Consider the following 552,392-nt stretch of genomic DNA (forward strand, 5'->3'; position numbering starts at 1 on the left):
CCTGATATTCTATGATATTAGATACTAGTACTGCCAATCCTATGCATTCAAAAACTATGAATCACTTCCCCCCCCCTTGAGGTTTTTTTCTCAAATAATTTGGGTGCGGGGGCAATTTGTCTTCTGTTTTTTTAAGCTTGAGGCGGAAGCTGCCTGCTCCCAATGTGTGTGAGACCTTTTAAGGGTCAAAATTCAGCCTTAAATACATATGCAAAAATATGTACTTCCCACTTGCTGCTCGGGGTGAGGGGTGCTCCCCTGACCCTTGCTACCCCAAGAGTGGGAGAGGTGCAGTCTTATCCCTCCATCTCCCATTACCATCACTATTCTTTGCGCTCACCCACGTCCTCTTGGTTCTCACATCACCTGTTTCCATTTCATCTCCTCCTGCCCCTGTAGCCTCTAACTCTGCTCCACCTCGTTCTCCACATGCACCTTTCCCGGTGTTTCCGAGGCTCCTCACAGTCCTTGTGTCTTCATAGCATCCTAACTAGCCATGCTCAACCTTAGAGTGGCAGTCATTTTGTCTGTGGGCCTGGCTTCCGTGTCACTGAAAACACGAGGAGGTAGCCACCATCTTTATTCTGTTCCACCTCGAAGGAAGTGGTGACCATCATGCCTGCTTCAGCCTCATCAACAGTAATGGGAGATGGGGGCCATTTTGAATAAGGGAAAATTCATGAGTTGGCAGCCTTTCATCACCTTGTCATGAGTCAGATTAAAAAAAACACTCCAAAAGCAGCTCTGCGGAATTACATAATTCCCCAGCACAGTATAAGAAGGATGTGCTGGGGGCAGTTGGACCTGAGGTCAGCAGTAAGAGTCAGGGAGAGTGTGTCAGTGTTCAGAGGAGATGGTCTTTCTTCCTCTCTGGAACCTGGCTGAAACAAGCCAGATCTTTATACCTCTAATGTGGACTTTGACTGACATAAACCATGTTGTGTTTGTGTTAGGCCCAAAGGTGTCAATCTCCACTGAGGCATACAGAATTCTTACGAGTCTCCCCTACACAGCTGTTCTTGGTTAATAATGAGAAGGGGATGTCTGATAATTGGAGCTGGTAAATAAATATTAATTTTTTGTGGAAACTTAAAACAAACAAAGAAAATAACTCACTTTAATTTCCCACAAACTTTAAAAACACTGGTTTCAGAGTAGAAGCCGTGTTAGTCTGTATCCACAAAAAGAAAAGGAGTACTTGTGGCACCTTAGAGACTAACAAATTTATTTGAGCACAAGCTTTCGTGAGCTACAGCTCACTTCATCGGATGCATGCAGTGGAAAATACAGTAGGGGGATTTTATATACACGGAGAACATGAAACAATGGGTGTTACCATACACACTGTAACGAGAGCGATCAGGTAAGGGGAGCTATTACCAGCAGGGAGGGGGGGAAACAAACAAACAACCTTTTGTAGTGATAATCAAAGTGGGCCATTTCCAGCAGTTCACAAGAACATGTGAGGAACAGTGTGTGTGTGTGTTGGGGGGGAAATAAACATGGGGAAATAGTTTTACTTTGTGTAATGACACATCCACTCCCAGTCTTTATTCAAGCCTAATGTAATGGTGTCCAGTTTGCAAATTAATTCCAATTCAGCAGTCTCTCATTGGAGTCTGTTTCTGAAGTTTTTTTGTTGAAGAATTGCCACTTTTAGGTCTGTAATCGAGTGACCAGAGAGATTGAAGCGTTCTCCGACTGGGGTTTTTGAATGTTATAATTCTTCTACATAGACTCCTACATCGAGTGCTTCCACCAACGTGCACGGGCTGAAATTGTGGAAAAGCAGCATCACTTGCCCCATAACCTCAGCCATGCAGAACACAGTGCAATCCACAGCCTCAGAAACAACTCTGACATCATAATCAAAAAGGCTGCCAAAGGAGGTGCTGTTGTCATCACGAATAGGTAAGAATATGAACAAGAGGCTGCTAGGCAGCTCTCCAACACCACATTCTACAAGTCGTTAACCTCTGATCCCACGGAGGGTTACCGAAAGAAACTACACTTTCTGCTCAAGAAACTCCCTGAAAAAGTACAAGAGCAAATCTGCACAGACACACCCCTAGAACCCCGAGCAGGGGTATTCTATCTGCTACCCAAGATCCATAAACCTGGAAATCCTGGACGCCCCATCATCTCAGGCATTGGCACCTTGACAGCAGGATTGTCTCGCTATGTAGACTCCCTCCTCACGCCCTACGCTACCAGCACTCCTAGCTATTTTCGAGACAACCCTGACTTCCTGAGGAAACTACAATCCATCGGTGATCTTTCTGAAAACACCATCCTAGCCACTGTGGATGTAGAAGCCCTCTACACCAACATTCCACACAAAGATGGACTACAAGCCATCAGGAACACTATCCCCGATAATGTCACGGCAAACCTGGTGGCTGAACTTTGACTTTGTCCTCACCCATAACTATTTCACGTTTGGGGACAATGTATACCTTCAAATCAGCGGCACTGCTATGGGTACCCTCATGGACCCACAATATGCCAACATTGTTATGGCTGACTTAGAACAACACTTTCTCAGCTCTCGTCCCCTAGTGCCCCTACTCTACTTGTGCTATATTGATGACATCTTCATCATCTGGACCCATGGAAAAGAAGCCCTTGAGGAATTCCACCATGATTTCAACAATTTCCATCCCACCATCAACCTCAGCCTGGACCAGTCCACACAAGAGATTCATTCCCTGGACACTATGGTGCTAATAAGCGATGGTCACATAAACACCACCCTATACCGGAAACCTACTGACCGCTATACTTACCTACATGCCTCCAGCTTTCATCCAGACCACACCACATGATCCATTGCCTACAGCCAAGCTTTACGATACAACCGCATTTGCTCCAACCCCTCACACAGAGACAAACACCTACAAGATCTCTATCAAGCATTCTTACAACTACAATACCCACCTGCTGAAGTGAAGAAACAGATTGACAGAGACAGAAGAATACCCAGAAGTTACATACTACAGGACAGGCCCAACAAAGAAAATAACAGAATGCCACTAGCTGTCACCTTCAGCCCCCAATTAAAACCTCTCCAACGCATCATCAAGGATCTACAACCTATCCTGAAGGACGACCCATCACTCTCACTGATCTTGGGAGACAGGCCAGTCCTTGTTTACAGACAGCCCCCCAACCTTAAGCAAATACTCACCAGCAACCACACACCAAAAACACTAACTCAGGAACCTATCCTTGCAACAAAGCCCATTGCCAACTGTGTCCACATATCTATTCAGGGGACACCATCATAGGGCCTAATCACATCAGCCACACTATCAGAGGCTCGTTCACCTGCACATCTACCTATGTCATATATGCCATCATGTGCCAGCAATGCCCCTCTGCCATGTACATTGGTCAGACTGGACAGTCTCTACGTAAAAGAATAAATGGACACAAATCAGATGTCAGGAATTATAACATTCAAAAACCAGTCGGAGAACGCTTCAATCTCTCTGGTCACTCGATTACAGACCTAAAAGTGGCAATTCTTCAACAAAAAAAACTTCAAAAACAGACTCCAACAAGAGACTGCTGAATTGGAATTAATTTGCAAACTGGACACCATTACATTAGACTTGAATAAAGACTGGGAGTGGATGTGTCATTACACAAAGTAAAACTATTTCCTCATGTTTATTTTTCCCCCCCTACTGTTCCTCACATGTTCTTGTCAACTGCTGAAAATGGCCCACTTTGACTATCACTACAAAAGGTTTTTTGTTTGTTTGTTTGTTCGTTCCCCCCCCCCCGCTAGTAATAGCTCCCCTTACCTGATCACTCTTGTTACAGTGTGTATGGTAACACCCATTGTTTCATGTTCTCTGTGTATATAAAATCCCCCTACTGTATTTTCCACTGCATGCATCTGCTGAAGCTGTAGCTCACGAAAGCTTATGTTCAAATAAATGTTAGTCTCTAAGGTGCCACAAGTCCTCCTTTTCTTTTTAAAAATACTGTTTGCCTGTTTTAGAAACCATTACTGGGAAAACAATCGGTTTTCTAAAGTCAAAAACTGACGTTGTTTACCAAAAGGTTTAGGTTTTTGGTAATGTGACAAAAATCAGAAAATGCTGACCACAAATAAAAACTTTGTATTAATATTTTAACTTTGGCTGAAAAGCCATTCTTCAATGGGAAAATATAACAGTACTTCCAAGCGCACTGCACAAACCCATGCAGATGTTAAGGTCTCTGCCCTGAGTTTACAATTCTGTTCAGATACATGCAAGGCGATTCAGATTCCTACTGTATGCAGAGAACGCTTCAAATACAAAGGCATGTGGACCTTATCAGCAAGGTAACCAGCACTGAAAGGCTTCATAAAAGAAGTGGAAACTAAGTACAGTAGTCCCTGAAAGGACTTAAACTGAGAGGGGATCACTTGGCATGTGAGAACACAGAACCATTTCTAGGCATAAGGGGCAGTAGGGAAACTGGTCCCTATCTGGGAACAGGTGAAATATGTAACCCAAACGCTCACTCACGCAGCATGATGCCCTGTTTCCCTGTACATATAGAGATTGATGAGCCTACTTCAGCATTGGCTAACAGACCTGTGTTGTTGTTTTTTTAGTGAGTCCTCAAATCCAGAGATCCCAATTTCACTCTCTGCTGCTGCTGGCCCATCCAGGGGATGGGGGTGGGTGACAAATTACAACTACAAATAGGGGCAGTGGTAAGGAGGAAGGCTTTCTCTGACTGTAAGAGCAGAGTGCCTCAAAATCTTCCATTAGAATAAAGTCCATCAGAGAGGCAGGACAATTTTGTGGCTAAGTGATAGACCGAGATTCAGGAGATTTTGAGGTGAATTCTACAGCAGTCCTGGGTGCAGACTGGCTGCCTGTTTGGGGCAGGGTTTAAACCCTAGCCCTGCCAAATCCTGTATGCAACTCTAAAGTGTTCTCTGATTATATATGTTGAGACTTGGTGTCAAGGTTCCTCCCCCACTCTGAACTCTAGGGTACAGATGTGGGGACCTGCATGAAAAACCTCCTAAGCTTATCTTTACCAGCTTAGGTCAAAACTTCCCCAAGGTACAAAATATTCCACCCGTTGTCCTTGGACTGGCCGCTACCACCACCAAACTAATACTGGTTACTGGGGAAGAGCTGTTTGGACGCGTCCTTCCCCCCAAAATACTTCCCAAAACCTTGCACCCCACTTCCTGGACAAGGTTTGGTAAAAAGCCTCACCAATTTGCCTAGGTGACTATAGACCCAGACCCTTGGATCTTAAGAACAATGAAGAATCCTCCCAACACTTGCACCCCCCCTTTCCTGGGAAATGTTGGATAAAAAGCCTCACCAATTTGCATGGGTGACCACCGACCCAAACCCTTGGATCTGAGAACAATGAAAAAGCATTCAGTTTTCTTACAAGAAGACTTTTAATAAAAATAGAAGTAAATAGAAATGAAGAAATCCCCCCTGTAAAATCAGGATGGTAGATATCTTACAGGGTAATTAGATTCAAAACCATAGAGAACCCCTCTAGGCAAAACTTTAAGTTACAAAAAAGATACACAGACAGAAATAGTTATTCTATTCAGCACAATTCTTTTCTCAGCCATTTAAAGAAATCATAATCTAACACATACCTAGCTAGATTACTTACTAAAAGTTCTAAGACTCCATTCCTGCTCTATCCCCGGAAGAAACCAGCATAAGACAGACACACAGACCCTTTGTTTCTCTCCCTCCTCCCAGCTTTTGAAAGCATCTTGTCTCCACATTGGTCATTTTGGTCAGGTGCCAGCGAGGTTACCTTTAGCTTCTTAACCCTTTACAGGTGAGAGGAGCTTTCCCCTGGCTAGGAAGGATTTCAAAGGGGTTTACCCTTCCCTTTATATTTATGACACTTGGAGTTTCTGACTCCATGCCAAGCTGAAAGAGAGCCCTATGCTTACTATATGCACTGCACCTACTGAAACATTTGAGGTATTGTCTTAACAAAGTCAAGCATTGTAACATTATTTTTGGGTGTGTTTGTACAGAGCTACTCTCGGATATATCTATGCTATAGCGGAACAGTTACAGCACTGCAGCTGTGCCACTGTAGTGTCACAGTGTAGATGCTTTCTACATCTATGAAAGGGGCTTTTCTGTTGATATAGGTAATGCACCTCTTATTTCTGAGGGAATTCTGCACACACAAAAATTGTGAATTTTTAAAATTTTGCAAGTTTTATTTGTCAATAAATAAATGTGGAGCGACGTGGGCAGGAAATGCGGGCGGGGGGTAGAGTTGCTTCCACTCCACGCAGGGGAAGTGCACTCCTCCCCCCACCCACCAGCCCAGCTGGGACTAGCAGCTTGGCCCAGTGCAAGGTAGGAGCTGCGTTGGGGCTGGGAAGGACCAGGTGTGGGAAGATAGGGTTCGGCGAGGTTCTGGATGCAGGAGGGTGAGACTCAGTGGGGTGGGGGTTTGGGTGCAGGGGGCTAAGTAGAGGGGCTCTGGGTGCATGGGGAGGTGAGGCTCAGCAGGGGGATCTGGGCATTGCAGGGTCCAGCTGCATGGAGTTTAGGTGAATTGGAGTTGGTCTGACCCGGCACTGGCCAGGTCATCCCCAGCTCCCACCTAGTGATTTACCTCTCCGCTGGCTGCTCCAGGCACCTGAAATGACGCTCCTGCGCTGCTGGGAAAGGGCATGTGACCATTCTTGCAGCTTCCCTTTGCTTCTCTGTCAGAAAGTCATACTTCTGTGGAGAAGCAAAGAAATCTGCTCAGGACATGAATTCTGCACATGCGCAGCGTGCAGAATTCCCCCAGGAGTAACCTCTCCAAGAGGTGGGAATCAGGTCAACAAAAGAATTCTTTGACGTGTCTACCGTGTGTCTGTAGTTACGTCAGCCTAACTACATTTCATGGGGAGAGAAATTTTACACAGCCCTGAGCAATGTAGCTAGGTCAACCTACATTTTAGGAGTAGACCAGCCCTCACTACATTCTATTAAAAAATCATGTTAGGAGATGCAGTGAAAAAGACCACTGGCTGAAAAGATAATTTCCTGTCTAAATGGATGACACCTGCAAAATAAAATAAACATCTTTAAAGTAATCAGTTATCTAAATTAGTCTATTACTTTTTTCAATAGAGTAGAATCCTGTGATATCCACACACTTCATAATTTATGCAGAAGTTTGGCAGCTTCTCCCCACTTCTTAGCAAAGATTTAATAGGAGAGAGCTGTAGTGAGGTCTTATATTACTAGGACTACGCTATGTTGCAAAATATACTGCAGTATATTTACAGAAGAACCTTACTAATTTGTACTAGTGTTGGGCCCACCCACTGAAAATTACTGGTCTTTTATTTAAAGAGTAAGTGGGTAAACCAGCACTTAGCTCAAGTAGCAAGTCAGTATGTTGGCAGATGGGTGGAAGGGACCAGGTGTAAGAAATTTCTCCCATACTCAGTTCAACCCCAAATGAGGGCAGAATTTGCCACAATGACTAGTAGTCAACAAATCTGGGTTCTATACCTACTTTTGGCATTGACTCACCAGGTGTTCTCTGGCAACAGTCATTTAGGGTGAGTCACTTAATCTCTCTCTGCTTCAGTTTTGCAACTGTAAATTTAGCACTTTACAGAAACAGTTAGTTGTATCCTATAAGATCCTTGAATGAAAGATTATAGATATGTGTGAGGCAGAGATACTTGTTTTTAAAATAAACACAGCAATATTGTATGAATCAGTGGGATTGGGATAATTGAAATAAGAGTTACTGAAGTCAGGAGGTTTGCATGGGGTGCAAGTGGGGCCAGAATTTTGTACATAATTGTAAAACACTTTGTACCCCTGGAATATGGGACACCTAACATTAACTGCTAAATTTATAGATTTCAGTTGCCTCCAATTAAAATGAGCGGGTACTCTACTATATAGTCAATTGAGGTACATTTAAGCTGAGCCAGTCAATGATTAAGAATAGGAAAAATAAAACATTCATTTTTTACTCCTTTTGTCTAATTATAACTGAATATTATCGGTATATGATTGCAATATCTGCAAATGTGTTGCTAGTTAAATACATAATTAAAAATTAGCTTTGGCTTTCACTGGCTGCACAGTAAATATGACCTGGGGTCTATAGGATTTAAGTAGGATTACTGCAAAGCACAGAGTAACTAATTAAAAGATGGCAGCTTTCCAGTTCCCAATAGATGACCTCCTGCTGCTGGTTGCTGTCCCCAGGGTGAGCTCTGCAACATGATCTTACACATCAGGCTGTACAGAATGTTCTGTGGTGTCTGAGTCAGTAGCTCTATGGAAACTTAACAGGATCCTGCATCCTCAGTGCTTTTCATGCATTGTAACTGGTGAGAACTGCCAGAATGCCAAACCAAACATTTTTATGGGTTTCCTCAGGCTCTACCTCCACATCTTGTTGAAAAATTAAAGCACACAATCATGGGTGGGTCTGTTGAGGCAAGCAAGTACTATTATTTCAAGTTTTCAGGGTTGTTTTTTAGTCTATAGATCCAGTCAGCGAAGGAAGTGCATGTCTAAACTCTCCTCTGAAATCACTCATGAAAAAACCCAGCATGGGAACCTTTTCTAAATACTACTTTTGAGAGAGATGCTTAGAAACTGTTAAGAGCATTTAAAGATTGCAGAGGTTTGCTGTAGGTATGATAAGGATGGGGGCTCAATAGCTTTGTCGTACTGATGCCTTATGAGTTGAAAATGCGCAAAAAAGAACCAGTTCATTCTTTTAAAAAAAACACTTTATTTAGCAAATGTGATTACATAGGCTAGTAAACTCTCTCTAGCATTGACAGTGTTTGGAGAATGGGCTCTTAGATACCATGCATGGGAATGCTAGATTGTCAGTAAGCTTCCTTTTTCTACACAACTTTCATTATGTTTTCTCTGCATTCTCATTTTTTGATTTAGAAAGACCATCTTGACTGGACCTGAAGTTGATCCAGTCTGTAAAAGTTGTACCTTAAGCTAGATATAGTCTTCAGTCTTCCAGAAGACATGAGCATACCTAAATGTAATTAAGAGTTTTCACTTCCTTAGCCCTTCAAAAGATTAAACTGTAGATGCCAATTGTGCCAAAATGTTTTTCTAGCACAGACTGTGCAGGAGCCAATAAATACACGACATCTTCAGTCTGAGTCATTGCCAAGTCTAAGCATTCGGAATAAGGTTGCAGTGTGATTGGTTTACATGGCACCATTTAATATGAGGACAAATTTGCAGAACGTCCTGCCTAAAAACCCTGAGTTGCATAACTTACGAGACACAGTCTATCAAACTACACTACTTCAGAAATTGAAACCACCAGCATTAGCTTTCTGGGGGGGGAAATATCCACTCCACTTAAAATATCCCTTAACTCCCTGAAGTTCCATTATGAAACTTGTTGTTTTCACTCTTACTTCCTTGTACTATATTTTGTGAGGGTTCATCCTCTTGAACTCCTTATGAGTTATGAATACTTCTAAATGACATGACTCATAGAGTTGCATGATTCACTTGCATTTATTTTTGTAAAAAGGCCTGGTGATGCTTAAAGGTCATATGGGGGACATGCAAGTGATGCTGGGGGAGCAGTTTGTTTTTTATTTCTGGGTGGATGGTAGGAGGCAGTGGCAAATTTTATACAGTTAGCCTCCCTAAAGTATGTTTTACACTAACTATGGGCTGAACTTCGCAGACATGATCACTTTAGAAGTCCCCAGTCACAACTATTTAGAGGCTCCTGGAAAGGTTAAAGCCTCATTTTGTTCCTTCAAAGTGGAATGAAGCCTGGCCTAAATTAAGCCTGGAGTGCTTTTCCCATGGCATACCAGGCCTTATGGGACTCCAAGCCCAGTATTTCAAACTCTTAATTCAGCAGTATAGGGAAAAGCAATTGCCACTATAGTACGTCTCTCCATCTAAACAATCCAGTATGTTTTCTTTTTGCATAAATGTGCTGCAGCTGGTTTTAATACCATGTTTATAGTACAGCTCGTTTTTGGTAAACTAAGGCTTTATTGAGGCAGTATAGTAATAATGTGTTAAAGGATTTAATCCGCTTTTGAACTGATTTACTAAACTTGGGTTTGCTTTTTTGCCATTGAATGAATTCAGTTTGCAGAACTAAAGAGTTGCAAAGTAAAGGAGCAAAAAAAGAGAGCACTAGAACATGGTTCCAGTCTTTAAATCCACTGTTTGTTAAAGAATTGTCTCTATCTTGAGGGAACTCCAACTTCACTTGGATTTAGCGATGTAAGATCCAGGAGGTTGACTGCCATGAACTTCTTGAGGAGTTCAAATGAAAATCCACGCTTCAGATCCAGAATCTTTTTTTTAAAACTAATGAGTGAATTAAACACAGAAAAATGTTAAGATGATAGAGCCTAAGCATGTCACTTCATCGAATGGGAATGATTTTTTCCTTCATGAACAGCATGAAAATTAGTCAGTTGCCTTAGGGGTTTTTACTATTGATGCTATTTGTTTTAAGCATTATTTTATCCCAGAAGTAGATAGTTGCTTCTGCAGTGTGTTTCATAATTGCTGATAGCTTGTGGCAACTCTCCTGATAAGTTGGCGGCCACCATACTCTATCTATCCTCATCTCTGTGCTAAAGTCTTCATAAGTCTCTCACCCACTGCACAGACAAGGAAAATTGTCACAATTCTGTTTTGCTTGTAGTGCAAGTCTTTCAAATCTTTACCTTTGCTAAACATAGCCAGTCCCATTTATGCCAGGCTAGATGTTCTGAGGCATTTGCTCCCTATAAAGACTTACCTGTAAAACTAATATATATGTCTGGCTTTATGCCGATGAGTTAAGGTCTCAGAGCTGGCCATTTTGAAAACAAACTTACTAAGGTTCATGGTGGATTCTCCATCAATGACTATTTTTAAATCAATAATGGCTGGGTTTTTTTAAAGATATGCTCTAGGAATTATTTTGGGGAAAATTCTGTTTCTTCTGTTATACAGGAGGTCAGAGAAAACGATCAGACTGGTCCCTTCTGGCCTTGGAATCTATGAAAATAAGCCAGGGATAGGGAAAAATCTTTAAGGCTGTAGTCAAAATTCTCAAATGAGGGTGTTGACAGTTAGCCTCCTGATGCCTAAACATGGAGTCTAGTTTTTTGTATTCAAGTTTGAACATTTTGGCCTATGAATTCCTTTTGTCAGTGTCAGAGCTCTCAAGTGTACTGGATTTAATGGATAGATTTTCAACATTTTAGCTGAATCAGGTAGGTTAGAAGAGAGAGGCTGACTCTACCTCTCAACAAAATACCTTCAGCCTAGTGGAAGGTGTACAGGGCTCCAAGCCAAGCAATTATTAGTTCATCTCACCTCTATTGAGAGTTATTTGTATTTCATAGCCTTTCATCCCCCTTCACTAGAAAGCAGTCAAGTATTACTCCTACTCCTATTTTACAAAAGTGTTGACTGAGAGGTTGCAAAAGGTCACCATTAGTAAGATGGAGACTATGATCCAGGTCTCTTACATGCCAGACTCAAGTATCCTCTACTCAGCCTTTCAGAGGGAATGTGTCAAATCTATATGCTCAGCTATGTAGTGTGTATTCACTGTTCTAACCACTAGACTACACTTCCCATAGGGCCAAGACAGGAATCCTGTTCCCCAGCAGCCTACTGATGTTCAACATGTAGTAGTGTCAATGCTCCTTTATGTAGCCTGGTGCACATAGAGACTAGGAGTTACTCCTTTAGTTCAAGTGATAGACCTCTATGCTAGATATCAGAATGTGCAAAGTTCAGACCCTACTCATGATCCAGGATGGGAGTTTCTTTCACCTGAACTCAATGAATTGTTTTTCCAGTTTGTTTTTAATGTGTTGATTTATTTAATACACTAAGTGAGAAAACACCCAAAAGATGTTTCACAGTTAAAATTATGGCGAGACACTCAACAATACACAGATGTCCTATATTTTGGACATTTATTTTTTGACGGCTTGTATCACACACTGGCAGATTTCATTGTTGAGAAATGTGGTCAGAGCAGTCTAAAACTTAAAGTATAATCTATCCTGCTCTATATTGTCATAGATAAGCAAGACCCACAACAAAATATATGCCCTTTCCTTTAAACGTGTTCAAGATTTATTTTAAATAAATGTGTGGCATTAGGAGTGTGAGGATACAATATTCCAGTTCTCCTAAGGCAGGAATATATTTCGAACCTGACTGAATGGCAGCTTAATTGAGAACTACAACATTTGGGATGTTGGCTGTTTCATACCAGTAATTAGTCTACTTTCCCTTATGGGTATGCGCATCAGAGAGTACAAATAGCTAACTAGTATAACTGTTGTTCCCTCACCCACCATCAACTTGGGAAAAGCACGGAAATGGGGTCCAATGTCTGAATAGAAAAATTCTTATTAGCTCATTCTACAGCTTTGGAATCCAGCACAGTGTTTATTGCTTTCATTATTCATATCGCAGGCAGCTCAAGCAATACAACTAGTGCTATTCTTGGCCTCAGCGAAAAACCACCATAATGTCAATGAAAGTTTCATAGTCAAATCCCATCTAGGACCAAGTTACACTTCATGGGTGCCAATGTTCTCAATCCTTCAATCACTTAAACCAGCTCATGGCACCTCTCACTGGCACAACTAATATTTCCCACCAGGGTAATGACTCTTTCAGACTCAATGATATTCTGCTCACAGTTCTGACTGCACATTAACATTTGGATTCAGGCAGTTAGATCTGAGCAGACTCTAAGGTCCATTATACTGCATCATCTTGAAGTTCACTGGCATTGTAATTATTTAAAAAAACACTTAAAACATGAAACACACATTCCACATTTACTAAGTATAGCTTTCATCATTAAGAGTATTTCCATATTCAAAAAGATGTGGATTTAATCCATGCTTTATGAAAGAAACCATTATAAGAAGAAGTTACCATTTGGTTCAGTAAGTGCTGTTTAATTTGTAACTTCTCAGAGGATTAATTATATCAAACAAGAGAAACGTAAGAATGAAAGATTGGTTCAAAAATAAACAGCATCATGTGCGTGGCCAATGACACATGAGTTCCAAATGGTACACAAGAGTACAACAATAACATTTTAGTTTTGGTTGGGGAAATTTCAGCTAAATTCTGCACACACATTTGAAGAATTAAGTAATGACTTTGGTTGTGGATTTTTATGCTTGTGGATTTGTGAGCCTTCAGAATCACTGTACCCTTTGCATAAGCCATCAAGATCAAACCTTAACGATAAGGGTAAATGCTGATCCAAAAAAAGTTCAAGGGTGAGTTAGACCCAGATTCCATGCTGAAAGTTGGTGACCAAATCAATTTAGGAGGCTTTATATGTGTTTGTGTAAACCTGGGTACAAACACTTTTGTGTGATTTATTTACACTCCTTTTAATAATAATAAAAACATTATAATTGTAAGCCAAGTCAGGATGAGCTCTACCCTGATATCTGGTGGTGAATTGTGGTGAGTTGTGGAAAAGAACTTCAGGGGCTGATCTTGTTTGCATAGGCACACCCACCCCGCCTAGCATGAACCTGCAGCAGCCCAAATGGTCACTTTGGCTGCTGTGGGATCCCCAGTTTCTCTGTTATTGGGGCAGGAAGAATAAAGTGGTGTTACCCTGATTATGTGAATCAAGGACAGTGGAACTGTTTTATGATGGAGGGAATTGCCATCAATTAAGTAGCAATAGCTAGACAAGGGACATGGGTTCCAAAACCCAGTGAATAGAGAGAGGTTGGGGACAGATATTTGTACCTGTGGGGTATGGGCCCCTTCTGAGGGCCCTAAATGCCAATTGCACCTCCTCCGCTCTCCACTGTGTAATAGCAGAGCTAATTTTGTTTCCACTAGGAGTTTGGTTACAGATTGCAGAGCTGAATTCACTTTGGGCCAATGGTGCACCAGGACTGGGGCTCCCATACTATGAGCTGAAATCATGAAAGAGCTGAAATCACTGAGTACTGTGTTAAGTAGTAGGGGGCCTGAAGATACATTGGTGAGCGGCTCACAGGACAGCTACTGGGAAGGAGCAGCTAGTGGAGAGGAGCGGCTGGCAGTGAAGGCTGCAGCAGAAACCCATGGAGAGGCATAGCAGTCGGCTGTCAGAGCACGTAAGGTGCCCTTTCCCCCCCCCCCATTTCCACACAGGCTGGGGTGGGGATTAAAACTCTGCAGATGAACTTTGGAACTCTGGACTCACCAAGGACAGAGACAGAGACTTGTGGGTTGCTGGACTTTGGGGTTGTTGGACTTTTGGGACTTTGGGTGATTTTTGGGTTGCTGGACTCAAGAAGCAAAGGGAAAGGACACAGCCCAATTTGCTTGGGGTGGGTTTTTGCTCATGGTTTGTGTTATGAATCCTGTTGGTGGTGGTTCCCCAACATAATGCCACATTGTTTCTCTCTGTCATTAAAACTTTTGCTACACTCCGACTCTGTGCTTGCGAGAGGGGAAGTATTGCCTCTTAGAGGCGCACAGGGGGGTGGTATGTATTTGTCCCAGGTCACTGGGTGGAGGCTCGAGCCGGTTTTGTATTGTGTTATTGGAACGGAACCCCTAGATACTGAACCAGGCCCTTGTTGCTGCCAACTCTGATGGGCAGAAGGGTTACATAATGCTTTTATATAAATTGATGTTATGACCTCACCTGGAAAACTGTCTTTGGATCTGTTCACTTTAATGTTAATTCTTTGTTTTGGTAAAAATTGACCATTAATTTCTATTCCCTGTTTTCTGTTTCATAACCTGTTTCTAATTAATGGTAATAGTTTACCTCTCACAAATTAGTTGTGTTAAACTCTTCTTATGTGACAAGGTAAACATCACTTTAGAAACTGAGATTGTGAAAGTCTTACAGGGACTGTGATGGGGCAGAGTGGCCCCGCACTGGTACCGCAGGGGTTAACCCGTCCTTCCTGGCAGAGGAAGCCCTGCCCCGGAAGCCCTGCTGGGCATGCTCCAACTGGAGAATAGGTATAAAAGCCTGCAAAGGTGGTCAGTCTGGGCTGACCACCGGAGGAGAAGGAGGCACACCGCCAGCTCCTGAGGAGGGACGGCCAACGCTCCAGGATCCAGGGGCCAGACAAGCCAGGACACACCTGGCATCCCAGGTGGAGGTCTCGACAGGAAGGGACAGACCGGAGGACCCCCCCGCACCGCCCTGGAGTAGAGAATATGATGTTGATGGTAGGAAGTCACCCAGGGGAACTTTAGAGACAAGCAGCGTAAAAGCTGCGTGTTGCGGACGGATCCCCGCTGAGCTAAGCGTGAGGGGAAACCTTGCCAATAGGAGAGCCCTGGGTTGGGAGCCGGTGGAGAGGGCAGGCCTGGGTCCCCCCCACCACTCTGACCATTGGGATACACTTCCCCACCTGAGAGGGGGAAGACTATGGACTCTGGCCATTGGACCACGCTGCCCGGATACTCAGGGCGCGACACATAGATTCTGGCTGTTGGGTCCCGCTACCCCGACCAAGGGGCGAGCATGGGGAAACTGGCCATTGGGCCACATTGGAATGCCCTTAAAGGGACGGGCGTGGGAACTTAAGAGTGGCGAGGTCCCGACCCCCCCATCCACCCCTGCCATGAAAGGGCACTGCGGTGCCAGACCCATCACAGGGACACTATCAAGCAGTTTATTCCTGTTAGGTTTTTCAAAACTTAAAAAAAATAACACAAGAAGAAACAGAAATGTGTTTCATGTCAAATTAAACTAATTCAATGAAAACAATTTTTTAAAATGTAAACATTACTCTGCAGTTTTGAAAACCTCAACATCATAACATTGTGCTATTGCATGAAAATCTGAAGGTGAAACTGCTATAAACAGAAAATTAATCTGACCAACTCTGGGAGCCCAGCCAACAACTGATTGCAGAGAGTTTAGATCTAAGTGGGAGTTAGGTGCTGAGTGGACATACTAAACATAGTGATTAGCAAAGGAATGAATTAATAAATACAGAACATTCATAAAGTGAAATTTCCGGGGAATAAATATTGTAAAGAGGGGAGTTCTTGTAATAGCAAAATTCCTTCTCATTTACAAGATCCAACAAGTGAGGAGAGGCATCATGTGGAAAGAAGCAACTACTGTAAAAAATGGCTTCTGAAGAGTCCAGGATATGTGCTGTGTTCCTGTTTATGAATGAAAAGGATGAAAGTCATGTGTATTTAACTCAAGTTGATATCTCCACGGGAGAAAAAGGTAGGTCGGGTTCCGTATATCAGTTGATATCGCTGGAAGCAACAAAGAAACCTCACCTGGATTTCCAAGTGAACAGAAATTTGGGAGCAACTGGAAAGAAAGCCACAATATTGGAGTACCAGACAAGATAGAGGTGTAGAAAGTGGCATCAGTTAAAACTACAAGCAATAAGCAGAGTAGAAGGAAAACTAAGAGAGAGGTTTTTAATGTTGATACCAAGCACAGATATAACTGTTGATGAAACAGAGGAGGAAAAGACACAGTAGCAACCAGCTGATGCCATTCACCAACCTTTGGACCATGATCCAAACCAGGAAAATGAGTCATTAGAAAGAAAAAGGCAACAAACCTGATTGGTGACTCAGTAGTGAGGAAGCTTGGCCAAGACATCTGTGGTCCATATAAAGAAACCAGGATGGTATGTTTTCTCCATTATAAGTTACAGGATAAATTAAGTTACAGAAGGTTAGCATATTCTTACCATTTACACATGCCACCAACAAAGGAAGCTTTGAGGTGATCAGGACTCACCTGAAAAACCTGCCAAGAGAACAAGAAAAGACAACAATGCAAATCTTCTCAGAGATCTTTCTAGCATATGAAGAAAAGAGAAGATTGGTGCTGGAAACCAGTCACTGTCATAAACCAAACTTCTTATTCACAGAACATTGTAAGTTTGTCTGAATAGAATGTGCTTGGACTTGAGGATCTCTGCTTAAGCAGAAAGGCCACCACCTTTCTAGTTTCGAACTAACAGGTTTTTTTAAGTATGATTTCAAGTAGGTGGGACAAGAACAGAAGAGGACCTTCGATCTAACTAAAATCTGCCCGGGGACTTTCCTCATGCAATATAAGGCAGAAGATGGAGTTCTTAAGAGATTAATGTTAAAAGTATCTGTACATACAGATGCTCCCCAGGTTACGTAAGACCTGATTTATGCAAATCCGCACTTACGGAAAAAGTTCTGTAAGCTAGAAATAGGAGGGTTTTTTGTTTGGTTGGGTTTTTGGCGTAATGGTTGGGTATACGTTTCTGACTTACGCAAAATTTGAGTTACGCAGGCATTCCGGAATGGAACGATTGCGTAAGATGGGGAGTGTCTATAATTGGAGAAGCATAGAAAACAAGCATGGATGAGCAGTATTAATGAACTTTGTGATCTAGAGGGCAAAACTGAAGCTTGATAAGATGATTCTCATAATTGGAATATCATTATACTATAGGTGGTTTCACTCCATAGAAAGGGAAGAGAATAGCAGAGGGGGGCATTTGTCAAAAGTATTTAAATCCCAGTGAGATACAATTAAACACAAAACACAAGAGGTGAAACTTTTCAGATTAGGATACAAGTAATGAAAAATAAAGGAGAAATGGCAGTGGATCTTTACTACAGAAGAGCAGGACAGTAAGTCAACAAGAACAAAAATTTCCCAAACCAACTCTTGGGGTACTCAGAATACAGGATACCATAACTATGGGGGATTTTAACTACTCAGTGTTGAGTAATAAACATACAGCAGCAAAGATATTCCTGAGTTACATAAAAGACAATTTTATGACCCAGAAAGTATAATACATATTAAAATCTCAGCTATGTTTCAGACTTGTCACTCAGACCTGTTCTTCCTCTGTGGACATTTCATTCTCTCCCCAGCTGTCACTCAGTTGAAGAGGTTCCACAACACATCTCAATGCTGTGACATCTGGGGAGGCATCCCCACATTGCAGCTACAGTACCACATGTGGTCTATCACTCAACCTCTGTGGGAATTGGGTTTGGAAGCTATGTTGTGGGTATGTGACTACTGCTTGTGGGAGTGTGTCCCCTTCAGTATTTTAGTTTCAGCATGATCCTGGGGTTTCCACGTTATGGATGAGCCCTAGGTCAGGATTTGCTCCCAAAGGATTTATCTTTCTGCATATATAAAAAAGAAATAGGGCCACTAGGAAATTATATGACTGGAGCAAAATGGTGTTACAAGAAGGCTTGCTCCTCCAGGTAACTCCCTTTAGTAATCTACTTCTTAGCTGTTTACTATGAGCAGAACACTATACTGTCTAGAGAAGTATTGGAATAAAAAGTGAAAGAGCTGGATGCAGTACAGTAAAAGAATTTGTACACCCTAAAACTCCCCCAGTGATACTAGGAGAAGTTACTTCTGGTCGTCTGCAGCTCAGCATCTCCCACAATGCTCATACGTATGAGCAATTCCCCTCCTGTCTGCAGTTTCCGGAGGCAGTTCAAACTTATAGCCCAGGCAGTGCTAGCCATGCCCCCTTCTCCCACCTACTTCCAGATCATCTTCTTTTGTGGCAGCAAAGTGGCAGTTCATGTTGTTCCCCACTTTTCTTTGTGGGCCTTTTATCTACTTTTGGGGGTGCAGTAGCATGCAGCCTCTTTTTCTTCTCCCTCCCCAAGGTTGGGTATTGAGCTGTGGGGTGGTTTCAACCACCCAGAGCCAGCACTGCAGTGCCTCCTAGCCAGACTCCTCTGCCCTTCCTCGGGCATGGCAGAGCTATCATGCAAACACTGAGCTAAATCCATCAAGTGGTGTTCTGTTTGTTGGGGAGTTGTCACAGGCTCTTTAGGAGCGAACTGCACTCTGCTTGATCTCAGCCCATTGGCCCTTGCAGTGCTAAGTTATGGGGCTCTGAGTTGGACAGGCATGTTGGGTCCTGTTTCCCTGCCCTGCACCAGAAGGATCTACAGCTGGAACACAGAAAAGCCCAACCTGGAAACACAGAGCAGAATAAGGAGAGACTTCAAGGATGAGGAAGACTTCATCCAGCCAGTCCAGAACAGGACCGGAAAGAAAAAAAGCCGTTAAGCCCGTAAGAAAAAAAATCCTGTTTCCCTTCCCCCAAGCCCTAAAATGGGTCTTAAGTTCCTTGGGGAGAGAAGCAGGACTCATGCTCAGTTCACCTTGTTCCTAGCTTGAATCGGGGAACTCCCCTAATGAAATGCCACCCCCTGGGCTAAGAAAGTGAACATGAGGGGGAGGACACTGAGGAAGACGTATCCAGAGAGTTCAATGTGCTACATAAAGCAAGCCACAAAAGACCATGCCTTGGCTGCAGCTGGGTCACAATGCCTGCAATGTGGGCCAAAAAGGCTAAAACAATCCGAAAAGGAAAAGATATAAAAACCCTAAAAGGTATTCGTCCTCTGGCTCAGGCCCTCTTCCTCTACTGAGAAAGTGGAGCTCTCAGATTCAGGATGTGGGAAAAAAATGCCACACAGGTTTTAGTTTCCCTGAAATATTTGAAACCATGTGCAAAAATAGGTTGCATCCACAATGCGGATCCAACCTGAGAGAGGGAGGTAGAGGACAGTCCTAAAGGCAAATACCTGCGTTCTAAATTGTCCCCTGAAATAGCAATCCTGCTGCTTCCATCCTTTGATGTGATCAGAGAGGAATAGGAAACGCTGACCAGGATAAACACATAAGCAGGCATGTACTTAGATATTGCAAGCTGCAAGAGTCAAAAAATGCCGTTATGGATATACCAAAGATCAGTGCTGCAATGGCACCTCTAGCAAAATATATGGTAATCTTGTCTGTCTTTCCCAAAGAGTCAACTGATAGAAGGGACTTTGAGGTTTTGTTGGCCAGCCTTAAAACATCCCTAGTGGCTATGTCCTTTGTAAGGGCCACAATATCCTGACTGACTGATCTTACAGCCATAAAGGACAGGGTTCATCCTGACTTCCAGCCTGTACTTAAGAAAATTTCCCTAGCAACAGCCTGTGTGGCAGATGCCTCAATGGATGCAGTGAGATTTTCAGCCAGGGCCGTGACATCCAACTCGGCAGCCAGATGTCACATCTGGCATCACCTGTAGAAGGTTGACTCTCACTGCAAACAAATTCTATGCTCATGTAAATTTATAGGTTCTCTCCTCTGTGGGGAAAAACTAGAAAAAATAATGGCAGAAAGTTCTGCCAAACTGAAACAGTCCCTCTCCCTGCCCCACTCAGTGTTCTGAAGAGGTAATACAAACCCAACAACAGACAAAAATGCTCCTTTTGTCCATGCTCCTCAAAAAGGTGCCAGAGGAATGACAACTGAGTAGTCAGAGGAAAACTCTGGAATCAGGGATCAGGTAGAAAATCCAGAGGTGGGTCCCCACCTCAAGAGCCTGCTATGACAACAAATGACCTCTGCCCAGATCTGAATCTAGGATACAGAATTTCCCAGTTCTTAGAAGAATGGTCTCCATTGACCACAGAAAAATGGTTGAGAGATATAGTGAGTCACAGATACTCCCTCAAACTAAGGACTCTGTTCTTCATCCAATCCCTCCCCAACGCAAAGTTCTGTTAAAGGTATCTTATGGATACTGGAGCAATAGAAGGGTTTCCCTCTGAAGAGTCTTAGGACTATACTCCATTTTCTTTCTTGCCCAGTAGCACATGGGTGTGGGTCAGAGCTCTCCTGGATCTCAAGCAGCTCAACAAATGTATGAAGTAAACAAGATTCCAGATGGAGACCCTACTTTAAATGGTAACATCCATGGTTTAAGAGGACTTCCTTGCTTCTGTGGATCCAGCAGATGCATATCTCCACATTCCCATGTGACTATGACATTGCATACCACTGAGATTTGCATACTGCAGAGTCCACTACCAGTACCAAATTATCTCTTTTTGGCCTTTTGTCAGTCCCCATGGCTTTTACCAAGATGCTGGTGGCAAGAAAAGCCATATTCAGGTCTCCAGACACTCCTCTGTATTCCTTCTTAGATGACACCTTGATCAGAGCTCCAACCCAAGCAGCAGCACACAGTGCCACAATCTGAACAGTGGATGTGCTTCAAGCACATGTATTTGTGATAAACTCCAAAAAGAGCTCCTTCACACCCTCCATAAAGATAGTTCACCTGTGAATGGAAATAGACACTTCTGTGGCAAAGATCTACCATTACTGGATAGATTCCACAAGATCCATAACCTGATATCCATGTTGATAAAGTGTGCAAAGTCAACCATAGCTCAATGTCTAAAACTATTCGGCCTTCTGGTTTCATGTATAGAATCATCCCAGGGGCAAGGTCCCATATCAGGTTCTTCCAGGTCTTTCTTCTGAAAATATGGAACCAGAATGCATGCGAGGTCAGGTACTGGTTCCAAACCACGTTCTGAACTCTCTCAGATGATGGACAATCCCATAGAATGTTTGAAAAGGTCTTCTCATATGTTTTCCAGATGCACAGGTACTCACAACCCATGCCAATTTGACAGGATGGGGATCAAATCTGGGACACAAGACAGTGCAAAGTGCCTGGAACCCCAGGGAAAGGAATCAAAGCATCAACTTATTGGAGCTTCAGAGCTTCGAGCTAACCCTACTGAGGTTCCAGAATTACCTAAAGGGTGAACATTTTCTGGGCCAGTCATACAATATGACTACTGGTGGAACAAGGGGGAAAAAGGAGTGTAACTCTTTATGCAGAATGGAGATAATGGAATGGGAGAGAGGACAACACATATAAAAGGGGAGTTGCACCAAAAGGCAGAATGGTTCAGCATATGCACAGTCAACAACTCAGAATAATGCCTAAATCAGGAAATCTTCACTCTTATTTCTCAGAAAATTGGCCTTCTGTCAGTCAAATTATTTGCCAATTGCAAAAACAAAAAATGAATGAAGACTCCACCAGGGAAGCAGACTCTTAATCCCTGGGGGTGGACAGTCTTTTGCACTGATGACCACAAGGCCTGCTATACCCATTCCTGCCCTTTCCACTTCTAGGAAGGCGATCCAGATGAAAAGATGATAGTGGTAACTCCACTGGTTATGGTTATGGTTCTCTGCTATGATGGAATTGAAATTGGAACCACCATTGCAGCTGCAAGTGAGACCAGACATCCTTTACCAAGGCTCATTCCTCCATCCAGACTGAGACCATCTACAGATGACAGCCTAGCTATTGAGAGGGAAGTGTTAGCCATGCTATTGTCCAAAATGACTGGAACTCTCCTCTTCTCCCAGCGAGCTTCCACGCTAAAGGGCTACTTCTTTTTCTAGGCTAAAACAATCCGAAAAGGACCTTGGGTTATGGTAAGATTCCTCAGAAATTACCCAATATTGTTTCACAGAAGTTTCAGACTTTGTCTGTTTTTTTTTTCAGATTTCTTTGCAGTGAGTCATGACTTGACTCAGTAATTCATCTGCTTCTTGCTTCTTTTTCCGTTCTTGTAGGTATTTTCTCTGACTGGTAAAGTAGTAAGTATTACATCTACAAAACCTTCTCTGAGCCACTCCTCCTGTTTACTTTTGCTGTGGTGTGTCTGGTATCGGGGCCCTAGAGAGTTTATCAGCTGTGACAAGCTTCTTCCCAGGTACATAGCAATTGAAAATAAAACCTCATGAGTTTCATTCAAAAACACTATATCCTAGGTAATAACTCATCTAGGTTTTTTGAACTTAGAAGAGTAACTGGAGGTTTATGGTCAATGGACATGAAATTTTGTGTGCACTAGAAAATTTCTGAAATATTAACAAGCCCACATAACTTCTTTTTTCATTTGTGCATGGTGCTGCTCTGTAGAGATGAGTGCTCGTGAGGCATACACTACTGAGCTCCACAATGAAAGTCTTGAAGTCTGTCCTAGTCAGAAGACGAAGCATCACCTGAAACTATGGTGGTTTTATTTGGCTTATATAGAGCCCAAACCGGTGGAGTGGTCTGGTCTTACTTCCATTCTCTGAATACCTGACTCTGTTTAGTTCCCCAATACCAGGAATTTTATAAATGCAGGAGATTTTGTAATGGCTCTGACTTCTCCAGGTGAGAAAGGAATATTCCTAAGCGTATCACTATGCCTATGAATCAACATACTTCGTTGACACATTGAGGTTCCTGCATCTGGGTGATCACTTGCACTTTCTCTGGTTCTGGTCTGACCCCTATTATCATGGAATCATAGAATATCAGGGTTGGAAGGGACCCCAGAAGGTCATCTAGTCCAACCCCCTGCTCAAAGCAGGACCAATTCCCAGTTAAATCATCCCAGCCAGGGCTTTGTCAAGCCTGACCTTAAAAACCTCTAAGGAAGGAGATTCTACCACCTCCCTAGGTAACACATTCCATCAGTGATGTGGCCTAGAAACTAATTCTGTCTTTTGAGATTTTGCACTTGTTGTTAAGTGTTGGGCCTGCTTTCTCCATCTTTCCAGGACTCCAAAGAGACATTGGTCATATTGGGTTTGAGCTGATCTGTAGTTAAGAATATTATTAATTTGGCAGTGATTTCCTTCTAGACTCTTCAGAAGTTGTGACATTTTGTTCTGGAAGAGTTCAGGAACAGATGATATGCCATATGGTAACCTATTGAAACAAATCTTCCGACAAGTGTTAGAAGGGTCATTAGTAATGCAGATTCTGTAGCATGTAGCATCTTCGATGGGCTGGGCATTCAATTTTGAGAAGACTTTTGCTTCACTAAGTTGTCCAAGGCTATGTTCAGTGCATGGGACTATGTGTTGCTCTCTATAGATATTCTCCTTGATCTTGGTAAGGTATACACAGATCCAAACCTTGTCATTTGGTTTTAGGACACTATGATGCCTACACATCATTCATTTGGGGTGTCTGTGACACTTTGGGGGTTCACCCAGACCAGTAGGGGGTTGGGTTGTGTCACCACTTGCCCTTTAATCCTATGCAGCTTTGGCTCAGAATCCTGCCAGCAGCCTGCTTACAGCACAGTGACCTCACCCTGGCTTTCACCAGCCTACTTACTCCATGCAGGGTGACACAACTGCCCTTCCAGTGCCAAGTCTCCCCAGAACTGTCTCCTCTGCAATGATCTGTTCCTCTCATTGTAGTACTAACAAAACCTTATCAAGTTTGCTGCTCCTTTAAAGAGACAGTACACAGAATCAGCCTGTTAGTTTGGCTGAGGATTTTACTCTTCAGTGTGAAACATTGTACTGAGATAGTTGTGTGATAAAATAAGATAAAGTTTATGAACAAAGAGCAGATATTTAAGTGGTACCAAGTAGAACTGGGATAGAAAGGTCGCAAACCAAACAAGTGAAAATATGCTTCTAATACTAAAACCTAACTTAACAAACTAGAGTCTTTTGTTCAAAGTAGTTTTCTTATCACAGTCATTCTTCCGGCATGGCGGGCCAGTTTTTAGTCAGAATCCAACATAGAGTTCGAAGCGCTGGGTTTCTTTGTCTCCTCAGGTGAATGAGGCCAGAATGGCTTTCTCTCTCTGCTTATATCCTCAACATTACCTGGAGGCTTAGCTTCCCATGTCCACCAGGGAGCTGAGGCCATGTTAATTTTTGAAGTCCCCTGCACTTGCCATGTTACCTAAGTGGCTATCTCCCCTACTTGCTAGTTTAATAGCTTTGTTTACCTTTTCTGTAAATGTACTTCCACTTTCTCTCCAAGCTTAATTTACATTGGAGACACGTTCAAGGAGGCGGAACCACACATTGTGTAGGGAAGGGTGGCTTCAGCTCTACTGCCAAACACACTTTAAGAACATATTTCCAGCACTTATTTATAATTTTTCATCTCTCACCCATAGATATGACACACAATAATATTAATTACCACTATGCTACCAATTCACATATAGTACCTTACACAATTCCTTTTAGATACAGATTATGACAACGGTGTCTACTCTGGAAATGACATCCATCTTTTCCAGGCAGCTGACCTCTGCTTTCACCCTGAGGAGTAAAGGGAGGGAGAGCAAAAGGCTTTGCATTTGGTATAATTTTAATGGTGTATTTTCCCTCTAGTTTCCCCAGTCCTTAGAACAATTTTGGGAACCTCTTATTGATCTCAGTTACTAGGTCCCTGGTTACTGGTTCTATCCTTATAACCAGGTGTAGAGCTGTGATTGCTGGGCAGCCAGCGTGTTTGCCATCTACAATGTAAACGTCTGGGGATGTAGTCTTCTTTCCAAGTTTTAGTGGCCAAAAGTTTCCTTTCATGTTTAATGGGGACTGTCCTGGACCTTTCAATATCTTTTTTGTCTCGTGAAATGTTGGTTCTTTCATTCTCCTATAAAGTGATTCTGGACTCACTGTTACATCAGCACATGTGTTAATGTTTGAAGTCTATTTAATACTTTCCCAGTGTGAGTGTGGTGATCTATGGTCGTTCTTTTTTGGTATCTCCTACCGCTCCAAGCTATGTGATCTCAGTGTCTTTTGGGTCATTTTCTTAAAAGACAGCTGGTACCATGTGTTTAGATCAGCAGACTCCTGCATAATGTCCCTTTTTTAGACATTTCCTGCAGGTGTTGTCCCTTGCTGTGACGTGGTTTGCCAAACCACGGACATTCTTTCATTGTATTCATTTTCTTTACTCTATGTTAGCATAGCCCTCTCTGGATCCCTTTGTGTTTGTACTGGTTTGGGTAGGTGTTGTTTCTGGGCAGCCTGAAGTATTTTCCTCCCCAAGTCTATGATTTCTACAGTGGGTTCCTTCTCAAAGTCATTTCTGAGAACAGTGTGCTGCTTTTTTATGTATTGACTTTGAAGGACTATGTACTCGGCTATTTCTAGAGTGGAGTCCTTCTGAGAGATGGCGATCCCTCAGCCCTACAGCAAGCTTGTCTCTGATAAATTCTTCAGTCATCTCCCCATAGCCACAGCATTGTATAAGGTTGTACAGGGCTGTTATGAAACAATTTGCTGACTCCCTCTTCTCTTGATTGCATAAGTGAAATTGTGCCTGCTCAAAAATCACATTGCAGCATGGCATGAAATGCTTATCCAGTTCTTTAACTGCGTAGAACTGTTTCACCTGAGCAGATGTGAGGCTTCTGGAAAGGATAAAGTACTTGCTCTAGGTCCCATTGTACAGAGCAGGGTATAACTTATTTCTCCTGATTGCTGATCTAATCTAGAAGCCTGACAGAACCTCTGGAATCTGCTTGCCCAGAATGGCCATCTCTCAGTGTACTGGACATTGAATTCTGCTGGGGGTGGCACTAGGAAAAAGGTTGAGTCAGATGTGGCCATCATTCCTGTTTTACCAAACTATAGAGACCCTTCCCCCTTTATTTTCTTTGCTGCCTCTGTGTGGAGTAAAGTGTTTAGGCCCTTTAAGGACGCAAACTGGTGTTGCTATGGACCTAGCCTTAGTTTCAGTGTCTCTTACTTTCTTAGCCTTGCTCCCTGGTCCAGCCTGGACTCCCCATAGTAGTTCCCTCTGGGCTTTTTGTATTTTCAGGCTTCTCTCCTCCTGGGTGTGGTGTTCTGTTCCCTATAGTGACAACAAGACCACTTAGATGAATGAGCCTACTACAGCTTTAGCTAATGGTCACATGGCTTTTTAGCTCATGCAGGAGAGCAGTGATGGGCAACCTGCACCGCTTCCGGCAGCTCCCATTGGCCGGGAATGGCGAACTGTGGCTACTGGGAGCTGTGGGCGGCCGTGCCTGTGGCCGGTCATTGTAAACAAAGTGTCTCGCAGCCCGCCAGTGGATTACCCTGATGGGCCACAGGTTGCCCACCACTGCAGTAAAGGCTCATGCATTAAGCCTCAGAGGTCCCAGGTTCAATCCCGCCTGCTGATGACTGGGATCTGTCAGCGTTACGCTAGCTCTGTGCAGTTTTTAGGCTGTTCTGAATGGGCTGGAGGGCTTGCTTGTCTGGTTCCCTCCCCCCCTTTTTCCAAGGGGTGTTCTGTGACCTTTGGGTCTTTATTCAATCCCACTCTGACCCCACGTACAGACTACAGAGATCCAGCATACCATTTTTGGGAGCAAATACAACTGACTTTATTTTCTGTTTACACGGACTCTTACCTCCTTGCTCCATGCCCCCAGTGGTCACTCTAAATATTCACAACTAATACCACAAAAACCACCCTTTTATTTTGCTATGTAAAAACCACCCCTTCACACAGGACAAAGAGTACTGGTATTTGTTTCAAGATCACAAAAATCAGGTCTAACATTAACATAGCAGTCATGGCATCTTTGCCCTATGGTGGTATATTCTCTGAGTAGTTAGTGCATTGGAACATGAGAAGTAAGTTCCTTTTAGAGAATTCTGTGCCTGCAAACACAAGGATAAAAAATAATCCTGATCAATTTTTGTTTACAGCTGTACATTTCCTGCAGGTAGGGAACAGCTCTTGAGAAATCTCCTTGGTTCATTCTTGGAGTTCATTCCCTCCAGTGCAGCTCAGAATCTTTCTTTTAACCTTTCTTCTCAAACTTGGTTCATGTCTCTTTCCTTCAAAGGTAAACTGCAAAGCGCAACCCAAAAAAAAAAAAAGTTTTGTCCCTCTGTCCCATCCATCTGATGGATAAAGATAGCCTCAAGAATGATAGTTTCTTAATTTTTTTCTAATTTAGAAATAGCAGAATCCTGTCCCTTCTCTCTGTTTTTGTCCTTCTCTGAAGGCTCTGCATGATAACATCACAGGTGTCCCTCAGATGAAGCACTCTCAGCTCCAAACTGAGGGACAGCTATTAAGTCGATGCTATTTGATTTTCTTTTTGCAGTTTACTTTGAAGGTTTTATGTCTCAGCAAAAGCTCTGTCTCTAACGCCACTCGTTTCCAATGCTTGGCCTAATGTTCTCAGGTGCAACAGTTCCTCTCCCTTGTGCCTCTTTCTTGCTTGTGAAGTTTTGAGGAATTAGTCCAGTTCATGGTCTCTTATAACACTGCAACCCTGTTGCAATCAATAGTCCCAATTTTGCCCCAAACGCCAATTGACTTTGGTCTCTCTTTAATTTTCTAACTCTTGAAAGTCATCAGATGGTAAGGTTTAAGAACCTAAATAGGATATAATACAACCGCAATGCATTGCAACCACAGTTCAGGTATGTGGAGCGTGAGATCCTAAGGCAGCAAACACTTAACCCTGGGTTTTAACTTAAGCTAGTGCTTAAATGTATCCCTATTCAGAAAGCACTTATTTTTATTTTCATTTATTTTGATTTACTGTAAAATACACCCATCCATTATTCTGGGCAAGTCTTGTTAAGTCATATATAAAAGCATTTTCCCACTGCTGCCTACACCCTGATTTTTTTAATACTGATGGAAACCTTGTTCTTTGAATATCCATCTTTCACTATCTTGGGAGATTCCATAGCTTATATGTTCAGAAGGGACCTCTTTAATAATCTACTTCCGTGGTTCTCGAACTGTGGGTCGGGGTCACCACACCACACCATTAAAATGGGGTCACCAGGGCTGGCTAAGACTTGCTGGGGCCAAAGCTGAAACCTGAGCCCTGCCGCCCGGGGCTGAAGCCAAAGTCCAAGGGCTTCAGCCCTGGGTGGTGGGGTTCAGGTTACAGGCCCCTGGCCTGGAGCTGAAGACCTTGGGCTTGGGTTTTGGCCTCCCCACCCAGGATGGTGGGGCTTTGGGTTTTGGCCCAGTCACCCAGGGCAGCTGGGCTTAGGCTTCAGTCCTCACTCCTGGGGTCATGTAATAATTTTTGTTGTCAGAAGGGGCTTGCAATGCAATGACTTTTGAGAAACCCTGAGATTCTACTTTATTTCTTACACTCCTGAGGGATAGTATCAACTGATTTCTGATCTCCGTTAGTTTCCTTCTTAGCCTTAGTAGGTGAAATTCAGTTCTGTGTGTAGGGCCAGAAATAAGCTATGCATCTCTCAAATACCACTTGTGCCATATTTTGAGGATGTAAGTGGTGCATAGACTTCATGCTGGCCCTATAATTGGGGTGATGAATTTCAGTTACTTGAATACACATCCCATACCTGCAGTGATGGTAGTTGCACAACTGTCCTTGCTAGCTTATTCTGCTATTGACTTGATCTTGTTGATATAAAGTGCTTCTCAGTGTGTTGCTCACTTTCCCCTATATTTTAGTCTATAATTATTCCTTGTATTAACTGATGCAAATAATCAATCACCCTGTGCAACTTCTTTTTCATGTAAACAGATGAAAATGTTTTTCATCACTGGTGCCCTGTTTTTTAATCCTTTGCAGACACATAGTACATAGTATTTTCTGTGCTAGTGTTATCAGCTAGGCATGGCTGACGCAGATGTAAATGCATATACAGTAATATGAGAAACAGTGTAAACTGTAACATTGTTAAATATATGGAAGATACTTAAGAGTGTCCAGTGAGTTGCCACAGGGGAATGATCTCATAACTCCAGTTACAGACATTTTTTTTAAAAAGCTATGAAAAACTTCTTACTTTGGAATAATCATATTGGCCCACTGAACCTTTTAAAATGTAAAATTAATAAAACAAAGATATGAGTTTTCAGATTTTGCAAAACTGTATAGCAGCTAATATTGCTTCAGCAGTTTGGTTTCAGTGTTGGGAATCTGTGTTCTATCCACAAACCCCTTAGGAGAAAAAGAATCTTTTATAAGATTAAGGGAGAAAAGGTTCTCCTCCTCCTAGAGCTGTGCAAAACTCAGTGGTCTCGGTAGAGTTTCAGACAGACCATTTATTTATTTTTGGATTTGGTTCATGTGGGTTTGGACCCCAGAGTTCCTTAAGGAAAATGACTGCGATGGGTTTGTGAGCTATGTTTGTTTGAAAAGCTAACTTTGAGCCTGATCCTGAAAAGCGCAGAGCATCTGCAAGTCCCACTGAAACCAGGGGGATTCTCAGCAACTTTTAGGATCAGGCTAATTACTTACTATGTCAGTCTTCATGCTACAGTTTGGTTTGAGTCAGATATCATTTGGGAATGTACAGTCTCTCTGGTCTGTCTGAGGTCCTGCTATGTTGCCCCATTGTAAAGGTTCATGTAGTTGTGCATATGGTATTGTCTGCTGACCAGTATAGTAGACTGTGCTAATGAATAGTGTCCCTAACCTGTGGCTGGACACTTTGTCGTGTGTATGGACTGTGGCCCCAATTCAGCAAAGCTCTTGAACACATGCGTAACTTTAACATTGTAGTCAATGAGACTATTCACATGTTTAACGTTACGTATGTGCTCAAACGCTTTGATGAGTTGGGGCATATGTGACTTGTCCTGGTATACAGAATTAAACTTTCATGAGACACAGGCAACAGCTTCCCCAGCTGGGTAAAAAAGTCAGAGGAACTGCAGCTGCCCTTCACTTTTTTCAAAGGAAAGCTGTTGCACTGGGTATGAGTTGATAGCAAATGCATAAAGCGTTAAAATGAAATTAGAAGTCTTTCCCCAAATTCACACACACATGCGCACACACAAATAATTAAATCTTGGCATAATGGAAACTTCTGTTTGCAGTGTCACATAATTTTGTGAAATAAAAATGTCCTTTATAATACTGGATATCGTTGTTTGCGTGTTCCATTTAAAATGTTTTGGTCATTTTAATCGATGCCAAGGCAATGCTTATTCAAAGGAGAAAAGTGGAGGGTGTGGGGAGAGCATGAAGTATTTTCATACTGTTTTCATTTTGAATACAATGCCCTTGGAAAAAGAGGCAGATGGTGACATCATAAATTTGGAATTCTAAAGTCACAAACAGGAATTCAGACAACAAATGGGAGTGTTTAGGAATGTACATTGTAAAAATAAATCTATCAAAGTCAAAAGAAGGAAAACCATAGTATTGAAATGTGGTATTTTCATGTAGATATTTCTGCTGTAGATATATCCTTCTCGGGTTTACTTTTCCTTGAAGTTTTTTTGTTAAGTCATTACAGTCCTTGAGGCACAAAAGTTAAGAGCTTTTACATTTGTCCCTTTTTCACTCAGTAAAACTACCACCGCACTCTTCATCCTGATATTTATCACTCCACTGGAATGCTTAATTCAGTTTTGAAGTTTCATATAATACAGTAGAGTTTACTTCATCTCTTTAGGTAGCAGCCAGGGAATTATATGTAGCGGTGATAAAACTTTATTGAAAACTACATAACAGGAAGTTTTTGTGAATTCTGAGACTTTGCTGGGAGGGAATATATATTTATATTTTTTTCTCCTTTGTACCTGAGTGCTTCACGGGGTTACTATTTAAATGATCTATGGCAAGGGCTAGAGCAACCTCTTCTTGAGATTTTTTTCAATCTTATTTTATTGTATTAGACTGTTCTGACTCAATTATATAAAAATCTGTGGTACCGTATAAACTGCGCACCCTTCTTTTGTTTTAAAGTGGACTTTTGCTTTGTAAGCTACTGTACCTATTTGTTCCTGTTTCCTTAATATTGTTTTATCCAGATGTTGGAAGTTAAAACACCCTTCCCCCCGCCCCCACCCAGTGTCACTCTGCTACTTTCCATAAGCAATATTCACCAAAGCCAGGCAGTGGAGGAAATAACAGATGTGTTAGCGTCAAATTATAGGCATAAAAATAACTTTAATAAAATAGGTATTAAGTGACAGCACTTTACAAAAATCCAGATCTAATTTACTCTAGCCTAGAAAGCAATAATTTAAGGGAACCTCAGCACGCATCTATGGATTCCAGATAGTTTGTTGCAGTGTGACAGTAGCTTGGATGATGACAATCCCAGCTTGCTGTCAGCACATTCCAGGAGGGGCTGTCGGGGTGTGTTTGCACTAGTTACTTTGCTGCCTGTAACGCTATTGTTTTGTCACAATTAAAATTCCATTATATATCTGATCATTCATGCCAGAGGAACCCTCCCTCCCCATTAATAATAATAATAAAGTCAGCCACTCTGACTTTGAATCCAGACAGAATTGTCACCCTGGCTTTGCTCTCCTTTAACCAGGCCTTTGGTTCCTGCTGTTCACAGAATGCTGCAGATGGCTGCCTCAGCAGGAAGCCCTTCCCCCTTCCTTAATGGAGCTCGTGGGAATGCAGGGATCCTGGAACCGAAGCCCTCCTTCCCTTCCAAACCTCCTCTCCAAACCCCTACTGACTAAAAGGAAAAAAATCCCCACATCCCTGGAAACATTTTTGCCAGCCTGTTTTTCAGTAAAAACTTAAATTAACCACTTCACTCCTGATTATAATAAAGATTTGTTACTGAAACAGCTTCTCTTTAATGTCCTGAATCATTTCCACCCGCTTATTGAAGTCGCCCATTTGGGTTGAATTATAGCATCCCACTTCCATTATGTAATAATTTCAAATAAATGAAAACAGGTTTGAACTCTGCAACAATTAGCAAAGTTTTAGCACATTCCCCTCCCTCCTCCCAGACCTCCCCTCCAATTAAAAAAAAAAAAAAGAAATGAATTTAAAATAACTTGGTTTAGTCATTTCATAATTTTCTTTTCCTAGTCAAAACCTTCCCCCACGTTTGCTCTAATGCATCATATGGGTTAAGTTATGGTTTCCCATTTATTTTCAAGTGCAAAATAAAAACAGCTTATACATTGTGATTTAACATTAGGAATGAAGGAGTTAAATGCCTGAACACAGCACTCCATTTATAATTTTTGTTAGGCGCTCCACACTGCACATTAGAGTGAGGTGTGTCTTTTAAAGAGGGTGTTTATATTGGATTTGATATAGTTAAGAGATTCAGCTTACATATAATAGGCTCCTCTAAGAAAAAACATAAAACAGAATGAGTTCAGTGGGATTTGCTCAAGTATAAAATATAGTATAAAAGCCTAATCTTATAGACTAGTACCAATCACAGAGGAATTCATCTTTTGCGAAATATTCAGTACAGAGGTGAAAAAAGAAATAGGGGCCAAATCCGTAACCCTTACTCACTGGAGTAGTCCTGTTGCTTCCCACATGACCTTCATTGACATGTCTCAAGTGAGTAAGGGTTACTAGCATAAGGGTTGCAGGATGAGGCCCATAGTTTAAATAAAGAAATTGGAAAATTTTCTTTGAGAATAAAGGGCCTGATTCAAATAGGAATTTTTCCATTGACCTTAATGGGCTTTGGATCAGGCCCAAGTCTATTTGGGAAACATTACAAAATATAAACCACAGTAGTAGAAGTCTCAGACATTACTTTATTCTATCAAGAATGTGGGTCTCTTCTTAAGGCTAGTATTTTCATCATAAAGATTTTAAAAATACTTAGGTTCAAATCAGGACGTTCACAGTAGCTGCTCTGTATAATTGATAAATAGCTGGAACATTAGAAGAGCCAGAAGTAATCAGACTGAAAAGTTTAATATGATTTCTATTAAATAAGTTAAAATTGGCTTCAGTAGTCCATCTAACCTTGGATTGCACCTGACCAAGGTGGAACTGGCTTCAGTTTCACCCTTAGGAGTGCACGTAAGACCTCTGGTTTCTTTCGCCACCCTTTGAAGAGGTGAAGCCTCTTGATCAAGAATGTAATGAACACCACAGCAGAATAAAAAGGAAATAGTTAAAATCTATGAGTCTATGGAAGCATACTAGAAAAATGGATTAAAATGGAAAGTGCCATATGAAAAAAATAAATATACATCTGCACTTAAACACAAGCTTTTAAAAAAGGAACATATGGTGACCTCTGAGTGCCAGTTTTTCTTAATGAAGGTTGCAAAGTCTGTTACGCTGGATATAAAGTCTGAACGAAGACACAGTAATAGTACAGAACTTCTTTGAACTGATGGCATCTTACTCTGGGGCTGTTACTTCGAGTTTATTTTCTGCCAATAGGGCTGTGATTCAAAATACCATCAAAGGTTGAAAGTTTTCAAAACTACATCTGCCTATGTAATTTTTAAGGAATCTATAGAAGTACATACTAGGAATGATAGGGTTTAACCGGAGTAATGGGCAACTCTGAAAACATCTGATACATTGTCTGTCAGCTGAAAAAATTACACTCCTACAAAGCAGGCAAGTGCTGTTCTGCGACAGATGACAGATGTCAATAGGAAAGCAGGAATGAATAGAAAATTGCTAAAAATAGAAATATTAGAAAGGAAAATAGTAGATATTTTGTTGCCAAATACAAAGCCTCTAATCTTCGCAGTAATGAGAAATAAGTGGTGAGTGATGTCATCATAGAGTATTCTTGTCAAATGGTCAAGGTTTGGGCTTTGTGGTTTTTCAAAGACAGATTTATTGCACACAATGAGGGGAAAGTTCTACAAAATGCACTCCATAAAAAAAAATTTGTGTATGATCTCATTCATTATGACTTTTACTGTATAGCAGAATGAGAAGTGATCATAGCAGAGATACTTGAAAGGTGAAATGTGATCAAAAGTTACTTAAATATAATAGATAAAACATGAATTGCATTTCAGGTGCAGGGGAATAGTCACCCTGGAAATGCTTTAAATGTTTGCATGTGTAATGGTTCTGCAAGACCCAGCACACTAATGATGGGCCATTGCACTGAGCTAAAAAGGAAATCCATTCCTGTATGCTACCCATATCCAAGTCCATTAAGAAATAATGGTTGTAAGATGAAAGTCGTCTTTCAATGAAAACGTTTGGCACACTATGATGAAAAGTCAACAATCTGCTTTTAACGAGAGACACTGGAAAAACGTTGGTTAACATACCACTGAAAATATTAATTCTCCTTAATGGCAGGATGCAACACAGCTTTTTATAGTTTTTGATCCATGTCATAAATTTGGCCATGACAAAAGGGATACTCCAGCTTTAGCTCACTGGCAGGAACATTAGCTGTTTCGCAGCAGTAAAAGGTTAGTTCTTTGGATTCTTTGTAATGAACTAAAGGGCCAAATTCTTAGCCTGGAAATAAAGTGGGATAGGCCAAAGAGTGAGAGGGGGAAATAATTGTAGTCAGTGTGTGGGAGCTATAACTGATTTTGTTAAGATTTCAGAGCAAGCAAACAGCAACTTTTTGTAATGCCAGTCTCATTGCCAGAGTGTCTAAGTATAACACTAATGGGAAGATTTATTTTAGGATGAAATAATGAAGGATAGCAGCCTTAGAAACTTAGATGTTCCAATCATTTCTGGTCTGTTCTGCATTGGTGTCTCTAATTAAACCAATCACTGTATGTATTGTTTTCTCTTTATAGTCGCACAAAGTGATACTCTTAGGAGGAAAGTGTTGCTCCTATCGGTTTGCAGAAATGAAATTTGGCTTCACAGCCCGTTCTGTGGAACAATGTATCGTGTTCAAAAGCTGGAGATTGAGTTGCCTCTTTAGTAAAACTGATGTAAAAGTTTGATAATTTATTACTTCAACAGCAAAGGCATATGCTAGCTAATACCATCTTCTGGGCCTGGTTCAGCATAATCTGTTTCCCTTACAATAAACAGAAGAGAAAGATGGAAGTTACAGAACAAAAAGAATTCTTAGTCCATTCATTCCTGCAAAGGCAGTTTTGCTCCCTATGTCTTAAAATCATGGGGCTAAAATCTTGACCCCGTTGGATTTGATATCCCTATTGTTTTTGTCTAATAATGACAGTAATAATAACTACATATTATTTAGCACTTTTCATACATAGGTGACGACAAAACTGTTTACCAAGGAAGGTATCAGTATCATTATCTCTGTTTTACAGTTGGAGAAACTGAGGTAGCCAGAAGTGAAGTGAGTTGGCTAAGGTCACCCAGTAGGTTAGTGGCAAAGCCAGAAATAGAAGGTAGATCTCCTGAGTTCCAGTCTAGTGGCTGATCCACTAGACCACAGTAAGTCTCATGCTCTAAGTTTGAATCCCAAGTGATATGTCCTTGTAACAGAGAAGTTGTCCCCTTAAATGAAGTTGGATCCAGCTCTCCTGGTCCATTTACAACCTAGTTTGGTGTAATGAGGAGCCGGGACTGCCCCTGGGAGTTATAAGTGAGAAGAAAAGTAGAGAGAACTCAGAAGAAGAGCAGAGGTGAGCTGAAAACTTCAGGGAGGGGATGCTCCTGAAGGAGGGAGCATTAAGAGTTCTCTGGTTGAGCAGTAGAGCCAGATCAGGCTGGTGAAAATGGAAAGCAGGACGATAGCTCAGGGGTCACCTACAAACTTTCCCAGACCAGACAGCCATGGCTAAAGAGGGCTGAAAGCTCAGAGCAGCAGAGGGTCTGGCTTTCTGAGCCAGAGAACTGAATCTGGAGGGCCAGAGAGAGCTGAAAGCTGGGATATGATGGAGGAGTAGCCTGCTAATGTCTCTGGGTAGGAGCTGAAATTATACCTGGGAAAGAAACAAGGCAGAGAAGTATCCCAGCTTGGGGGACTGGGGTAAGGCATGGTGAAGCCACTGAAGCCGTACTTGAGAGCCTGAGTGTGGTGCGAGAAGCAAGAACTGTATTAGAAAGCTGAAGCATGGTGAGACCTGTGCTTGGTGTGTTGATGGACTGTTGGGATTTGAAAGCGTGAATGTGCCATTTGGACTGTTCTGGAGGTTGCTGGATTATTGTTGTGGGACTTTTGTAATAAATTAACCGCACAAAGGACTACATCTATGTGGAGAGCTTGTGTGAAGTTACTGGGGACTCTAAAAGAAAGAGGAAACTGAGGCATTTGCACCTGTCATACCTCAGCCTGCTGCTGGAGGGCACCCAGGCAGGGCTGCCTTATCACAGTCCTCTTTCTTGGAAATTTACCCTAAATTGTTACTTTCTGAATTCTATCCTATTACTCCCACATAAAACCCTATGTACCTCACATAATTCCTCTCTCTAGGCCAGATCATCCCCTCAAGTGGTCACCACAACCACTCTCTCATCCTATAGATAAGGTCATAAAACTTGGCACATCCCTCTGAAGACCAGATCCATCTGTGCAGACACCTTGGGAATGTGAATGGGCTCTGCACCCAGTATGCCCCTCTCTGTCAGCCCTGGCCCCCTGACAGGAACATTGTCTCAGATTCCCATCACCATAACTGCTGATGGTGATGGGAATCTGTGGGTAATCCATAGAAAAGATATAATATTTGTGGGGATAAACTCCATGGACCCTGAGGGGAATAATGTTCTTCCTCACCATAGCTATGCCACTGATTTACCCACTCCTTTCTCAGTCCTTCCACCTCTAACTTGGGGCCTGCATGAGTGGGCAGGTAATGCAACGGAGGTGTTTGATCCTCCACTTCAACCCATGAAGTGGAGGGCAATCATTTAACCTGGTGGGGACAATCCGACCTTCAGTTAGTGTTTAGTCATTGAGTCTTTGTAGACAAGAATCTTGATCTTCCCACTTGTTTTGAATTAACACCTAATTAATATATTGTATGGGGAGGACCTCTGGGATTTTATTCCTAGTGTCAAAATATTTCCCTTATTTCTGAGGTAATATTGTCTCTTAAAAGGTAAAAATCATGTAATAAAAATATTGGTAACCTTTAATTACAAATAACACCTCAGATTATTAGAATTGTTTATGCTGTCTGTTTCCTTTCTGTGTTTGAATGTGGATGATGAAACTGCTTGGCATAGAGTGCTCATGGCTTTTTTTTTTTTTTTTTGCTAGTTAGTTTTCTAGTCAATTTTGCTATTTTGTGCTCCTGCTCTACAAAGTTTTTGTGTTGCAAACGTTGCGAGTTTGTGTTCATGGGAGTGTTTCTAAATGTTTTAGTTTCTGTAAAAGCCTGTTTTGTTTTGTTTTGTTTTGCTAAACCTGAGTTTATGTCCAAATCTAAGATCTGGTTTTGTAAAACATCAATGTTGGTCCAGATTTGGTGTTCCTTTCAGAAAAACATACTTTAAAGAGAGTGAGAGGGAAAGGAAAAATTGCAGGGAGTGAGACAAAAGGGGTATCATTAAACTATGCTGTAGCTAAGACATCTATCAATGGAAATGTTATCCTGTGCTTTGAACAGAGTAGGGAACTGGGTCTGGCTGGTGACCTCCTTCCTGGCTGACACTCTGAGCAGAAGGATTTTCCAAGATGTCCATGCTCCTGGTCTTAAGAGAGTGGGAAGGAGGCATTTAACTGTATGTGTGAGAAAACAGCATGCAAAATAAATGAATAAAGTGTGGGTGGGTGGCGTGACGGGGGGGGGGGGAAGGGCGAGAAGGGGAAGGAGCATAAACAGGCACACTTTTGCATGTTTCTCTACAGCATTGCTTCTTGTACATGTGTTTTCAGGTGTCAGCTCTTGGATCAAGGATTCCAAATTCTATGCCTTCCCATGACATACCGTGATTGCTGTCATAGATCTACAGATCATGGCAGTCTCTCACACCTCCATTGTGATTTTTTTCCTTTTAACGTTTAAAGAAACAAAGGAAATTAGATGGGGGAAAAAAACCCCTGCATTAAAATACCCTTCATATTTTCATTGTGAAACTCGCTTAATTTCGCCTAAGTAATGCAGTCCATGTGGTATAGTATTTAATACCACACACTGATTTCAAACCCCTGCAATGCCTAACATGACCCTGCAGAAGGGTGCCAGTGATGGAAGAAGCCTTAACATTCAATTTCCTTATTTTGTGGATTTAAGTTTGAACCATTGCATCACTTTCTCATGTTTTGTTTTGTTTTAATAGAAAATATTTGGAACAAAGGTATTTATGGAAGCATAAAACTGTTTGCTTGTGCCATTTACTTATCTCAGAATATTACCATGCCCTCAGTTCTGTCCTGGATTGGAATGAGAGCACCTGGGGGTCTGGTTTGGACAGAATCTAAACTATGGTCCAGATTTACTGGAATACTCCAGCAGTGCAAATGAGGGGGAAGCCGGCTGTATCACAGCAGCTGAGAATTCCCCTGACTGGGTGGGGCTTGAGCTGGCATGGCCAGTTACTATACACCCCCCCAACTCCACCCCCTCAGCCCTTGCAGAGGACAGCAGTTCAGAGGGGACTAGTCTCAGCTGGTGGTTGGCCCCTAAGGGATTGATTCCAGTACTAGCCTGGGGCTACTATAAATTAGCAGAGTCGGCCTAAGAATCAGGGAGCCACCAATGGCTTCAATACCAAGTGAAGACTAAACACAGCCTAGAGCCTACTGTTTCTGTGACATAACTTTTCTTTCCTTTCAGTGTCCATTGGTTTGCATGGTCAAAGACCTGGATGGGCTGACTCAGTAGATCTTTGCCATCTCCGGTTTCCATCAATCATCGACTATGTTTTGTGGTTGATGCTGTGGAGGAAACAGGGCTAAGGAGAGGCTGCACAGCGAAAGAAATCTCAGAGGCATGCTGGCTTCAACCAGAATGACTCCAGGACTCTGGGTGAGTCATGCTGCATCAGGAGTTTTGTACCACCCTTCAGAAGAGGGCAGCATTTGCTTTTCCCCACCTGGCCCTACTCTGCTGACCATTACAGAAGGGTCTCAGAGCCTCACTGCCTTGCCTCTGCCTCCCTTGCCCCCGTTGAGCAGCCTAGCAGTGGTGCTATGCTTCAACATCTCCCAAACAGGGTATCTGAAATCCTTACTGTATTTTAACTCGGTCCTAACTCAGGCAAAACTTCCACTGATGCACTGGAAATTTTTCCTGAATAAAGATTGAGATAAATATGAGGAAAGCCTCAGGATTTGACCCAGGATGCACAAAGACTAAGAATGTGGCTGGCCCCCTGGGTAAGTTAGAAAAGATGTGCGGGATGGCGACCATGGTTCTTTGTGCCCTCTCTCACCTTCTTGTCCATCAGTGCATACTTACGCTATTGACCAGATTTTTCCAAAGAACTCCGCATTCTCAGCTAAATGTTCAGAATTGCTCAGCAGGTTAGGTGCATACTGGGTGCAGAGTTCTTTTGAAAAATCTGACTGTAAGTGTGACACTGGCAGTTGCTAGGTGCAGAACACTGCTGAAAATCTGGTCCTATTAGAGATGCTTAAATGGAGAGAGAAGCTCTTCTGAAAATGGGGCTCAGATTTGGCTGCCAAGTCTAGTGTATTGACAACACTGTAAAGATAAGCTATCTTTTAAATTCTTAGAGGTTTTCCAGGTCCAGCTTGCAGGGTAGGGGGCTCTGTAGGGAAGCGTGTTATCTGTGTCTTTCAGCAGTCAATCTGCAAAGAGTCAGCCGAGAGCAAGGTGGAGTGGGTTGTGCCACTGTGCCTTAGGGAGCCACCTACTTTCTCTTTCTCTGTTTCTGGTTCTTCAGTGTTAAGGTTTGGATTTTAAGAAGTAAATTAATGTTACATTGCAACCTTCCAGAAAGATAAAAAATATAGACTATTCTAACTTCTCTGTTCGTATTCTGTGAATGTAACACTGAGCCCTTTGAAGTCTGGCCCCACAAGTATACATCTCTGCACCCGACACTGGTGTAGTTCTAAGTCTGCAAATACAAAATTATCTTATTGCACCAAGACTAATTTTTCTCACGGTAAATAGCAGAGGCATCTATAATAATGCATATCTTATCTCCCCCAAGGTTCCATTATATTAGTGTTAATTAAGACTGTTAATGTAAATGTTTAAACCCTCTGCCGGGGATGTCAGCAGTAAAATTTAGTTTCCTGATTGTCAGTACATATGAGAACAAATCATGGCAAATTGAATATAAACATTTTCTAGAAACAACAATTGGGGTGGTATGTTCAAAATGTAGGAAGGTTCTTCTGTGAACTCCAAGTGTGTTATGACCCACATACTGCAAAATTGCTACCTAGACAATAAGAAGGAAGAGACTTTTTAGCTATTTTCTTTTATGACTTGGTGTGTTGCATTTGCATTTGTTTTAGGGTGAAAAGCTGGCCCCACTGACGTGGGTGGCAAAACTTCCCACAGACGTCAATAGGGCCAGCATTTCATCCGTGAGATGGAAGTACAGTTCAAGACCACAATATTATACATATAGGGTCCCACATTGCACCTGGGAGTATGTTAAAGCTTCCTACATAGGACAGATAAAGCCTAATCTCAATAACAACCTGTGATTTTACTCCCCATCCTACACAGTTTAAAAAAAATCCAGAAAATGAAAAAAGTATTTGTGCAACTGGCTATGTCAGACCTTCCCAAGCTGTATGTAGATGTGCAGTCCCTCACATGTGATACATTTTGTGCCAATCACTAGCTCAAGGCCTGGGACTGGAAGCAATGGGATTAGTACAAGAATTTAGAGTTTTGGCAAAACGATGGCAAAACAGGAGGTAACAAGTTGCTTTGGGTTGTTTTGTAATAAATACCTACTTATTTGTTTTATTTACAGAAGAAATTATTCTTCAAGGAGGGCAGGGATCTGATAGACATGAGGTAAGAGTAAAACTAAAAAAAAAAGTTAAACTTTGGATAAAATATGCCACAGGGCTAGTTCAGACCGGAGGTGCTGAAACAATTCTTATAGAGGGGTTGCTGTGAGCCATTGAAAGAAATTGTAAATCCTGTATGCAGTGGAAACCACTCCACGTCATGGGGTGCTGCAGCCTGCACCCTTAGTTCTAGCACCTATGGTTCAGACAGACAGCCAAGTCCACAGCTGTCATATGCTTGTATACAAGCACAGAGGCCTGAGAACTGTGAGGGCTGTGATCTGTTCCTGGCTTTGCCGAAGACTTCCTGTGAGTCCCTGATCAAGTCACTTAACCTCTCTGTGATTCTGTATCCTCATCTATAAAATGGAGATACTAATACGTAGCTCACAGAGGTGAGACTTAGTAATGTTTGTTAATTACCTAGAAATCCTTGAAGACACCTAGAAAGTGCAAGGTAATTGATATGTAGGTTTAGCTGCTCTTATGAGGATATTCTGCTTCACTTAATTTTAGGCCCCCATCAAAGTGACTGCAGAAGAGAATTTACTCCTTGTCTGGAGGTCAAGTAACTCCAAACACATGACCATTTCTAGTATGCAAATTAAATGGTCTTGGAGTGTGCTGCACCCTCTCTGTACGTTCAGTGTGCCCTGTTTTCCTGCTGCACATGTACAATACCAGCAAGCAGTGGATGTGTTGGGGCTGAAAGGCATCTAGGTACCTAGATTATTTCCAAATGACCTGCTACAGGCGAAGTAGTTCTATTTATTATGATGATGATGATTATTTTTTTATTATTTAATAATTATTTATTTGTATTACCATATCACCTATAAGCCCTACTCACGAACCAGGACCTCATTGTGCTAGGCACTGGAGAAACACGGAACAAAAAGACAGCCCTTGCCCCAGGGGGCTTCCTATGTAAATATAAAATGAGGAAATCCAGTTGGATATAGACAGAGGAATACAAGGAAACAATGTGACAATATTGGCCAGCATGGGAGGCAGTGGTCTCTGCAGGCTTGCAGCCACACCATGGTTATGTTTTTCGTAAGGTCATGGCAAAGGAGAGTTTTGAGGAGAAGGTGGATAATGAGGGGGATGGCTATGGGGAGCTCCTACCCAAGTGTGTGAGACAGCATGGGAGAAAATATGAAGGTGTTTTTTCAAAAATTAACAAGTGGGCAACAGAGGCTGGTATCATGGACTGATTGGAGGCAAGTATCAATAGCTCAGTTAGATTAAGAGCCCTCTTTTAGCCATGCTTAGCTTGAGCTGGAGACTAAATATCTCCAGACAGGGTGAGATTTTAGTTTGGACAGAAGGAGACTGGGTCCAGAGGAGTGAGAGAGATCTGTTAGTAGTCCTAGATGTTCTGGGAAAGACTGAACATTTCAGCAGGTTTGTAGTTGCATGAACTACAAATGTTCAAAGGTGGATAATTGCTATAGTGAGCAAATATGCAGCTCCACTACCTAGTTCACAGAAGAGGCCAATCCTGTAGTTCAGCTATAAATGTGAGACTATGTACACGTTTATTTTGAGGTTTTGGCAATTAGAGGAAGAAATATAGAACAGTCCTTGAAAATATTCTAGGAAGATCTTACAATCTATTCCACAAATCTCTCTATATCTTTTATTAAGGTCTGTTGTTATTTCCCAGGGCAAGTTGGACTCTATATAATTTATATTATGCATAATTTGTTGCAGTTAGAGTTCCAAAATCATCCAACATGGGGCAGCAGTTGCCAAATCATGGCATAGAAGAGTCACTTACTTCTGTCATTACAAAAACATTGCATTTTGTATGTAGGTAGAGAGAAATTACTAAAACAGATTAGTGGGAACATAGAGGGGGAGATGGTGGGGGGGACTTATTTCCCAGATTATATTTTATTCTTTGTTTTGTTTGTTGAAAGAGCAGACTTGATGTGGAGCTGGAATGTTTTCCAGATTTTACTTTCTTGGTTATCTTGCAATCTAAACATTAAACTTTTTGGTAGGCTGCAACTTCTGATTAGAGCAGAGATTCATTCTCTAATTATTGGAGGGTTTTTCAACACCTGTGGATCATTTTGTTGGTTGTTTTAATATCCAAATACCATATTGAAATATTCTCCAAATGAAAATATGTTAAAACTCACTGAATTCATTTGTTTAATGAAATAAAATGGTGTTTGGTATTAGAACTCTCACAAGTTCTGTGTTTTAGTCCCCAAGTTATCTAGATTTCATGCAAGCTTGGAGCCCCCTTAATATTTATTAATAACAATTATTTACATCTGAAATACAAAAGTATGTGAGTGAGATTATAGAGAGAGTTATTTACGCTAAAAGCATGAATCCCAATACATTTTAAATTTCCTGCATGTATAATTTTTCTGTCTCTCTCGTGCGCTCTCTCTTGTTTTGGACCTTTTCACACATTGTGTCCCACATTTGGGCCCTGGAAGGTTGATAGATATGCTCGAGGTGCACAAAATTTGGTGGTGAATAATACATTTCCTTGAAAGTAGCATATAACTGTGGCTTTATTGTACTTATTGGAATATTAATAAAACAATCAAATGATTATGGCTCATTGAGCTTTCTACGGTTTTGAATGGACTTTCTCTACCCTGTATCAGTTGGCTGTTTGCGTCAACCCCCTCCAGCTCCCTTCTTCACAGTCTATTTACCTCAGCCTCCCTTCCCTTCTGTATCCCCTTTCCCTTCTTCCTATTTAGCTAATTCCCTCCTCATTAAAACCTATTCCCTTAAAAATGTGGAATATGTTTGCCAGCATCACATTGTGTTTGTGTGTTATAACACCCTTTCCCCACCCTGGGTCTGAAAACATGTTCTTCTATTTTCCATATGCTCATCTTCTATTCTGCACCTATGAAATGCAGAAGATACACTTCCAACGCCCAGTTCTGTTAGCCAGCAGTGTGTTGCCTATTACTGTTATTTGTCTGTTGAGATCTTTACAGTGTGCTCAGCATAGAAGCAAAATATGGCCAGGTTAGAAAGAAAAATAAGTTATTGAAAAATAGTGAGTAACACATATTCAAATCACAACCACAGAGTTAAACTTTATTAAACTTCAAGTGTTTCAGTGTTGCATAAGGAACCTTCTAATATTGGTTTGGATGTGTCTCTCTGTGTGTTGAGGGAAGAAGACTACTACAGTGGTCTATGCCTTGTAAATATGCCAACATTTTTTCATTTTGGGAAAGGAATCTGGTATCAACTAGATCTAAGGGAATGATTCATAGCAAATAAATTAGCTGATTAATTTTGTGCTATTTTTCAGTATTCAGAATATCCAAAAAGATATTGTGATTTTTTTAAATCAAATTTATTCATTGCATGAAATTTTAAAATTAAATCAAATCTGTGTTTTTCTATGTAAAATTGAAGCTACATGTTGCTTATTTGTGACTGGCAAAAGAGTCACAAAGTGTTAAAGAGGTACAGGAGTGCCACTATAATTAGGGTTGTGTCATGACATGTTTAAATGTCGACATTTATACGTCATCTAAATTTGACATGCTTAGTTGGATTTCTCCAAAATTTGGTTCTGCCTCATAAAGTGTGCAGAGTAGAGTTAGGGACTCAAATCTGGAGTCATTTGAGTCAGGGTTCCGGAGACAGAAGCCGCAGAAAAAATAAAATAAAAGTTTCTAGGGTTTTTTGTTTGTTTTTGGTTTGATTTTTCTGTAGTATGGTTTGGTGGTTTTGCTCAGATCTAGAGATCAAACTATTGATGAATTATGGATCAAAATTGACTCCCTCAAGTGTTACCCAAGGTACTGGAAGGGAGTCACTAAATCTTTGGGTGATCCAAAATGAGAACAATATTTGACACAAATGTACATTTCTACTCTGAATATGCAGAAAAACATCTAGAATGTTTCCATTCCTGCCCTTTTGTATGCTTTAAAGCTCAATTTTTGTAAGTGCCCTAGAATCCAAATGGTTAATTGGATTGCTTTGATGTGATGCATGGGAGTGTAGGGTATCCATTTGTGATCCAAATTTGAGGTCATTTGACTGAGGGGCTCCTGAGGTACAGGCCCCCCTCCACAACCAGTTTCTTTCCTTGCTTTGTAGTATTAAACTGAAAGGTACTAATGATTGGATAAATCATAGATTTTGGATTGCTGTGAACTCACCCTGCCATTAGCATAACTAAAGATAAATTAATCACATCCCCTTAGCTAAAATGAAAGGACTAAGTGACTGGGGGTTGCTACAATTTGTGAGTCAGGAGCAGCAATTTTATTCTGGGGAAATGTAATCTAAGTATTTTTCTGGGGCAGAAACAGACAACTGAATGTCTTGGAGGGGACAGGAGGTTATTCAGAGAGAGAAGAGTGGGGAAATAGGCAGAGAGGGATTTGGAGCTGCAGCAAGACAAGGGGGGATTGGGGAGGAGGATAAATGAGGGAAGATGAGAGAGGTTGGGGCCTCAAGTGAAGGAGGTATGGCACCCCCAGCTCTGTCCGTGCACCTCAACCACTTTGCACTCCAACCCCTCTGCACCTCAGTGCTATTTCACTGTAATCTAGTTGTCCTTTGCTTGAGGCATAGCATATCATAGAATATCAGGGTTGGAAGGGACCTCAGGAGGTCATCTAGTCCAACCCCCTGCTCAAAGCAGGGCTAATCCCCAATTTTTGCCCCAGATCCCTAAATGGCCCCTCAAGGATTGAGCTCACAACCCTGGGTTTAGCAGGCCAATGCTGAAACCCCTGAGCTATCCCTCCCCCCCGAGGGATAATATAAGTCAGGTTATAGGAGGGGGAAGTAATGGCATCAGAAACATTTGTATATCAGGGAGTCAGGTCTTCAGGGAGGTGAGTTCCCTGCTTGTGATGGGGAGGCCTAGGTACAGTAATGGGGAGGGGGCTAGATTTGAAGGGGGAATGCAGTGAATGGGTCAGGTGTTCCAAAGCAGGACTGGGGAAGCTGGTGTCGGGAATGGGGGCGGGTGGGGCTGACTCTGTATGCTAATTGCAGACTTGATATGTAAAACTACCAAAATGACTACTAACACCTAACAACATCATATATCTTCCTTTATAAAAAAAATAAATAAAATTCAGTCACAAAAAAACTACATTAATCCAGAGTTAAGTTTGTTTGGTGGTAGGTCATCGCCTTGCAGAATGCTGAGTAAGCAAAATTCAATAGTCTGAAAACCAGGAAATGCACAGTTAAGGTTTGTAACGGGGTCCCTGCAGGGCCCTCCTGGCTCCCCCACTGGGCTGAGAAAGTCACAAAGAGACCTTGGTGCAGTGCTCACCTGATGCTTTTATTTACAGGTTGTGTTCCCACTACCTTTCCACCATACACATAGTTCCCTTCTAACAGTCCAACAGCAGGAGAGAGGGGGCAAGCTATCTCTCTCTGCTTCCCCTCACTGCCTTTCCTTTAGTGCAGATTACAGCCTGTCCCGCTCTTCCCCTGACTTCCTCCCCCTGGGGCTTTTATCCAGCCCCAGCCTGATGAGGCAGCAGCTGTTCCAGCTTTCCCAATCAGGGACAGGTGATCTACCCAGCTCCAATTCACCTCCCTTAATTGGGGTTGGAGTCACAGAGGGTTGGCTAAGCAGTTTTCTGCTTAACACCCTGTCAGAAGGTTGCTCAGGCAACCTTAACTCTGCCCTCTTTCAGCAGTGTCCCAATACACCCCGTTAACACACATACCTTTAGTCTGCCAACTCTCAAGTTGCTGAAATGCACAAGCTCTTTGCCTCTTTTTACAACCCATTCACTTTCACCACAGGATTCCATCTAACACTGTGAAAGGATAAAGAGGAAATAAACAAACAAAAAATGTTCCCTAAACCACCTTCCGTCTTTTCCCCAGGAGCTAGCAGTAGCTAATGGAAGTAATTTGCATACACTCCAGATGTTGTTAGTGTGTGAGGTGTTAGGTCGTCGTTGATCCCTCAATGTCGAGGATGATCTCTTTCACGGGTTTTATTTTTCATGGGTCCTTCGGTTACTGAGGCTCATTGGCAGACTTTGCAGGTAGTGTTGGAAGACAGGGTTGGGTCGCGATTGCTGCATGACAGTTGTCTTTCCTTTCTTTTCTGGTGTTTTTCTGTGACCAGGGCAAGGTGATTTTCCTCATAAGTGGATGTTCCTTCTCTGACTAGTCTTTGCCAGTTATCCCTATCCTGGGCTGCTGTCTCCCAATGTGTGGTGTCGATGTCACATCTCTTGATAGGTTTCAGAGTAACAGCCGTGTTAGTCTGTATTTGCAAAAAGAAAAGGAGTACTTGTGGCACCTTAGAGACTAACCAATTTATTTGAGCATAAGCTTTCATGAGCTACAGCTCGCTTCATCGGATGCATACAGTGATCACTTTAGATAAGCTATTACCAACAGGAGAGTGGTTTTTTTGGGGAGGGTGTGTGTGTGGGGGGAGAAAATCTGGATTTGTGCTGGAAATGGCCCACCTTGATTATCATACACATTGTAAGGAGAGTGATCACTTTACATAAGCTATTACCAGCAGGAGAGTCGGGGGGGTGGGGGGCGAGATAAAACCTTTTGTAGTGATAATCACTCATTTTTTCATGGTTTGTGTGTATAAAAATGTCTTCTGTATTTTCCACAGTATGCATCCGATGAAGTGAGCTGTAGCTCACGAAAGCTTATGCTCAAATACATTGGTTAGTCTCTAAGGTGCCACAAGTCCTCCTTTTCTTTTTACATCTCTTGATGTTTATCTTGAGGATGTCTTTAAAGCGTTTCTTTTGGCCTCCTCGTTTCCTCTCTCCTTTGGTGAGTTGGGCATACAGCAGTTGTTTTAGTTGGCGTACATCAGGCATGCACCCACAGTGCCTGCTGCACCTCAGCTGCTGCTGGATAATCAGGGCCTCAACACTGAAGATGTTGCCCTCTGTGAGGTCACTGACATTAGTGCGATGAGCCTCCCACTCTGTGCTGAGGATCTTCCAAAGAAAGTGCTGGTGCTGGCATTGCAGGTTTTCCTGGTGTTTTCTGTAGGTCCCCCAAGTCTCACAGCCATAGAGGAGAGTTGGGGTTACCACCGCTTTATAAACTAAAAGTCTAGTATGTGTTCCGATGTTGTGACTGTTGAACACCCGGCGAGACAGTCTGCCAAAGGCAAGGCTGGCAAAGCGAATTCTGCACTGAATCTCAATGTCTAGGTCTGCCCTCTGTGAGAGATGGCTGCCAAGATAGAGGTGATACGTGTACCTGCACTAAATGGTGGTGGCAGTAATTAGGCCTGCTTGGTAAATGTGTGTGATATGAGATGTATAGATTACTTTGAAGTGTGTGACAGAGCTGTGACTGTGATATGAGGAGATCTGTTCTCCACCCTCACATGTTTTTGAGGAAAGGGAAGAGGTGCATAGATGGCAGTAGCCATCATTTTAAATCAGAATTGTGTAGGTTATGTCAACAGCAGGGCACAGGGCTTTTATTATAAAGGGTATTGTCAGCAGTGAGGTGGAATATGAGAAGATCTAATGCTTTAAAGTGGTTAACTGAAAGTGAGATGGTATCCTGTGAGTAAGTGTAAGGAAGTTGTAAAAGGCTGTGAAATGTTTCTTATATTGTACACATGTGGTATTCTTTCTGGAGAGTTGGCTGAGTGTGTGTGTACACCAGAATCTGGAATCTCATGAATCTTACACTGCCAAGGACTAGTCATGTGCAATGTCTAGGCATTGCTCAAAGCTGGTGGAGGAAAGGTGACATGGGCAATCTTTCTTTTTTCTTCTCCTTTTTGTGTTTTAATAGTATTAGATGGAATCCTGTGGGTGAGAGTGACTGGTTTGTAAAAGGAGGTGAAGAGCTTGTACATTTCAGCAACTATAGGATTGGCAGAGTAAAGGTACATGTGTTAATGGGGTGTATTGGGTCATTGCTGAAAGAGAGCCGAGTTCATGTTGAATGGGCAACCTTAACTGATCATTTCCTTGTATTCAGAAATTTGAGTTTTGCTCAACTCAGCATTCTGTAGGGGCATGACATACCTCCAAGCAAACTTAACTCTACATCAATATAGTTTTTGGCCATTGAATTATTTCTATACTCTGATTAGATGATTTTTACGGTTTACAGTCAGGATTTGGACATGAATGCTCTCAGGATGGAATTTTTAAATTGTCTACCTCAGGTATCTGAATGTGCAAACTTAATACCCTTTTTATGAGTGTTTTGGCTAATAAAAATTGCAAACACAAGTGTGGCTTGAATATGGGTGAAGCAAACAGTTAAAACAAATCTGAAAAAATATTTACACAAAATATTTTCTAAAAAATGATATTTAACTCTTGTATAGAATTTTCTTCTGCAGATCTCGGTGTGTTTTACAAATGTGGGTTAATAGTAAGGCTACGAGTCTATCATGGAGGTCACGAGTTCTGTGACTTTTTGGGACCTCCGTGACTTGTGCAGCTGACCCCAGGGCCACTTGAACAGCTGGGATGCCACTGGGGCCAGCCGCAGTGCTGCCCCAGAACAGCAGCAGAGGTGTCCTGGTCCGCCTCCCACCCAGAGCAGCAGTGGGAGGGGCCCTGGGCTGCCCCCCTCCAGCATCAGCAGTGGTGCACTAGAGCCTCCCCTCCCCCCCGAGCAGCAGCAGCATCGGCATGCGCCAGAGCACCTTCCCCACACTCCCTCCAGAGCACCTGCAACACCCTCAAGCATCTAAGATTTAGTCAGGGGTATTTTTAGTAAAAGTCATGGACAGGTCATTGGCCTGTAAATTTTTGTTTATTGCCTGTGACCTGTCCATGACTTTTACTAAAAATACCCATGACTAAATCATAGCCTTAGTTAATAGTATTTTTCAGATGGGGAAATTGAGGCCTAGAGATGTTATGTGACAACCCAACCCAAGACCAGACAGTGAATTGGTAACAGAGCCAAAAATTGAACACAGGCCTCTTACTGATAACTGCACAAAACAATCAAAATATATTGCTTCCATAACACTAGGACCAATGATCAGCAAAAGTCATGTCTGGAGACACGTAAAATTCTTAGCGTGTTTTATTGTTATATTAAGAATAAAGCATCATCCTAGCAGGGAAAATAAAGGAACTAGTGTTTATTTGGGCAAAGTACAAACATTACAATGCTACCGTAGAAACTGATCATTTGTAAAACTCCAGTGAAATTCTGTTTGCACAAGAACACATAATGAAGGGTGTTTAAAACTTATATTTGGGTCAGTGCAAATTAACTTCTCCAAAACAATCTAAGTGCAGTAACAAAACTTTAATACTCATTAAGAGCAATGATGATATTTAAGTAATTAAATTGTTATTCTATTTAAATAACTAAGTGCTTTTGTACAAAGGGAGAGATCCAGGAAATAAATTTAAAGCTGAAGTTCTGTTCTGAAATCTCAGAACTGTTCCTTTTATTTTTCACAACAGCATGGGTTCAGGGTGGGGTTGTCAGTCTTAAGTTAGAATTTCCTGGCTTTTTTTAAATTTTGGTTTGTGTTTAAATATCAATATTATTTAAACATAGTTTTACAAGCAAATCAACCATATAAGCCCTTTTGTCAAAGGTAGTATTATGCATAATCAATCGTTTATCAGATAGCATATAACAACTTGAAACAAGCCCTTCCAGGCTATTGGTTCCAAATTAACATAATGCAGTCTCTCTCACCAATAAAAGTTCGTCCAATATAAGATATTACCTCACCCACATTGTTTCTATAATGCAGTTTTAAGAAGCTCTTTTTCAATTGCCCTTCCAAAATTCTTTATTTTCCCCTGCTATTCAAACAGCATTGCCTCTCTGAAAGGGCTCAGAACTGCTTTCTCAGTGCACTCTGAGAGATTCAGCTCCGGGCTGAGAGTTACAGACAAGTGACATGCATCCGATGAAGTGAGCATAGCTCACGAAAACTTATCCTCAAATAAATTTGTTAGTCTCTAAGGTGCCACAAGTACTCCTTTTCTTTTTTTGCAGATACAGACTAACACGGCTGCTACTCTGAAACCTGAGAGCGAATGAGTTTCTCTTTTGCTGCTACCCATACTCTAACATTGTGTTGTAGTGGGCCTCACCTTCAAGTGACAGAAAGCAGCAACTGTCTCAGGCTATGTCTACACTACCATTTATGTCAATATAACTTGTATTGCTCAGGGGTGTGAATAAGTCACTCCCGGAGCAACATAAGTGAACCGACCTAAGCGCCAGTGTGAACAGCGCTATGTCGTCATGAGGGCTCGTTAGGGGTGGATTAATTAAACAGACAGGAGAGCTGAGTCGCTCCACAAGAGAGGTTACACCAGTGCAGCTGCAAGCTCCATAGTGTAGCCAGAACCACAGTTTCTTTTTGGGTCTGATGTAATCAATAGAACTGGTCAAAAAAGTTGTTTGAAACATTTTCCTGGTGGAAAATTGTGTTCTGTCAAAACTGGGAAACGATTGATTCTGCCAGTATTTTCTATTAGGAAAATCAAACTGAAATGTTTTATTTAGAAATGTTGACCTGACCCATATTAATCATTTTTGTTTCACCTGAGCCACTGTGCTGCATCATCGGAGTTACAGTTCCATGTCCTTCCTACCCCCAGGTCCCATGATGCACTATGCTTTCTCCAAGGCTAATCAAAGCAGTGCTGGTGCTCAATTTTTTTACTTTCATAACTGATGCAGCAAGTCCAGAGGTACCGGGGCTATGAGCTGCCAAGCCTAGACATGTCGGGGCTCAGCCCTGGCAAGCCCTGGCACAAATTAAACACTGGCTTTCTCCCTGTGGTTGAACCACTAGGATTCCTCCTTAGAGTTGTGGATTCTGAATCAAAACCCTTGAGAATTTTTCATTCCATGGAAAGTGGCCATCTCAACTTTCCATTCCAAATTGGGACAAATATAAATGTCAAAATATCGGAATTTCCTGTGGAATGGAAATTCTGTTTTTTGGGTTTCTTTAATCAGCTTTAGTAATCACATACAATGACTCAAGATCTAGAAACAAAGCCTTCTTTCCTGGAATCTGGTTTGTCAACATACAAAATATAGTCTAACACTTGTACCAGAACCCCCACCTGCCCATGCTTACTCCTTGGACTTTCATAGTCTTCTCCTTTAATCAGGGTTTCTCAAGCCCTACCCATACCTTGGAGAGATTGTCTGAAGTTTTACAAATACATAGATTAAATAGAAAGGCTGAGATTATTCCCAATTCCCATTAATTTAAAGAGAAGTGGGCACCTACATCCTTTTGGCAGTTTGAAAATCTCAGCCAAAATGGGTCTCTATTGTAATTTTTTTATGAACATGAGAAAACATGGGCAAGATCCTCATCTAGTATAAATTGGCACAGGTCCATTGACTTCAACTATGCTGATTTATGCTGACTGATGATCCCATCCAGTGTTTAAAGCATACTAAATATATCAAGCATATGATGAAAAAGATATTTGATCATGTGTTTCCTGGACAGCTCAAAATATGGAGGAGAGGGCACTTTAGCTTTGTGAGCAAGTTCTACATTTTAAGTGATGATTGACTGCAATGGAGCTCTGCTGATTTACACCAGCTAAGCGTCTGACCTTGTATCGTAATGAATGCTATTGAGATCATCTGGGTGATTGTTTACCTTTTTTTAACACAAGCAAAGGGACATCTAACGAAATGAAACAGCAGTACGTTTATAATAGATAAAAAGGAATACTCTTTTACAGAGCACATAATTAATATGTGGAAAATAATGCCACAAAATATTTTGGATGGAAAGAGAGTTGGATTCAAACAAGGATTTGACATTTCTCTGGATAGTAAAAATAACTTCAGTTATACAGTCTAGGATAAAAATATACAACTGGCATCAATCGTCATGCTTCAGGACATGAGTTGACACATACTGCCCCAGGTTTTGTAGAAAGTTTCCCATAGGGTTAGTATTGCTTAATTACCCATTATGCAGCAGGGTGGGTGTGGGAGTGGGAGGAAGAAGTTTCCTCTAAAGTATATGACACTGTCCACTGGATTAAATGGATTATTGGTCTGATCTGAGATAGTAATTCTTAAACCATTAGGACAATAAAGGGCTTTACCAGATACCAATTCTTAGGCTTTTTAGGCAGTTTAAACAGAGCTCTCTTTTCTCTTATTTTCAAATCCTGTGTTGTGCCTGAAATTTCAGCCTTCAACTTTCGCTCCAGTTCACTGGAGTGCACCCAGTGATCATCTGATGCTGATGTTTTACTTTGACACTGTGCTAACATGATGTGCTTAGGATGGAGAAAATATCAGAGTGCAAAAAACTCTTCTGTTGTTTAAAAATATTGGAAACCAAATCTAAACTTTGCTGATAGCTGAATCTTTTCTTTTTGTGATTGTTGGATCAGATAGGCTTTTTATCCAAACTATTTATCCTAATCAGCAGTTGGAGGAGAGGAATGTTAAATAAACTATTTTAGTCTGATTCTTTCTCTGGATGTTTACCAGGCTGTTGACAAAGACCAGAGGATGTTTAATGACTTGGTGCGGAGAGCTGAAACAGAATTGGGGATCACATTGGATGCCTCTTATTTGCTTTCTTTCACAGTGCAACAAAAGGAAAATTATGACAGACCACCTCTTGATACCCACTTTGATTAAGAGAATTTATCCTGTTCCTTGTCAAGAGTTCAAGTCTCCCACATTGAATAGTATAAACAGTCTCAAATGAAGCAAAAAAAAAAAAAAAAAAAAAAAAGCAGATAAGACTCAGATGTCTCTAACAGGAAATCTTATGCAGTCAAGAGAAGAAACTGACTGAGAAACTGACCTCAAAGTAACTCTCATGTAGATCTGGAAAAGATTTAAAACTTTCTCGGAAGCCCTTTCTTTTGCCACCAATTTCAAACTTCCAGTTTGGTGAAGGGAACAGTGTTCTCCACATCTGACTTCTGGAAATCTCTTGAGCTGATGGCTATTAGACAACACAATCAGGAACTCATTACTTTCTTGGAGCTGTAAGTCTATTTAATTCTGCCAGCTGTCATATAGAAATTCATCACAAAAAGAAACATAGAGCCAGATGAGATTTTTTTGGAGAATGGTAAGTTTGCCAAAAAAAATCATTTTCCCGGACACCAAAACTATTTGCGAATTCCTGTCATATTCAGCGACTAGTTTCAGCTGAAAAACTTGAAAACACAATTTTCAGAAATGTAAGAACAATTCTTTTAGAAAAAATAGAAAAGCAGTCTCAAAAATGTTGAGTTGAAATTAACTGTTTTGAAACCATTTTAATTTACATATTTAATTTACAGTACGTTCAGTGTAACCTTCTTTAACACATTTACACCATCAATAGCACAGAACTTGCAGCCCAGGGTGAATGGTTAACACGTATAAGACACTTTGTATTGTCTGAGCTTGGGCTTCTCTGGGGCCCACAATGTAATTTAAACTGCCCCAGGGGCCTAAACTATGGCAGCCTTGCTGGCCCGTCTATCGACCACAGGGCCTTCTGGAATCTCAGCAGCACTGTGTGCTACAGATTTGCCCCAAATGTGTCCTCACCCCCAGCATTACCCCTTCCCTGAAGTTTGCGAGTGAGTTCTCAGAGGGCAGCCTTATTGGTGTCTTCATCAGTTCCTGCACCAGAAGAATCTTCCCCCAGCTGGATGTGAGGGTTTTAGATCCCCTAAAGGGCCAATGCACCATAATGCAGGTGTAAAGGGAAGCAGAGTGAGAGTGTGGTCTCACCCACAGTCTTCTCATGGATAGCTAGTGAGGAGAAAGAAGGGCTAAATACATTGAATAAACTGTTCACCGCAAATAGCTTTCCCTGCTCAAATCTGATGGTTTAGTGCACTAGTCTGTTCACCAATTTCTTAGAACCTTAATGTGTTTCCTGAAATTTCAAAGGCTGGACATCTTGAGTTTACAGTAAACCCCCAGACAGAATTTCCAGCACACTTTTGTTGCTGAGTAGTCTTTATTATAGATGGGTGGTGGAAAAATAACCATTAATTTTATGCAATACATGTGGTAGACATGTGGCTGAAAATGACAGGGGATTTAAAACACCACAATAGAAAATCAAAGGAATAAGTCAAATGAAGCAGGTGGGCTTATGCTGTTAGCGAGAGAGATGAATCTTAAGGTGGTAGTGATATAATAATTTCGCCCGTTAAATCCGTTCCAGTACAGGTGTAAGATTTTGTAATTTCCAATTAAGGGTGTGAGAGAGGCAAGGTAGGTGACCTTTATTGGACCAACTTCTGTTATTATCTCGCCTACCTCGTCTCTCTCATATTCTGGGACCAACACAGCTACAACAATACTGAAAACAATAAAGGGTTTTAAACTCTTTTTTTAAACTCCACATCCAGTAAGAAAAATAACAGGCAATGATTGTATAGATAAAAGGGTAAGAAAGATAATAGTTTCAGCCCAGGGAATATGAATGGCTAGTATATTGACTGGGAGTGCATCAGTGCAAAAACCAGGACCGACTCCAGGCACCCGGTTTCCTAGTTAAATCTAAACGTGGAAAAGGGCAATGGAGGCCAATGTAGTTAAATGGGGATGTAAAGATTAGTATAGACAACAAGCACAACATGTTTTTAAAATACAAACAGCCTCTAACAGAGGTGGATTGGGCAACCTCTACAAATACATAGCAGCAAGTTAGAAGGGTAAACAGAAGAGGAGAAAACCAATGGGACATTGAATTCCAGAGGATATTTCAATTGAAGACTTAGTCCATCCTCCCAAATACAGTGTTTGCAATAATAAGTAAAAATGGAAATTAGTCCACTTAAAGTAGTAGTGTTAAATGAGAGAGAAATGATGTGAAATGACAAATAGACAGACATTAAACTAAAATGAATAACTTGAAAGAGTGGAAGGATCATATCTGCTATGGCAGTGACCAGAGGACAGTGTAAATACTGTTCAGGGTACCAGGTCCTGTGAACATTCAGTGCAAAGACAGAACAGATGTTTAAATTGGTGAGGTGGAGGTCTGTGCACTTTAATACCGATTTAGGTAGTTGGGTAACTAACTGCCTGTCTGTGTGTGTACAACTACCAGATTTGCCACCCAATTGTGGCAAATGCAGTTTGTACTTAAAAAATGGTGAGTGGGCAAATGCTGCCATGTTTCTTTAGCCATTTATGAAGGTTTAAGGTGTGGCTAAAGTCAAGCACAAATCCAAGGCAGTGTTTCAAATTAAAGAAGGGATCATGAGTATAGGTTGTGTTAAGAGCAAAGTGGTCTGAGTGGTTACAGGGTGTTTTACATCAGCTGCTTGGGGCTTGTGAGGGGATAATGAGGAAAAAGCTTTCAGGAAAATATTCAAAGGCACAATGGACAATTAGTCCTCCAACTCCATTAAAAGTGAATAGGATCTGAACGCCTAACTGCCATTTGGGCTTCTAAAAACTTCTTACTTTACCTTGAATTGGCTAATGAGATTTTATTATATAACCGGTAGCAGCGGCGTTAAAAGGCATTCCAATGAAATTGAAGTTTGCAGTAAGTCTTGTCAGATGTTCACTCTTACAAACAAAGCACATTCACCTTCTAATTACTACAAAAAGTGGAACAGGGCTCCTTTCTTTAAAGGCAGTTAATTAAACTTCATAACACCCCTGTGAGGTTCTCCTGTTAGGTAGACTATTGCTATATCTATTTTAAAGATGAAGAAATTGAGAGCCAGAGAGATTCAATGACTTGTCCAAAGTGACATGGAGAGTCAGTTGCTGTGTTGTAGTAGCTGTGTCAGTCCCAGGATAGGAGAGACAAGGTAGGTGAAGGTGATATCTTTTATTGGACCAATTTCTGTTGGTGGAAGGTACAATCTTTTGAGCTTCAGAGTTCTTCAGGCCTGGGGAAGGAAACCAGTCAGTAGTGACCTAAGTCAGTATCACATGACAGATGTTCAGTGGCCTACACAAAATGTCCAGTTCCTATAGACCAGGTGTTTACATCAGAAAAGCCCCTTGAGCAACTTATACTAATTTGCATTATTCTTGACTGTTTCACTAGCGGAGCCAAACACTGAATGAACTTTGAACCTGACTCTCCTGCCAATAAAGAGGCATTTTGAGGAAGCCTGTACTGTTCTTGTTGTTAGGGTTGCCAACTTCCTAACTGCACGAAGCCGAACATCCTTGTGTAAGCGGGGGAATAGTCCCGCTACTGTGGGGAACTTTCCTGGCTTCTGTACTATGCCAGTGAAGTGGGCTAGCGAAAGGATCTGAGTCCTCGCTCCCACTTCCTTTACCCAGTGGCCTCGCTGCCCTTGAGGTCTCCCCTTCCACTCTCCTGTCTGGCAGAGTCCTCGTAACCCCAACAAGGCTGGGCCCAGGATTCCTGGGGGGCTCGACCCCCAACCTTGCTGTGGTCACCTAGGACAGGGGCTAGGGTGTCTCCACTCCGGGGTACTCTCTCTGCACTGGGCACTTCTCTGACCCACTGACCATTACATACAATTTAAAGCAAATGCAAGTTATTTAATCAACAATTAATTTTAAAAAAGAATAAGGAAAAATGGGAAAGATTAAAGGAAACACATCAACCCGCTCTGTGGCAGGGAACATCACAAACAGTGTCTCTGGAACGTCAGGGCAGTTCACAGTCTGTTCCTTGTAAGTCCCAGGCCTTCTTCTCAGGCCTGGCTGTGCTGCAGGGATGCTGTGGGTTGGACACTTGCTCTGGTGGTGGCCACACGCTCTCAGGCTCTAAGTGATAGGCCCCTTCTTCCCAGCATCACCCCCGTCCTGTCGGGGTTACGATCCAAACCTGGCCTGCAGAGCCTCTTGGCTGAGGCATCTCCCCCTGCTGGGCCCGCTGCCCAGGGTCCCCCTCGCCCTCCCCAGCTGCTCACCGCACCCAGCTCCAGATTGCTCCAGCCCCAGCTTCACCACTCGGTCTCTGCACTGCTGCTGCTGCTCTGCCTCCAGCTCCCTGGGCTGCTTTTCTGGCCCTTCTGGCTCTGGTTGCTGCAGCTCTGCTCCAGGACAGAGTCTGCTCTCTCTGGGCTGTGCCTCTGGATCTGGCACAGCTCTGCTCCCCAGCTCAGCTTGGGCCCCTGCTTTCTCCTTAGCTCGGCCCCACTCTGGCTGACCCAGGCAAATCCAGCTCACATGGAGGACGGGACCTCCCTGACTCCTTGATTAGCCTGCTCGCCCTGTCATTCAGGCTGACCTGAGGCATTGGCCTCTCCTCATTGTTCCTGGGGGCTGTCAGTCTCAGGGTCCTGATTCCCCCATCGACCCTTGCCCCTTTTTAGTACTGGCCAACCAAAACACCCCCACTGAATGTTAGTAAGGGGGCAACAGTCCCCTCCCATTTGTCCCGCCCCCTGCTCTGGCCCTTCCCCAAGCTCCTGCCCCTGCCCCACCCCTTCTCTGAAGCCACGCGCACTCCCACCCCCATCCCTCTATTGCTCACTCTCCCCTACTCTCACTCACTTTCAGTGGGCTGGGGCAGAGGGTTGGGGTGCGGGGCTCCAGCTAGGTGTACAGGCTCCAGGGTGGGGCCAGAAATGAGAGGTTCAGGGTGCAGAAGGGGGCTCCAGGCTGGGGCAGAGGGTTGGGGTGTGGGAGGGGGTGATATCTCTGGCTGGGGGGTGCAGGCTCCAGGGTAGGGCCAGAAATTAGAGGTTCAGGGTGCGGAAGGGGGCTCCAGACTGGAGCCAAGGGATTTGGAGTGCAGGGACAAGGGGTTGAAGTGTGGAAGGGAGTGCAGGCTCTGGCTGGGGGTATGGGCTTTGGGGTGGGGCCAGGGAAGAGGGGTTTGGGGTGCAGGAGGGGGCTCCGGGATGGGGCAGGAGGTTGGGATATGAGAGGGTATGCAGACTCTGGGAGGGGGCTCAGGGCTTGGACAGGGAGTTGGGGTGCGGGCTCCAGGATGGAGTTTGGTTGCAGGAGGGGGCTCAGGGCTGGGACGGGGTTGGGGTGCAGGCTCTGAGGGAGTTAGGGTGCAGGAGGGGGTTCCAACCTGGGGCAGAGGGTTCAAGGTGCGGACTCTAGGAAGGAGTTAGGGTATGGGAGGGAGTTCCGACCTGGGGCAGGAGGTTTGGGGTGCAGGCTCCTGGTGGGTGGTGCTTACCTGAGGCAGCTCCCAGTCAGCAGCACAGCGGAGCTAAGGCAGGCTCCCTGCCTGCCTTGGCTCTGCACTGCTCCCAGAAGCAGCCAGCATGTCCAGCCCCTAGTCAGAGGTATAGCCAGGTGCGTGCTGCCCACACTCACGGGAGCCACCCCCAGGGGCAGTGCGCGGAGTTTCCCTGGCAGCCCCTCTGCCTAGGGGCTGGACATGCCAGCTTTCTGAGGAGTTGCACAGAGCCAGGGCAGGCAGGGAGCCTGCTTTAGCCCTGCTATGCCGCCGACTGGACTTTTAATGGTTCGGTCAGCAGTGCTGACCGGAGCCGCCAGGGTCTCTTTTCGACTTGGCATTCCGGTTGAAAACCAGACACCTGGCGACTCTACTTGTATGGAAAATTAGATGATTTTAACCTTCAGTCTTGTTTGATTAAGCAACATTCATAGTCATTACATTCCCTTTGAAAACTAAATAATTAAAAAAAAAATCTGGTTTGATTCCACATCTGTTTAGCTGTCTTTTTCTCCTTGACACCCTGGTATGCCTGGATTGGTTTGCATTTTATTTTTTGCTTTTTTTAAGCATTATGTTACAATGAAACCAGAGAGATCATGTAAAAGATTCACTCCTCTGTTACCTGTTATCTTGCTAGTTCCACAGCTTGCAAATCCTCCAAATGAGATTCACATATCAACACTGCAGTAGTCTTCAAAGTCAGTTTGACACAATATAACAAGCCTTCTGAAACTAAAATTAATAGTGAACTTCATAACAGCAATGGTACAAACTTTATTTCATTTCTTTAAGATCTGCATAACTTTCCTTCTGAATATTTTAAGGACTTATTCTACTCTTTTTTTGAGAATTGGACTGATCTGTATATCAATGTATGGTACCTCACACAGGAGAGAATGCGTGTAAATTTAAGTGTGCGATCAATTCCAAAGCCCCCTTTGAGCTCACTACAGCATATACACATCAGTTTATGTATTGTGTAATTAAAGACTGTATCACAATGTGTACACACAATATTCTTTTAAAAGAACATTAAGGTTGAAAAAGCAACCACTCAAAAGTTAGGAAATGCTAGAATTTAAGTTACCCGGGTAGCCTTGTACTGTGTACGCTTTGTGACAGTCTTTAATTACAATATCACATATTGCTTTTTCCATAGGAACGCAGGAGGGACAGTTCACAAGGAATGAGGCAGCTGCTGAATATTTCTCTTCATCGTTCAGTGTGTGGTCCCATACTTTATTTACTGCACACCATTCAAACCTTGCACTAAATATGGAATTATTAACTTTATTACAGTCTCTTCTATGGCACTTGTTAGCATACTATATGAGCCTCATAAACATGAATGAATGAATGAATTTATCTATTGAACACATCTGAGGCAGGCAGGGATTTGTATGGATGAGGAGCCGAGGCCCTGCAAGAGTAAACCCATAATTTACAAAAGTCACCACTAATTTTAGGTGCCCAACTTGAGACAGTTGTGGCCTGACTTTTCAGAGCACTGAAAATGAGACCCAGAGGTCTCAAGTTGGGCACCCAGAAAATGAGGAACACAGTTAGGAGCCACCTGTGAAAATGTTGTTTTAAGTAATTTGCCTTGAATCACATAGGAATTCTGTGGAAGAGGCAAGGATAGAATCCAGTTCTCTAAGTACCATTTAACTGCACAAGCTATGTGACCACTCTTTCTCTTCCTGCAATCCCCAGCCTCATTCACTAAATCACTTGCAACTTCTGTAATGAGTGAGGGTGAAGTTATTCATTATGGAATACTGTTCCATTTCCAGAGTACCTTCCACCGTAAGTACTGAATAATCCTAGGCATCCTGTGGAAAAAATTATAGGTGATCATGGAAGTAAATACTATATCATAACACATGCCCAGGGGATGGGGGGTATTAAGTAAGGTTGACCTTAATACTGGTATTTCCTAAATTTTGAGTGCTTGACTTTGAATCCTTAATGTTTTTAATGTATATAAATTTTATTGTATGTTGTGTATATATACAAAAACATTTTGGGTGCTTATTATTTATATTGACATACGGTAAGCAGTGCTTTTAATTGATGGGTTGGCAGGGATGGTCTAACTTCAAACAAAACTTTCTCCCCATTTTTTTGTTTTGTTGAAATAGGAATTTTCCATGGTGGGAGGGGAGGGGAAAACTCCACCAAAATAAATCTTTTTTTTGAGGGGGGATAAAAAGAACATTTTATTTCATGTTGTATGTTGCATTAATCTTTGCATCTCCCTGAGCCGCCACATTGCCCCCTGGGAGATGCAGTTCTGGATCCTTCATGCCACTATTCTCTCCCATGGGCTCTGCTCCCTGTCTGGACTATATCTCCCATGATGAATCACAGTCTGTCCCTGGAAGATGTAGCCCTCATGGTACATCTTAGGAGATGGCCTTGCTTCCTGACAGGACTACAACAGAATATGTTTTCTTATTTCATTACAAATTGACAAACATGACACAACCTCTTGATTCAGGAATTCTGAAATATAGCATTTGGAAATGTTTGTTCTAATGTTTAAATGATTTTTTTTGGTCCCAATTCCTGATGAAAACAAATGTTGAAATATCAGAATTTCCTATAAGATGGAAATTCCATTTTTTTCAAACAACTCTGTCCTATACAGCTGGCAGAGCAACCAACTACACTGAAAGATCTCCAGGCCACATTTAGACATACCATCTTTTTTATTTTATTTTTTAACAATTTGTTCTCTAATTCAAGCTCTGTGTGTGGGCTGGACTAGGTCTCAGTACAGCAAAGACTTCAAGAGTTGTGCAACATTGTGGTCGTCTGATATGGATTGCTGCTATTCTCTATTTTAATAACAACTGTTTTCCCTTAGCATTTTAAAGATGGCAGTTGTCAGTCTTTTTGATTGACCTGCCCATGAAGTGAGAATGCTAGGTGCAGTTGATACAAAGGATGCAACAGAATGAACTCATAACATTAATTATATGACTGGAGTCTATTTCATTTACAGAAAATCCTTTCTCTGTGATTAGCCAATAGTCCCTAAATTTGTATACGTTTTTCCATCACCACCACAAGCCTTAGTCTTTTCTATAGTCTGTTTCCCTTTAAATACCACTTCAGGCTTGAGTTCACATGTCTTTCCATAGCTCAGACTATTCTTGTAGTCGAGCCAATTGCCTGACAACACTTTTGAAAAGAATTAATGGGGTAAAGTATGCACAGTAATGATATAAAATTCAGTGTTTTCTGTGGTTCCTCACAATAGGTTTGATTGCTGTGCATTCACCTACCAATAATGCAGAATAAGCACCAAATGATTTTTTTAGTGTAATTATCTTTTTAAAGCATATCATTACAATTGTATTAGCCTAACAGTTACATATTCTTATACAATTCTCCCATCATAATGTCCTTTTTAAGATGAAGACTCTTACAAGTGCATCCTCAAGAAATCTGAGTTTTTTGCTATGGCTTTGGCATTGCGTTGCTGTCTTCCCTCAATGCATTATTTTACTTAGGTTATACTTGTTGCAAACATACAAATGTGCACTCTGAGCTTTTCTGTGCCGACTGGCATAGCAGCAGCTCTCTGGGTTGGCATGTATGGCAAGAGAAAAGGGCTCTCATTTTTCAGCCATTTAGAACCCAAATTATTGATGTCACATGTGCAGCAAAGACTGCTCCTCAGATAACTGTTATGAGATCAGCTTTTCTTTAGTTTGGGATGCAGAACTTGGAATTCAATTTCTTTCTTCATCCACAATAAACATACAGCTCTGCATTCCCTATTTACTGTATAACCCCACATGCTACCCTTTTAACACCCTGTTTAGCTTCACTGCAATGTTTCTTTTAATCCTCTGTGACCCAATTACAGTGTGCTTGATATATATGAGGAAGGTTATTGGTTCCACTTCTATCTTCTGTTGTCCATTCCTACTCACTAGCTCTGATGGTGTTTACATTGTCCCAGGAATATGCTTTCTTTCTCTATCTTCTTTCTATATAGGTGCCATGATAGGAGTAACACTTCACAGCTCAAGAATGGAAAAGCAATTCTGTATGATCATATATGCAGATGCCTTTTAGGCTTTTATATTTATATTTTACATTAAAGGAAAATGTTTATTACTAGCATGAAATGAGAAATGAATCCTTTGAGCACAAACATGTAACAAGCTAGGACAAATGTATGAGGCAAATGTTCACATGGAGCAATTATTTCTACAAACCACTACAAGGTCAGAGAACCTTTTCTGGGGTTTTTGCAGGGCAGAAATGCTGTTCTTATATATTCTCTAAGCACAGGGTCCCTCTTTGAACTTATATTGAAAGACAAGACTTCCAGTGGAGGCAAGTTAATATATAAATAAAACCCAATATTCATAGCTTGTTCCTGAACCCCAGCTCTGCCTTTTGGGATGAGGGAGGAAGAGGTTGTCATTTCTTTATTTCATTCCCCAAAACATTGCCACTTGCAAGTATAGATTTCTTAGTGGGCTCCACAGCATAACTACTAGCAAGTGTTTTGGTTACCATGTGAAAGCAATCCATTACTCTGAGGAGAGTGAATTTATTCAATAATTTTAATTATGTATAGGGTCATATGCCATGGGATTTATGGCATCCTGAAACAGTCACTGGATCTGTTATTGAATCTCCTGTCCTTGGCCCCTAGTTTGTTCTCTAGAATAAACACCCTTTGCTGCTTGCAACAACACTTTCTCCCTGAAGGCTTTTTTTTTTTTACTGACTCATAGCTCCTATTCTTTCTGAACCTGACTCTGTCCTTTTGACTTTGCCATAATACTTTTTCAGTTAACGTGTTCTAGGTAGCTTCTTGGACCCTCTTCCACTCTGGTCAATACTGATTGGTGTGGATTCCCCTTCTCTTCTGACCTGTTTACAACCTTCCTGTGTTGTGTCATGTTAGACTTAGTCCCTATAGTCTCTGGGACAGGAATCGTGTCTTTACTCATTTATTAGGTGCTTAGCGCATTTCTGAGGGCTTGAACAATAATAATCATGTGGCTCCCGCCGAGGTCAGTTAGCAGCAGTTCCTTTCTAACATTGCTAATTATCCTGCCTGGTGGGAGACTTCTATACCTGTTTCTACTTTTAGGTGTCAGCTGACAGTTCAGATCCCTTACCGTTCAGTCTTCTCATGCAATGTTCAGAGTGGGGTTTTTTTTTTCCTGTGGACAACTCGGCAATTTCACATGGATCATCTCCAAGTCAGTCCCTAGGTCTTGCTGCTTTTCAGCCTCCAGTTAACAAAGATTACAAAAAGAGGGTCATTGTTGCCTCTGTTCCCTCTTGTTCAACTTGGAGGATATTCTGGCAGGCAGTCAGCTTCAGTGAGTCCTGGTGATTTGGCACTGGTCTGAGTTCTGCTTACTTCCCCTCTCAGGCATACAGGCCAGGAAAATGTTGTAATGCAGTTTCTTCCCTCCAGTTAGTCCTTGGAGATTCCTCCTCTTCAGCTTCAAGTGCAGACATTCAAATATTGCCTTTCTTTGCTGTTTTTTAGCTCAGAGTTCTTGTAACGTCCTGCCTGACTAACAGGTCCATCCCCTCCTCTTCGCTCCGTACAGGAGCATGAGGTCATGATGAAGTTGTTTACTCATAAGTCTGCTTCCAGAAACCCTTGTCCTTTCAGTTTGTAACCTTTTAAACCCTTGCAGGGCTCTCAAAGTTTTCAGTACAGTTATTTTTCTTTTGAGTTTTCAGTTTACATTATTAATCTTTTTATTTTTCTATCTGCATACTTGAGTGCTACAGGATTTTTATGCAAACATGAAAGACCGAGAAAACAAATATTATACAAGAGACAAATATACAGGAAAAAGGAGACTAATCTTCATTTAGTTTAACAAAAAATGTAAGTGGATGGGGGTGGGTGGGAAGCTTCCAAAGAGCAGCTATAGTGCCACAAGCAATTAATAAATGGTACAGATGATGGTATTTGGAAGCCCATCTACCTTGTTTGCAGTTAGACATGCAAATATTCTCCTTTGCATCTGTAAATCTGTGCTCACAACTAACTCTAGGTACAAAATAGCAATTATAAACGTGGAGGTTGTTACAGAATTTGACCCTAAAATCCCCTTTTTTGGTCCTTTTTATATGTTCACATAGGTCTGGAACCAAAATGGAAAATCAAAACTCTCTGACTCTAGAAGAGTGGGAATGATGTTGGGAGCACGTAAACAGAGATATTGTAATGATCCATGAGTCTTTACCTGTAGTAGACTGTTCACCCCTCTGATACTGGGAAGAGAGCAACCAGTATACAATCCTAGCTTAGTCAGAACACAGAAACCTAGTCTCTCAAGGCATGTCCACAGATCAGAGAGAGCGAACAGTTGCTAGATATGGAAATGAGATAAGGAAAAAAGAGAAAAGGAGTACTTGTGGCACCTTAGAGACTAGTTCATGGTAACTTTCAGTGGAAACCTGTTTTAACTGAAGAATATGTTGAGTAGTTTCTCACTCACTTGAAGCTTTTAGAAGCTTCAAAATGTTTCCTGAAACAATTTTAATGCTATGGTCCCACCTTCACTCCATGCTAGCAAAATACATTACTATTAGCTTGGTTCTAACATGTATCTCCTGAACATTTTGGACAGCACTTCCCTCCATTCCACCACCCAGTGAACCATGTTATTAACACGTTCTAAAACCGTACTGGCAGAGGTGAAGAAAGTGGGTCATCCCTGGAACTTGCCTTCCTTTTTCTGAGAGGTCTTAGATTATCGCCCCGAAAGCTCTTATGCACTCTCAGACCCTGCCATGGACTCAGGGTTCCATTCTGTCACTCTTCCTGCCCAATGTACTATACAGGCCAATAGGGGAGACTGAGGTGTTTGGGCTGCAGTATGCTAACATTCAGCGCTGTACCTCCTTTTTGTCAGATCTTGGGATGCAGCTTCTTTTCTTTCTCGCTACCCCCAGGCCTCGGCAGACAGGGAGGAAGAGAAACTGGTCTGAATATGCTCAGCTCTTCATCTCATATATCAGGGTGAGCTGCTGAGTCTTGGGGTGGAGCAAAGCCTACTAGGCCCATGAAGCATGCAGCATTGGTCCTTAGCAGGAGAGTAAGCACTGTGAATACCCCCTCTCACTTGGGGTGTGTGAGAGAATAAGATTTGTTGGGGTAATAGCACTCTTTAGAGGGGCTTCCTGGTAGCATCATGTGTCATGGTGTACCTGAAACAGGATTCTAGGTGGCTTCCCACTCACATGGATGATGGTACTCCCAAAGGGGACACTTCTAATGGAATGGGCTTCCCTTCAGATTATGCATGACCCGAGGAGAGTTCCAGGGCCACTCTTGGGAGATGATGGCAAGTAGGTGGGCTTTCTGAGGCTTCCCACATCCTGTGGGTGGTGGTGTCCGGGCTCAAGTTACATGGGGTGGGGGCCTAATCAAACTGGCATGTAAGAAGCCATTGATGTGTTTTGACTGGCCCTACCTTCCAATAACCAAGTGAGGAACCTTGATAAGAACAAGTTAGCTGGAACACATTCTGGATAAAATAGAGTTGATTCTAGTCGGAAGAGGAAGGAACTAATTACACTGACATGGTTTGTGACTGCTCCATCTATTAAGACCTTATGATGAATCTTCTTAATAAGAGCTACACTTTCAGGATGCTTTTGGACTTGACAATACTTAGCGAAATGGTCACTTGTCCCACTCTTCCTCCTCTCCCCTCCCCCACCTGCAATTAGTAATGCGTTTGTGGCCTTTCCTTGCTGATGAGGCCCTCACTACATCGTTTAGGTTGGACTACAGTAACATGTTGCAGTTGGGGACTACTGAAAAGGTTCAGCTAGTGCAGCTTAGTGGATTTGTAACTAGCACATATATGCATACCAGTAGTTGCACATTTTAGTTGTATATTTTTAAAGGAGTCATGTGACCAAAAGTATTTATATTTTATGTGGAAGTACCACAAACTCCTTCTAAATCTCTCTAACTATTAAATTAATTTTTGACAATACCATTATGATATAAAAGAGTTTCCAGCATGCATTCCTTCCCCAATCTGATTTGTATACACTGCTATGCAAAGTGTCAGCCACACCATCTGTCTCCCACTTGGTAATGCAGTATCTAAGATCTATTTGATATCCTTTTTTAAATGATATTTTGATAGGTCTTTATATTACTAGCCAAATATAGTGAATCAGATCCTGAAGTCCTCACTCTAGTCTTCCATGGGACATTTGCCTGACTAAAGACTTCAGGATTGAACCCAATTTGAGAATAAAGTTTTTTACTACCTTGTCTCCAAACATTTTTGTTTCTTGTGTGGCAAACAACATTAATAGGATTTAAGGATTTTACTGTAGCAACGTGAATGCCAGGTAGACCCAGTTTTGCAAGTGTAACAAGTGATGGGTGCAAGTTTTGTACACTTCTTATAATGTTTGTTACACTTGGCTTAGGGACCAGCCACAATCAAGGTCCAATTGTACCACACAACCACAAAGTAGTACAGTCTTTGTCATAAAGAGTTTATAATCTAATAGGATAGATGGAGGATAGGGAAAACGGGTATAGCATACAAGCAAAAGTGATTGATGTGATTGACCGTCACTTTAGTTTGATGAGATTTGGGATGGAGGCAGGGGAGTTAGTTGGATGGGGTTATAGCTAAATGGGAAGGGAAGGGAGAGGGCTATTGAAGGGAGGGGTTTTGAGGGGAGTTAGCAGGGGAGTAAGGGCACAAGCAGATATGAAGTGAGACTGAGGTGAAGAGGATGGAGAGAGGGGGTGGAAGGGGTTGGCGGAAATAGCCAATCAGTTCTAGGGAGAGAATATCCTATCACAGCTGTAGAAAATAATCTGATTATATCATCCATGTTCATTGGTCCCTCCCTCAGTCTCTGCCTGGCTCCTTCCGAAGCTTTTCTCCAACCTCTCATTGTGGGCGGAAGAGAGACTCCATGAATCTATGGCTTTTCCCCTGCACAGTCCTGGGGCATGAAGGGGGGCTGGAGGCGAAGTGTGACCAACAGGGCTATCACTGTTGTCACATGCTGCTTTCCTGCACCTCAGTTTAACTTTTTGCTGTCTTTCTGTCTTTTTTTAAAATTTCTGGAAAGCATTACACCATCAAAAAGGGGTTGAGAATTCTGATTGTAGGTGCTAATAACAGTTTCCAAGCACTTTCAAAGACAGAGAACCACACCGCTGCATAGTAAACAAACATGCACATACAATATACTCAAACTGTAAACAGTATTTGGAATATTTCTTAAGTCTTTACCTAAATAGCATTTGTTTTAAATCTATATGGTTTTTCTCCCAAAACAGACTAACACCACTCTGCTGTTATTACCATATACATTCATGGATTGAAAGTTTGACTTGTAACACTTGCATTACAATGTAAAGTTTCAGTATTACATTCTATGCTTTAACAAATGCATATGAGCGTATTCTTCCTCCCCGGTCTTATTTCAGAGATGATTTCAGGCTATTGTGTAGCCTAAAAAATATTGTGTGTCACTCAGCTTTCTTCACAGTTTGGGGGGAGGGGGAAACAAACCGCAGTCTCAGTCATTATGGGGGAGGGATAGCTCAGTGGTTTGAGCATTGACCTCCTAAACCCAGGGTTGTGAGTTCAATCCTTGAGGGGGCCATTTAGGGATCTGGGGCAAAAACTGGGGATTGGTCCTGCTTTGAGCAGGGGGTTGCACTAGATGACCTCCTGAGGTCCCTTCCGATCCTCTGTGATTATCTAAATACTCACACCAGTAGCAAACAAAAGTCCAGTGGCTCCTAACAGCATTCGGTCCTTCACTTAATAAGTGACTGGCTTTTGTCAGCTTGTGTATACTGGCAACAGTGACTGTATTCAAAAATCATATAAGGCTCCCAAAAATTCATGAAATAGTTTTTAAATCTCATGAGTTAAGGCAACTAAATAAGGGGTTCTTTTGATTTACTGTCTGCTGTATGCGCCTTTAGGGTTCATATTTTTAACCTTTTCCTCTGCAAGTATGAGGGCTTAAAACTTTAGAAAACATGAAAGATGAGATTCTCATGTCTGCCGAGGACTCCAACAGGCTGGAGCTTTAACAGGACCACTAAACTCCCAGGACCCAAAATAAAATGGCAAGAGTTGGTTAAATTGAAAATACATAGCCTATAGCCAAAGGTTACAGCTTTTGAGACCCAGCGGCACCAACACCTTTCATGAGTCAGGTCTTATTCTTCTGTCAAGTCCATTGAGCTCCCGATAACTACTGTATTTGTGACTACAGCTGAGGAGAGTACAGTAATACTGTTTTGCAGCGGATTTTGAGATTTCAAAATATGGCTTAATTCCGATTCGGAACAAAAATAAAAAATTTAGGAAATTCTCCATTAAATGGAATTATTGTTATCCTTCCAGCTCTGTTAGGAGCCCTGGCTCCAAGGCAGCTGCCTCGGCTCCTGGCTTCCTGGGCAAACATTTTTGCCTGAATGGAATTTCTGTGCAATATGCTGTTCTGTCAAAGCCGAAACCTTTCATGGAGACAGAGCAGTTTCCACAAAAATTGCATGAGGAGGGATTTTGGGGGGGAATGAGAGGTGAGACAGATTTTAGCCTGGCAGGCTGTCCACCAAGGAGCTGGGAGCAGCGACTTCTAGGACTTCCAAACTGTCAGCTCCCCATCAGCCCTCCAAATGGGCTGCTGAGGAGTGAGGTGAGCAAGCTGGTAGGAAACCCAGCGAAGTTTCAATACCTGCCTAGCAGGCAGGGGTCCATCAGAGACTGGCCTGGCTTCCAGCAGAATGTTGTTAAAATAACGCAGGCCCACGGAGTGTTTCAATTTCAAAGAATTGGCAAATTTTGATTAGAAAAAAAAAGTTTCATTGATATTTTTCCAACCAGCTGCATTTATAACCTCTTGCATGCATGAGCTGTGAATGTGTCAGACATCACAAAATGATGGCTTTCTATAAAGAGACTCAAGGAACACTACTGAGCATACCTACTAATCACTACACCCTTCTCCTAGATGTTTCTGGGCCCTTCTAGTTGAGTTCCGCTATCTGCATATGTGCAAAGACATGAGATTCAACCAATGTCTCCAGCCCGCTGCTGCTCCTCCCTTTCTTTGGATTTAAAAATAGTACAGTGTTGCATTATCAGGCTTTGGGCTACAGTAGCAGCAATGAGTCTAACATTTTCTAATGTGGATATTTCAAAAACTCCATCTGGGATTTTCCCTTTTCTGGTGGAATCCCCTATAGCTCTGACCCCTCTGGGAAGTTTCATATATTCCACTGGCTCCAGCAATTGTACCTATGATGTAATTCCCAAATCTACCTCTTCATCTCCTCGGTACAATACTCTAGCTCCATTGGTCTCTCTGATACCTCTTCATGGATGCCTTACCATCTATGGATAGTCATTCTATGCTTGAAAAATAAAGAATATAGCACTAGGGATATATTACCGACCACCTGACCACGATGGTGATAGTGATTGTGAAATGCTCAGGGAGAGTAGAGAGGCTATTAACATTAAAAAATTTCAATAATTAATGGGGGATTTCAACTATCCCCATATTGACGGGGGACATGTCACCTCAGGATGGGATGCAGAGATAAAGTTTCTTGACACCTTCAATAACTGCTTCTTGGAGCAAGTAGTCCTGGAACCACAAGAGGAGAGGCACTTCTTGATTTAGTCCTAAGTGGACCATAGGATCAGGTCCAAGAGGTGAATATAGCTGAACCGCTTAGTAATACTGACCATAACAAAATAAAATTTAACACCCTGTGGGGAGGAGGGTGCCAATGTAGCTCACACTGGTAGCGTTTAATTACAGAAAGGGGAACTACACAAATATGAGGAATTTAGTTAAACAGAAATTAAAAGGTTATAGGGCCAAAAGTGAAATCCCTGTAAACTGCATGGAAACTTTTTAAAGACACCATAATAGAGGCTCAATTTAAATGTATACCCCAAAATTAACAAAAACATAGTAAGAGGACCAAAAAAGTGCCACCATGGCTAAACAACACAGTAAAAGGAGCAGATAGAAGCAAAAAGACATCATTTAAAAAGTGAAAGTTAAATCCTATTTAGGAAAATAGAAAGGAGCACAAACTCTGTCAAGTGAAGTGCAAAAATATAATTAGGAAGGCCAAAAAGGAATTTGAAGAACAGCTTGCCAAAGACTCAAAAAGTAATAGCAAAAAATATTTTAAGTTCATCAGAAGCAGGAAGCCTGCTAAAAAACAAACAAACAGTGGGGCCCCTTGATGATCGAGATGCTAAAGGAGCACTCAAGGATGATCATGCTATTGTGGAGAAAGTAAATGAATTCTTTCCACCGGTCTTCACAGCTGAGGATGTGAGGGAAATTCCCAAACCTGAGCCATTCTTTTTAGGTGACAAATCTAGGAACTGTCCCAGATTGAGGTGTCGTTAGAGGAGGTTTTGGAACAAATTGATAAATTAAGCTGTAATAAGTCACCAGGACCAGATGGTATTCACCCAAGAATTCTGAAGGAACTCAAATGTGAAATTTCAGAAGTGTGGTATGTAACCCATCACTTAAATCAGCTTCTGTATCAGCTAATGTGACGCCAATTTTTAAAAAAGGCTCCAGAGGCGATCGCAGCAATTACAGGCTGGTAAGCCTAACTTCAGTACCAGGCAAATTGGTTGAAACTATAGTAAATAACAGAATTATCAGACACATAAATTAACATGATTTGTTGGGGAAGAATCAACATGGTTTTTTTAAAGGGAAATCATGCCTCACTAATCTACCAGAATTCTTTGAAGTAGTCAAAAAGCATGTGGGCAAGGGTGATCCAGTGTACTTAAATTTTCAGAAAGCCTTTGACAAGGTTCCCTACCAAAGGCTTTTAAGCAAAGTAAGCTATTATGGGGTAAGAGACAAGATCCTCTCTGGGATTAGTAACCAATTAAAAGAAACAAAGGGTAGGATAAATGGTCAGCTTTCAGAATGGAGAGAGGTAAATAGTGGTGTCCCCCAAGGGTCTGTACCGGGACCACTGCTGTTCAACATATTCATAAATGATCTGGGAAAAGAGGGAAATAGTGGCAAAATTTGCAGACGATACAAAACTACTCAAGACAGTTAAGTCCAGAGCAGACTGTGAAGAGTTACAAAGGAATCTCATAAAACTGGGTGACTGGGAACAAAATAGCAGATGAAATTCCAATGTTGATAAATGCAAAGTACTGCACATTGGAAGACATAATCCCAACTATACATATAAAATGGAGTCTAAATTAGCTGTTACCACTCAAGAAAGAGATCTTGGAGTCATTGTGGATAGTTCTCTGAAAATATCCACTCAATCTGCAGCGGCAGTCAAAAAAGTTAAGCATGATGGGAATCATTAGGAAAGGTATACATAATAAGACAGAAAATATCATATTGCCTATAAAATCCATGGTAAACCCGCATCTTGAATAGTGTGTGCAGATCTGGTCACCCCCTTGCAAAAAAGATATACTGGAAATTGAAAAGGTGCAGAAAAGGGCAACAAAAATTATTAGGGGTATGGAACAGCTTCCATATGAGGAGAGATTAATAAGACTGGGACTTTTCATCTTGGAAAACAGATGACTAAGGTGTAATATGATAGAGATCTATAAAATCCTGACTGGTGTGGAGAAAGTAAATAAGGAAGTGTTATTTACTCTTCATAACACAAGAACTAGGGGTCACCAAATGAAATTAATAGTCACGAGGTTGAAAACAAATGAAAGGAAGTATTTTTTCATACAACACGCAGTCAACCTGTGGAACTCCTTGCCAGATGATGATGTGAAGGCCAAGAGTATAACAGGGTTCAAAAAAGAACTAGATAAGTTCATGGAGGATAGGCTATTAGTCAAGATGGGCAGGTATGCAAAACCATGCTCTGAAGTGTCCCTGCCCTCTGTTTGCCAGAAGCAGGGAATGGGTGACAGGGAATGAATCACTTGATGATTACCTGTTCTGTTCATTCCCTCTGAAGCAACATTGACCACTGTCAGAAGACAGGATACTGGTCTAGATGGGCCATTGCTCTCACGCAGTATGGCCGTTCTTACGTACCACCACAAACTCAACATTTCCAAAATAAAATTAGTCTCTCTTTGCTGCACCCACCCCGCACTCTCACCTCTTCCTCATTTTCTGTTACTGGCAACAGCACTAGCAGCCTTCCCATCTCTCAAGTTTGCAAGTGAGTCACCATTTATAATGACTTCTCTCCACACATCCAGTAAATACTCTCATTTCTCTCACTGCTCCAAAATGCCCCCTGTCCTTTTTTTCCTCCAGTGCCAAAATTTTCATTCTACTACCTTGACTATTTGTAATCTCCTTTCCAGTCCTCCTCTCATGTCAATCTGCTGCAAAAATTATCTTGTCCTTTCTCTTGACCACATTTCTATGATGACTTCTACTGAGTTCAAGTGAAGTTCAAGTTTTTCTTTCCCCCCTAAATTTTAGCTATTTTTTCTTCTCCTATACCATATCCCAGTGCATTTTCTCCACTAAAGCTTCTGCTGAGTACTTCGTTTTGGTACTTTGTTTCATTTCAGCATCTTTCATTCTTCCACATCATCCTATATTCATGGATCCACCTCCCAATCAACATACATCAAGCATCCTCTCCTTCCTCTTCACAAATATTTGACAGATTCATCCATGTAGTCAACCTGAAAAGAGCACTTGCTGTTGTTTATCCTGCATGGTATGGTGCTGTTCTAACTCAAATCCAAAGGCTGTTAGATCTTCAAGATGGAAGGTTTGAACTGTGTTTTCCACAGCCAATCCTATCTCTGCCACGTACACAGACTTTTATATAAATAATAATAAAATTTATAGTTTTAAAAATTTCAAATCATATCCATCAAAGTAATGCAACAGAGAGTCAGACAACATAAGCTCTTACTGAACAGGAAACAATAGCTCTCCCTCCTTTTACTTTGAAGGTTCCTAAAGGGCTAATAATGTATTAGCTATACTACCTAGGTTTTTATTTTAATTGCAATAATATTGTTTTGTAAATATTATACCATCTGGAAAAATGACATATTAGACTGTCATTTCATCTCTGCAAAGCGATAATGTTTGTGTATGCTCAGATCTGTTATGCTTAGCAGCCCAAATTCCCAAAAAGAGCTTCTGGAATCTGCTTTCTGAGATTAGCAGTGCCCTCTCCCCTGATTTAAACAAAAATGATTGGAAAGGCACATGTATCAGCTTCCACTTTATAAGAGTTCATTTATTTGAAATCCCCTGAGCTCCTCCAATTAGAAAACAACTTTTTGACTTAATATCCTTCAATTGTTAAAAACTTGCGTCACTGAGAGATCACAGTGAAACGTAAAGGTCCCAGCACATTGGAATTTGATTGTGAGGGGATGTGATTGTTCCACATTTAGACTGGAAAGGGTTAGGAACTCCGCTTCCCAATGTGCTTAATGAATGAAAGGAAAATTGGACCCTTGAGCCAGAGTCAATGACCTAACTGAGTGAAAAATGTTTGCAGGTTAACAAGGGCAACTGTTCCTTGCTATAATTCCCACTGGAGGTGAATGACAAAAAAGGCCAATAAACCTCAGACTTGATATTATTTATTAACCTGTTTTCTTCCTAGAAAAAGACCTTACTGTAGATCTTGGAAGACAGCAGAAAAAAGGGTTATTTGGCAAAGGAAAAAATGACCAAACAAATGCTCATTGTGTAGAAAGATTAAACAATGTAATACTTTGAACTCTTTGTGATTAGTTAGATTACAAAGGATCATCTTTGCCAGCATTCTTAGGCTATCATATTAGAAATAAGGTTGTGGGGGAAGTACACTAATTTAAACAATATAAATACAAAATGTAACTGGATGTGACAGGTTATATTGTTGATGCTCTAAGTCAGGGAAAATACAAGGAAGTTGCATGCTTTCATGTTATGTCTTGTTAAAAGCATTGCTGCATGATGTGCTGATGCAGCACATCTGTTGCTTTCTTTCCAAACACTCAGGAAGTAAAGTGTGGGCGGTAGTAAAATGCACTCACATGGATTTGAACCTATAAGGCATCAGATGATACAATTTGCTTCATGGACCTAAGAAAAAGAATACTATCTATATTTTGTTGTCTAAAAGGGAATAATCTTCAGGTACTCTAAGGGCTTGATTGTACTTCCATTAAAACCAATGGAAAGATTACTACTGACTGCAGTGAATACAGGCCTGGCTGGGGTTTAACAAAAAAATGAGTTACAACAAAATAGCAAGGCAAAAACAGAGGATCCAGAGAAGCATTCACATAAGAGTTCAATGGCATAGCAGTGCTAAAGCTATCTTTTGAAAACTTTCTAGATAAAGTACTATTGCAGATCTGGAGACAAGGTCGACCAGTCAGGAGAGAATTTAAGATCCTGACCCAAAGCCAATTGACTTCAGTGGGCTTTGCGTTGGGGCCTAACAGAACAGACAAAGAACATATTACTTCCTGCATTTGAAGTGTCCAAACTGGAGCAGTTGCAGGCATTCTGCAAACCATATGTCAGTAACAGTTGAGGACCTGATGTAGGAGAAAGGAAAAGATATTTGCACCTTGAACTCTATGTAACATATAGACAAATATGACATTAATGCACGGCTAAGATTCTAGTGATAGTAGTTGCATTTGATTTGTGGTGAAAACCTTGATTGATTCCCTCCCTAGCTTGCTGTATAACCAAGTATAAAAAAGAAGAAACACCATGAAGTCACTTTGCATTCTGGGTTAGAGAGTACCACCTTCCTGCTCAGACTCATTCCCAGAAATGTATAATGGCCAAATTTCTGTCCTTAGTTACATGTGTGCAATTCTCACTGAGTTCACTGGGAACTGGGCATATGTATATGAGGACAGAATTTGTCCTTTACCTCTTAGATCAAATAAATAATTGTGATAAAGATAGAACTCTGCTTTCTAGCTCAGGGAGTATTAATAAATAGGGAACATGAGAATAATACAACTTCCCTTTGAATTCTTATCTTCTTTCCTTTTGCATAGTGTAAAAATTAGAAAAAATATATTTTAAACATTGATGTTGGTGCACATTATAGTTTAGAGGAATACTCTAAAACACAGTGAATTGTAGTACTAAAGGTGCTTCAAATTGTTGGCTTTTTTTAAACATAAATTGTTTCTCTTGGGTCAGTTTTTAAAGGAACCTCACCTCACTCTTCAATGTTGTTTGTGCAAAGGCTGGCAGTTAGAACCAACATTTTTAAAGGTATCTGCTACTTTTAGGTACCTCTGTTTTTGGCTGCCCACATGAGACATCTTGAATCTTACTTTGTTCACACATGCTGAACCCTCCAGGTCTCCATGCCTTCAGCTGAAATCCAGTATGCTCAGCATCTGTGATAATCAAGCCTTAGGTATGTCAAATTGGGCAACCAAACTTAGTGGACACTGGAAAATGTGGCTGTAAATATCTAATTACCTGATCAGAGGGTACAGAGATAGGCAGTACACCTGGAAGAATATGGAGGAATAAGGGCTGAAAAAATAAATAGGTAAGACCATAAGCATGTCCGGAAAACTAATATTCAGATATGATGTGATAGTGGGCTGCAGCATCAGAAAGGGCGAGATGAGTTGGCAGCCATTTCTGGATCTTTGTGGCTATGTTTGGCCCTGAACACCAAAAACTAGTGTTTCCATGGCTGGTGATGCCTTCCATCGGTAGACAAAATGAGGTGATGATAATTCTGTTCTGTATTGCAAGATTTCACCTACAGTTTTATTTTCTCTTCTGCTGTATTTTTCTTGCCAGGGAAAATAGAAGTTAATAGCCTCTACTATAAATACTACACATTGTCTGAGTACAACATCTAAGCTTTGTTATATTTAACCTTTTAAAAATCAAACTTCCAAAAAGTAGATTATAGCTAGATTTTGCCATCCATGATAAACATTGTTTTCCTTGCAACATTTTGAGAATTTCTCAAATGTTACCAGGTTAGATAGCCTTCAATTCAGTTCTGTTTTTAATCTGGATTGTTGTAGGCAACTATTCTATAGTTTGCCTTTGGATATTTTGGAGGAAAATTAAAATAAAACTGAACAGATAATATAGTTCTGAAACATAATCCATGTGCAGTAAACATACTCTTTTGTCATGTTTTTTTCGAACGAAAATGCCATCTTACTTCCTAGGACCTGGACAGGGTACTTTTCCCAGGCAAATAGTGTGTAAACTGAAGAGTCCCTGAAAGTTCATTGACACAATGTTCCATAAAAGTGTTATAATGACTCTAAATATATACGTATACAATAATTGTTAGGTTTCCAAATACCATATGAAACAAATATCACTACATATATTTGCAGTCTTACTGCCATGGACTGTGATATTGTTTCATAAGGATCTTGTCAATTCTTGGATAGGAGGCCACTAAGGAAAACACAAATACTGCAGGAAATTATAGTGATTCTGGAGTCAGTACATGGTATTTTTTGGGGGGGGGAGGTCTTACTGTTATTGTGAGATTTAAAGTCAAGATCCTGACTACACATGGTCATTAAAAAAATCCTATGGCACCTGGCACAAAAATTGAGGTGGGAACCCTAATTTTCTGGTCAAACTGGAATCAGATGCTTATTAGAGACAGTCTGAAATATTTTGTTTCCCACTCAAATTTTCAATGAAAACTTTCATCTTGAGTTTTTGGTGTAAACTCAAAACTGAAAGATTCTAGCTAGAAAACAAATGATTTTGGCTGAATATGGGAGTTTTAATCCCTCATGAGAGTTGCAGTTTGCTCCTCGCGTACCCGATCTCCTATGGGCCAGATCCCTCATTGGACTACATCTCCCATGAAGCACTATGGGTTCCCCTTTGATAAGGCAAGTTGTACTGTAGGGGGTCCCCAGCCATGGTTCATTGTGGGAAGTGTAGTCCAGATCACAGCCCATAGAGGAAAATGGGGACACAAGGAGCAAACTACAACATGAAACACCAAAACTCCTATTTTTTGGTTGAAATCTTTCAACTTTCATCTGAAACACTATGACAAAAACTGAAATTTTTTATAGGAAGCAGACACTCGTCAGAAATCAATTTCCCCTTGGAAAAACAGTTTTGATGGAAAATTTTCAGCCAGCCCTAGTACAAAATTGCCCTTTGGATGGGCTCAGGACAGAAAGTGAAGAAAGCTTTGCATAATAAAGCTGTGCACTGTGCTGTCCACCTCAGGTAGGGTTCCTGGTAGAGTCGTAGATTTTAAGGCCAGAAAGGACTATTAGATCATCCAGTCTGACCTGCTGTACATCACAGTCCACCAACACCACCCAGCACCCTCACACTAAACCCAGCAATGGAAATGAGACCCACAGGAGACTAAACTATTATGTGCCTCAGGCAGAGACTAGGAGGAACTGAGGTGCACCAGTGCAATGGCCGGGAAATGATTAAATGAGAGACACCCATTCAGGGATGGGTAAAGGGAGCCTTGTGTGTATGAATATTGCCACAATCTTCCATCCAACTGTGTGCTAAACTCAGTGACATAAATGTGAATTTCACATGCAGACTGACAAGGTATGAACTCTGTTTTATGAAGTGTGTTGAGTCTTCAGGATCTCAGCATGAAGGAAGTACGTATTCCCCAGAAACCTTAACAGTTTCAGAATAATTACCTTCAATATTCATGGGTTGTTTAGTATTCTCCTGTTCGTAGATACCAGAATCTTTCTGTCCCCCGGTGCTTAGTTTTTCTGACAGACTGCACATGCTTTTGCCTTGTTCCAAGCCTGCTCTTGGTTCCTGATTCCTGCTTTCACCTGAGCTCTGGTCCCCAGCCCAACAACTGGGCATGACTGCCACTGCTCCAACCACCAGGTTTGACTGCTGCTGCTTCAATCATGATTTAGTTGAAGGATGATTTAGTTGGGAATTGGTCCTGCTTTGAGCAGGGGGTTGGACTAGATGACCTCCTGAGGTCCCTTCCAACCCTGATATTCTATGATTCTATGATACATAGGTGTGGCTGTTACAGGGAGCCATACAAACTGCCTCTTATCCTGTTAGCCAACAGTTACTAGCATGCTGTGTGAGAGTATATTTTTCATTTTTAAGGATATGTGGGGTGGTGCAGTATCTCCAGTATGTTATTGCTGAAATATTGATGGTCCCGAGTATCTTTTGCTGCTTGTAGCTCTTGTGTGTGCAACCTTAATTCAGCCCATCCTTTCTCTCTCACCCCCCCCCCCCACGCATGCATTATGATTAGAGCAGGTTGGAAATTTTCTGATGGGATGTTTTTCTGTTGGAAAATTCAGATTCATCAAAAGCAAAACCTTTAGTGCAAACATGTAAATTGCGATGAAATTTTGTTTTGGGGGGAAAAAATGAAAAATGTGTCCAATTATGTAAAAATGGAACTAGTTTATTTTTATTTTGAAATTACTCTTTATTTAAAATTTTCTTTGTTTATACCATACATTTTTATTTGCCAAAATTTAAACTAAATGTTTTGATTATATCAAAACAAAACAGCGTGATTGACCTGAAATGAATATTTTTCATGTTAAACAGAAAACCCAGTTCCTGCCCAGCTCCACTTATACTTGTGATCATGAAATTAAAGACTTTTCTTTTCTATGAAACCGCTGCCTCATTCGGTGCACAGAATGGACCTGCTCTTGGAATGAATCAGTCTTATGAAGGAGATTCTCTGTAGGACCCATGTTTCATTTGTTGCAGAAGTTAGAAGGTGCGTAATGAATGAGGCGGGGGATACAGGAAGAGAGGACAGTCTCACAGTTCAGGGAGTTGAATATTGTCCTAGAGAATTTTATTCCATCCCTGCCTCAGAATTCCTATGTGATCCTAGTCAAATCACTTAAACCAAGCTTTTTAGAGGTGTATTTGTCATTTTCTCACTTGAGACCCTCAGATCTGGTTGGCAGACATACTGAGCACTCACACAGCTACAATTGAAGTCAATGATATGTGCTTTGAGCGTATAAAATGCTATATAATGCTAAGTATTATGAAAAATCAGGTCTTAGATGTCTAAAATTGGATACCCAAAACTAGTAGCTACTTTTGATCTTAATCTCTCTTGTCTCAGATCCTCACTGTAAAATGGAGCTACCCCCCCCCACCACCACCACCACACACACACACACACCGATCCCACAAGGGTACTGAGAAGATCAATTAGTAATCTTCATGAAGCATGAAGAATTAGAGATGAGCACCATAGAAAAGTCCATGAGGAAATTAACAATTCTGTCTTCAGAACACAGTTTGAATACAGCAGCAAATACGGCACATAGCCACACATTGAACAACAAAGAGAAAACAAAATATTGAATTAAGTGAGCATTGTCCATTCATAGCACTCAATGAGGCAGCAGTCCTGTGGAAAAATATCGTGTTATTATCTAACTTGCTTTGTAGACAAGACCTGAGTGAAGGAGTTCTAGACAGTATTGCTGTCACTCCTATGGTTTACTAGATGGAGCCTTGGGATTTGGCAAATTGGTGTATTCCCCCATTTCCATGGGGCATAAGTACACAGAGGTGTATGCTAGTGATTAAAACCATTTCAATTCCCCCTTGCTTGGGAACATAGACATGTTCCCAAGCAAGGAACATTAATGAACATTAACTGTTCGTTGTCAGCTGATTCAGACCAAGCTGATCAGTACCTCTGAGCGCATCCCTTATTCTCAATTGAATGCTCCCTACTGGGTCCTGTGGTTTCCTTTTTGCAAAAGCATTAGTGCATAGTACTGCTGCTATTGTGAACTTTCTTGTATATATTGCACACCACTATCATCTGAGGCGGCAACTACGTTGGTCCCCTGTTTATTGAGTTTTCAACTTGTAAAAGGTGAATGATTTCTGACGCTGTAAAATAAGTGGTGAATATTTGAAGAGGAGGACATGGACATGGTATTTGCATAAATCTCACTTCCGATCTTCACATCAGACTTACCATACTTATCGGCGCATCAGCCTTACTATTAGTACCAGAATCCTACTTCCAGAAAGTAACTCATCGCTTCTGGCAATCACTGTTGTTTGACAGTGACGTAATGCTCAGGAACATACCTATATTTGCAGGCAGCGCTCTGGGAAATGACACAAAGTTATTGGCCAGATAGTTTTGAAAGGCACAGGTAGTTTCTTCCCCAATGAAATACTGCCATGTTCCAGAAATATTGACCAGAGTCAATTCCATTCAACAAATACATGTTCAACTTCACACACAGTATCAAGGCCAAAGTATAGGCCCAGCTGCTGCAAAGACCGAAGCATGTATTTTAAGTGCATAAAGTTATACCCAATGTGTGTGTCTTTGCAGGATTGTAGCCTTAGATTCAGATCCCCATGTGCATCTCCCAGCACTTCAGTTTGCTGCTGCCTTTTTCTTTTCTTTTTCCAAGTTTCATATAGTTTTAAATCAATACTTGAAAATAGGTTTGTACACAAGGTTTGAGCTGTTCTTCTGACTTATTAAAAATACAGTAGTACGAGAAAGTGTAATGTGACAACAAATACTTAATGTGATTTTTTTCAAGTCCTACAAGGAATAGAATTTAATATTGTTTTAAAATGTAGATGGGGAGGAAGCTCAAAATCAAAGTGTTCTCACGGCACATAAATTACTACTTTTTTGCCGTACATCAAGACAGACATTAAAAACAACTTTATGAGATTTTAATTTACCACAATTATTCTCTCTAGTTCTTAGAGTCTCTGAATAGTATCCTAATGCTAGATCATATTTTTGACAACAGAACACCAGATATACTGTAATGACTTGGCATTCAGCCTTTTGGAACGAAGGCCAAAACTGGCCAAATAAATCATTCCTTGCTAGCAAGCAGCAATGATTGTATTGTAAACTTTGGATAAATCTGTGATATTACAGAAAGCAACTGTTTTTCAATAAACTGACTTTAAAAAATGTTAAAAATCTATGGAAAAATGTCTTATGCTGGAGAAACACCAGTATGGCATAATGCTACCAGACTCTTCTGTATTGTTACAGAATAATGTTTAACAAACCGAGATAACAAATTTTCTCTTCATTATGATGATCAAGTTAGGGTGAGTATGCCTTATGGGTAACCTGTACAGATTTTAATCAAAAATGTTAACTTAAACATTTTAAACATCCTATAGAACATAGTAGGGAGTTCCTGCTGTAAAAATCAATACGATGGTTCAAAAAAGACACATGCTTTAATAGGTAGCTATGGAAGGCTTTGAATATCATGGCTAAACCCTTGAAGTTGACTTTGTAGTGAACAGGAGACAGTAGTTGAATACTAGCTGATATACTTATATTATTATTTATTTAGTGATCATTTGTATTACTATAGTGCCTAGAGGCCTCAGCCAAGATCTGACTCCATTGTGCTAGACATTGTACATAGATAGATGTAAGAAAAAGAGGACTTGTGGCACCTTAGAGACTAACAGATTTATTTGAGCATAAGCTTTTGTGAGCTACAGCTCAATGCTCAAATAAATTGGTTAGTCTCTAAGGTACCACAAGCCCTTCTTTTCTTTTTGCGAATACAGACTAACGCGGCCGCTACTCTGAAACCTGTCATAGATAGATATAGTCCATTTCCAGAAGAACCTATAGTTTAAATAGCAAATCACTTGAGCAGCAACCAGTAAGCAGACAGTCTGCTGCTGCTCTTTTCCTTTAGGTGGGGAACATGGTGAGTTGCCAGAAGAAGGGGATTCTGGGGCAGTTGGAAGGAGTGGCTCACAGTGGCCATGTGCCTGGGGCCCTGGGAGAAGCGTGGGATTTGAAGGCAGTCAGTGACTGCACATTGGAATGTACCAGCTGCTAAAGTCTTAAAGCAGTGGTTCTCAAATGTTTGCATTGGTGACCCCTTTCACACAGCAAGCCTCTGAGTGTGACCCCCTCCCATAAATTAAAAATAAATGTTTTATATTTAACACTATTATAAATGCTGAAGGTGAAGCAGGGGAGTGGAGGCTGATAGCTCACGACCCCCCACGTAATAACCTCGCAATCCCTGAGGGGTCACAACCCCCCCAGTTTGAGAACCCCTGTCTTAGAGTCTTAGCATCTGAAGCACCTACAGTGGTGCCAAGGACTGTGTTGAGACAAGGTTTGGTACCACAGCACTCCAGAGACACTGCAAAAGATCTACAATTACAGCTGTAATGTGGCCTCTTTCTGAGTTACTGCTGCATTCAGTTTTGGGCTTCAAGCCTAACAATCCCGCTGAGATGCAGTGCCATGCTAGTATGATAAACGGTTGCATGTGACAGAATGTGGAATTGTAAACCATCCCTCTACACATGTAGACTCATGCTTTCATCTGTTCTTGTGGTGCCTTCAATGTCAATGCAGGAGACACCAGGACCACAGCCAATCTTGTCTCTTCTTCCCTTTCATATGAAGTTTTCTCTCAAAGCATAGATGGTGTCCCTTCTGAGCACTATTCTGTGCTATGCTAAATATAAATTCATAAACAAATAAACCATGCAACTTGTATGTATTATATTTAGTTGAATGTTTGTAAACTCCTTTGAAAGTGAAAAGTGCCCTCTCAATGCTAGATATTTGTAGAGAAGCCATCCTGGAATAAGAGCCATTGTTTGCCAGAGGAAAGTAATTACATTTAATAGAAACTGGCCTTGTTTTGAAGCCTCCCTTGATTTAAAGCCACAGTGGAAGTAATTAAATGCTGCAGTGACGGCTGCTGAATGAATATATATGGTATAGAGCAGCACAGGTGTTCTTCACAGAGAGTGTCAGAAAAGAAAAACACGACTTGAAGGGGTCTTAACTGTCCTATGTCAAGAACATACCTCCTCAGAGCACAGCAGAGTGTTTTTAATTTTTAAAAACTGATTTTAAATTATTACAATGTAGATAGATTAGTAAGAATTGGTGTGGAGGAAGCAGCAGGGCCAGAAAAATGCTGGTAGAAGAAACCAATGAGGCAAGCGGCCAACAGACCCCAAGACAATTACTGACCGACTGATTGCAAACAACTTTGCAGGTGAATAGAAAATAAGGAATCCCTTATATTAGACATAGTAACACTTCCATGACCAGGGCAGTTATTGTGTATATTAATTATAATAACTGGCCTCTGATCAAAATAAAAATAGACAGACTGATTGAATGATGTCACAGAGAAAGGGGAATGAGTGAGAGATGTGCCTTTGGTTGCTGTTAAGGTCTGTCCATTGTCATTTGGATCTCATCAACCACTTACGAAAGCAGCTGCTTTCCTTGTGGGTTTCCTGTCCTGGTACCGTGCATAAACATGTTGGCATTATTAGATCAGAGAAGCTCACTTTCTCCTGCTGAAGGCAGGACATTGCTGTTCTATGTTGGTTGTGCTTGAGGCTGTGACTATAGGATGGTCAAGGTTCAGGATAGAATCTGGAGATTCGGTTAAAGGTGGGAAACAATGGTGCTCGGGTGGGTCATTAGCTAATTACTTGGGGGTTGATGCAACAAGTAAGGTGTTGATTCAACAAACCATTTGTGGTGGTGGTAGATCCTGGAGGAAAGTGTCATTCCAAACAATAGTGTCTACGGTGGTGTGGGGATGAGGGATGAGGACAGAGAGTTGTTTCAATGGTTTGGCCTAGCAAATGCCTGACAATGTGCACAAAGGATGCTACAGATTCTGCAAGCATGCTTTTAGAGCAGGGGTGGGCAAACTATGGCCCGTGAGCCACATCCAGCCCACCAGCCATTTTAATCTGGCCCTTGAGCTCCCCCTGGGGAGCAGGGTCTGGGGCTTGCCCTGCTCCAGTGCTCCAGCCAGGGAACAGGGCCAATGGGAGCTGCCGGGGCGGTGCCGGCAGATGGGAAAATGTGCAGCAGAGCTGCCTGGCCGCACCTCTGCGTAGGAGCCGGAGAGGGGACATGCCCCTGCTTCCAGGAGCTGCTTGATGTAAGCGCTGCCCGGAGCCTGTCCCTGAGCCACACACCCCCAGCGTTCCAACCCCCTGCCACAGCCCTGAACCCCTCCTGCACTCCGAACCTCTCAGTCCCAGCCAAGAGTCCCCTCCTGCACCTCAAACCCCTCATCCCCAGCACCACCCCAGAGCTTGCTCCCCCAGCTGGAGCCTTCAACTCCTCCCCCCGCACCATTGTGCCCCTGCTTCAGCCCAGAACCCCCTCCTGCACTCCAAACACCTCAGCTCCAGCCCGGAGCCGCCTCCTGCACCCCAAATCCCTCAGCCCCACCACAGAGCCCACAGCTGGAGCCCTCAACCCCTCATCCACACCTCATCTTCCCTGCCTCAGCCCAGAGCCCCCTCCCTCACCCTGAACTCCTCATTTCTGGCCCCACCCCAGAGACCGCACCCCCTCAGCCAGAGCCCTCACCCCCTCCCACACTCCAACCCCAATTTTGTGAGCATTCATGGCCCACCATACAATTTCCATACCCAGATGTGGCCCTTGGGCCAAAAAGTTCGCCCACAGCTGGGTTAGAGGGAGATAGTATGGACGGGCACTGGACTAGGACTCAGGACAGCTGGGTTCTATTTCTGGCTCTGTCACTAGCCTGCAGGGTGACCTTAGACAAGTCAACACTTCCCCTGTTTCCATTTCCTTACCAGTACAATGGAGGTAATGATACTTGCCCTCCTTTGTAATGTGCTGTGAGATCTACAGTGAAAAATATTGTATAGTAGATATTTGTTATGCTTTGCGATGTTGCTCTGGAAGAGAATGCAGGAAGGTATCGCTCACATGGTCATGCTGCAAACCAAATGCAAGCTATGGCCAGGTTAGACCAGGGATTGGCTCTGTGTTCCTGGGCCCATATGGAGTACTACCTCCCCTTAGTGTTCTCTTAACACTTCATAAGACAAACAGTTCCCTCAATAAATTCACCAAAAGGAGTCTGGTATCCTATGTGCCCCTAAAAATCACCAGATGGAAACTATGCTACAGCAGTGGGGCCTGTGAAGAAGTTCAAGAGCTGTTTTGACAGCATGGGATTAGGAGTGTGCTTGTACTTGCAGCGGACAGCGCAAGAAAAGAGAGAGATTACAAATGAGGGGATGTGTGTCAGGTGGAAAGGAGGCTAACGCCAAGACAGGATGGGGTGAGTGGTCTTGTAGAGAAGTTAGAGGAGGAGAGCAGGTGAGATATCTCAGAGGTGCCTGCAGTGAGGCATGAGGTGATTGGAAAGCTTTTCAGACCTTGCATTAAACACACGGCATTATGCAGCTGCCTATTATCGTGGCCAGAAAACAGTAGGCCCTTTGCTGGCACTTAAAAAAACACACACGCCAAGCAGGTTTCACTCTCTTTGCATATTCATAATGTGCCGCCTTATTCTCACATAATATCCTTTCAACTGAATAAGCACCAGGAACATCCAGCCACAGGATAATCATATTTACTGGATGTTTCTAATTTGACAGTAAGCAGTGAATTGGTTAACCGTGTTGGCACTTAATTGTTCATATTTTATGCTTCAAAGCTGACACCCTTTTAAGATGAATGGGGGAAGTTAATTTCTCTTGATGCTATTGTTTTTAGCCGGTAAGGATGAGGACTCCACAAGATGAAAGTACGTTGGTTTATATTGTCAAGGTTATCTTCCTAACCAGAAGCTAGAAACTTCCTTTATTATAAGAAAACAAAAGCATAAATTCTGGGAAATAGAATAGAACCCTTGACTATTCCGCATGAAGATCCTAAATCTTTGGGATTCATGAATTTGCCACCCCTGCAGTTTTTCATTGTCCCAGGTTCTGAGGTATTGTGACCAGACCACAGCATGATTTCCACTGATTGGCTGATAAAGACATCACATACCCTCCTAAGAAAAGAAAAAAGAAAAGAAAAATAAAGTAGGCATTTTTCCTTCGAAGTGTAATCTTCAGAAAAAAGTAGCAGTGGTGGTTATTAGTAGCAGTGTTTTTATAGTGAAGTTGGCACAGGAATAAAAGTAGAGGGCTTTGGTTCTGTTCTTGGATCTGCCTCTTACTTGCTATGCAACATAGGATAAATCACTTAATCTAACTGTGCCTCAGTTTGACCCCTGGAAATGAGGAGGATGCTCACCCACTTTTTGTGAAGTGTTCTGTGAGCTAGGCATGAAGAATTGTAATGTAATTGTTAACTAAGGGCCAAATTCTGGTACCTTTACCCACACTGAATAGTACCATATTCCCCAAGTTGTCCCATTGAGCTCAATAGGACTGCTTGCAGAATGAGGTACTCTTCAGCGTAAGTGTGGCAGAATCAAGCCCTTAGTATGATTTTTGGGTTGGCAAAAAACAAAAAGTGAACAAATTCCTAAATTTCTAGCTTTTACTTTTTTAACAAGACTAAAGTGATCTGAGAATGAATGAACCTGCAGGATAGTGGCTATGTCACTGTATCTTTGAAGATATCCACACTCTAACTTAATCATCATATACATCTCCACTTACCTGGATCTCATCTGTAATATAACCTCTGGGATTTCAGGAAAATAGCATGCAATGTCAGCTCTGTACTTAAACTGTAAACAGAAAACCCTGGGGAGCTATCAAGTCATCAGACTTTAGTACTGAAAACATAACACCGGTTTAAGTAGAGCTACTCAAACTAGGTCAAATTACAGTTGGGTAAGGTTTTAGCAATCCAGAATTCGGAGAGATTTTTCAGGCAAACAGGCAAATTCACAGTTGTCTCTGTTTGTGACCCAGCTCCATAACATGTAAACTCTTTACAAGTTCTGTAATTAGAAGTTAGATATGCCCACAAGAAACCCTCAGATCTGAACTTCTCAATTTTCTGCTATGCAGAACTCATATTGTGGATCTGAAAACAAGGACTGGGGGATTCAAAATCTGGGTCTGACTTTACAGTCAGGGATGTTTGGATTTGGTGTCTTGAATTCTGTGCGCTGTAGAGAGAGAGAGAGGTTTGAACAGCATCTCTGACCTGTGCCTGGATCTGTGGTATTGGGTTTCAGAGGTCTCCACAACTGCAAATTTTTATCCAAGGTACTAATATGGTTCCCACTACTGTAGTTTCTGAGCAGCTCACAGTTTTTAATATATTTATCTTTACAACAGCCCTGTAAAGTAGGGAACTTTGATTCCTAATTTACAGATGGGGAGCTGAGGTACATGGAGAGTAAGGGACTTACCCAAGGTCACACAGAAAGTCTGTAGCAGAGCATGAGTCCCAGACTGGTTCCCTGATCATTGCCCTAAACTTCCTCATGATGAACTGCTCTAAATTTATGAATTAAAAACTGTTAATTGCCTAGGTGCAACTGATCATCGTCTAATTTCACTTGCTATGTACAAACAGAATATTGTCCAACTTATAATATACATATTACTCTGTGTGTGTGTGCGTGTATTGTGACAAAGTTCCTCCTCTACCTTGGTGGGTCTTGCGCTTATTGGAGGATTTGCTCGCCTTGGAGCTTCACAGCAGCCCTCAGTTTGGTCATTTTCATGAACCAACAATCCAGGTCCACTCCTCCTGTGTCTGACCAGGAGTTGGGAGGTTTGGGGGGAACCCGGGCCCGCCCTCTACTCCAGGTTCCAGCCCAGGGCCCTGTGGAATGCAGCTGTCTAGAATGCCTTCTGGAACAGCTGTGTAATAGCAACAACTCCCTGGGCTACTTCCCCATGGCCTCCTCCCAACACCTTCTTTATCCTCACCATAGGACCTCCCTCCTGGTGTCTGATAATGCTTGCACTCCTCAGTCCTCCAACAGTATGTGTTCTCTCTCTCAGCTCCTAGCACCTCTTACTCCCAGCTCCTTACACACGCACCACAAACTGAAGTGAGCTCCTTTTTAAACCCCAGGTGCCCTGATTAGCCTGCCTTAACTGATTCTAGCAGCTTCTTGATTGGCTGCAGGTGTTCTAATCAGTCTGTCTGTCTTAATTGTCTCCAGAAGGTTCCTGATTGCTCTGGAACCTTCCCGGTTATCTTACCTAGGGAAAAAGGACCTACTTAACCTGGGGCTAATATATCTGCCTTCTATTACTCTCCTGTAGCCATCTGGCCCGACACTGTCACTATATATATATAACTCATATATATATATATACAGGAGAAGCTTTGTTATCTGGCATGTTGGGGGAATGGGGGTGCTGGTTAGTCAAAAATTCCGGTTAAGTAAGAGTTATACTTACAAATGGAGGGAGGGAATTTGGGTAAAGGAGGGGGCTGGGACATGGGAAGGGGTGCGGGGTACAGGCTCTGGGAGGGAGTTTGGGTATGGGCATGGGCTCGGGGCAGGGGGTTGGGGCATGGGAGGGGTTTCAGGGTGCTGGATCCGGGCGGCGCGCAGCTTGGGTGGATCCTCGCAAGCAGGAATATGTCCCTACTGCTCCTAGGTGGAACCACGGCCTGGCAACTCTGTGCGTTGCCTCTGTCCGCAGGTGCCACCTGCACAGCTCCCATTGGCCGGGAACCGCGGCTAATGGGAGCTGCGGAGCCAGCACTCGGGGCCGGGCTGGGGCAGCACATGGAGCCCCTGTGGCTGCTCCTCTGTCTAGGAGCAGCAGGGACATGTTGCCACTTCCAGAGAGCCATGCAGAGCCAGGTAGGGAGCCTTCTGGCCCTGCGCCAACTGGACTTTTAATGGAGATATCAGAAATGCCGGTTTCTAGAGCTTTACAGTTGGTAAAGTGCCAGATAACACAGCTTTTTCTGTACATGGTGCTTTTAAAAAGGACAGTTTCCCAAACCTGTAAAAAATTGTATAAAATTGTGCAGAAGGAAACATAACATAAAAATGTGAATTATAATTGAGAATTGTTTAAGTATGCTTTGTTAGGTGCCCAAAAAGAAACAATTCCACAATCACAAAATAAGTTGTCTTTGGTTTAAAAAAATATATCCTAAGAAAGTGAAGGCAGCAATAATAAATAACAAAAGGGAAAATGGGGAAGCAGCAGTTAGGAAATGCAGACAATTGATAAGGGAAGCTAAAAGGATCAATGAAAAAAATCTGTGACCAGTAGGGTTAAGGACAATAAGAAGGAATTATCTAAATATACTGGGAACAATCAAAATCCTATCAATATATAGGTCTGATACTAGACAAAGATGGTGAAATTATCAATCATGGTGCAGAAAAGGCAAATATTCAATAAATATTTCTGTTCTGCATTCAGAAAGAAGGAGGAGGATGTATTCATATCTTATAGTGATAAAATAATTCCTTTTCATCACTAACTTGGAAGGATACTAAACTGCAACTCCTAAAGTTAAACACTTTCAAATCAGCAGGACCAGATAACTTGCATCCAAGCATGTTAAGAGAATTGTCTGGGGAGCTCCTCGGAACCATTAATGTTGATTTTTTCAATCTTGGAACACTGAAGCAGTTCCAGAGGAACACTGGGGCAATTCTAGAGGACTGGCAGGGGAGGGTAGCCTATGTACTGATATTTAAATAGGGTATATGGGATGGCAAAGGAAATTATAGGAGGATTAGCCTGACATCAGTCTCAGGCAAAATCAGGGAAAGGCTGCAATGGGATGCAGCCAGCAAAGAATTAAAGGGTGGTGATTAGTGCCAATCAACATGGTTTTATGGAAAACAGGTTTTGTCAAATAAACGTATTGCTTTTTGATGAGATCACAAGTTTGGTTGATAAAGGTCATTGTTCTTTTAATCAGAGTGATATGTTGGAATAAGTAAGTCTAAACATATTATGTCAAACAATCAGCACTATACAAAATCAATACAGTCTGTCAATGGGTTAAAAACTAGTTAACTGGCAGACTGCAAAATTAAATTGTAGATGTGGAATCGTCATCCAATGTGGGTGTTTCTAGTGGGGTTCTGCAGGTATCTGTTCTCTGCCCAACGCTGTAACAATCTGGAAGAAAATATAAAATCGTTGCTAGTAAAATTTGCAGATGACACAAACATTGGTGGAATGGTAAATAATGATGAGGGCAAGTCCACTATATAAGCCGTCCTGGGCTTGCGCTAAAAGGTGGGCTCATTTGAACAACATACATTTTAATACAGCCAAATGCAAGGCTATACATCTAGGAACAAACTGTAGGTCACGTTTATCAGGAGAGGGACTCTATTCTGGAAAGCAGTGACTCTGAAAAGGACTTAATGGGCATGGCTGATAACCAACTGAACATGAATTGCCAATACAATGCTGTAGCGAAGAGGGCAAATGTAGCTCGGTTGTATAAGCAGGGGAATATCAAGTGGGATTAGGGAAGTGGTATTACCTCTTTATACATAATTAGCCAGACTATTACTGGAGTACTGTACGTGTCCAGTTCTGGTGTCCTTCATAAAAGATGTTGCCAAATTGGAAGGGGTTTAGAAAAGAACTATAAGAATGATTTGAAGTCTGGAAAGCTTGCCTTATACTAAGAGACTTAAAAAGCTCAGACTGTTTATTTCAGGTTAAAAGGTGACTTGATTGTGGTCTACAAGTGCCTATATGGGAAAGAATTCTGATTGTACACAGCTCAATAACCTAGCAGAAAAAAAACATAGTAAGAGCTAGTGGTTGAAAGCTAAACCTAGACATTCAGACTAGAAATAAAACATTAATTTTAAATGAGACAACTTACCTAGAGATGTGATGGATTTGCCATACTAACAGTCTGTAAATCGAAACTGGGTGTCTTCCTTCATTTTAATGGCATACCTCAGCGCATTGGTCCAGTCCAAAGTAAATCCATAACAAGTCATAGCTGGACAAACCTGTGAGATTCTGTTAGCAATCTGTTATGTCATGTTGTTCGAGGTCTCTAACACAGAAGTCCCTTGTTCAAATGACTGCGCTTTCTTTGGCCCACTGTGTCAAGACACTGGGGAGTGTGGCTCCTAACCACCAGATCATGAACATTATTCCAACACTGTGTAAATGTTCATAAATACTGGACTACTGCTTGTTATAATGTAGTGAAGATAATTCTGCTCCCGTTTATAGTAATTCATGTAATTAAAAATTAATATAGGTTTAATTCATAATTGTATTGTGATGAAATTACTCTCCATTATATAGCAATATGTACTGGGTCCTTTTTTTTCATGGCTTTGTGTGTTAGGACAGGCCATTTAGAGAAAACATTTGCAGCAGCCCTGGCTGTAACTTGTAAGGCAATAACTTTAGTGATGCTGTGCCACGTTCATTACCACTGGTGCAGACCCTGGAGGAAGCCCAGGTCTGCTTGGAAGGAGAGTGTGGTGCAAGTCACTTGCAGAGTGTCCTTTCCACAGAGGGAGACCTATAAGCAACAAGCACTGCCCCCAAAGGGAGGCCAAGGGATGCACCAATTCAACACATGCTCGCTGTACTGCCTGCTAATTAACTGCTCTTGAGATATCAGTGGAAGCCAAAGCATCCCTCCTGAAGAGGAACCACAGAAGAGTGTGGCGTGGAAACATAGAACTTGGCATCTCCTGAGCTAGTGGGCTGAATCTAGCTCTTTATGCTTAAGAACAGCTGAGCAACTGTAAATCTTAATGCACCATGAGATCTTTCTCAGAAAATAATTGTTTTTTAAGATTCCACTTCCCTCTCTTCCTGACCTTCCAGCTCTTTTATCCTTTGTGAGTAACCAGAGTGCCATATACACATAAGACTAAAGCAAATTAAGAGTGACTCAGAAAATGGGAATTATCTGGAAAAAGCACATTCCTCAGGAACACAGTGTCATAGAGACTGGATTATTTCTTCTTGTGGAAGGAGCCAAGGTGTTTTATGATACCATGCAGTTGCAGCTAAGATTGGCTTGTAGCCCAATCAACTAGTCATTGCTTTCCGGTGTATTTCTGTATTGGACTTTTGCTGAAATGCCCACAAGAGATTTAGGTAACTCTGCAAATGCTTTTGCCGGTAGTGAGTGTTAATATAATTTAAAAAATCTGTTCTCCTCCCACCCTTCACCTCTCTTTGTAAAAAAGTAAATCATTTGAAGGCCATTTTCAGCAAACACCAGCTTGTTGAATTTCTAGAAAGGTCTATATATTTCTCTATTTTTGCAATGCTTTAGAACATATCACAAGAATTCAAAAAACAACCCAGAATGTTTGGTAGTTTAGTATATTACAATGCTATAAATCCAAGTATATCAACTGTAAGCCCTTCAGAGTACACTAAAATACTTTAAGGGCCAAAATATGCCCACTCCAGTGAAGATAGTGAAGTTGGAAAGGGTGGGATAGGAGTCTTTTTACCTTGCCCCAGAACCCAACTGCAAGGGTAGCCACAGTTTATTTGGTCCTGCTGCAGCACAGGGGGATGGACTTGATGAATTCTCAAGGTCCCTTCCTGCCTCACATTTCTATGATTGTTGGGCTGCTGCTGCTGCATAAGGGAAGTAACCCAAGGGGGTGTATCTGAGTGGGGTGAGCAGAGCAAAATTGGGGGGGGGGCATGTTGCATCTTTTAAAAGCACCCACAGTGCAACTCCTCTCTCCCTCTCCAGCGTGCATCTGACTCTCAAGAGGCATAATTTAGCCCAGGGGTCGGCAACCTTTCAGAAGTGGTGTGCCGAGTCTTCATTTATTCACTCTAATTTAAGGTTTCGCGTGCCAGTAATACATTTTAAGGTCTCTTTCTATAAGTCTATAATATATAACTAAACTAGTGTTGTATGTAAATTAAATAAGGTTTTTAAAATATTTAAGGAGCTTCATTTAAAATTAAATTAAAACGCAGAGCCCCCCGGACCGGTGGCCAGGACCCGGGCAGTGTGAGTGCCACTGAAAATCAGCTCTCGTGCTGCCTTTGGCACGTGTGCCAGAGGTTGCCTACCCCTGATTTAGCCCAACTTTAATCATCAAAACCCAGAAAACTCATTGTTAAATCTTCTCACTCTATTCATTCCCAAGGCTACTGTACCTGGGTACTATAGAGCATAACATTTAAAATATTATGCTGGTGTGCTCCTGTTATACTCACAATGGGTACAGTGGTGTGAGTTAAGAATGGAGCATCGCTGGGCATTAGAAAAACATTTAGAGTTTGTGACAGTCTGTATCCCTTTTTACAAGACTACGATAAACTTTCTACAATATATGTCTTGTGAGGTATTATTTGAAAACTCATGGTTTGCGGATCTTTGTTGTCCTGGTAAAATATGTGTGACAACATTGTATTCAAAGTTATAAGATTCTACTATATGATGTTACTAAGGGCTTGGCTACACTTGCAAGTTACAGCGCAGTAAAGGAGCCCCGGGCACACTAGTTCACTACCCATCCACACTGGCAAGGCACGTAGAGCGCTCTGACTCCACAGCTACAGCGATGCTGGTACTCCACCTTAGAGAGTGAAATAACGTTTGCTGCACCCTCACTGGAGCGCCGCGGCACCAGTGTGAATGAGGTGTTGCTTTACTGTGCTCTGATCAGCCTCCGGAAACGTCCCATAATCCCCTTAAGTCAAGTAGCCTCTATTGACATTGTTTGGAATCGGCTGTAGGGATGCAGATATGCCCTTTGAAAGCTCCGTTTCTGACAGCCAGCTGCTTATCTGCTCCGAGACAAAGCAACCATTAGTGTGGAATGCTGTGTGTGAGAGAGAGAGGTGGGAGTGTGCGGGGGGTCTGCTGCTGTCTGAACTTACAAGACAGCATGCTGACATGCTCTCAGCCCTTCAAAACCCACTCTCTCTCTCCCCACATACACACAACACACTCCCTATCACACTCTACCCCACCCGCATCCCCCATTTGAAAAGCACGTTGCAGCCACTTGCATGCTGGGATAGCTGCCCATAATGCTCCGCTCCCAATGTTGCTGCAAGTGCCAGAAATGGGCTACACCAGAGCACTTGACAGACTGTGGACAGAGTGTGGACAGACTGCAGCGCTTTCCCTACTGTGCTCTATGAAGGCTGGTTTAACTCAAAGTGCTCTACATTTGCAAGTGTAGCTATGCCGTAAGATGTATTCCAAATCTGGGGAAGCAGCCACAAACCACTTCCTCAGAGACAAAAAGGCAAACTGACACCTCAGTCAGGTGTCAATGAAATCATAGAATATCAGGGTTGAAAGGGACCTCAGGAGCTCATCTAGTCCAACCCCCTGCTCAAAGCAGGGCCAATCCCCAACTAAATCATCCCAGCCAGGGCTTTGTCAAGCCTGACCTTAAAAACCTCAAAAGAAGGAGATTCCACCACCTCCCTAGGTAACGCATTCCAGTGTTTCACCACCCTCCTAGTGAAAAAGTTTTTCCTAATATCCAACCTAAACCTCCACCACTGCAACTTGAGACCATTACTCCTTGTTCTGTCATCAACTACCACTGAGAACAGTCTAGATCCGTCCTCTTTGGAACCCCCTTTCAGGTAGTTGAAAGCAGCTATCAAATTCCCCCCTCAGTCTTCTCTTCCGCAGACTAAACAATCCCAGTTCCCTCAGCCTCTCCTCATAAGTCATGCATTCCAGTCCCCTAATCATTTTCGTTGCCCTCCGCTGGACTCTTTCCAATTTTTCCACATCCTTCTTGTAGTGTGGGGCCCAAAACTGGACACGGTACTCCAGATGAGGCCTCACCAATGTCGAATAGAGGGGAACGATCACGTCCCTCGATCTGCTGGCAATGTCCCTACATATACATCCCAAAATGCCATTGGCCTTCTTGGCAACAATGGCACACTGTTGACTCATATCCAGCTTCTCGTCCACTGTAACCACTAGGTCCTTTTCTGCAGAACTGCTGCTGAGCCATTCGGTGCCTAATCTGTAGCGGTGCATGGGATTCTTCTGTTCTAAGTGCAGGACTCTGCACTTGTCCTTGTTGAACCTCATCAGATTTCTTTTGGCCCAATCCTCTAATTTGTCTAGGAGCCTCTGTATCCTATCCCTACCCTCCAGCATATCCACCTCTCCTCCCAGTTTAGTGTCATCTGCAAACTTGATGAGAGTGCAACCACACCATCCTCCAGATCATTTATGAAGATATTGAACAAAACTGGCCTGAGGACCGACCCTTGGGGCATTCCACTTGATACCGGCTGCCAACTAGACATGGAACCATTGATCACTACCCGTTGAGCCTGACAATCTAGCCAACTTTCTATCCAATAAAATGGACTACCTCCTGTAGTGAAGTGGCCATTCTTTGGCAGGAAAAAGGGTGTGAACGAGAAAGCTATATTTTGACAAAGAAACAGCTGGAGGGTCCCATCCCCACAGACTCGCTGTCTCCTGAACATTAGCTGGAGGTGATTTTCAAATAAAGAGAGAACTATAAGAAAGGGGAACAGATGTCCCAAAAGATCTCTCCCCCCAGCTCTATTCAACAATGCTTGATCCTGGCAGAAAGAAATTCAGCCAGTTAGACTGCTAGAACATGTGGTGAGAGAGAATTCACTTAGAATTCACTTAGCTTGTTAAGTTAGGTATTAGTTTGCATTTCACCGTTTATTTCATTGTAACCAATTCTGACTTTTATGCCTCATTACTTGTAATCACTTAAAATCTATCTTTCTGTAGTTAATCAACTTGTTTTATTGCTTTACCTAAACCAGTGTTCCTGGACTGAAATGTTTGGGAAACTATATTTAAGATAACAGGATTTGTGCATATCATTTTCTATTAATAAAATGACAGACTTTATATGAGCTTGTGTTGTCCAGGAGAGAGCTGGGCAGTACAAGACACACATTTTGGGGGGGAAAGTCTGGGAATGAGAATTTGCTGGTGTTGGTCTGCAGTGTATTTCATGAGTGGCTAGCTATAGCACTCACAGTATAGCTGGGAGTAATTTACATGCTGGAGGTTGGGTGTGAGCAGACCAGGAGTGGTTGATCTCACAGCGAAGCAGTGTAAAAGGCAATCCAGATTAGAGACTTCAGAGGACAAAACTGTTCAACAGTCCAGATTGTACCCTGGGAAATGTCACACAGTTATTTAGGAATCCTGACTCAACGGCTATCCAAAAAGTTTGCCTCAAAACCTTTGCACTCTCTATTCCCTATATAAAATGATGTTGTATCAAGTACTGACTTAGCAGCAGCCAGAGCCATTGGCATGGAAACTCAGATGTGGAGAAAAGAAAAGGAGAGCAGTGAGAAGGAATCAGAAGAAACATGTGAGAAGTCAGGTCCAATTCTTGAGGAACTTACCATCTGCATTCCTGTGTAGGAAAAGAGGAAAACAGTAATAAAAAATAACTGGTTAGAGCAGTGTTATTTCCCAGGAAGTAGGCTATTTAATTTGTTCCTTTTCTGAATTTTATGGGTACTTAGTATTATTTTAAATAAATACTATATTAGTTTACATGCTTGTGGAAGCAGGAGCAGATAGTACTAGAGCACTCAGTGCAAAAAGCTAGGATTTTGAGGAGGAATTTGGAAAAGGAGAGGGATGTTTGAAACATAGGCAGAGGGGCAATGTGAAATAAGTTGCAAGAAAAAAAGATAAAGCCACGGGGTTACATTCACCCAAAGCGGTACCTAAAGTACAAATTGTACTGGTGTCAACTTTCTATAGACAATAGAGTCCCCTCCCACACTACCTGAAATAGACTGGCATGGCCTGCAGGCATTCTGGTATTGCATATGGTTATATAGTAGTAGAGAGGATCCATTTCCATTTCCTAGGAAGCAGGTAGAGGAGAGTAAGGGCCATTTAAGTATTAACCTGTGGTCTGAGTACTTTACACGCTTACTGCAGGGAGAGAAGCGATTTTGTTTTCTGGGAGTCCCTAATGAAAGCGGAGCTCCTAGAGCAGCGTGGATGGGAACTCTGTCTTCGATTACTTTTCTGTCCCTAGGCACTAGTTGAGACAGTCAAGACTTTTTCTCTTAGCATCCTAAACGGGTTGCATGTGACGCTTACTTTTCAGTTAAATTATTACATTTTTCACAATCTAAACTAACCATTTAAATTATAATTATTGCAATGCCCTCCAACAGCTTTTAATAGGTCTCTTGCTTGCAGCTTGTTTAGAATGCAGAGGCACAATTTTCACTGAGTTGGATACTATTTTGCTCCAACTTTTATGACCATCATGTGGCCCTTAACCCTGGCTGCATATTAAGTAGTGTATTGGATTTAACGTGGCACAGCCTGGGCTGTCAGTTGCATCTGAAGCCAATTGTCATTTGGCATGGCATGACATTAGGATGTGGAGGCTTACTGTACTGTGGAATCCATCTCATTTCCTCTCTTTCACTTTTTGTAACACCCTAAACCCTTTGTTTTTCCCCAAAGGTGTAAAGTCAGGATTGGGAGAAGGAGTTGCAGAGCAGCACACATAGTAAGAAATGAGAGCAGAGAGGTAAGGGAGGGTGAATTATTGTAGTGTTTCAAAGGTGAGGAGAAGAAACTTCAAAGTGATGCAGTAAGAGAAAGACTAAGCCAGTAACGGGACTCTAGGGGATTGGGGGCGAATTGGAACAACATAGAGCACTGGGGCAGAAGAATGCACCTGTGTAGAGGGATTTTGGATAAACAAGAAGGGGTAGGGTTGACAAACAGGTGGTAAGGATACAGACTCCATTTAAATAAGATAATACATAAAAGTCAGGAATGTAGTCAGGTAGAGAGACTCTTAACCCTCTTTCCATTTATGCTGGATTTAATGGCTACTAAGTCAAGAAGAAAATTTTGGCCCCTATTTTTTCTTTACAAGAAAAATGGTTAATCAAACAATTTAATCAATGATCCAGGCAACATTTATTTACATTATGTACAGTTTCTGCAAAATATACCTTTGAACGTGATAATACAGAGCAAGCCCAGCACACTTTGGATCTGTGCATCCAAAAATGGGAGCCAGCACACTTGGAATACGGCAAAGGTCAGTTGAACTATTGCTCCAACAATCCAGAATTTAACCATGTTCCCAGCACATTAAGAATGTCTATATGTCCATGTATTGTAGGGGTCAACTGAAGTTGGAGACCACCCCAATTGGGCTGGTGTCAGGTGTCTTGCTGCAAATATGAACTCAACTAATAAATTGAGTGTGTGTAAACTCCCCATCAGGTATTAAAGCACCCATTTTGCGGACACCTGTTGATTCCCTTCTCTCCTACACCACTTTTTCACCAGTGTAACTCCATTAAATTCAATGGAGCACCTCCTGATTTACAGCACTGCAAGTTATGTCATGTTAATTCCCAACTGCGGATGGGGTTCTGTGTATTCTGCATTTTGATGATGTAGAATAATTTTACAATGTAAAAGAAAACAGGGATTGTTCTCCAGAATATTAGGCCTTGTCTACATGCAGGAGTTGCACTGGTTTAACTATAATCAGTTTTTAAACTGCTTTTGGTTAAACCAGTATAAACCCCCTTGTCTTGGTAGACAGTTATTTCAGTTTCAGTGGCTTATTGCGGTTTAGCTTAATCTATTGCTGTTTGACTTGGCTTATACTGGAATAAGCCTAGTGAAAACCCAGATAAGAATGTCCAGACAGCCTTTTGCACCAGAGATACTTTGCTTGTTGTGTAAACAAGCCCTCAGTTTTCATTTTAAAAAAAGGTTTCTAGCTTTTATGGTTGTTGAAATAACCTTGAAAACGTGACCTGAATTCAAACCAACGCAGGAATGTCTGCCTGAGTTTGCAGACAGCCAGATACAATAGCTCTAAGAGAGATGAACCTATAGTAATTCCATCTAGTTCAGCCAACTTTGCAGCTGGAATGGTTGGCAATGATTTTAACTTTGTTAGAAGATTCCTTGTCATCTCACAAAACTTATTAACTCTATACCCCTATTTTTTTCCACAGTTGTGTATATTCCCAGGAATATGAGAACTGCCATACCTGATCAGACCAGTAGTCCAGCTAGGCTGGGTATCCTAGCTCCAAATGCTTCAGAGGAAGGTGTAAGAAAACTCATAATATCCTGCTGGTGGGGAAAGTTTCATCTTAGTTTCATGCAGTTTTTTGGCTGGCTAATGCACTATGTGATTATATCCCTTTTATCTTTTTATCCTATCTGTCATCTATCATGTATATCTATTGTTTGAACTATTCTCTACAGGTTCAGCCATAAAGGTCACAATAGGACATAGGTCATAAGTCAAACCAGATCAAAAGCTATAGTGTGCCAAATGTTGTAATATAATTCATGCTAGTGTATATAGCACATACATAAAGTGATAGCTCATGTTAGGACATTGCCTCATATTGCTCTTATAGTGCTACAGCTCCCCTAAGATTGTTACAATATCCTTTTAACTTTCTCATGGATTTGCCTAGCTGTGAGTTATTTCTGGCCAGTGGAATGTACAGAGTTACCTTTTGGGTATTATTTAAGCAGGCGTTTTGTGATTTTGCCAGAGATCTTTTTTGCAGGAGTCAAGGTGTGTATTGTTTTCCTAGTTTAAGAAAAGAGAGAAGGAAACTGAAGATTTACACTTTGGCGTAAAGACATATTGGGTATATGATCTCTTGGTCACAGCAGGGATATGCAGGAGAAGCCATATTCAATCAACTTTAGGTACCACAATTTTTTGTATTCCATCTTAAAACAAAAAATAGACAACTTGCAACCTAATACTTCTGTTTCTGGTTTTGAGGGATGCTGTTTTTTATTTTCTTTTCTAAATGCTGCCACTCATGTTTTTGCTCATTGTTCTGTTACTCTTGGATCAGAAAGAGATAAAGAATGGAAGAAAAAACCCTCTGAAAATGATCCTTTTCTTATTGACTCTTCACCCTTCTCTCACTCTTTTGACTTTTCCCCCTTTGGGTCTATAGTGGAAAAGTCATTACTTGCATGTGGAGGAAAAAGCATTTAATGAATCACAAAATCATTCAATTATTCTTAAAAACACTTCACATCACACATCTTTTTCCAAGTAAAGTGTGCATTTTTCACATTTAAATGGTGCATAACTACCTTACACAATGAGTCCCTAGAGTTAGAGACATTTTTACAGAAGGGTTCCAGAAGTATACACAGCATTTTGATATATGTCAGCATTAAAGACCCTATATTTAAGATGCAGAGTTTCCTTCTCTCTCTCTGCTGTCTTTCAACAATATTTATGCAAAGGTGCCTTAGTGTTGTAGTGAAACTACCTAGCTTGTACCGTAGTTAGATTCACGTGCTTTGCTTAGCTCAGAGTGCTGCATTACCATATGATAAATTTCTAGTGATCCTTAGCAGCTGATGTGGTAATCATAGTATTTAGAATTTTTGTAATGAAATATCTGTTTGTGGAGGACTGTAGGACTAGAAGTGAGAGACTTCCACTACAAGTCAAATTATTCTCAGTTGTTTGTTGATATGAGAGTAGAATCAGACCCAACTATTCACAAGTTTAATTCCACTGATTCTGTAGGAGTTACTCTGGGTTTATGCACAGTGTAACTGAGACAAAATCCATCCTAATCTGTTTTTATTTTCTGGTCCTCTTCTGCCCCTTTTTTTACTCTTCCCCCCCAAGCGCCCCACCCTTGAGTTTTTGTATGGACTTTAGCTGAAACACCTCACTTTCTGAATGTTATGAAGATGTGTGCTCTGTGAACAGCAGGGCCAGGTGAAATTCAAGGACTCTGAGAATTTTGCAAAATTCTCAAACTATTGGGTTTGCAAAATTAGTATGAAGGCCAGATCCTCAGCTGGTGTAACTGGGGATAGCTCCATTCACTTCAATGGTGCTATGCTGATTTATACTGCTGAGTATCTGGCCTTGCATTTGTAAACCTTTTTTTCTCCCTGTGATTTAAACACACTTTTTTTCCTTTTTTAGTGATTCAGCTTTTGAAACAATCCTTGTTTTACTAGCAGATTGTAATTATTGGACTAGAATAGAGATAGCAGAAAACTGCCACCCTCAGAAAAGGTAGACTGACATCGTGAGTACTGTATACATGATAAATTTAGATGAGTTACATTTTTTTTTTTTAGAATTTTTCTCTTTCCCTTGTTGTATCATTTTTTTCAGTCTTTCCTATCCAAAATGTGAATTCAGAAACTTTCATGGTTGCAGTCAAGCTTTCAGACTCATGGTTTTCCTGAAGGTACAAAAATTGGGCAAAATGAGTTACCTATCCCTATAATACTTTATTTCAGTTAAACATAGTGTGTATTAGAAAATTATGCACTATTTCCTTTCATTTCTCTGGAGTCCAGAGGGAGTTTTAAATTTACTTAGCTGTAAAATTTACAATATTTCACAGCGCAAGACAAGTCTTTTAAATTCACTCACATATCACTAATCTGTAATACTAATGCTAGATGGCATTATGATAGACATGCATTTAGACTGTATTAGTTCCCATAGTGTGGGAAAAATCCTGGTCATATGCAAGGTGACATTAAAGGGAGAAACCTCTTTATGCAGCAAAACCAGGCTCCACATGCAGTTGATTAATCCTGAACTGGTTGAGTCTGCCCTAGAAGGCAGGAAAGGAGGCCTACAATTGAAGTAGTCATGGATTAGAAGGCCAAAAGGGACCATTGTGATCCTCTAGTCTGTCCACCTGTGTAACACAGACCAAAGGACTTCCCTGAATTAATTTCTCTCTGAACTGGAGGATATCTTAGAGAAAGCATTCAATCTTGCTATAAAATGTTCCAGTGATGAAGAATCCACCACAGTTAGTAAAACATTCAAATGATTAATCACCCTCACCTTTTTTAAAAAGCACCTTATTTACTTTCTAGTCTGAATTCATCTAGCTTCAACTTCCAGCCATTGCGTCTTGTTATACTTTTGTCTGCCACACTGAAGTGCCTTCTACTTTCACACTTCTATTCCCCATGTAGGTACTTCTAGACTGTGATCAAAATCATTAACCTTCTCTTTGATAAATTTAATGGATTGAACTCCTTGAGTCTGTCACTATAAAGGCATGTTTTAAAATCTTTCAGTCATTCTCATCACTTTTCTCTGAACCCTCTCCAATTTACTTCAATTCTGGACACCAGAACAGGACATATTGTTCCAGTACCAGTTATGCCAGTGCCAAGCAGAGAGGTAATACAATCTCCCTCCTACTTGACATTCTCATTTATGCCTCCAAGGATCACATTAGCCCTTTTGGCTGCAGTGTAGCACTGGGTGCTCATGTTCAGCTCACCACCCACCATGATCATTTAATTTTTTTTTAATTTATTGAGGCCCTGCTTCCCAGGATTGTGTCCCTGTCATGTATGGATGTATGGCCTACATTTTTTGTTACTAGAGGTGTAACTTTATGTTTAGCCATATTGAAATGCATATTGTTTGCATGGGCCCAGTTTACCAAGCGAACCAGATAGCTCTGTATCCGTGACCTGTCCTGTTAATTATTTACCACTTTCCCCACTGGTCGTGTTATGTACAAATTTGATCTGTAATTATTTTATTTTCTTCCTGGCCATTGATGAAAATGTTAAATGGAGCAGGGCAAGGACCTAGATCATTTGCTTCTGAGCTGTCAGTGACTCAGAAACTACTATGGCCATTTTAGATTGTCCTACTTCCCCTTCTCCCCTTTTGCCTCCATGATCCTTCCTAAATAGGTTATAGCCATTGTTAGTCTCTAAGGTGCCACAAGTACTCTTTTTCTTTTTGCGAATACAGACTAACACGGCTGCTACTCTGAAACCTATCCCAGTTATGCAAATCTTCCCAACAGGTTTCAGTAATATCAACTACATAGAATTTGTGCTCATAAATGGTTGATTCTAATGCCTCTTATTTATTACTCACATTCCTAGCATGGGTGTAAAGACAATTAAATAATTTCTTTTTATGCCCCTTGGTGCTTTGGTTAATTTTATTCTTTACCTTGACTTTGTTGTCAATGAGTGATCATTTGTTCCCCCTTTCATCCTCATGTTTTTTGTTGGTTTTAAGTCAGCGAAGCTAGGACAATTTACATCAGCTCAGGATCAGCCTTGGCACCATTCTCTTGATTTTAATAGGAGCTGGATGAGGCCCTAGGCAAGTACATCTTCCTATTGACCTTTAAAGTAAAATGTGCAGATCCTTGGAATCATGTGTACAGCATAAGTTTATTAAATATATAAACAGTATTCAGATTTACTGTAATACATTTCAGAGTAACAGCCGTGTTAGTCTGTATTCGCAAAAAGAAAAGGAGTACTTGTGGCACCTTAGAGACTAACCAATTTATTTGAGCAAATTGGTTAGTCTCTAAGGTGCCACAAGTACTCCTTTTCTTTTTGTAATAGATTTGCATTTACAGGAGTAAAATACTTCACAGCAAAACTCCCAGTGAAATCATTAGGGCCAGGATTTGACCTCAAGTATGTTCAAATCTTCAGCCATCCAGCAGCTTCTCTGACAAAGGCTAGTCCAATATCGTGACTTTACTCCACATCAGACTCATTACAGAATTCAGTTCCTGGGCCACAACTCCAAGTTATCTCCCCCTGCATTTAATTGTGGCCTTGGAGAGATTGTGAACAACTGAAAAACTGACTTACACTGAAATACCTCTGTTCATCTTTATCAACTTTTGCTACAATACTTGACAGAAAATAATCTCTAAATATGGCTTGAAACAATAAAAAAAATTGAATATTTTAATTTACATAACAAATCATTCCTAATTAGTCAAACAATTAAAAAAAATTAACCGTGAGTAATCGCATGATTAAAAAAATTAATCACGATTAATTGCACTGTTAATATATTTGAAAATGTAGAAAATGTCCAAAAATATTTAAATAAATGGTATTCTATTATTGATTTAAATTGCAACACAGAACAAAGTGTACAGTGCTCACTTTATATTTATTACAAATATTTGTGCTGTAAAAATAGTATTTTTCAATTCAACTCATACAAGTACTTTCTCTTTATCATGAAAGTTGAACTTACAAATATAGAATTATCTAGAAAAAAATAACTGCATTCAAAAATAAAAATGTAAAACTTTTAGAGCCTACTAGTCCCTTCAGTCCTACTTCTTGTTCAGCCAGTCATTCAGACAAACACGTTTGTTTACATTTGCAGGAGATACTGCTGCCCGCTTCTTGTTTACAATGTCACCTGAACGTGATAACAGGCGTTCGCATTGAACAGTTGTAGCCAGCATCGCAATATATTTGTGACAGATGTGCTAAAGAGTCATATGTCCCTTCATCTTCAACCACCCATTGCAGAGGACATATGTCCATGCTCATGATGGGGTGTGCTCGATAATGATCCAAAGCAGTGCAGACCGATGCATGTTCACTTTCATCATCTGAGTCAGATGCCACCAGTAGAAGGTTGGTTTTCTCTTTTGGTGGTTGGGATTTTGTAGTTTCCACATTGGAGTGTAGCTCTTTTAAGACTTCTCAAAGCATGCTCCACACCTCGTCCCTCTCAGATTTTGGAAGATGCTTCAGATTGTTAAACCTTGGATCAAGTGCTGTAGCTATCTTTAGAAATCTCACATTGGTACCTGCTTTGCATTTTGTCAAATCTGCAGCGAAAGTGTCCTTAAAATGAACAACATGTGCTGGGTCATCATCCGAGACTGCTATAATATGAAATACATGGCAGAACATGGGTAAAACAGAGCAGGAGACATACTACCTCTCCCCCAAGGAGTTCAGGCAAAAAATTAATTAATTAATGCATTATGTTTTTTAACAAATGTCATCAGCATGGAAGCTGGAGTGGTGCCCAAAACATGAAGGGTCATATGAATGTTTAGCATATCTAGCACATAAATACCTTGCAATACCTGCTACAAAAGTGCCATGCGAATGCCTGTTCTCACTTTCAGGTAATATTGTAAATAAGAAGCGGGTAGCATGATCTCCTGCAAATATAAACAAACTTGTTTGTCTTAGCGAGTGGCTGAACAAAAAGTAGGACTTAGTGGACTTGTAGGCACTAAAGTTTTACATTATTTTGTTTGAGTGTAGTTATGTAACATTTATAAGTTGCACTTTCATGATTAGGAGATTGCATTACAGTACTTGTATGAGGTGAATTGAAAAATAAGATCTCTTATAATTTTTACAGTGAAAATATTTGTAATAAAAATAATATAAGGTGAGCACTGTACACTTTGTATTCTGTGTTGTAACTGAAATCAATATATTAGAAAATGTAGAAAAACATCCAAAATATTTAATACATTTAAATTTGTATTATATTGTTTAACATTGTGATTAAAACTGTGATTAATTTTTAATAACTATTAATTTGAGTTAACCATGTGAGTTCACAGTGATTAATCGACAGCCCTATTAATATAATCTGAATTGAACATTTTGGTGTACACAATTACGCTTACCATCTTTATGTACAACCACATTATAAAATGCTAATGAAAGAGAAAGGACTTTACAGGAGAGAGGATAAAAATATATATTGACTGAAAGCTCATTGTGATGGGAACTGTCTAACTGTACACACATATAGTACAATTTCAATACTACTGAAATACTACAAATAAATATTAAATCTCTAAAATAAATGGATAAGAATACAGGTGTTAATCTGCCAGTGTATGGTGTATTGCCCACTCATACAGATCCTATGCCAAGTACCTTATTTTTTTTTAGTAATCAATTGTGTATAAAGCAATAGGTATGCATGGCACTTTTGAAATGGAGTAAAGACATGTTGGGACACTCCAATCAACATTAATGAATTAACAATATATTTGGCTTTAAAATGATAAAGTGAAAGGGAGCCTGTGTGGACAGAAACTAGTTGCATTTTGTAAACAGACATTTCCTACCATTTCATGTGCATGAAACACATTGGTTGCATTTCTTACCGGGTCCTGGGATTACTCATACTAAAAGAGAGATGGAAAAATCAGCACAATGATGCCAAAATGTAAACAGCAAAAACACTTACAGAGAACATTCATACTAGTAGGAACACTTTGAGAAACCCAGAATTGAATAGACATGGGCCCATATCCACAGAGGGATTTAGGCACCTAAATCTGAAATTTTGGTGCCTATATTCCAGTTTTAGGCACCACGGTGATCCACAAAACCCCCAATCAGCTACCACCTAACCCTGTAGGTGCCTAAACTCACTCAGTGTTTAAATTTCTACGGTAAAGGTTCCCAAAGTGCCCAAGTTTCTGCCTCTGGGCATGTGCACTGCTGCCTCACTCTAGGATGATCAGGAGAATAGAGGGTCTATCTTGTGAGAGGAGACTGGAAGAGCTTGGTTTGTTTAGTCTAGCTGAGAGGGGATATGATTGCTCCCTATAAATACATTAGGGGGATGAATACCAGGGAGGGTGAAGAGTTATTTAATCTAAAGAATAACGTTGACCCAAGAACAAATGAATATCGATTGGCCATGAACAAATTCAGGCTGTAAATTAGAAGGTTTCTAACCATCAAAGGAGTGAGGTTCTGGAACAGCCTCCCAGTTGGAGCTGTGGGGGTAAACAACTTAATTAGTTTTAAGAGAGAGCTGGAAAAAAAATGTGGAGTGATATTGTATAACAGGGTTGTTTGTGATGGGAGGGCTCAACGGCCCTGGGGCTCACTTCTGGCCTACATCCTGTGTTCCGAAAGCTCATGCTTCAGTGTTTCAACCAGGCACCAGGAGGGATTTTTTTTCACCTAATGTATTCAGGGAGGGTTTTTGATCTCTTTCCTCTGACACATCAGGAGATGACCACGGTTGGAGATGGGACATTGGGGGTGGAGTGGGCTACAGCTCTGAAGTGGCACTGAGTATTCTCTTGGCTGGCTTGTTCTTGCTAACATGTTTAGTGTCTAACTGATTGCCCTACATGGAATCAGGCAGGATTTCCCCCCGCTCCCAGGTCAGATTGGCAGCGACTTTGGGAGGTTTTTTGCCTTCCTTTATAGGGTGGGTGTTTGAGTGACTTGCCAGGATTATCTGGGTGTATCTCACTTAATCAATTCCCTGCCACTGCAGGGGCCTTGGGCACTGGTACACCTCGATCCCTCCTCTTCTGTGCCTGTGGCACATAATAGTCTAGTCTCCTGTAGATGGGAATACTTTGGTCTCATTTGGCTTGTTAGATTAGTGTGCAGCTGTGAGGTGGTGTTGATTGCCTGATGGGGAGAAAGGATTTGAACAATGGTCTCTCACCTCCCAGATGTGGGCCTTAACTGCCATGCTATAGAATCATTCTCTCTCTCTTGCTCAATGATTTAATTAAGTATATATACACACACAGAGCGAAACAGCTTGAAGAAGAAAGACTGAGGGAAATCCATATCAGAATATCCCAATATCTCCTGAGAGACAGGAGACCTCTGTTCAAATCCCTTCTTCCCATCAGGTAGAGGGGGGAATTGAACTCAGATCTCCCATATCCAAGTGCTCTAGCCACTGGTCTTAACCATTGTAATGTAGGCACCACCACCAGCCCCCATTTTGTGAGAGATGAGATGAGGCAAGGCAGGCCCATAACATATTATTGCAAGAAACGGCTTAGGTGTCTAAGCTCCCTGGCTCCAGGAAAGAGGTGCCTAACTCCAAGAGAGGGGCGGGGCTTAGGATCCCTTCCTCTTGTTATCTGCCATTGGTTAGCATAGGTAGGCAGCCACCTAGCATGCAGTCTTTTGTGGAGCCTATTCTCAGGCATCTATCTCTCCCCATGCATTGTATAGGGAACCTAGGTGCCTAATTCAGGATTTGTGGATCCCAATATTGTTCCAATGATTTTCTAGGGGCCTAAAATTTAGCACTAAAATGTCTAAGTCCCTTTGTGGTTCAGGGCCATGGATAATAAAATACCCTCTCACCAGTGAAGATGGTCCTTGAGACATTGACCGAGATATATTGGATCTGTGCTGAACAATTTAGGTGTAATCTTTGTTCTTTCTTTCCTTATAAGCCAACTGAAGGGAAGCTGACTAGGACCCAGTGCCAGCAAAGGACTGAAGTACGTAAGTTAAAAATGTGCTTAAGTCTTTTTCTGGCTCTAGGTATTTATCACTACACATTAAGTAGAACAAATCGCAGGCCACAAATTACCTCTCTTGAGAATGATGTAGAAAGACTCTTGGCCAGGTTCAATGGCTGACAGATGCAGGAGCGATGCAGAATGAGGTTGTGGAATGGCGTCTCTAGGTATACGAGATGAAGATCTCTTGTGATGTGTGTTGATAAGTACTAGGACAATGGAGAATTTGGAGAGAAAAATCAGATGCAATCCTAAAACCTAACGTGATCATCTCCTAGCACTGAAAGGTGGACAAAGTTGCTTTTGTTACTAGAACCCTTGCTGATCATCTAATAATCAACCTAAAAAAAAGAAGCTTTGTTTATTTATGGAAAGGGGCTGTGGAATGTCTATTTGGAGAGCAGTGAACAAAGCTAGTGCGCATTTATAGAATCCATGTCTCATATAAGAGGGGGGACAGCAAGGAAAGCAACAAGGAAAGCAAGATATTCAGTATCAGGAGAATAAAATCCTTTTTTCGAGCCTCTCCCATCTCATGCAAGCCAAGAAAAGAGATCTAGAGTTTCCGAAAAAAAATTTTTGATAATTAACACCAAAGCTGCAATATCTAACCAGAAAAAAATTAAAGATCCTGCACCAGAAGATAGCTTCTAGGACAGGGCATTCTTGGGGTCAGAGTGGAAAAAAGTAAAAACCCCAAATTTCTGAAAATGGTAAAGTTAATGGTGACTGAACTCTTTTAAGTCACTCTTTGAAACCTTGGCAACAATCCAGGCCTTTTGCTAACCCTTTGTTTTCAATCAGAAAGTCTGGGAAATGTTGCTGTAATATGAATAATATTAATATTTACAGTACCTGTAACGGGAATTCTACTAGCTCACCATATGATATACTAACCCTTTCATGCAAGCTATTTGTGTTTTGAATGTGGCCATTTGACGAGGATTCTTCAAACTCAAAAATAGTTTATATGATTTTTTATTTAGTCTGAGATCTCCCCACCCCACCCGCCAATATACATCAACATACACACATTGCAAGAACTAGAGAAAATTCAACCTTCCAATAATCTTTATAGGTCAACTGTTCCCTTAATAATCCCTCATTCTATAAACACCTAAACAAGAGAACTAGAGAAAAATTACTGGAAATACTAACAGACTCAATACCTTTGAAGATGTTGCTGAGTTGATTTAATAACAATAGTTAACTAGTTATATAGGAAACCTGGGAATCATGAATAGAGTTAGTTCCTCTAAAGTTGAAATTTTACCCTTTCCTTTCTTCCCCACCCTTAACCTAACAGTAAAATTTCCCCCACAAATCTGCCTTGCATGGTAGATCTTGTTTCTGATATTCCGTTTTCCCTTCTTTATGTGTGTGGAACTGCCTTTGATACCAAAGAGATACTGGCACATCATCCTCTCTTGGTAGACACTTCCGAAATGTTGCTAGATTAAATAGCCGGGGACTGCAGAATTTTAGTTGTGATCCACCAAACAGATCTGAGAGAAGCATATTGCTGTAAAAGAGGATAGACTTTCAAGATACGTGGTGCTATAATGGGGCATGAGGACTTTTCAATTCTAATCCACCCATTCCGGATGAGAGAGACTGAGCTAATACCCTCGTGTATGGTGCATTGCATCTAGCTACGGAAGTAGTGTTAGGGTGGAATTTATGGACTCTAAATTGTTTGCCAGGAAATGTTTACTAGCTTTACACAATAAATGGCTGTGAAAGCATATCCCTGAGTTTAATGTGATATGGCTATTTCCTTACATTTGGTACAAAGTATTATGAATACCAATAAAGGAAACTTTTAAAAAATATAAAACAAACAAAATAATGCATGTTCATATTTATGGGACCTAGTTTGGAAAGGTTTGGTTGACTACGGATTGTACAGGGTAAATTTATTGCACTCACCTCTGGATCCATGCCATGCCCGACATATCAGAAATGAGATGTACGACTTATTTTTAGAGCCAAATACTCTCATCATCAAGGTATATTTTAAAAAAAGAATCTTGTTACCATAGCTGCAGTGTGTCATATACAATGATGAAGTCTACATGCATAAGAGAAGACTAGCTATAAACCCCAGAAAACAAGTGCAAAACTCCACATTTAGCAGGTTAAAATGTCAAACAGAGTTGGACTTCTCTTTGTTACAGTTTGGAATCTTGGAAGTCTGTTGCACCTTATCCGTAATCTTTTATCTTCTACAGTTCAGTGCTATGCTAGGGACCAGTGTACAATTTTACAGGATATGTTACATTAGATACTTTGGAAAATGCTTCACAGAGTGAGAGTTGCTTTTCCTGGGTAACCTGTATACAGTGCTTACTCTGACAATTCCCATACATAAAGATACAGAGTAACAGTTTTTTTAATTTCAGAGGGTTTTTTTCCCCTTCTGCACAGTGTGCCTAAGTAACAACTCATTACTACTGAGAAGAGAATCGACCTACCAGAGTTTGTTTTGATCATACAATAGGTTTTGAGGAGAGTAAGATGCTGGCATATTTTTTGCCTGTGTGAACATCTGTGTGTGTGTGTGATTTTATGTAAATAATTTAACAATGTGATTTTCAAAGACTAATTAGTCATTTGCATTTTCTGTAAATAGAAATCAGTAGCATACATGGTTACTCCCTTCCATAATGCTTTGCTCTTTCGGCTCATAGAATTGAGTTGATATATAAAGGTAACTTTAAAGAAACGCCAAAATTAGAGGTCTGATCCTGCAAACCTTTGCACGTCCGTAAATCTGATATCAGCAATAAGACCTCACTGGGATTTTGGGGTGTGCAGGAAATTCAGGATCACTCCTTTAATGTATTAATAAAAGCAGTTTAGCTGCTGGACTTATTAACATTTTCATGTTAAAATGCAGTTTTCAGTGTATGTCTTCAAATCACTCTGAAATAGTAATTATGTTTAGTTGATGTTTTTATTTCTATTACACTTTAACTATGGGGCTGACCCTGTAAAGGGCTGAGGGTCTCCTGTGGAGTGAATGTGAGTAAAAAAGGCTCAGCATTTTGCAGGGTCAAGCATAAGACATTTTATAATAGAAGACATTTGGGGGATAAATTATTTTAGTTTTTATTCATAGTATACACTAGGCTAGTAATGGAGATTTAGTAGAATTTTGAGAATAAGTAATTCTAGGACACTGTAGGATCCAAAGAATTTAACCCAATGAAGGATTAGCAAATATACAGCGGAAATTTTATCTGAAAAGTTTTGGTGACAGCAAAAGTTATTTGTACACATGGGAGTTTGCATAATTGGATGCATTATTATTATTTGACATTTTAATTCAAATTCTTGTTTCAAATTAAGAGGTTAGATAAACAAGATTTTACTGTAAATAATAAATTTACCACCATATCGCAACCAGTTCTTGCTGCCTATAACAAGTTTTGTGGTGGGGAAATCCCAAATGCCCCCAAAGCAATTTACTTGACCAGTGTGCTATATTACTATTAGAAAGAGCTGCAGTATTTGGTGACATGAAGCAAATGCCACAGTATTCAGTAGAACATAGCCAAAACACTGGTGTTTCTCATGCCTTTTCCTTTCATTAGAGGCATGTTATGCGCCACCAGATGCTGCAATCTAGATTTAGGGGCATATACTAATCTTGCACACACAGGAGTTGCATATGTTATGAGTTAATTCCTTTTTGTTGTTCTCTCTTGCACATGGCATTTTGAAACAGCTAAATACATGGAAAATATTTTTAGGTTGCTGTACTTTAGTAGTTTGTATTGAAATATTCTCGGATTACTTGTTAATGAAAAATTAAATCTGTTATATATGTGCTACAACAAAATGTATGAATGACCCCAGGGACATACAGCGCTTGAGGGAATTACACAGATCTGGACAACGTCCCCGAGTGTTGGGTTTTGCATTTGAGTCCCAAAGTATCTGAAATGTGTATAGAATTGTGTTCTTTGTTATTTGTATTCCACTTGTTCCGTAAGGCCCCAAATATGATCATTATACCTTAGTGTTAGGCACTGTACATATATCTAGTAACAAACAGTGTCTGATCCAAATAGCTTACATAAACCAGAGTCATGCTTGTTGATGTTCCCTCTGAGGAAGTCCAAGTGCATTGCCTATTAAAGCAAAAGTAGTGACACATAGTGTGTCCATTTCAGGTGCTAGTAGAGTATATGCATAACTATTCAAAGTTTTGAGTGAACAATAGTCTATTTAGGGACCATGTGGGAACACTCTAAAAGATACATTTCTGGAGGATATAGGTACTCCTCCAAAGGATCAACAATTTTAGGACACAAGTCAAGACACAAAAGCACATGCCTAACTCCAACATAAGAATGGCCATACTGGGTCAGAGCGAAGGTCCATCTAGCCCAGTATCCTGTCTTCCGACAGTAGCCAATGCCAGGTGCCCCAGAGGGAATGAACAGAACAGGCAATCAGCAAGTGATCCATTCCTTTTTGCCCATTCCCAACTCCTGGCAAACAGAGACTAGGGACACCATCCCTGCCCATTCTGGGCATTCATTTATCTGGTTCTTTTTTTAACCCTGTTGTAGTCTTGGTCTTCACAACGTCCTCTGGCAAGGAGTTCCATGGGTTGACTATGCATTGTGTGAAAAAATACTACTACTTTTTTTTAAACTGCTGCCTATTAATTTCATTTGGTGACCCCTAGTTCTTGTGTTATGAGAAGGAGTAAATAACACTTCCTTATTTACTTTCTCAACACCAGTCATGATTTTATAGACCTCAATCATATTCCCTCCCCCTTAGTCCTCTCTTTTCCAAGCTCAAAAGTCCGAGTCTTATTAATCTCTCCTCATATGACGGCCGTTCCATACCCCTAATAATTTCTGTTGCCCTTTTCTGAACCTTTTCCAATTCCAATATATCTTTTTTGAGATGGGGCAACCACATCTGCACACAATGTTCAAAATGTGGGCATACCATGGATTTATATAGAAGCAATGTTATTTTCTCTCTCTCTCTCTCTTAATGATTCCCAACATTCTGTTTGCCTTTTTGACTGTTGCTGCACATTGAGTGGATGTTTTAAGAAACTATCCACAATGACTCCAAGATCTCTTTCTTGAGTGGTAAGAACTAATTTAGACCCCCATCATTTTATATGTGCATTACTTTGCATTTATCAACATTGAATTTCATCTGCCATTTTGTTGCCCAGTCACCCAGTTTTGAGACATCCTTTCGTAGCTCTTAGCAGTCCGCCTGGGACTTAACTATCCTGAGTAGTTTTGTATCATCTGCAAATTTTGCCACCTCACTGTTTACCCCTTTTTCCAGATCATTTATGAATGTTAAATAGGACTGGTACAGACCCCTGGGGGACACCACTATTTACCTCTCTCCATTCTGAAAAAGGACCACTTATTCCTACCCTTTGTTTCCTATCTTTTAGTCAGTTACCAATCCATGAGAAGACCCACCCTCTGATCCCATGACAGCTTACTTTGCTTAAGAGCCTTTGGTGAGGGACCTTGTCAAAGGCTTTCTGAAAAATCTAAATACACTATATCCACTGGATCCCCCTTGTCCACATGCTTGTTGACCCCCCTCAAGAATTCTAGTAGATTGGTGAGGCATTGATTTCCCTTTACAAAAACCACATTGACTCTTCTCCAACAAATTATGTTAATCTGTGTGTCTGACAATTTTGTTCTTTACTATAGTTTCAACCAGTTTGCCCGGGTACTGAAGTCAGAACTTAAGTACAGCAGTAGTCTCTTTGGTTCTAGTGGGACACCTCATGTGCTTAAAGAACTTTGCTGAATCAGAACCTCCAAAATGCAGAGATGATTTAGTATTCTGGCATTTGCAGATTGAGCTCTTTTTGCACACCTCATACTAGATGTCCCAGAAACACAAGAAAGTTCTGCCATGCATTTCTTAGGGAAATGGCATCCAGCTCTACCTTTTTACCTTAGCAAACCACCACTAAAGCATCTAAAAATAACATTCAAAAAATGTAATGTAATTAGGCTCATGCTACTGGCTCCCTAGTTAATGAGATGAGCAATTAGTGCTCAAGACAATAAGAATCTTGCATGCACTTGAGCATAGGCCGCATCTTCTTCAAAAGTTAATGTATATACTATATGTTTAAACAAACTATTCCTTCATACGGTGTTTCCCCCATCCAGTGTCTGCTGTTAACCTAGAGACATTTGTATTTGGAATAGATAAAGCAGGTATGTGTAAAAAAAAAAAAATACCCTTGTTAGGACTTTATTCCCTCTAGGGATTATTAGCTTTGGTTCCAATCCCACAGTTGACGCCACTTAGTAAAAAGTCCAGTGGACATAAGTGGGGCTACAGGAGGCCCCAGGGGTCTGCCCATGCAGAGCAGATTGCAGGATCAGAGCCTAAGCTCTTATGAGCAAACCCAATCTTTGTCCTGTGCTTGTACAGCACCCAGCACAGTGGTGTACTGATCCACAACTAGGGCTCTTAGATGCTACAGTGATACAAATAATAAAATAGTCCTGTGGAGCTAGTGATAATTGTATTTGAAGAGTTCACAATCTAACCAATAGCTGGTAACATTTAGGTGGTTTACTTATTTATTCTTAGTCCATATTTCTCCTTTCTCCAACTCCTGCAATTAACAGTGTGAATGGGCAGGAAGACGCAAAGCAGGGGCTATAGTACTTGTCTTTAGCCTGTAAACGATGGATGAGATTAGTGGCATAAGGTCATTCACACATTGCCCTGCTAAATTCCCTTAACTGAGAGAAGCAAATTATGAAATATGCCCCCTGTTCTTGGTCCCACAACCCCTGGAAAAATCACCTGAACAACAGCACCAAAAAATTTTTAGGTACTGATAATGTTCCTCTGTCATTAAACTTATATATGTAACTTGGGTAAACTGCATATTTTATCCATTAAAGAGATATAAATCTTCTGTCTAAATATTTGACATACAAATATTTATCATAACAGCCATCTGAAATTTAGATTTTTGTTGATAATTTCTCATGATACAAAATATACACTAATTGCATTGTGCAATTAAAACATAAGTACTGTTTCACATACAATGTGTTCAAAATACATTGTTAGCCACCATGATTCAATTTTTTTTTAAAATGAGGGTTCCAATAAAATGTCTTTTTAAAAAGCTATAAAAACTGAAATCCAACACCCAAGCAGACAAATAAAAAATCTGAATAATATGCAAAATTATGTACTTTGGAGTTCCTCGGTAATATAATTTCAGCAAAAGCATTAAATGTGTATATACTATGTCAAAATACGCAGTTATCAAATAAATATTGTTTTAATGAATCATTCACTTGCCTATACATGTATATTGAATATATGTCTAAATATTAACCAGGTGTGTATAGTATTATACAAACAAAAATACGCAATAGATATTTTGATAGCCATTTCTCAGTTCAAAATTTACAGACCTGAGATGATGCTAAAGAGAAAAATCAAGCAGTAAATTGCAATATAATGTATAGATCTGGAAATAAGAGGATATTGTACAAAACAATAATGCTTGGCACCAATAAATTATTCACTTAAAAAGCAAAAACAACCAACGAAAAACTCCCGATCCCTGTTTTAAAAAAAAACCAAAAACTAGTTTTGAGGTTTTTGAGCATCCTATGTGTGACAAAAGGCAATGATTTAAACTCCAAAGAAATGACAAACTTCAAAGTGAAGATGTGAAGCATCATATATCATGAACATTTGAAAAAAGTAGGAAATTTATTTTAAATTAAAAAATAAGACATTTTGCTTTACTGAATGGATTGTACTGGTAATAAACTTTAATGATTTAATACGAACTTGTAAATCACTTTCAGTGAGGGCCTTGCAGTTTAGCACAGCTTTTATGAAAAATACTAAGTGCTGTCATAAAAAATTTTAAATGCTTGGAGATCATGAAAATTAGAACAAAATTCAAGTTTATCCGGGAGATGAAGCAGTAACTACAGATCCATTCTCCATAGTTCTATAGATATTTTGTAGGGAGCGTTTATTTGCTTTTCCCCAAAAAAATTATGTCTGACAAGAGTTATACTATGACACATGCAAATATTAATGGTAATACATCCCACTAATACTTCCCAAAAATACAATGTTCAGGTTGTGTGCTATGGTTTATTGAGATGGCATTTTCTTACCCAAAAATTGCTTTTACAATTAGGTACAATGAAAATTTCAAAGCATATTCTAGATTTATGAATGCTAAATGTGATCTTTATCCCCTTTTAACTCTATACAGGGATTCACTAGTTCTCAAGTCAACTAACTATTCATTTTATGGGCAAAGATTCAGTTATAGGCAACACAGCATCTTTATTTATTAATCAATGGCAATATTACTTTATCAGTCATATCTGTTGCTCTTTGTTGCACGACAATGATCAATATAAGCAAATAAATGTTGCTTCTGGGGGAATTAGGCAGAAAGCCCCCCCTGAAAATAAACATCTGTTGTGAATCTGTATTAGCTGTAATGTTAAAATAATGGTGCCTGCCTTGACCAAGTTGCTGTGACAAAATACATTGATGATAATTAAAAATACACAGCACAATAAAGTCATTTCACTTTGATAACCCTTGGGTACAATGAAACCTATTCCTAAAACAAATAAATAATTGTTAAGCTTTACATTTATTGTTAGGCTTTATATTTAGACATTTCACTGGCTGAGATCAAATTGTCATAGCTCCATTGACTTTAATGAAGCCAGGACAAGTTACACCAAGCGAGGATCTGGCCTATAATGTTTCCATTTATCTAATTTTACTGTAATACAGATGTATGAATAGTCTGCAGCCCCGCACAAATGTGAAACTTTTCCAATTAACAGCAGAGCTACCATCATTAAAAAAGTTGAGCGTAGCCTAAATATACAGGGAGATAATGGATATAACCTTTGATATGAGAGACTAAACTGCCGTTCAGAAGTTGGTGCAAAAGAAATTTTACATTTACTCATTTTTCATATAATCTCTTTATTTTTTACAATGAAGAAAACTACAATTAAAAAACCAGATGCAAGCATTAACCTACTTAGAAGAGCATAAATGACATCTAAAACAGTGTTGGGTCCCACTGTTTTATGAGCTAGATGGTTTGCAGTTTTCATATATCTAAAACATTCTGTTGGTTTCCCTTGGCATTAGAAGCTTTGGGCAAATTTGGTGGCACTGACTTAACTCTTGATTTTCTCAAATATGTAGTAATCAAAGTGAAATGGCTTTTTATTGTGCTGTATATGTTTAATCATCATCAATAATAACTAGGTATTATAGAAAACTATAACATTAATCCAACCAATAATGTAGAAGTCCAATAGTTTTATATTAGAATGCTCTTGATTTAAAACTATTTTTTCTTAATTAAGTGAAGCTGGGAGATTGTGCCAGTGACTATGTAATCAATCTATACATTATTTATCAAATTTGGGAATGCCTTACTTCTGGTAAATTTCAGTAAATGTTGTAAATGACTAATTTGTTTTAAAAGTTGGTTACATATATTTGTGTTTGCTTTCATTGTTTAAAAGTGAAGCATAATGGCCTTGAAAATATTTTATATTTTCATAAGGAGCAAGCACATTCTTGTTTGCTTCCATTAAGAACTGAAAAAATTACAATGCTTTGTTTTAGAACTTATGTATTTATTAGGAGAGGTAGAACCAACTAAAATTTAGTCATCAATAATCATAATTGATTCTGAAATAAAGCATGAGTAATTGTATGACAACTAAAGAGTTTTCAATTATTCCCTTTCTTCTTTTCACCTTTTGGAGCCTCCTCTTCTTTTACCCCCCAGAAATGCTATTTGGCTCTGACTTCTGTTTCTTTTGGAAATTTAATCTTCCTTTCTCCCCCCCCCCCCACTTCCTCTCATTGTGCTTCACTTATTTGCTTTTTATTGTAGAGAAATTGTAGCAGTGTCCCTCCAACGTCTAGAATTAAAAACCCATTTTTCATATTGCATTTGATCTGGAACAATAATTTTTCTAACCCCCTTTCAACTGCTTAGATATTTTATGGCTCAAACTGTGTCGGTCTCCCTCTCTGCATTTCTATTTTTCCCCCTTCAAGACTCTTCGTTCCACATTTCCAGAGACTGATTGACAGGAACAGGTTCGTAAGAAACTTCAGGACATGTTGTTAACATCTGACACTGTGGAAGAGAACTCAGCCCAATCACTGGGCACGTAAAGAGAAGTTACACCTATTAGAGACGAAAGGAACTGTGTTTGGTCGTTATTTACAAGTTACCTGAAACAAAACTCATCTATCCTCAGCTGTTTATTTCAGGAGAGACCATTTTAATGTAAAAAAACAAAAACTGCGGTTTTTGTTTTTAATCAATAAAGTGACGATTCTAGCGTAACTTGAATTTACCTCGCTAAACAATCTAAAACCCAAAGCACAATACTTTGTAAAGGTCTCAGTTATTGTTTAATGAGTCTATCTGAGGATATTCCTTATGGACAACACGTCTGTTTTCACAGCACTGGGAGCTAACAAAACAAATAATAGCGTAGCCATTGCATTTTCTTTATAGTCTTCCTTTAATATTAGAGCACACATTGAAATGATAAGCACAATGAAGAACACAAAACGTTTCATCAGTATGGTAACTAACCTTTTTTTTTTTTTTCCCCTTGAAGAAATATCAAGTTTTGAACAGTCACAGCAACGCTCACGTTCTGGACACCACAAGTTTAAAACAGCATCGTTACAGAGAAAACTTACTTAAGAACAATTTTTTAAAACATTAGATTTAAGAAAAGGGGGAGGGGAGAGAAATCTTACCGTTTAAAGACTGCTGCAGGTTCCAGCTCACTCTGAAACTGCAGGGAAAAGTGGAGCAGCTGCTGAACAAAAGTTTTAGATTTTTTTTTTTTTAAAGAAAGTCTGCAAAACTAATTTCCCACAAAATAGGGCTCAATTTCCGTTTAAGAAACTGGGTCTTGCAAATCTCATTCAATTCCTGATTTTTTCCAATCGCAATTGACATTCATTTTATCTTTCACACGTGGACCTAAGAATTTAGACTTAAATTGCAGGAACCAAATGGTCTCGGAATTCAGGGGGGAAAGAACGAGGGTTTAAGAAAGGGAAAATATTTATGGTACTGATCATCACTTGATTGTTGATCAGTAACACTTTAATTTAAACCAACTGACTGTCATGTTCTCTGTCACCATTAATTCCATGAACCATTTCAAAAGCATATTTAAAATTTTCCAGACACCTGAGACAATGAAAACAACAACCAAGTGAAACAAAACAAACTTCCAGGTGCAGAGACTCGAAAGCGGTTTGAGATCCTGTTTTGAAAGAGCAGAAAGCAGGGAACTGTTGTCTTTCATTGACCTGTTTCTACAGCTCATTAACCGCCGGTCGTTTCATTTTAAAACAAACGCCCTAACATTTCAAATCTAGTTGCACCCAAGCGCAAGTGCAGAAGTATCTGTGCTTAGTACAGTTAACATTTTAAGACATAATCTTTGCAGCAGAAGACGCGCCATGTGAGCGGAACAAATGAGTGACCCGTCTGTTGCTGTAATTTATTAATCAGAGGGAATCGAAGTGGCAGGAGCCAGTGTGGTTATTTGCAGCAGTTTCAATTTATCAATGATAACCTGGCTGCCATTCCCATCTGCGCTTAGTTCCTTGTGTGGGACTGATCATTGCTCTATTACCGAGACAAGATTATTTCTGATCGCTTTAGGGAAACGTTCCTGTTTACAGAGGAACAGCCAAAGGAAGGCGAGGGTCGGGACGTTTGTTGACAATACACCTGGGACTGCAGGTGAGGATGCCTGGAGGTTTGGATTAGAAGCTGCCTCCTCCTTCACCCCTTGCCCTGCCCCTCTCCCCCCACACACCCGCTTCCCCCTGGGGAAAGGGGCCCCTTTATTCTGGAGAAGGACACTCCCCTGCAGGTCCTGAACTCCACCTGCCCTTCCCCATAAACACCACGGCTTGTCAGGAACCCCTAAAGAGAGCGGCTGTCCGTGAGCAGGATCAGAGGGGGGCCAAATCTGGCTGCGAAGGGCAATTGACGGGGAGGAGGGAGTGAGAAAGCGTTGGAGAGCCAGACCTGGCTACCTCAGCCTGCGCCCCCCTGCCTGTTTGAAAGTGGGCCGCGTGTTCGCAGCGGTGTGTAGAAAACAGTGGGGACGGGGACAGTGCGGCGCAATGAAGTTAAGATTGTTACTTCTCCGGAGCTGCGGCTGGTCACGAGCTGCCCGCACCAGGCCCCCCCCCCGGGGAAAAAATCGTCTCCCGCCGGTGCCAGGCGGGGCTGAGCTGCCCTTCAGGGCTGCAGTGTGTTGATGCAAAGGGCTCGGCTCGCTGACTGTGCCGGAGTTTTGGAGGGAGTTTTTGCATGTGGTCAGTCGCTGTGTTGCTAAGCCAGCCCCCAGCTCACATTACACACTACTGTATTTATAACCTCTCCGAGCCGTTTCCCCCTTCAAGCAGTTCTCTGGGACCACCTTCTATTGGCTTTAACCTCTCCCACTTCTTGACATCTGAGTAGCTCTGAGAAAGCTCATCGAGGTCGAGTGTGTGTGTGTGTGTGTGTGTGTGTTTTTAATGCAACGGAGACTGGCCACTAGGGCTAAAGACCTGGATTATCTGAGCTCTGCTGCTGAGAAGTGTGTCGTTGCCGTTTTGGAAAAAAAAAAAAAAAAAAAAAAATCCCCAACCAAGCCCTATCTGTTTACAGTGCAAGTTGACAAAGGGTGGTGGAGTTGGATCCTTCCTAAACTCTCCTGCCTGGAACCTGAGACTTGCATGCCATGGATCACACACTCTTTGGCTGCCTGCGCAGCCCTCATGCCACCGCGCAGGGCTTGCACCCGTTCTCCCAGTCTTCTCTCGCCCTGCATGGAAGATCCGACCCCATGTCCTACCCCGAGCTGTCTACTTCGTCCTCCTCGTGCATCATAGCGGGATACCCCAATGAAGAGGGCATGTTTGCCAGCCAGCATCACAGAGGGCACCACCATCACCACCACCATCACCACCACCACCAGCCGCAGCCGCAGCACCACCAGGCTTTGCAGACGAACTGGCACATTCCTCAGATGTCTTCTCCCCCCGCCGCTGCCAGGCACAGCCTCTGCCTGCAGCCCGACTCGGGAGGTCCCCCGGAGCTGGGCAGCAGCCCCCCAGTCCTGTGTTCAAACTCCTCCAGCCTGGGCACGAATACCCCGACGGGGGCTGCATGTGCTCCCGGGGACTATGGCAGGCAGGCGCTGTCCCCAGTGGAAACAGAGAAGCGGTCCGGCAAAAGGAAAAGCGACAGCTCAGGTAAAGGCTCGTGCTTTGCTGTCCTTGCGGGTGGGGGGTGGGGGGGGGATTCTCCTAGAGAGAGGGGGGTCTAGAGAGAAACCATGGGCTTGATGGAGGGACTGCACTTCCCGGCCTTAAGGCCCCCTTTATCCCAAGCCTTTCTCTGAGGACAGCAGGCTTCAGAGCGTCACTAAAGCCGCGCTGCTCGCTGTCTCCATCCTAAAGCCAGTTTATCGGGAGCATGGAAAAGAGCGAGCACGTGATAGACCGTGAAATCAATTGTGAGCAGTTGCCTACGCTCAGGAGGGGAAATGTTTGTAGGTTTGATTAGTATTTAGCATCTGGTATTGCGGTTCCTCCCTCCTTCCCCTCTGTTTCAAGATTCGCAAGATAGCTCTTTCCCACCCCCATTCCCCCTTTGAGCCAGTGAAACCTATTTCTGAAGGCTTGCACAATCGTTGGAAACTTTTTCTTAGAACTGGAACTTTTCTTATGAATGCGAAGTATGTGTTGCATTCTAGGGTGCGCGTCTGTATAGAGCGTGTGTATAACATAGAGTATAATTCATCATGGGGCATGAATTGGAATTTATAAATCACCATGCAGTAAATCCTATTTTTACAACGCTTAGTATTTCATTTCATGTGCTTGGGCTTTGAGGAAGACTTTTGCTGGATTTCTGATACACTGTTTTTGGTTTTTTAAGAAGGTGACTTGGGATATGCATATTTGCAGCCTATACAGAAAGATGAAGCTTTATAATACTTTGAGTTTTATATGCCACAACTGAACAGATTTGGGTTTTCAAAGTGGGGAAAGAAACTGTCAAAAAATCCCATATTAACAAAAGACAATGATCAAGGGGCAATACAGTAGTTGCAATTGATGGCATTTTTATTGTACATTCAAAATATTGAAAATGCAAGAGCAGACATACCAACAAAGCTGTTTTCTACTAGTGAAGAGAAAATGAAAGGATTTTCCAGATATTTACTAAAGTTCACAATTGGAACCATGACCTTGATTCACTTGAAATGTCATTAATCAGGTTTTTAAAAGCTACAGAAAGTTTGCTCATTTTTAAACTGCTTTTTGCAGTTACATTATATTTTCTTCTTTGCAGTTCTCCATGTCACTTACATTAGGGAAGTTTTACAATAAATCAGGATAGGTTTGTAGGATTTTAATTACTGTTACTATATAGGCTGAAAAAAGTTCTTCGAAGTATAAAAATCTGTCATTCACAGACACTTGCCGTTTTATTTGCAATTATACCTTCACTGTGTTTTTTAAGCAAACTTACATCATTGATCATGTGAGGTCTGAAGAATATTAGATTTTTTTAACCTGAGTTTTTGAAGGGAAGTAATTTTATGCTGGGTTGTTGGTTGGATCAGTAAATTTGTCAATCATTTACAAATGTAGAAAATTAGAAGAAGAAAGCACAACTGTGCTTCACAATACTAGGGAATGTTGATGTTGCTTTCTGCATCTTGCAATGCAAACACACAAATCCATGGGCATTAGGTGGGACTCTGTTGAAGTCAATGGAATCCTTCCATTGACTTTAATGAGCATTGAACTGAGCCCTTAATCATGATCATGATGATATAACAACTTAGTCTGTAGTTAACTTTCTAAGACAATGTATGAATACAGCCTCAAAATCATAGTACGGTATGCAACCCCCGCCCCCTCCCCAAAATATCAACTATGTTCATGTATTCTGAATGGCTTGATCTAACAAGTCTCCTTAGACAACCATGCAATAGTCAGAATATTTTTATTGTTTTAGAAGAATATTGTTTTCAGACCACATGTTTTACCGTCCCATTATTTTGTTTTAATCTGAACTTCTGTGCTGAATATTTGAGATCCGTGTAATATATGGCAGCAGATCTCATTTTTAGGTCAATCAGTGTATTTCTGTGGTTACCGGCGGCAATGCCAGTTTGTTTTACTATATTTCACAAGGAATGTATGTGATGGATCATTCTTTTTGTTTCCCGAATCAAATTGCCATATGCCATAACTGACTTTTTATTTAATATGGATCATTTAGAGAACTTTTAGCCCCCTTCCCCACTTTTAAACTTCTTTAGTAAATGTTTACAATTAATTATAAATTTGGAGTAAATAATAAGTAAACAAAGAGGCTGTTCAGGTATAGCATCAGCAGTATCAGAAACTAACTAACTAAGCACTAGTGCTTATTTAGAGAGATACTTCCATGCCTCTAGTTACCATTTAAGACCACAGCATATTTTGGGGATATGCCTATGTTCTGAACATGTCCCCGGTTTTTGAACTAAATTAGCCTTGGGGCCACCCCAGTTTTGCGGTATCTGGCTTTCATTAATATAAACTGTTGACATCAGAAATGTTAACTCATAAAGTTGAGTTTTGACAGTTGTCTGTTCTAAAGAAACCAACACAACGTCAATTAAAGCTACATGCATTATTTTTATTTCCAAAAAATGCTGTATTTATTCGCCCTCATAAAATTGTCATGAAAATTTCCCAGCGAAGACACACATTTTTTCATGTTTATCTTTACCGTGATGACAATGGGGGAGAAAAAAACTAATGCTATTTTATACTTTTTTTTGGGGGGGGGTATACTTTGTCATAATTTTGTTGTTTGCTTAGAAACCAAGGTGAAATGTGCCTTAGAAATTATTTAGGTAGAATGACTGACTGATTTTGGATCCCACACTGGGGCCTGAGCTGGCTGGGAAATAACTTCTGAAGATAACGTTCAATAAACTGCTGCATAAACATGGAGAAACTGTCAACTCTGTATAAAAGATTTGTGAATTATATGATGAGTGGGAAATTCCTTAGTCATCTCTTCCTGAATGCAGCAGGCCAACCTGCCTGGGCCCAAATGTGGGACCGTAAACCAGCATGAGGGGATATACACACAGACTTTTAAACATTGTGAGTTCATTTCTTTCAAATAAACATTTCTGATGTCAACAACAGTAATAAAAATAAGATGCCACAGCATTATGATGTATGCTGCAAACAAATTTAGCTCTTTTAAAATGCAGTAACAGCCAAGATATTTGAGTGCTAATGCGAGGTAGATAAAAATGAATAAGAAATATATCCCTAAAATGAGTTGTTGCTTTATATGATATGAGTTCTTTCATGAGGTATAATTTGGATTTTTTTCCCTCTCATAAATTGCCTGTGACTTCTGAAGCCATTTAATTTCACCATTGTAAAATAACAGGTGGTGTTTACAGAGGATATAAAACAAGTAACAAATGCAAAACTATTATAGTGGTTGTCTAAGTCAGTTTATTTGTGTCTAAATTTTTCTTAAAACATCCATGATTTTAGGAAAGACGTGAGCCCAGATGCACCTTGGAAACACAAAGTGTAATCTGGATTTCATGTGAAAGCAATTAACTTTCTGAGTATTTTAGGAAGTCTAAATTTCAATGGGAAAAATCTGAAAAGCTCCTACTATTAGGGGGAGAACTTTACAGTATAACTATTAAATATGCAACAATCTACATGGATTGGGATATCTATTAGGCTAGATGAATATATATTACAATTGAATATATGAAGATATGCTACTGTGTACTGAAGCCCAATGCCATTTAAAAATACTATTAAGTATGAAAGATATTTTTACATCTGACACACAAAGATGCTATATAGAGTGCTGAGATATACAGAGAGGTTGATGTATGTAGGTCCATTTATATTTTTTAAAATGAACATAAAATGCCATCATACAAATGTAGTCTTTTTCTATGATGTGCCTTCGAAGAAACTGTTTTAAAAACCGAAATACTATAAATGTACTGTCTAAAATGATCACTTCAAAGCAAGTCATTTTGATAAATGACTGTAAATAGTGTGAAGTCATTGGTTTCAATGACTTCTGATTGCTCTCCAAAACATTTCCGTAAGAAAAATGAGCTGTACCCGCATAATCAAAAGGATTGTGTAACTGATTCATCAATGTGTCCATACTTTTCAGCGGGGTTGTAACGGAAGCAAGAGAAATACATGCTATTGGCTGAAAACTTTCTCTGGAAAGAGTTAATTTGCTAATTATGTTTGGGATGTAATATCAAAACATCACTTATCATGAAGGGAAAATGTCAAAATATGTAGGTTATACAAATCAGAGAGGTATGTACCAAATGTGTTGAAGTCAAATTGAATGATCATGCTATTTTAAAGAGAAATACAATACAGATGATTCCTTATCAGAGACTAGTGTTGCATACTGCATTACTTAGTGGATTGTTTTATTGGACAAAATTTACAGTAATATGTTCACTTTGCTCACAGCAAGTATAATTAACAAAACAGAACTGTATCTTTCATAGATACTAAATTATATTTATTTATTCATACAATCTAAAATTCCTTGCTCTTAGCAAAATGACAGGTTTAATATATTTTAGCACATCTCTTTGCATTAACTATGGATGGAAAATAGCATACGGTCATACGCTCTAATTTGAATTGCTATCTGTTTGGATGTAATGAGATTAATTTGTAGCTACAAACATTTATGCCCTCCCTATTTCCCCTATTAAAAAAATAAACAAAGATATCAAAACCTCAATACAGAAAAACATTTAAGCATGTGCTTAACTTTTTGAGTTGTTCCATTGCTTATAGTTAAGCACATACTTAAATGCATTGCTGGATCAGGCCCAGTTTTTCTATAATACACCAACAGAACTGTGTAATTTTGTCTTACTTTATATTAGCCAGTACCCAGTCTTACAAGTAAAGTCACTGAAAATTTTGTCTACATGAGTGCAATATTAGGATCCATCGTAGAGACAGAGGGAGATACACATACACACAAAGAGATACAGGAAGTGTGAAAATATATAAAGAACTGGAAATTTTACAAAAACCAAACCATTGAAAATTCCATTTTTAGAATTTTAAATTTATTGGAAAGTGGGGGGGGGGGGAGGAGGGAAAGAGTGCCAGTTGCATAACTGAAACACAAATTCCAGCAATAGCAACAGAGTGGATATCAATTTAGGTATCACCTAATAGTTTGAAATCACCTAAAATTGTATTTAATGTTGGGGTTTTTAGCACTAGAGAATAAGATGCAAACTAACAGATCCTATTTAGAGAGTAATTCTAATGTTCATAGTTCTTACGATAGCACCTGAGAAGCGAATATATGCCTTGGGATTTTTTCTTTTTGTTCTTATTAGACATAAAATAGCAACTAGTTTGTAATCTCCAGAGTATTTTAAGTGCACTCGTTCATCTGAATTCAGTTAGCCATTTTGGAATCTTCATGCTTTACATTTTTATAATGCATTGGTCTTCATGCACTTGATTCTGCCCCTTTGAAATCAATGGGAGTGGGATCAGGCCCTTCATCTTGAAATTCAAGGCAAGGTGATCACATTCACTTTTATACTGGCCTTTAATAATCATGCATTTTATACTGCCCTCTAATAGTCATGGAGCATTTTTCCGTATTATCTCTTATAAACTTAGCAGTGGGTCTCAAACAAATTTTTGCTGTGGCTCAAAAGTCACGGTGGCCATACATGAAGTCCACGATGGTCACACTTGAGTATCACTGGTTTCATGTACAGTATGAGTATTTCCTGTATAGTTTTTTCACCTTTGGTAAGATGTCCTGTACAAGAAGTTTTCCATGTCCAGATGTGGCGCATTAACAATAAGCCTTAGTTTGTTAGAGTGAGGAAAGCTAAGAATTCATCAACGAGGGTTTTTTTTGCGGGAATAGTTTTCCACATGCCTGCATCTTTGTTCTACTGCTCTAACTTTTTATTTATTTACGGAAATCAGTGGTACTGCTCCTAACCATAAAGTTATTGTTGTGCATGTTTGTCATATTGGGGACCAACATCTTTGAGTATTCAAACGGAATGAATTTTTAAAATCTAATTTATGTGTCTCTTTATATGTTGTGGGTAAAATCCTCCCTTCACTGAAGTCAATGACAAAACTCTCATTGACTTCAGTAGTGGCAAGATTTCACCCTATGTGTTTACTTTATACACATGACTCAGGTCAGGCAAGGAAAATAGACTGATTATTCTCTCTTATGGTTATAGTTCTGGTCACTTTCTGATTCTTGCATGCTAGCACTAGATACCTTTGACAAATGTTATGGAGACATGTTTATTTCACAAAAGAAAAACTGGATTGTTTTAATTTTATAGAAACATTTATATACTTAGAATTTATAAATACATATTTCATAATCTACATTTTGGGGCAAATTTGACTTGATCATATCCCTTTAAAAATATTGCTTTCATAGCCAAGATGTGAATCATATAGATACTTTTTCATTTGTTGCTGTTTTTTAAAAAAAATGATCTAAAATGTCCCTGGTATTGTATAGACAGCTGCATAATAGTATATTAAGATTCACAGAGTGATGCAGTAGAGTGAAAAACAATTCATAATGCATACTTTATAATAATTGTGTAAATTACTGTGCTGTTTATTCTTTACTCTTATGAATGTAGATTGCTTCTAAATTGTACACTGACATAATGGTCAAAGTCCTCTTAATTTTAAAGCTAGGACATTAACATAATACTCATTACAGATCAAAAAATAGGACCTGAGGGTAAAATGTTGGCCTCATTACAGTCAACAGCAAAACCCTCATTGACTTTAATGGTCATGATTTTGCTCTCAGTTTTGGAAGGGCCTCAGACTTTGCGCCAGAAAATAACTTTGGGTGCATTTTATAGCACTTGTACAACCTGATTTGAAGGTGCGAGTGTTATCCAGTCTGGCTGCAATTATGTGCAGGTGCAAGAAAATCAGAAGCTTCTGAAAATCAGAAGCTAAATGTTTTAGTTCTTAACAACCGAGTAAACGTAATGATCAAATCCTACATGCACTGAGGTGCAAGTCCCACTGACTTCAGTGCGACTTGCACTTCAATTTCACAGGGAGCAGGTCCAGCTTCGATATCTTCTTGATAACTACTTATACATAAGCCTTAGAGTATTGGAAAAAAGGGGCCCTTAAGTATATGAAAAATAACAAGAAGCTAAGAATATTTACTCAGTTGAAAGAAAAGTTCTTTCGTAGGTTGAACCTACATTACCGTTTACATTTCTCTTTAACTGATGAAACAAAATAGTTGGCCCAACAGAGGATGAAATAAGTCTCAGAGGAATGATTCAAATAATTCAATTACTATGGAAGAGCATCATTTTACTAAACCAATAAAATCCAGTGGATTATGAAACGCCGAAGGACAGCCAAAGAAACTTTTTTTTTTTAAAAGCTGTTTCTTGGACTGGAGGAAAAAAATGGTTCACTAATATTATTTATGGCAAGTAAAGTATGAAAAATTAGATTTGAAACCGATTACCGCAGGTTGTGCTGCAATGTAGGTGCAATGTTCCTTTTTACTGTCCCCACTCTCTCTGATCTACAATAGCTATTTTTAATTTTAGCAACTGAGCTTTAATGAATACTGCCACACAGCATCTCTGTTACATACTCTTGGAAATTTATCCATCGCCACTGTATCTAATATTTTTACTGCTGAAGGCCTTCATCCTACAAAGATTTAAGTAGATGCTTAACTTCACACATTGCAAGTGAAATCCTGGCCCCTTTGAATTAAATGGAAGTTTAGCTATTGACTTCAATGGGACCAGCGTTTCTTCCTGTTAGCAGCTGCACTGACTTTGATAGCTCTACTTATATGCCTGGAATTAAGCATGTGCTTAAATGTTTTGGTGAACTGGGGCTTTAGTCTCTGTCTTAAATTTCCAAAAACCAACAGTTTTATTCTTTGGCCTTTCTGAAAATAAATACTAAAATCTGTTGGACGTGTGATCTGACTGTACAGATGAAAACTTGAAGAAACAGTGGTGGGATTTTTGTCCTGCCTTTCAAGAGGAAACCAAACCAATCCAAAACAACAACTCTGGAAAGGATCCCTATAGGCAAGAAAACTCCGCGAGGTTCCCTTTATGTAGATTCCCACAAATGTTTCTTTCTAGGATGGGACTCTAATGGATGCTGTCAGGGAATCCTGTACAACCAGCTGTCTCTGGCCTTAAAGGGGATTCCAGTTCCCTAGCACAGCGGGGCTCCATGCGGGAGATAACATAGCTTGGGGCTCTACTACATTTTCATGCATTCTTTGGGGTGTTGGTATGGAATGACGCATATTCCCCACCCTCACAAGCTCCCAATCCCATGCCCTGCCCAAACGTGGATACCAGATCTCGCAGAGCTCTCTGCATAAGCTGTTGGGAGCGGGGACACTGTTGAGAAGGTGGCAGATGTCACTGCTCCTGCCGTTTCCCTGTGGGCTAGGAGAGTTTCATGCATGGTGGAACCCACTTTTCATACAGATCAGGGGGAACAATTGGGCCCGTCTTGTGCAGGCAAAATAGCCAAGGTGGATAAATAATTATCTATGGCTCTGACCCAGCAAAACCCTTAAGCAGATATTTAGATGTGTTTAGGCCTGATCCAGTCTGAATAACTCCTTGTGTTGATTCCTAATTCTTCTGTAAGCTTTGAGCATTTCTCTTATCTGTCTACATAACTATTTGGCCCCGTGACTCTAGTGACTGAGAATGTGCACATCATTCCTTACACACTTATTAAACATATATATGTTTTTTTTTCTTTCTCAGCTAACATATAGTGCATACTACTAAATTTAAATTACAAATAAAGAAATATAATCAGCTTGTCCTAAATTTTATATTTAAAAAGACTGTTCATTAGGAAGGAAAAAGACAAGAGAAAAAATTCTTTAGGTAAAATATATAAAGCTCAAAGTGACTGAGAACAACTATTCTGGGCTAGATTCTCAGCGCATGTAAATTGTCACACCTCCATTGGACTCAATATTGCTACACTGACTTACCCCTGCTGTGTGACAATTTCTTAGTGATGAACTGTACAAAATCTTTTCCATTGAAAGAAAACGGCAGTACCACAACTTATAATTAAAATATGTTAATATGAGCTAAGGGTCCTTAGCCCTTGGCTCACTGAAACGTATGTCTTTGAAAATCAATCTTCAAAAAACCCCAATTGAAATTCTTCAAGCTGCTCTCGCTGAAGTTAGTGGGAACCAAGAGCACTGCAAGCTCTGGTCTATAATTAGTAATAATGTCTTGCTACTACAACAAAGTTTAAAGTAACATGTTGATGCAGTTATATTATTGACTATATTCTTGTTTCAGAAATATTTTAGATTTGTGCTGCAGTTAAGGCCTAATCCTGCAGGAAGTTAATTTAGCCTTCTCAAGGACTTCAGGAATCAAGCCCTTACTGTGTGTTTTCTTGTTTAAAAAAAAAAATCTTTGAGGGAGATTGTTTGGTTTTATGCCTTGGAGAAGTTAGCACCTTTTTCATCCACTCAGAGAGGGAACCGTGCCTTTACGTTACAGTTTGTCTTGAAGGGTAATGTTTATGTGATACTGACCTAAAATCAATAAAGAAATGGAGAGACCAAAGACTGTGTAGGACTATGTAAATGTTTGTCAGTGAATGCAAGATGAAACAAAATTAGCTATGTATAGGCAGCATAAGTGAGGAAAATAGGAGGGTTAATTAGTGCACGCAAAGTTCTTTGAACTCTATAAATACAAAGTATTATTTCTTCTTAAAGTTAGCATTTTGTATGCTAGTGGTAACGTGGAATTTAGTAATAATTCCTATAATTGGTCTTTAAAAAGACTCTATATTAAGTCATCCACATTTATGGAATTATTATTTTAAAATGTTAGTAGATCAAAAATCTTTAAATGTAAAATATTGGTGTGAAAAAACACAGAAGAAAAGCTGGAGATCAATGCTTAAATATTCAGATTTGGTTTAAATTATGAAGGACTAATCTGCCAAACTTCCCTGTAGGTTCTGTGTTTTGAATTTGACTTCCCTTGTTTCCCCCACCCCAACCCTTTTTATATTTTAATATGTTACTACAGTTTTATAAGAACAAACATCTTTATTGCTTTAATATGAGTGAATGCAGAGAAACCTAATACTATTAAACCTCCTATTTCATGGGTTCCAAACTGAAGTTTAGATGTAAGCAAGGTCTCATTTGAGAGAGAGATTTTCCATGCCAATAGGAATTTAACATTTTGGGTTTTGCAAACATATCACCAGGGCTTTGCCAGACACGACGCCCAAACAAACACGTCTTTTTGGACGGAGCTAATATGTTTCAAGTACAGTGGCTAAATGCATTCAACAGCTTGACTATGTTTACTGAAATATCATTTATAGACAGGTCTGATCCTACAGGGTTTTCGGAGGTGGTGGGGCCTTCAAGTCCTACTGAAATCACTCAGCCCCTTGCTGGATTGGGCCTTTTGTAAACTGAACTACATACCTGCTCCTGTAAAGCCCTAAACCTGAAAACACTTAACAGTGCACTTAGCTTTACTGTCATGCATATGTAACCAACATAGAAGGGAGGTAAGTCTAAGCTTGTATTGGATGTGATTTACTTACCAATTCTGTGCTACAGAAATCCTCTCTCTCTGACTTGTAGAGACCATAATTTCATATCCTTGCAAGAGACTACAGATGGGTTTTCTATAGGAACGATCTAAAAAGTGGAGATTATAATAGGATTCACTTTTTTCTTCTCAGGAATCCAATACCAGCCTTTATCATAACACACGCACACGCACAATGAGCAGTGTGAACTTTTTTCCTTTTTTTTTTTTAATTGAATAACTCTCCAAAAATAAATCATTCCTCACAGACTGCTAGACTAGCGCCATTAACTAGAAATTTGTTATTTTCTTTTAAAATGAAGAGTCTGAAGCAGAGCCAAACCCTAAAATATATATATTTAAACCTCACAAAATAAGTAAATGGATTGGGACTTTTGCCAATCAGAGATCTTCTGCTTTCACTTAAGTCATGACAACTAGGTATAGACAGAACCAATTTTTTCAGCATGTATGATACTAAGCACAAACACAACGTCAAATATACACACGCGCGCACACACCTGACAATTGCTGCAGCTGTTAGGTTCAGTAGGGTGATACGACTTACAAAGACATTAAGCCTCCAGTCTGTGATTTCTCATTTGTGGTATTTTCCCAGTCTCAATCCCAGTGACTTCTGTAAAATTACCGGAAACTATATTGAGATCCAACCTACAGATTCAGTCTGGGTTATTCCCGCAGCTCTATCTTTCCCATGCTGGGCTGGGCTGTAACTGGCTGGTGCACAAATCAAAATGGCTGCCAGTTATGTACCCCTGATAGAACTCACTACTGACTGGTCAGGAGCTTCCAGCTTCTAACTAAGGGTATAATGCGTGTACTGGAACGTCTGCCCTTATTGAAAACTTCCGTGCCAATTTCAGAGCATGATTAGCTTCCTGCACTCCTGCCATCTTGTCTGGGAATGTTTCCATCTCCACTCGGAACAAGTAGAAACAGCAGCTGTAATTACAGCAAAAAGACTTGTGATTGAATACCAGAAAAAGGGTGGAGGCAAGAAGAGAGAAGGGGGTTACACATAGTCCCAATAGCTCCCAGTAATAAAGTTTAAGCACATGCGTAAGTGGTTGCAGGATTTGAGCCTGTATCTGTGGCTGTTCTGTCGTTGACTAACTTTTTGGCTAAGAAACTTTTCCAATTATACTGCCTATGGATGTATCTCAGACAAAAATATTCTTTATGCAGGACCTTATTTCATTTTGTGTTTTTCAAGTCTGCCTCAAGAACTAATTTGTAGTCTTAATTCACAAAATATATAAATATGGAGGCTGCATTCATGTTACCACTGAAACATGATTGACTTTATTATATACAGAGAAGTGAAAAGCATGCAGCTAAACATGGGTGGTAGTTTTAATGCTGCCCATCACGCCTGCCCTGTGCCCATATCTGACAATAGCACCTTGTTCATATACCAGTAAGCACCTAAAATGGATTGAAGTGAAATCATCTGGGTCCAAAAGGCACAGACCCTATGAGGACTATATGGGAGTCTGCTGGATGAGTAGCGTCCTGGAGCACTTGTGCATTTCCTATGTTCTGCAGGAAAGATCTCTGTGCAAGATCTGCATAGGTCCCCATGGATGACCACATTGGGACAGGCCAGGGGAGAAGCTGCAGTGTCTTGTGTAACTGTCATGGGGGAATGCTGCCACAAGTTTGCCTTCAGCCCTGAGTAGGAGAGTGTTGAATTTAACCTGCCCAATTTTTCCATCCTCTACAGAGCTCAAATAGTCAGGCTTTATGTGGGTACAGTTGAATATGAAATGAATATAGAATTTCACCTCTTCCTGTGGAAAAACTTACAGAAGGAAGAAGTACTCACAAAACAATCCAAAATGGATGTGTGGGGAAACCTAAAGCATTCTCCTTACAAGGGAAGGAAGAATTAACTGTATGGCGAGGGCATGACTTCATGGTTAGAGGATCTATGCTGATACTGCAGACCTCCTGACCTCCAGCTGTGTAGCTGCTTTGCCATTGGTTCCCTAGTCCAAGGCTATGTAATACCTCATACTTTGAGCGGGGTTGAAGCTGTGGATTGGAAGATATTATCTACCTCTCAGGTTTGTGATGTGGGGTCATCTTTGACTTCATCTCTCCTCCCGCACACATCCAGGCTGTTTTGCTGCTGCTTCCTTCATGTGATATCAAAAATCCAACTCTTCTTTTCTGTCCCCATGTCCCTGCTCTGGTCATCTCTGTCTTGATTACTGTAACTTCCTCCCTGACTCCAGTGTTGCCAACAGCACATAGTAGGAAGTCATCCGAGAAACCCTGAAAAGTTGCTATTTAAGCTTTCAAAGTGTGTCAAAAATCTTACTAAACAAAATTTCCACAAAATTCAGTAGCAAATTATATGTGTATATACACGGGATGGTAAATTTTCGTTACAAACACAATACTGAAAAAATGTATTATAGAATTTCTGTACACACTAATCCCTGAAAATGTTTTTAGACTATAAGTCGTATTCTAATAGGAAAAAGAAAAGGAGTACTTGTGGCACCTTAGAGACTAACCAATTTATTGGATAGTCTATAAGGTGCCACAAGTACTCCTTTTCTTTTTGCGAATACAGACTAACACGGCTGTTACTCTGAAACCTGTCATTCTAATAGGAGTTTGTCATAGAGATTTTAAGTGCATAATTGGGCATGTCCTCGGGAGGAAGCACGTTCCAGGGCTTGGGCTGAGAGGCTGTGAATGAGAGGAAGGGTTTGACTCAAACTCCTGGTGGCAGAATAAATGCTTAGCAAGTAACTGGGGCTTAGCTTCATTCCTTGCTGGTGGGGAGGGGGTAAAAAGACAGATTTATTGGGGAGAAGAGGTGGAAGAGAGGAGGAGACAACTGCCCCTAAGGGGAAAAGTTATGATCTTCTGCTTAGTAAAAACAGTTAGTGACCAGAGCGGGCACTACTCCCTGGGCGAGGGTGATGCAGGAAAAAACAATTGACAACAGATCTTTGAACCTTTTGCCACTGAAATTATTAAAATCTCCTCCAAGAAGCAGGGAGCCGGCTTGTCTAGTTGGATGATTTCCTTGTGACTCTGATGAACCTGCCCCCATTACCATTCTGCGCTCGCCCTGCCTGGGTGAGAGGACACTCCCAGCTGCTGAACAGAAAGCAGCAGCAATGCTGGGCGCTCCCTCCTCAGCTGGATAGTCTTGGCAGCTGGGTTTATTTTGTTATCATTTATCAGCTCCATTGGTGTCTCTCAGTTGGCAGGAGGCTGGCAAGGGGTTTCATGGCTGTCCTGGTTACATGGGGCAGGGCTGGGGTCCTCCATACTTCTTAACTTGGTATTTGGCTGCCCCTCCTAGCCTCCCTTTGCTTTTTGCGCATTATTTTCCATAATTGCCACTGCTGCCTACAAGCAACTACAACAATACACTGTTCTCATCAGGTGGGCGCCGCTCACGTCGCATCCGGTTAAGGTTGTGTAGATGTAATGACATTGACTTGGTGTGCAACAGAATATGGAAAGAAGAGTGTTGAATGGATTTTATTAACACTATTGAGCTGCTTGTGAATGATTTTTGTTACCATGTAAATTGGCGACTTCTTTCTCTGAATATCACTGTAATCGGCAGTGAAAGTCGCTGATCGCTTTGACGCTTATTTGCGCACTAGGTAAACCAAAAAGTCACTAAATCGAGCGACAATCGCTAAGTTGGCAACACAGCACTGAATTCCACATTTTTCCTGCTAAAATGATCCTATCTGTTGATCAGACCAGATTACTTCCCCCATCATTCTTCCACTGGCTCCCACTTGCTTATCTATTCAATTGTAAATGTCACATCCTCATCTTTAGGACTCTGCACAACTGCACCTCAGCCTACATCTCTGATATTGTTTCTCATCTAATCCTACCTTACCGTCTTTGCTTCATCTTGTATGCTCACGTTCTTGTACCTTCTTCTGTACCGTCCATATGCTTGAAATGAACTCCCAGTTCCAGAGTACCATGCTCTTTCGTTCAGTCCTTCCTAAATGCTCACATCTTTCATGGGGTTTTACAGTCCCAGGTTAGTCAAATGCCTCCAGCACCTCAACATTGTATAAGAAAGAGAAAGTAACACAAAAAAAGAAGTCAACATGTGTACATCTGCCATTTGTGTTGTCTTGGCTCTCTTCTTTCAAGCTCTTCAGGGTAGAGACAGTTTATCTTGTATAGCACTAAGCAAGGTGTTAATTGTGGAAGTAGCTACAGTTGGACTATGAGCCAGAGACAATGAGGATGATTAATATTTAGTGCTGATAATGTGCTTAGAGATGTACAATGTGCAGAAGAAAAGTGTTTGCAACTTCTTTTCTCATTCTTTACAGAGCCAGTGGTGCAAAAGTGGGAGTTATAATCTCCCTGAAATTCAGCCTTTAACTCCAGCCTGTTAGATGATAATTCCTGCATTCTAAGAGTAGGAAGGGGGAACCTGCATGGAGAAGAATGAAGCTTCACTATAGGTGGAATGAGAATTTGTTTAACTAATAGTCTTCTTCTCCATTACTCTGTAGGTGAAGTTTCACAACTTGAATAAAGTAAATAATTTCACAGCTCCACTTGTGTACTGTGGTGATAGGCACATTACAAATGCACAGACAACTTTGGTCAGTCTGTCCACTGTATCTAATTGGGCAATAATCAGGTTCCACTATAGTATTCCATTTTCGTATGGTTGCAGAGCAATTCAATTTTGGGGAAACTTGTTCATGATATTTGAATGCTTAGGGTTGGCAATTCTGCAATTGCATTAAATGTTCAGAAAGATTCATTGCAATATCATTGAACTGGGTGTAAGGTGGGATTATAGGAAAAATATATTAGACTTGAAACTCTGGAGATCTAAATTCACAGGGAAGTAGTTCACAAGAACACAAAATTGGCTGTGGTCCAGCTAGTCCCCAGTGGGCTTTTTTCCAAGTCACACAACCACCACACAATTTGGCATAACTTTCAGGCTCAGTCAAGAGGATTCTGTTCCAGGACTGAAATAGCCAGTGTGCTGCACGCCAGGATTGAGGTGCATTTGCAGAGCAGTATGAAGACACATTTACAGCTTTCGTCTGAACTTTACCTGCCTCTGGCTAATGATGCATCTATTAATTTTGATGAGTGGTAATTTCATCCATTGAAAAAGCATAGAAACCAACATCATTGCCTAATTTGATGTAGACACAGCTGTAAAATGAGGATGGAATTAAGCATCAGGCTGCAAGATGTATTAAACCTTAACACAAGGGAGGGGCACTACCTGCCCGTCACTCATACAGGCATTTAATTGGTTCCAGTATGGCAGTTACAGGGCTCCTTACCATATAACTCATAATACGCAGTATGATCTCTTCAATTACCCCACCCTGGACTCAGCTCACTGAGTCCTAGCACCCTCCCCACTGTGGGGTGAGGGAGACAGAGGGTGCAGCAGGGTGGGGAGCTCAGCCTGCAAGGGCCACAAGGTCTGACCTCAGCCCATGAAGGCCACAATCTTATATGCTTAAGGCCCAACACCAGAATCCCAGGTCTTTTACCTCTGGAACTGTTCATTTTATTCTCTTAACCACATTGCAAACTATCCGCAAGTTGCAACAAATAAACAACTCAAGCCCTGTACCTCTGTTGGGTACTAAGTGCATTCCTACTTAGCCCACCTTCCTCATAGAAGGTTCTGTGAGGAAGGCAAAAAACTCCCTGATCCTCTGCCAATTGGCCTGTGGGAGAGAAAAAATCCTTCCTGACTCCCTAAACAGGTGATTGGCTGCAACATCTGCTAGGCCAGGTTCCCATTCCTAGTTCAGGTGGGTAGCGTGGGCTGCTGGAATGGAGCCAAAAGAGGCTCCACGCAGCCCCTGAGCTGGGCTAAATTCTGGGAGCTTGAGGAATGCTAGTCAATCAGCACCCTCTCCTCCATCTGGCCAATGGGTACTAGAGACCTGGGGAGGAGCTACCCTTGATGAGTGTCTCCCTCCCTTGCTACTGGGACTGTCCACCTTTCACTGCTGACCCCATCAAGTTCCCTGACCTGTTGATGGAGGCGGTTGGCATTTTTTATAAAATGGTGAGTGAAACAAACACAGGAACATGTCATATGAATAACTGGCATTTCCCATGATGCATCTTTGATAGTCAAAACATTTCAAAAGCCAAAAAATAAAAGATTTTGTACATTTTTTTAATTTTTTAAGGCTGACCATAGAGATTCTTCTGGGCACCTTGAGTGTATTCATTGCTGGGAAATAGAAAGCTAGAAATAAAGTTTTCTGGGACAATTGAGTAATTTAATGCTAATAAAATTGTGGGTAACACTATTATAGCAATTAAAAAAGAGAAACTTCCAGATTTCTGAAAAAGGTGATGACAAAATTAAAAAAAAAAAAAAAAGCTACAGGAAATGTTTTGAAGTCACTGGAAACAGAAGATGTACCTTACTCCTCTCTAATCCCAAATATACATAAGGAAGAGATTAGGCCCCTGACTCAAGAAAGCACTTAAGCGAGTGGTTAAAATACATTGACTTCAGTGGGAATTAAGCATTTCCTTAAACAACCTTCCTGAACAGGGCTGCTTTCCTGAATCAAGGCCTAGGTAAGATAATTAGAAGGATCCAGGGTCTGACTACCTTTAGGAAATGCTGCAAAGCCTTTCTTGTTGCTAAAGCTTTTCCATCATACCAGAGTGACATCCGAACACCAACCTTCTTCCCCATTCTTTAACCAAAAAAACCCCACTGTAGTCCAAGCAAAGCTTTCTATAAACCAAAAAGGGAGACGAGCCAGAGCCTCCATGAGGTCCACTAGGGATTTCATTATTTCCAGTCTAATTAACATGGAAGGTACTCAGATATTATTGTGATAATGGGCAACAGGACAAAACCTAAGATAGATAAGTGAAAATAGAACAGGAGAAGAACTCTAGCTACTGTATAAATATGAAGATCTGGTTTTCACAATGGGCTTGATTCAAGTGTCTCTGATCAAGGAAAATACAAAACATTTTCATGAGTACAAAATGGTTTGGAATAGCCATGGCACCCATTTACACAAGGATTTTAATACTTAACGAACTTGAATAATTTATTTAAATAAGTGACAGGCAGGAATGAAGCAGTAGTTTTAAAGGACAGAGTTCAGGGTGGTTTTCAGTACAGTACCACAGAAAGGCTAATGTATCTGGTTAAGCAGTATGGTTCTGATTATGAAATATTCGCTTTGATTTTTTAAAATTGCTTGCATTGATGAATATCCATTGGAAACTGTTCCACAGTGCAATAGATCTCGCTTTCAGGAATTTTTTCCTCATGTTAATCTTAAAGTGTTCCTGATTTTATCCCATTTCTGCTAGTTTTATGCTCTAGGACTATTCTAAATAATTACTCCTCTGTGTGCACCCTCTAGAGATTTGCAGACAGTTGACATGTGCTCCCTCCACTAACCTCACTTAGTTAAGCGGTGGCTATTGATTCCTACCTTTTTAGTTTTTCCTACTGAGTCAGTCATCCAGCTGCCTAATAATTTTTGTTCCTTTTTAACTGAACACTATCCAATTTGTCTCAGGATGAAGCTAAGAAAGGACTTGGTGCTAAGGCAATTTAGAAAAAAACATCCTTTAAATAGGTTAATTTATATATGGAACAAAGACCAATAGAAGCGGAAACTGTGAATATTTTAAAAAAAAAACCAAAACCCTGCAACGAGAAGGGGAAAGTACTGCATGGTACAAATGCTAAAAGGATATATGAAGAGCTCTAGGTTGGCTATCTGCTTCTTTCCATCCCCAAAAAGTTGCTAAATTACCATATGTGAATTAGTTAAAGAATTTTCTGCCAGTAATATTTATTCATTTCTCAAAGCAGCTTTCTTTCCTTCCAGTCTGAAAATCAGACTTCCACCAGTTGTCTAGATCCTTGATTTTCACTGATTATTGAATTATAAATCATCTGCAGCTTTATTGGTCTTTAGGCTTTCTGAAATGAAAGTCAAGTTGTTTTCTAACAGGTTTCTCCAAATTATATAGTTTGATTTGTCGCTAACCTGCTAGAAGGTGCTTATCCTAGGAGACTTTAATATTCACTATGGTAACCTTGCATATTTTCCCTGCAGGAATTCTTAACAATTTTGAACTTGTTTCTTTTTCACTGCTTGTCCTCTACCCACTTCAGGTCATAACTACACAAAGGGGTGGATAGCACAAGAAACCTCTGTTCTTCTTTGCAGCCCCACGCAGGGTCTAGGCACAATTACAGTCTATGTGTTCTCTTGAGCTCAGGAACTGAGCCCTGTTACTGCCCTCAGGTGTCATAGTCCTGCACGCAGACACAGCCAGAGGGAACCTTCTGCAGCCTTCCAGGAGGAGTAAACACATAGTGCTATTCTGTGGACCAGAGAACTCTGGGCAACACTGTGTTTCTCTTGGGCACAGTGCCTCAAAAAACTCCTGTTAGGGTGGTGTGGCTTCACACCACACTCAACACTGCTCTGTGTCCTAATGGCAGGATCTGGTCCTAAAGGTTCACATGTTCTTGGTTTCATTTATTCATTTGATGTGCAGCCTTCTGGTTTCTCTGCATTTTCACCGCTATTGATTTTCAGTCTACTCTCTTCATCCTCTAATCTGTGAGTATGACTTCTTCAGTGCCAAATAAGGTGGGTTCATACTTCTTTATATGTTAGCCCAAACATGATCTGAAAAATTAGTTATCGCTTTTCTTTTTATAATGACTAATTTATCTTTATGTCTGCTAATAATCAAGTTATAGAAAATGTTGTAAATAGTCTCTGAATGGACATTTTGTTTAATTAGTAGTATTGTTATTAGTACTTTTATTAAGGATTTGAGAAGGTAGAGCTGGCAGTAAACTGAAAAAGCAATGGAAAGTTGGTAGCTGAAATATTGTTTAGACTCATATGTAAGGAAAGAATTTGGGTAGATGATTTAAAAAAAAAGCAAGACTCTGCAGCTACAATTGTTCTTCATTGTAGGTGCCTAAATGGGTACTTCTGGGTGTTGAGTTCTCTTGTGTTAAGGCAGCTTTCGGACTCCAACCTTTCTGTTCATGACTCTAGGTTTATGATCCATAGGTACTTTCTCATTGTCTCATTTCCCAGTTGCCTCACTCCTATATCCTCTATATAGCATTTGCTCTTGTCATGGCCTGAAATTTGTAATATACATTTAGTGCAACCCCAACAGCTTGCCTTGAATTTAAAGCAAGAACACCTCTCAGGCAGTTTAAAAACGCTCCAGTTTAATGCCAGTCCTGGTTAATGAGGACCAACAACTCCATCCTTTAATGTGCCTTCAAGAAGTTCCCTAAAGAGCGCAGTGTGGTCAAAAGATTTGACATATTTTGCACTAACTACCAGACCAAAAGACATTACAGAAAACATGTCTATTTATGTGATCTCTGGTGTTGCTGATTTTTTTTCTCTTTGATTTATAAATGACTCTTTCCTATGTCATTAATGGTTACACTAAGACCCCTGTCCTCCAAAGACTAAGCACATGCTTAACTTTACATTCTGTTCTTACTGAGGTCAGAACTCAATGGGACTACACATAGTGCATAAACTTTAGCATGTGTTAGTGTTTGTAAGGTTGGGGTTAAATCAAGATCACATAAAAATATAGTACACACTCAGATGACATCTGACTCTTCATTTTCACATATACTGTTAGATGTGTTAGCATTGCAAACATTTATGTGACCGTAACGCTAGAGGTCCCAGTTGCGATTGGTGTTCCATTGTGCTAAAATGTTGTACAAACACATAGGAAAGCATGGTGCTTGGACCAAAAAGCTTGCTTATAAGATTGTATTTTCCTTAAGGCTTCATTGTTAAACCACTTTTTGAAAGAAATTCAAATAGTATGGGCAAATTTTCAAGTCAAGTTAATCAAAAGTTTAATAGGTGGATTGAAAAGAGAAGTACTTAAATGAATAAGCCATAGTAGTATAAAAGACAAAATTAGATGCTCCTCAGTTTAAGGCTCTGGCTTGGGATTCAGAAAATGTGAGTTCAATTCCCAGCTCTGACACAGACTTCTTGTATGACCTTGGCCGAGGTATTTAGTCACTCTGTGCCTTCCCTATCTGTACAAGGGGATAATACTTACTTACATCTCTTACTGTACGTATATACAGCACCAAGCACAATAAGGCCCCAATCTGGGTTGGGTCAGTTAGGTGAGGCCATAATCTAAATGATGGTAATAATGAAAGATAAATAGTTTCCATTTCTGAATTGTTAGCCCCGGTAGTTTTGTGGGGTGTGGCTGTAAGAAATAAACTCTTTCCATTTATTATAAAATAGGCCTATAATTATCTACATATTGTCCTTTTGATAATTTTGAGCCCATTATTGGCAGGCTTGGTCTAACCAACCATATGTACAGAGGTGATGCAGAGAACTATTTCTCTGCCTGTACAAATATTATAGTTTCTCTCCAAATCGTCAGTTTGTTTGGCTGGTGCACGGTCCCAGCCACACAGTTTTTCTAAAATTGAATCCAGATCAAGAGGCATTCCCCACTGATTGGATCTCCTTGACTGGCTTGGTCAATGTTCTTCACTCCTATCGAAAGTGGGCAGCTGCCAGTTTGCCCAAGAGCCTGTTTTTGAAAATCCCCTGATGTTTTCCTTAGCTCTTTGATGCCTTTTTCAAGTGATGTAAACATGACTGATCTGTTGTCATTAGAAGATTATAGCAAAAAACTATCAGTAGTATCTGGATTTAGAACTGTGGACTTTCTTTGGCTAATTTTTTTTTCCAATTTAGAATGTGCAGTTCTGTTTCAATTGCTCTTCGTATATTCAGAGCCTCCTAACTGTTGAAAACTCTGCTGCTTGCCTTCCCTTTGGACTAAGTTTGATCAGCCATATTGTACAATTTACATTGGCTCCCACTGAAGTTTAATATTTATATTCATGTTTTATTGCTCCTATGTAAAATTCTCCACTGTCTAGTTTCCTAGCTATGGGAACTACTGAGCCATATTGTGAAATCTCTCTCCAAGAACTAAGAACCTCTCTTGTATCCTGAGATTTAATTGGAAGGGATCAGACACCCAGATGTCTTTTGTCTTTATTACGGACTGACCCTTTGCCAGGAGATATTCAGCAACTGAATTCTCTTGCTGTGATTTCAAGTCTAGATGTATTGATGTACCTTGGTACAGTGGTTATTGCGTTTCTGTATAGCACATTGGGAAAATGTATGAAGGGGCTATATTGGGGTGGCCAATCTGTGGCTCATGAGCTGCATGCAGCTTTTTTACAGTTAAAGTGTGGCTCCTGGAGGGCCCCCCCATCCCATTCTCCACCTACCAGACTAAGGGCAGGAACTTGGGGCTTCTGCCCTGTGGCAGGGTGTTGGGGCTAGCGGTTTCTGCCAGAAATGACTGGTGCCTGCTGACAGTGAGGGGGGCCACAATTTAAAGGTTCGCGCCCACTCCCCCCTTGCCCCATCACACCCCTCTTCTTTCCTTCAGCTCCCAGGTGTTAGCTCTGCATGGAGAGGTAGCTTTAGCTCCATGGGGAGAGGCAGCAGAAAAAGTAGCGGTCCTCCCTGCAGCTCCCAGCTTGCTGGCTCCAGCAGCTGCTGTGCAGAGAGGGGGTCCAACAGGATCATGTGACTGAGCGGGGCCCAGCAAACCCTGGCAAAAATTGGCGGGGGGGGAATGTGACCCCATGTGTCCCCCTCACACATCGCCTCTGGCTTCAGCCCTTCAGGGTGGGAGGCACCTGCCAGAGCTTCAACTCTGCGGGGTGGAAGTCATGCCCCAGCTCTGGAACTTCTGGAGATGTCGTATGTGGCTTGGAGGGTTAGTAAATTTGCCCTCCCTCCCCTCCCCAGCTATATAAATGTACAAATTATAGGGGAGTGGATTAAATGGGATTGAATTTCTGGAATGCACAGCATCACCTCGTACTGTGAGCTCCTGTACTGTGGTTAGAGCCCAGGCTGTATAGCATGAAAATTTTTTTGTGATGTCCATTTAACCAATAAATCTGTCATCACTGACTGGTCTCCATTTCCTCTGAAATAAACAAATCACTTTTAGGTTCTTTGAAGTAGTAGACTACCAGGAAACCCAAAAGTCACTTTTGCTTCATCCAGTGAGATAAAGTAGTTAGTAAGTGGAAATGAGCTGCAACTGAAGGAGCCTCAGTGTGCTCACACCTGCTAGAATGTACAGTGGGTTTCCACACAGCAGGAATTCAAACAAACCTCAGATTATTGCATTCAGTGAAAGTGAGTTTGCCCAGCCAAAAAAGTTGAATTGCAGGGCTCTTGGAAACTACTTTAAAGAACTAATTTCATAGGAACATAGGAAATTTGAAAACGGAAGGAATCCAGGGAGCTCATCTAGGTCTGTCTCATCTATTGAGTCACGGTATTTCTGTCTTCCAAATATTTCTATGATTCCCATTTTAAACCAAATAGTTGCTCCTATTTCTTCTCTTGGTATTTCCTTCCAAATAGTACTTCTCTGTGTAATAATAATTTCCGTTAGTAGCAGCTACTTTCACATCTAAGTTTGTACAAGCTTTTTGAAACTAGCTAAGATAGCTGTATTTCATTTGCATTCTCTGTTCACCAAAAATGTGTGCAACTAACTAAAGGTTTCCTCTTTATCACTTCTCTAGTAAAGAATATTGATTTTTGAATGCCTCTTAAATCCTTTTGTCTGGTTTCTCTCTGCTGTACCTTCTCCATTTCTTATAATATCCTTTTGAAAATAAACTAATCAGACCCTTGCACAATATTCTAAAGAAGATTCTTATTGCTAGAACTGTGTGATGCATTTGCAGATGAAGTGAACTTCATCTTTTTCCTGGTTTGCATAAAAGTGAATGACAACGTCTGTGTGGACGTTTCACAAGATTTTTCCAATACATGATAGCGAGAGTTTTTTATTAGTGAAAGCTGATGTTTGATTTGTACAAATATCTGTGAACATGAAAAATGACTCAAAATTTCTCCTAGTAAAGAATTTAAAAAACACTTAAACGTAAAAATCAGTAATAATAATAAAAGAAAACTAGGCTTTCATTGCAAATGACTTATGAGTGGCATTGAGGCCCAATGAAGTTCTAGCTTGCAAAGAGCCTCTCCCATGGCTGGGAAGCTTCTTCTTAAACCAGAAAGAAGCACAGGAAGTTATCTGAGGAGCTAAAGGAATGTTTGGTTGTTTGCTACCAAGTACCCTGCCTACTTGCATGATTCCTGAGCCCCATCTTCCTGTCTGTTCCCAGTTCCCGCTTTCCTGCCTCACTCCAGGTCCTGTTCTTATGCCTCATTGCTGACTCCACCTTTCTCCCCTGGCTTGGCACCTGACTTTGTCTCTGACTTTCAGCTCGGCACCTGACCCTGGCTCTGGTTTCAGGCTCCTGACTCTAACTGTTAGGTCGGACTCCCATGCTCCAGTCCATACACATTTGCCTATTAAATGTGCCCATTTCCCACCCCTACTAACCAGTTCAATGCTCCTCAATTGTGCATAGGTGATAAATATCTGCTGCTACTGCCCTGGGCCAGTTGGTGTGAGTATGGATGCTAAACGTGCGCTGGCAGACTAGCTGCTCCTCAGGGATTCTTTGACTGTGTGGCTATTTTCTCCACAAATGTCACCCCAAGTTCTTTGTCCTTTAGGTTTTCGCCCTTTGTACCTGTTACTAAGGCCCTGATGATTCTCCAGACAACAAATAAAAGAATAATTTTGTGCTTTATAATAAAAAGAGACTAGATTTTCTTTCCTTCTTTATGGATAAACTAGAATGTGCCACCACATTTCATAGTAGTGAATTCCATGTTCTCTAGGTATAAAATTGATGTACTAGTGAAGGGGGAATAAAACACATTAGAAGTAAAAATAGATCCAGGGTAAGATGATATAAAACCAACTCATAAGAGTGCTGCAAAAGCTGAGGAATGTTCTACAGTGCTCAGACCAAGCTCGGAAAACTTTTGTAAAAGCTTGAAATAACTTGGGGCTCCAGTCAACAATATATATTGCTTGGCTTCATTTAACCATCTTTAATAGTGTTTTTTCAGTAAGAGCAAAAATGAGAAGAAGCAAGGCATGTATCTACCCAAATACATGGCATTTTAGTACCTACAGAATACACCACTTGCCCACTGACCAATCAGAACGTTTGGGCTACTTCCCAGTTGTAATATTCACCCAAGAATCCTTTCTCAAAATGAATACTCACATGCTTTGATTAAGCTCCAAGTGGTGTAGAGGTAATTTTGGAAGTGCAGTGGCTCCAAGCCCACCTGCTAAAATATTTTTAAAAGGACAGCGAGGAGTGACATTGTTTGGGGTGGAGGTTCAGGCTTGTGTGAGCCCTAATGGATCCAGAGCCATAACCTGGGCATCAGGAGGGCCTAGTAATTCAGTTTATACAGAATGAAATAGTGGGAGTAAGGAGGGAGATGAAGATACAAAGCTGAATTTGCAGATGGTTTTAAATTTAAAATCCAGGTGAATGGAATGTGAGTGGGAAGACTTGAGGAAACAAATGATAATGGGGACAATCTGGTAACACATGATGCCTTTCTCTTGCTGCTTTCTGTTTGACATTTATTTTTTATTCTTTTATTTTTTCCCTACCTTATGTCAAATGGTTCAGCTCTTCTCTGTCATACTTGCATTGCCCACTATCTAAACCAGCTCTTTCCATGTAAAACATTAGCCAGCAATTAATAAATGATCGCTGAGTATTATACCTATGAGAAAGTATCTTTGCTCAGTCATGTGAATTTTTCCACTATTTCATTTCTTGGCATCTGTGTGGCCTTCCAAATCAATCAGTAGGGTTTTCAAAAGCTATTTTGACTACTTTTAAATGTGCTAAAAATAAATGTGGATGGAACAAAGAAATCTAAATAAGCACAGGTGTACCTTTCAGGAAGTCTGAAAAAAATCTCTTCAGGGATCTTGAGCTATATCCTTAGATGATTTATTTTTGTAACTGCTAAATCACCTCATTACAGGAAGGAAGAAAATTTGAAGGCTATTAAGCACTAAGCCCTACATTTTATGAACTTTGTGGGGTTTTAGCCGTATGATGACTATTAGTATATAGGTCTGTTTGTCAGCCTGGGACAGAATTTTCTGTTTGACTTTTTGATATTCTTATATCTTATACGAATAAGTGTAAACAAAGGACAAAGACTGCGTATGTTGCTTCTGCCTAATCAGATGGATTTGTTAGTATAATGGGAACAGATAAGAGCGGTTAAAGTGTTACTTGGTATGATTGCCAAGTTACCTGGTAAGGCTCTGTGGCGTCAGAGCTGGGAAGGGGGACCCGGGGTAAATGCTCTGCAGCATCAGAGCTGGGAACAGAACACAGGGAAACAGGCTCTGCCGGCTTGTAGAGCTATGAATGTGTGTGTTTGTTTGGAACTAACCCACAATAAACGCTGCACTGCCTGCACTTCGGACTTCTGGTCTTCTGCTTTCTGTCTGCATGACAAGAACCAGAGGAGGAGGTGAAGGGAAAGCCCTCTAACAATGACTACAAGAAACTTTCACAATTTTAAATCTTTAATAACACTGAACATCCAAGGGTTCGTTTTAACCACTGATCGACTTAGCTGAGTAGCTCTAAAGTTGTATGCAGTGTTGTTGTAGGTGTGTTGGTCCCAGGATATTAGATAGACTGGGTGGGTAAGGTAATATCTTTTATTGAACCAACTTTGGTTGGTGAGAGACAAGCTTTCCGGCTTACACTGAAGGAGAGCTTTGTGTAAGCTTGAAAGCTTGTCTTTATCACCAACCAAAGTTGGTCCAATAAAAGCTATTACCTCACCCACCTTGTCTCTGTAAAATTTCTGAAGTTATAAACAGTGCACCAGGGGAAAACTCACTTAATTTTCAGATCAAACATCTATCTATGTAGTGTGGTGTGGACTAGTGCTGAGGGGGGATCAGCAAACCAGTTCAAATAATACTAGAACTTCCATCCTTGTACCTTGAACCGTATTTAGAACCAATCTGTTTACAGAGGTTGAAAATGTCCAGCCAGGTCTGGAACTGGAGTCTGAAAATATTGTGAGAGAGAGGCTGATCTAACCATATATCCAACAGACAGCATAAATGCTGGAAATCTTATAAGAGAATTTTTTTGGTTGAGGACTAGACCAGCCATGTAGACTTAACAGGCCTGGGTGAGTTAGGTAAACTTCAGGTAAGCATCTAAGCTTTTCAGATGCTGTTCAAAGCAAACCTGATATCCAGACTTTTTGAGTTTGATCAATTGTTTCTATTAATACAACTGAGCTGCTGTGCACATGGTGGTGACAATGTAACTTCAAAGTTATTTTGTGTAAGCAGGATTTGAACCAGCGACTGATCCCAGTCCTCAGTGGGCGGGATTGAACCTGCAACCTCTGGAACTTACTGTATGAGCCTCTACCGCATGAGCTGAAAGCCACATGGCTGTTAACATGGCTCTGGAGCAAACTCATTAATCTCGTTCTTTCTCTCTAAGTGGTTTTGGTGCCACTAGATGGGACAGAACACCACCACCCAGGCGGTGTGTGGATTACACGTGGAATAAGTCAAAAGATGTCATGATCCTTAGTTATATTAGATATTTATATGGCATTGCTCCTGTACTATTTGGGCACTAAGAATACAAAAATAGAAATAACAATAACCATTTCTTTCTCTGATTGTGTTCTTTCACAGCTTGCAGGAGAAATGCTTTAACTAGTTTGTAAACTCTCTTTTTCTTGTTTGTGGTGTGTGTATAAAACTTACTGAGGGCAAGTTAAGTTGGAGAAGTTAGTTTTTCATTTAGTTCGGAAAGTGGTGAGCTCTGTGGTGGTCTAAATGCAGATTGTGTGAAAGTTCTGTCTTCTGCATTCATGAGCCTCATGAGTTATTCAATAGTTTAATTGTTATAATGGAACATTGTTGTTGTGGGAGGGTATGATCTTGGACGGAGAGACTATTTGTCAGGTAGATAGGACTAGGTCTGTGGAGCATTTTAAGATCCCAGGACAGAGACCGTGAATAGATGCATTCGCTGGGGAGCCAATTCAGAGAACAGAATGGTGATATGTTCATGGTGATCTTTGTTGCTAGATGGACTACTTCTGTGCTTTGTTCTAGGTAGTTTTTTGAGGCTTCATTCCTAGCTATGAGTTGCAGTAAGTCAAACCTAGAGGTCACGAATGTGTGGACTACCAATGCCAGGTCTGTGCCCAATAAAATGGAGAACAATATTCTGGCCAGTCATTCATCAGAGTGAGATCTCGTTTACCACCATGGGTATTTGGGCAACCAGTAATACCAAGGAGTCTAAAAGGATCCCCAGGGCTGTACTCTGACTTAACTATCTGAGGGCACATGCCTTTGTTAGTGGGGGAAGTTATAGGGGGGGCAAGTTCTTTAAAATGCTTCCTTCTCCCTGCCAGCAACATTCACTTGTGCCTAGGTTCAGCTTTCCCCAGCTGCTCTTTCTCCAGGTGCTGATTTCTGCTTGGCAGAAAAAGCTGGAAGATGGCACTGCTTGCTTCATATTGATGAAAGCAGATGAAGAGCTAAGTATTTGTGGTGCTCCAACCTGTGTGGTCTCATCAGCTATCCCAATGGCTTCACAGAAATGTTAAACGATATGTGGGAGATGGGGTGGGTGTTGTGGGAATCAACAACTGAAGGCTTAGGAGGTGGAGAAACACTTATTTAAAATGACCCACAAGGTTTGATCTGAGCAGGGGAGGACCTGAGCCATTTCAGAGTGTTTCCATTTACCCAGCAGCTTCTTGGAGACAGGTCAGATACATTTGATCAAGGGTATCAAATGTTACAGAGAGGTCCAGCAGGATGAATGTGGATATTTTTTCCTTGTCAGTGGAAAAGAGATTGTTCATCAGAATAACAAATGCACTCTCAGTATGCCCAGAACTGAATCCAGACTGAGAAGGATCCAGAATACTGGCAGATAACAGGCGACTGGAGAATGCTTCTTATTAGAAACAGGAGGTTATGAACTGTGTGGGAGTTCTCTGAGCTCTCCTTGTCCCTCTGTTATCTTCCCCCTCCCGCTACACAGAGTGAGTGAACGCTGCATGGTTGTGCAAGGGCTACACACAATCTAGCCTATATAAGTGGAAAGTATTATTAATTGTAACTGAGTTTTAGAAATATGGTTAAAATATATAAAATCCCACTAAAAAAGAAAAATAAGAAAAAAATGGTTTATAAAATACTCACTACAGTTTCTTTTCTGCCTCAGTTTTTAAAATGGTTTTTCTTGCTAAATATCTCCTGTCCACACTGGGAGCTTCAACAAGGGTCATTTTTTGTATCTGCTCCGAGGAAGAGTAACCTAAACATTGATAAACAATTTTATTAGTAAAAAAAGAAACATTGTTTGTCAGAAAATAAATGCCTAATAATAACAATTATATCAATGATCAGTTATAGCCCTGTACTTTCCATTATGCTTCTATGATTTGAGAAAGTGTTTCCATTCTAAGCCCCAATTTTTGATGACCTAGCAGTTCTGCCCCTTCCCCCAGTAAATACACTTTTTTTGGTTAATCAAATTTTGAAGTAGGAAAAAGATCTTTTCACCATTTTTGAGTTACCTTTATTAAAATTAGCTGCTATCAATCAGTTCATCACTGTTGACTTTATTAGATCTATGCTAATTTATGCCAACTGAGGGTCTGGACCAGTGTTGTCAGATTTTGCAAGAAATGTAAGAAATTTTGGATGATCCTCAATTGATATAAATTGGTGTTGCACTTCTAAAATCAATGTAGTGTCACTGATTTACACCAGTTGGATCTGGCCCCAACATGTGTTCTTTTTTTTTTTTCTTGCCTTTTTCTTCCCCATCTTTTTCCAGGCTACAAATGAAAGACATCTTCTCTCCCCTGCTTATTACTCTTCTTTTCTTCTCTACTTGTGGGCTAAACTGTACTTCTAAGGTGCAACTCTGCCTGGGGGATTTCGGAGTCTCGGCACACCAGGAGAAACACCTGGAAACATTTTGCCTCAGAGAGACAGAATGCTTCCCTAACATATAGAACAACTGCAGCTGCTGCTTCAATTCTTTGTGATATGCAGCTTGCTGCAGGCCTGGTCCATGGGCCAGTGCAGAGCAGGGATGTCGGTCATGTCACTATGTTGGCCTCCCATCTGCTTCCTTCTTTGTACAAGTGAAGAAGGTTCCTAGCATCCCCTGTCATCTCTTTGCACATCCACAGATGGGCTATGCACAATGTGGCCTTCGGTTATTATTTCTGTAACTTCATTTTTTAAATATGAAAAGCATTTTGTGATACAGTTTTTATGGAAAACAACATATACAGTTGTGTTGTATTTAGAGTATTTGGCCCGTTCCTGCAAACCTTACTCACGTGAGCATCCCTTACTTAAAGTGAGAATTCCCATTGTCTCCAATGGGATAAATTACAAGAGTGTGACTACTCACATGAGTGAGGGTTTGAAGGACTGGACACTTTGCTATCCTGCAAATCTTTCCTTAAAACCGACTTCTGCTGTGAGACCTGTACTGCATACAACAGTGACAAAGCAGATGGCAAGCCATGGACCAGCACATTTCACTTATTATAATCCTCTGATTGTTATCTTTTGCACGCCCTGCCTGTCTCCAGCTCTTGCCTCTTGTTTTATTCTTAGTGTGTAAGCTCTCTGAGGCAGGGACCATCTTTTGTTGTATGTATATATGTGCCTAGTATAATGGTCTGAGGCCTCTAGACAATATTACTGTATAAATAAATAAATAATGTAATACTATGTAGCTCAGCCACATTCCATTTAAGAATAGCTCTCTCCAGTTCAATAGAAGCGGGGTGGGTTTTTTTTTTGTTTGTTTTTGTTTTTTGGGTTTTTTTTTTTTTTAACTATTGGGTACAGGCACTAAATGTTGCCTAATTTATATATTTTTGTACTTACTCAAGCTACTTAGCTACTCAAGGCTGCTTGTCAATAGTCAGTTAATGTAGATATTTTAGTTCCAGCCTATCTCTAGTTAATATCATATTATTATTTTTCCTATTTAGGATAAAAAGAGTATAAATCCTGCTTGCCTTACTCACAGGAGTAAGTTGAGCCATTGAGTTTAATGCCATTGAGTTTAATGGGCCTGTTTGCCTGAGAAGGATGATCAGAATTTGAGCTATAAACTGTATGCTGTATTATTTTGTATTTTAGACTCTCTTCCGTCCTTTCATATCCCTTGATATATTCTAATCTTACTTTATCAGATCAAATGCTTATCCCAGCACTTTTAAAAAGAGCACTCTATAAAACCCCACCATTAGTCCACTAATCTAAATGAACCATTCTATCCTGAAGTGGGTTAGCACCAGATGTCTTTAAAATAAACAAACAAACCCGCTCCCCCGCGCAAAAACACTGCCAAATCCATGATATTTTTTTTATTTCCCTAAGCAATGTGGTGAAACACCATGAAGTAAAAATCTTTGCAGATATGAGTGGATGCAGGGTGTTGGGAAATCTGCTTCCTACATAGTTACATGTAGGTTGCTTAGAGCTTTAGATAACTGATTACACCCACAGATTGGCTACTTTGCTTTTTAAGAGCCTGATCTTGCATCATCAAAGTGAATAAGAATCAATTTTTATTATTTTCATATCAAACAAAATAAGATTAGAACGTTTGCAGTTATCACTGCATTAACCCTACACTAATTATACTCTTTCACTCCAGAGCTAGACAACCAGCAGGCTCAGAGAGTATTGGTATTGCAACCAATTTTAATCCCCAAACAGCTCTGCCCACCGACTTGACCAATAACATGATTCTTGGCATTGGTAGCCCTGCATCTACCTTGAAAAGAGACACAAGTTACTGTTTGTCGACACACCCTCACTCACTCTCACTTTCTTACTTTTTTTACGCGTTGTGTCAATGATTAGAAATAAACTGAGTTCAATATTTGTTTTAAATTGGAGATTTGAGGCTATGGAAAAATCTAATGTTCTTTTAAAAAAGAATGGGGAACACTTCCTTTAAGTGATGTTCTCAGTCATAAATGCCATAATACCAGAATAGATTAACTGTTTACTCGGAGGCATGTTTACATCTGAAAAAGAAATGTTGCTCCATATTTTCAGTGCCCCGGAGGCCTATAATTCCTGTGAAAAACAGTGTAACAATGTAAAACAACCCAGTACAATCTTTCAACAAGTACCATTTTTTTAGAAAGAGCAAGTGATATCAGAGTCAAACTATGTTCAATCCAAGGTCTAAAAGAAACCTAAACCCCAGTTGCTTTTGTTTTACTTCCTTGGGTGTCTCTGGGGACTGAACAAATGAAAGAAATAGACACAGGTTTTGCTAGTTGTACAGGTAATATAATGTGAGGTTTCTAGTACCAAGCAGCTGAATCGAAGGAGAATTCTATATTGTTCTTAAGTAACATTCCTAATTTTGATCATTAATACCAGGCACTGGCAGTAATTCATCATCACTTCCCCACTTATCTTTATGTCCATCTCAAGGTGCACCAATAATATTAATGAGGACCATTTCCAAAGGTAGCCTAATGCAGGGTGGATTTGATTTAAATCAAATTGATTTAAATCACTACTCAGGAAGACTCGATTTAATCCTGGTTTTCTACATAAAAGTGCATTCTTGTTCATTGTTATAATCTTAATATATATTCTTCACAACCCAGAGGTAGATACAGGTTTCATTTTTAGAAGGTACACACGATACATTTTTAAGTGATTTATTTTGAAAACTTTTCAGATTAGTTTTACAGCTATATCAGAAAATGAATGATTGTTTGGTTATTTCATTTACCAAAGGTAATTGAAGCAGCTATTTATGAAGTCACTGGGAGGTGAACTATCTCCAATTCAACAGGTTAATATGTGGAGGATTTTCTTGCCATGCTGTATTAGGAGGAGAACATCACCAGACAGACATTTAAATTGTTTGTTTTATTTAATTAAAACAACAACGTTATGTATTCAACAGCGAACATATAATATTCTATCAAAACAAGCATATGTCCCTTGCTTCTCACATTTATCTCCAGACTTCTTCTCCTTGTCCAGATCTATTCCGCCTATAACAATCTTCTTTTCATTGAACTTTTTGAAACTTTGCACTTTTAGAGATAGGTAAGGGATTGACTCTGTGTACACAAATTTGCAGAGGGACAATAGGGTTGAAGTCTATTTTTTTTCACCTCTATATATATTTATTTATTTTATTTTAAAACATTTTTTGCTGTTAACAAGCATGTTGCCTCTTGAGACGCAAATCCACAGTTTGAGAATGGCAAAACTAATCATCTCTGATGGTATCTTCTAGACTGAGCACTGAGTCCCATTGGGTAGATAGAAAGATTAACCTAAATAATCTATACAGAAGCCTGTGGAATCCCATAATCCATGAACTATTGGAACTCATTTACAAATTTTTTTAAACATTACATGAATATATTGTCTCATAGTATAGAATTAGAATTTATAATCTCTATTCCATGATAAGATATCTTTGAGCTATAATGTATCTTAATTAAAATCTTTAGATAGGTTTTTTCCTCAAAAAGCATTTTATGAAAAAAATCAGATTTAAATTTAAAAAATCAGATGTTTATTTTTTTTAAAATAATTGATTTTTATCCACCCTGGCCTAATTTGAAACCACCAGCTAGTCTCAGATTTGGTTTGGACTCATGACTGTTTCATCCTATACCAGTGCAATATGCCAGTGTTATAAGGCTGGATGACCAGGAGAGAGAGTGCACCATTCACAGATTTATCCTTTACTTCGATTGTAGGTACTGTAGATTAGGAAGTAGAAAGTACTAGGCCAATGAACTGTATTATTCTTTCATGTTAGCTTTGTTCTTCTGTGGATGACAATTTTGGGGTGAAGATCTTAAACAGTTCCTAAATTACCACTAAGATAAATCAAAGCCACAAAGCTTAAAAATAAATAAGACATACATAAACAGGAAAATATTATACAATCAACTGTTTTAATTGGGTGGAAGCTTCATTGCTGTGGTGATTTAAAAGTGGGTTGGACAAAGCTCTATATTGTAAGAAACAATCCTATTAGATCTTTCATCTCTAACCTGTATGATTCATTGTGTTTCCAAGATAGTAAATTGTATACCCCATCTCACCAACTACTATGCTGTGGTAGTATTTTCCCATAGCGCTGAATCCTCATGCTTTTGACTTTGAATCTTTAGTTTTAGAACTAGTGTATACTCTGTTTCAGAGCAGGATGCAATTTAAAACCTAAAGGACCATAGAGTTGCTGATGATATTTGGTAAGTTTTCACAGCAGCCTCAGTTTTATGTCCTTTAGGGACCAATATCCTACAGTGTCAACAGATGGGCTGGATGATCTTGCAGGTCTTTGTCTCTAACTTCTGGGATTTTATGTACTAAGGTAAAAAGTCTTCCTTTTTGGCACAGCAAGGGAGCCCCAGATTTTTAAAAAAATAAATATAGGGTTTTTTCCCCATATGGAAGGAGAGCAAAGAAATAAAATACTGTTGTTATTTTCTCTCACAGAAAGTCACAAGCGGTGCTGAACTTCAGAGTCAAATTTGAATGCAGATTTGTTCCTAACTTGCCAGCCATCCCTGCAGGGAGCCCCTCAGAAATTAGAATTTTGGGTGTTGAACTGGATTGTTTTTAGTGAAGAATTTAATTCCCCTTGTGCTTTTGTTTCCAATATTAAAGTCTAATATGGAGAGAAATCAAAGAATGCCTTCACAACTCATGTATTACATAATGTAACCTTTCATTTCAGTGGTAGCAGGATATGTACAGAAGATTATAGGCAGGGACAGTTTTCTTATACTAACTTAACAATTTACTTCTGCTAGACTTCTGAATTTAAAGTGAACACATTTAAAGGAAGAATAGTAAATGCTGTCCAGGATTGTTAAATTATATAGGATTTATTATATTTGACATGTGCTGTCAGGATACATCACTAACACATTACATTACCAGGAATATTGGCCTTCCAACTGCAGCCTAGATACTGTATGCTGTTAGTCTGACACTTCTTCTGTACCATTCTATCTTATTTAACATTCACATGCCAAATGGAATCTAATGGATAAATAAATATCTTTGGGAAAAGAGCGTTAGATTTTATTTTCATATTAATACTGAGACCATGGAAAGACTTTCTGTTACTGCAAAAGAGCTGGAAATAAAGCTGTGGATGAAACAGCCTTTCTATTTGATTTAAAGACTTCAGATGTAGTCTAATTGTTACACATTCTGAGGTTTTTGGTTCCCAACTATGTTCGATATCAAAGGGTCCTTTTGAGTACTGATCCTGCAAAACTGTTGCACAAGTGCCTTTGTTTGTAAAGAATCAGGTCCTTATTATTGTACTTTCTCTTTTATAAATATTTAAAATTAGGAACACATATTAAATAGTAATAAAGGTGGAAGTCTATCTTTCTGCCCAGTGACCTATTTTAGATCACTGAAGACCATCTCGGCCCCTGAGTCAGTACATCTGTTAGATGACCGATACTGTGTAAATGCAAATACATATGGTATAAATACTGCACAGAGAAGGTCAAATAATTATCAAATTATCATTAGATATACTTGAATTTTTAGTTAGCATGAGCCTTCCCTCTTTGAGATGTATTGTGAACATTTTATTGTGTTATATTCTTAAAACAATAGGAAGTACCCTGAACAATTAAGCTGTGGCTTTTACTCAGATCAGAGTTGAAAGGTTTTTTTTAATTGCATGCGGCCAGTGATTTCAGTTATGACAAATTATGAGCATTCCTTGTATTACTAATCAAGAAGAAAAATTCACATAAAAATGAACTTCTGATTGTGGAAGTAATAAAATAGGTTTATTTTAGGAAAATAGAAAAGTTAAAGTTTCTTTTGAATGAGCACTATTAGTTTGAGTTCTTATCTTCTTTACCCAATGTTCTTTAAGAGAACTACATTTTTTTTAATGCCATAAGCGTTTTTTTTTCCAGCCTACACATTGTATTTTTCAAACATCTGAAAAATTCTCTGGGTTTCTTTTCTAATGGATTCTGGCGTTTAGACTAATCATTAAAGAAAAAGAAAATGTGACCAGTCTTAAAGTATCAAGACATACAACTTAGCGTCAAACAACTGATAACCAGGACACCCTGAAGTATTCATTTGATATCCATCAAATACTAACAGCTATTTTTAGTAGTTTTAAGTGAAAAACAAATGCCTTAATACTTAATAGCAAAACATTTTTCAGGTGTTTAAACTATTGATATTTTATAGCCCTTTTTATTTTGGGTTCCCCTAAAAGACGGGTAATTCCATTTATTTACATGTGGGAAAGTACTTTTCACTGTTCCTTTTTTTTTAAATTATTTTTATGGTTAGTGTTACACTTCAGCGCGATGCTGTAAAAGTAAACTGTGAATGAAATAGTAGAATACACACATACGGGCAACCCCCATTGATTTTAAAAAAGAAAAACAGATAATGTCTGGGCATTTACTGAAGTACATTTATGAGCACAGCTGGCCTTTTTGGCTACATTTTATGCCTTCTGAGGGGTAGTAAGATTTACAAAACACGTGAATGAAACACAGACATGCACCTACACATATGCGCACAAATCTAGGGAATTCTGTGATAAACCAGAGAGGGGTTTCATTTTTGTCTAATGCCAAGATATGCTAATCCAATAGGTAGCCCAAATTTAACAAATGAAATCAGCAAGGCAGAAGATTAACGTATGCTACTCACAAAGGGAGAAACAAGAGACTCTAGTCTAGACGATGAAACAGAACATGATTTGTGAATGCAGGATTAAGTTAGATACCATATACACTATTGAGGCAAGTTATGAGCCTTTTAAAAAATGCTTTAAAAAAACTCACTTCAGGCAAACTGCTTACAACAAAAAAGGGGAATCGGCAGGCTAATGTCAAGTAGAAAGGTTGGCTTCTAGATTCACTACAACAGCCATTTTATTCTGTCACATGCTTGGCATATATAAAATTTTCATTACATCATTAAGAAGTTCCAACAAAATCTGTTCCATGATAAGTGGAAAATTTCTTTTTAGCCAGTTTCACACATGGGGGAAAATTATATTTAAAAATGTCACCGTGAAATGGGTTCTGGTTTCCTGTGGCTGCAAAGTAATTCTTAGAGAGAGTTAAACAAAGTGGAATTGTTAATACAAATTTCTGTTGTCCTTTGTGTAATATCTCAAGGACAGGCTTTTGCAAGAGAGCAAGTGAGGCAATATGGAGCCCTAAAGAAACTCTAACCATGTTGAACTTTGTAAGTGTTTCAAATTTTATTGCTAAGTGTAGAAATATTAAAGCCTGCATTCTTTGGCTTATGTACAAGTTATTTATTTTTTGATCAAACAGGAGCTAATCAGTTTACAATAAAAAAAAATAAAAAAGCAAACTTGAAATTCAACAAGATCTAAGCCTGTTAGAAATATAGATTTTTGAGGAAAACGCTGCTTAATAAGAGCCTAAGAAAATACCTATTTTACTCAACACAAGACCACACTCATAGTCCTACAGAAAGCAAACCAGGATTTGTAACAAACGGAGGACCAAATTTTACCTCTTACACTGGTGCAATTCAGGAATAGTTTCACTGAAGTTATTGGAATTGCTCCAGATTTACATCAGAGCAGAATTTGGTCCATGTTCTGGAATTAGCAAAAATGATATTGTTTCAAGTCTGCTTATTATGGTGTTTATGCATTGTGTAGTACAATCTGGTGTATGAATGTGATCTAAAATTATTACAATATGTATTCGCCTTCTTACTATCTTGTTATATACCATACATTTATATACAGCACTCAATAAGAGAGGATACGACACTTTCAGTCTTGTTCTAAAGCTATTGACATTAGTAAGCTTAGAATCAGGTTGCTAGAGGCCAAACTTCCCCCCCGAACTTCCAAAAGATAGAAGTCCAATTGTATGTGGAAAAATGAAACTATGGGTAAATTTGCCACTTTGGCATTTGGAAACTGAATAACTGGGGTGAATGCATATATAAAGGATAGGTTACATGCACAGTTACCCAATTTGCACACACAGTGGCCCTGAAGATGCATGTGTTTTGCTCTTGGACTATGAAAATCCCACCCATAAGATCTGATAGTTCCCAACTAACAGGATTCAGCATGAGAGCTTTATGCCATTGGAAAGTGGAGGTTCCTAGATTTTCAATGAATTACGCAACACTTGCTTAAAGCCCTTTTATTTTCCAAGATACTGGAGTTCAAACTCTTGGCCACTTATATACAGCAAGAGGGCAGGTTAGGTAATTTTTAGAGGTTTCTAAAATGGATTGGTCATAACTTCTTCCTTTTTCCAACTGTACTTTGGACTCTTAATAGTAAGGCAACCTGACTTGGCAGATGAAATATTATGAAAAATAGTTCCAATAAAACTTTAAAAATATGTCAGATTTTTTTTTAATGTAAAATGTATGGAATACGTGATGGGATGGCGGTGTATAAATTTTTACTGGCACTCATTTGGAATGACCAACATAATTCACTTGTGATTTCACCATTTGTGAGCATAAAATGCCCATTCAAAGTGCCTGCTGACAATCTTTTCTTTTCACTGCACTGCCCTGTATTCGGTCTATACCGAACGTCATGCCATCAGGTGGGAGTCTGTGCAGCACTTTTTTCCCTACTCCCTGTCTTAAGCTCTGTAATTGTTGCTGGCAATATATTAACTAACTGAAGTTACAAGAGAAATTCAGATTGCTAGAGTTTATATAAAATGAAATGATCTGAACTGTGTTTTTGGCTAGTATACAGACGCTAATCTACCTACTATTGTGGGGGGGGGGGAAAGTACATTATCATGTAGCTCACTGACTGAAGTATAACATTTATACAATTCACTTTCTATTATGTGAACAGTTTAGGTCCCTTCCCTCTGAAAAGAAAAATATGTGGTCTTTTGTCAAACACAAGTCCCAGACCACAGCATATGTTGGCTGCTCAGTAGGATTTTTATCAGGACCAAGGTCTGTCTGCTGTGTGAGCCCAAAATGGAAAAAAATAAAACCCAGCTTTCCATCAGGGAGATGTGGATTTGCTGAGAGGAAGGAGCGATCTTGTAAACAAGTTCTATGCAGCGTACACTTTGTTCTCTTTCTAAACTGGGACCAGACCTCTCCCTATGGTTCATAGTACCCTAGAGTCTCCACAAGCCATGCTGGAGAAAAGTCTGACTCCCTAAATATACAGAGAGTGAGGTAGGATCCTTAGAGTGCTGGTATGGCTCCTGCAAAGAGATCTCACCAGATTTTTTTGCTCTGAAGACTAAAGGGGGTCACTCTCTCATCCATCCATCTCCATTTCTGCACCAGCTGCATTTGTCTAGTGAGGTGTGGCTAATCTTTGGGGTCACTGTACCCCTCTTCATTTCCAATCTCCTTTCAAGGTGAAATGGAAGTATCCCCTTTGCATAGCAAACAGTATCTTGTATACTCGCTGTTTAGTGATGGGACTCAGGGGTGCTCCAAACCCTCCTGCATGCCATGAAGTTCAGCTTCTTGTCAAAACTCTGCAGGAGCATAGAGTGTGGACAGGCCTGGAGACTAGTCAGTAGGACCATGAACTGGCCACAAACCCTGAGTAGATGAATGCAGCAGGTTGCAGCCTTTGCTATGAGCTGCAGCAGTAGGATAGCTGCCTGGCTAACTTGTATCCTGCCTCTAAGCTTGGAGATGAAGATTTCATGCAAGCCCATTTCCTAGATACCAGCTGTCAAAGTGATGCACACACTAGAAGCTTCTGATCCTGCAGATAGTGAATTTCCTTATGCCCCACGGAGTCTCAGTGATTTCAGTGGGACTTGATGGAGGGGCATAAGGATTTGCTCACACAGATCCCTTTGCTGTGTGTGTGTGTGTGTGTGTGTGTGTCTAAAATAAATAAAAACAATAAGAAATGCAAGATTTGAACTGGTTCCAGAAATTCACCATAAGGGAAAATCAGTTTTAACCTTCTTCATACTTTGCATAATGTAAACCTTAGATTCTCAATAAATATAGCAAAAAAATGCAAGTGTTGGTACAAAGAAGTATAAAACAGGATACAGTTATCGTGTTTGTATAGTTTATATCTTCCTTCATTCCCTTATGTTTTGGTTCTTTAAATAATTGAAAATACTATTTTAACTATAATTTTCTCCCTTTAGAAATCTTTTTTGTTTATTCAGAGGAAGCGTCAGTAAAATACACTGTAATTTTGTTTTTAAGTAGGAAGCTGTTCCTAATAGAAAATGGTAAAGGGTTTGTATACTTAGAATTATTTTTTAAATCTTTCTACTTCATATATGTTTTGTAGAACTAAGTTATGTCATGTGTCTGTCTTATGGAAGTCTTATGGGGGGAGGGATAGCTCAGTGGGGGGGGAGGGATAGCTCAGTGGTTTGAGCATTGGCCTGCTAAACCCAGGGTTGTGAGTTCAAACCTTGAGGGGGCCATTTAGGGATCTGGGGCAAAAATTGGGGACTGGTCCTGCTTTGAGCAGGGGGTTGGACTAGATGACCTCCTGAGGTCCCTTCCAACTCTGATATTCTATGATTCTATGATTCTTTCATGTGCAGCCTTTCATATGCACCTAAGTAAACCTTTCTTATTTCACATACACTGCTAGACCAATCCTTACTCATTAGGACTTGCCGGTTGACGGTGGAGAGATGATTGGTTACATAGTACTAGCTTTCCTTATTTCCAGCTGCTAAAATGACTTTAAAGACAACTAACACTAAAAATAAATATGATCTTAATATCAACAATCTCCACAGAGACTCAGACATTATACAATGGTCAATGGGAGGAATGTTGTCCGCACAATCCCAAATGACGGTTAGAGGTTCCACTATACAATCTCCCTATTAAGATGCAGTCCACACTGCGTTTAAAAGAGAGGGAGAGAGAACCTTTAGAATCAAACTACATGTTTCCATTAATTTACAAGACTTTTCAAATATCAACGCCAGTCCTGCAAACAGTTAAGCTTGTGTAATGTCACTCGTGTGAGTAATCCAATTGACTTCAGTGGAGCTCCTCACATGATTTAAGTCATGTGTAATGCCAACAGATCCTGGTCCTCAGTGCGCGGGATTGAATCTGGGACCTCTGGAGTTAAATGCATGAGCCTCTACCGCATGAGCTAAAAGTCACATGGCTCTTAGCCAAGGCTGTAGCAGACTCATCAATCACTAGCTGGGCTAGGTGCCACTGGAGGGGGACAGAGTGCCACACCAAGCAGGCCCGGGTTACGCATGCACAGGCTTTAGTGTTTGCAGGATTTAAGCAATAGATAAAAACATTTACTGACCCACCGAGCCACATACGATAATCTTCAGAAGTTCGAGAGCCGAAAGACACACACAACCCGCCCTGCAGGGCGGCCCCTACCGGGACGCAGGTCTAAAGCCCCAAGACCACCCCCCTCCCCATGTGGCAGAAGCCTCTAATTCCACCATCCTGTCACAGGACAGAAACCCTGAGCTCCCCCACCCTCAAGTCTGGTGGGTGGAGAATAGGGGGGAGTTTGTGGGGGCTCCACAAGCCACACTATAACTGTAAAAAAGCCGCATGTAGCTCACAAGCAACAGTTTGGCCACACCAAATATATGTGATATACAGATGTGGCTGGGTGGATAATTTGAACTTACAGAAATACACCCATTCCACATAGGTACTGCAGGTACTCCAAAAAGCCGAGACATCACAATAGTAGTGAATCAGTGTTTCCAACACTGTAACGTAATTCGTGGACTGCCACTTTCAGGAGGCAGTAATAACGAAAAATGTTGGTAGCCATGGAAGGTAGATAATGGCATAGGGCAGTTTATAGTATGTTTCCAAATATCCATGTTTTGCTGAGTCAATCTACGGTTTTATTGAGAGGGGATATGAGGCTGTCTTTTAAATTGTAAATTGTCACAGGCTGGTTTAGAAAACATTAACTCAATAAGCCAATCAGTGTTTGCTTTCATTACTATGACAAGAAGATTTTGTGTAATTTTGACATCCTACAAATGCTACTGTGCAGATCTGCCCATTTTCACATGCAGGGTTGTGAATTATGGTAATGGAGGAGGAGCCGTTTTTTTTTTTCAAATATTTCAAAGAAGAATTCGGTAAGTGTCTGTGGTAAATTGCTGCTCCAGCAACATCTTCAGTATTATTGACCAGTTTAAGACTCTGTACTTTTTATGGTGCTCTCGGATAAGCTAATCTGTACTGCCTGTACACAGCAATATAAATCAGTGCAACTCCATTAACTTCAGTGAAGCCACACTGTTTTACACCAGGTTAGAGTATGAGTTGTTAATCTATAGAGTGGACGTATTCGAAAGGAAGGCAAGTTGCTTGCTTGTTTTTAAATTAGTATCTCAAGATTCAGAGATATAGCAGGATTTGGTAATCCTGCTTGCAATAGGAAAGTGGGACAGTTTGCTGGGCAACTAATGGTTTACCCATCAGCTTTTGCATGGTTTAGCCCTTTATTTAAAACTCATACAAGAGCTCATACCTCCTACGCTTTCCATTCTACACTTTTGCGTGCCGTCCCATATGGTGTAAATAATGCAACCAGAAACTGTCAGCCCAGTTCCGCTCCTATTGTAGTCACTGGCAAAACAATAGGGTCTAAACTGGGACTATATGCCAATGTTTTGCTTGTACACTGAAAAATTAGGGCATTTCATATTATTGTGTAGACAGGGACTATACAAAGCTAAAATATCAGAAGTGGTCAGGCCATGCAGTGTGTGGTTAAAAAAACAAAAACAAAAAAAACCCTGCCACTAAAATGTGCAGTCCTTTACATTTGTTAGGGGAAGAAAAATGTATTTCAATTTTATTATTTTTGAAGCTATTTATCAAGGAGACAAATTAAATTTTCATTTAGTTTTATTCAATTAATGTCTTAGAAAAAAGTAATAGGTATTTGGCACTGAACAACATACCACTGTAGAGTCCTGTTGATGTTCAGAATCTATAAAGCTTTTGTTTACAGGATAGTGGTTTAAGTGACTGTGGAGGAATTAAGCTAGAAAGAAACACTGCTTCATGCAATGTTAAGTCACTATGAAGTAACAAGATTGTCATGATAAGATATTTGTATAGATTGCTCCATTTTAAAGTAAACAGTGTGTAGTAGTTGCACTCTACAAGCACTTGAAGACCATTATAAGAAAGTATGCAATTAAGAGTATTTGGTTTATACAACATCACAATAAAGTTACAATGAAATATACATGTGGGAATAGACTGTGCAATTTTTGTGTTGGCAAGCGCTTTGTCACATCAGAGAGCCCACAAATTTCAATGAGACTAGTTGCAGGAGTAGATGCTCATCAATATGAATAAGAGTTACACAATCCAGCCCTTAAAAAGAAAATTTTAGGGGCCAAATTCTGATGGGCCTTTTTCCCGTTGAATAGTAAGTACATTTCTCCTTGGGTTGTCCCACTGAAGTCAATGGGATTACTCATGAAATAACACACTACTCAGTGTGAGTATCGATATCACAATCTGACCCTAGCTAACCAGGCAACTATCTATGAAACCTCTAATGAAAAACCAGCAGTTTTATTTATTTTGATTTTTCTTGCATGCAGAATTTTTTTGTATTGCAAATACTAGCAGAAAGTCCACTTCCGTCCATAAAGCCAGGGTTTGGCCACTTGCTGAAAGAAGCCAAGCAAAGGGTGGACACTTTTCATGTTTTTACATATGATTTTGACTTTGTCCTCTTTAGAACAGGATCTTTTTACATTACTGCTGGGTTGAGCATGCTGGTGGAGTGCAGTAAATAAATAATGTGGCACAAAGTAAATATTTGTTCTTGTGTTAGTGGCCTTCTTTCAGTTACGCCTCAAAAGCAAAGATATCAAGGTGGGTGCTATTCATGGAGAAGAAATTGCCAGCAGGGAATTCATATGCTTTCTACATACTGTGGGGCAGATTTACCACTGCATTACTCCATTTTTACCAGGGTCTAAAGTATATGTGGCATGACTGTTTATTTCACTGATGTAACGGTGCTGGGAAGAGATACAGGAATTTTGGTAGTACCATAAGAATGAGGTTGACAACAATGTTTCTTTAGAGTAAAATAGAAAGCTAACTTTTGTGTCAGAGTAGCACAGATGGAGATGGTCTTTCATAACCTTTTTTCCAGACTTTGTTAAACAATATACTAATAATTTAACCAAGGTAACATTCCTACCCTCAGGTAACCCGCTGTACAATCAGTCTTGCCTTAATGATATTTTTCCAGATAGTACATTCTGCCACCAGTGAACCAGCACATCTTACTGTACTGGGTGAAATTATAGACCGAGAGTTCTAAAAAGCAGACAGAACAATCCTGCGAGGGTCATTTGTATGTTTCACAATCGTGTCAGACTATTTGTATTAGCATAGTCCCAAAGAGCAAAGGTTTACAAAAGAAAGATTGTCCACCAACCAGTATCTGAATACTGGCCTACATTTTCTGAATGTATGCCTGAGTTTGAGGGTGGGGACGACGCACAATGTAGATTACTGTGTTTTACGTAATGTGTTATGGACCAGATGTAAATATTTTGTGTTTTTTGGGGGGAAGGGAGTGTAATTTAGGTTCCCACTAGACTTTGTTCTCTGCCTTTACACCTACCATTTGGCATAGGTTCTAGCCAGTAAAAGAAAACTGAGGGTGGGTGGTTGTGTGGTTTTTGGTTTTTTTTTGCCTCAATTGCAACAGCTGCAAAACAGATGTAAGCTACATGAAATCTGCCAAAAATCTCTTCCAAGTTTCCCACCCATTTTCCACCAAAGAGAAACCAGTCAGGTGATATGAACATAGTCCTTAAGGTAACAAAAAAGATGGGATCTCCCAATCTTGCCTTTTTAGAGACTGTTAAAAAAGAAGCATTCCAGAAAAAAACACCCCTAGATTTACTACTATGGAAATTAAAAAAACAAAGTTTATATTAGTACCAAGTCCAAAAAACATAATTCTGAGTAGCCTGAAATGAATAGGGAGAAAAAGAGATTTGTGCACAAACCACAATAAAAAGCACTGAAGCAGAGAGAAAATCAAAGGTCTGTAGGAGTTTATAATTGACATGACACCTTCTAAATCCACCACACTTTCTGGATTTTTGATGCCTGATTTTTGAGTATTTATTTTTTAGATGCCTTAAAATGCTACGCAGAACCCCATTGACTCACTCTTTGCCAGCATAATTACTATGCTGTGTAATTATCTTAAACTACTTGTAAATAAACACACTGATATACACCTTGTGGGCATTTAACTAACTAAATTTCAGAATCAAGCAATACAGTTAAAAGAAAAGGAGTACTTGTGGCACCTTAGAGACTAACCAATTTATTAGAGCATAAGCTTTCGTGAGCTACAGCTCACTTCATCAGATGCATATCGTGGAAACTGCAGCAGACTTTATATATACAGAGAGAATATGAACCAATACCTCCTCCCACCCCACTGTCCTGCTGGTAATAGCTTATCTAAAGTGATCATCAGGTGGGCCATTTCCAGCACAAATCCAGGTTTTCTGGATTTGGATTCTGGAGAAAACCTGGATTTGTGCTGGAAATGGCCCACCTGATGATCACTTTAGATAAGCTATTACCAGCAGGACAGTGGGGTGGGAGGAGGTATTGGTTCATATTCTCTCTGTATATATAAAGTCTGCTGCAGTTTCCACGATATGCATCTGATGAAGTGAGCTGTAGCTCACGAAAGCTTATGCTCTAATAAATTGGTTAGTCTCTAAGGTGCCACAAGTACTCCTTTTCTTTTTGCGAATACAGACTAACACGGCTGTTACTCTGAAACCAAGCAATACAGTTAGTTGATGTTGGATTTGAAACTTGAGTGATGTCCAAACTTTTGTTTCAACAGAGTCCCTAGAAGTTTAATCATTCTGTTGTGTAAACGTAGTTACTAAGAGGAGTGTGCTTGGTGTCTAACGTTTCTGTGTACTTTTCCAATTTTAGCATTTAGTTGTATTTGTATTTATCATGTGTTTTTTCTCAAGGTTCTTTGACCATCACATGGTGCTATAGAAGATCTAAATGTTTAAAATAAACACAATTTAACATTTTTCTCATGTCTGTGTTTAAGAAATCAGAGATTCATCAGGAAATATACAAAGATGAACTAATTCAGTCAAATTGTTGATAACAAATTATTACTTAGTCTGAGTTTTCTCAGCATTTCCAGTGACATGAAAAGGGTAAATGTTGGCACAATGAAAAGACTAGCAACTAGAAGTTCATGATAGGGTCCTTCCTTGTATTCACTGAACATTCTTATGGCTACTAGCAACGAGTACAAAGAAAAATTAATTTAATCTCTCAGCTCCAGAATGTATGACTCTAGCACCTAAAGATTACTGTGATAAGCACCATAGGAAACCCTAAGCAGCCAAAGCCCCCAGTAGCTGTAGTAGCTGTGGCAAAAGTGATTTGAATTCTCCCTTAAGATGCAATAGTTTTGCTGCTAGTACTGCAGCCAAGCAAATTAATTTAAGGTGCTCTACTGGTAGATAACTATAACTGTCATTATATGAAATGTAAACAAGCTTAGACTGTGCTCTAGCAATCAGCGTGTGCATGAAGAGTCACCAAACAAGACAGTCCAGACTCTAGAGGCAAAGAAAGGGGTGAATGACAATCCTTGAAACACAGGCATTGATTTGCAAGCCATGTTGGATGCTTCCAGTGTGAAGGCCAGTTAAAGCATGCTTTACCAAACACTGAACCCTCAATGACATCAGCTCTCTGTGAGAGGCCAAAAACAAAACAAAACAAAAAAAAAACCCTCACAAAAATGCAGACTTTACCAGTGTGCCAATCTGCCAATGAAAACATACTGCTGACAGAACTACTGCTCTCAAAAATGTACAGTGTGACATTTACTAGTATCCAGTAATGGTAGGAACGTCTAAATAACAAATTGCCCCAGCAACTTTAGTTTCACACAGGAAATGGCTAAAACAGGTAATGTTACTGGCTGTTCTAAACTCACCATTCAGGCTGTATGCTAGCAAGCATGATTAGGAGAAATACTTCTTATGTGCTTGTGTGACAGTTACATTTGCCTCTTTGTGCACCAGTATCCTAGGGGCTTGGGATTTAGATTCTGAATTCCTGACTTTCACAAGTTTAAAACCTAAAGTTTTGACTTTGACCTACAAATACCATTATCCAAAGGATGACTTGTCTCACTGAGATGTATTTTTTTTATCATTAAGGTTGTACTGCATTCTTAGTTCATTTACTGTTCTCTGTGATGATCCATATGCTTGCAGTAAAGAATTGCCATCAGTGTCTTTCCCAATTGCCATGGCACCAAGCGTTACTTTCTGCTTAACTGTAGGTGGTACTATGAAGCATACTTCTCAGATCAAAAAAGTCTTAGAGACTTTGACAGAATGATGAATGTGTCTAATCTTAGAGCTCATGCCACGTAGAAGGGGAGGGATTTTTTTTCACAGGAACTCAGTGTTATTCAAAGGATTTTAATCAAAATTATTCTTCTACTGATTAATATGTATGCATACCTGGAGCTGTCTTCTCTCCTCTCCTCTCCTCTCCCTCTCTCTCTCTCCTCAGAATATTCCTTTTACCATAATTGGGAGACATACTTCATGAATCAAGATGAAAAGACCTCCTTGTTTATGGCCTTTACATCCTGAGCATTGCCCCGTCTGCAGGAAGTCACTATTAACTGCCTTAAATTAAGGCTTCTCTATATTGGAAATTTTGCCATTTTAACTATACTGGTAGAGTTAAAGTGCCAAAACCCACCTACTGTGGACATAGTCGTACCAGTGTAAAAATGCATATATCTGTATAACTTCTTCTGGTTCAGGACTGAAATAAGCTATACTGGTAAAAGCCCTAATATAACCACAGTTATATGGATATAAAGGTGCCTTATAACTGCATCCATAAAAACATGACACCCTGCCACTGATATCGTTATATCAGTATAAATTTTCTAGTATAGACCAATCCTCAGTGTTTAATACTAAAGCATGAAGCAGTGCTTAAATACTCCAAAATCAAACTACCATTGTGGTTATCAACCTTATGAACAACATTGCTGCGGTTCATGTAGGATCAATGTATGTTCAGAGCTATATTAGGAAAGAGTTCATGCCTGTGCAAGATGTCTTCAAGTCACCAAGGCCTGATGAAATTCATCCTAGAATACTCAAGGAGCTGACTGAGAAAGTATCTGAGGTATTAGCGATTATCTTCTAAAAGTCATGGAAGACGGGAGAGATTCCAGAGGACTGGAAAAAAGCAAATATAGTGCCAATCTATAAAAAGGAAAATAAGGACAAGCCGGTGAACTACAGACCAGTCAGCTTAACTTCCATACCTGCAAAGATAATGGAGCAAATAATTAAGAAATCAATTTGCAAATACCTAGAAGAGAATAAGGTGATAAGTAACAGTCTCAGCATGGATTTGCCAAGAACAAATCATGTTAAACCAACGCAATAGCTTTCTTTGGCAGGGTAACAAGCCTTCTGGATAGAGAGGAAGTGGTAGATGTTTCATATCTTGACTTCAGTAAGGGTTTTGATACTGCCTCTCATGACCTTCTCATAAACAAACTAGGGAAATACAACCTTGATGGAGCTACTATAAAGTGGGTGCATAACTGGTTGCAAAACTGTTCCCAGAGAGTAATCATCAGTGGTTCAGACTCAAGCTGGAAGAGCATATCAAGTGGGGTCCCACAAGGATTAGTTCTGGGTCCAGTTCCGTTCAGTATCTTCATCAATGATTTAGATAATGGCATAGAGAATACACTTACAAAGTTTCTGGACAATATCAAGCTGGGAGGGGCTGTAAGTGCTTTGGAGAGTAGGATTAAAATTCAAAGCGATCTGGACAAGCTGGAGAAATGGCCTGAAGTAAATAGGACAAAATTCAATAAGGACAAATGCAAAGTACTCCACTTAGGAAGGAACAATCAGTTGCATACCTGCAAAATGGGAAATGATGGCCTAGGAAGGAGTACTGCAGAAAGGGATCTGGAGGTCATAGTGAATCACAAGCTAAATATTAGTCAACAGCGTAACACTGTTGGAAAAAGAAGCAAACATCAGTCTGGGATATATTAGCAGGAGTGGTGTAAGCAAGACACAAGAAGTAATCCTTCTGCTCTACTCCACGCTGATTAGGCCTCAACTGGAGTATTGTGTCCAGTTCTGAGTGCCACATTTCAGAAAATTTGAGAAAGTCCAGAGAAGAGCAACAAAAATGAGTAAAGGTCTAGAAAACATGACCTATGAGGGAAGATTGAAAATATTGGTCCTGAAGAAGAGAAAACTGAGAGGGACATAACAGTTTTCAAGTACATAAAAGGTTGTTACAAGGAAGAGGGAGAAATTTTTTTCCTTAACCTCTGAGGATAGGACAAGAAACAATGGGCTTAAATTGCAGCAAGGGCAGTTTAGGTCGGATATTACGAAAAACTTCCTAACTGTCAGGTGGTTAAGCACTGGAAAAATTGGAGGTTGTGGAATCTCCATTATTGGAGATCTTTAAGAGCAGGTTAGGCAAACATCTGTTAGGGATGGTCTAGATAATACTTAGTGCTGCCATGAGTGCAGGGGACTGGACTAAGTGACCTCTTGAGGTCCCTTCCAGTCCTACATTTCTATGATTCTAAGTGTAACTATCACTTATAATCCTAAAAAGATGATTTAGGCTTCCATCTAAAGGGATACATGGAGAATGCTCGTATAAGGATTCAAGTATATGGAATGAGATTTGTAAATTACACATGGACCTGAATTGGGGTGAGGCAGAGCTGCAGCAGCTGAGGAGCAATTCCAAGAAGGAAATGCAGTGTGCATGCCAGCATGCTGAAAATTTTGGGGAGAATTATGCTTCCTGGTGGCTCCCCCAATTGGCTGATGCAACACACTCTGCAGGCTAGTACAGAAGGAAGAGGGGAGCATGACTCAGGTTCCTTCCTGCCATTTTTGAGGTAATTTGCACCCTAGATTATTAGGAAGGAGCTGTGCTCCCCTGAGAACAGGGGACTTAAGTTTTTTGTCCAGCTCTTTTGCTTTCAGTGGAGCAGTGGGAGAAGGCTGTTTTTTACCTCTCTCCATTCTACTCTCACCTTCTCAACTGCACAGGGACAGGACACAGTCTCATCCATAATGAGGTACTGGAAATTTATATTTTGCATCAAATAAAAACATTTCCCCCTATTCAGTTTACATTCTTATATCCTGGCCACCACCATATCATCACTGATATTGGGTTTGGTTTTGTTCTTTAAATTACTCCATTGGGATTTGAAGCTATAACCTGTGGCAGCATAAACCTGTGACTGTAGCATTGAATCATTCATTAAGATTTCTCACTAATTTTTGCACAAAAGCCACTGATTTTTTTTTTTCAAGCAACAGGGTAATACTGACCCCAAACCTACTCTCATTCTACTCTTCCAAACCTGCATAATTGTTAATAGTTTTGTTATTAGGCTCAGTGGTCTGGTAGGCTATTTCAAGCATGCTAATGACTCATCTGACCTAGAACGTCAGAGAGAGACTCCTTATGTGTCTGTCCAGTTGGAAATTGATGCAGGTTTCTATTTAAATCAGTGGCTGAAGTGTGAATGTATCTGTAACATTTTTGAGATGGTTCATGAGGCCAGGAGTTCACAAATGATTCTTATGCTGCACGCCTACTAATGTTGAACTTGCAGGTATTGTGACATGCCCAGATTTGAAAAAGATAGAGCAAAAGACATTTTATGGGACAAAACTTTAGGAACGTCAACAATCAGATCATAGCACTTATTCAAATGGGGCCTGGTTCAAAGCCCATTGATGATAATAGAAAGACTCATTGACTTAGTAGCTTTGCATCAGACCCCTGATATTTTTCTGTGAGAGTAACTGAAACTATGAGGGTTGTGAGAGGATTTTCACTGTTGTGATCATGGCAGAGATAATTTCCCTGCATCTTCAGCAAGAATAGTTTAGGGTATGGGCTATGGTGGCAGCACTACTTTCTATTGCGTGTCTAAAAGTTTGGGGGTTTATGGAATGTCTACTTCTCGGCATGCTAGGGGGAAGCACCTTATGATTCTGCAGCCGGTGCTCATCCATTTCATCGTCATGCTTTTGACTGGATTTCACACGTTCGTCTCTTATTTATTTTATTTCTGTAAAGCTGTAATTGGATAAAATTGAAGGTATGCCCTCTGATAGGGATAGCTTTGCTTGACATGTCAGTGAAATAATAGAATAGAGCCAACCCTTGACATGCCATCCAGTTGGTCACTAGCTAGAAGATTCAGTGCTAGTTCTTTAGTTACATTCAGGATTCTTGGGAAAACGCCTGCTACTCTGCTCTGTGGCAGTGGAGGGTCCATTAGTATCAAAGCTAGTGTGCTTCTGCTATTCCAGGGCAGGGAAGTTTTTGAGGTGCTCGCGTAGAGGATGAGCACAGCCTTAATCTGTGGGGTTTAGTTCCTAATAAATCAAACCCTTGTCATAACTTTCACTTTTATCTCTCCTTTGTTTCAGATTCCCAGGAAGGAAATTACAAATCAGAGGTCAACAGTAAGCCTAGGAAGGAAAGGACAGCCTTTACCAAGGAGCAAATCAGAGAGCTAGAAGCAGAGTTTGCCCATCATAACTACCTGACCAGGCTGAGGAGATATGAGATAGCAGTAAATCTGGACCTCACTGAAAGACAGGTACTGATGGAAAGTAATAGATTTTGAAGTGTTTGTTTTAATATTTAAAACTACCAGCAGCAGTCGCTCTCCCCATTTGATTTACCCATAGATATATTAAAGTGTAAAATGGAAAAAAAAATTAGAGATAATGCTAAAATGACACATTTATACTGCATAATAGTGTTGCTGTGAAACAGATATTTATAAATTCAGTTAACCCATTGAAACACACTACTTGATTCATTGACGTTAAATGTCTATCTGCCAGAATGGAATAAATGGGTTTTCAGGTTGCCCAATGCATCTCTATTTAAAATACATCCAATCTTCCATTCTGTGCAATGGTTTGTGGCTAAATATTTACAGGCATTGTGACAGCTGTCCACCATCTATTTGCTCTCTGAATCGTGAAAAATCACAGAACAATCTACTAGAGTTGTTAGGAAGATATCACAGAATGGCCAAACCATAACTAAGGCTTCCATTTGAACCATAGTAAGCAGTGTGTGACTTTTTACACCTGCAATGTTTTGATGACAACTCTGCTCTCTTCAAGCTACACACTTTTAACACAATTATTCGTTAAAAAGAAAAAATGACATTTAAAAAAAAACTTTAAAAAATTGTTTAAAAGAGACCAAAACCCCCTTATTGTCAGTCTCTGAGGCAGGGATGAGAAGGTTAAGAAGGAAACAGAATCAGTGGGGAATTGCATCTGAACTCCCAGAAAAGGTGCTTTGATACACAAAAGGTGCTTTTGAAACACAAAGCTTCATTTAGTTATTCCCTTTTTGCTTTAAAGCTCATCTCTGTCAACTCAACTGGAAGTTTACCCAACTATTCACCACATTCTGGCTATATCTCTGCCAATATTTTTTGGGGAAATTTTCCATTCTCACATTACCAGTAGTGCAATTCCAAATGTGGCAGCACCAGAATGGACAGAGTATAGACCTTTACCATCCTGTCATCTTACCCTGCTCTGTGAAGTAGGAGGAGACCATGGAATTTCTCATCACTCTTCTCAGTTTCCTGCTCTCCAAGCCCTCATTCTGCAAACACCTAAGCACATACTTAACGTTTTTTTGTCCATAGTCACATTGACTTCAGTAGAATTAGTCATGTGTTTTAGTTAAGAATGCACATAAGTGTTTGCAGAATTGAGGCTCAACACATTAATGTTTAAATGTGCACATTTTCAGAAACATCCAGAATCTTTCATACAACAATATTGTTAGTTGAAAGCCTTTCATCTTGGCCTGATTACATACCTGAGTTTGTTGTAATCTTCCTCCCCTGAGGAACAACTTAAATTATATCTGAAATTAAAATCAATAGATACTCAGATAGCATGCAGTATAAGAACCTAAAGGTATTAGCAGGCTCACCCGATCATATGCAAAATGTATGATCTCTAGCTGGAATGCATTAGACAGTGGGTATAGGGATGTTATTAATATGAGAGAGACATTTTACAATATGCAGTAACATTCATGCTAACTAATTCTGGTGGTCTGCTCAGAAATAAGACCATGCTTCATGAAACTCTAAACATGAGAGGCTAATAAAGACTGGTCAGTTACTCAAAACTTAATTTACATTTTCTATAAATAGTACCGCTCCAGACCCACACATGAAAATGAAACAGGATTTTCGTTGGGAGCTTCAAAGACATGTACATAAAATGGCATTCTAAGTTTACCTCTGTCTTTATTATGCATACCTATTATTTCATCACATCAGCTAGAAGGCAGTAATTTGTTTATAACATGAAGATAATAATGCCAGATAGCATTAATTTTGCTAAATATAATAGCATACACTGAAAAAACCTTTGTCATTCCAGTGGAGTTACTTTCTGTTATTTAAATATGCTTGTTAGATTTATCACTTGTGCCCTTTAGTATCAAATGCAAAGGGAGATTTATTATGGTGGGGAAAAATAAATAAGAATATTGATCTCTAAAGTCTCAATCTTACCATCCTTTCTCAAGCAAAACACCCATTGAACTCAAAAGACTTGATTTTCAGTTACAGTCTTTAGTAAGAACTGTAGCAAAGTGTTCCCTACTTGTCTTTTGACAGATCCATAATTTGTGTGTGATCATCCAAAGATCCAGCATTATCCACTTTCCTTAATTACTTATGTTTTAGGAATTGAAAAGAATATATTTTACAAGAAATCGCCTTTCATCCTGCCAGGGACTGGACTAATTGAGACTAGGAATACTGAGTTGGTTGCACAGAAAGAATCAGTGGAATCTAAATCTGAATTCTACTTGAATGTCTTGACATTAAAAATCATAGCTGGATTCCATAGAATAGTATGAAACAAATGTCAGTGTATTTATGCAGGGTGTTTCCTGAGGATTAATGGTCAGATGGGAGAAATCTCAGCTAGTAACTAATCCCCAGGAAGTAGCCTGAGCTGAGTTCATAATTGCTATTATCAGCTGGAAAATGGAAATAAGTAATTACAAAAATAGGTGTATGGTTTTTCTTAATGGTCAATACAGTTTAAAATGGTATGTGTAGATCCTGGCTAAACAGAAAAAAATATTGTGCCAACTCCCCTCCCTCTTGTTCTGTGCTGGACATAGTTGGAGGTAGATGTCCTGAGGTTGGAGCCTGCACCTATTCCTCTTCTGGGTCAGGCTTGGATTTTTCAAACCCATGAGTGACATAGTTGTGTTGACCTAACTTTTTAGTGTAGACATGGCCTAAGCATGTACACTGAGTTACAGTGCTACATGGATTTTTCCTCATAAGTAACAACAAATAAAATATTGAATAATAATCCACGATGACCTTTAACTGGTTCGCCACTGGTGGGGTAAACCAACTGATTTCAATTAAGTTGTGCCTACTTACAACAGCAGTGGAATTAGCCCAGCATTATAGGGTGGTGTGACAAAACCATATGATGAGATGATTCTGTGTTCCAAAGGAAATTAAGTTTTTATTTCAACATACTGTACAGCGATAGCTAGATATGAACATATGTCTTTGGAAGTTCATTGGGAGAAAAAGCAGTCTTCTGAGACTGCTAGGTCAAATTAAAACCTCAGACTTCCTTTGCTACACAGTCATGGAGAGGAATGTGAGGGGATACTTTTTAGCAGATGTGTAATGTCAGTGCTAGGCATTGATACTTGTGATCACCTCTCAGTAATTATAATGAACCCATCCACATAACATCTGAGCATAACCCTTCTTGTTAATCACATGTGGCACCTGGGCTGCTGGGAATGCTGGTGCTTCCCTAGCATTCTAGCACAAAGGCCTGGATAGTTTCAATCAGGAAGGGAAAGCTTTTAAAGGTTCTGCATGAAATACTTACACAGCAGCACCGTGACTTGTAGCTTTATGCCTTTCAGTCAGAAAGAAAGAGGGGGCCGTATACTGCACTGAAGATGTCCTCTGTTGTCCACAACAAAAAGATGATTGGCAAGGGAATGAAAACCTAGCAGCACATTCCAGTATCCATTTGCTTTCTGAAAATTGCTTATATTGGGGCAAATTTTGCTGTCACTGCCACTGTTGTAAACTGGGGACATCTTCATGGAAATCAGGTGAATTACCCTGGTGTAAAACTGGTGTGAATAAGACCAGAATCAGGCTTTCTACTTCTAAACTGTATGAAAGCCTCCAAGAGTGCAATTCAGGGAGTCAACAGTCGTGATTCTCCCCTCATACTAGTTTTACATCACTGCAGCTCCACTGACTTCAGCAAACGTACTCCAGGATTACACTGCTGTGAGATCAACATTCATTTCTTCAGTGCAGAATCAGAATATTCTTAAATACATTCCATTCCATTGCTAACTGAATGAATGTTAACACCATACCAGCATCCACACACTAGCATATTGTTGTTGTTGTTATTATTACCTCAGTAGCACCTAGTAGTTCCAACTGAGATCAGGGGCCTGTTGTACTGGGTGCTTTACACACACACTAGGAAATAAGCTGTTCAGAGAAAGGACTACAATCTAAATAAAAAGATAGACATTCTCATGTAGCCCAGCTCATTTGGCCTGGTTTCCAGAAGTAATCTCTGCATAGAGCAGTACTTCTGAGAACGATGTGACTGTGCTGGTCACATTGGCATTTGTGGCATATACTATCATTTTCCAAAACTTCTGCCAAAGGCTATTTTCCCTGGAGAATGGTGTTCAACATGTGGTAGTCACTCTCTCTGACTAGGTTAAGATGTGGGTTATAACACCTATGCCAACCCCAGCTGTACACCCATCTATATCTGAAAGGTCTTCAGACCTTGGGGGAATGACATTCTGTGTGCAAATGGACAATCAAATGTTAATGTTGGATAATGCAGCAAAGAAAAAAAAGCAGAGGGTATTAGATGTATTAAACATCTCCACCAAGAAATTATGTTTGTGAACAGAATTAACCACTGATGGAATTAATTACTTTACATATGTTGTTTTTACTAAGATTCAGTAAAAAAGCAAACATCAAATTATTGTACAGCGTCAGAGAGGCAAAAATAAACAGCGGAAAGATATTGTCAGTCATCCTAAAGTTACCTCTTTCAGTTAGTTCCCAAGATGTGGCAGATGTGAGATAAATCATGGGGCCCATTATCTTAGGAAAGCTCAATCTTCCTCTTGACTATGATGATAATTTCTACCATACGTTACATCTTAAACAGGACATCAGCACCCAACACTTCATAATTACCTTTCTGGCACTTAAAACAAACAATAGAAAAACATATGTTTTACTGTATTTAAAAGCCCATGTAAGAGTGGCCAAGTTTCCTACTAGCATCAAAGCAAGGCTCAAATTGAATTTCCAAACAACTTCTAAGGTCAGCACAAATATAAATTCCTGGTGGAAGGACATGTTCAGAAAAAAAAATAATGTGTGAAGGAGCCAAGTCCTGATTTTTGTTATTTGCATGTTAGGCTATGTTATTCAGAATGTCAACATGGAACAGGAGTGAGCGTGATTTGTATGGCACCCTAACAAAAAATAAATATCATTGAGGGTTTCAAGAGAGGAGTATCAAAGAAAATTACTTCGACATCTCAAAGTCCCAGATATTAAGAGTGCACTTCAAGAGCATTTAAAACACATATGGTGGCTCTATTATCACACTGTAAAAATTCCATCAATATAGGTGCCTATAATTGCTGCTCCATCGCCTATAGAGTGCACTCCCACTCCCTACTCAGCCAGCAGTTAATAATTTTCAGCTGGCAGGCCTCTATGTATTCTGAAGAGCCAGTTAGTATAAAAATCTCTTAGGTCCCTAGATATTTGTAACCTTGACAAGCACATTCTTGGCTTTTTTGTCCATCCAGATAAACTTGGAGAAGGCACCATCCAAATTTTTTAAAGTCTCACTGTGGGATGAGGAGAGGAAGCAGCTGCAGTGGGGTATAAGAGGTGTGGCAAAATGGACATTTTTATAGGGTCGATCCTGCCAAATATAGAAAGAGTGGGAGATCTTTCCACCTCACAAGATCTTTTTTTGCACAGAGCTAATCAAAGGAGCAACGTTGCAGTTCTTCAAGCTAGCTAAGGTTACCGGAATAAACAGTTCAAATACGTAATGCTTCTATTTGCCAATGTAAATGGAAAATCCCACCTAGTCCGATTAAATTCCACTGAGGAGGGCTTATTTTTTGCTAGTTAACCTTAAGTCCCAATATCTGCCCAAAATCCATCAATCACTTAGAAAATACCCAGAATCAGTGTTTCTTGGTAGGTGATGAGGAAAACAGTTTGTTAAAATAAAGAAGGGCTTTATGCTCTCTTGTCTGAGTTCTACCTAATGAAAGTCTTTAGTCTGTCAATTTATGAAGTGGTGCCAGTAGTTCCATGAGTAGATAAATAGGAATGTCAAAAGAGGTGCCTTTTTAATGTTTAATTCTACAGGAAAGGTAGGCAAACAATGCATTATCATATAAATGGAGGCAGTATATGTACAGTATCTAGCACAGTGGGGCTGTCGTCCTGATTCGTGCTTTTTTATTGTGTGCTTCTGCAATACAAATAATAAACAATAATAGAAAATCCCCATTACAGTGGTGTCCTCCAAACAAAGGTCACCTCACTTCGTAGTAACAAATGGCTATTTATACTTGGTTAAAATCCTTTTCAGCATCTCAAGACTGAGTGTGGGATCCTGCAATCCTTACTCAAACCAAACAACCTTTCTAAACAAAGTCAGTGTTGATTTGCTGGAGTACGGACCACCTTAACATAGTTCATCAATATCAGTCTCATATACCGTATTGTCGAATCTTGTCTGAAAGTCAAATGCTCATTCCATACTTCCACTTATTCAGCAATGTCCACATATGCTATAAAATTTGAGTCTGTGTGGTGAGCAGCAGCCCACGGCAGCGAGTCTCCGTGCCCAGGTCAGCAGACTTGGGCTTGCGGGGCTTGTGCTATGGCACTATGGATAGCTGCATAGACATTACGACTTGGGCTGGAGCCTGGGCTCTGAAGCCTAGGGATGGGGTTGGCCTGCATTCCTCTGGATTGTTTGTTTTATTTAAAATAATACCCTTAAAATAAAATAAAATCTAGTGATACTTTTATGTTTGTCTGTAAAATAATTACAGAAGAGCATTGCTACAGTAATTCCATAATTTCTTTCTTCTGTAGAAAGAAATGCTCCTGGAAACCTAAAATATATCTAATGGGTAATTTAATACATAATTTTGACTCGAGTAATTATTTACTTTTTAAACAAAAGTTTATGGTGAAACTTCAAATGATGAATTTACTTTTGCTATATAAATTGGGAGTGGAGTTACTGGTTATAATTCATTCACAATGGGAGACCTTATTTTCAAAAATTCCAGTGCTTCAGTGGAGCTCAAGGTTCCAACTGCTAGCCATGGACAGACCCTTACATCTGCGCGGAGACCAATTACCTTCAGTGGGGTTCTGGGCAAGCAGAGTGGTCTGCCTGTGCCAGTCAGCTTATGATGCGATTTGGCCCAAAATTCAAGGATTGTTCAGCCAATGCTTCTGTTAAAGCTAGCTTTGTGCAAAGGTGTTGGGGAAGAGGTAGGCCCGTGGGTGTCCTCCCACATAATCCCGCGCCTCTCAGTAGACTTGGCCAGGACCAAAAGGAAGCACAAACTGTACTTTTTTTTTTTTTTGAGGTTGGCATAGAAGCTACTTTCCCTAGAAGTTCCAGCTGGAGAGGTGATTGCTCTGTACTGCACCTTTGGAAAGTGATGACTTAACATCACAGTTGAGTTCTAAGAAAAGTGACACGTTTTGTCAGTCTAAAAATCAAACAGAACAAAAACTGAAACAACACATTTCTGAAACTTTTTGTTTTAAGTATCTTTGGAGATTCACTTATGGATCCTAGTGGCTATATATGGAGGAAAAGAGCTATTTGTTATGCTAGGTACTTATAAAATGTAGCATCCATTTAGATGGTCATTTGTATTCTTTGGGCCTGGTCCAGCTGAAAATAGCTGCAGCTTTCTGAGCCACGCCAGCTGTAAAAGACTGGATGTTGACTCTGCAGCCAATTTACTATCAAAGATACAAGATTGGCCTGCTTTGAAAGTCAAGAAAATTCCTCCAGTTTTGAAGGAATGAGCTGTGGAGACAGTTAAACTGAACGGAAATTAGGGTTTTTCCTTCGTGGCCTATGCGAAGGCTTCCCAAGCTGTGGAGCCTAAGAGGTCTGCAGAGTTGTCAGGTTCCTTGGCACTTCCCTCCTTTAGTACTAAACTGTCATCATAGAGCAAAGTGAGCATATTCCTCCAAGAATCCTGAGTCCTGATTCCCCATTGCCTTGCATTTATGAGTCATTTTCATCTGTGCTAACTGGCTGTGAAATGCTAGCAAACTGGAATTCTCCACTTACACCCGTAGAAGCACTTTATTGTACACTTTCTCCACACAGGTGTAAATGTCTGCGCAAGATGAATCAGTGCCGTATTGTCTAAAATGACTCTGTCCCACCAACAGATTTTTCAGATTATGCGTAAGCAATTTTTACTTAGTCTGAACAGCAGTAACTTCAGAAAACCAAACTCGCAACTTCAACTAATGTAGCAAATCCTGATATAGTGCAGTGACTGTACTGTACATACAGAAGTACACTATACGAACTGGATCGTGACAGGCCCTTGTGAAAATGCATGGTGGCAGGGAGAGCACAAAGCTGCCTTGTGGCAACACCCGCAGCGAACACCCCCAAGATTACAAACAACAAAAAAGGAACTCAATGTAAAACCCACACCGCAACGTCTGCCTGTGAATGCAAACAATAGCGCATGAACGACCCCATTCTGTTCAGTGTGGGGTAACGCTAAAGTCGAACTAGGACATTTTAAAAAGTCAAGATTAACTATTTCACTGATGATCATTTTAGCTATGAAAAGCTATGAAATTAAATGTTGAAGATCATAGTTGGATGAAGTGGCATTTATCAGGGTGGAGCGTAGCGGGGTTGATGGTTGCTGTCAAGGATTTCTGGCATTGGCAATGAAGTAGTTAAATCACTGCCGTCCTCTGAAATGTTAAGTCCCCTCCACCCCTGCCCAAATGTAGGAGAGAAGGAGCAGAATGCATCAGCTTTCCGGTACCCAAAGCTGCCTTTGAGTAACAAAAACCAAAGCCATCTCCCACGCTTTCCTGGGTGCCAAAAGTCCCACCTGTCCATTATCCATCTGCCAAAACCTCCAGCTTTTTCTCAACAGTTGCTGCTATGCACTTATGAATATTCAGTACAAAAATCTAAAGTGTAAAATAAACTGAATTTACCATCAAAATAAATAAATAGAAGGGATACAGAGAGGGCTAATGACAGGAGAAAGGACTATACTATCTAAGTCTGGAGTTCTTGCTACATAAGTTAGGTATAATGCTTCACACAGAATTTGGGGCTCTGAGAGATGTGCATTTGTATTGCATGTGTACAAGAAATGATGGGGCAGTGTGGCATAATGGTTTTATTGGTATGAGTTTGGGATGGGTGCATTACTCATGAGTCTTAAAGTCATTCACAAGTTACGCAGGTCATCTCAAACCAATGCCAGTAAAACCTTTAGCTCACTTATCATGTAGTTTGTATACGTCACATATTTTGCAGAAACCTGTGTTTAACTTTTTTATAGTGTGACTACTTTCCATGTCCCTGCACCAGTAAAGCCTTAGCTACCATGAGTCTAACTGTGCAAGACTTTGATGGAAAGGAAAAATCCTAACTAACATATTTTAGACAGATTCAGAATAGCTTTTCTATAAATAAAAATGTCACAACTTTAAAATCCACTATTTTGGCACCTAGCAGGGTTGGGCATCCCAGTGAGAAGCTAGTTTTTTTGTTTGTTTGTTTTAAAAGAAAAAGTGGCTATTTGCTGGAGACCTATGAATGGGTTGAGTGCAGGTAAGAAAGTCATACAGTTTAATCACAGGCAGAGTCACATACTATTTTTCAGAAACTAAGATAAAATATTATTTTTCTGCAAAGTTCATTTTTGAAGGAAACGGCCATCAGTTAGACTTTTCTGTGTCAACACAGAAGGCTTAAGTCCCAGTTTAGCCATCCATCCTGATTGAGCAAAGCATTTAAGGATGTGCTTAAGACCTATTGATGTCAATAGAATTTAGGCCCTTGCTTAAAGTTAAGCATACACTGAAATGCTTTGCTGAATAGGGGTGGTCTTAAGCATATGTTCAAATGCTTTGCTGAACTGGGGCCTAAAAGCCATACCGGTTTCACATCACATGATCCTATTGAGGTTGTATGGGTGGAAGACAGCAGAGAATTTGGCCCTTTGGTAGTAGGTAAAACTCTGGCCTTTCACAAGTATTTGCTATTAACAATAGTGCTACACCACTGAAACAATAAATCAATTTCCAGCCCTTCATATTGCATCCTGCCCCCTGATTACTGTGGAGTATTCCTTAAAATAAATCAGCCATAGCAAAACATTTCTTTTTGGTGTCTGCTCCCAAGGAGATGCTCAACACACGGTCATATGGTCCTCAACCTATTTAAGCAACAGCTTAATCATCAGTCTGGGAGACGTAAATGCTAAACAACTTGTCGACTAATGGAAAGACTTTCATGCCAATGAGCAGATGTGCCTAATAGACCACCCCATAATTGCTGATTTAGAAATAGTTGCTAATGCTGTAATGGCTGCTATAACATAGCCCTTCATTTCCCTTCCCTTCATTCCCTATATATATACTCTACACATTAAATTGAGCTATATACAGTGTGTGTGTTGTTTGCAGTTATATTATATATAGAGAAAGATAGAGAGGGGGAAAAGTACACATAAAATATCTTGTCTTATATTTTTAAGCACATATTCCTGGGTGGTACTAATTATCCTCAACTCCCTCTAAAGTCACTGGGAGTTGAGTGCACCTCACAGGAATACTCAGCAACCTATAGGATCAAGCTTCACAATAGTAGGTATTAATAATTATATTTGGACACACTGCACTTAATAGGCTATTTCAAACATACAGACTGAATGCTGTAGCTTTAAATTGCTGTAGTTCTATCCAGTTCCCTCATCCCTTCCCCCCCCCCCCCACAAGGTTTACTTCAACTTGCTCTGGCTGCCTGCATCCCCCTTCCTTTTCAGTATACCCAGTATGACATTTCAAGCAAGACACTTAACACTTTCAAAGGTGCTGTATGTTTGAAAAGCGTTGGCTTCCGTGAATTACAATGAATTGACACTCAAAATTCTTCACACTTCCTGCCTAGTACTAAAATGTAGCTGGATCATGTATCAGTACCTATTTCCCTCCCATTATTTACTGTTCACAAAATCCAAAGGAAGTTCAGATTTCAGATATCTGAATCTGATCTCTAGAGGAAATAGCGTGTGAAAAGCCCTTCTCATATTATTATTAGCACATGAGCATTAAAGGCCTGAGCTATAACCTGTTGAAGTCAATGGAAAGACTTTCATCGCCATCACTGAGCTTTGGATCAGGTCCTAAAGGCCTTTCAATACTATACGTATTTTCTGTGTCTGAATGTCTTCAGTTATAAAGTGTTCTCTCATTTAGCAGAGCAAGTAAGATTAATGGCACTTCGTGTAGTAAGTAGATTGAGAAAATTAAAATCAAAATGAATTGCAATTATTTTTAGTTCTGTATCTCATTACACTTCGTTTTTAGCATATATATTTTACTAGTTTTTACCAAACAAGAAAAATATTTCTACATTTGAAGTTATCTGGGTTAATCATTTAACAAGGTAACTTTGCCTCAGAGACGCAGATTATTTATTATCATCATTAATGAACCATTAACACAGTTATTGCAGTTCTAAATAGTTACAAATCTGTCTTTTTTTTAAGCTGACTGCCTTAAATAGTAGAGATTTGGCACCAGATGTTAAACTCGGCCTGTAAAATGGAGCAAGTAATACATACTCACCTCACAGGAGCACTGGGGATTAAATTCACCCCTGTAAAGAGGGCCAGCACTACTTAAACTGCATTTTGAGGGATTACATCGGATATAAATGGTGAATAGACTTTTTGCTGTCCCACTTGCTAGTGTTCACTAGTTATTGGGCCTAGTGGTCTCCCATGGAAGTCAACAGTCCAGATCAGAATTGGGCCTGATCTCATGCAGTTGAGAAGCTTGAAGAAGAGGTGTAATTACATTGCCTCAATTGTACTTCAACTTCCACTTTCTTCCAGCTGCTTGGTGTTAAATTGCAGCTTCTTAGCCTCTTTTTACACACTGCTGGAACAGATATAAAGTAGGTCTAAGGGAAACTAACTGAATGTAAGGAGTAGGGGCAATTTACATGACTTTATACATCAACTCTGAATTTTGCCCTAAGGCAGATGAAGAGGGAAGTCTCAATTGGTTTAATTTGCACTTTTCCAGTCCTGTGTATGTGTATGTTACACCAATGAAGACTCCCTCAGGCATATTTATTTCCTTAGTCTTACAGCCACTTACCAATTTACACCTCAACTTAAACACAACCTCCGAATTAGGTCCTATTATGTTTGAAGGTATTTGTCTTTCCATTGTTTTCCCCTTCACTTTCATAATAAAATTCTAACACAGTCATAGAAATTAGAGAAAATAAAGAACCATTAGGGTTACCCAGTCTGTTTCCTGACAATGCAGGATAGCTCCCTATAGTACATTTACAAAAGGTTTGTCCAGTCAAGTTTTCGTTCCCCACGAGACAGGGCTCTCCACCACTTAGCTTAGATGTCACAGCTATTCAACCTTTCTTAATTTCATCATCTTATTCCTAGTTATACTTTCTCATACTGTCCTAAATAATTTATCTCATATCTTGGTGTGAATAGGCTTCAAATGTTTGTAGAATGTTATATGTGTGTGCTCCCCTCTCGGCCTACTCCAAGTCATTGTTTAGCCAAGCAGTATCTATCTGGCTCTTTTTAATCTATTTTCATAAATCAGTCTCTCCACGCTCCTTATCACTGATTGGTGAATGTCTGTAAACAGCTTCAAATTTCTATGTTCTTCTGAAAACAAAGTGCCCCAATATGAATGCATTATCCCAAGTGCAGGAACACCAAAGCCTGACAGAACAGGGCTATAATTTCTCTACGTAGGCAACCATGTCACTATCTATGCTTTTTTTTTTCTTAACTGCTACATCCTATGACAACCTCATCTCTAATTTGCTGTCTACTATCACTCCTAGGTCTCTTTCAGCATTACTTCTTCCCATGTTTCTATGTTGTGAAGTGTTTTTCCCCAGATGTATTAGCTGGAGTATTTCCAAGTTCAGTTTCATTTATTTATAGCCTGCACGTATCTCCAACCTCTAAATCTGTTTGCATTTTTCTGTTGTTAGTGGTTTTCCCAACACCTCCCACTCATCTTTGATTCTTGTTAATGTGGCGGTTTCTTGCTCTGCCAAAACATTATTGGGGATATTAAAGAAGACAAGAGCTAACACTTTGTGCTACCCTATTAGACACCTGCTCCCAGCTTGATATATGGCTGTTTATTAGTACCTTAGTTTATTTTATACTGCTTCTGCCCATTTTAAGTTTACATGACTGTATTAATATCCAAATCTATTTGAATTAATTTTCACAGACTGATTTTATTATACAAAATCTCTCTTGTATGTTTTCTTCTAAATTGACAATCCTAAGTGTTCTTTCCTCTTAATATATGTCCTGGGATGTTAGCAATGGAAGTTAAACTTGTGGAGTCACAGTTGCCAGGATCACTCTCATTTATTTTCTGAAGATAGGTTTAGTTCTTCACTTGCTTTTCTTCAGTCTTCTGATTCTTTCCAAGTTTTCAATCACTCTTCATTTAAAAAGAATTGTCGGTGGCTCCAGAAGTTTAATTTTGTGAGTGCTTATGATCTGGTATGGATCAAGTCATTCTAAGTATTCCTTTACCTGCTCTTTATCACTAGCTATGTTTACAATATCTTCATTGGTGCTAAGGGCCAAATCCTGGTTCCATGCATACTACTAAAACTACTTCAGGCAGAGGAACATCATGGGTGGTGGAAAGTTAGTGGCAATATGCTCCCCACACTCCTGACGATTGAAAAGGAACAATCTGCTCACACACATTTTCCCCCTCCACTCACTTAATGACTGCTCCTGATCTCCGCATGCTTGCAAGAGTAGCTGGGGGGGGGGGTCTAGTCGAACCATCAGCTTCACTGATTATTTTGCCCCTAGAGCTTTGGGCCTCCCAAATAGTACTAGGATTTTGAAAAGGGCAATGCAATGGTCTACTTGCAACAATTTTTTACACACATACAGCCTGAACTGTGCAGGATAGTAAATGATTTTGCCCAAAGCAGATAGATAAGACATTATGCAAAGAGTGGTTTCTGCAAAACAAGTTGAATACTGTGATACACTTTTGACACTATAGCATATTTATTGATCTCTTAGAGCTGCAAAAATATCCTGAGAGCATCTTTTTTATATCTCAGTGGGAAGATTCCCATTGACTTAAGTGAGCTTTGGATCAGCTCCATAGCTCCAAATGCTACAGGTTTATTACAGTGTTTGGCACCAGTGCTGTAGTGTCTTTCACAAGGGGAACTTCACTGTAAAAAAATGACATCTGTAACTTCCCATAAAGAGCTGTAAGTACAGTACAAATATTGTGTTTTTATGAAGACACTGCTTTCATACTCAGGCCATATATCAGAGACTTCCATGATAATTCCCAACATCATAGCAGCCAGTCATAAATACCTTCCCTTTACACTCATTTGACTTTACTAGCCAGATTCTTTTGCCTTTGATGAGTAGCCTAAAGGAAAGGATGTGCATGGATTTGGAGCTGTTAACCAACCTAGAATAATTTTGCTGTATTCCCAACTGATTGGCTTTAAGAGCTCAGATTAGTTTTAACACAACACCGTGAGTACAGTAAATAAATAGAAAAAAATGTGACTTTAAACATCAATTCTGTTGCTGTACAATTCTAATGTATCATTCAAAATAATGTTAAAGGCTAAAGCCTGTAAGATTTCCTGGACATACAACATAAATTCCTCAAAACATCCATTTGTGGCTCTATTACTGATGTTGTACAATGTGTCCTGCTGTGACAACTCCTTGGCATTACTTTCAAAGCTCTAAAATATATTCCACTTATCACTGCAGAGGAGACATCAGCATTCCAAGCTCTCACTTCCTTTCCAAGTGAGAAGTTACCTCATGTTGTAGAATTTTCTGTAGAACTTTCATGTTAAAAGAGACCCAAAGATACGTTTGGGACACTCCATTACAGCAGTAACTCTAAGGGTTTTAAAATAACTATTTTTTCCCTCTTCTTCCATTTTCATAAAATAAATTTACTTTCAATGTCAATGGCATATGCTGATTTAGAATCAACGGAGGATCTGATCTGATATATGGATAAGAGTTCTCATGTCTCTCTCAGTCTGTGGGCAATTTTAAAAGTAGATTGCCTGCAGTTTGCAGTGCTTAGTAGCACACCAGATTTGCAGGAGACAAGTATCCTCTTGTACCAAAAAGGAAGCTAACAGCAGGGATTATAGTAATACGTATGTGAGCCAAAAAGGGAAGTCATTATCAATATTTACTATTAAAAAATTTCTAACATGGCCTTGCATACATCGGGGAAAGGCTTGAGAGGGGGCATTGAAATTGGAAGTGACCGGTAAAAAAAAAAAAATGTACAGTTGTTTCTTCTTCTTCCATATTCTTGTTTTTGAATGAAAATTTCTTGTTTCATTGTCCGTTTTCCCAAGTACTTGGCAGATTCTGAAAAAATACTTAGAAAAAGATGTAAAAAAAATAGGAGGGAAAAGCGTGGTTCCGTGTTAAGGCACAAAACTGTAAATAACATAGAAGAGAGAGGTTATTTTCTGAGCTCTCTATTAATTTGTGTATGTCGTTTCCCTGGCCTCAGTTTCCTCATGTGTAAAATGGGGATGATATTTATCTCACAAGAGTGTTAATGTATACATGTCTCTAGGGAGCTTTGAGATCCTCCACTGGAAGGCACTGTAGTAGTGCTAAGTATTTCATGTAACCATATTAACTTATGACTGTTCCAGGGGTTCTCAAACTTCATTGCACCGCAACCCCCTTCTGACAACAAAAATTACTACACGACCCCAGAGGGGGGTCCAAAGCCTGAGTCTGCCTGATTCTCACCGCCTGGGGTGGCGGAGCCAGAGCCAAAGCCTGAGCCCCACTGCCCTGAGTGGGGAAGGGGTCAAAGCTGAAACCCAAGGGCTTCAGCCCCAGCCAGGGGGCCTGTAACCTGAACCCTGCAACCGAGGGCTGAATCCCTCAGGCTTCGGCTTCGGCTCCCAGCGGCGGGGCTCGGGCTTCAATCCGAGCCACAGCAAGTCTAAACCAGCCCTAGCGACCCAATTAAAATGGGGTCACAACCCACAGTTTGAGAATTCACTGTCCAATTCCTTCCCCTATTGTTCCTTACCCTCACGTTTTACTTCATGTCTAAAATTAGACTCTCAGCTCATTGGAGAAGGCAAGTTGCTTTTGTATTTGTTCTGTAAAGAAACTAGCATCCTGTCGGGTGCTACACAAATAACACATGATGCTATTATTTTAGTGTTACAGATAACATCATTAGCTCTCAGTGACCATGTCTTTGTTCTTATTTTTAAGGTAAAAGTTTGGTTCCAGAACAGACGAATGAAATGGAAGCGGGTAAAAGGGGGCCAGCAAGGGGCAGCAGCCCGGGAAAAGGAACTAGTGAATGTGAAAAAGGGCACACTGCTTCCCTCAGAGCTTTCTGGAATTGGTGCAGCCGGCCTCCAGCACACGGGGGACTCACTAGCGAACGATGACAGCCATGATAGTGATCACAGCTCTGAGCACGCACACTTATGATACACAAAGAGAGGATCCCAGCTCCGTTCTCAGGAAAGAAATGCTATGATGGCACGCCTTCCCCGGGCATCGTTTACTTATGCAAGTGACTCTGGCAGTGATTTTTTAAAAAAAAATGGTTATTAAAAATTCAAGCTTATTGTGTCTGCTTTTCTTGATTTTTTTTAGATGGTTTACAGTAAGTGCCATGTCTTAGAGGTGCCTCAAGAGTGGGAAGCAGAAGATGAACTTGCTTTGAACATTCCAGATTTGTTTGTCATGTTTATGGACAGCGGGCAGGTATTTTTGCTTTAGCTTGCACTGAAAATTACATTGCTTTCAACAGAGGTTATATTCAGAAAAACCACAGTGCCACAAAATCACTGTCTAGTGGATAAGAAACTTATTTTAACTCTGTAAATATTTATCTTACAGCATTTTCCTGTCTTCACTAATTTTAGTAATGCATTAATATTAGCTGATGGCAATAATCACTCATGATGATAAACGGCTTCTTGTCTCTTTATTTTTGTTTTGTTGTCCCAAAAACAGACAATACATGTAGACACTTGTGTTCAAGTAAAGAACAATACTGTAGTGTCTGATAGGGCACGTCCTTGTACCACAGACAAAACAAACCTTATGTTGCATTTACTCTCAACTGCTGCTAATAGGGTATTATTAAACTTACCTTGCTCCTCAATTCTTCTTATCTTATAACTGCCAGAATGATTTTTAGGATCATAAGGATAGTCCAGTGACCTGCCAGAAATAACATCATGTTCCACTCGTGTTAAGAATTTATTTCCACCACCCCACCCCTAAAAATGTATACGTTACTTCTACATCCTTGTTGAGTATATTGGGAAGCACTCAGCGGAAGTATTGTTTCTTCATCTTCTGATTTTAAAACCAGCTGATAAGTTGAGTTGGCTGCTTATGTTGGTAGAAATCAAAATTATGATGATAACTCTGATACTATGTCCCAAGTGTAAATTCAAGACACGTTACAGACTTGTGTGTACATACAGGCGAACACCAAAAATCAAATCTAACAAAACATTGATTGTACTTTGTAAAGAAAAAATGTTTAATAAATGATCCTTTTTAAATAATTCTGGTCTGCCTATAGTGATTTAATGGGAAACTTGAAAGTGTTCCTTTAAAAGTGCTAAGCAGCTCTAGCTTCACGATTCCTTCTAAACTGTGTTTTGCTTTGGGCAACATAAATCTATGTTTTCAAACTTAAACTTGATCTTGGATAAACCTTCTATCTTGATCCATTTGGGAAACTCCTTCCTTTAGCAGGAAAAAGCAACCCTCAGCTAATGATGGTTTCAGCCAAGAACAACAAGGACACATTAAACCATTTTCCAAGATCTGAGGCAAACATTAAAGGGATATTTTGTCATAGAATATTAGGGTTGGAAGAGACCTCAAGAGGTCATCTAGTCCAATCCCCTGCTCAAAGCAGGACCAACACCAACTAAATCATCCCAGCCAAGGCTTTGTCAAGCCGGGTCTTAAAAACCTCTAAGGATGGAGATTCCACCACTTCCCTAGGGTAACCCATTCCAGTGTTTCACCACCCTCTGAGTGAAATAGTGTTTCCTAATATCCGACCTAGACCTCCCCCACTGCAACTTGAGACCCTTGCTTCTTGTTCTGTCATCTGCCATCATTGAGAACAGCCTAGTTCCATCCTAGGCTAGTCATACGTTGTGGAAATGGAGAGAAAAAATGGTAACTGCCCAGGAAGGTTATGTAAACTTGCATTACCTTGCCTTTATAAAATAAAGCTGTTCAAGACATAAAGTTATTGGCCAACATACCTCTTCTAATGGGGATGAAAATAATAAAATAAGCCAGAGCATCCAAAGAGAAGTCTTCAAACTAACTACCAATGAACATTTACTGATTAACAGTCACGTGAATCAAAAGAATCCTAAACATGATCAAGAACTTTTCTAGCCCAATTCCTTTCTAACTCAGGTTTGTTCACTATTACACACTAACTAGTCTTGTGATCAGTCTAATTTAAATGTCCAAGTGATGGAGCATCCACAACTTCCTTTGGGAGACTATTTCACATTTTAGTATTCCCCTATAGAGCCTAACGGATCATAAAATTACCCTATATCTATCAAATGCCCTCGCCACACAAAATGATTTAGATGGAGTTGGATAAGGAGGAAATAATAAAAAAAAATACACATCAATTCCATTATTACATGCAAATAATGAACCAGAGTAAAAGCATACTCTTATTCTGACTTCATCTTTCCTTGTGCCTTTTCTCCCCACAACTGTTCATTGCTGTCATTCATATATGTCTAAAATTAGACTGCACATTTTTCAGGATTGAGACAGTCTCTTGTATTTTGCTCTTTAAAAAACCCAGCACACTTTAGGCAGTGCAAAAATAATAATAAGCGATGTAGGACCAGTTTCTGCCACCCCATCACACTGACTAGTACCTTACTTTGTGACGAGCTCCATTGATTTTGGTGGGGACACTTGCAGAGGAAGGTAGCATCCAATGTGATTAAGGGTGGCAGAATCTGACTCATAGTGATCTCACTGCCAGGAAGACTGTCTTGACATTAAGGAGATTCATTTTCTGTTCCTTAATTTCATCCCATTACTCCAAATTCTAAAAGGTGATGGCTAGTAACAACATATTACGTCTAGTGAGAGAAAAACTGATACTCAGATATGTTTTTTTAAGCCAACATGAAATATGCCATCCCTCTGTATGATCGAAGTATGAAGTCAGTAGGACACGTGTACAGTGTCCACAGAGCATGTGCCACAGAGTTGGCAGGATAGGGCCACGCATTTTAAAATAATGTGTAACGCTTTAAACACAAAGGTCCGGATTGTATAAATAATACTATGACCAGCGTTCGGAGAAGTTTGAAGGCCAATTGCTACAGGATAAACGCGGGCCTCAGGAGTGATTTGCACCAATCAGGGTATTGGAGGGAGCAGTCCTTCGGCCTCACCAAATGCAGAGCTTGATACTGTGTCTGGCCCTTGCACAAAAGGTACAAAAAAAATAGGGAAGGCTCCTTGCACCCTCCTCCTCCAGTCATACCTGCCCAAGGACCTGGCACATTCTGGCTAAAACTTCTGTAATAATCTGTTTCTCAATTCATAGAGTTCAGCACCATGACTGTTAAGCACATCACTGGCAACAACTGGAAAACCCACCGAAATGCACTTCTAGCCATGCTACATTTGTCCATACAACTTAAATGACTTTGATGCCGTAGCTGCCATTTCAAAACTGCGCCGTCCCAGCTATCATTAATTATTGTGAATGATTCACCAGAGCTTCCAGGGATCCAATAATGACAACAGAAGGAGAAGGGTTAGGGAACTTCCCCCATGATCATAGGGAGCAGCAGACAAAAGAACCTGCATTGTATGTTTTAAAAACAATTGACCACGTACACTGCCATTACGCAGTACTTTCAGTTCAAGGCTTATGATACTCCTTGAGCCCCAGCATAGAAGGGGTTACAGGAAGAATCCACTTCCCTGCCTATCACATGAGTGACCTGGAGTGAGGCTGTAAAAACACACAGGTTGTAGTTGTGGCAGCCCCCAGGAAAGGGGTTGCTGAATGTTGGCAAGGCCTCTGCTGGGTGTGAACAAGTGTACTGGGCTGCTTTGCTCTTTCTTTGAATCTCCTGGTTTTGCAAAGATGTGGTCATTGAAGTGAGTGAGGTTACACACAGTACGTAAAGATAAGTGTGTATGTAAATATTAGCAGAAAGGTTTCAGAGTAACAGCCGTGTTAGTCTGTATTTGCAAAAAGAAAAGGAGTACTTGTGGCACCTTAGAGACTAACCAATTTATTTGAGCATAAGCTTTTGTGAGCTACAGCATCCGATGAAGTGAGCTGTAGCTCACGAAAGCTTATGCTCAAATTAGCAGAAAGGGGGCTCTTTTGTGTTAATTATGCCAGCCCTGAGACCAGGGCTTTGGTTTGAACTTAATTTGAGGTTTTATTTTACTTTCCCTAGCTAGTCTATCTGCCCACTAGTTTATAGGGCAGGATTAAGTACACTTAGCATTTTAACCATACTATGTATGTGAGAGGTAAGTCTTTATTTTACAGATGGACAAGATGAAGCACATAGATTGTGACTTTTCCAAGATCACACAGCCATTCAATCGCAGAATCTGGAATGGAACCCAGCAGAACTGGTTTTCTGTCCCTGGCTCTACCCACTAACTAATTAGCTTTCCTGCATCTGAAGACATTGCACCCTTATGGTTTGTGGGAGCTGCCATGGTATAAGTTAAGGACAAAATGTCAGCTTGAGCCTCCTTTCAAATTTCCTGGCTTTAGTCAACTTATGTCTCTTGAGTGAACATGTATTTAAGCTGGCACAAATCGAGTACATGCAGTGTTTAAGATATAAGATTCTGGAATTTTTTAAGAGTGATATTTAACCAGTTATGTGCTATATGGCTTGAAAGGGAGAATTTTATATGTGCTATTGTATGTGTGTGGAGATATCTTGGTTAGCATTCATTTGCTTTATGGTATATTTACTTAAATTCACTTTGTTTTTCGGGCACACTGGGTTTTTTCATGCTTTGAGGGCATTTACTGGTGAAGGCTGCACAGTGGGGGATAGATATAATAGTAATTTATATCTGTTAATCAGGGCTGTTGGACAGCACAATCAGAGCTTATCAGTGTCACCAGTACAACAAAAATATTCAAGGAATGTCAGTCTCCTATTACAGTATTTAAAAAAAACCACATCAATGTATTAAGGGAAAAAATGGTATCTTCTCCCATCAAATTTATACCACACTACTAACTCGCCATTTCTGGTTTTCTCTTCCTTCTCAGAATATTGGTAAATGCCAAAAATACTCAGAAATAATCAGTGCCACATTCAGAATGAATGACAATTGATTACTGTTAGCAAAAAAAAAAAATAAACCGTTCTTTTAATTTAAATTAAATTTGAAATGTATAGAGGTGTACATTTATTAGTTATTAAAATAATTTAAATTAAATGCAAAATATATTAAGTGATACATGTTTGCTGCCAAGTTTTAAAGAAAGTCAGACCACTGAACTGGAGGAAGTCACTTGCTAAGCATCTGGAACCAGTGTTTATTGACCTGCTAAACCAGCTTTAGAGCTACAGTAGCCTCTTCAGCAATTGCAGGGAGAATTTTTCTTCATTTTAGTTTATTCAACTAGTACAGTTCAATGGATAGTTCATTCAAAGTTTAAAAAACAATTGGGAGTTGGAAAAACAGGAAAGCCTGGTATTTCTCTTTGAATCTATGAATTAAGAGTAGGTATGAGAGGATCAGATCTACTAATTCTAAAATTGTGAAGGACATGGTGACCAGAAACTATGGATAACATTTCATTTGTTTAATAAATCAGTTAGTTTTAAATGCAAAACATGTTTTGGAAACTTTTTTCTCTTATGCATCCAGCACATTTAAGGTAGTTATATTTAATAATAATTTTAAACAATTAAAACACTGGGTTTATGCATGTTAATTGACTGTGGATTTCTGTCCAAATAGAGCTTCACACAAATGACAAGTAAAAAATTAATCATCTAGTAAATAAGAAATGCATCATTCACTAGTTTCTAATATAGTAAAAAAATGTAAAAATTAAGAATATGAATGCAAATTAAGCTACATATGTGTTTAAATAAATATAGTATACCCCCCTGGTAAGCAAAAAGAAGTACCAAATTTAGAGTGAAGGCTATATTTAGTTGCAAATCAACATGTTTTACTGGTTACTAATCAATAAGAATCAACCTTTCTTTAGGAAAATAGCTAAAAAGTACACATTGCAAAACACAATTAAAATTGAAGATTTAAATCAAGTTTCCTGCTGGCTGATTTAAATCATGATTAAAATCAGTGATTTAAATTATTTTGATGTAAATCAGTCCACTCTAGTCATATTTATTCCAGAAATCTGCAACCCACTTTGACACAATTGTCTGTCTGTGTTGAGAGACCCAATATTAAATTAATCAAGGGTATTGCACATGAGAATGTAAGTGTGCTGGCAGGGCTATGCTGTGTCACACACACACACCCTCTTCAGTTTTTTCTCAGAAGGGTCCAAAAGTCTAAAAGTTTTGGGTCCAAGGTGTCTAAAAGTTTAGATCCAGATTTTCAAACACACCTATTGGCTCTGCTGATTCTCAGTGAGAGATTTTTGGGAGCTGTGCAGTTTTGTAAAGCTGGCCCCGATGTGATAGAAAAACACACAGAATTTTTCCTAATGTCATAGAATAAATTATTAATTATTTCTATTCCAGTAGCACCCACAATGCATTAAGCACTCTCTACACACAGAAGAAGACACCATCCCTACCCTGATATCTGAAATGCCATAACATAATTTTCATCTTTGGAAATTTTATGAAACAGTTGCTTTTTTCAAATTATATTGAGCATGTTTTGTTTAATAGCTCTATGTATGGAAAGACCAGTTGAATGACCCAAGTAAAGAACTTGCTATGTGGTACAGGGAAATAATAATCATTAGCTTTTGTACAGTGCTTTTCTTCTACAGATCCCAAAGTACCTTTAAAAAGAAAGGGAAGTATCATTATCCTCATTTTACAGATGGGGAATTGAGGCTCAGAGAGGTAAATTGATTTGCCGAAGGTCATGGGGCAACAGGTAGTACTCTCTTGACTCTTAGTCCAGCGCCCTATTAACTGGTCCATGCTGACTTGGTTTTGATGTACCATTTGCAGAGATTATTGAGACCCAGCACACCATGCAAGACTCTTTATTTTCCATTTACAGAGATGCTTACCTCCTTATCATATGCTCCCTAGTGGCTACCATCGATAGTGGCTCTAAACATTCCCATACCCACACCACATTCACATCATTTACCCCCATAACCACCCTTGACCTTGACGATAGCCTGCTTAGGTCACACCCTTATGGGCAACATCCATCCTTCCCTTGGAGAGCACTTGGGATCCATGCAGGAGAAAAGTGAGGGAAATGAGTGGAGTGATTGGGAGTATGCACATCACCCCCACTCACATACACACTATGGCCCTTCAGACTCAGTGTGCAAGATAGTAATGCTGAGTTGTGTTATCTTTACACGAGATTACTTGAGTGGTGGGGTTCTTCCTGTAAAGATAGGTCCCCAGGTTAGCCACTGGCTATAGAGCCCTTACAGCAAGATTCAAATGGGAACCAAGCTATGAGGGAGAAAGGGGGAGAGGAGAGAAGGTGTGGTCTGGGGCCTGGAGCCTGTGCTTGGATGGCCCGACCCTGCCACTGATCTCTCAATATTCGTGTGGCTCTTAAGGCTTGTCTACCCAGGAAAACTATACCAGTCTAAGATTGGAAGTGAATTTAAAGTGTGATAGTTATACCAGTATAGCTCACTGTGGAGACGTTCTTGTTCTGGGATAAGAAGGCCTTTTGCTAGTTAAGATTACAGTGCTTTGGAAACAATTTAAGCTAAGCCAAAAAAAAAAAAAAGCCACTCTTATCCAAGAATAGGAGTGTCCACGCAGGAAAGTTATAAAGACATAACACTAGTGGTTTAACTATACCTGTATAACTGGAAAGTCACCATGTAGACAAGTCCATAGGCATCCACTGCATTTGTGGACAAACGCCATATATCCAATGAAAATATGAGTGATAAACCTCCACAAGGAGAACCTCATGGAGAAACTCATTCCAGCAGATTTGCCCATGGAGGAAGGTGATGAGGCCCTTCTTAATTTACAGGAAATCCCACCTGGTGAAAAAGTTACTGGCCTGTTGGCATGTTAGAAAGTGTTTTATGATCACTCATTGCTTGTCATCATATTAGAGATTAAGCAACCCAGCAATATTATTCCTTATTCTTAAAGAAATACAACGTGATCTTATGTTAAAAATAAGGTATTTGCTTTACGAACAATATAAGAATGTATTGGCCTCAGAAGTTCCACTAATATAAATATTGTGTTGTAGCAGTGAATTATAAAATGGTATTTTAATATCCTTTGATGTTAAACATTAGAAAATGGTATTTCTTTTCAGAAAAAGAAGGCTAAATAGCAAGACGATTTTGATATTATATTGCACCAGTCCTGCTTATCTTGTTCAATTATGGTAGCATAGCGTGCAACATAATTATTTTCATATATATTGTATTGTATATTATAAGTTTGCATTTTTTAAAATATAAAAGCATACACTATTATGGCTAACAAAATAGAAGGGCATTCTTAGCCATGATATAACCAGGCACAACGCCATACATTTACACCTGGGCTAGAATTTGGCCCTAAGTATTCTTACAACAGTTTTTTCAAGAGCAAAATTTGCAGATCCAATAGAAGATATTTAAGTGCTATTTTTACATTGTAGTGTGATATATTGTCAGAGAGTAGTCTAATTGATTTCAAATGCTATGAACTCAATTCTCCAGTCCTCTAGCAGGTCTATGATTGATTTCTATGGGAGTTTTGCCTGCCTCGTGACTGCCTGACTGGTTTCTGTGTCTTTTTTGTGTGCACTGTAGAAACTCATTCACATGGCAGCTATCAGCTCCAAAAATGTTTTGAGTAATATGCAGGGCAAATATCCATTAACCGTAGGTAATTTTTAATATCTGTAGACATTTAATTTCTCTGGATATTTTTATACCTACCCATGTCCAACACTGATATTTTTTTGGTGTTGCCAAAAATATAGTTGAACATACAGACACAATTTACGAGACTATACACTATTTTTGTTTGCTTATGGGTAGCAGTTTTTTAAAGTGTGCCTGTTTTGAACATTTACCAAATTATTTGCCAAGCAAGTCACATGTGCAGCTGAAAAAACACCTACATGTATACTTGCCAAGGTAAAAGTTTATCTTGAATAGTACCCTTACAAAAAATTGCATATCACTGCCACAGAAATATCTAATCCATCAAGGGAAAAAATGCCAAATATAACTAGGACCCATAAAGAATAATTTTGTATGTGTATTTCTGTGATTCTTATACATGCTTGCACATAAACATTGTAGAGAGAAAATGTTTGCACAATCTTTTAATTCATAAAGCATGCCAAGTGCAATTTAGATTTGCTCCTCCATATAGTATATTTGCTTAAAATGTTTGATTTCCTATGGTTGAATATTGACAACAGTATTAAAGACTCCTTTTAAAAGTAATGCGTTTGCAATAAGCAAGTAAGAACTATTTCTTCTAAGAAAACAATGGGCCTGATCCAAAGCCCATTGAAGTCAATGGAAAGATTCACATTGACTTCATTGGGCTTTGGATCTGGCCCAAAATACACACACCAGTTTCTACTCAGTGAACAGTGCAGAATTAAGAACACAGGGAAAGAGTTTCAAAAGTGTCTCCTGCCTTTGGGTGCCTTAATTGAGGGTCCTGGTTTTCAGACTTTTCTGAGCACCAGTCATCCAAAAAATCAGGGCCCCCTTATGGTACCTTAAAATGGGCACCCAATATCACTGGTCATGTTTGAAAATCTTGCTCAGGAGCTATTTTATTGCTCTTGGTTATGATGAGAGTCTTATAATATTGGGTTCCTATAGCTGGCAAGTCATCCTTTATTATTGAAATATTGATTTCAAAATCAAAATAAAAGAAATGTGCTATGGTGCTTGGAGTTTCCTTCAGAAATAATCTATCATATCATTAGATAAGAAATAGTAAAACACATTATATAGGGGCAGTTTTAACAGATGTTCATATATGGCTAGGAAAATTTTTTTGCCTTCCACTCAGATGTCTGTCTTGAATTTCTCACAGTTTTTGCAGACAGTTTGGCTGGCTTCCAACACACATCATTGCCTGTCTGGTATGAAAAATGCCATCTGTGGTGTATGAAGGTCCTTCCTTTAAAAGTGGACAGCTAATTATATTCTGGGCAGGTGGTACCAAAGCGAAGTGAGGTGTCAAACATGGTATAACCTTGGAATTGTCTAAAATTACCATATTCTGTTGGGAAAATACAGCATACCAGAAACTGAAAGGAATTTAAATGTAGGTCAGCGTACAGCTTTCTCGGGATTCAGATGACAGTATACACTGTAGTGACAAATTCAAAAACTTTAATAAGGTTAAAGTATGTGAGTTGAATCACATGCACATTTCCCAAAACAAATATCCTCCCTGGCTCTTATATCCTTGATTGCAGTTCTGTTAAGTGTATACTGTAACCTTAAGAAAATTCCTGATGTTCTCACATTTTTCAGACAGGGCAAAAGATAGGGTGGGGGGGGGGTGTGAATTTCTTTCTGAACTTTAATGGCCTGGGAAAACTGTTTGTTGAAAAGGGACGAAAAGATGGCTGCATTGTATGAATGACCTCTGCAAATTCAGCCTCATCCTGTAAACACCCACACTTTAAAGCATTTTTGAGGATGAGTAAGATTTTTGGTGGGCCAGAATCAACACACACCCCATACTAGCTTCAGGGAGAAGATGAAGCTCCCTGCTTCCCCACTCTGCTGACCTACAGGAGCCCCAAAACCCAGGACAACCACCCTTGCTGCCTCTGACTTTACAACACCTAGTCTGGTTCCTCCAACTCCCTCGCTTAGCATCAGTCCCTTTCTACAGGAGATGAGGCCTCACTACCCAGATGTTACAGCACTTGCCCCTCCCTTGCAGAGGAGTGTTATATCAAGGGTTTAAGAGGATAAGCACAAAGTCTCGGAGCTCATAGTTAATGGTGGTGGTATACATTTTAAAATAATTAAGTGAGGTGGAGTTTTGGGCCCATTCACCAAATGTTTACCCTGATGTTTGGTAGTGAGATTTCGGGTTGTTTTGTCTTCCTTCAATAATTTGATTCATTTTCTGCGCAATCTCATATGGAACACTCAACACAATACTTCAATAGCCTGGTATAGTGGTATGGTAAGGAAGCAGTGATGGTGAACTATTGTACAAACAGTGCTGTTCAGTTTTTGCCTAGTCCTGATGCATCTGGATGATTTTGAATTACCAATCTTCCACACTGAAGAGCAGTTTTACTTTGATAAAGGACTGCCCTGGTGTTTTCAATATCATGCTTAGCCTCTGACTTTCTTCGCATCTTGCGATAATGAGATGTACACAAAGCACTGGTATGCTGCATTATTATAGGTTTCCTTTTTGGCTGAGCCAAACTCCTGTTAAATGTTACTGTGGAATCTTGAAAGACTAGCAAAAGAAGAATTAAAGACCCAACAACTGCACTTAGACAACCTTGATGAGGCTGGAACCAGGATCTGCTAGAATTAAAACCAGACTTCTCAAGGCAACATTTATCAAAATATCTCAGAGATGTTACATTAAACAACCCCCCCCCCGCCAAAAAAAAACCAAAACCCCAGAAACATCACTTTGTGTCCAAGATTTATACCTATCGAAGGCCCTAATCTTGCAAACACTTGAACACGTGAATTAGCCCATAGAGTTCAACAGAGCCATTCTTATGAGTAAAGTTAGGCTATGTCTACGCTACGCACTTTTAACGACAGAGCTGTGCTGCTAAAAGACATGCAGTGTAGGCGCTGTTTGTCGGTGGGAGAGAGCTCTCCCGCCAAGAAATAACTTCCACCCTGAACGAGCGGCGGTAGCTCTCCGACAAAGTACTGTTCATGCTAGTGCTTTTCATCAGCAAAACTTTTGTCATTTGGGTGTGTTTTTTTCACACCCCTGAATGACAAAAGTTTTGCTGACAAAAGTCCAGTGTAGATAAAGCCTTAGTCACACATAACATAATGGTTAAGCAAAAGTGGAAACCAGGGGTGGGGAAATTAATTTAAATCACAACTATTGTTATGTTGGAAGGTGTTAATGTCTTCCATCAATCACAGACTTGGAGGAAGTCAAGGGGTATATTCAGCACACTTCACTCAGGCTAAATGAAGGAGCAATTTAATGCTCTTTTGCGTAGTGAGAGCTGAACCAATACATGCCACTGCCCAAGACACTGGCCAGCATGACCAGGCCTAAGCAAAAACTAATCCATGGGTGCTGAGGGATTTCCCTGAGGCCTAATTGCAAATGTAGAAACTGGGGCATTGATTGGTTGCCTGTGTGTGTTTCTGTGTGTGTCCGATGCAGAAAGAGGTGCAAAGCCAGAGAAGCAGTGGTGAGTATGAATGATCCTGAGAAGGGGCAAAGACAGAGCTCATTGGGATACAGGACTGGTTGGAAAGGCAGGCTTGGAAATTGTGAACAAGGAAACTACCTCCTGCTTTTTGTTCCTACAGTGTTCAGGTAAATAAACAGGATTGCACCAAATAAATACCTGACTCCTGTAATCAATTTCTCACCCTAAGAGAAACAACCTAGCAGGGCCAGGAATATTGGCTAGCCATTTGGGTCAAAAGGCAAGACTATTATAACATGAACAATACAAATATTCATAATATACTGCTATAAAAAGTATCCTTCCACCAACTGTATTTTTAGGGGATACCTTGAGCTACAAATACTGTAAGTCTGTTTAAAAGAAAAGCTTCTGTTAGGCTTTGTCTATATACAAAGTTCGTGCTGGTTTAGCAGATACAACTGTGTATGTTCTTAACTGGGTTTAAACATAAACTAATACAAAACAGTTTGAATTGGAGATTATGCACTGAGTTTTGAAACCAATTTAGTGAAACCAATGCAACTTTCATGTTTAGACAAACACTTAGTGACACTGATTGTGCCCAGAAAGTAACAAAATGGAAGACCACAGATTTTCCTACAGTAATGGCATGGAAAATAAGTCACTATAAAGAGAATAGCTTTGAACTGTCTGCCAAAATTGGAATAAACCAAGTGAGCATCTCAGCAGATTACATGGATACGGCTGAACTGTGCTGTTATATATTTACATTTCTCGGCCTCGGGGAAAGGATAGGGGAGGTTAAGTTTGTTTGTTGCTTTTCCCTCTATTTCTTTTTTTTTAAATTAGGGCCTATTGTTTCCATTATGTAACAGATCCTGAATTATTTTCTCAAGCTTGAGGTATTGCATGTTTTAATTTTGGTGTTCCTTTTATTGTTTCCAATGCTTTGCTGTATATATATATTCTCTTATATGAATTACTATATTGATCCTTGAAAATTTAATTTAAAAAAAGAAAAGACAGAATTTAATTATGGTCCGGATATATTTTTAGAGTCAGACATGCAGTGATAGGACTAATTATCATGTGACTAACTTTCTGGTTTTCCCGTGCAGATATTTTTCTTCTTAGTTTATAGTGGGCTGTTGAAGCCTGATTCGTTAAATGTGTAAATTGTGGGCAGGGGAGGGAAAGAACGGGATCTAGAAATTTGATTGCTTCTCATTGTAAACAGCACACTTAGAAACTTCACAAAAATCACATGCTACAGTTCAAAGAATAAAATTTAAGACAGTCATAAACAAAAAAAGTCACTCTAGATACAATTCAAGAAGGATGTTGATAACTTGGAGAGGGCTCAGAGAAGAGCCTGGAGAATGATTGAAAGGATTGGAAAACATGCCTTAGAGTGAAAGACTCAAATCTGTTTATCTTAACAAAGATGAGGCTAAGGGGAGACTTGGTAAATCTAAGTAGGGAACAGAAATTTGGAGAATAGATATTATAAGGGCTCTTCAATCTAGCAAACAAAGGAATGGCAAGATCCATTGGTTAGAAATTGAATCTAGACAAATTCAGCCTAGAAATAAGGTGCAAATTTTTAACAGAGAGGATAATTAATCATTGTAACAATTTATCAAGGGTAATAATGGATTCTCTGTTGCTGGAATTTTTTAAAATCAAGATGGATATTTTTTCTAAAAGATATGCTGTTAGCTCAAACAGGAAATAATTCAGGGAAGTTCTATCACCTGGGTTATACGGTAGGTCAGATTAGATGATCACCGTGAGCCCTTCTGGCCTAATCTATCAAACTATGACATTTTCTTCTTTAGGAGATTTAGGAAATTTGGTGGGCTGTGCTTGGTTAATTGAGCAGCTATACAAAACAAGTTCTGTCTATAATTGTAGGTGATGGTATCATCCCAAATGTGTAAATCAGCATTTAAGAACATATTCATACAAAATTATTTAACATCCTTTGAGGCATTCTCGGTACCTTAGCAACTGGCATAGGCAAGACATTCAGTGGATATCATGAGGACACTACATATGGTATCAAAGGATAGAATTGGTTCTTAAAAATTGACCCAGCAATACAGTTGCAATACAACAGCAGTAAAGAATCAGTTACAAGTGCAGTAATGTTTTTGATATTGTATATATAAACTTTAATCTAAATGAATCCCAAATTCTTATACAAATGATTACACAAATATTCTATAAATAACATTGCCCAATACTGAAGTGCAGTCATCTCTGGGGTGAAACACAGTAACTGTCCAACTGGTCACGGAGTAAGTTCACACCTGGTTAGGAGAAGAATGTAAATAATAAACAAAATTACATTCTGCATACTTAAATACTCATGTAATTATTATAATTACCCATTTTGGGATGAATACTCTTGTGAAAAGTAGTTTGGAACTTCACTGAGCACAAATTGTCTGGCCTTCTGTAGTACATCTCCTCTGAGGGATGGCATGTCACCAGTACAGTACCCATAACATCATGCTGAGATCAATATTGACTCACTCAAAGGTAGCTTCTGAATCACCAACATGATGCATAGTAACAGCTAGGATTTCCCCTGTGGTCTCCTTCCATTCAAATACTGACATGGTCTGACCCTGCATGACATATGAAGTGGGTGCAGTTCCCCTCATCTTGATCTAGACCTAGCTATTTTTACTAGTATTGAGTAGTATGTTATTCTGCTAGTAGTCCCGCTGGGCATGTCTGCACTGTGATAAAAACACCACTGGCACCAAGACTCAGAGCCCGGGACATCAGACTTGGGTTTGCAGGGCTCAGGCTGTGGGGCTAAAAATAACAGTGTAGATATTTGGGCTTGGGCTGGAGCCTGGGCTCTGAGACCCTCTCCTCTCATGAGGTCTCAGAGGACTGGGCTCCAGTGTAAGCCTGAACATCTACACTACCGTTTTATAGCCCTGAAGCCTGAATCAGCTGACCTGGGCCAGCTGCAGCCATGCCAGGTGTCTTTTATTGCAGTGCAGACATACATACCTTCTGAAATTAGTTTATTTGGTTCAACCAGCCTACTTACAGAGTAAAGCACTACTCAGTATGAGTAAGAATAAGCAGGCATAGACCTTTATTAGTCCCAGTTTGAGCTGTTTGGAAAATGGAATTTTTATCCTGCAGAAAATTTTGATATTTCAAAACTAGTTTCTGTTCCAAATCAGCAAAAAGAGCCATAATATTGAAAAATATCCAATTCTAAATGTCAAAATGAAAAACACTGTTATGTTGACTGAAATTAAAAGTGTAATTTCAGATTGACATTTTGATATAACTTGTTTCATTTTGAAACAAAAAATGACATTGAATGTCAGAATGAAATGAAAACTCTGGTTTTGAAATGTCAATCTGAAATAAAAATGTTCATTTAGATATTTCTTGCCAGAAAACCCAGATTTTTCATTAGAACTGAGATTTTTCCCATTAAAAATTTTGGTTTAGATTAAACTGTTTTTCAGAGGGAACACTTTCCACACACAAAGTTTCAACCAGCTCTAGACCCAATGCATTGCTATGTGTGCTTAGTTTTATGCAGTACTTCTTTTGCTGTAGTAGTTTTAAAAAAATTGAGCTGCATTTCTAGCATGGGACTGCGATATTTCAGCTCACCTTATTTTCAAATCAGAGCATGCATTCTTGTAGTGTCATAAGGGGTGCCAGAGCTGAAGGAAATTTGCAGTTTGTTTAGAGTGCTACAACCAATAATACTATAATATTGCATTATAGTTTTTGAAACCTTTATTTTATTTTAGCGATAGTGACTACGGCAGTTCATTGTTCCTTTTGATAAGATTCTGATCCAATGGGACTCTTTTAATTGATTTTGGATCAGGCCTTACAACTGGCAACCCTCAGCATTTGTGTATAGTTCATCTTCCAGAACTAATGCTTAGAAAGAAAACTCATATTTCACAGTTAACACTAACCTATTAAAAACATCTTATATGTCTGTGATGCACCTGGAAGGATGATTTATGGGTAGCCGGTACAAAGACATACTTCATAATCACCGTAAGGAATAGTGCAGGCAACATTGCTGGGGCAACATATATCAACGTTGTTGATTTCAGTAGAATCTCAGAGTTACGAACACCAGCGTTATGAACTGACCAGTCAATCACATACCTTATTTGGAACCAGAAGTATGCAATCAGGCAGCAGCAGAGGCAAACAAACAAAGAAAAAGCAAATACGGTACAGTACTTTGTTAAACATAAACTACTAAAAAATAAAGGGAAAACAGCTTTTTTCTTCTGCATAGTAAAGTTTCAAAGCTGTATTAAGTCAATGTTCAGCTGTAAACTTTTGAAAAAACAACCATAACGTTTTGTTCCGCATTTCGAACATTTCAGAGTTACAAACAACCTCCATTCCCGAGATGCTTGTAACTCCGACATTCTACTGTATATTATTTGCGCATCTTTTGAGGGCCCAAACATGACATCTTTTTATAGGCAAAACTCCTATGTGACTAGATTCTGATTGGTTACACTGGTATATCCAAAGTTAGTGGCGTGACCACAGATTTGTATTGTAACCTTGGGGCTTGATTGGCACCTGCTGCAGGAGGAGCAAAAGGGGAGGAACTCCCTGTGAGGTTTTCCTCACAGAGACTTCTCCCTGACCATTTCCTCAAAGGAAGCAGGGTTTGCTCCACTGAGAGCTGGCTAGAGGGCAGTCCCCCAAACTGCATGGATCTTGGGGGCTCAGCAGGAGTCAAGGGGCATCACAAAGAGGTGGTCTTCAGTGATGAGTTAATATTTATTAATATTAAAAGGCCTAATCCAAAACCCACAGCAGCAAACTGAAAAATTTCAATAGATTTTGGATCAGACCCTAAATCAGTAAGCAGTGTGGAACAGGTAAATAAAATCACACAGAGAAAAGTACAGACATCTTGATCACAGCTGCTATAAAAGTTATTCTACAACATTAGAAGAATTCCTCACAACTAAATATCACTGACTACATTCCATACTTATGACATTCCATTATGAAAATCTCCATGCTTCACAAACATAAAACAAGATTAGAAACATTCATGAATAGATGGAATCCTGTTAATGACTTTTGGAACTAAAATGAATAATAAAAATATGTATTTCATAACAAGTATGTTTTGTAATATGTAATTCTCTTACTTAAGCATGTGTGGATATACAGTTGTGATTTCTATTATCCTTTCATTTTATGTAAATAATAATAAACAAAAAAACCCAAAATCTTTCTTACCCATTGTTAATGTGGGACATAAAGTGTATTTGCAACTTGCATCATATTCAGTTAAGTCATTTATAACTGTAAGGCTGTATTGGTCTGTTTTCTATTACATCCCCCCAAAAAGCCTATGTTAAAGGAATATTAAGGTTACAAAGTCAAACATTAAAAAGTTAGGAAATGCCAGAATTCAGGTTGCTTGTACAACTTTAATTGTCCCTTTTGTGTGTGTGCATTACAATAAAGTCTTAATTACTTTATCACATGCGTTTTCTTTTCTCAGGACCCCTGGCCAGACATCTATGTGACATTCTGTTGTTCCATTTCATGCCTGTATTTATTTGGGTTTCTTTGTAATCAGTTCATAATAGTTTTAAAACGATTTCATGTTTGGTAAAACCATATTATGTTTTTTGTCTCAACATCAGCCTTTGGTGAGGGACTTTGTCAAAGGCTTTCTGAAACTCCACATACAGTATATCCACTGGATCATCCTTGTCCACGTGTTTGTCGATGCCCTCAAAGAATTCTAATAGATTGGTGAGTTATGATTTCCCTTTACAAAAGCTGTATTGACCCTCCCCCAACAAATCATGTTCATCTATGTGTCTAATAATTCTGTTCTTTACTTAGTTTTCAACCAATTTGCCTGGTACAGAAATTAGGCTTACTGCCCTGTATTTGCCATGATCACCTCTGGAGCTTTTTTTAAAAATTGCAGTCGTATTAACTATCCTCCAGTCATCTGGTACAGAAGCTGATTTAAGTGATAGGTTACATACCACACTCAGTTTCATATCTGAGGTTTTTTCAAAACTTTTGGGTGAATACCATCTGGTCCTCATGGCTTACTACTGTTTAATTCAATTTGTTCCAAAGCGACTCTACTGACACCTATGTCCGGGACAGTTCCTCAGATTTATCACCTAAACAGAATTGATCAGGTGTGGGAATCTCCCTTACATCCTCTGAAGTGAAGATGGATGCAGAGAATTCATTTAGTTTCTCTGCAATGGCCTTCATTGAGTGCTCCTTTAAGACCTTGATCATCCAGTCGCCCCACTGATAGTTTGGCAGGCTTCCTGTTCTGATATACTTAAAAAAAAAATTGCTGTTAGGTTTTGAGTCTTTTGCTAGTTGCTCTTCACATTCTTCTTTGGCCTGCCTAATTGTACTTTTACACTGGACTTGCCAGAGTTTATGTTCCTTTCTATTTTCCTCGGTAGGATTTGACTTCCAATTTTTAAAGGATGCCTTTTTGCCTCTAACCTTTTCTTTTAGTCTGTTGTTTTGCCATGGTGGCATTTTCTGGTCCTCTTACTATTCGTTTTTATTTAGGGTATATGTTTAATGTGAGCCTCTATTATGGTGTTTTTAAAAAGTTTCCATGAAGCTTGCAGACATTTCATTCTTGTAACTGTTCCTTTTGTTTTCCGTTTAACTAGGTTCCTCATTTTTGTGTAGTTTCCTTTTCTGATTTTAAATGCTACTGTGGTTGGCTTCTTTGCTATTCTCCCTCCCCCTCACAAAGATGTTAAATTTAATTATATTACAGTCGCTATTACCGAGCAGTTCAGTTATATTCACCTCTTGCACCAGATCCTGTGGTCTACTTAAGACTACATCAAGAATTGCCTTTCCACTTGTGGGTTCCAGACTAGGTGCTCCAAAAAGCAGTCATTACACTAAAGGAGTCTAGAAACTTTATTTCTGCATCCCATCCTAAGGTGACATGTACCCAGTCAATATGGGGATAGATCCCCCATTATTACTGAGTTTTGTATTTTTATAGACTCTTTAATCTCCTGGAGCAGTTCACAGTCACCACCACCATCCTGGTCAGGTGGTCGGTAGTATATTCCTAATGACACTCCTTATTATTTAATCATGGAATTTCTATCCATAGAGATTCTATGGTACAGTTTGACTCATTTAAGATTTTTACTATATTTGACTCTATACTTTCTTCCACATACAATGCCACTCCCACACCAACATGATCTATTCTTTCATTTCTATATATCTTGTGCCCTGGTATTACAGTGTTCCATTGATTGTCATCATTCCACCAAGTTTCTGAGGAGCCTATTATATCAATAGCCTCATTTAATACCAGGCACTCAAGTTCACACATCTTAGTATTTAGACTTGTAGCATTTGTATACAATCACTTATAAAATTTGTCAATATTTAGTTGTCTGACTTCATGTGATGTAATTGAGTGGGACTCTTTTTCATGTGACTGTTTCTCTTCAGTTCCTACCTGTACTTTATCAACTTCTATCCTCTCCTTTTTACTAGGTTATAGAGAATCCCCATTAATAGATCCTCCCTTATGGGATGTCTCTGTCAGAACGGTGTGCTCCTTCACACCTGTCATCTTTCCTCAGCTTTAGTTTAAAAACTCCTCTACTACCTTTTTAATTTTACATGCCACAAATCTGGTTCTGTTCTGTTCTAGTTTGGGTGGAGCCCATCCTTCCTCCTAATAAACCTAAAACTGCATGCACTGTGTGTCCCTAGTCCTCTGACTGCTCAGTGCTGGGACTGGACAACAGGGAATGGGTCACTTGATGATCACCCTGTTCGTTCTGTTCATTCCCTTTGAATCATCTGGCATTGGCCATTGTTGGAAGACAGGATACTGGGCTAGAAGGACCATTGGTCTGACCCAGTATGGCCATTCTTACATTCAAAGGTGGAAAAGACCCAGAGGATATCTAAACCATCCCCCTAACTTTCCAGGACTGTTCTTTACAGTAAATTTTCAAGTGCCTTGTTCTGTCTAGTTTTCAAAACACCCCAATTCAGTAGTCCATCCCTATTCAGCAAAGTGCATAAGATTGTACTTATAGTTAAGTATGTCTTTAAATATTTTGTTAGAGTCTATCTGAATACAGAATTCCACATATGAGTCCTATAACCATGTGGATACCAAATTGTGAAACATATTGTTTTGGTTATAACAACATAAATTGTCATAATCATCAGTTAATTAGTTGTGTCCATCTACTCTAACTATTTCATAATGTAAATTACTTTGATGTGCCAGATAGCTTCCTTTTTCTTGAAGAATGTGCTAGCATGTGCTATACAATACTCACAAAAATACAGTTAGAGACTACAACACTTCTAATCTTGGCATTCCTAGTAAATTAAATTGAAGAAAAGCCTTCAGAAACTCAAATCCAGGAAATCATGTGGCCCAGACAACACATCAGATGAGATGCTGGAACACAGCACCTAGCATCTAAAGTATCTTCTTCTAAAACTCTTTAATGGAACTGGATGTAAAATGAAATTTCCCTCCTATGAAAAAAATTGAATTTTTGAAAAAAAAATTATTCTGAATCAGGACAAAAAGTCAAATATTCAAATCTTTTTGTGGAGAAAAATTCTAAAAAATCCATTTTGGGAGCACCAAAACTGAATTTTTCAGCTTGTTTCCCAGGCTGCCCGGTGGACTGACAGCAAACCACTGTTATGTTAAATTGAATGGAATAATAAATGAGCACAGAAAATCAAAAGGTATTCATGTGACCCTCTCACTGTACAACACCAAACAGTTAAACATGGTTTGGTGTTTCAAGTACAGCCTACTTAGTCCAGTGGCAAAAGCCACCACTGAAAAACTTATAAATCTTTTATTAAAGATACAAAAAAGAAAGGAAAAACCATTAAAACAGTTGAAATGTAAAATATTAAGTAAGCCTTTTAACCATATCATTTATTCCCTTTCCCTTTAACAGCAGAAAGTTGTTATGGGGGAAAAATCCCTGTCTGCCAGTCTTTTAGATGCTATTAAAGATGGTATTAACTGTGCTTTTTGGGAAAAAGAGAAGAAGTTAATCGAGATGGGTTGCAGCTGTTGTTGCTAAAGTCTGATCCTACTTTCTCGAAGACAACCAAGACAAACACACTAAAGGGCAGAAAAAGAACAGCAAAGACAGAAAATGGAGCTTCTGTCTCTGATGCCTACTTGCAACCTCACTGCTGGAGACACATAGGCACGGTACATGGTCTTATCAACCACTCTGAGACCTGACAAACTTGCAGCAATGTTAGGCTGTTTAAGACATTGCTTTTAGCTGCCTTTCTGGCAACAAGCTCACAATAACTGTATTGCAATAGATGCAGTCTTGGCTGAAGAAGCCAGACTCATATTAAACAAAAGACAAAATCAGAGAGATAGTAAAGAGAATAAATAAGGTGGTGGAGAAAAAAAGGACACAGGAAGGAGGAGATAATAGCACGAACCCAAGTCTTATATCCCATGTGTTGTTCAGGATTTAGCCAGAGCTGGTGGAAGTGGCAATGTGTCATGGTGGACTCCAGAGTCCCGGAGACGGTGGGAGTGGCAGCCATGATTTTGAAAGCTCGCTCCTTTCAATCTCCCCATCTCCCCATCACCACCATTTTGATCCTACTCCCAACTCTTCTTTTTAAGGACTTCCAAAAGTGGATGAGGGATGGAAGAGCTCATCTCTTCATTATTTTTTCCACCAGTTAGGCCTAATTTCCGACACACCAATTTTGGTCCATTAATATCCAGTTCCTTTCTCTTCTTGTTTACCAGTTATAATCTTAACACACTCCTTGGGTGGATTCAATAGATCTTTTTGTTTGGACTAATTCAGTCTTCCCATCTTTAACCACTAGCTGTCATTTCTAAGCAATTTTATGTAACAGGCCAAGCTGAACTTTTGTTACCTTGGACAATTTAGAGTACAGGCCTCTGCACCAAACCGGCCAGACTTCCAAAAGTTTCTATGGCATTGACACAGTCCTGTGAAACTGTTTGGTTCTGTAGAATCATCATTTTCTGACAGAAGCCTAATTCTCTTAAAAAAAAAATTTCAACCAACTCTGGTTTAACCCAACTTCCCAGTCTGGATACGTCCCTGAGATATAATCAGATAGACTATCCCAATATAAAAAAGTGGAGATGTTCTCAACTGAAACTACTACAGAGTTATCTGTTTTAGCAGCAACATCAACAAACCTCTGCAGCAGCATCAACAAAAGACTAATGCAGTATCTCACCAACCACAATATAATACATGAAAGCCAAACTCATTTCCACCTGGAGAAATGAACCACAAATCACAGATGCTCATTAACAAAAATGTCAGAAGTAAAAAAAGGGAAAATATTTACCTGCTTCATGGATTTTAAAAAAGCTTTTGACTTAATCTTAGTCTAAACCCAGAAAAGAGAGGCTGCTCAGCCATCAAAATAGAGGAGAAACTGAGATAGACACTTTCTACACCAAGGTCCCAAATACAAGAATCATGAGAGAGATTTCCTCAAAGAATTTAAATTTTTAAAATATGTAATCAAAGATCAATGAGGAAAAACTGTTTCTGACCCTCAGAGAAAGGACAGAAATGGTAGACATAGCATCACACTATGTAGCAACTTGCCACTGGATCAGGAAAGGACAGTAATGATAAATGGACACAGTGAAGAAAACCCCAAATATAGTGTGTAACTTTATTCTGGATAGGTTGTACCAAATTCTGGCAGACACCTGAGTGGTCTATCTTTTTTTTTAAACACTTTAGCAACACTTGTATAATTTACCATGCCAATAATGTCTCACTGAATTGATAGCCCATGAAAAGTCATACCTGAACATCATTTTCTGGTAACTAGTCATAGGCAGAACAAAGAGATGGAACTAGACCTTGGATTAGCAATAACTTTGATGCATTACTGGCCACTTGGCTCAGAGATGACTGACGAATATCCAAGCATAATCCCAGTTTCCAGGTGCCAGTGCTGTAATAATAATAATAGTAAAACAAGTGCTATCCAAAATGGAGCTTTTCATTGGCAAAGGGAGATTCTAAATTACTTTGCAATACCTGGCCAATAATAAATGTCATGCTATATAACACTTTAAAACTATATATTGAATAGTTGGAATAAAAATGTATAAGAAGTCTTTCCCCTCCACTATTCATCATTCACTGATTTAAAGCTTGTTTCCATATTCGAGAATAGTATTAAATAATTAAAGCAAACTAGTCTCAGCTCAGGGCTGGATAGAATTCAGTCTAAGGCAGACTGTAGTGTCCAACCCACTTTTCACCTGTCTGAATTCCCTTTAAGAGTTTATTGCTTAGTGCTGGTGCAGTACTGTTAAGAGACCCAATCAGGAAGTGTCTGGGCCTGCTCTGTTCCTAGTGTGGGTGGAACAAAGTTCTTCAGAGAAAAGAAAAATATGATCTGTCTACAGATAATCTTGGGCCAGTTCCCTAATCTCCTCTAGGTAGACCAAAAGCTTTAGTTACCTTGGTTCCCAGAATGATCTATTAGTCAACAATAGAATTCCAGTCTTTAGACACAAAATACTTCTATGTTTTTGATCGCAACATAAGGATAGAAAACATCTAGTTTCCTATTTTAGTTTTTTCTACAGTCACTGTTTGGGGTGAGCTTTACTAGTCATTGTTTGGGAGGAGAGTTAGGCCCTCTTCTATAGCAATATTATTGGATTTTTTTCCACACTCCTCTATTTTACAAGTAAATCACTGGAAACCCTTGCTCCAAGGTTTCGAATCTTAAGCCGTGAGCTTTCAGCTACATTCACAGCCTGAACAGTAGTGAGCGCTGGACAACCTACTGTGGTTGACACAGTGTTAGTGTAGGTTTCAGAGTAACAGCCGTGTTAGTCTGTATTCGCAAAAAGAAAAGGAGTACTTGTGGCACCTTAGAGACTAACCAATTTATTTGAGCATGAGCTTTCGTGAGCTACAGCTCACTTCATCGGATGCAATTCATCCGATGAAGTGAGCTGTAGTTCACGAAAGCTCATGCTCATATAAATTGGTTAGTCTCTAAGGTGCCACAAGTACTCCTTTTCTTTTAGTGTTAGTGTAGACACTGTATAACTTATGTTGACCTTAACAGTCCTCTAGCAGCTGTCCCAGAATGCCTGACATGGTCTGCTCTGGTCATAATTGTGAACTCCACTGCCCAGGAGTCATGGAGACCAGAAGCCACCGAGCCCTTTAAAAACCCAGCTGTCTCTTGCTGCACGCAACTGCCCAACACCATGGGCGGCCAGTGACCTGGCCTTTGGGGGAAGCTAGCCCTCGGCCCCTCTCCTTGGGCCCAGAGCCCTCTCCTTCTTCCCTTCTGCCCCACTCCCCCGCAGGAGCCCAGAGCACCCCCACCACAGCTCCCGGCACCAGCGCCCCAGTCCTGTGCGGCCAGGCCCAGAGCTCCAGGCAGCGCGGCTGCACCTCTACCAGCCTCAGAGTGCCCTGAGTCACTACAGGAGGCAGGGCAGTCAGCCCCAGCCAGTCTGGGCCAGCCAGGTCAGAGTGCTGGGAACCACAGGAGAGGGCCTGGCCTGCGGGTGGAGCATGGGAGGATCCACATTAGGCTATTTGGGGAGGCACAGCCTCCCCCTGCCTATGATACCCGCCGCCCATGCCCAACCGACAATGCCACCTACACACTCCAGACACATTCCTGCCTGGAGTAGACAGGAAGTATTGGATCTCCTGAGCCTGTGGGTAGAAGAGGCTGTGCAGACCTCGCGGTCATAGAAACACGGACATCTACCAGCAGATTGCATGGGGGATGCAGGTGAAGGGGTATGACAGGGATCGCAGCAGTGCTGCGTGAAAGTGAAGGAAATGTGGCAGGCAAATCAGAATGCCAAGGTGACAAATGGTTGATTTGGTGCTGAGTCACAGACCTGTCACTTTTGCTATGAGATGCAGGCCATACTTAGTAGAGACCACACCAACACCCTGCAGTTCACTCTGAGAAGCCCGAGGACTCTGCTGAGAACAGTGAAGAGGAGGATGGGGACATACAATTTGGGGTTCCAGCTGTGCTGCAAGCCAGGATCTGTTTGAGATTCCATCCCAGTCCAGTCAGCCCTGGTAGCTGAGCTCGGGTAAGCCCGATGCAGGGGAAGGAGCCTTGGGTAAGTGTGTAAATGCATTTCCCACTACTCTGTTTAAATGTACAGATGGTGCCCAACCCCAGCATTAACAGGACACAGGTATCGATTTTTCATTAAGCTACTCATTCTAGAAGAGGTATTGGTACAACAAAGAGGTAGAGCTGTTATTGTTCCCCTCGAGAGTTAGGCAGGGGAGCGGGTGTGGAGCAGTTTATTTATGTACACAGGGATGTCCCTTGAATCCTTCTGAGAGATCTCAATGAAATTTTCCTGGAAGCATTGTGCTGTCCTCTCCCAAAGGTTTCTAGGCATGGCAGATTTATTCCTTCCTGTATGGAAGGATACTTTCCCACGCCGTCCACGATGACCCTGGCAGGCACCATTACAGTAAATGGGCTAAAGGTAAATGGGCCTGAGGTGGATTTGGAATGTAAGCAGCAGATGTGCTCTCTGTGCCTTTATTCTAGCCCATACCTGGTTTTACTACTTCCTGATATTTTCCTGATTTTAATTAATTCCTTTCTAAATGACAACGTAATGGCTAGCCCTTCTAATCCTCCTTAGTGACTGACATGTCTTGCCTGAGTGTCATCAAATGGGGCTGTGACAAACTTTCCCCACACTTCAAAAGCAAAAATGAAACATCAAAAAGTAAGTGTGTGCCTGGTAAATACAGCCAAGCTCAGAAACAGAAAATCAAAATATGTCTAGAGATTAGAGCAAGTAAAAGAATGACATTTTCCCCCAAAATTATTAGTCAACATTTTCTGATTTTCCAAATATGTTGTTCACTCCATAAGCAGATCAACCCCTTGCAAAATAGTGTGGTTTCTCTCTTTAAAAGTAGCTGAGAGCTCAAAAATGTAGACATGGGGGCACTGGACCCTGTACTGTCAGTGACTTTTTGAGAAACGAATGGGCCCGGGGGGCTCATTTGGTAAGCCCAACGGGCTATGTCTGATATCCAGAAGAAGGGAAGTGGTTTAGTGTAGCTGGAGCTATAAAGACAGGTTTCAGAGTAACAGCCGTGTTAGTCTGTATTCCCAAAAAGAAAAGGAGGACTTGTGGCACCTTAGAGACTAACCCATTTATTTGAGCATGAGCTTTTGTGAGCTACAGCTCACTTCATCGAGAAAGCTCATGCTCAAATAAACGGGTTAGTCTCTAAGGTGCCACAAGTCCTCCTTTTCTTCTTGGAGCTATAAAATGTGCCCCCAAACTTGCAAGAACAGAAAAAGCTGGAGCTAAACGCTAATTAGTCACGGAGCAATTAAAGGTTTGCCATTCGAAAGGGCTAAAATAAACAACAAATCCAACCGGAAGGAGAAATCGAGAAACTGAACGTTGCCTTGTCTCTCTTTTTTTTATATCCGAGCCCTTGGGGAGCGTGTCCTGCGTGCTCCCCAGAGCAGGCCGCCGGTACCGGCCGTGTGTGCTGGCCTGGAGGAGAGGGGTGGGATGAGGGAACTGCAGGCTCGGGCTCAAGCGGAGGGGGAAGGGAGCGGGCTGCGGTATTCACTTGCTCAGCGGCTTGGCTTCCGCCTCTTCCCCGCGGGCGGACTTTCGCCCCGGGCTTCTCTCTTCCCTCTCTCTCGGTAGGGAGGCAGCCGGAGCCATGGGCGGCCCCGCAGCTCCGCAGGGAGGCCTCTCGGGGTCCCAGCAGGTCCGCATGATGTTCTATGCCCTGCAGCCCAATGAGAGCTCCTTCCCCAGCCTCGAGGAGGTGCCCGATTATGTGAATAAGGTGAGAGCACGGCGGCGAGCTGGGCTAGGGACAGGAGATTTCGCTCTGCCTGTCGTCTCCCGGCCCGCCCCTCGCTCCTCTGTCTCTGTGTCCCTTGCATCCCCCTGTCTGCCCCTCTCTCTGTGCCCCGTGCCTGGCCTCACCTTCCTCCTCTCTGCCCCTTGCAGCCCCCTGCCTACCCCTGTGCCCCGTGCCTGGCCTCACCTTCCTCCTCTCTGCCCCTTGCAGCCCCCTGCCTACCCCTGTGCCCCGTGCCTGGCCTCACCTTCCTCCTCTCTGCCCCTTGCAGCCCCCTGCCTACCCCTGTGCCCCGTGCCTGGCCTCACCTTCCTCCTCTCTGCCCCTTGCAGCCCCCTGCCTACCCCTGTGCCCCGTGCCTGGCCTCACCTTCCTCCTCTCTGCCCCTTGCAGCCCCCTGCCTACCCCTGTGCCCCGTGCCTGGCCTCACCTTCCTCCTCTCTGCCCCTTGCAACCCCCTGCCCACCTCTCACATACCAGCTGCCCTTTACAGCCCTTCACTCTTTTCTCTGCTTGTCCCTCTCTGCTTGGATTTCACCTGCACCTCAGTATTACCAACCCCAGGCTGTCCAAAATGAGTCTACCTCCCTTCCCCCAATGAGTTTGCCATAAAAATAATGAGACTTTAAAATGCTGCCTTTTTATTTGCCTTCTAGTTTCTGAGCCTTTAGAGTGCACTAGCTTCCTGTTTTCAAGCTTTCTGCAACCACGGGGGCTAGGAACTTTTATTGTAAATGAAAGCTGAGATTTCCATGCTATCTCTTGATACTAGCAACTGAGGTTTTAAGAGAAACCTCAGATATTGTGAGACTGGTGATAACATTGCAAGGTTTGACAATCTGTGGGTATAATGGGTGAAAAATTGAAATGGATAGCTTTAATATAAGGGGAACAGATATTATTTTCTCATAAGGAGTTTGAGATAGTACTGTACCCTGCTTCCCAGAATATGCACATAGATCTCTCTGCCCTGAAGAGCTTGCCACCTGGCTGGGACAAAGAAGAAAGAAAGCGACTATTTCCATTTAAAAAAATGAAGATAGTTAAAATGAAGGAGAAAAAGAAGCTTTGGGAGAGTCAGCTCAGACTTGTTTGTGCCATGCACACCCCAGCTTTAGTTAACTTTCAGATGATCTGTTCCGCCCCTAGAACCAGTCAAAGACTTGCTGTACCAGATGCTAGGGATGGATTATTTATTATTTTATTATTGTTATCAGTAATGCAGGAGCACCCAGGAGCCCCAATTAGAATGGGGCCCCATTGTGCAAGGCATTACAAGTACATAGGCCATGACTACCCTAGAAAAAGTTTACCCATATAGCTCTACCACTTAGTATAGACACAGTTTATGCTGGCAAAAGAGTGCTTTGGCCAACATAGCAAAATAATCTATATTGGCAAAAGCATTTTTATGACGTTATAACTGCAGTGACACTCGGGCTTTTCCCAGTATGTTTTGCAAAAAAATTACACCCTGCAACCAATAATGGCAAAAGTTTCTATGCTGGGCATGGTAATGACAAGGCCTTTCCTTGAGGAGCTTACAATTTAAAGGATAATATAACAGGTGGATGAGACAGCAAGTGTTTAAACAAACGGATTTTTGGGGAGTGAGTGCAAAATAAAGTACTTTAGTATAAGTAAGCTGTATACAAGGACTTGGAAAATTTATCAGACCAACTTAAGTGTTTCTGCGGGAGGGACTCATCCAGTTGGCAATGCCTTCTGAATCACTTGAGTATCTCCAGTGCTACTGCTGAGTAGAGAGGGGGAACTACAAAACGGAGTGCTGGCTTCCTTTTAGAACAGGAAGCCTAAACCTATTAGCTCCCCCTACCTTTAATATCCGCCTCTGGTTATAGCAGGATTCTGAAGTAGTGCTTTGTGGAGAGCCAGCCCCTGTTTCTCACCAAAACTTCAGGCAAAAGAAAGGGTGTTTGGATACCATTTGGGACACTGGCCCTCAACCATACTCAGGGGTCCATTTTTCCATATCAGTTCGTAGATAACTGAATTTGGAAATTCCTCTTCCCCTTAATTACCAGAAGGAAAAGGGAAAATTCTGTGTACCTTTCTTCCCTCATTTCAGGGTATCTGGAGTGTTGCAATATGGAATGGTGGTTTCTCTGTGCCCCTGTGAAGCTTCCTGTCTAACATGGGTGTAAGAAGATGGGGTAGACTCGGCTACTCTACCCTTCTTCCCGGACTCTATTTCTTGGATCCTCTCCTGGTCCCACAAATGGGCAGCTCTAAAGCTTGACTCTGCTTCTGCTCATAGCTTTCACAGCAGGCAGCAGCATGCTCTACTTCTGCTACTTTGAGAAGGTATGAGCAGCAGCAGAGGTGCTGAATGTCTGTGTCCAATCTCAGGAATACGTAGTACTGCTGGTCTCAAGTGGTCAAAAATCATGAGTTGGCCTCACCCCTGAAAAAATCATGAAATTGGCTTGAAAAATTATGAGGGTTTTTTTTGAAAAGTGGCTTTCTTTTAATTTGTGTCTGTTGAGTGCACTCGGTTCATGTTTTCAGGCTTTTCTGCTCTATCATGAGAGCTAGAAACTTGTATTTCATTTTAAGTGAAAGCTGGGATTTTCATGTAATAAGCTTACAGGAGCTGTGACTAAGAAAACACCAAATACTGTGAGATCTCAATAAAATCATGAGAGTTTGCACAGTGAATATAATATTCCACCAGTTTACATTTGGTTCATATTGAGAATATTATTTTGCATCCAGAAGGACTTTTTTAAAATGACACTTTAAATTCTGCGGAAATTGATGATTTAAGTGCTCACTCAACAAAGATAGCTTCCTCCTGAATGCTGAGAGTGGACTGTTCAGGCTACAGATGAAAGCTAAATGGAGTTCTTATCAATCCCAAACCTACTTACAGTATTTCTGGTGGTGTGGTGGGCAAAAAGGTGGGAGTTGGAAATGGATGGGGCGAGGAAAGTACTTCTAGAGTTTGAAACCTAGGTTAGTTGATCTCTTCAAACTGCTTTCTGACAACAACAAGATTTGTGGGAGAGGAACAGCAGTTGACTTGGATTCAGACGCTCAGATCCATAAATGAGAACTGTTTACTGGCAAGCTTCTTGACTGGCAAGTGGGTAAGACAATATGAATGGTGCCCCCTCTGGCTGTCTGACATAGCACTCCCTGTTTGAGAACCAAGAAACACTGTCAGATGGCTGCGTGTGACATAATCACACAATGGGAAACAGATGCTAAAAGCGGTAGTTGTAAAGGAGTTGCAGTAGTGACAAGAGTGTACAAAAGTCAAATATTTTAAGCAGTGTAGTTGTTGGCAGGTAAAACAAATAGCTATGCACAACATAACCATATGTTTCCTATTCACCATTCTCCCTTCATCCTTTAAGGTTCCCCCAACTGGTGTCCTTCTCTGGGTCTGTGCAATTTGCAGTGCCGAACTTGCTGCTCCATAGCTCAGTCCCATACGGTAGTATGAAGGCCCGGATCTGGCTCCTGGTATTGAGGTCAATGATCCCTTACAAGGACTGGGCCTTTAATGTGCCAATTCTTCTCCCAGCTGTCTACATACTCATTTTTTTAACTTGTCATTGAGCTTTGGTCGAGAGGACGGGAAATGTTTGATACAGCTATTTTTCTAACAAAATGCTATATTTTTAATCATATCTCAGAAAAAAATCATGTTTCCTATTTAGTATTGAAGCAGGTGATGCAAAAAACCAAAAAAAGGGAATATGGTTTTATTGAGAACTGTGTAGGATTGTTGTATTTCAAATCAAAAATATTTATGACTTATTGGTCCCAAATTATCAATATTGATGTACCTGTTTAGGTTTGTTCCAGGAAGGGGATCTTTGAGGCATTCTTTTGGCTTTCAGTCATTGGGTCTCCATTCTTTCCAAAAGGTTTCACGTTATAATTTAGAGTCCAGTCCTGCAAACACTCACTGCTTGGCATAGTGCTTTAAAAACTTCATTGCAACAACTCAGGTCTTAGTCAAGGCCTATATATTCCACTACTGTGGAATTTGTCACAGAATTCTTCCCTTCCCTCATATTTGGGAAGATAAATTAAAACTGGGACCAAGTGTTGCGTTGCCTTCTTGAGACTTCCCACAGCAGGAAAAAATATTTCTGTGTGGTTTAAGCCACCCACATTCACCTTGGTTGGCAGTTCATTCTGTATCCTAGTGAGGGAAGTGTAAAGGTCTGTCTTGTTATCTATTTGACACCAGATCCTTTGGGCAGAGACACTCATCTAGTGTGCTTATTCCACAATCCCTGCCTGCCTCTTGTGCCTCCCCAGTGCCAAAAGCCTCAAATGACCCGTCACCAGCTATGCAAACCTCCTGTTTCATTCCTGACAGCATCAGTAATAGAGGTATAACATTTTGTACAGCAGTACAGAAATCTGCTGTGCATTGAAAACTGGAAATGAGGGGAGAATATAAAGCAAATTGAATTCAATATAAACATAAACAGGTGCTGTGAATTAAACTCTGCCTTAACAGTAGCAAATAATGTGTTCCATTTAAATGTTTGCAGGATTAAGTCTTTTAATCTGGGCAGAAATAGCTGATGGCACCAGATCTGATTTTTTCATACTCTTGAACTCAAACAGTGACCGCACAAACTTAAGCAAGCATAATCATAAGTTTATCTTAAAATTCAAGTTGAAATCAATGGAACTATGCCAATGTAAATTTTTAGTTCTTCAGTGTTTGGTGTCTTGAGGTCATTATTTTTTTCCCAGTGAATCACGTGGTAAAATGCCCATTCATTCACTTGCAATCTGAAGATGCTGCTGGTATGGCTGGAAAAGGATTTCGGCTGTACAAAACAATCTACGGCTCTTACGGAAAAGTTCCTGTAGCCAAAGTCAGCACTATCCTCCCACCTCCAGTCAAAAAGATTAAATGAGAAATCATGTCCTATATGGAAGTGCCATCCAGAATGAGACCATCTGGAAAATTTGTGGCAATGTATATCAAGTGTTTTATATGTACACAAGGACATGCAATAATCAACTCAAATTTGTTTACAAATCAATATATATTTATTCAACTTTTTGCAGATATTATTTTCTTTATTGTTCATATCCATTTTTGCCATGAGTATAGTTAAAATTTTCACACCGTAGCCCATTACATCCTCTAGACACAACAATAATAAAGAAAAGAAAAGGCTTGGGGAGGACCATTCTAAAATGTCATTGTGGTATCTTCTAACATATGATGCTATTCTGAGTAACCTGCTTGCTATCGTGTTCAGAAATTTATGCAGAATTCAGTTTGTGTTATAATTGCTCTTCTCAAATCCCTTTTCAGGCTACGCCGCTTTTCCTTGTCTTGATGCTGTTGGAGTTTGTTGTCAGTTGGGTTTGGAAGCATCAGGCACCAGGGCGGATCAATGATAGCATAACTTCTGTCTCTGCAGGAGTCCTGTCTCGACTTCCAGAGTAAGTATGACTGTTGTATTGGCTTTATTCATTCCTCATTTGGAGGGAGGGGGAAGAATTGCCTTATAAATATTTTAAAAGGTTGTAGTTAACCCAAATTAATTAGTCAAGACGTGGATGCAGCTTTGCCAAAAATTGATTTTGCATTAACAAGGTGTAAATTTCTTTCTGAAATGTAACAGTAAATTTAATATTTAAAGGATATTAACCAAGTCCAACTCTGTCTTGAAATCTGTGACTTTGGTTAGGTAGACTGCTTCTTGTGTTACAATACAATGTATATTTAAATCTGTTTTCTTCTGTTAGCTCTCAGGCAAGAGCAAAAAAATATACATATCTCCTTTCCATTGGTCTACTAAAAAAGAAACGTATGTTGAAGTAATAAGGATAGATGATAGATTTCTCAACATGGGCCTGATCCAGTGACCATTGAAATCAATGGGAGTCTCTTGTTTAACTCCAGCAGGTTTTTCATAGGTTTTTAAGGCCTGAAGAGACACTGTGATAATCTAATCTGACCTCCTACATAACACAGACCATAGGACTTCCTTTTATTAATTCCTGCTTTAAATTCAACAGCTGTGATTGAACTAGACCATATCTTTTAGAAAAACATCCAAGCTTGATTTTAAAATTCCCAGTGTGGGTGGGGGGAGGCATAGCTCAGTGGTTTGAGCATTGGCCTGCTAAACCCAGGGTTGTGAGTTCAATCCTTGAGGGGGGCCATTTAGGGATCTGGGGCAAAAATTGGGGATTGGTCCTGCTTTGAGCTGGGGATTGGACTAGATGATCTCCGGAGGTCCCTTCCAACACTGATATTCTATGACTCTGTGATCCATATGCAAGTTGTTTCCTATGATTGGTTACCCTCATTGTTAAAAATGTGCACCTTAGTTCTAGTCTGAATTTGTCTAGCTTCATCTTCCAGCCATTGGACTTTGTTATATCTTCGTCTTCTAGATTGAAACTATCTCTGTTATCTAATTTCTGTTCCTTATGTACGTATTTGTAGGCTGTGATCAAGTCACTCTTATCTTTTCTTTGATAAACTAAGTAGATTGAGTCCTTCAGTCTTTCTCTATGAGGCATAATTTTCAGTTCTTTAACCACTCTCATGTGTCTTATCTGAACCCTCTGATATTTCAACATCCTTGTAGTGTAGACGACAGAACTGGACACAGTGTTTCAGTAACACCACTAACATCAATGTCAAGTACAGAGTTGATTTAACCTCTTCTCCTGCTTCATATTCCTCTATTTACAAATCCAAGGACAGCATTAGCCCTTTTGGCCTCAGCATCTCACTGGGCACTCACATTCAGCTGATTATCCACCATGACCCCAAGTCTTTTCTAGAGTCATTGCTTCCCACGGTAGTTTCTCCATCCTGGAAGTATGGCCTACATTCTTTGTTCCTAGATCAGGGGTTCTCAAACTTCATTGCACTACGACTCCTTTCTGACAACAAAAATTACTACGTGCCCCCAGGAGGGGGGCCGAAGCTTCGCTCCACCAGGTGGGGGGGGTCAAACCGCGAGCCCCACAGTCCTGGCGTAAAGCTGAAGCCCAAGGGCTTCAGTTCCAGGTGGGGGACCTGTAACCTGGCCCCGCCGCCCAGGGCTGAAGCTGAAGCCTGAGCCTCGTTCGGCCCCGGGCAGTGGGGTTCAGACTTTGGCTTCAGCCCCGGGCCACAGCAAGTCTGTGCCAGCCCTGGCAACTCCATTAAAACAGGGTCACGACCCACTTTTGGGTTTTGACCCACAGTTTGAGAACCGCTGTCCTAGATGTATGAGTTACATTTGGCTGTATTGAAGCACATGGGCTAAGCAGTCCAGATCATTCTGTATCAGTGATCTGTCCTCTTCATATTTATAACTCCCCCTTTTTTTGTGTCATCTGCAAACTTAATTAGTAATGAGTTTGTTTTCTTCCCAGATGTTGATAAAGATGTTAAATAGCATGGGGCCAAGAACTGATTTCTAGGTGATCCCATTAGAAACATAGCTGCTCAGTGAAGATTCCCTGTTGGCAGATACATTGAGTTAGACCGTTTTTAATCCCTTCAATGTGTGCCATGTTGATGTCGTATTGTTTTAATTTCTTTAATCAAAATGCCGTGTAGTACCAAGTCAAATACCTTACAGAAGTCTAAATATGTTTTATCAACACTATTAGCTTTATAAACCAAATTTGTAGTTTCATTTTAAAAAAAGCTGTCTGGTGAGTTTGACAAGATTTATGGCTATGGTTTTGGATCAGGCCCCCAGAAAGTATGGGCTACATGTGGTTGTTTATTTCAGTTTTCAGGAGCAATAGCCTTAGAAGTTGCCATTTAAAGAATTAAGCAGATACATAGAAGATATCAGCTAGCTCTTTTTCCCAACGCTGCCTACACAAATCAGAAATATTCAAAAGAAATTTGCTTAATTATTTGGTTGGTTATTTCATGTTACTATTTTTTCAAGATGTTAATTCTATCCAACCTGTTTTGTGTATCAGTTTTTATATAAACAAGAAATTCTTTCAGTAATTGATGAGCAGTGAAAATGACTGTACAACTGAGAAACCTCAGTCAGACCTTATTTATGAAATAAATGAAATCAATATGTATTTTCAGTTGGAATTAATGTTGTTTTCTAGAGATTCATACACATCACAGATTTACCAAATCAAAAAGCTGTATTTCTGGTCTGGAAAGACCAGGGCAGATTATGATGAAGGTCTGGGTGTATAAGGAAGTTAGCAGTTTTGGTACCATGGTATAAGGAAATTAGCAGTTTTGGTACTATGTCTCATTTTTATTTTAAGAGCACTACAATTCACCAGATTCATCCATCCCTGCAAAAAATATTTATTAAGAAAAATTGCATTGTATGCATATAGCTCAATTTTGCAAGGTGCTGAATGCTTTCCTCGCAGTGGCACTCAACATTTTGCAGGATTTGGCTCTGTGAATGCTATGCACGTATTATTTTGCAAGGTTGGGAGAATTTGGTGAAGTGAATGACCACTGAGGACACTCAGCACTTTTCAGGATCTGGCCCTTGGTGGTGGCACGGGCACTGAAGTGAAGATGCATACTGTACTAAGATTCTCATCCAGCTCACAGATTTAAAAATTTTATTAAAGTTAATGTTTAAAATCAAATTTACCCAAGTTAAGAGGGAAGGTACTGTACATCTGGGGTCAGGCTTGCGCTATGGGGGATTGCAAGTATCGGTTACAAGGTTCACGAGGTACATACATATCGCATAACCAGCATAGATCCAGATTGGGGTGTGGGTCGGCGTTCTCGGTTACTTGACCTAGTACTGTCGGTGTGCTGTGACGTGTTCCATGTAGATGTCTCTGGACTACCTGATGGTGTCGGACACCATGAGCTATCTCATGAGCTAGGCGTAGCGTTGACTGACTCCGCACGCTCTCAGTACCGGCTCGTTGTGGGGGTCCCATGCGCCCAGGGCTCCCACAACCAGGGTGTGGATCTGGACCTCGTAGCCCTGGGCTCTCTACTACTATGTGAGATCTGGGAACACTTTAGCTCTTTTCACAGTTGTCTTTTCAAGCAAGAACTGTGAAAGGCTTTTAGCTTTCTGAGAGTACATTCACAAAGCAGTTACAAATCATAGAAGTTAGGTGTTAATTGCCAGTTTCTAATGATGAATGCTTGGCCTAACACTGTTTTTTGTCAGTTAAAGGAGCTATGGACATTAGATAGACTAAACAGGACAGAACTGAAAAGGAGAACATTCTGTCTCCCTCCCCATCTGCCTTTTAGTGGTGTAAAAGAATTGGGATTAAAAAAAAAAGAAAGCACAAATTTGTTGCTGAGCTTTCCCCTTCAGTCAGTTCCTTTTCATCAAGAAAAGGGTAGGGAAATCTGACAGAAACTGCTAAAACAATATTTCAGCAGAACCCACAGCATCAGGGGAAATCCTAGTGCAAATCATTAACAGCTGAGGGTTAGATTAACACACCATTGATTGTATCCTCTCCCAGGGACTAATTTTCATTTTCTCAACTAGCTGAAATGGTTTGCCACTTCCTTAAAAAAATCTGTGGTTGAAACTAAAATGGTGTGCTTCATTCTATTAATCCATTAATTAGAATGAAGCTTCAAATGCGTCATCACAAAGAGGTTTTTGGATTATGGGGAAAATGAGAAGTCATGAAAACCAAATTCAGTCTCTGAGCATAGTTTTCCATTCCACAATCTGGGTAACAAAAGTGTAGCAGACCTGAGGGAAAAGTTTTTATTCTGTGTTTTGCACTTCATTGGTAGAGAAAATGAAAAACACAAATTGTGGGAATTAGTATGCCATATACAGGCTATATATATAATTTGTGTATAAGGGAAAAATCTTATCAAACATGGGAGTGCATCTTGCTTGTAATCCCCCCCCACACCCGACTGTGAAGCATGTAACAGAGATGCTTGTCGTGGATATACTACTATTTGCAACGTAACCTGTACGCTTTTTAAAAAAACAATTGTTTCCTCATACTAAATATGATATTTGATGGAAAGTAGTTTTTTTGGGGGTAAACTGGATGGACTTATTGAACTTGATTCCAGTGTGAATAGAAGTTGCAAAATTTTGTCATTAACTTACATGTGGTTGGCCAAAAAATATTTTGAGAACTTTTATCATACATAATTATTTCCCCCAACAAACTGTTGCCAGGATGCCTGAAATGTTGCTGTTTTTTTTTAAAATATATTCTCCCAAGAGAAGTCTTATTCCAGATATAAATATCTACTGACCAAGTATGTGTATTATTTCTTACTGGTCCATTTCTTCTGTTAAAGCAGCAGAATATAAATCAATTCAAAATGTGTTTGGGGGATAGGTACATTTAGGTAGGTACATTTTCAAACTAGTTGGAGAACTCCCAATTTGATGTGCAGCTCCACACTATTTATTTATATATATATATATATATATATATATACACACACACACACACACTTTTTTGTTGGTCATGTCTGCAATGGAATTTTCCATTCCAATGAGAAAGGTACAGTTTTTCAGACTCTTTTTTTAAACAGAGGATATTAAAGTTATTTGAAATATTGTTAACGTCCAGAAGAAAGAGGGGAAAAATGCCTTCTGGATTTTTCATACCATTATGTGTTTCATAAGAATTTTTGCACCTTATTTGTGGTGTAGTAGGGCTATATTTCCTAAAGTTGTTAGTATCTCATATACTAACCAATGCAATTAATTGATTTTTTTTACCAAAATTGTGCAAATTCCTTTTCTCATGTAAAATTTAAAACCTAGCAATCATAATTTCCAGACTTTTACATGTCAAGGGGGCTTTCTCCTCCAGTCTTTCAATAGTGGAGATTGATGTAATCTGAAAGTGTGAATAAGTGAAACTCCATGCCATAATGGTCAAAATGGAGTAGACAATCTGTGCCCTGAGAAGCTTCCGTTGATTTAGAGGCAGTGAGCCTGTGTACATACATGTACACATGCAAAAGAGTGTGCTGGATTTAGAGGGTACCTTAAAACAGAACTTGGTTTCTAAAACATTTGTAACTCCTAACTTGTTGATCACTCCTACTAGAGGAAAATGTGCAATTTTCAATTCCCTAATATTTTTGTTTCCATTTCTCTATTTATTAGATTTACCCTGACTCAACACAAAAGTTACATCTGTTTAACTAAAAACATATTTCTAAATTGATCTAGTTAAACTGATGTGTAGACAAGCTTAATTTGATTTAACTCTGGCTTTTACTGATTAGCTCAAGTCGGCTCCTTGCTGACTTAAACTAGAATTGATACAAGCTAGAATTAAGAGGGTCTGTGCAAAAGTTTACATCAGTTTAACTAAATCAATTTAGAAATATACCCTTAGCTAAACTAATGGAACGTTTTGCAGAGACCATGTCTTAGAACATCAATCATTGTGAGTAACTGCATGTGAGCCCAGTTCTGTACCCATTGAACTCGATCCCATTCTTTCCATTGACCTTGGCGGTTGCTGGGTGGACCCTGTGTTTGAAAGAAAGCCATTAGTTCAGTTTGTTCACACACATGGGTGTGTAGGAACACAGATTGTGAGCTATATTTACTGGGATTTGAGATGGGTTTTTATTTAATACCGCTTTACCGCTCAGAAAACCCACATTCCAGCTCCACCTCCCCAATCTGTTTTCCAAACCAGGTTATATCACACTGAATTATATTACATATGTTCTTGTTCTTCATTAGGATAAATTGGCTCAGTCTGCATACTCTGCAAAGATGTAATGTAATAACTATATTTTTGTACCAGTGTGTAGAGTACTTCACTGTGTAAAACACAATATATTTACTAGATAATGTATTAAGCACAGTCAGTATTCCACTAGATGGAGTACAAGAGCAGCAGTTTTAAAGGAGGCCAACCTAATTTGCTGGGTCAACATCCCGAAGTTCTGGGAACTAGAAAAAACGATTCCTTAATTATTTCTAAAATCAAACAGTACAATTTAAAAATAATAGACTTTCAGAGCTGCATATAACAGTGTGAAAAAAGCGAACTGTGGCCTTTTCAGACTCAGGAGCCTGACCCAAGCTGTTGATTTAGAAAATCCACATGAACATGTAAATATTTTTTCCTCATTTCACCATATGACATAAAATAATGATTCATTACAGTTATTTCATGACATTTTTAAAAGGCCGTTACTCCTTTTTGTGGTCTTGGAAAAGTCACATGAATTTATTCTGGGCTGAATGGGACATGTCCATCCCTCATTCCCAACTGGTATAAGTATATGATACTGGTGAATGCCATGTGCCTGATTCTGGTCTCACCTACAAAGCATTGTAAGCCCATTGGGTTCAGTGGAATCACCTCTGATTTACAATAGTGAGAGATCAGAATCAGGCCCCAGGTTGAAAGAGATACTGAAAGAACATTGCTATTTCTATAGCATCATATATGTACATGGAGCTCATATATAAATACAATTTATTAAGACAATTCTCTGTGCAGGATTGTAGTCTAGGAACCCATCCTGCAAATCCTAAAGTCTTTTCTAAACATACAACTTGTGCCAGTTACACCAGTATAGTTAAAGCAGTACAACCTCCCTAGGCCTACGCAGTTTTGTCAACAAAAGTCAGCTTTTGTCGACAAAACAGCGGAGGTGTACACACTGAAAAGCCCCTCCCGCTGATGTAACTTCCCTGCTATGCTGACATAATAAAACCACCTCAACAAGTGGCATAGAGATTTTTGCGATGTAGTTAAAGCAACACAGCATCAGTGTAGATACTGTGCTCCGTTATGTCACCCTAATTGGCCTCCAGGAGGTGTCCCACAAAGCCCATCTTGACTACTCTGGTCAGCAGTTTGAACTCCACTGCCCGGAAGGTACACAGGTATGTGCCCTTCCCCCCATTTAAAGCCCCAGGAATTTTTGAAATTCCTCTTCCTGTTTGCTCGGTGTGCACAGTTCATACAACATCTTCCCAATTGACCATGCCTATGCTGCTCTCCTGCTTGGAGCCCACTGGAGCTATTGGATCTGCTGAGTCTATTGGGAGAGGAGGCTATGCAGTCACAGGTTAATTCCAGTTATTGGAACTTTGATACCTATGGGCTGATTGCTAGTGATGAAGGAGAAGAGGCACGAGAGGGACATGCAGGAGTGCCATGCTAAGATCAAGGAGCTGGGGCAGGCGCACCAGCAAGCAGGGGAGGCTGCACGCCATCCTCAGCAGTGACCCCACCTCCACCGCCAAGAGCCCCGTGGATACTTTTGGGGGACTGGAGGCAGCGGCCAGTGAACTCAACCCCAGTGACGAAGCGGTGGAGGAGGAAGTGGAGCATGTGGCAGGGTCGTCCGGTGGTGTGGCAAGTCAGGACCTCTTTTTCACTTCAGAGGGGTCTAACCAGTCCCAGCACTCTGGCTCTGGCACGCAGGATGCAGGAGAGGGGAGCTCCGGTAAGTGCTCATTTTGCTTTGTTACTGCACGGTGAGAGGAGATTGTGCCCTTGTGTACTTTGTTATATGGTAGAGGAGGGATAAGGGACAGAAAGTAACAACAGAACCTGTCCATCTATGCAGTGGGGATATGGTGGAAAAGTTTGTTAATGTTCACGGGGATGTCCCGGGAATTCTCCATAGAGATCTCTAGGAAACTTTCCTATGGGTACTCTGCAATTCTCTGCCGAAGGCTCTTTGGAAGAGCTGTCTTATTTCTTTCCCCACCGTAGGAAACTTTGCTGTGCCACCTGGCAATTATTTCTGCAGGGATCAAAGCACCACACACGTGAGCAGCGTATGGAGCTGGTCTGAAGCCACACTCTTGCAGGAGATGCACCCTTGCATCCTGGGTTACTCTTAGGAGTGAAATACCGGGTTTGATTACCCTAGCCTGTGGAAAAGGGTACCAATATTCAGAATAGTCTCCCTAGCCACTTGTAGTAACTGGCTTAGCAAACCACCATTTGTCCCTTCTTGCCCATTCCCCCTTGCCAGTCCTCCCGCCCAAAACTCCCCATATTTGGGACTTGCACCAACCTGTTTTCTAGTCAAGGGACAGTGAGAAAGAGGTGTGTGTAACTGTCTCTGTTCATTGTTTCTTTGTCTTCTGCAGATGTGCCCTTGAGGACCCACTCCTGCACATCAGTGGAGCGCCTTCATCAGATAAGGTGGCGAACCCGGAAGAGTAAGGAGGATATGTTTCGCGAAGTGCTGCAGTCAACAGATGCAGCATATAGTGAAACGAGAGTGGAGGGAGACAATTAATGAAAGACTGAGGCTTTCCTGGAAAGGACACGGGGCAGGAGTGGATGATAAAGTTCCTGGAGGGCCAGACAGAGATGATGAAGTCTCTCATTACCCTGCAATCATAGAATCATAGAATATCAGGGTTGGAAGGGACCTCAGGAGGTCATCTAGTCCAACCCCCTGCTCAAAGCAGGACCAATCCCCAATTAAATCATCCCAGCCAGGGCTTTGTCAAGCCTGACCTTAGAAACTTCTAAGGAAGGAGATTCCAATCTGAGCACATCCATGTACAACTTTCCCTGCAGCTACTACAGAACTCTGGTCCATGCCCTTCCCAAACTCCCCACTGCATTTTTCACGTGTTCTCGGTTTCTCTCAGTACCCCATGCACTCCATAGCTAGGGACTGGTCTCCCAGCGAAAGCTGGAGTACACACAGCTGTGAGAGCCCTAACCGTGAGACTGTTCCTCATTCAAACATCCTCAGTTTGACCAAAAATTTGTGTTTTGTCCTGTTGTTAAACTTAAGTCTTTGAAATAAAATGAATCTTTATTTGTGTCATACACACATCAATCATTGCTAACATTAAAACACGGTGGCTATAGGTAGGAATATTTACGTAGTACAATTAACATTCAGAAATCAAGCACTATGGAGTAATTCAAGACGGCAAGTAAACATTGCCTGGCCACATGCATCACATAAAGACACGTTACTGAGAATCATGGTCAAAATGCTGCTTCAAAACCTCTCTGCTTCGAATAGTCTTCCACTGCACCCCTCTAATTGCCCTTGTATCTGGCTGCTCAAAATCAGCAGCCAGCCGATCAGCCTCAGTGGTCCACCCCGGGGAAACTTTTCCCCCCCATTGCTTCACAAATATTATGCAGAGCACAGCAGGTCGCAATGACCATTGGAATATTTTCCTTATTGAGGTTCAACCAGCCAAAAAAACAGCACTAGCCACCTTTTAATCGGCCAAAGGCACATTCACTGGTCATTCGGCACCTGCTGAGCCTGTTGTTGACGAACTCCTTGCTGTTGTCAAGGTTCCCAGTGTAAGGCTTCATGAGCTACAGGAGCCATGGGTAGGCAGGGTCTCCCAAGATCACTATGGGCATTTCCACATCCTCCACTGGAATCTTCTGCTTCAGAAAGAAAATTCCAGTGTACAGCTTTCTATACAGGCCAGTGTTCCTAAAGATGCATGCATCATGCCCCTTCCCTAACCATCCCACACTGATGTCAGTGAAAGACCATGAAGAAGTAACTTTTTCGGTTGATGTACTTTATCAAAAGATGGTCGGGGGTCAAAATTGGATATGTGGTCCATCTGTCACTCCTCAGTTAGGGAATTCTATTGCCTCAAAGCCACTGATTATTTCCTGCACATTACCAAGAGTCACAGTCCTTTGTAGCAGGAGGCAATTAATGGCCCTGCATACTTGCATCACCACAACCCCCACAGTGGACTTCCCAACTCCAAACTGATTTGTGACTGACCGGTAGTCTGGAATTGCCAGCTTCCACACAGCGATGGCCACTAGCTTTTCCACTGTGAGGGCAGCTTTCGTTGTGGTATCCTTGTGCCGCAGGGCGGGGGTGAGCTCCGCACAGAGTTCCATGGCAGACAATACGGCAGGCATCACTGATCTACTTGTTGTACCAATAAAATAAAAACCAGCAGGATCTTATTAGAGGGAAAAAGGCAAAATACCACATTTATTGTGAATACAGAAAGAATCATAGTAAGCAGTTAGTTATAGTTATAACATTCCATTCAATCTCATATTTATTCTCACATTCATTCATACAAACATACACACACACACACACACAGGTTCTGCAAGGTTGTTATCATAGTTACCAGCCTTAGAGTTGCTCATGCCAAGCCACTGGCCAGGTGGTCTGGACATGAGGAGGGAGCAGGGCCTTGTCAGATGCTCATCTGATGCTCCTGGAAGTTGGTTTGCAGAATCAGACCCCAAAGTTCTCACTTTTTAGAGTCTATTTTTATAGGAATTTCTTCCTATGCCAGTCTATGGGAATTGCTTCATCATGCTGTTGCTGAATCAATCAGCAGATAGCACATTCCTGACGGCTCCAAGATGTTATCTTGTTCTTTGGTTCTCCCATTCTTGAGGCTGTTGGGTGGATTCCAGTCTGCCCTCCGGGGGTCCTCTGGTTATTTCCACTTGACGCCTTCTTCAGCCGATGGATACTGGATTCTTAGGCTGGCACCTCCCTGATCATTCAGTTATTATCCACACCAAGCATCCATCTACATACATCCTCTATCGCTATTTTAATCACAATTGTTAATACAACAAAAGGGTGGGGAGTCTCTGGGTGCTGTTTCTGTTGTTACAGAGTATTGCTTTGAGTCTCTCTCTCTTGTGAATTGCTTTGAGAACAGACTCTGTCTTAGAATGTACTAACGCAATTAGCAGCTTGCAAGTTTCACACATAGAGGGAGAGAAACAGTACCAAAAACCAAGAGACCTCTTAATTAGTAATACCCTGGAATTTAAACTCTGGGGAATCAAACTCATTTGTGATTTTAATACAGAACTTCTTTAATATGATCCAACATACTCTCTTTTTCTCAACTCATGGAATAGTGTGGGACCAGCCATGTCGTGTTCATAACACTCATCACCATACTGGCCAGCAGCTCAGGATTCATGCTGTCAGGCAGAGGTGGCGGGTGCACAGTTTGCAACATCACGAAACGATGTAGGAAGCCCAGGTAATGATGAAACAGAAAGAACTGCATCATGAGATGGTGATCTGTTCCCAGAGCTCCTAGCGGCAGAGATTGACAGAGGATGGCGAGTTGCACAGTGGGATAGCTACACACGATGCAACGCATTCTCCGTCGATGCGAGAGCAATGGCTGTGGACGTGGTCTGCCGACACAAGCAGTGTTGCATGGACATGCACAACTGATGTTCTTAAAGCAACTTACGATAGTCAACATAACTTGCGTAGACTTAATTCTGTAGTATAGACATGGCCGTATTGTGGACACAGTAATATTGGTAAAAATAAGCTTATACTGGTAGAGCTTACTCTGTACAGGAAGGGGAATAAGCTATACTTGTATAAGCATATATATATACTGGTATAATTGTGTCTACATTAGTGCTGTACTAGCATAACTGAATTGGTACAGAGTGGCACATAGTAATACCAGTAGAAAGACTGTGTAGACTTATGTCAGTAGGCTTTGCTCACATGAATAACAACACTGAAGTCGGTGGGACTGTTTGTGAGGATAAAGATGATTTGTATGAATAAGGTTTTTAAGAGTTAGGTGTTAAGTTATACATGGGATAGCAAGAGATGACAGAGGTATGTGGAAAGAATGAGTTTTATAATAATAAGAGATCATGAGAACCTTTTATTTCTTATTCCCCCAAAGTTTATATACTATTGTTTTTTATTCCCTCTTGCTCTAAAATAAATTAATATTAATATATTAAATTAACAGTTTGAGAGAGTGAAGTCTGACGGGAATAGGTGTGGTGGAATGGAGGTCAGTGCTGGAAGACAACAAAGTATAAAATAGAAGATCTGTATGAGTACTCAAACTTGCCACATATTTTACTTTGTTTTGCTTTGTGATAACATTTTTTTCCTTTGAGGAGAATTGGGAATTTGAATTATTTTAGGCTAAAATTCCAGAGAATAAAATCATATTGGAGCAGAGGCTTTGGTTCAGCTTTAGGGTCTAGTGCAGTGGTTCCCAAACTGGGGTTCGTGAAAAGTTACAGGGGGTTCTCGGGGAAAAAAAATCCCTAATGCAGACAGAGCTGTCCCTAGGGACCCCGGGCAGCATGGGGCCAGCAGCCCGGAGCCCCTGGATTTCCAAGAGCTAAGCAGATCAAAGCAAGCGTATCTATCCCACTGAGGAGATTTAAACTTCAGGACTCCTTTTAAAAATGGAAAGGGAGGTGGATATTTTTTGCTGTTTTTAAAATTAAATAGGCAGCTAGTATTGTTTTTAAAATTATTATGAAGAACAAGTTTAAGCTTTGTTGTAACATGAGTTGTTTGCCTGGGCTGCTCAAGGACTGAATGCTTTTGTAGGAGGAACTCTTTGAGTTGGCTTCTTAAATCCCTTCATGCTGTTTCACATCTGATACTCCTTGATGAAACATAGGAGCCTTGTCTTACAACAGGCTTATTCAAACTGATACAAGCTATGAAAGTGAGATCTTGGAAGAGTGTTGCCGTTTTCATAATGTAATACAAATACTGTGATGATAAATAATAATTAATTGTGTGTAATAAGCATGTCACAAAAACAAATTTTGCATTTCCAAGATCACTGCTTTTATAATTTATACTCTGGTAAAGGAAATATTCATTTTTAAGGGGGGGGGGTTCGTGAGACTTGACATTTTAGTGAAAGGGGTTCACAGGTTGTTAAAGTTTGGGAACCACTGGTCTAGTGGGAACATTTTTTTGAAAATGTAGGGTGCTATTTCCTGTAATCAAGGGCTTTCCAGAGTCTGATGATGATTTCCCAGCTGTATCGTTTTGGTGAATTGTGTTTAGCCTTGGGTTATTTCATGACTGGTTTTCGCATATTAAGAATGGGAGAGAATCATATTCATCTTGCTGATAGAAAACAGGGAATAGAACTCCCATAACTCCCTCTCCCCTTCCCTCCACCTTACAAAAAGTTTGGCTTTGTGCTAAAGTGTGAAAAAAGCCTTGACTGTAGTATGTCAGGCATATTTCAGCTCGATTTGTGTCAACCCTAATAAGTCAGTTGACAGGGTAATAAATTGGGTGTCTGTTCAAGCCCTGGCACCTGTACAGGAAATAAAAGGGGATTTCAGTTGCAGGCGGGTTCACTTTGTTTTGCAAATGGAAGTTTTCACAAGGCTTCTCCCTCTCCCTCCCTTTTAGTGAAGTCATATTATTAAAATGTTTATTCCAATTTGAACTGGAGCCAGTTTTTCATCTGGAAAAGAAAGCTCCAAAGTGTCTTTTGAAATGTAAAGCCCTAACCTTTCCACTCCAAAACAAAGGCTTAGTGAGCTTTTAATTATTCATGCATCCTGATGTATAATACGTGTCTGAGTAATTGCAGTTTATTTAAAAGAAATTGTCTTTGTCCTGCATTTTGAAATTCTGCAGTGCTGTTGCTTTGTTTCTTCCTGTAATTGATTTGCATGGTTGATCTTCACAACAGAAGCATGGGAATCCTAAAAAAGCCCCACAAATAGCCTCCATAATCGATTTCAAAATTGCTTGTTTCATGATATAATAAACTAGTGGTTATGGAGGGATAGCTTGCAAGATAAGAGGTGACCGTGCTAGTTACACAATATTGATAAGTCCTCCTTCCCTGGAATAACGTACACAAGTTTTTTTACCTTCACTTCTAGCGTTCTCGAAATGTGGGTTGGGACCCCTCTTTTAATGGGGTTGCCTGGATAGGCATTAGACTTGCTGGACCCCGGGGCTGAGCCCCACTGTCCTGGGGCCGAAGGCCAAGGGCTTCAGCCCTGGGTGGCAGGGCTCAGGCTGTGGCTTTGCCCCCCACCCCAATCTAAGGTGGTGGGTGTCGGGTTTAGCCTCCCCCCCCACCCCAGGGATCATGTAGTAATTGTTGTTGTCAGAAGTGGGTCGTGGTTCAATGATGTTTGAGAACCACTGACTTAAAAAAACCAGACCAAAATAGTTAGGAAAACTTCATAAAAGGGAAGGGAAAAGGGGAACTGGAGAATGCATAATAATTTAAGTAATGTTAAGGAAATTGGTTTTAGTTAGCCTTGAGAAACAAGGTATTCACAAAAAGAAAAGGAGTACTTGTGGCACCTTAGAGACTAACCAATTTATATGCATCCGATGAAGTGAGCTGTAGCTCACGAAAGCTTATGCTCAAATAAATTGGTTAGTCTCTAAGGTCCCACAAGTACTCCTTTTCTTTTTGAGAATACAGACTAACACGGCTGCTACTCTGAAAGGTATTCACAATAAATTTATTTATAATGCTAATGGAACTTATGGGTAGTGTGTGTGTAATCTGTCACCTTCTGCGCCCAATCCTGAGAGGCTATGGATCTGTTGCAACTCCTAGCTTGAGAGCCTTGCTTTTTAGTTCAAGCTATAAAGTCTCTGAAAGTCCCACGTTCAATACATACCACCAACCAAGATGGTAGCTGTCCTCTGGATTTTCCTAGATTGTCCCCTTGGGATCTGCACTGGGAAGGGGATATCTGTGCATGGATTTCCCTCTTCTGCTCAGATGGTATCCTCCTTCTACTCTCCACACACACCCTGCTGCTTCAGGCCCCACACAGGTTGTTCTGCAGTGCTGTGGCCATGCTAAGGGGAGGGGGGAAGATGGTGCACATTATCCCCTCCCCTGGTCCTGTGGTGCTTGCTAGACCTTCTTGCAGGGAGCCAATTGACTGTCTTTCCCCTGAATAATGCAGGGATATCTCTATGAGGGGAGCTGCATATGTGGATTGTGACTTCATTCCCCAGAATTTTCTCACATGTTGCTTTTGTTATCTGGCCCAATGGGGACACAATGGTTTAGAGTGGACACTAGTATTAAAACAAGTAGCAGTAGCTTAAAGTAAAGGACAAATGGAATTTTCAAATGAAAAAACAACAACATAATCTCTCTGATGATTCGGGTAATTGGATAACAGGTTGTCTGTAATAGTAAATTCAGCAGAGGTGCTCAAAGTGAGAATAGGTAAGTCTATGGAATATACAGGTTAGGAAAGACCTTCTCTCTCTCTCTCCCCCCTCTTAGGGTTTCATGCTGCCTGATGCAGAAGGCTGGACTCGATGACCCAAAATGGCTGGCCTTCGGTTGCAACCCTATTTATGTTTAAAAACTCTAATATAACTAACTGTCTTCAATGATTTTAAGAAGTTGAACTTAGGGTTCAGAAAAAAGGAATTAAATATTAAAAACTCTGAGCAAGTTTTGAAAGTTGTAACTGAATACTAGGTCTGGACTTTTCTATTTATCACACTGGAAAAGAAAAAATCAAAAATATTTAGCTAAGCAATTTCTGAATTATACTGGTATGATGGATTAGTCTTCATTAGTTATGGTAATCAACTAGTGTCATGTGCTGTAGATTTGTGGTTTGAGCATAAAGGAAAAATAAGCAGATTCTGACTTCTAGTGAGAGTTGTATATTAAAAAAATGTGTTGCCAGGTTAGTTTGAGTTTTTACACCTTGGCGTCAGCTCATGGAACAAAAGGGCTCCAGGGGAAATGCTGAAAGTTGATCAAAAATGGAGGAAATGTATCAGTTCACATGTATTTGGATGTACTGCAGAAGCATTATATGTTAATAAAAGGCAAAGAATCAAGTGAGAAAACAGTATGTAATAATAATAATTGTATGTTGCAAGAGGTGTTTTAAATTTCCTGGTCATTGAAAAGATGTTAAGAAATACCTTTTGTGTGTGTGTTTGAATAGCATCAGTTCCCTTCTGACCTGTTGTGAAGGTGATTAAAATTTATACTAAACCTTGCATATGCCTCATATTGCAAAAATCTGGTTTGAGACATAATATCATCTCTAAAAATATTTCTGTTACATGGCTCTTATGAAAGTTAAACATGTTCCAGGTGCATCTGTTGCTACTTCTGGGCATAGCTAAAATGTTTTTGAAAGTGGCAGGTACACCTGCCATTGCTGCTTGCAATGAAATTCTCAATCTACCAGCTGCCAAAGTGAGGGTGAGCAGACTTTCTGAAGTGAGAAAACAGGACAATTGTTGCAGGGATAGAGGTGAAGCGCAGGTGTGTTTTGGCAGCTGATGATCATAATTAGGGCCCTACCAAATTCACGGTCCATTTTGATCAATTTCACAGTCATAGGATTTTTAAAATAGTAAATTTCATGATTTCAGCTATTTGAATCTCTACACAGTGTTATAACTGTAGGGGTCCTGACCCATAAAGGAGTTATAGGTGGGTCGCAAGGTTATTGTGGGGGTGTTGTGGTACTTCTACCCTTGCTTCTGCGCGGGTGCTGGCCGTGGCGCTGCCTTCAGAGCTGGGCAGCTGCAGAGCGGAGACTGCTGGCCGGGAGCCCAGTTCGGAAGGCAGAGCCACCACCAGCAGCAGCGCAGAAGTAAGGGTGGCATGGTATGGTATTGCCACCCTTACTTCTGTGCTGCTACCTGCAGAGCTGGGTCCTCAGTCAGCAGCCACCACTCTCTGGCCACCCAGCTCTGAAGGCAGCAGCACAGAGGTAAAGATGGCACGGTATGGTATTGCTACCCTTACTTCTGCTCTGCGGCTGGCGGGGCGCTGCCTTCAGAGCTGGGCGCCTGGCTAACAGCCGCCGCTCTCCGGCTACCTGGCTCTGAAGGCAGCGCAGAAGTAAGGGTGGCAATACCATGACCTCCCCCCCCCACCGAAAATAACCTTGTAACCTACCTGCAACTCCCTTTTGGGTCAGGACCCCCAATTTGAGAAACTCTGGTCTCCCCCATGAAATCTGTGTAGTATAGGGGAAAAGCACACAAAAGACCAGATTTCAACGTGGTAGACCAGATTTCACAGTTCATGACGTGTTTTTTCATGGCTGTGAATTTGGTAGGGCCCTAATCATAAAGAGACAGGTCTCCTCTTTCCCTCAGCTAAGGTCCCTTGCACCTTTCTTTCTCTAAAGCCCTCTGCCTTTTCAGCATAAAAATGGGGACAGGTTGCTGCTCTGTTTGCTCAGTAGTAGCTAAAGTTTAGGACTTTCAACTGGGTTGGCTCTTCATTAATAGAAAAATAGCAGTACAGAGACTCATGGTGTTTCCTTCTAGTGTTCAGCTAACTATTGTTATGGCAACAGGTGCTAATGTCACTGATGTAAAAGCATTCAGGATGAAAGTCTCCATAGAAAGAGTTAAAATGCAGCCTTTGCACCCAAAGAATTGTTAAGAGGACAGAGTGAGTTAAAATGGGCGGGCAGTTAAACCTTTTTGAGGTTCCTTTGTGTTACACTGTAGCTGCATTGCATGATCCTATGTTAGCAGTTTCCGTCTAAATGTTTTCCCAAGTATAAAGCCTGGGAACTGAGGGAGGAAAAAGGAAGTATGTGTTAGGCAGGGGAGATTCTAGGAGAGACCTAGGTACAAGACAGCTTTTGCTTGGTGACAGAATAATAGTGCTTTTACTGAGATTTCTGCAAGAGGGAGTTGCCTATGTGCAGTTGGTGACCCCACCGCTGTTCAAGGAAACAGAAATTGTGTACATTTTGTAAATTAATTACACCAAAAATACCCTGGTTTTGCATCACTGATTTCTTCTCCAACTAAGAAACTGACCTATAAGGTCCAAAAGTCTGCTACCAGTCAGCAAAGATGTAAGAAAATATTCACAAGTCCTGATTGCTTTGAACAAAAACGGGAAAGACAGCAGCAAAGTTTCACAGAGGCAGTTTCAGCTACAACACACAGTCTCCGGCCCTTTTAGCCACTAGTTTCTTTTCCTATAACCTTGTGACTGACTTCCAGTACCCGAACCATGGCCTAGAAACCCTTGAGCCCAAAACTATGCTTTCTTCAACCACACAAACTCTTTTGTACTGAGTACTGAGTGAGGGTTAGGCCAGGAATGACTGGAAGTTTAATTAGCCATTGTCCAGCAATGCAGCAACACAAAAGAACTCTTCAACCAACTTTTGTCACATTTTTCCTTTTCCCTCACTTTCTCCTTTGCACTTTCCCCCTCTTTTTCTCTATCCCTATCCTTCAGTCCTGCAGTACTCCTTCCATCAGTCTTTCTAGTGTTTCCCCTCCTACTCTCTTCTTGCCACACACATTCTTTCTTATTCATCCTTAGTCCTTCATCTGGCTATGTTAAATGTATAATGAAAATATTCAGTGTGTTCAGATTTGCCATGGAATTATTCGACTAAGAATAATAATTAGGAGCATCCTAAAAGTATTTCTAACTTGTAGATTAAAAATGAGTTTCTCCCAGTCACATGAATACCTTGACATCTCTGCGTACAAAAATGTGGTCAAAGAAACTGTCTAAAAAGCTTTAGGTAATTTGAAGCTAAGAAGGGACTGAAGATCTCCAAAGAAATAAAAAACACTAGAAGACTTAAGGTTGCAATGGAGAAAAGGTTGAACAGGATGGGACTGTGCTATTTTTTCAGTCTTGGCTCACAATCCTTTGTCAATAGTGGCATTGGAGTCAATGGTAATATTGCCAGAATAAGGTTGCAAGATTGGCCGAGTGGCTTTATGTGTTAGAAAAAAACCCTGCAGACTGAAAAGTACAAATATGTAATAGAACAGATCTATTACTCTAATTCAAAAGGTTCTTGAGAAAACTGTTTTGTTGTATATTTCAGTGTTGTGTCCAGAAGCCTCGAGTTGACTACCTACATCTATGTGTGGGATAACTACAGGCTCTTTGAACTGCGGTGGGACTCACCATGGACCTGGTATATGACATTCCTAGGAGTAGACTTTGTATACTACTGGTTCCATCGCCTGGCCCATGGTAGGACTTAAACAGATTTTTCATTATATTTGCGTGTATGCATATTCCATTTATGTATTCTCAAGGGTCCACTAAGATTCACTTGAACTTTGAGTGGGAGAAACCGATTTTATAGTTTTTTTTTTATAATATGGATGTGAATGTAGTAAAATGCAAGACCTAAAATTTTAAAAATATTGCTCCTCTGCTCATAGAATACCACAGAAGGAAAAATTTGGGAGGAAATGTAGGTGGGACATGAATCCTACATGTATTGCTCTAATTTGTGCTTCCGGGATTACTTTAATATTCTGAATGCAGTGGTATAATGAGTTGACTATAAAAGTGTATCCGCATACTTCATTATAATTTGTTATTACAGTAATTCCCACATCAGGACCAGATTCCTTGCGTTAATCACTGTATAGTAAATACAGAATCTTTGCTTACAATACACACTTTCAAAAAGGGAGGGGAATGAGAAACAACATATAAACAAAGTACTGGTAGGCACATAGCTTGTTAGTTTAATCTTTTAAAAAACATGTTCAGTTTGTACTTAGTTTTTAGGAAAGGGCAAAGGTAAAAATATTTTATGCCCAATTTTTAAAAATGTTTTGTTTATATTAAACTCTTAAATATATAGTTATTTTAATTTAACCCTTGCCTATTTCTATTTTTTTAAAATGTATACTTAAAAGAGATTCTCTCTCTGTCTTATAAAAGAGAAAAAGGTAAGGTTTAAAAAGGATAAAGCTATTTTTTACTCTCATGATAGGGGCCATATTAATACTTAGGAATATTGGATAGATAGGTATTTCTGTGCATATTTTTTATGGAAATGTAGTACTTATGGACTTACCTATCTATCCAGCTATCTACTTATATGACTCTCCAATTACCACAGTGTTTTTGTTCTGACCTTTTCTGTTTCTACATTTGAAAATGTGTTAGAGAAATCCTAACATATGGTCTGATCCAAATCCCACTGAAGTCAAAGGAGAAGCGGTCTATTGTCTAAAGGACTTTGGACTGTGGTCTGTAAGGCACAGCCCCCTCGGTTCATAAAAGCATTGATGCATCTGGTGTTAGTTTTCTAGAATGCAGGGAAAGCATTAGCTGGTGAAAATAGATCAGTGGAAAATATGGAAGAAGGTAGGAAATTAGGAAATTTGCATGGCTGAACTGAGGGGGAGTGAAGAATGGTCTGCGATCAGGATTTAGCACAATGCTGGGTGGGTGCTTAATTAGGAAGGGAAGAAGATAATCAGACAGACAACAGTGATATGGGGAGGAACTCAGGAGTTCATTGGGGAGAGAAGTAAGTGAGGAAGTGGATGGGAGTTGGAACAATGCTAGGGGAAGGAAGAATTTGCTTCTTTGTGAGTAGCTAAGTTTGGTGTGTGGGAAACTGGGAATATGTGTCACAAAAAATGACATCAACAGTACTTGGAGAATTAGATCATAGTGCTGAAGACTGGAAAAACTCAAAGGACACTCCCATTTCTTTTTAAATAAAATTTCTATTTAGTGAAAAGTATTACTAGAAAAATCATATAAATGGATCTGAATTTCCTCCCATTGAAGTTGGTAGCAAAACTCCCATTGACAGAAAAGAGGGAAGGATCAGCCCCTAAATCTCTATGAACACATTTCGTTAATTTCTTTTTGAGAGTAGCTCTGAAGGTCATCCAGCTTCTCTGTTTATGCAGAGAGGGAGAAAGGTGTTGTGTTAATAACCTGCTTGTAATTCCACATTTTTAGGATTTGTCTGTACAGCCCCACAGTTAAGTCTATGGGGTATCGCAGAGTGCACTACGTGTTACACGGTAACTCTCCCGTGTGGACACTGTGGGCACAAACTAAAAGGTACCTAGTTCATATTAATGTAGTCCAGCTTGAAAGAAGACTACATTAATGTGAACTAGGTACCTTTTTAGTTTTCACCAGCAACATGTGCATGGGGGAGTTATACCACAGCACACCATTGCATGCTGCAATTCAGACCCCCACAATCCAAACTGCAGGGCTATGTAGACGTAGCCACAAAATGGATCACACTTGTAATTAAAATGTAAAATTCCAGTTCATACATAATAGTCCGTAAATGTAGTTCAGAAAGTTGTTCTGTTGCAAAACACTGGTCTAGTCCAAACATTGTTGGTGTCATAGAACCATGCTATATAAGTAAGTTCATTATCCTTGAAGGTATCGTAAACTTGCACAATATCAGTTCGGTGCTCCAAATCACGTAACTGACACCACATTCTTATAGAAACCCACTTTACATATAGACAATGGATTAAACAACACTCTGCTCTTTTGTCAAAGAGTGTTGAAAAAATTCAATATCATAATGGCAAGATTGCTAAACAATATATTACTTCAGAACTGGCTAAGCAAAATCTAATGAAAGAGGCACTTTTTAAAAATAAAGAAGAAACCCTTCTGGAAAAACACTCACCACCTTGATATATTTGGGCGCTGAAGTGTAATCGTGAGTTCAAAAGCTCTTTTTGCTTGTAATAGAACTTCAGTCAGAGCCCCCGTGGAATTCAGGAATGGGCCCCACAATGGCGATAACAGTTGTAGGAACTGTATACCCAAGTAAATGCAAAGTGTATGAATTTTAAAAGATATGAATGATGGCACTAAAGGACTATGACTTTCCTACATTTGAAAGTTGTTTCATTATTGATGTTTAAGATAAGACAGTTGCACCTAGAATTATGATTTAAATTCATTCTGTTAGGATTCAGACTATTTGGGGAAAGAATCCAAACAATTAGAAATTCAGATATTTCTCTTGTAAAAAAACCCAAAAACCCAGCCTTTGAAATAAAATCAAGCTTTGACTTAGTGTTTGAGAAGCTGTTTTCCTCTTTCCTATGTGTGTGTAATAGCCATTATCACAGACTGAATTTACAAGTGTACTGCAAGGACAGGATGCGTTTCTTTGATGTGATCTTACTTTTCAAAGGATGGTGTTACTCTCAGTGTCCTTGTGTGTATGTGTTTCATTGTTTGCAATACTCGCTAAGGAGCTTGAAAATAATCTTTTTTACTACTTAATTGACCTCTTCTGGGGCCTGATTCAAAGTCCACTGAAGTCAATGGGAATAATTTCTGAACTGTGGATTTTTTTTTTTTTTGTTTTTAATGGATTTAATTTTACCTGTTTTGTTTGTGGAATAACCTCACTATGGCCTAGAAACCAGGTTTGCTAGGTTTTCTGCTTCAGTTTTCAGAGGAGGATAGGTGTGGGATTGTATTACTAGATATTTTTAATCCAAAATTTTTAATATTTTTAATTTGGTACAATCCCGACCAAATTATACACTTTTAAGGTGGTTCAAATATGGATCTGACTTACTAGTCTGATTTACTAATATTCTGGATGATTCTGACACTTGGAGCGGTTTCTGATCTCAAAGCCTGGAACAGGGACCTTAATGTTTCTTTCAAACTTAAATTGTAAATTGAACTTTGAAAGCCTTCTGCTTTTGATTTTACCTTTCCAAGTAAAGGACCCAGGGCCAGAGGGAGTGTTCTGTGAGGAATTCTATGCAGGGATTCCCCAAAATTGTCTGGTCATAAAGTGGTGGAGGTTTGTCCTTCTCCTACCTCTTCAGAAAAGGACATCAGGCCTACCCCACACCTTGAGCTTTCCCCAAGTATCTGTGGGAGGGCCAGAGACACCACAAAAGCTTTGGTTCTCAGACGGCATGCTGCTTCTGCTCTCTGGGGGATAAGACTCTCTGGCAGCATGTCTCCCTAGGACATCATACTAACATGGACTTTATACTGGCCAGGGAGCACCCCATGGATCCCAAGAGAGATGGTGGTTATATGGAAAGGGTAGTACAGCCTGCTGTAGTATTAACTTTTCTGGTTTAGTTCCACAGGGCTGGAGAAAGGATGATGTGCATTCCCCATGGCCCTGGCTTGTCCATTTAGCCCACAATTTTCACCCAGTCCCCCAACAAGGATGTTTGGTCATGTGGAGAGGACTTGACTGGGGAGGGCGAAGGGATAGTGCTGATGTAGCCTTTTTTGAAAAAGAGGAGTAACCCATGTGTGGATTGAAGGAGGTGGTATGCCACAATCTGTCCCAGAGAGAGAATTGGGGATTCTGAATGTACAACAATGAAAGCTGGACCAGTGCCCTAGTCAACAGAGGATACCAAGTCTAGTACTAAGTTCATTAAAGGATATTTTCTTTTTTGCATCAGTGAGGACTGCAAGTTTTTGATAGAAAAGTGTAACACTTATCAGAATGTGTTTGCCACCTCTATTGCTTTGGAATTTATTGTCAAATTTTATGGCTCTTATTTATCTGACCCTTTCTTGCCTTTATGCGCTGCCTCTTATCTGTGGCTTCTCACATTCTCTGAAGTCAGCACAATGTGAATGGCTTGTGAGGTAAGACCTGATATAAAGGTTAATGGAATATTGGAAGAACTGTAAATTTAAAGGATTCATTGTGATTTGTGAGACTGTTAATTTGAGAAACAGCAATGTAAAGTGGTGTGTGACTTTTGTGATTGGAAATGTGGTCAGAAAAAAGAAGATTCCTCTCGAGATCCAAAAACATTCCAACTTTCTTGTACATAGCAGTAGCTCCAGATTTTAAACATTGTCTGTTTTTTATATGATAAAATGAAGCTGACCACATGAATGAACACCAGTATAATGATGTTGAGTTTAGGAGTGATATTTGAGATAATGCAGATTGAGAAAGGTGTGATCTTAGCCAAAGAAAAATAGAAAACATGGTGACGTGTAAAGCATCTGGGTAATATTCGGCTCTCATTCTTCTGGGCACAGTGGGAACTTCTTCTGATTGCAATGGGAATTGATCCCCAATGATAAAGGGAACTATATGTGCATTTTAGCAATTCTTTACCTTTTCATAAACAAGATTTAATCTCCCCCCATAGACAGATGTGAATTTCAAGGCACATGTACTTAAAATATTTTAACTATTAAAGAAAGGATCATGTTGAATGTTAACAGGCCAAAATATTACCCTCCCACACGTACATACAGACAAATAAAATATTTTTTAATTTAAAAATGTTAATCTGAAAATTGTCAGCATTCCAACCCAAAGGGTAGAACTGTAATGCTATGTACTTGCAGTTATAATGTTTGTCGAATTGATTTCATTGTGCTGAGACGTCCAGAAAGGGAGTGATTACATAAAAAGATAGAGTCCAGCTTGTTTTGTTTGTAGCTTGTTACTGTTCTTCCTAGTATATGCCTGTTGCTTAAAAAGGACGGTGGCTCCCTATATTGTGTCAGTAACGGAGTTAAAGTCTCTGCTCCGAGAGTGGTTGACTCACCTAAGATGCTGAGTTTGTTGTGATAGACAAAGATATCACTATCCACTACTTTTTCCTAACATGATAGTGTGAGCGGAATGGTGCCCCTGCGAAAGTTATTGCCCATCCCTGATCTATAACAACTTCTTCTGATGTGCTTATAACTATCTATAACAGATACTACTCGGGTGACACATGCTTATAATATCTATTCATTATTTATTAACATTTTATAAACCACTTATACATGAAAATTTAATACAAAATGTGACCTAGATTTCCTCCTATTCCTCTCCTCGATGGCTAACCTGCCTCCTCTGCTCTGCCCACTTCATTAGCTATCTTTCCCTGCATCACAGGGTGTGCTGCCTACTATGGAGCGGTGAGAAAGAACACATTTGGGTAAAAACATGCCCTGGCTAATGTGCTGCTCTCTCTCCAAAATGTACCTAGCTTTAGCAAAGTATTTAATTAGCTTCCACAAACTTCTTTTCCTTGCCTGATCTCAGCCCAAGAAGCCCTGGAATGTGATTCCTTCTGAGGACATGCTCAATTGAGAGGTAATGACATTGACTTGTTGTGCAACAGAATGTAGTAAGAAGAGCGTGGAAGGGATTTTATTAATACTACTGAGGTGCTTGTGAATGATTTTGTGGCTATAGATACTGGTGACGTCTTTCTCTGAAATTGGCGTGAAAGTCGCTAGATTTGTTACTGGTCACTTTGACACTTATTTTCTCACGAGGGAAACCAAAAAGTCACTAAATCTAGTGACAAAGTTGCTAAGTTGGCAACACTGGAAGGGAGTCGTTGAAACGCTATTTCGCAAGAGTCCTGCCCAAAAATAAGGTTGACAGGGGTCCAGATTTTGACTGGAAAGTCCAGTTGAAGTGGGACTGGTACAGTGTCTGGTCAGATGTACTGACCTGACACCAAAAGTCTGGTTACCACGATTGGAGGGAAACTCCGGGTCATCAACCTGTGCTAGACCCTGCTGAGCCAGGACCGCATCTTATCTGCATCTCATGGGCAGGCAGGCAGGCTCTGTGTCAGGGGCTGCAGCTCCCATCCCAGCCCTGAGGGAGAGGGAGCTCAGCTTGGTGTGGGGGAAGGGTGGAGAGGATGGAACGATGAGGAAGTGGGAAGGGGAGAGCAATGAGAAATGAGGGCAGGTCCTCGAGGGAAGAAGCGGGACGGGGCGGGGCCTCAGGAGAAGAGGTGGGGCAGGGCGAGGTTTCAGTGCTCCTGCTTTAGTGTCCAGTTTTCAGAAATTAGAAAGTTGGCAACCTTGCCCACAAAACTCCTGATTGTGGGGAAACATCCAGCAACACTGATTGGCTGGGAAGCTCTGTTTAAACCAGAAAGGCACAAGAAATTGTCCAAGTAACTAGAGGAAACCCTAGCTGGCTACTACAATTATGGACCCTACCTACTTACCTGACTGCTGAGCCCTGCCTTCCTGCCTGTTCCTGCTTCCCTGTCTGTTCCCAGTTCCTGCTTTTCTGCTGCACTCCAGGTCCCTGCTCCTATGCCCTATCCCTGCCTCTGTTTCCAACTCTCACCTCCGGCTTGGCACCTGACTGTCTCCAGCTCCAGCCTTTGACTTGGTACCTGATGCGGTCTTCTGACTCTAACCATTAGTCCTAACTGCCCACGCCCAGGTCTTTCTAGTTAATTACATATTTGAAATGACTACTGACTTATAAAAATCTTAAACTTTAGCTAGTGCTGCCCTTTAGTTTGCCTGGGAATTTAACGCTTGTAGCTATTGAGCTATTAATGTACATAAGCAAGAATCTGAGTTATTCTGGATTTGAGAGTTATGCTTTTTACAATTTTGAGTTTTTGTTTTTTTGTTTTTTGCTTATATCAGGTTTTTAAAAATGAATCCATTACATTATATAAGTCTGTAAATGTTATCCAGCTGGGATATCATGCCCACAGCATTCTTTCAAACAGGCAATACCAGAAAATTCAACCGGAGAGTTTGTATTTTGGAATTTCAGCTAATTACCCAGTTGAAGGTATCACAGCTACATTGCTCTTCTCTCTTCCTTTTCTGTCTGTCTGTATCTTTGTTTGTATATTTCTGCAAAAGTGTGCGGGAAAAGATTGGTATATGGAAACCAAAGTGGGGGTGTGTGTAAAGCCTTGATTTCCTTGATCCCGTTTAAACCTATGTTTAAGCTGTGTTGCTTATTTCAATTTAGGATATTTCATCTCTATATATTTACCTAAAATTGAATTGCCCAATAATACCTGTCCATTGAACAAACAAAATGTTCAAGTCACAGGATTCCAAGCCTTATTTTAAATAAATGTACTTTTCAAGATAGATCTGAAAGGCCTGGGAGTGTGAAATGGCATAATTAGTTGCAGTGCCAGCTTTACTATACCAGCCTCTCTCCTGACCTAGAAGCATGCTTGAGACAGCGAGATGTTGAGAGAGCTGCATGCTGATTTCATGCTTTACCTTTCTGTTGAAACTTCCGACAAGGTTGCGAAGTGTAGTGGTGGTTTTGCGATGTGGAAATTTGCTTTTGAATAATTAGACTGAGAAGAAACCCATTCCACATAAACCACTGAACAGCAATGGTAGCAATCTCTGATTTATACAACTCTCAAGTAGGACTGGTGACCTAGAGAAGTGAAAGAGTCTGTCTTTATCACAGCTGATGGCCCTTTGAGGCAACCAGGCGTCACCCACGCTTTCTGTAATGATAAAGAAGTAAATGCTGTTCTTTTCCTTTTGCACTAGCAAAAATGCCTGCTCTTTATTTATTGCTCTGTTTCTCTGTCTATATAGTTGCAGCAGCAACAGTTTGCATGGAAATACACAGTAATGAAGCCTTATCTTGGTTAGCCCCTCTGCTTTATGGCAGCAGTTAGCGAACATGGTATGATGATAAACCCTGCTTTTGCACTTTTGAAATTTCTATAGAAGTGCTTTACAAACATTGCTGAATTTAGCCTCACAGCATTCTTGTGAGATAGGTAGGAATGTATTAATAATCCTCATTTACAGATTGGATGTGTATTGCCTCTTTTACATCATTCTCAAAGGTTCTGGGGGCGAGGTAGAGTCATGGACTCTGGTGTGGAGTTGGGCTGTTGTAGAAGGCTCAAAATTCCTCCCTCAGGAAGGCTCTTAGGGCTCTTCTACACTGGCACGGTACAGCGCTGCAACTTTCTCGCTCAGGGGTGTGAAACCCGCAAACACCACCAACCCACCCCCCCCCCCCCCCCCGAGCGCAGCAAGCTTCAGCGCTGTAAAGTACCAGCGTAGGCAGTGCACCAGTGCTGGAAGCCGCGCTCCCAGTGCTGGTAGCTACACCCCTCATGGAGGTGGTGTTTTTTAGAGCTCTGGGCTCTGCCGCAACTACACAAGCCATGTTAGAGCGTTGCCACAGCTGTAGACTAGCCCTTACGCTGTCTCTTATTTTGTGTTGCATAATACAAGTAGAAGTTCTATCTTTGCAGTACCAGGGCCAAGGATTTATCCATAAATTAGAAACTTCCTTATGTTTAATGCCTGTGAGCAAATATGAAAAACTAGAAACAAAATTGGGCATATCATTGTGTTCCTTTCCTTCAGCTACTCTGAAAACGTGAATCTGAAATTACTGTGATTTCAGATAGTTTTTCAGTGTCTCTAGATATTTATAGAATTGGAAGGTACTAGGACTTTTTTTGGTATGAAAATTGTTTGAATAACTGAAATTTTTTCAAGAGGCTGTACAAACCCAAATCACATTAGAATTACCTAAAACATGATTTGGCCTGGCTGTGGCTAGAACCTCACGCTAATAACTGACTTGTCTACATTACAGTTATAAATATAAAGGACAATAGTAATAATAAAACCTTAATGAGTGCCTTTGTAAATATAAAAAGTGTGGGTTTGTTACTATGAATAAATATCCTAGAATGAGCTTTGTGAATGAATACAAGCACAGTTTGTTTTATTTTAAAATGGCAAGCACTTCCTTTCAGCATATTTACTCAGATTTTTAGAAGCTAGGTGACTGTGAAGGTTTCATTCTTTGATAAAATTCTAGTGAGACCATCGGCACTTAGAATCTTTTATTATGCATTTTAAGATTAATTAAATTTAATGACAATTAATATTTAAAATGTGTATGGAGGAAAGAAAATATTGCTGCTTCTTGGCCAGGTTTTTTGCATGTATGTTTCCTCCAATGCATCTTTATTGCCTTAATTACAAGTATTTAAAGCTGCCAAAAATGCTTTTTGAGCACAGGAAAGGCAGTCTTTTCCCCAGGACACTCTGTATAAACTGAGAGTATATTGTTGGAAGATATAACCTGAAAAAAATGACTAAACCAGATTTTTTCCTTTCTTCTGTATGTTTAATAGCTAGGAATATGATTAGACTTGTTTTGATGTCACTTTTACAGTCTGTTTTTTCAATCCCAGTCCAACTACACAGGAAATTTAAGTAATCTGTATTAATTCTCAATTACATTTGAGGGTCAATAATTCATCAAGGCAACTGTTGAATGGTTTAAAAGTGAAATCGTTTGTTTAGCCTTTATAATCAAATCACATGCTTAAAACATAACAGAACACGGGCAGGTTATTATGAAAAGATATTCATGATGCAAACTCTCATATGCAGTAATACAAAGCTATATTAGGAGATCAGCATGTGAAACTTCAGGTGAATTGGCTTGTCTTTTTTAGTTTTTAGTTTAAAAAAACCAAAACTTGAAATTGGAAGATGGCTTAAATTTTGACTATGAAATAATTGACTGGCACTCTTCTCTAGTTAATGTACTTTTTAAAATAAGAACACAATGAAAACAATGCTTAGTTCTTATGTAGCCCTTCTCATCATTAGGTCTCAAAGTGCTTTACAAAGGAAGTCAGTGTCATTATCCCCATTTTACAGATGGGGAAACTGATGCATGAGGAGGTGAAGTGATTTGCCCAAAACCAGTGGCAAACCTGGGAATAGAACCCATATTTCCTGACTCCCAGTTTAGGTAGGCCACACTGTCTTCTCCCTAATTTTATCAATTAAAAACTAATCTAGATTGCAACATGTGGTGTGGAACCAAGTTAATGTTTTTATGGTGATTTTAGTATTTGAATTTCTTGTTTTGCATGTTTAAAATCTTAATATTTCATTAATGTAGGATTTTCCTCATAATATATTAATAAAGTACATAAATTAGTTTTTATTGTTGTCTAGGAGCTGAGGAGTTTATTCTTGAATTTACTGTCTATATCTATTTTTAATCCGTAATGTTTTTTTTAAAAGTCTATTTTAGGATCTAGCAACATTTGCCATATATTAGAAATACAATCACATAATAAATACAATCACATATGTATGCACTCTGTGGCTGCAGAAGTACATATTCACAGACTGAAAACCACAGTCAAAGGAATCCAGACTGCTTATTTTTATACTTACTGGTATCCCAGGGAAAAAGGTAAAGATCAGTTTATAAAACCTGGACAAAAGAAGGATGTAACTTTTTCTGTTCTCCCTTGGGATGAATCTCAGCTGAAATAACTGACAGTTTTTGGACTTGCAGAAGGAAATGATGAGGTAAGATAAATATCCAGATGTTTGCTGGCCAGATGTATAAGCTTACATTTTGGAAGACATGAATGCTATACCTGTGTCTTTTGAGAGGAAGTTGTAAATAGTAAACATACAAACTCTTTATCTTTGCAGTTCTGAAAAATTTTGAGTTTCAAAGTAAAACTTCAAGTTATATCTTTTTGTTTTACTTACCAAATAGCTTAATGAGAAGAGATCTTATAACCAGCTTCAAATGTAAATCTGTACAGTATAAGAGTTTTTTTTTTTTTTTTTTTAAATAATCATTACGTCTGTAAGGCTAATTTGACACCCTTGGTTCATTGTTTTTAATATAGGGAAGATCTAGTTTACAAAAGTGTCTTCGTTTTCCATCATAAGGAAGTAGGTGTGCCATCTTTTTGAAAGTTTCCTATGTTCTATTCCCATGCTTCAAGCCATTTATTTACCAAAAATGCAAAGTTTGACTTTTACCACTCTATCACCTGCTTACACTGATTCTCTCCCTCTCCCACCTAACACAGAGATCTGTTTCTTTTCAAGTAAATTGTTAGAAGTGGCTCCCTGCACTTCTAGAATGCAGGCAAGTTGTTACTGCCCAGACCTCTCCCTCTTAGGGCTGGAATAACTCCCATGGCCTGCATGGCCCAAGAGAAGGATGAATATCAGAGCCTGGATAGGAACTGACAGTTTATGAGAGATGATGAACTCATTTATACAAAGTCCTCATTCCTAGAGAAGCTCCAAAACAAGCATGTGCAAATCTGTGTCTTTTTTCTCTTTTTGGGCTCATGCCATTGGTTGATCATTCCCTGGGCTAGGTGGTCCCACTGCAACTGCCAGAACATGGAAGCTTGCATGAGGCCCACAATTTCAGGTGGACACAGCCTTTAGTTTTGTAATTCATTTTATTTATTTATGTGTTAAAATGTGCCCAGCCTATGCTGTGCACATACATTATAAAAATATTAAAACAACAGTTAAAATAAGGACCCAGTCTCCTTCCAAAAACAGACCTTCCAAAATTCCACAGCTCAAAACCACAGACTCTTCCAACCAAAATCTCTAACCGACTTACTCATTCCTCCCCAGAGCCCTGGGAGAACAGATAGCCCCTGCAGCATGACCTAAAGGCCACCAATTGCAGGCTCTGTAAGCATATAAAAATAGTGTGCTTCATTTTCAGTATAATCCTGTGTAATGCTGCTACAAAGAATATTATACACAGACAAAGGGTGAGGGAAAGGGGTACAATGTACAAGTAAGGGGATCAGGGTAATACCAGGCACACACCTTGCTAGTTCCGTATCTTTATATAGAGACAAGAAAGAGGAGAGGAAAACTGAGAGATAAGGAAAGAGGACAATGAATGGGAAGAGTGAGGACAGTCAACTGAGAAGCTGCAGTGGTAGAAGTGGGGTGGGATGAAAAGGTAACAACCAATAAAAATACAGGGGATGAGAGAAAATATACAGTCCAATTTTCAGAGTTGTATGGAGGACTGAAGGATGTAAAGGTTCTTCCCTGTGCCAAGGGGAGTTGCAGCCGCTATCTTCCATGTGCGGGAGGAGAGAGGAGTCTGCTGGGCCGAGTGCTCCAGGTGGGTCCTTCACAGTTTGGTGATAAGCAATACGGGGGGGGGTAGGGGGGGATTGAAGGCCCAGCCCTACCCTCTTCACTCTTGGATGTGAAGGATTCCCCAGGACATGGGGATTTCCAGAGTCTGTCCCTGGCAAACTCCTCCCGTTTGCTGCTGATGTTTCCTTATGTGCAGGGGCATGGAAAGAGTGGAGATTATACATATATTACTTGGTTTGGACAATGTCGGTTAGGATGGCGAAACAATAATGTGTGAGGCAGTTCACAAGGCTAGTATATAGTGACAGTATCATCAGCTCTGTCATTTGCAATTTGATCATTTGGAGGTTTTTAAACCTTCAGGTGATCTCCCTACTCCTGCTTCCCACCTTACTGATTTTCAAATTGGCCACCATTTCCTATTTTACTTTCAGTAAGGTTGAAGCCAAGCAAAATGGATTTTGGTCCCTGTAGTTTCTGCATGTGGAGTGAGGCTGATCCTAGTAACAATGACTATCAACTCCCCTTGGTTTTCAAAAAGACTGAAGCCAGACTGCCCTTAGGGAAAATGACTGACTATATACAGTCAAGTGGCTAGACAGGACATTGAGGAGACAGGGTGGTGAAGGGCAGAAGAGAAGTGCAAAAGGAGAGTGAGGCCTTCACAGGGCAAAGTGTGGGGGACGTAAGAGAGACTCAGGAGAGTACCGGGGGAATATCTGTGGCAGAAGCACGATGTTAGCAAGTCCAAGTGCTCAAAAATCCTGAATTGGCTTAAAAATTACATTGATTTTTTAATGGGAAATTTTTCCTTTGCTTTCCGCTGTCTGAACCATTAGGGTACACTTACTTCCTGTTTTCAAACCTTTTCCCACCACCACAAGGACTAGAAACTTACTTGAAAAATAATGAAAGCTGGGAATCTCATGCAACTGTTGATTACAGAAACTGTGCCTTTAAGAAAAATGCCAAAATATCATGAGACTCATGATAAAATTGCAAGGGTTGGTAACTTTGGAAGCAGGAGGAGACTAAAAGGAGCACAGGGATAAGTGTCTAATGGTGGAGCAGAAGAGGGCTGAAGGTGAAAAAGAATGTGGGGCAATCAAGAAGTGACTGAGGGTGTGAGGAGGAGCAGAAGACAGAGCAGGGGGAAGATGGGGCCCAGGAGGAAGTCTTAAGGGCAATGGCAGAATGTGAGGAGTGGGAGGGAGGTGCAGGAGGAGAGCGCGGATAGTGATAATAACAGGAGATGGGAATGGATAGAATCACAGCTCCTGTACTCTAGAGGTTAATGGTGAAATCCCGGCCCATTTAAGTGAATAGGAGTTTTGCAGTTTCAGACAATAGCTGGGATTTTGCCCCAGAATTGGAAGTGGAGTCCTGAATGCAGCCAGCTGCGAGGCCTGTATTTTTCCATGTGCTTTTAAGATTGAATTTTGAACCTGAACTGATCACACAGCTTGTGGGAGGACAACTTCTTCCCTAAAGGGTCAAAAACCAGATAAATACACCTCTCGTCCACCAAGTTATTTTTTAAAAACCTCATGATTTTAAGCCAGTTCAATTATTTTTTCAATGTGTGCAGTTGGCACTCCTGGGTATCTGCCTGGAAGATCAGGCAAACTTATCCTCCACTTTGCTTCTCACAGGTGACATGGCAATAGAGAGTGTTCAGGAAGGATTTCAATGTAGTATTTTCTTCTTAGCAGTGCATCCATTCAGAGATTTAACTTTTTTAGCTTCATTTAGACATCCCCGAACAGATGCACTATTGATTATTAATACACTGCACTGAGGAGTATCATGAATTTTTCTATAGGAATAACATCTAACACTTAGTTTCGTTCACGCTGAAAGATACCTCAGTGTTTTACAAATGTACCAAACGGATACAGAAACTATGTGCAGAGATCATTTCATCTACCTTTGTAGCAGAGCACAATTACAATACAAACTTTAGGACAGGAAGTGAAGAATAATACTGTAATCAGTTGAAATTGCAGGGGAATTTATGTAGTCAGAATGTAATTATGGAAGGCAGAACTTGGTCAGGAAGCAGGATTAACTTTCCTGCTCTTTTGAAAAGTGCCAGAGGATTGTTAATAGCTATAAATGGTCAGGATGTTGGTTTTACGTATCAACCAAATGATAGCACTTGCAACAGAAGGGTGCACTTTAATGTTATGCTGAGGAATTGCTTAATTTCTGACTCAGTGATAAAGATGTATCCTACGGAAACAGGATCTAAACTTCCTTGTGCAGTTTAACTTACTTGAAGGTCTCATATCCAAATATCGACCCAATCCTTATTAGCTTGTCAGATCTAACGTGATCACAGCACATTTGTTACGTAGCTGCAGGCTTGAATAAGTTAAATAGGAAATTACTTCACCAAATTTGGATCCTCTGATGTAAGCAGAACCCTTTTAACTATGTATCCATGGCACAAGGACATGTTGACAGCTGTTTGGCTGCAGGGTTTCTTTCAGTTTTTGCCTGTTTTGCTACTCAGAACAAATATGCTGAATTTTTAATTCAGTGCTCTAAGGTAGTTCTAAATTTTTCCCTTTGATATGTTTTATATTTGGGTTTATATGCCAATCACTGAATCCAGTAGTGAGATAAATGTTTGTCCCCTAGTGTTTCAAAATAGTATCTTAATCACCCTAAAGTTGGTGTAATTATGTGGCCATTACTCTGCACATTATGTTGAAAATGTACACTTCATGGTGTCAAGAAATAATACAATACAGATTTAACTTCTCACAAAGAAATAACAAGCACGAGTAGCTACTAAATATTGACCGTCAAAATCCACATGCAGGGAATAATGCCTACTTCAGGCAGAAATTTGCTGTATCTCTGTTTTGTTCTAAGGAAACTTAGCTCACCTTAACTTTGGAATGTTAACTGAAACCAAAATATTGCAATCCACAAGTCTGACTCAGGTAAATGCTATATTGGTAGCTGCTTTGAATATTTAATATTAACAAGGTCAAAATGAACTACAGTGTAATAGTTATTCCCATACATCAGCCACATAGTATTTAAACATTAATTTTAAGCCTGATGTTATTCTTCAGGCAAGTCAAATTTAACCAGTGACTTGCCAAATTTAGAGGTACAAAATTATTTTTTAGCTTTTAATCTTTTAGACTGAAATGAAATTAGACTTTTTAAAATTAATTAGCCCACCGATATGTTAATATTTTGGATAGATTATTTTATTTGGCAATTTTGAGATATGGATTATTTTTTTAAAAAGTCCATATTAGATTCCTTTTTTCTCAAGTTATTGTTTTAATCATAATCTAAATATATTCCCTTAATACTATGATCTGCTAGGTTAATAAAGTACATTTGAAAATGCAGATCATTCAAAAGATTAGACAGTATAACAATATATGTGCAATTTATTGATTCATGCAGTTTAATGTAAAATTAGTACTGTGAAGACTTTGAATCTGCTACTGAAAAAAGCAGACAGGTTAAATTGATTGATGGTACTACAACTGACCTTACTATATCAGTACATTTTGTAATATAGGATGAAATAACAATGAATACTCTGCCTATTTAATGATCTTTTCAGGGTTAATATAGCTTTTAACATGTACATCAGCATGGATTCCAGTAAGCAATGTTGTTTACATCAGATGTCCATTGGCCAGTCCTTCTGATCAAATAGCATATTGAATTCAAGAGTAAGAGTGTGACAGACCCATATCCTGTTTTAAAGAAATATAACAGAAAGCTAACATCTGCCTGCTTGGCTTCATGTGGTGGACAAAGTTTAGCAGCAAGTTACAAAATGTTAATCCTTTGTGCTCACTAAAGTATGCCTGACATCATGAGCACAATTCTATGGTATTTCTTGGAGTAAGACTTTCCAAGCCTGTAAAGAAAATGTTTTTGCAAGGAGCCTTTCTTTGTCCTGACATTTGAATGAGGACACAATTCACCATGAATCTTTTACTCTTCCTCTTCCCTTGGAGAATAATGAAAGGAGTCCATTCATTGCAGTCTCTTGGTGTTTTCACGGAAAAATCGTACATAACAGTCCATCAGCACAGGCCCACTCCTCATCTGAAACATGAGTAAAGCTTGGAACTAGAGCACTTTATGCCTATTGCATATTTCTACCAGTGGGCTGGACTTTTGCTATTTTTAATAATGTTGAAACTAGAACTGACATCCCAAAATAAAAGAAACAGATTATGAAAAAAATATTTAAAAAGAGCAATCCTGTAGGCACTTGCTTATCCGGTAAATATACCACACAGTTATACTGGAAAATATGTAACTGTTTGATTATTATGCAAAGCTTTTTTTCTTTTCTTTTTTTTTAAATGACACTAGAAAATGGCCTCTTCTCAATTTGCAGATTGAGAACATTCCTTAGGGAGCTGTGACAGGATGTTTTCTGTTAACCTCATTTTAATTTTTTTTCAACTAGACAAGGAAAACCATTTCTTACCGGTCATTGTTTCCTTATATGTCTAGGTAAGAAAGTTGTATCTAAGAAAGCAGTTGCTAGAAAATTCTGTTATCTATTTTGAATTTTTGGAAACTGTATTTACCTGGTGCTGAATAACTGAAGAATTCCTCCAGAAGAATATGTCACAGCTATGCTAGTGCCAAATAAATCTAGTGGTGTGACATGGATAGTAAAAGACTTCATAAAAAGTGGAATCTAGCTCTAAGGGCTATACTTGTGAAGCATAATGTGGGATCTGAGCTGCATGACTTCCATCACACGCAGCAAGAGTGATGAGGCTGTAATCCCATTTAAACATTTAAAAATATTACCTGAATGTAAAGTGCTACTGTACCTACTGTATCTTAGGGAATGTCTACACTGTAGGTTAAACCTATGGTCAGTGGAACTCTAGCCCACCGGCTCAGTGTTTGCAAGCCTGGGTTTAAGCTTCCACAGTGAATATTGACTCTAGGTTTAGAATTTTTGAACCTGAGTCTCTGGCATCTGTGTTGCATTTTGCAATCCCAAGTCAGACAAGCCTCTCACTGGGCTTTCTAGCACTCTCCACAGCCTTAGCCGCTCTCGACCTTTGTTCATTGTGCAGTGTGGGAAAACCTGACTATCAAGCCTTCACATTACAGGAAGTAGTTGCAGCCTGCTACGCTCAGCCTGTTGAGCCATCTTTTGGGTCTGCATGCAATTGGAGCCAGAAGCATAGAGGATTCGCCATTTGAAGAACTTGTCCTGCTTGTTTCAGGAAACAGAGCATCCATAAGATGCTGGTGGACATTATGGCAGCATTTTTGACCTACCCAAGGAGGAGAAGGATGATACAGATGTAGCAGACTCACATTAGCTGATGCTGATCACGACTCTTAAACAGCTGCTGATACGTCCTATGTAGACCAGCACATCTGGAGCAGAGCCACAACCATAGACTGGTGGGATCACATTGTCATGCGGACCTGGGATGACCAGTAGTGCGTCCAAAACTTCTGCATGAAGAAAGCTACATTCCTGGAGCTTTGTGAGCAGCTCGATCCAACCCTGCAGACTCATAACATATGCGCGAGGCAGCCTTCTTGGTTCAGAAGCCAGTTCCTTTAACCATCTGGAAGCTGGCTACCTCAGACTGCTACAGATCCATTGTTAACCGTGTTAATGTTGGAAAGCCAACTGTAGATAGAGTGCCTCAGAAACCTTTACCACCAATGAAGCATGTGGTGGGTATGAAAAATATCCCTGAAGTAATTTCTAGTTTTGAGAGAATGAGGTTTCCAAACTGTGCTGGGGTCATTGATGGGACTCATATTCCCATAGTTTGCCCTTCTCAAGGAGCACATGAGTACATAAACTGGGGAAATAGTCCATTGTTATGCAGACCCTCGTGGACCACAGAGGTCAATTTAAGGATTTTGATATTGGCTGTACTGAAAATTGGAAGTCTACCTTCATGGTCAGGCAAGGATAGTATTCCCAGCAAATGACATTGTCATAAATGGAGTTACTGTCCCCACTGTTATACTAGGGGACCCGTGTACCACCCTTTCGCCTTGGCTTATGAAGCCATATTCTGATTTTAGAGGGCCTGGCAAAAGACTCACAGCAGGTGTAGAATGGTGGTTGAATGTGTGTTTGGCAGATTGAAATCCCTCTGGTGCAGTTTACAGAACCACTTGGATTCCAGTGTCATCAATGCTGTTCACATTATCGTGGCTTGCTGTGCTCTTCATGATGTCTGTGAAGCCAAAGGTGAGCCATTTGCCCCTGAATGGACCTATGACAGTGATGGATTGCTGAAAGTGCTCTGATCACAACTGGAGCAGGATACACCTGGGTGATAGAAAACAGGGATGCTCTATGCTCCTACATTATGGACTTGCATGGACAAATGGAAGAGGGAAAATAGTATGTTTATGAATGTGTACAGCAGTGTTAACTGTAGATGAGGAACTATCACTGTATGCAGTGAATTGATTGCTATAATATTTAATTATGGATGAGATGAGTGCTTATGAAATGGGAGGTGCACTGTGTGGCAAGGACTGTGGATTTTCATTACGGATTGATGTAAATAGATGTATTGAAAAATTGTGTTTGGATTGTGCTGTATTGTGTTTATCTTTATTATTTGAAATACACATTATATGATGTGATGCAGTGATGGTAATAAACTTTCTTAATAAAATAAGTCATTATTTGTGAACATGGCTATATTACAAAAAAGAACCTTGAAGTCTTGCCAGGTGGGCCAGTGCCATTACACCAACAAAACATCCGTAATAAACCAATAACAAAACAAGTAATAAAACAAACATTGAACAGTGCAAAAAGTGAAACCTGGTGCCAACAAATAAATACTCAAGCTTTCCATTCTCCTTTCACTTTCCTGGGAATTTAGTACACACTTGGAGCTGCTGCTGCAGGAGGGTGGAGGCCTGCAGGAGGGGTATCCTACTACCATTAAGTCACAGTTGCGTAGGCCACTCAGAAGTGGAATTGTCCAAATTTTTCCTGGTCTGCAGCACATGGTACCATGGAGGGGATTCATGACATGGTGCGAGTGCAGAAGGATCCTGTTCTCTTTCAGCCACTAGCACACACGGCCTTTCAAACAGGCCTTTCTACTGTGCTCTATCTCCTTCCCTCAACTGACATTCCTACTCCAGAAACTGCTGCCCATCGCTCCTTGCCTGCGACAATTCTGTCCTCATGCTCTGCAGCCTGTCTGTGCCTTTCCACTTGCCGTGAGTCCTTTTCCCTTTGGTATTGCACCTAGTTCAGGTTGTCTTCCATAAGCTCATCGTGGAAATGCTTTCTCTTGGATTGGCACGTGACAGAAATCCCAGGCTCCTGCTGTAATGTGGCCGAGCAGCCAGAGAAAGATCTGAAAGGACGTGAAAGCAGACATCAAACAGTGCAGTAATGTCCCATTATTTCACAAAGGGTTCAGTGATCTTCAGAGAAAAGTGCCTTGTGCTATCTCAAGGTCAAAAAAATGATACATAAGAACATAAGTATGGCCATACTGGGTCAGGTACTTCAATGCCAGGTACTTCAATGGTAATGAACAGAACAGGAAATAATCAAGTGATCCATCCCCTGTCGCCCATTCCCAGCTTCTGGCAAACAGAGGCTAGGGACACCATCCCTGCCCACCCTGGCTAATAACCATTGATGGACCTATCCTCCATGAACTTATCTAGTTCTCTTTTTTGAACCCAGTTATAGTTTTGGTCTTCACAACATCCTCTGGCAAAGAGTTCCACAGGTTGACATTGTGCTGTGTGAAGAAATACTTCCTTTTGTTTGTTTTAAACCTGCTGCCTATTAATTTCATTTGGTGACCCCTAGTTCTGGTGTTATGAGAAGTATTCCTTATTTACTTTCTCAACACTATAATTCTGATACTCTGTAAAACTGTGTTTCAGTATATTGCAAGAGGAAAGCTTCAGTAGACATTGAGGCTTGGGTTTTGAACCCCCTGGCATAGTAGTAGGGGAGGGGGGACAGTGACTGAGAGATTCCCTCTATATTACTTGCACAAGAGGGAAAACAGACAGACCTAGTTCTCCCTTCTTCTATATTTTCATAACTTTTCCTTTATTTCATCTGTTAACTATCAAGATACAGATTTTCAACCTCTTTCATATCATTTCTGCAACTGTTATCACCTACAACTCGTCCTCTTTAGATGCCCACCAGAATGCTCTTCTGTGGCTGCCAAACTGCTTCAGAGGTTTTACCTTAAAAGGTCCTGGCAGGAATTGGCACAGTATTTATAGAGCACCTTTCCATTTTCTGGTGTCTGAGGAGAACTAATTCCAAGTGACTGAACCAATACACTTCGACAGAAGGCATAACACAGGGAATGGCAGTGAGCCAGAATCCACCAAACTGCTAGTGACCCCCTTGTGACCTTTAGGTGAGGAACTGCTATGTTAGTTATGGAGATGTCATAGTGACTTCGTAAGTAAGACTGTGTTGAGCTTTTCATTTTGGCTAGGACTAAAATCCCCTTCCCCTCCTTTTTTTGCCCCTAAATGATTGAATATCATCACCAAACTTTACAAACTCTTTCAAGCCAATGTCAGTCTGATTAGCCTCTTTTGGGCTTCTTGACTGATCAATTACAGTAGCATGGCTGGTACTTTACTCCTGAGGCAGCCTTAGAAACAAGTCTCCGCCTCTCCCTTCACCCGGTGTGCCCCATTATGCAGGGACGGGAGAAGGGTGATGTGGAGATGTGTCTCAGCAGCCAACCTGCCAACCTGACTCCTCAGACAACTGCACTAGGAGAGAGTCCCATTCTGATGTGCCAAATGTGGCTCTTCAGATGGGCACTGCTGGTAGACTAGTTGCACAGACACCTTCAAGTCGCCTTTGGAGCAATTCTACACCTCCTCCTCTGCCTTGGGGAGGATTCCCATGTATTTCCTGGCCTCTGCAGAGAGATTTAGCAGTCTGTGTGCTACTAAGGTTGGGTTCTGGATCCCTTGGTTTAGCCCCAGCGTATAAATCAATGGCAATATCAAACTCAGTATAGCTATAAGAATAAGCCAAAAACATTTGAATAAAGTCCAGTAAAAACAAGCATATTAAAGATAGAGAGAGGGAGAGAAGGGAAAATAAAAGGAAGATTTCAAATTCGAATGTTACTAGATAAAACCTTCTCACTGTAGGCAGTCTCCAGGTGGATGAATGTCATGAAAACAGTGCAAGCTGCAATGTCACACTGAGAAGAAATTTGCTACTGTGTGTTGTATGGATCCACTGAAGAAACAATAAAACCTTTAGAACCATACTGAAATGTCCTCAGCCCATTACACTGAGGCACCAGTGCAGGCACCAGTCTGTATTTAGTATTAAACTACTTTGTTTGCTATTATTATATTTCTTTTAAAATGAACTGAAAAGACCGGAGAACACATTTTTATCCTTTATTTGCAGATGACCTCATTAAAACATAAAATAGTGCAAGGTACATTTCTTTTTAAAATGTGCTGATTTATTCTTGTAATTCTTAAACAAACAAAACCCGCACATTTATTTTGCAAAAGCTTTATCGACACATCTTATGGTAGCATTTAATGCATTTAAATCAGTGTGAAGACTCTTTCATATTTGTTAATATATTCATTATTAAATGTTAAACTAGAGATATGGGAAGAATTTGTTTTAAAGCTCTCTTACATGTGGGGGTTTTGGTTAAAAATATTCAAAAAATCATATGCATTGCTGTAAAAATGTATGGTAGATGTCTTCAGAAAAATTTGTTCCTCATTTATAGTCTGCCAGCACAGTGGATCAGGAATCAAAGTTCCTTTCACTATTTCATATCTCTGATTTATAAAATGAATAAATATGAAGCTAAATTGCTGTTGGAACTGCAAATTTTTAGGGGGAGAGAGTAGCACGTTTTAACTTGATGAGTGCATTAGTATATTTAATTTTCCAAATGACTAGAGAGATGCAGTAATACCTTGTACAAACATGGTTTGCTATCTTCTGACCTCCACACAGTGCATATGAAATGAAACTATTTTTCATCTTTAACAAACTGCAGAAACTGAAGTATGGAAAATTCATTCTGTGCTTCGTCAGTGACTGCAAGTGACTGAAGTAGCATAAATAAGCTTGTCTCAGAAGTCACTCATCAGTAAGTTGTTGGAAACGGTAATCCCAAACCAGAACATGGTGAGTTATTACTATAGTGAATTATTTTTGTGACATCCTGGACATTCTGTAGTCATTGACATTTATTTTTACAGCATAATGTGTAAAAATAATTCAGTAAGTAATTTTTGTTAATTTATAGTTTCTATAATCCTCCTTGCTTTTTTAAAAACAAAACAGTGTCCAATAATTATTTTATAGTGATACAGTAGCAAGACTTCATGCCATGTTAATGTTCTTAATGCAATCACATAACTAAAGCTTGTGCAAAGGTTGAGTAGCACAGTAAAACAAATAATTGAGAACAACTTTTAATTTGAAAAACATTAAGAACCTGAGACAAACGTACACAAAAACAAAGACTGTCATGATTAATACTTCCGGTACTTAAACACAGTGGGAGATTTAACACTTTCCATTCTAACAGACTATATGCATATGCATTGGCAATAGTTTGAAAGACTGTGTTCAAAAGTTTGGCGCATAGGACAAATATTTTATTGTACATCTGTCCATATTAGAAGAGAATACCTGACAAGTCATTGAGCCCTTGAATGGATTTATCCTTTTATGTGGCATATTTTCAATTTTAAAATGTGTACCATAGTCAAATAAAATCCTGTATAATCTTGGAGGTTTGAAGCCAATAGAGTTCCATAGAAAGCTTATCATTGTCCACAGATGTGTCTTTAAAATCTAAAGTATAAGTCACGTATATGATTACACATCAACATACACTAAACCCGCTTCTGCTAGGCAACCTGCCGTTTGTAGTGAACACTTCAAACTATCACCAATGTTTTCAATACATATTTGTTAATTTGTTGAATTTTTAGTAAGCGTGGTAGTTTAAAATACATTAACTACCAGGAATTTGCATAAAGACTTTGTTAGAAAATATATCTCTGTCATTCTCAAACCTATTTTGTAATTCGTAATGAAGTAATTTGTATAATTACCTTAGTGATATCCTCAGCATGAAGACACTGGTTGAAAACCAAACCAAACACTTTTTTTTTTTAACTCTAAAGATAAATTATATTTGAGTCTGGGGGATATTTTGGATACCTGTGGATTTCTGAGCCAGTCATGCTGTGAAAGGCTGAAGACAAAAGACTTTCTGGTTTGATAACCTACCCAGAAGACAGGCCATCCCATTGAGTTAGACCAAAAAGAAGTCACCATCACTCTTTAATCCCTGTGCTTAATCCCATGCAGCCCAGTAGAATTAAGGTACTAAAGGAAGATGCGTGGACCTGGATCTGACCTGAGGGCCCATTTTCTGTTATGTGAAAGGTGTTTTTTTTTTAAAGTGGATTTAGGGGAGCTTCACCTTCTCACCTCTGATAACTGGAACAGTGTAGGGATGCTCCTGTTCTTGACTCTGGAGGATAGGTAAGCACCATCTTTTCACAATCCCCTCTTATTTGGGAATGCAGGTAGGAAAATCTTCAGTCTGATGGCTCTTATTTTATCTTGCTCTGGTTGGCAGAAATTTGTCTGTCAGCTGGGAAAATATAGATGCCTTTGGAAAGCACAGCCCCTTTTAAAACCATACCCAATGACTGATATTTTTGTCAGCTATGGAAGAAAACCCAGCCTCACGTTAGGACAAGCACATTTTTCAATGTCATTGTTCAAGCATTTGTATTGGACACAGTCATGATTGTGCCTCTAGGAGTGTGATAATTTAAGGTAGGCAGCTATCTAATTCCCAATGGCCTGTTATAAAGATGACCATATTTCTAAAATAAACCAAAAGATACTGCAGTGGCAACTTTTGTGTAGTGAATTACTTGTATACTTTTTTCAAACAATGAGTACTTGTGTTGCTTCTACCAGCTTCTGACTCCACAGCAACATGTGCATACATCTCAGAATGGAAGACTTTTCCCAGTAACTTGTGGTGTGTTTACACTGAAGCTGGGAGTGAACGTCCAAGCCTGAGTAGACAGGCTTGTGCTAGTGGCTCAAAATAGCTGTGTGGACATTGCAGCTCTGGCAGAGGCTCGAGCTAGCCGCCCAAGCTCGGACCCAGGGTGCAGGGAGGTCCGAGCTCAAGCCTCCTCCAGTGCTGCGATGTCCACACAACAATTTTTTGTGCACTAGCGCAAGCCTCCCTAGCACAAGTCTGTCTCCCTGGCTGGCAGGCTTGCTCCCAGCTGCAGTGTAGACATGCAATTAGTGTTCAGAATTGGTGCACTGTGAAATGTTCAGGCATCCTTACTATTCTATTTAAGCTAGAGAACAGCTGTGATAAATTATACGCTCATCTGATTTTTTTCCCCAAATTGTTCATTACAGTGAGCGCTCGTTCCATGGGACTGTTTTGTTACTGGTAAGCAGAGCAAATTCTGCTTGGTGCAGCAATAAATCTTGAACAAACATTTTGTAGTTATAAAATATATGGAAAAACTTTTGTAGCTACTAGCCGTCAGGCAATTCTGAGCTGAATAAGGGCCCCTTTAGAAAAAATTACAAGGGGCATCCATGTAAGGCCAAACTAGGGACAGATTGCAGATTAGCATCCTGATGTAAGGGAAGTTAGCCCCCCACAAACACCTGCATGGCCTCTCTACTCCTCCTGACACCCACCAGGGGGTGGAGTCTTGGTTCCTTCTGTCAATTTTTATCTGGGTCATAGGAAATAACTTTCTATTTAATAAATGACAGGCCGTGGCCCTATTATGCTGTTGGATCTGTACAGGTGGACACTCACTTCCACATGGAGCCCCATTGAAATTAATGGTCCTCTGCATGTGCATAAGGTTCACTTATGAGGATATGATGGTAGAGTCAGGGCCAACATGTTTAATATAATGAATACAATTTAATACTCAAACTGATGTGTCAGAAAAAATAAATCATTTCGCTGTGTTGTGATACGAGAGCACACTACAGACTTCTGTTTACCATATAGAACATTTTGCATTATGTAGTGCTTGTGTTTTCTTTTTTACATTTTTAATGTTGTTGATTTCTATATTCACTTTAAAACTTGATTTAAATTCCTTATGCCTTTTTGCTTTTAGAACTGTGCCTTACCAATAAATGTTCCTCGCAGATTGTTCAGTTTATAGCACAGAATATTACTTTTTTATTAGTAATTGCACTGCAGATTATGATGTGGTGGAAAAAAATCTATTCTTTTCTTAAGGCATAAAACCAAGTTCCTGTCTGTTTTGCGGATGTTAAAAATCCCTTGACACTCAAGGAAGAAGAGTGGGAGTATTAACTCTCAGGAACCCTTGGCTAAGTACCCATGAAAAGACTCTTTCTTCTCCCAACACAGGGGACTAAACTTGTTAAGAATGCTCACTGTGAGAGGAACACTTTAATAAATAAAATAAATTTAAGAGCATATTCTTTGGAGCAGGAGGAGAGCAATGGGAATCAAATCCAGCCTTTTATCTCTTTTAAGAGTGAATACAGAGTAGGACAGCTTATTTGAGGATTTGCCTGAATCTCTAAGCATGAACTGCTAAGGAAATAATGACTGCATAGAATTTTTTTTCTTACCAATCTTTACATTTTACACCTTTGGAGAGAAGTCTTGTATGTATTTTTTTTCTCCAGATTTTTTTTTTTTTTTTACTAAAACACTAAATCAAAGGCAGTATCAAAAATCAAAAACGTCTTGGCTCAGATGTAGACCACTTGAAAGAAAAGTAGCTTGCATTATTTTAAATTGCGAGAACTTTTAGTCAAGTTCATTGTGCTAAGTAGTTATTTAAAATTATTAGTGTCTCTCATAAAAATAAAAAGGTCTTGCAGTGAAATTTTACTCATTACAGTCTGTGAAATGGTTTAATGTGTTTGCACTGAAGGTTTTTTAGGAACTTCGTCAGACTGACTATTTTCCTGGATGAGATCTTCTGAGGTTAAAAGCATCTCTAAATCTTAGTATACCTTCTCGAGATGCAGTTTGCTACCCTTTCAAAATCTGGAGCAGCTCTTTGAAAATATCAGTTATCTTAGATGACATAGAGCTGACAGATACCAGGAGTTAGAGCTACTGTGCCTAACAGAATTGATGGACACCCCTCACTGGAACTGGGGGCTTTTGTGTGCTCTGGTTGTTAAGACAAACACAAAATGCTTCTGCCAAGAGAGGCCGCCCTACAGAGCTGTGGATAGATGTTGTTATTTTTAAGAAGAAGCCCTCTGGTGATATAACAGGGCTGACCCTGTTAGTGGGGGCTTCATAAATCTTTCTCAACTGAAAGTTCCTGGCCGTGCAGGTTGGAGGGTGGACAAAAGAATCAAAAGAGCCAGGATGTGAAGTCTCTATACTGTACATGTGAGGATTGCCTATGGGACTTTGCAATAATATAACAATAGCCAAGATTGCAAGGCACAGCTTCAGTTCGCTGCCTGCTTTCAACTGCTTCTAATAACAGCTTTAATTTTACATTCCTCATGTTATTCTACATAAAATCTCAAAGTTGTATTGGTTTTTTTCAAAATTTTAAAGAAAACCCGAGAAATCTTTTATAGCCTCTCTCTCTTAGTAAGAATCTCTGTTAAGAAGTGGTGACCACAACATAAAAAGAGGTAATGGCAGGAATATAAATGATGGTGACATGTATGATTCTCCATATTTTAGGAGATTCCCACTATCCCATGTTGAAAAGAATTCCACAAAATGTCACATCTGTCTACAGTGGATGTTTTATCATCCCCATGTTAATGTTTGTTAATCATTTATTTGTAGATTTACAGTACAGTAGCTTCTGAAATGTGACTGATGAAGCCTTTTTTGCAGGAAGCTGATGAAATACCAACCTTATAGCCCAGAATCAAGCTGTGTAATCTACCTAGTGATCCCAGAACAAATATTTTTATTCCATCTAATGAAGCCATGGGCAGGCAGAATCATTTGCCAGCTGCAAACAGGTGACATCACAAACAGAACTTACAATTTTTAGTTCCAAATACAGGACTTTGGCCATTTCAGTTAGCTTGCAGAGGTGGATAGGGTTTTTGCCTGAATGCAGGCACCAACTAGAGGCCAACATCGTCCATAATTCTGAGCTGTAATCCAGCCCCTTTACACCTTTCCGTGTGGGACATAGGAGCGGGAACCTAGGTATGTCCTTCTAGTCACCAAATATATCTGGTGCCAAGGGGGTTTTCTGTGTGGCTTAGGGCTGTTGAATTAGCTCTACACTGCCTCCTCCAGACATGACATAGGGATGTGCCTGGAATTCTCTGTGCTCTGGCTAATCTGGATCACAGATGGCCTCAGAGGGTGTCAGTGCTGACAGTACAAGATAGAATAACTTACATTAGGGGCTGTTCTGGTCCTTGGCAAGCCCAGAATTTTGGAAACACAACAGTGGTATAAAGTCACCTTGGCTACCTTCCTAACGGGCTATGCCTCCTGCAAGGCATGGTGCAGAATCTGCCCCTATGTCCAATCTCTTTTTCATCCCCCAACTCTGGCCATTTGCTATATATTCCTTACCATTAGGAGAAGTGCTTGGATGAGGATAATTAGAGCAGCTCTTAATGGAATGCATTTGATATCTCAGCACCTCTCAGGAAACGATTCAGAATGCTACAACAAATATAAAGTTGTTGATGATATTGTATAATATCTGTAAATGAATAGGAGAGCTCTCATTAATAAAGTGGTGCGTTTGGAGGCAGTGAAGTCTGTAGGTTTCATTTGGTTCAAACAGGCTCTCTGAATTTCAGATAACAACCCCCCGCTGCAGCTCACAGCTTCTTGGTGGGACTTATCACACAGAGGGGCTTGCTTTCACTGATTTTTACTCTGGTGTGTTTACACTGATTTAATCTGAGTTACTCCTCGTTTATACACTGATGTAATTGAAATTAGAATCAGGCCTCCTGTGACTGCAGGTCTGGGAAAAGACCCTAGGAGTCCTTCACCACCTTTAACTGTTAGAAAATGCTACCACTTGAAGCAGAATCTAAATGCAGTTTAAAAATGAAATGGCTTTATTTAGGGTGGGCACGTAGGCCCAGATCCTCTATGGTATTTAGGTACCTTTGAGGAGCTGGGTCATATAGCCTACTCTAAGGGCATATAAAGTGAATGGTAAGACTCCCATTGTTTTCAGCAGGCATCGGGTTAGACCCATGAATCATGTGGGTGGACCTTTTGTATGTTAGCTGTGCTATGGCTAGTTCTCCTTTCCATTTTAACATTTCAGCACACCATCATTCCACAAATGCAGAACTTGCATGTTTTTCCTTCATGTAAATCATAGTGAAAATGAACAAGCAGCTCGTGTTTGGAATTTAAGTAGAGTTCTTGCAAGAGTTTTGCTCAAGAATGCAAATGCACACAGGGCTAATAAAAATAAAATAAAATTGATATAAAACTTCATTAGGATTCCCTTTCAGAAACCCAGTTGTCAGTGAGATCTAGTTCTGTGTCTTATATCTCAATGGTCGGAGGAAGGGAAGGAAAGGAAAACATAATGGGAACCTTTGGAAAGAAATAGTATTGAAAACACCCTAACAAGCTAATGTCTACTTATGATCTGCATTATGGCACTAACAATATTTTGCCACGAATACAGTATTTAGCAGTGAAAGACTGGGATGAAACTGATACCCCCGATGCTACTATCCCCTCATATTAGAGCCTGAACTGTTTCAGTCATCCTTTTAAGGGCAGGACTGCCACAGAAGAAGAAATCAATAGTGTAAATACCTACTATGTATAAGACAGAACATACTGTCTCTCTAAACAGAAACATTAACATTTCATATCCGCAGTATTTACAAAGATGGACATTTCTTATTCATACATTAACATTAACCATCTTAGAAAAAGGACAAGAAAAGATTGTTTTGGTGAAGTAGGCTTATTTTTAGGTGTGAGGTGCCCTTTCTTAGCATTTCAGTTATTCCCTGTATGCTGTTTGTCATGGATATATTTTCTAGAGATATCATCCATATCCATCCATTAACTTGGATGTCAATCCACATTTGCTTCCACAAGGTAACAAATGCTATTGTTACATGGCAGAAAAAATGTGAAGATAAATTTGTTAAGCTCTAAATGGAAGTAATGGAATAGAATGGAACCAATAAAATGAAGTGAGTAGAACCTTGCTAATTTGATTGAAAGATCAACTGCATTCATGATTTAGAGAATCAATGTAGATTACAGGTTTTGCAAATTAACAAGCAATTGAACAAATGCATTTTTTTAAATAAGGGTAATGCATCAGATAAAATACTTCATTTGTTTCACAAGTAAAGTTTTAATTTTTTGTTGATCACTAATAATGTACTAGTAAATATTCTGTAGCATATTTTGCAAAGTAGTGGGAACAAATTTTTCTCTAATTTATACCTGTCATAAATATAAAGGGAAGGGTAAACACCTTTAAAATCCCTCCTGGCCAGAGGAAAAACCCTTTCACCTGTAAAGGGTTAAGAAGCTAGGATAACCTCGCTGGCACCTGACCAAAATGACCAATGAGGAGACAAGATACTTTCAAATCTGGGGAGGGGGGAGAAACAAAGGTTCTCTCTGTCTGTGTGATGCTTTGGCTGGGAACAGAACAGGAATGGAGTTTTAGAACTTAGTAAGTAATCTAGTTAGATATGCATTAGATTCTGTTTTGTTTAAATGGCTGAGAAAATAAGCTGTGCTGAATGGAATGTATATTCCTGTTTTTGTGCCTTTTTGTAACTTAAGGTTTTGCCTAGAGGGATTCTCTGTGTTTTGAATCTGATTACCCTGTAAGGTATTTACCATCCTGATTTTACAGAGATGATTCTTTTACTTTTTGTTCTATTAAAATTCTTCTTTTAAGAACCTGATTGCTTTTTTCATTGTCCTTGAGATCCAAGGGTTTGGGTCTGTGTTCACCTATGCAAATTGGTGAGGATTTTTATCAAGCCTTCCCCAGGAAAGGGGGTATAGGGTTTGGGGAGGATTTTGGGGGGAAAGACGTTTCCAAGTGGGCTCTTTCCTGGTTACATATCTGTTAGACGCTTGGTGGTGGCAGCAATAAAGTCCAAGTAAAATAGTTTGTACCTTGGGGAAGTTTTAACCTAAGCTGGTAAGAATAAGCTTAGGGGGTTTTCATGCAGGTCCCCACATCTGTACCCTAGAGTTCAGAGTGGGGGAGGAACCTTGACAATATCTGTGCTACCACTTTCACATCAAAGTTCACAGAGGGTACATGGGAAAAGAATTTGGGCCACTAATTTTTAGCAATAAGAGGAATCACTACAGCCCTGTGCTGTGCAGTCTGTACCAAGAAGTTAAAAAACTCACTATTTGTATGTGTACAGTGCAAGATTAGTGACATGCAAAATGAAATGTGGTTACTGTACTCACACTAATTGGTTCTTTAAGACAGAAGACAAGAATACCAGAAGTGTTGTGAACGTTAGTAACATGAGAGACACTTGGCCAAATTCTGATCTCTTTTACACTGGCATGAATACAGAATTACTCCTTTGACTTGAATGGACTTATTTTGGATTTACAGTGGTGTATCTGAGCACGGATTTTGCCCCTGTGGCGTTACTCTGGATTTGCACCAATGTAACAATGATTGGAATTTGCCTGCTGTGTGATCCTGTGTGTCATCCAACTCTCTTGTCACCTGCTGGCATGTGTGGAACTCTCATGCTGCAGATAGGAGTTTCTTGTTTAAGAAGCTGCGGACCTTTCATAAGATGGGTAATAATCAATAGATCGTGTGTTAGTTGTGGCTGTTGCTCATATCAAGTCATATTTCTATGTGTCAGTGCCCAGACTGGTATAGGGTGTTCCCGTGTTTTTGTTGCTGTACCTTTTCAAGTTCTTAGAGCCAGTTTGAGTTACATTTTGGTTCATAGTAACTTAGAAAAATCAATTTCCCTTTCCTTCTGCCAAAAGAAGGAAATGAAATGAGGAATTCAGCAGAAAACTTCACTTACCAAACACCCGTGATTGCATGGTATCTGTGTGTTTGCCAAGGAATCATCGCTCGCAAATTGTGAAAGTTAAACAAACTGCATTCCTGTTAAGAAATATCCATTACCTGTGAGTCAGATGACAGTTAGCCACACCGGCCCAGATTTTTAAAGTTATTTAAGCATTTCTGTGCTCAGCATTGCAATGCCTAACTGATTTTGGGGCTAAATCTCATTTTCAAGAGGGATTTAGGCTCTTGAGTTTAACTTGAGTGAACTGAAAAGAGAGATGATTGTGATTTAATCAAAACAATTATTTAAATTGAAATTTAAATACTGTTACAGACGAGTAATTTTTTTTAAAAATTGATGTGAGAGCCTGCATTTAATATAAAAAACAGGCTCTTTTTCTGGCATAGGAGTGAGAACAGTAATGTGGTCAGTGATGACAGCTCATGACCTGTCCAGTGTCATAGGATCTGATGGTTGTTTTGGTTGGCCGGGTTAGTGCAGCAAATTCCACAGGATTTTGTACCCATTGACTGCTGGTGAAGATCTGAGGTTAATCAGCAGAAAGAAAATCAACAGTTATTCGGCATATTACTTGCATGTACTGGGCTCTACTGTTTTTTGTAAAGTTTATTAGCTACTTTCATTTTTTGCAGTAAATATTTCACTGTCTGATCCAGAACAAGTCCAGAAACCAATTTTAAAAAGTTTGTATGGTGTATTTTAAAATTTTAGCTGAGTATAAAAGTAGAAGCATGTGAAAATTTCTTGGGCTGTATTGATTTCAATGAATTTTCAATAGCTTATCTTAGATTTAAAAACAAAATTGGTTTCACTGAGATATGAAGTTTCCTTCTTTAGAGGCCTCTCATTTAGTTGTTCACATTACACTATAAAATAACAGATTTCCTTTTTTCTTTGCCGCTTAGTGTTGGCACAAAGTTGGTTTCTGAATGCTTAGAAAATGGTCTAATTAAATCCTCTCTCACACTTGATACTCACAAGGAATTCTCAGTTGCATAAATAGGAGTTACTTTATATAAAGTTATAAAAAATTCACTTGGTTAGTTCAAGAAATGGCTAAATTCAATTGAAGTAAAATTGGTGGCTAATTGTCATCTTAATCATAATCTATTTGTATGAACCTCTCCACTGCAGTATCTCAGCACCTCACAAACCAGATAAAAAATATTCTTACAATCCCTGTATTATTACAGTTCCTCTGGACACATGGTGGACAAGAAGAAATAGCATTATTGTAAATATATCTTTTAGTGGAATATTTGTTAAAATATAACCCATAACTTTTTTTTTTCGGGTAAATTGAAGTCTAAGCAAACTCCTTAAATATGCAGTATATCTAATTGTACATCGCTGTGTCAAAAAATCTTGTATTGTAAAAAGCGTTCAAATAGTTGTGATTCTCTTCTGCAATACAACTTTATATCAGATATTTTAACTTCCCATACAGTCTGTACTTTTTAAATGTTTGCTATAGAAAAAATAACCCTTTTAAGCTAAAATTTAGTGGATCGTAGGATGGTAAGATTAGGGCAGATTTTATGTGTGAAAATTAGTGGGCATACAGAGCGTGCACCAAAGTTGTTCTCTCAATAATCAACAAAAGCTATAGTCAGGACCAGAAAATGTTCTTAAATTGATCAGTTTCACTTTTTGGATTTTACAAGAGACATCATCCCTTGTCTTATAGCCAGAGAGTCTTGGACATAGATGGTGTATGTGTAGATTGTGTTCCAACAGCATATTGTTGTCCCCTTCAGATCTCCCTGAGCTGTTTTAAATGGCACTTGTAATTGACTTTGTTGATTGCCGGAAATCCTTGGCTTTGTGTGGGTGCACAATAGTATTAATTGGTATCTCTACAGTGTGGCCAAAGGAAAGCGTGGGAGAGTGAGTGGGATTTTAGGTGTGGTAAAAAGGCAAGGAAGCTGCTACATTGCTCAAATGGCAAATGAGCTGATTATTATCACTAAAACACCTGAACGTATGTGCTCACCCAAATAATTTAAAAATAAAACAAAACAAAGTGCCAGACAATACAACCACTTTAACATGGGCACAAATGCATGGCTCTGATAAAATTCTTTTTTAATGTGTTTTAAATAAGTCATATATATTGCCCATTTTCCATTACTTTTGAAATAGTGCATGGAGTGTTAACTGCACAACTCCAATTGACACTGGGAGGCTTCCTTAGTAATGAATTTTAAGAGGACTTTTATCTTACTGGTATTACTTACGATGTTTACAAGTATTTCTTCAAGCATGTATAGGCACAATGCCAAAGTTACTAGCTGTTCTGTAGCGACACACAATTAAAGACATATACAGACTACTAATGTGTATATTTATTCCATACAGATTGAAATAGGATCAATTGTCTTCCAAGAGGTGCTGGACACTGTTCCAAGGGGGACTTCTGGTTTCAGCTTGGTATTGCTGACTTTCATGCTAGAGATGGGTAACTCTGAGATGCATTTTAATATTGACAATGTAAAGTGATCTGGTGTTAGTGAGGTCTACAGAAAAAGTAAGAAAAACAGGATCGGAGCCAACAAACCTCTCTGGATTTAGTGAATAATATTTTCAGAAAATCACCAGATCTGATCTCCAGAAGTCGGTGTGTATAATTTGGAATTACCCTATTTCAAAGGAGGCAAAATAAGAATGATACCAACTTTGTAATGTTTTTTTTTGTTTAATCCATAAAATACATCCTTTTTTTATGGTTGCAATAGGAGAAACTGCATTTATTTCCTTTGTCTCAGGAAAATAATAAATTACAGACTCACTAGGCATCCAAGGCTCTACAAGCAAATCATTACAATTAAGAAAAGAAAACATTCTCCAAACATTCCAGGATACCAGTCCAACAGACAGCAGGTAGTAAGACCTGCCTGCAGATGGAGACAGGAAACACACAAGTTCGGTCAAGTCTTTTCTGGAATGATGCCATGCTTCTCTCAGAGACCATTTATTCATTTACACAAGTTGTTTTATTTAGCAATGTATGTTACAATTATTTTCATATATACAGCATGACTTAATTTATAGTTATCTTGGGTTATAACATTTAAAAATGATATGGCCCAATAGAATACTTCTTATACTGTCCTATATCCACTAACCTCAATGTTCAAAAGTGATTAGTGATTTTGGGTGCTTCAGTTTTGGTTGCCCAGAACTTTGTTGAAAATGAGACCCCTTTCCGAAACTGAGGCACCCGAAATCACTACTCAAACACGTAGCTCACTGTCTCTAAGCAACTGAGTCACATAGTTATAATTCTGAGATTCCGTAGAAAACCCATCAGCCATTAAGCAATAGGCAGCAATGCAATTTTGGTCATGAGCTAGAGGGGGACAGCCTGCTGCATTTTCTCTTCATAACATTTGTCAAGGTTCCTCCCCCACTCTGAACTCTAGGGTACAGATGTGGGGACCTGCATGAAAAACCTCCTAAGCTTATCTTTACCAGCTTAGGTCAAAACTTCCCCAAGGTACAAAATATTCCACCCGTTGTCCTTGGACTGGCCGCTACCACCACCAAACTAATACTGGTTACTGGGGAAGAGCTGTTTGGACGCGTCTTTCCCCCCAAAATACTTCCCAAAACCTTGCACCCCACTTCCTGGACAAGGTTTGGTAAAAAGCCTCACCAATTTGCCTAGGTGACTACAGACCCAGACCCTTGGATCTTAAGAACAATGAACAATCCTCCCAACACTTGCACCCCCCATTTCCTGGGAAGTGTTGGATAAAAAGCCTCACCAATTTGCATAGGTGACCACAGACCCAAACCCTTGGATCTGAGAACAATGAAAAAGCATTCAGTTTTCTTACAAGAAAACTTTTAATAAAAATAGAAGTAAATAGAAATAAAGAAATCCCCCCTGAAAAATCAGGATGGTAGATATCTTACAGGGTAATTAGATTAAAAAACATAGAGAACCCCTCTAGGCAAATCCTTAAGTTACAAAAAAGATACACAGACAGAAATAGTTATTCTATTCAGCACAATTCTTTTCTCAGCCATTTAAAGAAATCATAATCTAACACATACCTAGCTAGATTACTTACTAAAAGTTCTAAGACTCCATTCCTGGTCTATCCCCGGCAGAAACCAGCATATAGACAGACACACACAGACCCTTTGTTTCTCTCCCTCCTCCCAGCTTTTGAAAGTATCTTGTCTCCTCATTGGTCATTTTGGTCAGGTGCCAGCGAGGTTACCTTTAGCTTCTTAACCCTTTACAGGTGAGAGGAGCTTTCCCCTGGCCAGGAGGGGTTTACCCTTCCCTTTATATTTATGACAACATTATTATATTATTAGCTAACATTAAATACTTTCTGTGAAACCTGTTGAGTACAAATCGGGGGGGATGGGGATGGATGGGAATTGAGCTTGTAACCTCTCCTACTCATGAGAAAAATTGCACAAGGCCAGAGCTTGCTATCCCAAAGAGGAATTAAGAGACTTACAAACTGTGGCAAAGTAATCTGCAGAAGGGAAAGGGAGATTCCCCTGCTCTCACCAGGGAAGGGTTTTTCTTTAATTGTCAACAGATAAAAATATGGGGAAAAAGTCTTCAGAGCCATTCAACCAAGACCAGCTGCGATCCAATAGAAGAAGTAGGTCTTACAGCAATATTACATCAATACTCTGGGGGTAGAACATGACCATCTACTGAGAGTCAGATCCCCTGTTCTGCCTCTACCTGCCCCCTGAGCACAGCTGTACATGGAGTGCTCCTGTAAAAGACTCAGTTTAGTACCACGCAGTGCAGCTTTGTGTGGCCCTCTGCAAATCCAGATACCTCCTCTTTTGTTGTGGAACTGCACTAGTTACACTGCCAGAGAGTAGAGCAAGGGTCAGGATTTTCCTCTAGTGTAAGAGCATAGTATTATGGTCAGTAAGGAGCAGAGGTAGAAGTTTCATGTCTCCCACTTCTGTTATTAATCCACAAGGCTTCTGTTTTTAGCATCACCAACACAACTTCCTTCTGTGACTTTTTTGAAAATGTGAATTTTTGCATGAGTAGCTTTTTTTTTGCACACTTTGCTGCAAATAATCTTCAGTCCTTGAAATGATGTGAAATTCCCAGTTTCAAAGGGGTAACGAATGCAAAATTATGCAAATGAAATTGGTGAAAATATTCGCAGTAATTTTTTGAAGATATTTCCATCATATTGCCCCGCTCTCTTTTGGATGAGAACATTTGCTACACAGGTTCAACTAAAATCTGGGATTTGTGGGTTTTTTTGTTTTTTTGTTCGTTCGGCTGGCTTGTTTTTTTGAGAGTGAGCAGGAGAGCAGAGAATAAGCTAGATTGCTGTTGTTCTGTTTTAAAAGTGTCACTGAGCTTTAACTCTTATTTGGTTACCCACCAGAGATACACAGAAAGGATTTCAGATTAATATCTCCTCTGAAAAATGGCATCTCTGAACCTACACTGCTACATTCCTTCCTCCTTTGTACTGTGCTGCAGCGTCAGCATTTTGAGATATTTCAACATTTGAAAAAGTATATTTAGAAAAGTATTTTGCACTGCAAAGTATTGCAAATTAACACGAAACTTTTGGACAACCAGCTCTGTAATATGTCAGCTACATAGAACAATGTCCAAGTAATATTTCTGGTCTGACTTAAACCCACCAAAGCACGGAAATTCAGAGGTGCATCTGAAATTCCAAACTCGGGGCCTGATTCACCCCATATTCAGGGATTACGCTGGTGTAAAACTGGAGCAATTCAGTGGGGAATTAGGTCTAGGGACCCCAAATTTTAATTCTCAAATAAATAGTAACATCACAAAAATAATCCCCAAACCCACCCCCTGACAAATAAGTCATATTTGTGAAGAGTGGTTAAGACTACACTGTTTGTCTGTGTCCGTCTTAAACAGAATTCTTCCTTTGTCCAAAGCCAGCAAAGCAGGTAAGCATGGGTGTAACTTTAAGCATGTGCATAGTTCCATTTATTTGTGAGTTGGTCTTTGTTTAATTATATTTGAGTTTCTTTTAAAAGAGCAAAGGTAGTTAGCCTGCGGTATGATCTATTTACTTGCAAATTTCTATTTAAAAGAAATGATGAGTCGTCCCACATGGGCCTATGTAAAATAAAGCACATGCTTGGGGCCTCAAACAGTATTCCTTCCTATAACACAAGTAACTGAAAAGATTTGTTTTCCCCATTTCTTCCAAAAAGTAGTTTGATCCCAGATTGAAACGCCATATTCCAAATTTCAACTATAAGATGTTTGGAAGAGGAATTTTTGGCTTGTCTACTTTGGTCCAGCAGCTAGGACAGGAGTGGGCAAACTATGGCCTGCGGGCCGAATCCGGCCTGCGAGCCGCACCAGTGGCTCGGCCCCACTACAGCGCTCCGTCTGGGGTGCTGGGTTGGGGGCCACACCACGCAGCTCAGCCCCACTCTGGTGCTCTGGCTGGGGTGCTGGGTTGGGGGCTGCACCACGTGGCTTGGCCGAGGCGCTGGGTTGAGGGCCGCACCAGCGGCTCAGCCCCACTCCGGCTGAGGCGCTGGGCTGGTGGCTGTACCACGCTGCTCATCCCTGCTCCGGGGCTCCAGCCGAGGCGCTGGGTTGGGGCTGCACCATGCGGCTCCTGGAAGCTGGCATTGCCCCGCTCTGGCTGCTACACGCTCTAATGGGAGCTGCAGGGGAGGTGCCTGCAGACAGGGCGGCGCGCAGAGCTGCCTGGCCACGGCGGAGCATAGGAGCCGGAGAAGGGACATGCCACTGCTTCCAGGAGCCACTGGAAGGTAAGCGCTGCTTGGAGCCTGCACCCCCTGAGCCTCTCCCCACACTCCAACCCCCTGCCCCAGCCCTGAGCCCCCTCCCGCTTTCCAAACCCCTCGATCCTAGCCCGGAGCACCCTCCTACACCCTAAACCTCTCATCCTCAGCCCTACCCCAGAGCTCGCACCCCCAGCCGGAACCTGCACCCCTTCCCGCACCCCTGTCCTAGCCCTGATCCCCCTCCCACCCTCTGAACCCCTCAGTCCCAGCCCAGACCACTCTACTACACCCGAAACTCCTCATCCCCAGCCCCACTCCAGAGCCCACAACCTCCACCCCCGCCCGCACCGCAACCTCAATTTTGTGAGCATTCATGGCCCATATAATTTCTAATCCCGTATGTGGCCCTCTGGCCAAACATTTTGCCCACCCCTGAGCTAGGAGAAAAGGGCACAAATTCTGACTTGGGTTTTCTGGTTACTCCCATAACATACACATGAAAAAAACAAACAGTGGACATTTTAAAAGTAATACAAATAGGAGATAATACTGGTTGATGATTAACTCTACATCCAACTTATGCACTGTTATAATATTCCTTTTAGCAGTAAGAGAAATGCCACATTGGAAAATTACAGTGCTCTCTTCTGCTGGACCTGTGGGATCTGCTTTTTGTTAGTAATTCATCTACTAACTGCGTAAAAAAATTACACATGGGGGAAAATACTTTTTTATTATTATTATATTTATTTATTATTTATTTTATTTATTTAAGGCTGAAAAGAAACTTGCAGCCTCTTTTTTCAGAGTAAGAAAACTGCATTTTTTTTTTCAAATTTCCTAGCTGGTGCTGCTGATTCTTTTGCATTAATCATGCCACTTTGTATCTTGACAACGCTTCTAATATGTAAGGTATCATAGCCAGAGAATTAAAATGACTAGTTACAGGCAAATATTGCAGACCTCCAAGGTACAAGGGCAACATCCAGCCTTGATCTGCTAATTAAGAGTGTTGGTAAATGCTGTAATTCTTACCAGGGTGCTGACCCTGGACTCTGATCAGATCACATCTTTGCTAGTAGGTGTCTGATAAATTTGAACCACTCCCTGGTTAATTGAAGGGAGAAAGCACGTTTTCTCTTGTGACAGTTCTCCAGCATAACCACCTGCAACTTTCTGTATGCTGGAGGTAGATCTGTTACTCTGCTCCTCCTACATTGTCTTGACTGATGATGGGGATTCTCTGCTATTTTAGACCTCTTCAAGACATGAATGCCTTTCCCCATCAATAGGTACAGTGTGCCTGCCTCCGTTACTTCTTGTAACCTTTCTGAGCAGCAGAAGAATCTGATTACATGCTGGGACGGGTTGCTAGCACTTAGCGGGACACAAATAGAATTCAAAATTACCTTGACAAATCGAAGAATTTGTCTGAAATCAACAATATGAAATTCAGTAAAGATAAGTGCAAAGTACTTCACGTAGGAAGGACATATGCCTAGTTTTTTTAACCTTTCCTCATAGGTTTGCTAAATATTTTATCATTTTTGTTGCTCTCCTTTTGACCCTCTCTAATTTGTCCGCATCTTTCGTAAAAGGTGGTGCTCAGAACTAGACACGATACTCCAGCTAAGACCTCACTAGTGCTGAGTAGAACAGGACAACCTGCAGTGAGAGAGGGGACTCTGGCTGCATTCCTTTTTTTGCAGATCCCTCTCTTATGGAATGTAGGGGAAGGACAATTCGTGGCCCTAGTCCCGTGTATCCCTGGACCATCAGAAGATTCTCAGTAAAAACATTGGGAGGCCACAGGCACACAGTACTGCTGAAAAATCATGCCACTTTTACTTAGATACTCAATGGCAGCTTTAGGATCCTAATTTTAGGTTGCCAGGTTCGAAAAGTTCGTATGTATAGATATAGTATAAAGTTTTCAGTGTTTCTTTGCATCAGGCCCATAGAAACCACGTTCAGAAAAGAAATCACATCTGGCAAGTTAAAGCAGCCCAGATAAGCATACCTCAGTTGAGACCCCCATGAACTTTGAACTCCATTACCTCCTAAACCCCTGTTGGTGGAACTTCCAAAGAATGTTCCAAGGGCAATATTTCTAATAAAAGAAGATCTTCCCCAGATTTTCCCCTGAGTTTTGAAATAGCTGTACAACCCATAGTCACTAGTTTTCAAAGTTAATGGATGAACGATAAAAAATAAAGTGTTTAATGCTTGTTCGTAATTTGAAAATGTTGGCCCTAACGTTAATAGCAGTCTTTTTTGATTGTTTATAGACACAGATGCGGAAATATTTCCTAATGAGAATCGAATTTTTAAGAAAGGAAAAAAGCCCAAACCCAAATCCCACATTGTGATTTTCCCAGCACCTCACATCTGGAATGTGTAACTTGCTCAACCATAATTCCTGTTCTGGTGGAATGCGCAAGTGAAAAAGTGTGCATTTGTCAGGGAGAGGGAGTGGAGTTGGCACTGATACAGGCATTTCTGGTGCTTTAGTTCACCTTTGGCTTTTTCTTAAAGAAAAAACAAAGAAAACGATCAATAGCTGTTTACCAAAATCCATGAAAGCTCAAGAGCGCACAGCTGGCCCGTAATAAGGATTGACTGCACTCTGTGTTGTCCAGTACACTTACACAGTTTTTTCTTTTAAACAATCAAAGTGCATTGGTGCTGGGATACACTGTGATTTTGGGCACTGAATAGCATTTTTGTAGTTCTGGGTAAATTAACAAAGGTGCTATTGAGTCAGAGTCTCCGTTTGCAGTCCATTACACAAAATTCAGAATTTCAGTAGTAGTACTTGAATGCCAAATTGGCAAAACATTACATGGAATAAAACAAAAACTAAAGGTAAAACAGTACACATTGCCTTCCAACAATATTAAAGCTTAAAATTATTATATTGTACAGTACACTGGAAAACAGACACACTAGAAAGCTAAATGCAAACTTCACAGACAAAATTATATGTATCCCTGGGGCAGCTCCATTGAAATCAGTAAAGTTATACTGAGGATGACTTTGGCCCTGTGTTATTTCCAGCCAGCAAGATAAAAATTCATGCATTTATGGAAGTCTTTGCAAACATACTCTATCTGAAATCCTGATTTGTCTAGTTTCAGAGTAGCAGCCGTGTTAGTCTGTATCCACAAAAAGAAAAGGAGTGCTTGTGTCACCTTAGAGACTAACACATTTATTTGAGCATAAGCTTTCGTGAGCTACAGCTCACTTCATCGATGTTGTGCCAGTGAACAAGTCCTAGTCAGTTCCAGTGGTTTGCATGAATATACCCCTATAAAAAACAAACATTAATCTGAGAGCAGAATAGAAATAGCCAGGAAAAGATCAGTCTAGCACTTGAGTGGACAATCTCAACTTCTCCCAATAGGAAATAGGAAATGCCTCAAAATTTGATTCTTTTCCTTGTCTTTGTCATTCAAGTTATTCAAGAAGTATATCAGTGCCCTTATGTGTCCATTTAGCAGCACTGCCAACACTGGCTCTCATATACCAATTGTGTCTCCTAGATGACCAGGGTTGCTATTAAGTTATGTTTTGCAAAACTCTTGATCTGAACAAGAGTTATGTTTGTCTTCTCAGAGTTTCAGTGGTTTATGCCAGGCCAGCACAATGTCAAAGCAAGTGCTAATGGGTTACACATGGTTTTCCTTTTTCTTTCTGGATCAGATATGGTAAAATGCTTATATAGTACTCACTGTATTAAAAGTGCTGCATGACAATGGCTGCTATCTGCTGGCTTCATGCAGTTTCTGAGGCTCTGTTTTGGTCGTCTGAACAGAAATGCAATATGTGTTGTTCTTATTGCTGATGATGTAGTTGTAGTCATTTCATATTCGCATCCCCAGGGAAGTGCTTAATGTAATTGTCTCTGTAAGCAGTAAGTGACCTTACTTTACTTTTATCTATTGCTTCTCTTCACATAATATGGTTGAAGGGATGGTAATGTTTTCTAAAGTCACTAAAATGTCTTGTGGAGAGTGGTGGCTGTAAAGGAGATTGCATGAGCCCTGACATCTCAGTTTATGTGGTCACACCTGAGTACCATACAGAGGAGATTACTATTTGGGCGCCTACTATTACTAGTTTTCTTCAGCAATTGCACAGATTATTTTATATCTGGGTGGACAACAGTTAGTATTCTCAATTTGCTTTAATTTTCGGTCACTCCTCAGGTCTTTACTTGGGTCAGTATTTAGTTCATCCATTAGCCTAACAAAATTCTGCCATAATTACCAAGTCAATATTCAGAAAAAGCTCCTATTAAAAGCAATCAGCGAGGATTACAGGATTTGGCCCATAAAGCACACACACATCAGATTTTCGAGAAAGATTTCTGAATTCCAACTCCAGATATGGTGATCAGTTAGACACTGAGCATATGGGCAAGACACATGGGAAATAATTCTCTGTAGTAACTTAGAGCCCTCCCCATTTTACTTTCCCACTTCCAGCCATTGGAGATATTTGCTAATAGCAGATGCAGATGGGCCATATGCCATTGTAGGCAACCTCATCATAGCATCCCCTCCAAAAAATTGTCAAGCTCAATCTTCTAACAAGTTAGGCTTTGGCCCCCACTACTCTGCTTGGAAGCCTGTTTCGTAACCTCACTCCTCTGATGATTAGAAACCTTTGTCTAATTTCAAATGTAAATTTGTTGATGGCCAGTTTATATTCATTTGTTTTTGTGCCAGTTCTGGTCCTTAACTTAAATAATCTCCCTCCTTGGTGTTTATCCCTCCGATATAGAGAGCAATCATATTTCCTCTCAGCCTTTGTTTTGTTAGGTTAAACAAGCCAAGCTCCTTAACTCTCCTCTCATAAGGCAGGTTCTCCATTCCTCTGATCAGCCTAGTAGCCCTTCTCTGTACCTATTGCAGTTTGAATTAATCTTTCTTAAATGTGGGAAACCAGAAATGCACACAGAAGGGACAGTTCATAAGTGAAGCCAAATTTTCCTTTCAAAAATTTAAAACAAATGAGCTAGAAATACTCAAAGGGAGCAAATAATAGGGATTCAGTTATGCAGACTTGGGAGTACACTATACACTGATTGCTAGTCAAATGGTGATACTATAACACTGAATTAAAAGAAAAAAATTAAAAATAATAATGAACAGAAGAGGTCAGATTCTCTAGTGCACCAGATTTCTGTCACACTGACAACATAATCTAGCCCTAGATTTAACCAGCTCAGGGAGATCCTTCAATAACAAGTAGCCATTGTAGCTGGAGGCAAGGGGACATGGCTAGGCTGTGTTGCCTGTTGGGAGCTAAGATTTGGGATGTGGCTGAAGGCTGATACAGCTGAGTCTGAAGAGGATCGTAATGGGAGCAGGAAAGAATCCACTGATTGTCCTTCATGTGAGAACAAATGATACTACTAGATTCTTGCTGGAACACATCAAGGGAGACTACACCGGGCTGGGGGAAATGCTTAAAGAAATGGAGGCTCAGGTGATGTTCAGTGGAGGAGAGCAAAGGAGAGACAAGACTATGATGAACAACAAATGGCTCAGGCATTCCCTTCTGGAATTTTTGGAAACCTTGAATCCCAGTCAAGATCCCCATTCACAGTTGGATCATTACCTGTTCATCTTTTTATTAATACTGAAGTTTTGGCTGAGAACAGAATTGCAAAAATATACTCCCCAAAAGCCATAGATCAAAAACCTACACTGGGTTTTACGTGGAAATATATGTTCTTCGTCCATCACTTCATTGTTCAAAAAGTTATACATTAGGAACAGTGTTGCTTTATTGTTGGATAATCTCTATCTTCAGCTACTAAAACAATATTATAAGAGGCTCAAGTAATGGTAGGTTTGTACTGTGGTGTTATGTTGTTGTGATATTTTTGTTGTAGCATTAAAAGATACCATAATGCATGATGGAAATGCTGTGTCTAGCAGCCCCTATGGAGTGCAAGGATCAGATTAATTAATTGTTCTCCTCCTGCCACTTTTCTGTATATAGTCAGTCAAGCTCACTGTCATCATTTAGGATTGGATTCAGAATTCTAACACTAATAATTTTTGTTTAGGGAAAGGAGAATTTTTGGGAAAACGGAACTCTTCCAAAATATTTTGTTGTAGCTTTAAGAAGCACAAAGCTTAATATTAAAACATTTTAGTTATTTGAGTTTTTTTCAATAAAAAAATACCCAAAAGGAGGAATCTTCACAAAGAAAAACAAAAGTTTTGATTAGGTAGAGTCAGGGTTTTTTAAAGTAGAGTTGGAAAATAACTGATACAGAGAAACTTTATTGGAAACAGTATCTTGGAAATTGTGGAGAGTAGCTGTCACTGAGGAAAAAAAATGCACATATGTATGGTTTAATTTACTGTGGTCATAGGCACAAGAAGAAAAATCTAAAGGTAGGGCACAGAGCAAAATCCCTTTGCTTTTTCTATGCATGCTTAATATAGCACTAGTATCTGAACATCAATCTGATCTCTGAAATTAAAATTGGCTTAAGAACATAAAAACGGCCACATTGGGTCAGGCCAAAGGTTCATCTAGCTCAGTGTCCTGTCTTCCTACAGTGGCCAATGCCAGGTGCCCCAGAGAGAATGAACAGAACAGGTAATCATCAAGTGATCCATCTCCTGTAGCCCATTCCCAGCTTCTGGCAAACAGAGGCTAAGGACACCATACCTAAAAGCCATTGGTGGAACTATCATCCATGAACTTTTTTGAACGCTGTTATAGTCTTCGCCTTCACAACATCCTCTAACAAAGAGTTCCACAGGTTGACTGTGCGTTGTGTGAAGAAATACTTCCTTTTGTTTGTTTTAAACCTGCTGCCTATTAATTTCATTTGCTGACCCCTACTTATTGTGTTATGAGATAACACTTCCTTATTTACTTTCTCCACACCAGTCATGATTTTATAGACCTCTATCATATCCCCCTTTAGTCATCTCTTTTCCAAGCTGAAAAGTCCTACTCTTATTAATCCCTCCTCATACAGAAGTTGTCCTATATACCTAATAATTTTTGTTGCCCTTTTCCAATTCCAGTATATGTTTTTTGAGATGGGGTGACCACATCTCATACAATATTCAAGATGTGGGCGTACCATGGATTTATATAGAGGCAATATGATATTTTCTGTCTTATTATCTATCCCTTTCTTAATGATCCCAACATTCTCTTTGCTTTTTTGACTGCCGCTGCACATTGAGTGGATGTTTCCAAAGAACTATCTCTTTCTTGAGTGGTAACTGAGACTCCATCATTGTATATGTGTAGTTGGGATTATGTTTTCCAATGTTCATTACTTTTGCATTTATCAGTTGCATATAGTAAATTGAGGCCTTTAAAAATGGGAATATAAACTGCTGTTGGGTCTACAACACAGTTATGAGAAAATGACATTTTTGTAAGGTCGACTAAAGAAAAGCACAGAAACTTGGAAATAGCTAAGGCAATGACAGGATCTGGAACCATACTTCAATGGTGCTAATTTCTAATGTACAGTAGGACAGTCAGATACTAACAGTTAAATACTAAAACCCTGATCCCACAACTGGTTTTGTACATGTAGACCCCAGCTCCTGCACAGAGGCCCAATTTTATATCAGTGGGACTCTAAGCCAATTTCAAGATCAGAGCTTACTTAATTGTAGTACCATACTAAACTCATTACCTCTAACTTTTTAGAAAAAATACCAAAAGATATTTTGATGTAGGAAGGAGGAGCATAGTTGAAGTGTATATGTATGGGAATAATGATACTTCCTTAATCTATTTTGTTTCACTTTAACCCTGTGAATGGGACTCAGAGGATGTGAAGTCGTCTTAGAATCAGATTCTTAGTATGTAACTTCTTTAAGATATAGACTTGCTCTTTGTATAGAATTGTAGAAATGTAGGACTGGAAGGGAGCTCGAGAAGTCATCAAGTCCAGCCCCCTGTGATATGGCAGGACCAAGTAAATCTAGATCATCCCTGACGGGTGTTTGTCCAACTAGTTCTTAAACCTCCAATGATGGGGATTCCACAACCTCCCTTGGAAGCTTATTCCAGAGTTTAACCAACCCTATAGTTAGAAAGTTTTTCCTAATATCTAGCCTAAATCTCCCTTGCGGCATATTAAACCCATTACTTCTTGTCTTACCTTCAGTGGACACTAAGAACAATTGGTCACCGTGCTCTTTATAACAGCCCTTAACATAGTCGAAGACTTATCATGTCTCCCTCAGTCTTCTTTTCTCAAGACTAAACATGCTCAGTTTTTTAACCTTTCCTCACAGGTCAGGTTTGCTAAATCTTTTATCATTTTTGTTGCTCTCTGTGACAGTCACCTGATGTGCTGAGACTACCTCTGAACCTGTTTTCTCTGTCAGCTTGGAACTTCAGATGCGCTAATCTGCTGAAACACAGACTCAAGGTCTGACCCACGCCCCCAAAGCTGCAGTCTTAACTGAAAACAGCTTAAGAAGTGCTCCTGTCTCCAGCATCCAGCTCCCAATGGGATCCAAACCCCAAATAAATCCATTTTACTGTGTATTAAGCTTATATAGGGTAAACTCTATAACACTGATAGAGAGAGATGCACAACTGTTTGCTCCCCCAGGTATTAATTACTTACTCTGGGTTAATTAATAAGTAAAAGTGATTTTATTAAACATAAAAAGTAAGATTTAAGTGGTTCCAAGTAATAACAGACAGAACAAAGTAAGTTACCAAGCAAAATAAAACAAAACATGCAAGTCTAAGCGTAATACATTAAGAAACTGATTACAGATGAAATCTCACCCCCAGAGATGTTCTAATAAGCTTCTTTCACAGACTAGACTCCTTCCTAGTCTGGGTCCAGCAATCACTCACTCCCCCGTAGTTACTGTCCTTTGTTCCAGTTTCTTTCAGGCATCTCTTGGGGGTGGAGAGGCCATCTTTTGAACCAGCTGAAGACAAAATGGAGAGGTTTCCAGGGCCTTTTATATTCTTTCTGTTGTGGCGGAAACCCCTTTGTTCTCCTGTGCAAAACCACAGCAACAAGATGAAGTTTGTAGCCACCTGGGCAAGTCACATGTCCGTGAATGATTCAGCATTTTGCAGGCCGACGCCATTGTTTATATGTTAGTTAGAATGTTCCCAGGAAAGCTCAGATGTGGATGGCGTCTTCCAAAGTCCTTTGTCAGTTAAGTGTTTCTTGACTGGGCACTTCTTGAGAAAGGACTATTCTCAGTAAGCTTTACTGAGACTACTTAGTATCAAACACATTGAGATACGAGTACATGGCCAATATTCATAACTTCAAATACAAAAATGATACACACATGCAGACAGCATAATCATAACCAGCAAATTAAAACCTTTCTTTAGACACCTTACTTGACCTCATCTGTACAAGATTTGGTGCAACTATAGGACCTTGGTTGCAACAATGATCTATACGGTCACAGTTCACGTTAATAACATCACACTCTCCTCTTTACTCTCTCCAATTTGTCCGCATCTTTCATAAAGTGTGACACTCAGAACTGAACACAGTACTCCAGCTGAGTTTTCACAGTGCTGAAAAGAGTCACCTCTTGTGTCTTACGTAAGATACTACTGCTAATACATCTCAGAATATTATAATTTTTTGCAGCTGCATCTCACTGTTGACTCAAATTCAATATGTAATCCACTATAGCCCCCAGATCCTTTTCAACAGTACTACCACTTAGACAATTATTCCCCATTTTATAGTTGTGCATTTGATTTTTCCTTCCTGAGTGAAGTGATTTGTACTTGTCTTTACTGAATTTCATCTTGTTGCTTTCAGACCAATTGTCAAGGTCACTTTGAACTGTAATTCTGTCCTCCAAAGTGCTTGTGACCCCTCTCAGCATGGTGTCATCTGCAAATATAAAAGCATACTCCAATATCCAAGTCATGAATAAAAAATATTGAATGGTATCAGGCCTAGGACTGATCCCTATGGAACCGTCTGTATACGCCCTCCCTCAATCCATTGATAACTATTCTTTGAGTACCATCTTTCAACCCATTGTGCACCTACCTTATGGTAATTTTGGAAGAGAAGTTTGGAAGAGAAGAACATATTCCCATGGCTTCGATTTATGTGATAAATGTGTTATCAATTGTCTGATTTGAACAAACGTTTGTAGATGTTTATGTGGAATTTTCCCACACTTGAGATACATTATTCCCTGAGTAAATGAGCCTTTTTGGAATTCCTTTGCTTTCTACTTCCTCTTCACAAATTGAGTTTTCTCCATTACAGTCCTAGAACAGCAGACTCTTTTTTTAAATGCATGTACTGTGTTACCATGGATAAAATTTAATGTGTATTTATTATTTTTATTTGCAAACAAAATTTATCACAGAAAGTGGGGTTTATAAGTAAATACTCGTGAGGAAGTACACATTTGGGATCTTCCATTGATTCAGAATCCACAGAGCTATGAAATATATTCTTCAGCTACAGAAGGTATTAAAGTTGCCATGCATGATTCATCATATTCAGCAAAAAAATACATATTTTAAGTCTGGAAGTTCTGTCTGGTAGCCCATACTTACTTACGCTAAAGCTGCAAGGTCAATGCAGATTTTCAGTCTTCCTTTTTTGAATTCCATTGCTTTTGTATGGTCCTGTGTATATGAGCACTTGTCAATCTATCCCACACTGGCCTGCGGCATGCTAACTATCCATGTGGACCCTGCTGCTGGGCTCTACGAGTTCCCTAGTATACTTGATCTACCCCACTTGGAAATGGGACTAGATTAAAGTGCCTTTTAGTGCACAGAAGCAGGATCCACATGGACAGTTAGTGAGTGGCGGGTTAGTGCAGGGTAGATTTATGCCCCAGCTTACCATGAACTAAGTGTCAATATAGAAAAGCCCTGTGCGTTCATGGGTCCCAGGCTATGCATGCTCTCAGCAACTAATAAATAATGTTAGATCTTCTGTGTTATCGAACCATAGGACATATTGCCCCATTCATTTTTATGCAAGACTCCTCATTGATTTCAATGTGGCTGAATTTACAGTATGTATTTATAGTATGTATTTTTAAAATGTCACAATCCAGGCCACATACAGTAGAATTAATTTTACTAGGAATTGTCTAACTCAGTTCCCTTGCATCACACTGATGATTTACCTCTAAATATTTAACTGAGATCATCATACTTCCTTCGGATAAAAAGAAAACAAAGAAGTTTTGAACTCAGAAACTGAATGTTTTAAGTAAATAATATAAAAGACGTTATAAAAATAGACTTTTAACATGATAAGCAGTTAATATTTTCTTTGATTTTAGGTATTAATATGTCCTTTGTTCTTGTCTAGTGGATTAAATCCTTAGACTCTGATCTTGCAAGTTTTTCTGCATGGGCACAGGGATCCACCCATATGGATCCTGTTGCAGTGTTGGGGCCACACATACACAGTTTGTGTGTGTTCATGTGTATATGTAAAGGGTTTGGCTTATTCCTCACTTCAGATGGCCCACCGCAACTTCTCCATGATGGCCCATCACAACCTCACCTGTCCATTTCTCTCACAACATACCCCTCAATCTAGCCTTGTGAAATTCTGCTTGTCTGGGGGAAGTACTGTATGTGTGCTCCTGATTGTCATAATAAGGGTGGGTGCACAGATGTTGTGCTTGGTTTGAGGGTGTTTCATGACAATTGTGAAAGGCTGCCTTAATTTTAACAGGCTATCTCAGCCGTCCCCTTCCTGTGACCCTTCCCCTTTCAGCTCCCCTACTCTAAAAATGTTTCCTAGCAGAGCCCAGCAGGTCTTTTATATGATAAATTGAAATTTTGTATTGCAGCTGGTGTTCTCATCAGATGTGCAGTAGGCTGTGGGGCTCATTCATTAATCCGAAAGAGTGGGTGTCGGCAAATCCCTACACACACATTTGAAGTTTTAAAGTCCAGTTGTACTCTGAAGAGTGACTTTGTAAAAATGGGATTTGGGGGATCTACGTTCATTGTAGCTCATTGATTTCTGTATAAAATACACTTGCTTTACAAGTAAAATGAGAATGTTTACATAGAGTACAAAAAATTAAAATTTGACATATGTATAGAAATAGGATTCCACTGGGGGAAGAAAAAATTATCAGATGAGTGTTCATATCCATTCTAACATATTTTTGCATACAGGAGACCATTCTTATGGACCAAAATAGGCATGAGGCTGAGCTCATTTACACTGCTTCCACATTAGTGTGACTTCATTGACTTCAAAGGAGCAACTTTGAAGCAATGTGTGACTTCATTGACTTCAAAGGAGCAACTGATTTACACTGTTGTGAGATCAAAATCACCCAAAGCATCTGTCCAGCGTGTTGCCTATTGCCTGTCTTTCTGTGTGCCAGATTCTGCCACCTATTGTAGTTTTGTGCTATTCCTCTGGCATAAAGCATTTGCTAAGTCATCTTGACTGGCTACCAACAGATTCTCCTGGCACAAGTGAATCTCTGAATGGCATGGTGCTCGAATAGTATCAACCTCTTTTCCTGTCAGTATAAAGGGCCATGGAGTTGCTATTTCTGTCCAGTCCCTAACTACCATAATGGTCCTTTGTGGGATCATTACCAGCTCTCATAACTTACAGCTCTGGCAGGCTATAAAAGATCTAGGCTTGGAGATCTGTCTCTAAGCCTTCATGTTAAAAAATGGTTTCAGAGTAGCAGCCGTGTTAGTCTGTATTTGCAAAAAGAAAAGTTTACCCTGGATTTGTGCTGGAAATGGCCCACCTTGATTATCATACACATTGTAAGGAGAGTGATCACTTTAGATAAGCTATTACCAGCAGGAGAGTGGGGTGGGGGGAGAGAAAACCTTTTGAAGTGATAAACACGCATTTTTTCATGGTCTGTGTGTATAAAACATCCTCACTGCATTTTCCACTTTATGCATCCGATGAAGTGAGCTGTAGCTCACAAAAGCTTATGCTCAGATAAATTGGTTAGTCTCTAAGGTGTCACAAGTACTCCTTTTCTTTTTATATTAAAAATGGATTTCTAGATGTGTTGGCTCAATTACTGCAGTGCTTTGTGTTAGAAAACTCAGTAACTGGGAGCTATATTTTGAAACTATCTTTTGTCTTTTTTGATGTGGCCATCTTTGGTATATTAACTTTTCCCATCATGATTCCTCCAACATTTTGCTGACCAGAAAGAGTTGGGGGAAAGGATGTTCCTTTTCTTTCCATTGGTATGCTATAAGGGATCTAGCTTCTGCTAGAAAATGTTAAGTTAATATGTCATGTATTTTCAAAGATGACCTTTCTAGTGGGAGGTCAAGGATCAGTCCTAGTGATTCTTGGGCAAATCACAGCCCTTGATATGCTTGATATGTGTGAACATTGCTTGAAAAAAAATTCTGTATGCAAAGAAGCTTTTACATCTCTTTACAGCTTAATTTTAAAGTGTGTCATATTTGGTGCACAATCAGGGCAGCAGAAAACCTTTGTGTGTGAAAATTCCATGGAACATGAGGACCTGTCCTTCGGGTCATGCAGTTGACAATTTCTGGACAAGGTCCAAACATCCATAGGGTACCCAAAGCTGTGAAATCAATACAACATTTTAGTTTACAAAAGTTTGCTAGCGGTGTTTGGGGTTCCCAGAGAGACCCATTATTTTACTGGCTCTGTTACCTCATGTTACCATAGTCTCGCTATGCATTACAGATAAAGTTCAGAGTAAGGTTGAAATGTTGTCCTCGATACACCCTGGTGTGCTTAGGTCTTGTCGAGGTCCTTGGAGAGCACACTGTGTTTGCACAACGGCTATGCAGAGCAGCGTCAGCTAATGATCCAATTTTAGCCATAATTTTGCACAATTCCTGGATTTCCCCCCTTTTTAAATCTAAAAGTCAATGGCACTTTAATGCACTTTTATGTTAAATTAGATCTTTTTTAAATGATATCAAAATGGGGAAAAAAACCTATGAAAGGGAAGTCCACACTGACACAATATAGATTCTGGTATAAGTTTAGACATTTTCTAGAATTGGCATTCTTTTTCTGATTAATCACAATGATTCTACGTAGGCATTGTATTCCATGGAAACCTTCAGTAAATTAAGCTTTCCCCTTAAATATCTACCCTCGTGTTTGAAATAGTACAAGTAGCTAGTCTGTCTATTAAAAATCCTAATATAAAATAATAACTGGATGTCAATGTAAATGCTGTTTATAAACACCCAGTTTGTGTTAAACTTATGTCCACATTCATTTGAAAAAAATGAAAAAAGGCAGGTCTTCGTATTTGTCATGGGCTTAGTCCCTGAGTGCTTTGCTGCTTTGGAGCCAGAGTGCTCAGCACCTTGCAGGATCAAGTCCCATCTGAAGAACAGCTTGGGAGACGGAGGAGGGAATAGTTCCTGCATTTACCTTGTAGTCCAGCTTCCAGCTGAGAGCAGATTCCTAATGCTAGAAACAGTTTGTGATGGAAATGCTGAAGCAACCTCAAAACAATGGTGAAATATAGGGCAATAGTATACTGCAGAAATACAGAATAAAGTAATGAAAAACATACCACCTTATCTGAATTTAAAGAGGCTGTCATCAAAGTTTGTTAGAAAAAATTTCACAAGATGAAAATGAAAATTGTTCAGTGCAAACTGAGATCTCATCATGTGCAAACTGAGATCCCGTCATGTACCAACAGACCCCCCCACCCCTATACTGAGCTCACCCCACTTTAGTAGGGACCTGCATGGCTACATGGGTCTGCCTGTTACAGTTACAGGATTAGGGCCTAAATTTGCTTTTGGTACTATTGGTCTGATTCCTTTGCAGTTCTTAATGCAGAAAGTGAGTTGAGTTTAAGAACAAACAGTACAATAAGATCTTGAAGTCGACCAGTCTTGCTGAGAGTACTATGAAAAAATGTTTCTGTTCTGTGAAATGTAAATTACATAACAGCATTTCGCATACAAACTAAAACTACACATTCATCCACTGGCATATTAAAGGCATATGAAATATTGCAGCCCTGTACATGTATGTTAAAAGGGCCATATTTACTTCTTCCCGCAGAAGACCACACAGAAAGAAAGCAGAACCCTTCATGGAATCTTTTCAGAGCCCCATGATCCTCTCCACTTTCCTCTTTTATTCATCTCTCCCTCCCAGTATCCTGAGCCTGCTCCACATCATGAGATACTTTCTGGTCCCCGTATGCTATGTGCAAGCAGAGAGAAGCAAGTGGCCCAGAATAAATAGCACAGTTAAAACATGCAAAGGCAGAATCAAATCAGCATAAGAAACATATACAGGATACTAACATGATATTTAGTCAGATGATCACATACTGATTAGAAATGTAGCCTTTAAAAAAAAAGTTTAAAAAAAATATTACCTTTCTGCATATTTTACTACATAAAGAAATTTGCAACTGGATTCCTCACATTTAAATGTTTGGTGGTGTTTTGTTGTGGTGCCAAGATATAAGTTAATTGATATAATGAGCATAAAGCAGATAAATGTTAACCCAGTTGTGAGTTGTGAGATTAAGAAATGCTACAGTTAATATATGTGCAAAAGCTAGTATCCGTGCACAATGTGAGAGAATAATAAAAACACTTTTCATTTTTATGGCCCTGACTCAGCAGAGCCCTTAAGCATGTCCTTAAAATTAAGCACATGAATAATTACATTCTCATACACGAATGCACTTGAGCACATGCTTAAGTCCTGCTTAAATCAATGGTGAGTCAAAGTGAAGCACCTCCTTAGCAGCTTTGCTGAATTATGGTTTATAATGGCAATAGTGGTATTTATCCAGAAATTTTTTTAGGTAAATATTTAAATATTTCCATTATATAGTAGCTATGAAAATGATGTGGCATGCAGTAACAGAATAATACTAGTTGAAGGCACTTCTTTGCCTCATACCTCACTAATAAGCAGGAGCTGGAAGTAGGCATGTACCACTGTAGAGTATGGGATGTGAGATGGTGTTACTTCCTGCCTGTTTTTGCAGTGTTTGAAGCCCCCACACTTAGACATCAAAGTCATGGGTTTTTTTAGTCCCTTTTGTTGCTACCAGTGCATATCCGTGGGAGCTTGGAAATTATAGAAACGGGGCCTCATGTTCCTGTACCTGGAATAGCTACTTCTGGGAATGCTGAATGCAGGCAATAGCCCATTAGCTACAGCATCTAATCTGCTCAGTAGATACTTGTTAATGAATATATAGAGCATTGCAGAGCAATTTATAAGACTTTTATAAGGGGTAGGATGCGGTAGTTTCCTGTACCCTATTTATTACTGCTGCTGATGTAAAAATTATGGGGGAATATTCAAAGGCACAAATGGGAGCAAACAGCTACCTAGTGCAGTCAGTAATAGTATTAGTATGCACATTGCCCTGACTCCCGACTTTTTCCTCAGACTTTTTACCCTTGCTCATTGCATCATATCTAATTGTAGAATTATAAGATCTTCAGAGCATTAGACCAAGCTTTGTACTGGTTCTTAAAAGCATCATATATTTGTGGGACTGTATGAATTATAATATAGATCCCCTGGGAAGACATCTTTTTCAATATAAAAGCATCAATTGTCTCACTGCTTAAGAACTCTTAAATATGCTTTATTTTCATATGGGAGAAAGTGACTGTGTAGTCTTTTGAAAGAAGTTCATGCAAATGGGGAGTTTCAAGATGTTAAATTTCTTCTTGCACCTGTGAAATGCCTTCCTGAAGTTGAATTTATAGGCTCTGTAGTCAGTGACCCATGTTAGATGAGGGACAGGTTTAAGACATGGTTGGTGCAGTTGTAGAGTAGTTATGTGTCATGCAATCTGTGTGACTGTAGGTTAGTCATGCCCATTAGATTTACTTCTAGAGTTCAGGAGACAAAATTAATTTGTTTGATACAGGAAGTATGGTTTAACTTTAGATGTTCCTTTGTATCTAGTGGCACTTAATCCAGTAGATGGTTTTTTCCCCCCTTTCTTTTTCAATGATTTATGTTATAAAACACAGGACTCCTTCTGTTACACCTAGAGATTTCTTCTCTGGGTAAGCAGCATTGTAAATTATTAAATACAGCTACAGTGTCATGATAACTTTTAGTGTGATGGTGAAGTGAGAACATTGATTTTATGTAATTTGAGTCAGAAAAATCTGAACAGATAAACTATTTGTAACTTTTTGCAGCTGAATAAGAACATAAGTAATATTAGTAACAGAAAAAGGCCATCTGGTCCAATTTGCCTGACATTTTTTGATTGATTCTAATTTTAACCACCTGCACTTTAACTGTGCCCTCTCCCCAGTCCCATCCTATTCCAGAAACAAATATATCTATCTCTTGAAAACCGTTATTACTCTTTGCTTTGCTAGCTCACTCTTTCCTTATACCTTTGCATACAATCTGAATAATTTGTATTATTATTTGTAGCACAGTAATCCCCAAACGTTCCAATCATATCAGGCTCCTGTTATATTAAGTGCTGTACAATGTGTAGAAACCTAGTAAGAGACATCTCTGCCCAAAGAATTTATCCTCTATGTTAAGAGAGATGCAACAAGTGAGTGTAACAAATAAACAGAAGGAGTGGAGGAGAGAGGATAAGATTAAGAGTCATATGATTGCACAGACTAGCCATATGCACAGTATACAGGCGTGAAGTTTTCTTCTGGTGTCCAAGATTGTGAGTCACCGTGTTCCCCCTGCCTTGGCATGAGAGAGAATTGCTGGTGCTAACATGGATGTCAGCTCCCTGACACTCCCAGTGAGTTAGCCACCCAATATCCTCTGGGCTCTTCCAGCCCCTGTTTTGCCTTGCAGGTTAACACTTGGTGTACTCCAGTCCCTGAGCTTTTCTGAAAGGTCCCCCTGTAGTGTCCAGTCACTGGACACTCACAGTAATTGCCAGGTTTGTTATTCCCAAGAGAACAGTAAACACAACTTGATTAGTACAATTCAGGATCAGGTCTTTTATATAACCACAGCACAGAGATGTATTTATAGTGAAACAATTGTAAGTTTATTATCAAAGACTGAGATTTAAGAGATACTGAGTAAGGATAATGGAAACAAAAATGGTTACATCGATTAAAAAAAAAGTAAAACATGGTTCTTAGAGTCTAAATTTAATTTTAACAAGCTAAAATCCTTATCTACAGCAGTTTCTCCCTAAGGCTTCCTTGCAGCATTTCTCCAACCAAGACAGCTTAGGATCCTGTTTTCATGAATATAATTGCACTGCCTTATTAGTTCCTCAAATAGAGGATAAAAATGGTGTTCTTTTTGAATTCCTCCTAAAGTCCACTGTTTTTGCCCCCAAAGTCAGGATGACCTCCGTGATTCCTTTCCTAGGGTTCTCGCTCCAAGGTGTTGTCCTATACTCCTGTTTGTCCCATATGTAAATATGCTTCCATTGTATTGATTTATAGTTCTTAATTTATATGTGGCAGAGAGATACACATCTTATCTCCTGTGTGGAAGAAACCTGTTTGTCAACTCTACCTGGGACATTGGTTTTAACATGCAAGTTTAGTACATCTATGCAACTTCTTAAATATCATCCACACATACATATCACAATGATAATAAAGATCAGGATGCTATAAGCTTTTATTAGACACCTTACATGACTCTTTTTGGAGAAGCAGCATGTTGGGTGCTGAGTGTCTTTTTCCACTATTAGGGTCCTCTGCCAGCAGAAGCTAGGCTTGATCCTGTGAAGAATGTGGACAAATTGTTTAACTTATTATAAATCTTGAAAGCTCTCATGCCGTGTACACAGCTAACATATACTGCCATTCAGAGAGAGAAATTTTAAGACATTGTAAAACTTTCTACCTACAAATATGTTTTCTATTAACCAACCTGCCCCACAGCCCCCAATCAGTTCATTTTCCATAAAAGACAAAGATTTGGTGCTTGTTTTTTTCTTTAACTGTGGGAGGAGATTAATGGCTGTAGAATAACAGACTATGTCTTGTGTATACTGGAGTTTTAATTGGCACAGTCCACCTAAGGAGGGCAACAACAGACTCTGTTGGAACAGTTCTGAGCCAGCGGTCTCAGAGCAACAAAACAGCTATTTTAACATTTATAATAGTCATACACTAGCCAGAGAATAATACAACAATGATACCTTATAAAATAAAGGTCTGTTTTCCTTGGGGAGATCTGCTTAGTATAAAAATTGTTTAGGTTAAGATGTCCCCACGTTTTAGTATGTTGCATTTCATAGTTTTAATAAGTTTCTTCATATTCAGTATATAGCCAGAGTAACAGTCCATCCCTGCTCTGAAATACTAATCTCAGGTTATGTTTGAGGGAAAAAAGGTAAAAAATCTGTAATTTAAATATGAAACATTGGAAGTTTTTATTCAGCTGGTTCACAAAAAGCCCCTTTTCCGCACTTGATTAGGGTTGCCAACCCTCCTGGATTAGCCTAGAGACTCCAGGAATTAAAGATTATGTCATGTGATGAAATCTCCAGGAATATGTCCAGCCAAAATTGGCAACCTTACTTGACACCCCTCTCATTCCCTCTCCTCACACCCCGAATATCTTCTGGCTCAGAAACCCAGCTCCATCCTGCTCATTGCACCCACCATTCACTCTCCAGTCACCAGTTACTGAGCCTGGAGAAACTGGAGGATGGGGCTAGAGGTGCAAGCAGTTTGGAGCATGTAAGGGGAGCTCCATCCCCTTTCTCTGAGTGGTTAATATGAATTAGCCCCACAGAAGTTTGTGTGTATTCCCTGCTCTGCACCACTCCTGTTCACTCTACTGCCTGAACAAGCCTGCGTGTTCTAGTGTTTCCAGGCATCCCTGGACTCCCCCAGGGGCAGCAAATTGGTCCTGCTTTGAGCAGGGGGTTGGACTAGGTGATCTCCTGACGTCCCTTCCAACCCTGATATTCTATGATTAAGTGGTACTGAACCTGAAAATATAGTAGCCAAACTGCAGTCTATCTATAGAATGTCTTCCATGGCAGCACTGGGTGCAAGACTCACTTGGGGAATAAGTCAGGGTAGAATTTGCCCCTCAGACTTCTCTGCATGCTTGTTTACCCACTCCTCCTGCAGTACCTACGTAACTATATTTTTAGGAAAATAGACTGTTAACCACTCCCACTTTTTCATGATTGAAGTGCAAGACCAGATGATATCAGCAATCATAGCGCTCCAGTAAAAGTTATTGGACCAAGCCCTCTAGTGTGGTGTGCCAATTTATGCCCCATTGCCAGCTGATCTTAATGCTGGTGTATCTGGCTATGGGCTCTTATGCCCCTAGTGCAGCATAGGGGATGTGGTTTGAGAAAAGGGATGTGGCTTGAATGGCCCCAAAGCTTAACTGATCCTTGACCACCACTTCAACAATTTGGGATCATTAAATTAGAGCAACCCCTCAGGCTGTTCTAATTTATATCTGGGACTAACCCTATGCAGCAGATCTAGGATTGGGGAAGTACAAAGGTGAGCTTTACACCACCCTGGCAGCTTTACTAACTTGGGCTGTGTACTCCATGGCAGGAGCTGAAGATCTGGTGCATTTATCTAGCCCATCTGTCAATATGGTTTTCATCACCATGTTGTCTGAGTGATAATCTCAGCTGCACTGCAATTGATACTGGCTGGAGTCAGTGTGTTGCCTGAAGGATGCAGCAGTCAGTAGTTTAATGAATGACACAGAAAATCTGGTGTTGTGTATGTGGTTTTGGAAATGGGTGTAGAATATAGGATTGCCAGTAACGGTAAAGAAAGTGATGTCTCTGGTGCAAATTCATTTGTACATGAAATATACTATAAATGGGCTAGTGTGTGACTACCAAAGTGAATAATGCAGGAATTGTTGTTGTTTGGGTTCATGTTCTCTCTTGGAAGAATAATTTGTGGGACATTTGCACAATGCCGCCTTAAATATTTTGGGTGACTTAGAACCCTTGCAGTATATCTGATTGAATGACTGAATGTCACATTTGAGTTCAGAAGGTTAAAGTCCTATTGTTTCGGTTGGGGTTGCGTATATTGCGCTTGTTCCAAAGCCCATTGAAATCAGTAGGAGTCTTTATGTTGAATTGAATGGGCTTTGGACAAGGCCCATACAGTGATGCTCTGCTTAAGCTCTGACTTTTCTAAGGTTTACAAATCTCAAAGCTCCGGTAGGCCTGATATTGAACATAAATGGATTTAACTGAAGTAATTAAAAAAGTTCATTTAACAGGAGAGAAAAGAAAGAAAATGATACATTTTTGATTATTTAAACTATTTTGTGCTAATTTTTTTTAAAATGTGCCACCTGCTTTATTAATTGTTATCAGACCACTGAACTATTTTTGGGGTGGGAGGAATGTAAAGGTAGGAAATTAGTTTATTTTTAAAAAAATGGAAGGGAATTTTAAATCCATCCAAAACGTTGTAAGCTTTCAATGCATATGATCAGGGCATACAAACCATAAGTGAATGTGGTACGTTGACAAAGGCCTAAATCCTGAGGTCCACTGAAGTCACTGGATGATACTGGCATTTCGGAATATATTTGAAAAATATGTATATCTGAAGGGCACAGGGTTTGCACTAGCTGATAGTAGTGCAGCATGTGGATTTTGACCCTGTTCTATGTTTCCATTTACCTTAAATGTATGCTAATCAAGCTATTTTTTGTCCATGTAGGATTCACTGTACTCTGGGACTTGTATAATTTTATGAGTTATTAAAAGTAAATATGAAAGATTAATGTCTTTCATCCCAGGATCCCAAAGGATCTCTGGAGTCTGCTTTTGCAATTGAAGTGAAAGGTTGAAGGGACAGGTGAAACTTTGGCGAAGGAAAATGGGGCAAACACCTACTTTTACAAAAACTGCCTTGGAATCTTTAGGCTTGGAAGGCATTTAAGCACCCAAACCCCAGTAAATTTCAATGGGCTCCTTTGAAAATTCAGTTTGTATGTCGATTTATAGGAGACAGGAACTTGGTTTAATAAGCCATCCAAAATACTCCCAAAGAGAAAATTGCGGCTCTGATTCTCTTCTCACTTACACTGGTTTTACACATTGTAATTCCATTGACTTTGATTTTTCAATGTTAAGTCTCAATTTATCTGTTTTGGAAAGAGGAAGAGCTAAATAAATTCTACTGGAATTTGACCTATCAGACAAAAGCTATATAAATTTCCCCTGATTGACACCCCTCATTGTGTCTAGATGTTGACTGACTATTATTTACTACAATTTGTCATTTTTTGCAATTTATCTCCTAACTTTCCTTGATTGTGGTGCTTTGTGGGGACAAATAAGAAACATGAATGTTACTTGAGTTAATATCAGTCATTGTTTCCTTCTTAATATCCTGTAGCTTTATGTTGCTTTAAATGTATGCACATTCAGACGTTTGAATATTGTGGGAAAAGGATTCACTGGCATCCATTCCTGCCATTAAAGTGCTTCCCATCTGAATATCAGCTGCCAAAGTATGTGGTATCCTGCAGAGCAAGAGGATGAGGACATAGATTGCAGTGAAGCCGAACAGTTTGCACTTCCTAGCAGTGACACCAGACATCAATCTTTCATAGAGACAGCCTAGAATACAGGAAAATAAGAACCCTCAGAAAAGAACAAAAGGAGAATTATCTTCTCTTTTTCCATTTCATTCCAGTAGTTTCCTTCTAAGATCCTTCAGGATGAATATGTTCTCAAATTCCATAGGCTGACATTTCAGTGGCTCAGTTTTTTAATGTAGCTTGAAGAGGTAGAAATGTAAGCACTCTGAAATACCCAATCATTTGATTTTTAAACTCCATTTAATATAGTTTCAGGTCTTCATATCATTGGGCTATGGAGCAAAGTGCTAATTTGGTCACAGTTAATGTTTCTCACATTGATACCACAGAGTTTGACATTAGCGTTCAGTAACACCAAGTTATATTATGCAGCTTGGCGATACTCCAAAATTCAGAATTGCCAGTATAGTAATCAGCCATATTTGCAAAAGCTTTGAATCAGATTTGCAGTTGCTGAAAAAAATGGTGTCGCTCCCTTGATTTCACTGGAGCTATGTTTGTTTATTCCAATTTTCATTAGCTAGGGATTTTATCCTTTACACTGAAACTTCTTGCTGGCTTTTATTTTAATATATTTATCTGGCTTCACCAGCAGAATTGATTTATGGGCATGCAATTAATGAGCCATATGCTCCTCTTTGTAGTAAAAAGGTGTGGAAAGAGCTAAGAGCTGCAAAAAAACTGCTACATAAATGAGCTGCATGAGTTAATACATACCGAATCACTCCATCAAAGGGGAAAAAATAAACTTTGCTATAACCAGCAGTGGGTGTGGTTAGAAATACCCACTGAAGAGAGAAATAACTGAAGATTTTGGGCCAGATCCTGGGCTGCAACTGTGGAATGCTCAAAATAGATCAGAGTGTTGGCAAAAATGAGGTATTAAGCCACTATTAAGTCAGTCTTGAAGCTGCCCTGGCACTAGTCCATTCCCTCGTATAAATCAAAGCAGACTTAAGACTGTTGTGGCCAAAGGGGCCCTGGGCTGTGATGACAATCAGGGATTGCTGGAGTGCAGGGATACCCTAACTATTCCCCCATGCCTGCAGTTGGGGTAGGGAGTGGCAGAGGCTGCTATGGTGGCTTCTCACTATCCGAAGATCCATCCTTATGCTGAGGAAATCATCTAGGGGTTCACAAAAGCCAGCATTTGGACACACTTATTCCCCTGGGATGGTACAAAGCTGCTTCAAGGTACCAGAGGATCAGGCCTGCTATCTTGGGGAGGATTTGAAACACTACACTTCCAGTGTATGGGAAAATTTGTAGTAGGGGACCATAGTATACAGAAATAGGCAGCAAAGTTTTCTGAGGCTGGGGAAGACGCTTAAGGAAATCGAGGCTCAGGTGATCTTTAGTGGGATTCTGCCTGTTCCTAGAGAAGGGCAACAGAGATGTGACGAGATTATGACTATCAACAGATGGCTTAGGCAGTGGTGCTATAAGGAGGGCTTTGGGATGTATGGCCACTGGGAGGCATTCATGGACAGAGGACAGTTCTCTCGGGATGGACTTCATCTGAGTAGGGAAGGAAATAGACTTCTAGGATGGAGGCTGGCACAACTGGTTAAGAGAGCTTTGAACGAGGAATTTGGGGGATATGGTTGGGAGATGTCCAGGTAATCTCCACGCCGGATTTTAGCATTGAGAGGGGAGAAAACGAAGTAAGAAAGGATACAGCCGTGGGTAGGAGAATGGACATAAGGAGGAAGGGCAGTGTGGATACCAGTCTAATAGGTCATACTGGCTGTAGAATGACCGTGCCTAATCGAGTACAGAATGTGAGTGAGGCCAAACAGCAAAAATTAAGATGTTTGTACACCAGTGTGAGGAGCCTAGATAACAAAATGGAGGAACTAGAGCTACTGGTGCAGGAAGTGAAACCAGATATTATAGGGAAAACAGAAACATGGTGGAATAGTAGTCATGACTCAACTACAGGTATTGAAGGGTATGTGCCGTTTAGGAAAGACCGAAATAAAGGTAAAGGTGGTGGAGTAGCATTGTACATCAATGATGAGGTAGAATGTAAAGAAATAAGAAGCGATGGAATGGATAAGACAGAGTCCGTCTGGGTAAAAATCACGTTGGGGAAGAAAACTACTAGAGCCTCCCCTGTGATAGTGCATGGGGTGAGCTATAGACTGCCAGGATCTAATTTGGATAGGGATAGAGCCCTCTTTAATGTTTTTAATGAAGTAAATACTAATGGAAACTGCGTGATCATGGGAGACTTTAACTTCCCAAATATAGACTGGAGGACGAGTGCTAGTAATAATAATACGGCTCAGATTTTCCTAGATGCGATAGCTGATAGATTCCTTCATCAAATAGTTGCTGAACCGACGAGAGGGGAAGCCATTTTAGATTTGGTTTTGGTGAGTAGTGAGGACCTCATAGAAGAAATGGTTGTAGGGGACAATCTTGGCTCAAGTGATCATGAGCTAATTCAGTTCAAACTGAACGGAAGGTTTAACAAAAATAAATCTGTGACTAGGGTTTTTGATTTCCAAAGGGCTGACTTTCAAAAATTAAGGTAATTAGTTAGGGAAGTGGATTGGACTGAAGAATTTATGGATCTATAGGCAGAGGAGGCCTGGGATTACTTTAAGTCAAAGTTGCAGAAGCTATCGGAAGCCTGCATCCCAAGAAAGGGGAAAAAATTCATAGCCTGCAGTTGTAGACCAAGCTGGTTGAGCAAGCATCTCAGAGAGGGGATTAAGAAAAAGCAGAAAGCATACAGGGAGTGGAAGATGGGAGGGATCAGCAAGGAAAGGTACCTTATTGAGGTCAGAACATGTAGGAATAAAGTGAGAAAGGCTAAAAGTCAAGTAGAGTTGGACCTTGCAAAGGGAATTAAAACCAATAGTAAAAGGTTCTATAGCCATATAAATAAGAAGAAAACAAAGAAAGAAGAAGTCGGACCGCTAAACACTGAGGATGGAGTGGAAGTCAAGGATAATCTAGGCATGGCCAAAATCTAAACAAATACTTTGCCTCAGTCTTTAATAAGGCTAATGAGGATCTTAGGGATAATAGTAGCATGACAAATGGGAATGAGGCTATGGAGGTAGATATTACCATATCTGAGGTAGAAGCGAAACTCGAACAGCTTAGTGGGACTAAATCGGGGGGCCCAGATAATCTTCATCCAAGACTATTAAAGAAATTGGCACATGAAATTCTAAGTCCATTAGCAAGAATTTTTAATGAATCTGTAAACTCAGGGGTTGTACCGTATGATTGGAGAATTGCTAACGTAGTTCCTATTTTTTTTAAGAAAGGGAAAAAAATGCGATCTGGGTAACTACAGGCCTATTAGTATGACATCTGTAGTATGCAAGGTCTTGGAAAAATTTTTGAAGGAGAAGGTAATTAAGGACATGGAGGTCAATGGTAAACGGGACAAAATACAACATGGTTTTACAAAAGGTAGATCGTGCCAAACCAACCTGATCTCCTCTTTGAGAAAGTAACAGATTTTTTTAGACGAAGGAAACGCAGTGGATCTAATTTACCTAGATTTCAGTAAGGCGTTTTATACCGTGCCACATGGGGAATTATTAGTTAAATTGGAAAAGATGGGGATCAGTATGAAAATTGAAAGGTGGATAAGGAATTGGTTAACAGGGAGACTACAGCGGGTCAAATTGAAAGGTGAACTGTCAGGCTGGAGGGAGTTCCTCAGGGATCGGTTTTGGGACCAATCTTATTTAATCTTTTTATTACTGACCTCAGCAGAAAAAGTGGGAGTGTGCTAATAAAGTTTGCGGACAATACAAAGCTGGGAGGTATTGCCAATTTAGAGAAAGACCGGGATATCATACAGGAGGAGCTGGATGACCTTGTAAACTGGAGTAATAGTAATAGGATGAAATTTAATAGTGAGAAGTGTAAGGTCATGCATTCAGGGATTAACAACAAGTATTTTAGTTATAAGCTGGGGATGCATCAATTAGAAGTAACGGAGGAGGAGAAGGACCTTGGAGTATTAGTTCACCATGAGCCACCAATGTGGTATGGCCGTGAAAAAAGCTAATGCGGTCTTGGGGTGCATCAGGCGAGGTATTTCCAGTAGAGATAAGGAGGTGTGAGTACCATTATACAAGGCACTGGTGAGACCTCACCTGGAATACTGTGTGCAGTTCTGGTGTCCCATGTTTAAGAAGGATGAATTCAAACTGGAACAGGTCCAGAGAAGGGCTACTAGGATGATCCGAGGAATGGAAAACTTGCCTTATGAAAGGAGACTCAAAGAGCTTGGCTTGTTTAGCCTAACCAAAAGAAGGCTGAGGGGAGATATGATTGCTCTCTATAAATATATTGGAGGGATAAATACCGGAGAGGGAGAGGAATTATTTAAGCTCAGTACCAATGTGGACACAAGCACAAATGGATATAAACTGGTGATCGGGAAGTTTAGACTTGAAATTAGATGAAGGTTTCTAACCATCAGAGGAGTGAAGTTTTGGAATAGCCTTCCAAGGGAAGCAGTGGGGGCAAAAGACCTATCTGGCGTCAAGATTAAACTTGATAAGTTTATGGAGGAGATGGTATGATGGGATAACATGATTTTGGCAATTAATTGATCTTTAACTATTCATGGTAAATAGGCCCAATGGCCTGTGATGGGATGTTAAATGGGGTGGGACTGAGTTACTACAGAAAATTCTTTCCTGGATATCTGGCTGGTGAATCTTGCCCATGTGTGCAGGGTTCAGCTGATCGCCATATTTGGGGTCGGGAAGGAATTTTCCTCAGGGCAGATTGGAAGAGGCCCTGGGGTTATTTTGCCTTCCTCTGTAGCATGGGGTATGGGGTCACTTGCTGGAGGATTCTCTGCTCCTTTAAGTCTTTAAACCATGATTTGAGGACTTCAAAAGCTCAGACATAAGTGAGAGGTTTATTGCAGGAGTGGGTGGTTGAGATTCTGTGGCCTGCATTGTGCAGGAGGTCAGACTAGATGATCATAATTGTCCCTTCTGACCTTAATATCTATGTATCTATGAAAATCTGAGCTGAAGCATGAGAAGCTTCAACACTGTGCACATGGCCTCTGCACATTTACCATCCTCTAAAACGTTTGTCTTTTTCCTACCTGAGATGTGGATTTCTGATAATTGCAAGTTAATGCTGCTTTGGGATGATACCCTTTCAATTTTTTCCCCACAGAGGGGGAAATCTGTTCATTTAGCCTTGGAGGTAGTGGAGATTGAGCCAATGTTGATTGACCTTATTAAACATCTGCTGTGATTTGTGGAGTTGATAGCATGGCAGGGTGGGGAGTTACTATGGCATAGCTGCAGTCTGCAGTATTATCCTCCAGCAGCCACATGGAGACTCCCATACAGTATAAGTTAATATTGACCTTGTTATAATTGACTTATGCAGACTTCCACTTCTTGCCTTCAGCTATTTGGGACCAGACATAGGTAGATTGAGGGAGGAGGGAGCTACACTGCATTGGAGAGACAGTGGGCCCTGAGAAGTATTGTGGATTTGCAAGGCTTTTTCATGAATGACCTAAACCTATAAGTATGGCAGGAATTCCCCACAGATCTTCTGACATCTGTGGGTTGAGAGGGCCACTGCTTCTAAGTGTTTTGCAGCTAGCCAGAGTCTGCTCCCCTGATCTCATTATACCTCAGAAATTCTGCAAGTTTAAACTATATCTGAGTTTTCTGAATGTATCTTGCAGTCCCCTGGGATTTTGCTTTAGGGGGACATGATCTGCCTCTTTTTCCCCTGGGCAGTACATGTAATACTTTGGCTTTCCCTGAGTCTTCCCACGTTTCCTCAGCCCATTCTTTCTGGTTTGAGTTTTGCAGATCTTTTGTGTGGGAATGGTTTTGTGTTTTCAACTGGTATGGCAGCAGATCAAGCAAGAGGTTTTGGCTGTTGCACAGCTTTTGGAGACAGGTTTTGTATTAGGTTGCTACAGCTTTTGGCGTGTAAACCATGGGAGCATATAGCCCAATGTACTACTTGATTATAAGTTAGCCCACTCACTGAATATTTTACTGACCACATATAGTAATTTAAGAAGAGGAAAAAAAGCAGAGATAGTTTTGAAAAAAAGGACAGAAAAAACACCTCTTTTCTCATCACAAAATAATCATGCATTTGAAACTTCCTTTTGAAATTTGTTCATTACATTGGTGACAAAAGTTAATTGCTGAATTACTTTGTGCTGCTCTATCATGACATGTTATACAGTAACTTTACTATTGAATGTGTACTAGTTATTGTGTGATATAACATGTGGTAACCTGGACGTTAATTTGTGTCACCACTACACTCTGTCAGAGAAGAATGTTGCTTTGCACATATACTTGTATAGCACCTTTCATCTCAGTATTACAAAATGTTGTATAAACAATGAAGGCTAAATTGTGCTTCTGGAGAGGGGGTGGTATGGAGTTGCCCCACCTCACCAGGGCCAGCTCCAGGCACCAGCGAAGGAAGCAGGTGCCTGAGGCGGCACTCCGTCCGTCATTGGGGCGGCACGTCCTGGTCATTGGCGGCACTTTGGCAGCAGCTCAACCAGGCTTGGTTTTTTATTTTTTTTTTCCTTCGCCGCTTGGGATGGCAAAAAAGCTGGAGCCAGCCCTGCACCTCACCTCCCTGCACAGGCACAATTCTTCTGGGAGTGCAAGCCAGTGCAGCCCCTGCTACATGCTTTCCCAGAGTGCAGCGTGCACTTTCCTCTCATCAAGCCATGCAGCCTCAGCTTTGCTAACTGATGCCATCTTCTACTGAGATGAGCATCACCCTCACACTAGCCTGTAACAAGCCTGCCTCCTTTCAACATGCCAGGACTGGGATTGTGTCTGGCCCTGTTCAGAAGAGCAAGGTGAATGGGACACTCCTTGCATCCTCTTCTTTGCACCCATGCAGGACCATATGCAAGTGTTGGACCTAATTAATTTATCCTCATAAAGTTCCTATGAGGCACTGTCAACTGCTCTTGGTGCAGTCTTTCTTGGGATCCCAGCTTTTTCCCAACTGGTCCTCTTCAATTTGTCCTTAATTAGATCAGTCCATAAACTCTTATTTTACATTGACTCTATCTGCCCTTAAACTCCAGGGTTTGCAGTCTCCTTTTGTCTCCTTGTTGGTTTCTCAAAGGCAGCCTGGCATGGGGCTGTTGCCCCTCTGCTATCCCAGGCCTTCTGCCTTCCTCTCTGTTCCCCCTCCTTTATAGCTGGGTTTGTTTTCTTTATTGGTCCCAGTTGTGGATGCATGTCTCCATGATTGGTAGTTCTGACAGCTCTGCAGAGTGTGATCAGCCTGATTGCCGGTAAGCAGGGAAGACTCTCCTCTCCCTTCTGCTTGTGCTCAGTATGGGGTTTGTAAGCTCAATTACAGGTTCATAAACTGAGAGAGGTTAAATGACTTGATTGAGGCCACAGAGTGATTCAGAGGAAGAGCAAGGATTAGAACTCGAGTCTTTACTCCTAGTCTTTGAATTAAACACAATATTAATGTTAAATGACTTAAACACAAAAATGTTGAGAACGTTAAACCCATCAAACTAAGCCTTTGAGTAGGGAAAAAAGTGTTTGATTTAACATAAAGACAAATAACCAGGTTAAAATGCCATGTACCTCAGCATCCCCTCCATCCCCCAGACAGATGTAGTGCTGTACAGGCTGGGATACACTGCGGAGATATATAATACATATACTCCTTTGGGTGCGGGATATAGTACACCCTTCCACATACATTCCTTGGGTCAAATCCTGCTCTCATTTAAACCTGTGCAGCCCTATGGTGGCAGTGGTGTAACCGAGGGAAGAATTTGACCTTGTGGTAGGAAGGATATGGAGGCTCTCCATGAATAAGGTATTTTAGCATTGGTACTTATTTAACAACAATTTACAAGACACAAATATGGTAAAACAGTTCCAGCCCAAGGGAGCTAAGGGTATGTCTACACTACATTTTAAAGTCCACAGCAGCGAGTCTCAGAGCCTGGGTCTACAGACTCAGACTTGCAGGGCTCACGCTATGGTGCTAAAAACAGATGTTCGGGTTTGTGTTGGAGCTTTGGCTCTGAACTCCAGGGAGCAGGGTTGGCTGCAGCATCAACACTGCTGTTTTTAGCACCATAGCATGAGCCCCGCAAGCCTGAGTCCCCCCCCCCATCTAATGTTGATGTGGAGATGGTAGTTGACTATTGCACATTACTGTGTGTTGGTAGGGCAGAAGAAATGAGCCTTCAGGACGGTTTTGATTTCAGAGCAGTTGGGAGCCTCCCTCCATTCCATACCCATCTTTTGTTGCTATAAGATAACTGTCTCTCTATAAGGTATAAGCTATAAGGTAAAGCTCAAATGTGTTGTATCTGTGCGCTTCATCCAGCTCTTATGCAAATACGGCACTCAGCAGGGAGCATGGATCTCTGAAAAAGTCTGCATTAGACAGCAGATTTATTCATAAGACACAGAAGCAGAGTAGGTCAGTTGTATCTCGGCAGGTAGATAGTGGATCAAACCCATCTTGTTTTTCCAAACAAAAGCTAAAAGCTAGATACTAAAATGTTTCCTATTTACCACAGTAATATTAAACCCATCCATGTGTTAGCTATATGGAATAAAGAAGACAGATGGGAGTCCCTAACACAAATTGTAATTGCTCTGTTTGGACCTCTTTGCTTTTCCTTTGCAGAAGGGTCTAAATCCCAAAGAGGAGGGGCTCACAAATGGAAGAGGTGGCTGCAAAGTTTGCTCCCCCACCACCTTCCTCTTTAACAACCACTGTTGGGGCTCTGCTTAGCAAGGCCATGGGAGAGGGTGGAGTCAGGAGACCAGCCATTTTATGGGCCTGTTCCCTTGTAATTGCAATGCAATATACTGAATGATACCCAAAGCATTGTAGGTTACTGCTCCTCATTAGGTACTGGTGACTCTCAGAGATCACACTAGGTGGTAGGGAAATATCTCTCCACTGGCCTGGGTGGTCATTAGCCAAAGCCATTCATCACATGGTACCTTTGTGACATAGTACACATAATTGTAAATATTCTCAATGTATGTACTGTTAGATAAGTCATATGTTTCTGTTTCTGACTGAATAATAATGCACCTTACCCACAAAACATAACAAAGATAGATCAAAATTAGGTTTTGAATTCAAATAAAAACTTTCCTCCATTCACTTGGCCATAGCCATGACTGCTGAAAAGAGACACTCCAAAGCATAGCTTTAGGTTATCTCATTATGTGGTTTAACAAATATGCTCCACATTGTCTGCACACTTTTGGTTTTTTTTATTCCAAAGCCTATGTTTGAGCCCTCTGAGTGAAAAAACTTGAAAAGAAATTGTTCATCTGTTCAACAGAACTGACACACTTTTACCTTGCAGCTGTTTTTGGGGTGTTGTGAAAATGGCTGTTTTCACCGACATAGCTTCTTGAACTGACAACAGTTTTTATTGGGAAATGCATTTTCTCCCGTTAAACAAAATATGGTGAGTTGTGTATCATGGTGAAAGGCGAAGGAAATTAATAACGAAGGGCAATTTGAACTTACTGTGTTTTGTATTCTTAAGAGAATCTTATGCATAAGATGAGCAGTGTCTACCATCACATGGGAAATTGATTGGAATTTAAAACAGGTAGTAAAGGTGTTGAATTTGACTTTGGGCTATTACAGTGGGGTTCTAGCATCAACTACCACCTCTAAGACAGCCTACTTGTTGATTAATGCCAAAAGGTAAAACTGGTGCAAGGACAAATTCAAAGTTGAGAAGAATCAGCTATAATGCCAACACTGTAGAAAGTGTGTGTATATATATTATATATCAGTATTGATGACAGTGGTTTAATTGGGGTTCATGCCCTTACTTGGGGCAAGATCTTCTCTTCCCATAGTAAAACCCAGGAAAGAGGATAAAGATGGAGGGAAGTTCTGAGTGATTGTCTTATTGTTCCTTTGGATTTGTACTGTTGGAGGAGTGTCGTTTATCTGCTGAGAACAGGCTGTAGCTGCAAACCTAATATCCACATGGCCTTGGGGAGAAATCCATAAACTAACTTCCTGCCAACTACCAGGGCCTTCTTTGGATTTGGATTACCGGAGGGTCATTTAATAGGGTGGGACTCTGTGGAGTTGTTTCCTGGTGTTGAAGAGTAGGACAGCTCCAGGGTATTACCTTACTGAAGTAATATCAGTGGGGCCAATGAGAGACAAAGTGTGTATCTTCTATACTATCAGCCCCATGTAGATCCTGACCTCAGAGACAGCCCTCTGTGGGGTCCCAGGAAAGGGGTTACAGTGTCGTGTAGATGTTTAACCACCTCCCACTCCCAAAGAAGAGAAGTAAAATCATTACTGTGAAGAACCCTTCTGTGGATTGGGGAGGGAGAGGAATGTTGTGATCTGACCCTCAATTTTTATTTAGTTTTCACTTAGTTCCCACACTAATTCTCCATGAAGTTACATGGGAGTTGGAGCCACTGAATTCAGTGGGAGTTTTCCTGAGCAGACCTCTGGATTTGGCCCTTCATAAGTAGATTTTAGGAGGAAAATGAGGGGTTTTGGTTTTTTTTGAGACATTGTCCATCAACTGTTGCATGTAATACTTTAAATCATAACCATTGTTCTGATACCTATTTCTAATTTTATTGTGTTCTGTTCAATTAAATTTTTCAGCTCACTTGTTAATCATGCATGACTAAGAAAAAATGAAACTGTGTTTTGTTGAAGCTTTATATAGCTAGCACCTCAAATTCCATAAGTGCCTACTTTCCTTGGTTCTTTTGGGGAATGGGAATGGAGAGGAAAAGGGTACAGATTTTGCCCATCTTTTTTATTTTATGATCTGTTCTTTTAAAAATAGGCATTGGGTGCACGTCTACTTTTTACCCTAAGGAAGGGGGAAAGACAGTGTTTTACAATTATATTTTCCTCAGTAATTTGTCTTCTCTTTGATTCATGGAAATTTAAAAATATTGCCACGTAAGCGTTCCTGAGACACTTTAATTTCTGTTCCTGATGCTACTGATTAGTGAACAATAAGTTATTTTCCTTGGTTGCTCTGCATTTTACCTTTGAGACGTATTTTGTATTTTACAGCATATTATTTGTAGCTGGATATTGTATAATGATAACAATAGATTGATGCCTAGATTCAGGCTTCTTAGTCACAGTTATAAACTCTTGTTAGTGTAAGTGCTGCTATTTATTCTTTCATTACTGGTCTTTCCTGCTGTATTACAGAAGATGCAATTCTGCAGTCCAGAGCAGGATAAAAACTTCAGTTAAATGCAAGGGGAGTTTCAGAGCATTATTGCAGAATAATGCCTTGTCTTTAAAATGAAGCATTGCCCCCACTTGGCTACCAGTTGTCAGTGCAGACAAGACAGAAAATATTACTATTTTTGTTCCTTTTTTTCTTCTTCAATTTTGAGGCCAAATCCTGCAGTTCTTAGGCGAAACTCCCCTTTATCAGGCCTATACTCGAGCAACACAAGTTGTTTGGCACTATTTCCCAAAATGAAAACAGATTGCAAAACCATAATAAATGTTGCGATTTCATGGAAATGATTAGTTCTGTCATATTTTTGCATCTCCTCCAATTTCACTGTAATAGTCTGGGAAAGCGTAAATGACAATTTTGACTCTTTTATAGGTAAAAGCTAATAGTTGCTGTTAAAGGTGACATTTGAAAAAAAATACTGTTAAAAAATGCTGATAATTCCAAGCTTGATCTTTTGGATGATTTTATAAACCCAGATCTGTTGCAGTGCACATGGGGACAGTAATGTTAAACTGCTTCAGATAAAAAATAGCATGAATATTAGTGGTGGTCAGTTTATTCAGGTAAAACAGGATAAAATTCATTTCAGATTATTGACTCTGCCCTTTGCTGTTGTGACTAGATAGAAAGTGTTAAAAATAGGGACACTTTTTTTTCAAGGGTGGCATGGGCGGGAATACTTGCGTATATAAGACAAAGCCCCTAATATCGGGATGATCCCGATATTATCAGGATGTCTAGTCACGGTAGCTCTTGTTCCCAGTGAATTCAAGGTGAGTTTTTTCCATTAACTTCAGTGAGAGCAGGATTAAAGATTTAATGGAGTGCAACATAAAGATCAGAAAATATTCTTAGACTGATTACTCACGGCAGTATTGTTTGTTTTTTCTGATACTGCTCTACTGTATTTTCAACTTGCTGATCTTCCAAATCGATTCTCACATTTGAGAAGATTTTTAACGTGCAGTTAGCCTGCTCATTAGATTAAGAGGCTTTTTAAATGTTTAACTCTGTTAATAAAATGTCGTTTTAGTAATTAGTTTTGAAAACCATTTGACCTTAACCAGAATGAATGTAGACTGTAAAAATCAACACAGATTCCCTTCCTTGAACTTTTCACAATGCTGAAAAATGACTGAGGGAAATAAGGAAGATCCAGTTACTGTACCTTGTTTGTACAGCTGTACTTCATTGAGTGAAGGCTTGTGTTACACACAGTTTGTGATAGGAAGTAAATGCTTTTAAAACAACTAAGACGACAGGTTTTTAACCTCCACCTTTTTAGATTCTTTGTTCACTCATTTAGCTTCTGTCGAGGTCTTGGGAAGCATTTCAAATACAAATTATTACACAGTATTGAAGCTCACCTGAATAATTCATCTCCTGGTGAGCTCATTAAGGCAGTGTGTATTAAGATGTCTCTTCGCCCCCCCCCCCCCCCGCCCACCTACAAAAAAGAAAAGATGACAAATGTTAAATAGATTGCACACTTGTTACTTCAGGAGAAGAGACATTTAAGGAATAAAGGTTTCTCAGATTGAGTGTTACCTATTTTTTGTGATAGGTAGTTTAAATTATAGTTTCAAGACAGCTATCATAAGGATTTTCAAAGGCTTGGAGGACAATCAGAAATGATGAAGCTGCCTTATAAATTGCTAACTTGTCAAGGTTCATTAGATACAGAAATTCTAATTTCTAGCGTATAGGGCACTCTGTTATTTCTCTAGTCCCTTGAAATGATGAAGACACCTTGAGATTCATTAAGGTGTTTGATTTGGCATCCGTTTACATTACAACTATGTGTTAATCATCAGTCCTGAAACATTTGACATAGTTTTGGCACTAGATGATTTCAAAGCATTTGAATACACATTTGTAAAATCACGCTTATGGATGGGATCCCAATATCTGCCAAAGGCAGTTTCCTAATTGTTCCAGTGAAACATTGCCATTAGTGGGGAAGGTTTAACTGGCTGTCAGCCAATCAGTTTTCGAATTCTGTATCAGCTGAGACTTTATGTAAATTTCACCCCTTTAAACATATGTGACCTTTAATTTAGTTGCAAGCTAAAAAGGCACATTATGGGACTGCATTAACCACCCGCCTTCTCATTATAGTGTAATTAAGACCTTCCTCACAGCCTCTTGCTATACATCTGGTGGCTATGAAAGATTTTGGCTTTCCTTGCTGCTTGATAACCTCCCACTTAAGACTGCCCAAACATCTTTAGATTTTCAAAGTTTCATCACAACAAGGTCACCTAGAGTGGTATTTAAGGAAAAAAATGCCTTGGTAAACAGTTAGTAAAAAGAACAGGAGTACTTGTGGCACCTTAGAGACTAACAAATTTATTTGAGCATAAGCTTTTGGGCTACAGCCCACTTCATCGGATGCATAGAATGGATCACATAGTAAGAAGATATATATATCTACAGGGAATATGAAAAGGTGGAGTAAGAGGCTAATATCAGCAGGAGAAAAAAAACTTTTGTAGTGATAATCAAGATGGCCCATTGCTATTCTGTAAACTGTTAGTGTTTCTCTATATTGCTCCAAAACATGCAGCAAATCAAAAGTGTCATGCCTTTGGGCATGTGACCTACGCTAGCCTCGCCCAAACCTCACCATTAAACTGCCCCAGTCACTATCTTTTGACTGAATCCAAAGTTCCCAGACAGTAATAGCAGAATGCTTTGTTTTTCCATTTCTTGTTAATAGGCAGACAATGGTCATGTCCTTGTGGTGTGAGTTTCCAGGTGGGCTTGAAGACTGAAATGTCCCAGAAAGCCTTTTAACAGCTACTATTTAAATTGTTTCTTTACTCATCAAGCACTAAAACATTTTCAGTATCCAAGTCTGAAGGAAACCTGAAGTATGGTACATGAGTACACAAATGCAAAACAAATGAATGCACACCAAATTCTGTCCCTTTGAAGTCAATGGGAAAATTCCTGGTGGAAGTATAATTTAACCAAGGCTGCCATCCCCTGACCCTTCATCTCATATTCTCTTAAAGCCTTCTACTTTCTTTTGTATCCCGATTCGTCTGCTCCCTCAGCAAGTAGATTACAACCACTTGTGTCCACTTACCAATGTTTAACCTACACCATTCTCTTCATCACCTCTAAATTCAGCTCTGAAGGTGAGTTTTTATTACCTGCCATATTATGATAAAATAGCAAAGTGTAAATTTTGGAATCACTTGCTTATAGGTTAAAAAAAAGTCATGAGAGATGAATGTTCTTTGTTCTTTCTTTCATGCCTCATTAGAAATTATGTGTTTTGCAGAGGTTAATATATTGTGGGCAGCACACCAAGTACATCATAGTTCTGAAGCTTATAACTTATCCACAGCACTGAGACAATCTGCACTGCAGAGATACGTTTCTTGGGTAAGTTATGCAAAATGCAATAATATAATTGAACTTTATTAAAAATAACTGCTATTTAAAATCACAGCTATTTAATTTTGTCTGAAGGAAAATGTTAGACACCGAAAAGCACAGCGCAGAAAGGTAATCTGAGGCATCCTGAGAATTATGTGAATCAAAAATAGGTATGCTCACACTCTCATTGAGATGTGTGAAAAGGAGAAATAAAGTCAACTTTGAGGAGGACAATTATAGTCCCAGGCTTTCACACATTCATAACTTTCTAAACACAATGGAATAATTCTTCTTCATAATGCCAGCATAGACACGGAGTAACAGCAGTGAAGAAAATGGACTTACTCTGGATCTATGCTGGGGTAAATGAAGGCATGGGGAAAGCCGACAGGTATGGAGGAACACGTGGTTCGGACAGAGACATCCCTTGGGGAGGATCTACGAATGGAGATTCTCTATGTCCTAGTAAGGAGGAGAGCATGGAAGATAAAATACTGGTAGGATCTGATGAGAAACAGTCAAATGAAAAAAAGTCTCATTCAATTACATCATGTAATGGGAGACCTCTAAAAAGTGACAAGTTTTTAAAGTGCTTATATACCAATGCTAGAAGTCTAAATAATAAGATGGGTGCCTTGTATTAAATGAGGCTATTGATATAATAGGCATCACAGAATCTTGGTGGGATGAGGATAATCAATGGTACACAGTAATACCAGGGTACAAAATATATCAGAAGGACAGAACAGGTTGTGCTGGTGGGGGAGTGGCATTATATGTGAAAGAAAGCATAGAATCAAATGAAGTAAAAATCTTAAATGAACCAAACTGTACCATAGAATCTCTATGGATAGTAATTCCATACTCGAATAAGAAGAATATAGCAGTAGGGATATATTACCAACCACCTGACCAGGATGGTGATAGTGACTGTGAAATGCTCAGGCAGTTTAGACAGGCTATTAAAATAAAAAAACTCAGTAATAATGGGGGATTTCAACTATCCCCATATTGACTGGGTACATATCACCTCAGGACAGGATGCAGAGAGAAAGTTTCTTGACACCTTAAATGATTCCTTCTTGGGGCAGCTGGTCTTGGAACCCACCAGAGGAAAGGCAATTCTTGATTTAGTTCTAAGTGGAGCACAGGATCAGGTCCAAGAGGTGAATATGGCTGGACCGCTTGGTAATAGTGACCATAATATAATTCAATTTAACATTGCTGTGGCAGGGAAAACACCGCAGCCGCCCAATACTGTAGCATTTAATTTCAGAAAGGGAAACTACACAAAAATGAGGAGGTTAGTTAAACAGAAATTAAAAGCTACAGCACCAAAAGTCAAACCCCTGCAAGCTGCATGGAAACTTTTTAAAGACACCATAATAGAGACTCAACTTAAATGTATACCCCAAATTAAAAAGACATAGTAAGAGAACCAAAAAAGAGCCACCATGGCTAAACAACAAAGTAAAAGAAGCAGTGGGAGGCAAAAATACATCCTTTAAAAAATGGAAGTTAAATCCTGCTGAGGAAAATAGAAAGGAGCATAAACTCTGGCAAATTAAGTGTAAAAATACAATTAGGAAGGCCAAAAGAAAATTTGAAGTACAGCTAGCCAAAGACTCAAAAAGTAATAGCAAAAAATTTTTTAAGTATATCAGTAGCAGGAAGCCTGCTAAACAACCAGTGTGGCCATTGGATCATTCAAATGCTAAAGGAGCATTCAAGAACAATAAGGCCATTATAGAGAAACTAAATGAATTCTTTGCATCGGTCTTCATGGTTGAGGATGTGAGGGAGATTCCCAAACCTGAGCCATTCTTTTTAGGTGACAAATCTGAAGAATTGTACCAGATTGAGGTGTCATTGGGGGGGTTTGGGAACAAATTGATAAACTAAACAGTGATAAGTCACCAGGACAAGATGGTATTCACCCAAGAGTTCTGAAGGAACTCAAATGTGAAATTGCAGGACTACTAACTGTAGTCCGTAACCTATCATTTAAATCAGCTTCTGAACCAAATGACTGGAGGATAGCTAATGTGACACCAATTTTTAAAAAGGGCTCCAGAGGTGACCCTGGCAATTACAGCCCAGTAAGCCTGACTTCAGTGCTAGGCAAACTGGTTGAACTATAGTAAAGAACAAAATTGTCAGACACATAGATGAACATAACTTATTGGGCAATAGTCAACATGGTTTTTGTAAAGGGAAATCATGCCTCACCAATCTATTAGAATTCTTTGAGGGGGTCAACAAGCATGTGGACAAGCGGGATCCAGTGGGTATAGTGTATTTAGATTTTCAGAAAGCCTTTGACCAGGTCCCTCACCAAAGGCTCTTAAGCAAAGTAAGCTGTTATGGGGTAAGAGACAAGGTCCTCTCTGGAATCAGTAACTGGTTAAAAGATAGGAAACAAAGGGTAGGATAAATGATCAGCTTTCAGAATGGAGAGAGGTAAATAGTTGTGTCCCCCAAGAGTCTGTATTGGGACCAGTACTATTCAACATATTCATAAATGATCTGGGAAAAGAGGAAAACAGTCACAAGATTTGCAGACGATACAAAACTACTCAAGATAGTTAAGTTCCCAGGCAGACTGCAAAGAGCTACAAAAGGATCTCTCAAAACTGGGTGAGTGGGCAACAAAATGTCAGATGAAATTCAATGTTGATGAATGTAAAGTAGTGCACAATGGAAAACATAATCCCAACTATACATATAAAATGATGGGGCCTAAATTATCTGTTACCACTCAAGAAAGAGATCTTGGAGTCATTGTGGATAGTTCTCTTAAAAAATCCACTCAATGTGCAGCAGCAGTCAAAAAAGCAAACAGAATGTTGGGAATCATTCAGAAAGGGATAGATAATAAGACAGAAAATATCACATTGCCTCTGAATAAATCCATGGTACGCCCACATCTTGAATACTGTGTGCAGATGTGGTCGCCCCATCCAAAAAATATATATTGAAACTGGAAAAGGTGCAGAAAAGGGCAAAACAATGATTGGGGGTAAGGAACGGCTGCCGTACAAGGAGAGATTAATAAGACTGGGACTTTTCAGCATGGAAAAGAGACAACTAAGGGGGGATATAATAGAGGTCTATAAAATCCTGACTTATGTGGAGAAAGTAAATAAGGAAGTGTTATCCTTCTCATAATGCAAAAACTGGGGACCACCAAATGCAATTAATAGGCAGCAGGTTTAAAACAAACAAAAGGAAGTATCTCTTCACACAACACTCTGTCAACCTGTGGAACTCTTTGCCAGAGGAGTTGTGAAGGCCAAGACTATAACAGGGTTCAAAAAAGAACTAGATAAATTCATGGAGAATAGGTCCATCAATGGCTATTAGCCAGGATGGGCATGGATGGGGTCCATAGCCCCTCTTTGCCAGAAGCTGAGAATGGGCAAAAGGGGATGGATCCCTTGATGATTACCTGTTCTGTTCATTCCCTCTGGGGCACCTGGCATTGGCCACTGTCGGAAGACATGATACTGGGCTAGATGGACCTTTGGTCTGACCCATATGGCTGTTGTTATGTTCTTATGTTCTTAACTGGGACCAGTGGGAGAACTGCCTGTGAAACGACTGGATGGGATGCTGTAGACAGTCCCAAGGTTGATGCTGGCACCAGCTTTCAAACCAAATTACAAGGTATATTAGCCTGGAGCCATGGGAAATCAAGCTAAGAAGTAATGATCCTAGCTTGCCTTCTTTTACATAAACACATAGCAACAGGTATATTTATATTTAAAAAAAAACAAAAAACCCTACACCCTACCAAAACAAGACACTCCGCTACTATGCAGGCTTCTCCCTCTGGGGAGAGGATGGGAGGACAAACAATAAGTGACAAATGCATTGTCAAGTTACTGAATGGACTACTGGCAGGCAGTCGGATATCACAGTGATGCATGTGATATAGAAAGCTACATAGACTAGAACTAGTTAACATCATGGTGTGCATTGCTCTTTCACATCTGAGAAAAGCAAATAGAGATTTAATGTTTGTCTTGTCGGTGGAGTTGTCTAGAACTGTGGTCTCCAAACTTTTTGGATCACGCACCCCCAAGGCCAGCTCTAGGAAAGCAAAAAAAAAAAAAAAAAAAACGAAAAAGACCTGCCGCCTGCGTGCCACCGAAGATGGAGCGGGGAGAGCCGAGCTGCCGCGGGCGTGCTGCTGGTGAATCAAAGGCCCAGGAGAGCTGCTGCCGCCGTGCCGGCAGCACTCCTTTGGCGGCGCTCCTCCTGCCACTTGCCCCAGGGACGGTCTTGCGCAACCCCTGCGGTGCGTGCACCCCACTTTGGAGACCACTGGTCTAGATTGTGTAAAAGCAAGGGTGAAAATTATCTCTTTCTGAAGCATGGCCATCACTTAAACACACATTTTGTAAATACTCGTGCTCCAGGAAACCCATGCTAATTCTTAAAGAACTACCATTTTCTGAGCTGCCTACGTAAGGAAGAATCGTGTGTGTGTGTGTGTTTCTTTGCCTTTAAACATAATCAAGTGAAGGGTTATTGTCAATCTCTAAGTGATATCTGATGTCTCTGAGCATATGCAGTTGAAGGCCGTTTGACATCTCATTTTGTTGAAACATATGAAGAGGCATGTGAGAATGTTGTGGTGGATAATGTGGGATTGTGGGACTGTTCTGCTGCCAGCTCTGTATGTGTTTTAAGTTAAACATTAGAAGATAAATCTGTATATTAATCTGGGTTGAGTGTATTGTGTGGGTTGTGTGCAGGCTGATTGAAAAGATATGAAGGGAAAGAGAAGAGAAAGACATACTTCAAGTGCAAGCAGTGGTGTGAAACATATTCTTGAACTTTGAATCAAATGCCTATAACTTTGTCATGTGTGTAGGAAACATTTGTGTTAGTCTAGTGGGTTCGAAGTAGAGAAGCAGATCTCTTCTTAGGCTGAGAGGATGGTCTTGAGGCTTGCCCTGAGAAGAAGACCTGGAAAAATGGTTTAGGTCCATTAGAAGCACAGATTTTAGGAACAAAATCCTCTGTTTCTTCTGTGTGGGAGGAGTTTTCACCCCTCCCCACATCAGACACTTCTGCAGGTGACCCTTACAAAAACATTCTTTACTGGATACAGCTTAAATTGCAAAGAAGCATACGAAACGTGCTGTGTTGTCAATCTTAAATTGACCTATAGATTTATAGAAAGATTTTTCCTAGCTCACTACTTACAACAGAAATCCATATATTTGTCATAGAGGGGGTTCAGAGTAGACTTGTAAATATGAAGATGATCCTTAATTCCTCTCCACATCATCTATAAATACCACTAAATTACCCATGCTATCTTCAGGCAAAAGGAGATAATTAAACATGTCATGAGAATAATACAGTTGATTGCACCAGTGTCATTGCACTGGGCTCACCTAAATCTTGCCTGCATGCTGCTTCTCCTGTGTCCTTTGCATTAGGTGTCTTTTGAGAAGTTCCATGTATAAAAGGCAATAATTCTGTGCTGATTTATACCTTGTGTAACCTCTTGCATGGAGTGTGAAATATTACAGAACATGTCCCAAAGAATCCAACTCCCCTGTAAAAATGCTACCTCTAGCCCACTTTTATTTCTTTATAAGGAAATGGGTTCTTAAAAGTGCATGAAGTAAACAGTTCAAAGAAATCAATGAAAGAGAGAAAGTCACTTGGGAAAAAGTGCATGGTGTTTTGCAAACACAAGGTTATGTATTCAGAAAGACCCAAACAGTGGAACTATGGATTTTAATTCTGCTCTGTTTTACAATTAAATATTTTCATTTTGTTTTCATTTAATAAAACATTTGTGCCAAAATCTCAGCCTTTGAGGATCAGAGTGATTATAATAAAAATGCAGATTGTCTTTTTTCCTGATGTTCTAACCATTCTATGGTTTAATTATGCAGGAGCATAACATGAGGCTGCTTACATGAACGCACATAGTAACTAACAAAGTAGAAACATTTCTGTTGCTTGGAGGAGCAATGAAACAAAGCAATGGAAAACCATCAGATGTGGCCTTTGTATTTATTGCTGTAGTTGAAGAAAGTCTGTGTTTTTAGAAGGACCTTATTGTGTCAGCTATGTGCAAAACAGACACCTTTTAGTCTATTTATTTCCTGTTGGAAATTACCCCCGAAGACATTGAACGCTATATAAATGCCTTCTTTAACTTGACAGTACCAAGACAGTCTGAGTTCAGGATTCTTACTACCTCTATCAGCTGCTTCTTGTGGTGCTCCATCCATGAGTTTTTTAAAATGGCTTACAGGAGTCTGACAATGGACTTTGCCAGTTCTCCTACATATTGCACGGTTCAGATTTTTAACAGTGAGGGTGGTTTACCATTGGGACAATTTACAAAAGGTTGTGTTGGATTCTCTGTCACTAGCACCTTTAAAATGAAGTTTGGATCTTGCCCACCTGCACTTAGTGTGAAGCCGGCTTGTCTGTGCCTGCTGTGGGTCAGCTCCCTGAATCTCCCAGTCCTTGGCATCCCAGGCACTACATTCTATGCCTCCACTAGCTTCATTCTCTCTATACAGGTAGCGATAGACACAAACCAAGTCTTGAATACTTGGAGCATTCCCTGTAATGTCCAGCCCTTCCACTGAACACTCTCAAAATTATCAGGCACCTGCTGTTCCCAAAGGCATAGTACGCACCAGCTTGCAAGATTCAGCTCAGGGCCATCACTTTATTTAAAACCACAGCACCTAGATATATTCATATATAAAACAAGAATAAGTTTATTTCCAAAGAAATACAAAACAAATTCACAACACGCTTTCTAGAGACTAAACTTAACTAACAATTTACTATCTTGTCTAAAGAAACTTATTTCACCCAAAGTTCTCCAGCATTTTCAACCAAGCCTGGTTGAGGCCCTTTTTCATGAAGCAAATTCACTGGCCTTTTATTTCCTCAGTGGAAGGTGCTAGGGTGACTCCTCTGTCCTCCTAAATATACTCAAACAAGCCTGTGATGTACACCTCCAGATAGGGTTCTCCCTTACTCCCTCCCTCAGCTTTTCTCTTTCTGTTCGTTTCTTTCTGAAGTCTTCAAACCCTTTATTTGCATTAATTTCAGACTAGTGATAGGAGACCCACTGTGAATGAGACGATACTCAATTAATATGTAAACGCTTACATGGCTAAACATCTCTTTCCTGACAGAAAACCTGTTTTTCACCTTTACTGATGACTACTACCTTGACAGAGACTTTAAGAGCATATTTTCAGTATATACACATAATTCCTTACACAACATCCATACATGTATTTCACAATGATTTTGATGATGAGTGTGACACTGGCTTTTATATGAGACCTCACATGACATTCTTTGATGAATTAGAATGTGCATATCTGACTCAGGAAATACCTGTAACTCCTCTGCACCCTCTGCCAGTTATCATTAAGAGATTCTTAGGTCACAGATATGCTCTGGGACTTATTTCAGGGAAGTTCTATGACCTGAGTTATTCATGTTAAACTAGATGATCACAATGGTCCCTTTTGACTTTGGAATCTATGCATAGGGAGCCTTTCTGTTTTGCCACCAAAAGTCTCTCACCTATGCACTTATCCATTCCCCCATTTTTTCTGAGATACATCTCCTGGATTTTATTTTGTCTAGAAAAACTTCTTTCCCTAGCCCTTACTCCATGTGGTTGTTGTTTCATACTATGTCAAGTGAAAAAACCAGTGAGGTAAACCCTATTTGCAAGGAAGGAAGACTATGAACTTTTTTTGGATGTGAGGGTCCCAGAGTTCTCACTTGATGACATTATTTAAAGAGCCATTTGAATACCTAATTGTGAAAACTAACATGAGATTATTCTCCATGTATGACAGTAGTGTCTTTCCTAGGTAGGCAAGTTAAGTTCATGGCAGTATGACAAAGAGCGTGGGGTATTTAAGATCAGCAAATACTAAAAACATGACAGCTGTTTTAATTATAGCACATTTTTATCATCGTTAGAGTCAGGAAAATATAGTAGTTATTGTCAAATATATGCTTATAGGAGTATTGTCTAGTGATCAGAATAAGAATTTTGGAGTCAGAATTCCTGGATTCTCTTACTGCCACTTGCTTGTTGTGTGCCCTTTGACAAGTCATTTATGTAAACTTTTTGTGTCTCCCTTTACTACTGCTAGTAGTAATATAACAGTAATTATTACTATCTATTATTTTTCTATAATATATATCTCACAAGAGGTGCTGTAAGGTTCAATTAATGTTTATAAAGTCCTTTGAGATCTCAGATGATATATAATTGAAAGTATTTACAATATATGAAAAATTTTGAATCATAAACACATGTATATTTTCTCTCTCATATTTCAGGTTTTCTACTTGCCTATGGCTCTTTTTATTCCTCCATCAGTATATGCTGTTCATCTCCAGTTTAATCTCCTTTACCAGTTTTGGATACATACAGAGGTAAATCAGGTTTTAAAGCCATACCTAAACAGTTTGCCTGGAGCAGTGTCCTGGAAATCCACTAGCAGCTGATTTATTGTGTAAGAAAAATCTTTGTCTGACTTCTTTAAGGAGAAACATCTGTTCATTTTTATTTCTTTTTCATAATATATATTGCAAAGTTTATAAGAAGCAATGAGGCCAGTTGGTCCCAATTAGATTTAAAAAAAAATTAACTGTAAAGAATCAAAACTTTTTACTATTTTAATACTATATTTTCCTATCTCGCAGCTTATTAAATATTTCTGGCTGATATTGAAACTGATTTCATTTCTAAGATACATATTTCAGTAAAAACAGTTAGAAAAACAATAGTGCTTAAATATTTAGTTTTGATTTGAAGGTCAGATACTGCCTTTCCCGGATCACATCTAAATTCTCAAATAAAAACACATTGTGTGATTGTCTAATCACTGTATTTGTGTGAGTGCACTCGCATGTATATACACATGCGCATGTTGGTGTGAACTACAGCTATGTTTTACATACTTATAAAAGCAATAACCCACTGTAATTAGTAAGTAGATTCCCACACTTCTCAGGTAGTTGAAAGGGGCTTGGCTTGAAGCCTTCTCCGTCACACTACACCCGAGATGTCTATGGCTATCCTGACAGGTTTCAGAGTAACAGCCGTGTTAGTCTGTATTCGCAAAAAGAAAAGGAGGACTTGTGGCACTGTAGAGACGAACCAATTTATTTGAGCATGAGCTTTCGTGAGCTACAGCTCACTGCATCGGATGCATACTGTGTAAACTGCAGAAGACATTATATACACAGAGACCATGAAACAATACCTCCTCCCACCCCACTCTCCTGCTGGTAATAGCTTATCTAAAGTGATCACTCTCCTTACAATGTGTATGATAATCAAGTTGGGCCATTTCCAGCACAAATCCAGGTTTTCTCACCCTCCGCCCCCGCCCCCCCCCACAAACTTACTCTCCTGCTGGTAATAGGCCATCGAAAGTGGCCACTCTCTTTACAATGTGTATGATAATCAAGGTGGGCCATTTCCAGCACAAATCCAGGTTTTCTCACCCCCCCCTTTCCTATGTCACATATGTGTAGCACGTAGCACACTGCCCTGTTGAGCTGTTGATTGTCTCTGCCATCAACTTCAGTTCTTTGGTTATGCTGCCTTTTGTTGTGCCGTTGTCACTCAGCTTTGGCAATGTGTCATGATCATGTGTAGGATTAACGTTAGACTATGTTTACTTGAAGTGCATGGGATGGGCCATTGGTAAGTTGTTGCTGTTACATTGTCAGTGAAAGAATATGATATACTACTTTCCTGCTGATGGCCGCGCAGAAGCATTCCATAGAACTGTATGCTGAAGTGCCAGCATTCCATAGAACTGTATTAGTCACATGGCTCAGTACTTGTGGTGCATTTTGTTTCTTAAGCACTTAAAGTGAAATGGAGAGGTCTGTGCATCACTTACGTCCCACTAAGCCCTTAAACCCTTAATAGGATTTAAGAAGGATTTATATGGTGCATTGGCCTCGTGTTGGCACTCTGCACAGGAGTGAATTTCACTCTTAATTAATAATTAGACCCCTTATTAGTAGATTATTGAGACACTAGAAAATTAGTTCGTCCTTTGGAATGGTCACAGTTCTTATACTTGGATCTGTTTAATGTATATATTATTAATACTGTTAATAATTATTAATAATTAGTAACATGTATTACATTTAGTATGAGCTTTGTTCATAGCCCTGCTATGCTAGGCAATAGACAAACACAGTCCCTCACCTGAACACCTTAACAGACAAGACAGAAAAAGGGAGGGCAAAATGCAGAAACCAGTGGGCTATTGTCGCTTTCAGTTATAACTGACAATATTGTTAAAATGTCGGTGTAATTGCTGTGAACGCGCACTATGGGCACGATCCTGCCAGGTGCTATTTCTGTGAGGCTTGGAGTGCTCTGAATTTTCCCTGACATTGACCAGAGCTGAGGGAGCTTTATGTCTATGCTTGTCTGTGCTAGAGAACTTTGGTCTTGCAAAACCCTTATGATGCCAGTTACACCCTCAGAATTACTACCAAATGTGCAGGGGTTTTCAGCCATTGTTGGTACTGTACTGAGAAAAGCTAAACATGGGGTCAGCCACTGCTGTGTCAGTCTGCACCATTGCAGCGCTCGTCTAGAGAACAAGGACAAGGGTGGCAGCTGCAACAGTTCAGCTGGTTCTCCCGTTGCTATATTACAGTGCCGTGCCTGTCTCTGGATCCTTGTAAAGAAACAAAAAGAAGTATTTTGTATATTTTGAAAAACAAGAAACTTCACAGGAAAAACATTTAACAAACCATCCCCCGAAATAAAGAACAATTTGCTCTCTTTCTCAAGCACTGACACCCACATGTGTCATTGCTCACTGTAATATGTTCCTGAGTGCCACGACTACATTTGATCTGAGGAAGAGGAATGACCTCGGCAGCCTCTGCAGAGACAATATGAAGGTGTGACAGCCACCTTTGTGTCTGACAAACTGGGGATCTCCAGAGCCAAAAGCATGAGCTGCTATGGCTTGAACTAAAAGTCCAAGGCTCTCCAGGTGAAGCTGGAGCAGATTTGTATCCTCTGAGGATCAGGCATGGAGTGGGTGGGATCTGTAAATACACACACACACCAGTGGGTTGCAAAGGCAGAGTTCTTGGGGCTACATGCATGTATCTTCATCCAGAGCAGACACAACTGGAAGCAATATTGGATTAAACCAATGGGGCTGGCAGCCAATTACAAACAATTAGGAAGGAAATTGTATCCAATAATTTGTTAAACTATTTGTATTTTACCTGCTATATTGAATTATGTGACAACTGTTATAATAGACTTAACTAGTGATAAATATTAACTATTAGAGATGATTTATTTTTGTTTTTTTTTATATTTTATACATAATTTTCATGAATCTTCATGAAAAATTGTTTTTTTTTACCCATTCTAATTATTTTACATAGAATATAATTATATGAGAAGATTTATTATATTGTATGAATTTAGGTCCCGATACTGCAATAAGAACTCTATGAACAGACGTGTGTCCTTGCAGAGCCCCATTTCTTGGTTTTGCATCTGAATGCAGAGCCTAATGAGAGTACAGGCCTCTCATTACAAAGTCAGGGCCTAATATTGTTGCCAGCCATGGTTCTGTAAAGCACCTGCTGCAAGTAGCCATACCGGGAACTGTGGGATAAGTAATCCCCATGCAGTTCTACTGTAGTGGTTGGAAGGAGTCCGGTGTGGAATCACATGTACACATGAAACTACAGGGCTGTTGTACTCTTAATACACCACTGCTGTTCCACCAGTGCAAATTGTAACAGTTCAGTTCTCCAGTGTAGAGCACTTCCCTATCAAGTCCAAAGTTTTCTTTTAGAGACATTACGCATAAATGTCTGCAAAGGCAGGATTAGGCCCTAAGTAGACACGGAGAAAAATACTATGAAATCTTAATTTTAAAATTCTTGTTCGTACACATTATGTTTCTCCTTAAGAAAAACAAAATATGCCCACTCTGTTGATACTGTTTTGTTCCACAATTTTGAAAGATTAGTTTAGGTTATGCACTAAATACTAGTACAGGTTGTGCACTAAGGACAAACCATTTCAAATTTAGTCAAACAAACAAACAAAACTGAAATGATTTTTGAGTAATAGGAGAGAGGAAGGAAACTGACTTCTGATGGAGGTTTTTTTGTATAACTTGCTGAGAATTAAATGTCTATTTTCAAATTCAGTCATTTAAAAAAAGATAGAGAAGAGATCCTTCTGCACTGAGACTTTGTGTGCCACGTTTCCGTCTGGAGCAAACGTTTATAGCTCAGTCTGGAGCAAACTCCAACCCTTCCCCCAACTTGAACTTAGTCTTTCCATTATTACATCACATGATAAATGAGGTTGCTTTCAACATCATAACTTTCAACTTTATCTGTAGTCCTAGTTTCTGTCCAGCTTTTCAACCGGAAGAGCAAACGGATCTATTTTAGTGTAAATCACGCAGCTCATGTATTTTTGTGACAACAACATACAAAGTCCCGAGGGTTAAAAATGTCCACTCTTTGCATCCCAATTGGACTAGCTCAGCCCTCAGATTCCCTGTCCATATTCCTCCAACCTAGTAGGTAGGCACTTACATTTGACCTTTTATGTAAAATACCTACAGTTTTTTAAGCATTATAAATCTGAAGACTATACTAAACTGTTCTGCTAGTTACAATAAAAAACAACAACCTCATACCAAAATCCTAATGGGCTGTTACAATGAATAAAGGATTCCTGCTGTTTCTAAAGAAAAGGTGCAGGTGTTACAGTGGCAGAAATGGAGGTAATTTTGTTCAGATGTTGCTCTGTGACAGATGTGAACTATATATTTATATTCAATTGTGTACTTCCATTACAAGAATCTCTTTACGGAGGGTTATCTCTATTGCAAGGTTAAATCACGTACGCATGCTTGTCTGAAATGCTATCAGAAAGTCCCCAAAGAAGCCCTTTGTAATAGATAGATGGCACTCACATTCCTAGGATTCTGAAATAAATCTCATAATAGTGTGTTTAAACCAGTATTCATTAACTCATGTAAAAGACAAATGCTGAAAGAATGAAAATACATTTTTGTAATGCTGCATAAGGTAAAATGAGTCAAGGGAAAAAAAGGGCCCAATCTAGCTCCATTTAAGTCAATGGAGAAACTCATTCAGTAGGACTAAGATTCAGTCCTTAATGAATTGGTAGAAATGCCTATCCAATTAAACCATTCTCACCTGAAACGAAGAGAGTAAAACAAAATTACCTTGGTCCAAAAGTATTAAAATATAACTTTTCAATAGCCACAAAAATGTTTCAGTCCAGCTACTAAGAGGCAGAATTACTTTATTTCAGTTTATTTTCACAGGTGATTCACAAGGTTCACATTAAACTATATCTTTCCATTATGCCTTTAATTGAGCCAATAAATTAGTCCTGTTTATAACCTGACTGTGGAATGCAGAAGCTAGTTTCTGTGGGTTTAGCTGTAACTCCATGGATGTCAAATGGTATTTGGAAAGCAGCAACTGAACTAATCCCTGTTAATAGTAATTGTGGTGACACATTATTCTTTGCCTGTTTGATCTTTGACATGCATTAGTTTCTGCTTAATTTGCTAATTTGGGGAAAGATTGTGAGTTGCTCCACACAGCCACGCATGGAAGTAAAATTGCCTAAGGCGTCTCTTAGTCCTCTGTGCTGTCTTCTTGCATCATTGGTCTGCATAAGGGGGGAAATGAAAGCGTATGGGGCCATTGCTACTAGCTTTAGGTGGGTGGAGAGAGGCCCACGCATGGCAAGGGTCTTGACTCTGCCCTGTGCCAGCTGCCATGGAAGGAATCTGCTACTGGTATTTGCCAGTTGTAAATTAACAGAGAGAAGGTTAAGGGTTTACAGTCTGATTACAGTCTGCAAGTATCTATATGCAAGTCTATAAGTATCTATATCTATATGGGGAACTGTCATAAATATAAAGGGAAGGGTAAACCCCTTTGAAATCCCTCCTGGCCAGGGGAAAGCTCCTCTCACCTGTAAAGGGTTAAGAAGCTAAAGGTAACCTCGCTGGCACCTGACCAAAATGACCAATGAGGAGACAAGATACTTTCAAAAGCTGGGAGGAGGGAGAAAAACAAAGGGTCTGTGTCTGTCTGTATGCTGCGCTTGCCAGGGACAGAACAGGAATGGAGTCTTAGAACTTTTAGTAAGTAATCTAGCTAGGTATGTGTTAGATTATGATTTCTTTAAATGGCTGAGAAAAGAATTGTGCTGAATAGAATAACTATTTCTGTCTGTGTATCTTTTTTGTAACTTAAGGTTTTGCCTAGAGGGGTTCTCTATGTTTTTGAATCTAATTACCCTGTAAGATATATACCATCCTGATTTTACAGGGGGGATTTCTTTATTTCTATTTACTTCTATTTTTTATTAAAAGTCTTCTTGTAAAACACTGAATGCTTTTTCATTGTTCTCAGATCCAAGGGTTTGGGTTTGTGGTCACCTATGCAAATTGGTGAGGCTTTTTACCAAACCTTGTCCAGGAAGTGGGGTGCAAGGTTTTGGGAAGTATTTTGGGGGGAAGGACGCGTCCAAACAGCTCTTCCCCAGTAACCAGTATTAGTTTGGTGGTGGTAGCGGCCTGTCCAAGGGGTAATATTTTGTACCTTGGGGAAGTTTTGACCTAAGCTGGTAAAGATAAGCTTAGGAGGTTTTTCATGCAGGTCCCCACATCTGTACCCTAGAGTTCAGAGTGGGGGAGGAACCTTGACAGGAACAAATATTTAATAATGGGCTCATCAGTCTAGCAGAGAAAGTCTAACACAATCCAATGGCTGGAAGCTGAAGCTAGACATATTCGGAATGGGAATAACAGTGAGAGTAATTAACCATTGGAACAATTTACCAAGGGTAGTGGTGCATTATCCATCACTGACCATTTTTAAATCAAGATTGGATATTTTTGTAAATGATGTGATGTAGGAATTATTTTGAGGAAGTTCTATGGCCTGTGTTATACAGGAGGTCAGACAAGATGATCATAGTAGTCCCTTCTTGTCATGGAATCTGTGAATCTATTAATGTCTTTCTGCCTTGGAGCTGCCGCGGGAGAGGGGAAGCAGGGAAGGAGTTGTGACTGTGTAAGACCCTTGCACAAAGCCCGCAGAGTGGCAGATGAGTCCAGGGTCGTTCAACAGTGATGATTACAAATGTAATCATAGACTGATAGAAATTAGAAATGGATTGATCAGTAGGGCTAGTTGAAAATTTTCTGTCAAAACTGTTTTTCATCGGAAAATTGACTAACCAGTTTTATTTTGGGAAAAGTATTTGCTTTCTGCACAAAATTTTGCCTTTTGTTGAAAAAATGATTACCTGAAAACTGAACGCTTTCAGCCCCAAACTGAAATATTTAGGTCAAAAAAACAAAATGTTTTGATTTGGAAATGCTGCTGCAGTGTCTCATGGGAGTTGAAGTTGAGGCACCTCATGTCCCCACTGTCCCTGAAGGGCCACACCACGCAACTGGACTGTGTCTCCTATGATGCACCATTGCCAGGGACTCCCATGAAGCATGACCTCTCCAAGGGGGGAGACCATGGTGCTTTGTGGGAAATGCAGTTCAACCAAGGCTTATGGAGGAGAATGGGAGCATGAAGCACCTAAATTATAACTCCCATAAAGCATCACAGGGACATTTCCAAATTAAAATATTTTGTATTTTGCTGATATTTTTCACTACTCAAATTTGTTCTGTAAAACTGATTTTTTTTCAGGACATCTAGGCCACCTGTCTGGCACTGTAGCATTGTTCTCTACAGTATGTCTTCTAATGCTTTTCTTTTCTCCAGGGGCCAAATTGTAGCTGATGTTTGCACCTATGAATACACCAAATGAGCTGCAGCCAAAGGGAATAGCTATGACTCCCTTAAAATCTCCAATAGATTATTCCATAGTATTTCTGCATGTGCTGTTTTTGGGCAGAAGGGAGAAGGTGTGGTAAGGCACGGCCTGTAGGCATGTGTGAGAGAGAGAGGTGTATGTTTAAGGCAAACAGATATTGCTTATATCATCTCAGGAAACCTATTTGGGACACAGATCTAATGTCAGCACATAAAAGAATCATAACATCTGACTCGGAAGGCAGCAATAGCATATGGAAAAACAGTAACAAAACATTGGTTATTAGAAAAATTACTCATTTATTGATCCCTAGATCCCAGTCAACGTGATCACTTCAATATTTCTTTGTGAATTTTATTTTTCATATTTATACATCCCTTATCCACTCTGTCTTTAATACTCCCACTGAAGTCAATGGAAGTTTTGTATGCAGAATGATTGCATGAACAGACATGTATATAACTAATAATTCATTTCTGAAGTATTGTTTTAAGTAATCAGTTTCTTAATGGAATACCATCAGGTCAGATTGATCCAGAAATGCGTTTGCTAAATAAATAAATAAAAACAAAAATAGCTTTGACAAAACATTAGGCTAACATAAATGTTTCCATTTAAAAAAATATTTCCTGTGAAATAATAATAAAAATTCCCCAGCCATGTTTGCAGTCCCAACATTGAAGTTCTGTGCTAGTAGGTAAGAATCTGAGGGTGTGAACTTGCAAAGGCTTATGCATGTGCCTTAGGGCTTGTCCACACATGGAGCTCGTCAGGAATACCTATTGCACTTTTAATTCACACCCTTCCTTAATCCAGACTAACTTTCAAGTGTAGACAAGTCTTAACTTTATGCACTATGGTTTGTCCCAGTGAATTTAATGGTACTGCCGACAGTGAGTAAAGTTAAGCATGTGCATAAATCTTCACAGGTATGTGGCCTTCAAGTGGTATTGAATGAATCTGACTAAAAACAAAAGGGAAATTGACTAGGCTGTTTTATTGTGCAAGTTGAGAACTATGCAAAAAGTAAGTACAATATAAACAGTGAAAAATAATCTAAAGTAACAACATGGGTGAGGTAATATCTCTGTAGCTTGAAAGCTTGTCTCTGTCAACAGCTGAAGTTGGTCCAATAAAAAATATTACCTCATTCACCTTTTCTTTCTAATATCCTGGGGCCAACATAGCTACAACAACACTGCATACAATAATCTAAAGTGTTATTTGTAAGGACATTTTAGATATCATTGTTAACTTGACAGTCCCTCTGTCACCTGAAAAGGCCACACATTTTAGTATTAGTAAAGAGATTGATACATTCCAAGGATCAATCTGATAGTAATCTTGTGTAATCAAGATTGTATGAGAATAAAATTTAGCTATTAATGGGAGATATGGAGCTCAAGTGGTGAACAGTTAGTAAAGAGAGCTCTCCTTCTTGTCTAGTCTCAATAAGTTAGTTCCTTTAGCAAGGGGGAAAGTCCCTGTTTCTCCACAATTCAAGACCTGGGACAAGAAAGTCCTGCAAATAGGTGTGCCTAGTTCTGTTTGATATGCCCAACAGAAACCAGATGTAGACAAAGAATGTCACTAAGACTGGAATAATTTAATGGTATCTGTCATGTAGAGCCTGAAAACATTAACATTATTGTAGTTTGATGTTTTAAGTTGTACCTCTCTCACCCTTATTGATTCAACTTTAACTGGGCCTCTTATAAATAGGCCACATCGCACTGTAGTTGCTGTAAATAGTTTGGAATTGTGTTGTTTCGTGCAATCTTTTAAAACATCAGGAAATTACTTTAACAAACAAGTACACATTAAACTAATTACCATTGTGAGCTTGGTGCCTGGATGGATCATACTGAGAATGCCACACTCAGGGCAGACTGCAAGAAATAGTGCAGACAATCCTTCAAACTGGTGGTTTATTCTATAATTAGATTCACCAAGCCAGTAACAAAAGAGCTTCTTTCATATCACAGTGGTTAACAAGAAGCCAAACACAGTGTCCTTTAGGTATTCCAGCCATTGGCTCCCATCTAGACAACAAAGTCTAACATAGTGAGACGTTATTAAAACCCTATTCACGGTAAATCAAGTTTTTCCAATCCTGAAGTATCAAGCACATTACTCCTCAGTAATGTGGGGAGTACAGTATGTCAGATCTTACCCAAATACACGCTTACAGCCAATCCTTAATAACTAAATCTAAGATTTATGAATAAAAGGAAAAAGAAAGAAGTAAGTTATAAATGGTTAAAAGATCAATATATATATAGATGACTTTCAGTGTTCATAGATCAGGGTCATAGCAGTGATGTTATATCTGCTGGCTTGTAAAGTCTCTCTGGAATCAATTCAATTGGTTATAGTCCAATAGGCAGTTCAGGTGTAGCGTTTGTTAGAGTTTTTTCCATAAGAGTTCCAGGATAACTCAGGTAACTACTTGAAGACCTCTGTCCTATGGCTTAGATCTTCCCTGTTAAAATTTAAGCGGACCTAAGATGAAAGGATCAGGCCTGAGGCTTCTTTTTTATAGTTGAAGAAGGCTGGGCTCTGACAGGCCACTCTACACATGGACTTTGATAAAAGTGAGCGGACAGTTTGTGATCTCTTTTCGATGGGCCATTCAAACTACCAAGATAGTTCACAGGTGGTTTACTATGTGGAATTACAAGTTTCGAGGAGAGATGAGGACAGTAATATTATTATACCACAAGTTCCATCTAAATGATATTTTCCCCTTCTGATCTCCAAGTCTATAGAATAAAGTATTAAAGCATTATAAGATGGGAACAGGATTTAGTGTCTACAAGCTAATTAGATCACATTGTTAGATTTCTAATAGGATGCAGGTAAGCATAGATGCATTTAGCACTTACTCCTTGATTCTCTAACAATAACGGCAAATGGGTTAAAGATTCTAGGCTACTTAACATGGCTTTGATAACTATCTACAAGAAATGGCTCCCTTTACCACTGCAATACCCTTTTGATATGTCCTTAAGAGTTGCTTACAGGTCACCCAGTTTGCTGATTTTTTAATCCTTGCTTGCCCAGCATCAAATTGTATAAAGAAATGCTAAGCTCACAGAATAAAAATCAATTCCCACTGACATTGTACAATTTTATATTTAGAGACCCCAGCCACATCAGACAGTCACAGCAAATCGACAGCTTATATTTTTAATACGGAAAAAAGAATTTAAAAAAACCAATGTAATGTGTGCTCCTGATCAGTCCAGAGATGTGAGGAGATGTTAGGAGCTGTCTGCTTTCTCCCTCCCGGAGAGGGAAATGTTATATTTATCGTAATGACGCTCACTCATGGCCTCTTTCAAAAATAGTGGAACTGGCAGAATTTCTCTAATTGATCTTTTTCTTTTCTAATTATTTTTCTGCTGGAAAAGAGAGATCCTTAACTGTAAGCTAGAATGGGTGAAAATTTTCCATTTTAAATATTTTGGAGAAAAAAATAGTTGTTTTTCATATATAAAATTTTTAATTTTATTTGAATTTCTGTGATTTTTCAACAAACTGGAAAAATGATGAAAATGGAAATTTATAATTTTTCAAACTACTAAAATTTATCAAGAACTGTTGGGTTTTTTGGTTTTATTTTATTTATTTATTTCTTACTTTTCTCCTGCCCTCCTCCCTTCTCTCCCTTTTTGCTCTATCCAAAAAAAAAAAAAAGTAGGAAAAAATGGAAAAGAGGGACGTTAAAGGGGTGAAAAAGCCAGCGGAAGAAAAGCTAAAACTAAAATTTATTTGCTTGTCAAAAAAGCATTTTTAAAAATTTTCAGTTTATGGTAGAAAAACAAAAAAAACCCCAGAAAACTAAAAATGTTCCAAAGTCCCTGTGGTAAAACAACTGGAAATTTCCAACCAATTCTAATGAAAGCCTTTTTTCAAAAACTGACTCTGGTTTTGAGCTGAATGAGAGTAAAGTTAGACTGACAATGTACAATGTAATTAATATGGGAACATATTTTCTTTTACCGGGGTTTGGAGTTTGGTCTCTTGAATTCAGTTTTTTTTTTTAATGACCGCAGTAACCAGTGAAAGAGATAAGAGGGACAGCAACAGGCTCTGTGAAGAAATCCTGACATCAGTATACACTAAATTCAGCACTATAATGTTATACTAATTTTCTATATAGAGACCTCCGTAAAGTGGAGTGGCTCCATTAACATCTGGGTGCTTTTCATCTTCCTTTTGCTTACTGTACTATCAGGTGATTTGGGGCAATGACGCCTGGGTCATTGAGAGTAGTAAAATGTGTGTGCTTCTTATTGTGTACAAAAATTATGCAGTCAGTGAAGGAAGTGTAATAATAATAAGTCATAACTATCAGACAAATTCTGAGAAGTGTTGAGCACCTGTCAATCACATTATGGTGAACGGTGTTGCAAATGCTCAGCTCCTTACAAAATCTGCCACGTTCACTTCTAGGGGCCAAGAATTTCAAAAGTGACTAGGGATTTTGGTGCTCTCAGTTTTCAGGTGCCCAACTTGAGAAATCTTAAGAGGGCCCTGACTGTCAGAGGGAAGTACTCAACAGTTTCTTAAAATCCAGCTTCTTTAAGGTGTCTCCAGCTGGTCTCCCAAAAACAGAGACTCCCAAAATCATTAGTGACTTTCAGAAAGCTTGGTGTCCATCTCCAAATGTCTTTTAGATGCCTGGCCAAATATAACTAACACCATTACTTCATGAAAATGGCAACACATCTCAATAAATCCTGGATGCAACAAAACAAATCACCAGTAACTCATTTCCCAGGATATGATAAATAAAACAACCATCTGTCCACATAAAACTGTGAAAGTAACTAAAAAAACATTGCTTTTCCACTGCAGGTAAAGATTTTCTGCTGTTGTGGCTACAACAGCTATAGTATGGGAGAGAAAGGTAGAGGGTCTTGTCCTTGCCAGAAAAACTCCACCTTCTGTCCTCTTGTTATAGTTTTATGAGGCAATCTTAGTTCTTGCCATGAGACACAAGCTAGCCTTCAAGAAGACTGTGCTTATATTAGTTAGGGTTTTAAGTCCAAATAAGGAACTTAAAGGGCACTCTCTTTATAATGGGCTGCCAATGCAAGTCCCAGGTTATACTGTGCCACGCAGAAATACAAAGTGCAAAGGACTGCACTTTAGTTAGGTTGGAACCTTAGTCAGATGTGGGTGATTTTAAACTGAGTCAGAGATGTCTAGAGCACCCAGTCATATTGGAAGGCCACACTTTCTTGAGTGTACATAAAGCCAATAAGTCTGATCAAGTACATCTTTCACATTTCATGGGATGTGTTCATTAAGCTGAGGAGGGGTAAGCAAGCTGCCTAGCACAAGTTCTCGTGGAGTTTGTTTGAAACATTTAACTTCAAATAGTAGTACTGAAAAAAACAACTGTTCTCATGGGCTCACTCTCTCCTTTAGTTGCTCCACTTAAAATGACCAATTAATGTAGGTTTTCTGTCATTTTAATTGGTCATATTGATTGAAATAACACCCACCCACCTACACGCTCATCTGCCCTTAAGAGAAGGCTGGATTAGTAATTTTTTCCAAAGAGAAGTAGAATCCTCTATTGAAAGTGTTAACTGAAATATTCACATCAGATGCCAACTTGATTCAAACCTTGACCTCCTGGTTCAGAGGTAAAACAACTATGAGTGACAACAATCTGCCTTCAAGATAATTTATTATAAACACATTTCTGAAGCCTGTGTGTTTATTATATAAACATACCCTAAGCCTGACTATCCATTAAAGCTAGGCTTTCACCTCCTTCTACAATACAGATTTATCAGAAATTCACCCCCTATGAAACTCTTTATGATCCCAACAGGCCTGATTCCTTCAACTTGTTTTATTTCCAAACTATAAATATTGTTTTTTCACTCCTCAGTGTGGAAATTTGGCTACCTCCATATTACATGCTTACTGGAGTAGAAAACTGCCTAATCAGATAGGAAAACAGTTGGCGGTGTATAAATCAGGGTTTGCCGAGGATTTCAAAGTGTGAAACTGGGCAGACGAGCGCATATCCTAGGAGTTCTGCCTTTCCCTAGCTTCCCTGTAGAGATTTCACATGGCAAATATGGTCACCAAGGCCATCTGTATAAATACATGGGTGTGTTGTCTTGAATTAACACAACAGTGTTAGTGGGGAATGCAATTATTTTTTTTATTTTAACGTTTCCTCACCAGATGGTCTTAAATGTAAATTCATCTACAAATAATAATAATAATCCTGATCATCTTGATTTTTGTGAGGAAATTGATAGTAATAAGTGCTTGAGTATCAGCTAGACCAGCAAATGAGCTAATCCTAGGTTCAAATTCATCCATGGTGTAATTTCACTGATAGCAGTGGCATTGAACCAAAGATGAATTTGACCTCTGCTGTCTGTATGTCAGTAATGCTGGGGTAATTGAACCATCACTGAGTTATAAGCAGTCTCTCCTGGACTTATGGTGAAAAATTTCCTTTTCTCACAAATGGTTTTACTGTAACATTGCCTGTTTTACTCAGTCTACATTCTTTTCTACATTCATGTCGAAATAGAGCTGAAATAAAGATTCATGTTGTAGTGGTGACAGGAGGAGTTGTTACACAAGATGTAAAGTTTCCCTTGGATTTCATGTCACGATTTTTTCTCATTATTTAAACAAGAACTGCATTGAAGTGGTGCAGGTACCAGGCAATAAAGATTTCCCTTGGTGCTGACAAACCTTGAGACCGCAAATGGAGGTGCTTACATGCCACAAGAGAGGTTGCTGCATTTATGTTCTTTTCCTCCACTCTACGTTTTGCTGTCACAAAGGAAACATCTTTATATAAATATGTTCCTATATAAAAATTATATATTTCCAGTTATGTACCAAAGCTTTATTTCATTGCCAATACATTTTGATTTGTAATACATGGAAGGAGTTTCTGAGGATACAGCTTGGAACCTGTCAAATGTATTAAACTGGTGTTGGGGAATTACTTTAAAGTATATTCATTGTAATTCTATTACATTGTGTAGCAATGGCTAAGCAAGGAGAGGTTCTCTGTTTGTTAAAAAGAAATCAGATTCAGAATACATGTTTTGTGAAGAATTCTGAATGGAGCTTTTGTAAATGGCATATTTAGGATACCTGTCCATTTGGCTCATAAGCAGTTTATTTCTAAAGTCCATTTGCAAGAGGACTGTCAAATAAGAGTTTTCTATGGCTGTGGATTTTTAAAAAACAAACAATTCAACAAGCAAAATGGACTTCTATTGGAATCCCGCAGTTCATGTATGGGTCGCGGATAGGGGAATTGAGGTGCACATGGTGTGCTACTTCAGGGAGGAAAAATTGGAGACAGGACTTGATTTAGAACAGTAGGTGTATAGAAGGCAAACACAGGCATAGGAAAACAGCCATTTTGTTCAAAATAGGGATGAGGTCACAGTTGGACAACATATTGGACTTTATTTAACATAGTAGTAATAGCTATTGTTTTGCTGCATTTCCAAAGTAGCTGCAAAAAGATGTTGCAGAGAACAGGCTTGTTTTATATATACATCCTTACGTATGAGCTGGCATGTTTTATATACACTCACTCACACTTGCATACACTCTCTCACACACGTGTGTGCACACATACTGTCTCTCCCCCATATCCTACATCCTTAAGTTTCTTTTTAGTACCATCTAATCTTTTGATACTTAGAAATTATGAATTTTCAAAGGCAGAGATCGAAGACCAGAAAAATGGCTTGTGCTGCATCCATCCTTTTTTCCTTACAAATGTTTTTTAAAAAAAGTTCTTTCATGGGAAAACATTTTCCTCTTAAATAATACAAAATTTTGCAGCAAATTCTGGTTGTTCCATTTATGACTGATAGAGCAGATTGAAAAATGAAAATCTATTTTCACAAAAAAAATCCAAATTTGAATTCAAAGTGTTTGAAAGAGACCATTTAAAAAAAGTAAATTTTTAAATAAAAAACTTAAATGTTATTGAAATCTTTTAGAGAGACAAAGTGGATGAGGTCATATCTTTTATTGGAACACCTTCTGTTGGTGAGAGAGACAAGCTTTAGAGTTTACACACAGCTCTTCTTCAGCTCTGTGTAAGCTTGAAAGCTTGTCTCTCTCACCAACAGAAGGTGCTCCAATAAAAGATATGACCTCACCCACCTCGTCTCTCTAATAGCCTTGGACCAACATGGCTACAACAATATTGAAATCTTTTGTTTACTGAAAATCCTATTTATGGTAAATGAAAAAAAATGATAACCATTATGGTAACACTTTAAATTAAAAAAAAATGTTTTGAACAGGAATGATGTTTTTTGTGGAAAAACAAGACTGTGGCCATTATTTGTGAAAAAAAATATTTTAAAAGGCCATTTTTTGAAAATAAAAATCTTTTTATTTAAAGTTTCAGACAACTCTAGTGTTTGGGATAGAGCAACAGTTTTACCTTTACAGCAGGGTAGAGCCATAACACGAGAACAAGGGATTATTGCCACTGATATTACCAATAGCAATCAATATCTTACAAGGGGCATAACTGTACAGAATCAGGATGTGGCAATATGTCTGTGCTAGGAGCTGAAGGTTTTGCTAAAGAGACATTACACTACCCCTGCTGTACAGGTGAAGTAACTGCTACTGGTTCACATACTCCTCCTCTCCTGTTTTTCGCCTGCTAGCTCTTCATTTTTGAGGAGATCATTATAACTTGATGTGTTCATGTTTAAGGTTGTTGCGCGTTTATTCTTGTACAGTTAAATCCTTTTATCCTCACTGAAGTGAAACTCCCCTTGACCTCATTTGGTGAAGGGGAAGTCAGATCCTCAGACTGTGTAAATTATCAAAGCTCCGTAACTAAACAGTTTACTCCACCCAAGAATCTGCCCCTGGGAGTTTTGCCTGAGTAAGGATGGCAAGATTTGACTCTTAGAGTCCAATTCAGCAAAAATGTGTGGCTTCTTTGCCATGCACGACTGCAGAAACCTTGAAAAATGAGCTTTCCAGATGTCTGTTTTTCCTCTGGAATAGAGTCCGAGAGTGTACACAAGGATAATATTTATAAAGTAATTGTAATTTTAATATTTAGTAAGAATTCACAAAAGAGGTAGAAATATCACTTAAAGCAAATGAAGTTTCTTAAATTAGTATAGTTTTACTTCTAGATATTAGGTGAAAATGTATTTTTGTTGTATCTTGGCAGAAACTTGGGTTTATGTTTTGTTGCTTTCAACATGTCAGGCATTTGTTAGGTCGGGGTCTGCAAATCTTCAAGAGCTTTTCAGGTTGAAAATAGAACACTTGTGATTGCAATCTTAGAGAATATTTTCATCAGTGTGTCACTACTGTTTCTCTGCAGTAGAGGTGAATGTGGTTGAGCATTAATCATTAACAATGCAAACTTGCAAATGTCATTGCTCAAGAAAGACTGTTCTACAGCTTGGGGTTATTATCATGAGAGATTGCATTTTCCAAAGAAAATACTCTCATTAACATTAGTCATATGTATTTATTTAAAATGTTACTCATATTCCTGAGATTCCCTGGGAGGCAGAAGACATGGAGTGTTACTTCAGCACACTTAGATACAGTACAACCTTTCAGAGGATAAATTTTATTAGCAATTTTTGTGCACCAATTTAATCAATTAAATCAATCAAAGGTATCCATTTTGTCAATGACTTGTTACAACCTACTTGTAGACTGAGAGTTGAAACTGCTAACCCATTGCATTGTGCTCCCCAGTACGGTACTCTAAGTTTGGCTTAAAACTATATATATTTAAATATTTAGTTAAAATCATATTGAAACTAAGTGGGTCATAGTTAGGTGTGGTCTAGTAGATAAATCACTTATCTTTCAGGTGTTGGACTGAAGCTCAAGCCAATTCTTTGACTCAGATTATATTAATTTAGTGGTCAGTTCTCACATAGTTTGAAACAGTGGGATTTGCTGCTTGAGAGAGGATGAAAACAGAGCTAGCCTGAATGATGAATTGTTTCTCACCCTTAGGTGGTCTTTTCAGGCTTGAAATTATTTGGAGACAGCATTTGGAAATTCACATGTGCCTGCTTATGTTGTCCTTGGCTTGTGAATATAAATATAAAATACACTTTAGTATTCCAGCCTTCATGTGCAGAACTTTCCCCTCACACCTGTGGGAGGGGGGAGGCTGTGACAGATAAAAACCAGTAAAGTTAGAGCGTTCTGCACCTGAACCAATCTGCCAATTTCCATACTGCTTTAATTTGGCTGTACACCACACCCAATCTCTTCACTGGCCACCAGCAGTTTTTGTTGGTGTTTATTTTTACACCGTATATTCAGCCAGGGAGAGACCAATACATATAAAATGATTCTCTTCTTCCCATGTGGACTTCCTCCTGATGGAGGATGAAATCTGTCTGCAAAAGCTTCAGTTGATGCATTTTGAGCAGAATTTTATCTTCACTTACACAGGTACAGACTCTATAAGCAGAATAGGGGTGTCTTCAAGTTTAAGGGGCTGATCCTGTAACCTTACATGCAAACCTTACCCAGCTAGACCCATTGAAATGAGGGTATCTACTCTCATGGGCAATGACTGCCTGCCTCCCTATCTTATCTGAAATCTATCAACTCCATCATTATGAAGATATTACAGAGCACCGATCATTGTAGTGTTTAAGCCTGAAATACAGTAATTAGATTCACACAGAAAACATCCGTAGAGGACAACAGGACAGATTCTTCTCTTCACATTTCCTAGGTTCTAGGAAGCTTTACTTGGTGGATTTGTTTTGTTTTTTTTCTTTGCTAATGGCAAGTAATCACAATGTCAAATGATGGGTCCTGGAAAACAGGTATTATTTTGAAGACTTTGCTGCTTTATTATTTTGTTGCTTTGAAGACTGATACATTCTCCTCCGAAGATGAGTAGGTTTACTTTTGGGAGTAAGCGTTTCTGGAACAGACTCTAATGGAGGTGATTTTGCAGCCTAGACTATAATTACATTTAGTCTCTGCGGGGCTCAGGTGACAAAAGCTACATGAACAGGTAGCAAGTGTATGACTAGAGCCCTATGGAATCATGAGCAATGTAATAAAATTTAGATATGCCAGCAATTTATTTTATATATTAAACGATTAAGCATAGAAAACAATCCCAATTGTAGTTTGCGTTATGGTGATTTTACTATACACAAGTGTCATAAAAAATCCTATTATGTAGTAGTTGACAATAGAATATAACAGTTTTAGAAAGTTATGTTAACATATACAGTGTTCCTTTGTGTAAAAACCTTTCCAGGCGCAGTTCTCTTGTAAGGGAAATTGAGCTTCCTTAGGTGTTTCCCCTCCTCCAACTTTTCCTCCTCTTTTTGCTTGATTTTGATTGAGTCCATGCCAATTTATTTACAAGATAATTTTGTTTAAAGGTAGTTAACAACCTTGGACCTCTGGAGCTGATTCTTAATACTCCCAGTCACCACAGAGTTCACCATGGTAAGTAATGCCATGTTATCTGATTTTCCATTGTTTGTTTTCTTACTGTCATTATTTATATTCTATTTAAAAGGTACAGAAAGGAGGAAATGTGACTGGTGTTTTAAAAAAAAAACATTAGAGAAGGAACAGTAATGATCACTCTAAGTTTTCTTAAGGATTTTTGTTATAACCTTTTGTTATCAGTGAGTTATAACTTCAAAACATTTACATCTCAGACTGAAATTTTTCAGATTTGATCCCTGTCCAAATGTGAATTACTGTGGACAGTTTGTGCAAAACAATTCAGCGTTTGTAAATATAAGAAGTGTGATGGGAATAGCAAATCCTTCTGTCTCCATTGTTAAAAATAAATAAATATGGTAACCCATTTTCAACTGTTCTTGCACCTTAAAGTCAAACACTCAATATCAGTATAGAATTGGCCTTGTTTTAGAAGAACTGCATTTGGCTGTTCCAGTTTTCATTTCACTGCATTATTGAAAAGCCCATTTTGCGCATATGCAATACAACGGATATTACTCTTTTCATAATTTTCATCAATATTCAGAGTAAGAGTAGGCTGTAGTATACATATGAGATTGGTTCATGTAATGGCATAGTGAAGAGTTTAGGGAAATTTCTTGACTTTAGCAAAGCTTTTGACACGGTCTCCCACAGTATTTTTGCCAGCAAGTTAAAGAAGTGTGGGCTGGATGAATGGACTATAAGGTGGATAGAAAGCTGGCTAGATCGTCGGGCTCAACGGGTAGTGATCAATGGCTCCATGTCTAATCGGCAGCTGGTATCAGGCGGACTGCCCCAAGGGTCGGTCCTGGAGATGGTTTTGTTCAATATCTTCATTAATGATCTGGAGGATGGTATGGACTGCACCCTCAGCAAGTTTGCAGATGACACTAAACTGGGAGGAGAGATAGATACGCTGGAGGGTAGGGAAAGGAGACAGAGGGACCTAGACAAATTAGAGGATTGGGCCAAAAGAAATGTGATGAGGTTCAACAAGGACAAGTGCAGAGTCCTGCACTTAGGATGGAAGAATCCCATGCACTGCTACAGACTAGGGACTGAGTCCTGCACTTAGGATGGAAGAATCCCACGCACCGCTACAGACTAGGCTAGGCAGCAGTTCTGCAGAAAAGGACCTAGGGGTTACAGTGGACGAGAAGCTGGATATGAGTCAACAGTGTGCCGTTGTTGCCAAGAAGGCCAATGGCATTTTGGGCTGTACAAGTAGGGGCATTGCCAGCAGATCAAGGGACGTGATCGTTCCCCTCTATTCGACTTTGGTGAGGCCTCATCTGGAGTACTGTGTCCAATTTTGGGCCCCACACTACAAGAAGGATGTGAAAAAATTGGAAAGCATCCAGCGGAGGGCAACAAAAATGATTAGGGGACTGGAACACATGACTTATGAGGAGAGGCTGAGGGAACTGGGATTGTTTAGTCTGTGGAAAAGAAGAATGAGGGGGGATTTGATAGCTGCTTTCAACTACCTGAAAGGGGGGTTCCAAAGAGGATGGATCTAGACTGTTCTCAGTGGTAGCAGATGACAGAACAAGGAGTAATGGTCTCAAGTTGCAGTGGGGGAGGTTTAGGTTGGATATTAGGAAAAACTTTTTCACTAGGAGGGTGGTGAAACACTGGAATGCGTTACCTCGGGAGGTGGTGGAATCTCCTTCTTTTGAGGTTTTTAAGGTCAGGCATGACAAAGCCCTGGCTGGGATGATTTAGTTGGGGATTGGCCCTGCTTTGAGCAGGGGATTGGACTAGATGACCTCCTGAGGTCCCTTCCAACCCTGATATTCTATGATTCTATGAAATATGCACTGAATAAAGCGGGGCTCCAGAGGTGCCCCTGCCTCATCCACTGGGTAACTTCCAAAGGTCATTCACTGAGTATCTTGAAAAGAGCAGAGATAATAAGTAGAGCAATAACAGGGAGATGGTGAAACTTAATTTACTAATCTGAACCACGATCAAATACAACTAAATATACAGGGGATGTTGTAACTATTTATTATTGCTATGTGTTAAGTGTTTATGGCACTGTATAGACATTTAAAAGGGTGGGGGTTCTGTAAGTGTCCAATCCTGCAAATTTGCATGAGCATTGGCAGTCCCAGTGTGACAGATTCTATTCTCATTTTCACTGCTATAAATCCAGAATGAGCCTATCCGCCCTGAGTCTAGTCAGGTACACACGAGGCTTAACTCCATTGACTTCACTGGAGTAATCCAGTTGGGATAACTGAGGGCAGAATTTAGCTCATTGGCTTTAATGGGACTACTTGCACATGAGGAAAACTTAAAGATGTGGAGCCCTGTACGAGATAGAGAGGTTGATCCTGCTCACAATTAAGTCATTAGCAGAACTCCTCATGATTTAAGTGGGGTGTGAGATCAGGCCTATAATATAGGAGGTGTATAGAGGCACCAGGAAGTCATTCATGAGATCATTGTACATATCTTGTGTATATTTGGCATATATCTTGTTAGCTACAATTTGGATCATTTTTGGTGATTTTTCTGTTTGTTTGTTTTTTTAACTTTTGTATCTACATACATGTTGGGGTAAATCCACCCCAGGCATAATTCCATTGACTTCATGTAAGCTGCAACAATGATGAATATGTTTTTACCCTGAGCTATATTTTAATAGTCAGATGTGAGGCATAAGAAAAGTTATAGCTGGTTAACAGTGGAAGGTTAGCCACCTCCTATAGTTAGTAGGTAAGAAAAGCAGACTTACAATAAAAACTCCTACTTCAGCTGAAGTTTGTAGAATTCACAGATTTTTCATAAGTGCACTCAATTTTTTTTATTGTTATAGGCAGAAATCCTTACTGCATTGACAAAAATTATGGTGGTACCCTCATTATTTGGGATAGAATTTTTGGTAAGTGGAATAAATTGCTGTTGCTAATGTTAATTAATGTTGCAAACAGGAAGTTTTATGCTCTTAAGCTTGATTATTTTTCCTCCTTCCAGGAACATTTGTGGCGGAAAATGATAAAGTTATATATGGCCTAACACACCCAATAAATACATTTGAACCTTTCAAGGTCCAGGTAATGCATTTTTTCTTACTGAACTTATATATTTTAACATGAACTTCCATTCAAAATAAATTTACATTTTTGAGAGACTGGAGGCAAACTATACTGTACTATAGATTGTTTTGTAATTATTTGAAGTGTTGTACTGTAATCTGGCAAATGTCAGTGGTTTAAACCATTTCATATAAACTACATATAAAATATTTCTGAAAATTTCAATTATTATCTTATCATTTCTTGCTGTAGTATATTTCAGTGTTCTCATAAGGATGAAGGGTTCAGCTGTACACACTGGTGGTGAAAATGCAATGGGTGAAAATTATTCATGTTGTGATGCCACTGAAGTCAGTGGATTTACAAAAGGGATGAATTATGTTCATGTAATGATTAGTCTTTTGCCCTGCTCAGCTAGGATAACATTCTTTATGAGCAGATGGTAATGATACAAACTGTATTTTATTTGTTACGTATATCTGCTTCAAATATTGCTCTTTTAAAAGCAATCCCCCAGTCTAATATCTTATGTAATTTGTTTTTAACATATCTATTCATTACCTTTGATATTCAGGGTATCCCAGAATGATTTATTAGATCACGAATTAATGTTACTGTTGGCAGTAAATGCAGCAGCAAACGTGCTCAATAAAAGCTGAGATACAGTTTGAATATTAGAATCTGTTTAATTGAGGAAGATGTTTGGCTAAGGGATGACAATTATCCTTGCCTCTTTTCACAAAACCCAAAAGGTTGTTTACCTTCCACTTGTTTCAAATCTCATTTAAAAGATAACGGGGATGCACAGTATGAGAATCAGAACAGAATTTGCTCCAGTGTCTCTAAAGCAGCAGTTCCCCTTATAACTGTATGGCAGTCTGATCCCTGAGCCTGGGTCCTGCTGTGGTACTTAAATCCACATCCTGCCCAGAAAAGAGTCTTCTACCAATAAATTATTCTGATCCCGGATGTGAAGCATGGGGGTTTATGAGTGGCATTTACACCTAGAAACCGTTACACCTCGATGATTCTCTTCAGAACTGTTAGTGAAACATTTCTGCATTTTCACTGGGATTTTGAACTCTCAGAACCTCTGACTATCAGTCCCTCGGTAAAGCAGGGTAAAGTATATGTTTTGCTAAATTGCTATTTTTACTAATAAATATGGACAATTACTTATGTCTTCGCAGTTATGTCACTTGGCTTATATATGGAGCACATTTTGGGCCACACCTGGATTCAGTAATAAGCTCTCTGTAATATTCAAAGGCCCAGGTTGGGGACCAGGAAAACCTAGACTCGGCCTTCCTGAGGAAATCCCAGTGGTAAATTGAATATGTAGAAGGCTTTCAGTTGCATATAATTTACTTGCCCTATTAGTGCTATTGGATCAAGGTTAAAAACTCTACTTGTACTATCTTAAATTAGCAGTATTAAAGAAGAGGGAAATGAAACAGAGACTTAAGGAAATGGACGTTTTAGCAGTGTTTTCCATTTATATTTGAATAAAAAAGTAGACATATATAGACTTCAAAGGTGTTTTCATCATTCATTTGAGATAAATTTTCAAACGTTTTGCATAAAGTAGCACTTAAAAAAACCTTTATTTTACTCTATTTCTCACAATAGATTATGTATATATTTTGATAACAGCACTCTTCTACCTTTCTCTCCCATATTCTTAAGTGACTAGTCACGTGCTGTTAAATATGACCCTTAATCACTTGGTATTTGCAATTAACATAGGTACTAAAGGATAACATGAAATACTAATGAAGACTGTTATCTGTTTTGATACATGTAGATCACTGGAAAAGAGATTCCATTCAATCCCAAATTGCCAGTATATCTTTCTGTCTATGCAGTAGTACATTTCACCTTGATGCTGGGCTTTTATGTGGACCTGTTTGAGACCCAGGCCGTAAGTAATTCACACTTTCAGTGAAATACAGTGTTTGATGTTAGCAAAAATCTGTCTGGTGTGAGATGCTTTTAATGTTAAAACTGAAGTAATAAAACTGACTCTGTAAGGGCCTGATTCTATTCTCACTTATGTTGCTACAGTCAGGGGTAACTCCACTGAAGTTAATAGAATTATACCAGTTTAAAACCAGTGCAATAGATATTGGAATCATGCCTCAGAAATGTGTCTGTAATGATGAAACTAAAATATACTCTATTATATGAAAGATATTTTTCCCTTTCACAAACAAATTTGGGATTAAGGTTTTCCCCCAATATCAAGAATCCTCTTTTTCCGCCTTTAATTCAGATATTTATCAGCCTGCTCTGCAGATTTTAACATTGTTACATAGCTATATAAATGCATAAAGTTTAGGATAATTCAAGTAAAAAGGTAGAATGAAGCCCACTTATTGGAATTACAGATAATAGAATTAATATCAACGTTTTCAAAATGAATTTGGGTACTTGAGTTTCTGGTTTCCAACGGTAGAAATTTAGAGGCGTGATTTTTTAGAGAATAAGTGCTGGGAACTTTCTAAAAATCAGTCCTCTTTGAAATGTCTGAAGTTGGGCACCCAAAAATGTAGGCTTCCAAAATCAGTAGTCACTTTCAAAAAATCTTGGCCACAATATTTGTGTCTGTTCTCTAGTTCAAATGCTCCTTCTCCAGTACATGACATATAGGGCAGGAAGATGGTCTGAAACTGCAACAAGAAGTTGGGGCCTGCATGGTGGCAAGGTATATGATATGATCCCATGGCACCATATAGCCTTCCAAAGCCATTCTGTACCAAATAGGTAAAGTCTGAATAGCACACAAAATAGAGATTGTGCCATTCTGGTGGGAGAAGAGTTAAAGAACAACTATTTCCCTGCATAATTTAAGTGAAAAAAATTAACTCTGCCTTAAGTAATATCAACTTATTCTGCATACCCTGTGACTTCGCGAGAAGGTCACGTGTGTCACAGTGGTTTGGTGACACCTTTGGTGATCCAAAGGTAATATGGTTCATGGCTGTGGTGCCTTTTCTGAGGGGATGGGCTAGAGGTACAGTGCATATGAGAGAGAGATCCGTTTCTAGTGTCATGTATTGTGCATCTCCAGGCTGTGAATGACTTTCGGGCCATGCCCCCTGCCACCAGTAAATCTGATTGACCTAGGTGTGCATGCAGTGGGTCTTTGCAGCAGCAAGATCTACAGTGTATTGCGCATGAATTTCTCCCTGGTTTTGTTTTTTTCCCCCCTCAGGAGGGGGAATATGTGGCCCTCAACTATTTCTTGTACTATCATTTACAGCTGCAGCAGTTTAAGAACTGCTGTCAAAGGATTAAAGGAAGTTCAGATAGAACCACGAACCCTTTAACATTATTCTTTCAAATTCTTCACAGTTCCACAAATGAACCGTCCTGAAGGTTCATCGTTGTAAATTTAAAGTTGCAAAATTAGCAGAAAATGACCTGCATAAAACATAAGGTAATGGGGTAATAGTGATAGGAGAGAAAAGAGAAAACAGGAAGAGAAGTGCCCACACTTCAGGAAATAAATGCCAAAGAAGGTGAAGAAAGCAGTGCCTGACAGAAGACCAAGTTCCTGGATCTTTTTAAAAATACAGAGGGGAAACTGTTGCAAGAAGAGAGCACATATATGAATAACATAACTTGGCAAATTCTTCATTTAGTATCAGTTTTCCTATACATTGAGTTATGAAATGGTTATAGACACAACTGGAACTTTCTGCTTGGCTACGAATTATGTCATAACCATGGCATAGCTCCATGAATGGAAAGAGCTAACTGTTTTCCTAATTTTGGGGGAATAAGTTCCATTTCATAATAGCAATAAGACACTCGAGCAGCACACAGTTATTACATTCCTCTTGTGATTAGAGTCACTCAGTCTTTGGTTTCATGTCCTTTAAAAGTGTTAAGTTTTTCCATACACAGAGAGCGGCCATATACCTTCAGTAGGAATGACCTTTAATTTAACTTAAGAAAACAGCAAAACAAGAAAGAAGAAATTATAAATTTTCTGCCAGAGAGAGCACATTGTCTTTCTTTCCTCCCTAGCACTCTGCACAACATTCTGAGAATAAAAGTTACTGCTGAGCTCTGCACACCAAGGTCTGAGCGAAAGTTCACTGAAGTTAATGGGTTTTGGATCAGTCCCAGAGAAAATGCTAGAAATGTAAAACTGCAGTACGTTAAAAACAAAAGTCATCACAGTTTCATAACTATATCTACTACAAAAATCATTCAAAGTCTATCTTAATCAACACTTCTTGGAGTGTTTTATTGCCGATTGATACTATAGCACATGTTAATATGCATACTTTTGTTAGATTGTTAGTACATGAGCAGTTTTGATGAGACCAACAGAAAAGATAAGGTAAGAACATGTCTCTCAAAGGCTGAGAACACGATTGTAATCTAATCCAACAGGACATCATTGCGTTGTGTACGTCATCCTGTATTTTTAAGCACTCACAGAAGTTTTAAGGGTTTTCAGGTAAAAGCCTCTAAATAGAGAAACTTAACAAAGCTACCTCCTTAACACTGAAACTGAATTCTGCATAGTGCTGCTAGATGAGAGCAGATGACTACAGGCCAGTCAGCCTCACCTCAGTCTCTGGAAAAATCATGGAGCAGGTCCTCAAAGAATCAATCCTGAAGCACTTGCATGAGAGGAAAGTGATCACGAACAGCCAGCATGGATTCACCAAGGGAAGGTCATGCCTGACTAATCTAATCGCCTTTTATGATGAGATTACTGGTTCTGTGGATGAAGGGAAAGCAGTGGATGTATTGTTTCTAGACTTTAGCAAAGCTTTTGACACGGTCTCCCACAGTATTCTTGTCAGCAAGTTAAGGAAGTAAGGGCTGGATGAATGCACTATAAGGTGGGTAGAAAGCTGGCTAGATTGTCGGGCTCAACGGGTAGTGATCAATGGCTCCATGTCTAGTTGGCAGCCGGTATCAAGTGGAGTGCCCCAGGGGTCGGTCCTGGGGCCGGTTTTGTTCAATATCTTCATAAATGATCTGGAGGATGGTGTGGATTGCACTCTCAGCAAATTTGCAGATGATACTAAACTGGGAGGAGTGGTAGATACGCTGGAGGGTAGGGATAGGATACAGAAGGACCTAGACAAATTGGAGGATTGGGCCAAAAGAAATCTGATGAGGTTCAATAAGGATAAGTGCAGGGTCTTGCACTTAGGACGGAAGAACCCAATGCACAGCTACAGACTAGGGACCGAATGGCTAGGCAGCAGTTCTGCGGAAAAGGACCTAGGGGTGACAGTGGACGAGAAGCTGGATATGAGTCAGCAGTGTGCCCTTGTTGCCAAGAAGGCCAGTGGCATTTTGGGATGTATAAGTAGGGGCGTAGCGAGCAGATCGAGGGACGTGATCGTTCCCCTCTATTCGACATTGGTGAGGCCTCATCTGGAGTACTGTGTCCAGTTTTGGGCCCCACACTTCAAGAAGGATGTGGATAAATTGGAGAGAGTCCAGCGAAGGGCAACAAAAATGATTAGGGGACTGGAACACATGAGTTATGAGGAGAGGCTGAGGGAGCTGGGATTGTTTAGCCTGCAGAAGAGAAGAATGAGGGGGGATTTGATAGCTGCTTTCAACTACCTGAAAGGGGGTTCCAAAGAGGATGGCTCTAGACTGTTCTCAATGGTAGCAGACGACAGAACGAGGAGAAATGGTCTCAAGTTGCAGTGGGGGAGGTTTAGATTGGATATTAGGAAAAACTTTTTCACTAAGAGGGTGGTGAAACACTGGAATGCGTTACCTAGGGAGGTGGTAGAATCTCCTTCCTTAGAGGTTTTTAAGGTCAGGCTTGACAAAGCCCTGGCTGGGATGATTTAACTGGGAATTGGTCCTGCTTCGAGCAGGGGGTTGGACTAGATGACCTTCTGGGGTCCCTTCCAACCCTGATATTCTATGATTCTATGAGGAAACATAAAATGAGGTACAGATAGTCAGCATTTGGTAAATTCTAAAAGGTGCCAGCATCTTTCATAGAGGCTCAAGCTCTGCAACATGCCAGGATGAGAAATACTTTTGTGAGACACTTCACAAAAATAAAATAATCTAAAACCTTTGAAATGTAAAAGTAAATTTGGAAACTGACTCTTATCTAAATACACATTCATTCTGAATGGTGTATTTACTTGGTTTGAGTAAATTATTTCTTCTTTACTAAAAAATATTCTGTGGTAGTCTGTTGACTAGGAAGCAGTGTAAATTTCTTCCCCAAATTCCAAAACTCTTTTTTCTTAAACTTTGTGACATTTTGAAAGCTTGCAATGAAATCAAAATCCAACAGAAATATTTTTTTCTGTTTGATTGCAGCCAATAACGACATTGCAAAAGTTGTGGCTGACTTGTAATTGAGGACCCTGCTGTGGTCCCACAGGCTTCTCTGTTTATACAAATACTGTAGTATATAAATACTCATTTATTTTATCTAGCCATGCATACATATATTTTTTGGAGTGGAAAGAGGATGCTTGCAGTAATGCTAAGATATAAAAGGCACAGTCCTTTCTCACTGCAACTTGCAATGCACACATTTAATATATAATGCTTGGTTTAGTGAAATAATCTCCTGACTTTTTTGTTGATCTTGGTAGATTAATGCTTAGGAAACTGATGCTCAGCTGCCAGGGTCCACTTCATGGGGAGATACCATGAAACTAGTCTGAAATGTAAATTGAGGAACCATGCTAGGGAGTAACTACAGAGTTAGAACTGTAAAAAGAAAGTTATAGACATTAAATAATAAACACATTTACACTATGGGCTGATGTTCTCAACGTTTCTTGTTACCACAATATGTTAGAATAAATCTGTTATTATATTACAATATATTTGAATGCAGATTGCTTTGGTTTATTGAAGTTTAAAAGACAGCCCACAGTATCGCTACAAATGTGGGAATGCATTTTTGCTATGCAAAATGGCTTGAATGTGGCACTTTCCCCCCATCTACTGTGACATACTGCACATAACGCATCTGTACCTGCCAACAAAGTCACATGGTTCACCCTTCACCATTTCAGAAAGTAGAGCACTTTGAGAGTGAGAGACAAGTGATGCAGTATATATTCTTCCTTTCAGCGTGTCTACATAGCATAAGAGCGGCAGAATAGGCTTGACTTGCAAATAATGGTGATCTACAGGCACTCCTTCTGTCAAAGGTAGGACCTGCATCAGGTCTGACAAAGGATACAGATGCCATTACAAATTATACTTCCCAATTGACAGAGTTGCTGAGAAGAAAGAAAAAATGGTCCAAGAAGCAGAAACTGTGAAGTAGACAGGTTGTACCTTTTTTCCCCCTGCTTTCTTATTGTATATGAGCAAGGGCTTTATATATGTGAACTGCATATCATTGTAATCCAGCTGCTAAAAGTTTAGGTACCTTTGAGTCTATTGTTCATGATATATAAAGACTGCCTCTGTTCTATTTCTTGCTTTTATGTTTTTATGTTAGAAATATATTTATACTCACTTCTCTTTGCCGGAACCTCACAGTCACACAGGTTTAAAGCTAAACAGCATTTAATTCTCCCTTTGCAAACTGAGATTAGGGAGAACAGAAGGACAATTCTTGGACGACTGAGTCCCAATCCTGAGAAGATTTACACACACACTGTAGGAAACTATTCGCATGAGTGAGGTTATGCATGTATATAAATCTTCACAGGATGCCATCTGAATTTCAGTATTTTCTCCTTTCCCCAGTGGTGGGGAGTAAAATCTGCAGAGACAAGTGGGGACTAGAGCTAGTCATAATTTTCAAGCGAAAAGTGGTTTCATGGAAACTGTTAACATCTTTAAAATTTTCCTTTTTTTCCAAAATATTTTCTCTTTGCCTATTGAAAACTATGTTTTGGTAAACAAACAATGTTGATAATAATTTTGACAAAGAAGTCATGAAAAATTTTGAAAAAATGAAAAAAATGCCTCCATTTTGTGGCCTGTGAATTGCAATTAAAAAAACAAAACAACCGGCTCTCATGTGGATACCCTCGTATGGTATTCCTGACATTTCAAATCCATAAACAGGGTGAAACTTATTTTTTGTCTCTTTTGGGGAAGCAAAAGTTTGAGACCATCTTTATACATCAGAAAGGAGAAGTAAACACATAAGTATATTGACTCTTGATTCCCAGTGTGCTAACAATGCTATTCTTCTTTGAGTGCTTGCTTATGTCCATTCCTTGCTTGGTGTGTGTGCTCTTCATGCACAGTTCTCAGAGATTTTTCCTTTGGTGATATGTGTTAGGCCGGCTCTAGCGCCCTCTGGAGTCACACACATATGTGCTGGTAAAAAGGGAAACGCCAGCCCCACGCCCTCTGTTCCTTCTTACCGCCTGTGACAGTTGCTGGAACGCCTCTCGCTGTGGCAAGTCTTCTTTCCCAGTGGTTTGGACTTTCTCTGTTCATATTTGTATAGTTATTGTAGTTAGTCTATATAGTTCTTTGTTAGAGTTACTATATATTGTAGTGTTAGTTGCTGTCCCTGTTGTCAAGGGACTTTTTTCCTTGGGCTGGGCATGCCCCTTTCCCCGGACTTCAACCATGTGCCTTGTGCAACAAGACGATGCCAGTTAGTGACCCGCACACTAGCTGTCTAAAGTGTCTGGAGGAGCCTCGCATTAAAGAGAAGTGCCAGATCTGCAGGGATTTCAAACCCTGCATGAGAAAGGATAGAGATATTCGGCTGAAGGCCATTCTTTTTTTATGGAGGTGGCCTGATTCCGAGCAATGTTGGACCTGATTTCCAAGGTCATGATCCACCCAATAATGACTGCTTGCGTCTATGCCAAACTATTGGGTCATGTGGCAGTATGTGCCTACATGGTGCAGTATGCAAGGCTACACCTCAGACTCCTACAGATGTGGCTGGCGTCAGTCTATTCCCTAAGCAGACATCACCTGTACTCAATACTTATGATCCTGCCTCCAGTCCTTGCTTCGCTGACCTGGTGGAGAGACCCAGAATCCGTAATGGAGGGCATATTGTTTGCTGCCCCTCAACCATCAAAAACTCTAGTCTTGGATGTGTCAGACCTGGGGTGGGGAGCCCATGTTGGCAATCTCAGGCCCTGTGGTCCAGCAAGAACTCTCCCTGTATATTAACATCAGGGAACTGAGGGTAGCACGCTTGGCTTGCTAGATGTTCCTTCCCCAGATCTCAGGCAAAGTGATGCAGGTCTTGATGGACAACACTGCATCAATGTTTTACATCAACAAGCAGGAAGGGGCTCAATCTTCAGCCCTGTGCCAGGAGGCCCTCCGACTGTGGGACTTTTGTGTGAAACATGCCATTCACCTCGAGATGTCACATTTCCTGGAAGCCTGAAATGCACTGGTGGATTGCCTAAGCAAATCCTTTTCGTATCACCATGAGTGGTCCCTTCACCCGGAGGTCATCAGTGTCATCTTCCAGAAGTGGGGGCCTTCTCAGGTGGACCTGTTCACCACCACACAGAACAGAAAATGCTACCAGTTCTGTTCATTGCTCAGGCAAAGCATGGGTTCCCTCTCCAATGTCTTTCTGGTCTTATGGACAGACAACCTGCTATACATCTTCCCACTGATCCCCTTGGTTCACAAAATCAAATGGAACAAGGCGAGGGTTATCCTGATAGCACCAGCGTGGCTACACCAGCATTGGTTTGGTGTGTTTCTGGACTTCTCAGTGGCCGCTTCACTTGCGCTCCCACTCCAACCGGACTTGAATTAATAAGACCATGGCTGGTTGCTTCACCCGAACCTTGCCTCCCTGCACTTGATTGCATGGTTGCCTCATGGCTGACCCCTGAGGAGCAGGCCTGCTCTGATCAAGTTCAACAGGTCTTGATAGATAGTAGTAAACCTTCTACTAGGGCTACCTACCTGGCCAAGTGGAAATGTTTCACTTGTTGGGCCGTTGAATGGAATCTGTCTCCATCCCAATCTTCTTTGCAGTCTATCTTCGACTATCTGTCTATCTTCCAGGACAAGGTCCAGCTGTGCCCCCATCTGGCCTTCCCACCAAAGGTGGTGTCACAATTCCATAACAACCGGGACATTTTTCTGCCTGTCTTCTTTCCAAAACCTCACAAGACTGCTGAAGAACATTAGCATCATATGTTGGATGTTAGGCAGGCCCATGCCTTTTAGACTGAGAGAATTAAGTTGCAGCTCCACGCAACTCTTTGTAGCAGTGGCGGAAAGGATGAGAGGGCTACCTGTGTCATCCGAAAACATCTCGTCCGGGATAACCGCCTGTATCCAAGCTTGCCAGAAGCAGGTGAAGGTTCTGCCTCTGGCCATCGTGACCACTCATTCCTCAAGAGTCCAGGCTTCGTTGCCAGCGTTCCTCATGCAGGTACCAATCCAGGACATCCACAGAGCTGCAAACTGGTTGTTGGTTCAGACCTTCACTTTTCACTATGCCATCGTCCAACAGGCCTGTGATGATGCCAGCTTTCGGAAAACAGCGTTGCAGTCAGTGTGTGCATGAGCTCCGAGCCCACCTCCAGGGCTACTGTTTGTGAGTCACCTAGCATGGAATGGACATGAGCAAGCACTTGAAGAAGAAAAAACGGTTACTAACCTTCTTCATTTTTTTTAAGCAATATTTTTTTCAACTGCCTGTACCTTTGAGGAACCATTCCAAAGCTGCAATGACATTATGAACAGGAAAAAGAGCAGGCTGGGCTTTCATATTTATTTAGAAAAAATAGCTATTTGCTTTTGGGTTCCAGTGTGAAGGCTTCAAATAATTTCAGGGGGAAAACAGTAATGAAAATTTAAAAAAAATATTTTGAAGACTAATCCTATGAGAAGAATTATTTTGGGAAAAATCTGATTCTTGCAGCTTCCAAGAAGAAAAAATAAGAACATTTAGGGAGTGGGCTGGAGAATCTGGCATGTTTTTTTTTTTTTATATAAAGTTCAAAGTAGCCAACTACTTTAAAAGGAGACACTAACGTATAATTGAGAGTGAAAGGTCAGGCTGCTCCAGTGTCATGTTTTGAACCCAATATCCCTTCAGAGAGTTACCCTAAATGAGTAATTTGTCTCTTTGTTGTTTTTACAGACATTATCACAGGTAACTCTTCTCCTGAGGATTGGCTACATTATCCTGACATTGACCTCCATTGGATTCCTTATGGAGCAAAGGCAAGACATGAAACGTTTTCTTTCTTTTCTTGTTTCCTGGTTGTGAGGAAAAAAAAAGGTCTATTGGCTACCACAATCACTTATAAAGTATGGCAGCCGTTCAGATATCAAAAGTCTATAATGTTAATCAAATGCGTGCACTTCCTACTTGCACATTGCAATATATGGACCAAATTGTGATGCACTTATAAATAGTATGCAACACCATGAGTACTCCTGTTGGAGTCCATGAGAATTCTTTTGGACTGTCGGGCTACTCAGCATGAGTAAGGACCTAAGAAATAATGGAAAACAACTTTAGAGAGAAATGGTATTCATCCTGCCTGAAAACTATGCAGAAGAAATTATTTATATTTAAATACATGGTTATGTCTTCATTTAACATTCCAGTGACAATCCTTCTCTGTTTGACATTCATTATTCAGTCAGAGGTAAATACCTTCGATCTTTACACACTAAATTATTTATTTCAGCATAGGGAAAGAATTTGGCAATGTACAGGAGAAGTTCAGAATTTATGCAGCTAAAAATGTGGATGGGTGTAAATACAGGAAAATTAGAATTGCGTAAAGATAGGCTCAAATTATTCATTAGGAATTTTTCATAATTTTGCCATGCCCCATTCTTACCCTCAACTCTTGTATAATAAATAATTGACTCCACCAATAGGGATTAATAGGTTACAGCTTTATTCAGAGTTTCCCAGGCAAAAGCTACATTAAAATAGAATTAAGATTGAGAGTATATATATCAGTAATTTAAGGTAGAACACATTACCCAGATGTCAAAATTATTCCCAAATCAAGTTTACTAATCCAGGAAATTCAGAGCTAAGGTTTTAAATTGTAAACTTTAAATCAGATTTATAGTGAAAACTCAGTTGCAATTGCGTATTACTACAGGATATAATCAGTGCCTTGTTCTGTATTCATATTTGTCACGGAAGTACTCAACAGATTGCATGCAAAGGAGAAAAACCTGAACATTAATTTTAATTCTTATTTCTAGGCCCAAAGCAGCTAGTTTGGAAGCTGTCCGCTGCTCAGTCTTTCTCGTTCTGCACAAACTTAGTTACCTGAAAATATACATTGCTTCCTTGGCATTTACTTATGAGGTAAGATATTTGTTTTTAAGAGTGCTGCACGCAATTTGCAGACCCTAGGGACTCTGTATTTTTTGTCCTTTTCAGAAAATGAGTCATTTTGCCAATTTAAGATTATGGGTTGCCTTTAGAGGTATATATTTTGGATCCATATTTTTGACTATACAGTTGAACAGAATTTGGGAATTTTTTTCTTAGCCTTTTATCATATTTCTCACACCTTTTGAGGTTTTACGATAGAAGAAATTGTTAATTGTGATTGGTACCTAATGTATCAAATTAAAAAAAGTCAAAGACAACAATGTGTTATCCTGCTAAGCAAAAATAATATATTTCTGGCCATAAACTTTGAAAGAAATACCCTCATGTGCTGCCCAACCTCTAGATTTAATGTATTCCCAGATCTTAAGTATTCTGCAGGATTTGACAAAAGCCCAAAGGGGCATGCTCAGTTATCATAGTGTTGAGATTGACTTTGTGTTGCCTGATTTCACACTCTCATTATGACACACTTGTGTTTACTGTGTATGACTTTTGGTTTCTCTGCATTTGAGTTTCCCAAAATATTGGTGTATATTTTACATTAAAATAATATTTTCATATGACTCCAAACTGTACCACATTCTTAAGAAATCTGTGGTTAGTTTCCAGATGAGGATATGTTAGGGTTGTGCAAGTCTGCTTTTATGAATGGTTCACTGCACTATTGAGAGATTGGTTAACAAATAAAGTTTACTTTTGGGTTTGGCCGGATGATGATCTGAAGGGTCCAATGCAATCATTTGACTGTATGATAGCTTTATGAAGTGCCAAGGTAACACACATCAAGCTATTTAGTATAAGTGAGTTATTTAAGAAGAATGCATTAAACATAGTAACTTAGTGTTTTTAATGTAGTGGGGGTTTTAAGAATAACAGTTTCAAATATTTTTTGTCTTTCCCTCAGCAAAAGAAAGTTCCTCTAAAAACTAGGACACATAGTATCTCTTGGATTAGAAACAGAAAGATCAAAGGCCAGATCCTGAAGTGGTCTAAATTGGCATAGCTCTGTCAACTTCAGTGGAGTTACACCAATTTACCTTCGTTAAAGATCTGAAACCCCCCCCCCCCAAGATGTTGTTAATTGGGTGTTTCTGAAAATGGTTCCAATTTTATTGCCTTTTCTCTGACAGCAGGCAATATCACCATGGAAAAATATATTATTCTAATGTGTTCCTCCCTGGGACAGGAAACACTTGTTAGACAAAATTTAAAGTTGATTAGCAAAATGTCACTATTTACAAATTATTTTGAACTTTTTGGTAATTGTTATATTGGTGTCATAGCCTGGATTTTAAAATCAACAAGTGTCTTTTTTAATCAGTGTACATCAGCGTTAAAGCCCATGTTTTATGGATTTCATGAAGGCTTTTGTTTTAAGTATGAAGGGCCTCGCATTTGGAAAAAAAATTTTAGTGTACATTGAGTAAACTAGTGTAATAGATATTTTTTAAACATAGAATTAATTGTCCTGTGTTTATTTCAAGGTGTGATAGAGCATTCTTAGATGAGGATCTATAAATAGAGCTTTTTGGAAGCCAGGACTCTGGTCACTTAGAGCACTCAGGGTTAGAGTAGGAGGGAGTTAGGTAGTGAACTGGCTTGGAAAATTAGAAGGGATCACTGGCACTTGTGGCGAAGGGGATGAGGTAATTAGCTTATCAGATGGATAACTGGGAGAAGAAGGCAAGTAGTTAAAAGGCTGAGCCAGGCAGCAGGAGGGGGCTCCTGCTAGCTACTGCTGCTGTTGCTATATGTGTGTTGTACCTGGAGCACAAAGGCAAAACAATGATAAAAATATTTGGTGAAGGTTGTCTGGTGTACTATGTATGCTGTTTAGTCACCAGGGGGACATACAAGCCTGGGTTTCCAGGGATGGAAGGGGACCCACTTACAAATGTCAGGTCAGCTTGCTCCGGTCCTGTGCCTACCAGATGTCTCCACCTTCTAGTGCCCAAATAGTGACTTCAGACTCTCTCCCTGCAGCCCCCTCTGCTATAAACTTCCTAGCTTTTTGCTAACCAGCTTGTTCCTGTTCAGCTGGGCTTCTTGATCAGTTAAGCCTGTCTCTCCCTCCAGGTGCAATTAGGTAACAAAACTGGCCTCTTAGGCACACATTAACCCATTCAGAACCTGAGAGGGGTACACGCACTGTCACACAAGAATTATCATCTGATCTGAAATACACATGCAACTCAATGGGAGCTATATGAATATAGCCTTGACTTATGTAAATATTTCACTTATCATTCTCGCAGGCAAGTAAGTGTGTGTGTGTGTGTGTGAAAATATAAGTAAGATAAGGTTTAGGGAAAACAACAAAATATTCATAGTCTTTGTTTCCAGGACATTGTCCTGATTAGTTCTGGAGTAATCGTGTGGTTTCTTACTTCACCGTGTAAAAATATGCAATAAATAAAATGCAATTATTTTCTCTTAATATTAATTTTTTCAAAAATCTATTTTGTTTCTTATTCTTAATCTATTTCCTTCATTAAAGTATTGACTCCCTTCATCTCTGACTACTTCTGTAACTCTTTTCCCCTTCCTTTCTCTCTTCCCTCTTCTCTTTTTGGTTATTTCTTTCTGCTTTTTTTGGTTATTTCTTTCTGCAGTTTTTTTCTCTCTTTTCTTCATATTGGCCTTCATTTGATTGCTTCTCTGGTCCCTTTTCTTTTTGTCTCCCTTCTTATTTTGTACTGGCTGGCTAGTCGTCATTGGTAGTATCTCATGATGTTTTCTTTGAAAATATCACAAGAGCAAGTGCCATCCAAGTAATTTGCTAGCGGACAGACCAGAATATGAAACAGCAGATGTAGTTTCTTAAAGTTAATATAGGGCTTGTAAATTGCCAAACTGATAGCACTGGACACCTCAAGTCCTCCATTTACTACAGAACAGGTATACTATAGGTATGTCTATACTGCAATTAAACACTCGAGGCGGGCCTGTGTCAGCTGACTCAGGCTCCTGGGGCTTGGCTGAAGGTCTGTAAAATTGCCGAGTAGGTATTAGGCTCAGGCTGGAGCCTGGGATCTGGGGCCCTCCCTCATTGCAGGGTCCCAGAGAATGGGCTCCAGCCCAAGCCTGTGCATCTATACTGCAGTTTTCTAGTTCCTCAGCCCAAGCACCACAAGCCCAAGTCAGCTGACGTGGCCCAGCCACGGGTGTTTTATTTCAGTGTAGACATACCCCAAAGATATGGCACGGTTCCTCATCTTGCCCTTCAAGGGTGCCATGATCTAAAAGGTATACCTTCGTGAGTAAGAAGACATTTTATTCTACCTTCACATTCAGTTTCTGGACTCCCTGCTGGGACTGTTAACAAAGGATGGTAATTTGTGATAGTGGGTTTCATGATGCAGACAATCACCCAGAAAGAAGGACTGAGATCTCCAACTCATGCCAAAAAGCTGTCAAACAGATTTCAGATGGCAGTAGTTACTAATCTGGGTGAATTTGAAACCAGTGACCCAAAGTGAAATATTTAGACTTTTTCCAGAATTCCTCAGATCCTGAGGTTAGGGCTAAGGGAGATCAATCAAAACTACTCACTTAACCTGGCTATACATGTACAATGATATACTGTGACACACACAAACATTAATCTGTCTAGTATGTGAAATGATTATCCTTACTTCTGCCACCTTTGTCCTTGCAATTTTTCATTTGCTCATCCACACATCCCTTTTTCCCTCGCTCTCTCGCACACAGACACCAGTCTTATTCACAACTTGAGACAGACATTAGTTCAATCATTTTAATTTACTCTTTTTAATCTGAAGTACACATAAACACACACTCTTTCTCATTCTCTCACTTTCCCACATTTAATGTACTCATTGCAAAATGTATTTGTGTACCAGGTATAGATTATTGTGGTGGTAGTTTAAATTTCTCTTCCTCCAACTTCTGTTAACTCACTTTGTAGATATATAAATGTCTTTTTGGATGCTGATTTAGGAAAATAAAGAAAACTAGTGTAAATTGCAATACGCATGATGACAATATTCTGTGCACCTAGAATGTAGTGGCTAATTCTGTCCCAGAGTTCATAAATCTATGCTGCTCATGGAACCAGTTCTGTGGCAGATTCTGTTTGACATGCACTATCCTGAATCATTTGAAATGTGTGTGGGTAAGTATAAACCTTATTCATATTTATTCTCTTGTAGTCAAATACGCATTACACAAAAACTGTGTTTCTGCCTGAAATGTGTCAGATTCGTGAGATTTTTAGAGCTGTCAGGAGGTGGATCACAAGAAGGAACAAGTATCAATTCCTCAATGCTAGATTGTTCTCTTCTGCTTTATCATTACAACTTCATGTTTGTTGTCCTTCATATATATCCTTTATGTCTTAACACACATCCCCACATCCAGGCTCCCCTTATGCCCTTGTTAGAACCTGATTGTGTCTTGTAGGCATAGACCTATGCTGAGGTGGTGCAGAACCATTCTGCCTCAGAGATAGACTAGTTGGTCACATATTGGCAGGCACTCTGCCTTCTGGTGTTCTCAAGTGTGCAGTAGGTGAATGCATCTTCTGGGTGATCAACCAGCTCTTCTGGCCAATGCATAGGGGGAGAAGAATCATAGAATCATAGGATTGGAAGGGACCTTGAGAGGTCATCTAGTCCAGTCCCCTGCACTTGTGGCAGAACTAAGTATTATCTAGACCATTCCTGACAGGTGTTTGTCTAACCTTCTCTTAAAAATCTCCTGTGATAGAGATTCCACATCCTCCCTAGGCTAGTTATTCCAGTGCTTAACCACCTTGACAGTTAGGAGGTTTTTCCTAATGTCCAACCTAAACCTTCCTTGCTGCAGTTTAAGCCCATTCCTTCTTGTCCTATCTTCAGAGGTTAAGAAAAACAATTTTTCTCCCTCTTCCTTGTAACAACCTTTTACATACTTGAAAACTGTTATCATGTCCCATCTCAGTCTTCTCTTTTCCAGACTAAACAAACCCATTTTTTTCAATCTTCCCTCATAGGTCATGTTTTCTAGACCTTTAATAATTTTTTGTTGCTCTTCTCTGGACTCTCTCCGGTTTGTCCACATCCTTCCTGAAATGTGATGCCCAGAACTGGACACAATACTCCAGTTGAGGCCTACTCAGGGCAAAGTAGAGTGGAATAATTACTTCTCGTGTCTTGCTTACAACACTCCTGCTAATACATCCCAGAATGATGTTCGCTTTTTTTGCAGTAGAAACATGCCCCCTCCTTTCAATCACTCTCCACTGCCTTTGGAAAGCTGTGTGTATCTGGCGGAGCAGGAAGGAAGCATCCCTTGTTCTTCCCAGAGAGTAAGAGCTACAATTCTGGAAGGCCCTCATACGGACCAAGTAAGGGAGGTTACTTTATGAATGTCATCGGCCTACCTACATAAGACCTAAGCAGAATCTGGCACTAGTATATTCATATTCTGTACTAATTTGGGCTGAATGAAACACTATGGAGACTATGGCTTTTTTCTCAAGGTGATTTTAAATCAACATTGTTGACTTGAACCTATGCGTTAATTCTAGTGTAACTGAGAGGTTACATAAAGTATAGATGTGCTTTGATCCATGCAGTGAAATAAAACAAGAAGATTATCTGATGAAAATTGTTGAACAATTGAAGATAAGGTCTTGGAAACAAATGTCTTCTCCATATTAGGAGTTGGGCATTTTGGCTAGTAAAATTAGGTGCAGTGAGTTCTAAGGTAGTGATTTTAAATAAACCATTATAAATGTAAATGAATTATGTTTGGTATTGGCACTGCTCCGAGGGTATTTCAAGGAGTAATTCCAGTAATATTTCAATGATTAGAAGACGTTATAATGGATGCTAATTGAATTTGGGTTAGGGATCTTAAAGAACATAGTGAAAAACTTCGGCAAGCTTTTCTGTGAGCAAGATACACCTAACAGAAATTAAAGTCAAAATTTGGTCCAACTGAAGCTGTCTGTATTAGACTTGAGCTGAGTAAAAAGGTCTTAAATGATCTACATTAAATTAAAGCAATATTGAAATGCTCACTCCACATTTTAAGGTATCCTGACTGTGTTTTATTGGGATCATTTGAGCCATTGATGCAAAACTTGCCCGTTAATAGCTGTGTAAAACCTCTGAGCATGCCTCATGTGAATGGGATGTTTTCAGAAAGCTGAACATACTGACTGGTGTAAGTGCTCATACAGTTAATGATGAGCTCTGTGCTTCCCTGCAACCAACCTGTCTATGGAGGGCTTTATTAGTTTTTATAGGTACAGAACATTGGTAACAAAACCTTGAGATCTGAGGCCATGCTTTTAAATTTTAAGAAACTCTGGGTATTTCTGCACTGCACTACGGTGCAGACTATGGGGGTGTGAATTGCACCCCACACCAGAGAGTTGCGCTTCAACTGCCCAGTGTGGGTACTGCTGGAGCAAACTAAAAGGTGCCTAATTCACATTAACATACTGGGTCAATTTCTGTTGGTGAAAGAGTCTTGCTTTCGAGCTCCACAGAGATCTTCTTCCTTGTCTCTTTCACCAACAGAAGTTGGGCCAATAAAAGATATTACCTCACCCACCTTGTGTGTGTCATAGCCTGGGGCCAAAACGGCTACAACAACATTGCAAACAACACTTCTAAAATAAAGTATTTCTGTTTTCTTTTCAATTTGACTCAGGCATGGGTTGTATAAGGATTAAAGAAAAATAAGAGTTTCGGAAGGTATGTAAAACCTCATGCTTCAGGGAATAAGCCAGCTTCTAATGAAGCTAGAGAGAAACTTCCTTGTGGTCAGCTTATTCCACAACTAACCTCTGCAACATCTTTCTAGCATCTTCTTTAGAAGCAGCTGGTGCTGAATGCTGGTGGAGACAGGATTCTGAACTAGATGGACCACTGCTCTGATCTAGAGTGCAGTTCCTGTGTTTCTAACTAGTGTGTTAACTAATCTGTCTGGAGAAAAATATAGAATGGGTATCTATTTAAAAGTACTGCTTTGCACTGTACTTCTTACCTCACAGCAGTCCCTCTGAATGTGATGTATTACCATACTACTGACTTGCGACTTCTTACATCATGCAGAGACTTGCTGTTACCTCACTTGTTTGTTAATGCAATTTACCAGCCTTAGAACGGAGACTTATGACCATTGATTTAAAACAAACCTTTACTCACAAGGAATTATTTCCACATCAACCTTAGTTTTCTGCTCTGTGGAATTTTTGCTCTGCCCCTCATTATGATCATCTGTGCCACATTTCAAAACGCAGTATATCTCATATTTGACTTCCATTAGGTTGAATGCTCCATACCCTGGGCTATGATTTATGACTTCAGCATTTATGCAGTCTCCATGCACTAACAAGGTAGGCTGGTGCATATGAAATATATTTAAAAAATGAAGGTGGAAGAAGGAGGAATGGGAGGAAACCCTATAGCCTCATGATAAAAAGCCTTGTCAACACATATGGAGCTAAACAAACACAAGTTGTAATCTTTATTTTATATGTTAGCTTTGCTCATAAAAGTCTGCCATAGTGTGTCGTGAGCATTCAGTGGGCTGAACTTTTAATATTCTTGACAACTGCCCTAAGAGGAATAATGTCCCTTAGAAAAAGTCACAGTTAAACCTGGCAGTAGATTAAGTTAGTTTCCATTTAGGTGTGACAGCAGAGTCATTACTGGTTTTAGCCTGAGCCAATGTGTGAGTCGGCTTCACCACCATCAACTAAAGACTATGATGTATGGTTCCAGATGCTCTGGCCAATTGACCGTAAAATTGCTCCGCGTTTCTGGCAGAGCAGCCAAGCTGGAGCTTTTTAAAATCTCCACTCCCCAAGCTCAACACCCTCCTCCCTCCTCCCTCTGCTTAAAAGCTCCTCATTATTCTTCCTCTGCCCCCTGATCTTAGCAAAAAGAAAAACTTCTGGAACCAATTAGAAATGTCTGCACTTGATGAGATTTGCACGTGAGTTTGGAATTGTGAGGCTTTGATAGTGTCAGCCAACAGCTGCAGTTTCAGGTGGTAAAATCTTGGAAGGAATTTTCCAGGGTTTATTTACAATCATCAAATAAAATAAAAATCAAGACAACTTGGAGACCATCTAATGTGCCATTAAAATGAGGTTGGAATTGGATTATATATTTATTTAATCTGAAAAAAGTAAACCAGTGGTTTACTATCAGGATCTTTTCAATTACCTTACAGTCAAGACTGTGTCAAGCGGTTGTAATAAACTGCAAAATATGACCTGCTGCCACAGGTTTAGCTGTAAAAGAAGCATCTGCTATTGCTTTTGTCACTTTAATTGCTTGACAAGTCAAGGAGATAGTCAGGGCTAATAGAAATCAGAAACTTCGCGTAAAAATTGGGAAAAAAAAGTAGAGTCTTCCCTGTTGTCAAATATAATGGGGAGAGGAAGAGGAAAGAGAAACACCTGAAGACGTAAATGCTATCAACATACATTTGAAAATGATGTAGTTCACTTTTAGTTACTCTGATATATGTGAAAACCATTATTAGTGAGGTTGATGGTACCCTTCTATTTGTGAGCTGGATTTTGTGGCCCTTCGGTAGCCCAAGACAGTGGTTGACTTAATGCTCTTATGTATGGTTAAGTTTATGAAGTCAACAACGGTGGAAAATGAGGTTATGAAGTACAGTTTTCCTCTTAAAAGTGTCTCTGAAAAAATGACATTGTGGAGTTTCACCATTTATTCTCTCGATAATTTCTCTTTCCAATTTGCTTGGTTTATAAGTCAAAGAATGATTTTTCTAATTGTTGGCCAGCTCTGAAAATCAAGCAGTATTTCCTTTCTCCCTCTTAAAACACACAAGTAATAAAGATTCGGCAATGAGTACTTCGGCCTCAGTTGTACTACTGCCTTCCACCTGTACAGATACACTGGCTGACAGTTTTGCTGTGGATGCACAAATCCATTTTGTCCTTCCACAGCTGTATTGATTCTGAAGCCCTCGAGCTAGTAGACAAATGCCAACTATTTTGTGTAGGACATGTTTTTAAGTTTTCTGGTTTTTTGTTTCTTTTGCTCAATTTCCCAGTATTTTTTCAAATTAAAACTTGATTACTGATTTTTTTTGTTTTATCAAAATTATTTTGGGTAAAAAAAATTGTCAAATAAAAAAAAATCGCAGAAAAAAATTGATTTTTTAATTAAAAAAATGTAACCGAAATGTTTGTTTTGGTTGAAAAGCTGTTTTTCATCATAAAAAAAAAAACCAAAACCCTGCACAAACTATTTCAGCCAGTTCTATCATTCATTAGCAATACTTCTTTGAGTCAGTAAAGGAAGCATTTGTTTCTCACACTGGGAGCAGATAGATTGAAATAATAAGTTGCCTGTTTTATTTTATTTAAATATGTAAACACAAAAAGATGATCTCTCTCAGGCTTTAGCTGCCTATGACCGGTACTTTAAAAATACAGTCCAATTAAGACTAAAATAGCAGTAGCAAAACAACCACCTTTCTGAAAGCGAGTCCACCATCAGCACTGGTGGTGGGGGAGGGGGATTGCAAGGACTATAGCCACCCCAAAATTTGCCTTAGCCCACTCCCCATAGCCCCCCCCCCCCCAAAGCAGCTGCTGCTCTCCAGCTACCCATCTCTGAAGGCAGAGCAGAGAGAGCAGCAGCTGCTGGCCAGGCACCCAGCTCCAGCAGCAGCAGAGACGTATGCTTGGGTCGGGGGGCTGGGGTGACCGAAAGCAGCCCCTGGTATGTGTCCCTGCCCACTCTCCAGGGCAGGTGAAGGGTCCAGAACTCCTCACAGTGGCCTGGACTGACCCACTCCACCCTGGGATCCTGTGCACCACCCTCCAGTTGCTGCTCCCCGAGGGCTCTGCCATGCCGGGTCCCCCTGCCCAGGCAGCTTTCACCAGCTGTGAGCAGCTAGCATACTGCAGTGCCTGGCTCCGGCTTCCGGTCTCCAACCTGGCTACAGAAGGGGGAAGGGCCGTGGAGGAGAGGGGGCCTCGTGGTGAGTGGGGGCACAGCTGCTCCAATTTTCTGTCTCGCCCACCTCAGCCCCCCACCAGGAAGAGGCTGGCATCGCCCAAACTGAAATTTCCTTATCTCAGCTTCCCAAAACCATCATTTTCTCCAAGTGAAAACCTATACCTGAAACCCCACAAAGCATGAACATCCCTAAAGGTCCTTTGTGTTATGCCCAAAGAGCATGGTCTGTTTTGGACCCAGCAGGAGTGCATTTCAAAATCAAGGCCCTCTCAGAGAGAGCCCTGCCAACAGCATCTTCTCTTGTGTGCAAAGCGAGCTCCACATCACATGCTGTGCCTCACCTGTTCTAGAGTCATTTGGGGAGCAGGGCAGTCTCTCAAGTAGGCAGATTGCAGGCCATTGTGTCCTCCATAGGTCAGAGCCAACAGATAGGGCAGATTCAGGGGCATTGGTATCATAGTCACTTTGAGACACTGCTTAGTGATCATGCTATTGCCCTCTGCATCTTCTTCAGTTTTAGAGTTGATTTAAACTACAATGCTATGTAAAGAATTTTGCAGTACTCTAATCTGTAAGTGACAAAGGCATGGGTAATGTGAATGAAATCTATTTACCCAACAAAGGGGTCACTGCTGCTATCTGTTTGTCTTACTGCCAACCTGCCATCCTGCTCTGGATTATATCTCAGCTAGCTCATGGCCATTCAGACCCCAGTCACACCTGTAAATGGAGGGAGACACTTGACTGTAATTCCTGGGTTGGACAAAGTAGACCGGGGTGTCATCAGCATAGATATCTATTTAAATATTGAAAGTACTGCCCCAAGACCTCTTCACTACCTGTTCTAGCAGCAGCATAAACAAATTAAGTGGGAAGGATGATCTCGCAAGGAATCTTGTAGCACTCTACAAGAGCTCTGAGGCAGAAAAGCAATTACCCTCATGGTGACTTTCCAAGACAAAAAGAACAAAGCCATTGCAAAGTAGCTTCATTTACTCCCACACAGGTCCTCAAGCAAGTTAACAGAATTTCCTGTTCAGCAGTATCAAAGGCAGCCAATAGATCTATCAGTATCAGTGTGGACCCTTAGCTATCACCTTGATAAGATTATCAATCAGTATAAAGAAAAGGAGTACTTGTGGCACCTTAGAGACTAACCAATTTAGTCTCTGAGGTGCCACAAGTCCTCCTTTTCTTTTTGCGAATACAGACTAGCACGGCTGCTACTCTGAAACCTGTTAGTCAGTGTAGTCTCTGTGCCATAACCAGGTCTGAAGCTGGCCAAGGAGTTCTGAGGCATCTAGATATGCTGAATGTTGTCATGCCTCAATCTTGTCCATAATTTTAATAAAAAATGGAAGGTTGGAAGCAGTTGACCGTATTGTCAGCATCAAGTCATAGTTTCTCTATCAAGTGTGCTACATGTGCTTCCTTAAGAGTGCTGAGCACTCTGCCATCATTAAAGGAGACATTGAAAACCTCTATCACCAAAGGAGTCAACACTTCCCTACTGGCCTTCCCAAGTTCATCTATAGAACGAAGTTCTCCCAATATATCCAGAGCCCTCAGTGAAGAACACTGGCCTTAAACTCAAGCAGATGAGACTTTCCCCTGTCCTCTCAGGATCATGTTCTGCCATCATAGATGCAGCTAACTTGGTCTGAATTTTCCCCTCAAAACAACAAGATGTTTCCTCACAACAGAATGTTTGAATCACCCCTCAGGAGAAGACAGCCTGGACTATTAAGCTGACTCTTCTCCACATGTAATAAAGCAAGATTTTGCTGATACGCAATGAATCGTGACAGTTTTGAGATACTCTAGATCAGGGTCTCAAACTCGCGGGCCATCTGTGGGCCGCAGGGCTCCAGCAGTTTTGGGGCTGGGTCTCTCCCTTGGCCCCACCTGCCCCCCCGGGTGCACTCCATCCCTTCCCCCTAGAGGTTTAAAAGGGCCCAGGGCCCCGGCAGCTCAGCAGAGCTGAGCAGTGTCTGACTGCTCACTCCAGTGGCTGCCGGCCCCTCCCTGAGGCCCCGGGGTGGGGTGGGGTGGAGCGGGGTGGGGTGGGGCTGTGCCTCCGCACACTGCTCCCTCCCTGAGCACCCCTGCGGCCAATGGGAAGCTGCAGGGGCAGTGCCTGGGGGTAGCAGCATGTCGAGGCTCCCCGGCCCGCCCTGTCTTGGAGCCCCAGGTAAGTGCTGCACCCCCCCACCACCTCCCAGAGCCTGCACCTCCACCCCTTTCCCACACACTCCCTCCTGCCCCCAAACTCCCTCCCAGAGCCTGCACCCCCTCCTCACACCCTCCCAGCCCCCAAACTCTCTCCCAGAGCCTGCAGCCCTTCCCCACGCACCCCAGCTCCCAAACTCCCTCCCAGAGCTTGTACCCCTTCCCAACACACCCCAGCCCCCAAACTCCCTCCCAGAGCCCAACCTCTCACCCCTTCCGTACCCAAACTCCCTCCCAGAGCCTGCACCCCAATCCCCTCCCTCAGACCTTCTGCCCCACCCAAACTCCCTCACAGAGCCTTAAGCAGGTTGGTGGGGAGGTTTTTTTGGGGGGCGTCAGAGTTTTGGGGATGGGTTCTGGGTGGCATGAGTGACATTATTGGTCTGCTGGGAGGATTTGAGGACTAGCACTGGCCCCAAGGTAAATTGAGTTTGAGACCCCTGCTCTAGATGTCCTTTCCTCTTGATTTGATGAAGAAAACTGAGTGTGAAAGAGAAAAATGAAAATTTAGGTCACTTCATTGTATCTGGCTCTTGCAAAGATGTGTAAGGGGAGAGGGTGGGGCAAGAAGCCTCCTGTGACCCAAGGATCTCTTAATGCCAACTGGCAAGAGTGTGCGGAGACCTTATAAGAATCTCCTAATCTTGGTATGTACATTCGGGTACACCAAAGAATGTCAAGTGAGGTCTCAAATGAAAGCCAGTGTCACACTGGGCATCAATATCACTGCAAAATGAAAGTACAGATAATATTTAAGGAGTTTGTATATACACCAAAAATATGTTCTGACAGTCTGTATCCAGACATTAGTCACCAGCAAGGTGGAAAACAGATTTTCTGTCAGACGACATGTTTAGCCAGCTATCTATTTACTTGTAAATTGAGAATTGTCTCATTCACAGTGAGTCTCCTGGCACCTATGTGAACTGAATGCGCATGAAGGATTGTAAGCAAGAAGCTAATAGGAAGAGAAACAAAGTGTGGGGAGAGGAACTTATCTTGAAGTACAAAACAAACATTTGCTTGAGTATATTTTGGAGGATAAAGGGGATGCCCAGGCACCCTCCATGGAGGAATAAAAAGGACAGTGCTTTGGCTTCATGAAAAAGGGGCTTCAACCAGGCATGGTTAAAAATGCTGGAGAGAACTTTGGGTGAGATAAACTTCTTTAGACAAGAGACTAAAGAGAGTAACTTGTTAGTTAAGTTCAGTCTCTAGAAAGCGTATTATTTTGTTTTACATATAACCGTTTGTTTCCAGGAATCTGACTCGCTATTACTTGAATCTCTGTTCTTTGATAATAAACTTAGGCTTGTTTTAATTATATATATCTAAGTGCCATGGGATGAGGCAAAGTGCTTATTTTGAGTTGAATCTTATAGGCTGGTATGTACTGTTCTTTTGGGAACCGTGGACCCAGTAATTCTGTGAGTGTGCAGTGGATAAAGGGGCTGGGCACTGCAGGGTACATTCTGAGTATTTGAAGTTTGGTGTACGCTTGTCACTACCTGTACAGAGAGCAAAGTCGTGCTTGTGCTGCCAGAGGTTGTTGGTTACAAGGAGATAGTCTCCAGCAGGCATGGACAAGACTGCTTCACGCTAAGGGCAGGTAGTGGTGAGATGCCTCACAGCCCTGAGGAGCATCACACACCCATGCGCAATTCTCCTTTTACAGCAACCAGCAAATCTGGGTGGCCACCTTAGGTGTGTTTCCTGTATTGGTCTGACCTTCTAGGCTAGCGTGACTCTTGACCTGGCAACAAGCTGGAACAGAGCACTTGTATAGTAGCAACATCCAAGTTTAGAAGAAGATTGTTTGTGGGAGGGGGCTTAAAATACTTCCACAGCATAGTGTGTATTTTAACTACAAAGATAACAATTGATAGTTGCCAGTAATTACTTTCTTCTAATAAAAAAGGATATGTCCATTAGGTTGTTACTGAAAATGCAGATGACATCTTAGACACAATGGGAATGACTCCCCTTTTAAATTATTTGCCTAATAGCAGCACCTGAAATAACCATAGAGTTTGAAAGCTGTTTCATGACATGTAGTCAGCTGCATACAGATTTCTAACCAGCTAAGTGCCTCGTCTAAAGTGGGCAATGGAGCGATCGGCTAGAATCAAGCTGTTGTAGTTTCGGTGATTAATTTTACGTTTTGCCTTGCCATATTTGTCATTTCTTTCCTGGAGATCTGTTTGATATGATGTTTAGAGTCAGGAAACATAAAGAAAACAACAATGCTATATTTATTTTTGTGTTTTGAATATTACGCATGGAAGAAAGAATGTTTAAAAGAGTTTCCTTTTCTTGCCAATGCCAAATAAAAATTGCCTGATGAAAGAAGATTAGCAAATGTTGTGTTTAACAACTGGTTCCCCAAGCACAGAATACATAAAACACTTTGTATGTTTAAAAGTTGGAAATAGGTGTTTTGAGGGGAAAAGAATATACAAAGCCCGAGTTATTTACTAATACCTCACTTGAGACAGGCAAAACAATGGAATCACCTCCCATGGATTTTGAGAGTGATCCCATCTGTCCTGACAGAATTGGTTTGGTTTATCTTCATGTGGAGCCTGTGTAATGCTTAGATAAGATTGTTTATTTTGCTGATTGAGTGCTAATATACAGTTGGAAATGCTCGGTTCTAGACTGGAAATTTTAGGTTATATGGCGAAGAGGATGCTATATTTTATCTTTAGCTATTACCTGAATTGGCTGCACATCTGCACATGACTATAAATCCCTGGCATGGACTCTTTTTTTCCCCACTGTTGGCTTCAGAATGTTGGCTACAGAAAACAGGAAGAGATTAAGTGACAATAAAAATGGCAGTTAAATGTGTGATTTAATAATAAATTGAAAAGAAAAGAAAGGATAAATTTTTTCTTTCTGTCCTTTTTCTCCTTTGCCTACAAATAATCTAGTTAGATTATAAAACCTTTGGGGCAGAATTGTATCTTCTTGCCTGCATGAAAAATGCTTGTCATACTTGCAGTGTGCTCTCTAAATAATGAATAGTAATCATCATCATAGTTAAATTCTACAAACTGCGTGTCTTTTGAATTTATTTTATTATTACCTTAACACTCAAATGTGGCCCACCAAATGATTGCCAGGTTTAGCAAGACTTGACCTCCTTTTATCCACATGGATGGTTTTATTTATTTTTTAAAATTTTCTGTGGATTTTACACTATAACATAGAAGGCAAGATTCGGTCCTGGATCTACCTCCACCTCTGACATAGACTCGTTAGGTCAAATTCACTACAGGTGTTAATGGGTTCCCCAGTGATATTTCCGATTATAGAGAATTAATTGGTCCGTTTGTGTTATTAGTGCATGTTATAGTGTCTTGCCTCAGAGCAAGCCCCACATGCGCAGAAGCTGTGTTGCCAAGGTTCTTGCCCTGCAGTGTCCTCTTTTCCATCCCAGTTCCATGAAGGCTCTGCCGTTTCCATGGCTTGCTTTGTGGCAGGGTCACCTCTCAGTCCATTCCCCTTCTGGGGTTAACAGAAAAGTCCCAAAATAAGAAAACCCAAAGTCTAGTGACCGCTACACTTAGCCCTCAAACCCCACTCTTGATGCCTGTACCTCCTCTCTTGCTCTGGGGAAGAAGTGGGGAGACTGGTCTCACCCTCTCTTCTGGGTTCCAGCCAGCGACCTTGGTTTAGGTGGCTAAGGACAGTGCCTTCCTTTGTCCTGCCAGCTGATGTCTTCACTGTGTCTGCAAACTCTGCTACCCTTGCCTTCCATTTGTGGATCCTCACAGTTTCTTTTTTGCCAGCTGAGGAGGGTGATGGCACTTCCTGCCCCTCTTGAAGCATCTGGGAAATAGTAACTGACTTTATCCCAAAACTACTTATTCCCAGGCCCATTTTCCCATCTTCGAATATCTCTTCCATCTTTGTAGATGAGACCTACCAAAAACTTGAAGGGGCCACGTCATATGACAGGGATGGGCTGACCTAGGCAGCACTACCCTTAAGGGGGCAGATTGCCCCTTCACTGTGTCACTTCAAGTCAAATTTACAAAGAGCCAGCTGTTTAATTGGATCTGCTACATCATGAATAAGAGGGAGGGACACATGTACCACAGATTAATCTATCAGGTAGATAGTATCTTGACAGGAAATTATTGACAAAGGCTACAGTTCCAAATACTTAAGAATTATGGAATAAGCAGATAGAGTCATGGATTCTAAGGCCAGCAGGGACCTTTGTGATCATCTAGTCTGACCTCCTGCATAACACAGAGCATAGAACGTCCCCAAAAATATTTCCTAAAGCATATCTTTTAGAAAAAAAATCCAATCTTGATTGAAAAATTCCCAATGATGGAGAATCAACTACCCCTTGGTAAACTGTTCTAATGGTTAATTACTCTCAGCATTAAAAGTTTATGCCTTACTTCCAGTCTCAATTTGTCTAGCTTCAACTTCCCAGCAGCTGGATCATGTAATACCTTTCTCTGCTAGATTGGAGAGCCAATTATTAAATATTTGTTTCCTTTGTAGATACTTCAAGTCACCCCTTAACCTACTTTTTGTTAAGGTAAATACATTGAGCTCCTTGAGTTTATCACTCTGAGATAGATATTGCTGTAACTACTGAATAAAATCTCCCCAAATTCTTAAATTCACAAGGATCGCAGAGACTAGAGCTGGAAAAAAATAGAAAGTATTTTTTGGTAAGTTTAAATGTATAAAAATCATTTTTAAAAAAACCCACAAGTTTTTGAAGTCTGTAATTTTTTCCACTTTCTCTTCCCTTTTCCTCCCTTTTCTTATATTTCCTTCCATGCCCTGCCCCCCCATCCCCCCCAACCACACACACACTTTTCTTTCATGTTACCTTTGGAAAAGGAATTTTAGAAAGGGAGTGAAAAATACAGTCCTCCCTGCAACTTTCAGTCTTCATTAAAAAACTGAAAAGTTCAAAAAACGTAACTTTAAATTTGAATAATAGGTCATTTTAATTGAAAAACCTTTGAACAGAAATATTCAACCATTTGTGGTAGAGACAGAGATGTTCCCCTGAAGGTATATGCTGGGATCAAATGGCCAAAGCACCTCCAACATACTATGATCCACTGAGTTATTGTTACCCTCTTGGGGCCTCTGTCAGAAGCAGCAGAGTCATGGCACTACATTGTCCTACCCATATGTCAATGGTCTGAATTGGCCAATCAAGACCCACACCCTGTCATGCTCGAGTTCCAATGCTGAATGCACCCTTCCTATTTGACTTTGGTAACTACGAGAAAGATCCCACTGAATATTTGCCCTCATTGTTGTCAGCAAGTGATATGATGGCCTGACCATGAGAACTAAGAATTTTCCCATTAGTGGTGAGGAAATAGGTTTAGTAATATCTTACTTATGTTAAAATCATGGTAGTTATGTAAAAAAAATCTTTTCAAGTTGAACAACAACCCTCAGCATTGGCAAGACTTCAGAGACTGAAATTCTAATCAGTTTTTCTCAGTTGGTGATTGCCAGCATACTTGGCATGTAACTGAGCACCAGGAGAAGTAATACATTGATATTAAAAGGTAAGTCCAGGGAGGGGTAAAACCTTTTACACTTGACTTTCTTGGAAACAGATTTGGAAGGAGATAGCCAAGATTCCCTGTTCCATTGTTCCACCATTTATTCTTGGAGTTTTTGATACATCTTATGCCGCATGACTAATCCAGGTACAACAGTTAATTTTGCCCTGAAAACTAGAGTCTAATTTATAGCTCTATTTGAAAAATTGGTTCTTCTTTAAGAGTAGCGTATTTCGTAACTGTCAGAAAGGAATGGTTGTTGCTTGGTCTTCCTAAGGTTACAAAGTGCCATGACATATTGGAGGTCAAGAGTTATCCATCTTCCTTTTTATAACTCACTGTAAAATGAATAGCCCCACATCTCCAATCTCATTCTGCTTTCCAGATCACCCTATTATTATTTATTTTGGGCCTTAAAATATTGCCCCTACTAATGTCTAGTAAAATTTTACACATGAAGTAATCCCCTTGAAATCAATGGGATGACTCATAGAGTTAAGCACTTCTCTATGTAGGCCTGAACCAACTCCTATTAAAGACCACGGAAAGACTCTCACTGACTTGAACAGGAGTTGGATGAAACTCTGTGAGGGAATCAGGCTCTGTGTATTTGGTGCACTACCACCGGTGAATTCTGCAAAATAAAGAACCAGAAAAGCAAACAATAACATGATATATTTTCATATAATCTTATTTTCCATGCTATCATTCCCTAAACCTGTGGTGTTCTACTTTAGCCCCTTAGAGGACGATAGTTTTAGCTTCAATTTTGTTATATAATCTTATGCAATCTTAACTTGAGGTTTTCAAGAGTCTTTCTGTAATAATTATAGCCTACTCTGTATTTAAGCATTTACTAATTTCCAAGTTCTTATAATAATTAAAATTATATTATTCCTATAAAATGCACACCTATATGACTCACATCTGTTCCTCCCAGTGATGATTATAATAACTAGCCATTATATACTACTTTTCATCAGTAGATTTAACACTAAAGGCCAGCAGGCCCAACTCCTGGCTAAAGGAGATTTAGGAAAGTGAAAAATAGAATCTTTAGTGGATCCAGGTTTATTTTTTTGGCTTTGTAAAATATCTCTGGCTTTCAGGACCTATTAGCGTCAAATAAAAATCAAAAGCATCAGATTGCAAAACTAACAAAAATTATAGCTGTGAAAACAGCATGCAACCAAAACTGGTCTGCTTTCTTGGCTTGTCCACATGAACCCTCCGCAATCAGTTACTTCACCCTCTGCTGTTATATTTTGATCCCTGTATGGATGAAATTACATGGTCTTCATGATTTTAGTTTGCTTTCTGCTGTGCAGTAATCTGTACCATAAAACCCCATACAAAAGCAAATTACAGCTGAAAAAACTGCATTTATTAGATAGTGTTTCTTAAAAGGCAGAGTGGAGGCATATTTACCAGTCTGTGCTGATAGCATAGGTTGTAACTGGTGGTCAGTCAATGGAGACATTTTAATGTTCTGAGATTTTCATTTGGGGACAAATTCAGGCTTTAGGCTGCATGTAGTCTTATGCTTGAATGAGTGTTATATTGTTATTTTATTTGTTAAGTGCTGCTGATGTGCTTAGCACTGAACAAAAGACAAAAAAAGCCAATGAAGATATTGAATTAATTTAAATGGAATCTATGGGCCAAAGGTGTTAACACAGTCACCATCCAACATTGAAGAATGTTAAATAAGGTCCAGGTTTTGGTATACGGAGACCTGAGCCTGCTCAATACTTTGGCAAACACCATTAAAATCATGTTAGCCTTTTATTAAAGATACAGAAAAGAAGGAAAAACAGTTAAAGCATTTGAAATGTGAAGTATGAAGTAAAGCTTTCATTTAACATTTCTTGTTTCGTTTTAACAACATTTCTTGCTGACAAGGCTATTAAGTATTATTAGTATTATTGTTTTATTATTCCATTATTTTATTTTATTATATTATATTTATTAGCAATAAGGTTTTTCCTCAACATTTGTTTGGAGCATCCAAAACTACAGCTTCTCTTAATGTTTGACTAATGCCAGTTTACAGTGTTTTCTTCTCTGGCATTTCTCTGTTACAGTTCTGAGGCCTTACTCAAGTCCATCTTATTGAAACAAAATAGGTATTGCTAGTCCATCTCTTAAATTGATTTCAAACTGCCAGCTGCACCATTAGGCTTCGATCCTTCCTTTCATGGTAATTGTCACCATGAAATGTATAATTAAAGTGTATTCTGCACTCAAGTACCTTTTGGCTTTTGTAAAAACAAATTTAGAAGGAAACCCACCCTTTCTGACGTTTGTGCAGATTGCATACACTATTAGTAGTCTTCACTATGTGCTTTGCTGCCATCAAGTGTAATTATATCATTATGCAAGTGTAACTGTTCATGTACTGCTGTTTTTAAGGTGTGCTAACTTTCTAGAGCTCACTCTTGCAGGCGAGATCCCAGAGGACTGCAAAAAAGGGCAGATATACTGTCTATTTATAAAAAAGGGAAAAAGAAAAACCCAGGGAATTATAAATCAGTCAGCTTAACTTTGGAACCCGGAAAGATAATGGAGCAAGTAAACAAAAAATAAACAAAAAAACAATTTATAAGCACCTAGAAGATAAGGTGATAAGTAACTGTCAACCTGTATTTGTCAAGAAAAAATTGTGTCAAACCAACCTAATAGCCTTCTTTGACAGGGTAACAAGCCTTGTGGATCGAGGGAAAGCAGTAGTTGTGATATATCTTGACTTTACTTAGGCTTTTGATACAGTCTCGTATGACCGTCTCATAAACAAACTAGGGAAATGTAGCTATAAGGTGGGTGAATCACTGGTTGGAAAATCATGCTCAGAAAGTAGTTATCGATGTTTTATAGTCAAGCTGGAAGGGCATATTGAGTGAGGTCCCGTAGGGACCTGTTCCGGGTCCGGTTCTATTCAGTATCTTCATAAATGATTTGGATAATGGCACAGAGAGTACACTTATGAAGTTTGTGGACAATACCAAGCTGGGAGAGGTTGCAAGCGCTTTGGAGGACAGGATTGAAATTCAAAATGATCTTGAGAAACTGGAGAAATTATCCGAAATAAATACGATGATATTCAATAAGGACAAATGCAAAGTACTACACTTAGGAAGGACTAATCAGTTGCACAAATACAGAATGGGAAATGGCTGCCTAGAGAGGAGTACTGCAGAATAGCATCTTTGGGTTATAGTGGATCACAAACTGAATATGAATCAACAATGTAATACTATTAAAAAAATTGATCATCATTTTGGGGTATATTAGCAGAAGTGTTGTAAGCAAGACACAAGAAGTAATTCTTCCACTCAGCATTGATAAGGCCTCAACTGGAGTATTGTGTCCAGTTCTGGGCACCACACTTCAGGAAAGATGTGGACAAATTGAATAAAGTCCAGAGGAGAGCAACAAAAATGATGAAAGGTCTAGAAAACATGATATATGAGGAAAAATTGAAAAAACTGGGTTTGTTTAGTCTAGGGAAGAGAAGACTGAAGGGGTGGGGGCATGATAACCGTCTTCAAGCACATGAAAGGTTGTTATAAAGAGGAAGGTGATAAATTATTGATCCTTAACTACTGGGGACGGGACAAGAGGTAGCAGGCTTAAATTGCAGCCAGGGAGATATAGGTTAGACATTAGGAAAAGCTTCCTAACTGTAAGGGTAGTTAAGCACTGGAACAGATTACCTAGGGAAGTTGTGCAATTTTCGTCACTGGAGGTTTTTAAGAACCGGTTAGACAAACCCCTCCCTGGGAGGGTCTAGATAATACTTACTTCTGCCTCATTGCAGGGGACTGGACTTGATGATCTATCAAAGTCCCTTCCAGTTCTCCATTACTAGGATTTCAGTGATTTTTAATCCAACAATTTTCAGACTGCTCAACTTTGAAAGAAAGCTAAATATTGCATGAAACACTTCATTTTACATTAACAGGAGATGTACCTTTTAGAAAAACTTTGGTTTCGTATATTTATTGAAGAGTGTTTGCCTTGTTAATTAGGTAATTCCTCTGAAGTTTAGTAACCATTTTCCCTGCTATTTTTTGGCTAGTAAAGCAACTTGATGACTTTACCATTTTTTCTTGGTGCAAATAAATCCAAACAGCGTTGTTAACCTTGTAGTTAGTGTAATCAACCTAGACGTCAAGAAAAAACAGTTTTGCAAAATAATTGTCACCAGTGGTGGAAAATATCTCACTTATTGCGCAAGAAATATTTAGTGGGGAAAATGATAATTTTCTTTTATTTACTTTTCTTTGATGCCTTAGGGGCCTGATCCTTACAGTATTGTTATTAGGGGTGTGATGCTAGGAGGTTCGAAGTAACCTCAACTCCCGGTGACTACATGCTGGCAAGTCACTACTGAACGTCCCTAGGAGATGAGGGTGATGAGCATTTTGCAGGACTGGGCCACAGAGAAGAAGATAGTTAAAGATATATACCTTGTACAATAGCACTAGAACATGCTGCTCAAAATAATTTTGTTTCCTTTATCAATTAAAATCTTCAAAAGTTCATTAACTGAAGACTTCAATTCAGCAGTTAATTTAAACAAAAAATGAAATAAAATGAGCAAGAATCTTCTGAGGGAAAGAAGAAAATAATTTATTTGATGAAAAGGATGTTGTTCTTTTCTATAAAGAGAAATTTCCAGACCCACAGGTATAATATAATATACATATACCTATTGACTTCGCTGGAGCTATGTTGATTTGCATTTGCTGACTATTTGTACAAAAGTATAGATATGAGGCTTTCTGGAGACTGGGCCAGAACCTGGCCTATGATAAAATCCCATTTTGTTTCTCTGTCAGTACAAAGGAACTTTAATTTTATTCTAAAGAGTCAACTGAGGATTCCTGTGGTACAGTGCACTGTGCTCTGCAGATTCTCCATATAGCATAATGACTCTTTGTGGGGAGTGTGCTACATGCAGACACAAGTTGGAGCAGCCCCGAGGCTGCTCTAATTAAGGCTGGGGGGGGGGGGGAAACCAGCTGCTCTAGAGAACGGGATACAGCAAAGATGACTTAAAGCATCCTTTGCTTCTCCCTTGCACCTCCAACTCCTTAGCGATCCTGAATGGAGTGCTGATGCAGCTGAGGATCAGGACACATGCCTTTAATCATTACAATACCAATTTATTTTGAAAAAGATTTTTCACACCAATGGTATCCTAAAATACTTTCCAGAATATTTACAGAGATAACAAACAAAAAGTACCAACTACAAAGAAATTAGGAGGAAGAATATAGCCACAGAAGAAAAGTTTTCAGATGAGATTTGAAAATAGATGCAATGTTGATGAAGCAGATGGGGGACAAGAAGACTGGTCCTGATGGCAAGAGATGAGGAAGAAGAAAAGTGGTAAAATTGTGAAAAGGGACATAGCACAGGGAGAGGAAAGGGGAGGAGACAGCATCCTAGTTTGTGAGGTAGGTTGGAAATGTCTAGGAAGGGTTGTAGAAAAAAGTGAAATATTGCTTGTCAGAAAGAGAGGGTAAACAAATAATTTTTCAGGAATTCGATAACAATGGATACTCATGGGATTTCTAGCACGCAGTTTTTCTGATAAATGAAGACAGCATTAAGATTAAGATGAATACTGAAACAACACAGAAACTATTCGAGTATTTTTAAATAGGCAAGTTTGATGTGATTTTGAAAATGTAAAGTGCCATTTTAAGCTTGACTCTGCTAGCTAGTGATTTCTTAAATAAGAGAGAGAACTGGGGTGGACATTTATTTATGATGAGAGCACCATGTGCCAACTCTTTTCCAGGGTGTGGTATACTCTTCAGGCTGTCACAACATCTGAAGCATATTGCATGTAATGGGGAGAAGAGCCACAAGCCGTTCAGAAATTACTGTGCCTGAAGACTCAGTTATAAACTCTCACCATTAAGAAATTCGGTATGGTGTGATTTTTACATAATTGATATTATATGCACAGATTTACATGGGTAGAAGAGAATAGTAGTTGATTAAAATTGGGGTGGAATATTAAAAAAAGCCAGCTAAGATTATGAGCTGCTTGTAGAGCAGTGCAGCACCAGGAGACATTTGGATTACTTGTTACATTTATTAAGATGTTTTTCTTATGATGTGAACCTGTTAAAATAGCTGTAGTAGTTTCTCCATGAATTAGTAAAAAAAAAAAAAAAAAAAAATTGGAAATTCTTGCATTTGGTGTGGAGGGATCTATTTAAAGTCAAGAGAAAAATATTACTACGCTACTAAGGAGAAGTGTGAATGTTGTGATTGGCTTCTGCACCTAAACCTGCAGACAGGTAATATGTGGAGTGCAAATGAATTGCTACTGTATAATTTTAAAATTGTAGAGGTGACAGCTAAAAAAAAATATTTACCTATACATGGTGTAATGAATCTTTATTGGCAACTGTTATTCATAGACTATTTGAAAGGCTGTGTTGGCCAGACACAAGTTATTTGGCAGAGATCTAGCCTAAAATACATTTCCAGAGCCTGTCTGAATAAAGATGCTGGCAGATTTACCCTGATTTCTATTCCAGGTGACAAATTTTGGTCCAAGCATATGAGTGACCAAATATTTTCCAGTGGAATCTGGGCACTGTAAAATTTCTGCAGCTGAATAGAAAGAATTGCAGGACTTGCTTAAACTATAATAGCCTCTGCATACCAGTGTGATGGCAAAATATTTCCACTTGGACAACACCAGGGCTAAATGCAGTGAATTAAACAGAACATTTCTGTTGAATGCTGGTGGCATTTTATTATCTCTTGTCAATGGTGTGTTCTCTTAGACAGCAGGTCATGATCACTTAATTATCTTTTCCTTTAGTTAATCTCCAAAAGAAAATCAAGAAGCCACCACTGAAAGCACTGGTAACCGATTATCAGTTGCCACCAAAGCAAAGATCCCCAGGCCAAACTAAACGAAAGCCATACCATAACCACATTAGCTGATTTGTTTTTTTCTGTGCAAAACCAATTAAGAAATAGAGCAGTTTCCATTGGTTTATTTATCTTTCCTGGAGCAATTACAGTTGAATATGCTTTCCCAAACTGCATAAATGTGGAGTCTCCCCTTGTGACAGGTTGTTTAAATTTATAACATAAAGCTAGAGGTTCCATCGCCAATAAGATCCAAACAGACATTTAATTATGGTGCGTGACATTTCTGACTAAAATAGAGCCAGCAGGCCTGTCAGACAGCTCTCATTGTTCATGAATTTTGAACAAATTGGGGATCTGTGAATTTATAGCCAAGGTTTTCTCTACTATTGTTTAAAATAGCACACATGGAAAACACACCATGGGTGTGTTGTAATTCAGCTTTAATGATGTAACACTTGGTTCCAGTCAATAGTTGGAGGATTGCAGTAACATTGGTTCAGTGGTTCAGACATTGCATGTTCCTTAGCAATTATAGTCCAGATTTCAATAATGGCTGTTGGCGGGATATCCACAAGTGAAGTCATAGCAATTTTGAAAAAGAGCTAATAAAAATACACCTGCCTTGTAGTGGAAAATGACCCTTTAACATCACTGCTTTGAAGTGGGGTGAAGCCCACAGCGCTAACTAACAGATACCTCAAAATATTATGATACAGTAATCCACTCCCCAAAAGGAGGGCAGGAATTGAAGTATGTAAAGGCTGCAATTTTCTGGTCACATATTTTCTAGGCACTATGACTTCATGAGGAAAGAATGGGAATAATGAAGTGATAATAAAAACTGGAAGGGATATTAGCTGTAATGCTAGTAATATATGAAAATTAACTATCACAAATTGTAACTTGACAGTGCTAGAATTTAAGTGAACTATGTATGAGGAGTCCGTCTTTAATTTTAAAAAAATTCCTCATTTAAATAAAACAAATTCACTTTTGTTAGCTCAGTATATATAGTTTTGTAAGGAAACTTAAGAAAAACATTTAAGTAATATTTGTCAAAGAATGTTTCAATTTATTTTGTTAGGGGCTCATTTTGGCTTTAACAAAATGAATATTTGCACTCTTTAGTAATCCTCATGGTTATTTAGCTAGACAGGCAGATCTAGTATAGATTCTTGGTGCTCTTCTGTTGGGTGCTTGGTGAATAAGCTTTCCTTGCTTTGACTTATTTTTCATTTTAAGAAATATGAGTGGGTTTACCCTTTGGCACATAAGGTCATCTGGCATATCTTTTCAGGTCGGTCCATACGCCACTAGTTATAAGTAGAGCTAGTTGAAATATTTTTATCAAAAAATATTTTCAATGAAAACGGGGGGAAATTTTCCCAGAATTTTTTTTAACAGCTCTAGAGACAGGACTGGTAATAAGGACTTGAGGTTCTATTTCTGGTTCTACCACTAACTCCTTTAGTGACTGTTTTGGCAAGTCATCTAACCTTTCTTTGCTTCAGTTTAACTACCTGTGAAATGGGTATGGTAATGCCTACCTCATTGTGAGTTTATTATGCTTAATTAATGACTGTTTAAAGAACTTGTAGATTCTTACATGACAAAATATGTGTAAGACATGGTGTGTTAGGAAAAAATGTCCAATGCTCATATTTGTGTTCAACACAAATCTTCATGTTCCCTTTGGCGTACATATCCCACCACAGAGATGATTGAATACTACCTTAGTCCTGCAGTTTTTGTGCAGTGAAAATTCCCCATGAAGCTTTTAAATCAGGCTTATATGATTAGGCCCTAAATTTAGGTCTTCAACTGTTCACTGTAACTTGATTTTGTACAGGTGCTTTGTAATCACTTGGTTTCTTATTGGTGAATCTTAAATACAACAAGGGTTGTTGGCATTCAACACCACCAATCTACAAATAAATCAAAGCAAATCTACAGAAATGGCAAACCTTTTCTTCATTTTGACTAGAAGGATATCAGAAATTAAAATGAATATGTAATGCCTGGTGCGTTATATACACTGCAACATACATTTGGAAATCAATACAGGGACACTCACCAAATTAATCAGTACATTTTGTTGAAGAGGTAGAAAATATTGTGCAAACCAGAAACTTCTTGGAGACTAAACTTAAAGCCAGCCCCCAAATCCCTGACATACATATGCTATAATTGGATCTGCACCCATAAATATAAGAACATAAGATATATTATAGGCTGGTTGGTTTTCCTAAAGACAACTTCAATTGGACTTCCACTGAATAATCCCAAATCTTCTCCAACCCATTTGGAGGCAGAGACTGCTGGACTCTCCTTAGCCGCAATCTCTCCCACACAGGGGTGTGTTCTGGGTGGGGAGGTGAAAGATAGGGGGCACTTCTCCCCATGCTGGTCTGATCAAACACTATCCCCTGCTAAGACAGGAAGGGACATTCATCCAAAGGGCATCAAGTGACTGTGGGCTAGATTCACAAACGCACTTAGGTTTTGTGATGCTGAACACTTTTAGGCATCTAGAAACTTTTAGGCACCTAGAAATTCACAGGAATGCACTGTGATGATTCACAATGCCTGAGTTAGGTGCCTAGACTCCTACACGATGAATTTTGAGGGACAGATGACTTAGAATGTGATGCAGAAAAGCCAGCATGTTAGGCAGAGGGATGTGTCCTTGGCATCTAATTCCAGGCTGCAGGGAAGCACCTATCTCTATTTGCAATTCTAAGCTGTAAACCTTCTTTGGAGTTTGGAGCCTAAGGTATTTTCTGCAAGACAGGGGAGTAGTGGAGGGAGAGGAGGAGGAGTTCCCTCATACGTTTTAGCCCTGTGATTAGGGTACTGTTGTATTAATTTAAGTGGAATAAATGGGCCAAAGATGTTAACATAACCCAATCACTGTCCAATGTTAAACTGTTAAAAAGGTTTGGGATTTGGTATACTTCCAGTACCATGGTAACCACACCATTAAATATCCTTTTAACTTTTTATTAAAGATACAGAAGATGGTGGTAATGGCAACGAGGATGCTTGTTTCAGTAGCTTCTGTCTGTTCTTCACTATTTTCTTCCCAATGTCTCTTTCTTTAAGGACCCACAAAGGTGTCTCATCCCCTCATTATTTTGTCCACCAGTTAGGACTAATGTGTGACATGTCAACTTTGGTTCATTAATTTCCACTTCCACATCTTTTGTCTTTATGATATCAACGTAGTCCTTGAGTTATATCAATGTGGCCTTTTTGTTTGACTAGTTTAGTCTCTCTTTGGTTCTTTTGCACCTGTTTATAACATTCACTTCTTTCCATGAACATTCCTTATTGTAGGTTATTGTGACATCTTTCATATACTTTTTTACAGTTGATCTTACAATTTGGTTAAATTTGTAGGCCCAATTAGCACAATAGTACACACCCAGGCTGTGGGAGACTCCCAGTTCAAGTCCCCCCTCCATCTGATGAGCAGAAGGGATTTGAACAAGGAGCTATCACCTTTCAGGTGAATGCCCTGACCACTGGGCTGTGGGATGTAGGGCTTACTCAGTCACTCCCATTAAAGCTCTTCCACAGTGAATAAATATTTAAAGCAGCCATCTCCAAACATTTTATGCCGTGCCCCACAACCCATAATGTAATATGCCCACCCTCCCTACCTTCCCCGCCCCCCAGAGGCCATGAGCAGGCCTGGGGGCCAGACCTGGAGCTAGGGATGGGGCTGTGGCTGGGAGCAGAGCTGCAGCCTGAGCTGGGGCCAGGAACTGCAGCCGGGAGCTGGGTCACAGTCAGGGACCGGGCTGCAGTCAGGGCTAGGAGCTGGGGCTGGAGCCGGAGAGGAGCTGGGTAGCACTCCCTCCCTGCTCTCCCATGGTGGCTGGCCAGGGCCAGGAACCACAGCCAGAGCTGGGCCAGAAGCCGGGAGCCATGTCTGGGAGCATGACCGGGAGTGGGGCCGTGCTCAGGGGCTGAGGCCGGGGCTGGACCGCAGTCAGGGCTGGAGCCAGAGTGGAGCTGGGTGACACTCCCTCCTCACCCCGCTGTGGGGGCCAAGGCTGGGGCCATAGCAGAGCTGGGGGCAGAGCAGGGCTGGGAGGTGCCTCCTCTCTGCTTGCAGTGGGGACTGGCCCAGGCCCTGCCACACCCCCAACCCTGAATATTCCTCCATGTCCCTATAGGCAGGCACACCCCACAGTTTGGGGACCACTGATTTAAAGAGTCATTTGGGCCAGAGAGAGTGTACAAGCATGGGAATGATTGTTAAAGCACTCATACAGGATGTGGGAGACTCAGAATCCACTCCTACTGCTCCAGTGACTCTTTCTCCTCCTCTTTCTGAGCACACCAACTAGTTCAGGCCCCACATGCAGCATAGGCATTTGGATGCCTGTCTTCCCCTGGTTTGTGAATTGCTCTGAGACAGGCAGGAGATAGGCATTCAGATGCCTAGAGTGAGGCAGCAGTGTGCATGCCTGAGGCAGAAACATAAGTGCCTAAGGAAATTTTACAGCAAAAACGTTGGTGCCTACAGGTTATCTTCAGCAGAAGCTTCCTAAGTAGCAGTGGAGCCGAAAACTGGGATTTAGTCACCTACCCCCACGTTTCAGCACCTACATCTGGGGTTTACGAGCCTAAGAACCTTTGTAAATCTAGCCCTATGATCCTTCAGAGACTTACAGATGTGTTTAAGTTCACATCAAAGGGACTATCCAGATATACACGTTTAGCTTTATGTAAGTCCTTGCAAGATCAGGACCTATATTATCCTCTCCTTTAATCTTAGTCCTTACATAAGTCCTCCTTTTTCATATTGGCTTGTGTGATGGGGTTTAACCCCCATAAGGGAAAGGGAAAGAACCCCAATTAGTCATGCTCCTTCTTCTGGGGGTGATTAATGAATTGCCTCCCAGCCAGAGGCAGAGCTATGCTTTATAAGTAGACTGAGGCACCCCAGTGGGAGAGGGGAGAGTGTGTACATGCAGAGGACACATGTCTTATTGCTGGAGAGAAGCCCTGGGATAGGTTTAACAGACAGGAAGCAATGGAGGAAGAACACTACAGGAGCAGGTTAGGCTCCTGCTGTTAGGCCAACAAGGAAACTACAGTGAAACCAGGGGGTGGGGAGGGCTATTACTTTGAAGATTTGTTCGGACTTTTATTTAGACTTTTATGTGACTTGGTTGGTGGGCCAAGCCACAGAACACCCAGAGGTGTAGTAGGTGCAGGTTGAGGCAGACCATTGCAGGTCCAAGGGAGAGCCCAGTAGGAGGTGGCAAAGTCAGGGACCCTATGTAAGGCTGCCAGCAGATCTCAGGGGGCACCTATGAGGAGAGAATGTGCTTATAGCCTGAAGAATTGAAAATTCTCTGGTACTACTGAGGTGGCTTGTATGTTCAAGCTCGTCTCTTGTATCTTCCCTAAGCTTTGATCTTTGCCCTCAGTTTCTTAATTGTTTATGGTTAATAATACATTTGTATTCATTCTATAAAATTGGACAAAGTAGTTAAAAAATAAAAACCTATGTTTCATCAAAGTCCTTACCATACTAACAACTTTTATACTAGTCCTTCTTTCCATAACAAGGCAATAAAATAAGGAATTACATATGAATGTTCATTTTTACTGTGGCTTTTTAGGACTGGGCATGGGATCCCGTTTCTATTACAGGATAAAAAATTATATGAATCTGTATTTAATGTGTGAATGTGAATAACAAAGAGACTTTATTCAAATCCTATTTGGGAGGAGGGAAATTGAAATCTCCTTAGTCACAAGATAACTTTGAAAGTTTCTAAACCACTGTAAGAATCAAGGGTTTTTTTTTAATTTGTCAGCTGCATCACTGTTGTCTCCTCTTTAAACTGAAGAAAGTATACTTTCTGTTCTTGTCAGTCATACGGGCTTTGTTATTCTGGGTAAACTTGATATTTTAGGAAGTTAATCTACTGTACCTCTAACAAACTACAGAGCGGAGTTATTACATTTTTCACTGCTGATGGATTTTTCTTTGTAGGATTTAAGTGTGTAATTTGCACCATGACTTTGAAAATGAATTGCTATTGAGTCTTGATGCCTGCCAGCAGTGGTTTTAATTTCAGGTTGTAAAGCACTACTGTGAAACAAATATTGGGGAGCTCACTAAATTTTGTCAGCTGTATTATCTGCATTAGCCCAGAATATTATGGTAAAATGTTTCTGGATTTAATTTTCCAATTATGCATGGAACCTAACTCTTTCCCTCTGAACCATTTTTGGACACTCTTTTTTTCTACCTTTAAAAAAAGCCCTGTATTTCCCATCCTATACTTCACTTATACAAAATCCATCATATACCAAAATAACAGATGCTTTTTGTTTTTATAGTTAAAAATATTAATATCCAGTTGAAGGATTGTTTGGGCCCAGTGTAACGTGTATTCTGCCTGTGGAACTTTCATAGGTTCTATAACTCCAACTGTAATTGCACACTGGGCCAAAATTACAGAAAGGGGAGTACAGGACAATACTTATAAAGAAAAATATTTTACATACTTATCTCATTTCCAAGGGTAGAAGTTACTAGCATCTAAATTCTGACCATAGATATGCACTTGTAACTCCGATTGACTTCAGAAGGAGTTAATTGCATGTATCTGAGGAAACAATTTAGCTTTAAATGTAGGAATTGAATTATTGCACATGAGCACTGCTTTACTCATTTCCAACAGGAATCTCACCTGGAAACTGAACCATGTTTGTCTGTTCCACATGTAGGTAAAACATGCTTTTAAACTGGGTTTAGATGAAATTGAACTGGGATATGTTGTCATTAAAAGTATCCCTATGACTAGACTATATCAAAAGAAACATGTTTGTAATTACATAAATCCAACAGAAGATATGAGCTGGAAAACATGTATAAGTTAATATTTCCCTTTCCTGCTGAAAGTGGATATATACTTGTTTTTCAGCTGTGCATGAGGAAAGTGGAAAGGCAGGAATACTTTTTATTATTAGTTATATGTTCCCTGCATGATTGCATTCCTGTAAAACAGAAAAAAGCCCAAAACCTGGTTCCAGAAAAGATTTTGAAATACTAACTTTTGCTAGGGGAACTAGTTGTAACCTACTGATCCATATCAGTGAAAGTGACCATATCGCTCTTATCCTGTGTATTTCCTCTGACTCCTTAGTTCTGCTGCATCAAGTTGAAATTTCTTGTCTTAATCTCCAAATCCTTTTAAAACCAAGCCCCTCCCTATTTATCCTCTCTTGTCTCTTAGTGCATCATTCCTGCTTCTTCTGCTCCATCAACAGGGCCAGCCTTCAGTGTCTGATTGAATGCTTCTTCCGCAAATGTCTTTGTGCTTTCCTTCCCACATCACTCCTTATGCACTGAATTGTCAGGATTGGGATGGAGCAGGGGTGGTCATACCTAGTAGTCAGAGGCAGAGTACAAGCCAGGGATCAGAGTCCAGGAATCAAGCCAAGGTCAGATCTAGTGCAGCAACCACTCAGGAAGTTGCTCAGATAATTTCCTGTGCCGCCTCCTTAAATAGTATGGCTTAAATCAGGGTTTGGCAAACTATGGCCAGGGGCCACATCCGGCCCTCCAGATGTTTTAATCTGGCCCTCGAGCTCCCGCTGGGGAGTGGGGTCCGGAGCTTGCTCCACTCCACGCAGCTCCCGGAAGCAGCAGCATGTATTCTCTCTGACTCCTACACGTAGAGGCAGCCAGAGGGATCCGCACACTGCCCCAAGCACCACGCCCGCAGCTCCCATTGGCTGGGAACTATGGCCAATGGGAGCTGCAGGGGCCTAGCCGCGCCTCTGCTTAGGAGCCGTAGGGGGGACATGCTGCTGCTTCTGGGAGCTGTTTGAAGTAAGAGCCGGCCGGAGTCTGTACCCCTGACTCTCTCCTGCGCCCCAACCCCCTGCCCCAGCACTGATCCCCCTTCCACCCTCCAAACCCCTCGGTCCCAGCCCAGAACACCCTCCTGCACCCCCAGCCCCACCCCAGAGCCCACACCCCCAGCTGGAGCCCCCTCACACAGCCTGAACTCCTCATTTCTGGCCCCACCCCAGATACCGCACCCCAACCCACAATTTCATGAGCATTCATAGCCTGCCATACAATTTCCATACCCAGATAAGGCCCTTGGCCAAAAAGTTTGCCCAACCCTGGCTTAAATAGTGTGATCTGGCCATTTGGTGGGAGCGGTCAGCGTCCTCAATCAGGATCCTTGTGGGCTCCTTGTGGGCAGTGCCTCTGGGAGGGGTCAGAGGTCTGCTAGCTCCTCACTTCCAGTAATTCTAGGTGAGCTGCCTTTGGTGGTCAGTGTGTGATGGCTGTTTGGGAGACCATGGATGCATATTTGATGCCCTTACAGGAATGCTGGCACTGATCCAATCCCAAAAGCTACTCCTCCAAATCCTTTCTCAAGACCCACTTTGATCATGTGGCTTAAAAGATATCAGCTAGTGTAGAAAGGCTAGGCTGAGGGAAAGTTTATAAGCATTTATCTGAGTACAAATCGTAAACGTAAAAACTATCTGTCTTTTGGGCATATTGTTTGGCATTTTCGATTGTAAACTCTCAGGTGGTGAGAACCCTATCTACCTCAATGTTTGTATAACACCTAGCACAAGGGAGCCTGCTCCTGCTCATGGCCTCTAGGAGCTACGGTTATATAAGTAGATAATATATAATAGTGTATATTTATAATATATAATTATATTCATAATATTATTAATGGTAATATAATAATTATATTTTAATAGTATATTACAATTCTACAGCAGCAGGCTCATCCCTGTGTTCCAGATCATTCCACAGTTAATGACACGAAGATATCTTGAGTATGTCTCTGGAGGGAACTGAAGTCTCTGTGACACTGAACCCCCTCCTCTTGGCCATGCAGAGAATGCTTCATTGGGGCTTGGAAGAGGATGTGAGTAACGGGTGTACAGTGTGTGTGGTTCCTGTCGTTCTCCCCAGGAAATCAGCAGAGAATCAGCTCAAAAGTTAGTGCTGCCTGTGGCTGTATCAACATTTCTATGGAGCCCTTCTGTATTATGGAACCTTCACTTTAGAGGGGTAGTGAAGGCAGTTGCTGGTAGGGGAAGCACTGATTGGATTTGTTCTGAGAAGGATAGGAGAGAGGCACAGGAGGCAGAACAGGGTTTCCACATGGATGGCACTGGCCTCTGGCACCTGAAATCTATGTTATTGGCCTGAACTCCCTGCCTGGTCCCTGGGGCCAAATGCAGCCTTCCTCATGGAATGATCTAGTGGAGGTTTTGACCAGGGAATCATGCAGAGATCATTTTCTCTTATACAGGCTTTTCTGTATGGGCAGGAATCTGACCATATACACTCATTGCTTCTATTTTTCTGGGTGTAGTGTAATTCTACAGTATGTGTGCTTTGTAAGCTGATACACAAATGGAAACTGGTATGGCACTTGTACAATAAGATGTCTAATTACAAACTACTGAATCGTAACATTAGGGATACAGTAGACCATCTAGACCAGTGTCTGACTAACGGGAGCTAGTACCAGACACATCAGAGGAGCAAAAGAGAGTGTAAGTTCTTGTATTTAAGTTCTTGTATTTAACTACGTGTTTATCACCACAAATCAGATAGATAATTCAATATTAGAATTTCTGCCACTAATCATTGTGCCTGCAATTTTGTATCTATAACTAATTTCAAGTACAGACACATGGCTATGGAACTGGAGACCAGATCAAGCCCCTTTCAATGCTCTAGGTTTTCCTGGATATGCATAATAAAATCATTGCTATCTTATTATATGTGCCAGGTATATGCCCAAATCGGTGAGTTTTAGGTATAGGTCCATGGAAAAAGACCTCCATATTGTTGTCATATCAATTGTAAATCAGACGTATATTTAACTTTTTTTTGTTTTAAATGTCTTATAAGCATGGTGCTATGGGTTTCAATGTTGTATCTTTTATATATATACCGTAGTGTAAACCTGGCTGTCTGACAAGGAGGTGTCAAAACAAATGGCTGGAATTAATTACCTTTCAAACGGAGTAAAAGTTAAATTGGAATGCAGAGCCCTAAGGAGCTTAAGATTGTAATACACTCTTATGCAGCTCTCCAAGTTATGGTTCATTAGGTGTATAAATAAATCTTTGCAATACACTTTGGCAGTGTGGAAGTAAATTGTCATTTTAAATTAAACTCTCATTAGAAAGAGAATAAAAAATGTTCAGTAACTTAAATATGTTTATTTTTGTACTGGTGTCATTTCATTCAGTTAACCAGCAGCTTTCTGTGGTTGCCTGAACAACAATAACAAAATCTGAAATGATTATATTCATTTTGGATTTTAAACTTTCTTATACATCTTCCCACTGTTGCAAACCCAAGGGAAAAGAATTCCTTTATTAAATCTGAGGCCTAAAATTCCACTGCCTCAGCTCTTAAGAGGATTTTAGAGAATGAAGAACTCCTCCTACAAGGGAGGCTGAAGAAGGGAAAAGTAGACAGTTTACAGGCCTTGTGGGATTAATAAATCTTCTCATATTCCTTGGAATCCCACTGAACTAAAGTTACAGAGTGGCCATGGAGACCAAGGTCTTAATGGCTCTTGCTTTCCTGATTGCACGGTCAAAGTGGAAAATGTAATTTTTTGGAGCGTAAATGGTGCCTTTCTCTTTTATCTTTCAATATTGTTAGTGCATCTGTTTACTGTTATTAGTGTCAAAATCATTACAGATGTACAGCCATGGGTTAATATATTTCTTTACCAGAGCAGAAGCTCAGTAATATGAATGATAAGTACAGATTAGTGAAACCGATATATGTTGCAAAGTGTTTAAAGTGTGTCTGTGTTTGTGGAAGAAAATTATGGAAAAATGTCCATAATCAATCACAAATGCATGGTATCTCTCCATGCCAGTAACACTGAAAGATAAAGTATGAAGGAGTTAAAGGAATTTTCTGTACTCAGACTGTTAATTTGTTGATGACTTTTAACAAAAGAAAGCAAGTGACCTTTAGAGTACAGCAGAAGGGTTGGGTGAACTGTAATAAACCCAGCTGGAAAAGAAAGGGGAAAGGGAGTGGTCAGTTGAGACTACTTGCAAAAGGGGGAGAGAGACTTTGGGGAAAGAGGAACCAATGAAGGAGTGCTTTCCAGGGCAGCCCTATGTTGGAGGGAGCTAGGAAAGGGTGGGGAATAGAATACTAAGCCAGAGAAAGAAACAAAAAAGAGAGAGAGAGAGAGATTAAGGAAAAAACATCCAGGGAGAGGACCATATTTGTATCCCAGGAGTGTTTTAACAATAAATAACATTGAACTCGGAGATGGGCTGAAACGGGAGGAGACAAAGAACAAAATGGCAGAGCATATAAAGGCATGGTGTAGAAACTACTCCAAGTGCCACGGGTGACAGAAAATAAAGGGGCATGAAGAGGGAATATTCAGGGTGAAGAAATGGGAGAAAATTATGCCCCATGATTATTCAACCTGGATATGTGACCATCTTAAAACAGGCAATATGGCAGTCAGAAAGGACAGAGTTTGACACTTTGCCCCTGGAAAAGGGACCCATTTCTGGACCTGCAAACTTAGCCTTATTCTGCTGCTTCTGAGGGGAGGGACTCCAGATAGGGGGCGCTCTCTTTGGCTGAGTAATCTGGGAGATTTGTAGTGGTACTGTGGACCGAAGAGAGCTCAGTACTTAGAAATGTTAGAGAAAGTATTACAGATGTTTATACTACACTGAATTGTGGGACCCGATTCCTTCCTTGCACCTTGTGTAGCTATTTACACCTGTGTGAAGTGGGTATAGAATACTACCATTCCAGTTGGGTAACTTTTCATAGATTCATAGATTACAAGGACAGAAGGGGCATTGTGATCATCTAATCTATCTTCTGTATAACCCAGGGCATAATAATTCCTAGAGCAGATCTTTTAGAAAAACATCCAATCTACATTTAAAAGTTGTTAGTGATGGAGAATCCACCACAACCCATGGTAACATGTTCCAATGGTTAATTACTCTCACCATGAAAAAGGATGCCTTATTTCCAGTCTGAATTTGTGTAGCTTCAACTTCCAGCCATTGAGACACGTTACATCTTTCTCTGCTATACTGAAGAGTCCATTATTAAATATTTGTTCCCCATGTAGGTACTTATAGACTGTAATCAAATCACCCCTTAACATCATCTTTGTTAAACTAAATAGATTGAGCTCCTGGAGTCTATCACTATAAGGCAAGTTTTCTAATCCTTTAATCATTCTAATCACTCTCTCCAATTTATCAATATCCTTCTTGAATTGTGGGCACCAGAACTGGATACAATATTCCAGCAGTGGTCGTACTGGTGCCAAATACAGTAGTAAAATCACCTCTCTACTCCTACTTGAGATTGTCGTTTGTGTAACCAAAGATCATATTGGCACTTTTGGTCACAGAGTCACACTGTGTACTAGTTCATTTTCAGCTGATAATCCACCACAACCCTCAGATCTTTTTCAGAATCACTGCTTCGCAAGATAGAGCCCCCATCCTGTAAGTGTGGCCGACATTCTTTGTTCCTTGAGGTATACACTTACATTTAGCCATATTAAAATACATATTGTTTGCTTTTGCCCAACACTAGAAACACATTCATTTGATAATTCCCCATTTATAATTAAATTTTGAGATGTATCATTTAGCCTATTTTTATCTATTTAATATGTCATGTTAATTTTCTATTTTTCTAGGGGTTTTTTTAACAAAATGTCATGCAGTACCAAGTCAAAGGCCTTACAAAGTCTAAATATATTACATCAACACTTCTGCAGTTATTAGCCACACATGTAATCTCCTCAGAAAAAGATATCAAGTTAGTTTGACAGGATCTAGTTACCACAAACCCATGTTGATTGGTATTAATTATATTACTCTCCTATGATTCTTTATTAATCAAAACCCATATCAACTGCTCCACTATCCTGGTGTTAGATTGACTGGCCTATACTTACCTTTTAAAATATTGGCACAACATTAGCTTTCTTCCAGTCTTCTGGAACTTCCCCAGTGTTCTAAGACTCATTGAAAATATCAGCATTAATGGTCCAGCAAGCTCCTCAGCCAGCTCTTTTTAAAATCTCTTTGATGCAAGTTATCCGGATCTGATGTTTTAAAGGTGTCTAACTTTAGTTGCTGTTGGTTAACATCCTCCAGAGATACTAGTGAAATGGAAAAAGTGATATTATATAAGATGACAGAATAGAAATACAGAACAGTAATATTTATTAACACATCTGACTTTTCTGCATTATTATGATTGATAAATTCTACCATTTCCAGCTAGTAATTAGGATTTTTGTTCCTAATATATTTAGAAACACCTCCTTATTGTCCTTAACTCTGCTAGTTGTAGATATCTCTGTGTGTCCTTTTGCTTCTCTTATCAGTTTTCTACTGTTCCTAGCCTCTGAGATATATATATATTTGTAGCTGTCTTCACTTTCCCTCTAAACCAGGTTGCTTTTTTAATCACTATGGCCTTCTTCCTCAATTTTGGCTTTTTGGGCACCTAGTAAAGTATTCTTAAATAGTTCCCAATGATCATTCACATTTTTCAGATAGATTCTTCCTCCCAGATGATTTGGCTCATAATTGTTTTCAGCTTTATGGGCTGTTTTAAAGCACCAAGTATATATATCATAGGTCTGGACTGTATTCTGACTGTACATTATAAATATGATCAAGTCATGATCACTTGTACCTAAGCTGCCATTAATTTTTAGTTCTGTGATCAGTTCCTCTTTACCTGTCAAGACAAGATCTAGTATAGAATTCCACTATGTTGGCTGCAACACTGTTTGAATTAGGAAATTGTCATCTTATCTCCATCTGTTGGCACTCAGTTTGCACATGTGCAACTGACTAAAGAAGGTGTAAGGTGGGCACCTCTGCAAAGAAGTTCTTTATTTGGAAAGGCAGAGAATGCAGTAGAGAACGTAATAAATTTCAATATGTAAAAAAGAATTACATGAGTCAGTTTTCAAACTTGCACACTCTAATAGGTATTTATGTGTACTTAGCATACTAATACTTACAGTACTATAAAAGTCCAGTGTTTATTCTGGTAACATAGCAATTTCACAGGAAATCCGCTATTTATTTATTTATTTATTTACTTATTTAGCTGGAGATGCCTGAGTTGATGGATGGGAATTTGAGAAATGTTAAAGATACTGACGGTTTTAAGTCAAAAAGGAAAAAAATGCTGAGAAATACTACTCTTCTATGGGTACAGCAGTGTTTGACGTTACTAAAAGAAACCTATTTTCTATGTTATCCCAAAATCAGAAATCTAGATCCCTAGGAAAAGACTTACCTACGCTTTTAAATGTGACACATAGTCACTGACACAGTGTAACTATACACAAAAAAAGAAACAGGCACAGTCATGTCATAATTCAAATAGTTCCGTTCACCAACAGTTAGTAAACAGCACATGCACGTATTGTGGTTGTGGAACCCAGCACTGCAATGTGCTGTCATTGCTTATTCTTGCTATTAGAAAGAAGGTTGTCTGCCTTTGGGTCAAAGTACATCAGTGAGGAACAGCCTCTTTCTTCTTGTGTATTTGCACTGCACAAACATTACATAATTTTCCGAACAACCCTATAATGTAGGTCATTAAGTGTATCTCTATTTTACTTAGGGCACGCAGGTGAATGAAAGACTAATACTTGAATGTATTTTAAGCATCAGGCCACAACGTTTATTCACTTAATACTGGGTAGAGGCAGTACACGCTCATCCTTCTCGCTTAAGTGGGTCCAGTGCAGGGTGACCACCAAATAACCAAGAACCCAGAGTAGACCTCTCAGCCTACCCCTTGGGACTCAGCTCACTTCTGAGTCCTTTTAATGCTCCCCCTACCCATGAAGGGAGGAGACAGTACCAAGGAGATACTTCAGTCTACAAAGACTTCAAGCCTTCCCTTCTCCTTAGGGTCTCATTTGCCTCTGTGAGCTGGCCCTTTTAGCCTTTATCTACACTGGGGGCATCAGCGATTAGTTTGGTTGCTCCCCCACCTCCATCCATAGTGCCTAGTATCTATTTCCCACTTAATCCAGTCCCTAAGACTCCAAAGCCAAATACCACACCTTGCATTTGACAAGTGCCCTCCATCATCCTTAAAAAGCTCAAGAGCACTGATTATCCCTGTGTGTGGTATCACCAAATCACCTGCATCTGAAAGTACTCTGGCAACATTCCGGTTCACATTCTTCTGGGTAGAGCTGGTTAAAAGTTGGAATTCCATTCAATAGGACTCGAAAAAACTAATTCTGTTTCAGAACAAAAAAGCAGAATTTTCTAATTTCCCACAGAAGGGAAAATCCGAAGGGGGGAAAAATGTTCTGGAAATAATTGACACATTTTTGTTTCGAACGTTTCTGAAAGACATTGTGCCTGGGAACCCAAGTCGCAAGGTCTCCCAGCTCAGCCTGAGCACCCAGGGCTTCCAGTCTCCTGGCTCCCTGTCATTCTGGGAGTCTAGAATCCCTGGGTGTTGCAGCTGAGCCAGGTGCCTCACAACTGGGGAGCCAGGCCTCTGTCTCCTGTCAGCGTGGTGGGGCTGCCCCAAAACTGCAGACCCTAAAAGCCTGTACTCCCAGAAGCATTTCAGGCGAGCTGGCAGGAAACCAGGCAGGTTTCCAGTGGAAACCTGGCTGTGTTTTATTAGGAGTTTGATGAAACTGATACATTTCTGTGAAACATTTAGGTTTAGAAAAATTGGCTCTTTCTGACAAAACCTTTGTTTTGTTGGAAAATTTCAGATCAACTCTAGTTCCAGGCCCTATCCATACAAGCTGGTTTGTATACATACCCGCCAAATGTGCCTCACAAGCATTTCAGACCAAACCAGTCTTGTGTTCGGCCATAATTGCCTTATTCTTCCCATATCCCTCTGAATCCTAACTCTCAAATTTACTCCATTGCAGGCTCTGAGGTAATTTGCCCCAAAATGAATAACTAGGACATTAGGTGGTTGTATTCACCCATCAGTGAGAACAGAAAAGGAATGAGCTTATCCCACCACTTGCCCCTTCTGCCGAGCCATTGAAGGCAGATGGCTTCAACCTTGAAGCTCAGGTGCAATCCTCCTTCCAGTCTGACTGATCCTTGTAATCCCAATGCATTATAGGGTTCCAGTAGGTTCAGGCGTCAGCCTTTCTTCTGTCATCTACTGTAAACACAGACAGACAAGGTTAGTTCACACTGTTAGCCTGCCCCAGTAACCCATCAGTGGGGTGAACATTGGTCCTATAACAGTGCAGTTTCCAGCGGTCAAGCGCCTGGGACCCTCTGATGGTCAAAACCCTCCAATGCTGTTGATATCATTTCTCCAGTCCTACAGGAGTGCGTGCCAAAATTGACTGGATTGAGACCTAAACAGGCCAGTGCCTTTTTCTTTACAACAGCAAACTGATACCTGCTCAGGTAGTGGCCACTACCGTGCACAGGTAGGGTCCTATCTCCTGGTTTGGTATGGCTTAAAAGGCTTTGACTGCTTTCACAAGACATACTCATTCATCTGAGCATTCCCTTAGCCACCAAGACCCCTCTCCTGGTTTGATCAGTTCTGGAATCCTTCGGTTTCCAAGAAATTGCTCCTTGTGGAAACACACGCCTGGAGCTGTGCCCTATCACCTGTTGCACAAGCTCTCTAACCCTGACAGCACGAAAAAATTCCACATTAAATGCTTATTTAAATAGAAGCACCTCCATCTCACAACTGCACACCTTAACTAAAACTTCTAATGACTCTAAAAAATCCTGCATGTTTATGGTCATTGTCCTTGCATCTATTACGTCCGGATCATCCCTCCAAAGGTTCCTTAAAATAATCCCGTACAAAGAGCTGCAAATCCTGCCAGCCTGCAGCAAAATAGCAGCCCAGCAAGAGGATCAGACACTGTGGACAAAGCCAATCCACAGTGCACCAGAGATACCACATATCACAGGAAGATCAGGAATCCTTCCTTAATTCTAAATCCTATGAATCTGACGAGACCAGTCTTGTAAACCCTGAATATACTTGTGACAGTGGAGTTTCCTGCCTATCTTAAAGCTGTCAGGAGCCGTGTTTCCACAACTGGTAAGGTGTTGCCTGCATTACTCAGCGGGTGAACATCATAGAATCTGTTGTCCTGAAATTGGCAGTCTGGGCAATGCCACTGTCTATGCCAGGAATGTGTGCTGCACAGAAAAAAATGTTAAACAGAAGGCACTGTAACACAAATGGCCTTACCAGTCTTATTATCCATGTTGACTTTGCTGTTAATTAATAAGGTGAATCACTGCCTGATTGTGACACCAAACTCCAACCCGCTTATTCCTGAATTCCTTACCTCAAATAGTGATTGCCGTCAATATAGGGAAAAAATCAAGAAACGGAATATTCCTTAATGACATTTTGCCTGGGAACCCAAGTTGCGAGGTCTCCCAGCTCAAAGTGCTTAGCGCTCTGGTGGCATCTGACAAATAAGCATCATTTCTTGGGGTTGTAGCTCTGCCCGCTACTAATCCAGTGTCTATAGGTGGGCTCCAATTGAGGGAACGCCGGGACTGTAATTTGTAGATATCCGTTCTAGAGCTCTAATTTTAGCACACTAGCTCAATCAGAGCTAGCATGGGTATGTCTCCTCGAGCTGGAAATTACACCTCTAGCTCCAGTGTGGGTGTATCCTGAGACTTCTGGCTCACAGAATGAGATTTGTCATCTTTGTGATGAGTTCATCAAGGGATGCTCATGTCCACTCTAACCTCTTTCTAGTAACTAAGATCTTACAGCTATATGATAGGAGTGGCCAGACTGACTTAACAGAGAGACGCAACCTCAGCTGAGGCGCTGGACTTCAAACTTTAGATTTGTTCGGTCTCCGAGAGCCTTGTGTTCTATTTTTAGTGTAGGTTTTATGTCTCTGTATACCAAGAATTTAGGTAACTTGCCCAGGGTCAGATGCCAGGTCAATGGCTCAGGCAGGATTAGGATTCAGGATTTCTTTTGTCTTCCAGTCTATTGCTCTAGCCAAGCCAGTACACCATGTGGCCTTCAGTTTGTTTGACATCAGCCCTTGTTGCATTAGTGAGTATATCTCCTGGGGGAAGGAAGAGAGTCAGCTTTACTGGCTACAAGGGAATGAATAACCTAGGCCTGAATGCACCTGCTTCCCTGCCCTTATATGTTTAGGACATCCCATGTGTATAACTGTGAACAGAGGAGACTTGGTGAAAAACTCAGCAAATGTGTGTTTTCCATGACGAATTCCCATTGTAAATAATTAGCGTTTTCCTCCTGGAGTTGACCTAGGAGCTTACACCAGGATCATGACCTTTCTGTAATGTCCCTGGGTGGTTGTTGGGTGTTGAAGCAGGTCACAGAGGTATAACCCAGGAGATTCCATTGCATTTGCGTGTATCACTCCCAGTACCTGCGTTTCCTGGTGTGGACGCTACCTGGGCCCTTAAAGGCACAGTCCACTACACTTTCTGCCTAAGCCCAGAGGGGAGTTTCTAGGGTCACAACCCAGGAAGCGGATCTGATTGCTGTGGTGGGGCTCTGTAAACACATGAGGCTTTGTTGTGGTGATCATATTGTATGTGGTGTTTAAAGGCTAGTGAGGGGGGTGATGACAAAGATGCCACAATCTTAATGGCTGCGCAACTGAAGAAGCACACCATTCATGGATAATTGCTTCGGAGGAACGAATGCAGAAGGGACACATGCTCAGGGTTTAGCTGATCGCCATATGTGGGGTCAGGAAGGAATTTCCCCCCAGGGCAGATTGGCAGAGGCCCTGGGGGGTTTTCACCTTCCTTTGCAGCGTGGGGCATGGGTCACTTGCTGGAGGACTCTCTGTACCTTGAAGTCTTTAAACCATGATTTGAGGACTTCAGTAGCTCAGACATAAGTTAGGGGTTTGTTACAGGAGTTGGTGGGTGAGATTCCATGGCCTGCGTTGTGCAGAGGTCTTCTGACCTTAAAGTCTATGATTCTATGATTCTATAACCTGAGCTCCCAAGGTGTCCAGGTTTCTGGCTCCCTGTTATTCTGGGCGTCTAGAAGCCCAGAGTGTTGCAGCTTTGCCAAGTGCCTCAGAACTGGGGAGCCAGGTCCCTGTCTCCTTTGCATGTGGTGAGGCTGCTCCAGAGCTGCTGACCCTAAAAGCTTGAACTCCCAGAAACTCCCAGCCCCTATGCTGTCCACTCTTCAGGCCAATTCCATTGAGACTGCATTCTAAAAACAAGACCCCCAGAGGCATTTGACTGAACCTAAGGCTCTATTCCCAGCATCCAGTCAAATTGCTAGATCAAAACTCCATTAAACTGTTCAATAAATGTTTCCCAACACTCCTGTAAACGAGATAGTTATGTATTATATCCCCAATTTATAGATAAAAAATAAACACCAAGTAACTTACTCAAGGTTTGCCCAGATGGTTTCTTATTATATATCACGTTCTAGTTGTAAAAGGATGTGCAACTAGTGGTTGATTGATTAAGGCAAAATGGGACCTGGATCTAATCCAATTGAAACCAGAGGATCCTCCCATAACAAATGAAAGATCCTCCTTCCCCAGAGAAATCATGTCCATGCTTTGCATTTGCTTATCTGATTCTCACAAACTATTTTCTGAATGTAATGGGTATAGTTTTAATTAATGGCTAGGAACTGCACTTTCTGCTGATAACCAATTTTCTGTTTAAACTTATTATTATTAAATTTTATATGAATGTTGCAGCATAATGCATACAGTAAACATTGGCACGGTATCCTAACTTTGAGAGTTATTGCATCCAGCCTAAATCCAAGGCTAAATCCAAATTCTTTTAAAATGTGTTCTGTTAGTTTTTCCATGGAAAACAGATGAGCTCCTTTTAGTATGAATTCTGTTTCTCCTCTTACATGATTTGGCCCAGAAGGTTTAACAATACTTGGGGCTAGCAATTAAAAGTGCACACACTGAATAAAACTATAAACTAATTCACAGGAATACACATTATTCAGATGTCGTCTTTCTGCATGTAGTGACAACAAAAATCATCAGTCAAATCACATCTCCTTCTCCTTCAGTTGATGTGTGTGTGGGGATCCATTTGTTAAATCACCAAGAAACATTTTAAAAATCAAATATATGGACAAGAGGGGCCAACACACCAGCTTTCTACTTGAGTGAGTAGTCATTAATAACATCTGTCACTAATACACATCCACAAAATAAACTGCTACCACAGAAGGAAAAGGAAAAGAAAAACAACAAACATAAAACACACACAACCCAAGTAATGGTATTAAACATGTATATGCTACACTTCAAAACTTACATAATATGTGAAAAACCAGCTTCAACTTCCTTTCCAAAATCTCATATATAAAACACATGGCAAAACTGAATCACCATTCTTCTTTCTCTTCATCTTCACCCCATGCCAAGATCTTCACACTGTTCTTCTCTGTCTCTGGACGCTCAGATTTCTGGAGCTCTGTCTTCCTTTTTTCATTGTCCCCATCAGAAATCCTGAAGGGCCTATCAGATTCTAAGTACTCTTTCAAACCTTCTGAGCCCTTCCTCTTCTATCTCTCCATGTTCCTTTGACCCCATATACAAACTTTTTTCTCCTGAGCCTTTTCAGAACTTTCCTTTTGCTGTTCTGGGCTGCTGTTGAGATTTACACTGTGTGGACAGATGGCTGAGACTCCTCGTGATTGTAGAGAGTAGGGACCAGTAGGCTCAGAGAAAGTCCTTGCATACGGTTTGACCGACACACCCAGATTTGTCATCTTGTGGGCTGGGCTGTCTGCCATCTGATACACGCCCCTCTTCTTTAGGTCACCTGGGTCACATGAGGTAACTACTGAAATATTATTTGAGGTTGGAGGAAATCAACCTTTACCCCAGGCTGAAATCTTTTCTTCTGGTGTGACTGGCCAGCAGAAATAATAGATATGCTCCACTAGGCTGAGAAAGGTAGGGGATTCCTGCAGGCACTCCGTCTGTGTGCTGGCACCCAGGCTAACAATGGCAGCTTAGGTCAGGCAGGATCAGAGTCATCAAACAGTTAAGCTGTGAAGCAGGAGTATAACCAACAACCCGCAGTGTAGTAACACACATGGCGCTCTTTTCTGCCAGTGCTGCCTCCTATTTCCCAGTCCCTGGGGTAGACACAAGCTCTCTCTGACTTTGGGCCCCCACTATGTATTCTTGGATCCAAACATTGAGGACAGCATGGGACTTGATTCTGTGGATGTATGGATCCTGCTTTAATCCACCCAAGAGGGAATTTCCATGAATGTTAAATGCAGATACGTAAAGCAAATTGTTTGTAAATCTAATTGATTTTCTAATTTTGCCAGCACACAATGTTGCTATGTGCTATTTTTATTGACTGCAGTAAGTTTAATAAGTATCAGAGTAATGTTCAGACAGGAAATAAACTTGAGCCTTCATCTCTTATTCCAAAATTATATCTCAAGGAACATTCTGGCATACAGTTCATTTGAAAAGATTTTATTCAGTAATACCTGAGATACTGTAAATGCGTCCTTAATCAACTTTAACCTAGCTGTTGACAGATGTGTAGAAGTACAGATGGAAGCATATGCTTGCATTTAGGGGCATACAAACTGCAATAAATCAAAGTAGGAAAATAATAAGAGATGGGAAAAAATTAATTTCAGGTTTGTTTTCTGACCAAAATTCTCCTGTTTTCAAGTTTGTAAAACTGGAACAATGTTGTAAAATTTTGAAAATTTGCAGTGATGTTTGGTGCATCATATTTTACAATACTTGGATGTTTGTAACAAATCAGAATGTAATTTTTGCACAAATAGTCACACTTGTCAATTTTGAAAAGGCTACTGAAGGAAGAGCTCCCTCCTAAAAGTTACAGGGCCTAATGGATTAGGTATAGGGCTGGGAAATCCTGAGTATAAGGCCACATTTTCTTATATCTCTAAGCCCAAAAGGGACCACTAGATAGACTATTTTGACCTCCTGTATACACCATAACATTTTCCCCAGAAGTTCAATTAAATAATTTATTTTGGAAACATACCTAATCTTGTTTCAAAGACTCCAAGCAATATTGAGTCCACCACCTCCCTGATAAACTGTCCCAATGTTTAATTATGTACCTTGCTAGGAAATTGTGTTTTAGTTCAAGGTTGAATTTATCCAACTTCTACTTCCAGCCCTTGGATCTTGTTATGCCTTTGTCTGCAAGACTGAGAAGCTCTCCATGATCTATATCTTTTTCCATATATATGTCCCTAGACACAGTGAACAAATCACCTCTCAACCTGCTTTTCAATAAACATAATAGATTGAAGTCCTTAAGCTTCACATAGTAAGGTTTGTTTTCCAACCCCTGGGTCATTTTTGTAGCCGTCCTTTGAACTATCTTCAGTATTTCTCAAGTGCTTATATACGAATGTACAAAGCCTTGGAAACAAGCAGGGAGAACTGGAGGTCCTGGTGATGTCAAGGAATTATGACGTGATTGGAATAACAGAGACTTGGTGGGATAACTCACATGACTGGAGTACTGTCATGGATGGTTATAAACTGTTCAGGAAGGACAGGCAGGGCAGAAAAGGTGGGGGAGTAGCACTGTATGTAAGGGAGCAGTATGACTGCTCAGAGCTCCGGTACGAAACTGCAGAAAAACCTGAGTGTCTCTGGATTAAGTTTAGAAGTGTGAGCAACAAGAGTGATGTAGTGGTGGGAGTCTGCTATAGACCACCGGACCAGGGGGATGAGGTGGATGAGGCTTTCTTCCGGCAACTCGCAGAAGCTACTAGATCGCACGCCCTGGTTCTCATGGGTGACTTTAATTTTCCTGATATCTACTGGGAGAGCAATACAGCGGTGCATAGACAATCCAGGAAGTTTTTGGAAAGCGTAGGGAACAATTTCCTGGTGCAAGTGCTAGACAAGCCAACTAGGGGGGAGCTTTTCTTGACCTGCTGCTCACAAACAGGGAAGAATTAGTGGGGGAAGCAAAAGTGGATGGGAATCTGGGAGGCAGTGACCATGAGTTGGTTGAGTTCAGGATCCTGACACAGGGAAGAAAGGTAAGCAGCAGGATACGGACCCTGGACTTCAGGAAAGCAGACTTTGACTCCCTCAGGGAACGGATGGGTAGGATCCCCTGGGGGACTAACATGAAGGGGAAAGGAGTCCAGGAGAGCTGGCTGTATTTCAAGGAATCCCTGTTGAGGTTACAGGGACAAACCATCCCGATGAGTCGAAAGAATAGTAAATGTGGCAGGCAACCAGCTTGGCTTAATGGTGAAATCCTAGCGGATCTTAAACATAAAAAAGAAGCTTACAAGAAGTGGAAGGTTGGACATATGACCAGGGAAGAGTATAAAAATATTGCTCGGGCATGTAGGAATGAAATCAGGAGGGCCAAATCGCACCTGGAGCTGCAGCTAGCAAGAGATGTCAAGAGTAACAAGAAGGGTTTCTTCAGGTATGTTGGCAACAAGAAGAAAGCCAAGGAAAGTGTGGGCCCCTTACTGAATGAGGGAGGCAACCTAGTGACAGAGGATGTGGAAAAAGCTCATGTGCTCAATGCTTTTTTTGCCTCTGTCTTCACTAACAAGGACAGCTCCCAGACTGCTGCACTGGGCATCACAACATGGGAAGTAGATGACCAGCCCTCTGTGGAGAAAGAGGTGGTTAGGGACTATTTAGAAAAGCTGGACCTGCACAAGTCCATGGGGCCGGACAAGTTGCATCCGAGAGTGCTAAAGGAATTGGCGGCTGTGATTGCAGAGCCATTGGCCATTATCTTTGAAAACTCGTGGCGAACGGGGGAAGTCCCAGATGACTGGAAAAAGGCTAATGTAGTGCCAATCTTTAAAAAAGGGAAGAAGGAGGATCCTGGGAACTACAGGCCAGTCAGCCTCACCTCAGTCCCCGGAAAAATCATGGAGCAGGTCCTGAAGGAATCAATCCTGAAGCACTTACATGAGAGGAAAGTGATCAGGAACAGTCAGCATGGATTCACCAAGGGAAGGTCATGCCTGACTAATCTAATCGCCTTCTATGATGAGATTACTGGTTCTGTGGATGAAGGGAAAGCAGTGGATGTATTGTTTCTTGACTTTAGCAAAGCTTTTGACACGGTCGCCCACAGTATTCCTGTCAGCAAGTTAAAGAAGTATGGGCTGGATGAATGCACTATAAGGTGGGTAGAAAGTTGGCTAGATTGTCGGGCTCAACGGGTGGTGATCAATGGCTCCATGTCTAGTTGGCAGCCGGTGTCAAGTGGAGTGCCCCAGGGGTCGGTCCTGGGGTCGGTTTTGTTCAATATCTTCATAAATGATCTGGAGGATGGTGTGGATCGCACCCTCAGCAAGTTTGCAGATGATACTAAACTGGGAGGAGTGGTAGATATGCTGGAGGGCAGGGATAGGATACAGAGGGCCCTAGACAAATTGGAGGATTGGGCCAAAAGAAATCTGATGAGGTTCAATAAGGATAAGTGCAGGGTCCTGCACTTAGGACGGAAGAACCCAATGCACAGCTACAGACTAGGGACCGAATGGCTAGGCAGCAGTTCTGCGGAAGAGGACCTAGGGGTGACAGTGGACGAGAAGCTGGATATGAGTCAGCAGTGTGCCCTTGTTGCCAAGAAGGCCAATGGCATTTTGGGATGTATAAGTAGGGGCATAGCCAGCAGATCGAGGGATGTGATCGTTCCCCTCTATTCGACATTGGTGAGGCCTCATCTGGAGTACGGTGTCCAGTTTTGGGCCCCACACTTCAAGAAGGATGTGGAAAAATTGGAGAGAGTCCAGTGAAGGGCAACAAAAATGATTAGGGGTCTGGAACACATGACTTATGAGGAGAGGCTGAGGGAACTGGGATTGTTTAGTCTGCAGAACAGAAGAATGAGGGGGGATTTGATAGCTGCTTTCAGTTACCTGAGAGGTGGTTCCAGAGAGGATGGTTCTAGACTATTCTCAGTGGTAGAAGAGGACTGGACAAGGAGTAATGGTCTCAAGTTGCAGTGGGGGAGGTTTAGGTTGGATATTAGGAAAAACTTTTTCACTAGGAGGGTGGTGAAACACTGGAATGCGTTACCTAGGGAGGTGGTAGAATCTCCTTCCTTAGAAGTTTTTAAGGTCAGGCTTGACAAAGCCCTGGCTGGGATGATTTAATTGGGGATTGGTCCTGCTGTGAGCAGGGGGTTGGACTAGATGACCTCCTGAGGTCCCTTCCAACCCTGATATTCTATGATTCTATTTCCATGACCTTCTTCAAGTGTGGACACAGCATTCTAGTGACAGTTATACCAATGCAAAAGCACTTCCCTACTTCCTCTTGATATTCCCCTTTTTATACATACAAGGATCACATTAGCCTTTTTAGCTCAGTATTACACTGAGAGCTCACATTGAGGTGGTTATCTAAGATAAGCTCTAACTCCTTCTCTGAATCACTGCTGGCCACTGAGACTTAGGAGGGACCAAGTCCACGCAGAAAATGGTGCCTCTGGGCCCATCCAGCTGCACTGTCATGTAAGCAGGCAGTTTCTGACTCTCTTTCTTCCTGAGTGCTTCAATGAGAGCTGCTCTGAATTCCAAGTCTTCATGAATCAGTGCCACATCTTGTTCTTGCTTCAACTGCAGACGTATGCTTCTGACCATACCAAGGTAGATCTGGTAGTTAGTGTGCTGACAGGGGAGGTGTTGACCTGGGCCTTTCCCCGTTGAAAGCCAATAGTCCAATTCTGTCCAACTATGATGCTTTCCAGTGAGCAGTATCAACCATCATCAATGACCCCAACTGTACCCATTCTGCAAAGGCCTCTGCAGAAACTCCAGAAAGGGTCAGGCACAGCCCCTTCTTATGTAGTTCACTCCCACCATCTTGTATCAGACAAAGAATGGAATCAGGTGGCCCAGTTATAACAGTTTTGATGAGATTAGTGGGACAAGCCTAAGGATGAATCGGCCTGAGTCAAGACCCAAGAAGGTCTTAGTGCCTTCATAGACCTTGTTTTCTGTATTGACAGTTGTCAACATGAGTGATGGGCAGAAAAAAGAAGGGCTTCAGAACTGTGCCCCCCACTGTTGGATTGTACCCAACTGGTTGAGCTGATGCAGATAGACCTAATCTGCTGTCAACTTGAGAGAGCTGGTGACATATTAACTTGTGTTACTACTGTGGCAAGCTGGGCCACTCTATCTTCACTTGCCCCACAAGGAACCCAGTCCTGAAGAATCTGGGAAACGAGCCAGCCCAGGCATGGTGAAAGGGGACAGCTTGGGCATCCTGACAGAGTGTCACCCTGAAACTCCAACTGCGGTCTTGACGGGGACAAGCGCTAGCTCCCATTTACCAGCACCACACCTACAACTTCCAAATCCTGGAGCATTCTCAGCCACTCCCTCCACGGCAGGTTATTATTGACTCAGGCACAGCAGACTTTATCAATGTAGAGGCAGCCCGAGCATTAAAGATTCCTCTGCAGCCCAAGCCAATTTCAGACCTGGTAGAGTGATCGATGGGTCCCTCTTATCATCCAGGCCAGTGACCATGGAAACTATTCCTTTCAAAGTTACTATCCAAGGGCATCAGGAGACCCTACAGTTCAGTGTCATCCGTTCCCCGCATTTCCCTCTTATCCAGAGTATCTCATGGCTGGCCCTCCACAAACCCCTTATCTGCAGGTGTGAACAAAAATTTGGATTCCTGTCTGAATTTTGCCAGCAGCACTGCTTGACCCCAGAAAATGGGCAGCATGCAGTAGTTTTCCAATAGTCATATGCTAGGGTAGCTGGCCCAACAAAGCCACCCGCTGATTCCAGTCCTCAACTTCCATCCAAATACAATGACTACAAAGATATCTTAGAAAAAAAAGGGTCTATGTTTGGCCAATTGAGCTATAACCAGGGGCAAGTGTTCCAGTCAGGTATATATACACCATGTCAGAGCCTGAACTAGCCGTGTTGCACTCCTATCTTCAGGGGAACCTAGCAAAAGACTTTTTATTTGTAAATCCACTTTGCCTGCCGGGGTACCACTCCCCTTTGTTTATGAAGTCTCCTACTGTGTGTTGCATATTGAGACCTAAATCAGGTCACCATTAGAAACCAATGCACATTACCACTAATCCTGGAGTGAATGGACAATGTGAGCACTGCCCAGGTCTACCCAAATTTAGAACTCCAGAGTGCATACGACCTAGTACATGTTATAGCTGGGGACAAATGGAAGACCACCTTTTGAACATGTTATGGTTGCTTCAGATATCTAATAATGCCCTTTGGGTTGGCAAATGCTCCTGTGACATTCCAGCATTTTATTAATGATGTACTCTGGGACAGTCTGGACCAATATGTGATAGCTTATCTGGAAAACATACTTATTTTTTCAGACAATGCCCAACAAAACACCATGCATGTCTGTTCGTCTTGAAGAGGCTACGCCAACATGGCATCTATGCTAAACTAGAAAAATGTGTCTTCAATTAGTCCTCCATAGAATTCCTAGGGTTCATCCCATCTCCTGCTGGTATTAAAATGGACCCATGCAAGGTAAAGGCAGTCTTCAAGTGGGCAGCACCATGGAATGTTTGGGAACTACATGCTTTGTGGGTTCACAAACTTCTATTGACAGTTCATCCTGAAGTTCTCTGAGCAGATTGCCACTCACTGCCCTGCTCTGAAGAAACACCACTTTCTTTTTTGAATGTTTGCTCCTGTCCATTCCATATTAGGTGTGTGTGCTCATCACATGCACCGGTGCCAGAAGTTTTTCCCTTGGCAGTATCCGTAGGGGAGCAGCTCTGGCGCTCTCTGGAGTGACGCCCACATGGTGTGGTATAAGGGGCTCCGCCAACTCCCCCCACCCTCAGTTCCTTCTTGCCACAAGTGACGGTGCACAGAACATTTGCTGCTCTTACTAGCGTTGCTTAGGCTTCGTTTATGCGAACTAGAGTTCTTATAAAGTTAGTGTACATAGTTAGCAGTTGAGTTAGTTAGCCCTTAGCAGTAGTAAGAGTTTTGTTAGTCCGGGACTTAGCTGGGGTATGGGGCATGCCCCGGTCCCCAGGCTTTAAGCCCTGCAATCGCTGCAAATGTCCCATGCCCATGAGTGATCCGCGTAGTAGCTGTCTAGGGTGCCTCGCTGAAGGGCACATAAGTGATAAGTGTTGAATCTGCAAGTCCTTGAAACCTAGGACTAAGAAAGAGCATGAGATCAGACTCAAAGTGCTCCTCATGGAGTCGGCACTCATTCCGTCCCCGGAGCAAAGATCCAACTTGACATGCAGCACCACGGCATTGGTGCATAGCGCCTCGCTGGTGCTGTCAATGGGCCGGCACTGATCCCCGTCCACGGCCCTGGTCAAAAAGTTGAAGAAGGCTGGTAGGGGACAGTCTCCTACTCACCGCAAAGGGAAGGACAGGGCTGGGGGCGAGCTAAGATCCTGTGCCAGGCAGCTTATCTCCCCATCGGAAAGTCGGGCCTCAGCTCATGTTGAGTGATGCAGGCCATCCCGTTCCTTGCCTGGAAGCCTGGACACAGAGGCAGGCCTTATCAGCTTAAGGTACCATCAATGCCTGAAGCGCTCCAGGCAGTGCAGGAAATCCTGGCACTCCCGGTGCCCAGCAGTGCCCAGACTTCGGGGTAAGCCCACCTTGGGACCTTTCCATCTGCCCTTACCCCACTGGTACCGTTCCCCATTGTGGGGGACGTCCTGCCACCGTTCACCTTCTTGAAGCCATCATGCCTCGGTGTTATGGAGGCAGACGCATCAGAGCCCTCTACAGTCACTGGACCTTGAACACTGGCAGCGGGATTTGAGGTAGATCTCGCCGGTTACCTAGCGCAGACCCACAAAGGCATGCACTCCCCAGCAGCAACGTCAGGACCAGCCCGTCGCGTCACCGGAACACTGTTACTGATCCCGGGAATGATTGGAGGACCAGAGCCACGGGCCCCTCCAGTGATTCCCGAGATGGGTGTCACCATATTCGGGGGTCCCCCGGCGCCTGGCCCGCGATACCTCCCGGTCCTGCTCCTTGTCCTGGTACTGGTCTCGAAGCGCAAAGCCTAGATTGCCGATCTGCTATCGTGGATCCACCAAGTGCCGCCAGTCACCGAGGTCCCCACAGAGGTGAATGTCCCGCTCAGACCAGTCCTCCTCTAGACACGACCATGATTATTGCCAGGCATGGAGTCGCCACTCCAGTGCATCCAGGTCCCTGGGTAGCAATCGCTCCGTATATGGCTCCGGTACAGAGCAAGGCTCCACATCAGCAGGGCAGCCTCCCAGATCCTTGGTGCCACCTGCATCATTGGTACCGAAACCTGCCGCATGGCCCCACGCCCTGTGGCTGGCCCTGTGATACCCCTGGAACCCATGGGGGTTATCCCAGTCCTCCCAGCCTGCCCACTCAGTGTCAGGAGCCTTGGACAGGCCTGTGGCCTCAACGACCCAATTCCCTCCGGTGCTTGAGGCCCCAGGGGATAAGACCCCACAAGTCCTTGTGGACCAAGGGGAACAGCCTGCTGGATCGCCAGTGGGTGCCGTGGAACCCGCAGTACCAGCCTCTCCTCCTCATCACTGGATGAGGCCATCACGGAGCCCCTTTACCCGGTTCCTCAGGATGATGCTAAGGTGCACCAGGAGCTGCTGAAGAGGGTCGTGTCCGACCTTGGCCTGGAGATGGAAGAGTTGGAGGAGCAAGCAGACTCCTGTTCGACGTCCTCTCCTCCACAGCCCCTGCTAGGGTAGCCCTTCCCCTTCACAAAGGGGTATTGAAGATATCCAGCACCTTGTGGCAAACCCCCTCCTTTCTGCCCCCTATTTCCAAACGGGCAGAGTGTAAGTACTTTGTCCCGACTAAGGGGCACGAATACCTTTACTCCCATCCTGCCCCAAATTCCCCTATGGTCAGGGCAGTTAACCACAGGGAACTCCAGGGGCAACCTGGAGCTACTCCAAAAGATAAAGACTCCAGGAGACTGGACTTGTTTGGATGAAAAATTTATTCCTCATCTAGCTTACAATTGAGGGTGGCCAAACACCGGGCCCGCCTTGGCCGCTACTAATTTAATATGTGGCAGTCCACAACCAAGTTCGAGAATGCCCTCCTAGAAGGTTCCCGTAAAGAATTCCGGATGATCCTCGATGAGGGCACAGCTGCTGCCAGGGCGGCCCTTCAGGCAGCATCTGATGCTGCAGACTCCGCCACCCGTACCATGGCGTCTGCCATTTCCATGGGGCGAGCATCTTAGCTTCTCCTCGCTGGGTTGTCCTCTGAGGCTCAGCAGTCGATTCAGGACCTCTCTTCCGATGTCCAGGCCCTGTTTGTGGAGCAGACAGACAACAAATTACATGGGCTGAAGGACTTCCAAACCACCCTAAAAATCCTGGGGCTCTACCTTCTGGGCCCAGCACGTAAGCAGTTCAAACTGCAACTTCTCCGGGGCAAGGGAGCCATCCCCAGCAGGACCCACCACACAAGAAACCCAATGGCTATAGACAAAAAACAAGCCACCCATCCCCATCCTCTGCCCAGTCGGGCTCAACTCATTCCAGGCAAGGAGCTAAAAAGTCATTTTGAGGGTAGGCTTGAGGGCAACCTACCAGTCTACTTCCTAGATCCGATTTTCCCAATTTTTTGCAACCGCCTTTCCTTTTTCCTCCTGGTGTGGTCAGCAATAACTTTGGACCGCTGTGTCCTCAGTATGGTGGCACATGGCTACACCCTCTAATTTATTTCCACCCACCCTCCCTTCCCATCCCTGTTCAGGGACCCTTCTCACGAGAGTCTTCTGGAGCAGGAGGTTCAGGGGCTCTTACAGCTGGGGGTGATGGTCCCACCTCCTTACCAGAACAAGGGTTTCTATTCCCAGTATTTTCTGATCCCAAAGGCCAAGGATGCTCTGCGTCCCATCCTGGACCTGTGAGACCTCAACAGATACCTAAAGAAGCTAAAGTTTCTCATGGTCTCCCTGACCTCCATTATCCCCTCCCTGGATCCGGGAGACTGGTATGCAACCCTCGACCTGAAAAAGACATACTTTCACATAGCGATCTTCCTAGGACACAGATGTTTTCTCCGTTTTATGATTGGTTTGGCCCAATACCAGTTTGCAGTCCTTCCGTTTGTCTTGGCTACAGCACCAAGGATGTTTACCAAGTGCATGGTGGTAGTAACAGCCTACCTCAGGTGTCGGGGTGTCCAGATTTACCTGTACCTTGATGACTGGCTGGTCAAAGGCAACTCCAAGGCTCAGGTCCAACACAACATCACTGTACTACAAGCTACATGCTACTCCTTGGGACTACTGGTCAACCACGAAAAGTCCATATTAGTTCCAGTTCAAAGGATAGAATTCATTGGGGCTGTGCTCGACTCGACGCAGGCGAGAGTGGTCCTGCTGTTAGACAGGTTTCAGGCCCTGATGGACCTCAACACAGAAGTGTCTGCGTTTACCTTGACAACGGCCAAGGTGTGCCTGTGCCTGCTAGGCCACATGGCAGCTTGCACATACATGGTCCGCCATGCCAGGGTCTGCATGCGGCTCCTGCAGCAATGGCTGGCGTCGACCTATTCCCAATCCAGGGACCACCTGGAAAAGATCATAACCATTCCTAAGGCAGTTCTCACCTCACTGCAGTGGTGGACCGATCGCGAGAAGGTCCTGGAAGGAGTCCCTGTTCGACAGTCCCACTCCATCTGTCGAGCTAGTGTCAGATGCTTCAGACCTTGGCTGGGGTGCACACCTCGGACATCTCCAGACCCAGGGGATATGGACCCTGGAAGAGACAACGTTACACATAAATGTCAAGGAGCTCAGAGCAGTTCGGCTGGCCTGTGGGGTCTTCCTTCTGCACCTGTCAGGCAAAGTGGTGAGAGTCCTGTCAAACCATATGGCCTTGATGTTCTAAATCAACAGGCAAGGAGAAGTGCGCTTGTCGGCTCTCTGCCAAGAGGCTCTCCCTCTCTGGGACTTCTACATCAGCCACAGCATCCATCTGGAAGCTGGTCACCTCCCCAGCATCAGGATTGCCCTAGCAGATCACCTCAGCAGGGACTTCTCCTCTCACCATGAGTGGTCAATACACCCGGAGGTGGTCTGCATGATCTTCCAGAGGTGGGGAATTCCCCAAGTAGATCTGTTTGCTACCAGGCGAAACAGAAAGTGCCATTGCTTTTGATCCCAGCAGGGACTGAGCAAGGGCTCCCTCTCTGATGCCTTCCTCCTGTCGTGGGCCGAGGGTCTGATGTACGCATTCCCTCCAATCCCTCTGGTCAGCCAGGTCCTAGTAAAGATCAAGAGGGACAATGTACAGGTCATTGTGATCGCCCCTGTGTGGCCTCGCCAGCACTGGTTCAGCACGCTTATGAACATGTCAGTGGCCCCTCCTTGGCCCCTTCTCCACCGCCTGGACCTGCTGTCACAGGATCACGGTCGGCTCCTACACCCCAACCTTGAGTCTCTACACCTCTCGGCGTAGATGCCCCATGGTTGAACCCAGAGGAGCATATCTGCACGGAGGAGATCCAGCAGGTCCTCCTGGGAAGTAGGAAGCCATCCACGAGACTAACTTACCTGGCCAAGTGGACAAGGTTTTCCCGCTGGGCATCGGAGCGTGGCATTTCTCCCTCATGTTCTTAAGTGCAGTCCATCTTGGACTACTTACTGCAGCTCAGGAATCAGGGTCTGGTGCATTCTTCCATCAGAATTCACCTTGTGGCCATCTCCACATTCCACCAGCTGATCCAAGATCAGACAGTCTTTTCTCATGATATGACTGTCAGATTCTTGAGGGTCCTCGAGAGGCTTTACCTGCAGGTACGGGCCCATGTCCCACAGTGGGACCCTAACCTGTTCCTCTCGAGGCTAACCGACCCACCTTTCAAGCCGCTGGGGTCCTGCTCTCTTTTCTACTTGTCCTGGAAGGTCACTTTCCTGGTGGCGGTGACGTCAGCGAGATGAATCTCAGAGATTAAGGCCTTGAGCTCAGAACCGCCTTATGCATTGTTTTATAAGGACAAGATCCAGCTGCAGCCCCACCCAGCCTTCCTGCTGAATGTGGTATCTTCCTTCCACATGAGCCAGGACATATTCCTGCCTGTGTTCTGTCCCAAGCCGCACAAGACTGCTGAGGAGAGGCGTCCGCACGCACTGGACTTCCAGAGGGCCTTGGCTTTTTACTTGGAGAGTACCAAGCCTTTCCATAAATCGACCCAGCTCTTCATCACTACGGCGGATAAGATGAAGGGCCTTCCGGTTTCTTCGCAGACGATTTCCAACTGGATCACCTCTTGCATAAAGACCTATTACGAGCTAGCAAATGTCCCGCCACCGCTGATTGCCATTTGACTAGAGTGTAGGGATCTTCGGTAGCCTTCCTGGCACACATCCTGATCCAGGACATTTATAGAGCTGTAACATGGTCCTCGGTCCACATGTTCACATCTCATTATGCCATCACTCAGCAGGCCAGAGATGACGCTGGGTTCAGCAGAGCTGTATTACAATCTGCACAGCCGGGAAATCCTACCCACCTCCACGGGAACAGCTGGGAATCACCTAATGTGGAATGGATATGAGCAAGCACTCAAAGGAGAAAAGACCATTATCTTTCCGTAATTGGTGTTCTTCGAGATGTGTTGCTCATGTCCATTCCATGACCCACCTTCCTTCCCCACTGTCAGAGTTTTCGGCAAGAAGGAACTGAAGGTGTGGGGAACCAGCGGCGCCCCTTATACCACTCCAGAGCCACTCCCCTAAGGATACTGCTGAGGGAAAAACTTTGGGCACCAGTGCATGTGGTGAGCACACACACCTAATGTGGAATGGACATGAGCAACACATCTTGAAGAACATCAGTTACAGAACAGGTAACTGTCTTTTCATCTGGTCTCCTAAGGCCCAGAAGGCCTTTGAGCAATTAAAACTTGCATTTACCACTGCTCCCAGGTTGGTCCACTCAACACCATGTAAGCCTTCATCATCAAAGCAGACACTTCATACTTGGCAAGCAGAGCAATGCTATCCTAAAGGCACAGTCCTCAACAACTGCTACATCCATGCACCTTGTATTCCAGGAAACTCTCACCCATGGAGCAGAACTATGACATTTGGACTCCTGGTAATTAAGACCACTTTTGAACAGTTGGTGCCTCTATCTAGAAGGGACCCAATTTTCTGTCCAAGTGTACACTGACCACAAGAACCTTAAATATCTGTGTAGGGCTATGGCCCTCAACCAACGACTACTTCGGTGGACCTTATTATTTTCACATTTTAATTTTGAAATGTCCTATTGTCCAGGAACCAAAAATAGCAAGGCTGATGCTTTGTCCCAGAAGGACGAATATTATGCTTTCCTAAAGGACTTGAGCCTGAAAATTTCCTGTATCCTCAAGCCTCATAACTTTCTGGGTGCAGCTCTCTGACAAGATCTTCTCATCCTCATAAGATCAGCCTTGGCCCATAAGATCCCTCCAGTGGAACAGGGAGCCATAAGTAAAGAACTAAATGATGTCGGAGATAAGGAAACCTATGTAAAAGGGCATATATAAGTTCCCCCTGGGCCTCTGCGGACTACAGCCCTACAAGTGTGTCATGACTAACCCTGGTAGGACATTTTGGTCACTTTAAAAACTCAGTGCCTCGTCTCTTGTGTCTTCTGGTTACCTCACTTGAGGGCCCCAGTGCAGGCCTATGTGGCCTCTTGCAATGTATTTGCCTGCTCCAAGGTGCTGCACAGTAAACCCCCTGGACTCCTGCAACCCCTCAAGATTCCACCTGGCCCCTGGACAGGCATTGCCTCAGATTTCATAGAATTGCCCAAGTCCAATGGGTTCACAACCATTCTGACAGTAGTGGACCATCTCACAAAGATGGCACATCTCATCCCCTGCACTGGCCTGCCCTCCTCCCAGGAAACCAGTTGGGTCTGAGTGGACCAAGATGTCCACCACCATGGCCTCCCACAGTGCATCATCTCCGATAGTGGTGCACAATTTATCTCCCACTTCTGGTGAGAAGCTTTCCAGATTTTGAGCATCTGCTCCTCCTTCTCCTTCACCTTCCACCTCAAACTAATGGTCAAGCAGAGAGAACCTACCAGATCCCAGAGCAGTATCTTCCATGCTACATAATCTTCCACCAGGATGATTGGTCCTTGCTTCTGCCCCATGCTGAGTTTGCATACAGTAATGCAGAACGCGCGTCAGTGGGGCAAAGCCCTATATATATATTTAATTATGGGCTCCACTTTTCGTTCTACCTGGAGCAACCCACAACTTTCCACAACCCAGCAGCCTCGGACCAGTCAAACCCAATATGACGTAAACGTTCACCTGAAGGACACAGAGAATAGATACCAACAATATGCAGATTGCTAACAGCAGGAGGGGCACACCCTTTCAGTAGGCCAGAAGGTATTTCTCTCAATAAAAAGCCTACACACAAACAGGCTATCTCGCAAATTGGACTATCAGATCCCTGGTCCCTACCAAGTTCACTGGCAAATTAATCCAGTTACCTTTGAATTTGACTTGCTCTCCAAATACACCCAGTTTTCTACATATCATTCCTGAAGCCCCAGCTTCTAGACCCATTTTTTCACTGCTCCCAACCACCCACCTCACTGGTACATGTTCAAGATCACAAGGTGTACATCATCCATGAGATCCTTGGTGCCAAAATCATTTGAAGTAGACTCCATTATCTTGTGGATTGGGAAGGCTATGGTCCTGAAGAGCACTGCTGGGAACTGGTGGAGAATGTCCATGCTCCTGACCTGATAAATGCCTTTCACAAAAACCATCCTGGAAAACCCAGCCCACACCTGCCTTGAGGGTGCACTGGGAAGGGAGTTATGTGAAGGATCAAAGGCCTCAAATCCAGCTACCCAGGCAGTGCTCAGACCAGAGCTGCCACCCGCAGCTCAACTGAACAACTGAAGGGAGCCAGCAAAGTACTATCTCACAAAGGGCCCCACCCATGAATGTCCTGATTGGGGGAAATGTCCAGCACCACCAATTGGCTGGGAAGCTCTATTTAAACCAGAAAAAGGCAAAGGAAGTTGTCTGAGCAACTAGAGGAATCCCTGGCTGGCTGATACTGTGTACCTGGCCTGCTTATCTGACTCCTGAACCCTGCCTCTGCTTCTATTCCTGTCCTCTTTATCCCAGACTCCCATATGTTCCCGGTTCCTGTGTTCCTGCCTCACTCCAGTTCCCTGCTCATACACCTTACCCCGAGTGCTGTCTCTGGCTCTGACCTTTGGCTCTGTAGCTGACACCAGCTTGACTTTCGGCTCAGTGCCTGACCACCCACACCCCACTCCCTACACAGTTTCCTTTATCAATCAGACCTGGAATCTTGTCGAAAAAAGATAATAGGTTTATATGACAAGACCTCCTTTGTATTAAAATCATGTTGGCTAGCATTAATTATATTTTTAGTTTTTAATTCTGTGTTGATATAGTCCGAAATTAACCATTCCATTATTTTGCCTGGTTTTGACATCAGGCTAACCAGTCTATAGTTTATTGTCATTCCTTTGCTCTTTTTAAATATTGAAATTATGTTGCAGTCCTCAGATCCTTTGGAATTTCACCAGATTTGTTCAAAATTAACATTAGTGGTTCAGAGAGCAACTTAGCTAGTTCCTTTGTGTAAGTTATTTGGGCTTGGTGTCTTGATTTGAACGTGCTTCATTTTAGCAGATGCTGCCTTATGTCCTCCTTTGTTACAGAAGGTGAACTTTGTTTTCCATTCAAAAAATCATATGGAATGGATAGATCCTCCTGCTTTGTTCCAAATACAGAACAGAAATATCCACTGAACATTTTTGCCTTTTCTGCACCACTATTTATGATTTTACCATCTGCGTCTAGCACTGGATCTGTGCCAGACCTAGGGTTCTTTTTGTTCCTAATGTGCTTTTAAAATATCTTCTTATTGTCTTTAATCCTATTGATCACTGTTATTTCATTGATTCCTTTCGTTCCATTATCAGTTGCCTACATTTTTTCATTTGTAATTTATATTCATTGCCATTAACTTCCCTTTTTTTCCATTCTTTATATATTAATTTTCTATGTATTTTAACTGCTTTCACAGCTCCTTTTGGGAAGGATTCTTTTTTGGTCCATTGTCCCTTTTTCATGTTTGTGGAATCATGGCTTTTTGGGCATTCAAAAGGATGTCTTTGAACAATTGACCATTTTCATTAACACTTCCAACTTTAAATTTTATGTTCCCAATCAGTTAGGTCAACAATTGCTTTAAGCCATTTGTCACTGACTGCCCATAATATTTTGCACTTATGTATCTCATTAGAAACATTGTTTAGTTATTCCAAATTAAAAACAAATGAAGAGAATTTTAAGGTGCTACAGTTAGTCACTTTTAAGTCAGGAGTGAAGTTTTGGAATAGCCTTCCAAGGGAAGCAGTGGGGGAAAAGATCTATCTGGCTTTAAGATTAAACTCAATAAGTTTATGTAGGAGATGGTATGATGGGATAACATGGTTTTGGTAATTAAATATTCATGGTAAATAAGCCCAATGGCCTGTGATGGGATATTAGATGGGGTGGGATCCGAGTTACCCAGGAAAGAATTTTCTGTAGTATCTGGCTGATGAATCTTGCCCATATGTTCAGGGTTTAACTGATCGCCATATTTGGGGTCGGGAAGGAATTTTCCTCCAGGGCAGATTGGAAGAGGCCCTGGAGGTTTTTCGCCTTCCTGTGTAGCATGGGGCACGGGTCACTTGCTGGAGGATTCTCTGCTCCTTGAAGTCTTTAAACCACGATTTGAGGACTTCAGTAGCACAGATATAGGTATGAGGTTTTTTGCAGGAGTGGTGGGTGAAATTCTGTGGTCTGCGTTGTGCAGGAGGTCAGACTAGATGATCATAATGGTCCCTTCTGACCTAAGTATCTATGAATCTATGAAAATACAAGGTTACACACAGAACTTTATTCCCTTCTGTGTATGTATGTCTTTAATTACATGATCATATCTAGGAATATTTCTCAAATAGCATACTATATCACACAACGTTATAGCTTTAGAGATGTGTAGCATCTTGTAATTATTTTTGGCATTCTTGTTTACTTGTCATAATATTTTTATTAATTTACACTTAATTGCGTAATTTTGATCTAAAGTGCATATTTAATTTCATACAGCACTGTATACTTTCTTTTCAACCAACAGCCCAACATGATTTGTAATAATACTGTGCCTATAAACATAATTAAAATGGTATAATTAAAACACTGTGGCACGATACTGTTAATTATCAAGCTAATTTAGTTGCACATACATTGACACCATAGTCATCCTTAGGTCCAGTTTGGGAGATGAATCAGTTAATCTAACTAAAAAGGTGCCATAGTTAATGTGCACAAAGCAAAATCTAATAGTAATTATATTTTATTATTATTGTGCTAATGAGATGGAAGTTAGACGTCCTAATCCTGGTTTAGAGGAGTGAATTATTTTTAATTGTAAATATAAATTTTCCAGAGAACACTCTAGACAAGGTCAGAAGTGCTGTGGTTAATCTCTAGCAGACATGAAATGGCCTGCAAGATTGACCTGCCTCTTTAGCTATGGACAGCAGTGGTATTCAATGGAAGCCATCTACTAGCTTCTCTCAGTTAAAGGAAGGGAGCCAGGAAATGACTGGCCAATGTCTGATTTAGAAGAAAATCTATTATGTGGGAATTAAAAAATTAAATTTTTCTTTCAGCTATGTCTTGGGGAGAAATTGTTTTCACTGAAAAATGGATTCTGACTTTCACACTGGAGCAGAAGGCTGAGGAAACCACAGGAAAAAGGCCAAAATTTTCAAGACATAAGAGGCTAAAGATAGATCTCTAAAACCATTTTTAGGATCCCTAGGGTGAAAATTTCTAAAACACCTAAGTGATTTAGGAGCACTGAAGTTATTGGGCTTGGACTGAGTCCGATATGTACTGACATAAAATGCTATGTGGCCTGTGTCACGAACCCTGTGTCTGTATGCATAAAATAATATAATTTAAAAAAATCTTGCAGGCACTTAGTCCTTTTTTAAGATCTGCACTCATATCAACCCTAAGTTTCTGAAATATTCAGATACTTTTAAAAAAATAAATAACATCTCCAGATTCTGGCATGGAGTGAAAGTGCTAAACCAGCATAAGAAAGCTGTCATTCTTGTGACACTTTTTAGGTCAGTTTTGCAAAATGATAGCTTAATTCCCACCTTTAGAAGTTCTGGTTGTGCAATCAGTACAGAACGGGGTCCGGTATTCATGTAATTTGGATAGATTTTGGATGTCTCAAGATTCTAACATCTTGAGGATTGTTCATCACTTACATTGTGCTATCCTAAAGCATGAAAACTTAAATGATCAGACCAATACATTTGGCTTTTTTCCCTTAGAGAGCTTTCCCAAATCAGATTTTCATTAAAATGATTTAGAAATAGAAAATATCACATTTCCGCTCTACATGATGAAATCAAGACATTCACACGCTTCTTGTGCCTGCTGAAAGTCCAATAACTGTTTTAAATTAGAAATCAACAGACATGAGTCAGTACCAATATATCTGGAAAGTTAGAAACAAGCACGTTTTTTGATGTGAGGTTAACCCTCTAGAACCTTGATTTTCTTTCCTCTCCTCAGAAAGTGCCTTTCACATGTGAAAGTTCTAAAGACCACTCAACATTCCATTAAACTTTAAGAGCACTTACATTTATCTGTTACCATATACATCATTCTGAAATCAACCATAGTTATCCCTGCTTCAGGCCTGAATTTGGCCCAGGGTTCACTAATGTACCCCTCAAATTTCAAAAGTGTACAAATTAGGCATACTGACATTATAATTGATATATCTGACATTTGGCTAAAATTGATTTCCTAGTTTTCCCATTAACTGAGAACAACTGGGAAGTCTGGATGCCTCTAGTTCTGATGTGGTAGCCAGTAAAAAAATAAGTTGTTTCCGTTAGCTACAGACATAGTGATGCTTTTTTTAAATTCGTACTATTATTTATTTAAAGGGAACATTCAACTTGAAAGGGGTTTTTTTTAATTGATAAATTAAAAAAATCAATTTCTGATGAGTACCCTTGAAATAGCATGTCCGGCATTTTAATAGAACTTCCCTTTAAAAACAGTTTATATCTTGTTTATCTTTAAAAGCATCTGTTCAGCAAGGGAGAAACTGAATGACTAAGCCCTGGAAACGGTGCAACCGACCATTCTCCTGATGATGTCAATTGCACGACGTAAACAAAGCAGAAAAGATAGACACCAATATATTTTTTCATTAACTTCTTTATTCCCATTATTGTTGGTTTTTGTAAGTACAGTAAATACCTGATTTTTCAGACAGAAAAGTGATTTTTAGTTTAACTGTTTGCTGATTAGGAATATTTACCAATAAATGCACAGTTGAATATGAATATTAAATAAATCTGGAAATTCAAATATGTTTGACATTTCTGGGTCAACAAACATATGGCATCAGGAAACTGACACAATTTTAGAAGCCGTCAAAAGCATATAAATTGAGTATTCTTAAAGCAAGGAACTCCAGAAAGTTTTATATAAATAGGAAGCTTCCCAGTGAACTTATTGAGACTTGTAAAAGGGTGTTGAGGATCTGGAAAGAGTTCAGAGAAGAGCTATAAGAATAATTCAAGATTTGGAAAGCCTTTCTTAAAGTCAGAGACTAAAGAAGATAAGTCTATTCATCTTAACAAATGGAAGATTAGGAGGTAACTTGATCATGGTTTATAAGTATCTACATACGAGATCTGTAACAGAAGCAGAGAGTAGACAAATTCAGACAAGAAATAATAAATTGTTAACAGTTTACCAAAGGATGTGATGGATTCTCTATCACTTGAAGTCTTTAAATCAAGATTGGATGTCTTTTGAAAATGTATGCTCTCATTCAACCAGAATTCATGGACTTGATGAGAAATCACTGATGAAATTCTCTCACCTGCGTTATGCAGGAGGTCAGACTAGATGAACATAATAGTTAAGGCTACATTCTAGTCATGGGTATTTTTAGCAAAAGTCATTAAAAGATCATGGGCAGTAAACAAAAATTCACGGCCCATGACCTGTCCATGACTATTGTACTATCTACCCCTAATGAAAACTTGGGCCAAGGGGGCGGCGAGTTCTCTGGCGGGGGCAGTGTGGGGGCACCGTGGGTGCTGGGGAGGGTGGCAGCATGCAGTCCAGGACTCCTGCTGGTGCTGGGGCAGGGGAGGGATGGCAGGCTCCGTACCCAGCTCCGCATATCCCTGCAGCTCCTAGGGGGAGGGAAGGCTAGGGGGGCTACACACACTGCCGCCCCTCCACGAGCTCCGGCTCCGCAGCTCCCATTGGTCAGGAACTGCAGCAAATGGGAGCTCCAGGGGTGGCACCTGTGGGTGGGGGCAGTGCGCAGAGCCCCCTGGCCCCTCTGCCTAAGAGCTGCAAGGACATGCCAGCCTCTTCTGGGGAGTCCCGCACCACCCCAAGGTAAGCGACACCCCGCACCCCAATCCAGTGCCCCAATCCTGAGCTCCCTCCCACACCCAAACTGGCAGTGGGCCACTGCAGAAATCACAGAGATCACAAAAGTCACGGAATCCGTGACCTTCGTGACAGACACACAGCCTTAATAATCCCTTCTGATCTCAAAATCTATGAATCACCAGGTGGCAGATGATCCCTTAGGGGTTCTGTTGCCAGCTGATACAAATTAAAGGAGTCCTTTGGTTGCTCTAACATGCACTGGGGATGGGGTAGAGAACCAGGGATCTTCAAGCAGCTCCATTTCTGCCTTTCCATGTCTGTTGCTTCTAGCAGAAAATGAACAGAGAATCTGTCCCAATATTTTTGCGAACTGAACTTTTCTGAGATCTGAAAGAGTCCTGGAAATCATTGTGATTAGACAGTTTTTTTAATAAGCACCCATTAATTTTTTTATTTATTGTTCCCCCGGGTTTTGGTGCTTTGCCAAGATAGTACTATTCACAATAATCTGTACTGGCAAATTTTACAGACATTTAAACTTTCTACTACTTCTTATTGGTACAGTCATTTCAATTGTCTTCTGAAAAGCCTTACGAAAGTAACATAACCTTGATTTCTCTATGGCTTATTACATCCTAGAACAAATGAAAAAATATCCCCTTTTCAGAAAAAATCCCCAATATTGGAAGCAAGGATTGGACTACTACACAGCAAGTGAGGGCAGAGTGTACTATCTTTTAATACAAATTTATGATCAGAGTACTTTAAAAAATAAAAATCAAAGATGAACTCTCCAAAATTGCAGTCAAGTCAGAAAATCTATTTGTACTTTTTAAAAATCCTAAAAAGCACAGTTACTGTAGTGGGTGAGTGAGGATTACAAGCAACACATTGCATTCTCCCCTGCCGCTTTTTTGTTTGTTTGTTTGTTTGTTTGTTTTTTTATTAAGACAGCAGAGCTTTTGAGTGTAGGTTGTACGACTTGGGCTTGGTTTTGTCAAGTATCATAAGCTAAACTGCACTGAAAAGGAAATACAGAATATTTATGAAGATGTTGTATCACCGAGTACCTTTTTCAAGATTTCTTGGGCATGGCAGTGGTTTTTAACATGTCCAAAATATTCATAACATATTCATAACAATTCAAACATAAGTAATTTATGTTTACTACAGTAGCCAGAACTTATATCTACACATTAAACAACAGTAATTGAGATATCACTCATTGCACCTTAGTTGCAATCTGATTTTGAACTTAATTTTGAATGACAAATTATAAGCAATAAGGACTACCTCACATGAGAATCAATTAATTGGCATTTGTCAGGAAGGTCATAGAAAGTAATTACGAAGCCCGAAGGCAACAATTCTTGGAGATTCTTAAGTATTGTGCTACCTGGAACACAAACAGCAGGCAGCAGAAATTCTGTTAGAAAGTCTGGCAAAATTTCTAGTTAAGGCAGAAATCAAAGTGATTTTTTTTAATCTAGCTAGATTTTTCCATATTGACTTAAACAAATTGCAACCCAGTAGAATCACATAACTTTTGCCTGCATTTCATTAAAAATGAATCTCTCTTTATGAGTCTATACTGGGTACAAACAAAATAGTATCATAGTATCCTGAAAGAAACTGTAATCTAATATTAGAAACAATTAAGACTTGAGTGTTGCAATTTGCTATATGTGATATACATAGTATGCAAACTGTGGCCATGGTCCTGCAAAGACTTACACACATTTTTAAAGGTTTCAGAGTAGCAGCTGTGTTAGTCTGTATTCGCAAAAAGAAAAGGAGTACTTGTGGCACCTTAGAGACTAAGAAATTTATTTGAGCATAAGCTTTGAATGCATCCGATGAAGTGAGCTGTAGCTCACGAAAGTTTACGCTCAAATAAATTTGTTAGTCTCTAAGGTGCCACAAGTACTCCTTTTCTTTTTACATTTTTTAAAGTTATGCATGTGAGTAATTCCTAAAGGCCCAATCCTGCTAGGTACTTCTGTGAAATAAATGTAGTGTGCTGAGTATAATTTCCTTGTGTATACTTGTTCTCATCATACCACAAAGAGATCTTCTGCACTTTACTATCTCATCTCTGGAGCAACAAACATGCTGTAGGTCAATTTAAGGGGCATACAGTATTGTCTCCTTCCGTGTGCAAGGTAAATATATACATTTCAGTTTCATGCCACAAAATTCATGGATTTGCATACTTTTAGCCACTGAATTGAAATGATTTTTGCAACACAAAACCAGCCACCAGGCCAGAAGCCCTCCACAATACAGCACTAGTCTGGAATATATTTTGCAGCGCCAGGCTAAATAATCACTTGCTTTCATGACCACTAACATTCAAGAACTCTGCCCCTCCCTGAAAAAAGTGAATAAAACCTTATATGGTACCAGATGTTGTAAGTAATGGCAGAAAGGTATTTTCTTTTCTTTTATGTTTTTTAAACTGTTCATTCTAAATAAAAATGACTTTGATGCAAAATAAATAAATAATACAAAGTTAATTAAATACTAAGTGGGGCCAGACACTATCTCTGGGATTTGCCAAAGTGACCCCTGCATTTTGCAGGACTGCTTTTGTTAGTGCATCATTTCTGCTCAGGTTTATACACAACCTTTTCTTGAATATCCCCAAAGACTTTCCACTTTGTATGTGAGATGACTTTCAGTCACACTCCATGAGAGCATAAACCTTGAGTATGATTCGGTGGCCTTGTTGCGTGGTGGGTGCTACTGTTTTGTAGAAATCCCCAGTTAATCTGTCCCCAACTCTGTCTGTCCCAAGATATATTGGAAAAGTAATTCTCTCTGTACGTGGAAGAACAGAATACAGTATGTTTCAGAATTTAAACCCAGAAACAAAAACTTTTTTGAGACTATCTTTCAGGTTCACCAAGTTAGGTCCAGTGATTAAGTCTGGTGAAAGGGAGCAAGGTCTAGTGGATAGTGGAGGGACATGTAAGGGTAGAGTAAAAAGGAAGATCCAAAACAAGACCCTCTATACCATGCTCACTAAAATCAAGCAATTACTGCCTGAGGGGATAATTGGGCAGAGGAAAGCTTCTTCTGCCAGGACTGCTGAGGCAGAGGTGAGCTCACTCTTTAATTCCTGGGGCTGTGCCATAAAATTATAACAAAAGAATGGAAATCTTTACTAACATAATTGTAACATTCCAATAAAATAAGGAGCCTAAATACTCACAGCTTTGATCTCTTACTACAGCTGAATCCTTTTGAAAGCTTTTAATGTTTGTTTAAATAAAATTGAGTTAAAAAAATTCTTTAAATGAAAACCAAACCTGATTCGTTAGATGTGAGCCAAGTTGCTCACACGGCTACATATCTGCTCTCAGCAGCTGCTGCTCCTGAAAGAATTACCCAGAGAGAGTGCGGAGATAGAGTTTGGTATGACATTTACAGTTGAGTGATGACTTGTTTCACTGCAGTACATGATTTATGTTTTTGACTCTAAAGGGTACATATGGTTGTCTATATTGGAGGCCCCCATGCACCCATGACATGTGAGTATTCAGTATAACTGCACCCTGAGCATGACTCCAGCGGGAGTTATTCTTAGCTTGTGGTGGGAGCGCAGATCTCTTTATGGGTGTATTTTTTGTATTGCTTACCCCAGTGCAAATTCTCTCTGTCACTAGCACTTTCCTTTTGTCGTGTGTGTGTGCACACATACAGGAAAGATATAGCTATACCGAATGATAAGCAGCTCAGAAAACGTGCTGTTATATATTATATTGGTTATCCACACTTTTTGGGTGCATGATTGCTTTCAAATGCCTGAGTTATGCAGTCATCTTACCACGCTCCCTGAGGTATCATAGCTTTAGTAAAGCAAATTCATTGATGTTCACTAAATGGAGGGGGAGGGGAGAGAAATACAATGGGCCAGATTCTCAGTTGTATGGCACAAAGGGAGTGAGAACCTTCTGCAAGTCTCCTGCTGGGGACCCTTGCAATATGGGGCTCCCCAGAAGGCCTAAAGTAATTCCTGTGCCACCCTCTTGCAGCCCCCAGTGCAAGGGACACATCAAGGCTGGGAAGACCAGCCAGGAGTGTGGCTGGAGAGCCATGTGCTGTGGCAATCCCCAGATGACTACGGTCATGAGGCCATTAGCCCTGATACATTTTAGAGCAACCCTTAAGCTATGATAGCTTGTGCATGAGGCTAGGGAGAACATCAGGGAGCCATGACCAGCTCCTTCACAGTGGCCCTCTCTACAACACTCAGGCTTTGTCTGCATGCAGAAGTAGCAACGGTTTTACTCAGATTGGTGCAAATCCCTGTGCAGACACACTTCAGTTTAAGAATGGCTTATTGCAGGTTAGCTTAAACTTGTTCCCACTTGTAAAATGAAATAAACCAGGTTAAACCAAAATAAGAATGTCCATATGGCTGTCCATGCCATTTTAACTGAACCAGTTTTAATCACACCATAAGTTAAACCTGGGCAACTCTGTCATGTAGACAAGCTCTTGATGTTTTTGTTTTGTTGTTTTTAGTTGCAAAACTTTGTTTCTCACAATTAGCCTGTTTCAAAATTCAGGAACTTGTTGAAGGATAAAGGTATAGTTTCTGATGGAGAAGCACCACACTCAGGCCACCTCACCATCTGCAACATAACAGTTTTGATAATGCAGTTTGCTAGATGCTCCTCATGTTGCCATGGGAACAGCTGTTAGCTTGTCAAAAGAAAGTAGGGCGAGTTTAACTAGTCACCCTTTCAGAAAAACCCATTTGTTCTTTTGTACTTTCTTTGCAACTGTGATTAGCTTAAAGCAAGTGGTCCTGTTTTCTGTGCTACACTGTTAGTTTCCATTGGAATAGGAATAGCACCCAACAGCAGAATGGTCAGAACTCTTAAATTGCACAGGCTGGAGCAGAGCACTGCAAATGATTCTCCAGCAACTCTACAGAAACAACTTACACTGTAATCTCTTAGCTTGTGGAATAGTCTCCCTTGAGTAGCAGTAGAAGCTCCATCCCTTGGGCCATTTAAAACATAACTGTGCAAGGCACTAAGAAATGTAGCATAGAGAACTTCTCTTTACTGATGGGGAGATGAGACTTTTTCATCTCATAACTCATAATTTCATGATTCTATTTCTTCTGGTTTCAACAATGGACTACTCATGTGTGTAAAGATACCCAGGGCCATAAGTGTTTGCAGGATAGGGACCTAAGTGTGGGAGGGGGAAGATAATGACATTATAGTTCCATTAACCCAGACATTTTCCACAGAGTGAAGATAATTTTGTAATTAAGAAAATATTTGAAGTATATAGATTGTTATATGTTTTGTGCTTAATTGAAACATGCCTCTACTAAATCTGTTCCTTTAAAATGTTTAATACAGAATGTTCAATGGGATTATTAATGTATATAACTGTTGCAAGATCTGGACCTGAGTCAGTGTCTCTCTTTCTCCTTTTGCAGTCTTGTGAATAGCCCACCTGAACATAGAGTGATGAGACGTGGTGTTGAGATTGTGCATTTGTTGGATTTATTCTTTGCATTAGGGCAGTGCCCATAGTCTCACTATGATAGTCACAATAAAAACGTATAACAAAGAGATGGTCCCTGCCCCAAGGAGTCTGCAATCTAAGGCTGAGATGCTATAAATAAGGAGCATGATGGATTAGGAGAGAATCTCAGCAGGACCCATTTTTTTCAAAGTTACATATATTATTGAGTCATTACTTTTAATAGATTAAGGCACCCTTTTGGAGGGTTGACTTTTACAGAGTGGATGTGGAGCCCTGATTTGGGCTTCTATTGGAAGACTAGAGGATGTCATCATGCTTGTTGTTTCTGTTTGGCTATTGTGGGAAAGCTTTTACCAGTTTCTAATTGTGTCTTCATTGTTGGGTGCAAAATCCTGGTCCCAATGAAGTTTTGCCACTGACTTCAATGGAACCAGGCTTTCATTCTTGGAGTATACTTTTCTCATAGCTGTAAAGGTTTGTGGGGTATGGCTGATGGTTTGTGTAACTTCTATGGATGTGTAATGGTTCCAGGTTGGCCGGGTCTTCAAAAAGCAATAACAACAACAACAAAAACAAAGAAAACACTTTTAAATGGGGGGTGGGGGTTTACATAACTGTACCGGGGTTTTTCCCCTTATATTCAAGTATATATTGGACTTTGATCTGCATACAGAAATCAACCAAGCCAACAAAATAACCCCACTAAATCAGAGCCTAACTTGTGTTTCTTTATACTGAAGGGCTCTGTTGCCAAACAGAAAGCAGCCAGTATGTTTCCAGGTGGAATTCAAGGTGTTTATTTTATCCTATAAAACCGTAAGGGCTGGATTTTCAAAAATACTTGATGTCAATGGAAAAACCCTCATTGGTGTCAATGGGAGCAGAGTTTAAGACCATGCTGACCACCCTAAATGGTTTGAGACCCACCCCACTCCTATGCTGTAGTACCACAGATGAGATCAGTTGAGGCATTTGAGGTGGAGTTCATGTTGTCATAAATGGGCGGGGCTGGTGCTAAGACATTTTTCAAAGAGGTCCTCAGTTTAAGAATTTGCTCTCCTAATAATGGTCTGCCAGAGTCTGGCCTATGAATATCCAGCAAGTGCTGCAAGGCCCATCTTTTCTTCAATCTTATGTGCTGGTATGTATTTATTTTAAGTGGTGAGTGATAATGTATTGTGTTGAAATATTTTTCTGGCATTAAGTGATGTCAGGACCCCCAAAGCTTTGAATTCATATCCTAATTATATTTTTATTAATAAAAATAAATAAACTGTCACCATTTAAACATTTTTCAAGATTATTAGAATGAGTTATCACAACCTTGTAATAATAAAAAGAATCCTGCTGATTATCAGTCAAATCTATAACAGAGTTGTGCTTATGCTCTTTTTTATTTTACTAAGTTAATCATTGTTTATGTCCATGAAGCCTGCTTTTACATTTAGTATAATAAAATAATTGTCACTTTAACTTGGGGAATTACGGTGATTATACGAAAATGAACAATTTTGTGATTCTCAGCGTGAGAAGCTGACCTTTAAAAACCATTTCAACAATGCTTAATGTTGTCATGAATCTTCTCAGATATTTAATGTTGCAGTTGTTTGTTGCATATAGTGTAATAATTCCTCCACAAGTCATCTTTTGTTATAGGGAAATTTGGCTTGGGACCAAGTAGAGCTTTGGAGAGCTTTTAAGTTTGAGATCCTGTCTCACAGCTGAAAAGCTCTCCAAAGTGAGGTGATCCCAGAAGAATATTTCCCATTATCCAAAACTCTTCCAAACCATTCCTTGTAGCTCTAAAATAATTAAGACTTAGGAAGCCCCAAGAGGTCTTATTTGATCCATGAAAGAAGTTACCCTAATTCAAGTAACTAAAACCTGACTCCTCCTCAGCCAATGAAACACAAAACCCCCCTATTTGTTCACGTAACCTAAAGAGACTACTCCAAAACGTCAAAGCCTTTAAACTTAAATGGATTCAACCTCAGGACATGGCCAGAGTTTTGATTGCATTTGCTGGGGATCAGGCTGAGATATTTGTGTAAGTCCCGAGAGTAGAAGAGGTTTTGTTCCCGACAATATGCTGTAAAAAACCATACTGCACTTGGTTTAGAAGTGTGAATGATGATGAACTTGGTTAGAACAGAAGAAACCTTTATAGGCCCACCAGCTACTAATAACAGCACATCCTTTTGTATTCAGCAGAACACTGTGTGTAATTTCTGTAAACACACACTTCACCTTGTATGAAAGGATGGTGTGGAATAGACATTTATTTGAAAGAGTAGCATGGCCAAGTATTTATGGGGGCTAGTTATTTTATTACTCAATTTAAAATGGTATTGTGGCTTCAAGATGAATCTCTCTGAAGCACCAGATTGAGATATCAGAGAAATAGTAACATTTCTAGGAAACATTTCTGGATCCATTGAGGAAAAAATTAAGGGGTAGGGTTTTACTATTATATTCCGGTAGAGTAGATTTAGTACAATGCATATACAGACTTCATATAAGACATGCAGAATGAGCAGTGGACCCTAGCCCTGGATTTTCAGTTTCAAGTGCTGTATTAAAAATTGTTACACTTAGAAAAGATAAATCAATCCACGAAAATAGCAGTAGTATTACTTTATATTATTGTTATGCTTCACTCATGACTCCATTGTACTGGCTGCTTTTTATACATGTAATAAGAGACAGTTCCTGCCCTGAAGAGTTTACAATCCAAACAGACAAAGTGGGGAAGGAAGGAAGGCTTAGTATCTCCTTTTTACAGATGGAGAACTGAGTCACAGAGAGAATAAGTGATCTGCCCAATGCAACAAAAGGAGTCGGTGGCAGTCCTAGGAATTGAACCGAGATATCCTAAATCCCAGCCAGTAGTTTAACCACAGGATTATACTTCCTCTTGAGTGCTAAATGAGAAGCATTGGCTTGTGATTTCTGACTGGATTAAATTTAACTTCAGCTTTTCATTTTATGAATTAATCATAGTTGACAGAAGGCCTAGATACATGTTATATTTATAATTATTACTACTTCTGAGATCCACATGGAGAGTAAGACAGTATTTTATGATGTAGAATCAGATCTGGCTTTGAATCCATGAGTTTCCCACACTACAGGTAAAAACATTGCCTGTAAACTGCAGGTATGCGCTTCATTGATCAGGTGAAGCTAAAATGACTGTGTGGAAGAGCTGACGGTTCAAAATCTAGTATACACTCATCTCCAAGGAGCACTAGGTTGGTTTGGATTTTGAACAAGGAATCTTTGGAAAAGTTGAAGCAGCTGAAGGTCAGATGGAATAGATGGCTACTAGGGAAGGATGGTTAATCACGCTCTCCGTGAATATATGCTAATATATATGGTAGAATTCATCATTCTAAGAGATTCAGAATGTCAGTATTTAACATCAGACTGAGTGTTCTCACAGAGAAGTACAAGCCAATGGTAATTTTTAAAACTTCCCAATCATGGAAAAGAAGGTGTAAGTGAGCACTTTGGTAGTCACACCACTATCTGGGGCAAAAATAGGATAATCCACTATATTTCCATTAGCTCTTCTAATTTGTCTATTGAAGAAAGAAATATTTGTGTGAGAAGGAAAAGGTTACTCTTAGTTTTGTTCCTACAATAGAAATAAGGAAACTGAATAAGAAAAGCTTCAGGTTTTGTTTTATTTTGGTTCCTTTGTTTTTACCTCCATTTACCCCTCTTCCTCCTTTATTAAACCTCTTCCACATAGCCAGCCAAACACCCTTTCACTCATCAGACATTCACTTACACAAGCTATATTTAATTCTTCTGACTTTCAGCCCCATTCATATCCTTCACATTCCTTTATGGCAGTGCACCACTTGCTCACTCTTCCTAACAAGAAACACACATAACGGTTAAACAGCAGAGTTCAGCACCACACTTGCGTCACAGGTTGAGCAAGATCAGTTGCATTCTTTATGGGGGTCATTTATTCTCTCTGGGTGGGATGTGACCTTTTCTTTTTCATAAAGAGGAAACAACCCCAGATGCTCACCACTCCTTGTGCAGAGAGGTTGCTAGTTGGTATTCCTTCATCTTTCCTTGTAAACTTGCAAAATAACCAAAGACGCGTTTGCAAAACTAGTTCCACTAGTTACTTTCACTGTTTTGACACTAATCCAAACATTTCACTTAAACACCAAGACACCTGATGTTTGCAGAAATTTGAAAGATTCATTGTGAAAATATTCTCTTCTGTTTTTAATAGAATTGTGTGAATTGCAGAATGCTTTGGTTTGGTTCTGTGACATTTCGCAGGATATATTTCTTTTGATGTTTCTTCTGATGTTTCATGTTATTTGTCACTCCCCTACATAGTTTTATTTACAACTTTTAAAATTAAATGGCTATTCATTTCAAAATTTTGCATGGCTTTAATATAAAAGCCATATTTGCCCAATAAAGTGATACTCAAGCGAAATCATTTTTGGAGGGGGGAAAAATTGTATCCATCACAATTTTCCATTATCAATGCAAAAATGAGCCGTTTTTTCAATTGTGCAAAAACATTGTTACAAATATTTCCACTATTCTAATTTTTAGGATTATTTTAAAAAATAATTGTTAATATGTGCCTGTTGTCACATGAATGAATTCTCTTGTCACACTTTAAGAAGAAGAGTATCACTGCAAACCTATGACTTGCCCTAAGGGAAGTAAAGATAAGAATGATGTATTTCTCCTTCTAGTCCACCCCTACAGTGGATGAAAGGTACACTTATGTGACAGGGCACCAGGAGCTTGCTTAGGAGCCTGCTTCTGTTCCATTCAGATATGCTTTAGTCAAACACAACTTGTTGGCCTCTGTGCAGGAGTAACTGGGTGAAATTTAAGGGCCTGTTATGGACAGGAAGCAGGCTAGATGATATAATGGTTCCTTCTGACCTTAGACTCTGAATCTGTTTCTAATGCTCCTTTTCATGACTGATTTTTTAACATTACATGGTGTTATAGCTAATGGACATTCTTCTTTAGCTCAATTAGTAGTTTTTGTTGTAGAAACATGCAGGTTCAGATGCTATATATGTGATGATTGTGATGTCTATGCCATATGTATGCAGCATGCTGATCTGTTACAGCTGAATTCCTTCTGAAAGCATTTCTCTGACTGTGGCATTTGCATGGGCCTCTCTTATGTCTTAGCATTTTCATGGCTTGTCCTGAAGCCATGTTTTGTTGTTACATTGGAGTTAAATTTGAGCATTGTCACTTTTTTTCAGTGTAATTTCATATTCAATAGATACACAGGTCTGACCAACCAAAATTAGCATTTCCGCTTTGAAAACACTGTTTTTAAAATACTAAGATTCAAATGGCAACACACAGCATTCTCTCAATCTCCTTTAACAGGGCCAGAGCCTGTTCTCATTTTCAGTGGTGCATATTCAGAGTAACTCCATTAACTTTGACTGAGTTATTTAAATTTGGATTGGTGTAACTGAGATAAGAATCTGATTCACTGATTTAACATTGTGTTGTATATATCAGTGTTGCCAACTCTCATGACTTTATTGTAAGTCTCACAATATTTTTTTGTTTTTCCTTAAAACCCAGTCCCTGTTGTTACATGAGAATCTCAGCTTTTGTTTAAAAAAACAAGGTTTCTAGCTCTCGTGGTTGCAGAAAGGAAGCTGAGTGGGTCTGCTGCTGGGCAATAAGAAGTACAGCAGAATTGCTATACTTCGATCCAAACCAAACAGCAAGCCACTTGCACAGAAGCCTGAGAATAGGCATAAGCAAGTGAAATATTTCAACACTCTGAGACAACATTCAAAAGAGCTTCTGAAATGGTGTATAGGATATGAGTACTCAAAACTGCATATGCCAATAGACACACCCATTTTTCTGTTTTCTGTGAGATTTTTTTGTATGTGATATAAGAGTGTCAGAAGAATCTTCGAAAATCTGGCCCTTTTAAATTAAGCCACTTTTCTAAGTGGGAAGAGCCACGAATTCAGCACAGATGAGCATGCTTACCTCTGGATTGGTATGCAAGGAGGGGGTGAGGAGAGGCATTGTCTGCAGCAATATTGAATAGTATGTCTGAGTCGGCAGGTTCATGGCCCCAATGTTGTACCAGTATCTGTATGTGCATGCCCCTCAGGCCCCTGGAGGCATTACATTAATTCCTGCATTGCATTAATTCCTGCTGTAGAGCACAGGTTGCTCATCTTCTCCCCTTGTTCTTCACAGTGCACATATCCATAATTTTTCTGTAACCATATCAGAGACAAAGTCTTACAAATCACATTCACCCATGTTTAATTCTGAAAATCTGCCATCTTGGAATAAAATGCATGATCTTAAACTAAAATAGTTTGGGGGTGTTAGGTTTGTTAAATAATAGCTAGTGCGCGGGTAAGTTGGCAAATAGTTCAATTTAATAAAAATCTAAGTAATGCAGGAAATTGTTCACATCTTTAAATTGAATAACTGTGTGCAACTTTTGAGTGTAAAGAAATGAAATGCAGATACCTGGAGAAGCAACAGAGACATCATCATGCTGTCCCCACACTTGTATCACATTGTAATCCTGAAAGAGCCTGTTCTTCTTCGAGTGATTGTTCACGTTGATTCCAATCAGGTGTGTGCATGCCATGTGCATGGTCGTCGGAAACTTTTTCCCTCAGCAGTTTCCATCGGGTCGGCCAGGGAGCCCCATGGAGTAGCTCCCCCATGGCACTCAGTATATGACCCTGCCCCTTCAGTTCCTTCCTACCGTTCATGACGGCATTGGAACTGCATTTTGCTTGCTTGCAAGTGTCCCCTTAGCCTATTACTTAGTCCTACCCAGTTTTTTGTTTTGTAGTTAGTTTCTTGTTATCTGTAGTTAGGATAAACTTGGTGAGTGGGTTGTTCTCCACTCACCCTGCCTTGGGGCATGCCTCAAGCCCAAGGATTTAAATCTTGCGGTGTCTGCAAGAAGCCTATGCCCAGTAGTGACCCTCATGACTTGTGCCAGAGGTGTCTAGGGGAGGCACATCAGTCTGAGTGCCGTAAGATTTCTAAGGCTGTCAAGCCCACGACTAGGAAGGAACGCAACTTCAGTTTGAAGCAGCTGTTAATGGAAGCTGCACTCAGTCCAGCGGCACATGATCGCCAAGTCCCGGGCTCGAGCTCAGTGCGCAGTGCCCTGGCATTGGTCCACGAGTCGGTACTGAAGAAGGACTCTGGTGCTGGAGACCCTCGGTACCAGAGATTCCTGGCACCGCAGCACGGAGCGGCACCCTAGCACCGGACAACATCCACTGTGCCCCACAAGTGCCATAAGAAGGGGGACAGAGGGCGATCTCCTAGGAGAGCGAGACCATCCAGGGAGACTTTCCTGCCTCAGAGGAAGGACTCAAATTCCAAGCAGCAAGAGCTCGTGCCGTCGACTCCGGCGCCCCAGTTGGCACCGTTGAGCCCGGCACTCAGTGACTCTCCCACAGGGCAGTGCTTGGGGGAGGAGTTGGAATCCCCGTCCACCCCAGACACTTTCAAGGCTGCAAAGGAACTTATAGAAAGTACTGCACCTTAGTCCCTTGCTGTTAGAGAGAAGTCTCCAGCACCGCCCAGACAGGTGCCATCTAGAAGCAAGCCCGTGATGATGAGGCCCTCTTCTTTGCTGGACCGGCACCTTCTCCAGCACCATTCCCAGTCTACATCACTGCAACGCCCTCCGGCACCAGCCTCGGTACAAGATTGCCTGGCGCAGGGAGTATGGTGATCTGTGTCTCCAGCACGGAGGTGTCGGCACTGATCACGGTCACCCTCTTTCAGCTGGCACTGAGACATGGCACCGGAACACAGGAGCTGTTTTCCAGCACCGGACTCACGGCACCAGTCTGAAGTCGCAGGACAGCCAGCACCGATCCTCTACACGATTGTTGCGGCTCTGTTCCACTGACCACAGGCTCAAAGATCATTGGCACCACCATGGTCATTGTTCTCGGGATCCTCAGACTCTGTGGCTGACTTCTATTACTCACGGCACAGTAGGTACAAGTCAGATAAGTGCCAGAGACACCCACAGTCGACCTGGCAGCCACAGTGGCCACCTGCTGCACAATGCCCTTCTGGACCTCCATGGCTTTCCATCAGGCCCAAGGTATCCCTTCCAGGGTTTCTAGGCCCATGATATCGGGGCATCATCCTGCACGGTCACTGGTGGATAGACCTGCCCCTCGTACTACAGAGGCGACCCTATCCAGACCGCTCCCTCATACTACAGAGGGGACAACCAAACCAGCTCCAGACCCAACCATAGTCCAGGTCACATCTGACCTTGCCGAACGACTGGTCACCAATGCTACCCAGGAGCAACCTGGGCACATAGTGGGCCAAAACGACCCTGTACCCCCACTGGCCTCATCATCATCTTCGTCTGATGAGGTGGTGGCAGGAACGTCAGCTTCATGTCCTCCTTCCATTGACCAGAGGGCGCATCAGGACCTGCTCCTCTGTGTTGCCCATATCATGGGCCTACAGGTGGAGGAAGCCATCGAGTCAGAGGACCCAGTGGTGGACATTCTCGCTCCGGAAGGCCCTTCCAGAGTGGCATTTCTGGTCAATAAAACTATTTGCAACAATTATAATACCCTGTGGCAGACTCCAGCTTCCATTCCACCCACCGCCAGGGGTGTGGAGAGAAAATACTTTGTTCCCTCCAAGGGATATGAATTCTTATTCTCCTACCCACACCTTTGCTCTCTGGTCGTCTCGGTGGTAAATGAGAAGGAGCACCAGGGGCAGCAAGCACCAGCTCCCAAGGCTAAAGAGGCCAAATGTATCGACCTCTTTGGCAGGAAAGTTTATGCCATAGGGAGACTACAGCTGGGGATAGCTAACCAACAAGCTATCCTCAGCAGGTATAATTTTAATTCGTGGGACTCCATGTCCAAATACAAGGAGTTGCTCTCCACTGAGTCGAAGGCTGAGTTCTCGGCTTTGGTCAAGGAGGGGAAGGCAGTGGCCAAGACATCCCTACAGGTCTCCCTTGACTTGGCTGACTCTGCGGCACGTACCATCTCCTCTGAGGTGGTCATGAGGAGAACCGCATGGCTCCAAGCTTCTGGGCTTCCACTGGAAGTCCAGCAACCCTGTAGGACCTTCCCTTTGAGGGTGCAGAGCTGTTTTCGGACCAGACAGACTCGAAGCTCCACAGCATAAAGGACTCCAGGGCAACTATGAAATCTCTGGGTATGCACACTCCCGCTACCCAGAGAAAACCCTTCAAGCCTCAGCCCCAACAGCAGCAGAGGCAATACCAATCCCGCCCAAGGCAGGATACATACCGCCGTAGGGGCAGGAATAACAGACGTTCCCTCCTTCAGGCTAAGGGCAGGGCCCGACCAAGCCATCATTGGGGTCCAAGCAAGGATTTTGAAGGGACGCCTGAGGACGGCATACCCCCACTTCAGGCATCTATACCATTCATCCTGGACTATCTACTACACCTGAAGCAGGAAGGGCTGGCCGGATCATCCATCAAAGTACAGCTCGCGTCCATCTCAGAGTTCCACCCAGGAGAGTTGGTGTGCTCAGTGTTTGCCAACCCATGGTGGGCTGTTTTCTTAAAGGCATAGAACGGCTATATCCACAGTCCCACCCACCAGTACTGAGTTGGGACCTCAACCTAGTCTTAACTAGACTAATGAGAGCCCCATTCGAGCCACTGGCTACATGTTCCCTGCTGTATCTCTCATGGAAGGGGGCCTTTCTGGTTGCCATCACATCAGCCAGGAGGGTGTTGGAGTTAAAAGCACTAACCTCCAACCCCCCCCGACACAGTCTTCCACAAGGACAAGGCACAGCTAAGGCCTCACCCAGCCTTCCTGCCCAAGGTGGTATCCCAATTCCACATCAGCCAGGACATTTTTCTACCAGTTTTCTATCCCAAGCCACATGCTAAAGCACAGGATTAGAGGCTTCACTCACTAGATGTGCGGAGAGCAGTAGCGTTCTACACTGAGTGCACAAAGCCTTTCAAGAAGTTGAACCAGCTCTTTGTAGCAGTGCCCAGATGAAGGGACTTCCAGTCTCCTCACAATGCATTTTTTCCTGGATTACGGACTGCATCTGTACCTGTTATGACCTTGCCAAGGTCCCAGCCCTAGCTATTACAGCCCATTCAACAAGAGCTCAAGCCTCATCCATTGCTTTCCTGGCCCAGGTGCCCATCCAGGAGATCTGCAGAGTGGCGACCTGGGCCTTGGTGCCATCCACTATGCCATCATCCAGCTAGAGACGAGACAGCTTTCGCCAGAGTGGTGCTCCAGTCAGTGATTCCTTAACTTCGACCCCAGCCCCATTTGAGAGCTTGGGAGTCGCCTGTGCCCTTGGGAATCGATGTGAACAATCACTTGAAGAAGAAAAGATGGTTACTCATCTTCTTTTAACTGTTGTTCTTCGCGATGTGTTGTTCATGTCCAATCCAATACCCACCCTCCTTCCCCTTTGTCAGAGTAGCCGGCAAGAAGGAACTGTAGGGGGGTCGGGTCAGCAGGGTCATATATTGAGCACCATGAGGGCGCCACTCCATGGGGCTTCCTAGGCACCCCAGCGGGAGCTGCTGAGGGGAAATGTTTCCAATGACTCTGCACGCAGCACATGCACACCTGATTGGAATGGACGTGAACAAACACATCTCAAAGAACAACAGTTACAAGAAGATGAGTAACTGTCTTATCCTCAATTTCCACTAATTCAGTAACTTTGCTTTGCTGTTGCATTGTCCAAATCAAGCAAAGATCCCCTTCATTTTGTTTCCAAATTTATATGCTCTGAAAAAATGTACAAGACAAGAAATATTCGTTGATTTTTATACTGTACCTCAGAATTACATTTTTACAGCTTCCATCAGATTTGGCAAAGTAGAGATTAGTTTGATCCAACTTCTGAAGCTGGGAGTTAGTCCAAAACACTGGTAGTCAGAAATCTGCTAAGTGTGTTGGTGCTATATTACCTGACACTTTTGGCCCTATTTTGAACATTTTTATATACTCTTTATATTTTCTTGTATGTGTAGGTTTTTTTCCCTAAGGAGGGGGGTCAAGGAGCATTTTCACTTAGTGTCTTTTCCACATAATTAAATGCATTGTCCACTAGTTCTCCAGCCATAGCCATACACCTCTGGGGGTATTCAGCCAAACAAATGAGTGGAGTTGGCTCTAATGTGGACATTCCCAACTCTCTTGAGCATTTCATCTTAATTAATAAAACAAACCTGAAAATTTCTGAAATGTTTATGCTTACAAGGCCTTTGTTTCACCTCATCAATTTTCTAGACACCTGAAAACTGATTCTGGGTGGAAAAAGTGAGTCACCAAATCTGCAGACACACACAGGCATTAATAACACAAGTATAATCCATCAAAAGTAGAAATGGTCAAATTATTTTATGAATAATGTTCACCACATATTTTGAAACATTTTCATTGATTTATTATTTGTAAATGAAGTTTGTCATTTAACTAGCTCCATCCAAGTTTTCAAATAAGCTGTATAGTCAACAAGCATATAGTCAATGAATAACTCTGGGTCTCTTAACAGAAAAACATTTGCCATGCATATTTATACGTAAACTGATTTATCGAGATAATACAATTAGATTCCAGTTTTAAATTTGAAATTTGGGGAACTTCGTTCCTATTTACAAATTTGCTGAAGTTCTGTAGATGTCATTTTAATTTTACAGTGTGTCAGACATTGTGTTGGGAATATGCTCACCTGTGTGTGCTGAGTACAGAAATTCTTGAGCTATTTCCTATGTCATGCTCATGTTAGATGAGCTCACGATCCAGCCCTTGAAATCCTTTAAGAAGGAGTAAAGTTATCAATCCTCAAAGGCACGAGGGCAGGTGTTAAATAAGAGGACAACCTGCACAAAATACACAGATTTAAAAGAAAAACAGGTAACATCCAACAACAAGCTTTCCATGTAAATGTACAAGTCAAAAATAAGGCCCAAATCCTTGGCTAACTATTTCCAAACATGTCTGATCAAAAAGTGGGTAAATAAAGAAATAAATAGCTATGGGATAGAATGCCATCTATCTAAGAAGGCTCATACATACATTGAAACATAAGACACACACAAGCCTCAATTAATGCTTCATTTCAGTTCCCTTAGCAATGATAAAGCACCTAAAATAAATTCAAAACTTTTCAAATATTACTTTTCTATGTAAACAATTTCACTCGTTGCCACAGTGATGTTATGTGGACCATCTCCTCAGACTTGCAGTCTTTCCAGAAAGCTGTAGTCGACCCTTGGAAAAAAGTCTGAAAACCCCTGAGCTAACCAATAAATAAATACATTGATTACATAAAAATGGAAGGAAAACTTTTCTTGTCTAGCAAAAATACTTAATAGAAATATCATTGCCTTCAGGGTGAGATAAGAAAACTTGCATTAGTCTTTAATATCCCAGTTGTACATTATTTTGCTTTATCTATGTCCCTTTGATGCCAGAACGGTCATGAATGTGGATCTTTATATGCAATACAAGATGTGAGGTGTTTGTTAATATTTCTATTAATTGAGAGTTGTCACTATATTTTATGCAGTAGTCGTCATCGTGCAGACAATGGAGAAAAGGGAGAGAAAACTCTAACACAGTGACAATAGAGAGAAGGGTGGGAACCACTGGTGGTAAGGCTTAGGGTATCCAGAACCCTCCCCCACGCCCCCGCACAAAATCCTCTATAAAAACATCAAACCTATCAGGAGGTAGGTTCTGTGCATCAGGAGGACTCAGTTCTCCTATTCAAAATGAAAGTAAAACTAGCTCAACAGATCTCGCTACCTATAATGTTCCATATAGTACATTTCACCAAATGGATGAGGGTAGATGGTGGAGGAGTCTGATGCCATTGTTTTGCCTCTGATCCTGCATGACTGAAGTCAATGGGAACTTTGTCATTGACTTCAATGAGCATAGGATCAAGGGCTTAGAGAGGAAACTACTGTACAATAGTTTTCAGGTTTGGCTTATTGGAATAAGTTTATTTTCTCTAAATTATCATCCATATTTTTGCTTTGTTTATTTTTGTTTTGTTTTTTTGTGATTAGATGAGTTTCTCCATCTTCAAAATAAATACATTCTTCTCTCAGCCAAGAACATTGGGGTGGCAGAAACTTCTGAATCACTTTTTAAAAAGCACAATAATGAGAAATAAATCTAACTCAGATGACTTTGCCAATTGATTGCAAATGTTTTCAGCTAATTCTCTAAGGTTTTCCTCTTGACACCAACACAACCTCCCTCCTACTCTAGGCTCTCCCCATTGTCAATGAGCACTCTATATCACATGGATAAGCTAGGCTTTCACCTCCAGCTGCCCCTACATTCAGTTTCCTCTGAACAACATTGGTTTTCTGTAGCTAAAAACTGCTTTTCACATTTAATGAAATTCACAAGTGCATTGAAGGAAATGTAATTTTTCTGCCCCCACAATTTCAATAGCAGAATATTCCTTTAAAAGGCAAATTACAGCAGGGAATAACTTTGAACGCAAACTGGAAATATAAAGACAGGAAATGAGTCTGTGACCATATAACTGAGTTCATAAATGGACCCTTATTTTGATATGAAATTAGGCTTTTACAGTAAAAAAAGTCACTTATTTAACAAAACCATTCCCTGTTTCATCACTGCAGGAGCATGTTTCTTTCTAATATATCATTTAGTCTATCAAACTGTTTCCAAACAACTGAAGTGCTGCTGGCACTGCTTGAGGTTCCATACCTTTGTCAAGATACCAAGATTCTACATAAAATAATCTTAATTCCTAATCCACTGTGTACTAGAAAGATGTCTATAAAGCAAGCATTTAAAATCAATATGTGATGGGAATACATTCTTTCACAAATGGTAATCCTAAATTTCATCAGTGACCCCTCTGGTTTGTGTTCCTTTATCCATAGTTTCCCTTTACAATTATTACAAGCACTTCTGCATTTAACAACTGTTCTGATACATGCAAGAATATTGTTCTGTTCAAATCACAGAGTAGCTGGATATGTTACAATCCATTTAATTGTAGTCTAGATCAAACACAGCATTATGCACCAGGTACAATTTTTGCAGGCATGACCACAAAACCCATGTCTCCCATGTCACAAAAACCATGCTGGACTGTGATGTCAGCTATCATTTTTGGAGCTCCTGTATCACTCTTATCTTAGCAAAAAAAATCGCTGCCAACATTGATGAGGGAAGCCATGCTAGAACCATGATAGCAACTGTCATACTTGAGTATAGTTGCTTGCTAGCATGGTTCCAATGGTAAGATGGAAAAGTGTAGATCACTTGTTGCTTTTTAATTTGACTTTTCTTTTAATCAATAAATCTTAGACATGTAGAGGAAAGACCTAGAAGAAACATGGGGTTCAGATTGATTCCATTAAAGAGCCCTTTCCATGAGGTCTCCAGATTTTTGTCTTGCTAGGCAGTAAAGTGCATCTCCCAAACTTACTGCTTCAGCTCTGTTTCTTACCCCTTTGTGGAAACACCTTCCCCTTGACCTCAATCTCAAGCTTTGAAGAAGAGGAATTGTGCGCAACTGTGCCTCTACTAGACTCTCCAATTTAAAATCCCACTAGAGAGTTAACATGCCTTCAAAGTGGAGATTCTAGACCCCACATATTCTCTTTAAAGGAAGAGAAGATCCAAAGGCCAGAATCACTGGGAAGTGGGGGTCCAAAATCCTGGGAGGAGGGGTGATGATGGATGAGAAATACGACTACCTTGAAAAGGTAGCTCAATTTGGAAGGTTAAATTTAGTAGGCTTGATGAATGGGTAGGACCTCTGTAGATTCAGAGATTTAAAGTTCCAATAAACAACCAGACTAAACCTCTGAGCCTTAGGAAATTTGTTTATAGCTGCTAAAAAGACCTCCTCTTCCCTATAGTACAAAAATATTTTATTACTGTCACCTAGTGGTATTATGGCAAATACTCAGCACTACCAGGTGTGAGACAGAGGACAATGAGACATCATTGATTGTACAACAGAGGGAGCAGTCTAAGTTTTTGGAGAATGTGTTGTGATATAAATCTCATTAGCAAGCCTGTATTCCATTTCTAGCTGTCACGGGGTTCAAAAGTGACAGGAGCAGAGAAAAATGAAAGTTAAGAGAGTAACATTACAACGATCGGATAAAAAAAGGAGTATGAAAACTATAAAGGCCAACATAATATACTCAACTTTCTAGTTGTGGTTAGCTGCAGAGAAAGAAGCTATAGAAAAAAATGTTGTGGGAGAGACTCGGCAGAGGAGCGTGTTAAAGGGAGGCTTTGCATTTTACGTTGGATAATGGAATGGGCAGTACTCTCCTTTCATATTCTTACTATGCACTTGAACATGGCAGATCAAAAAACCACCGGTTGTATTCGATTGATGTTTTTTAATCATCAGTATTACAGGAAGTATGGTCTGAGAAGTGATCATATTCCTTCTTCATTTAATTTTAGTTTAAAAAATGGTTTTGTCTGCATATCATGCTAGAATAATTTTTCTTTTTAGATATCTTTTCAGATCTGAATGGCATTTTAGTTACTCCTACTGAATGAGTCTTTGAGAAACATAAATATATGCTGTCATAAATATAAAGGGAGGGGTAACCACCTTTCTGTATACAGTGCTATAAAAACCCTTCTGGCCAGAGGCAAAACCCTTTCACCTGTAAAGGGTTAAGAACCTAAGATAACCTCGCGGGCACCTGACCCAAAATGACCAATGAGGGGACAAGATACTTTCAAATCTGGAGGGGCTGGGGGGACAAAGGATTCTGTCTGTCTGTGTGATGCTTTTGCCAGGAACAGATCAGAAATGCAGCCTTACAACTCCTGTTAAGTTAGTAAGTAATCTAGCTAGAACTGCGTTAGATTTCCTTTTGTTTAATGGCTGGTAAAATAAGCTGTGCTGGATGGAATGTATATTTCTGTTTTTGTGTCTTTTTGTAACTTAAGGTTTTCCCAAGAGGGATTCTCTATGTTTTGCATCTAATTACCCTGTAAGGTATTTACCATCTTGATTTTACAGAGGTGATTCTTTTACCTTTTCTTTAATTAAAATTCTTCTTTTAAGAACCTGATTGATTTTTCATTGTTCTTAAGATCCAAGGGTTTGGGTCTGTGTTCACGTGTACAAATTGGTGTGGATTTTTATCAAGCCTTCCCCAGGAAAGGGGGTGTAGGGCTTGTGGGGATATTTTGGGGGAAGACATCTCCACATGGGCTCTTTCCCTGTTCTTTGTTTAAAACACTTGGTGGTGGCAGCATAGTGTTCAAGGACAAGGCAAAGTTTTACCTTGGGGAAGTTTTAACATAAACTGGTAAGAATAAGCTTAGGGGGTCTTTCATGCAGGTCCCCACATCTGTACCCTAGAGTTCAGAGTGGGGAAGGAACCTTGACATATGCATGGAAAGATGAATTACACTTTTTCTGGAGGAAAATAGACTAGACTGGATAACATCTTAAATTTATTTAAATATGGTTCTCCTTTACTAAGTTTTTAGAGGAAATAAATGTCTTCTTGAAGAGAATATAGTAGACTGAAAACATCTTAAACTTACTTAAATGTGCTTCTTCTTTTGTGTATTTTATGGGGAGGTCTTTTATTAACTCTGAGCCAAATTCTACCAAGTGGTATGCAATCAGCTCCCATTGATTTTGTGCATGTAAAATATAATAGCCTTTGTGTGAAATGTTAGGGTCTACTATAGATCTGTTCCAGCTCCAACATTGTGGTAACCAACCAATACAACTACTTAAAAATCAAACAGTTACTTCTTATCCAGTATTAGATTTTTTTAAACATGAGGTTCTCATGAACTACTCCCTATTATGTGTTTTTTAGATAATTTAAAATTCAGTGACATCTTTTCATTATACAAGAAATATTCTGTTATTCATATTCCAATCACTTCCTATTTCTCAAGTAACCATGAGAACTTCATTTCAGAGATGTCAAACTCCAACGCATCACTACTGGAAGTACTTTCTTTCAGAATCAGAATTTCTTTTATTGCTGGATGAATTTTCCCTGAGATATATTTGAAGGGTATAATCTTAACTTTCAGTGAATATTGCAGCAATTTGTTCATTCGGGGCATAATGATAATTATAAGTAGTGCTACTGAATAAATAATAAATTCAGGTTCTATTATCTATTTAACGGCAGCTGTCTAATTTCAGGCTAGTATAGTTCCTTCACAAAGAACTTTGGAACAGATTTTTGAAGGTATTTAGATGCATAGATGTCTAAGCACATTTGAAAATCCCATTAGGTGCCTATGTGCATCTTTAGGTGCCTAAATACCTTTAAAATATCTTCCCCTTTGTTTAACTTTGTTAAAGTTACTCAAGTGCATTTCTTGTCAATGCAATCCCTAAAATTCCAGGATATCATTAGTTAAACTAGTATCTACCTCTGGGTTTTTTTGGAGGGCATCCCCTCAAGGGTATCATCTTCACTAGTTGTGGAACAGTGCTGTGAAGTGAAATACAATTGCTGAAACAGTAATACTACTTTATTACATGATTTGATTTGATTTGATTTGATTTGGTTGGCCTATGTGAATGGGTTCAAACCATGGTAGAACAATATTTAAGAGCAGATCCTAGGTTTTTCACAGTTTCTCCCTGTCAGGGTTCCCTCCCCACTGTGAAGTCTAGGGTTCAGATGTGGGGACCCACATGAAAGACCCCCTAAGCTTATTTCTACCAGCTTAGGGTAAAACTTCCCCAAGGCACAAACTCTTTGCCCTTTGCCCTTGGAGGGTACGCTGCCACCACCAAATGATTTAACAAAGAATCAGGGAAAGGACCACTTGGAGTTCCTATTCCCCCAAAATATCCACCCAAGCCCTTACACCCCCTTTCCTGGGGAGGCTTGAGAATAATATCCTAACCAATTGGTTACAAAGTGATCACTGACCCAAACCCCTGGGTCTTAGGACAATAGAGAAATCAGTCAGGTTCTTAAAAGAAACAGAACTTTATTAGAAAGAAAAAAGGTAAAAGAAGCACCTCTGTAAAATTAGGAGGGAAGCTAATCTCACAGGGCAATCAGATTTAAAACACAGAGGATTTCCCTCTCGGCAAAAACTTTAAAGTTACAAAAAGAAAACCAGGAATACACCTTCCTCTCAGCACAGAGAAAATCACAAGCCAAAACAAAAGTAAACTAACACATTTCCTTGCTAGTACTTACTAATTATAATGGAGTTGGATTGCTTGCTTTCTTGATCTCTCTCCAGCAAGCACACAGAACAGACAGACAAAAGCCTTCCTCCCCCACCTCCCCGATTCGAAAGTATCTTGTCCCCTTATTGGTCCTTTTGGTCAGGTGCCAGCCAGGTTACCTGAGCTTCTTAACCCTTTACAGGTAAAAGGATATTGTGCCTCTGGCCAGAAGGGATTTTATAGTACTATATACAGGAAGGTTGTTACCCTTCCCTTTATATTTATGACAGTCCCCATCTACAATGACCAGTTAAATTATGTTATAATCTGGTTTATCGCAACCAGATTTGAACACTGTTTTTCAACACAGTTCCACTGAACAGTGGTGCAAGAAGTGTATGCTCGCATTTGGCCTCTTTTCAGATCAGTAGGAAAAGGCTCTTTTGTCATGTATATGCCAAACAACTTCTGTACCTTTTTTTCTCTAGTAACTTAAAAACTCACTGCAGCGGTTATCTTAGTATTTTCATACATCCTGTCCTTAAAATCTTTAAAATGCTCTGATGTTCAGAAGAAGGGTATACTCACCCCTTTCCATAAACCTCTCTGCCTCATACCAGGACAACCCTCTCAATGACCAAACCCATTAGCAAGTTCCAAAACTAGCCTCCATTCCAACCCAAACCCATTGCTCTAAAACTTTCTTCATGTTAAGTGCATGATCCCCCTACCAGTTGCCAGCTGCTTCCTTCTGACCTTTCTGCCCTAGCCACCCTTAAGCAAGATTCCAGATCTTCCCACAGATCTCCGCTCCAGGAAAGTGTCATGCTACCTCTGTTCTCCAGCTACTGATTCCTCCCACTAACCCCATTGAGATCCCAGCCATTAGTACACATTTCTGTTTCTATGTGTCATCCAGCTGGAATTTAGACAGTGTTTGCATGGTATATTTAAGTTGAGAGGGTGGGGACTGTTACTATGTTTACTCTATATAGGGAGGAATTTCCTAGTGATCCACTTGAATGCTCACATTTTCAGTCACAATAACCCATTGAGAGAATCCCCATATTGAGAGAGAAAAAGGATATAGAGAAAGAGAGGAACACCAGGGAATTAGGCTATGACGATGGACTGTGATTGATGGAATTGAAGACTTGGGGCTGGATCCTTGACCCCATTAAGGCTTCTTTATATTGCTCCAGAAGGGCAAAGCAGTCTGAAGAACAGCCTAACTTGGGAATTCCGGCATCGGGCTGATGTAGCTGACTCAGTGACACCCAACATGCTGCCCTCCACCACCTAGTTATTGGGGGTGTGGTCAGAGAAAAGGGGCGATTGCCAGGAATCCCTGGACCTGAGTGATCCCTGACTGGCAGGATAACCCTGTGGGTGATTTTATAATTGATCCAATTTACAGCAGCGCTGACACTGCCATAAATTGCTCTTCAGAACTGGCGGGGCAGCCCAAAGACTAGTAGGGGAATGGCATAAAGGTGGACATCTGGTTTGTGGACATCTTTGTGCCTTGTTCCTGAAGTGCGTAAGGTACCAAACAACTGGTTGTGAAATTTTGGTTCAAAGAGTGCATCGAGGACACAAATTATCACTAAATATTTCTCTGCCCTAAAGAAAAACTATCAATGATGTCTTTTCAAAAAAAATAATTTTCTCTAAGGGTAAAAAATGATGGAAGGTTAGCAAGGAACATTTCAAGACAAGAATAAAAGGAGTACTTGTGGCACCTTAGAGACTAACCAATTTATTTGAGGATAAGCTTTCGTGAGCTACAGCTCACTTCGTCGGATGCATAAAAGTGGAAAATGCAGTGAGGATATTTTTATACACACAGACCATGAAAAAATGGGTGTTTATCACTTCAAAAGGTTTTCTCTCCCCCCACCCCACTCTCCTGCTGATAAACATCCATTTTTTCATGGTCTGTGTGTATAAAATATCCTCACTGCATTTTCTCCTTTTATGCATCCGACGAAGTGAGCTGTAGCTCATGAAAGCTTATGCTCAAATAAATTGGTTAGTGTCTAAGGTGCCACAAGTATTCCTTTTCTTTTTGCGAATACAGACTAACACGGCTGCTACTCTGAAACAAGACAAGAATAGAATTCTTCAAATTAGCTAGCTCTTTCTACATACATCCATTGTACCAGAGTTTCTGTTATTTCTGATGCAGTAAAGTGATCAGATTGCTCTCTCTAGAACGTCATTATCCCAGGATAAGGATACAGTCTATTTGGATTCTTGCTATTCCTTTTGAATGCCTTCCTACATTCCAATCAATGCTCATTAATTTGCACGTGCTTAAGTGCATGACTCTGTTCGGGCCTCAAAGGATTGCACATGTGTATAGACCTCATAGAGAATATCACAAATGTGTCATTCCTCCTTTAGTTGCATAATTTTTCAAGCATCGTATAGATACAAATAATCTCATTGTCTTCACTGAAAATCTTCCTGCCTCTGGATAATCCACTTTCCTTCGCTCAGGGTAAGTCAATTACAGCATTGCAAATGCAAAGCTAAATCATTCTTACAACATGGAAAATGCCTTTGTTTGTGCAAACTCTCTCTGATGTACTCTTGTTTGGGAACTATATCTTGCCTTTGCAGGAGGATTGGATTTGATTATATATATATTTTTTTTCCCATCTCCAGCTAGTTGATTATCAAGTCAGAGGTTGACTTTCTTCTGAGTCACAGATTTTTTCCAATTCTGTTGAACTTCTCACCTTTTCCCTGGTTCTGTCAGAAATTGTATTTTGGTGAGCTGAATACTTGTCTTTAATCACACCTTGGATGTTATACACTCCTCCACTTGCCTGGCCTCTCTGACATTAAACACTTTTAGAAATGCACTTACTTGTTCTTTTGTTATCTCTGGCTGCTGTATTCCATATTTTCTCTGTATTTCATTCAGAGGCCCCCAGTCAGGAGTGATAGTACAAAGATGCTGACAGGAAAAAGCAAAACGGATGGAGAAAAGTAGTAGTACTCAGGGTAGCGAGGAGAGGAGGAACAGGCTTATAAAATGCCCTTGTCTTACAAGTGAAAAAGTACTGAGAAAATAAAAAAGCTAAACTATGAAATACTGTGTGATCAGAGAACCAGCCCCACTTTAATGTATTATAATGAACTCTCCTCTTGAAGAAATTTGAAGAACTTTCCAAGAAATTTGTCTGATACTAGGGTCCGTTCTCCATATTTGGATCTGAACACAACCTCAATCCTTTTTTATTATTATTATTTTTCAGATTTGAAGAGAAAGTATATCAGGCCCAATTTGTTTTCTGACCAGAATAAAAGAATAAAAAGCGAATCTGAAGGTAGAGCAGGAAGCAGCAGTTTTCACTGTGTTTCACAGTTTTAAAGTAAGAGTGGGATGGAGAGGAATGAGGATCCCTAGGGACCTATTCATTTGTTAGGAATGCTGCAAGAGTTTCTTAAACTGACTACAGGGCATTGGGAGTCTTACGAAGCCTAATGGACTTCAGGCAGGTGGCATGAAATTCCACACAGCTGTCTGCGCTGCATGCAAGACCTACCTAGGCCTGCACCTCATGTAAACCCAGATTATCCTCTATACTTCTGCAAGCAAAGCGAGCCCAGATCTGATGGAGCTAGCTTGTGGGAAGTACTGGAAACTCCCTTTCTGAATCATTATCCCTTCACCCATCACACACGCACACCTTGCCTCAATCCAGCTAAATTTTCTCTTTGGAATTCTGTGGAGGTTTGTGGGGCAGATAGAGAACAAAGGAACTACCTCCTACACGGTTATGACATAAGATGTTAAAAAAAATTGATCAGCCACAATCGGAGATTTCCATCACCCGTGCTCTGGTCCCTTCTCTTCTATTTTGGCTCCACTTAAATTCTCTAGCTCAAGGGTGCGGCCTAGCTAGACAAACTGAGCCAACAAGTATCTGGGATTGTCCCATGGTCATTATAGTTGGAATGAAATTCTGATTCAGAGGATTTGACATCCACTTGGATTTTAAAGTCATTGAGCACTATGATCCATTATCGTACCACACTCATAAAAAGACCTACTCATTGAGGGGACTTCACAGCGCAACATAGTGTCTAATATACCATAACAAGTCCCCATTTAACTCCATTCTAGGACTCACATGGTAATCCATGCTTGATTTAGATAATAACTATGTCAGTTTTCTGAAGTATTACAACTTGGTAATGATCGCTAGAATTACTAGTGTAATTTATTTACTTCTGAATTTTAACTAACAGAAATAGAAATGCCATTTATTTAACCATAAGTTTTTAAAAATAATATTTTGGTACATCTAGTTTGTCTTTCAGCAAGATACTTTGCTTGCATACAAGAACTATACTAAATTCAGGTCTGAGATGTGTCCAGAAGTTTTATGACTTTTGAGATAATAGAATGTCCAAGTTGAATTCAAACTGTTTAAATGATGGTTTAGTCATGAACGATGATTGATCTGACATACGACAAACAATATTTTTTTAAAATTGCAAACAGTTTAATTGTAGTAAACCCTGTTGATTAGACCACCACTTAAACAGTAATAAAAACCTCAGAAACAGGTTATGTTCATTCTGAAAATAACTCTGCTGGAACACATGCCATATGATTCAGCATAGTGTGATCTTTTTTAAATAACACTTCATCATTACGAGTACACCTCTTCAGCTGATGAGCAGATAGTGTAAGTGTGTGGAAGGAAAACAACTTAAAAGAAAAGCAATAACAACTGTTTTACAAAACCCTTATCCGGGCTTTCATCTGTGGGGTTTTTTTTCCAATCACTTGAGTCCCAGAGATGATATTAGTAAAGGCTAAGTATTATCAAGCTGTCTCACTTCTTATGATGGTGTGGTAATCATAGATAGTACAAATTGTACCTTTGGTTATGGTAAAGTTCGAATAACAGCAAGTCTTAGAACAGGTGTGTCTTGTATTTGTAAACAATAAGCAGAAGCCTAAAGCTAAAATGAAAAGCCAGTGGGTCAAATTTATCCCCAGTGAAACTCAGCTAGAGTTACACCAGGAATAAATCTGACCCAATCTGTCAAACATATCCTGGGAGGTTTGCTGTGTAAAGCAATACTAATTAACACCACTAGCAGCTAATTTATTCATCATTCAAAACATCACCATTGAGTATACAACACCAGCAACACTCACTCTTGCAATGTTAGTGAATTTGAATACAGAAAGTTATTTTCTAAAAATTGGCATTCTGAAAGTGTTAGGGCCGGTCTTCGTTACGGGGAGATCAGTGCTGCTGCAGTCTATGCAGAGTGCTCTCCGGTCGACCCAGTTACTCCAACTCCCCAAGAAGATTAAAGTAAGGTGATGGGAGAGTGTCTCCCATCGAAGACACCACAGTCAGTCGACCTAAGCTACATTATTCACATAGCTGGAGGACCGTAACTTAGGGCAATTTACCCCTGTAGTGAAGACAAGCCCTTAGTGTTGAAACTTTTAATTAATTTGATGGAGGCATTTTTTCATAGAATGTGTGTACATGTATATGTGTGTGTGTGCGTGTATTTATAAATTCAAGTTATAAAACCAGATTTTCAGAAATATGCAGGTGTATAAATTTCTTGGGCTTAGTAATTGCATATGCAAATCACCAGATAACGATTTAATTGGCTGTTTACATTTGTAGTTAGCACATTTGCACGTGACTCTGAGGTAACTGTCGTACATAATTGAACAAATTTAGGTTTTTATCTCCAATTAGTATATTTTCTAGTGCTGTTGATCCTGTTTTGTGCCATTGGTTGCTACCGTGATATAACTAAATAGGGAGGGTCAAAAATGATGAAGAAGATTGTCACCAAAAAAATCTGTTGAAATTTCAAAACTGTTGACTAGCTCTATTATGATCTATCAGTAGTAGGACCAAAGTTAAGGTTACAGACTGAATCTGAGCCTGAGCCTCAGTGTCTAATCTTTTTTCAGGACATGTTTTTTGTAAACATGCCAAAGAGAATCTGATAAATAATAATATCCAAAACATACTTGTTGACAGTCTATGCGGGTAGTGATCAATGGCTCCATGTCTAGTTGGCAGCCGGTGTCAAGTGGAGTGCCACAGGGGTCGGTCCTGGGGCCGGTTTTGTTCAATATCTTCATAAATGATTTGGAGGATGGTGTGGATTGCACTCTCAGCAAATTTGCGGATGATACTAAACTGGGAGGAGTGGTAGATACGCTGGAGGGCAGGGATAGGATACAGAGGGACCTAGACAAATTGGAGGATTGGGCCAAAAGAAATCTGATGAGGTTCAATAAGGATAAGTGCAGGGTCCTGCACTTAGGACGGAAGAACCCAATGCACAGCTACAGACTAGGGACCGAATGGCTAGGCAGCAGTTCTGCGGAAGAGGACCTAGGGGTGACAGTGGACGAGAAGCTGGATATGAGTCAGCAGTGTGCCCTTGTTGCCAAGAAGGCCAATGGCATTTTGGGATGTATAAGTAGGGGCATAGCCAGCAGATCGAGGGACATGATCGTCCCCCTCTATTCAACATTGGAGAGGCCTCATCTGGAGTACTGTGTCCAGTTTTGGGCCCCACACTACAAGAAGGATGTGGATAAATTAGAGAGAGTCCAGCGAAGGGCAACAAAAATGATTCGGGGTCTGGAACACATGACTTATGAGGAGAGGCTGAGGGAACTGGGATTGTTTAGTCTGCAGAAGAGAAGAATGAGGGGGGATTTGATAGCTGCTTTCAACTACCTGAGAGGTGGTTCCAGAGAGGATGGTTCTAGACTATTCTCAGTGGTAGAAGAGGACAGGACAAGGAGTAATGGTCTCAAGTTGCAGTGGGGGAGGATTAGGTTGGCTATTAGAAAAAACTTTTTCACTAGGAGGGTGGTGAAACACTGGAATGCGTTACCTAGGGAGGTGGTAGAATCTCCTTCCTAAGACGTTTTTAAGGTCAGGCTTGACAAAGCCCTGGCTGGGATGATTTAATTGGGGATTGGTCCTGCTTTGAGCAGGGGGTTGGACTAGATGACCTCCTGAGGTCCCTTCCAACCCTGATATTCAATGATTCTATGATTCTATGCTGTGCCTCTTGGGGCATCTCTATACTGCAGTTAAAACCCTGTGGCTGGCCTGTGCCAGCTGACTTGGGTTTGTGGGTTGGGCTGTGGGGCTGTTCAGCTGCAGTGTAGAAGTTCAGGCTTGGGCTGGAGCATGTGCTTTAGGAGCCCGCAAGAGGGGGAGCGAACATTTGCATTGACGTTAAGCATCCTCTTAGCCCAAGTAGGCCTGAGTCAGCTGGCCCAGCTGCGGGTTTTTAATTACAGTGTAGACATGCCCTTAGCGTCACATCACAGAACTGACAGGTTGGGCAGATGAAGGACTAAGGTTGCTTTATGTCACCCTCAGCCCTTTCAATTCTAGGCTGTTCTGGGGTCCGGAACAGCCTCTAGTGTAATTTATACAGTCCTGAGAGGTGATCTAAATTACAGCAGCCTGTCCCCGCCTACTTCTGAGCAGCAGCGTAGCCCAGATTCTCTGCCTTGCCCTGCTACCTGCAGCTTTGCTCTCAACACACACCTCCCACTTCCCCAGACGTTCCATTGGTATGCCCCCTATGCCAGGTTTCTCTGGGAGTCTTGGGGTCCTGAGCTGGGGAAATTCTACCCCAGCTGAAACTGAGATTTTGAGAGCCCCTTTACACTTCTCTGATATTTTGTGCATCAAATGGAGGGGGGGAGGGGTGTCTCTCTATGATTTTTGTCATTATGCTAGTGCAGATTGATAATATAAGTCTACTAAAGAGGGGGAAAATAGGAAGTGAAGTGTCACGAGACAAGTTCTTAATTTTGTACTGTAAAAGATCTGTCCACCTAATTATGTTGGCTTATATGAAATAATGGAATTAAGCACTAATATTATGTGATGCGGGAGACATCCATATGCAAGCTACTGTCTCATTGTTTAATAATGTGATTCTGATTAAATTCTCCCCACAATGCACATTCTCTCTGTGTGTCTTTTTGTCTCTTATTATAATTCTGAGAAAAGGAGCATTTTGTCAGTTTATTACTTTAAAATTTGTCACACTTCAGCTGTTTGGTTCGTAACTAATATTCATAACCAGACCAAAACAAACCATGTTTGTGGTGGGGTGGCTGCCCCAGACCAGCAGGAGAAGGATTGAGGCAGCCTCGGAAAGGCTGCGCAGCACCCAGCCAATCAGGAGAAGGCTTGCTAGAGCAGCCGATATATAAAGGGCTGCTCAGCAGAGCAAGGGGTAGTCTCTTCCTGGAGGGCAAAGGGGAAGGACTGTCTGCCAAGGAGCACCGGAGAGACTGCAGTGCTGGGCAGCGTAGTAGAGCAATAGGGAAGCTCTTGGCTGACCATGGCCAGACTGGGCAGGGTAGGTACCAGTGCTACAGCAGAATTGGCCCAGGGAAAGTAGGCAGTGGGAATAGGAGGAGGGGCAGTAAGTGGCTGCCAGCTATAGGGTCCCTGGGCTGGGACTCAGAGTAGCATGTGCCACCCCCCCTTACTCCTACGTGCCAATGAGGAGAATGGCCGAAATCCAGACTCCAGTTTGCCCCTGAAGCCAGGGGCTAGACTAGAGACTGCAGTTGGCCACTGAGACAAGTGGAAGGACTGAGGACCGCCTGTCCCCCCGAAAGGTGGGAGACAGCGGGCTAGGGCACAGCCAGAGTGCCGTGTCCTGAAAAGGACACCGTGGTCCGGGAGCAACGCGGGTCCATATGGTGGAGACGGAGGAGGAAGTGGAAGTAATGTGAGTGAGACACTACTAATAAAAGGCACCCTGGTGGTCCAAGAGAACTAATTACCAGCATGAAGAGCAGGAAGCACCTCAGTGGTGGGTCTGCACACTTAAAATGTTGAATTTAAACTGTTTTTAAATACTTCAGATACACACACACACACACAAATCATCCCTTCCTCTCTCCCCCTCCCATTGTTAAAGTGAAGTTAAGATTGCAGTTCAGTGGTTTGAATGCATATTACCCTGTGATGAATGTTAGAGTTGGAAATATATACCAGTGCCCTGATTCAGCAAAGCATAATGCTTGGTAAATTGCTGGACCTGGAAGGGCCCAACACATAGATGGCCCAGTTGGCATTTGTCAGCTTTGTCTACTCTCTAAATCCATCCTTAGAGACGTGCTTGTGTCATTGTCTAAACTACGCATGTTTCAAATACAGACGTGTCCATTCTGTTTTAGATTTTGTTTTAGATTCTTTAGCATTCCTAAAGAATTTTGCTACAGTTTGATCTGAGTTCCTTATAGTCAGAATGTATTGGTTTTGATTTCAACTTCCAGAGATAAATGTCTGTTGTTATTTTCCTGTCAGCGAACACATTTTTTTGGAGGGAAAAAATCCTCTAAAATTAGACAACAAAGGAAACAGATGAAATCAACTGGAAATGCAGTCCTCACAAGAGAGGGACTTGTTCCTAATTCAGTTGTTATAATCTTGTCTGAAATCTGAACTTTATCAACTGCAAGTAGTGTGTGTGTGTGTGTGTGTGTGTGTACGGGGAGGAGGGTGAGAGAAATGTGTGTGGAGAAATATCTTTTTGAATGTGTTCCATTTTCCCATAACTCCTGTTAGGGCATATGATAAAATTATCAATGAAATGTCCTAATTTGATCCTTAAGCAAAGAGATGTTGTCCTATGAATCATTTGGGTTTGTGGGAGGCAAAAATGGAGCTAACAGAACAGGAATGGGACCCAGATGTTTTTTGGGAAGCTGGTTGCACTGTAGGCTGTGTGCATTACCTAACATAGGCGACCATATGGAAGAAAAGGTTGGAAACATCCCATTACAAGTCATATATCACTGAGTTGACAGCACGGATTCCAGCTTGTTTTTATTTAAATCATGAAAGCATCTGCTTAGCTGTCCAGCTGTATTAAATTTAACCCCTTTTGAGCAAATGAATTTAGTTTAAGGCAAAAGCAGCCAAACTGTTTGGTGGGCTCACAGCAAAAGCAGTGTTAGGGGGATCGTATTTATTTTTGGCCCATAATTCACTCTCATGACTACAATTGGCTAAGCCTATTGCTGAGTTACAGTGAAGATGAATAAACCCCAATAAGCCCCTCATACTGGGGAGTACACAGAGCAATGGTAAATATCAAAGCTGGTATCAAGCAAGCGTAAACAATTGTAATGCTAGTTTGTATGTGCATGTGGGTTGTCTTTAAATTATTTTCTTTTTCATTTTTGACCATCTTTTATTATAAGCCAATAGAAATTCTTTATATTTACTATTTTATCCGCTTCCATCTATTCCCTTTTTCTTGACTCTATTATTATTGTTTTCTTCTTTCCTAACTTTTCCCTCCTCCTATCTTTCTGTGATTCTGTTTTATCCCATTCCATCTCTCATCTACTTTCTTCCTCACAATTTTACAAAAAACATCTAATCTTGATTTTAACAGATATACTCTATAATTATTTCAGGGAAATTCTGTGGTCTGTTTTATACAGGAGGTCAGATTAAATGATCACAATGGTCCCTTCTGGCCTTGGAATCTATGAATCTCTCCTTTCTACTTTTCTCTCCCCCTTCTCCTTGTATCTGACTCATCTCTTTTCTCTCTGTCTCTTCTGACTTTATTTCACCCTTTCTATCTGATAGGTGTGTCTCCCATCTTGGCTCCTCCCTTCCCTGCTGCTCCTTCTCTTTCTTTACACTTCTCTTTGCTTTCCCTCCTCACTGTAGCTTATCTTTCCAAAGGACTCCTGCTCTCTAACCACAAGAATTGTGACCACAACATAAGACCTCCAGGATGAAAGATGTAGAAGGTGAATACAGATCCTTTCCATCCCTTCTATCTAGAACCCAAGCCAGCAGCCTGTTCTTCTTTCATATGGCTTGGGTAGGTAGCAACAATTACAAATTTATATCTAGATTTGATAGCTAGCCCATTGCCGCAGCAGTGAGCTGATTAATGTCTTTCAGGCCCCCAGCAAAAGAACAAAGGGGACACTAAGATACGATGTGCTCCATTGTTTGTGCCTGATAACCACTGTTGCGTACAGGTGTTTGCCTCATTTTCCATTTAAAGAGGGTCCACATCTCCCATGAGATGTCCTGATGCAAATCAATCTGCACCAGTCTTTCCGACATAAACAAACCCGGTGGTTCCTCAGCAGGGTCAACAACGAGCTGTTTGTTTTGAGCGGCCAAAACACTCCATGTGGCTCTCCATTGAGTCTCAGCATTGAAGTTGAGTGTAAGGGTCTTTCATGCAGTTCTGTAGGTTTTTTGGGGTCAGGAGGGGAGGAGCTTGGGTTGGGAGAGCAGCAGAGGCACAGCTGGAAGGTTTCCTCCTCCTCCCTTCCTCAGTCTGACTTGCAGGTGGCAGGGAGGAGGGTGGTTGCTATTTTGCAGTGTGGGGTGTTGTCAGATGTTAGCTGAGTGTGAGTGTTCTCTCAGTAAGCTATCCCAGCTCTGTGCAGATAGCTGACACAGCAGACCTAGATCAAACTGCCCAATGAGACCTCCAGATGTGGTTTAGTATCGAAGGCACCCAGCCTGGTTTATTGTTGATGAAGCACGGTACTGATATCCCGCAGACTCTACTGGACCACTAATACATGTATGCCTGTAATAATGGACCAGCTCAGTGAATGGCAGGACTTTTCATTCCCCCCTAGGCAGAGGTAAAAGTAAGCCGGTCCGGTCCGGCACACCAGCAAGAGCCACTACGCTGTGCCGGACTGGACCGGCTTCCCCAGGCTGGTGCTTTAAAGAGCCCTGGGCTCCCCGCAACGGCCGGAGCCCCGGGCCCTTTAAAGCGTGGCCGAGCCCCGCTGCTGGAGCCCCTGGGGTAGTGGCGGCAGGGCTCTGGCCGCTGCGATAAGCCCCAAGCCCTTTAAAGTGCCTCTCCCCCCACCCCCGCACCCCCGAGCCCTGCTGCCGGAGCCCCAGGGCTCCCTGCAGCGTCCGGAGCCTCCACACCCTTTAAAGCACCACCTGAGCCCTGCTGCCAGAGCACCGGGGTAGCAGCGGCAGGGCTCCGGCAGTCATTTAAAGGGCTGCAGTAGTGGTGGCCAGAGCCTGTGTCCCTTTAAATCGCCCCTGAGCCCCGGGGCTCCCAGCTGCCTCTGCAGCTGGTAGCTCCAGAGGTGATTTAAAGGGCCTGGGTATTTAAAGGCCCCACCTCTTCCAGTCGAGGTCATGCCCCCCTGCTCAGGACTCCAGAGTACTGGTAAGCCCTTTATGTTACTTTCACCCCTGCCCCTAGGCCACACAAAGACACTGTCTCTGACACCCCTCTTTATGCACCAATATAAACAAGTTACATATTGCCCCTCTGATATGGTAAGTTACCACTCTTTACCTTGTGCATGTTGGTTCAATCAAAACATCTCTATCCATCAGACTGTCATCCTAACTTTATCTGTAAGAGAGGTCAACATGTTTCTATTATCTGTGGGGAGTGTGTTTGTACCATACTTGATATTGGGGTGTTCTGGTACCACCCCTCTGAAATGTGCTCGCATTTGTGTGTGGTGCCAAGTACTTCTCAGGAATGTGTGTGTATTTTTGCAATACCAGCCCTACTCTTGCCCGGTTCTGTGAACTGCACGCAGGCATGTTTTGTCACAGGTCCTGACTTCTGCTCACAGCCTGACCTTTGCTCACTTTGTTTTATATTAGCAAGACTTGTCCACTACTTTAGTTTAGGTCTCAGGTCTCATACCGGGCCCCTCATACCATAGGACCTCAGGCTCTCTCTTTTTACTAGAGGGAATTTCGGGGCCCCTCCCCCCCACGCAGTGCACTGAGCTGTCCTCTCCATCACGGTGGCTGGTGGTGGAGTGTGGGTATGCTGTTTTGCAGTGCGGGGGTCTGGGGACCCCTCTTCCCAGGGCACTGACCTGTCGCTTTCCCCCCCTCCCATCTCCACTCTCTGTGCCAGGAGCCACCTCCCTCCACTGCAGGCTGTGCATGGTGCCCATGCCAGCCACCCATCCCTCGCCAGGGTGGAGTACGAAGCTGCCAGCAAGAGTATCCTCAACCTGTCCCCAGCAGCCAGGCTTGCACAGCCATTTTGCCCACTGGGGGCTCCCCTGCCAAACCCAGGGTCCCCCTGCCCCATTCCCCCAAAACTTGGGGTTCCCCCAACTACATCCCCACAACAAGGCTGCCCCACCCCTTCCAAAACACCCTTAACTCTTCATAAACCACAGCGCACCCCACCCCCTTCATCTCCCCATGAGCCATCTGTCATCAATGTCCTCCATCTTGGACCAAACTGGTGTCGGTGTCGACCCCTCTGCCTCAGGGCCAGGCTGAAGTTCTCTGGGGAAGAACCCCTGCTCTGACTGGGGTAACAGGTTCTGTCTCCTTTCTCCTGCCTGATGCATGAGAACTGGGCCCTGAGGCAGTCCCAGGAGGAATGTGTAACACCTGCCACTGGTGATGTGCAACACCAAGGGACCTTAACCACCCCCACCCCCTGCCACCAGCACCCCTGGGGGGCAGAGGCCAGGGGAATCTAGCTGTTGTAATGGGGTGGAAATGGCTCGATTTGGGGGGTGAGGTCAGGGCTTTTGATCCTGGCTCTGCAAGGGAAGGGGTGCTGGGCATCAATGGGCTGCACTGCCTTTGGGGAGGAGGGGTGACACCTGCCCTCAGGGAACAGCACTGAAGGGTCCAGTAGGGAGGAGAGTAGAAAGATGCACCTCATTAGTACTGGCCCCCGTATTGGACAGGGCCCCCTGCTGACTCCAGCCCTGGAGCCCCATCTGCTTTCCCTGTGCACTTTCTGTCTGGCAGGGCAAGTGGGTGGGCTGTGTGCCCTGGAGCTTCACTGAAGGGCCAGGGTCAGGAGGGGAGTGGAAAGATGCACCCCATCCGTACTGGTCTGCTTCCCCACCCCCACCCCAGTATAGAAGTCAAACTATGCCTATGGGCAGAGGCGTATCTTGAACTAGGGATTTCCCACATCCTATGTGACTGCTCTAATCACTGGGCTAAAGGTTATAAGGGTAAGCTGCCTCTCCTTCTGTTCCCCCACCCTTCCCCCCAGCTGTTGGTGTGGAGTTAGGTGTCCTCCAAGGCCACCTACTGGATCAGGCCCCACACTCTGGGGCTTAGGTGCAATACAGGCATCTGGATGCCTAGAGTGAGGCAACAGCGCACACGCCCAGAGGCAGAAACTTAAATGGCTAGGGGACTTTTACTGGAAAAAATGTAGGTGCAGAGCAAGTTTAGGCACCTACTGGCTTAGGCAGCAGCCAAGGTGGAGTTTTGTAAATTGCAGTGGAGCCTAAAGACGGGATTTAGGTGTTGTCCCTTCGTTAATCTAGCCCCTTGCCTGTGGCCACAGGTGCTGACTTTTCCCTTTCCCCAGGGGTGCTGAACCCCCGCTTCATGCCGAGGCCCCACCCCTTCACTCTGCCTCTTCCCACCCCTGCTCCGCCCTCCTCCCCCAAGGCTCTGCCCTCACTCCACCTCTTCCCACCCCCACTCCTCCACCTCCCCATCAGCTGTTTGGTGGCAGTGGAGCCCCCATCAGCTGATGAACAGGGATGGGGAACAGCTGTGGCTATTTTTTTTCTATGGGTGCTCCAGTCCCCGAGTATCCACGGAGTTGGGGCCTATGCCTGTAACATTGGGAGTGGAGATAGAGCAGTTATGGTGCTCTGTACATTTGTTAATTATATATGTACACGTGCTCACACTTCTGCACTCTCATTAGAGTACTTCTGTTCAGAGTAAAAAGAAAAGGAGGACTTGTGGCACCTTAGAGACCAACCAATTTATTTGAACATGAGCTTTCGTGAGCTACGGCTCACTTCATCGGATGCATACTGTGGAAACTGCAGAAGACATTATATACACAGAGACCATGAAACAATACCTCCTCCCACCCCACTGTCCTGCTGGTAATAGCTTATCTAAAGTGATCATCAAGTTGGGCCATTTCCAGCACAAATCCAGGTTTTCTCACCCTCCGCCCCCCCCCCCCACACACACACACAAACTCACTCTCCTGCTGGTAATAGCTTATCCAAAGTGACCACTCTCCCTACAATGTAGGGATAAGCTATTACCAGCAGGAGAATGAGTTTGTGTGTGTGGTTTTTGGAGGGGGGTGAGGGAGTGAGAGAACCTGGATTTATGCAGGAAATGGCCCACCTTGATTATCATACACATTGTGAAGAGAGTGGTCACTTTGGGTGGGCTATTACCAACAGGAGAGTGAGTTTGTGTGTGGGGGGAGCGGAGGGTGAGAAAACCTGGATTTGTGCTGGAAATGGCCCAACTTGATGATCACTTTAGATAAACTATTACCAGCAGGACAGTGGGGTGGGAGGAGGTATTGTTTCATGGTCTCTGTGTGTATATAATGTCTTCTGCAGTTTCCACAGTATGCATCCGATGAAGTGAGCTGTAGCTCACGAAAGCTCATGCTCAAAAAAAATTGGTTAGTCTCTAAGGTGCCACAAGTACTCCTTTTCTTTTTGCGAATACAGACTAACACGGCTGTTGCTCTGAAATCTGTTCAGAGTGCAAGTGAGGTCAGGATGTGGTCCAAAGTTGGGTTTTTTTTTATTTATTTGGTTTGTTAGTTGTTTTTTGTTGGAAATTTTAGCAAGATCATATTAGTTGATTAAAACAAGGCAATCCTTGCTACTGCAATGGCAAAAGGTTGGTTTAAATAGTCTACAGCTGTTGCAAAACACCGATAGGCAAAGCCTTGATGTATGTATGTTACCATTTTTGTTTAGGTTTAGTAATTGTTGCTTGATATTATTTTAATATCGAAAATATATATAGCTCACAGATGTTGTACTGTTGGATAGAGTTGGGTGATTAATGCAAAAAGTTTTCCAGGAATATTCTAAAATTTTTAATGAACGCACTTTGATTGCATTTATGTCCCTTTTTGTGCAAATGAGTTTTAATAGCAAAAATGCTTATAAAGAGCAAATTGTAAACTGAAATTTCCCAACAGTAATTTCCAATTACATAATGAACATCAAGTATTATTGTTTGCTGGTTTCTTAGATTATCCAATCTGTAAATCCAAACAGTAACACATGATTCAAATAACTAAGTGACAACAGGAGAGATTTTGACTTTCAGATGTTAGTCTGGTCCAGTAACCCACCGTACAGTCACTGTACAGTAGAAAGTGGCCCCAATCACTAGGTATCACATGCTTCTAGGCCCCCTGGGTGTGAGTAGAGTCTTGTCACTGTTTCCAGCTCTTAGACTATAGGGCACACTTCCAGGTAAAATTAGGGTTGTCAGGCATCTAGTTTTTGACCGGAACACCCCATCAAAAAGGGACGATGGCGGCTCCAGACAGCACTGCTGACTGGGCTGCTAAAAGTCCAGTCGGTGGCACAGCAGGGCTAAAGCAGGCTCCCTGCCCTGACTTGGCTCCTCGCGGCTCCCAGAAGCAGCCGGCATGTCCGGCTTCTAGGTGCAGGGGCGGCCACGGGGGCTCTGTGCACTGCCCCTGCCCTGAGCACCAGCTCTGCAGCTTCCCTTGGCCAGGAGCCGTGGCCAGAGGAAGATGTGGGGAGCAGGCACAGGCAGGGCACAGAGTCCCCGGCCCCTCCACCTAGGAGCTGGACATGCCAGCCACTTCCAGGAGCTGCCTGAGGTAAGCACCACTCGGCCAGAGCCCACACCCTGAACTCCCTCCCACCTGCCCCAGATCGGAACCCCTTCTTGGACCCTATCCCCTCATCCCCAGCTCCACCCCATAGTCTACACCCCCAGCTGGAGCTCTCACCTCCTCCCACACCCCAACCCCAGCCCATGCCCCCTCCCGCACCCTGAACTCCTCATTTCTGTCCCCACCCTAGAGCCCGCAGCTGGAGCCCTCATTCCCTCTCACATCCCAACCACCTGCCCCAGCACGGTGAAAGTGAGTGAGGGTGGGGGAGAGTGAGCGATGTGGGGAGGGGATTATGTGAGTGGGGACGTGGCCTCAGAGAAGGGGCAGAGCAGGGGTGGGGCCTCAGGGAAGGAGCAGGGCAAGTGTGTCTAGAAAGTTGGCAACCCTAGGTAAATCTGAGGTTTGTCAGTGTTTGAGACTAAGCACAGTCCTTCCTGCCCTCTCTCTGTCCACATGGCCGTAATATTGGCCCACTGCACAGAGCAGAAACCTGCTCTTAAATAGTATCTCTTTTCTCTCCCCCCACTTCCTCTCCCGCTCCTGTAGAAAGTTCATTGTTCCATGGGGTGGACTTCATTGTTGTTGAGAGACAATCAGAGACTATGGACCTAGCCTGCTGTGTTGATGGCTTCTTAGTGATAGGCCTTCAATGAGGTATCAAGCATCCTCCTGAGAAGGGCAGCTGTCTGGAATACAATAGGCTGCCCTCAGACAAGTTTAGACATGTTCAATACATAATATAAAATGGAGTTCATAATTTGATACAGACAAACCCAACTGTCACATCAAATATTTGCAATGAACAGTTTGTGATTGATTTGCAAGTCAAGAATTATTCACTAAAGAGATTCACAAGTAATTTTGAACAATGAATAAGTCTGAGAGCTCAATTTGTTCCCAGAAAAAGAGGAAAATTGTTGTATAAAGTATTCTTTCTGAATATAATTGTAAATATATGTAATAGAGATGCTATAAACTATCCCATAAAGGTACAACATTTTCAAAGAATTTATGCAGAAAAAAGTGGAAAGCCAAATCAGAGCCTACAGTTTTATTATCCTTTGTGTTTATAAATCTTCATTACTACCTGTAATAAGGCTCCTGTCATATCAGGCCCACACAGGAACCCCAAAGTAAATTTTTGACAGAATAATGATAGATGCACATGCATTCACCTAAACCCCACATATACAGATTTATAATAGGTGTCATAATACACAATTTATTTTCTTTTAAATCCAGCACTCGTTCCTCACGACTCTCAAGTTTAATTTCCACAGCATCATGATGAAACTCCCACACAATTTGCTTTTTTAATGAATACAGCCCAGTGCAATTCTTCATAAACAAAAAAAATTAAGAAAGTGGAGGAAAATCTTTATTATAATTTCTAAATTGCTTGCGTAATAGGCTCGAGGAAATCATGATGCTAATGTTAGGCATAATATTTCTTTCCCCTTTGCTGTACCTCAGCTTACATATCTGTTGGTGTACAGACAATAGTTTAGTTTTTTCAGGACTTAGATATCTATCCATCTATCTATATTATACCAAATTAAATCTCTAAGACAACAAAAGTGACACAAATCTCTAAAGGAAAAAAGTTTACTAAATCTCTATATATGTGTATATATACATGCGTGTGCGTTGTGAATATTGTCAGTAACAACTTTTTAAAGATAATACTTTCCAGGGGTGTTACCCAGGTTTTAGTATTTGTTACTACCACAAGTTCAAATGCAAAATATAATTATTTTATGCTCCCCAAGGTCTTTTCTCAGTCTCTTCTCAAGATACGCTTACACTGCAGCTTTCCCAGCTTGGGCAGACACACATGCCCTACCTTTGCTTGAGCTACCATGCCAAAAACAGCAATGTGGCCATGGCAGCATGGGAAGCAGCTTGGTCTAGGCACTTGAGTATTTTCCTAGGATCTCGGATGTATTCAGGGGGGCGGTTAACTTGATCCACTGTGTGTGCCACATATGACACTGCTCTTACACACCAGCTCAAACAGAGTTAGTGTGTCTACATCTACCCATCAGGGGAATTATATCTCACAGGTTCAGTATGAACATAGCCATGGTCTCTGTGGAATGGTGTCCAAGCCCCTTTTCAGATTCTTAAATTTGGGAAACAAGTGCTAGTCCCATGGTCTCCTTCAAACTCCCCTTGAGTCTTTGCAACATCAGTCTACAATTGTCACAGCCTGCGGTAGGGTGAGAGCCTGCAATCTAAATCCAACAAATTGGTAAAGTCCCTGGAACATAATCATTACAGCAGACCCTTCTGGTCCTTGAGCTGCTCCACCACTGAGTTCGTTTGTCTAGCTTTGACTCCTCTCCTATATATAAATGTCTCAGCCTCCTCTTGAGTTCCTATTAGTTACACTCTTGGAGAGTAACTCTGGGTATGTCCTGCCGGGCTCTTTTGCCCACAGTGGAAATCACCAAAGTAGCTTCAAATTGTTAATGAGCACACTGAGTGCCCACCACACCCAATTTCTGGATGATTCTGACATCTCCAGCAGTCACCTTGCCCAGCTCCAGGCACGGGGCAAGGAGGGAGGAGAGAAGCCATTTCCAGGTGGCACAATGCCCCGAGACTTGAGTAGAAGAAACTTTTATCGAGGAGATCCAGCTGTTTCCCCCACCCCACTTTGAGACATTACACCAGAGATAGGGAGAATTATGTGTGGTGGCACTAGAGGGTTGCCTACACCAGCCCTGAGACTTTGGGGTTTTGGAGAAAAGGACTATAGTCAAACAGCAGCCACTCCCCGAACTGAGACATCAGGTGGGGTAAGAAGTGGCCTAAAGAAAGGCGAATATGAGCTTGGCCAAGTGTAGGCCAGCCCACACTGTCATACTTTCAGGACACTGGCCCGGGACCCAGAGAAGAGGGAGGGGCCAGGACCTCCTACCCATCCCAGATTCCCCCACACCTAGCCCTGTGACAGACTGAACCAGGTCTTTATTGACAAGGAAGCCAACAAAGCTGTCTGGGGATCCTGGACACATAGGATGAAAAGAGAGATTGGGACAGTAGGCCCTGACCACTGGCCCTGCTGATCAAACTGACAGTCCCTCTACACAATCTAGAACTGTTTGAAAACCTGATTTGATTAGCCATATGAAAGACAATAAACAAATCCTTGTTAGTTTTGAAGTTTCTTTCTCTCTCTAAACATATACACACACATATAATTTGTAATTCATCCAACATTATAGAGTTGAATCGAGGTACCCAGAGAGTCTTCAGGTTGTTTCATTTGAAGGAACCAACCAACCATTGTATCCACAGGTGAGGCCTAATCCAAAGGCAACTGGATCCAAAGGAAGTACTTCAGTTAACTTTAAAGGCCTATGCCAAATATCTGTGCAAGAATAAATCATTATTTTGTATAATTCATTACGGGACTGTGACTATTCCTTCTGTGGGAGGAGCATCTTATCAAGATCCTTCCTGCTCAATTTTGCACCCTTTGCAAGGGCCTCACAGTCACAGCCTCCCTTCTTGGGGAAGTGCAGGAAAGACTCCCATTGACTTCAGTGGGATCATGATTAATCCCATAATAAGACATAAAAAATGAAGAATTCAAATCCATAGTGCTGTAGCTCAAAATCTTGTGTATAATCTCTTAAAACATGTACAAGTTAATGTGTACATTTAACTAATAAAAAAATCACTTTCACTAATAAACCAAAACAATGTATTAACTACCATTTGTGCCCAGCCTTTTCTATGGTACTTCTTTATCTTCATCGTCCGTTCTTCCTGAATTTACATATATATCATGGTAACCTATGACATCCCCCTCTCAGATTTATAACCTCGTGATTTTTTCTTACTTCGTGAAGTGAGACGGAAGCTGTTTCTGTTTTACAAATATGTCCCATGCTATTTTTTCAAACCATCCTGCCTGTCCTTTATTCCAAAATGATTTTCCTCTAGTCCTTACAATATCTGTAACAAATCCCTTCAGAGATGAACCACTCTTGTCCATCAATAACTGAGAATAATTCCCTTAGCAATCAGTAGAGAACACAGATGTCATGCTCTGAGCTGACTGTAATACTCTCTCTCAGGTTTGATCATCATCTCATCGCTATGCTACCCCTATTATTGCTATATAAGTCTTATATAATATTACCTTGCTGTCAAGCCATTTTACCATCTGGACATCATTTGGTTTCTGACACAATATTTACTCCTATGTATTTGTGACTACAGTGAAGCAAGAATAGATAGTTGGACCCTTTTCATTTTTAAGTGGCTGGGGTCTGATCCTGTATCCTTTAGGTCAGTACTTCCATAGACTTCAGTGGGTCCTCATGTCAGTAAGGCCTACAATTTCAGGCCCTACTTTATAAATATACTATTTTTGTCAGAGATGGATGTATATCCTTATTGCCCCCCAAGTCGATGATATGCATGATACCACTGTGATGCTTTGGGGAACTTGGGTGTTGGCGTTCACTGTTTGTTACTTGCAAGGCAAGGTTTGGACTGGAAGAGTCCTAAAGAGTTTGCTGGCAGAACAGACAAGCTGATGTGTCAAGGAGCAGACACACATCTTAGCAGAAGCAAAAATCTCATTTGCTGACGCTGAGAGGGGTAACACAGAAACTCCATAATTCTGGGAACCTCAGCAGATTGTCACAACAAAACTCATTTTCCAAGTTTTCTTTGTGCTTCAAGATTTAAATATGCAGGCTTTCAGGAAAAAAAGTAATGTTCTAAAACTTCTAAAAATATGCTTTGGCTGACATACATGTATAACTGCAGAAGGTCCCCACACTGATACTGCAGAAAAGACTTTGAAATAAGTGTAGCTTTAAAAGACTTACTGATCTGATAAGATTTAGTAGAAGGGCAGCTAGGAGATAAAAGGAATTAATACTGGAGAATATTTTTAAATAAATGAAACTAGAGAGACATAATACTATGCCTGTTAATGAGATGTCAGCAAAACCATTTTGAAGCTTAATAAATGAATACTGGTTATAGATGAAAATTGTGGCATGCTAATTTAAACTTGAAGAAGAAAGACTTGGGCCCTTATTCTCATTTACACTAGGCTGCCTTATGCCATAGGCCTCTTTACACTGTGAGAGTGGTGTAAAGGAGCCTTAGTGTAAATGAAATGTTAGGTCTTAATTTAAGCACATTCTGTTTTCACAATGCAGAAACACGAAACACCAAACTAACACACCACAGTCACCTCTTGCTTCCCTACCATTGGTCTAACAGCAACATGATCAGCCCCTTTGCCTCCTCTAGATCTTTGCCTATTTCAATTAAAATCACTACAAGCTCCATCCCTACATCCTTTCCCTCGCAAAAAATGTACCCTTCCCAGCGCAGAATCACTCACCCATAAGGGTTCTGTCCTGAGTGACAGCAGCCTTTCCCGATGTTCCATTCCGACAGTAGCAATCGTGTGCTTCATCTACTTGGTTTCTGCTATCTTTGAGGGTGTGGTGCCAGGCTGCATAGCTCAGTTGAGGCAAATTGGCCCCAGTTCTGTTCCTCACATTTGGCTGTCCTTGTGGTCTAGAAATGACCACTCTAGGTATGACCACAATAGCTGGAAAACTTCCCTGGACAGCCCCCAGAGTAGACCATCCAGACAGATTCCCAGAGGACATCTGCAAGGAAGTCATCAAAATTGTGATTCTGGCAGCTGAGTCTTGACAAGGCTCTAGGGATTGGGTACCAGCTTGGGAAAGCGGTAGCAAAGCTCTCAGTGCAAGTACCCTGGTATCCTTTTCCAGCTGTGGAGTCAGATGTGGAGAAGGTGTCTCTCTCTTGGTCATGGTTGGCAGTAGCAGGCGTTTCATTGCACAGCATATTTGAACAAAACGTCTTGATGAGCTGTGGGGAAGGAAGGAAGAAACCTACAAACTGCTCCATGGCTGTTTAAATAGCCAGTTGCAGGTCTCCAAGGAGACAGCATGAGGCATCTTGCCTGGAGGGTGCCTTGTCTAGCTTATATTTGACACATTTCAACACTATCCAGCAGTCTCACAGTATCCAATACCCAGGAGGGAGCACCATGAGATTTTAGCTCCTCAGGAGGAGGAGGAATCCCTTCCCTTGAAAAGGAATCTTTTGGTCCCTTCCCTATGGCCCCAGTGCTTCAGCCTCTGCAATGGGAGAGCTGAGATCAAACATCCCTTTCATTAATCAGTGTTGTTACAGTAAGCAATGACTGCTCAGTGTGGCACACTGTCCCCCTCTAGTGATAGCTAGGCCAAATAGAGATTGCTGAGCCTGCTACAGCTTTGACTAATAGAGAGGTGTCTTTTAGCTCAGCCAGTAGCAGCTCATGCATTAAGAGCAAAAGGTCTTCTGTTTGATCCTCGCTGCCGATGACCTACCCTGGGGAATTGGTTTTATATTATTTTACATTTTCTGTTGCACCGCTGGTGCAGAATCACATCATCTTGCTTTGCAATTAATTCTTCTGGAAGCACTACACATGAAGGGCCTGGATCAGTGCATTCTGATGGTGCTGATAATACTCAGCACTTTCATGGAGCTTTTTGTACTCAGAGCATTTTTCAAGCATTAACTAGCCCTCACAGTATGCCCTGTAAGTTGGTAGATAGGTGTTTTCTCCATTTTACCTCTGGGGAAACATTTCAGGATGGCAGCCAGGTGCAATTGTTAGCCAGTGCAGTGGAGGAGCAGTTTTTAAAAAATCTTTAAGGTGAGTTGCAAGCTTAAGTGCGTGCTAGAGTCCTGCTTTTCTCAAATGTTGCCCTACAGCATATGTCTTTTCAGCTAGGGTGATCTCTGTTGGTTCACAAATTGATATACCAATCTGAAATCAATTCATTTTCATTATTCACATTCTATCCTGCTATATGCATATCAGCTATAACTATAAGCAGTCAGATCTTGGCTGACCTTTCATGAATTATCAAATTGCTTAAATTTGTTTAATTAAACCCAATCTTGAAAATGCTTTAGATGTCAAATAACACTATTTGGGGAGGGGGGCATTAAAAGTGTGTGGAGGAAAGTTAGAATAAGATTACTTCATAACATTGTAAATTGTCCAGATCAGGGATTCTGCTGATATTCGTGTCTTGTACAGCTCTCATCCGATTCTCATCTCTTAATAAATAAATGAGAATAATAACCAAGTAAGTGCAGTAAAATATAACCGCCAAATTCATAGCTGGTGTAACTCCATTGAAATCAATGATGTAGCTAGTGCTGTAAAATATAATGGGCCAGATTCATAGTTGGTGTATCTATCAGTGTGCCTTCATTGTCTTCAGTGAGCTAGATTAGGAATAAAGGCTCAACATTTCAAATTCAAATGCACATTTTGACCTTCATCCTGCAATTTAACATAAGAAACTAATCTTCTCTATGCAAAGTGGATAAGATATATATGTAAACTGTTTCTTTATAAGTTCAAGATCTTTTCCAGTAATATGTACTATCATTTTTCTTGGAATAACCTCAGCTTTCATAATGAAGGGCTTTATCCTGGTCATTAAATTTCTGCTTGAGATGGGGAGTGTTAGGGCAGGCTCACACTTTTTTTTCTTTTTTCTTTTTAATAGTTGAAAGACAGGAAAAATTCTTTTGAATGTTTTCAATGTTTATGTAATCAGTACCCGTGTTGCCAAAGCATACTTAAAACAGCTGGATGCCTGCTGCTTTCCTCCCCCTTTGTTGGAACTGCCGCCAGAACAGGTAGTCAAAAACGGAAAGTAGGGAAAAATTCAGGCATCTGTGCTCTCTCTCAGGAAAACAGCTGTGGCTTCCATAGGAAGCACTCATTTTTTCCCATCAGCCAAGACTCTGGATACCCTTGGGTCCTCTTTTGGCATGGCTAGCCAAGTAGGATGCAGTTTATGGCTTAGAACTTATGAGACAAACCATTTGGGCAGTCCCATCCCTGGCAGAATGCTGAGAGAAATTCTCCAAGCTGCAAGCCACATGTGAGCCTCTGACCTCTTACTAGCACACCATGGGAGAGGTTAACAATTGTTGAGACTTCAAGCATCCCTTTGACATACAAATAAAACAATACCAAGTAACCTTTCCAAGGCATAAGAATATTCCAGATATAGTGTCCTTTCAAATCTAGGATTCAATTTAGAAAAAAATCTTGCAATAGGAAAGATGATATATTTCTCCAAAAATAGAACCTGGATTTTTTTAAGCTTCTCTACGATCATTAATGATATAGTGGTGTGTAACTTTTTTAAACTCAAAATTAATCATGAGATACCAACAGATTCTCACACCATTCTTAGGTCTTGCATGGTGTAGTACAGATACATGAGAGTGGTATTCTTAAATGGCTGGAATAAGGTAAGGAATACATAAGATCAGCTTGCTGGTAAGGATGTGACTCATTGATCATGTAATTAGAAACTGTATTATAATATACTGGTATGGGAAAATTGATAATGAAAAGCTGGTTAGAAATTATTTATATGAAGCTCCTCATAGAATGGGTTAAATGTAGAGAGCCAGATCTATCTATCTTAGGTACATCGATGCTATCCATTACTGTAGTATCTGAGCACCTTACCATCTTCAATGTATTTATCCTCACAACAACACCTCCGTGAAGTAAGGAAATGCTGCTATCCCCATTCTACAGATCAGGAACTGAGGCAGAGAGAGATTAAGGCTATGTTTACACTTGAGCAGAGGATGTGATTCCCAGCTCGAGTAGACATAGTCACTCTCATCAAACTAGCATGCAAACAATAGAAATTTAGCCACGTTAGCATGAGCAGCAGTGGTGCAGGCTAGCCACCTGGAGCACAAACCCATCTGTACCCTCTGAGTATGTACTCAGTGTAGCTAGCTGGGCTACCGCATGCCACGGCTCAGACTACCACAGCAAACCTACTATTTTTAGCAAGCTAGTTTAATGAGAGGTAGGGAAGGTATGGCTATGGGAGCTGGGAATCACACATACACCCCCAGCTCAAAGCTCAACGCATAGACGTAATATAAGTGACTTGCCCAAGGTCACACAGAAAGTCCATGGCAGAACAGAAAATTGAACCTAGGTCTGTCAACTCCCAGAGTACCACTTGAAGGGGATTCTCTTGCCTGGCATAATCTGGGGGTGGTAGATAGCTGTCTGCTCACCACCCACTCCCTTCTTACTGGTGTAGAGTACATGTCAGAGGCATGACAAGGGTGGGGCTGAAACACACTGTAGCTGCTCTAACTTTTGACAGGGGCTGGTTCAGCCTTGTCCATCCCCAGGGGAAAGAGAAAAGATGGATTAGAGCCAGTTTTGTCTCCCCATCTCAGCTGTGCCAAATACATCTGAGGATTGACACCAGAGAGCCTTGCCCAAAGCACCCACAAAGGCTGGCTACAAATAATCACTATGAGGTGTTGTCTAGGGTAAACATTCTCATTTCTCTAGACAGACTCATGAACAAGCTGACCCCAGGGGCCAGTTGTTGGAGTTGAGGACTTCCTTTCAGACTATGTCTACACTATAAACACTAGCATTTGTAGTGTGGACATTTCCTACACCTATGGAAGGAGTTTTTACATCAATGTAGTTAATCCACCTCTCTGAGGCAGTAGCTAGGTCAATGGAAGAATGCTATTGTTGACCTAGGTGCATCTACACTAGGGGTTAGGTCAACCTAACTAAGGTGCTTTTGGCACAAAATTTTTCACAGCCCTGAGCGACGTAGGTAGGTGATCTAATTTCTGAGTGTTGATCAGGTCTCAGTTGCAAAGCAGCTGATCAAAAGAAGCATTAGTAGCTTTGCCCATCTGAATGTAGTATGCTCAATATTGAGAACAAGGGTGTGATCAAGAAGAGGTGACTTCTGGTTTGAGAAGTTTCCCAAATGAGAATTACAAGGGCCATGACAGGACATGAGAACAAACAACATGCTGAGAGTAGGACAGAAAGAGAGACCAAAAGCCAGAAAGGGAGCTGCTTTTCCAACAGCAGGGCTGGAGTAATCCAAACACATTTTCTCTGCCTTGGAACTAAAAAATACTCACAATTTACTGTTCTTGGCCTTGCAAGGGGTTTGGCCCTCAGGCTGGGATGTGTCTTGTCTGTCTAAAATGTGGATGTGTATCTTCTATGGCAAAATTTTCCCTTTAGAGCATCAATGAATATTAGTATATTTCTCTTCTCTTCAACTGTCCAAAAGGCTTTTTGTGCAATGTAGACCACTTTGACTAATCTCCTTTTTTCAATGAAATGCTTAACTTCTTCCTGTGGCCTTTTGGATTTAAGGACAATTATGGTTTCACATGAACTTCTCTCCTGGCTTGGTTTCCCTCAATCTCATTCACTGTGCTGAAACTCCCTTCAATTTGTCATTCAATTGCTTTATCCCTTTCTTCACATTCTATCCCTAGGTCACATTTTGTCTTAGTCACTGTAGCCAGCTCTTTTCTACCATTTCTCTTTGACATATGCAGCAGAGTTTTACTGTCAGAGATCTAATGTCTCAGAGCAATTATCTGGGGTTGGGAACTCTTTTCCCCCAGGAACAACCTTGTTTTGGGACTTGAGGGACTTTGGGACTTTTCTCATCAGGGTAATTAAGTGAGTAGAGATCTTTTGCTTTGTAGGCATCGGATCATTCTCCCTCCTTTCCCCCTTATCTCCCACACAGACACCATTCCAAATAGCTAGTTCTTGGTCTTGTTCACTAGCTTTACTTTGGGCTTCTATCTCATGTACTGTCACAACGGCACCAGTCTGAAATGACCATACATTTACATAAATATTATTATTGCTAACACTGCAACCTTTCATTGTGAGGTTGAACACTGTTACACCGTTCTCTTTTCTAATGGTCCTCTTCTTAATATATTATTAGGGAAATATTGTACTAGCTGGAAAGAGAAACAAGGGGATTTATTTACTCCTAGGTCTTTAGCTGTTGCTCATAAATATTAAGTATTCGGAGAGTAGAACCCAATCCAGAATTCTGTAATTTTAGAAGTTCAGTCATTTTACTGGAGTATGCTATCTGCAAGGCATTTCATTGTATGAGTTATATGATGTGATCATTGCAACAATAGGTATATGGATGGGTTCATCCTTGGTGCCAATCCATTTAAGCGAATTTGTCCCATCATTCCAATAAAAGTTCATTCCCCAGAAAAGAATGATTAAGAAATATAGTATCTAAACCTTTTTTAAACCCATAAACCTTACTGGCCAATAGCCCTAACTCTGTCCCTGGCAATGTACATGTTCAGCACTTCTTGTATATAGTATTGCAAAAAAACAATTCTGAACGTGATTAACGATCAAAACTCTGCAATAAACTATTGACTAAACTAAAATTAATTCCACGTGTCTTCATTTAAGGTGAAAAAACTGCTCTTCATACATAATTTTGTTAATATTTTATGAAATGACATAGTTCTTCTCAGGTGTGTCTGATTTACCCTCTCTCTTGTGTTGGAGTTATAAGTGATGCAGTGATGTGTATATAATTATTCTTCAGCTGCTGACAGGCATAAAAGTAAATGACATGTTACATCTCAATGAGCGCATTTCCTGTAAAAATATTTAAGAAAATAAACTACACAGCCTTTGTAGTCAAAATGGAATGGGACCATTTCAAGTATTACATTTCTGCAATGAACAGCTTCTAATAAAACTTTCAATCTCACTTGGCCTGTTAATGTACAGCAGATTAAACCAGTATGTTTACTCATGGAGACATTTTAAGGTTTTGCCTACTTGGCTTCTATGAAAGCTTTATATTTTAATTTTACAATATTTTAAATCAAGTCAGATTTGTGAGAACTACTGGCAGTCATCCATTCCTGTTGCTTCTTAATCTTAGAATTTTAAGTGAAACTGAAAAATAGAAGATTTAAAACAGAAATGAGATATGACATTCTGCCTTTGCTACCTTTTCTGAGCTGTGATCATAGATAGAAACCCCATACGTTTCTCAGACTTGCTTACCAGTAATGGTTTGTTAGTATATTAAAAGCACGCATTCAGTACTTTTCATCTTCAATGAGCATGAACTAGTTTATGTTCCCAACAATCCTATGTGATGAATCTGCTAAGCAGTAATAGGTCAGTTGAGGGCAGTAAGATGAATTTGTGAATAGTGAATCTGCTGCTGCTGCTGCTGATCTTTTCTGCCCACGAGGGATTTAGTGCCAGTAAAGGATGATCCAGTGGCAGCAGGTGAAAAATGTATGTTCTTGCCAACTCTTGTGATTTTTATTGCAAGCCTCTTGATGTTTGGTGTTTTCTCTTAAAGCCTCAGCTCCGGGAGTCATGTGGCTACATCAGAATCTCTACTTTCATTTAAAAAAAATAAATTTCTAGCCCTCATGGCTATGGAGGCAAACTGGAAAATGTAAACAGTTCAAAAACAAGAAGGTGAATAAAATGACACACACACCCCCAAAAAATGAATGAAGAATAAACATGATTTTTAAACTACTCTCCTGATTTTTTGGAGCTTTCTCATCATTTTTGAAAGCTTGGAGTTGGTCATGCTATGGGACCCACCAGGTGTTAGGGCATGGTTCACAAAGCAGGCTATCAGGGACTGTGGCAGGGCAAAGACTGTGGTAGTACACCATTCCAGTAAAGGTACAGTAAATCATATATATTTCTCTTGTATAGACAGGAAATTTTAGACAGACCATTCCAGTGCGTTAGCAAGGTCACAGAGTATATTTTTGCAGTACACTTTTTACCTGCCTGTTAAAATAAGGGATCAAAGCTGGTCCAGTGGGAGTTTTGCCAGTGACTACAATCAGAGCAGGATCTCTGGTTAGTTTGTTTACCAGAATTAAACCTTCAGAAAGATGAGATGAATATAAAATGAGACAACTTTGTGATATAACTGAGTTATAGAGTACTGTCTAAAGTTACAGGTTGGGCTCCACCCTGTTTTTCTAGAAAAGAAGATAGTAGCAAGGCCTGATAGAAAAAAATTCCATGATAATACTGGTTTCAGAGTAACAGCCGTGTTAGTCTGTATTCGCAAAAAGAAAAGGAGTACTTGTGGCACCTTAGAGACTAACCAATTTATTAGAGCATAAGCTTTCGTGAGCTACAGCTCACTTCATCAGATGCATATCGTGGAAACTGCAGCAGACTTTAAATATACACAGAGAATATGAAACAATACCTCCTCCCACCCCACTGTCCTGCTGGTAATAGCTTATCTAAAGTGATCATCAGGTGGGCCATTTCCAGCACAAATCCAGGTTTTCTTACCCTCCACCCCCCCACACAAATTCACTCTCCTGCTGGTGATAGCCCATCCAAAGTGACAACTCTTTACACAATGTGCATGACAATCAAGTTGGGCTATTTCCTGCACAAATCCAGGTTTTCTCACATCCCCCCCACCCCCATACACACACAAACTCACTCTCCTGCTGGTAATAGCTCATCCAAACTGACCACTCTTCAAGTTTAAATCCAAGTTAAACCAGAACATCTGGGGGGGGTAGGAAAAAACAAGAGGAAACCGGCTACCTTGCATAATGACTTAGCCACTCCCAGTCTCTATTTAAGCCTAAATTAATAGTATCCAATTTGCAAATGAATTCCAATTCAGCAGTTTCTCGCTGGAGTCTGGATTTGAAGTTTTTTTGTTTTAAGATAGCGACCTTCATGTCTGTGATTGCGTGACCAGAGAGATTGAAGTGTTCTCCGACTGGTTTATGAATGTTATAATTCTTGACATCTGATTTGTGTCCATTTATTCTTTTACGTAGAGACTGTCCAGTTTGACCAATGTACATGGCAGAGGGGAATTCATTTGCAAATTGGATACTATTAATTTAGGCTTAAATAGAGACTGGGAGTGGCTAAGTCATTATGCAAGGTAGCCTGTTTCCTCTTGTTTTTGACTTTGAGTTTTCTTCATTCCAAATTGGTAGATATCTTTGGCAGACTTTAAGTGGGGATTGTGTTCATGCAAAAACATCCTAACCTCGATTTTGTATCTAGAGACTCTTTTGAGAGGCACAGTAGCCTTGTATTTGAAGCACTGGCTTGACATGCAGGAGATACAGATTCAGTTGCCAGCTCTGCCACAGACCTGGGGTGAGTCTGGAATGAGGGTGAGTCACGTAGTCTCCCAGTCCTGCCTCTGTAAAATGGGCATACTAACATTTCCTGTGCTCTTTCAGGCACAGGAACTCTGCAGGGCTATGTGTACAGTGGCTAGCACAAGAGGTTCAGATCTTAGCTGCGGCCTTTTGAGGCTACTGTAGGACTCTTTAGTAAACAAGGAGAGTTTAAAGCACTCCAACATAGTTGAGAAAAGGTCTACATAGCATTTTCCTCTTACTTTTTCATCACTTGTTAGGAATTAAATGTAAAGCTAATGAGCTATGCTCTATAGCAAGAAGCCACTCCAGGAGTAAACTACTGGTGATCATCTCAGTTGGTTGAAGAGATATAGCTTTCAACCTTGTGCATCACAACACATCCAAGGCATGCACTAAGAGCCTGCTAGTGCACATGCTATCAATGCTTATTGCTATATTATGAACGGCTTGGAGTGTTGAGAAGTGATTTAAGCAGGACCTAACTAGTTAGCAAAAGGAAGAGAAAGGCCTGGTCTACATTTAATATTTAGATTGACATAACTATGTCGCTCAGGGTGTGAAAAAAATCACACCCATGTACTGTAGCTAGGTCAACCTAACCCTCCATGTAGACACGGCTAGCTCAATGGAGGAATCGACCAAGCTCCCACTGTGTAGGGAGATGGATTACCTACAGCGACAGAAAAACCCTTTCCATTGCTGTAGGGAACCTCTACACTACGGCACCACAGCAGCATAATTACAGTGGCATAGCTGTGCCACTGTTGCGCCCATAGTGTAGACAAGGCCTGAGTCAACAAATTACTTAAGCCCAAGTCTCAGCTCTTCAGGGCGCCAAGTATTCCTGTGAGCTGCCTTAGTTCTCATTGAAATCAGTGGGTACTGAAGGTACTTAGCGCTATGCTAATCAACCCCCATGCTCTAGAAATGCCCAGTCTGTATGAGTTATACTGTCTTTCTAAGAATTGCATGGGGAAATACAACTTTAATACAAATCAAAGTGCCACTTTAAACTGAATGCATGGTCTACCCAAAAAAAAAAAAAAGGCAAAAGAAACTTCTACTTCCTTTCCCACCCCATACACTTCCAAACCCCGTAGCCAGCACACAGCCTGAGAAATCGGACTGGGCATTGGGGAGATGAAGAGTTAGGGTGGAAGGAATTCCCCTCCTCCTCCCCCAGTTGGTCTACAGGCACTATTATAGCTTTTTAGTCACAGCAGTGTCTGAGGCCTCTACACTCCACCTCCACATGGGAAATGGCTGCTCGATCTGCATTGTTGCTGATCTACTAGTACTACTAGTTGCTTTTCTGCTGCCCTGTTGCTGCCCAGCCCCAAAAGAGCACACAGGAAGCGCAGACCTATGCCCATTCTTTCCAAATCCTGACTTCCAGCAGAGCTGCAGTAGGTCTCCTGCCTAGATGCATCTCTTTTCTCTCTTCTAGCTAACTCTGCCCCCTCCAACTGATTTATATGTAAAAGCAGGAAGATCACTGTAAAACTAGTGTTCAGTGCTAGTATCACAACCAATAAGCTCATGTATTTGAGGAATCTGGAGTGCTGTGCCCAAACACTATCTTATCAATGTGGAACACTGTTGTACCACCACTTAAGTGTTTATTCGAAAGTTTACACTCATGTTTATCAGCAACTGGCCCCCTTGAAAAAGATGCTAACAATGGCTTCATTACTAGTGTAGACAGAACAAAGCCATTTTCAACATCTTGGCAGAAAGCATTTTTGAGACCCGTTAGAAGCAAATCTCAAGGACTCTTTCTTTAATGACTTTTCGAAAACTTTTATCTTGTCTACTGCAGCTGTTAAACCATTGCCAGCACCAGCTCAAGGGGAACCTAATGCTGATAACTGTCTTCCGCATCAAGTCAATCGCCTAATGTGGATAGGGCATTAGTATCATACCAAACCTACCTGTGCAGGTGCAGTGAAGATTATTTTAGCACTAAGCAATGAAATATTTACTGAGAGCATATGCTGTGATTCTAGACATAGACCTAATCCAGAACGAAATAGTATACGATCTAGCAATTGTAAAACAAGTATGATGCACATCTTCAGACACAGACTATGCAGCACCAGTGTGATCAAATGCTAAAAAGGAAATAAAAACCCTATGGAGGATATGAGACTACAGTTATCCCACCCAAAAAACCCAAACTCCACCTTTTATAGATTGACTGGATCCCTGCAAAAACATAATTAATGCTAACTAATCCTGGAAATGCATATCAGAAACATTGCTGCATATGGGACTGTGGTTTTAAAACCGTTCTGGTAAGAGGTCTTGGAGAGACATAATATATACTGGGTTTTTATTTTTTATTTTTGTTACTATTGTTCTGATTCAGCTGCCATGCAAACCACATCTATTTATGTTAAATAAGTTTTCCTCATTCATCAGTGTAAACCAGAAGCAATATGATGGGCTATTTAAAGCATCAGTTGTCAGCAACAAACTTATAGTACAAAAAGGGAAACTTGACTTCCGCTAAGAATTTTAGAACAGTTTACAATCTTGCAAATTTAAGCCCTAATCCTGCATTGAGATTTAACAGGAGCATCCCAAGATTTCATGTCTACTAAGAGCCCAAATTTGCAATGCCCTTGTCAATGTCCTTATCTGTATGAATAGTTCTATTTAGACTAATGTGGACAATTTAAATGAGAGAGTTTGTATGAAAAGAACCTAATGAAAATATGGATGTGTTTGAAATAGTGTGCTCCCCTTCCATCAGTATAAATAACAGATATGAAGTTTGATTTCATAGTTATCTGGGTAATAATACTACTGCAGTCACTGGTAGCAACTGCTAAAATTAAGATTGTAAAACAGTTTCCATTATAAATCTGTTTTCACTGGCTACAGCATTCTGAAAAATGTATGTTTTGGGCTAAAATGTTCCATGCACGATTGCTGACCACAGTACATTTTTTTATTTAAGTCTGAGGGTGAAACTGTCAGCTCTTCTGGGAGAGGGGGAAAAAAGTGCTTTCCCACTGTTTAAAAAAAAACAAAAAACTAACCATGCTTTTTTTTTTTTCCAACCATTTTTGTTATAGTCTAGTTTACTTTGAAAATTGACATGTAAATAATTTTTAGTGAGGGGCAAGGAATAAAGAGTCTGGACAGGGAATGGCAATTTCCAGGTGATTAGTCTGAAAAGTATATATTGAGTTTATACAGCAGAAAATGTCAGTAAGCTGCAAGGTAGGCACTACGTGGGAGGCACACTATGCATGCCTGAGCAGTTTAGGAAGTGTGCATTTTCCAAAATGTGTTCAAAGGTAGCAGTCGGGTACATTTACGCTCTGTCCTGCTGTCCACACCCTTTAATCTCCCCAAACTTTCTCGTGTTATTTTAGTGTAATCACTAGATCACACAATCTGTTCAAATTTCTCAGGCTCTGTTGCACAGAATGTACTGGAGGATCCAGAGAAAATTAAAGTCTATGACCACGCAGTGGGCTTCTGCTCAGTTCCTCCTGTGGTTGGCTCAGCTGGCTTTAGGTCAGCTTTGTGGCAGTGGAGCAGCACAGAACTGTTGTGATGCAAGGTTGGATGTGGCCCATTTATATTCTCTGCGTTTTTTTCCCACTGGCGCAGCCTTATAGTTTCATGAATGCAGTACTTTGCATTTAATATTAGCAACCCTGAATTTAGTAGGCATTGAATCAATATTTTTTGTAGAACTCTGAAGCCAAACTAATTCTGCAGAGTGTGATTTGTCATTCTGGATATAACAGCTATAATTTGAAATAGCCCCCCACCAGCATACATTGCATTCTTTAACAAACTCACAATAAAGAGTTTAATTTAAAAAAAGAGAAGGAGAAGGAACTGCATTACCCCATTTAAAAAATACACCCATGATTTTTTTTCCAACTTATAATAGTAATAACAATCTCAGCTGAGGACATTTCCTGGGGCTTAATGGCCCGTGGCTGTACTTCAGGTGATCATCGTCTACCAGCCGGTCATTAATCCCCTAGAAATGCCCTGTTCCTCAGTCATTATTGCTTAAATATGTTTCTTCTCTAAATAAAATACTTCTATATTTAATGGATCTTCCAGGGATAGATGTGTTCTTTCAGTGGTAGGGACTGAAAGAAGTTTAGTAAAATGTCAAGGAAGTGCAAACTATGAGAAGGGGAGAAACTCTTTCCGTTAAATTCCTAAAGCCTGTAGACTCCAACATCTATTCTTCATAATTTAACAATATGCCTGGAATTCTTATATTGATGTGTCTCTTGGGAGAGTTCTGCTTTTTATCCATTTACCATAATTACTATATAATTTTTAATTAAGAAAGCTTCTCTAATGTTTTTCACTCTGTTCTTTATTTTGTAGGTTTTATTTTCACTCTGCATTGCATTCTGGGGAGTACAAATTATGAAGAAACTGATCTCCAATACAGCAAAACATCAGTGAATTATGGAAAGAGCCCTTGGGAATATGCTTCAAAGTTGCTTGAAATAAGTTGACGGTGCCTCTTTCTGAAATGCAAGCATTTCACATAGGCTAGGTAGGAATCATGATGTTTTATGAAGGTTTGAAAGATGTATTAAAAATGGTCATGTGGTTTTATTTGATCTTTTAAATATTGATTCTCCTGCCTACCCAAGTTAAATTTAAGGTCCCTATATTATTTTCTTGTGCTTTCACAGCACTTTTTTTTTACATTCAAGGGATCAGAATATTCTTAAAAAGCATGTAAAAATAATAGCATTTTTCAATCACTTTATTAGTATGTAACCATATGTGGAAAGCATTCTTCACAATAGCAATAATTAAAATCATATTTGTTGCAACCTGGTAGTCTCCATAGAGACTAAATCTAAAAGAATGTGAATGTAAATTTTTCCATAATGATTGAATTACAGTAGAATCTCAGCGCCATGCCCAATTGTGTGTTCATAACATACAACTACATAAGGATGAGTAATTGAGACAGGAAAATGATTTAAAACAACATGATACAATAACTGATTTGTATTAATTGAAATGTTTTCAATTAACTAGATGATATATCATATGTGTTGTATAATGCAGGCTTGCAGCTTAGGTTAATTTGTTTAAGGAGTACACCCACATTTACCAACAACTTTAGGACTGATCTCACCAATACTGACACAAGCGAGTTGTTCCATTGACTAAAGTAACTCCTGTCACAAAGCATTTGCAGGATCAGGTTGTTAATTTCTAGTTGCCCTGACCCCCACCCCCAGACACACACATATCAAAGTGATCCTAAGGGAGATGGATCTATTGTTCTGTGTGAGGTGCTATTTTAATTATTTCTAGTGATATAGGAAAATGGGGGGAGGCTCCGAAAAGCAAGATTAGCAAAAACAGAGGAGATGGGTTGTTCTTCTTTCCTTATGCTTTTCCAACTTTTAGTTGTTCCAAGACTAAAAAAAGAAAATACTCAAAATCAAGAAGCTAAAAAACTTTAGGTTGCCGTGCAAACTTCAAACGGCAACCTAAATACCTGGATTAAAATGTAGTTGTATTGGTTTTTTGTTTTTTCATTTTTCTCTACAGTACTAAGATGTAGTAATAGAGAGCTCAGATGTGCATAAATATCCTGGTTTTAGTCAACCCACAGTTTTAGACTTTAGCTGTAGCAGAGAATTGATGCCAGCATTTACAAGTTGGATGCCTCCACCTGGCCACCTAACTCTATATTTAAATAAAATGGGTTTGATTTTCAGTGGAGTTGAGCATCAGGCCTATTTTTTACCCAAAATGTTCAGTCAACTAGAAAGACAAATTGCTTGTGCCTATCACCTGGGGCTATGCTGAATCCCTAAAATATGTTTAATTGGGAAAACAGGTGTCAGTTTGAATTGAGATGAGTCTAAGACCTTTCATAAAGTGTGGGAATGTTTGGATCCAGGGTTTTGATTCAGACCCTTTTCTAAAAGATGAACAAATTGTTCCTTGGGAATGTTAGAAGTATTCAGATTTAAAGTATTGAGTTTAAATCCTTAAACATAAATTTACTCATACATTGGTAGAATTCTAATCTCTGATTAAGAGATTAGATAAATGAAATCAAATATTTCTAACTCAGATTGTGGAAATGTGATCTAGTAGTTAAAACACAGGCATAGTAGCCAACAAATCTAGGTTTTATTCCCAGTTTGTGACCTTGACCATGTAACTTATTCACTCTGTGCCTCAGTTTTCCCATCTTTGAAATGGAGATAAAAGTACCTACCTCACAAGAGTGTTGCGAGTTTGATTTAAATGATGTGGGTAGGTACCATGGAGATGAGTGTGCTATATTATTGCTAAATGTCACACATTTTACATTGAAATGTATTCACCCATCAGTAGCAATCTTTGAAAGCTCCATAAACAGAATAATCTCACTGGGGTATCTCCAGAAGGAAAGGAAAAAATGGCTGATTGAGCTAAAACTCCGCAGGTTCCTATAATGTTGGTTGCAGCCGATCTTCAAGTTCCCATGTTTCTGAATGCATTGTGTGCACTAGAAATTTGTATTTGATATGTGTAATATTGAAATAGCCAAATGACTATTTTAATCTGATTATAATTTATTAAATTAATTTTAAAATTACCATAACCAGTGTCATTTATTTATATGTTGTAGTGAAAAGAACATGATGTCTAAAGTAAGCATAGGTTAAGACTTTGGACTGTCAAATTATTTCACATTTAACATGAAAATCTTCAGAATTCACAGGGAGTATCCAAAAATAAATTCAGTAATGCAAAGAAAAGGAAGTCAGAAATATAAAAAGGTGAAGTAATTTATGATGGAATACCAGGGCTGGATTCTGTGCTGTGCCTCCTGGATAACTCATCCTACGTGGAGGGGCAGAGGTGATTTTATGCAAAATACTCCAGCCATTGCCTACATCACCCCTTCCAACTTGCAGCCATTCTCAGAGCATGTCCAAATACTGGAGTCTTTGAGGTGTGGTTGCTGTAGGGCTGCCGGCTCTAAATCACCAGAATTGGGCCCCTACTTCCTATATAACCCTGAGTTTGAGAGTTGAGGTCAAATTATTAGATGTCTACGTTCTCCCATTCCTCTTTAAATTGCAGTGCGCTGTAGTTATTTGGAAACATTTCAATATTCTTTTATTACTCTTTAATTTCAGTATACACATTTGCAAGTGAATTTTCTTAAGTTATGGACTAATAGCACTGAGCAGAAGAAGACCCATTCAGAGGCTGAAAATGAATCAGCCAGCCAGGGAAAACCACTCTCACACATTAGCAAGGCAGACAATAGCTTTCCATGGTCACATAATACCTTGTTAGCCGTCAGATAAGGGGAAATGATCACCTTGTCATAAGGTCTCTGTTTCTAGGAGGCTTCAGAGTCAGTGTGGGCCAGTGAATTGAACGGAATTAATTGATTAAATTAATTGAATTGTTAACTGCAAACACTGCCTTGTGCTAATAGATGAAACAAGCAGTGCTCACTTATATTTTGGTTCTCCTTCTCTCTTTCTCCCCTACCTCCCTGCTTTTCTTTTTTAAAGGGCCCGTTGCTCCTTTTCTTGGCATTCTCCATATGCTTTTTATTTGAACAGTTGTCTGGAAACAGCTGATATCAGATGAATTCTAGGAGGACATCTAGTGAGAAAAATACTATTGCAGACCTTATAGAATTTTTATGGGTAACTCTTTTTCATAAAATGCCACCACCTCATGTCCCCGACAACTCAAATGTTCTGCATGCAGAGTCGCTTTGGGCTCCCCCTGCTATTATTTCTTTTCCTTCTGTCTAGGAGATAAGTCATTCTGGTGGACAATATTTTAGACTCCACTGGGATCTGGGCAGAGCTGTTCAGGGGTGTTAATAGCTGCCCTTTGACTGGTTCTTTGTTCTATAGACTATGACAGAGCCAGTCAAAGCTGTTGGGTGTTCTCAGCAGATCCACGGGCTCTGTGTGTCCCCCATTTTCCCTTTCAGGTTTTACAATTTACCCTAAAATCAATAGGGTTCTGCCACTGATGTCTAGAATATTTCCTGAAATTTTGGAATGGATCAGATGTGGTGTTCCAGAGTTATCCTGTTACATACCAACTAACACAGAAATCTATCAAGTTTAGTGTAGGGCCTCGCTTTGCCTGCGCAATCACTCATAGACTTTAAGGTCAGAAGGGACTATCATGATCATCTCGTCTCACCTCCTGCACATTACAGGCCACAGAGCCTGTAATAGACCCATAACCTCTGAAGTCCTCAACTCATGATTTAAAGACTTCAGGTTACAGAGAATCCACCATTTACTTTAATCTGTGTTCTCCACTCATTTTTTACTCCCTCGTGTTAAAGGGTCAGATTCTATTCCCAGGCTGGTTACTTTTTGCTACTCAGGTGGTGCAAAGGAGCCCGTCTGACCGTAGCTGGCCAGGTGAGAATCCTCCCAGCAAAGGTGAAACACTAGGCTGTAAACAATTTTGCCAATTCTTGCAATTTTGTCCTGAGTCTTGCTATGTTTTTCTTAAAGCTTCATCTCTTAGAGTCATGTGATTACATCAGAATCTCAGCACTCTTTTTATATTTTAAACAAGTTTCTAGCCTTCTAGGTTGCAGAGAAAAGCCTGAAAACATGAACAGTAAAATATCAAAAGTGAGAAGGTAAATAGAGTCAAACTTTTTTTTTAATCTCATACTTGTTAAGTCAATTTGAGGTCTGCCTCCTGATTTTTAAACACTTTGGGTTGATAATATTGGGTGTAAAACTGTGAGAGCTGTCTCCTGTTCCTACCATCCTCCTTTGCCCAGCGTTGAGGGATGTGTCACAGATTGGAGGGGGGCAGAGGCATAGTACAGTTGGCATATAGCCCTGATCCACAGATGGCATGTCGTCCCTTTTGGCCTGGGGCTGGCACAAACTGGCCCACAGAACTGTTTCAGCCAACCAGTACCCCTGCACCGAGCAGATCTCAGCACAGGAGAGAATCTGAGCCATAATATGCTGTATTATCTGTTATATCACGTCTTTATGTCTGGCACTTTCTGCTCATCTGGATGCCTAGAATGCTTCTGCATTCTAAGTTTCTACATGGGAAGCAGGTGTACAAACATTGACAATTAAACTGCAGATGTAAAGCTGAAATAAGACATCTTGTATAGTGGATCGACACTTCTATTTTAAAGTCAGGGCCAATGGAAAGCTTGGCTCAGACTTTTGTCATCTTTGCCCCAACTATGGAAAACAGCAGAAAAATGTGGAAACATTGACTAAGTATGATCTGCTGAGTGTCCTTGTGTTTATGGTTTGGGCATTGAAAAATCATACAAAATTAATCCTCTTTTTTCCTACCTCTTGCTATTTTTAAATACTTCCTTCTCTATTCCTTCTTGACTTCTCATTTCTCTGTCTCTCTCTATCCATTTATGTGTATTGTGTGTGTATATTTACATATTTCTATAAAATATACTGGTCCTCTTCTTGCCTGTTATGATTTCCCATGTGTGGAAGGAAGTACATGAGGACATGTGTTTCATATCCACATATGTTATATTTTGTATGTATGTTACATATGTGAGCTTACTACAATAATAAAGATGGCCCCTTTCATAATAGTGCATATAAGTCTAGATATACTTATATGTCCAATATTCAAAACACAGAGTAAGCTACTTGTAGTGTTCACATATGTTGCATACGTTTTCGCTTCACATGTGCCTGCCTGTTTTCATCTTATGATTCCTCCTTTATTTCCATCTCAGCATTACAGCACTGTCCCTTTTCCTATTCATCCTCTCCTTCTCCCTTCTCTGTTCCCTCTGTTTTCTCTATGCCTCAGGATGTACTGCTACAGATTTCACATGCAACCTTTGAACATGCGGAATTAGTGCAAGGAAGGCAGGCAACCCAGTAGCAATAATGTCTGATTAAAAGGAAGAAGAAAATCATGGAGCATTTCACCACTATCGAATTTGTGATTTTATTATGACTTAGATTTTTCCAAAGTCCTTGAATGTGAGCACTTTATCAGCACATAAATTGCAATTTCAAAAATGTTTGCCAAAAATGGAAAAAACTATATAAAGACAGTTAAAGTTTGATTTTCAGATTCAAGAACTGTCTGTTAGCATATTGCATGTGATCATGTTTCTCTCTGGCATGGAGGATAAGAGCCCTGCCCTTTGGAGATAATGAATTAACTTTAGCTCAAGTAATAGGAGCTTATGGTTTTAGTGTTGCGGGTGCTGGGTTCTCTGTCCACTCTTGACTGGGGTCTGTATTTATGTGGCCATGGACTCATTACAGCTATTCATTCTAAAGGAACAAATTTGTTTCACTTCTGATTGTACCCACAATGGGGGAAAGTGGTTTTTGTGATGGGATGTTATGCAGAGCAGCAGCTTAGATGTTTCTTAAAGCTTTTAATTTTGGAAAACAAGTTCACCAAGTCTTGTGCCTTTTTTCTACCCACCATTGTAAAATGGCTTGCTCAGTGGTGTCTGAATGAAGGACTGAAAGATGATGAGGTGTGGGTGGGAGAATCGGAAGTAGTATTTTTGAGGTGCTGGGTGTGAGGATGACTGAAACTAGGTTGGGTTTTTCCTGCATCTCCTTTTAATTAAGCGTGTGGTCTTAACTTGAGTTAAGAACTTCAGATTGGTGCACAGAGAAGGGGAAATATATTGAGGCCCTACCTATCTAATCAATGTACACTGGGGAGTCTTGACAATTATTTACTGTTTCTACCAATATTCCCAGTGGATGGATAAATAGTTTTCAAACTGGGACTAGCTTTCAGAATGGCAAAAATGAAGTGGGACCACTGTACCACTGGCATCCAATGAAGTGAGCTGTAGCTCACGAAAGCTTATGCTCAAATAAATTGGTTAGTCTCTAAGGTGCCACCAGTACTCCTTTTCTTTTGGCATTTCTAATAAACCTATCAACATAGTAACTAGGCAGCAGGTTACCACTAGCAGAGCTAATCTTTCCTCACATCTTGCCCTCAAGGGAAAAAGCCCACCAGGTGTTGAGGGCCAGCAGAAGGTCTAGGGACCACTTGTCCCACTCAAGCCCTATTTTGAGTACTTAAGTGATGCAGAGCCTTTGTGCAGGCCCTCTGCATAGGGATGCATTTCACCCAAAGAGAACAAGAACTGAATCCTGGCTCGCCCTTGTTGAGGTGAATAAGGGAGGTCAGAGGGTTAATTGGACCATCTCCATCCTTCCTACCTTTGCACACTCATGGAGGAGCAGACAGAATCTTCATTATTTGCATGCATATGTTCTTAACAATAAAGAACAATGGAGTAAATATAACAGTCTCTTGTATAGAAGCAGAATTGTTTCTCAACAGTGGATTTTTAAAAACTTTGTTGCAAGAGGCTTTCTATCTGTGCAAATAATTAGGAACTAGATAAGGTGCCAGCATATGATGCCGAAGAATGCATATCTAGTTTTGGATTTTGTAGGTCCAATAAAATTTCTTGTGCGCTGCAAATTGCTTCCTCACTGCAGCTCTTTATGTCAGCTGTTCATATTTTCCATGAAGAGTTATGAGGTCTTTAAGAACCAGCCTGAGACATTGCCCATGCAAATGCTCAAAATGGTTTAGTTGATGGGCTTAAATGTTGCTGATTTTTTTGCTATCATTCTAAACAGCCTATAAAAAATGAAATTTCAAGTCTTCTCCCCCACATTTCCACACATGGCAACTGGAAGGTGGGGTTTGGAAGCATGAAGAGACAGGGGATTTTTGCATAGTGTGGGAAAAACAGCTGCATAGCGTGCAGCAGACCACCAGCAGTGCATTAGGGGAGAGAGGATCATCTGGAGGAAAGGAGTAGGAGGATGACAACTACATGAGGAGGACTGGGAGTAGCAGAGAAAGGCACAAAAGTGAATAGCATAAACTCCAGTTTACCTTTTTACTGGACATCTAGGCTACTTCTACACTACACACCTTTTAGTGACACAGCCGTGCCGCTAAAAGGTGCACAGTGTAGCCGCTCTTTGTTGGCAGGAGAGAGTTCTCTTGCTAACAAAATTAATCCACCCCCAACGAGAGACAGTAGCTTTGTCGGCACTTTTCGTTGGTAAAACTTTTGTCATTCAGGGGGTATTTTTTTCAGACCCGTGAACAACAAAACTTGTATCAACAAAAGTGTAGTGTATACAAAGCTTTTATCTTCAAACTAAAGGTAGCATTAGCAGAGGAAAGCAATGTAAAAAGAGCAGGCACTGCAGGAAGAATAGCACTTGAGCAAATTGCTCATATCAGATAAGACTTGAGGTCATTAAAGATCCCCTGGTGCTTTTTCATCAGCACACAACTATTTAACCCTGGTGCTCTTTCCAAATCTGGGTTAGGAGCATTCTCTCTCTTAAATTGTCCATGCAATTTCAGCTTGATATGTTGTGAGGGTTTTTTTTTTTTTTATTCCTTGACCTTAATTATTATCACGTTGCTGTGCATGTTTAAAAATCTGCCATGTTCCACCACACAGCTGGCTGTATTTCATTGATGAGTGGATATATACTGCATATTCTGCAAAACAAGAAAATGGCTTTTCTGGTATATTACATGGATTTTCCACTTTTATTCAAGTCAAGGAAATGAAATGTGCTGGTGGCTTCGGGGAGTCTACGAGTACTTGCAATGCAATTCCTTGTGCTCCTGCCAGACTCTGCTCTACTGGGTTTGTAAACATGTTACTGACAATATGCTGGGGCCTCCACAGCACTGGCCATTATGGCTGTGAGGATGAGCATTACCTAGTAAATTTCTCCAGGCCCTTTCCCAGCACTGCCAGCATGAGTATTACTAAATGTGCTTCAAACATTGCCAGGTAGCCTAGTAGGAGAAATACAATAGTGCTGTACATTTATTTTGATGAGTTTTCAGATGCACAGAAACAACAAAAATATAGAGTAGGATTTTTATATTTTACAGTATTTTGTAAATATATACAACCAGACGTACTGTGTGATATAGCAGCCATTAAGATGTTAATCTTTGCCAATTATAACTCCACAGTTATTAGAGGTGTTTTTTAGTCTAAATCAAGGGCAAATTGTGGTAATAGCCAGTACCACTGTATAGTAATAGCAAATGTAGACCACTGTATTCTTGATTAAATATTCAAAAGAGTAACACAATATACCAAATTCAATCCTACAGCCTGTACTCGGTCATAATTGCCAAAAATATAGGTCACTATCTTTATGGTTTTTTCCTGGTGATTTTCTGGAAAAGGAAGTTGTGTAGTGATTTAAATAAGCAGCAGGATATTCACTACTAAATAGTCTACCTTAGGATCTGCTTTTCTGCTAAGGGGATCTCAGAACAACAAAAACATCAGTGCCTACATCTCTGTATGGTTAAAGAAGTTAAATCAGAGCCCTGATATGGGGACCAGTAGATACACCACTGCAGTTTGTCAAAATCTAATATGTAGAATTTTGATTACCCACATATATTAGGTTGTGGCCAAGAAACCAGCGTCTTGTGGAGAACAAAATTATTATATATGACTCATGAAAAACAAAAGAGAAAGCTCATCGTTCCATTTCCAGAGCTGATCCCAGTGTTGCATGACCTCAGGTTCCATGTCTAAGAACTAGAATTAAGTTTATTCTCTTAATTCTATATATATAATAATTTTGTTCTCCGCAAGACACTGATTTCTTGCCCACTATATGTGGGTAATCAAAATTCTATATATATTCTGACAAACTGCACACAGTAGGTAATAGCACTAAGTGTCTTTCTTCTTTCTGTCTATCCCTCTGATTATGAAGGGAAAGGGGAAATGAGCCATAAAGGCGGGGAAATGTGTTCTCAAGTCATGTTTCCTGCCACACAATTTGATTAGTTAGAGAAATATGTTGAATGTTATATTTACAGCCTGAAGTCCTATCAGCTGTTTCTTTTTCAGCTTGTTATAGTTGTGACAACTGTGGTCCTTCAATGTTGTGCCCCTGCACCAATGTAATACAGATGGAAGCATAGAGCAGGTAGAATTCCATTCTGTATGTGACTTTTACAGTGCTGCAGAAAGTGATCGTCTGTGTGTTGTTGGCTGGTGGGAGCACACTGTTCCTGATGCTTTATTACTTGTGTTGTTGTAAGGTTGGGTACCATTCTCACATCTTTTGTGGAAAAATTACACAAATGTGATAATCAGCCAGATCACAGGATCCTCCTGCTAGATGTGGGGCATCCGTATAAGAGCTCCATCAAGGGATTAGTACAGCTGTGCTGTGCGATTTCAACAATGAAAGAGATGCTTTGTGCAAAGCATCTACTATGCAACTGAAAGAGGTCACCCAAGCAAACTGTTTGTTATGTTGTCCTTCACTCAAGGACAGGATGCCTGCTTTTCTCTCACAGATTGAATACAAAAGAGAATTCTCAAAGATAAAGCTCCTGTTGGCAGCAACATATCAGAGATGATTGATGGGAAAGAAAAGAGAAGCTCCTTCTTTGAAGTTAGGTGGCAGGTGAATAACAGAAGAGACAGCTCATCACTCCATTCCCAGAGAGCTGATCCCAGTGTTGCATGACCGCAGGTTCCAGTTCTAAGAATTAGAATTAAGTTTATTCTCTCAATTCTAGATGTATAAGTCTACCTCTTGTTAGAAAGTACCCAGCTCTCAGCAGTCTGTGCTTGCTTCTTACATCTGTTCTCAGGCATAGTCTTCTCCAGCTTTAGAACTGATACTCTTTTTACACTGTCTGGAGATTCCTATTTGGGCTTGGAAGAAATGTCTGACGCAGGTTAAGACTGACAGAAAGAACATATTGTCCGGCTACTCTGGAAGACACACAGGAGGCAATGGATGTGGTTTAGTTAGGCCACAACTGTATTCACTTAAAATATCTGGGACCACTCAGCAATAAATTGTACAGTGCAGGTAATCATCATTTCCTTAATCATTTCTACATAATTCCCAATCAGATCCCAGTTCTCCCACTGTTGGGGCCTTGCTGCCTTCCTCTAGTATGAGGTGAAAGGGGGCTAGAAAAGGACAGAGGAACCCACCTTTCTCAGCTCCCTTAAGGGATGTTTTCCTTAAAAGCCTTTCCCAATCCATTTGATCTGATAACCATATCCCCTTCATACAGAGAATCTGCACTGGACATCTGCCACAAGGAGGTACCACCAATTATGCTTGGCTTCCTGCCCCACCCTCATCCTGGGTTCCTGTAGGGAGCCAGGGTGGCTTCCCTCCGAACCAGAGGGTAAAGAGCCATCCTCTCAGCCTGAGTGGGCGGGGCCAGACCAAGCTTCCGCCAATCCCCGGAAGGGGAGGGCTGGGACAGGAAGTACAAAGGGTGGGGCCCTTTGCCCAGTGAGGGCAGCGCCAGGGAAGGGGACAGACACAGGCTGCTGGATGTTCCCGCCAGACCCTGCTGCCGACCTGGGGAGGCCCTGGGCCAGGAGAAACCTGACCGAGAGGAAGGCCTGTGGCGACCAGGACTGCCAGCCGCTGAGTACCCGGAGGACCTGGAGGGGCCAGGCTGTAACCCGGGCCAGCGTGAGCCTGACACAGAGGGGGAGCTGGAGCTGCCAGCAGCTGAATACCTGGATGAGCTGGAGGGACCGGAGAGGCCTGCTGGAGAGACCGGGTAGGAAGTAGCCCAGGGGCAGAACTGCACCGTGGGGTGGGTGTATTTGGTCAGCGTGGCGCGGACGGTTCCCCGCTGACCCAGCAGCGGGACCCTCTCCTCCCGCCACTGTCAGGGCCCTGGGCTGGAACGCTGCCTCCCACCCCCCCTCCCCGCCCGAGGGGCCTGCCGCTTACTCGGGCCAGCACACCTTCTCCGCTAATACCCCAGTGACCGAAAGGTGTGACTAAGGCCTGCCAGTGGGACAGTAGCTCTCTATCGCCCCCTAGAGGCTCGGTGGACCGATTGAAACCTGTCACAGTTCCCATATATTCATTGATACCTTCCTTTTTCATGGACGTGAACAATATTTGCATCCACTGTCTGCTCCTAGGCTGCCAAAGAGTGCACATGGAGCATCAGCTGCTCCCATAGCAATGCCCCTCTTTCTATGCTAGCTCAGAATTCCCTCATCCCTTAGGCTCAGCTATGAATTTCCCCAACAACCCAGAAGCCCACTTGTATGCCCAGTATACAATGCTGTGCCTGCAGATCCACACTATCACTCACTTGGCCTGTTTGCAAGATCTTGACAGTGGAAAAACAAGAAACTTTTCTCTAATTCCCTACTGCGGCTCTCATTTACATACTGTATACATTTGAATGGCATTGGCCAATTGCCTGAATCAACAGCAGCTCCTATCTGGAATGAGTGGGAACCAAATTCTTTTGCCAGTAGGCCCAACTTTCTGAAAAAGCCCTTTCTGGAAACCGTAATAAATTAATATGTTGTGAGTATGTAACAAATTAGTATGCCCCATCACCATGAATAAAGAGGGGCCCCTCTTCAATGGGTCTCATCCTATATAAGTCCTTAATACCCTTACTGGGAAAATCCTTTCCCTACACCCCTCCTATAGCATTATGGACTCATCTTACTCCCTGACTTGGTTTTCAAGCTCATTCAGGATTAAGACGACTGATTGTTCCTCCCATTGTAAAACCCTCCACTCCAAAGCCCTGAGGTATCCCTGGTATCAGGCACTAGTTCGAGAGTCAAACTCTAAAAGCTTAAAAACATGCTTCCAGGAATGCAGCCTTGAACAAGGCTACCTTCTGTCTGCTTCTGGATATTTGGCTAAGAAGTTGGCACCAAAAACCTAAGCATCTGCACAGTGATGGGATGATGTAGATCCTCTCTAAGGCCCAGTCCCTAGGCCACACTACTAAAAACCTAGTGACTAAGAACCAGCTACAAGGATCTGAGTAACCACTCAGCCTACTGGCAAATATAAAGCTTAATAGGTGACTAGAGATGGTAGATGCAGCCCTCAGGTTCCAGAGAGACCATGTATTGTAGTACCCGGTCTTCCAGAATAGGTGATAACATGGACAGGCTCTTCCTCCTCCTGAAATTGCACAAAATCATTGAAACACATGTCATAAGCCCTAAATATTTGTGGTGCAACTGAGTTATGTACTGCCCCATGATACACCCAGGCTCCAGTCATCTGTTCTAGTTCCTTGTTGGTGCCAGGACCCAAAATTTGTCCACCTAAAATTGAGACAGTGAATCAGCTATACCATTATCAACCCCATGTGTATGTTAAAATTTAAACACTGTAATATGAGTGTCCTCATAATCCTGCATAATTTGGAAGACTGGCAATTGGTAACATGTACCCCAGTGATGTTGTCGCTCCAAAACCCCACTCTTTTGTTTTCAAAATCTGTTCCCCAAATAGTTAATACCAAAATGGGAAAGAATTCCAGGAATGTTATATCCTTTACTGTACCTCTTTGTGTCCAATCTGAGGGCCATTTCTGGACATACCCACCTGCCTTGGTAAAATACTCCAAAATATATTCCTTCCAATGCATCTGAATGAATCTGTAAATCTGCCTCTATTGTCCATTCGTCCCTTCAAAAAGATATTCCATTAAATTGATTCATAAACTGTTCCCAAATGCCCAAATCCTCTTCCTCTCTTTATTAATCATTATATAATGGTTGAGTTTGGCTATTCCCACAGTGACAGCTGACAATCTGATACTAAATGCCCATCCCAGGGCCACCATTCAGCATGCAAAGTTAAGATGCCAATAATAGATTGTAGCTCCCACTGTGTAACCTTCTTGCCCACTCTACCCTTTGTAATCAACCCCAGAAGTTAGCTGGGGCATTGTCTAGATATACCAGCCCACATATTTAACTCAGTCCTCAGATATCTTTATAGAGAGCCTGTCTGTTTTTTCATCAGCCAGCAGTACTCTCAACATACCAGCCAGGGCCTGGAATGTGGCCAGTAGGCTGGCACACTCCTCAGAATCTGCCCTACATGCAAACAAGAAGTCATCCAAATGGTGTACCACCTGGTGTCAACCAGACTCCTGCACCACTGCCACTCAGTCCAGCACTGTGTTGAATTTTTCAAACACTGAGCAGGAGATGGCCAATCCCATTGGAAGTGCATTATCAAAATAAAACTGACCCTCAAAACAGAAACACAAGAAGTTAAAATCAGAAGGATACTCTGGCAGTAACAGAATAGCCAAATTCATGTATATTTTGCCAACGGTGCCCCTACGCCACAGGTCCTAACCATGCACACAGTCTCATTGAAGGAGGAATAGTGCACTGAAGATAATTTAGGGCCTATCATATTAATGACAGGTGGTGGATCAAGCAGTATTCACCAGGAGCCTTCTTAGGAACCAAGCCCAGGGGAGATACCCAGAGAATATAAGAATGGCCATACGGGGTCAGACCAAAGGTCTGTATAGCCCAGTATTCTGTCTTCCAACAGTGGCCAATGCCAGGAACTTCAGAGCAAATGAACAGAACAGGTAATCATCAAGTGATCCATCCCCTGTCACCCATTCCCAGCTTCTGGTAAACAGAAGCTAGGGACACCATCCCTGCCCATCCTGGCTAATAGCCATTGATGGACCTATTCTCCATGAACTTCTCTAATTCTTTTTTTAACCTTGTTATAGTCTTGGCCTTCACAACATCCCCTGGCAAAGAGTCCCACACGTTGACTGAGAGATGTGTGGAAAAAATACTGCTTCTGTTTGTTTTAAACCTGCTGACTATTAATTTCATTTGGTGAACCCCTAGTTCTTGTATTAGTAGAAGTAGTACATAACACTTCCTTATTTACTTTCTCCATACCAGTCATGCTTTTATAGACCTCTATTATATCCCCTGTTAGTTGCCTCTTTTCCAAGCTGAAAAGTCCCAGTCTTATTAATCTCTCCACATATGGAAGCTGTTCAACAAATCATTTTTGTTGCCCTTTTCTGAACCATTTCCAATTCCAATATATCTTTTTTTAACGCTTTTTAGGTCAATGACTGAATGACCTTGCAGCTCCATGCTCTCCCCAGCCACGCCCATTTCGCATCTGTCCCCTGAACTCTACTGCACCTCTACCACTCCTTAGTGTCATTTCAACTCACCCCTGCCAGAACTGGCTGTTTCTCTTGCTGGTCTCATGCTCTGCCTCCTGGATCCTAGAGGTAGCTCATTCCCAGTTCTGGCTCTGCTTGTCCTGTAGCACCTTGTAACCCATGAATTATTGCTAAAACAACATACATGTATAACTTCAATCAATTATTGGTCTGCTTCCCAAAGCCTTAATGCTTGCTGTCCTACACCATGGGGTAAGGGGTCCCCCTTTGGATGGCAGCCCATGTATCCTGTACTGACTGAGATCTTGTTGCCTTAGCCTTGTCCCCTCTCCCTTGTGTAGGAGAAGGGAATACACCTACCAAAGACATGCTTCCAACTGATCCTGGTAAAAGACGGCTCCTCCAGGGCTGCATGGGGTATAAATACTCCTCCACTTTTGCAGTCAGCTGGAAGGGCAGTAAAGTGACCCTCTCCTGACCTGGCTCCAGCTGCTTCCTGCACATCCCTGAAAACCTCCCACCTTCTTCCCACTCTTTCTCCCCTCCCATTTGTAGGAGGAGCCCTTAAAAGGGCAATGACCCTTTTTTGCCAGCCAGCCTACCCCCCCATACACACACACAATGAAGGCTGCAGTGAACACATTGTGCATAACGTTCTGCTTTCCTGGTAAGGGCCAAGTTCTGACCCGTGTACATGAGCATGGTGCCATTAACTTGAATGTTTGGTTTGTTGTTCAGTTTGGTTCTTTAAATTGTTTCACTTCCTACAGTTCATTAAATAATGGTTACAATCAAAATCATCATAATGTGTTTTAACATACAACTACCTGCGCTGTAGCATTTGTTTGCACTCTAAGAGGTGTTTTTGTAAACTTAACTACATTAAAAAACAAATGTTCTCTTCAGAGGGAGCCCCAAAGCTGTCACCACACTGAACGCAGAGTGCAGCTGGTAATTTACTGAATTTCATTTACAGTTGCCGACAGCCTTTCTACGTTTGTTCAGGGCTTCAGAGCTAGACGAATAATTTGCAGCAAATAACTTATTCAACTAGCCTTGTCTCTTTCCCTTTGGCCAAACTGTCTGCAAACAGAGCACATGTTTCGCAAATGTATTTGTTACTCAAAATTATTTCCAAATTCCTTTTTCTGCGGCTTGGTTCACTGTGAGTCTTCACTAAGTCAAGTATTAGCTATTTTCATTGAACACCTAGATCTCATGGTGTGTTGTTGTACTTTGATGGATATCAGTGCACTCATGGCAAATTTTACAAAGCTTGCACAGGCTCAAGTGCCTTGCTGGTTGCTCCTAATGGGACTCAGCATATATTTGGGCACTTGCAGATTTTCAGAAAAAGTTGCCATGCATATTCCCACAGGGCGGGTCAGTGAGTAAGGAGCTGGCCATTCTTCCTGGATTTTTAAAAGTGCACACAGGCCTCCCCACCCCATGCACCCAGCCAGTTGTTGCTGGTGTAATCATCTCAAGGAGGCATAAATTAAGTTATTGGGACACCAGATAATCATTGAGAAGCCCACTCAAACAAATTAAACACAAAAATAAATAGGTGAGAGAGAAACAGAAAGATTTTGATACACAGAGAGAAAATATAAAGTTTCCGGAGGGAGAGATGGGGGGTAGGCTGGCCCAAAGGAGGAGCATTGGCTTACTCTGTTTTCAATCTGCAACAGCATAATCTTTGGCCACTTTTGTAAACTGGCTCTGAACTTACTTTATTTGCCAGCTTTGCCACAGCCTGCCTATTTCTGATATCTCTGTTTTGTCTTGACTGATACAACACTTAAATAATTCCATAAACTGCAGTGAACCGCAAAGCAGACTTCCAAAAAGGGATCCTTGAAAACAGCAAAGCAAAACAAAACACTACTTCTCCCTGCAGTGGAAAGATGATTCAGTAGGGCTCAGACTTGAAAAATGGGCTAAAAGAAAGGAAGGGTCAGCTTTTATAATCAAATACAAGTGGGAAAGAGATGGAGGGGTTAGAGGGAAATTGATTTTTGGTTTATTTTCACAGTCTCATTCCATCCTACATATTGGTAGTTCCTGCTCCTATAGTAAGGTTTTAAGCAACAGGATAGTGTTGCATTTGTTGTTTGCATCTCTTTATTTTGATCTATAGCTCATTGAATTGCTTTGTCTTGTTGGAATCTGAAATACGCCTGCAAACAAGGCTTTTCCCGCTGCCTTTTTCTTTAACAGCATTACACAACTGGTTCTCTTTTCTATTTTGATACTGACATCTATTGGAGCTTTGAAGAATATTCCTTTGAAATATTTATTTTTTTCCAGATCATAAAGTAAATACCAAGGTAAATAAAAATCCCAAGCAGAACAAAAGCAAATAAATTAATTTCAGTGATAGAATTTGATCAACTGGATAATAATATTTGGTTTTTATGTATATGCCTCTGCATGTGTCAATATGTAGCTACAAAAGATGACCATACAGTCGTAACTAAAGAAGGCCCAAACTGTACAATTCAAATAGGATTTTGAAACTCTCATACCAGAAACATAGGTAGGTTTTGTGTTCAGCCCACAAAAGACATAGAAGGGCAATATGAAGTTAGTATCTGGATTTAGATTCCAAACCCTTCAAAGTTCAAGGGTGTGCACGTTCTTAAGCTTTGATTCAAGGCCATTTTTTAGCCTTAACCCACATACTTTTTAAAATAAAGAACTGTTGGAGCAAGAGTGATGGCTGTTACTTAAATTTATTATCTTTGTTCGTGCCACAAGCTGTGTTACTGAGGGACATTTATATTTCAGATGGGAAAGATGGAACAATTCATAAGTCAGACAGATAACTTCAGAACTTCATCTTCACTTGATTTAAAAGCAACCAAAAATGAAAGCTGGTTTCAATTCTAACATTCATTGCAATTCCTCCTTCACAAGGCCTCCACTATTTGCCTTTGGGTAAGAGCACCATATCCTGGAGGGCAGTCCTGATACTGTATGCAGGAGACACAGGTCTAGTGGAGGGCACTTTTCAGAAGGACAAGTCTAGTTACCAATTAAAGAAGTTAATGAAACTTAGGCAGTGAATTTGCCCAGTTATAAAGGAAAAAAAGAGTAGCAATTAGCAACAGCCAGGATTGGGGGCAAAAGGAGAGAAAAGTTAAATTCTTGAGCTTCAGTTTTATGGAATCAAAATTTAAACGTGAATCTCAGCCAACAGAGCCAAGTTTCTTCTGGTAGCTCACCAAAAACCATGAAAACCTACACATTTCACATCAATTTACAGCAAAATCATAAGTTTGCTTGAAATTATGTCAACTCTCCTGGGCTGTCTTAAGTCTTACAATATTTGGGCGTGTCCTAAAGCCCCCATTTCTAGGGTCATGTTATTACATGAGAATCTCAGTTTTCATTTATAGAAAGTCAGTTTCTAGGCCTATAGTTGCAGAGAAAAACTTGCAAATGTGATCCTTGGCGGCACAAAAACCAGAAGGCAAAAAAAAAGTGCCCAAATCATTTTTCAAAATCTCATTATTGTGAAGACAATTTCATGATTTTTGGAGCCTCTCTCATGATTTTTAAATGTGTAGGATAGGCTACTGAAATGTTGTGATTTAAACTGAGATAGCTCTTACCATGGTCACCATTGAAAAATCAGCAATTGCCAACATTTACTGTGTAGTTGGTTCTAGGATACCACCCATTTTTATGTATGTGGAATAGGAAATAGCACTGGTATGCACTGACAAATGTAGGCTTTTTAATGGCAAAAACTTTATACATCCGTATCAATTACATTGGTACATTAATTTTTAGTTTCTTTAACAACATATCAGATCTGGGTCAAATCTACTCTAGTTGAAAATCTTGTTTTTGCAATAATGGCTAAGAGATTCACTGCAGATATGCCAAAGCAAAGTGGGATACTTACTATGACTTTTGCATGCCAATATCCAAACCGCTATTCATTCATAATGTTTTATAACCTATTGAGTGATCAATTTAAAATTAATGAGGCTTTATTAACTTGACTAGATGACTACTCAAAACTTGTTTTGCAACTGCTCAGTTCACATGATAGGCTGTGGATTTTATTTATGTGGTATAATCCTTCTAGATGCAGGCTACTGTTTTTACAGTTTCTGAATTGGTTTATGTTGTTAAATTTATTGAAATGTATTCCCTTCACAGACACGTTGAGTTTTGATATTGAGTTGAGTACCACTGAAATTAGGAGATTAGCTAAATACTCTGGTTCACTTTTTTCCTTCTCCCAATTTTTCTGCAGTATTTGGGATGTCATGCCAGTGATTTAGTTTCCCCAGGCATCTCAACAGTAGCTTAATTATACACTGTGTTCTACTTTTCACTGAGATTTCTCAGGATGTAGTTGATTTTTAACACCGGATTCTTAAATTTTTAACACAAATTGTTTTTGCACCTAAATAATGCAGCTTGAATAAAAAAGGTGTAACAATTTGTTGTTTTCTGTTAATTACTGTTAAAAACAAATTAAGCAAAGCTTTATATAAATATCCCTTTATTTTATTTTTGTATTATTTTATGACACAGCTAGCAATGAGTTAAACATGCTGGTTGCTGGCAGTTCTTTTTTTTTTTTTTTTTTTATGCTTTTAAGAACCTAGACAGAGGCTTCTCCCTGTCAGAGTATCTGCTACTTTGATCTCCTTCAAGTCATTGCCTGATAATGCATCGATCCATTGGCTTATTGCTGTCACAGTATTAGACACATTTTTCTAGTTGCTAAGCAGCTAGATACATTAATCATAGGACCTTGTTAGTTCCTTCCTACTAAACTGTTATTTTTTTCTTGCAATATTCTTTTTTAGAATGATCGTATGGTCAGACAATGAATTTAACTAACAAATTAGAACAATATGATTAATTTTTATTTCAGCTGTTAGAAGCCTGAATGAAGAGGTTGGGCTACATTTAGAACACCTGGTTCACCTCCCCAGAGCCAGAGAGGTCCTTTGCATGGAGGAAAGGAGGATTCTTCCTTAACTGACAGAGATTGGTGTTTCCACAGTGTCCTCCCCCAGGCTTTTCACTAGTGTCAGTGAGGTAGAGCACCTGTAAAACCTGGTGGGAATTCTGCAGAACCTCTTCAGGCAGGAGCTGCTGTGTGGAGGTGTTCGCGCACAACCTGGACATCCCCTCTCCTAGTCAATATAACCAACTTTTCATCATCCTAAAGGGTTGTAGCTTCACTGGGAGTTAGGAGAAGCCCAAAAGTTGGTTGTTGAACCCCATGCTTCACCTACCAGGGAAAGGGCAGTTATGGCCACTACATCACTGCCTTAGTCATAGAATCATAGAACATTAGGGGTGGAAGAGACCTCAGGAGGTCATCTAGTCCAACCCCCCTGCTTAAAGCAGGACCAACCCCAACTAAATCATCCCAGCCAGGGCTTTGTCAAGCCGGGCCATGTCATGGGACCCCTTCTAAAAGCAGGATCAAAGTTCATTCCTGGAAAAAAGGTATACAGACACCATGGTGAAGAATGTCTCGGACTGCCTGAGTAGACAGAACTGTGGTAGTGGTTTTGTGAGGAAGATGGACCACCAGGTGTTGGAATAGGGCCACCAGCTCATTTGGCATAATGAGCTGAACAGCTACGTAATATTAACAGCATTTGATCACTGACTTTGGTTGGATCCAAACCCATGACCTAAATGTAAAAAATCTCTGTAGATCATTAACAAGATCCAGTTGTTAGGGCACTAGCTTAAGACTCAGGTAGACCTGGATTCAAATTCTTTGCTCTACCACAGATTTCCTGTGTGACCTTGGGTAAGTCACTTAGTCTTCGGGTCTCAGTTCCCTATCTCACAGGGGTGTTTATTGTGTTGTGCATAGTTTGGATACTATGCTAATGGGGGCCACATAAGTACCTTACAGCAATGTCCTGAGGTTGTATTTTTAAGCTAAGCTTTTTGTCTTTTCTGTGTTAATAAAAAATTAATTCTACCTAGGAATTTGTATTGTTCGATGTTTTAAGGATGTGGAGGGAAAGAGGAGGGCTTTTAAATGGAATGTTGTGGAAAACTGTCCCTTTACAGTGTTTCATTTTATTGAAAACACACTTTTAATTCATTTATTTTTGCATGTATTTGCTGTATAGGTGTGCTGAATGGGTAAGTCCTCCTGACTGTTAACATTCCATTGGTTAACTGAAATGGAGGTGGTTTACCAGACCTAGAGCAAAGCAAAATAATACTCTGCAAGTGAATACTGCCCCCTTGAAATGAAATTATTATGCACAACTTTGCTTTTGTTGCTAATTATTTTAATCATTTACACTGGTGTAAATCTGGAATAATTTACTTCAGTGCTCTTTACATTTCCTGGTACTTTACATTAATTTCAAGCCAATATTGATTTTGATGAACTCCTACTCCCAAGGCTCTTCATAGGTACCCTTTACTCTGTATCTCAGCCATTTCTCTTGGAGCCAGGTTTCAAGGTGGTTCATATGGGGTTCAATAACTCTGTAGATGTAACATCCTCTGCCTATGAGCATTTAAATGTTAGTCTTTCAAAATGACCTGTAGGATTCCAACATTATCTCTAACCATATTGCATAATTCTGTACCGTATGTGTCTGAATTATTCTGTATGGCTCTGCTCTAGACTGTAATTTCTTTGGAATAAGGACCATATCTTATTGCCAGTTTCACTGGCACTTGATAAATATTAAATTACAATATCAATACACATCTTTTTTTCCTCTTGCATATTAACTAATTCAGTGTAATTTAAACTATGCATGTCTTCACTGTGTGTGTCCAGGCCATTATTTCTACTCCAGTGCATCACTTTTCATTACATTCAATTAATACTCATTTAATTTCCTATTCCGCCTTTGAGTCCATTTCCCTAATCTGTCAAGATTATCCTGTGAAATAGCTACGTCTCTCTGAGTCTTAACTACTCCCCCAATTTTAGTATCATCTGTAAAACTTAATGATCCAGCATATTACAGCTTTGTCTACATCACTGAATAAAATATTAAAGACTGCCAGTGTTAATCTAGAGCCCTATGGGACTCCACTCCTCACCAACTCTCTTTCCACCTTTAACTCTAACTCTCCACTTTCTACACACTAACTAGAGCCTTGATCCTGCAGGTGACTCTCTGGGCAGATTCCTGCACTCGTGGGGAGCACAACTGAAGCTAATGAGGCTCTACACAGGTACAGATATCTGAGCATGCACAACAAATTCCAAGTCAGGGACAAGAGATAGGGACAGATCTGAACACTCCTTACATTGAAAATAACTTGGTATTCAGATCTGAACTCTGTACCATAAGCCCATCTTTAGTACTGTCTTCCATTTTAATAATTAATTACCAAACCCATGCTTAAGGACTTTGATATGATCCATCCTTTCAAATTTTGTCTAAGGCTTTCTCATATCCAGATATATCAAATCTATTGGATTCCCTAAACCAATAGTTATTTCATTTTAACATGAAATCAGATTTGTCTGACATGATTTGCCCTTTTCATATCCATGACTCACAACTATTAAATTGTACTTACATTACTGTAACTTTATAACTGTCTATAAATATCATCTCAAAACTTAAGAGCCTGATTTCTGTGAGGTGTTGTACATCCTCAACTCTAGTTACAGGAAACCAGGAGTTAAGGGAATTCAGCATCTTGCATGCTTTAGCAGGGATGTTGAATTTATAGGTCTATAATTTTCAGTCTTTTTCCTAGAACTTTTACTTTATATATTAGGACTGTACCAGCTCTTTTCTAATCCATTTTTACTTCTCCAGGATCACAATACTTTTCACAAATAATGACAAATATTTGATTCCTAATTTTACATGTCACACAAAATGTGACCCTATTTAATATCTTGTGCTCTAGTTACTTCTCTTATCTAAACATTTATTTACTATTTTTCTCCAGTAAATTCTGTTTCCTTCAGTTATCCTCATTAATATCCTAAAATAGCCTTATCCTATTTATTCAGGATGATACCTGTGCATGGTGATTTTATCTGTTCATTATAGTTTGATCCGTTAAGTTCATTTTTACAAGTAAGTTATAGTTAAGGCTGCCTGACACTTCCCATTATAAGACTCTGTTTTCATTTGCTTCTAACATTGTCATACTTTTACCATTTGAGCTGAATTTTCAGTGCTGGATATTCCACCTCAGGCTGAATTGTTTGACTATGTTTCAGAAAAAACAACAACAACAAAACATTTCAGCTGTTTCTGAGATGAGATTAGAGAAATGTGGTGTTTTGCCCATATAAAATAAAAATCTGGTGACTTGTTCTTTGAGATGGTCTAGCACATCCGTGTTTTAGAGCAGAGAATTGAAATTTGGCCTTTTTGTGTCAGGGATGTACCTTTTGCCATCCCTCTGAAAATCTGCTTAAATTCAAACAAGTTATAATCCTTTGAAAACATAGATTGGCTAGAGCTTCGCAGCTAAATTCTCCAAAGATTCTGTCTGCACTGAGTGTGCTCCACGCCAGGGATATAGGGGCTAAGCAGGAGTTTCCCAGCAATTGCTGCTGCCAGCTGCTGTGGGCCAAGCACCAGAAGGAAGATCTTAATGCTTTTCCTGCTGGTTCCCAGGCAGCATGGAGACAGAAGCCACATGATCTATATGTAGAAAGGAGAAGAACCGAATCTGGGGAAGGGGGATAAATTGGGACAAGAAATATGCAGGAAGGGGTAGAAATTGGGACTGGAAGCTGGTGGGGGAGCAAGGGAGAGTAACAAGAACTTGGAGTTGGGGTGAGGGAGACTGGGACTGGCTAGGCAAGGAGTCTGGGACTGGGAGATGGAAGTGGGAGGGACTGGGAGATGGGAGAAGTGAGACCAGCCTGTGCACTGAAGGGGGCAAGAGTCCTGGGGGAGAGGAAGGGGAGCAGGAATAGTATGTGATCATCTAATTAAAGACTTCATCATAATGCATGAGCACAAACACCATCTTAATTCTGACTTTTCCTAACTTTTGCGTGTTTGACTTTGCAACCTTTGGTTTTTTTAATCATAGGTGTTTTTGTAAATAGTTTATTATACAGGCTAGAATTTTCAGATGTGCTCAGCATTCACAGTTGGGGCCAGTTTTCAAAAGTACTCAGCTCCTATTTAAGCACCAAAATAAGTTTCTGGATTTTCAGAAGAGCTCTCCATGTTAGGTGCTAAACTCTTGAAAATTTGGAAGCGTCACTGTAGGAGGTGCTGAGTGAAAAACATTTTTCAAAATGTGAGCTTTATTTTGGAGCCAAAATGGAAACTGAGATCTTTTGAAACTCTGGTCCCAGTTGTTAGCACTAAGCACTCAAAAAATCTGACTCTAAACTCTTTGGGTTATGTGGCTCATAGCCCTGAAAGTGTGGTAGGCACTTCACATAACTATAACAGAAACAGATACTGTCTGAAAGAACTTACTCTAATTTAGGCGTAATATTACAAGTGATACCAGAAGAAGGAGGCTATTGGGAAGGAAGAACAAGGGTTATAATAAAGATCATGGGATAGCGAGTCTATGATTCTGAGTCATCAGTACTCCATACTAATTAGTACAACTTGTAGATACAGTGCTGTTAATGTCACCGGCAAAGACTACCATTTGCTTCCGAAGTACATCTCTCATACTGAAGCTGTACATGGTCTTCACTCTGAAGGAGGATGAAAAACCTCCTTTGAGACAGCAGTATGCTCTCATATCCATCTGCTAGCAGAGGCATAACAGCAATAAAAAATTCATTTGCCACTTCTTTCCCCAGAGATTGAAAGTATCTCGTTCACAACAACCTCAACTCAAAGAATTAGACTGAGGTTTTCAGTGCTACTCATACTGTGTTCTAATTATCCAGATCCTTCAAAAATGAAAAGTAGGATTATGTTAAAATTTAAACAGTTCATTAGGTTAATCAGATTGTAAAGATACATTTCCTATAAAAAAACAAAGTAGGAGAATATTAACAAGAAGAGGAAATATATCAAGCATGTTGAGGTTTCCTTTGTTCAATTACATATCTGCACTTAAAGAAAAGGAGTACTTGTGGCACCTTAGAGACTAACCAATTTATTTGAGCATAACCTTTCGTGAGCTACAGCTCACTTCATCGGATGTATACTGTGGAAAGTGTAGAAGATCTTTTTATATACACACAAAGCATGAAAAAATACCTCCTCCCACCCCACTCTCCTGCTGGTAATAGCTTATCTAAAGTGATCACTCTCCTTACAATGTGTATGATAATCAAGGTGGGCCATTTCCAGCACAAATCCAGGGTTTAACAAGAACGTCTGGGGGGGAGGGTAGGAAAAAAACCTGGATTTGTGCTGGAAATGGCCCACCTTGATTATCATACACATTGTAAGGAGAGTGATCACTTTAGATAAGCTATTACCAGCAGGAGAGTGGGGTGGGAGGAGGTATTGTTTCATGCTTTGTGTGTATATAAAAAGATCTTTTACACTTTCCACAGTATACATCCGATGAAGTGAGCTGTAGCTCATGAAAGCTTATGCTCAAATAAATTGGTTAGTCTCTAAGGTGCTACAAGTACTCCTTTTCTTTTTGCAAATACAGACTAACACGGCTGTTACTCTGAAACCTGTCACATCTTCACTTAGTGTGCACTCCTGCCAATATAAAATATACAGTATTATCATCATCATTACTCTGAATCCACGTTAAGAGTAGAATATCCAGATAAAAATATCAGATTGGTACAGAGAGAATGTATGATGCATTTGCTGCACATAAATTACCCTTGATTAAACTGAGATGCTGGCACCATAGTTTTATCAAGTGAAAGCAGCAAATACTATACAGCATACCAAAATGAGAGTTTTAGAAATGAAATCAGTGGAAGTTGAGGATGCTCAGAGCCCAACCGCAAGAAATAAAATCAAATATCTGGTAGTTACGATATTGTAATAGACCAATGGGATAATTAGTTTCTGAAAACAGCCTGTGCCAGATGTCTTAAAAGGTGAAAACCCCCAGCAATGTACCTTGATTAAGGTTCCAATCCTGTTGAGCATTCTGAACTACCACTAGGCTTGTGAAGCTGGTGGGGGGAGTTTAGGAAGTTAGAAAATGGCTTTCATGTCTCCAGACTCCTGTAGTCTTCCCAGTATTGTTCCCAAAAACTTGGGCTTGGTTTTGTGAGGGATGAATTTCACAGTCGGCCCCCAATCCTGCCAACACTTATGCACATGCTTAACTTTACTACCGTAAGTAGTCCCATTGATTTCAGTGGGATTACACATAGTAATAAAGTTAAGTAAATGTATAAATGTTTCTGGATTGTGCCTAGGTGAGAAAGCAGTATGAGGATATGTCCTCTTTCTTTAAAACTGTAGCAGTATTACCCGCCTAAGCATTTAAAAGTGAGGTAACATCCAAAAAATATTGCCACTAAAAACACACATTCACTTTGGCTTCTGATTTGTGAGACTTCACGGGAGGATGCCTGGCCCCAATTTGTGTGTCATCATTCCAGGTTCAAAACTCAAGTGTAAGTACACAAATGTAAAGGGAGATTCCATTTACCTTTCCCTAATTCCTGGACTGCGGAAGCTGCCATTCAGTTTATCTATTGTAGCCTCCCCAACTTCCTCCCTGTCCCACTAAGTCTATTGCCCTCTCACAATATTATCTATGCTCCTCCACAGTCCCTTGTTCCACATTTTTTCTCCCCCTTTTCCTGCATAGTGTTCAAGTACTTTGCATTTTTCCCTTTTCTGCCCCCCATTTCCTTTTCTCCTCAAATACCTCCTTTTATCCCATATTCCTCTGCACCTCCTTATTTTCGCTCTGTACCCCACATTCCACTCAGGTGTTCCCTCAGGTTCCTGTCAAGGTTTTTAACCATAGTGCACATGGGGCAGCCATCTTCCCTTAGGGTATACCAGCTTCAGTCTCATTGAAAATAATGGGAGATGGTGGCCATTGGTAATAGGACCAGCTTCACATACTTCTACAAAGGCTTTCAGGGAAATGGTGCCCACCGCAGTGGAGAGGAGTCTATGGCTTTGGGCTACTTGAAAATGATGGTAATGGGGGTGTAACCCACTTGGGGTTTAGTGAGCATGGCTCCTTTAAAACTTTGTCCTGAGGCAGAGGGCATGCTGATTGTTCCAGGAAGAGGAAGTGCTGTTTGTTCTAGAGGCATAGGGAGAGGGAGTGTGTGTCTGTAGCTCCAGGCATGAGGGCCTACAGGAGGCAGGCTCTCAAATAGCGAAGCAGCCGAGAATGTGCCCAAATCCTGGGAGGGACAGAGTGGCCTCCTGGGGTCGCCCCAGGAGAGGAGCCAGGAGGAGCACTGTGCAAGGGAGGAATCACCCAAAGAGAATAAACTAGAGCTGGACCTAGTATCACTGTTGCCCAGAGCTGCATGGGGCTGTGAGTACTGGGGCTTGTGACCTTGCACTGGGAATAAGGAAGGAGTCTGTAGCTAGCTAAGTGGGGAGGTTGTCGCTCTGTGTGGGTTTGCAGATAGTGGTGGAAGAGGGCACTGGACAGGCTTGTTGTTGAAAGTTTACTGGTGCCGAAGACAACAAGGAGCACCCAAGACTCACCGACTGGAACTCTGCCCAGGATTCCTGGACACTGAGGGTAGACACATTGCTTGGTGTCTGCCCTTTCATATTGTGGTACCACTGTGTCTGTGGGGCCTCATGCTTCCTCTATATTTCCCCTGTTTTTTTTCTCCATTCATCCCTCTGTGAATAAATATTTCCATTGTACTATTCTGGTGAGTATAAAGGAAATTTGTGTGTATGTGTGTGAAGGGAATTTCCCTGCTACGTTCCTGAGTGTGCCTTTTGTTGGCCAGAGCTGCCTGGAAAGCACACTCCATCTTGGCCACAAGGGCACTAAAGTTACGCCAGTGGCCCATATGGGGACAAGCAGTACACACATGCACACACCTATGTCACACACCTTGGGCTGTCCTTCACAGAGCAAAGAGACACCTGAGTGATATTCTTCTCAGTCAAAAAACACAACCACCACCACCATGGAGAGGGGATTACTAGAAGACCTGTGCCAAGGGGCATAGATCTCTGTAACTATCTCTGTAAGGTTGTGCTGATGGCGGGGTTACCAGAACACATGGAACCAAATGAAATTGAGGAGAGCCTAGATGCAGCGGGAATACTGGAGAGAGTGAAGATCCACACCTGTACAACTGTGTAGGGAAAGTCATGGTAGCTGTATGTACTCACTCCAAGGAAGCAGATCTTGATAAGGTGCCCAAAGAGGTGCAAGTGAGAGGTACCCCCTGGAAAATTCTAGGGCCAGAGAAATCCTCTACTAGTGTGCCCATGTCACTTGAGGTGGATCCTTTCGTGCAGAAACTGCAAGCTCTGATGATGAATGAGAAGTGGAAATGAGAGGAATTAATCTTGACATTAGTATGGGCTCCAGCATCTGCAGCACCCAACCTGGTGGAGTGGACCAAAGAGCTGGGAAATGCCCTCAAAGATGCATTGAAGCTGGCGTATGAAAGTGCACCATACAAGTGTTTACATCCTTTCTCAGGAGTGTCACCTGTACCCTCAAGGGAGTATGATTATGAGACCTGGAGGATTTTGCTTTGTCCCTTGCCCAAGAGTGGGAATGCTCTGATGCTGAGAAGCAGAAATGTGTGCTTGAGAGTCTGAGGGGACCTACCATGTGAATTGTCCGATTCCTGAAAGACTCCCAACCAATTGCAATAGCGCAAGACTATTTAACCACTCTTGAGAGTGTCGACAGTGCCACTCATAGTGCTGGGGATCTGTACTATCGTTTCCATCACACCTGTCAAGAGCCCAGTGAACAATTGTCAGATTCCATCAAGAGACTAGAGGATTTACTGCAGCAGGTAGTGTGGAAAGAAGGAATCCTGACCAACCACATTGATTCTGCTAGGTTGGACCAGATCCTTTGGGTCACTCAACAAGATGGATTGATGTTGTGGCAACTGCAGATGAGGGAGCGAGCCCAAAACACACTCCCATTCCATGATCTCATTCGAGAGATACATGAAGAGGAGCAATTGTGGCAGGTGGACACAGTGGTGCAGCCAAAGAAGGCACAGAGTTATACCACCGCAGTACTCAGAGAAAAGGAGGAGGCTCTCAGAGATTTGACCCGAGAAGTGGCCATGAGGAAGGCTCAGACATCTTGTGCCACCCACCAGAGGGGAGAGTAGCAGGAGAGGTCCCCGAATAGAGGACCAGTAAAGTGGGGGTAGCCTGCGAGGTTTCTGTTACCACTGTGGGAGAGATGGACACTAAGTCTTGAACTGCCAGAATGAGGCAGACCACACAAGGGTATCTTGGAGATGGCAGCAAACCATGAGGGAGCTTCAGGGAAAAGCCAAGCGGGCTTGGGGGAGGAGCAACCCAAGACCCTTAAATTCCAAAACTCCCAGGAAAGACCACAGACGAGGGTTACCCGGAAGGGCTGGTAGGATCCCAGGCTGTAGTGCCCATCTGTACAGAAGGACAACTTTTGTGAGGTGTTGCACAGATCGCAGGTCACCATACTTTATGAATACAGCTATGGGTACACTGAGAGGCTGGTCTAAGGTAACTCTGATTAGAAAAGGGATTTTATCTAATATGAAAGTGTAAAGCCTGATGTTTGTTTATTTTCTGTATAATTTGTACATGCTTGCTTTCCCTTACTATTTCATCTTGGAATCTATGGTTTTTCTATTAAGTAAACGTTTGGTTTATTTTTATCCCAAGTAGGTCGCTTCTGTGCAAACTGTGTGGCGCATGTATGCCAAAGTGAGCTGGTAACTGGGGGGCTGGTTTCATGTCTTCTGGGGTGATGAACCAGAGGGCAACAATCAGAATATCTGGTGATTAAGAACTTGGAAAGGACAGGTATGGGGAGGCTCAGAACTGGAAGGGGTATTAATATCGCCCTGCATAGAGTAACTGGGCTGGTTAGAGCCAGGGTAAGACCTTATGCTTTTGGGCAGGCTACTGGTGTCTGAAAAGTGAACCACAGCTGCACAGCATAGAGGTCCCCCAGGACAGACAGTGACAGAATCCCTTACTGGTCTGCATGGACCCCAAAACATCACATCATCATATAGCTTGTCAAAATCAATCTGAAGGCAAAGAATTTCACTCAACTTCTCAATATCAAACTATTACACATCATTGTCCACTCAAGAGGACTGATATTTGTTTGAAATCAGATGTCTTGAAATAATACCATTTCTGAAGCTGTGTGAAGCATCTTAATAAAGCCTTTTCTGTTTCCTCCTAAGTTTTACCCTATTTGATAGACATTGCATAATTTGTCCCATTTTCTTCTGTTTAGTTTGGAATAAAGACCTTCCATGTCACATTTGGCATTGTTGCATTCTTATTTTTGAGTGCTTCATAAAATACTCCCAGCAGCCAGTGCCGGAAGTAAATGTAACAAAGAGGAAGAGATTCCTGATCATCCGCACTGAATGCTTCCCATATAAACTTGGCACACGCATCTCTCTCCCCACCCCCTGCACACACTCAAAAACAAAATATGCCTTTTAAAGCAGGCCAACCCTGTAAAACTCATTCTATCTCAGACAGAAGGGACAGCCACCTTGCTGGCACATGACACCAAAGTTTCTAATATTCAATTTCTACAAAAATGAAAAATGAATGGAGAGAGTCCATCTTCTAGTAGAGGAAGAGAACTCACTATACAATTTCAGAATAAGTCATTCGACGTCATAACTCAATGTTTCATGCTGTTTTTAACACGGTTGTGAATTACATGACATTTGCAGCCCACCTGAATACTCTGTCATTCAGTTGTTTCAGCTTCTAGTAAACTGGCCGTTTTTTCTCAAAATTAAGAGGTGTTATCAGCTACACAGGATGGCACGCAGTTTATACTAAGGCTGTTTTCTTTAACTTTTGAAATGTTTTCAGTAATGACATTATTTCTCTTATTGTAATCATCATAAAAATCAAGTAAACCATTTGTAATCCCTGGCATCTCTGAAAAATAACTAACAGTTATCAGGGAAAACTTCTTATTTCCTGTATGCGGGGTGTCCAATCCAACTGAGAGACAAAAGCACCAATTCAAGATCATTTCAGTGTCAAAACAATCTCAGTAATGCTAGTTGTTTTTGTACATCTGAAATATAATTAATTTAATTAATTAATTTTGCAGTATCTGAATCTGGTAGAAACTTTGGAAATAATTTGTTACCACAATCTTGACTAGAATAACTTAAATGATGAAATGTACAATTGTAAATTTCTCCTATTTTTGATGCTTTCATTAGATTTTCCTGAGGTTGGTTCATTCTTTCTTTTGCAAAAAGGATGTAATTTGAAATGGTGTCCATTTCGGATTTTTCTTGGCATCTTTATATTTACATTCCACATGAATGGCAATAGCTCTTCTTCTCCCTTTATATTTAATGTAAAATGTTTAATGATAAAAAATGCATTCAGTCATAAATTCATTGATTTAGATAAGCCAATTTTTATGCTCAGGGTCATTGTCATTATAAGTACAGTAGTATTTTTGCCTTTTCACCGTACCTTCAAAGCTCCTATATTTTGAAGAGCCACCGCCAAAATCATCCATTTTGAAAAATGGATCTGTTTCTTTTGAAAGTGCAAAAAGCTGTTATTGCTCATGAGCCAGAGTTATGTTTGGTCGCTATGAGACAGCACTGACTTCACGGTAGCTACATAACTTGAGTCTCAGCACCAATCCAAAATGAATTAGAGAGGGCAAGCACATATTGGACTGACATTTCTACACCAGCTGGACTAGAAAGTACCCAGGAATGTATGAAATTATTGGAAAGCTGACAACAAGATAAATTTGATTCACCATTCAATACTCATTTTGAGGATTCCCTATGATTTTTCTCTTGAGTTCCTCGTAGCAGTGTCCAGGAGATTATTTTTCAATTCTTAGAGACTCCACGACAATCCTGGAGGGTTGGCAACCCAAGAGCATCAAGAAAACAGAACAACCAGAAAAGCATCCTTATAATTCATATTTGTCTGATTGGATTCTAAATGTAACTTGGCTGTTATTTAGCCTCAATGGCTCCGCAGCAAGGTTGCAGGAAATCCCTTATGATACAGTGGTAGCTGGCTGTAGTAGTTTCCAGTGCAGCCTGTCTGAACAGGCCTCTTTGGCAGGAACACCTAGGAAACCACAGGAATGCCAGCAGAAAAGGGCACAAAAGTACCTGGGCTAACTCAACCCTGTGAGTAGCCGGTCAGCCATACCCCACCCCTTTCTTACTCTTTTCCCAACTCAATCCTGGCTACATGAGAGGGGGAGCAGCCCAGACATGAAAGAGCAACCAGGTGGTAAGGGGCCTCTTGATCTATTTCCATACCATTTCCCCTGACCCTTTAACAAGGTGTGAGTGAGCCCTGCTGGTCTCACTAGAGGATTCACTGAAACAAAATGGCTGAACCATACAACTAATTATGTAATAGTGTATTGTTCACTAGGGGTGTGTCTATACTGAAATAAAAAAAAACTTGCAGCACTGAGTCTCAGAGCCAGGGTCAACTGGCTCAGGCTCACAGAGCTCTGGCTGTGAGGTTATAACATTGTGTGACTGGAGTCCAAGGGGACCAAGCTGAGGTCAGTCAATTAGGGTGAACTGAATAGGGCAGACCATCCCCAAAGTTGGTGGATATTCCAAAACTTGGATGTACAGCACAAAACAGCTTCTATAACCTCACTGGTTACCCAGAAGCCAACACACAGTTCCCTTAAAGCAACCCAGCCTTAGGCCTCCACCCAGACACCCAAGTCAAATATGAGGATTACTGAAAATTTTATTCATCATATAAAAAATTTCTACCAATCCCAAAGGATCGGACACATTACCTCCCAAGTTAATGAATATTTCAGATCTTACCCAAATACATGCTACAGCCAATTCTCATTAAATAAACTAAAATGTATTAAAAAAGAAAAGAGTATTGTTTAAAAGATCATTATACATACAGACATGAGTACAGGTCTTAGTAGAGATGATAAGCTTTATAGTTGCAAAGCATTCTTTCAGAATTAGTTCATAGGTTATAGTTCAATGTTCATATTCAGGGTGAACCCAGGTTTAGGACTGGAGATCTCAATCTTGGGCTTAAGCTTCCCCTTTATGAAGCATCAAGCTGATCTGAGATAAAAAGGATCACGACCCAAGTCCTTTTGTGTACAGTTTCAGGCCTTCTTTGACAGCTCGGAGTCCTTTGGCAAACAATAGGCAATTATGGAGACTTTTGAAGTAGACCTATTTCCTAAGCATCACCGGTAATTGGCTACACAAATTAACATAAAGCAATTTATCCTTTAGGCAGTCTATTACAGAATTTAAAGAGACATATAGACAATGACATTATTTCACCCATGATTCATCTAAATGCTAATATTCCCTTTTGATCTCTGAATCAATAGCTACAGTGACAGACAGGAACTGTCTGTTTACATGGCTAACATCTTAACAAGATATGAGCACACACAAACAATTAGTACCATCTCTAATTTTTAACAATATAGGTTTGCATTTCAAAGTTCTAGCCTATCTGCCATGGAATGGCCATAATTACGATTCACATACTTTTCTAACATGTCTGTAAAGATTGGCTTTGAGTCATTTAGCCTGCAAGCTGCTTAACCCTTTCTGGCCATACGTCACACTGTATATAAGATTCATTGCAATTATATAACAGTGGTACCAACAACGATTTGCATAGCCATATTTTAATTAGATAACATCACACATTGCAATATAGATTTCAGGCTCAGGCTGAAGCCCAGGCTTTGGGATTCTCCCTGCCTTGTAGAGTGTCAGAGCCTGGGCTCTGGCCCAAGCCCAAACATCTCCACTGCAGTTTTATAGCCTTGCTAGCCTAAGTCAGCTGATCCAGGGCAGCCATAGATGTGCCACAGGTCTTTTATTGTAGTGTAGACATACCCTGTAGGGCTCAGTGAGGCAAAGTGGCTGCTTCACCGGAAGGCTTCCCCTAACCCTTCCTCAGGCGTGGGCTTAGAGAGCTTCCATAGAGGTCAAGGAGCCCACTCAGGGATCATCTCAAAAGAGTTAAAGTTTCCATTGTTACCCTTATAGCTGTGGAGGTAGAGCTGTGTGAAATTCTTTGACTGAAACATCTTTTCAGCGAAAAATGCAAGATTCAACATTTTGTGAATTTGTCAAATTTGCCTCTTTTTTTTAGTAAAACAAACTGAAAAAATCAAACATTTTGGAAATGTCAAAATGAAACATTTCAATCTTTGGATTCAAAATGATTTTTTGTTTTGAAATTTCATTCAATTTTGTTTTAAATTTTTTTTAAAAGACATGCTCACAATTAAAATGAATCTATATGTAGGGCATAGAGCAGTGGTATTCAATTACATTTTTCTGGAGGGCTGGTTAAGGCAATTGTGTTGCTGGCAGATCTGGTGCCAGCTCATGCCATGGCCCTTAAGTCTCAACTGAACACTGACAAATACATAGGTGGAAACGGGTCTGGCTCACTTGTGTGTTGGTATTGTTAAAATAGATGTTAAGTTTACAAGAATGTGTTTAGTGTTTAGAGTTTTTATGAACGTCTTATAGGATGCTGCATGGATTAATCTCACTTATAAAATCTGTACTCCATGTTATAAGGGGCTAGTAACTGATTGCATTGCAATCCTCTGGCCCTTACACTCCCCTGCTGGTCCCAGCTGCAGTGTCCCTGCACTCTGGCCTGCCTGTAAGCGCCCTCCCCACCTCCATCTAGGCTGACACCTGGTGGCTTGGAGGATACTCTGCAGCCAGGGAGGGAAAGGGGCCACCTGGCAGGGGAGCACAGGGAATGGATCCATTCATGAGGGCCTTCCATTTGTCTTACCACGTGTCAGCTGTTACTTCCTGCTCCTCTCAGGTGGCTTCATTGTAAGGGTGGCCCTGCTATCCAGCTCCAGCTTGCCCCATAGTCCTGGCAGCTCCAGCCTCTGCACCACCCTGCCAAGTGGCCTCTAAACCAGCAGATGCCAGCCTGGGCACGTGGGAGGGCACTTGGAGGCAGGTCAGTGCGGGGACACTACAGCTGGGACCAGCAGGGGAGCACAGGTGAGCTGGAACTAGGTAGTGAGGCTGTCCATCCAGCAGGAAGCAGGATAGAACAGCTGATGCCCTGTGGGCCAAACAGAATGCCCTGGCAGGCAGAATTTGGGCTGCAGGTTGCTAATTGAAGAACACGGTCATTAATGTGGATGGATCTGGTCAAGGCAAAGGCAATATGTATTGTCAAGGAGCTTTCAGTGGGACTTAGGCACTTTTCAAAAATTTAATCCTTGCACTGGTCAGAGTAGGGAAATTGAGAGAGAATATTCAGGAGTCTGTTTTGTATCCAAAATAGTTGTTTTCCTTTAATATAGCTCTGATAAAGGGGATTGAATCACCATACTCTTGTCCAGGTGTTTGTAGTTTCCCCATTCACCTCAATGAGTGCAGTACTGCATGTCTGCCACTGCGGTGCTGTCTAAAGCTATAAATCAGTCTCACTTGCAGCTCCATTTATCTGATTCAAAATAGTGTCTCCTAGTAGCAAGCAGGTACTGCTGGCTTCTTCTCTGCTCCTGAATCCTGAGGAATTCTGAAACATTGAAGGCAGCTCCTGCGTTACCAACTCTCATGCTATGTGGAGCTCACTGAGTTGTGTCATTACATGAGAATCTCAACTTTCATTTTTTAAAAATGTAAGTTTCTAGACCTCATAGTTGTGGAAAAAAGACTGAAAATGTGAACCTTTAAGGCTCAAAAACCAGCAGGCAAAGAACCCCAAATCAAATGCTTGGTTAAAATAAACTATGGTTTTAAGATAATCTTATTGTGGGGGAGAGGGGAATTGATTCTAGATTTTGAAACACCTGGGGTTGGAAATGTTGTTTGGGGAGTATTTTTCTAAGATATGAGCATGCCCACTTTCTGTAGAATAGTGGGGAAGTGAATGGAGAGGCTCAGCTCAGCCTAGTTTTCTACCCCCTCTGGCTATGTTAAGCTATTTTATGGAAGCTGTCTGCGGTCATTAGGATACTCTTTTGGGAAGAAGCACCATGCAATGGGTAGGGCATCAGATGTTGTATCAGGAGACCTGTGTCTGTTCCTGGCTCTGCCAGTGATAGCCTGTGTGATTTTAGGCAAATCACTTAGCTCCTGCTTTTTTGGAGGTTCTAGGCACTCATAGCTCCATCTGGGTCAATAGGAGCTGTTGGTGCTTGGCTTCTCTGAATAATTATGCTATTAAACTTCCCTATGCTTCAGTTTCCCGATATGTGTAACAGGGATACTGATACTTAGCTCAGTAAAGCCCTTAAGATCGCAGGTAGAAAAAACTGTATGAATGCTTTGTAGGAGTATTGTATTGTAATATGAATTAAGCCTTCAGTGACTTCCTCTTTCCTAGTGGTTAGTTGTTCTGTCATACTGTTTTAGAGACAATATGTATGTTTGATACAAAGTAAGACGTAGCAAAAGAACATTTAAAGGTACTCTACAAAGGGTGACTTATTTAGGATTGTGCTGTTTGTTCCCTTCCTTACGATGTGTTTCTAGAAACCTTGAAAAGTGGTGGGCTTTTTGCTTGTATTTTTTACCGTTGGGAATATCAAGAATGTCAAGTCTGGCCTTCTAGTTTTGCTAAGGAATTTGTTAGATGCCTGAGAGTATATTTATTGTGAGCTCTTGCTTCTTGGGCAGAAGCGCTGAATTTTTATCCTTTATTCAAAATATTGTCTGTTTCAGTTAAATAGCTGGTTTCAGAGTAACAGCCGTGTTAGTCTGTATTCGCAAAAAGAAAAGGAGTACTTGTGGCACCTTAGAGACTAACCAATTTCTTTGAGCATGAGCTTTTGTGAGCTACAGCTCACTTCATCGGATGCATGCCGTGGAAACTGCAGCAGACTTTATTTATACACAGAGAATATGAAAAAATACCTCCTCCCACCCCACTGTCCTGCTGGTAATAGCTTATCTAAAGTGATCATCAGGTGGGCCATTTCCAGCACAAATCCAGGTTTTCTCACCCTCCACCCCCTCACACAAATTCACTCTCCTGCTGGTGATAGCCCATCCAAAGTGACAACTCTTTACACAATGTGCATGATAATAAAGTTGGGCCATTTCCTGCACAAATCCAGGTTCTCTCACCCCCTCACCCCCCTCCCAAAAACCACACACACAAACTCACTATCCTGCTGGTAATAGCTCATCCAAAGTGACCATTCTCCCTACAATGTGCATAATTAAGGTGGGCCATTTCCAGCACAAATCCAGGTTTTCTCACATCCCCCCCCCACCCCCATACACACACAAACTCACTCTCCTGCTGGTAATAGCTCATCCAAACTGACCACTCTTCAAGTTTAAATCCAAGTTAAATAGCTGTTAACAAAGATAAATTAAAACAAAAGTTTTAAACAGTCACATTAAAAATCCCTTCTCCTCTCAACTGTGAACACTCTGTTTGAATTCATGATCTCATCACCTGACTAGCTCTTCAGTTATCGAAGAGTCTTGAATGGTTAATAAGACCTACTATTCTAAAGTGTAAAAAACAGAAAAAAATTATATTTTTTAAAACAAACTTATTGGATTGATGTCATGAAGGAAAAAAGGTCCAAGCCCAATTTATCTTTCCCTCTTCAAATCACCTTTAATGTGTAACTGTATTGCTCTCTATATAGGAATGAATGTAGTTATTATTACAATACATCTGGTTTCCAGGATATTCTTGACTAAAGTTTTTATTTTTCAGTATTAAGAAAGTTCAAATGAGAGAGGAAGGAAAAGCATTCCAAATAATGTTTTTTTAAAAAAATATTGGCATTCAGTGTGCCCTTGACAGAGCAAATTATTTATTTCTATACGCAGGGACTAGTTCTAGAAACTCTCCAATTCCCTTCATATAAATTTGCTTTCTGCTGATTACACTAATGGATTTGTTTTCTAGTGGGGCGCAGGTGGATAATTCATCAACCAATCCTCAAAAGTAGGAGGATGGGTTTCCTTCCATTTAATTATAATACATTTCACAGTAGCTTCCACTAGAGCCAATTTAATAATCTTCTCCTTTTCAGCTAGAAAAGATGCCGGAACAACACCCCCAATATTCCCACAGGAAGAGTCTGGAGATGCTTACTTGAAATTCTTCCTCACTAGCACAAAATGATTGAAAAGGAACAAGTTTTAAAGTTTTTGAGCAATTCTAACAATGTGGTTAAGCAGCCCTTATATAATTGTCTTGGGAAAATTGTGACTATCGGACTCTTTCTTATATGATTTTGAAACTTAGCTCTCTAACAAAATCCTACTCTTTGCTGACCAGAATTAATTTAAAAAGTTTTTTGTGACTCATATAAACAGTGTACGTGATTTCTTGAAGTTGCTTTTCATCCAGTTCGCTTCCAGAAAAAGCAAGGTTTTGCTTCAAATTGCTAGCTTTGGAAGCATTTATTCTGGTCTGCCAGTGTTTCACTATTCTAGCAAGTCACAAGATGTCAGATCTTTAGATGTGGTACTCATCTGATATATTCAGTTCTCAGTTATTTGTTTCACAAAACCTAAATGTTGGTTCGTCACTCAGCAAATGTTGTGTTCATGCTGTTGCAGACATCACAACAATTTCTGAACTTATAGGAGAGGCTGCGAGTCCAATAAGGCACCCGGTATCTAAAGGTGAACACAGCCTTTTAGCCAAATGAGCCGATATGAGCTTAACTGTTACTTCCTATTGTCTCTCTTTGCCAACCATTGTTGTCTTATATGTTTTGTGTCTTGGCTAGTTTGTCCTTGTTCGAGTCTTGATCCCAGCCAGACACTGGATAAACTGATCAGCTCACCCTTTGGAGTTCAGGAAACAGATATTGAACTTGCTTTAATCTTCCTTTTCAAGACATTTCAGCCCAAATTGCCTGATTTCCTCCTGCAATAGCCTTGCATACACATTGAACAGGGAAGTGACAATCTTATAGTACCCCCACAGGAGATCCCTCACAGAACAGATGAGGAATTGCCCAATACTTCTCTCTGGATTCTTTCAGAGAACAAAAGAATAGAGCTACACAAAATTGGCTTAGCTGCCAGCGTCTGCAGCTGTGTCAACGCCGCTTCTCAACTGCCAAAAGCCTCCATGCCTGTGGACGTTATTCAGCAGCTCTTATTCCACCTGGGAATGGAGAGTTATTTTCCATTAGACGTTGCCTTCATTTTAATAAAAGAGATATTAGATTCTGTATTACTGGTCTAGTGGGGTTAAAATGACCCTTTATAGCCAAACTATGATCCCATTTAGAAATCTGTTGGGGCAAACGCAGGTGGGTTGTACAGGCTAGTGAAATCCCGGTTTGGAGCACTGAAGCATCTGGAGAAGACACTATTTCCACACTGCAATCATGCAAGATGATTTGGCTTACCTGTTGATTATTTCCGCCCTGCCCTACACATCTCATGGGTGTATGAAGTTTAAAGTTATATAACATACTGAGAGAAACAACTCCTACTAATGCCTGTATGGCAGACCATTTACTAACAGAATTAGACACAGCAGGTATGTAAAAATTTACTGAACCTGTCATGTGGCTGGATCAGTGGGAAGTTAGGCTGAATACCCAATACTGTGAGGCAGTAGCATCAAGAATGACCCAATATTCTAGATCTTCCGCCCTAGAATTTCCACTCCCCTGGAGTATAGCAACAGTTGTAGAATAATTAGGAATACCAACCAGCAGGCAAACATAATGATTCAGGCATAATTTTAATCACCCTTTATTGTGAGTGACCTGAGCAAGTGACAAAACGTGAAAAAGTTCTTCAGCTCCTTGTATTAGTCAGAGAGAGCTGCATTGTCACATATTTTTCTCAAGATGAAAACACTATTTCTAGTTTAGGGTATTTGTATTCCATGATTCCATATGTTTTTGTTCAGATCAAGCAATAATACAGGATGCAGAGGGGCTCTGTTAGCTATTGTCTAAGTACCACACGCCTCTTGCGCAGCTTCAGTAGAAAAATGTCATTACTAGTAATTTATTGATAACACTCCTAAATGGTAGCTGGACTGACTTAAAGGGTGCTCAGAGGAGACCAGATTTTTAAAATACTATTGTTTTGTGCCTATGGGCCCTGATTTGTGAAAGGTCCATAAGCATGTACCTAATTTTAAGCATGTGATGTAGTCCCATTTAAATCAATGGGACTACTTGCATGCTTGCGTACCTTGCTGAATTGGACCATAATTTGCAGATGCAGTTGATGTAATTTAGCTGTCTGTCTACCTGATTTGCATGTTTACTTGTGTATTCAGATATTTGGGGGTTGGACTAGATGACCTCCTGAGGTCCCTTCTAACCCGATAGTCTATGATTCTGTGATATTCAAATTACTTAATTGTGGGCGCACAAATGAAGACTGGATTGAGACTCTGTTCAAAGTCAAGCCCTTAGTTTTTCCAAAGAGTAGAAATTAATCAGTCAAATGATTGATTAAAGTATGTATTACTCTTTTTCTTTTTGATAATTAAGGAACAGTTCATAAGTATTTTCAGTTGATTTTCATATGTGGAAGCTTTTGCCTGAAAGATGCAGTTTCCAAAGAATGTTTGAACAACCAATTTGAATCCATTTTTTTAAACCATCTGCCCTCTCAAATCAATTAAATTTACACATTGAAAGCAATCTGTATGCAAATGCCACATGGCTAAAGCTCTGTAAGAATAAATGCTGTTGTTGAACATCTTATATTTTTACAGCTTTAGGCTTTCATCCTGCAAAGACTATTAAATGTTCTTAATTTAATGAACTGTGAGTACCCTCATTGACTTATTAAGTTAAATAAGTGTATGTAAGTTTTTGGAGGATTGCAGCCTTAGTGAGAGAGATTTTGCTTTCTCCTTCTCTGGGTACTCAGGTGCTATGGTGAAATTTTCTGAATAAAAAGCTTTTTTAATTAAAAATTGCTTATAAACTTTCTTGGGAAAAATGCTTGACTTTTTCTCTTTGCAGTATTTTATCAAAAATTTTTACTGAAACCATAATTTTAAATACCTACTAGAGTATTTCATTTCCTGAAGACCAGATTTTCAACAGATGAAAAAGCCAATGTTTTCAATTTAAAAATTTCACGGAAATTTTGATAAGTGTGACATGGAAACAACTTCAATTTTGACTTTTGGTTCCCTGTTAATCTCTATCAGATACTTTCAGGGACGATTCAAGGTCTTTTTCACAAACAGCAGACCAATTTTCTCTGAACTTCCTAGGACAAATTCATAATTTTGTTTTGGAGATAAAATTAGCTATTTTAATTTTAAAACATTGTTTTCTTTTAACTAGAAGGTACAACCTGGATTTGTGCTGGAAATGGCCCACCTTGATTTTCATACACATTGAAAGGAGAGTGGTCACTTTGGATAAGCTATTACCAGCAGGAGAGTGAGTTTGTGTGTGTGTTTTTTGGAAAAGGGGGGGGGGGGTGAGAAAACTTGGATTTGTGCTGGAAATGGCCCACCTTGATTATCATACACATTGTAAGGAGAGTGATCACTTTAGATAAGCTATTACCAGCAGGAGAGTGGGGTGGGAGGAGGTATTGTTTCATGGTCTCTGTGTATATAATGTCTTCTGCAGTTTCCACAGTATGCATCCGATGAGGTGAGCTGTAGCTCACGAAAGCTTATGCTCAAATAAATTGGTTAGTCTCTCAGGTGCCACAAGTACTCCTTTTCTTTTTGCGAATACAGACTAACACGGCTGTTACTCTGAAACCTGTCATTATGAAATAAATGTATCAATACTTCTGAAATCAACTTTGTACATAAATAGTTGCTAACTGAATGTTACTGATTTAATACAACTTCCCTCATGGTGCTGCAATGCCAATTTAAATAAAACATTAATGCATGTTTTAGAAAGCTAAATCAGCAAATTTGAAGGTTTCCACAGTTAAGTCCAGCAAGGAATTGGACTCTGTTGCTGAGAAACAGTGTCTTGCAAATATACACATACTTCATAGGATACATTGTCAGTGCATATGGGACAAATAAAAGCCATTTGGGAAGAAGTTCAAAAGAAATGTTCCAGTGACTATTGAAACCAAAGACCTTCTGCCCTAAAATGTAAGGAAAATATAGACAAAATGAGCATATTCCTTTGAATACCCATTAGGCCCAGAAGGATTTGTATTCCAGACTTGATCAAGCTTTAAAAGAGATAATGGTGAGACAGCTCCATGAAACTGCACATGCTTCTCTTATGTTCCAGGGAAGGGACCTGAAATAGTAGCACCTTTAAAAAAGTATTGTTTAAAAAATTATTCATTCACATATGACTGAAACTATGCTCCATTCCAGAAAGGCTTTTCCTTACAGTAACATTTGGCCAGTGTTTCAGCCTTAGTGCCAAAAATGAGAATCAGTTATTTCAGTTTGGTATGTCTTATAAATTATAGACTTTCTTTTTTTAAAAGTTACATAAACGTTTGTACTGTGGCAATTTTAATTTTGAGGTTCCATATAAAATGCATTTTAACCATTACAGAGCCTAGATAATCTTTGGGTGATTTTATTGTCCCCTAATCGTGTTCTATTTAATTATATAATTAATATATAAGGACAGCACCCTCTTTACAAAAAAGGTACAAGTGAGCTGGAGACATATAGGGTGGACTTCATACAAGAATGGAGCACCTCATGCAAGGTCCTTCATACTACTTACTCTCTGCAGTAGGGTTTGGAATTATGCCATCCTATGGTAAGGGTTACTGCTATACAGTGGGTGGGGGTAGTAGCATAGGTATAGCAGGTAGGTATTTACACCATCCCCAAATAGCATTGGGAGGAGGGACTGCTGAGGTCATGCTATAAGTGACTACTAAGTGCATACTTCTAGTGGTCCAAACCTCTCATATAGTAGGGGGTGCAGAAAGTCATGAGCTAGTATTCCAGTCAGCAGCCTGCTGTAGCAGTAAGGAGAGCCTGTGTTGCATTCCCAGAGCCTGCTTGTAGTTTGGGGGATGGTGGATTCAGTTTACTCTCTCAAAAGATCCTTGGAGTTCCTTGCACAAAGACTGATTACATAGGCTTTGTGCAGGAGAATGTAACTGAATGTGCATGGGTGAGTTTGATCAACAGTGTTTATGGTAAATCTGTACCTGGGTGAATTATGGAACCATGATTCATAGGTGACTATCTGAAGCCCACCTTCCTTCTTTTTAAGGAAACAAAATATGGGAACGTTGTATGTGTTAAATGTCTGTTCTTTGTCTCTACCCAACCTCAGGTGCTACCTTGCTTCTAGAGATTTTAGTGAAATCTTTAGAATTGGCCTAGAAATCTTTATACAAAACTCCCCTGAGCTCTACAACAGCAATATGTGCTGATAACCCATAACCCAATTAAGAGGAACATTCATTAATTTATTGTTTAGATCTTCAAGGATAAGTCTCAAAGTTGTACTACATAATATGCATATATATCTCTGCAAACAGGGACAGAAAGAGCTAATTTAAAACACAACTTTGCACATGTTATTTCATGCATCAATAAGATGTACACTTACCAGTTTGGGCACCAATATTCCCTTGTCTGAAACATTATGGACTATATTTGTTACCTATAGTAATTGACACCTTGACCTTAAGTGCAGAGAATTCTTTTAAGATGTATCTATCCCCTTGTAACTTGCTTCTATGAAACAAGCAAATCCCATTTCCCGAACACTTTCTTTCCCCATCATCAGTAATTACCCCCTCCAAACCTGGTCTTTCCCTTCTTTACCTTTTCCTTATTATCTACAGACCATTGCCTATCTAAGATATTGCAACTTAGATCACTTGTCTTTGCATGTTCAGAAGATAAATGTCTCTAAGTTGTTAAGTTATACTTTTGTACTATACAAATAGTGTTATGTGAAAGTATATTGGTCTTAATATGAGTTGGGAAGTTTGTAGACTTATCTATTTTTTTTATTTTAAAATGACAAATAGGAGCTTTTTAAAGCTCTGGGGACTGGAATCTCTATCACTGGATGTTTTTAAGAAAAGGTTGAACAAACATCTGTCAGGGATGATCTAGGTTAGCTTGGTCATGCCTCAGCACGGGGGGCTGGACTTGAAGACCTTTCAAGGTCACTTCCAACCCTACGTTTCTATTATTCTATCACTTATTCCAAATTTTGCGCATCCCCTTGAGACTGATGAACTGTAAGTTCTCCCTTCATTGTATTCAAGGTGTTTTATGGGCAAAGCATTATATGTAGGTTGTATATGCAGAGATCTTCACCCTCGCTTCAGTGTGTTTATGCTACATAAAAGGGCCAGAATGGCAGAAAGGGCCCTCTAAGCTCTGTATCCAATAGAGAGGGGATTCATTCAGTGCAATAATTGCAGAAGGCAGCCATTAGGCTGCCCTTCAAGGACCCCTTTGCAAGCCCTGCAATAGAAGTGTTCTGGGGGCAAGAGAGCTGTGTAGCTGCAGCACACTGGGAAGGCTACCATAATTTACACCTGCCTCTAGGGAAGTTGAGGTTAAACTGGGGACATCCTGAGCTGCTCTCGCAGCTGGGGATTGAGAGGTGCAAAGGTGGCTTAAGGCCATCAAGCTACCTTTCCCTCTGGGCTGTGATTTCAGTAGTGTGCCTCTAAGCGGTGCAGTACAGTATCTCACCTAGTGTGAAAGATACCATATATAAATACCCTTCATTTAGAGTTAGGGAATCATCCTGTGGCAAAGAGACTTTTATTTAGCTGTCTCTGGTAATGTGTGCCAAGCCAGCATCTAGGAGCTCTATGATTGGTCAGTTTAGGTACTATTTGGGAAGCTAATTGAATGACTAGCAAGGGTATGGTTACCAAAGTCATCCATGTATAACATAGATAAGAATCTAATGGTATGTCTACACTACCTGCTGGATTGGCGGGCAGCGATCGATCCAGTGGGGGTCGATTTATTGCGTCTCATCTAAACACAATAAATAGACCCCTGAGCGCTTGCCCGTTGACTCCTGTACTCTACCGGCATGAGAAGCACAGGCGGAGTCAACTGGGGAGTGACAGCAGTTGACTCACCGCAGTGAAGACACCGCGGTGAGTAGATCTAAGAACATTGACTTCTGCTAGGTTGTTCATGTAACTGAAGTTGTGTAACTTAGATCGATTCTCCCCACCCCAGCCCCCCACGGTGTAGACCACGCCTAAGATGATAATGAAAGGGCATAACCACTTTTCTGAAAATTCGGCTCGAACTGTGAAAATATCATTTGGCTATGTTGTAATATTTTGCTATCTTCCCATATTTTCCACCATACAAAAGCTGTTTCTGACGTCACCTTTGGTTCAATGTGATCCTGTGGACTGAGGCTACTGAACTGAGCAGGGAGTTAAGGTTTAAGTCCTATTTTTCATTCACTCAAAAACTTTCTTCCTGATTAGGTCAAGTCTCTTAAACTCTGGTCCTTGGTTTCCCTATATGTAAAATGATGAGGATAATGGTGATTTACCAATCTTTGTAAAGCCCGTTGAGATTGATGGATGAAAAGATATTTATTGATATAAGTGCTGAGTACTTTTTCCACATTTTGTGAATTTTGTACTTACATCATTTTGACTTTGTGACCTCAGTCAGATATCCAGCTGTAATACACCTCTTTAACCCTTTCTCCCATTTAATCCCTTAATTGCAATGTTTTATGAGCTGAGACTTAATTTTTCTCCAGGAGAATGCAGCACTCACAGGCCTCCTGAATTCACCCTTAATGCTACTTCATTGATTGGCTAAATGCCTACAAAGGGGGTACTCAAATAGGATTATTTGCAACTGACTGCCAAGATCGCATGACATAAAAAAATCTCTTATCTTCAAACTAGGGTTTCCAAGTTTGATTTCAAATCTGGATGTGTGTCGTCACCTTGCCAATGCCAGCTCAGTAACGTACAGGGTATTAACTTTTCTGTTACTTTAATAATAATAATAATAATAATTAATAATTAATAATAAAAGCTAGCATGTAAAGATGGGAATGGTGTACTCAGAGCAAATTACTAAGATAAAATTCTGTTTTCTTTCCTACACTTCTAATTCTGTAAGTAAATCTTTGCATTCATGAATCTTGAAATTCATTTAAATGTTAGTCTTTATTTTTATTGTTATTCCAGATTGCAATTTCCTGAGTAAAGCAGCCCAAATTCTCCAAATGTTTATAGTGCATGTAATATTTTTATCAGCAATGAAGCACCATTGTGGTAGATGTTAGGTATATTCTTGCACATTTGCGCTTTATCGAAGTATTACAATGATCATAGTAAAATCTGTATATTTCATAAAGTTATCTCTAATTATCCAGTGAGCAATACTGGGGTAAATATTTATTTGGGTGATGGAAATTAAATGGGACTAGAGAAAAGTGGAAATTTCCAGAAAAATAATAAACTATCAACTCTACATGTCTTTTCAAGTTGCAATTGAAAATGTCTTTTTCCATTGACTATATATGTAATCCGTAGAACTGGTTAGAACATGGCCACGTAAATCAAAATTTTGAAGAAAACCAACAATAAACTTGTTTTATCCCCCCATTTTTCAATCAGTTTTAGTTCTTCTACTGTCTATTGTGTGATATAGAATGCATTATAAATCTGTTTTATATAATTATGTAAATGTTCCTGTTCACAAATCATTGATGTTAAAAGAGGGAGTAAACATAATTATCCAGTCCATCTGCAAATATAGGATTGTTCCTTTATAATTAATTGTACTGTGGGGTGGTGGGCTTCCCCCCCATTATCTACTCTTTATGTAATTCTGTAATATGTTAAGTATGTGATTTGCTCCTATAGAAGTCAGTAGGTTTCTGTTATGGAAAAAAAAATTATTGGTTTGATTCAAAGCTGATAGCCTGATCCAAAGCCCATTGAAGTCTCTGAATGTACCATGGTTTGTATTGCGTGGTTTAAAACTAATCTTATTATCTTTTATGCCCAAAACAGTTATTTATATTGATTGTGAGATTTAGTACATGTATTTAGGAGGCACATCATGCCTGTCTCACTCAGTGAATTTAATAGGATGACTTATCTAAGCAAGATTTTTGCTCAAGATGTCTGCTATGATGAGAAGGGGGTGATTTTTTTTAAAGCAGTATTTTAGAGAACTCTGTTTGAATGAGGTAATGGAGAAATGTCAGTATCATGGGCAGGGGGACCCCAAAACCCATCTCTTGCAGTGAAGACACCATGCGCTCGCACTGTGTGCAAGGACTAATTGTACTTTTTTCCCTTTGGCAAAGGCATAAAGTGTTTTTCAGCAGTTTATGTGATGCTGCTAATCACATCATAACTGCAACTGCACACAGCATATTGTAATACCACCCGCCAAAGTCTCTCAATCATCTTTGTGAAACATTTTGTACCAATTCTGTTCTTGTCCATTTCAGCTCAGATTTGTAACCTGTGAAAGCAGATGGAACTTGTAAGGCAAATACAGCACATAGAACCTGAAATTTAAAATAAAGAGATCACAGTGTGATAACAGAATGAGTGGAATCAGTGTAACAATTTATAACTTTTTTCATTTCAAAGGAAAAAAATGCTCATACTTGGGAGATAGCTAAGCAGAGGGGACAAAAATATACTTGATCTTTATTTAGGTCAAATACATAGCTATGAAGAATTGGAAAAATAGTTGAGAAAGAAGTGAAACATAGTGTCCTGTAAGCACAATAAGGAAGACACCCATCCTCAAAGCTAACAGTACACCTCTGACAAATAACCAGGGATTTTAACAGTTGACAGTAAAATCTACCTTCAAAGACCAGGCTCAACAACACATTGATGTGCCTGTCTGATCTCCACTTGTCTTATTGATCCCCACAATTATCTGGAGCAGTGGCTAATGTTCCGTAAAGTAATACAGTGAGATTAACATATAGGAAAAAGGTTGGGTTTTTTTGTTTTTTGTAAAAGAGAAAATTAAAATAATATATGGATGAATCAAGTTCAATAAAGAACCAGCATGAACCTTCAACTCAAATTAAGCCCAAACAGAAACTCTCTAGATGTTTGAGTTACTTAAATTACCATTTTAACACTGTGATAAATGAAGGGGGGGGGAGGGCTAGCTCCCTTTTTTGGACACCCAGCCAGTTAGCTATAAAGTCACTCTTGGTGGCTTTTCTCTGCTTGCTATCCCTGTAAAAGGTTAAAAAGTCCCCCGGGTAAAGGAAGGGAAGTGGGTACCTGACCAAAAGAGCCAATGAGAAGGCTACAACTTTTTAAAATGGAGGAAAAAACTTCCCCTTTGTCTCTGTTGTTGTTCTCCGGGAAAGAGGGGAACCGGGAGCAGTTATGCTGTGAGAAGCTTTAATCCAGATCTGAAAATCATCAGATCATATCTGGAACTACTTTCAACAACCCAAATATGTAAGTAGATCAGGAATGTTTAGAAAGACACGATTCGGTTTATTTCCGTTTTTCTTATGGCTATGGACTCCTCTGTGCTAACTCCAGATGCTTGTGTTTGCTTGTAACCTTTAAGCTGAACCCCCAAGAAAGCTATTTTGGATGCTTAATTTTTGGAATTGCTCTTCTGAAATCTAGCAATAGCCAGAGTTTTCAGATATGTTTCTCTTTCTTTCTCTTTCTTTCATAAAATTTACCTTTTCTAAGAACAGGTTTGGATTTTTTTTGTGTTCCTAAAAGGTTTGTGCATATGTTGTTTAATTAGCGGGGGGCAACAGCTAATTTCCTTTGTTTTCTTTCTCAGCTCTTTCCTGGAGGGGGGTGTGGGGTGAAAGGGCTTGAGGGTACCCCACAGGAAGGAATTCCCAAGTGCGCCTTCCTGGGTCTGAAGGGGGTTTTTGCATTTGTGTGGTGGCAGCATCTACCCATCCAAGGTCAGAGAGAAGCTGTAACCTTGGGAGCTTAATACAAGCCTGGAGTGACCAGTATTAATTTTTAGAATCATTGCGGGCCCCCACCTTCTGCACTCGGAGTGCCAGAGTGGCGATTCAGCCTTGACAAACAATTTTTTTAAAATTTTCACTTCTAGTTTCTGCCCAGAAATTGGAAATGCTGAATCACTATGTGAAAAGTACTCTCCTGGAAGCCTGAATGGAAATAGGACTTACTGGGAAACTCTCGAAGTCTATGCTCTTAAAATTCCTAGCCAAGTTTTGCTGACATATAGGGTGAGAGTTTGTGCTGCACGTGCAGAGAGCTCATAGCACAGGGACAGGGAGTTTTCAACTACATTTACATTCTTCCAATGTTTGGCTGTTCTGTGGGCCAGAGTAGGAGCTGTCTACTAGCCTGTCCCTTGCCTGCCTATGGGCAGCATTCTGCCCAGAATCTATTTTAGTTCCAACCCCAACATCCAGGGCTGTCCTTACCCATATGCAAAGCACGCAGCAAATTTCCTGGTGCCCTGTGCAGCTGCATGCTGCTCCAGACTCTGCTCCGGCTCTTCCCCCAGCCCTGCTCTGCCCCAGCCCCGCCCCCACTCCCCTGAAGATTGCAGCCAGGCCAGACCTTGCACTCACCGTGGGGTAAGTGGAGCAACCCGGCCCCAGCCTGGTCTGCTCCCCTGGCTCCCAGCCGTGCCGCCGGCGAGTACTGGGGAGCGGTTCCCCTCAAGCCTGGGAGTCAGGGAAGCAGAGCAGCCTGGGGCCCCAGGCCTCTGCGGGGGTGAGGGGAGGGGCTGGCCGCTTTCTGCGGGAAGTAGAGTGACTCAGCCCCAGTCTGCTCCACTCCCCTGGCTCCCAGGCTTGGAGGGGAAGGGGGGAACCGCCCACCAGCACTCGCCGGTGGCGCGGCTGGGAGCCAGGGGAGCAGACCAGGCTGGGGCTGGATCACTCCACTTTCCGCAGGAAATGGCCAGCCCCCACCCCCTGTGGAGGCCTGGGGCCACCCTGCCCCCCGCTCCTCCCATGGAGGCGAGGGGGCTGCGTAGGGCACCAAAATAGCTTGGGACGGCCCTGCCAACATTCCCCTTCTATCTCAGTGCACTCCCTATGCCAGGGTTTGCATGGGGCTGCATGTCTTCCACAGTCCCTGAATCAGGGAAATATTCCCTAGTCAAATTTGTGGTATTTAGAGCCCCTTTACTTGGGGCACAAGGTCTGGAGCAAGGATGAGACACTCAGCCAAGAGGTTGAGATAAAAATTCAAATTTATGGATCATTAGCGAAGCTGAACTAACACTCTGCACCTTCTAAGGTTTGACTACTATTGCTTAGTCTAGGATTACAATACGTCTGGGTTTTCCTGAATACAGCCTCTTTTTTGAGCTTCTTTTCTCTGTCTGGATGGATTTTTCAAGTAACAGGAAATGTTTGGGGTTTCACCAGAGCAGACAAGCTGCAGCTCAGAAGGATCTTGGCTTGATCCGCTTCCCGATTGGTCCCTCCCTAGCATCTGCAGCTGATTGATCCATTCCCTTGCAAGCCACAGCTGCAAGATGCCATCCACCCAGGCCCTAGCTCCCAGCAGGGAGGCACTAACTGATGGTTGTCGCTGCGTCCTGGGCTTGTGCCAGCCGCCCTGCCATTGTGACAGGGGGCAACACTGCTCCCCACCTCCACTGAGTACCCCTGCCACAGGTACTTCCTCCTCTTCCCCTTCCCTCCTTGTCTTCTTTTTGGGAACCTGAAATATGGTAATATTAGCTTAGTCCATAAGCAGATGTATTTAGAATTTCCTGGCTCCAACTGTCATCCCTGAAGGAATCTGGGTAAGAAGCTCAGTTTGAGGCAGAAACAAACTTAAAATACCATTCTTCTCTTAAAAGTGACTTTGTAAAAATGGCCATCTCTTACTCCAAAAAGAAAAGGAGTACTTGTGGCACCTTAGAGACTAACAATTTATCTGAGCATAAGCTTTCATGAGCTACAGCTCACTTCATCAGATGCATTCAGTGGAAAATACAGTGAGGAGATTTATATACACACAGAACATGAAAAAATGGTGTTTATCATGCACACTGTAAGGAGAGTGATCACTTAAGATGAGCTATTACCAGCAGGAGATGGGGGAGGGGGGAAAGAAAACCTTTTATAGCGATAATCAAGGTGGGCCATTTCCAGCAGTTAACAAGAATGTCTGAGGAACTGGGGGGGGGGAATAAACAAGGGGAAATAGTTTTACTTTGTGTAATGACCCATCCACTCCCAGTCTCGATTCAAGCCTAAGTTAATTGTATCCAATTTTCAAATTAATTCCAATTCAGCAGTCTCTCGTTGGAGTCTGTTTTTGAAGTTTTATTTGTTGAAGAATTGTCACTTTTAGGTCAGAAATGAAGTGACCAGAGAGATTGAAGTGTTCTCCGACTGGTTTATGTATGTTTAAAATTCTTGACGTCTGATTTGTGTCCATTTATTCTTTTACGTAGAGACTGTCCAGTTTGACCAATGTACATGGCAGAGGGGCGTTGCTGGCACATGATGGCATATATCACATTGGTAGATGTGCAGGTGAACAAGCTGCTGATAGTGTGGCTGATGTGATTAGGCCCTATGATGGTGTCCCCTGAATAGATATATGGACACAGTTGGCAACGGGCTTTGTTGCAAGGATAGGTTCCTGGGTTAGTGGTTCTGTTGTGTGGTGTGTGGTTGCTGGTGAGTATTTGCTTCAGGTTGGGGGGGCTGTCTGTAAGCAAGGACTGGCCTGTCTCCCAAGATTTGTGGGAGCGATGGGTTGTCCTTCAGGATAGGTTTGTCGATCCCTGATGATGCGTTGGACAGGTTTTAGATGGGGGCTGAAGGTGACGGCTAGTGGCGTTCTGTTATTTTCTTTGTTGGGCCTGTCCTGTAGTAGGTGACTTCTGGGTACTCTTCTGGCTCTGTCAATCTGTTTCTTCACTTCAGCAGGTGGGTATTGTAGTTGTAAGAATGCTTGCTAGAGATCTTGTAGGTGTTTGTCTCTGTGTGAGGGGTTGGAGCAAATGCGGTTGTATCGTAGAGCTTGGCTGTAGACAATGGATCGTGTGGTGTGGTCTGGATGAAAGCTGGAGGCATGTAGGTAGGAATAGCGGTCAGTAGGTTTCCAGTATATGGTGGTGTTTTTGTGGCCATCGCTTATTAGCACCGTAGTGTCCAGGAAGTGGATCTGTTGTGTGGACTGGTCCAGGCTGAGGTTGATGGTGGGATGGAAATTGTTGAAATCATGGTGGAATTCCTCAAGGGCTTCTTTTCCATAGTCCAGATGATGAAGATGTCATCAATGTAGCGCAAGTAGAGTAGGGGCATTAGGGGACGAGAGCTGAGAAAGCGTTGTTCTAAGTCAGCCATAAAGATGTTGGCATACTGTGGGGCCATGCGGGTACCCATAGCAGTGCCGCTGATTTGAAGGTATACATTGTCCCCAAATGTGAAATAGTTATGGGTGAGGACAAAGTCACAAAGTTCAGCCACCAGGTTTGCCGTGACATTATTGGGGATAGTGTTCCTGACGGCTTGTAGTCCATCTTTGTGTGGAATGTTGGTGTAGAGGGCTTCTACATCCACAGTGGCCAGGATGGTGTTTTCAGGAAGATCACTGATGGATTGTAGTTTCCTCAGGAAGTCAGTGGTGTCTCAAAGATAGCTGGGAGTGCTGGTAGCGTAGGGCCTGAGGAGCGAGTCTACATAGTCTTACTCCGCAGATCTAGCTTGTGTAATCAGGGTCACATCTGCTTACTTTATTTGGCGCTTTTATCGGTGGTTGCTCTTGTTCGTTCTGCAGAGCCAATCTGGTTGTGGCCTAGACGCTGTTCCTTCATATGCATGATCAACAGAATTGTTAATTAAGTTCCAGGTGGGTGAGGTAATATCTTTTATTGGATCAACTTCTGTTGGTGAGAGAGACAAGCTTTCAAGCTACACAGAGCTTTATTTCAGGTCTGGGAAAGGTGCTAAGAGCATCACAGCTAAAGACAAGATTGAACAGAAAGTTCAGCCTAAGCAGTTAGCATATATTCTAAGGGACTATTCAAGGTGAAGTGGCCCATTAACGCCCCTGTGCTATGACTATAGGTATTAATGGGCCACTTCACCTTGAATGGTCCCTTAGAATAAAAGATATTACCTCACCCATCTTGTCTCTCAAATTTCCTGGGACCAACATGGCTACAACAACACTACCTACGTATTTCAAGGAACAGTGACCTCTTAACACCCCTTGCCCCAGGTTTTTTCCTGACTTCTTTTCCCCCTATGACTGGAGAGGTGTTAAATGGGTTATAGATTGTTGTAATAAGCCATAAATCCAGCATCTCTGTTCAGTCCATGAATTTAAGTTACCAGGATTGTCTTTTAAAGGTGTTGTGCCACTTTTCTTTGAGAATGAGGACTGAGGTCAGATACACAGTGAATGCTTATCAATATTCTGTGGGGGTTCATTCGAGAGCGTAGTGATTGTCTGAGTTCACCTACATAGTTGTTGTTGGAGCATTTGCACTGGATGAAGTTCACCACCTGTTGCAATACCCATGGATCTTGAAAGGTGTGTTGTGAGGGGTGTTGATCATCACAGCAGTGGAGATATGTCTGCAGATTTTGCATCTGTTGTTCTGGCAGGATCTGGTGCTGCTTTGATTTGGGGTGTCCTGGTCTGTGGGACCTTGTTTCTGATGAGGAGCTTGGAGAGTTTGGGGGTTGTTTGAAGGCTGTAAGAGGGGTTCATGAAACATTTATTTTAGGATGGGGTCCTCATCAAGTACAGGTTTTAACTGTTTGATGATACCCCATATGGGTTTCAGTGTATGATGTAGGTGACCACGAGAGGTGTGTGGTCAGAGGGGGTTTATTTCCATATTTAAATAGGTTCTCTTGGGTATTTGGGTGGTCCATTCCATGATGTTATCTACTGCTCTCATGGCGTGTCCTTGTTTAGTGAATGGTTTTTAAGTGTGTTAAGGTGTATATCCTGGACTTTCTCCTCTGAGCATATTATGTGGTATCGGAGTACCTGGCTATAGATAATAGATTTCTTTGTGTGTTGTGGGTTACTGGATCTGTGAAGGTAAGTTTGGTGATCCATGGGTTTCTTGTACATGGTTGTCTGTATGATTACCTTGTAAAAGCTCATCACGATGTCCAGGAAGTTGAAGCTAGTGTGGGTGTTCTGGAGAGAGTTTAATGGATGGGTTGTTGTTGTCAAAGTTGTGATGGAAATCTGAGAGAGTGTTTGGGTCATCTGCTCAGATGCTGGTTTCATTGATGTATCTCAGATATGTCATTGGTTTCATGGTGCATATGTCCCAGAAATACTTTCTCAAGATGCCCAAAGAAGAGGTTGGCATATTGTTTCTGGGCAAAGTGTTCATAGTTATATGTCACTGTTATGGATGAGGATAAAATGGATGAGTTTGGTAATGTATTTAGGATGGATATATGAGGGTTGTTCATTACCTTGTAAATATTTGAGTCTGGCAATGATGATGTACTGGGAGGTGACATCCATGGTAACAAGGAGGATGATCTGTGGGAGGTTGTTATTGTTGCAGAGTTTGTGGAGGAAGTCAGTTGTGTCCTGGAGGAAGCTGGCTATTTGTGTGGTTAATGGTTTGAGGATGGTTTCTATGAGTCCTGCTATTCCTTCAGTCAGAGTGCTGTGGCCAGATATGATGAGTCTGCCAGCGTTCCCTTGTTTGTATCTTGGAAAGTATGTAGAAGGTCCCTAGGGTGGGCTCATGAGGGATGAGGTCGTAGAGTTACTCTTGGAGTTGTTTAGGGAAAAATTTGATATATCCTTAAATTCCTGAGTAAATTATGGTGTGGGGTCATTTGTGAGTTCAACTCTATTTCACTTTTCAGTCCTTATTCTCCAAGAAAACCTGCATAATGACTTCATAAGATGATCCTGGGAGCTTAAATTGCTAAATACTAAAAATCATGGACTAAATAGAAACACTGGATTTATGACTTATTACAACAATCTATAATCCATTCCGCTCCCCCATGCTTTATTTCCCCTTTTCCCCTATGACTGAAGAGGTGTTAAAGGGCCACTTCACCTTGAATGGTCCCTTGAAATACGTGTTAACTACTTATGCTAAACAATCTGTTCCACCTTGTATTTAGCTGTGACACAGAGTATCTTTCCCAGCCCTGAAGAAGAGCTCTGTGTAAGCTTGAAAGCATCTTTCTCACCAATAGAAGTTGGTCTAATAAAAGATATTGCCTCACCCACCTTGTCTCTCTAATATCTGGAGACCAACATGGCTACAATAACACTGCATACAGTTTAGTTCCAGTTACACTAGTGAAAACCCATTACTGGCACTAGGACAGTGACACTGAAACACTCTGAAGGCATAGGCACTGCAGGCGCAATTTGCCCTACAGGACTCTTATTAATGGTGGTGATCTATGGGAAAGGAACTTCTCACTTTGACTCTCAAATCATTACATTTGCTCAGGGAGCCATTGGGAGAGGAGAAACATGGAATTTGATCAGCTTTTAAGGTCAGAAGAGGACCATTATGGTCATTTTGTCTGTTCTCTATAATAGACCATGGTGTCGTCTAATAATTACTGCATCAAGCCCATAATTTCTGGTTAAGATAGACCATATTTTTAGACAGCCATTCAATCTTGAGTTAGATTCCAAGTGATGGAGAATCCACTACATCCCTTGGTAAAATATTCCAAATGCTTAATTACCACAACTTAAAAATTTGCACCATTGTCCAGTGTGAATATGTCTAGCTTCAACTTCCAGCTATTTAATGTTATGCCGTTGTCTCATAGATTAAGGAGTTCTCTATCGGAAATTTTCTCCTCATGTGGATACTGAAAGGTCATGGTCAAGTCACCTCTTGATTCAACAATGCTCTTTCTTGAAGGTCACTTCTCAGAATAGTGTCTTAACCATTTAACTTTTAGTGTGTTCACAATATTCAGTGGTCAGGAAGATCTGTCTTTACTTGGACCCAAATCCTGCAAACACTTATGTATGTGCTTCAATTTTCACACATGAGTAGTCCCATGAGGCTCAGTGGAACTACCCACATTAACAAAATTAAGCATGTGTATTGAGTTTGCCAAAAGAGAGAGAGGACTGGGCAGAAAATGGAATAGCTTAACCCTTTACATACCTCCAGATATGCTGTAAAAATATGCATACAAGAAAGCAATGGTGTCATGGCATTAATTCACATATTGTATGTATGTTTGCTGCTACTCTGGAAATAATGGTTTCTGCCTTGCAGGATGTGTATTATTTACACCTGTATAAAGAAACTATAAATGGCTATCAAATCACAATGGAAACATTCTTCACCCACATTGCACAGGTGTAAATGTGCAGAGCAGAACTGGGCCAAAAAAGCAGAAAGTGTTAAGTGATGCAATGTGATGATACACTAGTGGTAAGACCCTCACCACTGCTCTGTCCTGTTTTACACCACGTAAAAAAGGCTTGAGCCCCATAAATTGTCCCTAAATGCCCAATTGCTGGCTAGGGAAGGATTCTCAGAATACAGTCGCTGTGGTAGAGAGCTGTAGGTCTGTCTTCCAAAGACGACTCTGCAAGCTGTTATGTAATATGTGTGGCAATCTCTGCTGGTGCAGGAGATGCAGCACACAGTGCTACAGATATTTTGGACAATGCAGCAGCCCTGGAGGCTTCTGTACATTTTTAGTTCTCCAGGGCAGTCACCGACCCACACACCAGGGCTGCGAGTTCTGTGCTGCACCTCTTAGATAGGTATTTGCCTCAGACTCCCAAATGTACATGGAAGAGCAGTCACACCTCAAGTACATTTGCAGCACTGTCATTGGGGCTTACATAGTAGCTTCTTTACTTTAACCATTGCTCAAATGACACTTCACAAGCTAGGGATAGTTTTTGTCAGAAAGGCCACAATTTTGTTTATTGAATAAACATTAGAATGGAAACACACAAAGAAGGGGGATGGATGCAGCCTTTGCAGCAAAAGATAGCTGTAACTGCTCAGTTTAAGCATGTCTGAATTGGCAGATCCCAAGATCAAAATGGCTACTTAGCTAGGGACTGTCTGATGTAGGCTTGGCCATACTGTTCAGACCAAAGGCCATGATCCTTCCTGTAGAGAGGATTAGAGCCACTATTGAGAGAGACTCCAGGCACTCTCTGCAATTGAGTGTCTTTAGTCCAAGCTATCCAATGAATACCACAATTCTGGGAGATATATGCCCCTCTCTACCTACCATCCCAACCCAAACAATTTACCCCATGCTGAGACTATATCTTTCCCAAAGTTGTGACAAAACATACTGATGATAACACCATGGTTAGGCAGCATTGCAACATTAAATGTCGATACAATGTCCTGAGGATAATGTGCTTCCTTCAGCCCTGCTGTCCAATGAGTGGGTGGGAAAACCTTGCTGCTGCAGAATAGGAGTGTAAAATGATGGTGGTGGAACTATTTCCCTCCCAGCTAATCACAGTGTTCCTTAGAGCTGAAAGGGAGAACTTTTGCACAGACCAATACAAGGGTGGGCTATGATTGGTTGGGTGGTAGCAAAAAGCTGCAGGTTTTGCTGGATTATTTCCCCTATCCTTGCAAGTCTGTGTGGAGTGGACAAAAGGAGCATTAAGGGGTGGCTGATAAGTACCTCAGTTTTATGATAAAATATCTTGGAAAGAAAAAACATCTTCTCTAAAAATGGTGCAATAGTGTTGCACCTAAAGGGTTAATGTGGTTGATGAATGGGTTTAGAGAAAACACTTTTCAGCTGGTGGTAATGCAGTATCAGGCTTTAATGACTCATAGGTAGAAGTGTAGAGCTGTAGTTGCAGGACAAACAATAACATGTCAGAGAACCTTTTGTTTCACCAGTAGAGTGAGCAATATAGCTGTTTCAGCTCCTGTACTTATTCCTGGTACTACAAAATCAGTGCCAGAGAGTGCTGTATTTCAGGATACTATGTCATTTAGCATATGCTAGAGCTAGGAGGTCAGTCTCTATGAAAGGATCCAAGAGCATCAGAGCTTAAGAGATGGTCTAAAAAAATCACTTCTGAAAAAAAATTGAGGGAATTTAGTGTTCATGAAAGTTAAAGGACAAGCCTTTAAGGCAGCTTTGTGGTTACTTGATGCTGCGGGAACAGCACAAAACAGCTGGACAAATCTAATTGGGGTGCTCTTGGGTCACAATGTCAGATGGCAAAGGGCTCCTGTTATGTAAAAGTAAACCCCAGTAGGCCTGACTAGCTCAATACACTTCTCTGACACTAAGCACACCTTTACACACACCCTACACATTTATTGTCATAATCTTTGTACAATGTATGCCTTAGCAGGTATTATTTGAAAACTAATAACTCAGTGGTCATTAATATTCTTGCATGATGTACATACACAATTTGTATTAAGAGTTAGGAATGTATGCTGGAATTACGATTAAAGTGTGTTTAAACCAGGCATGCCAGAGGGAGTTGGTAAACAGGTCTGTCCAGGTCTTGAATACAAATGAAGCAAGGTTGACCAGAGACAATGGGATTGCAATTTACATGTGCTGTAAACAGAATAATCAATCTCATAAGGTGGTTGGAGGTCAGCATGTCTGGACCAGCTTGGTCATCAGGCAATGAAGGCATATGGGCATGCAAGATAAACAAAGTTATTAACTTGTTACCAAGCTAACAAGTGGCAGAAGAGACAGGAGAGAGAAGCTTGGTCTGGTTTTACTTTTCAAAGAATCCATTTCAGTGGCTTACTGGTTTATAAAGAAAGGGAGGGCTGAACTTCAAGTGATAAGCAAGTGTATCAGCTGATTGTATACAGTATTACTGTATTATGAAGTGTGGTCTTTTCCGAAAGGTAATAGCATACTGATGATTAATATCCTTGTGAAATGTCTATATTAACACTATGTAAAAACTCTGTGTAAAGATTTATGGGTATTCATTTGTACTGGGCTGTACAATCTGCCCAGACAGGACGGAATGTCATTGAACTTGCTGGGAGATAAGCAAGGACAGGAGCCATATTTGGCATTCATCATTAGACAGATACAAGAGGCCAGAGTTCTTGCAAGCTGAGAAAGATGGGTATTTCAGTCAAGGAGGTGTTGAATCTCTGGAACTGAAAATAGGTAAGAAACCTGCTTAAGCAAAGATCTTTCACTTAAGACGACAAGGGAAGTCAGCACCTTTATACTTTTGTGGAAGGTCCAGACTGAGGGAAAGTCAGGAAATGGCTAGGAAAACGGATTGGTTAGAGAAGCCATTTTGAGCAAAGTCTGTATTTTGCTAGATTAAGTTTTAGATTTTAAATGCATATTTTCACTTTTATTTGCTTGTAACTTTTTCTAACTTTATTCCTTTTACTTTGCATCACTTAACCTGTGTCCTATTTTAAATAAATTTGTTTTATTTTACTATAAACAAACTCAGTACGGTGTTTAAAGGGAAAGGTGTATTTGGTGCAAGTGCTAGAGGAGCCAACTAGGGGGGGTGCTTTTCTTGACCTGCTGCTCACAAACCGGGTAGAATTAGTGGGGGAAGCAAAAGTGGATGGGAATCTGGGAGGCAGTGACCATGAGTTGGTTGAGTTCAGGATCCTGACGCAGGGAACAAAGGTAAGCAGCAGGATACGGACCCTGGACTTCAGGAAAGCAGACTTCGACTCCCTCAGGGAACGGATGGCCAGGATCCCCTGGGGGACTAACTTGAAGGGGAAAGGAGTCCAGGAGAGCTGGCTGTATTTCAAGGAATCCCTGTTGAGGTTACAGGGACAAACCATCCCGATGAGTCGAAAGAATAGTAAATATGGCAGGCGACCAACTTGGCTTAATGGTGAAATCCTAGCGGATCTTAAACATAAAAAAGAAGCTTACAAGAAGTGGAAGGTTGGACATATGACCAGGGAAGAGTATAAAAATATTGCTCGGGCATGTAGGAATGTTATCAGGAGGGCCAAATCGCACCTGGAGCTGCAGCTAGCCAGAGATGTCAAGAGTAACAAGAAGGGTTTCTTCAGGTATGTCGGCAACAAGAAGAAAGCCAAGGAATGTGTGGGCCCCTTACTGAATGAGGGAGGCAACCTAGTGACAGAGGATGTGGAAAAAGCTAATGTACTCAATGCTTTTTTTGCCTCTGTTTTCACTAACAAGGTCAGCTCCCAGACTGCTGCGCTGGGCATCACAAAATGCGGAAGAGATGGCCAGCCCTCTGTGGAGATAGAGGCGGTTAGGGACTATTTAGAAAAGCTGGACGTGCACAAGTCCATGGGGCCGGACGAGTTGCATCCGAGAGTGCTGAAGGAATTGGCGGCTGTGATTGCAGAGCCACTGGCCATTATCTTTGAAAACTCGTGGCGAACCGGGGAAGTCCCGGATGACTGGAAAAAGGCTAATGTAGTGCCAATCTTTAAAAAAGGGAAGAAGGAAGATCCTGGGAACTACAGGCCAGTCAGCCTCACCTCAGTCCCTGGAAAAATCATGGAGCAGGTCCTCAAAGAATCAATCCTGAAGCACTTGCATGAGAGGAAAGTGATCAGGAACAGCCAGCATGGATTCACCAAGGGAAGGTCATGCCTGACTAATCTAATCGCCTTTTATGATGAGATTACTGGTTCTGTGGATGAAGGGAAAGCAGTGGATGTATTGTTTCTTGACTTTAGCAAAGCTTTTGACACGGTCTCCCATAGTATTCTTGTCAGCAAGTTAAGGAAGTATGGGCTGGATGAATGCACCATAAGGTGGGTAGAAAGCTGGCTAAATTGTCGGGCTCAACGGGTAGTGATCAATGGCTCCATGTCTAGTTGGCAGCCAGTATCAAGTGGAGTGCCCCAGGGGTCGGTCCTGGGGCCGGTTTTATTCAATATCTTCATAAATGATCTGGAGGATGGTGTGGATTGCACTCTCAGCAAATTTGCGGATGATACTAAACTGGGAGGAGTGGTAGATACGCTGGAGGGGAGGGATAGGATACAGAAGGACCTAGACAAATTGGAGGATTGGGCCAAAAGGAATCTGATGAGGTTCAATAAGGATAAGTGCAGGGTCCTGCACTTAGGACGGAAGAACCCAATGCACAGCTACAGACTAGGGACCGAATGGCTAGGCAGCAGTTCTGCAGAAAAGGACCTAGGGGTGACAGTGGACGAGAAGCTGGATATGAGTCAGCAGTGTGCCCTTGTTGCCAAGAAGGCCAATGGCATTTTGGGATGTATAAGTAGGGGCATAGCGAGCAGATCGAGGGACGTGATCGTTCCCCTCTATTCGACATTGGTGAGGCCTCATCTGGAGTACTGTGTCCAGTTTTGGGCCCCACACTTCAAGAAGGATGTGGATAAATTGGAGAGAGTCCAGCGAAGGGCAACAAAAATGATTAGGGGACTGGAACACATGAGTTATGAGGAGAGGCTGAGGGAGCTGGGATTGTTTAGCCTGCAGAAGAGAAGAATGAGGGGGGATTTGATAGCTGCTTTCAACTACCTGAAAGGGGGTTCCAAAGAGGATGGCTCTAGACTGTTCTCAATGGTAGCAGATGACAGAACGAGGAGTAATGGTCTCAAGTTGCAGTGGGGGAGGTTTAGATTGGATATTAGGAAAAACTTTTTCACTAAGAGGGTGGTGAAACACTGGAATGCGTTACCTAGGGAGGTGGTAGAATCTCCTTCCTTAGAGGTTTTTAAGGTCAGGCTTGACAAAGCCCTGGCTGGGATGATTTAACTGGGAATTGGTCCTGCTTTGAGCAGGGGGTTGGACTAGATGACCTTCTGGGGTCCCTTCCAACCCTGATATTCTATGATTCTATGATTCTATGATTCTATTCACTCCAGTCAAGTTAATAAGCTGACGTGTTTTTGTGTCTTTAGAGGAACAAATGACCCTTCTTATTTGTCTCAGCTGCCCAGGAGAGGGCTGGACACTTCAGGGCATATGGTTTTGGGGAAATTGGGGACTGTGAATGTGTTGGGGTCACCGTGCTGGTTGTAACCAAGGCTGGTGGAAGCTAAAGTGGGGCTGTAGACAGGCTGCTGGAATCACAGCTGCTGACCCAGGGCTATCTAGCACACACACACTCAGGGAGTGACCAGCATGCTGTGAGCAGCCCAGGTTGGGAGCTACAACAGCAAAATGTTGTAAGGTACCCAAAGTCACAGTGCAAGGTATGATACAACCCCTGACTGATCTGTATTGCCCCGCCGTCCCAAACCGTGACACCTTGTGACAACCTCGCACGCTACTGTCATATTTCTTTAAAATGTGTCCTGTAGTATGTCATTTGAAAACTAATTACATGGTTGTCATTACTATCACAGTGAAATGTATGTAAGAATGCTGTATATGAAATTATGGACACTCTTAGATATTATGTTTTGGAGTCTGTAAACTGTCTGGAAGGAAACCTGTTTTGCCTCCATTGTCGAAGGGGTGAGACAAACATTTCCCATGCAAAAGGAGCAGAGAGAGGCCAGAGACATTTGCATCAGTATTTGAAAGAGAAACATCTGCATCAGAGATGCTGGGGGGACATGGTGTTCGCTCAACGTGGTGTTGGCTCAACAGGAGATAGTGGGGCTGAATCCCTGGAGTTCTTTCTGACTCTGGCCATTAGGACAATAAAGTTTTGGGACATAAGGAACTGCTGACAGACTTAAGGGGTATCCATCTCTTGAGGGAACAAAGAAACCAGCACTTTGATTCTGTGGGGGTTGGTTCCTGGCTGGAACAGTCAGTCAGGCTGGAGAATGCTACCAGTGAGTAAAAAGCTATATTAACCAAAGCTATATCTTGCTAGAATTAAGTTTTAGACACCAGAAAGCATGTTGTTTTTGTTTCATGCCTCTTTCACTCTTGCATGAAATCACTTAAAACTATATGTTGTTTGTTGTTATACTTATTCTCAGTTTTACTACCAGCCATCTCTGTGCTGTGGGTTAAGGTGGAGTGTATAACAGCAACTGAGCTAATAAGCTGTGGTGTACTGGTTCTTTGGAGGCAGCGAACTTGGTGTTACCTTGGTGAGTGTTCAGTAAGTGGATATGAACACTACAGAGGAGATGGTTTTGGGGTGACTAGGGACTGGAAAGGTTGTTGGTCACCCTGCAATGAGTAATTGGGCTGGTGGAAGCTCAGGATGAGACCTTTGTGCTGTAAGCAGGCTGCTGGTATCAGAGTTCTGAGCCAAAACTGCACAGCCTAAGGGTTACAGATGCTGACTGAACACTCAAAACATCCCATTAATATCTTTGCTTGCCCAAAATATTAGGGAAGAGAAGTACTAGGTAAAAATCTAATAGTTTGAGGCCAGGTATCCCAGTCAAGTAGCAAATTCCTTATTCAAAGCGAGAGGTCGTCTGCCTGGCTGATCTGTTACAAAGGGCTTGTCTACATGGGGACAGTCAGGAAAGTTAATACAAATTAACTAAAAGTGCAAAGCTACAGTGAACAAAGGCCACTTAATTAATGCAAGTGTTCACACAAGGTTTAATGTGCTTTAATTTATGCACATTATTAATGTGTCTTAAATTTATTGAGATTCCCCAGGCAGGCTAGCCCAGACTCTTTGTCGTCATCCAAGTATTAACATTTGAGCCATCATGCAAGAGCTATATACACGGGCAAAAGAGAAAATGCAACAATTGTCCACCTGAAATTAGCAAGATTTAAGTGGGAGGATATTTTGCATCCAACCTCTTACCAACTACTATTCCATTTCACTGGTGGTGACTGAAAGTGATTGCTATTGATGGTGTGAGCAGGTGACTGCCTTCACTCTGCTTCAAATACAATCTAAACTCATTGCAGTGGGTCAGAACTTACCCTTCCAGCAGATTTGGTTTCAGTCACAAAGGGGACTTAAAATCAAATATCATGAAATCCAGCCCAAGCTGTCTCCTTATGTTTAGCTGCTCCCAAGGTTCTATCCCAAGGAATGAGGAGCTCACACCCTCAATTTTGTCTAAAGAGCCAGTCCCGCTTGATTTATATGCAGTCAAGATAATGAGCCACCTTCAACAATGAGCCCGCAAAACTCTCCTAAATCATATTATTTTTATTCCAAATAGATGGTTATATTTTTTACATCCCGTCAAGATATTAATTGCTGCTGAGAATGTTTTAATTGGAGGAAATTTATATTACCACTCTGTTTTATACCTTTCTCTTTCAAATTGACATCAACTGTAGTTCTTATAGATTAGAAACACTGTTTATTATAACTATCACTTGAAAAGAGAAGCACTTTTCCACAGTTGCTTCATAGCCATCTTTAGTTTCTGAATCCTCTTTAACATGGTATAGTAGATCTGGAACGTACAGTACAGTTGGGCTATAACAATGAATAAGTTTTCATTTTTGTTTTCTTATTCCATTGATTTGTTGCTTTGTATCGGAGATGGGATCAACAGGGCTTCAGATGTATTTAACTGTTAAGAACAAAATTAAAAAGCTGAAACTATTAATGAGGTGCACAGGAAATATTTTAGTACTGAGGTACTAATGTGTGGGTAGGTGGGAGGCGTGGAGTAGTATTCTGAATACCTTGCATTTCTTTGCTAGTGAATTATAGCCCACTAAAGGGAGGTCTGGAAGAATGGTGCACTTTGAAAATAAATTTCAAAATCAAATACCTGTATCAAGGGCATACACAAGGCCTTTAAGTAACAAGTTGCTTAATTGCTCATAAGTAATAAATGAAACTCCTGGTTCCAAGATGTTTTCACATAAAGGTAGGCTGAGGGAGTGTCTCTTGGGATTTTTTTAATGATGGAGTGTAATATTAAGTTCCGCACAACTGGACAAGAAGGGAGGGCAATGTAATTTACCAAACTGATGTGACCTGAGTTACTGGAATTCTTTATGTTTTGTTATTAAAACATTTTTTTTTAAGTGTGCCAAATTCAGGCTACAAAATGTTTCTCAAACAGGGAACCAGTGCATCCATATATACTGAGGAAAGTCAGCAATCCATAGCATGAAGCCAAGTAATAAATCCCTAATTCATATATAGGCTTCTTATCACTGATTATTTTGCAGGAGGGAGGCTAAAATGAGTTCCTGTTGGATTCCTTTTAACCCTTCTCCAATAGCAGGTGTGGCTATTGAGCAACATTACTCCTCTGACTCAGGAAAATGATGCTTCCATCATCTCAGTGGCTCTAACACTTGCCATCCCTCTACTCGCTCGTAGAAGCTAATCAGATCATGGGGTAGCAGTTTGGGGAAGACGACAGTCTCTGTGCTGCTTCAGTGGCCCTGTCCCCACACAGTGCAAGAGGATGAGGAGTGGACAGAGCTTTGGCTCAGCCACCCTTCCACCATTGTACATTATATTAACCAGCTTGCCAGGGAAAACATATTATAGGAGGTATCGAGCTGACCTGATTCTCATGGTAAAGCCATGACTGAGCCCCAAGAGAAGCAAAAGAATAATTTAGCTTTCAATAAGTCTTCTTTTTGGATCTGTTTGGTCATTTTCATTGTCTTTTTCTGCCCCTTTTTCTAGAAGCTCTTATACCTCAGACTAGTATTCCCTGCTTTATGTATTTGGTGACATTTCCTTTAGTGCAGGCTTCACTTTATTGTATTTTCCTCAAGCAGTTGTGAATAATTCATTGTGTTTAATGAGCTATTGGTTATGCATGTGTAAAATAAAATAGTTCATAGCATGAAATTCAATATAAGCTATTTGTGCACTTCTAATAAATCCATACATTAACAGTAATTCTCAAGACCAAAAGTTCCCAGCACAGAAAAACTATTAACAGGGTCCCTTAGAAATTAAACTGGTAAATACATATCTGCAATTTTATAACCCTTCCCCAGTTTTTCCAAGATATAACAATAGAGCTGGTTTCTGATAGTTGCACATAACCCCCTGAACATCTTCAGAATGAAACTCTGTTTAGGTCAATGCCAGAATATCCTTCTAGAAATTCTTCTTGGTACTTAAAATCCCCAGTCACAACTGAATGGGATTGTGCCACATCTGACGCACTGAATTAAGTTAAAGAGGATGTCCGATGACAAAAGCAGTGGTGTGTGTGTGTGTAATGTGACTCCCAGCTCAATGCCCATTTGTGCTGCTCTGAACTGTCTCAAAAGGAAAATTCAGCCAGTGCCAGGAATTCCTCTGAAGAAAGGGTATAAAACCCAGCATTGCTGGCTATACACCACCCATCTCCCAGTCTCAGGGGACATGGCTAGGGGCATGAGGGTGGCATTTCCAGCCAGTAGAGTGTCTAGGGGACCGCTCTAGCCATTAGCATTCTAGTAACTTAAAACTGTCTCTAGGCTGCTCTTAATTAAACAGGGTTCATTATACCTCTGGTTAGATTGTGGGTTCAGGGCAGCAAATGTTCCCCGTTACCTCGGGTCCTTTGATAAGCACAGTATGGCTGAACCCAGGGATCTGGCCCCTAGTGTCAGACATGTGTGTTTGTGCGTAATAGATATGTATGTAAATATCTCTGACATCTACGTGCTTTGTCCTAGCAACTTGTACATGTTTCGCAGTAATACTCCACAGGCACCACCCCCAACTCACAGCATTCTCTCCCCCTCCCCATGACCTTCAGTCTCATTTGGCTTTATCTATTACTGTACCTTAAAGCTCTGTAATGCAAGTGAGTGGAACGCAAGTGTTCGCTATTTCAAAAAGACAAAAAGGTTTTAATTGCAGCAGATGCTACTTACATCCTTTAGGAAACTATTTTTTTTCCTGAAAAATACTCTTATTTCTTTTCAAAGCTCTAGAAACTTTTTTTAAAAAAACAATGCTGATGGTAATATACATTACTGTGATACATTGGGAAATACTGTGAAAGGCATACTCAATATTCAATGGAGATTTTCTCCTTCAGAGGAAATGCTCTATTGGAGGCATAAAAATGTGTATTTAATGTCTCTTTTTTGATGAAACTCTATTGAGGAAGTACTATAATTACTGTTTATAAAACCTTCCCGTTCAATGTCAAGCAAAGGAACTATGAAATAATCCTTTGTTGATTAGACTAATTCTATAAGACCTCACTTACTTCTGTCCTATCTTTGGTGTGGACACAAACTGCCTGGATACTCATTGACCTACATTCTGAGCCTTTTGAACAAACTGTCTTCCCAACACAGGTACAATATTTAATTTACTGAATAATATATCTTTACATTTATTTATTTATTCACACAATTAAATGTACCTTACCACCACTATAGCAAATAAATAAAATAAAATAAAATAAAAAATAGATGGAAGAACAAATGAAAATGTGCAAGGAAGCAAATACAATTGTTTCATAGAAAACACACTTGGATCCTGAAAGCATTAAAGGAATAAAATGATGACAAAGCCTATCATTTTATTTCACAGTTGTTCCTGCATTGTGCAGCAGTATGCGAATCGTAATTTATTTGGGGGCAGAGGACCCACATGTGCAAACAGTAAATCAAATCGTAAGCATGAAATTTAAAAGTTCTGAAAAAAATTAAGACACTTTATAAAAAAAAAATATACAATGAAAGCTCTACTTCAGTGTCTTTATTATAATGAGACATACCAGATCCTAGGTCTTCCTTGAGTCCTATAGAGACCTCACTTAAGTGAGCATGATTCTAGAATATTAAAGGCAACACTGTTAAATTGTGCAGAAACATAACATTCATAATGATTGACCGTCTTAATCAGAGATTTATATTCTGCTATTGCATGGAAAATTGACAT

The 552,392-nt window shown here is 40.7% G+C and overlaps 2 protein-coding genes across 2 annotated transcripts; both read left to right on the top strand.

The window, feature by feature from the left end:
* The first annotated feature begins 120,817 nt into the window (after positions 1–120,817).
* On the top strand, positions 120,818–191,108 carry MEOX2 (mesenchyme homeobox 2). The gene is made up of 4 exons (XM_084620343.1): positions 120,818–120,875; positions 121,797–122,383; positions 173,505–173,677; positions 189,790–191,108. Exons 2-4 carry the CDS (start codon positions 121,870–121,872, stop codon positions 190,012–190,014), a joined length of 912 nt encoding a protein of 303 aa, XP_084476469.1. The 5' UTR covers positions 120,818–120,875; positions 121,797–121,869; the 3' UTR covers positions 190,015–191,108.
* Positions 191,109–216,828: 25,720 nt separating this feature from the next.
* AGMO (alkylglycerol monooxygenase) lies at positions 216,829–487,299 on the top strand. Its single transcript, XM_084621348.1, has 13 exons — positions 216,829–217,034; positions 222,370–222,500; positions 241,590–241,741; positions 317,133–317,236; positions 325,592–325,687; positions 344,594–344,660; positions 347,491–347,556; positions 347,649–347,728; positions 348,901–349,035; positions 349,515–349,631; positions 358,779–358,861; positions 359,870–359,975; positions 485,099–487,299. Exons 1-13 carry the CDS (start codon positions 216,906–216,908, stop codon positions 485,177–485,179), a joined length of 1,347 nt encoding a protein of 448 aa, XP_084477474.1. The 5' UTR covers positions 216,829–216,905; the 3' UTR covers positions 485,180–487,299.
* The last annotated feature ends 65,093 nt before the right edge of the window (positions 487,300–552,392 follow it).

The sequence above is a fragment of the Lepidochelys olivacea genome (genome assembly GCF_965140295.1).
Source record: "Lepidochelys olivacea isolate rLepOli2 genome assembly, chromosome: 2".
Lineage (NCBI taxonomy): Eukaryota > Metazoa > Chordata > Testudines > Cheloniidae > Lepidochelys > Lepidochelys olivacea.

Excerpts from the sequence above, each read along its gene's own strand:
- AGMO (XM_084621348.1), top strand. The coding sequence starts at position 216,906 with ATGGGCGGCCCCGCAGCTCCGCAGGGAGGCCTCTCGGGGTCCCAGCAG. Across the intron at positions 347,557-347,648 it reads TATTTGGGATAGAATTTTTG|GAACATTTGTGGCGGAAAAT; the intron begins GTAAGTGGAATA and ends TCCTCCTTCCAG. Across the intron at positions 359,976-485,098 it reads CCTTGGCATTTACTTATGAG|GTTTTATTTTCACTCTGCAT; the intron begins GTAAGATATTTG and ends TTTATTTTGTAG.
- MEOX2 (XM_084620343.1), top strand. The coding sequence starts at position 121,870 with ATGGATCACACACTCTTTGGCTGCCTGCGCAGCCCTCATGCCACCGCG. Across the intron at positions 122,384-173,504 it reads AAGGAAAAGCGACAGCTCAG|ATTCCCAGGAAGGAAATTAC; the intron begins GTAAAGGCTCGT and ends CCTTTGTTTCAG. Across the intron at positions 173,678-189,789 it reads TGGACCTCACTGAAAGACAG|GTAAAAGTTTGGTTCCAGAA; the intron begins GTACTGATGGAA and ends CTTATTTTTAAG.